The sequence below is a fragment of the Schistocerca nitens genome, chromosome 7 (genome assembly GCF_023898315.1).
Source record: "Schistocerca nitens isolate TAMUIC-IGC-003100 chromosome 7, iqSchNite1.1, whole genome shotgun sequence".
Taxonomy (NCBI): domain Eukaryota; kingdom Metazoa; phylum Arthropoda; class Insecta; order Orthoptera; family Acrididae; genus Schistocerca; species Schistocerca nitens.
In genome coordinates, this window is record NC_064620.1 from 226,041,285 (window position 1) to 226,618,000 (window position 576,716).

Consider the following 576,716-nt stretch of genomic DNA (forward strand, 5'->3'; position numbering starts at 1 on the left):
CCATTTAGGTGAAGGTGGAGGGGGGGACGTTGAGGAGGTTCGCGCCTTCCGAGCCTGCGGGTAATCAGCATTGCCTGTGTCTTCTCCGAGTTGATGGTGATGCGCCAGCGACGGGCCCAGGTTTCTGTGTCATCTAAAACCCTTTGTAGCCTACGAATGACCAGGTCCTTGTTCGCGTTTCTCGTGTAGAAGGCTGTATCGTCAGCGTACTGTGCAGTGTGCACCAGGGGGGCCGTTGGAGTGTCCGCAGTGTACAAACTGTACAATACGGGCCCCAGGACCGATCCCTGTGGCACCCCAGCACGAATACGCCTTCTGGTGGAGGTGGCTGTTTCTACTTTGACGGAGAAAGTCCTATTGGTGAGATAGCTCTTGATCAGCTGAACTATACTCCCGGGAAACCCTTGTGTGTACAACTTGTAGAGTAGCCCTCTATGCCATACTGAATCAAAGGCTTTGGCTACGTCTAGTAGCACTATCCCGCAGTAGCCTCTGTGGTTGAAGCCCTCCGTGGCTGCTTCAACCACTCTCATGACCTGTTGTGGGGCAGAGTGGTTCTGCCGGAATCCGAATTGGAAATCCGGCAGAATTTGCTCTCTGGTAATATGTACTTGTATGGGTCTTAGCAGGAGGTGCTCATAGATCTTGCTGAGAGTTGGCAAGAGGCTAATCGGCCTGTAGTGCTGCGGGAATAGAGGGTCTTTCCCTGGTTGTGTATCGCGACCACTTCCGCATGTTTCCAGCAAGCTGGGAAAATACGGGAACGAGTAATCTCGTTGAGGACGTTCGCGAGGTGTGTGATCGCTGTGGGTGGGAGTTTTTTGACTAACTGATTAGTGACACTGTCGTGCCCTGGTGCCTTTTTTGTAGGGAGGGACCTGATTACTCTTGCCACGTCCTCGGGGGCAAAAACTGTGGGTACGTCTTCTGGGTCCTCCTCAGCATTGAGGAAGATGGCCAGTTGACGACGGACCACTCTTTCATGCTCATCATCCTGGGGTTCTGCCGCTTGGAACTGCTTCTCGAAGGAGTCGGCGAGGGCGTTGGCCTTTCCAGCATGGCTGTAGACCAGTCCCCACTCGCCATGCAGTGGCGGCATCCTAGCGCGTCGTTTTGTAAACTGTTTGGTCGCTGGCCATAGTGTATGATCGTCTACTTTGAGAGCTGTGAGGCGGTTTTGCCATTGCTGGTTTCTGTGCTCATTGAGCGCTACCTTCAGTTCTCTCTGTAGACGATTGAGCAGCCTCCTGGTGGCCTGATTTCTGGTGATCTTCCACTCTTTTGCCACTCTGTTCTTATGTCGAATTTGAGCTAGCAAGTGTTCCGGGAGCTGTATTTGCGGCGGTGGGCCATCCCTTTGTGGAGGGGTGGCTTCTTCCGCTGCCTGCAAGATGGTGCCTGTTAGGTCTTGTAGCGCTTGTTCTACTGTTTCAGCAGTAGGTGGCGGAGCGCGAGCGATATCAGAGGCGACAGTTTCTTGGTATCGCTCCCAGTTTGTACGACGTCTGGTACCGTGGGAGTGCTACCCATTCTCCCACATCGACCTCCAGAATCACTGGGTTGTGGTCAGAGGACATTCTGTTGATTGTCCTTGCGGTCACAAATCCTGCGATCCTCCTAGTGAGAGCTATGTCTAACACATCGGGCCTGCTTCCGTTTTTCGGAAAATGTGTGGGCTCGACTGGACCCCATGTTTCGAAGTGGTGGGTGCGCGCTAGTTGTTGCAGTTTGGCGCCTGCTCTGGAGGTTACTCTAGAATTCCAATCAGGATGTTTGGCATTGAAGTCTCCCCCTATTACGAGTTTGCCTTCAATTTGCCCTAGAGCAGCTATGTCTCCCTCATCTATCTGGTCATGTGGGGGTCGGTAGACTGCAACAATTGTTAGGGGTCCAGTGGCAGTGGTTACTTCCACCGCCACTGCTTCGATTTTGTTGGTAGCTGGTAAGAATACCTGGTGGTGGGGGATCCCTCTTTTTACATATATGGCCACTCCTCCGCCTTGGGTTGGCCTGTCTTTACGGTAGGTAACGTAGTTGGGAACTGTCGCTTTTATTCCCGGTTTTAGGTGGGTTTCCCCCATCATGCATATGTCGATGGAGAACTCCTTCATGAGTTCTCGGAACTCGACCTCTTGATTAACAATGCCATCTGCGTTAAAGACACACATTGTCAGGCCTTGAATATTCTGTCGTCTATTCATGATGGGGTTTTGATACTACTGAGGAAGTTGCAGAGGGGAGCGACTGCTGGACTGTTGCCTGAAGGGCGACGAGGATCTGTGTGTTCTGCTTCTGGGCTTCCCTGAATTCCTTCATCATTTCCATGACGAGGTTCATGGTCTGCACCATTACGCCTAACAACTGATCCATGGGGGGGGGGGGGGGGGGGGGAGTGTGTGTGGGGTTCCCTAGAGCTTCCTCCGTCATGGTGGACCTGGTCGTTGTTGCTGTGTGTTTCCCGGTGTTGTTCTCGTGATAGTGTCTGGTGTTGTGATGATTGGGCCACGCTTTCATGGTTCCTCGGAGGAGAAACCACTTCCGCATATGTTGCCCTCGGTGTGTCCGGCCTTGGTTTTCCCCAGGCCTTGTCTGTGTGTGTTGTAATGTTTTGGTTTCTTGTGTGTCTGGATGGGTTCGTGGTGTATTCTTTTCGTGTGTGGGGGGCTGCCTTTGCACCCTTTGCCTGCTGTGTGTGTCTTTTATGGACCTCACAACCTTGGTAACCCGCTGTGTGGTTTTTGCCACACAGTGCGCACCTTATTTGCGGGTCCGTGTGTTTTATGTTGCACGTTCGTGTGTCATGGGCCTCGGCGCATTTTCTGCACCTCACTGCCATTGAGCAGTGTGCCGCAATGTGGTTGAGGCCCTGACATCTGAAGCACTGCACCGTCTTGTTTTTGCGGCGCAGTGGTTCAGTGGTCACAGGGACCACCAGGATCGTCTTAATGTCCCTTTTGTTCTGTGGGACGTCTGGCAGTGGGACCTGATACAGGGGCCATTTGCTGCCTATTTTTCCCCTCTGTTGGACCACCTTGACGATGTACCCCTGGGCAGTCAGGTCTGTTTTGATCGCCTGGGGGGCCACTCGACTCGGTAGGTCCCTGATGACAATGTTTCTGTTACGTGTTTTTGTTGTGGGGAAAGTGTAGTGGGGTATGTTTTTGCTGTTGAGAAGTGTTTTTATTGTGTTGTAGTGCTCGAGTGTGAGTAATGTTATTTTTATTTTGTCACCACCAGCAGGTTTTGCTTTGAAATTGCCTGCCCCGATTGCTGTTTTTAACATTTCGAAGAGTTCCTCATAATTCCGAGTGAACTCCGTGACGATCGGAGGGAGGTGGTGGGTGACCTGGTTTTGTGTTTGTGTTGTTGTGTCTTGTGGTGTCTCTGGCTCATCGGCCACCCTGGAACCTGTTCGGGGTGGGTTCCACTCCCCGGGCCGGCGGGAGCCTCGGCTGGCGAAACGTTTTCTTCGCCAGCACGAAACCATCCGCATCCTGCCCGGTTTCGTGGTTCCCTTCCAGTGCCGGTGTTTCCTGGTCCCCTCCTAGGACGACGACAGGTGCTGTCGGGGGCGCTGGCTCCTCAGAGGGTGTGGAAGGGGTTGGGGTGGTGGTGGTGGAGTGTTTTTTCCCCTTGGAGTGCTTCTCCTTCTTGTCCTTCCTTGCACGCCGTTGCTTGGATGTGGTGGACTTGAGTGGGGGGGATTTGAGGAACTGGGATCGGGTAGGGCTGAGGAGAGGGGAGGGAGGGTCGGGATCGCAAATCCTGACAATGTATTTGTTTGTTTGCGTATTTTGTGGTTTTGCCATGTCGGTAGCAGAAAGGGAGCTTGCTGCCAGGTTAGTGCCAGTTGCAACTTTTGTTGGCACCGTTGGGTTTTCCGATTGCAGAGCTGACCCTAATATCACGATGGCAGACGCGGAATTCTGGACGGGGGCGGCGGAAAACCTCTCTGTGGTTCCGCGGCCCGCTTCCAGGTCCTGGCCTACTTTTTCCCTATTCTTGGGGGGGGGGGGGCAGAGACTGACTCTGCGGCAGCTGGGGTGGTCGAGACGGCCGGCGGCGCGGCCCGCGGCAACAAGAAAGCGCGCCTCGTGTCGTCGGCGGAAAGAGACCGCCGCGACCCCAAGGCGTCACCCAAGCTCGACATACCACGACGACGAGAAGACACGACAACTCTGCCAGGCGACGCCATGCAAAATTTTCTCCAAGTGCCGTCCGTGCTAAGACCTCGGTGCAAGTGCCCGTCAATGTTTTAATAAAAACAAAGCCGGTGATCACTCCTGTTTGTACTCCCGTGCAAGCGGGGGCCTATGGCTGACAGTACGCGAGTGAGAGGAGCGATGCTCAACCCTCGACTGCTACTCAGCGAGTGGAACAGGTCTTGGACTAGGGAACATCTTTATACCCAACAGAAGGATCGTCTTACTGTAAAAGCTCCTATTAAACGACGCGTGTAAGCCTTACACCTATGTTCCAGCGCCCCAAGCGTGCATATCTGTAACTACAGGCTGGTTCACGTAGACATATTATACCATTCACGCGGGATATACCTGGCGCACATGCGCAGTAGAAAGTAATAACGCGCAAAACCATGTAGAACTGGCTGATCTCGCGTAAAGTTGTTCGTTCTACCGCGCGAAACACAAGGGGGACCGTGTGACATATTGGAACGTCATTCGTTCAAATGATTTATGTGGCTGAAGGTTCCTATTTAATAAGAAATTTTTCATAATTATTTATTAAGTAATTGTTATTCTCCTATGTAGGTTACTACTGTTCTGAATTACAGACTCAGCAGTGAGTTTTATTTTACGACACTTGGTTAAACAGGTATATGTGTTTATACAGCATTTTGCACATGGAGGACCCACTTGTTTTTGGAGCTATTGCCATGGCAGTGACAGTAAATCTTCGCATTAGGGCAGAACGACAACGAAAACAAAAAACCATACTTTGTTGAGTTTGACACTGGCTGAAAAGTAGGGACAAAGGCAGCGGATTATATTCACTGTTTATGAAAGAACTGAGGCTAGAAGATCGTCAGGATGGACATGGACTGTTTCGAGAAGCTGCTGGCTATGACAGAAGATGGAATTAGCAAGTGTGACACAGTCATGAGGGAGGCTGTCTCACATTCTCGAAAGTAAGAATTAAATCATATGTTTATACGTTTTGTGATCATACCAGCCTAGATCACGAATAAAACACCGGTAAATGCCCTGTTATGTTACAAGCTAGTTGTAACGTTACGTTTCCTGGCTACTGGTGAATCTTTTAAGAGTCTGGCGTTTAGCCACAGAATAGCACAGCCCACCATTTCATAAGTTTTTGTGGATATATGCACTGCAGTTTGCAACACTTTAAGGGACCAATACTTAAAGGTGCACATGTGTTATTTTTCCAAGTTTGGAATAGTGTGTGTGTGTGTGTGTGTGTGTGTGTGCGCGCGCGCGCGCGCGCGCGCGCTACTCAGAGTTTTGCAGTCCTCATCTGCCGCACTTTTGAGGATAGCAGGACATCGACAGCAAGCAGTGTTCTTCAGCATTACACCTGTGGCTTGATCTGGACCATACAAGGATTTCCTGGAGCTTGCTCACCTGTCTGGGACATGGAGGGAGGGAACACTTGATGCTCTGCCATATCATTACCACACCCGGCCCTCCACCTTGTGCCACACACTCGTGGTAGCAAGGCTGAGTTTAAGGGCATGCTGCAACAAGGCATCGTGCAAACACTCGATCAGTCTGGTCTTCCATCTTACATTTAGTACTGAGATAGGATAATTTGTGGTGCCCATGTGGGGTCTATCATGCACTGAATTCAAGGACAGTTCCAGACAGTTTCCTGGCGCTGAGCCTGCTGGTTTTTAACTTCACCTTGATGTGCTCACTGTATTCAGCAAGATCAACTGTACAAAGACATATACGCAGATCCCTGTGGCGCTGGAAGACATGCAAAACACGCCTTTGGACTCTTTGAGAGCATGTTTATAACGTTCGGCCTTTGGAATCCTTCACAGATATGGCAGTGTCTCCTGAATGGCATTTTGTGAGTCAGTGCTATTCTCGTATTTTTGAAGTCACTTATGTTCCACTGTGACCACCAGAAGACCATCTTATGACGCCCCAGCGAGGCCAGTATTGATATAAGTCCACTGAAATTCATATTCAGGGTAACAGAAATCGAATTTCTAGGGCATCTAATCACCCCAGCCAGATACAAGCCTCTACTGGACATGGAGCAGGTGATCTTGAACATGCCACACCAACAAACCTACAAAAGCCTCCACCGCTACCTTTGAATAATCAGCTTTTACCAGTGCCATCTGCATAACACTGCCATGGTGGTGGAACCCGTGACTGCGATGCTACAGAGCCCCATTGCCAAAGAAAGGGCCTTTTGTTATGTGAACAATTGCAATGGAACAAAACATTGCTGAGTTCAGTGAGAACCATTGTGATGATCGTGGGCATGCATTTCATCCGCCCAGGACTCCAGAAAGACAGCTGGGAATGGGTACACACCAGCTCTGTGTGCCAGCATGCCCATGCATTCATTGCCCTCTCCCTAACATGACATGCTGCTTCACACACACCCAAGTGGACATTGTGGGCCCCTTTCCTCTGTTCCAAGGCAAATGGTATCCACTGACGTTGGTGGACCATTTCATAATCGAAATCATTGTCAAGTCTGTCACCAGTGCCATTGTCGACACCTAGGTGGCTCGCTTTGGTTGCCCTAGTCACAAAATAACAGACTGTAGCTGCCAGTTCAACATAACGCCTTTTTATGCATGCCATGCAACTGGCGAATGACCAACTACTACGCAGCGGTTAACAGAATGGTCGAGCGGCTCCTCAGATGCTGGAAGCGTCAAAATGGTTCAAATGGCTCTGAGCACTATGTAACTTAACTTCTGAGGTCATCAGTCCCCTAGAACTTAGAACTACTTAAACCTAACTAACCTAAGGACATCATACACATCCATGCCCGAGGCAGGATTCGAACCTGCGACCGTAGTGGTTGCGCTGTTCCAGACTGTAGTGCTTAGAACCGCTCGGCCACCCCGGCCGGCTTGGAAGCGTCCTTGACGTGTCACAAAATCACTTGGTTGGAGGCACTTCTGCCCATACTCCTCAGCTTGCAAGTAACAGCGAAGAACAAGAGCGGTGTTTCAGCAGATCATCTCATCTACGGTCAGTCACTTGCCGTCCCCAGTGAATTAATGGAGGGGATACCACCACAACACGACACCTCGGCCCCATCACTGGCAGAAAGTTTCTGCAGCTAAATGGCCAGCCTCCAGCTCCATGTCCCGAAGTGGCACAGTACCTGCAGAGTATATGTTTGTACATATTTACAGCACTGCATGCATGTTATGTTGCGCTTAGACGTTTTACAGCTGTCACTTAGGTCGCCCTACTCAGGATCGCATCACATGACCACCTGCAATGAGAAGACTTGGCAGATCAAAAGTAACAGCAAGCTGACTAAAGTCTCCATTGACCAAGTCAAGCCAGCCTACATCTTGACTATCCTGGCCACCATTCACTTCTTCAACCTGCTGAGGACCTGTCAGTGGATGATGCTCCCCTCACATGTGGTCAGACAGAGCTCCCTCCTGTAGCTGCTGGTGACACATTGACGCTGCCACCTATCGCCACGTGACCATCTGCAATTGAGGCTATCCCCAGCCTGCCTAGACAGCCACTTAGACCACACCCTGCACAGGTGCACTGACCAGTCCCACAACAGCAGACTGCGTAATGCAAGCCAGCCACCATGTCTGTTTCAAAAGCCCATGCTGTGTCATAATGATGTCAAGCCACACGACGCAGCTAGCAAGCACCATACCTGGTGCCTGCCATTGAGACACTGTCTCCAGGGGCTGCTGCCTCACCAGCTGCTATCTCACTTCCTGTCAGGCTTCAGACATCACCTTCTTTCTTACTGGCTTTTTGTCCATCACAGCTCTTGCACGCGATATCGCATCTCCACGTCTCTGATGTGTCAGGCGCTGAGGCCGCAGCGACTCCTGTACTGGTCTCCATGTCATGCTTCTGTCAAGTTCCAGACTCAAATGTGGGTCCTGGAGCTGCAGCGGAGGAGCTGGCAGTATCTACAAAATTGCCAGCTTCTCCACAGTAGTTCCAGGACCCACATTTGAATCCTGAAGACACAGTGTTCACATGAGCCTAGACTCTCTGTAGTCTCCACATCCCTGCTGTCATCCATGTCAAAGGTGCATTGAATGCAGCACCGTGTTTTCAAGTTGAGTGTGTCAAGAATTCAGTGCATTATGAACAGCACATTTGTGTGAACATTTTGCTTCATGTCTTTTATTCATGTATAACCAGCCTTTGTTCATGTGCCAGTTTCCTCTGAGGCAACATCTCTACGCTGAACATTTCCAGCCAGACATCACCACAGATAGCTCCCGTACAGTGTTGCCTGTCACTGCTGTCACTAGTGGGGCACATGAGCACACACCCAGCCAGCTGTGTGTGACACCATGCACCGCTGCCCAATCACTGCTGACCAGTCTGCTGCCATCATGCTCGTGCTGACATCAGCGCAAAGTGTCTGAGGCCCAAGCTCATGGTAGCCATGGATGGATCACTTTTGCTTCTTGCTGCTACAGAGCTCTGATCTACTGGCGGGGGAGGGGGGGGGGGACATCTGTGTGGCAGCCATACCATACCTCAGAATCACATGGGTAGTGGTGCACCAGTATTCATCCGTCAGCACAGATTTTACCGTTAGGTCAACCTTTGACAACGGTGCGGCACCCACAGGCGTGGAAGAGGCAAAGTGAGAGCCGATGCAAGCTAGATCTTTGTGCCTTGTGGACATTTATGTCTATTCTATTGCGGATTCTGTCAGCCAAGGACAATGTAGGTCGAGTACAATGCGCACTTTCGACCGACACATTCACGAATTTGAATAGATGCCGGTCGTTCATTCCATCCCATTGTGTCCACAAATTAAATAGTGTCCCACGAGATGAGAGGTAATTTATTTGATTGGCTGCATACACATCCTTTGTCTCTCCACAGCCACAAGACCATACTGTACGCTCAATCACTGAGGAGTATAGTCACTCCAGGATCAGTGGACGAGCTGTTTACCATATTCACGAGGCTGTGGTGTGTAAATATTTCAGAGAGCACCTCTGCAAGTTTTCTAGTTTACCAACCATTGCCAGTAAATGTATTATTATGTAATCACTTGTTTGATTAATTACCATCACCCAAGTCTACAATCTGAACTTAGTGCATAAAAGCCAGCTCACTGCACAGTGGACTTTAAATCGGTAAGAACCACCCGTTTCCTGCTTCAGCTTCTCAATTGCTTCTTTGTGCCATTCAAAAATCCTAACCATTTTTGCCAATTTACCAAACTTTTTGTGACTGCCATGCATCATCCAAAGCAAGAAAAGCACACACAGATTACAAAGCACACTTTTGACTGAAACTTTCTGGTTAATTAAAACTGAATGCCAGATGAAACTCAAACTCACGACCTTTGCCTGTTGCAGGCAAGTGCTCTACCATCTGAACTAGCCAGACATGACTCACAACCCATACTCACAGCTTCACTTCCTCCAGTTCCTTGTCTCCTACCTTCCAAATTTCACAGAAGTTCACCCGCAAAACTTGTGAGTCTGGCACTACTGGAAGAAAGAACATTGTGGAGACATGGTTTAGCCACAACCTGGGATTCCTCTCTTCCAGAGTGCTAGTCCCGCAGGAGAACTTCTGTGAAGTTAGGAATGTAGGAGATGAGATACTGGTGGAAGTGAAGCTGTGAGGATGGATTGTGAGTTGTGCTTGGGAAGCTCAGTTGGTAGAGCACTTGCTTATGGCAGGCAAAGATCCTGAGTTGGAGTCTCAGTCTGATGCACAGGTTTAATCAGCCAGGAAGTTTCATATCAGTGTACACAACGATGTAGAGTGAAAATTACATTCTGCACACCTTTGACTGCTTTACAATCAACCAACCATGGTCATAATGACAGTCACTCAAATTGAGATGTTTTCTTTACACCCTCTATGTCACTCTTGTAATTATAATTTTTGTCAGGTTGCTATGGATTTAATCAAATGTTATACTTAATGGAACAATCAGTCTCCCTTTTCTCAATGTAATTACCAACACTGGAAATACTACAGAGGTGGCTACTATCCTTTTCATCAAAACAATTGAAGCCAACTCAGATACTGGCTAGTTCTATATTTTTTCCATCAGTACATTAGAAGGACTTCTAATAGAGAAATTTGAGTCTGATTCATCCTTTTCTTGTGATATTCCATCAGCACTAGTAGTCTGTTTTCCGATGCCCTCACTTTACTTTCCAGTTTTCATAAATGTTATGAAGATTGGCCATTTTTTCAGTCTATTCACTGTGCTTTTGCAATGCCTAATGTACAAAATTCTGAGTAAACCTCATTCATGCAACAGTGCGCACATACAACTCGTTGTTGACTACGGAAAAACTGAAAGCCAGGTTCCATTCACTACCGACAACAGTGGCACTGTACTATTAAGCTGAGTTCCAGTTGAGTTTCATGAAGCGCAATATATTGATTTTCATGCTCTTGTGGTACTTATTTGTGACTGTCAAATTAATTAAATGAAGGTCGGAATATTCTCGCTGTGGAAGTGTACATTTAATTTTGTATTTTTCATCTTACTGGTGCAGTACTGTATTTTTTTTTTTAAGGATTATTACTTAATTTTTGTATGTTTGTGTTTAACATCCATTTATGATGCAACAATTCATTCTTTCTATGTTGGCAAGAACAAACAATTTATGTGCCTCTATGAAAAATCCATCATTGCTGTTCAAGAATGTATTCGTGACAGTTAATGCTGTTTGCTTATACCATATATGAGTACTGAAAGAAAAATGTCAATATTTTGTATCTTCATTGTACCCAATCCAATGTCTATCTGTGAAGTATCGATATTCGTGTGTCGAATTTTTAGATTCGCTTTTGAAATTGTAGGAAAATATCAAAGTTTGTTTCAGCTGGTGTTGAAAGACCGCCTAACTTCAAGCATGAGTTGTCCAACAACTGGCATTCCCTCAATTTATAAAACCTCTGCATGCTAACTGTCATATAATGCAATACGTTTAAACACCCCTGTAAAACATAAATTTGCCAAACTTCAGTAGTTTGTTGAGCTATTAGCAGTGAGCAACTTTGTTGATGTGTTTGTGAAACATGACAGACATTTCGGTTGATGGCATATTTGACAAGATGATGTTTTGCTGTGCATGATTAACAAGAATGAGATTTATTACAAATTATCTGAGACTTATTACTATTTATGTCACTATATCCTGAGTATCCACAATTGTGGAAACTATGAGGCATGTTTTTTAAGTAAGGTCTGTTTTGTTGTAGACACTAGTTGTTCGCACACATACCGCAACAAGCATGTGCGTCTTGTACCGGCTTGCCTCAGGAAAAACTGTGCTCAGTTTCAGCTCTGTAGCTAACCTGTATGGTTCTGTTCTGTGCTTTCAAAATGTCTAAAACTATCAACTTGCCCGCCGCGTGTTAGGTTCGCTCAGTGATACAGTTTTTGTCGGCAAGGAACCTCTCTGCAGCAGAAATTCATCAACAGATTTGCGAAGTGTACAGTGATACTGTTATGAGTGAAAGCAAAGTGCATAAGTGGGTACGAGAATTCAAAGATGGCTGTGACAATGTCCACAATGAGGACCGCTCCGGCCGCCCTTCTTTGATTACAGATGATTTGGTGGCTTCAGTTGAAGCGAGTATTCATGAGAACAGTTGCTTCACAATAACAGGTCTCTCAAACGAATTTCCTGATGTGTCGAGATCAGTGCTTTACAACATTGTTTCTGAACACCTAAAGTTTAGGAAACTGTGCTCCTGTTGGGTCCCGAAACTCCTAACAGAGGACCACAAAAACCAAAGATTTGAGTGTGCGATGAAGTTCTTGACTTGTTATCATGAAGAAGGTGACGGCTTCTTGAGTCAGATTGTAACTGGAGACAAAAAATGGGTTTCGCATATCACGCCCGAATCGAAGCAACAGAGCATGGAATGGAGACACACACACTCACATGTAAAGCTGAAGGCCAAACACATTCTGTCCCAGCGCAAAACCATGGTGTCAGTGTTTTGGGATAGGCATGGTGTTTTGTTGGTCGACTTCACACAACGAGGAACCAGTATCAATGCAGAAGCATAGTGCTGAATCCTGAGAGAGATGCACAGAGCGATTCAAAACAAAAGACACGGCATGCTGACAAAGGGAATTGCCCTTCTCCAGGACAATGCAAGACCTCACACTGCATGTCCCACCCGCGATTTATTGGACAGTTTTGGCTGGGAAGTTTTAGACCACCCACCCTACAGTCCTGATATTGCGCCGAGCGATTACCATCTGTTCCTCCACCTCAAACAACACCTCAGTGGCAACCATTACAATGATGGCGATGACATGAAAACGGCAGTGAACTCTTGGTTATCGGAGCAGGTGGTAAGTTTTCATGAAGAGAGTATTTTAAAATTGGTTGAGAGGTACGATATGTGTTTGAACAATCTTGGCAACTATGTCGTAAAATAGAGTGAAGTATGTACTTTCTGAAAATAAATTTACTTTTTTTAAATAACCTTTCATTGTTTCCTTTTGTTCAAACGGACCTTTCTTAAAAAACCCGCCTCATACATTGAAGGATAAAAACTAAAGAGCACTTGCAGTTACCAAAACAGTAGAGATGTTGTGCCTTTCCCAACCGAATATTACACAGGAATAAGTTAAGAAGGAAATCAATATTCTACATAGAACTTGCAAGTGGGAGTGCAATAAAATAAAAAAATTGAAGCCCTCCAGTTATCTCGAATAAATTTGTTCCCATGTTGATGAAATATAAGAGATTAGATTTATCGCATAACTGTGTCTTCTTCTTTTCAATGTGAGTACAAAGTAATTCTAATGAAGTTATTAAAATTCTGACTGTTCAGAGAGTAATACTTTCTTTAGCAGATATTTTTGGGTATATTACCTCTCACAAGGATCCCCTTGAGTATGAGTTCACAAGTTCAACCTTAAGTAAGGCTCATTTCAAAGTGCTGTGTTAACAATTATGAAAGAAAAAATATTAGCTGCTAATGACACTGTGGGTATCAGGAGGGCAATAGAAAATGAACATCAGGGAAGTGCAGAGACCAGCCTTCTATGGGATGTATATATTACACTTCACAAAATGGCTATCATCAACATTCAAGAAGTCTTCAAAATAAACCGTTAACTTGCACTCTACATCCCGAATGAAAAATGGCACTTCACAGCGATCACAAAGGTTCACATGATCAACTTCAGAGTTTCAAACCGTGCAGGACATTCAGCTAGGTATCCACTCTTAATGAATGCGTGTTGGTATAATGGGGTGATGAGAACGGATGGAATGTGATGACACGCAACTGAAAGCGAAATGGTCTGCCATGGAGCTTGTCATGAAACTGGCTATCCTTTAAGGCATAGCTGGAGATGGTGTGATAATATGTTTTATAGGAATGGAAAAATACAAACATCCAGAGGCTGAATTTGTCCAGTGGTTCCAGGTGGTATAAATTGGAATGTCACACACTTTGCAGACAGGAGAGTTTGCTCTAAAGGAGTATGATTTTTATATGCAGACCAGCAATCAAGCAAAAGCAAGTTATTTTGGCCAGCTGTTGCCCAAAAGCAGTCTCGTACCGTAGTTGTAGTTCTCTTATGCCCATTTTCCCACTCTTGCTGTGTCATAAATATTCCCTACTGCCCTTGCAGGATCACACATATGGGAAAGAATCATAGGGGTCAGAGCACCTCCAACTTCTCACAGCAGAATGAATAACATTCTAGCCAAAGTACTACCCAGATTAATAGTCAGCACCCTCCTGTGAGTCCGGGGGGTTAGAATAGGCCCGAGGTATTCCTGCCTGTTGTACAAGGTGACTAAAAGGAGTTTCACACGTTTCGGCCTTTATGTGACGGTCCCCTGTAGGGTTTGACCTCCATTCTTCAAAATTTTCCCGAAGAGCGAGCCAATTGGGGAAGGGCACCTTACAAGGTGCATCGTACCCATCGTGCCTTGAGAACTTTAGCCCACTTCCTCGTCGTCGCATTGCAGTCCTGCCCATTCTCCATCTCTTGGGTGAGGACACCTTCCTGGGTGCGTTTTCCACCATGCACTATGCAGTGCCGATTTCTGTGTCGACAAAGACCATGGACTTCTTTGGACCTGATATCCAGCACGGTAGCCAGTCTGTTGTGGTTGGGCCACCATGTACCCTGTTGGTTGTAGCCCCCTGGCCACACAAGGATCACTCTGCTGATGCCTGCGCCGTTAACTCCCCACTTACGCCAAGGGGTAGATACCCATCCCCCTGGGGCATTAGGACTCCAGGCAATGGCCATCCTGACAGGTGGCCTTTGCTGCAGCTGGGTGACGCCCGTGGGGAGGGCCCCTGGTGGAGAGGGTGGCATCAGGGCAGATCACAAGCGATCAAGCATAGTCCTTCATCTCTTGCTGGTGGTGAAACACCAGCAGTCTCTAAGCGATCACGAGCTCAATTCAACACACAGAAGTACGACCCCAAATTGTTCGCCTCCCGGGCCACACCATGGGAGGAATGTCGGGCTAAGGACGGCAGCGGATCTTATTCGCCCCGGTACCTTGTATGTTTGAGAGGTGATGGGGAATCTTTCATGATGATGAAGCCTCAGTTTTTTGTTGAGCATTTAGAGGACAAATTCGGGGAGGTGGAGGGCTTGTCCAAAATGAGATCTGGGTCAGTCTTGATCAAAACAGCATCCTCTGCCCAATCACAGGAGTTACTAGCTCATAACAAGCTGGAGGATGTTTCTGTAACCATCATGCCCCATAAGACCTTAAATATGGTCCAGGGTATCATATTTCACAGAGACCTTCTTTTGCAGTCCGACGATGAGCTGCACGCCAATTTAGAGCGGCGAGGTGTACATTTCGTCCGCTGTGTCCACCGGGGTCCGAAGGATAATCAGGTTGCCACCAGTGCCTTCATCTTGGCCTTTCAGGGTGATACATTGCCCGAGAAGATCAAGGTGATGGTCTAATGGTGTGATGTGAAGCCCTATATCCCTCCCCCGATGCAGTGCTTTAAGTGCTGGAAGTTTGGCCATATGTCTTCCCGCTGTACTTCCAGTGTCACATGCTGAGTTTACAGACGTCCATCATGTCCCAATACTTGGACTGATGACCTCAGCAGTTAAGTCCCATAGTGCTCAGAGCCAACGCAATACTCCATGTGCCCCACCTCCCATCTGTGTCAACTGTGGAGAGCACCATTTGCCTTGCTCGCCTGAGTGCAGGATTCTCCAGAAAGAAAGGAAAATCATGGAGTACAAGACCCTGGACAGACTGACCTACACTGAGGCTAAGAGAAAATTTGAACACCTGCATCCCGTATGTATGACAGCGTCTTAAGCTGCCGCTACAACAGTTCTGGCACCATCAGCTCCACCAACCCTGGCCACCTCTCAGAGGCGAAAGACTACACCTGCCCCCTTGATGGGGGGGGGGGGGGGCATTTCCCTCCCTGTTGCTCCTGCACCACCTACTTCGGGAGCAACACCCCCTCAACCATAGGGGACATCCGTCCCCACTTCTAAGCTGGAGAAGTGTAAGTCTTCTTCAGTTTCTCTCACTAGGAAGGGGTTCACTCTCTTCCCAGGTTTCTTCTAGTGGGAAAGACTACACCCACAAGTGGCTGAAGAACCCACAAGCAGCTGGTCGTATGGCTTCACGCTCATCCTCAGTCCCGGAGACTGAGCCAGTGAAGACCTCCCAGCCAGGGAAAACCGAGGAGCAGTGAGTGAAATCGAAAACGTAAACCCCTAAGACCAAGGAAATTGCAGTGGCACCCACACCACCACTACCTACAAGCTCTGCGGCTGAGGATGGGGTGGAGATTTTGGCATCCGCTGAGGATCTAGATCTCGCCAGACCCTCAGACACAATGGATATAAACTGCTCAGGCAATAAATCGGTGGCAGCAGGTGACTTTGAGGCGTAAACTGCCTCATTGAATGTTCCATGCCTTCCCAGTCTTCCATCGCCCGGCTGAGCTACGGCAACTGTTAAGCTTTACACCCACTATCTGCATTGCCCTCCAGGAAACCTGGTTCCCAGCAGTGTGGACCCCTGCCCTCCGCGGCTATAAGGGATATTACAGGAACCATAACAACTATAATCGAGTGTCAGGCAAAGTTTGCATTTATGTCCTAAACTCGGTCTTTAGTGAACATGTGCCCCTTCAAATTCCTCTTGAAGCTGTGGCTGTCAGAATAAGGACGACACAGGAAATAACTGTCTGCAATGTATATCTTCCTCCAGATGGTGCAGTACCCCTGAATGTATTAGCTGCTCTGATTGATCAACTCCCTAAACCTTTCCTACTTCTGGGAGATTTTAATGCCCATAACCCCTTGTGGGGTGGTAGCATGCTTGCCGGCCGAAGTGGCCGTGCGGTTAAAGGCGCTGCAGTCTGGAACCGCAAGACCGCTACGGTCGCAGGTTCGAATCCTGCCTCGGGCATGGATGTTTGTGATGTCCTTAGGTTAGTTAGGTTTAACTAGTTCTAAGTTCTAGGGGACTAATGACCTCAGCAGTTGAGTCCCATAGTGCTCAGAGCCATTTGAACCATTTTTGGTAGCATGCTTACTGGCCGAGGCAGAGATGTCGAAACTTTACTGATGCAATTCGACCTCTGCCTCTTAAATACTGGGGCTGCCACACATTTCAGTGTGGCTCATGGTAGTTACTCGGCCATTGATTTATCAATTTGCAGCCCAGGACTTCTCCCATCTATCCACTGGAGAGCAATGATAACCTGTGTGGTAGTGACCACTTCCCCATCTTCCTGTCACTGCCCCAGCATCAGGAACATGGACACCTGCCCAGATGGGCTTTGAACAAGGCAGACGGGAACTTTCACCTCTGCTGTCACCACTGAATCTCCTCCACACGGTACCATCGATGTGATGATTTAGCAGGTGACTAGCACAATAGTTTCTGCGGCAGAAAATGCGATCCCTCGCTCTTTAGGCTGCCCGAGGTGTAAAGCAGTCCCTTGGTGGTCACCGGAAGTCGCTGAAGCAATTAAGGAGTGTTGGCGAGCTCTACAGTGGCAAAATTGGCACTCTTCCCTGGAGCACCTCATAGCCTTTAAACTGCTCCGTGCCCTTGTTCGCTACCTTATCAAACAATGGAAGGAGTGTTGGGAGAGATACGTCTATACCATTGGGTGCCACACGTCACCTTCCCAAGTCTGGGCAAAGATCAAGTGTCTTTTCGGGTACCAGGCCCCAACAGCTGTCCCCGGTGTTACCCTAAATGGTGAGTTATGTACTGACGCAAACACAATTGCTGAGTACTTTGCTCCAGCCTTTGCATTGGAGAATTACCCCCCAGCCTCTCCCACACTCAAACGGCAGCTGGAAGGGAACTTCCTCTCATTCACTACACGCTGTAGTGAATCCTATAACAACCCATTTACAGAGTGAGAGCTCCTCAGTGCCCTTGCACATTGCCCCAGCACAGCTCCTGGGTCTGATCGCATCCACAGCCAGATGATCAAACAATCTCTCATCTGACTACAAGCGACATCCTCTCATCATCTTCAACCAGATCTGGTGCGATGACGTCTTTCCATCGGAATGGCGGGAGAGCACCATCATTCCGGTGCTCAAACCCATTATAAACCCGCTTGATGTGGATAGCTATCGGGCCATCAGCTCCACCAACATTCTTTGTAAGCTGCTGGAACGTATGGTATGTCAGCAGTTAAGTTGGGTCCTGGAGTCACGTGGCTTGCTGGCTCCATGTTAGGGCAGCTTCTGCCAGGGTCGCTCTACCACTGATAATCTTTTGTCCATTGAGTCTGCCATCCGAACAGCCTTTTCGAGATGACAACACCTGATTGCTGTCTTTCTGACTTACGTAAAGCATACGACACGACTTGGCGACGTCATATCCTTGGCACATTGTATGAGTGGGGTCTCCGGGGACCACTCCCAATTTTTATCCAAAACTTCCTGTCGCTCCGTACTTTCTGTGTCCAAGTTGGTGACTCCCATAGTTCCATCCATATCCAGGAGAATGGAGTCCCTCAGGGCTCTGTATTGAGTGTTTCTCGATTTTTAGTGTCCATTAACGGTCTAGCAGCAGCTGTCGGGCCCTCTGTCTCGCTTTCTCTGTATGCAGATGACTTCTGCATTTCATACTGCTGCTCCAGTACTGTTGTTTCTGATGTTGCTGAGCGGCGCCTCCAGGGAGCCATCCACAAGGCGCAGTCATGGGCTCTAGCCCACGGCTTCCAGTTTTCAGCCACAAAGTCATGTGTCATGCACTTCTGTCGGTGCCGTACCGTTCATCCGGAACCCACACTTTACCTTAATGACGATCCACTCACTGTAGTGGAGACATATCAATCCCTAGGACTGGTTTTTGATGCTTGATTGACTTTGCTCCCTCATCTTTGTCAGCTTAAGCAGAAGTGCTGGCAGCTCCTCAATGCCCTCCGATGCTTGAGCAACACCAATTGGAGTGAAGATCGCTGTACGCTGCTGCAGCTCTACAGAGCCCTTGCCCAATCTTGAATTGACTATGGGAGTGTGGTTTATGGTTCAGCAGTGCCTTCAGCATTGCATTTACTCGACCCTGTGCACCTCTGTGGGGTTCGATTAGCAACAGGAGCTTTTAGAACGAGTCCGGTGACCAGCGTACTGGTGGAGGCTGGTGTCCCTCCACTGCAAATCAGACGTGCGCAACTGCTCGCCAGTTATGCAGCACACATTCATAGTTCCCCTGAGCATCTGAATTACCGTCACCTTTTCCCGCCCGCGGCAGTCCATCTCCCGTATCGGCGGCCCAGATCGGGGCTGACGATTGCGGTTCGTGTGCGGTCCCTTCTCTCCGAACTGGAGTCCTTCCCTTAACCACCTCTACTTGTGGTCCATTCACATACTCCTCCACGTAAGCCTCGGCCACTGCTTCGTCTTGAGCTTTAGCATGGCCCTAAGGACTCCGTTAACCCCACCACTCTCCACTGTCACTTCTTGACGTGTTCTGGGTCTCTGAAGTGGTTTACACCGACGGCTCAATGGCTGATGGTCACGTAGGCTTCGCATACGTTCATGGAGGACATGTTGAGCAGCACTCCTTGCCAATTGGCTGCAGTGTTTTCACTGCAGAGCTGGCGGCCATATCTCGTGCTCTTGAGTACATCTGCTCACGCCCTGGCGAGTCATTTCTCCTGTGTACTGACTCATTGAGCAACCTACAAGCTATCGATCAATGCTACCCTCACCTCCCTCTGGTAGCATTTATTCAGGAGTCCATCTATGCCCTGGAACAGTCCCACCATTCCGTGGTGTTTGTGGACCCCAGGTCACGTTGGAATCCCCAGCAACGAACTTGCCAACAGGCTGGCCAAACAGGTGACGCGGAAACCGCTTCTGGAGATAGGCATCTCCGAAGCTGACCTGTGTTCTTTCTTACACCGCAGGGTTTTCCAGCTTTGGGAGATGGAATGGCATAACAGCATGCATAACAAACTGCGTGTCATTAAGGAGACTATGAATGTGTGGAAGTCTTCCATGCAGGCCTCTCACAGGGAATCAGTTGTCCTCTGCCGGCTCCGCACTGGCCATATGTGGCTAACGCATGGTTACCTACTCTGTCGCAAGGACCCACCTTGCTGGACTGTCCAATTTAAGCCACTCTGCGGCAGAATTTTAACTTTCCCAGCACCCTGCCTTCGGTGTTGGGCGACAATGCCTCCACAGCAGCTTTATTTTTACATTTTATCTGTGACAGTGGGTTTTATACTTCTATGTAGGTTTTAGCACATGTCCTTTGTCCCTCCGTGTTCTCCACCCTAGTGCTTTTAGGGTGGAGGTTTTAATGTGTTGCAGAGTGGCTAGCTTTCCCTTTTTATTCTCATGGTTGGCCAGCTACTGTAATCTGCTTTCATGTTTTACTCCCTTCTATTTCTAGCGTCTCTCTCTTGTTTTCTTGTCCTTTTTTGTTCCTTTTAGTATTTGTTGCCTTCCCTTCATTCTTGTGGCTTTTCCTTTCTTTCCATTTTGTGTTATATGTTTCGTCCATTTTATTCTCACCCTTGTGGCATTGTTTTATTAGGAACAAGGGTCCAATGACCTCGTAGTTTGGTCCCTTCTCTCTCTTTAAACCAATCAACGAATAGTCAGCACAATTATATACAAATGTGTAAAGACATTAACCTAAACCAGAAAATAATTAACATGACTGTACAAAATGAAATGACTGATGCAGCGAAACAACAAGATCACAGCTAAGCAAGCAGTAATAATGATTTAAATTTGACAAAAACTACAGGCAAAAACATTTTATTAGGATATATTTCAGTGTAGACAATAGATGAACTGACAAAAAAATTGTCAACAGAGAATGCTTTTGGAAGAGGCATTGAAGCTGACTCTGATATTTGCGACAGTCTGGTATCATGTGAACATAATATGTTTATGGGCAGAAGAACACCCCAAATATCATGATGCAACACCTCACCAGAACAAGGCAGTACGAATGAGATAGTAGAAATTCTAAAAGAAATGTTTGCAAATATGTCGAATGATCTCAAATAGAAATTTTACAAATATTTTGAGCAATTTGATCAAAAATTTAAAGATATGTCGAAATATTTTGAACAAAAATTTTCACAGTTACTTGATAAACACAAGAAAACTGCTGGCAGGTTACTGAGCTCACAGAAATGCAAAACAATTTGAAAACAGTACGTGATGAGTTAGCTCAGACAATAAACACGATTCAAAAATACAATCAGTTTGTATGAACTTCCCAATGAAGTGAAAAAACTATCGGAAGACGTAGGGTTTATAAAACTAGAACAAAGCCCCATTGATATATATAAGCTAATGACCGTGCAGATATGGGGGTGTTCAACCATGACACCACACTCGAAAACATTCTATTGCAGCATCGGACCTATGTAACCGACATCAAAAAATTGATGGACAAAAAGAAAAATAAAATTGTTACTTAGGTAGACACGGACATCTCAGCTGCTTTACAACAATTTCGTTCTTAACTGGGCACTGCAAGAGTTAGTTTAAATAAAACTATTAACACATGCAACATGCAGGAGTACATAAAAATAAACAAGAAAGTACATTTTCACCTACACAGTTTCACAGTGTCAATGAAAAAGGTTTCAGCATGTATAATGAACTGTTGATGCTGGTGACAATCCGGATAAATTACCCCCTACTGCCACACATCATTAACACACTCTTTGGGAACAGGGCCCTGTCTTGACAATACTGGTGGACAAAGATTATTAAAATATCGCCAATTTCAGATGTTTTCCGTAGAGACAAAAAAGGTTCACCCCATAAGTTTTATAAGAGCATTACACCAGGTAATGCTGTGTAGCTGGACCGAATCACAAAAAATACACTATGTGATAGGATTCACCGAAGAATATGCACTGCTCTGGTCAGCAGATGTAGAACATTATCAAACATATGAACAATTTGAGCAAGCCTTTTTAAACAGGTTTTTGTCCACTGGTGTTCATGAACAGTTGCGGCGAGTAGTTGTATTTTACCCACAACCATTCAACAGTAAACAAGGAGGATTGCAAAAATGTTTTGAAAAGTATATATAAGACAAGATGCTGCAGTAACCCTATCTCACATCTAGACACATTAAAGATCTTGAAAAGTAAATTGTCTCCAAATGTGCAAGAGAAACTGATCACTATACCTGAGAAGACTTTCAGTATTTTCTCTCAGTATTATATTCCATAGATCTCATACCTGAAGATGGCCAAGCTAAAGGAGACAATTTGAATTCATGGTCAAATGTCCAAAGCAATGGAAACCACCAATCCAGTAACAACAATAGCCACAGTTGGCATCCCCATGCATCATATTCAGATAATAGGCACAGAAATTTTGATTGTCAGGGAAACAATGGTTACCAAAAGAGAGGTGGCCACAAGTATGAACCAAGCTACCAGAACTCACCAAACCCGAACAACAGAAGTAGATATAATAATTGGCAAGGCACTACAGACCACAGGAGACCAAATAATATGAACTATAATGCATACAGACCAGTAACTGTTGGTCCGAGTCAAGGTAAAGAAACAAGGCAAGGAGAATAAGATTTACATAATAACCAAGACACAATTGCATTCCTCAGGGCACATAGTAAACACAGTTAATATAGTAGAGGTGGTTGACAGTAGTGGTGCTATCCTGATGCCACCTCCAGAAAACAACTGGTCATGTCAAGCCCCCTGACGATTATTTTCTATGCTATGGTAAAGACCAAGATGTAAGAGATGAGTTACATGGAGGCAAGGTGCAGAATGACAAAAACCAACACAATATAGTATAGGTGATAATAAATGCCAAATTAGGGAATATTTAAGTATCTATTGTACTCAGCACCAGAGCTTTGACCAGCGTAATATCAATAAGTTTATTTAACGAGATCAGGAAGAGAATGCTTATACCAACCTTACCTGTTCAAAATTCTGACTGCCATGAGAGGCAGGTCAGAGGAATAAAACTACAAACACAAATACTCATCACCCATAATGAGGTTACAATCAAATGTACATTTCTTGTCTGAAGAAATTAATAATTAACTGTATTCTTGGAATGGATTTCTTTTGATAGTGCAAAATAAAAATAGTTTTGGGTAATTGCATGCATCAGCCCACATCTCGTGGTCGTGCGGTAGCGTTCTCGCTTCCCACGCCCGGGTTCGATTCCCGGCGGGGTCAGGGATTTTCTCTGCCTCGTGATGGCTGGGTGTTGTGTGCTGTCCTTAGGTTAGTTAGGTTTAAGTAGTTCTAAGTTCTAGGGGACTGATGACCATAGATGTTAAGTCCCATAGTGCTCAGAGCCATTTTTTTGCATGCATCACTGCCAGTTGGGCAAACATATAATTTCGCTGGAACTAGTGAGAACAAAAAACAAAGCAACGTAGATTTGCAATTCTTTTACCTTGAACTATTTTCTATAAATGAACAATGTAATTACCAGTCATTAGATAGACATATAGACATGCAAGTGGTACAAGATAAGATAAAGGAATCTCCCAACTAATTTCAGGCAAAAAAAGATGAATTATGTACTTTACTTTTGCAATACACACAAGTGTTCGAGAAGTGATCTGGGTTTATCAAAGTTAATGTTTATAAAATGGATGTTTACTCACAAAAAAAATATTTTGTCATTAATCATATGCAATACCATGGTCAAAGAAAGAAGCAGTAAGAAAATAAATCAAAACGATGGTAAATTACAAGATCATAGAGACCTCACAGTTACCATATTGCAGTCCTCTTTTAGCCTAACAGGAATGTCAGAGTCATATTGGATGCAAGGGAGATAAACAACTGTTAAAATTTCATGGAGTTACATTCTTAACAACCATAGATTTGAGGTATCATACTGGCAGATAGCAATACACTCTAATAGCAAAAATATACTATGTTTATTAGTTGCAGTAGAAATCAATTCTGCATTTGTTACTCTTTGGGCTAAAAGTCAGTGCCGGTGTATTCATAGCAGCACTGGACACAGTGCTGGGCTCAGAGCTGCTGAGTAGAGTGACAGTTTATGTGAATGACATTGATTGCAACAACCATGTGGGAAGAGCATGTAGAATTACTAAGAAAAGTGTTGAAGAAATTTCTGAAGTTTGGCATTACTATAAATCTACAAAAATCTGAGTTTGGGCAAGATGAAACCAAATTCTTAGGTCATCTCTCCAGAAGGATACTACGAGATACAGGAAAAAGTCATGTGATCAAACATTTTCCATATGCCAAAACAAAAATATAGCTAAAGGCATTTTTGAGGTTAACATAATTTTTAGGAAATTTTCACTGAATCAACTACTGAACAGTGATACAATGCTAAATTTATTAAGAAAGATCAACACTTGGTAATGTACAAAGCAATGTCAGGAGGACTTTGTGCTACTAAGAAAGTGTTAGTACACACCAATTTATTGTGCCATCTGGACATGAGTAAATAATTCTGTTTAAGTACAGATGCTTCAACACAAGGAGTGTGAGCATGTCTGTTTCAGATCAGAGAAGTTGACAGGAAACCAATGGTATATGTAATTAGTCCTGTGAGTCGAACCCTCAAAAAATGTGAGAGATCATATTCAGTGACCAAGCTTGAAGCATTGACAGTGGTTTGGGCAGTCAGAAAATTCTAGTATTACATATAGGGGAAAGATACAAAAGTATTTTATGAGCACTAAGCCCCTTTATTTCTCTTAACATGCAAACTATTACACAAACAAAAAAGAGATTTGTGACAAACGAAAGTTGGTAGGTGTGTTTCTACATCTGAAAGATGAGATTTATTGAGATTTCACACCAGTTGAATAAGAGTGGCGCTAGTAATGCCACTATGAGGATGCAAATCAGGTTTGCTTTAAATTCGCAGCATAATGTTTGTTAGCTTTAGTTACCTTTTAGATGGTGAGTTGATGTTAGCCAAGCATGCCTTTAAGGTGATGAAGATGCCATTATCAGCACTTCACTTAGTTTGAATGAGGGCATGTAATAGATCTACAAGAAGCTGGAAGTTCCTTCTGTGATATTGCAGAAAGACTGACAGGAATATAGCAACTGCATATGATTTCTGGCAGCAGTGGTCACAAGAATGTCTGGTTACAAGAAGACCAGGCTCCAGACGGCCACGTGGCACTACCAAGAGGGAAGACCATCATGTTTGGCGTATGTCTCTGGCACATCGTACTGCATCCGCTGCAGCAATTTGAGGAGCAGTTGGCACCACAGTGACACAATGACCTTTTACAAATCAGTTACTTCAAGGACACCTGTGAGCCAGATGCCCTGCGGTATACATCCAACTGATCCCAAACTACTGCCATTTGCGACTTCAGTGATGTCAAGCGAGAGCTCATTGGAGGGCAGGATGGAGATCTGTTGGGTTTTCTGATGAAAGCTGGTTATGCCTTGGTGCCAGTGATGGCCATGTATTGGTTAGGAGGAGGCCAGTTGACGGCCTGCAACCAACCTGTCTGCATGCTAGACACACTGTACAACCACCTGGAGGTATGGTTTGGGGTGATTTCATACAACAGATGAAGCACTCTCGTCATTATCCCACGCATCCTGACTGCAAACTGTATGTAAATCGGGGGATTTGACCTGCCATTCATGAACAGCATTCCAGGAGGTGTTTTCCAACAGGACAGCACTTGCCCACATACTACCGTTGTAATCCGGCATGCTCTGGAGAGTGTCAACATGTTGCCTTGGTCTGTTTGATTACCAGATCTGTCTGCAATTGAGCACATATGGGACATCATTGGACAGCAACTCCAGTGTCACCCAGAAATGGCATTAACCATCCCTGTATTGACTGACCAACCAAGTGCAACAGGCATGGAAGTCCATCCTGCAAATCGACATTCAGCAACTGTACAAGCATGCACATCTGCATATTTACATTCAAACATTCTGGTAGTTACACTGGTCATTAATGTACCAGCATTTCACATGTGCAATGGCTTATCTCATGCTTACATTAATCTATGATTTTGCAATAATGTTAATCACTGAAATACATTACATAGACAAATGTGTTCCTGAAGTAACATTACTCTGCATTCATTATTTTTTGGTGTTGCAATTTTTTTCTGTCAGTGTATAAAAGGAGGACAGAATAGCCAATGCACTTGCACGTTATAGCGATACATCCTCCCCTAAGATTAATATGAAGTGTCTAATACCACCTTTTTTTTTTTGGTTGGTTGGTTGGTTGGTAGAGGTAGCACCTTTGCTTGGGGTTGACTCAGTACTGGTCCTCAACACCCCAGGGATGAGATGAGGAGGTATGTCCATCTAGTAGGTGCGGCTGTATTATATGCTCCAGGAACTGACAATCCCTGGTTCTAAACACCCAGTGGAAACACTGGACCAAAACTTACAAGCTATCATGATTCGTGAGAGTAATGATAGAATTACCCCAGGTGGTAACCAATCCACTCGTCGACAGACGACAACTGGGTTTTCGGATTCTGGGGAACCCGGGCCATCACGATCAGAGTTCTCAAGCAAACTTCGTCCCAAGGTTCCCATGTACATTGGTACCTTTAACATTCAGACCCTAATTCAACCTGGAAAATTACACAACTTAGTAACAGAGCTAGACCAACAAAAAATTAAGATCTTAGCGTTACAAGAAACTAGATTCACGAATGAAAATACAATAGACTATGGAAACTATCGCATCTTCAAGAGCAAGACTGACAAACGAATTGCCAATGGTACGCCACTCTTGGGCATGGCATTTGCGGTGCACAGAAATATATTAGGCTCAATTAGAGAGGTCTCTTCCATAAATAATTGCCTCATGACCATGCGTATCCAGTGCGCCAACAAGAAATACACATTGATAAATGTTCATGCACCCACAAACATAGACAACAAAAAACGCCAACTACAAACTGAAAAATTCTGGACTAAACTTGAAGATGTCATGGCCAAAATTCCCCAGGATGATATCAAAATCTTAATGGGAGATTTCAATGCACAAATTGGCAGAGAGAAAGAACACCAAAAAACTGTAGGAAAATATCCGGCACACAGATTCACCAATAGAAACGGACTGAGATTTATTGAACTATGCCAACAAAATAATCTAAAAATAATGTCTACATCTTTGAGAAAAAAACCTAGAAAACCAAAGACCTGGAGGTCCCCCATACAAGAGATCGGCGAATATCAGATTGACCACATTGCCATCTCCTATTTCGTACAGAAAGAGATCCATGATGTCCAAGTCCGCAGAGGGGCGAACATTGACTCAGACCACTACCTAACACGCATTAAAGTGAAATTCAACCCAAAAAAATTCTATCCGAAGAAAACACACATGATGAAATTTGACACACGAACAATCAAAGAAACCAATCTGAAGGAGGAGTGGGAAAAGGAACCAGCTGACTCTTGGGAAAAATTTCGAACAAAAATTACAAAGAAGGCAAAAGAACTGATCCCATTGAAAAAGAACGCAAAACACGCCTGGTGGGACTCTGGATGTGAAAAAGCGCTGGAAGAAAGAAAGAAAGCCTTTCTGAAGTATAACAGTAAAAAATCCCCAGAAAATCTAGATCACTTCCACAACACCAGAAGACAAGTGGCAAAAACAATCAGACAAGTCAAGAGGAAGTACCTCAAGGAACAGTGTGAGTCTATTGAAGAAAATTTCCGTAACTATAATGTACGAGACTTCTATAAGACCTTTGCTGGGAGAATCAATGGATACGGCTCACGAAATCTATGTTTCAGAAAACCAGATGGAAAACTAGCGCTCACAAATCAGGAAAATTGTGAGGAGCTGGCGAGATACTTTTCCGGACTCCTCAATTGCCCTGAACCTTCTTCAAGATTCCCTCAAGAAACTGCTGTCTACACAAATCCAGAATCCCCACCACCTACACTAGAGGAGATCCAAAGACATATTCATAGACTGAAAAACAACAAGGCATCCGGAGAAGATAATATCACGGCAGAACTACTTAAAAATCTTGGACCAAATTCCCTCAAAGAACTCACTCAAATCATCACAGACATTTGGCAGACAGAAAAACTACCAGAAGATTGGAAATGCGCCCTAATCCATCCACTGCATAAAAAGGGAGACATGGCAGATATAAACAACTATCGAGGAATCTCCCTTCTCCAAGTCACTTATAAAATCCTCTCAGCTTGTCTTCTTCAACGAACACAAGAACAACTCGAACACAGTATTGGTGAATACCAAGCTGGCTTTCGCCCTCACCGATCCTGTGCAGAACAAATTTTCAATTTGAAGACAACACTAAAATACAAAGCAGTCAGAAACAGTCCGATCATTTGTTCCTTTGTTGATTTCGCAAAGGCTTATGATTCAATCGATAGGCAATCTCTCTTTATTATACTTGAGGAGCTAGGACTCGATCCAAAAACCCTAAACCTTATCAAAGAAACGCTCACAAACACAACTTCTAAGATAAAATTCCTGGGTGAAATATCAGAGCCCTTCCTGATCAAAACCGGCGTCAGACAAGGTGACGGCTTGTCTCCACTCCTCTTCAACCTTGTCTTAGACAAAGTCATCCGAGAATGGGAAAAAGAACTGAAGAATCAAAATTACTGAAAGCTTATACAACTAGGAAGATCGAAAGATGGTATTAAAATTTCATGCTTGGCATTTGCAGATGACGTGGCCATTCTAGCAGAAAACGAGACCACAGCAATTAAACAGATAGACATTCTCAAAGAATGCGCCGAAAAAGTTGGGCTACAAATTTCCTTCCAAAAAACCAAATTCATCTGCTCAAAATTTGAAACTCAAAAACTGACTACAAAATATGGACAAATTGAGAGAGTTCCATTCTTTAAATACTTAGGCGAGGTCCTAGAACCCACAGGGGGAGAGAAAACTGCACAAAAAGTTCGACTGCAAAAACTGAAAAGAGCATACTGGAAAACCCACAACATCTACAATAAAATGTGTCTCTCCATTCACTCAAAAATACGACACTACAATACAGTAATCAAGCCCGAAGCACTATATGCCAGCGAAACACTCACACTCCATAGAAAAGGCGACCTGGAAGGCATCCTGAAAGAGGAACGCAAAATTATCAGAAAGATTCTTGGCCCAAAAAGAACTGAAGATGGATACAGGTTACAGTCTCGGAAAACTACAGAAAAATTATCTAACCTCGCCGCAGACATCCGGAAAAGAAGACTAAAATTTTATGGTCATATCCACAGACTCCCAACACCCAGACTCTCCCACAAAATTTTAATATACATTGAAAAATTGAAAACCATACCCTGGATAAAAGAAACCAAAACAGATCTAGCAAATGCACAAATAAATTCTTCAGAAGTTATAAACAGAAATGTATACAGGCAAAAAATCAATAGTTGGAAAGTACAACCCGAGAATGAAGTTTGCAAGAGACAGGGGACAAAATGGACAGAGGAAAGAAAGAGAATTCATGGGGAAAGAATGAGAGAAGTTTGGAGAATTAAAAAATTGAATCGGAAAAGCTTTGCGTGATCCGTATGGGTCCAATCGCACATATATATATGGGTAGTTATCAGATGATAGCGTGCCTCCTAAGGCCTTGTATGTGTATCTTTATTGGTATCAACCTATCCAATTTGATAAAACACCAAATATTTTTGTGAAAACATATAGAATATCCTGGAAGGCCGCCTATTGTCGTGACTGTCAATAGATTGTTGTCATTAACAAAATTATGTACAAATGCTAAGTCAAATACCTAATTGACAAAACTGAAGTAAGAAATATATAGCAACAAATGTTAAGAGGCTGTGGAAATGTTGGCATAAATAACTAATGCCTCTAATTACCATAATTGCACTCGATTAATGAGTTAACAGAAAACCTCATTATCTTGAGAAACAGCTTAAAAGTTATTACCAAGAGATGTATTTTCATTTGTTATCTATTTTTATGTCCTCCTCAGAAATTCATATTCTTTGCAATTACATTTCTAATTAACCCTTCAATTGCTTACATCATACAACTTTCTGAGTTCCAGAATTTGAGGCCTTATTTGTTCATTTTATGTATGTAATTGGATAAAGCATGAGTTCTGTACTGCCATTGAATGTTAGTAACCAAATCCAAACTGTAATTAATTATATAACTAAAATAATGCGAGAGACATTGTTGTAAGTAACGTTCAGATTGATTTTCTTGTGGAAAACTACAGATATTACTACAATAAGTTATGTCATTTGATATTGTATTTTATACCTTATTCGGCTGTAACATCAGTTTCTTTACGTTTTGTAAATTGCAACATCAAAATTGTACAAAATTAATAATGGGTTATTTTGAAATTTATTGTTAAAATTCTATATAAAGTGACGCAGCGATGCTGCAAAAAGGTCAGTCAGTCAGTGTTTTATTTATGTGTGGAGTGTGTAGTTTGGTTGTCAATAAATTCTGTTAAGCTCGAAACTTTTGTTTTCAATCATCAATGAATCCCAGGCAAACAAAATTTAAGTTAAGAGTTAATGATCCGAGGAGAACATTACATTTGGTGGAGTTGAGCTGGGATTGATGTTTGAAATATGGAACTAAGTTTAACAAGTGACTGTTTCAGGTGAACATAAGACGACTGCCATGCAAAACTTGTTTTGAAAAATTTATGTTACGAGTGCACAGAACAAATGGATGTTACCACATGGGAAGAGTTAGTGTGGATAAAATGGACCAAATTCTTGGACAGCACCATCAACCATTAGATGAGTAACAGGTTATTTTTTTTAAATAGTTTTGTGACAGTGACAAACATTTGTGTGGGAAGTTTTTATATTTTGTAATTTACTATGGGTGAGAGTGAAAATATAAAAATGAGTGAGGAAAAACATGTAGGCTGTGAATCTGTAGAAAACACTTCGGACCTAGGATCAAGTATCAGTGAACTATCATCCAGCAGTAATCCAAGTGTAGATCAAAGTTTTGGTGAGAGGGTTCCAGTAAAAATGTCACCATGAGTACTCCAATTACACAGGGAAGAGTAGGCGGAGATGATTTGTTAATGTTATTAATGCAACATGTGAAAGAAGCAAAGGAACAGATGGGATAGATTAGGCAGGATATTGGTCAGCAAAGTCAACAGATGAGTCAGCAATTAAGTGAAAATAGTAATCAGATGGGAAATCCAGGAGGGTTTAGCAGCACTAAAAATTACTGTTGAGACAGGGGAGGGTGAACTCAATACTCGTGTAGGAGCAGTAGAAGACTGGGTTGATGTATTAGAAACTAATTTCACACAAGAGTTGTCCAAAAACGAGGAGAGATTTAAAAAACTAGATAAACAAGTAGAAGTAGAAAATTCTGAACTTAAAGTAGAGGTCATTCAGACTAGGAGAATCTTAGAAGAAGAAGTAGAAGCTTACAAAAGGAACTCTGAGCTAAAAATTACAGACATTTCCAACCATTAAGTAACGTGGAACTGAAGTGTGATGAAAAAATATATTTGTGTGAAAATAATGTTTTAGATTTAAGTAAGAAAGTTGTAGACTTACAAGAGGGTGTAGCTCAAAGAAATTTTGTTAGCAATATTAATTGTGTATGGGGTGGCATACCTTTAAAATGTTTTCCAGGAGATGGGAAATTGCATCCTGTTGATTTTTTACAGCATTGTCGGGATAATTTAGGTAATGACATTACAAACAATGTTAAAATTAAATTTGTTAAGTGATTTTTGGATGGAGAAGCAATCTCATGGGCCAATCAGAATGTAAATTCTACCATGTCATATGATGAATTTGAAAGAAAGTTCTTAAATAAGTTTTGGTCAGAATCTGAGCAAGCTAGGATTAAAAGTGAGTTTTTGAATGGTCAAATGTATAGGGAAGATGATGGTAGCCTGAAGTGTTTTTGTGAAAACTAATTGAGGAAATTAGTACACTTAGACAAACATTTTGATGAACTAATACAAATAGATGCCCTAAAAAGGAGATTACCGAAAAGAGTACAGTGGGAGTTGATTTATGGACCACACGACTCTGTAGATCAGTTCTTGAGCTATGTAGAAGAGTTGGACAGAGCCTTTGAGAGGAACACGAGGTTAAATAATGGCAGATTTGGCAGTCAACCATCTGGGGGGTGGAATCAGAGCAGGAACCAAGGCAGGAGTGATAATGAAAATCAGAATAATAATAGTGGTTACAGTAGAAGTGATAATAGATGGATCAACCATAGTAATGGGAATAGGAACTGAGGACATGACATTGGGAGAATAGTAACAGACAATTAGATAATCACCAATCAAGACGAGGCAATTTAAACTGACGGATGCCTCATTGGGAGCCTGTCAGTTTGGGGCGAGAAATAAGCACCAAAATCAGGCTAAACACCACCGGCCTACAGACATTGAAAGTAGATACATAAGACAGAGTAAACAAAGATATTAGAGTTAAAATGACAGAACTATTGTAAGAAGAGCACATCAGATTAGCAAATTACAGTTTGACAGTAAATTCTGGAAAAGTATGAATGAAAGTGAAACTTTCATTCCGGATTAATGAAAGTGTTGAAGATAGAAGTAATAGCTTCTGTAAGAATGTTGAAGAGGTTCGTTAGAGGAGGAAACTATCTCAGTTCTATATAATCAGTGTGGCGGAGAAGTTTGCAAAGAAAATGTTGGTTCTGATAATAATCTTGATGATTTTGGATTAAGTAAATTAATGGAGAAAGAATCTATCCCTGTTAAGCACTTAAGAGATAATGCTTGTACTAGTGTACTTGTCAACAATTCTGATGATCATTGTAAAGATGTTGTAGGGGGGTCTAGTATTGGAGACGATAGCATGGGTGGTAATATTGATAGTGAAAGTGTCAGTAGTAATGATGAATGGGGGGAAGAATTAGATGGCATGGTGTACATGGAGGTTAAAGAAGATTTAATTAATAGTGAAGATGATGATGTCAGTAGTATTTGTGAAGAATATGAGAGAACCAGATTGTGCCAATGGAAACTGAGAAGGTATCATCAGATAATGAACATGTGGAAAGCCATTATGTGATGCTATATGGGATACTTACAAGGGGATACTTACAAGGGTTATAGTGACAATGACAGAGTAAAAAGGGTCATAAGATCATTTGTGAAGAATAGCATTCCAACTGGGAAGGTATAACCAATCACCAGGCTTACAGTGAGATCAGACAGTGTGTAAAAGAGGGACATGACATCAAGCAATCATCTGATGTACCTCTGGTAAAATACAGACATGTAAGAGAAATTGTGCAGGCAAAAATGGTATAAATGACGGACTTTAGAGACGTCGAGGATGATTAGTTGCATGAAGATGAAGAATGCAGCAAAGACAAGTATGCTGAATTAGTGGCCACCTAACCAAAGGATGCTGCGAGTCTAGAGAAAGAACAGACAGATAAATTTGGTAGTTTGTTGTGGGTGTACAAAGATGTGTTTAGTGCGAAACCTGGGAAAGTGAAAAACTATGAATGTAGACTTAATGTAAAAGCTCACAGATTGAGCAAGTGTCAAACACGAAGAAAAAATAAGATGATGTAAATGCCCTCAGGAGGACACCACATCTTTGTGTCAAGTGCATGGTGAGCACTAGGTCTCCAAGCTATGTAGCATTCTATTTTCTTCAGGTTGGCAGCCCTGCAGCCAGGCGACTAGCGCGAGTTTTGGTGTTCTTGTAAAGATAAGTCATTTTAGATTATACAACATATAGATTAGTACTGATTACGTGGTAAATAGGTGTATTAGTGTGCCGTTTAAGTGTACCATTAAAGGTTTCATTTTTATTTACGTAATTTAGCAGAAAATGCGAAAAGACCGTACAGTCGTATTTTCTGTTTACGTTCTGCTGCAGCAAATCTATAGAATTTCGTTTAGTTGTTCCTTGCTCTCTCCAGCAATTTAACTTAGCATACCTCTTCATTATTTAACTATGATTTCCGGAAAGTAGCGTAAAGTTTAAGTAGTTGTTTCAGAAACTTTGCACTTTTGTTTTTGTTTACACACAGTTGCGTATAGGCCAAATTTGTGTAACCATATTTTCGTGTTTATCTGTAATTTAACTGACTTATTCTTAATAAACTATTACGTTTATCATGAGTGAAAAGTGCTTGACTTGCCGTAGAATTGTTAGGTCAGGGCTTTGGTGTGATGGGTGCTGTAGTTTTTTCCATGTGGGTGACTGTAGTGGCGTGGGAATAGGGGAAGTAAATGAGACTCATCAGTGGTTTTGTAGGATTTGTAGTAGAGATAGGAAGATACTAGAACAGGAGGGGAAAATTGTCACCCTTCAGGCTGAGTTAGACAAGGCCAGGGGAGATCTTGACAGGTTAAGGAGGGAGAAGGGTAAAGAGAGGTGGGAAGTGGCAACAGGCAACAGGAGGAATAGGCCTAGAACTTTGTCTGACAGCTTTATGGTGAATGTGGAAAATAGATTTGACCTGTTGCTTCAGTTAGAAGCTGGTGAGCCTCAAGCAGTTGCTGGTGTAGACAGGGCACAACAAACTTTCAGCAGCAAATTGAAAAGTAAGAATGTAGGGAAATTAGTAAAGAGAAAGAAAGTGTTGTTGTTAGGTAGTTCCCATGGAAGAGGTGTTGGCCAACTTTTGCAGGATGAACTAGGATCAGAATACCAGGTCACCAATTTTTTTAAACCTAGTGCTGGTCTGGAGCAGGTGACAGAGGATTTAGGATCACTTTGCAAAGATTTCACTAAGGAAGACACCATGGTTATAGTGGGTGGGGCAGGTAACAGTATTGACAGAGATCCTGGGTACAGTATGGAGTGTGACCTGGCAAAGATTGCATCAGCATCGAGGCATACAAGTGTTGAGTTTGTATCTGTTCTTGGGTGCCATGACCGACCTCATTTGAACTCTTCTGTCAAGAGAGTTAATTTGGAGCTGGAACGGCTGCTCATGTCGGGTGCGGGGTCACACATTGGTGTGGTTCATGTTGATTCTCTCAGTAGGTGGGATTATACTAGGCATGGCCTTCACCTCAACAGGAAGGGGAAGGGGAAATTGGCTGGGGAAATAGCAGGAAAGTTAAAGGGGGGAGGCACTGTCATGAATGGTAAAATACCATTGGTTATAGGATTCAGAAAAGACCCTTTTTTAGGGTAGGGAGGACAGAAAGAAAGTAAATTTTAAGAGAGGTTAGAACTGAGACAAACCTTCTTTTGAGAAAGAAATCAAAAAACATAATTCCAGCTTATTACATCAGCATAAACAGCCATTGGTTAAGAATTTTCAACTGTCAGCAGATATTTTAACTCCACCCAATTTTAACTCAGTCAATGTGAAATGTCAGCTATCTTTATTGCATCAAAATATTCGAGGACTGAGAAATAAAATTAATGAATTAACTATCTGCATAGATGAATTAGAGTCTTCAAACCCAGCTGACATAATCTGCCTCTCTGAACATCATGTGACCACTGGTATAGAACTCTTAAGTGTTACAGGGTTTAGGTTAGCATCTCACTTTTGTAGATCAGAAATGGAGAAAGGAGGAGTTGCCACATTCATCAGGAACTGTCATAAATTTAAGAACATAGACATTCATAAATTTTGCCTAGAACAGCATATGGAAGCATGTGCAACAGAATTAGAATTTCACAACATTCATCAGGAACTGTCATAAATTTAAGAACATAGACATTCATAAATTTTGCCTAGAACAGCATATGGAAGCATGTGCAACAGAATTAGAATTTCACAAAAAATCCTTCATAATATTAAGTGTATATTGAGCACCTGCAGGTAACTTTAATCTGTTTGTAAACCACCTTTAAGCTGTACTGGCCCATTTAACAACCAAAAACAAAGAAATAGTGGTTGCTGGTGATTTCAATGTAGATTTCCTTAAAGACTCTCCCAATAAGAACTTGTTTGAGTTAGTAACACTATCATTCAAATTAATTCCCATTGTAAAGTTCCCCACTAGGATAGCCACTTGCTCACAAACAGTCATTGATAATATCTTTATAGAAAAGTCCAATGAACAAAATTATATTACAAAACCAATAGTCAATGGCCTCTCAGACCATGACATGCAGTTCCTTCTGTTAAATGTTAATACTGAACAGGATATAAAATCTGTTAAATCTGAGCTCAGGAGGGTAATCAGTAAGCCAAAAATTGATTATTTTAGGACACTCCTCAGAGACATTCACTGGACTGATATTTACAGTGCTCATGGCATGAATGAAAAATATAACATTTTTGCTAATAAAGTGCTTACCTTATTCAAACACTGCTTTCCCCCAAAACTTACCAAGGTTAGAGCAAAGTCTACAAAGAAGCCATGGATTACTCGAGGAATAGGGGTATCTTGTAAAACAAAAAGAAAACTGTATCTGTCAATCCGAAACAGTTCCAATGTTGATGCTATAGCACATTACAAGAAATACTGCAAAATATTAAAGACTGTAATACAGATGTCAAAGCAAATATATTACAAGGAAAAGATAGTCATATCAGATAACAAAATAAAGACAATATGGGATATAGTGAAGGAGGAGACCGGTAGAACCAGCCATGAAGAGGAACAAATAGCATTAAGAGTAAATGATACATTGGTGACAGATGTGTATAGTGTTGCAGAACTTTTTAACAAACATTTTATAGCTGTTACTGAAAAGATGTGGTTGTCAGGTTCGGTAGATGCTGCTATGGATTACCTTAGACCAGACATATCAAGTAACTTCCATAATATGAATTTGATCCTCATTACCCCAACAGAAATAATGTCCATCATAAAATCTTTAAAATCAAAAACATCTAGTGGGTATGATGCAATATCAACAAAGTTAATTAAAGAATGTGATTCTGAGCTAAGTAACAGATTAAGCTATCTGTGTAACCAGTTGTTTATCAGTGGAATATTTCCTGAGTGGCTGAAATAAGCTGAAGTTAAGCCACTGTTTAAGAAGGGAGATAAAGAAATAACATCAAATTTCTGTCCAATTTCACTGTTGCCAGCATTCTCAAAAATTTTCGAAAAAGTAATGTACAGTCGTCTTTATAAGCATCTTATCTCAAATAACATACTGTCAAAGTCACAGTTTGGATTTTTAAAAGGTTCTGATATTGAGAAGGCTATCTACACTTACAGTGAAAATGTGCTTAATTCATTAGACAAAAAATTGCAGGCAACTGGTATATTTTGTGATCTGTCAAAGGCATTTGACTGTGTAAATCACAATATCCTTTTAAGTAAACTAGAATATTATAGTGTAACGGGAAATGCTGCAAAATGGTTCAAATCTTATATCTCTGGCAGGAAACAAAGGGTGTTATTAGGAAAGACACATGTATCAAGCTATCAGGCATCATCCAACTGGGAACTAATTACATGTGGGGTCCCACAAGGTTCCATTTTGGGGCCCTTACTTTTTCTTGTGTATATCAATGACCTTTCATCAGTAACATTACCAGATGCCAAGTTTGTTTTGTTTGCCGATGATACAAACATTGCAATAAATAGCAAATCAAGTGCAGTCTTAGAAAGGTCAGCCAATAAAATATTTGTGGACATTAATTACTGGTTCCTAGCCAATTCTTTGTCACTAAACTTTGAAAAAACACACTACATGCAGTTCAGAACTTGTAAGGGGTGTCCCAAGAGTATATGTCTAACATATGATGACAAGAAGATAGAAGTAGTGGACAGTGTTAAATTCTTGGGATTACAGCTTGATAATAAATTCAACTGGGAGGAGCACACCACAGAACTGCTGAAGCGTCTTAACAAATCTCTGTTTGCAATGCGAATTTTGTCAGACATAGGGGATATAAAAATGAAAAAGCTGGCATACTATGCTTACTTTCATTCCATAATGTCATATCGGATTATTTTTTGGGGTAATTCATCAAGCCAAGCTAAAGTTTTCTGGGCACAAAAACGTGCAGTAAGGGCTATATGTGGTGTGAACTCAAGAACATCCTGCAGAAGCCTGTTTAGGGAACTAGGGATACTAACTACTGCTTCCCAATATATTTATTCCTTGATGAAATTTGTCATTAAAAATATATCACTTTTTCAAACCAACAGCTCAATTCATGGAATCAATACTAGAAATAAGAATAATCTTCACAAGGATTTAAAGTCACTTAGTCTTGTACAAAAAGGTGTGCATTATTCAGGAACACACATTTTCAATAACTTGCCAGCAGCCATAAAAAGCTTAACAACCAATGAAATTCAGTTTAAGAGAAGCCTAAAGGATTTATTGGTGGCCAACTCCTTCTGCTCCATTGATGAATTTCTTAGTAAAACCAACTGATTTGTATATAAATACAACATAACTTCTGCACAATTTCAGTGCAGTAATGTGTTCATTGAAAATTTGTGTGTGTGTGTGTGTAAGTATAATCTAACTTCTGCACCATTTCAGTGCAGTAATGTGTTCATTGTAAATAAGTATTACAGTAGTTGTATTACATGTTTATTACCTTATAAATAAATAAAAAACTTTTTTATTTTAAATTCAGTGCATTAGTATTTGTAAAATGACTCTTAGTGTTCATTAAAAAATGACGATCATTCCACTTGGGACCTGTGGAATGGTACATTAGGTTACTTGTTTTAGTTGTAAATATTTGTTGTGTATTGTTGTTTTTCTGACATGTTCCACATCCTGGAGGACCTCCTCACTACGGATCAATTGGAATGAAAGTAAATCTAATCTAATCTAATCTAATTTCATTTTTGGATGCTACATCTTTTACTCATCTATAAACCTGTAATGAAGTTATCTCTTACTGTACTTCTCTGCAGTATAAGTTTTCCGTATGTAATATCAATTTTGAGTGTCATTATTTGAAAATGTAAACTGTATACTAAATTTGACTTTCCTATAGTAGTGATTGACCAATTATTGTAGTTATATTCTGTGGAGCATGTATTTGATTTGTGGGTGCTTCTTTGAGAATTACAGACATGATAATGATTTTATGAGATGTACACATGGAAAATATTAAAGATGTACACATGTTACTAAATGGACAAGTTGCCCTGTGACAAAAGACATTTAATGAAAAGTTTGTCATTACAAGATTGTGTGATGAGGAACACTGATAAAAGAGTTAAATGAGATCTGTGGACCGCTAAATCTTTACAGTTTAGATACACTTATCTTTGTGGGATTTTGTTTATAAATATGCTAATAGAATAGGATAATATGTGAATGATTTTGACATGTTTATACCTGATGTGACCTTAATTGTAACCTGCATGAGTACCTTGAGTAATGAGTTCATCCCTGTTCCTACCTAGAGAACTGTATCCAAGAACCTTACCTGACCTGGAAGTAAAAATTAAAAACCATAAAACTAATAGTGGATTGTGCCATTGCAGTGTAGAGACTGCCAGCAAAAGAGGAGTTGCAGACACAAGATGGATAGCCCAAAAGGACTGATGATTGTGAGCTGCCAATTCCTTAAGATGTGCATTGTGAACCAGTGATTGGAGTGACAGCTAAGAAAGAATTTTGATTTTTTCTGTGAAAATATAAATGTACTGGATTGTATATATGTATTTAGCAGCCATTCCTACCAGTAATACTTGTAAGAGTGGCAGGGGTGGGGGGGGGGTAGTATATAACATTATAGGTATTGACCTAACCAATTTGCTAAAACACCGAATATTTTTGTGAAAACATTAGATTATTCTGGAAGGACGCATATTGTCGTAATTGTCGATAGATTGTTGTCATTAACAAAATTATGTACAAATGCTAAATCAAATATCTAATTGAGAAATTGAAGTAAGAAATATATAGCAACAAACATTAAGAGGCTGTGGAAATGTTGCCATAAATAACTAATGCCTCTAACTACCATAACTGCACTTGATTAATGAGTTAACTCAGAAAACCTAATTATCTTGAGAAACAGCTTAAAAGTTATTACCAAGCAATGTATTTTCATTTGTTATCTGTTTTTATGTCCTCCTCAGAAATTCATATTCTTTGCAATTACATTTCTAATTAACCCTCCAATTGTTTACATGACACAACGTTTCAATTTCCACAATTTGAGGCCTTATTTGTGCATTTTAATATGTATGTAATTGGATGAAGCATGAGTTCTGTACTGACACTGAACGTTAGTAACCAAATCCAAACTGTAATTAATTACATAACTAAAATAATACAAGAGATATTATTGTCATTAAAGTTCAGACTGACTTTCTTATGGAAAACTACCGATATTACTATAAAAAATTATGTCATTCGATATTGTATTTTATACATTATTCGGCTGTAACCTCAAAATTGTACAAAATTAATAATGGGTTATTTTGAAATTTACTGTTAAAATTCTATATAAAGCGACACAGCAATGCTGAAAAAAGGTCGGTCAGTCAGTGTTTTGTTTATGTGTGTAGTTCGGTTGTCAATAAATTCTGTTAAGCTTGAAACTTTTGCTTTCAATCATCAATGAATCCCAGACAACGAAATTTAAGTGTTAACGATCTGAGGCGAACGTTACAATGTCTCCCACAAGGTTTGTACAAAAGTGCTAAACTAACAGAATAGCCTTCCAACTTCTGCATTTTACTGATGCACGACGGCACATATCATCTGTACTACTGTCACAACATGCAACAATTACAAGAAGAAGATCTGCATTGGCAGAAGGTGATGCAGAGACTTCAGAAAAATGGTAAAGAAGCAGCATCCAATGCTTCTCTGCCCTTCTTCATCGAGGGCATGTGCTGATATTTGCTACCATCTCATGTGTAGTCATGTTCATCTATAAGGCCCCTATCAATTTGGTTTGCCTTGATTGGCTCGTTCTAATGCCGTTCGAGCTTTTCCAAATCTTCCACCTGAAGTTCTCCCTGCTGGTCGTCATCTATAATGGAAGGTTATCATTTAGAAGGACGGAAAGTTCTTTGGTCAAGAATCTCTTGTGGAATTTAAGTCTTCCTGGTCCATAGGAAGTGACAAACATGGTGCGGCCTACATTGAAGGTCTGCTTAAGCTTCTCTGTATATTCGTGACTGGCCTTTTGGAACTCGTGGTCCATATATCTGACCACTTTGAACAGTTTATCAAACAGTTGAAATTTCATTAACTAATTATTAGTCACCATGTTTTATATAAGCTTAAGCTGACCTTTCTGGCATGTACAGATCTGGACCACACCACACAAGCACAGTGCGCCATGGAGAAGTGCAGTGCCTTTGCTGTGGATCTCAGCACTTTTGTTCTAGTCCCCATTTGCTGTTTGCCAGTTTTTTCAGTATTTACTTCTTGCTGCAACATTATGACGGGTATTTTCCCAGTGCTGTTTGTACATGAATGACTGGTTCAACACAACACCTACATACATCAGGTCATCCGCATGTTCCTGTGGCCACATTCCAGGCTACAGTTACCTTTTGATTTGCATATTTTGGGTGAAGATGAAAGATGCTGACACATACCTTCAAGGGATTTGGTTTACGCATATTTTTATGGCATTATTTGAACAGGGCTTAGAGCGTGTTCCAGGGTTTGCTCATCTCCTCAGAAATCTTGCCTTCAGCTGTGATGGCCAGGATACTCCCCTGGATGAGCCCGTTTCTCTGTCGTTGCCATTAGCTCTTTCTGCCATGCAATTTGACAGAATATTCTGTTTTGTAGCAGTGATTCAGTGCTTTTTACAAGTTGGTAATATTTATGTTTGTCACATAGTTTTGTCTGGTTAGGGCAGCCAAGACAAGTCCTGTCATCCATTTAGTTTCATGTCCTTCCTGTATTTGGACTTGGCCAGTGCAAGAATTTACTGGTCTGAAACTGACATGGAAGAATTTACTGGTCTGAAATTGACCTGTTATAGGATGAGCTTTTGATCCACAGTATCTGCTATGTGATTCAGTTTGCATAGCTGGCATTTATCCAGGCTTTAACACTAAAGAAAGCATACACTGAAACAGCAGCGAATGGAAAATGTGACAAAGTGGTGTGAAATATTCAACAATTCCTGAACAGAGGTGGGTGATGAAAATTGATCCTGATGTCTACTGGTCATCACATATGTAACTACAATAATGAGAAGTCCTAAATATTGGAATGAGCAAAGGTAACAACTCATCACATAGTTCATTCATTCGTTCATTAATCCTTGTTGCATAGATCATGAATACGACATTTCGTAACGATGTGGAACGTGTCACTTTACATAAGTTTTCTTTACACAAAATAATTAATTAATTAATTTTTTTACAGTTACTACTTCATATCTAAGAATTCATGTATTGGGTGGAAGGAGCTGCATTCAGAAAGTCTTTTAATTTGCTTTTAAATGTTGGTTGGCTATCTGTCAGACTTTTAATACTATTTAGCAAATGACCAAAGATTTTTGTGGCAGCATAATTCACCCCTTTCTGTGCCAAAGTGAGATTTAATCCAGAATAGTGAATATCATCCTTTTGTCTAGTGTTGTAGCTATGGACTTCGCTGTTATTCTTGATTTGGGATAGGTTATTAATGACAAATTTCATAAGTCAATATATATATATATATATATATATATAAATATATATATATATATATATTGCGAAGGTACTGTGAATATCCAGAGTTCCTTAAATAAATGTCTGCAAGGTGATCTTGGGTGGGCTCCAGCTATTATTCTGATTACACGCTTTTGTGCAATGGATACTTTTTCACTTAATGATGAATTGCCCCAAAATATGATGCCATATGAAAGCAGTGAATGAAAATAGGCATAGTAGACTAATTTACTGAAATGTTTAATTTGCAAGAATCCTAATAGCATAAGTAGCTGAGCCTAACCGTTTCAGCATATCATCGATTTGTTTCTTCCAATTCAATTTCTCATCAATGCACACACCCAGAAATTTTGAGTATTCTACCTTAGCAACAGACTTCCATTCATAGTCTATATTTATCAATGGTGTTATGCCATTTACTGTACAGAATTGTACAAATTATGTTTTTTCAAAATTTAGTGAGAGTCCATTCGAACCACTTAATAATTTTCTGAAAGACATTATTTGCAATTTCCCCAGCTGATTCTTGCTTCTTGGGTGTGATTACTATACTTGTATCATACGAAAAAGGAATTAACTTTGCATTTTCATGAATATAGAGTGACAAGTCGTTAATATATATTAAGAACAATAAGGGACCCAAGACTGAACCCTGTGGGACACCATTCTTGATACCTTCCCAGTTAGAGGACTCTGCTGGTTTTTGTAGACTATCTGTACTGTTAATTTCAACCTTCTGCATTCTTCCAGTTAAGCATGGATTAAACCATTTGTGCACTGTCCCACTCATACCACGATACTTAAGCTTATCTAGAAGAGTTTCATGATTCACACAATCAAAAGCCTTTGAGAGATCACAAAATATCCCAATGGGTGATGTTCAGTTATTCACTGCTTTTAATATTTGATCAATGAAAGCATATATAGCATTTTCCGTTGAAAAGCCTTTCTGAAAATCAAATTGACATTTTGTTAGTAATTCATTTTTACAAATATGTGATGCTACTCTTGAATACATTACTTTTTCACGAATTTTGGATAAGGCTGTCAGAAGTGAGATTGGATGGTAGTTGTTAGCATCATCAGATCCATCCCCTTTTTTATGCAATGGTTTAACAATAGCATATTTCAGTCTATCTGGAAAAATTACCTGTTTCAGTGAGCTACTACATATGTGGCTGAGAATCCTACTTATTTGTTGGGAACAAGCTTTTAGTACTCTGTTGGAAATGCCATCAATTCCATGTGAGCTTTTACATCTGAGTGAATTAATTATTTTCCTAACTTCAGTAGGAGAGGTGGGTTGAATTTCAATTTTAACAAATTGCGTAGATACTGCTTCTTCCATATACTGCCTCGCATTTTTTAATGAATAGTTGGAACCTATTTTCTGCATAACACTTGAAAAATGATTATTAAAAATGTTTTCTACTTCTGACTTCTTGTTAACAAACTTTTCATTGTGTTTGATAGAAATACAGGCTTCCTGTGCTCTCGGTTGCCCTGTTTCACTTTTCACAATATTCCAAATTGTTTTAATTTTATTATCAGATGTGCTAATCTGAGACATAATGCACACACTTCTGGACTTTATAATAACTTCTCTTAATAGAGAGCAGTAGCATTTATAATGTTTCACTGTTTTGGGATCATTACTCCTCCTAGCTATAAGATACATTTCCGTTTTCTGTTTACAATATATTTTATCCCTTTAGTAAGCCATGGCTTTTTACATGGTTTCTTACAATTATATTTCACTGTTTTCTTAGGGAAACTGTTTTCAAATATACTCACAAAGGTATCATGAAATAGGGTAAATTTTAAATTAGCATCATGTTCCCAGTACACCTCATCCCAGTCTAACTGCTGCAAGCTTTCCCTAAAATTTTGAAGTGTTAAATCGTTAATGGAATGCACTGTTTTGGAGGACTGTTTTGCATTACTCTATGGAGCTATATCATATACTGTAACTAGCTGTGCATCATGATCAGATAGACCATTTTTAACAGGAAAAGTTTTTATTTGATTAAATTGATCTTGGTCTGTGAAAACATTATCTATCAGTGTGCTGCTTTCCTGTACCACCCGAGTAGGAAAACCAATAACTGATGTCAAATTGAAAGAACCAAGCAATACCTCAAGATCAAGCTGACATGCTCAGTCATAAACATGCCCTTAAACAAGCTGAGAGTTTGTTTACTCATGCTGAATGTTAAGGGGCAATGTGTAGTAATTCTTTGAGAGAAGGTGAACTTCTTGGCACATTTTGTTTGTAAACAACCATTATCATTGATTACCGGTTTCAGTTAGCATAGTTACCATCTTAAAATCTGTGAATAAATCATACAGTGCACTTTTTAACACATTGCCAGGTTTTTGAGGGATGAGTTCAACAATGCATTAGCATGTCAAGGTTAAAACCATAATATCCAGAATAATTCACCAAGTGCTCATGTCCCATACCACACACTACTGTGTACTTCATTATAGTCCTGGCTTCACTAGACTGACAGGTGGCAGCCAGTACTGCCCACAAAACTGACAATTGACACTGACAGGTGTTGCTGGGATAGTTATGTACTTCTAACTTAAAATTATTTATGTATTTTAATTAAAGCACTACTCCTGTCGTGTGCTGCTAAAAGATGACAAAACATCTTTTTAAAATTATTTTAAAATAATTAATAAAACTGAAACTAAAAATTATTCTTATTATTTCACTTGCACAAGTGTGCCTAAGCAGAAGCTGCTGTACAACTTAGTTTTTTATTTTTATATTTTTAATACATTTGCAATAATGTCTGCAGATGTTTATAAATTACCTCACCATACATGATTTTATTGCATATCAGTTTGTAGAAATTGCACCAGCTCCTACATAGCTGCGCTTGTGCATGTGAATGTAATAACAGTAATTTTTAGTTACCCTTGTAGTATATCCTCTATTCAGGTTAGCTTTTTTAAGTTCACATTTATGTTATAAATTGCACCCAAGAATGATTTTGAGCAATAAATATTTATCAATGCTATTGTACCTGATAATAATGGTAATAATGAGATGAGTCAGTAATTCTTTACTATTGCTTTAGCTTCCTTCTTGTTTGATAGCTTGACACAAGCATATTAGTGTGCCTGAGAAAGTGTAACTATGAAAAGATTCATCACATAAGTAATTTAGTAAATTACAAATGTGGTCCGCCAATGCTTGATAATCTGATTACTGGTTTCATTCTTACTGCTTCAACAAATTATTTAAAAAAAAAATTGATGATATTTTAAATTTATTTTGGAGATGTGGGATGTAATAGAATTTGTAAATGCTTTCCTTAGAAAAGCACGAAGACAGTATTTTAACCAAAATTATCTTCCATTGAAAAAAAAAAGATATTAAAAGTGCCTGCAATTTGGAGATATCGATGATGATCTCATTATTCAACTTTAAAGAAATTTCCTAACATTTCCGTTATCCTTAGTGGCCTTTTTTTATTGTTTCAATTTTTTGCCTTAAAGATACATACCTTTAGGTACACCAATGACTTTAATTAAAATTTAATAACACAGTTTGTAATATGATTTTATCATGTCAGTACCAGTGTACATTAGTGTTAAGGAAGAACCTCTCTTAGTTTTGCAGAATATTCTGAATGGTATTTGTGATTCAAACTTTAGGAGAATATATATCTACATGCAAAGGTAAATTTTTTAGGATAACAATTTTCACAAAACTAGCTATAAAATAAATTTTTCATTTACACTAGCTGTGATGTACCCATCTTTACAGTTTGTATTTAGGAAATAAATCTCGAATTCCTCAATTCCTCTTTTATTTATTGTTTCTGTGCTTTTCACTTATTATTTATTTTCTCATTCCATCAAATGCATTTCCCAGTACACTCAAATACACACCTTTTACAAGGAATAGCTTTTATTATTTGTCAGCCAGTGGCCACAGCAGTCACCATTAATTGAAGCTTTATAGGATAAAAAGGTACAAAATTTTAAGTTGATAAAACCTCATAAAAACATTATTAACTCTAGTTAGTAGATGTGTTAAAATACATGTAGTTTCAAAAAGTCAGTTTGATTTCAGTACATATCTGAGGTCTGTATACAATAAGAAAATAGAAGTCTATAGTTCTTTTAACATGCCTTCTAAAACTGCCAGACAAAAATATATTAATGTTTACATTCATTTGTTGCAAAATAAAATAGATTTCTCTATACACTAGTAGCAATTCTTAACACTGCTAGAATAACATTTCTCTCAGATAATTTGATATTAAAGTGGCAGAAAGGAATACTGTTATTTTTTTATATTTATTGTTCAGAAACACACACACACACACACACACACACACACACACACACACACACAGAGAGAGAGAGAGAGAGCGCAGAGAATTTAACGAAAATATAAGCAAATTAAAAAAAAAAAAAAAAAAAGTTGCAGAATAATGTCAACAGTCCTTAAGAGATTCACAGAAAAGGACCAGTAAATGGCTAATTTACTTTATATATGAGATACAAAAACATATGTAGAAAGTATGTTTAATATCTGTTGAAAATATGATGAAAAATTATTTTGGATACTATACTGAAAACTAAAATAACACGAAAAATATAGATGAATAATTATCACAAAAGGGGTAATCTAGGTTTACATTTTTGTACTATATCTCAATTAATGAAGTAGAAATGCAATATGAAACAGATTATTATTAAACTATCATAACATTCACAACATTAAGAGTATAAAAAAATAATCTTTCTGCTAGGGAGATTCTGAATATCATGCTAGAGAGATTCTGAATTATCAGTACCACATAAAACATTTGACATTACACAGTACACCTCTTTACTGGATCCATACAACTCACAAACACATTAGTAAAATATTGTACAGTAATTATAATGAATCTCATCAACAGGAAATAGTAGATATAACTGCAAGGAGAGCCATTTCACAGTGATGTAAGATCAAGAAATTTCGGCATATGACTTGGGCCTTTGCTCGACATGCCTTCCCAGATAACAACAATACTGTTGGCACCAGAGGCGTACATGTGCTGAGCATCGTGTGAGTATGTAATACTGCAAAAGAAAGACAATATTTAAGTTAAAATGCAGGAATTACATTGGGTGAGATACTGAGAGATCATTAATTTGAGGCATAATGATTTGTAGGGTGATGTTAAGGCATTCCAAACTGCAGGAATAGTATGTTATATAGAAAATGGGATGTACATACAATTGCAATTCATACTGTGATCACTACACCTTCCGCTTCAAATGTCTATATAAATTGTAACAAACAAAATGGAGACAAAGCAGAAAGCAGTATAAGAAGACAAAGTATGGACACTAATGAAAAACAGTACAATTGGAAGAAACTATATATCAATGTATATCAGAGGGATGTTGGATTATAGCATTTAAGCCTGTTATTAGAATGCATAGACTTGATCTGCACATATTTGTCTCGTAATGCATAAATCAACAAATCTTGATTACCTGTACAATTGATCATAAACAACTATGTCCCTCCTACTAAGAGCTTGAATGCTAGCTACCCCTTCCCATCTTCTTTTATAATTTTTTGTAATTTCCTTTTCCACCTTTTCTTTCTTTCGCGTTGTCTCCATCATTTGTTTGCAGTTTGACTTCAAACTGTCCATTTTGGCATTCCCATGAAACCCCTATACAGCCCATATTCATCAATACATAACCTTTTTCATTAGATGAATTGCAGTTAGGTTCTGAAACATAAACTTTTGAAAATTTTTTGTAATAAATCTGATACTTTCTACTAAACTAATACATTTTTCACCTCTGTTGAGCTTAATGTATTTGCAGAAAAACACACAATAAATTTGAAAGTTTTCTTGTATCATCTGGTACATATAGCTCTACAGCTTTCATTTATTAAAGTGCGCGTCATATATCTTGGCGGCCGAGTTTAGGTTCGTTCTGCGCATCTGACGTCAAAACATACAGTCAGCCAATGAACAGAGAACGACGTTGCCAGATCTCGACTGTAGTACAGAGCACGGACGAGTGTCTTCAGTTTTAGAAACGTTCAGTCATAAATAAAGTAATAGAACAAAAGCAATGTCTTGATAGCAGACTTTGTTTTTTGAAAGTTTGGAAAAACCATTCTTTATGCCAATTGCTTCATTTTCTATTAATTAATTAAACCAAACAAGCAATAAGACTCTTGATTCAGGCGATAGCAAGTAAAGGTGTTTGTATCAATTTCACGAACCGCTTTTTCGCAATAAAGAACAGCGGTAATTGTTTATTTCCTACTGTACTTCGACGAAGTGCATGTAATTCATAGGCATACCAACAGTGTTTGTCAGAATTTTGCGTGCCGTGTTAGAGTCCTTATGGAAAAATATTGCAGGACAAGCTGCGTTAGCGTAATGGTTAAGGCGTTGGATTGGAAGGCGATAGGTAACGTATTCAAACCTTGTGCGATGCTAAATATTTTTTTTTATTTTAAAACAATATCGAAGTGTCTTACTTCACGAATTTTATTCGTTTGAATGCAGTTTTTTGAAATTTCTAGTGCTTTGTCTCTTCATTAACCCTTTCGCTGCTGCAGTCACGTGCTCCCCGCATTCCGCGCTGTGCGCGATTTTGTCATCACTGCACTGCTCGCCTGTGCAGACACATGGTGTTTCCACAGCTTTGACACACTTATCATTCGATTTCACAAAAACTATTTGGCCCAAAAATTTGATTTTTACACATCTTCTTGACTGATACCTTCCCCCCATAAATGACTTAATTTTGTTTCGATGTTCAACCCAGTTATTGTGCAGCATTAAATGTAGTAAACCAATGCACGAAATTTTGAAGAGTTTGCAGAGGTAAAAGTCCATAGCGTATACTTTCCGTATGGTCGATTTTAGTTGCCACAATGTTGAGAATGAAATGTGGACAAGGTACCTAAATTTCATATAAAATTTACTGTATAACAATATCTCATTTAATTTAAGTACCACATAGGTGTCGTATGTAATATTGAGAAATATTCCGTCTTTCGCGACTGTAATAAAAGTTTTATTTACACCGGGCACGTTTGGCTTTATTTTAAAGCACTTCGGTCAGTCAAAGGAAGTGGGGGGAAGGTATCAGTCAAGAAGATGTGTAAAAATCTAATTTTTGGGCCAAATAGTTGTTGTGGAATCGAATGATAAGTGTGTCAAAGCAGTCGGAAACACCATGTGTCAGCACAGGCGATCAGTGCAGTGACAAAATCGCGCACAGCGCGGAATGCGGGGAGCACGTCTCTGTAGCAGCGAAAGGGTTAATGCGGCCGTGGTGGCTTTACTTCATAAACAGCGCGCTCCCCCCTAAACGTAAGCTTGCGAACTATACTGTACTATGGCGCTGTTTCTCTTGGCGCGTGCGTCGTGTGCAACTGGCAACGCAGCAATCTCCCGCGTTTGGGCGGGCATGCGCGAGCCGCCAAGATAAAAGAATTCAACTATAACAACTGTGTGGTTATGATAAATGGATATTCTGGGATGCAGACACACCTACCTTATTATGGGCTGTGACAATAATGCATTGCAGGATATCTCCTTCAGTGGTGAGAGGTCCCAAGAGCTCCATAATCTGAAAAACAAAACAATAATTACTTTCCATTAAGTATATTACTGATGTCACTGAATGGTTATGGCATGATTGACAGCACAGTGTCATTACTAAAATGTTGTGAAATCAATGAGGTTAAGAGAAGTAAAATTAATGTTCAAAAAGGTAAACCTCCCTCATTAAAATCTTATCTATGCTTTCTCAATATCATTCATTTCCACTGACACAGGCACAAATACATCAAACTGGCATTAAGATAAAAGTGAAGGCAAAGTTGCCAGCATATCAGAAAATGCAGACTTGCAACAAAATAAATTACTGACACTTAACAAGTTGGAGCCTCTCCATCTGCTATTATTCTAAGCCTCTTAAAATTACTAAATCTCTCTTTTTAACATGCATTTGAATTTAATTATACATATTGTGTATAACATAACTATGTATGCCAAAATACTATTCAAACCATAATTCATTACGATCCATTATTTACACGATAATTTTTGATCCACTGATTGCAATGATATATTTAGTTTTGTTGGAAAGCATTTTAATGAAGAATAAATGATGATTGTAACATTACTACAGTATGTAAGAAGATATTTGAATGAGTTAATCATTAGTTCTGTGAGGAATGGCACCACTCATTAGAAAACCCTGAATACAATCTTTACAGCAATCTACTTCAGTTTTCCTAAGTATAATGAACTTATGGATTTTTATGCCATTATGCCTGTTAGATTCCAAAGTTTGACACTGCATTTTTGTTGCTCTAATTTTTCTGGTCCAAACGACAGTCTTCAACAATTAGGTAAGGCATTGATTAATAATTTTCATAAATTATCGAAGATGATTATGAGCTTCAAGAGGGCCTCTATACTCATACATGGGTTATTCCCAACACAAAGATATGAAATTGTTACTTTTACCTTTTATTAACCCACCACAAGCTATGCAAACCTAATTACGGTACTGTTGCAACATGTAAATCATCCAAATCAGCAAAATCTGACCGAATAGTTTTTCAAATGATTATGTCTTTTCCTACATACTAAAAGGTTTACACACCAGTCTTTATAAGGCCAACACCACCTCAAAATCTCCATTCCCTGGAAAGCTTCTATACAACTACTACTCTGTGAAAATATATCACTTTTATTCCTATACTTAACATCTTTGTAGTCATATGCACCATCGTTAACATCTCTGACTCACTCAGTGTCTAACATTTATTTCGGTCATGTAATTCACTACTGTGAATGTTATTCGGTCCCACCTGCCTGGGACTGGAGATTTTGGGGTGGTGTTCACCTTACACAGAGTTGCTACTGGTTGGAGAAATATAGGACTCCCTTAACAGGTCAGGTGGGAACAACACACATGATGCGACTACTAGGATAGCAGAAGTACATGTGACATGCACATGTGGATTTTTTAGGAGAGGGAAATCCCTCCACAGGCTCAATAAGATGTGTTACACTCCCATACAGGGTAGCATCTGTCATAGGAGATAAGAGAAAGAAAATGTTAATACACTATTAGTTAATGTCAGAAGCAACTCTGGAAAGGTTTAGAACTAGTTTTGCTTATAAACGGTAGCAATGCCTGCATAGGAACAGAAAGCTGGATGAAACCAGGTGTTAATAGCAATGAAATTTTAAACTTTAGTGAAATGTATATCATGTATATCACAAAGATAGGTTGAATGCTGGTGGTAGAGGCATGTTTACAGCATTAAAAATACAATAATGTCTTGTGAGGTCAGTACACTATGACTGCGAAATAATTTGTGTGAAGCTAAGTGTTAAAGGTGATCACATGTGCCCTTCAGATGCTTTTTTAGACCCCCTGCCTCGGCATCAGATGTGGCAGAACATTTGATGGGAAACTTGGAGGATATTTCATGTAAATTTCTTGGTAATGTTATAACTTTAGGTGGAGATTTCAACTCATCACCTATACACTGGGAGACAAAGTGCGTAGGGCTAGTAATAGGAAGGGGAACTGTCTAAAATTTTCCAAGGTGTTTTATCCAAAAATTAGAGAAACAACTTGTGAAGATAATGTCTTAATGCACATGTCCATAAGCAAGTAACTCCTGCAAGGACTTGCTGAGATGTTTACATTAGAACAAAAACTTGTGCAAGTTTGTTTCTGCAAGTCGCTTGGGCAAGTTAATTTTAGTAACTTGCTGCAAGTGCTTGCAGAAGTGTATACACAAGAGATGCATCATGAAAGTGGCAAGTGGATGTTTATAGTGTGATGCTAAAAACCAGGGCAGCTGTCAACATAGTTACATTATGACTGTTGCAAAAAAAAAAAAAAAAAAATCACAATGAGAATCAAAAATTTAAGGGAAAAAAAATGTCAAAAGAAATTTCTGGGTGAAGAAATAGATACAGAGGTGTACATATTTATCAAGAAACACTGGAAATGAAGTCCCATGCTTCTTGACAGAGCATAGGGGAACGATGCGGGAGACCTGCACTGCCGTACAAGGCAAGGTCCTAATGGAGGTGGTTTGCCGTTGCCTTCCTCCGACCATAATGGGATGAATGATGATGATGAAGATGACACAACAACATCCAGTCATCTTGGAGCAGGTGAAAATCCCTGACCCCGATGGGCATCAAACCTGGGACCCCGTGTTCAGGAAGTGAGATCGCTACTGCAAGACAACGAGCAGCAGACCAAGAAACACTATTGAAAGAATTAAAATCAAAGGACTTCACTCAGATTAAAAATTTCATGAGAATGTCATATGCAGTTTTCAAAAATCTCTTGTCTATTGTACAAAAAAATATTCGAAACCAGGATACAAAAATGCTACAAGCTGTGTTACCACACGAGATCACATTTTAATTATTTTTTGACTTGTGCAAACAGTATTTATTACTTGTATCACACATGCAATGCATTCAAAACAGGATATAAAAATGCTGAAAGCTAACTCACCATTTCAACCTTCAACTACACTTCAATTTTTGCAAACATTACTTATTGTAAATGTAATGCATTTATGTTTACACTAAGATTAAAAATCAGCTAAAATTTAAAGACACACCTACTGCCAATCTACTTTCCCTTCTAGTGGGACAAAGTAATCACTAAATAGCCATGTACCGCAAGTCTCTAGAGGAATGGAAGGTTCCAAATGATTGGAAAAGAGCACAGGTAGTCCCAGTTTTCAAGAAGGGTCGTCGAGCAGATGCGCAAAACTATAGGCCTGTATCTCTGACATCGATCTGTTGTAGAATTTTAGAACATGTTTTTTGCTCACGTATCAAGTCATTTCTGGAAACAGCAATTGTGTGAGACCCAACTCGCTTTATTTGTTCATGAGACCAAGAAAATATTAGATAATAATATAGAAACGAATTGGTATCCCATCAGGTCCAGTGGAGTTTCCTCTGTTGAGTGATTTCAGTTGCTTTTCTATTCCTTGGACACTTATTTCAATGTCACTCATTTTTTCATTCATGCGAGGATTTAGAGAAGGAACTGCAGTGCGGTCTTCCTCTGTGAAACAGCTTTGGGAAAAGGTGTTTAGTATTTCAGCTTTATGTGTGTCATCCTCTGTTTCAATGCCATCATCATCCCAGAGCGTCTGGATATGTTGTTTCGAGCCACTTATTGATTTAACATAAGACCAGAACTTCCTAGGATTTTCTGTCAAGTCAGTACATAGAATTTTACTTTCGAATTCACTGAACGCTTCACGCATAGCCCTCCTTACGCTAACTTTGACATCGTTTAGCTTCTGTTTGTCTGAGAGGTTTTGGCTGCATTTAAACTTGCAGTGAAGCTCTCTTTGCTTTCGCAGTAATTTCCTAACTTTGTTGTTTGAACCACGGGGGTTTATCCCATCCCTCACAGTTTTACTCGGCACATACCTGTCTAAAATGCATTTTACGATTGCCTTGAACTTTTTCCATGAACATTCAACATTGTCAGTGTAGGAACAGAAATTTTCATTTTGATCTGTTAGGTAGTCTGAAATCTGCCTCCTATTACTCTTGCTAAACAGGTAAACCTTCCTCCCTTTTTTATATTCCTATTTACTTCCATATTCAGGGATGCTGCAACGGCCTTATTGTCACTGATTCCCTGTTCTGCGCTTACAGAGTCGAAAAGTTCAGGTCTGTTTGTTATCAGTAGGTCCAAGATTTTATCTCCACGAGTCGGTTCTCTGTTTTAATTGCTCAAGGTAATTTTCGGATAGTGCACTCAGTATAATGTCACTCGATGCTCTGTCCCTACCACCCGTCCTAAACATCTGAGTGTCCCAGTATAAATCTGGTAAATTGAAATCTCCCCTTAGACTATAAAATGCTGAGGAAATTTATGTGAAATGTATTCCAGATTTTCTCTCAGTTGTTCTGCCACTAATGCTGCCGAGTCAGGAGGTCAGTAACAGGAGCCAATTACTAACCTAGCTCAGTTGCTGAGTATAACCTCCACCCATAATAATTCACAGGAAGTATCCACTTCTATTTCACTACAGGATAAACTACTACTAACAGCGACAAACACGCCACCACCGGTTGCATGCAATCTATCCTTTCTTAACACCATCTGTGCCTGTGTAAAAATTTTGACAGAATTTATCTCAGGCTTCAGCCAGTTTCAACAGTTTACAATTACAATACCGATTGCTGCTTGGTCCCCGTATGTCCTCACTTTGCCCCACACCCTTTGAGGCTGTTGCCCTTTCTGTACTTGCCTGAGACCATCTAACCTAAAAAACCGCCCAGGCCATGCCACACAGCCCCTGCTACCTGTGTAGCCGACTGCTGGATGTAGTGGACTCCTGACCTATCCAGCGGAACCCGAAACCCCATCACCCCATGGCCCAAGTCGAGGAATCTGCAGCCCACACGGTCGCAGAACCGTTTCAGCCTCTGATTCAGACCCTCCACTCGGCTCTGTACCAAAGGTCCGCAGTCAGCCCTGTCGACGATGCTGCAGATGGTGAGCTCTGCTTTCATCCCACTAGCGAGACTGGCAGTCTTCACCAAATCAGATAGCCGCTAGAAGCCAGAGAGGATTTCCTCTGATCCATAGCGACACACATCATTGGTGCCGACAGGAGCGATCACCTGCAGATGGGTGCACCCTGTACCCTTCATGACGTCCGGAAGGACCCTTTCCACATCTGGAATGACTCCCCCCCGGTATGCACACGGAGTGCACATTTGTTTTCTTCCCCTGCCTTGCAGCCATATCCCTAAGGGGCCCCATTATGTGCCTGACATTGGAGCTCCCAACTACCAGTTCTCTTAAGTTGATCTGTTTTAAAATTTTGGTACATGTTTAGTGCTCGTATATTATGACATTTCTGGAGACCAGAAAAATGCTCTGCAGAAATTTACGTGGGTTCCAAAAATAGTGACTGTATGAAAGCCAGCTTGTCTGGTCATCCGCGATACCCAGAAAGCGGTAGATACAGATGCACAGGTAGATGCCATGTTCCTTGACTTCCAGAAGACATTCGTTTCATAAAATTGGCTTTTGGTTTGATGCATAGGTAAGGCAGATGTCAGACAGAGGGAAAAATCCTCAATAAATGTAGTCCACTGACAAAGGAGGCCGCTCACAAAACACTCGTTGGACTAGTACAAAGTTCTGAGAGGATATGGTTCTGGAAGAGTCAACCAATATACTGCTTCACCCTATGTAAATCTCTCTCTCTCTCTCTCTCTCTCTCTCACACACACACACACACACACACACACACACACACACACACACACACACACACACACACACACACACACACAAGCACCAAAGATAAGATCAGGGACATTCAGACTCACACAGAGGCTTCACAGCAATTGTTCTTCCTTTGAACAATTCGCAACAGGAACAGGAAAAGAGGTAAGTGAGATTGGTACTTAAGGCACCCTCCACCACACACCACAAGGTGGCTTGTAGAGTGTAGATGTAGATGTAGATGTAGACGTCATGTGTGTCCTCCTTTCCTCTTTTCAGTTCTGAACGTTTCTACTGTTAGGAGTAGTGCAATTATTTATTTTTATGTGTGTCTTTCTGTTGTACTGGGAGTAATGCCTCATTAAGGCAACAACTAGCCAATGGTATTTTTATTTTTAAAAATTCTTAAATATCTAAAAAGCATTTAATATCATAAGTGAAAAGAAACATCACTGAAATCTAACCTGATAACTCCATCTGCGTGACCCGACGCAACAGCATTTATGGAAATTCCCTCCGGTGCACCAGAGAAGCAGACGGCTGTGGTCAGCGAGGGTGGCGATGCCCTGCCTGCAGGCGCAGCGTTCACGGAGAACAGCAGCAGCTCCGAGTCTGTCACAAGCAGAATGTCGCCCAGCGTTCTGCTCACTGTGGCCAGCTTCACGGGCTCACTGACCGCCACAGACCTCACGTACGACAAGCTGAAAGAATTGAAACATTTAAGGGCTAGTCTTTGTACCGTATTTACTCGAATCTAAGCCGCACTCGAATCTAAGCCGCACCTGAAAAATGAGACTCGAAATAAAGGAAAAAAAAAATTCCCGAATCTAAGCCGCACCTGAAATTTGAGACTCGAAATTCAAGGGGAGAGAAAAGTCTTAGGCCGCACCTCCAAATCGAAACAAAGTTGGTCCATTGTAATATGAGACACAATTTAGGTCGAATGAAAGACGATACAGCTACAGTAGTTTGGTTCGAGTCGTAAGCTTAGCAGTTAAGCTTTACCAGGTAGCCATTGCTATGCGTCAGGTGCTCCGTCCATATTTATACGGGTACCCTTCCTTTTTCACGTGCTTCGTCTGGTTTGAATCGATTGTTTATTTTTCTTTGATCTGATAAGTGCCGTTTTCTTTGTTATAGGTGTTTATGTCACTCTAAGCTGAAAATGCATTACTGTACTGTGTAATGCATTGTTTGTCGCATTTTGATAGTGCGTGTTTACGGCCTGTCGCCGCTAGCGGCATGACTTGCTTTTGTGCGCGCTACCGCCGCTAAAAAAAAAAAAAAGGAATCGTCTCATTAGCGAAACAATGGCAAGAGACTGCTATTTGTTGTTACTTACACTGCTGCTTTCTTTGATAATGATCAACAAGAACCAAATGCGTATGATAGAACATGCGTATGATAGAACATGTTCTGAACGAGAGTTTTGCGAAAATTTTCCTCCGTTTGAAAATCTTTGCGGCCGCTTCTTTAGTACATCAAATTCTGCACAGAAATTAGTCATCTTACATTTAAAATCTAGTCAGTTGCCGTGCTTCGTTTCTGACTGTATCACTATTAGGCATAAGAATAATACTAATATAAACATGACACGATACGTATATTCTTCCGCGTTTGCTGTTGTCTCACTCTAGTTTCGTAGTTTATTACGCAGACAGGATTTAAATGAGATAGCACCAAACACGAAAGAATACATGGCAAAATGTTTATATTCGTATTATTCTTATGGTGAAGAGAATACTGCATGTGATTCACATTTCATCAGGTTCCTATTAGCAACCATCTCTTCTCACAGGTAGGAAAAAACTCGGAACGTAGAGTTGGCCATATTGACAAACATCCCTAACAGTCTTGCCAGTCGGATTTTCGTAGTACATTGAAATTCTGCTACATTCAAAGATGAACAATACGGAATTTGTATTTACTTCGTTGGATAATGTATGAAAATGCAGTGGTCGAAACTCGGGGCGGAGAAAAAAAAAGCTCGTCTTCTACCTTTTTTTTTAATTTATTTACTGATGCAGAGGTTTTTGCACCAGTATTTATCTTTGTGCCCACAAAGCATGCTTGTGCAGCGCTACATATATTCGACGGCAGAAGTTAGTTGTGGCGGCACCTATCAACATTTTTCAGAACTTCCGCTTGCTGTGCACTCGATTCTAAGCCGCAGGCGGTTTTTTGGGTTACAAAATCCGGAAAAAAAGTGCGGCTTAGATTCGAGTAAATACGGTATATACCCACCAAAATCAACTTTGGGTACAGTTTCTCCGATAATTTTTTCTGTTTCTCTTATATACTTCTGACCCTGTTTCAACAGTATAGCTCGAATTTTCAATATTACTGAGAGACAAACCACTGGTTTAACATGTTACCAACTATGATATGGAATTTGGGGAAAAACTGACATAGTTTGAATTGAATTACATTTGTCTGACTTATCACTGGAAAATTAAGTGAGTTATCAGTTCTTAGCACTGCTTCAGCAGGTAGACTAGATTATGGGGGGGGTTATGATGTAGTGTTGGTTGTGGTGGGTACAGGTCTCTGACATGAATCCAGACACCTTCCTTGAGTCGGCAGTCCACTACCAAACTGCAACAAATGTTCATCACGTGGTATATCCAGACACATTACTTAATTTCTGTAACACCCCCTACAGTGAAAACTCCCCTCTATATGTGCCTCGGCACAAGCTTAGAGAGACTACAGAGAGAAACTAGCGGCGAATCTAAACTTACTAGAATGGAACTGACATTTGACTGAGCTACATTAGTTGACACCTTCAGATAAACTCTTCTCATTTATTAACTGTACCAATTTGCGGGCAGTCCAAAACACTGTGGAAGCACATATTTTCCAAAATGTTGGACACACAACTGAAGCATTCCATGATCTGAAAATATTTTATCACACTAACACATGGCAAAAATATTTGAGAGCATGCCAAGGACTGGTTCATTGTGAAAGTTCACCTTGCCTCTTATGCTGCTGGTACTCTATCTAGGATTTTCTGTGACCACATTAATTTAAACCTATTTCAGAGCTTCAGCTTGATATTATATGGAAATGGCTTACGTTTCTGCACTGTGCAAGGAATCCACACTTGCACTTTTAACATTATATTATTTGAAATGTTAATAATAACTGTGTAATACTAATTACCTGTTAAGGTCCCATATAATGGCACTTCCATCGTAGCCAGCTGAAACAGCTATTGAGAAGCTGCGACAGAGTACAATATCAGTCAGTGCTGCTGTGTGCCCCAGCAAGACAGACGGCTCAGGACGGAATTCGAGAGATCCCTCCAACCGAAATCTCAAAACTTGTATTCGACCAGATGAATGCCCCAGCCACAACTGTGGAACATCTGGAGCACTGCTGCATATGCACACCTGTGTAAATAGATTATGTTGAATAGAAGTAAAGCACTTACATTGGTACTAACCACTATAATAATGCAGTGATAGATCACCACTCCTTAGTTATCACATCCTGTCCCTGATAGTTCCTTTTGCTTAAAAGACAGGTTCATATCGAGAGAGAGAAAGAAAGAGAGAGAGAGAGAGAGAGAGAGAGAGAGAGAGAGAGCACAATGTATCTGCTTTTGATAATATTTTGTGTTTCTGTGAATATACACAGCTGTTCCTAAAGCTAGTACTACACGAAACAACAGAGTGAAAGTAAGCAAAGCAAACAGGCTTTTGTATTTACATGTTCTGATAAGATGCTTATTATTTCTCAAGTATTTTTTCGTCAATTTGGTGCAGAAGACTTAAGGTTTCACCATCCACAAAGTGATCAATAAGAATAATCCATTTTGAATTCCAGGAAATACCAGGCATAACATTTCTAGCACACAAAATCCACTTCACATTTTGCCTTAGAGTTAGGCACAGATATTATGCTTGATGTTACACAATCCAGTCACATTACTGTGACCACCTGTCAAAAGCCTGAATAACTACCTTTTGCAGTGCGGACCGCTGCGACATGCAGGAAGAGTCAGTGAGGTTCTGGAAGCCACTGACTGGGATGTGGAGCCATGGCGACTCCGGTGTCATGGTCAGCTGTGCTAGGTTTCTCAGCTGAAGAAGATCCACGACGCGAACAGCCCGATCGAGTTGGTCTCACTGATTCTCGATTGGGTTTAGATCTGACAAGTATGGTGGCCAAGCAACTACAGTGCTCTCCAAACCATGCACTTACACTGCGAGCTGTGTGACATATTGCATTGTCCTCCTGGTAGATAGCATCATGCTGAGGATAGATACATACTTGTGTTGCTTCATTGTGCCTTCCAGAATGCCACAAAAACATTCCCCAGACTATAACACTTCCTCTCTGGCCTAAATCCTTCTGACAAAAGTTGCACGGTATTTGCATGCCAACAACCATGTAATCTGGAAAAGTCACTTATTACCATTCAGAGGACTTTCAGTTGCAGTATTGGCTTACAAACCAAATTCCATACTTTGTTGCCAACACATATCAGTCAGATTGGGTGCTTCAAGCAGGTGCCTGCTGCTGCAGCACATACGCAGCAACCATCACTGAATGGTCATTGAGGGGACACTGTTGGTAGTCCCTTGGTTCACCTGGGTGGTGAGTCAGGTCCTAAACAGTTGCCTGTCTATTCACCCATACACATCTCCACATCTGCTGTTTAACATGTGTACCACAGGTGCCTCAGTAATGGTTTTGGATAGCACCAGCCTGATATGCACAGTATACTGTAATCATCATGGCATACAAACAGTTTAATAACTTTGCCATTTCGGAAATGCTTCCACCCTTGACCGAAAAGCTAATGATCATCAGCTAAATCGTTCTGTGTCCACATTACAACAATGACTGCACTGTTTTGTGTCTCCCGCTGACACATTTTGTATACCTTCCGCTGCTAGTGCTGCCATCTGCAGACAGTGAGTGGTTTCTGCACACTGACGTCAAACGTAAGTGGTAGTCAAATTAATGTGACTGCACTGTGTAGAAATAATTGTGAATGTATTCTGTTGCATGTCATACTGTACTGCTAATTACTTAATTTTATGTAATTATTGTAACATTATTCATCTCAGTGGGGGAATATGAGGTGCAACATATCACTCTGGTAGAATGATGTGTAGTCCTACCTCCACCTTACCAATGAATGATACTCATAATCATTAAGTGATATAACAATTTAGTAATTAAAAATATGGAACTGTTGGGAAATTTTTTATCTGTTTCTGCATGTAACGAGTGTACAGACAGCCTCTGTGTTATCTTCCAGATGGGTCAGTGGTAGCAGTATCACCATGAGATGAGGTACCTGTGTAGGCTTTGCATATGTTCCTTGCGTTGCCATCCCAGTACTGAGTAATGCAGCATGCCACCGAATAAATGCATACAATGTAACAGTACAGCATGATGGCAAGGCAAAACGAAGAAAAATAAAGAACGTTAACTAATATCAGAACTTGAGATGTATAATAATGAGATTTTTACCTTTTTTTCAAAGTTTGGAAGTTGTTATATCTTTATGAGTAACATACATTTCTGTTACAGAAGAAATGATTCATATTCATTTATAAAAATTCAATTTACATTGAAGCACTTTGATTACAGCATAATCTGGCCTCCGTAGGTGGAAAAGTCCATTGTAACTGCACTGGCACGGGCAGAAAATAAACTAATTTCAGATATATAAGTTCAGACCTACAAGAAATCAAGAAACTGTACACTGTATATGTATAACAGGAGAACAATGCACAAACCGATGGAAGAGTTGGTGTTAGGTATATGTCTGGAGAATGGTACCTCCCATCAAGTGTAGTGCCAAAAGTTTAAAGGTAATGTTGCAGTATGGGGCTGTTTTTTGTAGTTAGTGTGAGGTCCCTTTATTGTGCTTGGAAAATGTTACACACAGAAGGATACGAACACTTTTTTTACAGCACTGTGTACTGCATACAGTAGAAGAACAGTTCGGAGACAATTATTGTTTGTTTCAGCACAGCAATGCGCACCCTGTCATAAAGTAGCCACTGTGAAGCAATGAAATAGACTGGTCTGTCCAGAGTCCCAACCTGAACGAAATGATTAAACACCTTAGGGATGAGTTAGGATGTTGACTTCCCTCCAGAACCCCAGTGTCCAGCTTCACTATCTTCTATGGTTTCGACCATTCCTCCACAGACATTAGGACACCTTATTGGAAGTGTCCCCAGCAGAGTTCAAGTTGTGTCTGGATACCTTTGATCAGACAGTGTATGTAGGTGTGAAACTTCTAAAACTGAAAGATGCTTCGGGGGCTGATGGAATCCCTGTGTTCTATATGAGTTTGCAGTTGAGCATGCTTCCCTTTTAATTTTAACCACAATGTATCAGAGTCCTTGAACAAAAACTGTGTCCAATAGGCTGAAAAAGCACGTCACAGCCATATACAAGAAGAGTAATAGAAGTGGGCCACAAAACTTGTGTTCAGTATCTTCTACATCAATCTGTTGTAGAATCTTAGAACATGTTCTGAGCTCAAACATAATGGGGTACATTGAACAGAATGACCTTCTCCAAGTCAACCAGGATATATTCTGAAACATCAATCATGTGAAATCCAACTAGTACTGGATCAAGGCAGACAGGTAGATGCAATTTTTCTTGACTTCCAAAATGCACTCCACTTGGTACCACACCAAAGCTTATTATTGAAAGTACAGTCGTATGGGGTATCAGACAAAATTTGTGACTGGGTTGAGGATTCCTTGATAAGTTGGACACAGCTTATTATAATGGATGGAGCCACATCAATGGTTGGAGTCACAACAACAGATAAAGTAACTTCATGCATGCCACAGGAAAAGTGTCAATACCTTTGCTGTTCATGTTGTATATCAACCAGCAATCTGCCCCAACTTTGCACTTGTTGCACTAAGTATCCACAACCTAATGGCTTCTTTATAATGTGTAGTGATATATACAAACATTACCCATGAATCAGCCTATCCTTGAGATTAGTCTTCACATACAGACAGAAGATCACGTCAGGAGGCTTTAATTTATAATGCACAGTGGCTATAATTAAACTTTCACTACTTGAGAGGAGCCACAATGGAAAATGAGTGATCATAGGCCAGTGTCACTCTGTGTACACATTTGTACAGACATGTGGGAGAGAAATAATGAATAAATCATTAAAAGAAACACATTTTAATGTCCGCATGAGAGGGTTACATTAGATACCATTGCATACCATATTTATGTTTCAAGTTACAAAAAGGTTGCTAAATGTGACGACCATCTGCATCCACGACAGCCTGGAAGTGAACTAGACATACCATTTCACAATTGTTCGCAGCATTTTTTGAACGGTGGACCGTGTAATGTTCAGTTGTCATGACACAGCTCATGTACTGCTGAAGATCACTCATTGCATCCAGCATTTCCAGACATGGTAATGGTAACTTCTTCAACTTTGTGGTGCAATTGGCCATTCGCCTCTCCCACAAGCAATACCCAAATTACTAGTCAGTTCAAACTTCTGAATCATGTTCTTTAACCCTGGTGCGGAAAGACGACCTTTCCATATTCCTTTAATGCTTTAATACTTGCCAAGAGCAGCAGCACTACTGCTGCTGTTTCTAAACCAGCTTTGCGAGTAATGCACTGCTCATCTTGTCCAGACCCATGTCAACTGTCTGCAATTGTAATGCGCACTGATGCTTGTGCTTCAACCCTACGTTGCCATACCAATACGGGTGACTAATGACAAGTCAAGGTGCTAAAACTACTACCAATAGAAATCCTGCAGAACACAGTCTGAACATCATACCTGTACAGTAAATAGCTTTCAGGCTAAAGTAGTGAACGTTTAATTATCACCACCCAGTCTGTAAAGATTCCACTCGAGCTCCACTGCTCTCTGGTGTTGCAGTAGTTCACTGTTTTTCCTCCCAGATACTGCCTCACCTCTAGCTGACCAGTTCTTAGCTCTCATCACCACAGCCATCAGAAATCACTCCAGACATAAATTAAACAAACATACATATATATTACACACACACACACACACACACACACACACACACACACCATTACTATGAACATTAATTATATACGCAAACCTTCCTCTGAATCAGTCTACGTATTAGTGAAAATTGTATCATAATCCGTACAGTAGTTTCTGAGATCAGCCACAACACTGTGGCAGTAAAATGAGGCAGGGGACTTAAATTTATAATATGTATGGATGAGACTTTTTGCAGACAATGCAATACAGTGTAGTAGGGTCTGAAAACAACTGCTCAATTTTTCAGTCAGATCTTGTTAAGGTTTCTAAGTGATGGAAAGATTGATAACTTGTTTTAAATGAACAGAAATGAGGAATTGTGTACTTTATGGAACACAAAAATGTTCTGATCTACAAGTGCAATATCAATGAATCACAAATACCTTGGTTTAATAATTAGTGTAGATATGAAATGGAGTGATCACATAGGCTTAGACATAGGTTTAGCAGGTGGCAGACTTTGGTCCAGAATACTACAAAAAAAGCAGCGCGTCTACAAAGGAGATTGCTTACAAAACACTCTTAGAACCCGTACTAGAATATTTCAAGAATGTGGGACCTGTACTAAATACAGTAGACCCTCATTATTTCAAAATTGGGTGAACTGAAAACTCAATTAACTCACAATAGATGTTTGGTACCTGCCGAATTACATTGAAAAATCTACCGCACAAACTGAATTTCATATAATTTGTACTATAAACTAAAATTTTGTCCCGATTTACACATTCCATATCTTCTTCCTCATCTAAACCCAATAAGTACGTATACATACAATGCTGTGTACTACAGTATTTTCTGTCACGCATTTCACATTTTTTTCCTCACTAATGTACTGTACTGTAATTTTACAATAATGGTCCGATTGCTTGCTTGCTACTCACATGTCACTTCCATGGTGCAGGACAAAAGGGTGGGGAAAATGAGGGGTTGGTCAGCAGACTGCACACAGTGTGCCACATGCAACAAACCAGAGAACTCTCTGTCTCTGTCTGCTTGTGAACAGTGAATGTGTTTTTAAATTCTACATATGGTCAAGCGTGGAAAGGAGACTAAAAAATATGTTGCAGAACACTTCCAGATTCTGAAGTCTACTCTCTCATCGATAAGAACTTCAAGGCAGAAAAAAAGTGGTAAGAAGAGATGGGAAGGTACAGGTGCCAAAGCCAGACTTCATAAAATGTGCACTAGGATACAGATAAATCCAGGAGGCACACTAAGAAGGAAGACTGGTGAATATTCAAGGACAGTGAATGTGAGACTGAATGTGCTCACTCCCCTCAATGCACACTGGCAGATGATTCAAACCAAGATTTAGCACCTGTGAGAACTTTGAATCTGCCAAGGAGTGTGTGGATTTCAACAAAATCGAGTGGGTGGTGAGAATGTTTTGATCATTCAAGTCACCAGGTCCAGATGGTATCTTTCCAGCTCCGGAGAAACAAGCAGGAGAGGGATTAATCAGATTTCTATGGAGACTGTTTAGACCAAGTTTATCTGCAAGAGCCATTGCCAATGCCAACACAGCCCTCAAACCCATGGTTAAAAGTGCATAAGTACATGGCATCAAGACCACTATACCTTGGTGATAAAAGCCATACTGAGAGATAAAGGCAAAGGCCATCATGGTGGAAGTGAAAATGGTGATCAATATCACCTGAGGGTATCCACAAGGTGGTGTATTGCCCCCACTACTGTGGAACCCAGAGGTGAATGAGCTCATAAATGAGCCACTAAAAACTATTCTAGTCAAGGGTATGTGGATGATTTAGGCTGGCTTGCATATCTCAACAATACAGACAGCCATACCATATGTGCATTCGCAATATAGGGGTACCTGTGGAGGGGCCAACCAACCTGTGGGTCCTGAAGATGACAGCAATCTTTTCAGTACTTACAAAGGCAACAGTATGGATTATTGACTGATCTGACCTTGAAAAATTAGCCAACAAGGGCTTGCTTTGCTGTTACTGCAAGCTGCTGAAAGCAAGGGGAAGACAGAGCCATTATTTTTTTCTTTAGGGCATGGAGCTCTACTGTATTGCTTAATGATGATGAAACTTCCTGGGTACAATACTCCAGAGGTAGGAAGTCTCCAATTCAGATCTCCAGATGTGGACTATTCAGGAGGATGTTGTCATCAAGAAAAACAAAACTGGCATTCTATGGTTTGGGGTGTGGAATGTTAGATCCATTAATCAGATAGGTGGGTTAGAGAATTTAAAAAGGGAAATGGGTAGGTTGAAGTTAGATATAGTGGGAATTAATGAAGTTCAGCGGCAGGAGAAAGTGGACTTCTGGTCAGGTGAACACAGGGCTATAAATAAAAAATCAAATAGAGGTAATGCAGGAGTAGGTTTAATAATAAATAAGAAAATAGAAATATGGGTTCGTAGCTGCAGATGTGGACTCTGGCCATGATTTATTGGTTAAAAACTGCAGATTAAAACTGAAGAAATTCCTAAAAGGTAAGAATATAAAGAGATGAGTCCTGGATAAACTTACAGAACCAGAGCTTGATGAAAGTTTCCAAGGGAGCATTAGGCAATGATGGACTGAAACAGGGGAAAGTAACACAAGAGGAGAAAAAACATGTAGCTTTCAGAGATGAAGCAGTGAAGGCAGCAGAGGATCATATAAGTAAGAAGACAAGGCCAAGCAGAAATCCTTGGGTATCAGAGGAGACCCTGTATTTAATGGATGAAAGGAGAAGATATAAAAATGCAGCACATGAAGTGCACAAAAGGGAATACAGATGTCTAAAAAATAGGACTGACAGAAAATACAAAACAGCCAAGTGAGAATGGACAGAGGACAAATGCAAGGCATGGCTATGGGAAATGTAGATTCTGCTACAGGGAAAGAGCTCTTTTGGAGAAAATTGAATACCAAATAGCTCAATTAGCTCAATGGCAAGCCAGTACTGAGTAAAGAAGGGGAAGCTGTAAGCTGGAAGAAATATGTAAAGGGTCTACTTAAGGGTAGCAAACTTGTGGAAAATTTTATAGAAAGAGAAGAGGAAGTAGATGAAGATGAGACAGGAGATATGATACTGTGAGAATAATTTGAAATCATGCATTGACTCAGTGGAAACATAGCCTTGGAGTAGACAACATGCTCTCAGCATTATTGGGACAGCTAGCCATAATAACAAAATTTCCACTTGGTGTGCAAGATGTATGAGACACCGGAAATACCCTCACCCTCAGACTCCAAGAAGAATGCAAGAGAGGAAGGTGGCATTTTTTCACTTCTGGCTGTATTTATTTTACTGGTGCATGGGTAGTTTCTGCATTTTAGGCCATTTTCAAATGATTTACTGTGTAAGAGATAGCACACTGCATTACCTCCACAAATAAAAATGTCATGATAAGAATGTAACTTATAAAAAGAATAGTTATGTGCAGCACAAAAATGTTCCATATGCATTACAGTGGTAGCTTCTTTAAATTTACGTGTTCTATTCATTTTGGTTCATACATATGCTGTCTTATCAGCTTGATAGCTTAACATTTTAATAATACATGAAATTTAAAAAGACATTACGGTGACCAAAGAATAAAGCTAAGCATGGACTAACAATTTCAAAAAACTCTTGTCTGTATATTTATCTACATATTTGAGGACAGTTAATAAATAGTAAGAAATAAATAGTGATATGGAAAACAAAATAAATAAAAATAAACATATTTAAAATACATGGAGAGGAGACTAAATTTTTAATTTCATTTACTGTGTAGACAATTTTTCTACCGTAGGCACCTATATTTCTAGTAAGTTGCATTCATATCATTGTATTTCTATTTCTATTGGTAACATAGTGTGCTCTCTCTTATACAGAAAAACACTTGAAATGGCAGAAACTATTTGTGTATGAGTAAAATAAACACATACAGCAGAACAGGAAATATGCCACCATCCTTAAAAACTTCTTGTTGTGGTACCCACGAAGAAGGAAAAATGAAATAACTCCAATACCAAAAAAAGGGAGGTGCTTAAAGGTGTGCATTCTAGTGAATCATCAGTTTAATAAGTCATGGTTGCAAAAGGCAGACATAATCCTCAATGTAATTCAATATTTACATAGAGCAAGCACTAAAGAAAATCAAAGAAAAATTTAGCGAATGAGTTAAAGTTCACAGAGAAGAAATAAAAAATTTGAGGTTCACGGGTGAAACTAATTCTATTAGAAACAGCAATGGACTTGGAAGAACAGACAAACAGGTGAATGCATTTGATAGAGTCTTTATATGATGAACATCAACAAAAGTAAAACATAGCTAATGGAATGCAGTTGAATTAAATCAGGAAATGCTGAAGGAATTAGATCAGCAAATGAGACACTGTAAGCAGCTATAGCTATTTTGCCAGCAAAATAACTGATCATGGCTGAAGCACTGACAATGTAAAATTCAGACTAGCAATAGTATGAACAGTATTTCTAAAAACATGGAATTTGTTACCATTTAATACAGATACACTCCTGGAAATGGAAAAAAGAACACATTGACACCGGTGTGTCAGACCCACCATACTTGCTCCGGACACTGCGAGAGGGCTGTACAAGCAATGATCACACGCACGGCACAGCGGACACACCAGGAACCGCGGTGTTGGCCGTCGAATGGCGCTAGCTGCGCAGCACTTGTGCACCGCCGCCATCAGTGTCAGCCAGTTTGCCGTGGCATACGGAGCTCCATCGCAGCCTTTAACACTGGTAGCATGCCGCGACAGCGTGGACGTGAACCGTATGTGCAGTTGACGGACTTTGAGCGAGGGCGTATAGTGGGCATGCGGGAGGCCGGGTGGACGTACCGCCGAATTGCTCAACACGTGGGGTGTGAGGTCTCCACAGTACATCGATGTTGTCGCCAGTGGTCGGCGGAAGGTGCACGTGCCCGTCGACCTGTGACCGGACCGCAGCGATGCACGGATGCACGCCAAGACCGTAGGATCCTACGCAGTGCCGTAGGGGACCGCACTGCCACTTCCCAGCAAATTAGGGACACTGTTGCTCCTGGGGTATCGGTGAGGACCATTCGCAACCGTCTCCACGAAGCTGGGCTACGGTCCCACACACAGTTAGGCCGTCTTCCGCTCACGCCCCAACATCGTGCAGCCCGCCTCCAGTGGTGTCGCGACAGGCGTGAATGGAGGGACGAATGGAGACGTGTTGTCTTCAGCGATGAGAGTCGCTTCTGCCTTGGTGCCAATGATGGTCGTATGCGTGTTTGGCGCCGTGCAGGTGAGCGCCACAATCAGGACTGCATACGACCGAGGCACACAGGGCCAACACCCGGCATCATGGTGTGCGGAGCGATCTCCTACACTGGCCGTACACCACTGGTGATCGTCGAGGGGACACTGAATAGTGCACGGTACATCCAAACCGTCATCGAACCCATCGTTCTACCATTCCTAGACCGGCAAGGGAACTTGCTGTTCCAACAGGACAATGCACGTCCGCATGTATCCCGTGCCACCCAACGTGCTCTAGAAGGTGTAAGTCAACTACCCTGGCCAGCAAGATCTCCGGATCTGTCCCCCATTGAGCATGTTTGGGACTGGATGAAGCGTCGTCTCACGCGGTCTGCACGTCTAGCACGAACGCTGGTCCAACTGAGGCGCCTGGTGGAAATGGCATGGCAAGCCGTTCCACAGGACTACATCCAGCATCTCTACGATCGTCTCCATGGGAGAATAGCAGCCTGCATTGCTGCGAAAGGTGGATATACACTGTACTAGTGCCGACATTGTGCATGCTCTGTTGCCTGTGTCTATGTGCCTGTGGTTCTGTCAGTGTGATCATGTGATGTATCTGACCCCAGGAATGTGTCAATAAAGTTTCCCCTTCCTGGGACAATGAATTCACGGTGTTCTTATTTCAATTTCCAGGAGTGTATAATAAGCAATTCAAACAAGAAGGAAATAAAAGCTTTTGAAATGTGGTAGTACAGAGGAATACAAAAGGTACATAATAGAATTTGGAGACAAGAAATTTATGGCACCATTTGACTAAGAATGGATCAGTTGATAGAACAAATCCTCTCCTCTAGGAACTGTCAGTTTGGCACCAGGAGGAGGTATGTGTATTTGTGGGGAGGGAAAGGCGATTGTAGAGGGAGAGACCAAGAGACGAATACACTAGCTGAGTTCAAATGGATGTGGATTGCAGTAGTTATTCGGAGATGAAGAGCCTTACATGGATAGCTGCATCTAACCAGTCTTCAGACTGAAGACGACGATGACGACAACAACAACAACAACAACAACAACAAAAACAACAACAACAATACAAAGAAAACCTGTATTCTTATTTTGAGTGCTATGTTAGTGATAATACTAAGACTACAGGCAGAAGTACATCTTTACAAAAAGCAAAGTGAGTGCATGTGTAAAGCGGTATGTACAAACTTCAAAGTACAAATTTGCACCATTATTATGTTATATAAAATCAAAAAGTGCCCAAACTGTTTCTGATCTGTAATGTGTAAAGCAACATGGTATGCACATAAAAGACGTATATTTTTCATGTCAATGGTTATACTGTCCAAAAAGAATGAAGGTGAAATGTCTAGAGCATGACAAAATTACTCGATCCAGTCACATTAGTGTGATCATCACCTGTGTTTGCTGTCAACATTAAATAATCAATCAATGTCCTCATGTGGAATCAAAGTGATTTATCTGTCATCTGAAAGAGCATGATAACTTGCTCTCGGACCAAGGTCAGAAGCATTTCTGAAACAGTTATGTTTATGTACTGTTTGCATGCTGTCTCAGTTAACATATAAAACACATGCTGAAATGGCGCTATCCAAAGCTGGCGCTGAGGCAACTGCGGTGCACCATGGACTGTAAATGATATGAATGAACGATAGCTGTGGAGATGAATACTGATAAATAGATGTGCAACTGTTGAGCAACTGACTGACCAGAAGAACCAAGGGGCTACGAACAGTGTCGCCTCACTGACTGTTTAGAGAATGTTGTTGTGTATGGGCCAAAACCACAACAGGGTATGTCTACTGAGTTGTGGTAGGTGGGCTTTTCAGATGAATCAGGCTATATGCTCAATCAAACAGATTGTTCGTAGTATGTATGGCATGAAACATCTGGAAGCAAACTACCTGCAACAATTATGGGCTGGAGGCGGGAGCGTTATGGTCTGAGGAAGGTTTTGTGGCAGTCCTTGTGCGATATTCATTGTGGAAGGCACAGCTAGATCAGTACAGCTATGCATCCATCATTGTGGACAATGTCCATCCCTACATGCAGTTTGTTTTTCCCCAGCACAATGGCATCTACCAGCAGGGCGCTAAAATGTGTCACACAGCTCGCAGTATACGTGCGTGGTTTGAAGAGCACCAGGATGCATTTGCTGTAATACACTAGCCACCAAACTCCCTGGATTTAAATCCAATCGAGAATCTGTGGGACCACCCCAGTCGAGCTGTTCATGCCATGGAACTTCAACTGCGAAACCTTGCACAGCTGGCTGCAGTACTGGAGTTGGTACCTTCGAGAACCACACTGACTCTCTTCCTTCATGTCTCCCAGAGATCCACACTGCTAAAGGGGACTGCTCACACTTTTGACAAATGGACGCATTAATGTGACTGGACAGTGTAGTTTTATTCAGTTGCACACAGATGGACATAACTTGAAAATTATCAACATAATAAAACAATTCTACTTTTTGCATTCTTTGTGATTTTTGTTACATTGGGGTTAGGCTGTGGTTCATACTATATTTCTGCACCTTACACTTATTTTCCAGTGCTCAAGACATCACCAGAGGCTATAAAAATTCAGATAGTGGTTTCTGACCCAAACAAGCTCAGAAAGCCAAATTGTCTATACTTATTCACTCATTCAACAGTGTCGTCAGACAGCTGCCCAAGATAACAGAGTTGTGCCAATGTGTTATGGAGCTTGTACTGTAGGAGAGTTGTTGCTGTTTACTTCATTTACCATTAAGGCTCACAACTTGCCTAATTTCAGTCCTCATGCTTTTCTGTTAAAGTTGTTTTTGTGACTTTGAATTTATTATGCCTTGCTGTATATCCTAGCATAGTAATGATTGGATCTTGATAAAACCATAGTATTGGAGAAACAAATTTGGTGACTTCCCAGTTGCACTGTGTGACTGAATTTCCTCATTTTGAGAATACTGATGGGTGATCAGTTTAAATTATGAAAATCCATTCAACAGTCAAGAGCACATAAAATATTTCTTTATTTGAGACATCCAGTTTCAACAGGCTATGCTGTCATCTTCAGGTCTTAAAATCTTTTGTTGTAAAATATGTTCATTTTATGCCAAACCTCTCGCACAAGAGGTCAACTGGACAAAAATCAGCATTTGTAAAAGGTTTGTATGATGTAACAAGCATCTGCGAGCAATATTTGTATGGACATGGCCTTTTGCACAAGGTGCTTTATGTTTTTAAATATTTTAGCAATGACAAACAACAGAAAATCCAGGATGGAATGAACCTTGCCTAACTCAGGTCAATCCTCATCAAAACGTAATCCACCCACACTACCTCCAAACCACCCCCTGTCAACTTTCCAGTACTTGTTATCCTCGGACCTTGCCTCACCATCATTCTCCAAATCCCTCAACATGCATACTAACCTTACATCTGCAGAAGAAACCGCAGTCCACCATCTAAAAACTGATCCCGATCTTATAATCCTACATGCAGACAATGGCTCCACCACAGTCATTTTGAACTGCAAGGATTACGTGGCAGAAGGACTCTGTCAGCTGTCAGATACTTCCACCTACAAACCATGCCACAGTGATCCCATTCCAGCAGGATCTCCAGTCACTACTCAAATCCTTAGGCCCATCCCAGAACCTCTCCCCAGAGTCCATCTCCATCCTCACCCACAATTACTTCTCCTTTGAAGGGATTACCTGCAAACAAATCCATGGTATGGCTATGGGCACCCACATGGCACCATCCTATGCTAACCTATTCATGGGCCATCTAGAGGAATCCTTCCTAAAAACCCAGAATCCTAAACCCCTCACCTGGTTCAGATTAACTGATGACATCTTTGCTATCTGGATTGAAGATGAGGACACCTTATTCACATTCCTCCAGAACCTCAACTACTTCTACCCCATTTGCTTCACCTGGTCCTACTCAATCCAACAAGCCACCTTCCTAGATGTTGACCTCCACCTCAGAGATGGCTACATCAGTATCTCCGTCCATATCAAACCTACAAACCACCTGCAATACCTCCACTTCGACAGCTGCCACCCATTCCATACCAAGAAGTCCTTTCCGTACAGCCTAGCCACCTGTGGTCGTCGCATCTGCAGTGATGAGCAGTCCTTGTCTAAATATATCGAGGGTCTCACTGAAGCCTTCACTGACCGTAATTATCTTGCCATCTTTCCAGTCTCCAACCACCTCCCAAAGGCCCACAGTCCGGCCACAGAGGAGCATTCCCCTCGTAATTCAGTACCATCCGGGACTGGAGCAACTGAATTATATTCTCTGCCAGGGTTTCAATTACCTCTCGTTGTGCCCTGAAATGAGAAATGTCCTACCTACTATCCTTCCCACCCCTCCTACCATGGTATTCCACTGTCCACCGAACCTACACAATATACTCGTCCATTCTTGCACAACCCCTGCTCCCAATCCCTTACCTCATGGCTCATACCCCTGTAATAGACCTAGATGCAAGACCTATCCCATACATCCTTCTACCACCACCTACTCCAGTCCGGTCACCAATATCACCTATCCTATCAAAGGCAGGGTTAACTGTGAAACCAGTCATGTGATTTACAAGCTAAGCTGCAACCCCTATGCTGCATTCTATACATAGGCATGGCAAGCAACAAGCTGTCTGTCCGCCACCGACAAACTGCAGCCAAAAAACAAGTGGACCACCCTGTTGCTGAACACGCTGCCAAACATGATACCCCTCATCTCAATGACTGCTTCACAGCCTGTGCCATATGGATCCTTCCCACCAACACCAGCTTTTCTGAATTGGGCAGGTGGGAACTTACCCTGCAATACATCCTATGTTCCCATAACCCTCCTGGCCTCAAACTTCATTAGTCACTGTCCTCACCCATCCAGCCCCCTCACTGTTCCCATTCCAGCACTACACAGCCGTCATTTCACCACCACACCCAGTCTTTTAATTTCTTTTTATTTCTCTCCTTTCTGCTACTTATCCCTTCCCCCCTCTGCACCTTCTCTCCTGCCCTCCGTCTAAACTGCAACACTTCACCGTCCGCCACTCCAACCACACTATCCCACCCCCTCCCTGCCCCAGTCTCCTCCTTACCACCATCCAGTCGCCACTCCCATCATGCACTGATGCTGCTGCTCACAGTGTAGTTTCAGCTCTCTGAGACTGCAAACGTGTGTGCAAGTTGCGTTTGCGTGAGTGTGTGTGTGTGTGTGTGCGCGCGCATGTGTGTGTACTGCTGACAAAGGCCTTAATGGCCGAAAGCTTTGATTGTGTGAATCTTTTTTGTGCCTATCACGACTAGCATCTCCGCTATATTGTTAGCAATGATAAACCTTTTATATAAGCTGATTTTTATCTATTTGACATCTTGCGCAAGAGGTTCAGCATAAAATGAACATATTTTACAACAAAAGATTTTAAGACCTGATGATGACAGCATAGCCTTGAATAAATAAATATTTTATGTGATCCTGGCTGTTGAGTGGCATTTTGCACTGAGTGATTTATTCAAGTTTTTCCGACAACAATTACTCTCGTGTTACTTTAAGAGGAGTGTTTATGCTTCATTTTGTAGTTCCTATTTACACTTGTGCAAGGGATTTTATAAACTTCTACTGTAGCAAGTGGCAGGTATAAGACTTCTGCACTTTTACTTTAGAAGTTTCCTTTCATCTTCGCTCCTCTTCCTCCACAACTGCCTCTTCTCTTCACAATCAGAAGTTTTTAAATTAGCATGAGTTAGTCTAATGAACAAGTTTTTTGCACCAGAAAATGTCAATAATAAAAACAGTGATATTAAAAATTTACATATCACAATTAAATTTGTGGAAATAACATAAATCTGTAGAACAACTATACAGGTCACTAACTGGATCAATCGCTGATGTGCTGATGACCGGCCAAGGTGGCTGCTCCTTTTTAACCTTAGCACGCACAATGCCATCTGGATGGCCCCAGGACAACAAAGCAGCCCCATGTACCGATGTTCCACTCACTACACCGAGACCTGCACACATAAGAGATATTATTTAGAAAATTGTATCACAATGGTGCAATGTGTCAATTATTTCTGAAACTTGGAAGCTGTTATTTCAATAGTTATATGGGGGAAGTTTCCATCAAGACATCCCCACCCCATCTCACTGCTCCCCCCCCCCCCCCCCACACACACACACAGAGACAGAGAGGGGGGGGGCAGAGCACTGGTATGACCTTCGTGAACTTCATTTGTGTATGTGTCAATGAATAATCAGACCTGTCATAGCAAATACTGGGAAAATTTTAAAGAGGAAATAAATTTCAAAATTTATACACAAAGGATAATTTTAAACATTCATGCACAGACAAAATAATATCAAGGGAGGCATAGAAAACAATAAATTCAATAGGTTCCAGGAAGCCACAATGGGTGAACAGCATACTATACTCAGAAATCCTAAAAGTCGTGGGTCAGAGCATTTTGCTGTAACTAAGATCATGATTTGGCTTTTGTATAAAGAATAGTGTACACCCAGAAGAATGAAAAGGAGTACTAACACCTGTATACAAGGGAAAGGAACACAAGATGACAGTAGAAACTACAGACCAATTAGTCTTACCCATTTTGGAAGGAAAATATTTCAAGGGTTCATTGGTAAATATATAAAATAATGTCTACTGGAAGCAGGGGAGGCCACATTGGGAGCAATCAACAGGAGTGAGCAGCTCGGCTGCAGAGCTTTCTGATAGAGTGGGGTGGTGGTGACAACACTACACGGGTGAGGGCTCAACGGTAGGCTAGTACATTGGGTGGCAGCATATCTCGAAATGCACGGAGTCCGGCCACCTGGAGGCATTGCGCCACCTCTTTCAGTATAATTGTGGTTGTTTTTCTTTATTTTTGTTAACAATGGGACAGGTATAGAAATTTATTGTAGATCACATTATGTAAATTTTAACAATATTATGAAAAGGATAGGTTGCTACTCGCCAAATAGTGGAGATATTGAACTACAGACAATCACAACAAAAGACTGCTAATCAAATATGCTTTTGACCAAAAGGCCTTCTTCTGAATTAGACACCTACACACAGGCATTCACACATACACAACTCATACACACATATATGACCACTGTCTTTGGCTGCTGAAGCCAGACTCGGCAGCCGGAGACAGTGGTTGTGTGTGAGAGTTGCAGCATTTGCATCAATGTGCATGTGTGTATTGTCTAAGAAGGCCTTTGTCGCTAAAAGCTTACTTCTTGTGCTTGTCTGCGACCCAACATCTCCACTATACAGTGAGTAACAGTCTATCCTTTTCATAATGTTATTCCATCCTGGTTTTTTTACTGTCTGATTATGTAGATTTAGTAATTTTATTCAAATCAGCACTCTTGAATATTTCAGACATTTTTCCTTAGTATGATGACATCTGCGATTTGTTCTATGTGATTGACTATTATTGTAGTAATGGAAAGTATATTTCATTGTTTCTACTCTTTTGATTTCTATATTACTATAACATAAAGTAAAAGAATATAATTTAATAATGTACAGAAAGTTCTGGTTGAAAATGATGAATTATTTAGGAATAAAAGAGATGACTCACTGAAAGGCAAAAGTGCTGCGTCATCGACAGGCACACAAACAAAAGGTACGGAGCTTGGCTAGCTTTCAGAATGCAGTACCGTTTCCTAGCTGTAGGCAATACACCCCCCCCCCCTCCCCCCCCTCACACACACACACTTCCTCACATCACATGCCTGTTCCCTACATTGTGCTCCATCAATTGCCAGCTCTTTGTACTGGCCCACGGTGAGTGAACTGCGGTGAGGTGGGAGGTGTGGGGTACGGGGAGGGATGGAGAGAGGCGGGAGGCAGGGAGGAGGTTGTGGGGAAGCATCTAGTGGGTCATGGGGGAGTTGGGCAATGTCTACGTGTTAGCAAGGGGTGCAGGTAGAGGGGGCAGGTGGCATGTGGTCGGGCAAGCAGTTTCATAGACTAGTGTAAGATAACAGCACACAGCTAGCTCATGTGGAGACACAAATTAAGGGGGGGTAGGGGGGGGGGTAGGGTCTGCTATCCGTGTGTACACATACGCACACACACACACACACACACACACAGTATATTCGAGGGGGGGGGGGGGGAGCAGCGAGTTACCTCAGGTTTAGGGTGGTGGTGATCCAGATGGCATGGGTTATAAAGCAGCCATTGAAACCAAACATGTTGTGCTGTGCTGCATGTTGTGCCACTGGTAGTCCACCTTGTTCCTGGCAACAGTTTGGCAGTGGCCATTCAATCTAGTTGACAGCTGGTTGGTTGTCATACCAATGTAAAATGCCGTGCAGTGGTTGCAGCAGAGCTGGTATATAACGTGGCTGCTATCACAGGTGGCCAAGCTTCTGATGGGCAGGATAAGCCTGTGATGGGTCTGAAGTAGCTGGTGCTGGGTGGTGGACTGGGCAGGTCTTGCATGTGGTTCTTCCACAGGGGTATGATCCCTGTGGTACAGGATTGGAGGTGGGAGTTGCATAGGGATGGACTAGGATGTTGCCGAGGTTGGGTGGACGGTGGACCACCACTTTGGGTGGGGTTCGAAGTATCTCAAGTAGGATGTCCCTAATTTCAGGGTGTGACGATAAATAATCAAAGCCCTGATAAGGATATGGTTCAGTCATCTGAGAGAAAGAGATCAACATCTAGGAAGGTGGCACAACGGGTGAGGAGGACCAGGTGAAGTGGATGGGAGAGAAGGTGCTGAGGTTGTGGAGGAATGAGGATAAGATGCTCTGGCCTTGGGTGCATGTTATAAAGATGTCATCAATGCTCCTGAACCAGACCAGGAGTTTGGGATTTTGGGAACCCCATGAAGAGGCTGGCATAGGATGGTGCCATGTGGGTTCACATGGTTGTGCCACAAACTTCTCTGTATACCTTCCCTTCAAAGGTGAAGCATTTATTGGTTAGCATGTAGATGGTCAGGTGTACGAGGAATGAAATGGTGGATTTGGAATATGGATAACACTGGGAGAGGTAGCGTTCAATTGCAGAAAGGTGTTGGTCAACAACGGCACCTACCACATTGGAGAAATTGCTAATAAAGACTTTGGAAAATCTGTATATACCTCACCTTCCTCACTATCCCTGTATACCAGAAGTAGACGTAAGATTAATGTTAATGAATCTGTATATATTTGGATTAAAGGTAAAGGATGTTGTGAATATGTAAAGTTTGTTGGAGACTGTATTGTATATTTTTACAAATAAACTGATCTGTAGCGTAGCCCTGTATTCTGTAGCGTAGCTGAGAACCTGTAAGCGTACATCTAGGATCTGTCGGCCATAGAGTATGTAACAGCATGTTCCATGTTAAAGTTCTTATCAGTTTGACCTTTGACAGGTAGTACCCTTGAGATCTAATTCACAAACATATCTGCCAGTGAACTTCTCGAAGGACCCTGTATGTTTCGTGGGTGCAGACTAAATTTCAGTATTGACGTGAATGATACATTTACCCATGGCAATGGATGGCTAACAGTAGCTATTGTCAGAGGTGGATCCGGTGTTCCCGCAGTTGGTGGCCTGGAGAGTTTCGTCGACCGTGATGTCATCGCCTTCCGCACCTACCACATTGGAGAAATTGCTAATAAAGATCCTAGGATTGTTAGGTTTTTGGATTTCGGGGAGCATGTAGAAGGTGTGTGTGTGTGTGTGTGTGTGTGTGTGTGTGTGTGTGTGTGTGGGCTGTTGTTGGGTTGTGGAGGGAGATGGATTCAGGGGAGAGGTTCTGGGAAGGGCCTAAGGATTTCAGCTGGAACTGAAGATTATATTGGACTTTTGGGATGGGGTCACTTCGGCACAGCTTGTAGGTAGAGGTGTCAGACAACTGGCAGTGGCCCTCTACCAAGTAGTCACTCCTGTTCACCACAACAGTGAAACATTTGTCTGCTGGGTAGATGATCAGGTTCAGATCTTCCAAAAACCCCTACCAACACGCCACAAAATCCAGAGCTGAAACAATGTCAGAACACTGTAGTTAACCTCTCCACCAAAATTCTCTGCCACACAGAAGTTTCAGTCCTATCCAAAAGCCTCACATTCAGCCCTACTCCCAGTTTTAACCATGTTTGACTTGTGAAAGGCCTACTCTACTTCTCCCATTCCCCACAGTGGAGCACTTCTTTGCCACCAACCCCTCCCACTAGTCATTCCAATCCCAACATCGAACCCTGCCTGTCCCAATTTGTACCACCATTCAACTGTGACCCTCCCACACTCCCACCTAACCATTGCCTGGTCACCATCCAGGAACTCCCAACTTAGCCTCACTGGTCTTCCCCAGGTCCCTCCCTAAGAACAGCAATCTTTCAGCAGAAGAAAAGACTGCTCTACACAACCTAAAAAATGATCCTGACCTGATAATCCTTCCGGCAAACAAAGGTTCCACCACTGTTGTGATGAACCGGAGTGGCTATCTGGCAGAGGGCCTCCGCCAACCGTCCAACACCTCCATCTACAAGCTCTGCCAAAGTGACCCCACCTCAGAAATCTGACATAACCTCCAATCTGTGCTGAAATACTTAGGCCCGTCCCTGAACCTTTCTCCTGAGTCCATCTCCCTACTTCACTTTTGAAGGGAAGGTATACAAACAAGTTTGTGGCAGAGCCATGGGGACTCACATGGCACCATCCTATGCCAACCTCTTCATGGGACACCTAGAGGAATCAATCCTAGCTTCCCAAAACCCGAAACCCCTGGTCTGGTACAAGTTTATTGAAGACCCCTTTATAATCTGTACCCACAGCCATGACACCTCATCCTCATTCCTCCACAACCACAACACCTTCTCTCCCACCCACTTACCTGGTCCTCCCTCCTCCAACATCGTGCCACTTTCCTAGATGTCAGTTTCCTCCTCTCATATGGCACCATCAACACCTTGGTCCACATAAAACTCACCATTCATCAACAGTAGCTGCACTTTGACAGGTATCACCTCTTACACACCAAAAAATCCCTCCCACACAGCCTGGCCACACGTTGTACACACATCTGTGGTGGTGAGAACTCCCTCACCCAGGATGCTGAAGGCCTCACAAAGGCCTTCACAGACAGGTAGTACCCTTGAGATCTAATTCACAAACAGATTTCCTGTGCCATATCCTCACAAACACCTGATCCTCAAATCCATCCCAAGAACCAACCACAAAGATGCACTCCCCTTGTCACCCAATACCACCCCAGATTGGAACAACTGAACCATGTCCTTAACCTTTGAAGCGAAGGTGTACAGAGAAGTTTGTGACACAACCATGGGGACCCACATGGCACCATCCTATGCCAGTCTCTTCATCGGGTTCCCAAACTCCTGGTCTGGTTCAGGTGCACTGATGACATCTTTATAACATGTACCCAAGGCCAGATCATCTCATCCTCACTCCTCCACAACTTCAAAACCTTCTCTCCCATCCAATTATTCACCTGGTCTCCCCCCCCCCCTCCATGTGCCACCTTCCTAGATGTTGATCTCTTTCTCTCAGATGGCTCCATCAACACTTAGGTTACACAGACTGGCTGTCTGTGGTAGATGCATCTGCTGTCATGAGAACTCCTTCGCCTGGTATGCTGAAGGCCTTGCAAACGCCTTCAAAGAAAGGCAGTATCCCTGAGACCTAATTCACAAACAGATTTCCTGTGCCATATCCTCACAAACACCTGATCCTCAAATCCATCCCAAGAATCAACCATAAAGAAGTGCACCCTTGTCACCCAGTACCACCCAGGATTGGAATGACTGAACCATGTCCTTATCAGGGCTTTGATTATTTATCATTATGCCCTGAAATGAGGAACATCATACCTAAGATACTTCCAACCCCTCCCAAAGTGGTGTTCCACCACCCACCCAGCCTCCACAACATCCTAGTCCATCCCTATGCGACTCCCATCCCCAATCCCCTGACACAGGGATTGTACCCCAGTGGAAGACCCAAATGCAATATTGGAAGGCCACACTGACACTCAAGAAGGGGAAAATCTCAGAATGTGGAGGCATCAAAATACCAAACGGATAAACCATCTAGTGGTGCCAGCCTGAGATGTACAGTTGCAGAAAATCAAATATGGATATGTAACAAATGTGGTCAACAAAGATTATACCTAAGGGACTAAAAAATTTTGAATAGCATGCTGAATGAATAGCCATACCATCAAGGCACTCAATGCCTGGACCATTGCCATCATCACATACACTGCAGGCATTGTGACTTGGACACAAGTAGAGCTGGATAATCTGGACAGAAAGACAAGAAAACTCACGACAGTTCACCACGTACTCTACCCTGACAGTGGTGTCTACAAGCTGTCTTGCTCAGGAAAACAGGCAGTGGAGGACTCTTCTAACTGAGGAAGACAGTGGAAGAAGAGAAGCATGGATTAGCATATTATGTGGAAGATAGGAAGCATTAGCTCTAATTGAAGTCAATAACAGGAAATTTCTCAAGTTACAGAAAACCAATACTCAATACCAGAAAGCTATATTACAATGCTGAACCGTAGCCTGTGCAATACACCACTACACAGGCAATTACTGGGGAAGATTGAAGACAAAATAGATAAAGAAGAGGCCGGTCTTTTGGCTGACCTACAGAAGGAAACTGAAATACTGATTTTTGTTGCACGAAAACAAGTCATCAGAACTAGCGTCATTAAACATAGTATCAAGAAATCAGCAAATGACCATACAGACTCTGCAAATTAGCTGATGAAACAACTGACCATATACTGAACTATTGCAAAAAGATTAGTCACATTGATTACAAGTCACGACACAAATTATTCACAGAAACTTACGTCAAAATTAGGATCTGCTGGAAGCTAAGAACTGTTGTGACCAGAAAAAGCTTAAATGCATACTGACTACAGAAACAAGCTTTGGTTTGATCATGATCTTGCTTGTCATACACAGCAGAATGAACATGCCATATCAAATGAACAAAGTGAATGAATATTTAATAAAATTTATGTGAACAGCTGACCAACAAACAAAATGAATATTCCCTTATTTAAAGTTATCCTCCTCTTCTTCTCAAGGAGGACCTCAGCACATACCAAGACTGTGAAGAACAACTTTAACATCTGTTTTACTTTTGTTGATAGTTTTTGGTGTTGCCACTGTAGCCTGAAGATGAGATCTGTACCTCGAAACAAGTTGCTTTAATAAATTATTTAAGTAAGTCACAAGAATTTTGTAGTAGTCTCTGAAAAACTTGCGCACAGATAAAGTTGTTGAAAATAAATGTGCTAAATTACTCTGTAACTTCAGACTTCAGACAGATTGAATGCTGGAAATGAGCACACCAGACATCACAGTTGTGGAGAAAGGGAAAGCATGTATTATTGACACTGGCATCCCAGGTAATGGCAGAATGGACAAGAAAACAACTTTAAAAACTTGCCAGATATGAAGACTTGGAACTCTGGATCTAGCTCTACAGTGTCTCTATTGGAAACCAGCAAAACTTAAGAGGTTCCCGTGGCTCTCAGCTCACTGGGTGCAGGGTCAGAAGATCATGTGGGCTCCTGAAAACCATTACCATTGATGAGAAATGCATTTGTCAGCCACAGACAGACACTTGATTGGGTTCTGCACGAATTGTCCATCAACACATCACACATTCCTAGATACCCAGGAAGTATCCAACTAGTGATGAAATACAGAATCCAGTATAGTGAACTCATCTGCTGTGTTTACGGTTATAATAATAATAATAATAATAATAATAATAATAATAATAAAACAATAATAATAGTAAAGGCCAAAACAGAGCAATTATGAGAAAAAAATTCCTGAATTTATCAATGATTTTATAAATGTTTTATATGAAACAATACACAGGAGAAAATTCATTTGAGACAAACTGTACTTTTCATTTTTATGAATCTGTAGGGCTCACCAAGTGAATACTGCTGATCACTAACAACCAGGTTTTCTTTTTCTCCACACACACAGAAGATGTTGACCTCATTTGGGAAAAAAAACCTGCTCTGCACAAGGCATTTGTGAGTTCCATTTTTAGTGGACTCCTTGTGTACTGGAATTTTTTGTTATTAATAATGTGGTATTCCTTTTCTGTTACATATATCAGTCCAGGATAGAGTCCACATCTTGTCCAATTTAATTTCACAACAGAACTTTACTTAATAAATAGATATCAATAAAAATTAGAATAAAAGTTTTAGGAAACAAGCCTCAGTAAAACAATTTTTTAACTTTATCTGCACAGATGATTCAAAGATCTCTTTTAGGTATGAGAACATTTCTGCCCACAGTTTGCATAGAAGGAAAATAAAGTTTTAACAATTGATACTTTCTCAGGCAGACAACCTGAAGTAAGACATCAATCTGGATCCTTTGTGAAATTTCTGAAAAGCGATGTATTGAGTTGGTAAGAGCCCAATGTGTGAAACGCACAATAAAATCCAAACATTTCTGAAAATGTTCTGTCAGAAGACAGCACCCAGCAAAATATTCGAGAAGATGCACTGACTTCCTCAGATTTAGCAGTCATCATACAGAGCAGCCACAATTTGGAACAGCCATGATAATTGACAGTTGCTCAAACACCTACACCAGTCATTTGCCTATCCATCCATTAATGGTGGAAGTCATCTCTATCACAACTCACACATTCTTTTCCAATGCAACAATATGACTTGAACAGAGAGTAGTCAAAACAAATATGCCATTGTCATTTATGATGCCATTGTCAATAACTCTGTTTATAATTTCTATAAACATGTCTGCTTCCCACAGCATGTCGAGTTAATGACATCTGAGCTGTGTACCACCACTTTCATCTCAGACTGAAACTGAATGGTAATGCTAGGTGATGGTGATGGACTCTCATTCAGGAGGTCGGCAGTTTATGTGCCCATTTGGGCAGGCGGGTTTAGGTTGTCCACAGCTTCCCTAAATCACTAGAGGTGAGCTCTGGGACAGTCACCTTCTTCTTCCATCTCCCCCGTTCGTGCTCATGTTCTGTCTCTAATGGCCACATCTGTTTGTAGAAGGGAGATTTTTACTGTAACCTTATGCCAACTTTTCTTTCCTCAAACTCAAGTAATACTTGCAATTGTATTGTTTGTAAGTTTACAGAAATAAAAAATATCTACAGTGATAATATGGACACAATAGCACAATAAATATGCAGTATTCACACGCTAATACACAAGTTTAGTATGAAGCACAACGCAATCAGCTCGATAACTATGAGTTAATCTTATAATCTTAGCTTAATTGATTCTAAAGAATAAATAAACAGGAAAGCGAAAGAGGCTGGGAAAACTCACACACATCTAAATTTCTGTTGCGCACACACAAGTTATGTTTGCTGAAACCAAAACAACAAAGATATATATATATAGTTTTGAAAGTTACCACGGTCTTTGGTGTATGAAAGCAGCAGGCAGGTGTGTGGTGCGAGACCGTACACATCCCCTGTAGCCAACGGGATGAGGTGGCCAACAGGCACACGGTGTCGACGCTGCCAGACCTCTGATGGTTCTGGCTCAGCCGGCGAGCCCACATAGTGGCCCCATTGCAGGCCCCGCACGAGCCCGTCCTGCACAGATAGTCTCCGTTAAATGTTGACCGTATCAAGCTGTCATTACAAATATCTTGAAAAAAAGACATAAATTTGTGAGGTTACAACACAGAGCTCAAAACACCATGTTTTAGTAGATCATAGTGTTTTGGTATAAAAAATGAACAGAGTGCTTCAATTCAGCCAAGAAGAGAATGCAAAATTGTTGTGGCTTTCGTGGCCACTTGTTGACAAACCGCCTACTGGCTTCTGTCTCGGGTTCTTCGGCCGACGTTTGTCTAATGATTTTTCTGACGTTTCGCCAGCACGAGTGGCTGGCATTGTCAAAGCTTCACCCTCCATTGCCGGTGGTGAACTGGAGCCGAGCTCGCGGGTGCAGACTATATGTACCTGGCGAGCCAACGTCCGAGGGCTTCTCCGCGGTCATTTCCGGTGCGGTTCTCCTCTTGCTACCTGCGACGGTCGTTCGCTGCAGTACGGGAAGCCAGGATCCGTTTACCTTAAGGCTTTCCTCTTTCTTGTTCAAACTATTCGCGTGTTTTTGTATTTCCACAGCTTCTCTGAACAAGCGCGTGTGATAGTGCTTCTCTACAGCCACAACTTCCGTGTCGGCGAATTTTATTATGCGGTCGGTCTCATTCAGTGCGTGCTCTGCCATGGCCGATTTCTCCACCTGCCCCAACCTGCAATGTCGTTGATGCTCTTTGATCCTGGTGTTAATGGATCATCCAGTCATTCCGACATAAACTTCTCCGCATGTGCATGGTATACGGTATATTCCCGACATTGCAAGTGGGTCTCTTTTCTCCTTCGCTGATCTAAGACACACTTTGATTTCCTTGTCGGTTTGAAAATCGTCTTTACGCCATTTCTGTGCAATATACGGCCGATTCTGTCCATCACCCTGGGAATGTAGGGCAGAAAGGCCATACCCGACATTTCTTTTTCTGGTTCCTTACTTTGCCGAGTGTTTGGCTCTGTTACACTTCCAATATAATTTGTGGAGTACCCATTGCTCCTCAGGACAGTTTCCAGGTGTTGCATTTCTCGTTTGAGGTGTTGCGGCTCACATATTCATCCTGCTCTCGTTACGAGCGTACTAATCATGCCTCTTTTCTGGCTCGGGTGGTGGTTTGACAGTTTGTGCAGGTATCGGTCCGTGTGTGTCTGTTTTCGATACACACTGTGTCCCAGGTTTTTGCCGTCCCTTGTGACCAACACGTCTAGAAATGGCAGTTTCTTGTCCTTTTCTACTTCCATGGTAAATGTTATGTGTGGCATGGAGGCTGTTCAGGTGTCTTAGGAAGTCACCGAGCTGTTCTTCACCATGGCTCCACACCACGAAAGTATCATTGACGTACCTGTACCACACCTTAGGTTTGCAAGTCGCCGAGTCCTGTGCCTGTGCTTCGAATTGTTCCATTAAGAAGTTGACCACCACTGGACTGAGAGGACTACCCATGGCGACGCCTTCCAGCTGTTCGTAGAAATCGCCATTCCACGTGAAATAGCTCGTGGTGAGACATGCATGGAAGAGCTTTCTGATGTCTTGCGGGAAAATGGAACCGATGTGCTCCAGAGCGTCACTGAGTGGCACTTTCGTAAATAACGAAACAACATCAAAGCTGACCAGGATGTCGTTTGGTGCAAGTTTCAGTTTCTTAAGCTTCTCAATGAAATGTCCTGAGTCCTTAATGTATGTGTCATCTTCCCCACGTGTGGCTGGAGCAGAGGGGCCAAGTGTTTTGACACTTCCTCTTCGGTCAATTGTCGTTCAGTGAGGTTGATCACTGTGTGTGCCGGGAATCGCCTTGTCGGTCTGCTTCCGGCATCTTTCAAACTTTTTCTTCTGTCGCTCAGTGCAGCGCTCGAGTTCATTCTGCATGCTCCTGTGAGTGATGCTGTCGATCTTGTCCCAGTCGTCTCGCTGCATTCTGCTACTTAGTTGGTAGAAAATGTCCAGTAGTTCCTGATCCGTTCTTGCCAAGTCTCTCCGTGTTGTATGTATTCGCTCACGAAGAAAAGCTCGTTCCATTCTGTCGTAGATATGATGTGCTTGGGCGGTGGTGAATAGGCGCTTACATCTCAAGAACTTCGGTGTAGCACATTCATCTCGGCACCGTGACAGAAAGGCGAGATAGGACATCAGTCGCGCTTTCTTCTTCCGTCGTTGGTCAAGGCGTCGGTACAATCTGCAAATCTCCTCCCCGTAGAGGCATAATACAAAATTATTGAGGCTTTCGTGGCCACTTGTTGACAAACTGCCTACTGGCTTCTGTCTCGGGTTCTTCGGCCGACGTTCATCTAATGATTTTTCTGACGTTTCGCCAGCACGAGTGGCTGGCATTGTCAAAGCTTCACCCTCCATTGCCGGTGGTGAACTGGAGCCGAGCTCGCGGGCGCAGACTATATGTACCTGGCGAGCCAACGTCCGAGGGCTTCTCCGCGGTCATTTCCGGTGCGGTTCTCCTCTTGCTACCTGCGACGGTCGTTCGCTGCAGTACGGGAAGCCAGGATCCGTTTACCTTAAGGCTTTCCTCTTTCTTGTTCAAACTATTCGCGTGTTTTTGTATTTCCAAAGCTTCTCTGAACAAGCGCGTGTGATAGTGCTTCTCTACAGCCACAACTTCCGTGTCGGCGAATTTTATTACGTGGTCGGTCTCATTCAGTGCGTGCTCTGCCACGGCCGATTTCTCCACCTGCCCCAACCTGCAATGTCGTTTATGCTCTTTGATCCTGGTGTTAATGGATCGTCCAGTCATTCCGACATAAACTTTTCCGCATGTGCATGGTATACGGTATATTCCCGACACTGCAAGTGGGTCTCTTTTCTCCTTCGCCAATCTAAGACACTCTTTGATCTTCCTTGTCAGTTTGAAAATCGTCTTTACGCCATTTCTGCGCAATATACGGCCGATTCTGTCTGTCACCCTGGGAATGTAGGGCAGGAAGGCCGTACCCGACATTTCTTTTTCTGGTTCCTTACTTCGCCGAGTGTTTGGCTCTGTTACACTTCTAATATAATTTGTGGAGTACCCATTGCTCCTCAGGACAGTTTCCAGGTGTTGCATTTCTCGTTTGAGGTGTTGCGGCTCACATATTCGTCCTGCTCTCGTTACGAGCGTACTAATCATGCCTCTTTTCTGGCTCGGGTGGTGGTCTGACAGTTTGTGCAGGTATCGGTCCATGTGTGTCGGTTTTCGATACACACTGTGTCCCAGGTTTTCGCCGTCCCTTGTGACCAACACGTCTAGAAATGGCAGATTCTTGTCCTTTTCTACTTCCATTTTCCCGCAAGACATCAGAAAGCTCTTCCATGCGTGTCTCACCACGAGCTATTTCACGTGGAATGGCGATTTCTACGAACAGCTGGAAGGCGTCGCAATGGGTAGTCCTCTCAGTCCAGTGGTGGCCAACTTCTTAATGGAACAATTCGAAGCACAGGCACAGGACTCGGTGACTTGCAAACCTAAGGTGTGGTACAGGTACGTCGATGATACTTTCGTGGTGTGGAGCCATGGTGAAGAACAGCTCGGTTACTTCCTAAGACACCTGAACAGCTTCCATGCCAACATAACATTTATCATGGAAGCAGAAAAGGACAAGAATCTGCCATTTCTAGACGTGTTGGTCACAAGGGACGGCGAAAACCTGGGACACAGTGTGTATCGAAAACAGACACACATGGACCGATACCTGCACAAACTGTCAAACCACCACCCGAGCCAGAAAAGAGGCATGATTAGTACGCTCTTAACGAGAGCAGGACGAATATGTGAGCCGCAACACCTCAAACGAGAAATGCAACACCTGGAAACTGTCCTGAGGAGCAATGGGTACTCCACAAATTATATTGGAAGTGTAACAGAGCCAAACACTCGGCGAAGTAAGGAACCAGAAAAAGAAATGTCGGGTACGGCCTTTCTGCCCTACATTCCCAGGGTGACGGACAGAATCGGCCGTATATTGCGCAAAAATGCCGTAAAGACGATTTTCAAACCGACAAGGAAGATCAAAGAGTGTCTTAGATTGGCGAAGGAGAAAAGAGACCCACTTGCAATGTCGGGAATATACCGTATACCATGCACATGCGGAAAAGTTTATGTCGGAATGACTGGACGATCCATTAACACCAGGATCAAAGAGCATAAACGACATTGCAGGTTGGGGCAGGTGGAGAAATCGGCCGTGGCAGAGCACGCACTGAATGAGACCGACCACGTAATAAAATTCGCCGACACGGAAGTTGTGGCTGTAGAGAAGCACTATCACACGCGCTTGTTCAGAGAAGCTTTGGAAATACAAAAACACGCGAATAGTTTGAATAAGAAAGAGGAAAGCCTTAAGGTAAATGGATCCTGGCTTCCCGTACTGCAGCGAACGACCGTCGCAGGTAGCAAGAGGAGAACCGCACCGGAAATGACCGCGGAGAAGCCCTCGGACGTTGGCTCGCCAGGTACATATAGTCTGCGCCCGCGAGCTCGGCTCCAGTTCACCACCGGCAATGGAGGGTGAAGCTTTGACAATGCCAGCCACTCGTGCTGGCGAAACGTCAGAAAAATCATTAGATGAACGTCGGCCGAAGAACCCGAGACAGAAGCCAGTAGGCAGTTTGTCAAGAAGAGAATGAACAGAAGGTTTTAGAATATGGTGGTATTGAAGAATACTAAACACTGGATGGGTAGATCAACCAACCAACGATAAGGAGAGAGAAGGTATTCGAATGAAGGGAGTGGTTCAAAGGGGACATACAGAGGCATCAAGGTACTGGCAATTTGTTCATGCAAGGAAGCATGGAATGCCAAAATCTTATATAGAGATAGTGGCTTGAACAACCTGTTGGGCACATAGAAAGCCATTACAGAGATTTGGGTGAAGAACTTTAGCCATATAATTGTTTAGAGTACTCAAAGGCTGAGTAAATGTGACAATAATAATGTTTTTGTTGCTTTGGTTGTTTTCAGTCCAAACACTGATCTGATACGGCTCTCCATGCTAGTCTATTCTGTGTAAGGCTCTTCACCTCCGAATAAGTACTGCAACCTATCCCCATTTGAACCTGATTACTGTATTTGTCTCTTGGACTCCCTCTACAAACCCCTCCTCTACCCTCCCCAAATCCCCCCCCCCCCAAAAAAAAAAGAAAAAAAAAAAAAAACACACACACACACACACACACTTCTTGTGCCAAACTGACAGTTCCTTTTCTTGCTATTGCTAGTTGGCATTTTACTTCCTCTGTACAACCATCATCAATTATTGCTGGAAAAATAGCCCAACCCATCTACTACTTTTAGTGTCTTATTTATTAACCAAATTCTCTCAGGGTCACTCATGTTTTACTTCTGCTATGTTCATATTATAGTATCTCTTCAAGACACTATCCATTCCATTAGAATGCTCCTTGACTGTCTCTTCTGCAATGTTGTTCCATTATTCTATAAGTAACAGGCATCAATATGCTGTAATGACGACTTATTATAGTGATAGTATTCACACCTGTCAGCACCTGCTTTCTTTGAAATTGGAATCATTAAATTATTCTTGAAGTCTGAGGGTATTTTGCCTCTCTCATATATGTCATGGCTGCCTCTCCCAAGGATTTCATTAATCCTGAGGGCTTCATTAATTCTGAGGGCCTTGTTTTGGCTTAGATCTCTCAATGCTCTATCAAATTATTCTCACAGTATCACATCTCTCATCTTCATCTTCACCAACATTTTCTTCTCTGTCTATAATACTGTACTCAAGTTTGCTTCTCGTATATTCCTTTCACCTTCCAGCCTTCTCTTCTTTGCTTAGTACCAGCTTGCCCTCTGAGTCCCTGGAATTCATACAGCTGCTTCTCTCTTCTCAAAGGTCTTTCCAGTTTACTTATATCTGGAATCTATATTTCCCCTAGTTATGCTGGTTTCTCACCCTGCTTTTTTCCTCTAGCTGTTCCTGGTTTGTGAGTTTACATTTCCTGTCAATCTCATTTTTAAGATCTCTGTAACCCCTTTTCCCTGCTTCCTTTGCCGCATTTTTATATTTTCTCATTTATCACTTAAATATCTCTCGTGTTACCCAAGAATTTCTATCGGGCCTTGCCATCTTACCAATGTGATCCTCTACTGCCTTCACTATTTCATCTCTCACAGCTACCAATTAGTCTTCTATTGTATTCCTTTCCCTCTTTTCAGTCCAATGTTGCCTAATGCTTCATCTTATACTTTCAACAATCTCTGGTTCTTTCAATTTATCTGGATCCCACATCCTTAATTTCTTACCTTTTTGCAGTTTCTTCAGTTTTAATCTGCATTTCATTACCAATGGTCAGAATCCACATCTGCCCCTGGAAATGTCTTGCAGCTTAAAATCTGGTTTGAAAATCTCTGTTGTGGCACTATACAATCAACCTGATACCTTACGTATATAATCTTCTTTAACAATTTATAAACCAAGTACTAGTGATGATTAAAGTGTGCTCTTGTCCAAACTCTACTAGGTGGCTCCCTTTTTCATTCCTTTGCCACAGCCGATGTTCTAATATTTTTTTCCTTCTCTTTCCTTAGCTCATATTGAACTTCAATTCCCCATCACAGCTAAATTTTGATCTCCCTTAATGATACGAATCATTCCTTTTATCTCAACACACATTATTTCAGTCTCTGCATCATCTGCAGAGCTAGCAGGCATAAAATCCTGTGGGTGTTGGCTTACTGCCTACATTAGTTGTAATAATGTGTTCTTTATGATTTTCGTATTAGCTCACTCTACCAGAAGTCCTGTTCTTCCTTCACCAGCTCCCACTAAAACTACCTTCAACCGACCCATTACCCTTTTTAAACTCTCAAATCTGTCTATTCAATTAAGGGATCTAACATTCCACGCACTGAGCTGGAGAATGATAGTTTTGTTGTAACAGGTAAAACACCAATACCTTACTGTTTATGAAGGAGAGAAACTTTTTTAAAATATGAATACTTGGTTTCATAGTAATATATACTGACAAAAACTTTTCTCAAGCTTTCTGTCACATCAAGCAGTTAAATGTCCCTGAGCTTTGTAGTGTCGATCACTATTTTCGAAGTAAATTTGTATAATTTTTGATTGTTTAATTAATCTCCATTAGCATATATTGACTTGATGGTCTAGTCTTACACATGTTGAACAACTACACAATGCATTGAATAAACCTAAGGTAAAATGTAATTCATTGTTAGTTATTTGTAGTGAATCATAAATCATCTACTGTCAATAATTCATCCATTACTATCAATAATCTGTATGTCTTATCTGTTTAAGCAATAAGAAACCCAAACAATCTTAATGTGGTGTCCAATGCTACTGATTTTATTTGCTACTGTGAGAGAGGTTTAAAAAATTCAACAGTGGGAAAGACTGGATCTGCAGCCCAGTCCAGCTCTATTTAGTTCAGTTCAACTGAAATAACGGTTTACTGTAATTGTATATTAATTAATGGGATGCTACAGCTTTCTGCCAAGTATTTGCATGACAGACAACAGTTGGCACTTGACAACGGCCAAGGAGAACCCATCTGAAATCTCATAGATTTACCAGTAATGTTTTTTTAGTTTGTCACGTAAGAACATCCATGATGACACAGCATTATAAAGTTGGCAATATCATTTTTTATACGTACTAAACATTAACTGTGATAGAACTTTCTAAGGGGGAAATGCACTAAAAGCTTTGAACAGAAGCAGTAATGTCATTCAGGTTATGTGAGAAGTGTGGCTGATACCATATACACTAGTGGTTTTCACTTGACAAAGTGTTACACAATCATACATAAACTTTTATGGAAAACTGTCACAGATCAAAAGTACATGTTGCTCCGGGATAACAAGAAGGTATTACAGTGTGCTGGTCTTGAGACTCACAGAAGAGAGCAAAGTAAGTGGGAAGGGAAACCCAGTTGTGAGGCCAAACAAGTCCAAAGAAACTAGTACAGTCACACGCAGTTGCTTCAATGGTCTTTTAGGAAAACTAGCCTGCCTGCTGTTGTAGTGGCAAAAACCACAATAACTCACAAAAAAATAAAAAGAGGAAAAGACGACTTGTATATCTTTGTAGATCGTATATGTCTTACATGTCAATGAATAAAGGTACTCAAACAAAGGCAGGTCGAGGAAGGAACAACAATAATATGCAAAGGGTAGATTGCTACTCACCATATAGAGGAGGACTGAGTTTCAGACAGACACAACGAAAAAGACTTCTTGAGCCCATTTGCAGTTCAATCTATCATTTCTGTACTGTTCTTAAAAAATTGTACTGTTAAGTTTTGATTGTGTTTATTTGCAGCATATGAGTGTTGTGTTGCATAATATTGGGAGGATAGAATTATTTGTGAAAATAAAAAGTTTACAGCAAAAAATTATTTCTCTGCTTCTGTTGAAATTCAGTACTTTGTCACAAAAGAGAGCATCATGCTATAAGAATGTGACGACAGGGGGCATACAGCAGCAGTAGGCTTTGTTAGGCCCAGAACACAGTGAGAAACTCCTCAGGTGGTCTTACGAACTGGCTTACTGAATGCAAGGAGTGCTATGGCAGGCTCTGAGATTAGTTGGCCAAAGTCACAAACTTCAGTTCTGTAAATAACAATGAGTATTAAAATAACATGTTTCATTAATGTGCTTCAAAATTTACAAACATGAGGAAGCCCAATTGCCCTTTCAGTAACCAAATTTAACCTTGTTTCTGTTTCTTTCATAGATATCCACAGGGAGCATGGCTGATATACTACAATATTTGTCTAATTTTCCTAATTATACCATCTTGTTCTTTACGCAATACATATGATACGGTAGTAATATAACAGGGTCTCATACTTGTTTCAGAAGATTGGTTCTCCATACTGGAAGAGCAAACCTCAGTTTTCAGTTGGTATCGTGTAAACCCTGTTAATAGTGATAATCGACCCCAATTTAAAATTTTTGTAGTTGCTTAAGCAGTTCTGTTGCAAATCATGCAAGTCTTCTTTGAGACTTTTCTATATCCTTTGTTTAATGAATGAGTGATGTGTCTAATGAATGAGCGGTGATATGGGTACATGAGCCACAATAAATAATACACACATAAAAACACTGAAGCAGATCCAAATTTATATATAGATTGAAAATACACACATAATATTGACTCAGACACTGTAAGAGAAGTGAATATGTCTGGTACCAGGCAGAGAGACTGACTTCACTGCTCAGCACGAACAGAGGTACACTGTGTCCACCAAACAGTCGGCACTACACTCAAAGGACTTCTGTTCCCTCACAGACCAGACCCCCCCCCCCTCAAGAGCTCAGGGAATGTAGGCAAACTGGTGGTAAACTCAATGTCTGGCCCTCATACAAACTGTCATCAGCTGTTGTGGAGCTCAAAGGGTCTCCTGATGAAGTGACAGTGATGTAGGTGTTGCTGCTGTATGCATCTCATTGATTTTGCTCATCACATTCAGTTACATAGGACAGGAGTGATGCATTGGTAGGTCATCTGCAGGTAACAGTAAATTGATATTACACTGTCACAGGCTTCTGGCCAACAGGAAGACAAGGTGTGACATCAGTGTGGTGCCACTTGCTGTGCTTGACACTGCTATGCTGTGCTGGTTTCTATAAATAAGATGGAGACTGCACTTTGTGACCCTCAGTTGATTGTGGAGATGGATACTTCTGCTTTTTTTTCTGGAATTTATATTATATTGCAAAAACAGATGATTATTCTTTAACTGTGAAAGATATCCAAGAGTGTATTCTGGAGGTTGAGGCATCATCTTGAGCATGTCAAGCTTCTCTGGATTGCATGAAATAATTCAGATTATGTGGTGACACTTTCATTGTTTGTGTTCATACTTTATGTCTGTTGCAGTTTTGAAGTTCTATAGTCTTACCTATTTGTCGTGTTAGAATTTTAGTCCTAAACCTAAGTTTTGCTGAGCATAATTGATTTCCAGTCTGCAACGGTGTAGAAATTAGTGTCTAATATAGAATCAGCAACATTGGCAAATATAAGAGTACATTCCAATAGTTGTCAGGAGACCAAGGTCATTGTAGTTTCACATTCAATGAAGCCCACGCCTACCACAGTAGTACAAGTTCATATGCCAACTAGCTCGGCAAATGATTAACAGATTGATGAAATGTGTGATGAGATAAAAGAAATTATTCAGATGGTGAAGGGAGACGAAAATGTAATGGTCACAGGTGACTGGAACTCGATAGTAGAAAAAGGAAGGGAAGGAAACGTAGTAGGTGAATATGGAATGGGAGTAAGGAATGAAAGAGGAAGCTACCTGGTAGAATTTTGCACAGAACATAACTTAATCATAGCTAACACTTGGTTCAAGAATCATAACAGAAGGTTGTATACATAGAAGCAGCCTGGAGATACTAGAAGGTATCAGATAGTTTATATAATGGTAAGACAGAGATTCAGGAACCAGGTTTTAAACTGTATGACATTTCCAGGGGCAGATGTGGATGCTGACCACAATCTATTGGGTATTAACTGTAGATTAAAACTGAAGAAACAGCAAAAATGTGGGAATTTGAGGAGATGGGATCTGGATAAACTGAAAGAACCAGAGGTTGTAGAGAGCTTCAGAGAGAGCATTGGGGAACGATTGACAAGAATGGGGGCAAGAAATACAGTAGAAGAAGAATGGGTAGCTCTGAGAGATGAAATAGTGAAGGTAGCAGAGGATCAAGTAGGTAAAAAGACGAGGGCTAGTAGAAATCCTTGGGTAACAGAAGAGATACTGAATTTAACTGATGAAAGGAGAAAATATAAAAATGCAGGAAATGAAGCAGGCAAAAAGGAATACAAACGTCTCAAAAATGAGATCGACAGGAAGTGCAAAATGGCTAAGCAGGGATGGCTAGAGGACAAATGTGAGGATGTAGAGGCTTATGTCACGAGGGGTAAGGTAAATACTGCCTACAGGAAAATTAAAAGAGACCTTTCGAGAAAAGAGAACCACTTGCATGAATATCAAGAGCTCAGATGGAAACCCAGTTCTAAGCAAAGAAGGGAAGGCAGAAAGGTGGAAGGAGTATATAGAGGATCTACACAAGGGCAATGTTCTTGAGGACAATATTATAGAAATGGAAGAGAATGTAGATGAAGATGAAATAGGAGATATGATACTGCGTGAAGAGTTTGACAGAGCAGTAAAAGACCTAAGTCTGGCTTAATACTAAACACACAGTGATGAACAGTCAGGACTTTTTCTCACGTTTATTTAACTGATGCGAGGTTCTGCACTGTTTTAGGGTTCAGTTCTTTAAACTGGACTGTGTTAACTGTTTGTACTGCAGGCACAGAGCTCCAAAACCTGTATTTCATGGTAAACTTCTTGAATCTCATTGTCAATGCTATGCACCCCCCCCCCCCCCCCCCCCACCCCAACTGACAAGAAGAAAACATTCCATTAGAACTACTGACAGCCTTGGGAGAGCCAGCTATGACAAAACTTTACCATCTCGTCAGCAAGTTCTATCACACAGGCGACATACCCTCAGACCTCAAGAAGAATATAATAATTCCAATCCCAAAGAAAGCAGGTGTTGACAGATGTGAAAATAAGCCACGGCGGAAAAATGCCAACACAAATTCTTTACAGACGAATGGAAAAACTTGTAGAAGCCGACCTCGGGGAAGATCAGTTTGGATTCCGTAGAAATATTGGAACACATGAGGCAATTCTGACACTACAGCTTATCTTAGAAGATTTTCTACGGAAAGGCAAACCTACGTTTCTAGAATTTGTACACTTAGAGAAAGCTTTTGACAATGTTGACTGGAATACTCTCTTTCAAATTCTGAAGGTGGCAGGGGTAAAATACAGGGAGTGAAAAGCTATTTACAATTTGTACAGAAACCAGATGGCTGTTATAAGAGTCGAGGGGCATGAAAGGGAAGCAGCGGTTGGGAAGGGAGTGAGACAGGGTTGTAGCCTCTCCCCGATGTTATTCAATCTATATATTGAGCAAGCAGTAAAGGAAACAAAAGAAAAATTTGGAGTAGGTATTAAAAGAGAAATAAAAACTTTGAGGTTCGCCGATGACATTGTAATTCTGTCAGAGACAGCAAAGGCCCTGGAAGAGCAGCTGAACGGAATGGACAGTCTCTTGAAAGAAGGATATTAGATGAACATCAATAAAAGCAAAACGAGGATAATGGAATGTAGTCAAATTAAATCAGGTGATGCTGCGGGAATTAAATTAGTAAATCAGGTGCTTAAAGTAGTAAATGAGTTTTGCTATTTAGGGAGCAAAATAACTGATGATGGTCGAAGTAGAGAGGATATAAAATGTAGACTGGCAATGAAAAGGAAAGTGTTTCTGAAGACGAGAAATTTGTTAACATTGAGTATAGATTTAAGTGTGAGGAAGTCGTTTCTGAAAGTATTTTTATGGAGTGTAGCCATGTATGGAAGTGAAGCGTAGACGATAAATAGTTTGGACAAGAAGAGAATAGAAGCTTTCGAAATGTGGTGCTACAGAAGAATGCTGAAGATTAAATGGGTAGATCACATAACTAATGAGGAGGTATTGAACAGAACTGGAGAGAAGAGAAATTTGCGGCACAACTTGTCTAGAAGAGGGGATTGGTTGGTAGGGCATATTCTGAGGCATCAAGGGATCACCAATTTAGTATTGGCAGCATGGAGGGTAAAAATCATAGAGGGAGACCAAGAGATGAATACACTAAACAGATTCAGAAGGATGTAGGTTGTAGCAGGTACTGGGAGATGAAAAAGCTTGCACAGGATAGAGCAGCACGGAGAGCTGCATCAAACCAGTCTCTGGACTGAAGACCACAACAACAACAACAACAAAAGTGGAATCAGTTTAATTGTCAGCTTATGTAAGTAATCTGTATGTAAGAGTATCTTTCTGTTGCTGATGTGTTGCTGGAGGTACCCACACCAAAACTGCAATCCATCAGATATGTACGACACAACTGTTTGTCACTTATGTATAGTTACTAGTATCTTTTAAAAACATGATCCTGACTAATGTGAGTACGCTGGCTGTGCACAGCCACAGTGTCGACATTCCTTGTTGTCTGACAGTAACCACATGTAAAGGAACAACTGCTGGGCTGTTTCTTTAGACAGCTTCTGGGGCAGTGATTTTGATGTCATTATCATCGCCATTAATGTCACATCAGTGTTTGTGTGTCGACTGATGGGCACTTGTTAGCTATCTTGTGGTCATTTTACGTGTGGGCAAACACGGAATGAGATGCATTTCACAGCATTTCACAGCCAATGCGCCAAAGAGACTGTGGTACCAGCACATGGGCGAGCATTGCTTCATGCATAATTTTTTACCATAGCAGTGGCTGGAACAGAGGAATTTGAAAACGGCGGCATCTTTTTGTGTCATGTGGGTTTCTGTCTTGTCTTCCTTCTTGCTATTTTTTTGTTTGAATGCATCCAAACTGTGCCTGAAGTTGGTCATAAACTGTCAGCTGGTAATCCTGTTTGACGGCAGAGGCTGCCACTGTGGTGATGTCATCTTGTTGGGACTGCATCACTGATGGCACATTTTTGTGCTGATTCAAGTGGTAGACCATGTCTGCAATTTCTGCTGTTAATTAATGTCATTTCTTCCACGTGTTAAGACTGCTGCCTTAACTGGTAGCGGCAGCTGGTTGATCCAGATATGACTTAACCTTGGTTAGGTCATCTATGACCTGTCAGCAGTAATGTGTGTGTGGCACCAATAATCTGTTGAGCAATATGCTCATTGTTTAACGCTTGCTGGCTGTTTCATACTATGATTTGCAGGCCCTTTTAAATAAGGCGGTGGTTAGATTCTGGTGCCTGTTTCTGGTGTGTTTATAATAATGTCCGACACTAAAAGCAATGCGTGAGAGTCCTTGGCATTAATTGTTAGTATGAACTGCATTTCATCAGTTGAAAGACTATACGACGTAGTAAAAGTATGTTCCAGCACATGAAACCGTAATGCTAGTGGTTGTGGTAAATATGGCAGGATTTCCATTTTGATTTGCAGACAGCAGTACAACACACACTCAAACACTCACGAACTGCACTGCATAGAACTGCACTGGTGACAGCCATAGTCACCACAGTCATAACTGCTGTGTGGTGTATTACATTTACTGAGGTGTGATGGCATTTACCTTGCAACCATGGTAGATGGTGAATTTTGTTCAACTTTTGGTTTGTCACGACTTATCCAGATTGCAGCCATCATATGGGTAAGTGTACGGTTTTGTGCATTTGGATACTTGTCGACCAAAATGCCTGTGATATCATGAAGCATTAATTAAGTTGCTCCCAGGTTGTGGGTAATTTTGTGGTTCTGGCACTATAATGTACCAGGATCATGGCCATTTACTATTATCACCCCATTGCTGCTATGCCCGAGCCCATCTGGCTAGCGTTTCAAATGTAGCGTGTAAACCCTGGGTCTCTTCAGAAATGATCAGAATGATGTGGCATGGTGATAGTGCAATCCAGTGTTGTCTCTTCGGGTAAGTTTGGTGCCCACCAGAGGCATCATCTACTGATGACATCGTGGCAATTGTTGCTGTCAACTACATTGTTGCATGCATTGTATTGACTACTTCTAGCAACTTGGCTATTGTTGATCTTCATGCACTACCAGTGCTGCTATCGCAAAACATGCACAACAAATTACCTCTCAGATATACAGCAAAATTCCAAAGGTCTTTCCCCCCACCCCGTGTTGACAAAGCACTTGTCTGAGCCTTCAGTCTGGTGATTTGGTGCAGTGAGCAATTAACTCAGTTTTTAAAACAAGGTAAGCCCGCTGACTGGAAGATGAGTAATAATGTACCACACCACTGCTGTCACCAGCTGGTCTACAAATCTTATCACTAGTATGAAGTGTTCACAATCATTAGTAACATGTTGATAAGTGAAAATATTTTTCAAGACCGCAAACTAAATTTGTTGTCAGTTCGGCATAAACAGTAGGCCAGTAACTGCAAATGCAGTGTGGAAGAACACCTGACGTGACAGAAGATAGTTCACTGCTCTTGGACATGGTTGCAAGCTGGAAGAATTCATCAAAACAATCAACATTCTCAAATCTGGCTTAACATCACCCCCTGGCGTAGCTATAATACTAAACACACAGTGATGAACAGTCAGGACTTTTTCTTACGTTTATTTAACTGATGTGACGTTCTGCACTGTTTTAGGGTTCAGTTCTTTAAACTGGACTGTGTTAACTGTTTGTACTGCAGGCACAGAGCTCCAAAACCTGTATTTCATGGTAAACTTCTTGAATCTCATTGTCAATGGTAGTGAGTGTCCTCCATTATGATGCCATATTTAATACCACCCCCCCCCCCAACTGTTACTTTGTTGTCAGGGTAATCAAATACATGGGCAAGACATGTACACCACATAAAACAAAATAATTGGACAGATAAAAAACCTACTCACCAAGCAGTGGCAAGAGAACACACATATAAAGTTATTGGAAGCTGCATGCTTTCAGAGCCAGTGGCTTGTTATTTTGCAGCAGAAGAGTTGAAGGGGAAGCAATACAGGTGAAAGCAAATGACTAGTGAGGTTCAGGACATGGGGCGAGTCCAGAAAAGTTTCCCAGAACCCCAGGTGGGGGCACACTACCAGATGGGATGAGAAGGTAAGACTGATTATTCTTTTTACCTTTCCAATTACATTATCTTATCCAAAATCAATTGTTTTCATTGATGCACCACATAAAATGATGTACACAGCATTTATGTACATGGAATTACTTTTCCTCACACACTGAACAAAATGCAAATTTTGTAAACAACGTAGGGTGACTAGGCACATGGACACAAAAAGATAAAAGTTTGTAACAAAGGTGACATGCTACAATTGATTTCTGAATCAATTATCCCCACATACTCAATACAGTTACCTACATGCCTCAGCCTTTTTTTTTTTTTTTTTTTTGTGCACAACTACAATGGTCATTAGCGCCCATGCCTCAGCCTGTATTCTATGAGAAATCATTTAACTTCATCAGCAATGCTGCGGAGATGTGCTGAAGGCTTTCTGGAACTAAAGAATCGTGACAGCTCTGATTGTGATTTTAAGGATCAACTTTGATGCTGATGAAATATGTGAAAAGCGGAAACAAAATTAATATTTTGGTTCATATCACATTTTTACATGCAACAGAATAGACAAAGTTCTGGTGATGGTTTTATCCAAAACTAGGTCATCCAGGTAAACTTTGATAAAATAATATGCAAACCAGTGAAGTTTAAAGAAAGGTGTTCAGACAGCTGCCCTGCCAATAATCCCAAATCTGTTCGGTGCGAGTTCATCAAAAATGCTGTGATTTACAGATGTGTGATGTTACTGTGTTCTTTTTCAAACATTACATTTAGAGAAAGGCAGAGTCTTTCAGTTCTTTGTTACCTCGGTCTACATTTTAGAACTGTTAGTTACTTTCTCAAGAAGGAAATATTGATAAGCTGGGGAAGATCACAAAGCAGACCTTAGGCCAATCAGGAGAAACCTGTCATGGGAACGAGGAGAGGCAAAGATGAAGCAGGTGGTCATGTACACAGCACCCCATATCATTCATGTGTGAATAAACTGCTGAATGTTGAAGTAAAATTCTGCAGAAAAATAGCTAATCAGTTTTCTTGTTTTTCTGTTTCTTCTCTATAGAATTTACTGGATCATTTTTCACTTATTAACTCTCACCTGTCAATCTCCCACCAATGTTTCACTATAGATTTCTAGTGTCCTCCAAAACTTTTCCTTTCTGTCTCTCCTGCATAATTTACTAATTTTGCTTAGTTTACAACACAACATGCATATACACAGAGCCTATAAAGCGTAGATGAGGGGAAGAGTATGAGCACACCCTGTGACTGTTGTTTCAAAAGATAAATAATTAGTTTAAAATGCTGCCAACCCTGAGTGCTGTTGGCTGTTCATCATCTGCAATTAGATATACAAAGAATTAGAAACATTACATGTTCCATAACCAACTGGCAACCTAAAGATATTGTGAAGGAAAAGGAATGTAGACATGACAAATACTGCAGACAAGCCATACACTGAAACCGACCGCAGCACTGCACGTTAAATCCGTGATGAACCTTAGTATATCATCACATTGCAGAGGCTCACCATGGGAAGTCTTGAAGTGGTTGACAATCTTTTCGACGTGAGGGTCTGAGCAGCCATCTGATGAGGGGAGCGAAATAGCTGCCGTGGCGTTTGCCCATAGGTACGAACCATCGTCTCCCATGCTGCCCTCTCCAGGGGGTCGCGAATACTTTCTGCGTCGAATCCATAATATGTCTGCAATGAGATAATTGTTGGATTCAAGTATTTTGTGATGTACAAATCTCATTAAGATTTCTAGTTCCTTAATCACTTTGTGGGAGACATCAAGAAGAAAAGAAATAAACACAGATTTTTTTTCTGACATTAACACAATCACTATGATGCTGAAAGAGAATGCCCAATATCTTATGACCAATACAGCAGTCATTACTCCCAAACAGTAACAGTTTTTGGTATAGGGGTCATCAATGTATCTTTGCAGACGAAATTATCATCATTTGTGGCATTAGTAACGCATTTCTCCAATTCACAACAACTGGTTTCATTTTGTGCTCATTACTTTATACAAATATGCGATATCAATGCACACTTTAGTTACAAAAAAGGTAGTCTCATTTGTTGAGCTGTGTCTGAAATCTGGTCGCTGTGTCCACACAAGTATATTTCAAAAGTGCACAGACTTTGTGAGGTGCTGATCACTTGAATATTCCCTACGGAACAATTTTTACACGCTAACTTTTTGAAAGAAATCAAGTCATTTCTTGTGATGTGGTGACACGTACATTATTCTATTACTGTATCAGTGGAATTAAAGGAAAATGAACTGGTGTAATAATACTACACTGGTTTTAACGTATTTGAGCTTACTCACATTATCAGAAGTCTCCTGTTATCTCTACACACAACCATGCAGCAGTACTACAAACATTATTACTGCTTTTGCATTATTATTTTCTATCATATTAGAACTTCATACATAACTGTTGAACACAGCATGAGATTAATGAAAACACAGTATACAATGTGTATGACTACAAACAAAGGTAATGCCATTATTTAACAATGAAGTTACACACAATGACAAGGACACACATTACTACATAAAGTGTCCAAGAGATAAATTGAGAAGGTGTTGACAGTTAGAATATGCCAGATAACAATTTAACCAATGATGGAAATTGATGAAACAGTGAGAAAACTGACAGACTGTCTAAGTGACCAGAAAGGATCTGTATGGCAGGGATGTAGTTTAATCTCTCATTATTTATGATGTTCAAAAAACAAAAAAATATTAAAAAAGATGTGGATAGCTACAAAAACTTTGTTTTCACTTGTGGGCTTGGTTAATAATAAGTCAGCTTTTGTGTTTTCCATTTTATTATATGTTTAGTTTAACTACACCACAAAATAATAAAAAATATCATAATAGGCCAGTTACATTATTCTGCTAGTTCATTGTCTCTCTAGGTATGTAACAATAATATGAGAATAAAGACCAAATGTAATGGGCACCACTAACACAAAGCCTCATGAAATTCAACGAAACAAATTATCATCATCATCATCATCATCATCATCACTGAAATGTGAACTATGGAATGTGCATTTAAGAGCCCTTAGAAGGCATGACAAATATAATTCCTGCCCACGCCAAAAATGGTAGAGCAGCACTAAACAGATTTGTATTCATGCTATATCACAACAAGCAACTCACCGCTGGGTGGAAAACGTTGATGGCTTCCACAGCAGCTTTACCAGTCTGCTTGTACCCAAAAACGAGATCTATCCAGTGAGGCAAGTTCTCTCGAGCAAAGTCCGACTCTAGTGCTTGACGATGGATTAGAATGAATTTGCGTGCATCTCCGCCTGCCCATGGGGGGAGCTGAACATTGTGGACTCTCTCACCTGACTGTCGAACGCCAAGATTGAATCCTGAAATGGATCAGAATAAACCACGTCAATACAAAGGACAAAATTTCATAACAAAATTAAATTAATGACAATAATGAGTCATTGCATTAATAAAACATGACAAAAATAACAATATATGACTGACTGACACAACTACAAATAAAATAAACAGAGGGTAGACAAAGATATTAGAAGCACAAAAGTTATGAGATTGCAACTTAGAAGTTGATCATAAATACACATTTAATACAATAATGGAAACTCCAGGCAGGAATATCAACAATGTAGGAATAGACATATTGCTACTTACCGTAAAGAAGATACGTCAAGTTGCAGACAGGCACAATTAAAAGACACTCTCATAAAGCTTTCGGCCACAGCCTTCATCAGTAAAACACACACACACACACACACACACACACACACACACACACACACACACGACCACCAACTCCAGCATTCTGGCTCAAGATGCTGGAGTTGGCAGTTCCGTGTGTCTTTTACTTTTGCCTGTCTGCAACTTGACTTGTCTTTTTTGCAGTATAGAGTGTGACCTGGTAAAGATTGCGTCGGCATCGAGACACACCAATCTTGAATTTGTATCTGTCCTGAGACGCCATGACCGGCCTCATTTGAACTCTTCTGTTGGGAGAGTTAATTTGGAGTTGGAACGGCTGCTTGGGTCGGGTGCGGGGGCTCATATTGGTGTGGTTCCTGTTGATTATCTCAGTAGGTGGGACTATACCAGGCACGGCCTACATCTCAACAGGAAAGGGAAGGGGAAACTGGCTGGGGTAATAGCAGGAAATTTAAGGGGGGGAGGCACAGCCATGAATGGTAAAATACCAGTGGTTACAGGTGTTGGAGCAGCACCTTTTTTAGGATAGGTAAGACAGAAAGATGTCAAGTTCTACGAGAGGTCAGGATTGAAACAAATCTTCAGTTTAGGAAAGAAATTAAACAGCACAATTCTAGCACATTGGATCACCAATCACAGCTATCAATTATAAATTTTCACCAATCACCAGAAATTTTATCTCCACCAAGTTGTATCTCAGTCCTAGGTAATTGCATTGATGAATTAAAGTCACCCCACCCAGTTGACATAATCTGCCTCTCTGAACACCGTGTGACCACTGGTATAGGAACTAGGCCTAAGCACAATGAGAAACTCAGACAGGAGAGTACTGCAAATGTTAGAATAAGGAAAGGTTCTCATAAAAGTATAATTAAAAATAATGTAAGTATATTTCATCAAAATATTGGGAGTTTAAAGAATAAAGTAGATGAGCTTCTGGTTTGTTTAGAAGTTTTAGAAGCTGAGAATGAAATAGATATACTATGCCTGTCTGAGCATCACATTGTTACTGATATGGATAAGGTAAATGTAAGTGGATATAAGCTCTCTGCACATGTAATGAGAGAAAATATGGAGAAAGGAGGAGTTGCCATATATGTCAAAAGTTATCATTGTGCAAAAAGTATAGAAACAAAAAAGTTTTGTGTAGAGAAACATACAGAAGCATGTGCCTGTGAGCTTAAATTAAATAAAGGCACATTTATAATTGTAACTGTATATAGGTCCCCATCAGGAAATTTTCATCTATTTCTGAAAAATTTGGACTCCTTGTTGTGCTATCTGTCAGACAGGGGGAAGCAAATTATTATTTGTGGGGACTTCAATGTAGATTCTCTGAAAGAGGGTAATAGGAAAAATGACCTTGAAGTATTACTCAGTTCTTTCAATTTGACACCCGTTATTGATTTTCCTACTCGGGTGGTAAAGGATAGCAGCTCACTGATAGATAACTTCTTTATAGACCAAGATAACTTTAACCAGATAAATGCTCAGCCTGCTGAGAGTGGTCTTTCTGATCATGGTGCACAGCTAGTTACAATATATGACATAGCTCCATTCAGCAATACTAAACAGTCCTCCAAAGTAGTACGTTCAGTCAACAATTTAACAATTGCAAATTTCAGGGAAAGCCTACAGCAGTTAGACTGGGATGAGGTGTACCGTGAACCTGATGCCAATTTAAAATATAATTTATTTCATGACATTTTTGTAAATGCATTTGAAAACTGCTTCCCCAAGAAAATAGTTAAATATACTCGTAAGAAACCTCGTAACAAACCATGGCTTACTAAGGGTATAAAAATATCTTGTAACCGGAAAAGGGAAATGTATCTGACAGCAAGAAAGAGTAGTGACCCAGAAACTATCAAAAATTATAAAAACTACTGTGTTATATTAAGAAAAGTTATTAAAAAATCCAGGAGTATGTGTATCATGTCTGAAATCAGCAACTCTGATAATAAAATTAAAACAATTTGGAATATTATTAAAAGAGAAACAGGTCAACCAAGAGCAGAGGAAGACAGTATTACCATCAAATTGAATGAAAACTTTACGAACAAAAAGTCAGAAGTTGAAAATATTTTTAATAATCATTTTCTAAATGTTGTGGATATAGTAGGATCCAGGTGTTCATTAGAAAATGCTAGGCTGTTAATGGAAGAGGCCATACCTATGCAATTTGATACAATTGAAATATCACCCACTTCTCCCTCTGAAATTAGGAAAATAATAAACTTGCTTAAAAGCAAAAACTCACATGGAATTGATGGCATTTCCAGCAAAATACTAAAATCTTGTTCTCAACAGATAAGTAAGATTCTCAGCCAACTGTGTAATAGCTCTCTGGAACAGGGCATTTTCCCTGATAGACTGAAATATGCTATTGTTATACCTTTGCATAAAAAGGGGGATAGATCTGATGTCAACAATTACCGTCCAATCTCCCTTCTAACAGCTTTATCCAAAATTTTTCAGAAAGTAATGTATTCAAGAGTAGCTTCACATATCTGTAAAAATGAAGTACTAACAAAATGTCAGTTTGGTTTCCAGAAAGGTTTTTCATCAGAAAATGCCATATATGCTTTCACCAGTCAAATTTTGAATGATCTGAATAACCGAACACCACCCATTGGGATTTTTTGTGATCTCTCAAAGGCTTTTGATTGTGTAAATCATGAAATTCTGCTAGACAAGCTCAAGTATTGTGGCATGAGTGGGACAGTGCACAAATGGTTTAATTTGTACCTAACTGGAAGAGTGCAGAAAGTAGAAATAAGTAGTTCTCATAACATGCAAAGATCAGCACATTCCTCAAACTGGGGAACTATCAAGAATGGGGTTCCACAAGGGTCAGTCTTGGGTCCTTTGTTGTTCTTATTATATATTAATGACTTGCCATTCTATATTCATGAAGAGGCAAAGTTAGTTCTCTTTGCTGATGATACAAGTATAGTAATCACACCTGACAAACAAGAATTAACTGATGAAATTGTCAATACTGTCTTTCAGAAAATTACTAAGTGGTTCCTTGTAAACGGACTCTCACTGAATTTTGATAAGACACAGTACATACAGTTCCGTACAGTGAATGGTATGACGCCATTAATAAATATAGACCTTAATCAGAAGCATATAGCTAAGGTAGAATATTGCAAATTTTTAGGTGTGTCCATTGATGAGAGATTAAATTGGAAGAAACACATTGATGATCTGCTGAAACGTTTGAGTTCAGCTACTTATGCAATAAGGGTCATTGCAAATTTTGGTGATAAACATCTTAGTAAATTAGCTTACTACGCCTATTTTCACTCATTGCTTTCATATGGCATCATATTTTGGGGTAATTCATCACTGAGGAATAAAGTATTTATTGCACAAAAGCGTGTAATCAGAATAATAGCTGGAGTCCACCCAAGATCATCCTGCAGGCATTTATTTAAGGATCTAGGGATATTCACAGTAGCTTCTCAGTATATATACTCTCTTATGAAATTTGTTATTAACAACCAAACCCAATTCAAAAGTAATAGCAGTGTGCATAACTACAATACTAGGAGAAAGGATGATCTTCACTATTCAAGATTAAATCTAACTTTGGCACAGAAAGGGGTGAATTATACTGGCACTAAAGTCGGTCACTTACCAAATAGTATCAAAAGTCCGACAGATAACCAACAAGTATTTAAGAAGAAATTAAAAGAATTTCTGAATGACAACTCCTACTACTCCATAGAGGAATTTTTAGATATAAATTTTAAAAAAAATTAAAAAAATAAAAATAAAAAATAAAGAAAAACAAAAAAACACAATAAAAAAGTTGTTATATTAACTTAAGTATGTTGTTAAATTAACCTAATTATGTCATGTATTGGAAAATTCGACTCGTTCCACATCATTACGAAATATCGTATTCATGATCCATGGAACTAGTATTAATCTAATCTAATCTAATCTAGTAAGTAGCAGTCTGCCTTTTCCTACATTGTTGTTATTTTATACAATAAATAGGTTCGTATAATTTTAAAATAATGTCGCCTTGATTGTGGCAATTATCCAGTAGAGAGAGAGAGAGAGAGAGATGAAAAGTAATTTAACAGGACAAAAAGTAGTCAGCTGAAGATAGCCCAGAAGATGAAGAATAGTTAAGTCATGAATAAAACTTATTGCAAAGCATCAGGAATTGTTTCCATTTTAAAATACTGTTAACATGTTCTGCAGACCACCACAGGAAAACTCAAATAATGCAGATTTTAAAAAAGCAATAAAATAAATAAATACAAGAATGGTAAAAACCCCTAATGTTTTTGCATCCAACAAAGCCTTTTCTATTAATCAGATTATAGTGTATCTTTGGAGGTGGAAGCACTCTTAATTCAACTTGAGAATAAAGCAAACCACCTCGTGCACTGTTGGAAATTGCAAGAGTAGTCTATAACGTTCTGTTGACAAGAAGATCATTTGAGATAAAGGTCATGTTAGGATTAGACATAAATGAGGAAGGAAGTCAGACATATTCCTTTCGAAGGAACCAGACTGCTGTTGATCTCGAACAGTTTAGGGGAACTGTGGAATACCTAATTCAGAGCAGTTAGGCTGGGATTTGAAAACTACTACTACTGCTACTTTATGTAAGTCCACTAGCCTACATCATTCAGTTGTGTACTACAATACCGCACACACATTGTAGATACTTGAGGACTGTGTTTCCCATTTTCTCAATATGCACAAGATTCCAAATATTTATAGTCATCATACATTAATATTGTTTAAAAACAATTTTGTATCAAAGGAGCAGGCACAAGATCTTAACAGGAGGATGCTTAGTATAGTGTCTCAGAAAAATACAGAACACTGATAATAAAATAAATAAAAATCAGGAAGCAAACAGTAAACTATAATGAGTCTAAATCAAGATAAATCTAAGTACATTTACCTTCACTGTTCAGCAGGAACTCAGGCAAGTAAAAGAACTCTGGGACCATCTCCTTGACATCAGTCGTAGAATCAGAACTCGTGAGCCTCCAAGTGGTGTGCAAGGAATGGAATGTGCGGTCTGGGATGTCAAAGTTATTGTCTGCAGGGAGGTGCAGAAACTGGTATTACACACAATGCAAAGATAACAGCCTTGTCCTTATATGTAAAATTATTGTTTATGCAACTACTTTATGAAAGTGGCTAGGATGAAGATATCTTAATATGTAATGTTTACAGGCATTTGCCAGGAATAATAATAGTTTAAAGCTTAGAAACGACTATAATTTCTTTCACATCTCGGTATGAAGCAAATTGGTATACCATGTGGGATGAAGGCAAAGACTTTTCTTTGAATTTTAAATCTCTGTATGGTATTGAAAAGGGACAATTCTATGGTACAACAGTAAGGTGAAGAATTTATAAGGCTGGCAATAAAAAACTGTATGTTTTAAACACAGTGGAACCTCATCTAACTTGCCCTCATTGATCGGGAGCCCTAGTTCATCCAAATAACTGCACAGTATTTCATACTCTGGAAATAACAGTGAAAAGAACTGGCAATGACAATCATTAAATTTAAATTCAGCCTACCACCATATGTGGATCCTAGCATGATATCACTACACAAGTTAACACTGAGTTACACAGTACTGTATTGCCACTATTCGCTGCGAGTGTTAAGAGAAAGAAGGTGGTAGTGTCCATGGACAAAACATAAGATGAAGTGCATACAATGGATAAAGAAGAACTGTTGAAAAGAATTGCTACTGGATTTGGTTGGGTTGATCTGGGGGAGGAGACCAAACTGCGAGGTCATCGGTCGCATCGGATTAGGGAAGGATAGGGAAGGAAGTCAACTGTGCCCTTTCAAAGGAACCATCCCAGCATTTGTCTGAAGCGATTTAGTGAAATTGTGGAAAACCTAAATCAGAATGGCAGGACAAGGGATTGAACCATCGCCCTCTCCAATGCGAGTCCAGTGTGCTAACCTCCGTGTCACCTCGCTCGGTCACTGAATTTGGTGCTGGAACTTCAACTGTGTCAGGCAAAGTAGCAGGATGAGCAGAGAAAAAGTTGATAGATGTTACACTTTTATGTGGTCTAATACAAAGTGGGAGAATGATATTGTGAATTCTGGCCAGATATTGCAGGGGAAAGTAATAGTTGAAACATGAAGCTTTCTGGTGGTGATCTTAACTTCACAGCTAGCTAGATGTGCTTACACACGTGGAAAGATTGACAAAGAACACACTGGCTGCCAGTGACTATCGGTAATTGCCTTTCCAGGGGCACAGCAGTTACTGAAAATTTCAAAAATGAATCCAAATATTTTATTTGCTTAGTTACAAGTTGACTCCATTCAGTGTTATAGCTTTTAATGAATCTGGTCTTTTCTACTGTATGTTATACAGTAAGAGACTAGCTTCTAGATTAGAAGACCCTGCTTAAAAATCAATAAAAAAAAACAAGGGCAGAATTACAACAATGGCTTGCCTTAATGTACACGTGGAACAAATACACCTCTTCTGTTAAAATGGAACTCAGAAATTTCCCATATTTTAAAGATGTGAATCAGCCCTCCTTGCTAGATTGTTATAAGTAACAAAATAATGGGTAAATGAACAGCTGGCTTTCAAAAAACTAGTTTTTTGAAGTGTAATAACATTTCTAAAAAAAGGAGGTTTGCCTCAAAGGCCATATAGTTGTATGACAATGTTCTGTCATAAGCAGGTGTAGAGGAAATGGTCAGTGGTGGCATCGAAGTGATACTGATGTCAGATATTAAAATGGCACTTGAAATGTAAAGTTAAGTTCATAACATGCGCCTGGATGACTTCTATTTTCACCATTGGAGTTGAGTGCCAGATGATGGAGGAGGTATGTTAGCCAAGAGATATTAAGCAATCAAGAGTGGATCAGGCCATCGGAAGAAAAAGAAGAAGAAGAAGAAGAAGAAGAAGAAGCAACGGTGCATTCGAGCCAAGGACAGAAGGCTTATTGAGTGAGTCATTAGAGTGAGGGTGAGAAAAGTGATGGGGATTAAAATAATGTGGCTGGTGAATTAACGTAGTACTTGTCATAACTGGCTACATAGTAGGATTTTTATTTGTGTAATATGAGTGGAGGAAGATGGAAAACTATTTGGTGTTCATGCTGTGGAAAGTGTAACTAATTTCATGAATGTTAAGAAATGTCACATTGGACAAAATTTAAATTCATTATTATCCAAGACACTTCGTAATGCAGCAGAATGGGACAGTAAAAATGCAGAGAATGATACCATCTGTTTTGGAGATTGTGATACTCTCATTTAATCTTTATGCAAAGTCTTCTACCTACATGCGGAAGTTTCAATCATATCATTACTTGCTTAATTTATCAACGAAAATTGCATAATAAATAACCTCAATAAATTTATGGACGGATTGTACTACAAACCCAAAGTATATGAAAAGAAATGTCAACACAGACTCAAATTATCCTTTATACAAATAATATACAAAAGAGTAATAACAATTATGATAGAACTCACTGTAAAATAGTCAAAAGTATTGTTAATATAATAGAGGGAAACATTCCACGTGGGAAAAATATATCTAAAAACAAAGATGATGTGACTTACCAAACGAAAGCGCTGGCAGGTCGATAGACACACAAACATACACACGAAATTCAAGCTTTCGCAACAAACTGTTGCCTCATCAGGAAAGAGGGAAGGAGAGGGAAAGACGAAAGGATGTGGGTTTTAAGGGAGAGGGTAAGGAGTCATTCCAATCCCGGGAGCAGAAAGACTTACCTTGGGGGAAAAAAGGACGGGTATGCACTCGCGCGCACACACACACACACACACACACACACACATATCCATCCACACATATGGTATATGTGTGGATGGATATGTGTGTGTGTGTGTGTGTGTGCGAGTGTATACCCGTCCTTTTTTCCCCCAAGGTAAGTCTTTCTGCTCCCGGGATTGGAATGACTCCTTACCCTCTCCCTTAAAACCCACATCCTTTCGTCTTTCCCTCTCCTTCCCTCTTTCCTGATGAGGCAACAGTTTGTTGCGAAAGCTTGAATTTCGTGTGTATGTTTGTGTTTGTTTGTGTGTCTATCGACCTGCCAGCGCTTTCGTTTGGTAAGTCACATCATCTTTGTTTTTAGATATACGAAAGTATTGTTATCAATGTGTATTTCATAACATAACATTTCATTACAGAAACCAAGATATTTCAAGATACTAATCATATCAGGGAAGTTGTCATGATTTGCCAAGCCAAAATTTTAACCAGTTTTATGAAAGCATATTATGTTCAATTTAAACAATACGTAAAGAGAACTTGTAATTGTTGCTTGTTATAAAAGTACCAATGGCAGGAGCAGTAGATCATCAGTAATGTGAGAGTATTGCCTCCAGTATTGTGTCACCCTTTGGCCATCCTGGATAAGATTTTGATGTGTGTCTTTGAAGAAATATATTGGTGAAAAATTATTTTCAACATGTTGTCCACATCATTTTAATAATTACAGTACCACAAAAACTGTCTCATTACACAGAGTATGGATACCAAGCATGCTTCATTCAGTAAGGGTTGTTCATTTGCTGAAAGTTACATCACATGTTCAGCGAAAAGCAGACATGAAAGTTAAGTGCTAAGGTTTATTCCTAGAACAAGCAAAACATTATAAACTCACCAAGTTTTTTGGTGTATGTAAAATTTCTGCATGCAGTGTGGCTAAACTAAATGTGGAAACTGTCTTACATCAATATGATACTTCAAGATTATTAATTTTGAATTCCCTGAAATGTCCTAGTTTGTCACTGAGAAATAGTCTATACCAGTGTAGCAATAACCAACAACATATATTTACTTAAGTACCATAACTGCATGTTTTATTCTTCCATGACTAAGAATTTTCACTCCAGATTTTAATTCTGGAAGTCCAGAAAGACAGCAGCTACTCAACAGTATTGACACACGGCTATCAGGATATCATGTGGGAGTAGGCTGAATTGAGTTCTATGTGGTCTATGATTTTGGAATCCAAGCTGATTAGCATGGTCATTCCAGTTAAGATACCTTATTACAAGTGAGCTTAAAAATCTACAACCGTCAGATGCAAGACATTACTCTCACTGAATGCTGACTCAATGGACATGGCATCTGTTCTGGATCAGATGTATTATTGACGCAAGGGAGCACCTCACACTTGTAGTGCTAAGGCATGGGGGGAGAGTCATGTGACTAGATCCAACATTTGGCCTCCACCTAGGGATTCACAATTCCAGTGCTGACTGCAGCTCACCCTTGAAAGAGGTCAGTCAGGGCAGAAGTTGCACATCAAAACATGCAGTGATTTCAGAGTTTCCAGGAGGGGTTGAGGGGGGGGGGAGGGGTCCTGACAGAACCAATGCTGCAGCATCACTGCACCTTAGACTGGCAGCCTGATGACTGTCACCTGTGGCCAACACAACCTCTAGCTGTTTCAAAAACATCAGCCAATTCACCTCATCATGTCTGTACACAACAAGCACAATAATTATCCATTTCCTACTTTGTAGAAAGTATATGAAACCACAATAAAATTCTAAGCAAATCTGGCCTGAACTAGTTAAGGAACAACAAACAGACCACAGCAAGTGGTAAAATCATTCAACTGTGGCACTACTAAAACTGTGACACACAAAAATATAAACATGAAAAATAAAACCATCCCTAGAATCTGCAACCATGTTTACCCACTTTACATTAAAATTGCAAAATATGTGAACTCTTACAACAAAACAAACAACACTGCTGGAAACAGGTATATAAACTGTTACTGTACACTTCTACTTTAAAGCTCTTAAGAAAATGAAACTAAATGAAGTATATGAACTGCTGGTGCTGCTAAGCTCCTGTCTGCTGTACAACTGAAGTACTACAATCAGTTTACAGTTTTCAGTGGTAGACAAATTCAAGTTCTTATACGTTGAATGCCAGCGAAGAATCACCTTGATTTACCTACCATTCATTCAGCAGTCTAAATGTTGTTGGCCGACTCCTCAGTTGTCATTACAGCCATAATTAAGTCTTTCACTATGTCTCCTTCATACATTTATTTGTTTGCCTAGCTGTCTTAGAAATTCTTAAATATACCTCTACCTTTCTTTCTGAGGAACCCTCAATTTTAGAGAGGCTTCTGTATTAGAAGCCCATACCTTATTGCTGTAAGACAAAACTGTCAGTACACACTGGTAGCAAGTTATTCTTTTTATACATATTGAAAGCTTTGTTTCGAAAACCTTATTTAAGTTACAATATTCAGCAATTTTACTCTCATATTTATTTCTTTGCTATGGTAACACATACTCCTTCAATTTCATCCATGTTTATGGATCTGGAAACCACTCCTACGACTGTCAAGAATATAATGGAATCAGCAGCAGCAGAGTGCTTGAATACATACTTGGTATAGTAAAGAAGACTGAATTCTTGCTTTGTTTCTCAATGGAAGTTGGGTCACATTTTACTGATGAGTCCAAAGATCTTTTCAAAATAAATTAATTTACACAAAATGATAATTCAGACCCACCGCTTCCAGTTTTGATGAGGAGTAAGTATGAATATCAAAGGCATATATGAGCACAGGCAGAAGCCAAGTGTAACTTGCACAGCTAACTATGAATGGCAATTCGACTTACCTTGATACGTCAGAAACATTCTAGTGAAGGGCGGCAGTCGAACGAGAAAATGCAGCACTGTGCCAGAATTTGAGTAATGGCTACCATAGTGATAGGGCTCCTGGTGCACTGATATGTGTCTCGAACCAGCTGATAGCTCTTGTTTTATATACTACACAAAAATTAAAATTAATTGATTATATGGTGAACAGCAGAATAGCAACTGTGAACTTATACTGAGTACAAGGAACACCATTTACTAAGAAAAAGAGACACTTTAAGTGAAGGGTGAAACTAATAACTAACTGGAAAAATGCTGAAAAGGTGTAAAATAGTTGTACACACCAGTAATTAAATGTTATTTGAAAGTTTGTGCATCTGACAATTGTACTGATTCACACTGATTAAACTGGGAAAGAATGTGAAGAAAATTACACATTTGTTTCTACATGCTTTTAGTTAGATGTAATCATTCCTGGAAGCATATTACTATAAATCAGATGAAATATGTAGTTGTTTCTGTACAACCAATGTGAGTATATCTTCATGAATGTGTAAATGCCAAAAGATATACCAATAATAATAATAATAATAATAATAATAATAATAATAATAGCAACAACACAGAATATTCTTTTACTGAAATGTGAAGGCAAAACAGGTGGCCACCTATCCCTGAACTCAAAAAGAAAAAAAAGAAGAAGATGCTTAAGAATTCCTATTTTACATGATAATTAACATGTGTAGAGTTAATATGAATTGCTCCTATCCTTAGTCAGTCAAGTAGTCATAAAACAGGTATAATGAGTAAAAAGAAATTAAAACTGGATTTTCATTTACTAATTAATACAATGGTTCTCCCTCCCTCCTCTCTCTCTCTCTCTCTCTCTCTCTCTCTCTCTCTCTCTCTCTCTCTCTCTCTATTAATTGGGCTTTATTGTTACCTATAAAATTTTTATGTTTGCTGAATTACTGAAAACGTGTGCACCCCGAAGAATGTTTCTTCAAGTGTTTACACAGATTGTATCAAAACTGTGAACTGAGATGTTGGTTGGAAACAGAAGTTATTTACCATAAATTTTACTGAGGAATAAATGCTCTGACGAGCCATAGTTAATATACTTAACTCCTCAAACAGTTTACTACAGCACATTATTCAATGAACACCACACACAGTTTCTATAAAACATCCTTTGACTCAAAAAACTTTGGCTTGAAGAGATCCCCCAATATCAAACAACATTATGAAATGAAAGCAAACATATGCTACATATGGCTCAGAAAACCATTTCTGTAAAAAAATGATTTGCTTGCAAGCTTCAGCAGCTCTGTGGAATGCACTTCCCAAATGAAATTATTGCCCAAGAATGAGGTATTAGCAAGTGCATGGTCAGTACGTGGATTCGTTGTGCCACCCAGCCTCTGAGATACAGAAGCACTCACTTCTTTGGTGGAACTGCCATCAGCTTAGCTTTCTGAGGTTTGGCTAGTTCTGTAACTACATACATATTCAGTAAACCAGTGTGAAGTTCATGGCAGAGGATAATTTCCATTATGCAAGTTATTGGGGAGTCTTTCCAGGCTATCCGTAGAGGGAATGTAGGAAGAATGATTGCTTAAACATCCCTCTGTGCACCATAATAAGCCTAATCTTGTCTTCCTTATTCCTAGGGGTTTGTAGTACATTCCTAGATTTCTCAATTAAAGCTGGTTCTTGAATATTTTCAAATGGGATTTCATGGGACAATTTCTGCTTATGTGGAAGTGTCTGCTCAATCAGTTTCTTCAATGTCTCCATGACACTCTCCCATGGGTTAAGCAAACTTGTAACCATTCGTGCTGTCCTTTACATACATGTAATATTTTATTTAGTATGGATCCCGCCAATTTGGGCAATATTCTGGGATGGGGCACATAAATTTTTTGTCAGTAGTCTCTTTTGTGGGCCAAATTGCACTTTTCCAGTACCCCAGTCTGTCACTTGCTTTACCTACAACTGTGCCTGTGTGATCATTCCATTTCATATCCTTACAAACTGTTACAGTCTGGGAATTTAATGAGTTGATTGATTTCAATTGTGACCTACTGATATTATAGCCATATTGTATTGTATTGTATTGTATTTATTGGTCCAGTAAATCTTACATGTACAGTACAGCACATCAGATATTGGACAGGTCAAAGTATATCTTACAATTAAAACACTTTAGAAACTAGAAAATTATGTTCACAAAATTTTACAGCACTTCATATACTGGGCAAGTCAATGTGTAAGTTATAATTAAACCACATTAGAAACTTGAAGTTTACAACTGAATACATGTATAAGCCAATATTAACGATTAAAGTATTTGCATGGTCCTCACTTAAGCTCTAAGGATTTTTGAGGAACTCTTCTACACTATGAACTGACATGTACACTAGAGAATTACATTCACAGAATTTTACTTCATATACTGGGCAAGTCGGTATACAACTTATACTTGAACACCATTAGAAACTTGAGAATTACATCTGAATGTATTTATAGGCCAATATTAATGGTTACAGTATTTGCATAATCATCACTTAGACTCTCGAGGATTTTGGAGGAACTCTTCCACACTATAAAAGCATTGTGTCAACATATTCTTTTAATGCTGCTTTAAAATTTTTTACATCAGTCTTTACTTTAATTTCTCTTGGCAATTTATTGTAGATAATTTTTCCATGGTGTAATGTTCCTTTTTGGCACAAGCTGGTTCTTGTATGGAGTACATGAAAGTCAGTTTTCTGTCTTGTATTTTGATGATCGACATTTTCATTTTTGGGGAGGATACTAGGATTTGTTATTGTATATTTCTTTATAAACATTGCACTTTCAAATAGGAAAATACATGGAAGGGGAAGAATCCCCATCCTTTTAAATAATGGTCTACATGGTTTGTTCCTAGGGGACTATGTTTCATTGTTTCATAAAATAAACAATTTTACATTTATGAATATTTAAAGAAAGATGCCAATCTTTCTGCAACCTTGAAAATTTATCAAGATCTGACTGAATATTTGTGCAGCTTCTTTTCCAGTACAGATAACTAAATCCTCTTAGAAAGATCTGACATTACAATCAATATTATCTGCGAGGCCAATAATATACAATGTAAACAGGAAGGATTCCAACACACTTCCCTTTGGTATGCCCTAACTTACTTCCATTCCACTGATGACTCTCCATTGGAAAGAACTTGCTGTGTCATCCTTGACAAAACACCCTCAATTCGGTCATCAGTTTTGTTTGATAAGCCATAAGATGGTACTTTGGCAAAAAGTGTATGTGTGATTCTGAGTCAAATCCTTTTCAAAAGACAAGAAGTTCTCTTCTGCCTTACAGTTTGGCTTTCTCGATATTATGTGAGAAAAGTTAGAGTTCAGATTCACATAACAGATGTTTATAGATTCCATGCTGGTTGGAATGGAGAAGGTCATTCTGTTTGAGACACCTCATTACTTTTTATACAAGAATATCTTCTAATAATCTATAAAAGATGGATGGTGAGGCCACTGGGACAGAACTTCTGTAGATCACTTCCGCTATACTTCCTGTATATTGGTGTGACTTGTGTTTTCTTCCAACTACTGGATATAGTTTTTTGTTTGAGGGGCTAGAGCATATTATGTTTAAATGGGGAGCTAATTTAGCTGCAAATTTGCTTATATTTGCCGAAGTAAGTGGATTAAACTGGGTAGAACTACTGGATTTTCTTTTGTAAAGAACGTTTGACAACAGAGTTCAACATAACTGATTTTCCTTTTCTATCATCCATTTCAGTTCCTGTGTCATCCAGGAGTGTCTGGACATTAACTTTGGTACCAGTGATTGTCTTTACATCAGACCACTATTTTGTTGGATTCCGAGAGAGATCCTTCAATAATATTCTAATGGGCAGTCACTGGAGGCTTCAGGCATTGCCAAATTGACAACCAGATTCATTTCATTCAGCATCTCTCCATCCACAGCCCTACGCTTTGTTTTACATTCAGTGTGCATAGTATCTGTTTCTTTAGAAGTTTTTTTACCATGACTGCATAACATGGAAGGTCCTCCCATCCACTGGGTACATATCTATTCAATGCTTGATCAACCATTCTTTTAAACTTGAGCCACTGATCTTCTACATGATCCTGTCCTGAATTAAAAATTTCAAGTTCCTCATTGAAATACCATTCTACTGTCTCTTTCTTTAGTTGTCTGAAGACACAAATCTTTCTATTTGTTTTATAGTTGGCGACAGCATAAATGGCCTCTGACTGCGCAGCTCAGAAGGAATGCTGTGTTGTCAACTTGCTTGAAAGTTCATGGACAGCAACTGTTAGATTTGTTACCCATTGGTTTGAACAACACAGAGTGTTACAGAGATGCTTCGGAACTCAAATGGGAATCTCTGGAGGGAAGGCAATGTTCTTTTCGAGAAACGTTATTGAGAAAACTTAGAGAACCATCATTTGAAGCTGACTGTCAAATGATTCTACTGCTGCCAAGATACATTGCACATAAGGATCACAAAGATACAATACGAGAAATTACGGCTCATACGGAGGCATGGAGATAGTCATTTTTCCCTTGCTCTATTTGTGAGTGGAGCAGGAAAGGAAATGACTAGTAGTGGTACAGGGTACCATATGCCACACGCCATATGGTGGCTTGTGAAGTTTCTATGTAGGTGTAGATATAGATATAAATGTAGATATTAAGTTCCTGCAGCTTGGAAAAATTGCAGACTAGCTAGACAATCTGTCTCATGTCTGAAGAACAAGTACACTTTAAAAATAAGGACCCTTGCCTGTTTGTGTAACACCTGGCACTCTCTAGTTGCTTCAGCCATTATGAAAAAACTCGCAGAGCACCCAGAATATCAGAGAAGCCATTCAGTCACAGGTTCACACGTAAAAAACACATCAGAACACTCAACAGAAGTTTACACAGTACAGGATGTGGAAACAGACTGAGTGTGGATTGGCTACCTGTGCGGCTGTCTACTGTTCATCTCTAGCCCAGATGGCACAAATGCTGCCACAGACTACAGTTGCCCTATAGTCTCTGCTAACCATTGTTGTTACAACTGGCTCATAATCACTGACACCAGTTCCAATGTGGGTGTCCTCAAAGAGGTCAGGTTTATTGGTTGCGATTACATCTGACACATTTCCACATTGAGTGGGGTTACAAACTACCTGTTCCAGGTAACTTTCACTGAAGGCATTTAGTGACGTTTCGCAGGCTGTCTTTTCATGCCCACCACCTGCGAAACTTCATTTTCTCTATTCATTGTTGGGTGATTAAAGTCCCCTCCAATGATGACAGTATGATTGGGAATCTTATGTACTAGTGAACTTAGGTTTTCTCAAAAGTTTTGGGTTACACTCGGAGATGAGTCAGTTGGTCGACAGAAGGTTCTGATTATAAGTTTGTGCCCTCCCTTGATAATGAGGCATGTCCAAATAATATTGCTTCCAGCTTCAATTTCTATCTCGGTGGATCTGAGTTTTTTGTGTACTGCAACAAAACCACCACCTACATTTATAATTAGCCTATTACTCAATACACACTTAAATTTTCTCCAAAAATCTCTCTGCCATCCATTTTGGATCTTAATCAGCTTTCTGTACCTATTACTACAGGAGGTCCTGTGCGTTTTCTTTTCTTTTTTTAAAAGCTTTTTTAGATGCACTTCAATTTTAGGACTCTTGCACTCTTTACATGTTCTTCTAGCACTTAAATATCTCTTACAGCTCTCGTTTTCTAAACTGGGTGGAAAATCATCTGATTTTAAAAAATATCATGATGTGCACCATACATACAGTCCGCTACCTGGGTAGCAGCCAATGATGTTCACGGCACACCTGACTCATTTGGGGGGACACTACAGTTCTCAACCTATGATGCAAATCCAGGTAATTGCAGCCTACCTTGTTTACAAAACCTTTGAAGCCCCAAGCTCAAGCCCTTTACTCGACTCAAAACCAAGGGGACCATGATCCAAGAACAATGTTACACATTGTGAGCTTTCAAGAAAGTCCATGAGCAAAACTGATCTTGTTAACCTTCTCTTTCAGTCACTGGAATGATCCAAGTATGACCTTGGAGCCCAGATGATAAGCATTATTTGTTCCAGTGTGTGCACAATCAGTAACTGGTTGCACTCAGTTCCTCAAAGGCTGCCAGGACAGCCTTTTCGACATACACACTGAGTTCACCTGGTGTTCCTTCCCTTCTCTTGCTGCCATTTCCCTTAAGGATACGTTTTAACTGCTGTAGATTAATACGCCCCTTACCCTTTTGCATTTGCCTCACTTTGAACAGGATACATGTATGGACAGTAAAAGAAATAGGAGAGTGAAAGTGGCCTACATTTCTCAGACGTGAGGTTTCGATGTGTCTGAGAAGAAAAGCCTACAATCTGTCAGTCACCATTCTTGAATTACAAAAATTAGTCACAGACTTTTAACTGAAAAACTTAGGACTACTCATTAAAAATGGACCAGATGTGGGGTCGTAATTACTAAGAGAGGCAGGAAAACAACAACTGGGTCAAGAAATAGAAGGGGGTGGAAAGCGTAGCTGTAGCCATAATTAAAATTAAATGGAGATGTAGCTAGGTGAACGGGCATTAGGCGGACCAAAGAAGTTCTTCACTATTTTTTCAAAACGACAAGTAAAGAGAGAGATAACAGCCTAGTGGGAGCTGGGTGTGTGAATGAACGTGCAGTGCAGGGGAACACAGGAACTTCAGAATATGGCTCTGTGCTATGGTGTGATGACTACCAAAATGTTGGTTTTAAATTGCCAATGGCAGATTAACGTTAGGACCTGCTATACAGTAAAATGTTTAAAATTATTTTATGCTTTGTCAGTAAAAAATTAAAACTCTCAGGGCAGCCCACAGATACTGAGACCATAGCCACAATTAATACAGAGATGACAGCACACATACCGAATGAGAAGCTTCATGTTGACATTAGTCTGATTTCAGGTTCACAACACGTTGCCTGCATGCTGCCACATTCTCACAAGGTTATCAATTACTGTACACAATGTGAGGTACTTTGCTGGATCTGACAGCACAGCGCAGCACTGTTTCTCCAGAGACTGTAGCTGATTTCCACCCGATAATGTCACAGTACGATTTTATGAGGCCATTCCGACGGTGACTTGCTACTTGTCTATGAAGATTGGTCAATGGAAATGAAATTAAGTAGCAGTTGTTCATCTTGCATAGTTTGTGGGAAAATGATCTGATTACAACAGTGTACTTAAGTCTTCCCAGAATCTTGGTGCAAACTAATCTGGACATATGTAGGATGTTTAAGAAGATCACAGCACAAAGAGCGCATAGACTTTTGCAGCCCTCAGACAAATCCCCCATGAAATGTTCATCATCTGACTAAAAATTTGCCTTTAGGGGAGAAAGCATTCCTGCAGCTAGAAAATGGTCATGGAATACAAGAAATTACTATGCAATACAAAGCCAAAGGCAAATATCAGTAGCAATGGCAAGTGGGCATCCAACTACTTCATAATTTATGATATATCAGTCTACATATGGTAATTACATTATTATGCTATGTCAATTTAACTAAAATGCTTTTTTAATAACTTATGATATGACATAAAATGAGAAATGAACATTTATCTGAACACGTACATTATAATTACTGATGTAATGCTGCTCATTTTTCTTTTCTTGAACTGCCATCGGTTTTCGGAAATCCCTGAAACAGAGATATTTAAAATCAGAATTATGTCAGACAAATTCAATAACACATCTGTCATGTAAACAATATAAGGAGGCTACCAACATATAAATATAACAAGCAATTCCTGCAACCAGGCAACAGAGCTGACTGTTCATAGCTTTCGGTGTCATGAGTTCTTTACCTGGAAGTCCCAGAAAAAAGGATGAGAAGAAATTGGAGTAACTACAGATCTGGTAGCAAAGTCAGCATAATCTTAATGAAACATAGTTCCGAATGAAACTTTGAAAATATGCCTGACAATGGTTTACTCAATTTTGATGACTGTTTTAGCTGCAATAAAATAATGACACACTACAGTTTTTCTATTTGATTCCAAACAAATCACTATAGCACAGCAGTGTGCATTAACAGCAGCACAATGCTTATCATCTTAGGCACTTAGATTATCTCAGTAGGTACTGTAGTCCTGCTAAGAGAATTGCATACTTTTAACATCTTTGAGACTCATTACCAACAGGTGAGGCTTACTGTCAGTGGCTCTAGGCAGTTCTTTACTATTTTTGCATATAAAATGGCCAAAAGCACAAAAAAGTAACAGTATTCATCTAACTCAAATGTTAACTTAATGCCATGGCGATGAAATTTTTAAACCAGACACAACACAGACAATTTTAAAAGAATGAGACCCTGCTAATTTTAATATAAGTACTCATGAATTCTTGCATCCCTTTCTGGCAGAACACTTTTTGATTCTTTCTCTATTTCTAGTCTATCGTTATAGAAACTCAACAAAAAAGTTTAACACAGAGAGTGCTTTTTTCACAAATGTGAAATTCAGAACAAACAAACAAATGCACACACACACACACACACACACACAAAAACCATGCAGATGAATAAATACAGATGAAATAAGTTTTCAGCAAAAATATAGTGCAGCCAAAATATCGACTGCAGTAGGAAGTACAATGTGAAAAGCATGGCTCAGCACAGCATAGTGCACTGTGCAACATTTCAGCAAGCAGGCATCACTATTGCTGCTGCACACACGGTTGCCATCCTTAACATGGCATGAATATAATTACTCCAGTTGAATATAATGGCTAAGTGAACCAGAGGTGATCATGTCGTGTGTCAAATGGCATGCTGTATCATTGCCCCATGTACTACGCCCATACAATAATTCTGAATGCATTCTTCTCAAACCCACCACACACACACAAATTGAGACATTCATCGTGATGAAGTGCACAAAACCAAGACACATCTCTGAAGATGATGTGGTGTCACTCTTGTCGCCACTTATTGCTGTGTGCACTACTGATGACATGTCTCTCTCTTCAGTTATTAAGGGAAGCTGCAACAATAGAGGCTATATTGACAGCTCATGGTGCTCTAGATGTTCTCACAGTGTCCATGTACAAAAGATAGGGACCTAACTGTATTTATTACTATTTTCTATTCTTTATTTTCTCTTAGTACATTTTACTTAAATTTCTTCTACTTTCTTCACTAATAGAACTGTAGTTCTTCAAAACACACACACACACACACACACACACACACACACACACACACACAAAACTGCAGTCTCAGGCAACTGAAACTTCGGTCGTGAGTGAGAGTTGCATTTGCATTTGCGGATGGATAGAGAAAGCTATTGCTATTCCTGTAATACTAAAAGTTTCTAATTTGCATAAAACTAATGAATGCTTCCAAGAATCAAAGCCGTTATACAAATTTAGAAATTTCTCAATTACTTTGTTTTCTTTACCAAGTTTGTTCAAAACTTTACAGAAAAAAGTTGCTACTGCAGTTACTGTGCACCACACTTCTCTGAATCCTTGCTGTGAATTGTTTGGTAGCTTGTATGTGCAGAATCAAGAGTCCATTTGGTCAAGAGTTACTTTTTCAAGTAACGTGCCAAGCACTGAGGTAGATAAATTCTTTATGGCAGTGTTTTCTCCATTTTTTTTATGCTGGCCATACCTCAGTAATTATTAAAACGTTAGAACATGTGCAACTCAGCATCTCCACTATATAGGGGGGGGGGGGGGGTGGCAACTTTCCTTTTCATAATATTATTAAAAGTGTGAGTTGTTTTATTAATTCATTTCTGCATTCTGTATGTAATCCAAGATGTTAACTCATCCCAGCCAATGGATGTTTATATTCTGAACTTCATAGGCACTGGTATCGAATTATTATCAGTAACCAAAAGCTAAGAAACGAACACAATATTGTGATCGTTTCTTAGCTTTGGTTACTGATAACAACTTGATACCAGTGCCTATGAAATCAATTTGTACACCACAGCACTGGAGATGATCACTATGTGATTGAAAATCAATTTGCTATCAATAAACCATCAATCAATATTATGGCCAACACTGACCCTCCTCCTAATTTCTTTGAGTTTAGTTCCTTCAGTGTCTCTGTGACACTCTCTCATGGATTAAAAAAACCTGTGACCAATCATGTTGTCCTTCTCTGTATACGTTCAATATCTCCTATTAGTCTTGTTTGGTAAGGGTCCCACACTCTTGAGCAAAATTCTAGAAATGGTCATATGAGTGTTTTTTAAGCCACCTGCTTTGTAGACTGACTGCACTTCCCTAGTGTTCTACCAATAAACTGAAGTCTACCACCTGCTTTACCCATGACTGAACCTATGTGATCATTCCATTTCATACTCTACAAAGTGTTACACCCAGGTATTTGTATGAGTTAGCCAATCCTAACAGTGACTCATTGATATCATAGTCATAGGATACTACCTTTTTTTTTTTTTTTTTTTTTTTTTTTTTTTTTTTTTTTTTTTTTTTTGTGAAATGCAAAATTTTACGTTTCTGAACATTCAGGGCAAGTTGCCACTCTCTGCACCACATTGAAATCTTATTAAGATCTAGCTGAATATTTGTGCAGCTTCTTTCAGATAGTTATTTGTTATAGGTAACTCTATCATTCGCAAAAAATCCTGATTTTACTATTAATATTGTCTGCAAGGTCATTAATATACAATATGAACAGCAAGAGTCCCAACACACTTCCCTGGGGCACATCCAAAGTTACTTCTACATCTGACAATGATTCTCCATCCATAACATACTGTGACCTTCCTACCAAAAAGTTCTCAATCCAGTCACTAATTTCCCTTGGTAATCCATGTGATCATACTTTCGACAACCAGAGTAGGTGAGGTACTGAGTCAAATGCTTTTTGGAAATCAAGAAATACTGCATCTACCTGGATGCCTTGGTGCAAAGCTTGTAGTATGTCATGTGAGAAAAGTGCGAGTTGGGTTTCACATGACTGATGTTTTAGAAATCCATGGGCTGGTTAGCATTGAGAACGTCATTCTGTTCAAGATACGTCATCACTGTTTGATCTCAAAGTGTGTTCTAAGATTCTATAACAAACTGAAGTCAAGGATACTGGACGGTAGTTATGTGATCAATTTTATTACCTTTTTGTAGAGAGGTGTGACTTGTGATTTTTTCCAAGAACTAGGCAAGGTTTTTTGGTCAAGAGATCTATGACAGTTTATAGTTAGAAGAGGGGCTAACTCAGCTGCAAATTCAGCATAGAATCTGAAAAGGATTCCATCAGGACCTGGAGGCTTCTTCAATTTTGATGATTTCAACTGTTTCTCAACACCACTGATAATAATACTTATTTCATTCATCTTTGCACCGGTACGAGGATTAAATTGGGGCAGTTTTCCTGGGTTTTCTTTTTAAAGGAACATTTTAAAACAGAAGTAAGCATTTCAGCTTTTGCTCTGCTACCCTCAATTTGTGTCTCTGTCTCCTTCACTATGGACTTGACACTAACTTTGGTTCCACTAACAGCCTTTACATACAACGAATTTCTTTGGGTTTTGTAAAAGTTCACTTGACAATATTCTGCTACGGTAGTCACTGAAGACATCATGCATTGCATGCTTGACAACCAAACGCGTTTCATTCAGCATCTCTTTGTCTATAGTCCTATGCTTTGTTTTACATCTATTATAATTCTTTAGAAGTTTCTTTACATTGACTGCATAACATGGATGGTCCCTCCCATTATGAACTGTTCTACAGGGTACACTCCTATCCAGAGCATGCTGAACCATTCTTATAAACTCAAGGCGGCCGGTGTGGCCGAGTGGTTCTAGGCGCTTCAGTCTGGAGCCGCACGACCGCTATGGTCGCAGGTTGGAATCATGCCTTGGGCATGGATGTGTGTGATTTCCTTAGGTTAGTTAGGTTTAAGTAGTTCTAAGTTCTAGGGGACTGATGACCTCAGATGTTAAGTCCCATAGTGCTCAGAGCCATTTGAACATTTTTTTATAAACTCAAGCCATAGTTCCTCTGCAAGTTCCTGCCCTATTCTGAAAGTTTCAAGTTCCTCACTGAGATATGGCACTACTGATTTTTTATCTAGTTTACTGAAAATATATACCTTTCTGCTTGTTTTAGTTGCCCTTTATACTTTGGTAATCATTGTTGTAACAGTTGTGTCATGGACACTGATACCAGTTTCAATGTGGACATCCTCAAAGAGATCAGGTCTATTTGTTGCCATTAGATCCAATATATTTCCATTATGAGTTGGGTTCCTAACTATCTGTTCGAGGTAGTTTTCAGGGAAGGCATTTGATAAAGTTTCATGGGATGTTTTATCAGGCCCACCACTAATGAAACTTTAATTTTCCCAATTGATTGTTGGTGATTAAAGTCTCCACCAACAATTACAGTACGATTGAGGAACTTTTGTACAACTGAACTGAGGTTTTATCTGAAGTTTTCAGATACATCGGGGCATGAACCTGGTGGATGGTAGAAGGATCCAATAATCATTTTATGCCCACCCCTGATACCAAGTCTTGCCCATGTAATCTCACACGCAGATTCAATTGCTACCTCGGATTCGAGTTCTTGTCTAGTGCGACAAATACACCACCTCCATTTCAGAATTGCCTATCCTTTTGATATACACTTAAATTCTCCCCCAAAATCTCACTGCTATCAATTTCAGGTTTCAACCAGCTTTCTGTGCCTAGTATCATGTGAGTTTCACTGCTTTTCATGAGAGCTTCAAAGTCTGGCACTTTGCTGCGAATGCTACAGCGAATGTTTATAGCGCACACAGAGATATTTGACCAATGGCATTCCCCGCACTCAATGCACAAACTGAACATGAAGAAACTCCAATACGTATTAATGTGGGAAGTATCCTCCACCATCCACTTCACAGTAATTTGCAGAGTACAGATGTTGGCTTCCAGACACAGTAGAACATGGACACTGAGGAGTGCTGCTGTCATCCTGTTCACTTGATCTGTAAAGTTGATGTCCAATCTGCTACACGTAGAATCATTCAGACGATGATAACTTCTTCACCATACACATGGTCAACTGTTACCTTTGTAAAGGTGCACTCACTGCATTTGTTCCAAATGAAAATCTAAATTGGAAAGTTGGAAGGGGATTTGAATCCAGCCCCTCTCAAATACAAAGTCCACCATTTCCAACAATGTTCAACTTACTTGAGTGTTTTCAACACCAATGTAATCCTTAACTACAGCTGCCGATCATGGGCAGATGTAGTCAGAGTATATCACATTATCTCTTTTAAAATAGCAAGAATTGTGGGCACAACACGATACGAACTTCAGAATCTAGTTCTACATTTGCCGATCGTCCGAAGGTTCAATAATACAGGACGTACGTATATAAAGCCAGGAACACTTTAAATTAATTGCACAAGCACTAAACATTGTACAGATGTCATACATATTGCATTTTGAAGAGAAACTCTAAAAGTTTTTTTTTTTTTTTACAAACATTTGATATGCAAACCATGGCTGACCCAGCAGACATCAATACCGTAATCGAATTCTTGCCATACCCGTCCCAGTATGGCATCGTTGACTGTGGCAGTCACTTCCCGTATTCTCTCCGAGAGCTCTGCTACATCATGTGGTAGAGGCGGTACATACACCATATCTTTAATGTGTCCCCATAGAAAAAAAGTCACATGGAGTGAGATCTGATGACTGGGGAGGCCATTTCATGAAACAGCTTCCCCTTCTGTAGCATGACTGGTCCATTGATGCAGCAGCTCCATGTTCAGGTACCCATGAACTTCATGATGAAAATGGGTTGGAGCCCCTCCTGCTGAAAGATGAACAGAGAGTCTGACTGCATTTGAGTCATCAGCCTTAGCTGTACGATCATTTAGTAATCGCGAATGCGTGACAGAGATGATAGATAAACTCCAGTGGAAGACTCTGTAGGAGAGATGCTCAGTAGCTCGGTACGGGCTTTTGTTAAAGTTTCGAGGACATACCTTCACTGAAGAGTCCAGCAGTATATTGCTCCCTCCTACGTATATCTCGCGAAGAGACCATGAGGATAAAATCAGAGAGATTAGAGCCCACACAGAAGAATACAGACAATCCTTCTTTCCACGAACAATACGAGACTGGAATAGAAGGCAGAACCGATAGAGGTACTCAGGGTACCCTCCGCCACACACCGTCAGGTGGCTTGCGGAGTATGGATGTAGATGTAGATGTAGATGTCCAAGTAGGAATATCCAGTGACAGTGCTGCCGGTGAAGAAGAATGGCCTGTACAGTTTTCAACGGGACAAGGCACAAAAAACATTTACCTTTGGAGAAACATGTTCAAATTCAACGTATTCATGTGGATGCTTTGTACCCCAGATTCGACAATTATGCCTGTTCACTTTCCCATTAGTGCGAAAAGTGGCTTCGCCGCTAAAAATTAAGCAATCAACAGTGCCATTCCCATGCTCATTCAATTGTTGCAACTGCGAACAAAACTCAAAACACTTGACTTTGGCATCATCATTGAGCTCCTGCACTAGCTCCAATTTGAATGGTTTTATAGACAGCTTCTGTCACAGGACTTTCCACACTGTCACTGTAACCATTTTGAGTTCACAGGATGCACGACGCACCGGTTTCTCTGGACTCCTTATGAAAGTCTCTCGTACACACTTCAAATTCACTTAACTCACACTGGGACATCCGCTTCTCTTTGCTGGGCACAAGCAACCTGGCGTAACGAATTTGCTGTACCAGTGGTAAATGGCCTTCCTTGTTGGTGGCTTCTTACTGTACTTGGTTCTAAACATCAGTTGAACAGCTGTACACACTTGTCTTTGTCGAACTCCAACACACAGAAAGCTTGCTCTATACCTGAACTTGCCACGTTTGCGACTAGCACTGACTATCAGCAAATTACCGAACTAATGAAAACAGTAATGACAGAGACAGTGATAATAATAATGTTATTGTGTGCGCTCTATTTATGCCATTTGCATATATATAAAAACATACCTGTACGAGCGAGGACTTTTCAGATCGAGAACATTGCTCGTGTAATCGGCAAGAACAAATGGCAACACAGGGTACTGCATTAGGTCATTGTAGGAACGCCCAGCCATTTTGTTCAACTGTGACAAATACTCCCAGTTTGTAAGTAGACCCTCTCTCCACAGATGAACTGCATCACTCAAGCTGTCTGCCGCTAGACGATTTGGCAGTCTGCACTGGGCGAGCTCATTTGCAAATGCATCACGCTCCTGTAACAGAACACACAACTTCATCACAGAGTTTGATGTTTTTACTTCATAGCCACATCCATGTGTTTAATACACACAACAAAGGTTGCTGAAATGTAAGATTTTTGAAATTAGGAATTTCTCTGTAATACTGAAGAGATAATTATGGGTCAAATAAAATAAGAATAAACAAGAGTAAGTAGAAAACTTGCCAAGGCTCTTGAATGATGTGAGGCAAGACAGTGAAAGATGAAAAATAACAATGAAAGGCTAGTAACAGACAAAATGTGAATAACAATAAAATATTAAAGCTAGGAAAGTTAGAAATTTAAGAGGTCAGAGACAATGAAAGGAACAGACTGAAAATAGAGGGAGAGATGAACACAAGAGATTGTTTCAACAAAGATTACAAGTCACTCATCAGCTGCAAAAGAAAACCTTCATTTGGTTTACTTTACCAGTTTCAACAGTTTAAACTGTCATGAAAGTTTAAACTGTTGAAACAAGTTTTCTTGTGCAGCTGATGACTGACTTTTAATCGTTGTTGTAATATTCTGTATATGGTGAATTACAGCTATGAACAAAATCATAAAACAGATTGTGACAGAGGTAATGGAGGAGAAACAAAGTGAGGGGTTGTGTGTGTGTGTGTGTGTGTGTTGTAATGTAATAGATCAGGACGAATTAGTTTAAGATCATGATACACATTTTTTAGTAAACAAGCAGATTCACATTGTATTCTGTATATAAATGCTACTTATTGCAACTTTTATTTTCCTCTCACTGTGACTATTAATTCGTTATGTTTTATGCAAGTATAATTAACACCATTACTACATAAATTTATGGAAGCTTAGTTAAAGTGGAATAATGTAAACATAATCACCACTGCTTGATTAACTGTTTTTTTACAGCCTGGCATCATACTTCGCACACAGTGAAACTTAAGTCACGATTTGTATGGTAATCTATGAATGAAGTTGCTTTTCCAATAATCATTTATCACTCCCAGCTCCGTAACTATCACTGAGGTGCTGATCTATTTAATAAGTGCAACTGTGATTAAAAAATTTTTACAGCAATTTATGATATCTTATAGAAAATGTATACAAATCTTCGGTGTATACTCAAAGTCTTTTCTAGCTCTTGTGTAGTGATACTTATCACTCCAAAGAAGTGACGTGTATCCCATCTTTTTACCAAAGAATGATAGCCGTAAATGAAAATGCATAATACTCATAAATGAAAACTATAAAACAACCTGTCATAAGTAAGAGCACAGATATTGTGAGAGACTATTATTTTTATTTGCATGTGACGAGTCATAATGCGGGACAATGTGCATCCTCAAGATGTGACAGCAATTGCGACAGCTTAAAGGACATACCTGCTTGGATGCAAAATGTAATTTCTGGGGATTGACGAGCTGCTTTGAAGGGGTGCAGAAGCCATTAAGAAGATAAATATAGACTTTTACCAATTAAGTTTGCCCTGTGTTAGAAAATAAATGAAATGTTCTTCCAAGATTCACTTGACATTCTTTGTTGCACTGTAGCACTGAATGTTAATAGTGACAAGAAGTCTTATTTTAATGACAACATCTGATTGAAGAATCGATAGATGGGTTATGAACTCAAGATGGATTTCTTGCATTATTTAACATTATAACTGCGGTATAGCTTAAGTCAACATCTACAGAAGGGTAGCTGGATATGAGTCAGACATAACCATAAAAGTGCCACAGTCAAAAAAATAAAAAGGTAGAAGCAATAGTATGTCCAATGGACTACCACATTTGTGGAACCCTAGTGTGGGATGCAGATTCACTTATTGATGGAAATGTAACAGACACTCAAAATATGTAAGAAATCAAAGATGATGTGACTTACCAAACGAAAGCACTGGCAGGTCGAAAGACACACAAACAAACACAAACATACACACGAAATTCAAGCTTTCGCAACAAACTGTTGCCTCATCAGGAAAGAGGGAAGAAGAGGGAAAGACGAAAGTATGTGGGTTTTAAGGGAGAGGGTAAGGAGTCATTCCAATCCCGGGAGCGGAAAGACTTACCTTAGGGGGAAAAAAGGACGGGTATACACTCGCACACACACACATATCCATCCACACATATACAGACACAAGCCAATTTATAAAAAAAAGTAAAAAATGTTGAATGACAGGTGAGGTATGAGTGGCGGCAACTTGAAATTAGCGGAGATTGAGGCCTGGTGGGTAACGGGAAGAGAGGATATATTGAAGAGCAAGTTCCCATCTCCGGAGTTCGGATAGGCTGGTGTTGGTAGGAAGTATCCAGATAACCCGGACGGTGTAACACTGTGCCAAGATGTGCTGGCCGTGCACCAAGGCATGTTTAGCCACAGGGTGATCCTCATTACCAACAAACACTGTCTGCCTGTGTCCATTCATGCGAATGGACAGTTTGTTGCTGGTCATTCCCACATAGAATGCATCACAGTGTAGGCAGGTCAGTTGGTAAATCACGTGGGTGCTTTCACACGTGGCTCTGCCTTTGATTGTGTACACCTTCCGGGTTACAGGACTGGAGTAGGTGGTGGTGGGAGGGTGCATGGGACAGGTTTTACACCGGGGGCGGTTACAAGGATAGGAGCCAGAGGGTAGGGAAGGTGGTTTGGGGATTTCATAGGGATGAACTAACAGGTTACGAAGGTTAGGTGGACGGCGGAAAGACACTCTTGGTGGAGTGGGGAGGATTTCATGAAGGATAGATCTCATATCAGGGCAGGATTTGAGGAAGTCGTATCCCTGCTGGAGAGCCACATTCAGAGTCTGGTCCAGTCCCGGAAAGTATCCTGTCACAAGTGGGGCACTTTTGTGGTTCTTCTGTGGGAGGTTCTGGGTTTGAGGGGATGAGGAAGTGGCTCTGGTTATTTGCTTCTGTACCAGGTCAGGAGGGTAGTTACGGGATGCGAAAGCTGTTGTCAGGTTGTTGGTGTAATGGTTCAGGGATTCCGGACTGGAGCAGATTCGTTTGCCACAAAGACCTAGGCTGTAGGGAAGGGACCATTTGATGTGGAATGGGTGGCAGCTGTCATAATGCAGGTACTGTTGCTTGTTGGTGGGTTTGATGTGGACGGACGTGTGAAGCTGGCCATTGGACAGATGGAGGTCAACGTCAAGGAAAGTGGCGTGGGATTTGGAGTAGGATCAGGTGAATCTGATGGAACCAAAGGAGTTGAGGCTGGAGAGGAAATTCTGGAGTTCTTCTTCACTGTGAGTCCAGATCATGAAGATGTCATCAATAAATCTGTACTAAACTTTGGGTTGGCAGGCCTGGGTAACCAAGAAGGCTTCGTCTAGGCGACCCATGAATAGGTTGGCGTACGAGGGGGCCATCCTGGTTCCCATGGCTGTTCCCTTTAATTGTTGGTATGTCTGGCCTTCAAAAGTGAAGAAGTTGTGGGTCAGGATGAAGCTGGCTAAGGTAATGAGGAAAGAGGTTTTAGGTAGGATGGCAGGTGATCGGCGTGAAAGGAAATGCTCCATCGCAGCGAGGCCCTGGACGTGCGGAATATTTGTGTATAAGGAAGTGGCATCAATGGTTACAAGGATGGTTTCCGGGGGTAACAGATTGGGTAAGGATTCCAGGCGTTCGAGAAAGTAGTTGGTGTCTTTGATGAAGGATGGGAGACTGCATGTAATGGGTTGAAGGTGTTGATCTACGTAGGCAGAGATACGTTCTGTGGGGGCTTGGTAACCAGCTACAATGGGGCGGCCGGGATGATTGGGTTTGTGAATTTTAGGAAGAAGGTAGAAGGTAGGGGTGCAGGGTGTCGGTGGGGTCAGGAGGTTGATGGAGTCAGGTGAAAGGTTTTGTAGGGGGCCTAAGGTTCTGAGGATTCCTTGAAGCTCCGCCTCGACATCGGGAATGGGATTACCTTGGCAAACTTTGTATGTGGTGTTGTCTGAAAGCTGACGCAGTCCCTCAGCCACATACTCCCGACGATCAAGTACCACGGTCATCGAACCCTTGTCCGCCGGAAGAATGACGATGGATCGGTCAGCCTTCAGATCACGGATAGCCTGGGCTTCAGCAGTGGTGATGTTGGGAGTAGGATTAAGGTTTTTTAAGAAGGATTGAGATGCAAGGCTGGAAGTCAGAAATTCCTGGAAGGTTTGGAGAGGGTGATTTTGAGGAAGAAGAGGTGGGTCCCGCTGCGACAGAGGACAGAACTGTTCCAGGCAGGGTTCAATTTGGATAGTGTCCTGGGGAGTTGGATCATTGGGAGTAGGATTAGGATCATTTTTCTTCGTGGCAAAGTGATATTTCCAGCAGAGAGTACGAGAGCAGGACAGTAAATCTTTGACGAGGGCTGTTTGGTTGAATCTGGGAGTGGGGCTGAAGGTGAGGCCTTTGGATAGGACAAAGGTTTCGGATTGGGAGAGAGGTTTGGAGGAAAGGTTAACTAATGAATTAGGGTGTTGTGGTTCCAGATTGTGTTGATTGGAATTTTGAGGTTTTGGAGGGAGTGGAGCTGGAAGTGGGAGATTGAGTAGATGGGAGAGACTGGGTTTGTGTGCAATGAGAGGAGGTTGAGGTTTGCTGGAAAGGTTGTGAAGGGTGAGTGAGTTGCCTTTCCGGAGGTGGGAAACCAGGAGATTGAATAGTTTTTTTAGGTGGAGGGTGGCATGCTGTTCTAATTTACGGTTGGCCTGTAGGAGGATGCTCTGAACAGCCGGTGTGGATGTGGGAGAGGAAAGATTAAGGACTTTTATTAAGGATAGGAGTTGACGGGTGTGTTCATTGGCTAAGTTGATGTGTAGGTGAAGGATTAGGTGGGGGAGGGCAATGGATTGTTCAGTTTGGAACTGGTATAGGGACTGATGAAAGGAAGGGTTGCAGCCAGAGATGGGAACTTTAAGTGTGAGGCCTTTGGGGATGATGCCAAATGTTAGACAAGCCTGAGACAATAGAATACGGGAGCGTAATCTGGCTTGGGCGAAGGCATGTTTGCGGAGGGAATGTAAATAAAACTTAATGGGGTCGTTGTGGGGGTGTTGTGAGGGTGACATGGTATTAGAAGGTGGAAAGTGTACCATGAGGCTGAAATGAAAATGAAAATAAAAATATATGGGGAGAGATAAAGGTGAACTGGAAAGTAACTGGAGATCTGGTGTGAAAAAGGTGAAAAGGTGTTGGTTACAGCTGGGCTATGTTGGACTTGGGTTGGTAGACAACGATGTGCACAAAGGTTAGGTGGTTGTGTTGCCGCCAAAACACGTTAAAGGACGGAGAAATTCGGGAAAATTTCGAAAAAACTGCGTGTAATGTATTAAAAGGAGTGGTTTTGTGATGGTAGATTATGAAAATGAGGCTAACAATTGTCTGATGAAGAAATAATGACATTAAAACCTGTGGGAAGCGGCTAAAAATTATCAGTGATGTGGGAAAAACGGAAATGGAAATAAAGCGAAAGTTATAAGTTATTAGAAATAGCCAAAATGGTTGTTCAAAAGGTGAAAGGAACTGTTTGTGAACTAGAAACGGTGGATTTTATAGCAGCGGTAGCGTTGAAAGCGGCAAAAAAAATTTTTTGGTTATGGTTTGGAAGTGGGTTACGTATTATTGAGTATATATAGGCGGGATAAAATTGTATAGCAGATTACGGTAAAAAGGAGAAGGTGAATACAAAGTGAGACTACTGGCAAAAACACAAAGAGAAAATAAGACGACAGGAAAGATTTCGAAATGCAACAGTGACAATAACAAACGTAATTGTTGGGTTCAAATTAATGATATTAATATAATACAGGGAAACATTCCACGTGGGAAAAATTTATCAAAAAACAAAGATGATGTGACTTACCAAACGAAAGCGCTGGCAGGTCGAAAGACACACAAACAAACACAGACACAAGCCCTTGGCTTGTGTCTGTATATGTGTGGATGGATATGTGTGTGTGTGTGTGTGTGTGTGTGTGTGTGTGTGTGTGTGTGTGTGTGTGTGTGTGTGTGTGTGTGCGCGCGGGTGTATACCCGTCTTTTTTTCCCCCTAAGGTAAGTCTTTCCACTCCCGGGATTGGAATGACTCCTTACCCTACCCTCTCCCGTAAAACCCACATCCTTTCGTCTTTCCCTCTCCTTCCCTCTTTCCTGATGAGGCAACAGTTTGTTGCGAAAGCTTGAATTTTGTGTGTATGTTTGTGTTTGTGTGTCTTTCAACCTGCCAGCGCTTTTGTTTGGTAAGTCACATCATCTTTGTTTTTTGATAAATTTTTCCCACGTGGAATGTTTCCCTCTATTATATTAATATGTAAGAAATCATATTGACAAAGAAAGAAGCATTGGACAAAAAGTGATAAGAACAATTACTGAATCAAAATACTTGAGAAGAATATACTATTTTACTCGAAGAATTATTGTGAAATTGTGCCACTGCCCTTTGCAATTGGATAAAAAACTGATTGAAGAAAGAAGTGTTCAAAACCGAGGAAAATATTAAACCCAAGAAATATAATGAGAGTCATGAGGCCCCGATAGAATTATTAGAAACATTTGTTTGGAATCAGGGACAAATTAAAATAAATAACTACCAAAATTTAAATTGGAAAGAGGATTTTTTTAGATTATTTTCAAAACCATTATCAAAGTGTTGGGATGACACAAAAAAGCAAATGTTGTTCCGAGCTATATACAAGGGGATCCTGACAACTGGGAAACATCTCATTTGGAAGGCTTCACATTGTGGACTGAATTCCAAGAAGATTTTTTAAAAAAGTATTGGTCATCCAGCTCACAAAAAAGTCGGCTCTTCAGTTATTAGATTCTCATTATTCTGGATGTATATTACAGGGAAAAAAGTTTGTGGATATTCCAGTTTAAAGAACACTTTTTCCTGGGTGGAAATACACTATACCCCATGTGAAAATATGTTTTATCTATGTTAAGTGAAAATATACTTCCCCTTTTAGCTGTAAAACTTGTCAATCCTTTGAATAGTAAAAGTTTTACAACCAGCAAGGAACTTCCTAGCACATCAGGAAACAAAACTCAGCAAAAAACAACACTTTTTGAAAAGATCTTTAATGCACAGCAACATGCACACTGCATGTTTTCATATTACAGAATTATGAATAAGAATTCCATCTAATACAGCACAATAGCTTCAAAAACAATGAAGTCGAGATTGCCCTGCATGATATGCTTTTGTCAACCAGTCGTAGCTCATGTCATGTGACCTCACCAGCCAATGATAGCAGATATTCAGATTATACGTCACGTGACATAGCCAGCCAATAGCAATATCACTCTTAAATAGCACAAACCCACAAATACGAAAAGTTGATGATTAAATTAATATACATTCAGTATAGCTACAATAAAAACTAAGCTTTCACATATAATATTGGTTGTCAAACATTTTTTTGCTTTTTTTCCCCAAGGGTGTGGTTAAGCCGAATCCCAAGAGCACTGCTTAAATGACAGCAGCTAAATATTTCTGACAAGCGTGATTATAAATTTCACTGGTGTGCACCAAAAATTTTGTAATCACCTGGCTGAATACATGTCCTGTCTAGTGATTTGACATTCCCACAGAAAAGCCAATTATGTGTGAAATTGCTCAAGAACTAACCTCAACACTTTGGATAATTATACTTTTTGCCATCACTATTGCATAATTTGTAATCTATGAAAGATCTAAAGTAAGTATGAAAAACTAACCTTGCGGACTGGTCTTCTTTAGCATGTGTTACCATCTAAGATACATCAAACACAAATGTGCTGGGTCTTCTAGGCCCAAAAATTTTCTATGTGGCTAGTCCTCTAAGTGTTATGATTTAAGAAATTCTCTGCACATTCTGACACACAAAATAATTCATCGTGCAGGAAAGGGAATTTACTTTGAAAGTAATGCTTCTCAAACAACCCTTCACAATATTTTCCAGTGATCTGTTAGAAATGAGGGGCCCAGTAGAAAAGGGGCACATGCCATCTGCACAGTGATTTTGTGATTTTGGTACAGGAAGACAGACGTAGCCATCTAGTATCACAGAGGAGAACTTCTAGCACAGTGGCATGTGCCTCTTCCTTTAAAGAGAGCATATTATATTTGTTGTTATTCAGGATTGGCATATACTCAGTGGAAAAGAGGCTCATAACAACAGTATCTCTGTGTCTCATGAGTCGATTCATCTCATTGGTTGACTTGGTTTCAGAAAGCCAATCAGAAAGCATTTTACAAATGTTTTTCATGTGTTTCCAAGACGGTGGCAATAGGTGTTGCTATTAATGTTACTCATGAAGAAAATGCAACAGTACTTGTAAAAAAAAAAAAAAACACCTAAAGGAAATGAGTGGAAAGATAATGAAAGGAAGAGGTTAAGAAACAATGTAAAAGAATATAAATTCCAAAAAACAAGATTGTGCCCGAGAAAGTGTTTCATAGTGCCAGTGATACATGCTGCAAAACTAGTTTCTGCAAATACTCAACACTGAATGAAGAACAGAATGAGGCAACAGTTATTGAGTTTTATTGGTTGGGAGATTATAATATGCAAAATGCTTATTTATTTGGATTAATGTGGTCTAATAAGTGCAAAAAAGTGTATCCAAAGAAGAGGAAGGATCCAACAGTAAGCCAGAGGAAGGTTTCTTTCAGGTATTTTATTGGTGACACTCCAGTTACTGAGGTTGAAGAGTGTAGGACTGCATTTTTAGCTGTTTATGCCATTTCTGTTAAAAAGATTGTCCGTAGCAATGAAGAATGTGATGCCAAGAGTCATGAATCTACAGCACATGTATCTGTACATATACCTAGACAGGATAGAAGAGGCAAGACTCTAACAGACCTCATGCCATTGATAACGAGAGAAGAAATAAGGTTAGAAATCACATTGAAATGTTTCCAAGATACACATCACATTATAGTAGAATGCAGAATCCAAACAAGTCCTATATAACCTCTATTCACTCGATTGCTGGAATGTACCACTTGTACTGTGGAGATGTTAAAAATACACATGAAGTCCCAGTGAAACACATGTGTACGAAACCATTTTCACCACGGAATATAATACTGGTTTTAAATTGCCATCAAGTGATAAATGTCATACTTGTGATTCTGCTAAGGCACGTAATAACACCGAATCCACAGACATCAAACTACACCTTGAGAAACCTGAAGCTGAATGGAGTGCTCTGAAAAATGACTCAAATGAGTCAAAACAGGATGGTAGTGATGCACTTTTTTGTACATGGGCTGACAACAAGCACTGCCAACACCATATGTTTCGACGGAAATAGTTTTTATATGAGACAACTTTGGACATATAATTTCCGTATTCACCGTTGTAGTGATGAGAAGGCAGCGATGTGTGTCGGTCCGAGAATGTTGCATCTAGGGGGGCCAAAGAAGTAGCTAGCTGTGTTTTAAAAGGCTTTAGACATGGTGAAGGAAGAATGTCATTGAAGGCTCATCATTTATTGTGATTCGTGTGTTGGGCACCATAAAACTATGTTATCCTGTGTCTGTGGTTGTACCTCCAAGATACAAAGAGTTTTGATGTTGTTGAGCACAAATTTCTCCTCCCTGGTCACGTGTTCCTGCCATGTGACAGGGTTTTTGGAGTTACTGAGAAGCTGAAAAGAAAGACACAGGCTGTGTACACTCCAGCAAAATGGGTTGAACTTATAAGAAAGAGCAAACAAAAGAACCCATTCATTGTGGTTGAAATGAAGAAAGACAACTTTGTGTCTTTGTCGTATAAAATGAACAGTATCGTCAAACATAATTTTACTGTTGACAAAAAGCCTGCAGACATCAGAAACTCAATGCTGTTTAGATTAGTGAGTGGTGAACATTCTGTATATGTCAAATATTCACTCAATCAAACTGAGAAACCTGAGCGAGTTAGTTTACAGAAGTGTCGTGGACAATTTACGAAGCTTGCAGATTGCCAGTTAGTTCCAAGTATCCAAATGGACATCAAATTAAGGCAGCAAAGTTCAAAGACCTTCAAAGTTTACTGCAATTTGTGCCTACAATATATTCAAGTTTTTATCAGTCACTGATAAGTGATGGTAGTGACGATACAATGGAACAGGAAAACATTGATGGGGAGTTTCATTATTAATGACGTGCTATGCAAAGTGCCTACATGTCAAGGATTTCATTTTCTGTACTTTAAATTGTAATAAAGTGGCCTAATATTTAATAGTATTTGCAAAACACTATCTAGTAACTTTAACAACAGCAGGAGGTCACATTACTATACAAAATCATAATTCCTTAATTCCCATTTCCTGACACAACATATTCTGTTGGCATGTGCCCCTTTTCCACAGCACCCTTCAAATGTAAACAGTTGCGATGTCATGCTCATCAAAAGCAATTTATTGTTATGAAGTATTGCAAGGTCTTTGTCCTAAAGCCTTTGACACATTTTGCTGTCCGCGAACACTTTTGTGTGCACTGTGTATGGTTGTTATAAATGGGACATTTTCTTTGTAACTAAAGTTTTATTTTGGTGTTATTCTCTCATTTATGTTTTATTGCTGCAGTATTATTCTGAAAAAGCAGGCTAAAGTGAAATTCTTTGTTAGCATATCAGTTCTTACCAGTCAAAATTACAAAAATTAACTGAAAAACCTAACACAATGAAAAATTCCCAGAATTCTGAAAAGTTTCTGAAATTCTAAAAAATTCCCACATTTTCCCCAGCAGCTGCCCTGGGGAGTATACACCCTGTTGTTATAATCACAGGTGCGGGTAGTTATAAGAAGTACATAGAACAACATTTAACAAGATCAAAATATAAGTGATCTCATAGAGGAAAGTCATTTGGTGATTCTATCTTATCAAGTGCAGAAAAAGGTTTGGTATTGTGGTTGGAAAAACGTAAATGAACTATTAATTTCTATACAAGGGGTGATCCAAAAGTTCTGTTCAAAGGCCATACAGTCTAGAATCAGTATACCAATCACGGTGAGCAATAAAGCAAAGACGCCTGTTTGGTAAAAAACCATTCCCTGCCGCACATCCGCATCCGACAGGAATCAACAACACTTCATGGCCTTTTTTAAAGGACCTAATGCATGATAATTGCATGGGGAGAGATCAAGACTATAGGACAGATGCCTGAGCATCTCCCACTTGAGTTGGTGTAACTTCTGCATTACAAATTTGCAATATGAGAACATGCATTATCACAAAGCAGCAGCACCCTTCATCTACAGTGATGGTTTTCAACAGACATGCTGCCCCATACACATTATTCATTCTCTGATGGATTTCTACCGGTATTTGTAAAGAATAACAAATATGAATGACGCAATAATCCCTTGCCTACATCTCCATGCTTACATACCTACGTTCAAAATGTGCTATGTTACGTTGAGTGAGGAGAGTTTATGAGTACATAGCAGGACACAGTTATCACATGTGCAAAGTAATATTTGGTGTGGCAAAAGCAGGGAAACCTGGAAGCTATCAAGATAGCAAAGGTGCACACTAACCTTGGAAGACTGAAAAGCAACAAGATATGTTCTTCCATTCAAAAGGAAAATCTCCAATGCTCTCTCTTGTAGCTGGTATCTCCGATTGTGGATTTCACACACGTCTTCGAAGTTCCATGCTGTCGAAGAGAGATCGACTTCATCAGGCGATAGCTGCCACTGGAATACAAGAAAACTTTGAGTTAGTCCCGATGATTTTAATTATAGGTGTTACAAACATTTTACAAGTTTAGATGAAAACAAATGAGGATCAATGACAATTTCACAAGCAGTGGGTGAAATCTTATCTCTCAATTACACATCTAAATTTCTGCCATGCTAAATTTCTGCTTCATGTTGATAGTTTGTTCACAGAAACTAATTTTAAGGCAATACATTAATTGCAAAATGATTACAAAATGTTACTACAGAATAAAAATATAGCTGCTCATACACAAAATTTAATATTAATAAAATGTAAAAGTAATTTACCTCAAAACATACAATGTGCAAATCCTCTACAATATCATTATTAAATTAAAAATACATGTAACTTTTTGGTGAAACTGTTACATTCTCTTCCAGTAATTCTTCTATCAACAGTAGCAGTAATATCTATTGAAAGGTTAACCAAGCATTGTTTTGGTGAGCCAAGATCCATGTTACATATATCTCTGCCTTTTAGTTTATAATAAATCTTTACTCACATAGATAGCTGTGACTGGGCATAAAGTTTTAATCTGTATGGTGGACATTTGAAAGTATCTTTGTGATGAGTACTTCTTGAAATGATGACTTTCAAGTGTATGGTGGTTATCTCAGAGGAAAATCAAAATTTCATAAACATATAGAGAAAGAATGTTTAGTATTTTTAAATATTTAAATAGTGGAAGACACGAATCTCTTTGCTGGGCCACACACATTTCTGATGATTTCATTTTAAAGCATTAAAAGTCTAGTGTTGTTGGTTGATTCTGAAGTAGACATGGTACACTACCTTTCTTGTGCACATTTTAATGGTACTAAATACAACACACATTACAAATTCTAGCCTCTTCAGTTTATTTACTAAGAAGTCTACATGTGCCTTTTGTCTAGATTTAAGCCTATAAAACTTCATATGGCTTAATTCAGTCATTCCCTGATCATTACAAGTTTTTTTACTCCAACAATTTCTGATGAAATAGCTCTAAACTGGATTATATCAGTTTCGTTACATTCTGTTTCACTCAGTTTTGATGACACCAGGATTCCAGGTCTTCTGCAATATTTTGTAAACTATCTGTGATTTATTTTTAGGATATCATTTTCAATGAGCACTGAGCTGTCATTTGCAACAAAGTCTGGATGAACATCTATATTTAATGGCAAGTCATTACATACGGCAGAAACAGATGCAGACCACTGTTGTAGCTTGTGGCACCCCTTCGCAAACTGTCTTCCAGTCCGAGAAATAATTGCTTCATTTGCAGTTATAACCACCCTTTGTTTCCTCTGAGTTAAATAAGAGTTCAACCACTCCAACATACTGCCCATGATATTTCTGAAGTTTGTAAAAAAATAATGCACATTCACTGAAGTAAAATATTGAGAAGGTATGTACAGGATAGAAAAATATTTATTTATTTGTCCAAAATAATATAACACTGAGAAAATTTTCAGTAAATACAAATTAGCAGTTATCTATCAGAAAACCTTGTGTATTTTCAAGCAGACTTCTGAAGAACTTAAATCTTAGTTTGCAAGTTGACCAACAGGAATATTGTGTGGATTTGTTGTCAAAATAGCAGCATCAAGCTAATAACTTATACTGTCCAAATTTCAAAGCTACTGGTGCCTAGTGTTTTTCATAAAACTATGTTCAGCCACATGGCTGGCTTATTACACATTAGCAAAAGGTATGAGAAGATGCATCTGAGACAGCCTGTAATGCCTTTCCTGCTAAGCCAGTGGCCGATTTTCTTGCCCATTCTGAAGAAGTGCAGAGAGCAGGTATGCTAGCTACTGGGAGCTCAAATGTTGGACGGGTAATGGAGTCTCTCAGAGAAATAGTGGGCAGATCACAAAAGACTGCCAGTGAGCAATTGGTATGCTTGCTGGTAGGTCTCATCCAAGATGTCGAGAAGGCTCTGTCGGTTCCAATCAAATGCACTGTGTGCAACTGGTTGCACATAGTGGCTCTTTTCATTGGACATCATGATGCTTGTTGTTCTGGCTCTGAGTCCATCCTCAATTCTCTCAGTGGCTGGCTGAACTGGTGGAGACAGCTAGCATCACATATGGGGTGCAGGTTTAGATTAATATTGGCAGCATTGTAGCCAGAGTCAATCGTGGTCCTCTGGTTTGGAGCATAGTGGGGGAGTAGTATCAACCTGCATTATCAGCCACCTTTGCAAGGGCTACATGTGCAGATAGGCTCAGCTCAGCAAAGAAATGGGGGAAGGAGATGGATGGTGAGATGGGGAGGATGAGGTGGACTGAGAAAAGAGGGAGGAGGAAAAGAACAGTAAGGAGGTGTACGGGATGGACAAAAAGTGTGGGGAACAGGAGACAGAGAGAGAGAGAGAGAGAGGGAGAGGGAGGGAGAGAGAGAGAGAGAGAGAGAGAGAGAGAGAGAGAGAGAGAGAAGGAATCATGTTGCCTGGACAGCATCAATATGCCTGCAGGGGCTGCACCCGCAAATTGGCATCGCTGAGCAGAGATGGGAAGGGAGAAGATGGATAGTGACAGATGGTGGATAGAGCTGAACAGAGAAATGGGAGAGGAGGAGATGGTCAGAGAGAGGGGAGCAAAGGAGATGGTCAGAGAGAGGGGAGCAGAGGAGATGGTCAGAGACAGGGGAGCAGAGGAGATGGTCAGAGAGAGGAGGTGGGGGGGGGGGGGCAGACACGCTAGGCATGGAGTTGGGAAAGGTGGGAATGGACAGGGAAGGTAAAGATATACACTGGGGGGGAGGGGGGGGGGAATAAGCAGGAAGCAGGTGGAAGGGGTCAAGGGGTAATGGCCAGGTGGAACAGGAAGAGGGGCAGTAAGATATGAACAGAAGGAAGGCAGGCAGGCAGGCATGCAGATATGGATAGGGGGGGGGGGGGGGAGATGTGTGGTCACTCAGAGGGGTAAAGGAGATGGACAAAGAGATGAGGAGGAGTTGGAGACACAGAGTGGTAAGAAGGAGATGGAAACATAGAGTTCGGACGATGAGGTGGGCAGAGCGATGAGAGGAAGGAGGAGATGTCTGAAATATATGTGTCAAAAGATTAACATTGTAAGGAAAGGATATACTGCTACTTATCGCGAAGATGACACATTAAGTTGCAAACAGACTTAAAGACACTTACACATTAGCTTTCAGCCACAGCCTTCATCAGAAAAAGAAACACACACAAACATTCATTCACATAAGCAAGCACACCTTGTGCACACACAGCCACTATCTCTGGCAGTTTGGAACAGAATGCAACTGCCAAATAAAATGGAAGCAGCAATCTAGAGGAGGCGGGGAAAGGGAGGGGATAGTGGAGGAAGGGAGGGGGAGGGAGCGAGTGCTGTATGACAGAGTGTGTAGAGACTAGACTGCCAACAGAAACAGTGTTTGGAGGCTATGGGGCAGGGATGGGGGAAGAAACAGGTGGGGGGGCGGGGGGGGGGGGAGCCAAAAATGAGAAGAGTGGGGAAAGATGGGCAGGGTGTTGGCAGAGTGTGGGACATGAAGAGGGTGGGAAACAAAAAAAGGGAGGAGGCAATAGGGCAGAGCAGGTGGAATCTGTTGGGTGGAGGGTGTGGAGACAGTACGTTACTGCAGATTGAGGCCAGAATAAATTCAGGATCAGAGAACGTGTTGTATGGATAACTCCCATCTCTGCAGTTCAGAAAACCTGATGGTAGAGTGGAGGATACAGATGACTCGGGTAGTGAAGCAGCCTTTGAAATCAAGCATGTTATGTCCAGCTGCATGTTGTGTCACAGGATGGTCTACTTTGTTCTTGGCCACAGTTTGGCGATGGCTATTCGTCCTGGTGGACAGCTGGTTGGTGGTCTTCCAATATGTGTGCAATGACTGCAACACAGCTGCTTTATAACATGGCTGCTTTCACTAGTGGCTTGGCCTCTTAACAAGATAGAATAAGCGTACATGACAGGACTGGAATAGGAAGTGCTGGGTGGGTGGATTGGGTAGATCTCACACCTGGGTCTTCCACAGGGGTATGATCCTTGTGGCAAGGCACTAGGATTGGGAGTGGCAATGGGATGGACTAGGATTTTGTGGAAGTTGGGTGGGTGACAGAAAACCACTGCTGGAGGGGTGGAAAGGATCTTGGGTTGGATGTTCCTCATTTCGGAGCTTAATGATACATAATCAAAGCCCTGGCAAAGGATGTGGTTCAGTTGTTCCAGTCCAGAGCGGTTTTGGTTGATGAAGGGGGCACTCTTTTGTAGCTGGTTCTTGGGAATGGTGAAAAGACTGGCGGTGTAAGGAGAAATGGTAAAGGAGATCTGTTTGCTGAATAGGAATGGCGGTGGTGACTGTCACTGAAGGCCTTGGTGATACCCCCAGAACACTGGGTAGGGAGTTCTTGTCACTGCATATACACCACTCCCAGGCAGCCAAGCCGTATGGGAAGGATTTTTAAGCATGGAAGAGATGGTAGCTGTCCAAAAGTTGCTAATCCTGGTGGTTCGTGTGTTCAACGTGGACAGAGGTGTGGATAGAGCCATCAGAGGAGACTAGGTTAACATCCAGGAAGGTGGCATGCTGGATTGAGGTGGTCCACATGAAGCGGATGGAGGAAGTGTTACAGTGGTGAAGAAATAAAGATAGGCTGTCTTGCCCCAAATCCAGATCATGAAGATATCATCAATGAACCTCAAAAAGACTAAGGGTTTGGCATTTTGGGAGGTTAGGAACGTCTCCTCTAGATGACCCATAAGCATACTGGCATAGAAGAAAGGCATGCCGATGCTCGTGGCTGTGCTGCAGATTTGTTTGTATATCTTCCCTTCACATGGGAAATAGTAGTGAGTTGGGATGATGTTAGTAAGGTGTATGAGGTACGAGTTAGTGGGTTTGGAGTGTGGAGGACATTGGGAAAGGTAGAGTTCAGTAATGATAAGACCATGGACTGAGGGATGCTGGTATATAGGAAGGTGGTGTCAACAATGATGAGTAGGGATCCGAGAGGTAAAGGTGTGGGGATGGTAGAGAGTCAATGATGGAAGTGGTTGCTATTTTTGACTTGGGAGGTTAGATTATGCGCAATTGGTTGGATGTGTTGGTCAATGAGGGCAAAAATTCTTTCACTGAAGGCACAATAACCAGCCACAACAGGGCATCCAGGATTGTTCGATTTATGGATTTTGGGGAACTCTTACACTGTGGGTGTGCAAGATATCATAGGGGTGAGGAGGAAATAGATTCAGGAGAGAGGTTCTGGGAAGGACCTAAGGCTTTGAGCAGGGACTTAAAGCAGGGATTGGAGAGTTATGTTGGACTTCTGGGATGGGATCACTCGGGCAGAGGTTATACATGGAGGAGCCAGAAATTGGCAAAGACCTTACACCAGGTAGTCACTACAATGCATAACAACAGTGGTAGAACCTTTGCGTGCAGCTAAGATGATTAGGTCAGGATTTGTTTTGCGGTTGTGTATTGTGTACAGCAGTCCTTTCTTCTGCTACAGGACATGGTGGTCATGCGGGTGTAAGGTGTGCTTTCTTATGTGAATGAATGTTTGTGAGTTTCTTTTTCTGATGAAGCTGTGGCCAAAAGCTAATTGTGTGTGAGTTGGTTGAGATGTTTGCAACTAAACATGTCATCTTTACAATAAGTATCAATCTATCTTTTCCTTATATTTTGATGTTTCATCATGGAATTTCAATAGTTTGATAAATGTATCGAATGCATACATGAGCAAAGCTGTGGGGAAAGGCGTCTGTGTGTGTGTGTGTGTGTGTGTGTGTGTGTGTGTGTGTGTGTGTGTGTGTGTGAGAGAGAGAGAGAGAGAGAGAGAGAGAGAGAGAGAGAGGACGGAGGGAGGGAGGGAGAGAGGGAGGGAGAGAGGGAGAGAGGGGGGAGAGAGGAGGAGGAGGGGGGAGGGAGGGAAGGAGAGGGGGAAGGAGGGGGAGGGGCGGGACAGAGGGAGGGAGGAGGAGAGAGAGGGGCAGGAGAGAGGGAGGGAGGGGGAGAGAGAGGGGCAGGAGAGAGGGAGGGAGGGGGAGAGAGAGGGGCGGGAGAGAGGGAGGGAGGGGGAGAGAGAGGGGCGGGAGAGAGGGGTGAGAGCTAGGGGGAGAGAGGGGCAGGAGAGAGGGGGGGAGAGAGGGGCGGGAGAGAGGGGGGGAGAGATAGGGGGAGAGAGGGGAAGGAGGGGGGAAGAGGGGGGAGAGAGATAGGGGGAGAGAGGGTGGAGAGGGGGGAGAGGGGGAGAGGGGGAGAGGGAGAGAGGGGGAGAGAGAGGGAGAGGGATTGGATGTTGTCAAACATGAATCACTGTTTGAGAAATATGTGGCATAACACAATCAGCATGCTGCTACATGTTTCACTGGCACAGCGTACTATTCTGGTAAAACTGGTTTGTTCCACATCACAGCAAGAGTTCACAGTTATGACTCATGGTACATGCAAGTCACTAATGTAAACTGAACTCAAGATGTCCATTGCTGAACTCTGAGAGATAAGAAAATAAAGGTGATGATCTCAGGGAAGATGAATGATGATATTACAAAACTGGGGTGTGGTGTGGTATGGGAGGGGTGGGGGGAGTTGGAGAGGGGTATGAGGATGATGCACATAAAAGTCCTAAAGTCACCTTTATCCAGCAGTGGATGTCTAATGTCTGAATAATATTGTAAATATAATAAAAGATCAAAACGAGGGCACAGCAAAGAGTCTGCTACAAGGGTCATTATTGCAATTTATGGCAGAATGAGTAAAGAGAGAAGAGAAAAAATATGGAATTAACCAACAGGAGATACTGTACTTTGACTAAGAATAATAATACAATCTAATATAAATGTGACACCTTTTGAGAAGAGTACGAGTCTTTCAGCTGTTGTCATTGCCTCAGATCTGTAGAACACTGGCAGAAAAATGAACACAGGTGTCCACCAAGTATGGTCCTAACCTCTGACAATGCTGATGAGCAGTCACTGTCTGCGACAAAGTAGATGCAGCTCTCGCCAATCATCACTTCACCAGGCACCTCCCGTGCAGGTGTGACGATGCGAGCTGTTGTCATGTGGCGAATCTTCTCATTGGTGTGCAGGCGCTCGATCATGACGGTGGAAACACGTGGCTGCTGCTGTGATGTATCACGTTCCAAGAGGTATGCCAGTGGCTCACCTTCCAGCTCATCGCCTAGAAATTAGCACATCATCATTACAATTAGGAAAAGAGACAAATTGTTAAGCACTTTCACTCAAGACTTTAGCTAAATCATATCCCTTTCTCTCATGATATAGACATCTTGCGTTTCTGCTTGTGACTAGAACAGCAAACAAGTTGTGTAATTTTCATCTATCATTATTAGTTACATGAATTTTTAAGTTTTAGCTAATACTCATCTAATATTGTTGTTAATGAACAATAAAGATCATTAATATTTCTTTGACAGATTTAATGCTGTATTTACCCTTATTTTGGTGGAATACTTCAAAACCACCAAATTGCTCTTCAAGTTTCTTTATACTAGTTTACCCCTCTTCTTGATTACATTCCCAAATTAAGCCACATTTTGTCTCCAGGTACTTTGAGTAACTTATTGAGCCATTTTACTTTATAACTTATTTGTCTGGAAATTTTTTACATCCCTACCAAGATCTTCAACCTCATTGAACATCCTTTTTCATGCTTGTAAACCTGAAAGCTCATCTGCTTTCTCATTGTTGGCCTCCTCCAAACTAATGTTCATTCCCAGAAAAAGAGGGTGCTGCTCTTCTGCTTTTTAATTTTTATTTTATGTGTGTGCTTTGTGTGTGTGCTACCAAGATACCAGAATCCAAAATGGGCAGTGGGAGGATGAATGAAACTGTTACACAGTTTAAGGGTAGTAGATTTGTTTAAGTTGCAATATTTGAAACATTCCAATCACAACTGGTGAAAAGCACCAAAAAAATTATACTCAACAGCATGTGGAAAGCATGAAGACTGTCAAGAACAAAGAACTACAGTGGCTCAAAAGTACGAATAAAGAACACTGCTTGGCAAGGAACTGGTATCTTCAAATTAAATTTTTTAATGGCACAGTGCTGGGATTTCGAGAATGTTACACCCCTTTCCAAGCTCAGAAATCTCACCTGTAGAAGTATACTGGACAGTCTGTTCATGATGTGAGTGCTTTAAGGTAGTCGCACCATCTGTATTATTATATGAAGATGGTGTGAAGGAAAGGGACTAGACTGCAAATTCATCCATCCCTTCATCTGTTAAGCGGCAAACCATGAGTAGCCATCAAGGGAAGGAGGCGAAAGGCATATTCTTGAAAGCCTAAGTCTAACTAAGATGATGATAAACAGAGGTAAAATACAAAAAGAGACAGCACAGACATGTCATTAAGAGATCAGTCAACACAAGGCATTATAACCAAGAAAAGAAAAGAGAACAGGATGGGCCACCCAGTAATGGCCACCAACGGACCCCTGGAGGGGTTGGGAGAGCTGGAGAGGGGTGCCCCACAAACCCCACAGGCAGTCAATGGTACCAAAAAGCATTATCTTACAGGGCTGAATAGAAACTACCTCTGCGGGCAAAACGTAACATCAGGTCAAACGAGTTGGTGTCATCTGATAGCATGAGAGGGAGCATGTCAGAAAGATTAGGATGCTGCCTCAAAGCAGCCAAATTAAGGCAGTCTATGAGTAAGTGGGCCACCATCAGGAGGGCTCTGCATCGGCAGTGTGGGGGATCCTCACATCTGAGAATGTGGCCGTGGGTCAGCCAAGTGTGGCCAGTGCAGAGTCTATAGAGGACAATGGATTCACTGCGAGAAGCATGCAGGGAAGATTGCCACATATTTATGGTCTCCTTAAGTGTCCTCAATTTGTTTGGGGAGACCAGGATATACCAATATGAGCTTCAGACTTCCAGCAATCTATGGCATATAAGTGACCAAAGGTCAGGTAATGGGACTCCTATTTCCAGAATCAGCATCCTGGCAGGCAGCTTGGCCTATCAGTCTGCTCATTCATTTCACAAAATCCCAACACGATCGGGGTTCCAAACGAAAACAAAAGGCTGCCCAAGTTGATGGAGGCCAGAGACAAGACCCTGGATAGACATAACTAGTGGGTGAGAAGAGTAGCACTGGACTACAGCGTGAAGGCTGCTAAGGGAGTCACTACAGATTAGGATACTCTTGCCAGTGCAAGAATGAACATGGCTAAGTGCTAATTTAATGTCCATCAATTCAGCAGTGAAGACAGTGCAGCCGTCTGGCAGAAAGTGGAGTTCACTGTACAGTGCATACGTGAATGGAAAGCCCGTTTTTCCATCAACTGTTGAGCCATCTGTGACTATCAATTCTGAACCCATATACTTCTCAAGGACCGCCAAGAACAGGTGACAACAGTGGAGGAAGTTGCAGTCCCAAACAGAGACACTGGAGACGTCCAGCAACTGTGGGAGGTGGAGCACCCTTCCAGGGAAAAGGACACAATAGTTGGGATGCCTGGAGAAACTATGAATGTGTATAGCATAATTCAGCAGCTGTTGTTGTTGGCACCTGATAGGTAATGGAGGGAATCCAGCCTTGACTAGTAGGCTGTTCACAGGGCTAGTTTGGAAGGCTTCTGTCACACACCTGACTCCACAATGATGAATAGGATTCAATATCTGCAAAGCTGAGGGTGATGCTGAACCATATCCAAGACTCCCATAATCAAAATGGGACAGAATCAGGGCTTTGTAGAGACACAAAAGGGTAGAGTGATCTGCACCCCAGCTAGTGTTACCAAGGCAGTGGAGTGTACTGCGCTGTTGCTAGTATTTTCGCTTAAGTTGGCGAAGGTGGGGAAGCCACGTCAGCCAGGAATCGAAGACTAGTCCCAGAAAGCGGTGTGTTTCAACTACGGCGGGTGGGCAGTATGAAGGCAGCAGAAGTGCGTAACACAAGTCTTGGTGGCTCAAAACCAAAAGCCATGTGTAGGAGCCCATGACTGTGCCTTTCATATGGCATCCTATAGGTGACACCCAGCAACAACTACACTAGAGGAGCAAGAATAAAAGCAAAAATTGTCAGCATGTAAGGAGGGCGATACTGAAGACTCCACTGCTGCTGCTAGACCATCAATAGTCTGCAGAAATAGGGGGATGTTCAGTACAGGCCCCTGTGCGATCCTATTCTCTTGGATATGGGGGTAACTGAGTGAAGCATCCACTTGAACCTGGAATGTATGGTTCAACACGAAGTTCTTGACAAAAATTGGGAGTGAACCCTGGAGACACCACTCATATAATGTAGTAAGGACATGGAGACACCGTGTCATGTCATGAGCCTACTGTTGGTCGAAACAGACAGCAATGAGGTGCTGACGACTCCAAGTAAACAAAATTATCAGTAGTGGAGCAGCCTTTGTGAAAACTATCGTGAGATACAGCCAAAAGGCCACAAGACTCAGGGAATCAACAAAGCCTTTTGCTCACCATGCGTTCAAGCAACTTACAGAGAATGTTGGTAAGGATGACTGGGCGATAACTGTCCATATTCAGGGGGTTCTTATTTAGTTTCAGTACTGGAAATATCGAACTTTCTCACTCTCATTCCAGAACTGATTAAAGAGGACAAGGATGTGATGCTGACAATTCACTGAGAGATGTTTCAGCATTTGGTTGTGGATGCAGTCTGACCCTGGAGTCATATCGCGGCTACGGGCAACGGCACTGGAGAGTTCACGTTCACTGTAAGGAGCATTATATGGCTCCAGGTTGTGGATAATAAAAGATAAGCACATTCGCTCCTCCCACTGTTTTATGAGCTGAAAGTCGGGGTGGTAGTTCTCAGATGCATACGCATAAGCATAATGCTAAGCAAAACTCTCGGAGACAGTGTCTGGATCAGAATAAATGGTAAAATCTAAGGACATACTTGGCACATCTGCAGGGGACTGTAAACTGTAGAGTTGGCTTATCTTTGCCCATACCTGTGATGGAGCGGTACATGATCCCATGGTGGAAATGTACTGTTTCATGGATTCTTACTTTCATTGTTTTATGAGATAGCAAACATGGGCACAGAGCCATTCAAAGGCAATGAGGTTATACAGTGAAGGTTGTCACTTATAGCATTCGAGAGCCCACCTAAAATCTATAATGACTGCAGCAATGTTTGGGCCCACCAGAGTACCACCTTCGAATGGGGGAATCCCAAGAAAGAGGGGATGACCTGTTGGCTGCCAAAAGAATAGCTGCCAACAGCCGCATCGAAACAGCATTGTGACAGAGACCTAAGGACAACAGCAGAGGTGAACCCATCCCAGTCAGCATTAGGGAGAATCCATCTGGGCGGGAGTCCAGGGGAGCAATGCTGACGAAGGGACAGGAAGATCGGGTAGTGGTCATCAGCACACAAGTCATCATGGGCCATTCAGTGGATAAATAGTAGAAGACAGGACTGCAAAAGAAGAGATCAATGACCACATCCACACTGAAGTGCGTCAGGGCACCAGAGTTCAAGAAACAAAGATCATGTTGTGCCAGCAAAATTTCAATGTTTTTACCATGGCCAGTGATCACTGTTCCACCTCACAAAGGGTTATGGGCATTGAAGTCTCCCAAGACTAGGAATGGTTTATTTGTTTTGTTTTTTGAGTTGGAAAACAACTTTGGTCATACAAGCCTATGTCCGAACCATAGAACATGAAGATGAAAGAGGAATTAAAAGTGACTACACATTACGCACAATCAACAGAAGGTTGGTTGGTTGGTTTGTGTGGTTGAAGGAACCAGACTACAAAGCCCATCGGTCCCTGTTTCCACGATAATGAAACACCCACAAGGAAGAAAAACAAGCAACAGAGATGACAAGGGATGACACAGAACAAGAAAGACATAGACAAAGACCAGAAAAGTGGAATTAAAAGCACACAGAGTGTTACAGTGGTTGGCCGAGCATGGAAACAAAAAAACGAAAAGCCAACCAACAAGACAGACACTAAAAACCTCAATCCAAAACCATAGGCCAAAGGCCAGACTCAACACAAAAAGAGAGACAAACCCTCAGATCGAGTGATAAAAGCCCCCTGCTCGAATAAAACTCAAAACTAAGCCTGCCATTGCAGCGACATCCGATAAAAGGGCAGGGAGCGTATCAGACAGTGCAAACGTTTGCCTGAGCACAGTTAAAAGCGGACAGGGCAACAAGATGTGGACCACTGCCAACGCTGATCCACAGCGACATAGAGGTGGGTTCATGCAGCGCAATATATGACCATACGTCAGGCAGGTGTGGCCAATGCGTAGCTGGCAGAGAACAACTGAGTCCTTGCGAGAGGCATGCAAGGAGGAGCGCCACACACCTGTAGTCTCCTTAATGACCCGAAGTTTGTTGGGGGAGGGCAGGGTGCGCCACTCATCACCCCATGTACCAAGGACTTTTTGCTGCAATACTGACTGGAGATCACATTCCAGATGGCCAATCTCCAGGGCTGGTGCACTGATAGCCTGTTTGGCAAGCGTGTCAACACGTTCATTACCTGGGATGCTGACATGACCCGGGATCCACACAAAAACCACGGAGTGCCAACAACGGGCAAGAGTATGGATGGAATCCTGGATAGCCATCACCAGACAAGAGCAAGGAAAACGCTGGTCGATATTTCGTAAACGACTCAGGGAGTCACTACAGATAATGAAGGACTCACCTGAGCAGGAGCGGATATACTCTAAGGTGCGAGAGATGGCTACAAGCTCTGCAGTGAAAACACTGCAGGCATCCAGCAACGAGCGTTGTTCAGAATGATCCCCAACAGTAAAAACATAAACAACTCAACCAGCAACCATTGAACCATCAGTATAGACTAAGGTGGAGCCGGAAAATGCGGCAAGGGTGGAAAGAAAGCGGCGGCGGAGAGCCTCAGGAGTGACTGCGTCTTTCAAATCTTGCGCCAAATCCAGCTGAAGGCATGGGCGGGGCACACACCATGGGAGTATGTGTACATTGGCCCAGAAAAGAGGGGGGAAAGGGAAAAGCTCTAGCCCAGAGACAAGAGACCAGACGCGACCCACAATCGTACACCCTGATTGGGGCCGCCGTTCTCGAAGATCGACGACCGAGTTGGGGAACAAGAGACAGTAATTTGGATGCCCCCAAGCTCAAGCATGTACAGCATAAGTGGCCAGTAGTCGTTCATGCTGGATCCGCAATGGAGATATACCAGCCTCCACAAGTAGGCTGTTGACAGGGCTTATGTGGAAAGCTACAGTTGTGAGTCGGATCCCGCAGTGAAGTATGGGATCACGCAACCGCAATGCAGTAGGCGATGCCAAGCTGTAAGCCAGGCTCCCATAATCGAGACGGGACTGAATCAACACCTGATACAGTCGTAGAAGGGTAGACCAATTGGCACCCCCAGCTGGTGTGACTCAAGCAGCGAAGAGCGTTGAGATGCCACCAGCACGTTTGTTTAAGCTGCTGAATATGAGGGAGCCAAGTCAACCGGGTATCAAATAGCAATCCCCAAAAACGATGTGTCTCCACCACAGCAAGAGGTTCACTATTAAGATAAAGCCCTGTCTCAGGGTGAACAGGGCGACGCCGACAGAACTGCGTGACGCAAGTCTTGGTGGCCGAAAACCAGAAGCCGCGCATTACAGCCCAAGACTGCACCTTGCAGATAGCGCCCTGCAGCTTCTGTTTAGCAACTGCAATTCCAGCGGAGCTATAGTACAGGTAAAAGCCGTCAGCATACAAAGAAGCTGATACGGATGTTCCCACAGCTGCAGCGAGCCCATTGACAGCAACTAAAAAGAGACACACACTCAAGACAGAGCCTTGCGGGACCCCATTCTCCTGGACTTGGGAGGAACTATGGGAGGAACCAACTTGCATGTGGAAGGAATGAAGCGACAGAAAATTTTGAATAAAAATTGGGAGTGGGCCCCTGAGACCCCACCCATGAAGCATGGTGAGGATCTGATGTCGCCACGTTGTATCGTATGCCTTCCACATGTAAAAAAGACGGCAACCAGATGCTGACAGCGGGCAAAGGCTATATGGATGGCAGACTCAAGGCAGACCAGATTATCAGTGGCAGAGCGGCCCTTTCGGAACCCAGCCTGAGATGGAGCCAGAAGGCCCCGAGACTCAAGTAGCCAACTCAATCTCTGGCTCACCATGCATTTGAGCATCTTGCACAGAACATGGGTGAGGTTAATGGGGCAGTAGCTGTCCACTTCCAGTGGGTTCTTGCCCGGTTTCAAAACTGGTATGACGATGCTTGTAGATGCTTTCCCGCCATTGTGATGGGAACTCACCCTCAACCCAGATACAGTTGAAAAGGACAAAGAGATGTTGCTGGTCGTCCACCGAGAGGTGTCAGAGCATCTGATAGTTGATGTGATCTGGCCCAGGAGCCGTATCAGGGCAAGCAGCTAGAGCACTTTGGGATTCCCACTCACTGAATGGAGCACTGTACGATTTGGGGTGGCACGTTTGGAATGAAAGGCTCCGACGTTCCAACCACTCTTTCAGGGAGCAGAAGCCCAGCAGGTAATTCGTAGAAGCGGAACTCTGAGCATAATGCTCTGCTAAGAGTTCTGCAATCGTGTCTGATTCAGTACAGACTGCTCCATTAAGGGAAAGCCCAGGTGCACTGATATCCATAGTCGCCTAATCTTGGTCCAAATCTGCGATGGAGAGGTACAGATGCCAATGGTGGAGGCATACCTTTCTCAGCACTCCTGCTTCTGTCAGTAATAAGGCATCGGGTTTGGGCATGGAGCCACTTAAAGGTAATCAGGTGTTCCAGTGATTGGTGCTGCTTATGAAGTTGGAGGGCCTGCCGGCAATCTCAAATCGCCTCAGCGATCTCCAGTGACCACCAAGGCACAGTCTTCCGCTGAGGGGACCCATAAGAACAAGGAATTGCAGATTCTGCTGCAGAAACTATGCTGGTGATTATCGTGTGAACCACCACATCAATGGGTCATGAGAAAGAGGCTCAACAGTGGCAATGGAGGCCTTATTGAAAGCCCATCTGGGAAGGCACCCAGAAGAGTGATGCTATGGCAGTGACAGAATGATTGGAAAATGGTCACTACCGCACAAGTCATCATGCACACTCCATTAGACAAACAGTAGAAGGCCAGGGCTGCAGACCGAAAGGTCGATAGCTGAGTACGCCCCATGCGCCCACACTGAAATGTGTGGAGGCACTATTATTTAAGAGAGAAAGGTTGAGCTGTGCCAACACTTTGTCAACAACAGTGCCTTGGCTTGTTGGCACCAGTCCACCCCACAAAGAGTTATGGGTGTTAAAGTCACCCAGTAACAGAAAAGGTGGCGGCAGTTGGGCTATCAGCGCAGCCAATACATGCTGTGGGACATCACTATTCAGTGGAAGATAGAGACTGCAGACAGTAATAGCCTGAGTCATCCACACCCGAACAGCGACAGCCTCTAAAGGTGTTTGAAGAGGTACACACTCGCTGTAAAGAGAGTTAAGGACATAGACACAGACTCCATCAGATATCCTCGCATAAGCTGACCGATTCTTATAATAACCCTGATAGCCACGGAGCGCAGGGGTTCGCATTGCTGGAAACCAAGTTTCCTGGAGAGCAAAGCAGATGAAAGGGTGAAGGCTGATAAGTTGTCGGAGCTCAGCAAGGAGGTGGAAAAAACTGCCGCAATTCCACTGGACGATGGTACTATCGTGAGGTTGGGAAGGCAATGATCATTCATTGAGGCGGTTTACGCTTCAGGGTCACGTACTGCAACCATCTAATTTCCTGAGGAGTCAATATCCATTGTGTCTGAGGGTCCGGTGAGATCTAGGTCCTCAGCGGACGCCAGAATCTCCACCTCATCCTCAGACGCAGAGCTTGTAGGTAGTGGTGGTGTGGGTGCCACCGCAATTTCCTTGTTCTTGGGGGTCTTCAGTTTCGATTTCTCACTGTTCCTTGGGGTGCTCTAGCTGGGAGGGCTTCTTTGATTCAGCCGGGACTGAGGAGGACTGTGAAGCCCTATGACCAGCTACCTGTGGCTGCTTTGCCACTGGTAGGAACCTAGGAAGGGAGTGACCCAAGGGACCCCTTCTGAGCGAGAGAAGCAGATGAAGACTTACACTTCTCCGGATTAGAAGTGTGGACTGATGTCTCTGATGGTTGGGGGGGGGGGGGGGGGGGGTGCTGCTCCCAAGGTAGGTGGTGCGGAATCAACAGGGAGGGAAGTGCCCCCCACCGTCAAGGGGGCAGGTGTAGTCTTACGGCTCTGAGAGCTTGGTTGGTTTATGCAACGGATGGGGCTGTAACAGTAGTGATAGTGGCGGCTTAAGATGTAGTCACGCACACAGGATGGAGCCTTTCAAATTTCCTTTTAGCCTCGGTATGGGTCAGTCAGTCCAGGGTCTTGTATTCCATTATTTTCCTTTCCTTCTGTAGAATCATACAGTCTGGCGAGCAAGGGGAATGGTGCTCTCCACAGTTGACACAGATGAGAGGCAGAGCACATGTAGATGTAGATGTAGATGTAGAAGTATTGGGATGTGATGGACGACCAAAATCTCGACATACGAAGCTGGAAGTACAGCGGGAAGACATGGCCTAACCTCCAACACTTAAAGCACTGCATTGGGAGAGGGATATACGGCTTGACATCACAGCGGTAGACCATCACCTTCACCTTCTCAGGTAATGTGTCACACTCGAAGGTCAAGATGAAGGCACCGGTGGCAAACTGATTATCGCTCGGACCCTGGTGGACGTGCCAGACGAAATGGACACCTCATTGCTCTAACTTGGCGTGCAGCTTGTTATTGGACTGCAAAAGAAGATCACTGTGGAAGATAATACCCTGGCCCAAATTTAAGCTCTTATGGGGCATGACAGTAACAGAAACCTCCCCCAGGTTGTCACAAGAGAGTAATGTCCGTGACTGGACAGAGGATGCTGCTTTTATCAAGACTGACCCAGATCGCATTTTGGATAAGCCTTACACCTCCCCAAACTTGTCTTCTACATGATCTACAAAGAACTGAGGCTTCATGGACACAAAGGATTCCCCATCAGTTATACATACCAGGTACCAGGGAGAATAAGCTTCGCTGCCATCCTTAGCCCGGCGTTCCTCCCATGGTGTGGCCAGGTAGGGGAACGATTGGTGGTTGTATTTCTTAGAATTAAAGGTAGACCTCAACCGCTTAGAGATTTCTGGCAGCGGGCCACCAGCAAGAGATGACGTACCACGTTTCATTGCTTATCTACATCTACGTGATTACTCTGCTAATCACAATAAAGTGCCTGGCAGAGGGTTCAATGAACCACCTTCAAGCTGTCTCTCTACCGTTCCACTCTCAAATACCATAGAGGATCCAGAGACTGGAGCCAGTAAGACAAGGGAATGTAAGTCTTAAGCATCTGGGAATTATGATACCATCAAATGAAAAAAGTAAAAATGACATAAATAATAAAACAGGGCACGGACAAGAGGATCATACAAGAACTGAACTCGGTCCCATGGAATAACAAAAAGGATCAAGAGGCAATATATCATTACACACGATGCTGAAAGTAAACACTCTACAACAAACACTGAACAGAACGTGAATATCCCACATATAGCAACCAAGGAAAGACTGCTCGATGAGCTAAAGGAAATGGAATTCTTAAGCAACAAAAAGTGCTTTCTTAAACAGATTTTAAACTGAACAGAGTGAGTTTATCTAGAAAGAGTATTTTGGAATTTTTAAGGAGATGCATTAATGATCTTGATATTTTGACATCATTTGTGCTAAAGTATAATGCATCACTATACAGAAACAAGGAGTCACTCTGACAGTTACTACCTCATGTAAAACCAAGAAGACAGTGGGATCGCTTCCGCATGACCCATCTGTGCTCGTCCACAAGATACCAGTGACTCAAGATGACAAGAAGTTGGAGTGCAACTTAAGAAAAAGACTCCAGGTAGCTGCAATGAAATCAGTGGTGATGCAACGTGTCCCCCTGTCATTTAGTAGCTTGCATTTTATTTGCTTAATTACTTCATAATTTACTGATGCATATCTTTCCATTATCAAATGGCAGCTGCACATTTAGAATATGTAGTCTATACCTTCTAATAAACTCTTCCTATATTTTATGATTATCATTAAGGTAAGTCTTTTATTATGTATAATTTTCTGTTTGTGTGATAAATTCGATCATGAAACTGTGCATTCTTTTGTGTGCCCTCTAGAAGATGTGTTTTTGTCTCCATCTTAAATAGTAGCATCACAAAACACACCGTAGTTCTCACGACGCAGTACATGTTTGTAGTACATGAGATAAGTTACTCACAAAATGAAATTTTGAGGATATGTTCTCTGTCACTTTCTTTTCTTCTTGTATAGTACATATTTAATGTAAATACACTTTTTTTGGACAATATTTTTTCTCTGAGTTTTAGATGTGAGGACAATTCCTCTAACATCTGAAACCAGTCACCATTTTATAAATGTGCAATAAAGATAAATAAATGTCATATAAAAAATTAAGTTCATATGCATCACAAAGGAACAGCGAACTAATGATGTATATTTAAAGAGACACATAACTATTGACACAGGCTGCCAAAACTACTGAAGGTAGTGTCATATTTTAATCTCTGTGGATTTATAACAACTGTTAATCACAGACAAGCTTCAAAGTCAGAAACTAAGTTTCATAACCACAATAATGTTCCTGTCAGCAAGGGCAAATCTTAGAGGGACAGAAGGAGACATCATAGAAGGGGCTCCATAAATATTCAGCATACAATGAGGCAGGTCACTCGGGCAGCCCTGGCCAACAGTAGAAGCTCAGATGCAGGCTACTTAGCACAGTTGTCTGCATTGGGCCACAATGATGCATTGCTCAGCTTGGCACATGGTGAGCACATCTGCAGCAGCCAGAGGGTTAATGAGAATGATTCCCACAAAGACTTTGACTATATTATATATCAAATGAAATTTATCACCAACATTGTCATTTAATTCCTGCGCAGTAATCCAAATCACCTTTGGCATTGCACGATTTCCACTGACACTGACTGTATTATATATTCAATGAAATTTATTACTAAAATTGTCATTTAATTCCAGTGCAATAATCCAGATCACCTTTGGGACTGTATTATCTACATCCATGTATATGTTATGTTCTGCAAGCCACTTTACGGCACAAAGCAGAGGTTCAAATGGCTCTGAGCACTATGGATTTAAAATCAGAGGTCATCAGTCCCCTAGAAATTAGAACTACTTAAACCTACCGAACCTAAGGACATCACACACATCCATGCCCCTGGCAGGATTCGAACCTGCGACTGTAGCGGTCGCGTGTGTAACGTTCCCTGGCATTTTCACAGTTTATTTGTACCATATACGCCGCTCTGGGCAAGTTGTATATATCGTAATTATTGAACAAAAATATTACTTAATGTGGTATTAATTATTCTCCTTATATTTTTATTGTAATATTTCTCTGTATTTAGGATAGGAATTTTTCTGTATTTATTTTGTGAATGTAAAATGTGTCAGTATTTGCTGTATCAGAGATATCGCATTTTGCCAGAAATCAATTTACAAAGAAATGTTAATAGTCGGGAAATGCTATATAAGGACTAAACATTATGTATTCTTTGGTCTTGTCTGATGAGACGCGATTGAGGTTGGACGCTGTGAAAAAGCTTTTAACGAATGTGTAGAAGTCTTTTGTCTCCGTCTGGACTTAGCCGCCATTAGACGATGTGTTACGAATTAATGTGAGTTGAATTGTTGTTTGAGCTAAATATATCAGTATTTATCAAAAGTGTGAATTATTTATGTAAATTAGCTTGCCCACGTCATCTATAAAATTTCTTTAAGAATTTTTCAGCATTTTTTAGCGGTGTTGCTGGGCTGTGCCGCGATCAACAATCGCAGATCTGAAGAGGCGGCACATTTAAAAAATTATCAAACCCGTAAATCGGGAACAGATGCATAAAAATCAATCGTGAATTAAGAAATTGTTCTTTTTTTTCAGTGATCCTGTGGCTGATAAAATTTGAATTAATTATACGTTTGTGCATTCGTAGGCGGATAGTTAATGTTAGTTAACACTGAAATTTAAACAGTTTGGTTCTTTAAAATAACTCAAATGCATAGTGAAGTAGGTTTGATCAGTGATAAATGTCGGCTTGGCAATAATTACAACATTTTCTGCTGATAGAGATAATCTTGTGTTCTATGGCTATTGCCGGGATAAAATTCAGTAAAAATATTTAACAAAAAAAACCACTGCATCAGGAAAGTGTATGCCAAGGCCGAATGATCTAAAGGACTCAATTCTCAACTAAATATTATTATCCAGTTAATATGAGTGCACGTAATATTTTTCTTTAAATGTACGTAATTCTTAAGAAAGTAAAATTTTTTATTACCACACGAAAATAAGAGAACGGTTCTACAACAAAGTTCGCACGAAAGAAAATTAACTTAAAAGCAAAAAGATAAAATTTATTATTCATCATTCTTTAACGAATTCGACATTACGGCGATTTCGTTACAATTGGCGCCCAACGTGGGGCCCGAATATGCAGTGGCCACTAAATACCCGTGAGATAACTAGGGAATTAATATAGTCGAACTTTGTTGGAGAACATTTAATAATTTTTCTATGTATTGTATGTATTTCATAACCAATATTGTGTGGTAATACCTGTGTATGATTTTTTGCATGAGAACACTATGTATCCAGAGGCAAGCTGAAGAAGAGAGCTCATTATTTCGAAAAATTAATTACCTACCACAATATCAGGGGGCAGCTGCACCCAAGATAGATCACCAAAAGGTAAAGCTACATTGTAGTTGTCCTGTGGGTAGTAAGGTAGCCTCAGTGCAGTGTTCTCGGATCATTAGTGGTGTGCTTGTTGTTAGTGCTTTGTTTTAAAATAACAGGACGTTTAAGTAGTTAGTCATTGTAGTATATAGTAAGTGTGTATTAGTTAATGTCCATTTCTTGTGTGATTATGTCAGTGAAACCTGAGTGTTAGGATATTTAGTTCAGATTTTATTTCATTTGCTTACTATGGTTAGACTGCGTAGTCAGAAAGATATCAATATGGATAATGAGCAACAGTCAGTAAGTAGTGATACCGAGTTGGAAAGTGGGACACAAAGTAATGTTAGTGACGTAGTTCAGGAAGTACAATGTGAGAATCTGGGGGCAGAAGGGCAAGAAATGTTGCCACTGCCACCCAGTGATTCAGTTGATAGCGGAAATGCTGTGCAATCTGCAAGCACTGGACACGGACCAGAGAGTGGTGTGATGTCAGAAGTGCAATCATTAAGAGTTATGTTCGAGCGTATGCTCAATTTCCAAGCTGAATTTGCAAGTAAACAAGCAGAGCGCGATAAAGAACGTGATGCCAAACAAGCAGAGCGCGATAGAGAACGTGAAGCTAAACAAGCAGAGCGTGACCGACGCCTGCATGAGAGGGACTTACAGTTGATGCAAACTTTAGAAGTTATGCAAAGTGAGATTGTTAGTTTGAAACAAAAATATGAAACCATACCCAAAACGGTGCAAGAATTAAGCGAAAGAGTAGACAGTATTCAAGTGGCTAATGCCAATATCGTAGAGGAGATCAGTGTCTTGACTAATAGGGTAGAACAACTAGAACTTGACACAACTCAAGTAATTGAGGACAAAGTGACCGAACAAGTGCACAAAGCAGAAAGTAAATTCACAAAGGAAATAGATGAGAAAGTGCACGCCGCAATTGAGGCCAGAGAAGTGGACTCAAAAGCGGATGTGCAAAATCTTAAAAAGATTGTGCAAAAGGACATTCCGCTGTGGCAGCGGAGTGTGGACCGGCGTCTTGCCGAGATGGAACTTAGCTTGCGGCAGGACGAGGCACAGGCGTATGTCACGCCAGGCAGGTCCAACAATGATAGACATATAAATACTGCAGTAAAAAATTGCGACTGCGAGACAGAACAGGCAACCAATGTAAGTGGAACAAATAAATGTCATTCCAAAGTAGTGATTGAAGAAAGTCTGATTAGGAACCGACAGTTTCAGATCTTTACAACGGAGAAGAAATCTGTTCACCCTGTAGTGTTTATCAAGGGATTTAGAAACATTTTGCCTAGCGTTTGGAGTCATACCCAGAAAATACAGTTTGTTATGTCATACATACAAGGAGATGCTGCATTATGGGCAACCGAAGCAGCTGACAGTTGTGATACATATGAGCAATTCGAAAGGGCATTCTTGGCCAAATATTGGTCAACATGTATTCAAGAGAGATTACGGAAGGAGATATATAATCCAGAGCCGTATTCTCCACGACTAGGAAATTTGCGAAAATATTTTGAGAAGTACATTAACAAGACCCGTTACTGGGACGAACAGATTTCATCCCGGGATTTGATCAGACTTTTGAAATCACACTTGCCGATACATGTAAAGGAAAAGCTTATACACGTGCCTGAAAATGATATGGAACATTTCTTGTCTGTTCTGGACTCAATTGACCTGATTCAGGAGGACGTTAAGGCAGCCTCTGAACAGGCTAGAAATAACGGAAACGGTTATAGAAATGGTAGAAATAACACGCCTCCACCAAGTAATCGAAACGGCGGAGGTAATAATAGGAGACAAGAGTATGCACAAAACGGAAATAGGGGTAGAGACCGGAATGGCAATAGTCCGCCGGTGAATAATGACCGAAAGAGGAGGTTCGATGACCGGTATGAAACAAGCCCACCAAGCAATCATAGATGGAAAAATGCCAGGGGGCCGTACAACACTAATACTTATAATGATGCAAACCGAACTTGGCCACAGAACCAGAGGCCCAGTCCGGACCGGCAAAACAGTGATAGATATGACAATAACCGACCGCCACCACAAAATGCGCCAGTTGCGCAACCGTGGCGGCCGACGCAACACAACGTGCACATAGTGGAGGTCAGTGACACAGAGCAGCCACGCCCATCCACTAGCAATAATTCAACAAACTAGATGCAGCCGAGATACGCTCTCCATCGTCGGCTGAGGTTTGGAGTGAGAGCAGCCCGACACAGAACAAAACGCCGAACAAAATCTGTATCCTTAGGTATAATGACGGGGTACAGATGGGAGACGAACTAATAACTGAACCATCCACGTGCATAAAGGAACACAAAGACAAAGTACAAGCGATAATAGAGATCAAAATTAACAATATTGATGTGCAAGCGGTTGTAGATACAGGTGCTACTGTCAGTGTTATGAGTATGGACTTATTCAAGGTACTGGGGAAGGAAAGGCGTATGCTGACTTTTCCCGTGAATAATTGTAAAGTCACTGGAGCCATAAGTGCACAGCGACAAATAATTAAACTCCAAGTGCGGGTAGAGATGTATATAGGGGAAGAAGCCATAGCGAGCTCATTCCTGGTAGTAAAGGGTTTAAAAGTAGCCTGCATTTTGGGGGTAGATTTTTTAAGAGAAAGGGACGCAATAATCGACCTTTCTCGTGGAAAATTAAGTTTGATGAATGCTGGTAGGAGAATAGAATTGTCCATGCTCAGATTCGGAGAGGTACCTGTACCTAAATGTAATGCTATTAATATAAAATGTAGGAATCAGTCGATACTACATTTAGACAATCATTGTCTAGGACAGGATCTCTATTATCCTGACATACAAGTTGATCAATCAAAAGCGAATATGGACGCATTAGTGAACAAAGTGTCACAGTCCGAAAATTTGAATTCTATGCAACAGCAGGATTTGGTACAGTTATTATTTAATTATACAGATTTGTTAAGGGATATCAGTACAATATCGAGGTAAAGCCTCACAAAACTTACTGTCGAGCCTCATACTCCATTCCTTAGTCCAAGAAGGAAATAGTAGCTATCTCTCAGCAGATCCCCACTCACGGAGAGTACGGGGACTGGATTCGTGTAAGGATGTAAAAGTATTCCTACAGCAAAAGACTAATAGTCCTATGTGGACACCACTCTTTTGTAAAATGAACATTAATGATGTGTGATCTTTAGAGATAATGTGTACTAGTGTAGAAGTGTTTAGTTATAAGAATATGATTGACTTTCTCATGTGTATGGATATTTGTGTTATGTACTCTTTTAATTTGTGTTATCTAAAACATGCTCTAAATGTTTGCACAGATAATCTGATTAGTGCAATTATTTGTAGTGTTAAGCTGTGACAAAGTTCAGTCAAGAAGAACATTTTAGTAAGGATTAGTTAGTGTATTACATAATTTCCAATATGTGTGTCAAATTTGAAATATTTCTTGGCACAATCTTTTCTATTATGTGTATGTATGTATATATGTGTAGCTGTCAGATTGACAGATCCGAACCCAGAATAATATCAGTAATATGAGGCCCTGAGAACTTTATTATCTCACCAATATTATCAGAGAAAATAATGCGCCCAGTAGTGACCCGAGGGCACCACGGGAGGCAACCTTGTTGTAAATTAATGTAACGCAAAGTTACGCACAAAGAAGCTTCAATTGAAGCATGTGCATATTCAATCAGTTAAAAGGAGCTAGCCAGATACAGTCCAAGTAAATTTTTGCCTACAGAGACTACACTGTAGTTACGTAGGACGTTAATAGTAAAGTGTGACATGAGTACAAAGGAGTTATTGAACAATATGCCTGAATCCGGCTGGAATGCACAAATAAAATCTAATCGAACACGAATATAGATGACTATGGGCAAACTAATACGAATTTTGAGTAATTGTTACCATGTACGCAAATCTCACACCTTGGTAAAGAGTTACGAATGTGCTGTTACAAACAAAATTGAGCAGCGGAAATTGTAAATAGAAATAAAGGAACTTTAACAAAAGTGCAGTATTGTGCGGCAGAGACAGACAGTGACTGTTAAACCTGCAGCAACACGTCACGGAGTAGTTGTGTATAAGTAATAAAAACCTGTATCATCACCGTGTGTGCAAGTGGACAAGGAACTAGCACGACACGAACAGTGAACCGATAACGGAAGGTGATCAAGTTAGTGTCAAACTTTAACTCTTTGTGTGTCAAGGGACGCTAGGAAAGCGCATTGACTACAGAAATACATTTTGATTTTGTCCTAAGGTGAAAACTTGCGTGTGACTAATGACAAGTCATGACATGGTGAAGAATATTGTGTGCCCATAAAAGTGTTACTGTGACAACGAAACATTGTGCAAACCAGACTAGTGAAGGCCTACTGAGTAATAACTACCACTAACTGTGTGCGTTCTTTCCCACAGCAGGAAAAATGCCTATAAGGATAGTACACTGTTTGTGAACTTGTTGCATGTTTCCTGGAGCACCGCGAGAAGACGTCGCACGGGCGAGCTGATATCCAACGCGCATCCGGCTACATCAGATATGCAGCGGCCACAGCAGCCCGTAGCAGACCAGACAGCCACGCCCCTCCGCGCCGTAGCTGTCAACGCCGGGGGCGGTGACCTACACGGAGTCAGCGCGCCGCGTCGAGCGCCGCCCAACAATCACTCCGCACCGCTCACCAAATACAACATTATTGACTTTTTTGAAATGTTCACATAAACTGAATAACATGTTAATGACTTCATTTCGATAAACATTGAACATTTACTATGTACGTCCGTGAGTGATATATCCTAGGACAAGTGACCTTGTAGTGTATCACAAGAATAATAGTATCACACACAAAAAACCTTCCATTGAACTGTATGTGACTGTGATATTGTGTAATTGTGTAACCCCGTTTGTGACACACTGCTAATTTAATTCAAATGAATAACTGTTAAAAGGACAATATTGACTATAAACCAACTGGGATGGCTGGGCTCCGGCACAGTTTTGCCCAGGTTTCCTGTTTGCCTACGCCCAAATGGGGGAGCCATGAACTTATATAACCCTGGGACTAAATAAAAGAGCCATTCCGTAAAACATACAGAAGTATAAAGAACGTTACTGGCACCATTGTGTCAAAGTGTAAAAACTCTTTGCCAAATGATGCCAGGGGGCAATGTAACGTTCCCTGGCATTTTCACAGTTTATTTGTACCATATACGCCGCTCTGGGCAAGTTGTATATATCGTAATTATTGAACAAAAATATTACTTAATGTGGTATTAATTATTCTCCTTATATTTTTATTGTAATATTTCTCTGTATTTAGGATAGGAATTTTTCTGTATTTATTTTGTGAATGTAAAATGTGTCAGTATTTGCTGTATCAGAGATATCGCATTTTGCCAGAAATCAATTTACAAAGAAATGTTAATAGTCGGGAAATGCTATATAAGGACTAAACATTATGTATTCTTTGGTCTTGTCTGATGAGACGCGATTGAGGTTGGACGCTGTGAAAAAGCTTTTAACGAATGTGTAGAAGTCTTTTGTCTCCGTCTGGACTTAGCCGCCATTAGACGATGTGTTACGAATTAATGTGAGTTGAATTGTTGTTTGAGCTAAATATATCAGTATTTATCAAAAGTGTGAATTATTTATGTAAATTAGCTTGCCCACGTCATCTATAAAATTTCTTTAAGAATTTTTCAGCATTTTTTAGCGGTGTTGCTGGGCTGTGCCGCGATCAACAATCGCAGATCTGAAGAGGCGGCACATTTAAAAAATTATCAAACCCGTAAATCGGGAACAGATGCATAAAAATCAATCGTGAATTAAGAAATTGTTCTTTTTTTTCAGTGATCCTGTGGCTGATAAAATTTGAATTAATTATACATTTGTGCATTCGTAGGCGGATAGTTAATGTTAGTTAACACTGAAATTTAAACAGTTTGGTTCTTTAAAATAACTCAAATGCATAGTGAAGTAGGTTTGATCAGTGATAAATGTCGGCTTGGCAATAATTACAACATTTTCTGCTGATAGAGATAATCTTGTGTTCTATGGCTATTGCCGGGATAAAATTCAGTAAAAATATTTAACAAAAAAAACCACTGCATCAGGAAAGTGTATGCCAAGGCCGAATGATCTAAAGGACTCAATTCTCAACTAAATATTATTATCCAGTTAATATGAGTGCACGTAATATTTTTCTTTAAATGTACGTAATTCTTAAGAAAGTAAAATTTTTTATTACCACACGAAAATAAGAGAACGGTTCTACAACAAAGTTCGCACGAAAGAAAATTAACTTAAAAGCAAAAAGATAAAATTTATTATTCATCATTCTTTAACGAATTCGACATTACGGCGATTTCGTTACAGTGGTTCCAGACTGAAGCGCCTAGAACCGCTCGGCCACAACGGCCGGCACAAAGCAGAGGGTAGACCATACCAACATCAGTAAAGCCTGGATTTTTTGTGCACTATTAAATCAGAAAATATGCATGCATTCATGTAATATCACATCATTAAATATGCACAATGAAGCATCAAAACAATAAAAATAAGTGGTATCAAAATTCAGTTCAATATTTATTTCTATTCTCTTCTGAAATAGCAAACAGCAACCAATTTCTCCAAATTGTCTTGACTTAGGCTCATGAATTTATCAGACAGAAAATTTTGTTTGTACGAAATGTTCTTTCTACACCACAAGAACTGACAGGTGCATATCTAAGTGAAGACTTTCTGACAAAGTAGATCAAATTGAAAGTCTTTTTAGTTTACTCCATGAAATACTTTTTGTCAAGCTTCATAAACTCAGAATTGGAATTTGATATGATAACTTTGTTCATCTTATCTTTTGCTGTAAGACCAACTTCTCCCTAGGATAACTGCAAAGATTTTTCAGCCACACCTGGCTTCCATGTTCATTAATGCGCCGGGCAAATGTGAAAAATTTGATCTGATGTAAATCAGGTCCTGCTTCAAACATGTTCTCTTGAATGCCACTTCCATGTCTTTTATGCAAGCTGTGAGAGGGTCTTCAAAGCCTTCTACAACAAAAGTGGAGGAGGAAGTAACTTAAGGGTTTTCAATAGAATGTGGGGAGGGGGGCAGTAACTTAAGGTTTTTCAATAGAATGCAGCAAACACATGTTAACTTTATTAAATTTGCACATTTTATCGTCTCTTACCAAATTCATCAAAATTATCACACTAAAAGATGACAGCACAGCTCCAGGTACCCATCTGATTAAAATACATTACAGTGGCAAAGCCAAATCTGGCAGTACATCTCTAAATTCAGCAACATGGAGAGATGCTTTCAAGAATATCTTTGATAGGGAAAAAAGGCAGTATATGAATTACTTAATTCTATAAGAGTTATTATCAAGTGTTTGTATTTTTGTTTGTCTAATTGCCTCATTTGTGGAAGAGATCGCCGTATTCACATTGCCGTATTTTAGATGCACTCTTTCAGCTACACGATATAGCGCATGGGCAAAACATGTAATGTGCTTTCCTGGCCTCCATGATATAGGACGTAGTGTCACTTAACAACAATAGAGCCCTTTTTTATTTGAATTTATTGGCATGAAGTATATCAACTTCTACCGAATGGAGCAACGGTGCTTGAGCTCACAATGAAGTTTACAGACTGCATCAAAATTTGCAAAATTAATTCATGTGATAAAAATATTTATTAAAATGTGCAATATATGCACTAACCCAAAAAATGATGCACTGTGCATTACAAATGTCTAAATTCATGCGATTATATCGATGAAATCTTCAAAATATGCATTTACTCCAAAAATGGCCAAAACTTGCAAACAACATGCATTTGTGTGGAAATTTGGGCACTAATCATCATTTTTTTATCATTTCATTCACCTAGTGAGTGAAGGAAAAATTACTATCTACATGTCTCTGTGTGCATCCTAACCCCCTTACCTCATTCTCAGGAACCCTATGTGAGTATGCATCAGTGGCAGCTGAACAGTCACAACCTCGCCTGAATGCATGTTCTCTAAATTTATGATAGGGTTTCATGGAAACAATGTTGTCTTTCTGCCAAGAGTTCTCACTTCAGTTCCTTGGATGCCATTACACCTTTGTAAGGGCTACAACGACCTTTTACAATTCTAGCAGCACATCTTCTAATTCGTTCGTTGTTGGGGCTACTTGGTATGGACTCTGAACACTGGAAAGATACTTTAGAATTAGTCATGCAGTGTTAGTGAATATTGCTACACTATGTGGATGGAGGAGAGGTCCTAAAATTCAAAATGATTTCTCTCTAAAATAGAGATTCTCAATTGCAAGTATAAAATTACGATTAAAATCAAATACATTAGTATTAACATTAAAAGTACCAAAGATTTAGAAGATGCTTCACGTATGTCCGCTTTAATATTAATATCAGTAGCACATTAACTGTATCGGATATTGTGAGAGGAAAGGAAAAAACAAATGAACAATCCAAATTGATCAGCTGAACTGTGAAACTGTGTATCTAAACATGCAAATCTTCACTAAAGCAACAATAAAAATAATAGTAAAGTTTTCTTTCTTTCTTTTTTTTTTTCAATTAGTAACCATGGGCGGGGGAACACAGCTTCTGTAATAGTGAATACAGGTGAAGGTGGAATTCAGGGCATAAAAGTGTAATCTATGGGAAACACACTGACAACAGAGAATATTTCATTGTCATTGGGGATATGAGGAATGTGACGTCAGAAACATTGCTCCGGACACTGTCTTCACTAATGTGAATCCATCATTGTCATTAGAAGCAATATTGCAGTGTCCTGTAGAAGATGTATTTCTAGTATCTGTGGAATCGTGAAAGTTACTCATTTTCACAATATGAGACACTGATTAGCAAAGAGGTTTCTAGGAAGCTCATTACTAAAAGCACTCAGTGACCAGAACACTATCCATCCACTAGTAATTTTGGTGATCATCGTTGTCGCCATCGTCAGGTGTGCTGACAAACCGAGCTCCTGAAGGCAGGCAGCCATCTTAAATCCGCTCCCCTCACGAGGCACTCTCTCCACGTTCTGTGCCCGCGCGTCAGCGGTCGGTGAGACGCTGGCGTTGGCATCTGTGCTGGCTTCGGTGTAATTGCCTCGTCCGCCCTAGTTGCCTGTTCGTTTCCTTTGCTGAGTGTCTTTTTAATTAGATTCAGTACTGGTTCCCATGCCCTGCTGAGGCTGTAGCCGCAATCTTGGTTGATGAGTACGTCCCTGGTACGAATTTCAATAGCCTCCCTAATGACACTGTCCCAGTATTTAGATGTCTGTGCCAAGACTCTGGTATGTTGGTAGTCCATTTTGTGATTTTCGGACAAACAATGCTCTGAGACCGCCAAATTGTTGGGGTACCCAGGTGGAGTGTGCCTCTGATGTTCTTGGCAACGATCTTCGATGGTGCGCACTGCTGTCAATATAAGTCTTCCCACATTCACACGGAATCTGGTATATGCCGGCCTTCTGCAAAACAAGATCATCTTTGACACTTCCCAATAATGCTCGAGTTTTATTTGGTGGGCAAAAGACAGTCCTACTTGGTGTTTCCTTAATATTCGTCCTATTTTCCCCGATAGTGTGCCAGTATACGGTATATACGCAGTGGCTCTCTCTTTCTCCATGATTTCTTCCATCTCCACACGCTGTACTGTAGAGGTGGGACGGAGAGCGCATCTGATATGCCATTCTGAGTACCCATTTTCCCGGAATACAGTTTTGAGGTGTTCCAGCTCTTGGAGCAGACTCTGTGCACCAGAGTTTTTAGATCCCATTCCTCTGCGCATGGTGGTGGCAGTTATTCGCTTGCAAATACAGGTCAGTGAGCGTTTTATTCCTGTATACCCCATGGCCCAGGGTGCCATCCGCTCTTCTTTTGACATGATGTCCAGGAATGGTAATCTTCCTTCTGCTTCGGTCTCCATAGTGAATTTGATGTTTGGATGTATGGAGTTTAGGTGTGTAAGGAAGTCTAGGAGCTTGTCCCCTCCATGGGGCCAGATCACGAGCATGTCATCCACATAATGTAGAAAACAAGTAGGTTTCCATTTTAATGATGCCAAAGCTTCCTCCTCGAAATATGATGTCATGAGCCGGGTCAGCACCGCATCTGCCACACTTCTGTACATGGTTACACTCCAGACGAACACCTTCCTAAAAGACTTCCTGACACACAAATTTATATTTGATGTTAACAAAGTCCTCTTCTACAGAAATTCTTTCTTTGTCATAGTCAGTCTGCATTTTATACCCTCTCTACTTCAGTTATCATCAGTTATTTGTCTTCCCAAATAGCAAAACTCAGCTATTACTTTTAGTGTCTCATTTCCTAATCTTATTCTCTCAGCATTACCTAATTTAATTTGCATGTATTCCATTACCCTTGTTTTACTTCCGCTGATACTCATCTTATAATCTCTTTTCAAGATGCTATCCATTCTGTTCATCTCCTCTTCCAACTCCTTTGCTGACTACAACAGAATTACAATGTCATCAGCAAACTGCAACTTTATTTATTTCTTCTCACATAACTTTAATTTTCCTTTCCAAATTTCTCTTTGGTTTCATTTACTGCTTGCTTAATAGAAAGATTGAATAACACTGGAGAGAGATTGCAACCCTGTCTTGCTACCATCTTAACTATTCTTCCCCTTCACATCCTTCGACTCTCGTAACTGCCGTCTGGTTTTTGTACAAGTTATAAATAGCCTTTTGTTGCCTGTATTTTATCCCTGCTAGTTTCAGAATTTCAGAGAGTGTGTTCCTGTCAACATTGATAAAAGCTTTCTCTAAGACTACAAATACCATAAAGATAGGTTTGACTTTTTTTAAATTTATGTTTTAAGATAAGTTGTAGAGTTACATTGCCTGGCGTGTTCCCGTTTTTCTGTGGAACTGAAACTAAACTTCCCCGAGTTAGCTTCTGTCTCTCTTTATCCTAATTTGTATACCCCCCCCCCCAAATCCCCAATTTTCTGATGTTCTTGAAATCTTAGTATCCAATTTCTGTTCAAATGCTTTTTTTTATTGCTATGAAAAACAGCAATTACAATATCATTTTATCATCATTTAATGGCTTTTTCACAATATTTACAAAAGATAGCCAAATCAAAACTTGAATTGATGGAATTACATTACATCCTGGATTTTCCATTGTTTGATTCTTGAATTAAAAGACATTGGTTCACTATGAATCAGACTTCACAAAACAATATAACTTAAATATTGATGCATTACAGATGTAGCTTGTTTTGACACTAGATACATCATGTGAAGAATGGCATGCCCACAAAATGTACAGGTAAATTAAAAGATGAGTAGTAAAAATAAGTTTACCAAGCAGTTGTATGCATGACAAATTAAACCCTGGGCATACTGCTACATACACTAAGCAACTTGTTTGCACAATACCATGACAGCCACTTCAGCAACCTTTCTGAGGCACTAACAGTGAAAACTTAATATATATGTGCTGCCAGGTCTTCTATCAGAGTACTGAAAATATGTTCAGTAAACTAGACAAAACAGCAGCAGTAGTGCCATATCTCATTGAGGAAACTAACTTTTAGCTCAATACAGGAGCATGTACCGAAGCTATGGCTCAAGGTTAAATAAATATTTGACCACGCATTGGATAGATACGTATCCAGTAGAACAGTACATAATGGGAGAGAACCTCTATGGTATACCTATAAAGAATCTTCTAAAGAAACAAAGACAACTGCCTAATAGGGCTACAGATAGAGAGATGATGAATGAAACAAGTTTGCTGTCAAGAGAGCAATGTATGAAGCCTTCCGTGACTACTGTAGCAGACTATTGCCAAACAATCTTTCACAAAACCCAAATAAATTCTGGTCACATGTAAAGGCTGTTAGTAGCACCACAGTTAAGTGTCCAGTCAATCACAGATAAAATTGTGGATAGTAAAGCAAAAGCTGAAATGTTTAACTCCATTTTCAAACCTTCCTTCACAAACGAAAACCCAGGAGAATTACTCCAATTTCATCCTTGTAGCACTGAAAAGATGAATGAAATCAGTATTAGTGTCAGTGGTATTACGAAACAGCTGAAATCATTAAAACTCAACAAATCTCCAGGGCCGATGGATCCCTATCAGAGTCTATACTGAATTTGCTGCTGCACTAGCTAGAATATATTGTAAATCCCTTGAACAAAAAACATGCCCAGCAGTTGGAAGAAAGCACAGATCACACTCATTTACAAAAAGGGTAGTGGAAGTGATCCACAAAACTACTGTCCAATATCCTTGATGTCAATTTGTTGTAGAACCGTAGAACATATTCTGAGCTCAAACATTATGATGTACCTCAAACAGAATGACCTCCGCCATGCCAACTAGCATGGATTCCAAAAAGGTCGATCATGCAACATCCAACTCACACTTTTCTCCCATGCCATACTGAAAGCTGTGGATCAAGGCAGTCAGGTAAACACAGAATTTCTTGATTTCTGAATAGCATTTGACTCAGTACCACACCCACACTTACCATCACAAGTACGACCATATGGGGTATTTCAAGCAAAATTTGTTATTAGATTTAGGACTTTTTGGTAGAGAGGATGCAGTATGTTATCTCAAATTGAGAGTCATGTTTTATGTTAATGTTCTTGTGGACAATATTAATAGCAGCCTCAGACTTTTTTTCAGGTGATGCAATTGTCTGTAATGAAGTACTGTCTGAAAGAAGCAGCATGAATATTCAGTCAGATCTTGATCAGATTTCAAAGTGGTGCAAAGATTGGCAGCTTGCTTTAAATGTTCAGAAACATAAAACTGCGCGCTTCATGAAACAAAACAAACAAACAAAATATGTAGTATTCTATAGCTATAATATTAATAAGTCACAGTTTTAATCTGGTGACTCATACAAATACCTGCATGTAACACTTTGTAGGGATGTGAAACGGAATGATCACATATTCTCAATTGTGGGTAAAACAGGTGGGAGACTTTGGTTTATTGGTAGAATATTGGGAAAATACAGTTAGTCTACAAATAAGATTGCTTACAAATATCTCATGGAGCTAATTCTATACTATTGCTCATGTGTGTGAGGCCCTTGCCAAATAGGACTGATGGTGAATACTGAACATATACGGAGAGGGGCAGCACAAATGGTCACAAGCTTGCCTGACCAATGGGAGAGTGTCACTGACATGCTGAAGAAACTGAACTGGCAGACTCCTGAAGAAAGACGTAAACTATCCCAAGAAGTCCTGCTTATGAAGTTTTGGGAACAGGCTTTAAATGATGACTCTAGGAATTTACTGCAACCCCCTAAGTATCGCTCATGTAGGGATCGTGATGACAAGATTAGGTTAATTACAGCATGCACAGAGGCATTCAAACAACCGTTCTTCCTGTACTCCACACATGTATGGAACGGGAAGAAACCATAATAACTCATATAATGGGATGTACCCTCTGCCATGTGCTTCACAGAGGTTTGCAGAGTGTAGATGCAAACATAAAAACATTTACGTTTCACAAACTGATCCAAACAAATGGAACTATCAACAGTAACACTGCACATTCACATGAAGAAATTCAAATTTATACCAAACACAGAGTACATACTATTGCATCTGGAAAGAATGTTGTGACTTACGCATCTGACGCTGTACTGCTGGTAAGAAATACCGCCTGTCCATTCCCAGGTGGCAACGTTGCATGCGATTCCTTACACGAGCTGGCCCCTCAGTTGGGTCGAGCTGCCACGATCTGCAAGCAACAGGTACAATTGTATCTTCCAAACGTGCAGCCTCAAAACTGCAAAAACAATAATCTCAAGAAACTATATATATCACAGAAATTACAAATCAAACTGTAATTTAAAATTTGCTATGGGTCCATGTCAGCCTCCTTCAGTGAGTGTCAGTACCATCCAATATTCATTTCTAATTCATTCCTGGATTTCTCCTCAGAGGGAGGACTGGGATGTGTAGATATCAGGCTCGGAGTAAGGAGCTCCTTAAAGGAAAAGTGATTAATTTAGTTTGGGGAGTGATTAACTTGGATGACACCACTATCAGAGAATGTAACAGAAGATAGTCAGTAGCACACAGTCCACATGGCATGCTCTTCAAGCAACAATATTTTAACAAGTGACGATTTGTAAACTTTGGTCTTTGGTAAAAATATGCAGGTTGTCATTACATATTAACATTACATCTTGAGGACTTCTACTAATCTTATGGTATTAAATCATCACATACCTGGGATACGATTTAGGAAAATACCACACAGCCCGTTCGTGCGTGAGAGCCTGCCGCAGGCGTAGCCAGTGAGAGCGTACACGGACATCTTCACTGAAGCGGGCCTTTATGTGCTCCATAAATGATTTCCTTTCTGCACTCTGTGCTCCCACAACATGTGCAGTGACATCCATGGCTGTTTCTGTGAGGTGCCGAACCAAGCCCTCCATACGATATACACTCCTGGGAAGAGTTAAACACTACATTTCAGTTCATTGAAAATATTTTAACCTGCAATTTTGTCAATTCATCTGTTTATATTTATTGTAAAATTTCAACTGTAAATTCAGCAGTAATGTTCATCACAGTGAGGTTATTTGCATGTACACTAACAAGACAATGGAGATTCCAAGATGGAATAATGACATTATTATGAAAAGGAGCGATTGTTACTCACTATACAGAGGAGACACCGATCACAGACTGGTACAACAAAAAGACTCTTATACATTTAAGCTTTCGGCCAAAACACCTTTTTCTAAAACAGAACATATTCATTCACACAAGCACAACTCACACACATATGACCAATATGTGTGGTCCCCAGGCCAGACTGTGTGGAGCAACTGTGCCTGAAGGAAGCAAACTTGAAGTAAAATTCATTTTTGAATATTGAATGTTGTCAGAATATTTACAGAGGTGAACAAAGGAAAAGGAAGGACAATTGGATTTGATATCCTGTCAACATCAAGGTCATTAGAGGCTGAGCACAAGCTCAGATTATATCAAGGATGGGAAAAGAAATCAGCCGTGATGTGCTGTGTCCATGCCTGGAGCGATTTACAGAAATTCCATACAGATTTGGGCTCTCTGTGAAACAAGAACAAAATTACATAAAGAAAAATTGTTATTGATGGCAAACACAATTTCCTCTTAATTTTTATCATTGATTCTACAAAGAAAAATACAGTCCTGATTAAATTAATTGTGAAAATGTTTTTATATTGTTTTAATTTTTCAGGAACCTACTTACAACCAAAAACATTTGTTGAACATTGTTGGAAGTGTGGAAATAGTAATTATCAAAATCTAAAAGCTCTAGACCAGCAATTTGCTGTAAGTAACAATACATTATATTAATTTAATTTCGATACAGTAATGCTGATAATGGGGGACGCAGTGCTTTATAAGTTTTCTTGGTAGTTTATGAAGAGAGTTAATTATTGGTTATCTTTGAATGCATTACAATGAGGAAATTTCAGAGAGTTTTTAAAAATAATTCTGACTGAATGAAGAGGATTTTGCTATATTTTTTTGTTTGATGAATATTTAGTGAGTGTACAAATATTTTCTCCTTTTTGACTGACAGAAGCCAGTTTTCTGGTCGGAGTATCGTGTAGTTCAAGGTTACAAGTTGTAGTGGGTTCTTGTTATACTGCAAATTTATGTCAGTTAGACCGCTTCTTATCACATGCAAAGATGATAGTAACATCCGAAGGCCAAAGGCAAATTAAAGAGGTAAATATTCTCTCAAGGATAGTAGGTACTATGAAATACTCAGATAGTTTGAAACAAGAGTCTGTACAATTTCTTTATAAATTATGGTTGTCAAACAAACTGAGGCACTTAGAAGAAGAAATGGCGGAGCATATGTACCAAAGAATTAAAAAATGCATACATAAAGCAGCATTTGAAGCACTGGAGCAGCAAGAGGAAGAAAAAAAGTGACACCCACAATGGTGGACGCAATGCTTCAGAGAAAAAGTGAACCTAAAAAAGATGTTCTATAAAAATTGGTAGAGAACATGCGTCAAACATGATAAAGCTTTGTATGTTAGAATGAACAAAGAAGGAAACAATGAGCCCTGGGAGGATAAATGGAAAGAAGGCAATCGTGCATGGGGGGCACAAAAGTGGCAACATGGAAAATAACTGCAGAGCTGGGGAAAGAAGTAAAAGAAAGAGCAAACCTGCCGATTAGCAGTCTGGTAGTGTGGGAAAAGCATTTTGAAACACCTGCTAACAGAAAAAAGGACAGAGTACAAGGAAAAAAAGTGACAGATATGGGAGGCAAAAGAGGTATAGAAGGCAGCTGCAGAGATGGAAGTTGGGGTATCACCAGCGCCTGGAAATGTACCAATAGAATTAGTGAGGTATGGCCCAAGCATTTTGTATGAATACCTAAGCCAATCCTTTAATAAATGTATGTGGGATGAGGAGGAAATTCCAGCGAAGTGGAATCTAGTATATCTAAGCCCCATACACAAAAAGGAAGCAAAAATGTATGTAGCAATTATCATGGCATAAGTGTCACAAGTAGAATGGAAAATCCAGGATGGAATGTAACAACATTATGAAAAGGAAAGTTGCTACTCACCATATAGCGGAGATGCTGAGTCGCAGATAGGCACAGCAAAAAGACTGACACAAATAAAGCTTTCCGCCATTATGGCCTTCGTCAACAGTAGAACACACACACACACACACACACACACACACACACACACACAACAGCAGTCTCAGGCAACTGAAACCTGGTTTCAGTTGCATAAGACTGCAGTCGTGTGTGTGTGTGTGTGTGTGTGTGTGTGTGTGTGTGTGTGTGTGTGTGTGTGTTGTCTACTGTTGACAAAGGCCATAATGGTGGAAAGCTTTATTTGTGACAGTCTGTTTGTTGTGCCTGTCTGCGACTCAGCATCTCTGTCCCAAGCACACTTAGTGGGCTGCACAGGATGATTTTAAAATCAAGAATGGAGAAGTTTGTAAATGAAGTGGAAGAACAAAGTGGCTTTATAACAGGCAAGTCATATGCAGATAGCATCTTTACCCTACAAAAGATCACAGAGATGAGATACAAAAGAAATCTCAGAAGTCATTTGGTTTTCATAAATCTTGAGATAGCATATGACACATTGCCAATAAAGCTATCGTTCAAGGTTCTGTAGTCAGGGAAACTGCCAAAACTTCATGTAAAATGCATCACAAACCTCTACAAGTCAGCAGAATGTGTCACTAAAGTAGAGAAAGAAATTCCTAGAGAGGCCCCTAGAATAACTAAAGGATTGGAGCAAGGATGCTGTCTGTCTCCCACAATCTTTAAGATCTATGTGCAGAAGGCATTGAATCTTGGTGTAGGAAGTGCATCGGCATGGGGATTGAAGTAAGGAACTGGTGTATGTACAGACTTTTCTATGATGATGATGATGACGATGATGATCAGGTTGTTGCAGCAAACAGTGAAGAGGATGTGTCTTACATGCTCAGGAAGTTGTTGGAAGAGTATAAAAATTAGAGATTGAAAATTAATTTTGAGAAGATGGAATATCTATACTGCAGAGAAGAGGAAAGTAACATGGATGTTGATGGACATATTATTAAAGTGTGGAAACAGTTTAAGCACTTAGATAGTATCCTACCACATGATGGAACATGAGACAGAGATATCTGACATCTGACAATGGACCAGGCAGGGACGAATATATATATATAACTGTACTTTGTTCCTCAAAGATGAGTTTACACACTAAAATTCATTTATACAAATCCATGGTGAAACCAGTAACAAAATATGGGAGAGAGTGCTGGGAACTCACAGAAATAAATAAAAATAGATGAAAGACAGCTAGGATGGTTTGGACATGTCAGAAGAATGGATGAAGACAGATGGCCCGCGCGAGTAATTTTAAGATAACCTTCTGGAAGGAGCAGAAGAGGAAGGTAGACCCAAGAAGTGATGGAAGGAAGAGGAATGGAGAGGATTAGGAAGAATGGTGAGATCGTGGAATTTGGTGACAGAGATGCGAGATGTGGAAACAGCTGAAGAAGGACGCCCACAACAAGGAGGGCTATGGTATCCAACAATCTTGAGCATTTTGGCTCAAAAAGAGAACTAAATTAAAATATGAAGTTCTGCACAGACTGAATAATGTGTGTGAATGTAACTCTACACGTCATTCTTTGGGGTCCAGGCACTCACTTCAATTGTTGTGTACCTCCCTGATAGTGCTACACTGAGATTTGGCACAATTCATTGGCCTCACAAAGCTGAGACAAGGATTAACACAGAAGAATCACTTAGCCATTATGTAAAGATTGGTAACAGAATAACTTTTAAAGGCATGCATACTGCTATAAAAGACTAACTGACATTTTTTCTACCCAAAATGCCTATTTTAATACCATATGCTTCACAGAAGATGATGCTGTAGTTCAAAGAGTATATCTCAATTGTACTCACTTTCTGATTTGGCAAGTTCACTTGTAAACCCCAGCTCTCCTTTTAAAGTCAAGAATAAACTCGATACATCTACAAATTGATGTCTCCCTGGGACCTACAATTTTCCACCCACTTGCCCATTACTGCAAGCCTTCCCTCACTAATCCTGGCTGGCAGACAGGCTCTACTGATGTAACACTGTAGCTGTGATGCTGACTGTTCATCATGGAGAGGTTTAGTAATATGCAATGCATGCATGGAATATGACAGAAGTATCCTTGGCTCACGCAATGATTCGTGTCCCTAGTGAACGCTTTCACAGACTGAGAGTAACATATGTTATGTATGAGAACCTCGTACTCCAAGCACAGACTCTTACTCTGAGTGAGAAATACTTGTAAGCGAAACAATTTATCCCATATAAATTAATCTAAAATACAACAATGTGTTGTACTAAAAGTTTTATCTTGTTCATTCCATTTATTCAAAGAAAATTATACATACAATGTTCTGTACTTTATTATTCATAATACATAATAATTCTTTTTTATTAGGTAGCTTGGATATGAAAGTAGCTAGGATGATTGCAGGTACTAGTAGATGTGAACAATGGGAGGAGGGTGTCCATAATGAGGAAATCAAAGAAAAACTGGGAATGAACTCTATAGATGTAGCAGTCAGTGTGAACAGGCTTAGATGATGGGGTCAAGTTACACGCATGGGAGAAGCAAGGTTACCCAAGAGACTCATGGGTTCTGCGGTAGAGGGTAGGAGGAGTCGGGGTATACCAAGGAGAAGGTACCTGGATTCGGTTAAGAATGATTTTGAAGTAATAGTCTTAACATCAGAAGAGGCACCAATGTTAGCACTGAATACGGGATCATGGAGGAATTTTATAAGGGGGACTATGCTCCAGACTGAACGCTGAAAGGCATAATCAGTCTTAAATGATGATGATGATATTAGGTAGCTATCTATAGTCATTTGTTTCTGCCAACACTTGGCAAAAACGTGACACAGCATTACCGTCAAATACTTTTGTAGAATGCGTAGCCACTGTTTTATTGAGGTGATGATTTTCAGTGTATGATGCACAGATTCCCATGCTTTTAGTATTTCTCTTATTGCACCAGAAGATTGCTGCTTTGCTGTTACTGTTTCTTCTTCCTGCTCTGAAGACTCCTCTCCACAACTTCCTGCTGTGAAACACCCTCCAACTCCATAAGCTCTTCAGCGGTCATTTCTTAGTTGTGATATTCCACAAGCTCATTGATATTGTTATTGCCCACTTCTAGTCCCATACTCTTGGTCAAAGACACAATCTTGTTGACTAAAGGCTCCACAGGTACTGACTCAGATGCCTTAGAGTCACATTCAACAACGTATTCTGGCCGAAGCTCCTTCCAAGCAGAAGTGAGAGTTTTCTTGTTAACATCTTCCCAGGCCTTTTGAATCATCTTGATTCAGGCAACGATGTTGAAGTGATATTTCCGAAACTCTCCGAGAATGAGATCAGTAGCCTCAGTCAACTCAAAGAAATGGTTGAAGAGTGCTTTAGTGTAGAGCTTCTTACAGTTAGAAATAATCTGCTGGTCCATAGGCTGGAGTAACAGAGTGGTGTTTGGAGGTAGAAATTGGATCTTGATGAATTGAAATGGGCAGGAGCATTGTCCATAACAAGCAAGACATGGAATGGCAGATTCACCTTAAGCAAATATTTTTTCACTGGAGGACCAAACACTTCATTGATTCAATCACAAAAAAGATCACATCTCACCCAAGCCTTGTTGTTGGACATCCACATCACATTTAACCTGCTCTTCTTGATTTTACACTTCTTGCCGGCTTGTGGAATTTCTCAGTGGTAAACAAGCAGCAGTTTAATTTTCAAATCACCCCTTGCATTGGGAAAGAATTGCAGTGTCAGGCAGTCTTTCACTGGCTTGTGACCAGGCTATGCATTCTCCTCTTCTGTTATAAAAGTACAATTCGGCATCTTTTTCCAGAATAGACCCATCACATCGCAATTAAAAAGATGACATTCTTTGCTGGCTCTGTGTCAGAGCTGACTGCCTCACTGTGCCTCACAATGCTGTGAATGCCAGTTCTTGTCTTAAACTTCTTGAACCACCCAAGGCTTCCCTTAAACACTTCTTCAGCTGCTGATAATCCTGGCACCTTCTTAACGAGGTCAGCAAAAATCACACTCGTCTTCTCACAAATGGTGTTCTCGTTAATAGTGTCACCTTGCAATTGCTTTCATTTATCCAATTGAGGAGCAACCTTTTGACATCATCCAGAATACGAAACTGTTGTTTAGATACTCTAGTTACTCCCTTTGAAGCATCTACCTCCTTAATCTTGTTCTTGTTTTTGAGGACAGTGCAAATAGTTGACGTATACCGATTGTGCTAAATCAGCAACACTCACTCCATGTTTGCATTTTTCAATGGTTTTAAGTTTCATTTATCAGGTCATTTTGTTTCTCTTACGGTCGTCTTCTTGTGGCTTTATCTTCAGGGATATTTCTATGAAGATTATTAAAATTTGCACACAAAAAACAATGTGTGAACACAAGTTTAGAAAACAGTGTGATCACAAACTGCACTAAGATGGTAGCAAAAAGAACGCTAAACCCACACTGCAGTACATACTAAACATATTGTTCATACGCCACTGCTGACAATAAAAAGTGTTCATATTGTTGAACGTTTCCCCTGCTGCATGCGAACGGGTGGTGAAGTCACACTAAATCATCATCACTTGTTATGTAAAACTTCGCTTGTTAAGTGACTCATTTTTTTACAATTTGTTTTGCTCATTACGTGAAATGTGCATTATGGGAAGTGTTCGTTCAGAGAGCTTCTACTGCATGTGAATCGGCCAAAAGATATCAAATATTATCTACCTCACTACAAATTATTAAACACATATATAGTAACTCAGCTGTTATGAAACTTTGTGTCATTTTATAATGTTAATGGTTAACAAGAGAATGAGATCAGTCTAATATTTCAAATAATTTTTGAAACATGCAAAATTACCTGAAATGCAGAATTTCTAACATTCCATGGTAAATAACTTACTGTCATGTTAATATTTTTTGTGTAAAAGTGAGTGAAGAACTTTAACTAAATACTTGATCATTAAATAATTGAGTAAACAGCAGTTTTACTAAGCAGCTAAAAGCTTATGTAATAGATTCCATTTCAGACAGATATATTAATTTTCTGACATTTTCATTTGTCCTGTTGCCTGAATGAATAAAGGGGGTAAAAAGGCATGTGTGTGAAGTCAAAATTGTTAATAACCAACTGAGAACAAAATGAGACTCAAATTATTCAGTCCTGATGTGAGTCACATACACAGAGGGAGGAGGGGGGGGGGGGGGCGATCTGATAATTGTAGAGTAGCCAGTTTTAGTTTTCTGTACTTTCGAAATACAACATTTACTTTGGTAATATAAGGAAAAGGATAGATTCCCATTCACAGTAAAGATGACTCACTGAATTGCAGGCAGGCAGGCACAATGGAAAGGCTGTTACACATTTAGCGTTCAGCCAAAACCTTCTTTAGAAAAGGAAACACGCACATTCATTCACACAAGAAGCACAACTCACGAACACATGACTGCCACCTCTGGCAGTTCAGACCAGAATATGAGCATTTACTTTGGTATTTCAAATAAGGAAAAAATCAAAAGAAGGAGTACTGGGTTACCTCACTGAAATAGGAAACTGATTGGCTACTGTGTGTGTGTGTGTGTGTGTGTGTGTGTGTGTGTGTGTTAGGGCGCAAAACTGTTATGGTCATTAGCACCCAGCCCGTGACTTAGGAAACAGTAAAAAAACCGAAACTGATAACCAGCAGCAATGGGAACAAAGTCATAAAATTGGAGAAACTAAAAGCAGAAGGAAGGCTTAAAAATCCACTACAGAAAGGGATTGGTTGTCCCCAAAAAAAGCTTCAAATGACTGATGTCATTTCACTGGCACTAATAAACTGGAGAACGCGGTCGGCTGAGCGCGTGTCATCTGCTAAAATCGACGATAGATCAGGCGATAGCTATAGATGGGCGCGTAACGGATTAAAATAGGGGCATTCAATTAAAAGGTGTCTTACCGTCCACAGCTGAGAGCAGTGGGGACAGAGTGGGGGAGGATCGCCGCTTAAAAGATGTCGATGGCTAAAAAGACAGTGCCCTATCCGGAGTCTAGTTAAAATTACCTCCTCCCGACGACGCGTTCGGGAGGAAGAAGTCCAAGCGCAAGGAAGAGCTTTCACTTCCCGCAATTTATTATTGGGAAGTGTCGACCAATGCGCGTGCCATAAATGAACAACACGACGACATAAAACGCTCCGTAGATCGCAGAAAGGAATCGATGGAATAGCTGGCCGAGGAAGAGGGACTGCAGCCTTGGCTGCAATATCGGCCGCCTCATTTCCACAGATACGAACATGTCCCGGGAGCCAGAGGAACGCCACTGAGACGCCCCCCAGGTGGAGCAAGCGCAGACAGTCCTGAATCTGGTGGACCAGAGGGTGCACAGGATAAAGAGCTTGGAGACTGAGGAGAGAGCTGAGAGAATCTGAGCAGAGAACGTACTGTATCCGCCGATGGCGGCGGATGTAGTGGACAGCCTGGAGAACAGCGTAAAGCACCGCAGTATACACCGAACACTGGTCGGGAAGCCGAAATTGATTTGGGGTGTCGCCAACAATATAGGCACTCCCTACACCTAACGATGTTTTCGAGCCGGCGGTGTAAATAAATGTGGCGCCCGTCATTTGTGCACATAGAGCAGCAAATGCCAGACGATAAACAAGTGTAGGGGTACCATCCTTGGGAAATCGACAAAGGTCACGGAGCAGGCAGATCCGGGGACGGAGCCAAGGCGGTGCTGTACCCCAAGTTGTCAAGAAGGTTTTAGGAAAGCGGAAGGAAAGAGAATGGAGCAGTTGACGGAAGCGGACTCCCGGGGGTAGTAGGGAGGAGGAGCGGCCTGCATACCCCACATCAAAGGAGGTGTCGAAAAAAAGGTCATGGGCTGGATTAGCAGGCATGGAAGACAGATGGCTAGCATAACGACTCAGAAGGACTGCTCGCCGATTGGACAGTGGAGGTTCAGCAGTCTCAGCATAAAGGCTTTCCACAGGGCTAGTGTAAAAAGCTCCAGACACTAAACGTAATCCACGGTGGTGGATAGAGTCAAGACGCCGAAGAATAGACGGCCAAGCAGAGGAGTAGACTATGCTTCCATAATCCAATTTCGAGCGCACTAAGGCGCGATAGAGGCGAGAAGGACCACTCGGTCCGCTCCCCAGGAGGTACCATTCAGGACACGGAGGGTGTTAAGGGATCGCAGACAGCGAGCCGTAAGATAGGAAACGTGGGAGAACCAGCACAGTTTTCTGTCAAACATAAGACCCAAGAATTTAGCGACGTCTGAAAATGGAAGGTTGACAGGACCTAGATGTAAGGAGGGCGGAAGAAACTCCTTACGTCGCCAAAAATTAACACAAACGGTCTTACTGGGAGAAAAACGGAAGCCGGTTTCGATGCTCCAAGAGTGGAGGCGATCGAGACATCCTTGAAGACGTCGTTCAAGAAGGCTGGTCCGTTGAGGGTTGTAGTAGATCGCAAAATCGTCCACAAAGAGGGAGCCCGAGACATCAGGAAAGAGACAATCCATAATTGGATTTATAGCGATGGCAAACAGTACAACACTCAGCACGGAGCCCTGGGGTACCCCGTTTTCTTGGGAGAAAGGGCGGGAGAGAGTAGTGTTCACCCGCACCCTAAATGTGCGCTCTGCCATAAATTCGCGAAGAAAAAGGGGCAGCCGGCCTCGAAAGCCCCAAGAGAACAGTGTGCGGAGGATGCCTGTCCTCCAACAGGTATCGTATGCTCTCTGCAGATCAAAAAATATTGCTACCGTTTGGCGTTTCCGGAGAAAATTGTTCATGATATAAGTGGAGAGAGCAACAAGATGGTCAACTGCAGAACGATGCTTTCGGAATCTGCATTGGGCAGGTGTTAAAAGACTGCGGGATTCCAGCCACCAAGCTAACCGGTATTCACCATACGCTCCAAAACCTTACAGACACTACTCGTGAGAGAAATGGGGCGATAGCTAGAGGGGAGATGTTTGTCCTTTCCAGGTTTCAGAACGGGAACGACGATAGCTTCCCGCCATTGTCTGGGAAAAGTACTGTCGGTCCAAATTCGATTATAAAGGCGAAGGAGATAACACAGACTATGGGTTGATAAATGCAGCAACATTTGGACATGGATACCATCCGGTCCTGGGGCGGAGGAGCGAGAAGAAGAGAGGGCATGTTGGAGTTCCCGCATGGAGAAAACAGTATTGTAGCTTTCGTGATTTTGAGAGGAGAAAGCAAGATGTCGCACTCCGCTGCACGTTTCTTCGGGAGAAACGCTGGCGGGTAATTTGAAGAGCTCGAAATCTCAGCAAAGTGCTGACCCAATGTGTTAGAAATTGCGACGGGGTCCACTAAGGTATCATGCGCGACAGTGAGCCCAGAGACCGGGGAGAAACTAGGCGCGCCTGAGAACCGTCTAAGCCGACTCCAAACTTCCGAAGAGGGAGTGAAGGTGTTAAATGAGCTAATAAAGAATTTCCAGCTTGCCTTCTTGCTATCGCGGATGACGCGACGGCATCGCGCACGGAGCTACTTATAGCGGATACAGTTGGCCAAAGTAGGATGGTGACGGAAAATGCGAAGAGCACGTCGCCGCTCACGTATTGCGTCACGGCATGCCTCGTTCCACCAAGGAACTGGGGGGGGCCTGGGCAATTCGGAGGTGCGTGGTATTGAACGTTCCGCAGCTGTAAGAATAACGTCGGCAATATGTGTGACCTCATCGTTGACGCTGGGAAAGCGACGGTCATCGAATGTCGCTAGAGACGAAAAAAGTGTCCAATCAGCTTGGGCAAACTTCCAGCGTCGCGGGCGCATATATGGCAGTTGAGGCTGCAGTCTAAGGACACATGGGAAGTGGTCACTCGAGTGTGTATCATCAAGGGCGAACCATTCGAAGCGCCGAGCGAGCGGAACAGTACCGATCGCAAGGTCCAAATGAGATAAATTTGTCGTGGAGGCAGACAAAAATGTGGGGACCCCAGTGTTGAGGCAAACTAGATCCGCTTGGTGGAAGACGTCTAGCAATAGGGAGCCACGTGGACAAGGATGTGGAGATCCCAAAAGCGGGTGGTGGGCATTGAAGTCCCCGACCAGCAAATAGGGGGGTGGAAGCTGACCAAGAAGATGAAGGAGATCAGCTCGTGCCATTGGTGTGGACGATGGAATGTATACAGTACAAAGAGAGAACGTGTATCCGGAAAGGGAAAGACGGACGGCGACAGCTTCTAAGGAACTGTTTAAGGGGATTGGGTGATAATGGAGAGTATCATGGAGAAGAATCATGAGTCCTCCATGGGCTGGAGTGCCTTCAACAGAGGGGAGGTCATATCGGATGGACTGAAAATGAGGGAGAACAAAGCGGTCATGGGGACGCAGCTTTGTTTCCTGAAGACAGAAGATGACCGGCGAGTAGGATCGTAAGAGGATCGACAATTCATCCCGATTGGCTCGAATGCCGCGGATATTCCAGTGGATAATGGACATAGGGTGAACAGAAAATGGAGGATTGTGACCAAGGGTGCTGTCAACTCAATGACCGCTCAGAGCTTGCGACCGACAGCATGGAATGGCATGCAGCCGAAGGCAGAAGATCCTGATCCATAGGTTGGTCAGGAGCAGCTCCTGCCACCAGCGATCGGCCGGTTGACCGGCCACCAGCAGTGCGCCTCGGCGACACAGAAGACGGCCGAGGGAGATTTCCGCAAGGTGGCGCTGTAGATGGGACACGCCTTGGCGGAGAAGGAGAGGAACTGGGTTTCTTTGTAGCCTTCTTGGAAGTATGATGTTTAGATGAAGAAGGAACCGATGGTTGTGAAATTGCGGTACGTAAAAACTCTTCACGAGTATGCTCTTTTTTCGAAGACTTGGTGTCTGACTTTTGGGCTCGAGATTTAGCAGAACTCGACGAAGGGTGAGCCAGAGAGTGGGCAGGCGAAAGTGGTGAGGTTGAACGGGCGATCTTTGCGCTGGCCGATCTGACGACCGTGGCACTAAAGGTGAGGTCGCAAGTCTGCGTGGCCGCCTCCTTTGTTGGCCGAGGAGAAGCAAGGACAGTGCTGTATTTGCCTGTCTGAGGCACGGTGGGCTGTCGACTGGCGAATAATTTTCGAGCAGCAAAGGTCGACACCTTTTCCTTCACTCTAATTTCCTGGATGAGCTTTTCGTCCTTAAAAACGGGGCAATCACGAGAGGAAGCAGCGTGGTCACACATACAGTTGATGCAGCGAGTGGATGGAGGTGGACAAGCACCCTCATGGGCATCCTTGCCACACGTAACACATTTGGCCGGATTGGAACAGGACTGGCTGGTGTGATTGAACCGCTGACATCGATAGCAACGCGTAGGGTTTGGGACGTAAGGGCGAACGGAAATTATCTCATAGCCTGCTTTGATTTTCGATGGGAGTTGAACTTTGTCAAATGTCAAGAAGACAGTGCGGGTTGGAATGATGTTCGTGTCAACCCTTTTCGTAACTCTATGAACAGCCGTTACGCCCTGGTCAGACAGGTAGTGCTGAATTTCTTCATCAGACAATCCATCGAGGGAGCGTGTATAAACGACTCCACGTGAGGAATTTAAGGTACGGTGCGGTTCCACCCGGACAGGGAAGGTGTGGAGCAGAGAAGTACGCAGCAATTTTTGTGCCTGGAGGGCACTGTTTGTTTCTAACAACAGGGTGCCATTCCGTAATCTGGAACAAGACTTTACAGGACCTGCAATTGCGTCGACACCTTTCTGAATAAGGAAAGGGTTGACCATGGAGAAGTCGTGACCTTCGTCAGACCGAGAAACAACAAGGAACTGTGGCAACGATGGAAGAACTGTCTGTGGCTGAGACTCAGTGAACTTACGTTTGTGAGCAGACATAGTGGAAGGTGAGGAAACCATTGCAGAAGAATCCCCCATGATTACCGGCGTCTCCAATGGCGCGCTCCTCCCTTGTGGGGGCCCTCACTGAGGGCACTCCCGCCTTAGGTGATTGTTCACACCTCAGGTCACACCTCCCGACAAACGGACGGAGGGACCAATCGACACTTTCGGAAGGTATCAGCTCGGGTAATCACCCCTCCCTGGGCCTGGCCGTTACCAGGGGGTACGTACGTGTCCTACCTGTCTACCCGGAGCGGGGAATTACGCGTTACCCCGTCACCGGCTACGCATGGAAGTGCGTGGGTCGGCCTTCAGACACGCACAGCGAGGAAAAAAGAGAAAGGGAAAGGAAAGAAGAGGGGTCTCAAACGCCGCAGCGGAGAAAAGGGCAAAGAGAAGAGGGAAGGAAAAGAGAAGGACAGAGGAAGGACGAAGACTTGCAAGTGTTGAAAGCAAGGAATTTGTATCAGTTTCGAGCGTCTGTCTCCGGATGTAGGCACAAACCATACTCCCAGAGGAGGAGAAAGGGAAGGAAAGAACCAGAGGCGAGGGGGGGGGGGGGGCGAAGATGAGGGACGGGGAAGGATGCGGAAAGGGAAGGTATGCAGCCCGGAAAGGAAGGAGGGCCACATTAGCTCGGGGTCCCGTGCTCGCTACGCACGTGTCCACAAAAGAGTTGTGGACCCCCTGGGGGGTACTGTGTGTGTGTGTGTGTGTGTGTGTGTGAGAGAGAGAGAGAGAGAGGGAGGGAGGGTACATGTAAAAGAATTAGTAAGAACTGTGCTTATTGTTTATTTTTGTACTTTTCTGAAAAGGTACAGAAGGTGTTTAGAAAGGATAGATTGCATGCAACCAGTGGTGGAGTGTTCGTCGCTGTTAGTAGTAGTTTATCCTGTAGTGAAGTAGAAGTGGATAGCTCCTGTGAATTATTATGGGTGGAGGTTACACTCAATAACCGAGCTAGGTTAATAATTGGCTCCTTTTACCGACCTCCCGACTCAGCAGCATTAGTGGCGAAACAACTGAGAGAAAATTTGGACTACATTTCACATAAATTTTCTCAGCATGTTATAGTCTTAAGTGGAGATTTCAATTTACCAGATTTATACTGGGACACTCAGATGTTTAGGACGGGTGGTAGGGACAGAGCATCGAGTGACATTATACTGAGTGCACTATCTGAAAATTACCTCGAGCAATTAAACAGAGAACCGACTCGTGGAGATAACATCTTGGACCTACTGATAACAAACAGACCCGAACTTTTCGACTCTTTAAGTGCAGAACAGGGAAGCAGTGATCGTAAGGCCGTTGGAGCATCCCTGAATATGGAAGTTAATAGGAATATAAAAAAAGGGAGGAAGGTTTATCTGTTTAGCAAGAGTAATAGAAGGCAGATTTCAGACTACCTAACAGATCAAAACGAAAAATTCTGTTCCGACACTGACAATGTTGAGTGTTTATGGAAAAAGTTCAAGGCAATCGTAAAATGCGTTTTAGACAGGTACGTGCCGAGTAAAACTGTGAGGGACGGGAAAAACCCACCGTGGTACAACAACAAAGTTAGGAAACTACTGCAAAAGCAAAGAGAACTTCACTCCAAGTTTAAACGCAGTCAAAACCTCTCAGACAAACAGAAGCTAAACGATGTCAAAGTTAGCGTAAGGAGGGCTATGCGTGAAGCGTTCAGTGAATTCGAAAGTAAAATTCTATGTACCGACTTGACAGAAAATCCTAGGAAGTTCTGGTCTTACGTTAAATCAGTAAGTGGCTCGGAACAGCATATCCAGACACTCCGGGAAGATGATGGCATTGAAACAGAGGATTACACGCGTAAAGCTGAAATACTAAACACCATTTTCCAAAGTTGTTTCACAGAGGAAGACCGCACTGCAGTTCCTTCTCTAAATCCTCGCACAAACGAAAAAATGGCTGACATCGAAATAAGTGTCCAAGGAATAGAAAAGCAACTGGAATCACTCAACAGAGGAAAGTCCACTGGACCTGACGGGATACCAATTCAATTCTACACAGAGTACGCGAAAGAACTTGCCCCCCTTCTAACAGCCGTGTACCGCAAGTCTCTAGAGGAACGGAGGACGGAGGGTTCCAAATGATTGGAAAAGAGCACAGGTAGTCCCAGTCTTCAAGAAGGGTCATCGAGCAGATGAGCAAAACTATAGACCTATATCTCTGACGTCGATCTGTTGTAGAATTTTAGAACATGTTTTTTGCTCGAGTATTATGTCGTTTTTGGAAACCCAGAATCTACTATGTAGGAATCAACATGGATTCCGGAAACAGCGATCGTGTGAGACCCAACTCGCTTTATTTGTTCATGAGACCCAGAAAATATCAGATACAGGCTCCCAGGTAGATGCTATTTTTCTTGACTTCCGGAAGGCGTTCGATACAGTTCCGCACTGTAGCCCGATAAACAAAGTAAGAGCCTAAGGAATATCAGACCAGCTGTGTGGCTGGATTGAAGAGTTTTTAGCAAACAGAACACAGCATGTTGTTATCAATGGAGAGACGTCTACAGACGTTAAAGTAACCTCTGGCGTGCCACAGGGGAGTGTTATGGGACCATTGTTTTTCACAATATATATATATAAATGACCTAGTAGATAGTGTCGGAAGTTCCATGCGGCTTTTCGCGGATGATGCTGTAGTATACAGAGAAGTTGCAGCATTAGAAAATTGTAGCGAAATGCAGGAAGATCTGGAGCGGATAGGCACTTGGTGCAGGGAGTGGCAACTGTCCCTTAACATAGACAAATGTAATGTATTGCGAATACATAGAAAGAAGGATCCTTTATTGTATGATTATATGATAGGGGAACAAACACTGGTAGCAGGTTGAGATTCATTGGGAGAGTGCTTAGAAAATGTAGTCCATCAACAAAGGAGGTGGCTTACAAAACACTCATTCGACCTATACTTGAGTATTGCTCATCAGTGTGGGATCCATACCAGATCGGGTTGACGGAGGAGATAGAGAAGATCCAAAGAAGAGTGGCGCGTTTCGTCACAGGGTTATTTGGTAACCGTGATAGCGTTACGGAGATGTTTAATAAACTCAAGTGGCAGACTCTGCAAGAGAGGCGCTCTGCATCGCGGTGTAGCTTGCTCGCCACGTTTCGAGAGGGTGCGTTTCTGGATGAGGTATCGAATATATTGCTTCCCCCTACTTATACCTCCTGAGGAGAGCACGAATGTAAAATTAGAGAGATTAGAGCGCGCACGGAGGCTTTCAGACAGCCGTTCTTCCCGCGAACCATACGCGCCTGGAACAGGAAAGGGAGGTAATGACAGTGGCACGTAAAGTGCCCTCCGCCACACACCGTTGGGTGGCTTGCGGAGTATAAATGTAGATGTAGATGTAGATGAAGTGTGCAATAGGATTGCATTCTCAGCAAAATGGCAAAGTGGCACTACAGGACAGATATTCTGCGCAGACATTTTTCTTCATTTAGTAGTTACTGTCCGGTCAGATCTAATACAGTTAACTCACTTTACACCAGTAACTCAGTTAAATAACTGAGCAGCCTTTCGACATTTGTAGTGCAACTGGGTTTTAAGAGCTTTTCTCACCCGAGGAACAATGTACGACCTTTTAGAGCGGGTCATGCTTCTCTTCTTGATGTTAAAGAATGACAAAAGAGATTGTGCCACCACAACTCATCAGAGGAAAATTTTGAGTGCTGTCAGAAAGACATCCACAGATACTAGTGCTTTGAGGACATGCCACCAATAAACTTAGTTAAAGCTCTGTTCCCACAGGAATAAGAAGCCAACAGAAAACAAACCAGGTGTCCTTTGGGCAACCAACAGTTCAACCAGTCTTTTCGGACCACATGTTCCATGTATGTGACACCCACAAAAATTGGCCATCCAAGTTCCTTGAATTTTGTAACTTGGTTAATGCCATTAGGCACCCCTCTGCAGCCATCTGCTCATCCACCGAGTTTCAGTTTGCACTCTTCCTTCGTGGCATTACAATTTCAAAAAGCAGAGAAATTAACCTATTACACATTACCTGTACACTGCAGACTGAGAATTGCGCAGAGACGTCTCTCTCGCTCCTATAGCTTCCCCCTGTGATGCAGCCAGTTCCGAGAGCCAGCTGTCTAGTGGCGCGGGACCCGCCGTCAGGCCCCACTGGGCCAAGCGCGCCAGCAGCTCCTCGGCGGCATGGCGCTCGCCTGAGGTGGCCACCTCTGCACGAGCCAGGTCCCACAGGAAGGCGGTCAGCTTGGCTTCTGCCGCCTGGTGAGCATTGATGAGGGCAGCCACTATCTGTGGGAAAATGTGGAGATGGCATTTCTCTTACTGTGTTTCTATAAACAAAACATTCTGATTACTTCTAAATCTCACTGTATATTCTCAGTTTACAATTTGCACAAGCTAAAGTATTTACAAAAAGAAAAAAGTTGTTTTATCATCTAAAATAGATAATTCCTGGAGAACAAGCTGGTATCCTATCAAGTATACTTCAATCGTATTCGGCTACCTCAAATAGCCAGTGGCCATGTGTGTGTGAGTTGTGCTTGTGTGAATGTGCGCAAGTTTTCTACTTCTGAAGAAGTACTTTGTTGCAACCTGGTCACATAATACAACCAAGAATGTTAGTACAACTTTAATAGACTTTGGCACGTATGTCAATCACCGTAACATAAACTGAATATGACAAGATGAGGCAAATGTATGCAAGCAGTAATAACGTGATAACTGTGTGAGAGAAGAGTGCAGCGGGGTTTAAATAGGCACCCGCCTGTGGCGGGCTCTATCGGAAGTTCACAGTATTGCTCTTTCACGGCATACTCTCACAGATGACAACACACTACTTATGGGTGTGGCTTTCAAGTGTTTGCACATTACTTTATTCTTCTTTCCTTGAGGAACAGCTCGGATTCACAATATGTCCGTGGCATCTTCCTCCCTGAGACTCTGACTGAGATGACGCACCGGTACTGGGATGTACGGTCACAAGTACTCGGAGTGCAGGCAGCATGGCAGTCTACCTTCTCGTGTCAACTCATATGATAGGATGGGTGACGTCGGTGAGAGCTCCATGCCTGTATCAAGTCTGATAGCTCCAGCATGGACAGCAACCGCATTGGTACTGGTAGCAGTATTGGAGAAGCTGCGCCAGGTTTGTCCACTGGCGACAGGGTCTCCTCGTATGTCATGGAAGGGACCCAGCCCCATCAGGTGATCTGTCAAGCAATGCAGATTGGCGTGGCAAAGTTGGTGTCACGGCTGGGGTTGTCTGGTCTTCCACATCCAGGTGCAACTGGTCATAATGACGTGCACATAGGCCCTCCTCCATTTTGACATTGCAGAGACAGTGGCCACAGCATTGAGAGATGACTGCAGGAATCCGTTTTGTGTGAGGACCAAACCCGTGTGCCTAGACAGCCAACCCAGGCTACAGGAGATGCAGTAACGTCCAGGGTTAATACCTGTGGAGCAGTTCGGCCGGGCTGTTGTCGCTGAATGGTGTGAGTCGATAGAAAGACAGAAATTTATCCAAGGCAATGTTTGATGACTGAGTCGCATACTTTTTCATTTGCGTTTTGAATTTTGTAACTTAACTTTTGGCCTCACCACTGGACTGTGGGTGGAAGGGCAGGATGTAAATGTGATGAATCCTGAGGGCATTGCAGGAAGAGGCAAACTCCTGCAACACAAACTGTGAGCCATTAGCGGAGACCAACTTTGCTGGAAGTCCTTCGATGGAAAAAAATTTCAACACAGTTGCCGTGGAGGCAGAGGTCGAAGTTGACGGGCAATGACCAACATATGGGAAACAATAGAATGCATCAATTACTATAAGCCAATATGCATTGAGGAAAAGGCTGGTGAAATCAATGTGGAGATGTCCCAGGCCTGCGAAGGTTGTGGCCACAGAAACAAAATTGTCCACAGGGCATGTTGCCATGATGCGCAATGAGAACATGCCACAACCAACCAAGTGATGTCACTGTCCAAACCAGGCCAAAAAACATGACGGCAGGCTATTGTGCCTCATTGTGAGACACTCCCCAGTGATCAGTGTGCAGCAATTGCAGGTTCTCTGAATGGTGAGCCGAGGGAGCCAGAAGACAGGAGGATGCATCAGCATTCACATGTTTGGCCGTGGGGCGGGAGTGAATCTCACAGCTGTAATGAGGTAGGAACAGTGCCCAATGCTGTAGGTCATGTGCTGCTTTGTCTGGCAACAATGCTGAGGGGTTACATAGCGAAACTAATGGCTTGCGATTCATGACGAGATGGAATTTAACACCTACAGGAAAATATGAAACATCTTTAAGGCATTGACAATGTTGAGAGCTTCTTTCTCTATTTGTGAATATCTAGTCACCCAAATTAAGGATCTTCGATGCATATGCAAGAGGCTGCTTGAAGCCATCAGAATATTTACGAGCTAACACCACCCCCAGACCACGCTGGGACGCATCTGCTGCTAACACTAAATGTTGATCCTGTTGGTAGGTTATGAGGCAAGGTGCAGATTGTAACACAGACTTCAGTTTTGAAAATGCCATTTTACACACATGCGACCAGTAGAAAGACATCCCCTTATGCAGCAAGGCATGTAATAGTTGTGCATCCAATACTGAAAAAAGCTGGAGCCCAAACCGGCAGAGACATTCTGATAAAGGGGTTTGATACTAGCACTCGAGACCTCGAAACCAAGATAAACAATACCAAATTAGATGTTAACCGAACAAATAAGTGGACTAGGTATCATGCTCATGACACACAGTTATGAATCTTGCGAGGAAAAAAATCAGTTATATGGAGATATCAAATAAATAATACAAGATTTAACTAAATTAAAAATACATTTTTCCACAGAAATTGCTTATAATAATGAAAATGTCAGACAATAAATATATAATAATGTAGACGTCAATGGGAGACAATTTACTGAATCTGTTGAGGAAGTGAACAAAGACTTAAATAAAAAACAGGATGAGAGCTTTTCAGTTCTAAAAGACAAAATCGGAATCAGATGAAAAGAGCTTGAATCCCTTAGACTTCAAATTGTAGTGTTGTTGTTGTTGTTGTTGTTGTTGTGGTCTTCAGTCCAGAGACTGGTCTGATGCAGCTCTCCATGCTACTCTATCCTGTGCAAGCTTCTTCATCTCCCAGTACCTACTGCAACCTACATCCTTCGGAATCTACTTAGTGTATTCATCTCTTGGTCTCCCTCTACAATTCTTACCCTCCACACTGCCCTCCAATGCTAAATTTGTGATCCCTTGATGCCTCAGAACATGTCCTATCAACTGGCCCCTTCTTCTTGTCAAGTTGTGCCACAAACTCCTCTTCTCCCCAATTCTATTCAATACCTCCTCAATAGTTGCGTGATCTACCCATCTAATTTTCAGCATTCTTCTATAGCACCACACTTCGAAAGCTTCTATTCTCTTTTTGTCCAAACTGTTTATGACCCATGTTTCACTTCCATACATGGCTACACTCCATACAAATACTTTCAGAAACGACTTCCTGACATTTAAATCTATACTCGATGTTAACAAATTTCTCTTCTTCAGAAACACTTTCCCCGCCATTGCCAGTCTACGTTTTATATCCTCTCTACTTTGATCATCATCAGTTATTTTGCTCCCCAAATAGCAAAACTCCTTTACTACTTTGAGTGTCTCATTTCCTAATCTAATTCCCTCAGCATCACCCAACTTAATTCGACTACATTCCATTATCCTCGTTTTGCTTTTGCTGATGTTCATCTTATATCCTCCTTTCAAGACACTGTCTATTCCGTTCATCTGCTCTGCCAAGTCCTTTGTTGTCTCTGACAGAATTACAATGTCATTGGCGAACCTCAAAGTTTTTATTTCTTCTCCATGGATTTTAATACCTACTCCGAATTTTTATTTTGTTTCCTTTACTGCTTGCTCAATCTACAGACTGAATAACATTGGGGAGAGGCTACAACCCTGTCTCACTCCCTACCCAACCACTGCTTCCCCTCATGCCCCTCGACTCTTATAACTGCCATCTGCTTTCTGTACAAATTGTAAATAGCTTTTCACTCCCTGTATTTTACTCCTGCCACCTTCAGAATTTGAAAGAGAGAATTCCAGTCAGCATTGTCAAAAGCTTTCTCCAGGTCTACAAACGATAGAAACGAATGTTTCCCTTTCCTTAATCTACAGTCTAAGATAAGTCATAGAGTCAGTATTGCCTCACGTGTTCCAATATTTCTACGGAATCCAAACTGATCTTCCCCTAGGTCGGCTTCTACCAGTTTTTCCATTCGTCTGTAAAGAATTCACATTAGTATTTTGCAGCTGTGACTTATTAACCTGATAGTTTGGTAATTTTCACATCTGTCAACACCTGGTTTCTTTGGGATTGGAGTTATTATATTCCTCTTGAAGTTTGAGGGTATTTCGCCTGCCTTGTACATCTTGCTCACCAGATGGTAGAGTTTTGTCAGAACTGGCTCTCCCAAGGCCGTCAGTAGTTCTAATGGAATGTTGTCTACTCTCGGGGCCTTGTTTCGACTCAGGTCTTTCAGTGCTCTGTCAAACTCTTCACGCAGTATCATATCTCCCATTTCATCTTCATCTACATCCTCTTCCATTTCCATAATATTGTCCTCAAGTACACCGCCCTTGTATAGACCCTCTATATGCTCCTTCCACGTTTCTGCTTTCCCTTCTTTGCTTAGAACTGGGTTTCCATCTCAGCTCTTGATATTCATACAAGTGGTTCTCTTTTCTCCAAAGGTCTCTCTAATTTTCCTGTAGGCAGTATCTATCTTACACCTAGTGAGATACGCCTCTACAGCCTTACATTTGTCCTCTAGCCACCCCTGCTTAGCCATTTTGCACTTCCTGTCGATCTCATTTTTGAGACGTTTGTATTCCTTTTTGCCTGCTTCATTTACTGCATTTTTATATTTTCTCCTTTCATCAATTAAATTCAATATTTCTTCTGTTACCCAAGGATTTCTATTAGCCCTCGTCTTTTTACCTACTTGATCCTCTGCTGCCTTCACTACTTCATCCCTCAGAGCTACCCATTCTTCTTCTACTGTATTTCTTTCCCTCCTTTGTGACAATTGTTCCCTTATGCTCTGCCTGAAACTCTGGACAAACTCTGGTTTAGTCAGTTCATCCAGGTCCTATCTCCTTAAATTCCCACCTTTTTGCAGTTTCTTCAGTTTTAATCTACAGTCCATAACCAATAGATTGTGGTCAGGGTCCACATCTTCCACTGGAAATGTCTTACAATTTAAAACCTGGTTCCTAAATCTCTGTCTTACCATTATATAATCTATCTGATACCTTCTATTATCTCCAGGATTCTTCCGTGTATACAACCTTCTTTTATGATTCTTGAACCTTGTGTTAGCTATGATTATGTTATGCTCTGTGCAAAATTCTACCAGACGGCTTCCTCTTTTATTTCGTACACCCAATCCATATATACCTACTATATTTCCTTCTTTCCCTTTTCCTACTCTCGAATTCCAGTCCCCCATGACTATTAAATTTTCATCTCCCTTCACTACCTGAATAATTCCTTTTATCTCATCAAACATTTCATAAATTTCTTCATCATCTGCAGACCTAGTTGGCATATGAACTAGTACTACTGTAGTAGGCTGGGCTTCGTGTCTATCTTGGCCACAATAATGCATTCACTATGCTGTTTGTAGTAGCTTACCTGCAGTCCTATTTTTTTATTCATTATTAAACCTACTCCTGCATTACCCCTATTTGATTTTGTATTTATAGCCCGGTATTCACCTGACCAAAAGTCTTGTTCCTCCTGCCACCAAACTTCACTAATTCCCACTATATCTAACTTTAACCTATCCATTTCCCTTTTTAAATTTTCTAACCTACCTGCCCGATTAAGGGATCTGACATTCCACGCTCCGGTCTGTAGAACGCCAGTTTTCTTTCTCCTGATAACGACGTCCTCTTGAATAGTCCCCACCCGGAGATCCGAATGGGGGACTATTTTACCTCCGGAATATTTTACCTAAGAGGACGCCATCATCATTTAACCATACAGTAAAGCTGCATGCCCTCGGGAAAAATTACGGCTGTTGTTTATCCTTGCTTTCAGCCGTTCGCAGTACCAGCACAGCAAGACACTTTTGGTTAGTGTTACAAGGCCAGGTCAGTCAATCATCCAGATTGTTGCCCCTGCAACTACTGAAAAGGCTGCTGCCCCTCTTCAGGAACCACCTGCTTGTCTGGCCTCTCAACAGATACCCCTCCGTTGTAGTTGCACCTACGCTATGGTCATCTGTATCGCTGAGGCACGCAAGCCTCCCCACCAATGGTAAGGTCCATGGTTCATGGGGGGGGGGGGGGGCAAATTGTAATAGACAGTACAATGATAACATAATTAAAAAAATAAAGCTCTTTCACAGTATGCTTTAGAGGGAGTCCCACAGGATACATAATTATTGAGCCAAGTAAAGAAAGTGGAAGGGCAATTACTAGAAATGAGTAAAACCCTTTCAGAAATGACGGTTTGATTAGCCTCTACAAAATAAAAAGTGAGCATTCTTTATGCTCCAAGTAGCCAAATATTGATGAAATTAGGCACAGGGAAAGAAAGACGCAACCCAATACTAAAAACAGTTATAGATGGGAACTTCACTAGCCAGCCTGAAGAAATTCATAAAATGCCAAAATCGGTGGAAGGAACTTCAGGTGGAAAGTGGCAGTCATTTAGCAAACTGTTTTCGGAATTCAAGCCAAAGGGTGTTGTGTTCAGCTGATATTATTTTTTTAACATTTGATTATTGTTTGCTGGTCCCATGGGATGACAGAAAGAGAATAAAGTTTTTAACTGGGCATCTAGAAGGAGAACAGTCATTGGGGGTGAGTTACTTGCAAATGAATTTCACAGATCTGAGGGCATTCGCATACAATTTAAAGAGCTGCATTGGTCAGAGGGCAAGGAGCAGAAATTAAACTACCACTTTTAACATTTGAGTCATCCTAAAATAATAAGAGCTAAGCACAGAAAATATTTTTAAAGGCACCTTCAATTACTCAATTTTTAAATGAGCCTGTTAGTGAAGTACATGTGATGAAAATATTGATTAGTTAGTGAAGAACATCTGATATAAGTTTTGATTAGCTGGATGCCTTCATAAGTTGGCGAGAAAATGATTGGGAAAGAATAGTCTAAACCAGTTTCTATGCTAAATTATTTGGTGCAATTAGATATTTTGAATAAAGCTCGGGACAATGAATACAAGAAACGGAAAACATTCATGTCGATTATATCATGTAAAATGTTGGCACTACGAGAATGATGGTGACAACAACAGTAAAATTAATAATATTAATTCAAAAGAAATATAGGGAAGCTGCTTTTGTAGATGGCTATGGCAATCCCGTAGGAATTGCTATTATTAAAAATACAGAAAATGGAGTAGGTCTCACGGGAGGGGCCACACCAAGAGAGCAATAAGTGCAATTGCACAGCTCAGGTTATTAGAATAAATGACGTAACTGGATGAAAATGAAAAGTGGTTAATGAGGGAATTTTACTATCTTTCACATCAGTGACTGTAAATTTTGCTCACTGTTTTCTAGTAGTTTCTCAAATGAACATACCATTGTTACTACAGTGAACAATGAGATATACATTGATAAAGTGGATGAGCAGGTTCAGTTGCATCAGGTACTAGTCTCTTGGAAGAGAAAGATAAACCAGATGATGAAAATCTAACAGATCCAGCTAGAAGAAAGCTACATTCTGACCCTATCACTAACAAGTCAAAAAGAGAGTGATCGATTATACAAAAAGACATGAGGATTAACATAATTTACTGAAACAACATAAAGAACTTCTGACCAGCCTGGATGTTTAGGCAGATATTAGAGTAAACTCAAGATTAAAAAAGCTGCCTCTGTTGAAACTGAGAAAATGTTGCAAGAAGTAGTCACTGAAAGATCGCAAAGTGCATACAACAATGCTCTGTTAGTAATTAAAAAAACTGAGTGGAGGACCATGATTATTTTTGGATGCCAAAATATTAAATTAGATTCCTATGGAAGACATACTCATCACTGTAAGTGATGCAAAGTACATCAGCAGTAGAGACTTGAACACAGGTAACTGGCATGTATCACTCTATCCCAATCTATACATCTTCCTTGTTCCAGTAGTGATCTTATCAATTTACATTTTCTTATCAATATTACCATTGTTACAAAAAGTTGTTGATTACCTTATTACTTCCAAGACATGGTCTGAACATAGTTTCCTACTGAAGGAAACATAAGATAAATTCAAACAAAAGGGTATTGCACCTAAAGGTGTTTAAGTCTTCATTTGGTTGTGGAGAGTTTACAGTTCTGGGATGTATTGTAAATGCCCATGAAACCCAACCTTATACACACGGAATACAAGCCACTGTTAAGTGCCCTTGTCCCCAAAATAGAAAACAAGTTGTAAACATTTTAGGGGTGACAGGATTTACTAAAAAAATTTACACACAAACCATATTCGCAATCTTCTTACTATGTTCCTACTGAAACAAAAGCAATGTCTTGGACAAGATTAAAGATGATCTGGTACTTGCCATATCATCCCAAGCTGGATAATTTATTTAAAATCACAATACATACCTCAGATTATGGCTTTGAATGTGAGCTCTTGCAGGGAGAAAAAGGTAGTGGAAAGGGTAATCACCACAGCATTGCATTTGTAGTTACATAATAAACAAATATTAGATTAAATTATGCAGTGACAGAGAAAGAAGCTTTAACTGTTTTTTGGGGTTTCAAATGGTACATATATCCTGAAAGGCAGAAAAACTGTAGTATAGGTCACCAAGCATTAACTTTCTTGTGTACAGCAAACTGCTTCTCCACCATCTAATGCAGTGGGCACTGTTTCTGAAAAAACTGATTTTGAAATTAAATATTCAAAAAGATCATACAATATCATATCAAACACCTTATCTACACTGCCCGTGGGGATAGAGGATTGACTTGAGTTGGGAGACCTTCAACCCAGTTTTGAACTGATTGCCTAAAAGTGGGAGCCATGCAAAAGGCTAACAAAAATTTGTACATGTAATTATGAATCAACAGGTGACTGATCGTGTATTAGATAAGGTAATTCACACTATGCAAGACAATAATTTAACCAAAGACAAAAGGAGTAAGTGGTTACTTCATTATGGAATATTATATTGGCAGAGTCATAGTGGAGGATTTGTGCACCTGGTGCAATGTTAAGCCAAGACTCACCTACTGAACAACCAACACACTTCGCGATATACACGTACATTTCATTGTTCATAGATAAGCTACATAATTAATGATGATGAGATATAATGTTGCTGTCCATAACTAAGTACAATCTAAAACTAAAGTAACGGCAAGTCCTAACAGACAAAAACATTAATATTATTGGAGAATTTGAGAAAGGAACTGAGATGTCAGTAATACCAAAACAATAAGGAATATGGAATAATTTAAATAAGTAATTATACAATATTTACTAATCAACAGTCTCTTACAGGATATATTGTGAGGTCATGTTTCAGATTTTGTTGCCTTTTGGTTTCATATATTGTATTACTTTAGTACTAAGTTGCCATGTCTAGGTTTAGTCTTCCTTAAGCTTATTTCAGTTTGTTGGTACAATATGTATATAACAAACACAAGGAGATTTTGAGTTCGTGGGAATCACTATTAAGTTGTGAAATATTAATTTGCATGTACAATGATACATGAAGGAATGTTTCTGAAAGTGGTAAATGTATGGAGTAGGAAGAGGTATTAGCCAATTTAATGTATAATGAGTCTAGCAATAAACACTTCTCTCTCTTTATTTCTAATGAACAAACAATCCATTATTTTATTTCAGTATATTAGCCTAAGCATGAAGACACTTTGTTAATTTTGTAGTACCTAACCATGAATCTGTTCTGGCATTATGATGAAAATACGTACTGCAGAGGTGCTGTTTCACTAAATGTTTGCTACTGCCATGAAATTTTGTGTAGGCATATAATGTCTTGTAACAAATGTGTATATCTTTCTTGAGAAATGTAATTTGTTTCCTCACACTCACTTTGACACACAAGTCACCCACAGCTGACATACTTGTATTTGTAACTTGTACATTAAGCTGTGTGCTGTTGTCACAGAGAGACAGTCGACAGTTGAGACAGTCAGTTTATATCGATTTGAATTGCATACAGTCAAAGAGAAACCAAGCAATGGTAATAAAATATGATTAGAGAAGATATGATGGGAAAAAATATGAAGGAATCAACTTTTTTTTCCTCTTAAAGTATTAAGTGATTCATGTTATGGAAGGAAAAACTACTGGAATGTGATAGAAGTGAAAATATTAAACACATCGAATGCAAATGTTATTCACAAATGTGATGCCTAACATGGTGCATGACCCAACAAGTAGCTTCATCCTGCAGCAAGATACAAGCTGTGTCATGTCACCCCACTCACCTCACGGGTACGCATCGGCTCTTGGCAAAGCAGCAGCCGCACAACATGCGAACGATCACGCGCCGCCTGGCTGGGTGCGAGCAGCCAACATGCCAGCTGTGCTGCCCGCAAGCGTGCCGCATCTCGCACCACTGACGGTGCCGCACGCTCCACCACCAGCGATAACAGAGCAGCCAGCAACCGCCGGCGGAAGGCACGCTCTGCCTCGGTTGGCGCGTGCCGCCCTTCTGCAACATTGCCGGAGGAGCTAGGGTGTAATCACAATTTTCCTCAAGTAGCGGTTTATCTCTCGTTCCGAGACCAGAGGTCAGTAAAGAAACCAGATAGGTGAATGGTAAATCACCAATATTATATTGCTCTTATTACAACCTGGCGTTTCCATTGTTTGATTGTGCCTAGCAATTTTTCTTCCATCCCACAAACCTGTGTTATTCTCCTTTGTTACTACCTCTAACTGCGAAGATGGGAGTTATCCTTTTTGTACATTCTCCACTCCCAGAATTATCCTGGCCTCATGGTAACCCTCTGCCCCCACACCCTCTATCCAAGGGAAAGTTTCCTCCCCCTCATCCTATCACCTCTTCCCTTCTCACATTCCCTCATCCTCTGTGTGCACCACCATCTGCAAGTGTACCTGTCTGTCCTTTCCCCTTCCCTGCTTCCCTCCTTTTCTGCTCTCCTAATTTTTCTCTCCTCTCCATTTTCTCCTTTTCTTCTCTGATATCCTCGTTTTTCGACCCCCCCCCCCCCCCCCTCGACTGCATGTGTAACAGTCTTTTCAGCCTGAGCTACATATGGATTAGCAATTTTATTAATTCCATATTACTGTAGTACCTATAAGCTATCAACCAGCATTACATACAGCTATTATTAATTACAATTTTAAAGTAACAAAGCATGAGCTTTCTGGAAAAGTCTAGGAGTTCTATGAGACTACTGTAGTATCATACATCCAACATGAGTATCAATGTCAGATGTACACTGCAATGGAGTGTGCATAATCCGAAACTTTCTGGAAGATTAAAACTGCATACCATACTGGGACTGAGGAGGCAGTGGCCTCACCGAGTAATCTGTCGGGACATGGCTCTCCAACTAGTGATGAACTTCACAGAATCTATCCTGCATATCTTGCTGAAACTGCACTTGTGGAACTGTGGTAACACTGTTACTAAGAGCAATGCTCTACAAGTAATGTTCATGGGCTCAACTCTTAGTTGAGCACACAGCATTAACTTACCAATTTACAGTTGTTTATAATTTTCATTTTTAAGTTTTTGTGATACGAGAGTGTCGATAGCAGATTAGAAGTACTAACGTTTTGGCAACTGATTGTCGTCAATCAGCTAAACTATTAATAGTAACATATAAGCTGAAAATATTTTAATAGAATCACAAATAAAAAAGCAGTAACAAATGAAGTACGTCAACAAAATTAACAAAACTAGACAATTTAAAGACAAAGCTAGAAATGAAGTTTGCAAAGCTTTTTATACAGATACCCTTTTTTTAGTGTAAGGACGCTGGAGAAATGAGGGGGTTGTGGAAGGCAAAATGGCAGTGAGATTGGAAGGAGAGAAGGAGAGAATGAGTGAAAGACACGAGGAGAGGGAGGAGAGGAGGTTGACGACAGGGAGATGGGGGAGGGATTCACATTGCTCAGTTTCCATACAATAATCTGTTAGATCACTTCTTTCTAGAAGCAGTTTATCAAAGTCTCAACAACAGATATCTCATATCCTCTAAAAGAATTGTGGTTCCCGCTGATACAAAAAAATTTTGCATCGCCCCAGTTCCCAGAACTCCTGAAGATAGATGTCGGCTGTAGATATTGTATCACAGACACAGTTCCTCTGACTGTTCAGAGATGTCACTAAACCTGCCCAAAGATGTAAACAACCATGCATGAGCAACGCCTGTTAGACTGACGGGGTCCGACAGCTGATCAGTTGTCTGTAGTTCAAACATGCCTAGACAGTTAATACAGCGCTTCGATCACATTCGCATTGTTACTTTGTGCCAGGAAGGGCTCTCAACAAGGGAAGGCATCTTGGAGGGAACCAAAGCGATGTTGTTTGGTCATGGAGGAGATAACAAAGAGACAGGCACTGTCAATGACACACCTGGCTCAGGCCGCCCAAGGGCTACTACTGTAGCAGATGACTGTTACCTACAGAGTATGGTTTGGAAGAACCCTGACAGCAATGCCACCATGTTGAATAATGTTTTTTGTGCAGTCACAGGACTCTTGGTTGTGACTCAAACTGTGTGCAATAGGCTGCATGATGTGCAACTTCATTCCCGACGGTCATGGCGATGTCCATCTTTGCAACCACAACACCATGCAGTGCAGTACAGATGGGCTCAACAACATGCCGAATGGATGGCTCAAGATTGGCATCATATTCTCTTCACCAATGAGCATCGCATATGCCTTCAACCAGACAATCGTCGGAGATATGTTTGGAGGCAACCCAGTCAGGCTGAATGCCTTAGACACACTATCCAGCAAGTGTAGCTATTTTGGGGTGGCATTATATGGGGCCGACGTATGCCGCTGGCGGTCATGGAAGGCGCTGTAACGGCTGTACGATACGTGAATGCCATCCTCTGACCGATAGTGCAACCATATTGGCAGCATATAGGTGAGGCATTCACCTTCATGGATGACAATTCATGCCTCCATCATGTACGTCTTGTGAATGACTTCCTTCAGGATAACGACAGCACTCTACTAGAGTGGCCAGCATGTTCTCCAGACATGAACCCTATCAAAATGCCTGGGTAGATTTAAAAGGGCTGTTTATGAATGACATGAACCACCAACCCCTCTGAGGGATCTCCGCCGACTTGCCATTGAGGGGTGGGAGAATCTGGACCAACAGTGCCTCGATGAAATTGTGGATAGTATGCCACGACAAACACAGGTGTGTATCAATGCAAGAGGACGTACTACTGGGTATTACAGGTACCGGTGTGTACAGCAGTCTGGACCACCACCTCTGAAGGTCTCGCTGTATGGTGGTACAACACGCAATGTGTGGTTTTCATGAGGAATAAAAAGGGCGGAAATGATGTTTATGTTGATCTCTATTCCAATTTTCTGTCCAGATTCCGGAACTCTCGGAACCGAGGTGATGCAAACCTTTTTTTGATGTGTGTATGTAATATGTGATGTGACTTGCAATACATGATGTGACTCGCAATATGACACAGAAGCAACCCGCATTGGTGAAGTCTACAGAAACACAGTGGAAGTAACTCAACTGGTTCACACTGGGATGACAGGGATACAAAACCAATACATATGTATATCATATGGTCCGATGCAACACCGTGTGCTGGTTATCCCACAAAGCTGTGTCATATGATACAAATTTCGAATCCTCAGATATAATTTGAAAAAGTTTTACGAAAATGAAGCAAAGCTAAATCCAAAATGAAGTGAAGCCAATTGATCTGCCTGCTTAGTTGTTTTTAAGCTCCTACTTTTTACTTTTTTTTTCCAAAGCTTATAGTCCCCTATCACAGGCTGAGAAAGAACTGGTTTTCTTTCTGCTATTGCCTACAGTTACTGTGCTACAATGAAATGAGTACAACGCTGGGAGTATTTTGAAAAGTTAGTAGTGAAGAATGTAGTCACTGTGCAGTTTACATTTGGTAAGCCATATACTGCTGCATACAAAATATTGCTTACATATTGAAATTGGTTTTAACACTGCAAGGAGAATCGTACCTCTTTCCACTTTCAATCAAATACGTGATACATTTTGACATTTGGTTATGACAAGCTATGATGCACCTCACTTGATGCTATGGCCATGTGCTATGCAGAGCTGCCCTAGTTTCTCATCTTCATATGGTGCAGATACAAGCCAAAGCATTCACTTGCATGTGTGCTTCCAAGTTGGTAAAAAGTCTGCACCTATATATATATTTGTAGTCAATATATCATTCCCACAGGATGACTGTTCATAGATGATCTTTTTTGTCCAACTTATTGAAAAAAATTTTCTATGGATATACACAACTAAATCATATTCAAGGGCAGATTTGACCAGCTTCGTGTGGAGGAAGAGAGCAATGAAAATGAAAGAACCAGGTAAAAAATAGCTGTGAAACTGTTACCGCCATTTTTAATCCCTTTTTTTTCATTGTTGCGTTTTCTAATTCAGATAACAGCCCTACAGTTTCTGTCTAAGATTGTAAAATTTAGTCAAGTGTTGACAGGTGTGCAAATTACTGTACTGTCAGATTAATAAGTCACTTTTGTAAAATACTAACACGAATTCTTTACAGATGAATGGAAAACTGGTAAAAGCTGACCTTGGGGAAAATCAGTTTGGATTCCACAGAAATGTTGGAACACGTGAGGCAATACTGACCCTACAACTTATCTCAGAAGATAGATTAAGGAAAGGCAAACCTACATTTCTGGCATTTGTAGACTTATAGAAAGCTTTTGACAATGTTGACTGGAATACTCTCTTTCAAATTCTGAAGGTGGCAGGTATAAAACAAAGGGAGCGAAAGGCTATTTACAATTTGTACAGAAACCATATGGCAGTTGTAAGAGTCAAGGGGCACGAAAGGGAAGCAGTGGTGGAGAAGGCAGGCAGACATGGTTGTAGCCTATCTTCGATGTTACTCAATCTATATATTCAGCAAGCAGTAAAAGAAACAAAATAAAAATTTGGAGTAGGAATTAAAATCCATGGAGAAGAAATAAAAACTTTGAGGTTTGTCAATGACACTGTAATTCTGACATAGACAGCAAGGGACCTGGTTCAAATGGTTCAAATGGCTCTGAGCACTATGGGACTTAACATCTACGGTCATCAGTCCCCTAGAACTTAGAACTACTTTAAACCTAACTAACCTAAGGACATCACACAACACCCAGCCATCACGAGGCAGAGAAAATCCCTGACCCCGCCGGGAATCGAACCCGGGAACCCGGGCGTGGGAAGTGAGAACGCTACCACACGACCACGAGATGCGGGCGCAAGGGACCTGGAAAAGCAGTTGTACGGAATGGACAGTGTCTTGAAAGGAGGATATAAGATGAACATCAACGAAAGCAAAATGAGGATAATGGAATGTAGTCGAAATACATTGGGTGATGCTGAGGGAATTCGATTAAGAGCTGAGACACTTAAAGTAGTAGACGAGTATTGCTATTTTGGGGAGCAAAATAACTGATGATGGTCGAAGTAGAGAGGATATAAAATGTAAACTGACAATGGAAAGAAAACTGTTGCTCAAGAAGAGAAATTTATTAACATTGAGAATAGATTTAAGTGTCAGATAAAGTCTTTTCTGGAAATATTTGTATCGAATGCAGCCATGCATGGAAGTGAAACATGGATGATACATAGTTTAGACAAAAAGAGAACAGAAGCTTTCAAAATGTGGTGCTGCAGAAGAATGCTCACGATTACATGGGTAGATCACATAACTAATGAGGAGGAACTGAACAGAATTGGGGAGGAGAGGAATTTGTAGCACAACCTGACTAGAACTAATGAGCATGTACTGAATAGAACTGGGGAGGGGAAGAATTTGTGGCACAACTTGACTAGAAGAAGAGATCGGTTGGTAGGATACATTCTGAGGCATCAAGGGATCATCAGTTTAGTATTGTTGGAGGGAAGTGTGGAGGGTAAAAATCATAGAGGGAGACGAAGAGATGAATACACTAAACAGATTCAGAAGGATGTGGGTTGCAGTAATTACTCGGAGATGAAGAAGCTTGCACAGGATACAGCAGTATGGAGAGCAGCATCGGACCAGTCTCTGGACTGAAGAACACAACAACAACAACAACAACAACAGGTGAATTGTGTGTGCAGCTGTGGTGCCAATTCCCTCCAGCCACCTACCAAGGTCTTATTGCTTCCACACTATGATGCATTGCTGCTGTTATCTGTGCCAAAAGTGGAAATATCGGCTATTAGGTTCTGGCTGATCAATGTATGTGTCACATTGCATGCTGTATCTTATCTATGCACTTCCCAATATTATACTATCCATTTTTGGCTGGGTTCTGCCTGCTCTGCAACCACCAGTACCTGGCTATCTTCAAGCAGACCCTTAGTCAGTGTCTCAATATCCCTACTCACCTGGCCAAGGCTACACTAAGTTTTACAATGTTTGCAATCTGATCCTAGCCTTTCCTGCAGCTGTTGACCTACACCCAGCCCATTACTGTCACCTAGCAGCAAGATCTTCCTTTTCACCTTAGTTTCTGACCTGACTCCCAAATTCTTATTAATGATCTGCTGTGTCCTACATTCTTCTCAAGCTGTAGGAAGGTCCCATCCTTCAACCTTCAACAGGAAACAGGAAATACCTGCTCTTTAGCTCAACTGTTACCTTTTACTATTATTCTGCAGAGTGCAGCTGCAATATTCAGAATGCATTCTAATGACTAAGATATACATGTCTTATGCCAACTGGAGATGAGTGAAAACTAGGAATGTGTCTTGGTATAAATACTACTGTATAAAAAGTGGTTAGCTGTTGGATTTATTCAAGGAATGCTTCATAAATTTATTAAAATTTTCAGAATTTTGTTGCTGATTTTGTTCGTAAGTGACTCATTTATTTTTTACAGTGTCTTTAATTTCCTTGTTCCAGATCCTCAGAACTCTTGTTTTATTTTCTTCCTTCTTCCTAGGGCAGCTATTGTTACTTTTTCTAAGTAGCAACAAGCCCTCAGTTTCAGTAGGTACTAATCCACTATTCAATCTCAGAGTTGTTTTATTCTTTCTTCACGTAATAAGTACTCTATGTACATTCACCTGTAACACTCTCGCCTATTAGGCAGTTCTGCTGCTTTACAAGATGCATGAGCGAATATCATGCCACCTTCAGATTTCAATATCTCTTAAGTTGGATGAAAACTTACCATTCATGAAGAATTACTCTACTATGTGCACAGTCTCATGCACACTATGTACACTTGTAACTACACCTTTTTCTGCATAAGGTATTTACGAATTAAAGAAATTGTCCACGGACACTGTCATTATTAATGCACTGATCCTTCCTACTTGTACATCTTACCTACTACTGCTTTTTCCCTATTTTTCCAGTGAGTGCAGCTGGTATGTTCCTCTCTCACAATATTTTTCTTGTTCCATTTCTTTACATTCAAATCCTCTCGCATTACAGACAGCTACAGTCAGTGATCTACAGTTTTAAGTCTCTCGTCATTTCTACACTTTGGTCTTCATTGTAGCTTGCATCCAGTGATAGTGTAACTCCCCACTAAAGACTAGAGCTGGCATATGGCATGAATGTCAACTTTGAGTCCCCTGGCATTAATTTTCCAGCAACAGCTCTCTCTTCTGTATGTATAGTACACAAAGCGCAACTATGTAAGGAAATGTTTACCATGAATTAGGCAAGTAAAAAAGCAAGTGTCAGCAGCAGGACATAAAATGTGCACAAAGCAAAGAGTATTAAGAGTTACTTCACCTTTACTCATGTTGATTGTGGAAAGATTTCTGATACGACAATGTCCATGGAATAATTGCTATCAGAGGTAAAGCTGAGTGGGACATGAGTCAAGGTATTTCAACCTTTCCAGATAGACATTGAGGAAATCAACATTCCTCATCAAATACACTCACCAATCACAATGTCACCAAAACAAAGGACATAAAAAAGAAAATCAAAAGTTCTGAATTATATCACATGGAATTATTTTACTGCCAAAAGAGACACACTAATTCCTTCTTCCAACTGTCATATGGACACTGAAATTATTTGTAGAATTGAAATCAAGAGAGTATAGGTTTGGACCTACATTTGACTCTATATATATTATGTGGAAGTACTTGCTCACTTCCTATAAGTAATTTATTGCAGATTACTTGAGCTACAAGGTACTCCAAACAGATGGAAAAAGGTGCAGATACACATTTTTCTGGAAGGGTATTCATACAAAGCCTGTCAATAATAGACCTGTAACAGTGGATTCATGTAACTCCAAACTTCTAGTTCCAATATTATAAATGACCAAAACAAACTATTAATTCAAGCCCTACAATCTCTTAATATTAGTAGCTGACTGGACAGGTGGGCGGGTGTCAATGTAGAAGGGGTGGCAGGAGGGATAAGGGGGGGGGGGGGTCATCACAGGCAACAGGTGGTTTCCCTTCACACACCACTGTCCATGATTTGCGATGGAGCCTCTAACAATGAATACCGCTCTGTGAATAATAACAGATCATTATTTGTGTTAAAATCTGTACTTTAGATTTATAAATGTTTATTTGTCATACTCATCTCATGGAAAACAGATCCATATGCCACATTCTAGTTCATCCATGAAGGAAAATATATACACTGAAGTGCCAAAACCACCAGTATAGGCATGTGTATTCACATACAGAGTTATATAAACAGGCAGAACACTGCACTGGGGTTGGCAACGCCTATATAAGACAACAAGTGTCTGGTGCAGTTGTTAGATCGATTACTGCTGCTACAATGGCAGGTTATCAATATTTTAAGTGAGTCTGAATGTGGTGTTATAGTCAGCGCACAAACGATGTGACACATCATCTCCGAGGTAGTAATGAAGCATGGATTTTGCGTACGATCATTTCACAAGTGTACTGTGAGTATCAGGAATCTGGTAAAACATCAAATCTCTGACAACGCCACAGCTGGAAAAAGATCCTGCAAAAACGGGACCAACAACAACTGAAGAGAATCATTCAATGTGACAGAAGTGCAACACTTCTGCAAATTGCAGCAGATTTCAATGCTCGGCCATCAACAAGTGTCAGCGTGTGCACCATTCAATGAAACATCACTGATATGGGCTTCTGGAGCCGAAGGCCCACCCGTCTAACCTTGATGACCGAAGGCACAAAGCTTTCACCTCGCCTGGGCCTGTCAACACCGACATTAGACTCTTGATGACTTGAAACATGTTGCCTGGTTGGACGAGTCTCGTTTCAAATTGTATCGAGCGGATGGATGTTTATGTGTATGGGAATGGAGACATTCTCATGAAGCCAGGGTGTCAGTAGGGGACTGTTCAAGCTGGTGAAGGCTCTGTAATGGTGTGAGGTGTGTGCAGCTGGAGTGATACGGGACCCTTCATACATCTAGACAGGTGACACATATGTAAGCATCCTATCTGATCACCTGCCATCCATTCATGCCCATTGTGCATTCTGCCGGACTTGGGCACTTCCAGCAGGACAATGTGACACCCCATACATCCAGAATTGCTACAGAGTGCCTCCAGAAACTCTCTTCTGAGTTTAAACACTTCCGCTGGTCATCAAACACCCCAGACATTAACATTATTGAGCATACCTGGGAAGCCTCGCAACGTGCTGTTCAGGAGAGATCTCCTCTCCCTCACACTCTTACGGATTTATGGACAGCCCTGCAATATTCATAGTGTCAGTTCCCTCCATCACTACTTCAGACATTAGTCGAGTCCACGCCACATCATGTTGCTGCACCTGCGGCACTTCTGCGTGCTTTTGGGGGCCCTACTTGTTATTAGGCAGGTGTACCAGTTTCTTTAGCTCTTCAGTGTATTATGAGAATGATAATTTTTTGGGTAATGTACTTCTGTCTAACATTAATATCAAAATATGATTTCAATACATCATTTTTGTGTGGAAATGGCTTAACCACTCAAGGAACAACTGCTACTGGAAATGTCAGAGGGGTTAAAATAAATATTTACACCTTATACAAAAGGAAAGGAACCACTGTAATGGAATTCCATCTCTCAAGCTGTATATCATAATTCATTATAACAGGTCAAGCCCCCTCCATCAGTTTATTGTAGAACAAATTTTATCCTATTATATTTTTTTCCCTTTGGAGGGTGAAAGTTATCTGTATGAATCAACATGGATAACACAAGCAATAACCATACCTTTTTCTATTGATCGGACAGATGCAGAAGTCTGTTGAAAAATATGCCCAAGTTGATGATGCATTCCTTGACTTCTGGAAGGTGTTTGTGGTTGTTCCGCACTTCTGCCTGCTGAACAAAGTATGACTTAGAATACTGGAAGAACTTTGTAAGTGAAGTTATGAAGTCGCAAACACCAAAAAATTGAACCGAAATACAGTTAGAGGTGCAGAGATTCACTATTTAGTAAAACGGCTTGCAGTTGATCCTCTACCAGAAGCAGAGGGAGATTGAAGAAGAAGAAGAAGAAGAAGAAGAAGAAGAAGAAGAAGAAGGTGGAAAAGAGGAACAATGGAAGGGTAATACACTGAAAATCATAAGCCCCAAAGGAGTTTAATGATTCAAGAATGCTATACAGAAAAAATTCTTCCAATTTGTATGGGAATGGAATCCAGCACTTAAATTACGAATTGAATTGTAAACAACAAGAAAGGAAAATAGCTCCTAGGAGATGCTATAAAGATGCAAAAATAATAGGCACTGTATGGACAGATTCATCATACAGGAAGGCCAAAAATACTTTCAATGAATTTAAAAATAAAGATATCAATATAATGACTGGAAAACAAATTCCACTGCTAAGCACAGAAATGTGTACAGATTGGTAAAAACAGCACATCGAGTGCCACTACGAAGTGTGAATGTGACAAGAAGAAGAACTGGGTAGTGATTAGGAACACATCAAGGATTCAGCATTAAAAGTAACAAGCTGATGGAGCTTTGAGAGACTTGTGTTCAAACAAGGCAGTAAGCACAGTTACCAGACTTTTGGAATTTCTAACATCGTTGAGCATAACAGCTGTCACACAATTATTCCAGACAATATGTACAGTCTACAAGACCAGCCAGATATCATTTCCAGTTAGATACCGCAGTTACCGCCTCTGTCTGCCCCACTTAACTTCAGAAACCAGAGACCTCAGATAAAACTAATCTGAAATCCCTCTGAAGCACAAACAATTAGTCAATTTAGTGGTAAAATGATACATATAAGCACCAATGTGTAGTGACATATTAGAAAAACTTGGTGAACTAAGCTCCTTCAATTCCAGATGCACTGCAATATAACCACAAGCAGTGTCACCCTATTACTGTATAGTGATGATGATGAAGTCCCATACTCCGTAACAGAGCATAGGGGACGATGCGGGAGACCCACACCGCCGTACTAGGCAAGGTCATAGTGGAGGTGGTTTGCCATTGCCTTCCTCCGACAGTAATGGGTATGAATGATGATGATGATGATGATGATGAAGATGACAACAACAACACCCAGTCATCTTGAGGCAGGTGAAAATCCATGACCCCGCCGGGAATTCAACCTGGGACCACGTGCTCGGGAAGTGAGAGTGCTACCGTGAGACCACGAGCTGCGGACTATTACTGTATAGTAACACACAATTTACAAGGTGACACTTACTGAACTATATGAAAAAAATGTAAATTAGTTACAAACTATGGTGTGCACACACTTCATTCAACATGTAAACATGACTACAGATATTTGGATTTTGGTTACAACATGTTCGATATGCCTGCCATCATTGGTAATGATGTGATGCAGACGAACAGTGAAATTCGACACAGACTGCTGAAGTGTCGGAACACCGATGCTGTCGATGACCTCTTGAATGCCTGTTTTCAGCTCAGCAAGGGTTTTGGGGTTTTTGTTGTACATCTTGTCTTTAATGTTGCCTCACAAAAAGGAGTCGCACATGTTTAGATCTGGAGAAGATAGTGGGCAATAAAGGCCCATGCCAGTGGCCTCTGGGTACCCCAGAGCCAGGATGAGCTCCCCTAAGTGCTCCTCCAGGACATCAAATACTCTCTTGCTTCAATGGGGCCGAGCTCGTCTTCCATGAGCAATATCTTGCAAAATCAGAGTCACTATGGGTAATGGGGATGAAATTATCTTTCAGAACCTTCACATACCATTCAGTAGACACCGTGCCATCAAGGAACATCGCACCGATTAATCTGTGACTGGACATTGCACACCACACGGTCACCCACTGAGGGTGAAGAGACTTCTCGATCATGAAATGCTGGTTCTCAGTCCCCCAAATACGCCAATTTTGCTTACTGACAAACCTATCCAAATGAACGTGGGCTTCATCGTTAAACCAAGCCATGCATGTGCATACTAATTCCCATCATGCCCCACAGCCAACCATGCAGTTTGAATGCCATATCACAAACTGTTCAGAAGTTATGACGAATTTATTTCATACAGTTCAATAACTGTCACCCTGTAAGTAAACACTTGTAACCAAAGGATAGTCCCTTCAACAGATATGCTTGTAAGTGAACCGAAACTGCTCTTCTTCATGAATATTACTAACACTGACAGACTTGTACAAGGTAAAATGACAATCACATGTTATTTACTAACACACAATTGAAAGAAACACTTGCAACGAAAGGCAAGTCTCTTAAATATTGACAACTTGTACACAATAAAATGACAATCACATATCACCAACATAGCAAACTTAACAGGTGCCAGGCTAATCAGTGCAACACTTAAAATCACATAAACATTTAAAGACAATTAGAGCAACATCAACCACAGCTTACCAAAAATTAAATGAATTCCTCTCAAGAAAATTTACACAAGCATAACAACATATCACCGACAGTGGTAAATTCTTAGTCCCTACCCATCTTCTGTTGCGAACACTGATGGCCGGAAGCTCATTGAGGCAATTAATGATCCCCAACTATGTTCTTCAAAGGACATTCACAAAAAAACAAAAAAAATATATAAAAGAAAACCACTCGTAGCAACTCTCAAAGACAATGTGTCGGTGGCCCACCACACACACTGAGGCGAAGTCTCCATTTTACTCCCTGCCCACTCGCCCCACGCATTCCTTTGGCTAAAGCTAAAGGACATTGCCCACTTACCCAGTATGCAACAGGCTGAAGTGGTGGCCCACCACACACACTGACGAGAAGTCTCCATTTTACTACCTGCCCACTCGCCCCGCGGCCACTGGCACTCCTTTGGCTAAAACTAGAGGACATTGCCCGCTTACCCAGTATGCAACAGTCTGAAGTGGTGGGTCTATTAAATTAACACTGTAGCCCACATAGCCAAAGGTGAAAGAAAAACTCGGAATACGGCACATGTAAAAGCTACAGATAGTCCAATGGAGATAACTGAACTTTCTCCAATGCCTCTCAAGAGAACCAAGAACAATTAGCAGATTAATAGATACTTAACATTAAAAGTGAAATTATATATCTGAAGCTTCATGTAGTTCACCCTACTGATATCTTTGGCCTGCACAGAAGGTGCAGCAGTGTACAGTTAATACTAAGCTGCAGATGAACTCCAGTCAGCCACAATGCTTATTCACCTCATGCAAAATTTTCAAAAAATGAATGTATAAATAACTGGAATCAAATACTTTCAGAATGTGATTAAAAGCTTAAACAATGGCATATTGTAGATGCACCCCAAGTACAAATTTAAAAATAAATAAATAATCAGAATCAAATTCTTCCAGAATATGATTAAAAGCTTAGACAACAGCATATTATAGGTGCACGTTATATGTAATTGTGCTATTAAAAAATTCAGGATCTGATTGATGATTATTCTCTACGTACACATACAGTTGTTTTCACTTACACAAAGAGTACACCTCATATTTATGATTCTTCTAATTTGAAAGCAACACACCTGCACAATGAGCTATGTTCTCTAGCCAATATTAAAACATAATTAAATAGGAGATCATGTTGCTGTGTAGTAATCGTCTTCTATATCTCACAGAAGAAAGCATTAAGTAATTTGACAGTGAAGTTTCACTTATATAACTTTTTGTATTTAATAAAACTTTGAGAAACTGATTATTTAGCTTTACATACACATATAGGTTTTTATCACTCAGAAGCATTATCAGATGCACTAAGCACAGTAAGAACATTTCTATACCAACTGCTTCATCAAATTAATCTTTGTTAACAACTGTAATACACAAACTTTGAGCTGTTCCCCATATTTTTTTTAATGATATACTGAGTAGAACAGTTAATATCATTTATGCCCTGTCATCTTCCCAGAAAGTCTCTAACAGGACATATCCATAAACTAGCCTGAATAAGAAGTAAATCCTTTCATTTACTTAATAACCTTCTGTTTGGGTATATTGCATTTTCCAAAGAAATGAGCTAAAACACATATTTCTATCAGTATTTTGTGCCATTTCATAGGAGCAAGATTAGTTTACATTCATTTTTCAACAAAGTAAATTTCACTGTGCTCCTTCACAATGCTTGTTCAACAATTAAACGTTTTGGTCTGGAACAGCAATGGAAGGTCCTCATGCTCTATGCTCTATGTATTATTTAACATGGTTTTTGTTTATTATTTGGAAAATATTCTGAGTAAACTCTCAGGAACTTGGGAGGACATATCACATCTTGTTCCTTTTGGGTATCAGGTCTTTCTCTGGCTGCTCCCAGGATAAAACATCAAAATGAAACTACATCACTCTTGAGTAGTTCCAAACACTTCTGTAACATTCACAATACCTTCACCCCCTCAAAGACAAATTCCAGAGAAAAGTACAAATGGGATTAAACGATACACAAATAATAAAAAGAATTCAATCAATTAAAAAAAATTTCCTACAAAATATCCCAGTATATAAATTATAAAGTGGAACTAGTTGCAAAACCTTAACTTAATGATCAGTCAAGTTAAAGATTTGCAGTCACTGATCATGACAGAGGATCTACATCTACATCTACATTTACACTCCGCAAGCCACCCAACAGTGTGTGGTGGAGGGCACTTTACGTGCCACTGTCATTACCTCCCATTCCTGTTCCAGTCGCGTATGGTTCGCGGGAAGAACGACTGTCTGAAAGCCTCCGTGCGCGCTCTAATCTCTCTAATTTTACATTCGTGATCTCCTCGGGAGGTATAAGTAGGGGGAAGCAATATATTCGATACCTCATCCAGAAACGCACCCTCTCGAAATCTGGACAGCAAGCTACACCGCGATGCAGAGCGCCTCTCTTGCAGAGTCTGCCACTTGAGTTTATTAAACATCTCCGTAACGCTATCACGGTTACCAAATAACCCTGTGACGAAACGCGCCGCTCTTCTTTGGATCTTCTCTATCTCCTCCGTCAACCCGATCTGGTACGGATCCCACACTGATGAGCAATACTCAACTATAGGTCGAACGAGTGTTTTGTAAGCCACCTCCTTTGTTGATGGACTACATTTTCTAAGCACTCTCACAATGAATCTCAACCTGGTACCCGCCTTACCAACAATTAATTTTATATGATCATTCCACTTCAAATCGTTCCGCACGCATACTCCCAGATATTTTACAGAAGTAACTGCTACCAGTGTTTGTTCCACTATCATATAATCATACAATAAAGGATCCTTCTTTCTATGTATTCGCAATACATTACATTTGTCTATGTTAAGGGACAGTTGCCACTCCCTGCACCAAGTGCCTATCCGCTCCAGATCTTCCTGCATTTCGCTACAATTTTCTAATGCTGCAACTTCTCTGTATACTACAGCATCATCTGCAAAAAGCCGCATGGAACTTCCGACACTATCTACTAGGTCATTTATATATATTGTGAAAAGCAATGGTCCTATAACACTCCCCTGTGGCACGCCAGAGGTTACTTTAACGGCTGTAGATGTCTCTCCATTGATAACAACATGCTGTGTTCTGTTTGCTAAAAACTCTTCAATCCAGCCACACAGCTGGTCTGATATTCCTTAGGCTCTTACTTTGTTTATCGGGCTACAGTGCGGAACTGTATCGAACGCCTTCCGGAAGTCAAGAAAAATAGCATCTACCTGGGAGCCTGTATCTAATATTTTCTGGGTCTCATGAACAAATAAAGCGAGTTGGGTCTCACACGATCGCTGTTTCCGGAATCCATGTTGATTCCTACATAGTAGATTCTGGGTTTCCAAAAACGACATAATACTCGAGCAAAAAACATGTTCTAAAATTCTACAACAGATCCACGTCAGAGATATAGGTCTATAGTTTTGCGCATCTGCTCGACGACCCTTCTTGAAGACTGGGACTACCTGTGCTCTTTTCCAATCATTGGAACCCTCTGTCCTCCGTTCCTCTAGAGACTTGCGGTACACGGCTGTTAGAAGGGGGGCAAGTTCTTTCGCGTACTCTGTGTAGAATTGAATTAGTATCCCGTCAGGTCCAGTGGACTTTCCTCTGTTGAGTGATTCCAGTTGCTTTTCTATTCCTTGGACACTTATTTCGATGTCAGCCATTTTTTCGTTTGTGCGAGGATTTAGAGAAGGAACTGCAGTGCGGTCTTCCTCTGTGAAACAGCTTTGGAAAAAGGTGTTTAGTATTTCAGCTTTACGCGTGTCATCCTCTGTTTCAATGCCATCATCATCCCGGAGTGTCTGGATATGCTGTTTCGAGCCACTTACTGATTTAACGTAAGACCAGAACTTCCTAGGATTTTCTGTCAAGTCGGTACATAGAATTTTACTTTCGAATTCACTGAACGCTTCACGCATAGCCCTCCTTACGCTAACTTTGACATCGTTTAGCTTCTGTTTGTCTGAGAGGTTTTGGCTGCGTTCAAACTTGGAGTGAAGCTCTCTTTGCTTTCGCAGTAGTTTCCTAACTTTGTTGTTGTACCACGGTCTACTTGTCTGGTTTGATCATTACCTGTCCTATAGAGAATTTTATCTTCACTCTCTCATCACAATGGAAATACCTTTGACTTAATTAGTAGGTTAAGGGTCCAATTTGGAAAATACCACAGGAATTAATGACATTTAGCTCCTAGTGGGCATTGACTTACATCAATGCGGAGGTTGAAAATTTGTGCTGGAGCGGAATTCTTTACTGCGCTCCACTGTAAGAATTTTAGAATTTCTGCATTTGTTGACCAATATCTCTAACCAACTGTCTGAAACCTAGCCTCCCACACTGAAGATACTAACAACTCCTATCACAGATTTCCATCATCCCTCCCCACCCCCTTTTACCTTCTGTATCGTTACTTGTCACTTATGATGCCACCTCCCTACACAAGAACATCCTCATGCCCTCCCACTATTGAACACTGCCTCTCCCAACGTCTTACAGACTCCAAATCCACAATCACATTCCACACCCACTATATCCTAACCTACAGTGACTTTTCCTTTGAAGGGAAGGTATGCAAACAAATCCAAAGCACTGCCATGGGCACCCACGAGCACTTCCTAAACTAATCTGATAAAGGGTCATCTAGGGGAAAGCTTGTTGTTGTTGTGGTCTTAAATATAATGACAGTCTGAATACTGAATTTTTGAATTTGAATTTATTCATCTTTGAACATTTTACGTGTTATGGGTGCAATTATTTATATATAAACCTAAGATAAATAAAGTATATAAAAATTTAATGATTTTTGCATCAGTGACACATGGTTATACACAATGCAAAAATTATGTCTGTAGGAACATTTTAACCAGTATTTTGTTACAACTTAGTATGACAGTAGTCAGAACTTTATGTCACTTAAATCTGATTCCTCATACTCTTTAATGGAGCAGTATGCTTCCTTGTTAAACCACTGTGCTAGAACATTTTCAAATGTATTATAGGGTAAGAGAAAAGGCAGCTTTTGGGTTTCTATTAAAAAATCTGGGGCCTAGATATTCATGGCTGTTGTGAACCTTAGCTAGCCTACTGTAGGGTATAACAATTGATTGTACATATTTTGTGTTGTGATCATGTACAGACATCTTAGGCTAAAATTATTTACATTCTCTTTAACACTGAGAAAGCAACTATACATGTAGTGGCTTGGGAGTGTCATAATATTAAGTTCTGTGAAATGATCTTCATGAGAGCCTCTTGGAGTCAATGCTGCTATACATCTGATAGACTTTTCTTGCCACTTGAATATAGTTTTTCAGCTGGGGCAATTACCTCATAGTAGAATTCCATTGGTGCAGTGGGAGTGGAAGAATGCAAAATAATCATATATTAGTAGGGTTTGACTTACAAAAAATGGTTCAAATGGCTCTGAGCACTATGGGACTTAACATCTATGGTCATCAGTCCCCCTAGAACTTAGAACTACTTAAACCTAACTAACCTAAGGACATCACACGACACCCAGTCATCACGAGGTAGAGAAAATCCCTGACCCCGCCGGGAATCGAACCCGGGAACCCGGGCACAGGAAGCAAGAATGTTACCGCACGACCACGAGCTGCGGACGTTTGACTTACACTATACCTCAGTTTGAACAGCAGACATCTCACTCTAGAAAGTTTTGAGCATAATTTTTCTGTATGAACTGCCCGCCTAAGTTTCTGATCTATATGGAAACCTAATAGTTTGATTATTTTTTATTTTAACTGGAGGCACTTAAACTGAACACAATGTCTTCAGTTTTAATGTTATTACTTTGTAAATAATTTGCCTGGAAGCAATTAACACTTTGGGCCATAGCTACATTTAATTATATCACAGCTCCTCTGGATCATCAACTTGTGTGATTAGAGTTGTATCATCTGCATGCAGCCCTGCCTGACACGACAAAAACGAGGTTCACTCATAGACAATGAACAGGAATGGACCCAGTACCAAGCTCTGCGGAACACCTTTTCTAACAGGTAATGAGTCTGATCTTTGGTTGTTTATAGTTACCATCTGCCTTCTGTTGCTTAGATAAAACTCAATAAGATGAAGAGCATCCTCTCCAGCTCCATAGTATTGGAGCTTTCTTACACGTATACTATGGAAGACAGTGTCAAAAGCCTATCTCAAATCTGGAAGAGTTGCACAGGTTGTTTTCTTAGTCTCAAAACAATCATATGTTATTGTGGTGCAGATCCCCACCCAACTCTATCTTGTACAAGCCTCTTCATCTTTGAACAACTACTGCAGCCTACATCTTTCTGAATCTGCTTACCGTATTCATTCTTGGCCTCTCTCTACAATTTTTACGCCCTACATTTCCCTCCAATACTAAAATTGGTGATACCTTTATGTCTCAGAATGTGTGCTATCAACTGGTCCATTTTTTTGTCAAGTTGTGCTACACGTTCCCAATTCTATTCAGTATCTCCTCATTAGTCACATTATCGACTCACCTAATCTTCAGCATTCTTCTGTAGCACCACATTTTGAAAATTTCTGCTCTCTTTTTGTCTAAACTGTTTATCATCCATGTTTCACTTTCATACAAGTCTACACTCCAGACAAACACATTCATAAGAGACTTCCTAACACTTAATTCTATATTCAATGTTGACAAATTTCTCTTCTTCAGAATCCGTTTTCTTGCCGTTGTCAGCCTGCATTTTATAGCCATTCTACTTCGGCCATCATCTGTTATTTTGCTGCCCACATAGCAAAACTCATCTACTATTTTAAGCATCTCATTTCCTAATCTGATTCCCTTTGGCTCACCTGATTTAATTTAACTACACTCCATTATCCTTGTTTTGCTTCTGTTGATGTACATTTTATATATTCTGTTCAACTGCTCTTCCAGGGCCTTTGCTGTATCTAACAGAATAACATCATCACTGGCAGACCTTGAAGTTTTTATTTCTTCTCTCTGAATTTTAATTACTACTCCAAATTTTTCTTTGGTCTCCTTTACTGCTTGTTCAATGTGCAGATCGAATAACATTGAGAATGGGCTACAGCCCTGTCTCACTGCCATCTAAACAATTGCTTCCCTTTCATGCCCCTCGACTCTTATTACTGCCGTCTGGTTTCTGTGCAATTTGTAAATAGGCTCTTTCTCCCGTATTTTATCCTGTAACAATATTATGAAAAGGAAAGTTGCCACTCACCAGATAGCGGAGTTGGTGAGTCAAAGATAGACACAACAAAAAGACTGTCACAAATAAAGCTTTCGGCCATTAAGGCCTTCGTCAACAATATAAGTAGACACACATGCACAAACTTCCACACACACGCAAATGCAACTCACACACACGACTGAAGTCTCAGGTAACTATATGGTGAGTGGCAACTTTACTTTTAACAATATTGTTACATTCCATCCTGGATTTTCCATTGTTTGATTGTATTTTATCCTGCTACCTACACAATTTCAAAGCAAGTATTCCAGTCTCATACATCTTGCACATCAGAGATATCATAGTGAGGTACGATTATATCTAAGCTGACACAAAATTGAAAGCTCTACTATCAATTTTTTAGGTACCTCAATTGTTTTTCCACTGATCTCGGTGCCTGTCAATCTTTTGAGCTGGTGCAATAAAGACGTATAGACTCCCCCACTATTGTGTTAATTAAAAGTTATAACATGCAGAAGTCACAAGTTTTCATTCTGCTACTGAGCTATGTGCTGATATCACATCCAATGCAATGAGAACTTGCATTTTTAAATGGACCTTTTTGGAGAAGAAGTCAACATGAAGAGAGAATAGCCAATGCAACCATGCTGGCATTTTTGTACATCACTGGGGAGACGAGGGAAAAATCAAGCGACACACCAAAACTCAAAGGAATTATTCTTCAAGTAATGTTCCAGAACTGCCACATTTCTTAACCTGCACACAACATACTTGCATGCTTTTCTGGACTTACAATTTCTAGTGTGGCTAAACGTGCTTTCAGCCTTCCCTTCTTTGCTTATGACTGGTTTACCATCTGAGCTTTTGATATTCACACAGCTGCTTCTCTTTTCCCCAAAGGCCTCTTTAATTTTCCTGTAGGTAGTATCTATCTTCCACTTAGTGAAATGTGCTCCTAAATCCTTATATTTGAGCTCTAGCCATTCCTGCTTAGAAATTTTGCGCTTCCAATCAATTTCATTTTTTAGATGTTTGTGTTCCCTTATGCCTGCTTCATTTGCTGCATTTCTAAATTTTCTCCTTTCATCAGTTACATTCAATATCTCTCTTGTTATCCAAGGATCCCTGCTAGGCCTTGTATTTTTACCTGTATTGATTCCCTAATGCCTTCACTATTTCATCTTTTAAAGCTACCATCCTTTTGGGAACTGTTTTACCTTGAGAATTGTTTGCTTGAGGAATAAGAGACTGATGACCCTATAGTTTGGTCCCTTTATACCCCAAAGCCACTAACCAGTCTTAAAGCTACCTATTTGTCTTTTACTATATTCCTTTCCCCTGTTCCGGTCAACTGTTGCCTGATGCTCTCTCTGAAGCTCTGAACAACCACTGGTTGTTTCAACTTACCCAGGTGCCATTTCCTTAAGTTCCTAATATTTTTTCAATTTCTTCAGTTTTAATCTACAGTTCATAACCAATAAATTTTGGTCAGAGTCCACACCTGTCACTGGATATGTCTTACAATTTAAAATCTGGTTCCTAAATCTCTGTCTAACCATTATATAATTAATCTGAAACTTTCCAATGTCTCCAGGCCCCTTCCATGAACACAACCTTTATTTATGATTCTTAAACCAAGTGTTAGCGATGGTTAAATTATGCTCTGCACAAAACTCTACCAGGCAGCTTAATCTTTCATTCCTTTTCTCCAGTCCATAAACACCTTCTATTTTTCCTTCTCATCCTTTTCCTACTATCAAGTTCCAGTCCCATATCACAATTAAATTTTCATCTTCTTTAACTATCTGGATAATTTCTTTTTCCTCCTCATACATTTCTTCAATCTCTTCATCATCTGTGGAGCTAGTTAGAAAGTAAACCTGTCCTACTGTGGCAGGCGTGGGCTACAATAATGTGTTCGTTATGCTTTTCATAGTAGCTTACGTGCATTTCTATTTTCTTTTTCATTATTAAATCCACTCCTGCATTACCCTATTTCACTTTATATTTATAACCCAGTATTCACCTTAACAGAAGTCCTGTTCCTCCTGCCACTGAATTTCACTAATCCCCACTACATCTACCTTCAGCTTATCCATTTCCCTTTTAAAATTTTCTAACCTACCTGCCCAACTAAGGAATCTAATATTCCACACTCCTGATGAAACCTCCACCTGTGCAGCCCCTGCCCAGAGATCCGAATGGGGGACTACTTTACCTCTGGAAAAGTTATGACTGTAGTTTACCCTTGATTTCGCCCAGTCACAGTACTAGCACAGCAAGTCCATTTTGGTTGATGTTACAAGGTCAGATCGGTCAATCATCCAGATTGTTGCTCCTGCAACTACTAAAGAGGCTGCTGTCCGCCTTCAGGAATCACACGTTTGTCTGGTCTCTCAACGGATAACCCTCCATTGTGGTTGTACCTATGGTACGACTATCTGTATCACTGAGGCACACAAGCCAACCCACCAACAGCAAGGTCAATGGTTCTTGGCATCCCTAAACTCCCAACCCCTAGTCTGGTTCAGGTTCATTGATATCTTCATGATCTGGACTCTGGGCCAAGACACTTTGTCCACATTCCATCACAACCTCAATACCTTCTCTCCCATTCACTTCGCCTGGTCCTCCTCTACTCAACATGCCACCTCCCTTGATGCTGACCCTCAACTCTCTGATGGTACCATCAAAACCTCTGTACACGTAAAACCCACTAACCACTAACAGTACCTACATACCGATAGCAGCCATCCTTTCCAAACCAAAAAAATCACTCACACATAGCCTAGCCACCTGTGGCCAACACATCTACAGTGACAAGAACTCCCTTGCCCAGTATGCTGAAGGCCTCATGAAGGTCTTCAGAGAAAGGCAATATCTCCCAAACCTAGAACACAAACAATTTCCTGTGTCATAGACCCCCAATCCTCTCACCACTCCCAAGTATCAGCTACAAAGAGGGTCCCCTCTCATCACACAATACCATCCTTGTCTGGAACAAGTGAAACATATCCTTCACCAGGGTTTTGATTATCTTTCATCCTACACTGAAATGAGGGATATCCTACCCAAGACCCTTCTTACTCCTCCTAAAACAGTGTGCTGTAGGCCAACCAACCTCCACAAAATCCTAGTCCATCCCTATACTCTCCCAGTTTAGGGCTGTGTATACTCCATTACGAAACTGATTGTCAACAATTAGTCACAATTTCAAAACAACAGTAACATTCAAAAGTACAATACTAGAAGGAGAAATGACTTACACTATCCTTCATTCAGACTTCGTTGATCACTAAAAAGAGTAAGGTACTGAACCATAAAAATCTTTTACCACCTACCAAGAGATGTAGAGTTGAATAGCTATTAAAATTAACTCGAAACACAAATTGGAATCATCTGCTTGACAACTACTCCTTCTTAGCAGAAGAATTCTGAATGTTAACAGTATTGTGTGTGTGTGTGTGTGTGTGTGTGTGTGTGTGAGAGAGAGAGAGAGAGAGAGAGAGAGATATATATATATATATATATCAATATTAGTGAAAAATCACAATGATGATCCATACAACACGCACATATCTAAACTAAAGAAGATAATTTCACCTCCATAAGTCCCATAGATAACTGAAGTAAATGCAAGAACTGTCACACAAACAGCTTTGCAGTAATGTATCCAAGTTGCTGGCTGGAACAAAAACAGAAAGATTATCACAGCAACGTTAAGGATCAGCAAAGTTAAGGAACTGTTACTGTGTGTGTATGAAGAAAAAGGGGGGGGGGGGGGGGGATGAATGGTTTAGAGCTGCTCAACAATGAGGTCATCAGTGCACAGGATCTGTTCAATGGCAGTTTGATAAAGGTATCAGAAAGCAAGCCAATTCTACCATTATGTTTGACATCTGAAGCAAGACTAGGAATTAAGACACATTCCAATAACTTTTCTATAAAGAAAAAGAGTCTGACAAGGTGAAATCATAAAAGATGTCTGAAATCCTCAAGAAATAGGTTATGTTATTGAGGCATAAGAGTAATATACAATGTGTACAAGAACCAAGAGGTGCAATTACACCAAGAGGGAATCAAACACATTAAAAAATTTGTAAATGCAGGAGGCAGATTTTATCCTTGTCTGTCATACCTGTACATCAAAGAAACAATGAAGGAAATAAGAGATAGGTTCAGATATGGTGTTAACATTCTGAGTGAAGGGGTATCAATGATAAGGTGTACTGATGACACTGCTGTCCTCTGTCAAACTGGGGAAGAGTTATAGGACCTGTTAAATGAAATGGAGAGTTCACTGAATAAAGAATATAAATGAAAGTAAAACAAAGAAAGACAGAAGTGCTGAGGAGAAAAGATGAAATTATGAGAAACTAGACAAGAAAATTAGGAACCATGTAGTATGCTGGAGTGAAGAAATACTGCTGTCTTTAACTCTGTGATGGATTAAGTAAGGAAGACATAAAATCTGACTAGCACAGGCAAAGAGAACATTCCTCACCACAAAAATCTATTATTATGCAACACAGAATTTTGGAGGAAAGCAGAAAATGAGATGGAAAAGGATGAATAATTGAGTAAATCAATAAATGTTATTTTATCCTTGCTGGATCTAGAGAATTCAGTAGCCGTTAATGACTGTTGGTGAATACTGTGACGAGGCAGAAATACTTTTAAAGTGCTATTATTTCAAAGCCATAACATTTTTGGGCATTTGTGCCAATCTCCAGATGGCTAATGTTTCCAATTATATAAATGTTCTATCAGCAGCATGTTGTCAGCTTCAGTACTGTACAACCATATTTGAATATTTGTATAGACTCACAATTGTTCCAGTGGAAAACTGTTTAACCTTATACCTACATAAATACTGGCATATTAGCCTGTTTTAATCACTGAAACAACATAAAGGTGGTACTAAATGTTCAAAAATTCTTGTGCAGTGTTCCAGTTGAAAACATGCTACTGATGAAAACAGTCATATAGCTGTAAATGTTTGCCATCTAACAATTGGCATAATGCCTGGAACCTGTTATGACTCCGAAATGAAAGTACTGTAAAAGTATTTGAGGTCAGCTGTGTTATTCACCTGAATCAATAAGATCCACTGACAAAAAAATATTGAATGAAAAAGTTAATGAAGTAGCGAAAAATTGTGGGTGGTTGTTAACTGAGCTTAACTCCCTGAACGTGTCATTAATACCACTTATGAAGACCGTCTGTAATAACAGCTGTTGCTTAAATTAGCACACACAATTAGATTACAACAGATTATTCTCCGTAAACACAAAACCCCCAACCCTTTCTGTATTCCTTTGTGATGGGATCTACAGAACATTATAACTAAATGAGTTAGTGTGTGTGTGTGTGTGTGTGTGTGTGTGTGTGTGTGTGTGTGTGTGTGTGTGTGTGTGGTTTTTAAGCTGAATAAAATATGGCACAGTATAGTGAGTCAGAAAGCTCTGAAGGGTAGCATGAGTATTTTTAAATAATCGTTTGTATTCAAAAACTACCTGATTAATTGCGTGTATATACCACAAGCTGCTCCAAACAATATAGGGAACTTAGAACAATACATATTGCATTTTTACTTTAACTTTCTTCACAGAATTTGATTTTTTTATATCAACAGCTGATAGGACAGCCTTTTTGGGAATATGTCGGAGCTGAATTCTTTGATTACTGTGAGTATAATAAATGAAATATACCTAAAATGGAAAGAAACATTCCACATGGGAAAAATATATTAAAAACAAAGATTCCATGACTTACCAAATGGAAAAGCGCTGGTAGATAGGCACAATAAAAAACACACAAACACACACACAAAATTTCAAGCTTTCGCAACCAACGGTTGCTTTGTCAGGGAAGAGGGAAGGAGAGGGAAAGATGAAAGGATGTGGGTTTTAAGGGAGAGGGTAAGGAGTCATTCCAATCCCGGGAGCGGAAAGACTTACCTTAGGGGGAAAAAATGACAGGTATACACTCGCACACACATACATATCCATCCACACATATACAGACACAAGCAGACATATTTAAAGGCAAAGAATTTGGGCAGCAATGTCAGTCGAGGCGGAACTGCAGAGGCAAAGATGTTGTTGAATGACAGGTGAGGTATGAGTGGCGGCAACTTGAAAATTAGTGGAGATTAAGGCCTGGTGGATAACGGGAAGAGAGGATATATTGAAGGGCAAGTTCCCATCTCCGGAGTTCGGATAGGTTGGTGTTAGTGGGAAGTATCCAGATAACCCGGACGGTGTAACACTGTGCCAAGATGTGCTGGCCGTGCACCAAGGCATGTTTAGCTACAGGGTGATCACATGCCTTGGTGCACGGCCAGCACATCTTGGCACAGTGTTACACCGTCTGGGTTATCTGGATACTTCCCACTAACACCAACCTATCCGAACTCCGGAGATGGGAACTTGCCCTTCAATATATCCTCTCTTCCCGTTATCCACCAGGCCTCAATCTCCGCTAATTTCAAGTTGCCGCCACTCATACCTCACCTGTCATTTAACAACATCTTTGCCTCTGCACTTCCGCCTCGACTGACATCTCTGCACAAATTCTTTGCCTTTACAAATGTCTGTTTGTCTGTATATGTGTGGATGGATATGTGTGTGTTTGCGAGTGTATACCTGTCCTTTATTCCCCCTAAGGTAAGTCTTTCCGCTCCCGGGATTGGAATGACTCCTTACCCTCTCCCTTAAAACCCACATCCTTTAATCTTTCCCTCTCCTTCCCTCTTTCCTGACGAAGCAACCGTTGGTTGCGAAAGCTTGAAATTTTGTGTGAGTGTTTGTGTGTTTTTTATTGTGCCTATCTACCAGCGCTTTCCCATTTGGTAAGTCATGGAATCTTTGTTTTTAATATATAAATGAAATATACTGATTTTTGAGTAGAAATTACAGCTCTTTTCTAATGCTGCTCTAAGTTTTGGGGTTTTTCCCTCTTATTCAAACAACGAAGCCCTCAACAAGGCAATGCGGGAAGTCCTGTGTGGAATACAAGCAGTGGCAGAGGGAAAGGTAAGCACTCTGCACAACCACGCTGCAGTGCCACAACAACTTGGCTGCTCTGAGGACAGACACTGCTTGAAAATCTGGCAATGACTTTAGCCTTTCCTGTGGGTCTGTCTACAGTTTGATATCTTTACTATTTCAATTATTTAACCTACTAAACATTTATTTCCTGAAGGCAGCTTCTACATAACAAGTGTGAATATGAATTAATGAGTTATTGATGGTATTTAAGATCTGTGAGACAAAACATACCTGTAGAACAGATAATCTCCACAGCACGAGAAATGACATTACGAAATCTATCTCCAAGATCACTGCGACCAATTTCTTTCGTTAGTGACACTGAGAAAACACTGTTGTTGCTGCTGCTGCTGCTTGATGTCGAGATGGCATCGTTCTCCTTGTAGCCATTAGCAAGGCCTTCAGTGAAAAGAAAACAAAGAAGAGTGAAATAAGTGAAACAGGAATATAAAATGTGGTCAACAAATAATTTTCATATATAAATTATAATAATTTATAAAAAATTAATAAATTATGATAATTTAAATCATTCATAATGTTACTCCAAATAAAACACAATATGCCTATGATGCAACACACTGGTTGTCTCTGCTATCACAATTACACCTTAAAATTTAACAATTATTCCTCTACATTTTTCTCTTCTCTTGTACAAATTCCAGTTTATGGGTTTACGAACAACACACTTATTAAGACTCTTAAATTATGCTCAAAAATGATCACTACTGTACGTTCAGACTGTATTTACTCTAAACAATTAAAACAATAAGGTTGTTTTACTAAAAGTGTTGCTGCAATGTTTGTCACACAACAGTTTATCAATTTACTTGATAAAATTGTTCTGATCTTCCTCAATTGCATGAGAGCAGGTTAACATAGACATTGTAACTGGATTTGCAGTAAGTATCCTATTCATTTCACTATAGAGGTTTTACAGTATACCAGTGATGAACTGCAGGGATGGAATGTTTTCTAATCACTTTCAAAAAGAAAACTGGTCACATACTAAAAGTTATTGACAACATACAGTTGAAGTTATTCACTAAGGCATTCTGGGAAGTCTGTCTGTGGCGTTTTCTTACTGAAAGCACAGATCCTCTTAATTCATTCAGTTTTTGGTGCATGAAGTTTCACAGCATACTGCAACTTTGATTGAAACAGTGTGTATCTAACAAGCTGTTGTGACTAAAGTGTAGCAGTAAGTTACACACAAACTAAAAACTGTTAGCCTCCTTGTAATCTAAAAGTGATATGGATGAATTTAAAGTGTTATCTATCATCCAGTACTGAAAGTTGTGCTTGTTTATGATGGTAACACTGGTGGAAATAAAATTACAGCTGCACAGAAAATAAATTAATCAGCTGGCTAATGAAGTGCTTAGTGACTTTTCCCTTTTCTTACTCAGCTCCTTAATGTGCAAAAGCATCTCAAAAAGTTGTTGACCACTGTTCATTCACCTCAACTACAAACACAGTGAGCAGTAGCAGGTTTCCTCAAGGATCATTTCAGAGACTCCCAATCAACTGTCTCACTGTGCAACCTGTGTGAGCACTCTAATACTCAGAAGCCAGGCTGAGCTTCAACTTTAATTTTGACCCAGCATATCACAGGTAGGGTCTTTTGCAGCACAAGGTAGGACTCAGAAATCTTGTCAGTTTGTAGTAATCTGAGTGAGCCCTTTGACACTGAAAACTCATTTTCCGCGAATGACTGTACCATTCTCAAAGCGGAACAATGGTCACACAAAACATGAAATTCTTTCAATCATGAACATTAAATTGTAGTATTAGTTTTGTATTTTTGACTTAGATAAATAAATAAATACAAACTCTCAGGGGAGAAAACTACAACAGTCAATTTTAAATTTCAAACAGGAGCACATCCATTCATTCCAGATATATCATTGTTGGATTTAGCGTATCAACCAAGTCGTAATTACAAACGGAACACTCTTTGTATCACATCCATGGTCATCATTCTTGAAATGTCCGCCCCCAGTAGCTGAATGGTCAGTGTGACGGACTGTTAATCCTCTGGGCCTGGGTTCGATTCCCAGCTGGGTTCGGGAATTTTCTCCACCCAGGGACTGGGTGCTGTACTATCCTCATAATCATCCTATCATCCTCATCGACTGCAGGTCGCCGAAGTGGCGTCAAATTGAAAGACCAGCAGCCGGTGAACAGTCTGCCCGACGGGGGACCCTAGCCATACGATTAAATAAAATAAAGTTCTTGAAATTGTCAGCACCACAAACACCAAATGTCACAGGGATATACATGTTATGACATCAATCTGCTACTACATCTGCCTCAACTTATCAATCCCCTGCCTCAACTTATCAATCCTCTTGGCAGTTTAACTTTTCATGTTGTAGCATGTTATTAATCATTTTATTAATGTACTTATTTGAGAAAGGAAGATTCCACTCTGAGGCTGTTAGAGATAAATCATCTCTCTACAAGGCAAGAGCGAAGCTGCTTGGAGGAATTGCCATATCAGCAGATGCCACAGAGTGTGACCAAACCGAGAGTTGCCCCATCTTGCAGAAATGCTGTGTGTATATGCACTCAGTTGCTTGTACAGATATCCTGAAATCACCGAACAATATATGTATGCAAACTTACTAAATTAACTAATAAAAATTAATTGCATGTGTGCCAAACATTGACCATTGGTACTTTCAACATTGTGCAACACATCACTTTACTGAACTGGTATTTTATACCACAGGTGTACCAATTATTATTGCTTCAACTTAGAATCAGTGATCAATTTCCCTGCATGTATAACTCAAGACACCAGCACTCTAATACATAATGTTTTTGTGCAGCAAGAGGATATGAAACTAATACATGCTTTCCCTATGATAAATGGATTGTCAGACCATGATGCACAACTGATTAACTTATAAAATCTAGCAGAGTGTACAGTACAGAAACCACTAAGTAAAAGTGTAAGGCTGGTCAACCTGGTATCTATAGAGCACTTCGGAGTAAGTTGAAGAAATGTTAATTGGAGAGATTTATATAATAGCCAAATGCCAATGATAAATGCAACATATTTCTTGATAAATTTATATCTCTTTTTGAACAATGTTGCCCCAAAAAAACTGCTAAATGTTAAGACCAAACAGTTTTCAAGAAATCTTAGATCACTACAGGTATTAAAGCGTCTTCAGAAAGGAAAAGAAAACTGTATGAGGCAGCAAGAATTAATAAAAGACCCAGAAGTAATTTTACATTATAAAAATTATTGTAGCATACTGAGAAAAGTTGTCAGAAAATCAAAAAATAAGTATCTTAGAGATGAAATTAACAACTAGGCAATAAAATAAAATCAGTATGGAATGTTGTTAGAAGAGAGACAGGAAATGTTACCACTGGGGTAGGTAGTATTACTATTAAAGACAATGAGACCATCTTAACCAACAGTACACAAGCAGCTAATGTATTTAACAACCATTTCTTAAGTGTAGGTGAAAAAATTGCTGAGTACAGTTCAAAAGCCACGCAGTACACGGAAGAGTTAGTTTTGAGAAATACTAGTCAGATTAATTTTCAGCTAACAACCTCTTGTGAAATAAGGAAAATCATTAAATCTTTGAAAAATGAATGTTCTGTTGGAGTAGATGACATCTCTAACAAGATATTAAAACAATGTGGAGCAGTTAAGCTGATGTTCGGAGTCACATCTGTAATGCATCACGAACTCAAGGCATTTTCCCAGGCTGGCTAAAATACGCTATTGTCATGCTTCTCTAAAAAAAAAAAAGAAGAAGGGGACACCACAGATGTCAATAATTACCTGCCAGTATTCTTGTTCACCGCATTTTCAGAATTTGTCAAGAAAGTAATGTACTCTAGAGTGGTTAGCCATCTCAGCAGTAATGAGATACTTAGTAAAGCGCAGTTTGGATTTCAAAAATGCTGTTTCACTGAGACAGCAATATACAATTTCACTGCTCACATAATAGAGCATTTGAATAGTAAAATGTTACCAATAGGAATTTTCTGTGACTTATCCAAAGCATTTAAGTGTGTGAACCGTGACATTATGTTACAGAAATTACAATTATATGTTATAAATGGAACAGCTTATGAGTGGTTTAAGTCATACCTACAGAACAGGAAGCAGAAAGTTTCTTTATATGGTTTAACTGATTTAAGGAAGTTTCCCACTTCATCTAACTGGGGAGAAATTACATTAGGTGTTCCACAGGGTTTGATCCTGGGTCCCTTTCTGTTCTCAATATATGTGAATGACCTCCCTTCTTATATGAAACAAGAAGCTAAACTGACAGTGTTTGCTGATGATAAAAGCATCATTATTAATCCAGTAAAAGAAACTCCAATAGAAAATGATACAAATAATGTCTTTGGAAAAGTTATTGATTGATTTTCTGCGAATGGGCTTGATCTGAACTTGGAAAAAAAAAACCAGTGCATGCAATTTTCTACTGCAAGGAGTACAGTTCCTTCAATAAATATAACACATCAACACAAGTCAGTAGCTAGGGTAGAGCATACTAAATTTTTGGGTGTATATATAGATGAGAATTTTAACTGGAAAATTCATATTTTGGATCTTCTAAAGTAGTTCAGCAAATTTTGCAATCAGAATAATTGCTAATTTTGAGGATATAGAAATTAGCAAGCTAACATACTTTGCATACTTTCGTTCTCTGATATCATACAGAATAATATTTTGGGGTAACTCAACACTTAGGTAAAAAGTATTCACTGCTCAAAAGAAAGTGGTTAGAATAATGTGTGGGACTCATAGTCACACATCTTGTAGCCATCTCTTTAAAAGTCAGTAATTCCTACAACAGCCTCACAGTACATTTACTCAGCAATGAAATTTGTTCTTAACAACATGGAACAGTTTAAAAACAACAGTAACATTCATGATTATGATACCAGAAGAAAGAAAGACTTGCACTATCCTCTACTTAACCTACCTTTGGGACAGAAAGCGATACAATATGCTGCTGTAAAACCTTTTGATAAATTACCAGATGAAATAAAATGCCTGACAGACAGCAGTAACAGTTTTAAAAATAAAATGAAATCATATCTCCTTGACAACACATTCTGTACCATAGATGAATTCTTGAATAGGAATAAATAAATCTATAGATACAATATACGTAATTTGCACCACTTAAGGGAATGGGGATTTAAGCTTAAAAAAACCTTCATCCATGTATGCACTTCTTAAGCACTTGACACATTCCACATCATAACGGTTACCATGAGATTCATCAGTGGAACACATTGCAAGGTAAATTACAAGTTTATATTTTGATGTATTTATGTTAGCTTTATTTCAATATGCACACATAATTTTGTTTCTCTTCTGTTTCCCAGGAGTTCATGAGATTGTGAGAAACAGCACTGCACTTCCCTATCACACGCAATTATTTAGTGCTGGTAGCCGCATCATTTTCGCTGACGGCCAGTGACCAAGACTAGTTGTGTTTTATAATAATGAAAATAAATGATGCAGACAACACTGTAGCTGTGCTCTGTGATCTAAATGTGCAGTTTATAGTGTAACTTGACTGACAAAAGACACAGTCCATTAATAACATATGAAGATAATCTTGTCAGTATTAGTACACAATCAGATGAAAGTTTACTTATGCACCACACATTTAATAAACTATTTAAGAAAATAGGGGGGGGGGGGGGGGGCGGTGGTATGCAAACCATCTGCAGTTCAATAGAGGTACAACACAGCAACAAAGAAAGAGACAAACAAAGAACAATATTTTCACTGTGTAATGCTGCAATGAGCAGAGCAACACTGCAAAGTAATATATTGTATAGGTTGACAGCAGGTAAGAGCAGTATGATATGTTCCACATTCTGTCATGCTGTTCATTGGAGAACTGGTGGAGGGCTCGGAGAGCGAGAAAAAGAGAATAAACTACCACTCTTGTTGACTTAATTTCCTTGTCACAAATACAACACGAGCAAAAAGCAATAAGCAAAGAACACTTTATTATTAAATATCTATTAACTTAATATACGCAATCTAACTGAAAAGCATCATGTTTGAAGCACGGAGCTGGAATATTGCTTATGAAAAATAAAGATACATTCTATAATTGGTTTTAAATGTTTTTTCACTATCATTTCAATGCTTAGAGTGAGATTACTGGATATCATACACATTGCCCCAGTCACATGAACATCGGTAAGACTATACTAAGCTTCCACTTAGTTAATTTTACACAGATATGTGGTACCAAACATACTGCAGACACAAGTAACTGCTCAAAACAACTGCAGGAACTGTTTCCTAGGGAAGTTCTTGCTAACTCAGTATTTTCCGCAGCGCAAAACCTCGCCATGAGCATATGGCTACAATGAAAGTCAATGAGGTTGAACTGAATTTCAAGTGGTGTACTTTCAGTGTTGACTCCAAAAAAACTTGTAAAAACAATAAAATCAAGTTCAAATCGATTTAAGTCACTAAGCCGCTAAAAATAATTTAACCATTACAAACCCTGAACTTAAGGATTACTAAACATTATTGCAAAAATGCAGTAGCACTGTAAGAATTAGAAAATTTCAGACCGATTATGTAATGGCAAGACATAAAATTAGAAACCAGATTTTAAACTGTAAAGTATTTCCGTGGAGAATATGTGGGCTGGGACCATAATTAACGGGTCATAAATTGCAGACTGAAACTTAAGAAGATGTGAAAAAGTGGAAAATTATAGAGGCAGGAGCTGCGTAAGTTGAAAGAAACAGACACTGTCAAGAGTTTCAAAGTGAGTATTAGGCAACAATCAACTGAAACAGGGAAAAGGAATAAAAAAGAAGATGAACTGAAAGCTTTGAGAGAAGTAACAGTGAAACCAGCAGAGGAAAAACCAGGCAAACAGACAAGAATTGATAGAAATCCTTGGATACTACATGAAATACTGAATTTAACTGATGAAATGAGAAAATACCAAAATGCAAAAAATGAAGCACAGAAATGGGTATACAGGCATTTAAAAAATGTGACTGACAAGAAGGGCAACATAGCAGTGCTAGAGGAGAAACGCAAGGCTGCCGATGTATGCTGGGTTGTACTCTCTGAGATTCCAGGTTGCCTGGGGTAATGACACATGTCAATCTTGACAGTAATGAGAACTGTATGATAAGGTTACAGGAAAGATGCTGCAACCATCTCCAAAACAGCCTTAGCTTATCAAAGACGTTAATTTCAGGGTGGGTATTTTCACTGCTAACAGCTGTGTAGCAACTGTTCACAGATCAGATGGACAAGGATAATATGTAGGTTCAGGGGTGGCAGAGTACCACTGTTTGTTAGCTTGTTTGTTTTGTTTTAGGCTGCAAAAACAACTAGGGTCATATACACCCATGTCAAAACCATAGAACACTAAGGAAAACAAAAGAGTTAAAAAATACTACACATGAAGCCCAATCGATGGAGGGAAAGACAGCCAAAAACAGGGACTTGGAGAAAGGTCCATAAAATATGCCATAGAGAAATGGAGGTCCTGACTAAAGATTAAATGTCATTTGCCATATTGCACTGACAGATAAAAAGTAAAACACAGTCAATAGCCCATGATCGCTCACTAAAATGGCCAATAACTCAGATGGAAAACACAAATGAGAACATAAGCGGTTGAAAAAAAGGGCATTCTGTCAGAAAATGGTGAACTGTCAGGGGTTGGGGCAATGAGCACATAATGCAGGGGGAGCACCAATTAACAAATGGTGATGGATAAAAAGACAGTGCCCAATACGCAACCTAGCTAAAATGATCTCCTCATGGCGAGAGGGCACAGAGGAGATCATCCAAGCCAATGGGAAAGGCTTAATTCCCCAGAGCTTGTTCTCGTGAAGGGAGGACCAGTGGTGATGCCAGAGTGACACCACCTCCTGACAGACAGCAACACAGAGATCATCAGAGGAAATGGAAGAACTAGTGGGCCGAGGTACAAGGACTGCAGCCTTAGCAGCATCCTCAGTGGCCTCATTTCCCGTAAGACCGACATCACTAGAATCCCAACTAAACAATACAGTGGCTCCATCAAGAGTGACCAAGTGACAGCTCTCCTGGATGCGTTGCACTAAGGGACGTATGGTGTACAGCACACTGATGCTGTGAAGGGCATTGAGAGAGTCAGAGTCTGAGAGGCATCAGTATACACAAAGGTACTATCGCAAAGTTCCGTCTGAAGGTCGTGAAACTTACAGTGATAGAGCGAAGCTGGAATAGTGTCCTTAAGAAGCGAATGAAGGCCAAGGTGAAAGCAGGTCACTGCACAAATCCAAGGAGGCGAAGGGTTCACACCCATGAGGAAAGAAGCGTGAAGTCAAGCTGATGGAGAAAGAACAGAAAGCGAGCTCCAGGAGGTAACAGAGGAGAGCTCCACACTGGTGGTCAAAGGAGTCATCGAAGAAGGAGGTGTAGGATGGACGGCCAGGCATGGCACACAAACGGCATGCGTATCTTCTGAGCAGAAAGTCACAGTCATATGACAGAGGTAGTTTGGCAACTTCAGCATACAGACTCACAAACGGGCTAGTGTAACAGGCACCAGTGGCCAAACAGACACCATGACGGAGGATAGCATTGAGACAGCGTAAGACGGATGGACGCGCAGATGTACAAACGAAACACCCATAGTCTAGTTTCAAACAGACAAGGGATTGGTATAAATAGAGGAAGGTGGTCAGATCCATTCCCCAGGAAGTATCGCTGAGGACACGTAAAACACTGAGGGACCACATACAGCTGGCAGCCAGGTAAGACGGACCAAGAAAGTTTCCTATTGAGCATGAACCCCCAAGAATTTCATAATTTCAATGAACGGAAGTGCAACAGGCCCAAGATGTAAAGGTGGCAGAAGAAACCGATTGCGCCACTATCAGAAAGTCATACAAATGGTTTTGTCAGTGGAAAAGCAAAAATCATTGTCAATGCTCCATGAGTACAGATGATTGAGGCATCACTGAAGATGCCACTCAAGAAGACAAGTCTGTGGAGAACTTAAATAGATCACAAAACCGAAAATGGAGCCAGAGATGCCCGGTGGGAGTCAGGCCATTACAGGATTAATGGCAATAGCAAAGAGGACAATGCTCAGGATAGAACCCAGAGGCACGCCGCTTTCCTGGATAAAGGCACTACTCATTTGTACCTTGAAAACTTGGTCTTTTAAAAATTCCTGAAGGAAACGGGGCATGCGGCCTCGAGAGCCCAACGTGTAGAGCACATGGAGGATGTCCGTCCTTCTCCAGTGGGTGTAGGCTTTACCCAAATCAAAAAACACAGCCACATTCTGGTACTTTCACAGAAAATCATTCGTGTCATGGGTTGACAAGGTGACGAGATGGGCGACTGCAGAACAGCGTGCTCAAAATCCACACTGTGCAGTGGTTAGAAAAGTGCGAGACCCAAGACATCACACCAGCCGGCCATGAATCATATGTTCCATCATCTTGCAAACACAGCTGGTGAGAGCAATGGGGCGATAACTAGAAGGGAGGTGTTTGTCCTTGCCAGGCTTGAGTATGGGTATGACAGTGGCTTCATGCCAGCATTGGGAAAATGTACATTCTGCCCAGATGTGAAGGAGGAAGCGTGTTCCCGCAAGAGAAAGGTTCTGCAACATCTGAATATGAACATCGTCCGGCCCTGGGGTGGAGGATTGGGATGAAGTGAGAGCATGATCTAACTCCCTCATACTAAAGACAGCATTGCAGAACTCATGATTCTGAGAAGAGAAGGGTATCGTCCGAGCCTTCTCCACTTCTTTCTGATGCAGGAAGGCAGGGTAATAGTGGGTGGAGCTTGAAATCTCCGCAAAATAGCAGCCAAAGGTGTTGGAGATAGCAGTAGGGTCCACTATGACATCATCTGCTACTGTCAGGCCAGAAATTGGGGAATGGACCTTGATACCACACAGAATACCACTGTGGGAAGGATGATGGCTAGAATATTCCTCATTTCGACGAGGGGTAATCTAAACCCTGGCAGAGAATGTGATTCAGCTGCTCCAGTCCTGAGTAGTACTGAGACATGAGGAGAGGGGCCCCTTCGTTCATGGCTGGACAGTGGGAATGTGGTAGATTGTAGGTGACTGGAGGGACAAGGCAAGGGAGATCTGTTTCTCCACTAGGTTGGGAAGGTAATTTCAGTCTGCGAAGGAATCAGTGAGAGACTTGGTATATATGGAGAGGGACTGTTCATCACTCTAGATGCGACAGCCACAGGTGGCTAGGCTGCATAGAAGGGGTTTCTTGGTATGGAATGAGTGGCAGCTGTCGAAGTGGAGGTATTGCTGGAGGTATCTGACATATCACATTGAAACCTGAATCATGTGGCCTTTCATCCAGGTGATTATTGCATGGACAGTCGAACCAGTGTAGAACAGAGGCAAGACCATCATTTTTGTGAATTGTGTTGTAAATGATCACACGAGAATTCAAATCACATTATAACACAAGAAATCTTGGGATTCTAGAAGGCATGCAGTAACATGACAGCAGACACTGCACAAACCTGACTGGAACAGGCTCCCCACCGGCTGTGCAAGGTTCAGCTTCTCCAGCAGCACGTTGACAACAGACTCAAGCACAGAGAACTGTGCGTCCCGGCAGCGCCTGCTACCCAGGTGCTCCCACAGGTAGCCCAGCTGGTGCAGTACATCTGACAGCACCTGCAACACTCACACTGTGCAACTGCCCAACTGCCTTCGCCTACATCTTCATTCACCTACAACTATTGAGTTAATGTAATATGAGGCTGCCACACTGTCTGAAATTGTGCAGAGAGGTCCAGAAAAATGTAGACACTCTTTGATGTTCAATATTAACGAAATAAAATGATATACTATTACTATTCTCGCACAGGAGGAAGGTTACTTTACGTGTTCAAAGTCACCCCCATTAGCAGCCACACAACAGCAATGCTGCTGAACTGTTGACAAAACTATGTCTGTCAGTTGTAGGGAAATTATTTTGGAAAAAGGATTTGTAAAGGACCAGGGAAATATTATTTAAAAGGGGTAAATTATTTTTTAAAAATTATTCTGGAATGCATTATCAAACTAAGGTGTTTCTGCTATCCGAAGAGTCACTGTAGCTAATGAATAAAAGGCTGCGCAATAATATTTCATTAACAATACATAGATATACAAATTAAAAATGTTCGTGTGTCCCTTCTTGAAATGATTTTCTTTTTATACCTCTTCGATGCTGCAGTGACATGTCTGTGTTTCCCTCCATTATTGCTTGTGTCCTTTACGTAATACATTCACAATGTTACTCATACTTGGTGGGGATACACGTGTTCCTAGTCTCTTTGAGATCCCAACACAGACAGAGAGACAGACAGACAGAGAGCTACTAATTAATTCATGCATGCTGGATTGTTCATTAATAATCATCTCTGGCCTCGCTATCTTTCATTGCTTTCACAGATGGTATCCCTGTCTAGCGGTCAGAGGGTACACCTGTTAATCAACTTAAAAATTACTGCCACACAGTGTTGCTGGTGTGATACCTGCACAGGATGCCTCAATGGTTTCTCATAACTCCTTCAGTGTAGCTGGCTTCTGTTGATAAACTTCATTTTTCAAGGTCCCCCACAGGTAGAAGTCCAGAAGTGTAAGGTCTGGAGACCATGGAGGTAGTGAGGCGGTGCACTATCTTGTTATAAGTAAAATCTTTCATTTCCTAACACCTATCAGATGGCAGGTAAAATTGATGTTTGCGGCATAAGGAGATACACCTCACCATTACAGTACCTTCAAAGACGTGTGGGTCAATAAAACTAAGTGATATCAGACCACACCACACATTAACACCTGGTAGGATAACATGTTTGTCCATGTGAATGTGTGGATTTTCAGGAGCCCAATACACACAGTTATGGTGCTTTACAGTATGATTCAGTTTGAATTGCACCTCATAATACCACATTAGCATCCCTGCAAACAGTTCATCCGCACAAAGCATGCTTTCACACCACTTGCAGTACTCCATCCTTCAAATATGCGTCATCCTCGTTCATAGCATGCAGCAATCTTGGAACATATACACTCCACTTTGCAGCCTCCAGAACTTGTCATACACTTGATTGGCTCACCCTGCTTTCACATGCACCCTGCTTCATAGGTTTTTGATGTGACCTAGTGCTGGAAGCTGGACTTGTTGATGTTTTCAGTCGGCCAGACTTTCCCTTATGCACATCGTGAAGAGTACATATAAAAATGGGCTTTTTGCACAAGAAACTTTTTTCCCTAAATTACTTACAAACTCTTTTGCTTATTCCATTATGGCGTATCATGATCTGAAAGGCTTCCCTTTTCATCCTGTCCAGTAAGTCTCCCCTGACCAAGTGTTCTTGAAGACTTTTCTGAAATCTTCCCATTTCCTAAACCTCACAAGTCCTTTTCCTTGACCCCTCTTTCTTCACCTTCAAACCTTCTGCCAGAAGAAGGAACCAAGGCTCTGAAAACTTGCAGGTTTCCTTACCCTCTATATGTGTGTGTTCCCTGCCGCCACTTGGTGAGTACGTTTTTTTCTCTATCCAATTAGACTTTATTTTCAAAAATTGATTATTTTTGTTGATATGATATGTGAGCTGATTGAGATTCACAAAATCCCTCATTAAATTTAATTGCTATAATGAGCTCATTTTGTACACATTACATGAGCACAAAATATTTTCATTCATTCACCTCAATTTACAATGATTTTCTTTGTCCAGTACTACAAATCATAAACATAAAAAAATACCTGAGTAGAGTTTTGATGACCTGGAAGCAGAATGGATCGAGTGACGATGGAACCCAATATCAGATGGATGTCTCCAACAAGCACTTCTGGATTTGGTGAACCAAATGCTGGCCTTTCAGAAGGTGGTGTAGACTGTAATTTTGGAGGTGGTATAGCCTGCAGACAACGACATAGGCACTCCACGACACCTAAGTCCTGGAGGAGTCGTGCTGTTGATACCTGCATGACCTGTAAACAGTGTTGCTTTGTAAGCACCAATTAAACACTTTTTTGCATAATTTCTGAAAAATTTTCATGGAGTAATTTTTTGAGTAATGTTCTATACTGTTATATAGAAGTAGTTCAAGTCAAAAAGTACAATAATCAACACGTGCACTACAGAAAATAATTTCACAATATGCAGTAAATTGTTCAAAAGACTAAACAGCCACATTTTGTCAAATGGCATTGTGGAAACTGCACAGTATTGGTATGAGGCAGCCATGGAGGTAAGCCACTAATGCTATCCCTCCACACTATTGGACAGGGTCATGACTAACAGTTGCTGAGCCGTTTCCACATTACCCTTTAATGCAATGCCAGAGACGGGCACTCAGATTATCATCACACAAATTCCTGCATGATCATGACAAACAGTTGCTGAGCCGTTTCCACATTACCCTTTAATGCAATGCCAGAGACAGGCACTCAGAATATCATCACACAAATTCCTGTCTCTAGCACCAACTTTGGTTATAAGACTCACCCAGTCTCTAGCTGGCAAACTGAAGCCTTCCTCTAGTACAACAGCACGGTGAGGAAATGTACTCACTGTTTTTGCAAGTTCTCTTTGATGTGCTCTATCATTGCAGCTTCTGACACAGGCAGTCTATAAAAGTAACCTATTATCATGTTTCACTCACCTTTGATGCTTAACTTCACTCTAGTCAGTTCACACATTCAGAATGAGTAAAAACCTCATCAGATATTATCGAATTCTTTACAGCAATAAATATCCTGCCACAACTGCCATATGATCCATCATTGAAAACTATATATTCCAATCTGAATTTAGGAGGAGATTAGCATTTAGTATACCATTGATAATGAGGTCATTATAGACACATCAAAAGCTCGGATTAGGAAAGGTTGAGGAAGGAAACTGGAAGTGCCCATTCAAAGGAACAACCCATACATTTGCCACAAGTGATTTAGGGAAATCACAGAAAACCTAATTCAGAATGACCAGATTTGAACCGTTGCCCTTCCAAATGTGAGTCCAGTGTGCTAACCACTGTGCCATCTCACTCAGTAAATCTGAATTTAGTATTTAGTTGCTATTCAGTTCTGGTGTCAACCAACTTTACGTTAACAAATGAAAAGCACCAGTTTGATTTTGTTCTACAATATTACTTTTATTGTTAACCGGTTTTTGGCTTACAAGGCCCCAGACATTCAGAGATTCTGTTAATATGACAACTTTACGTTCCTAATGCTACTGTTGTTGTTGTTGTTGTTGTCTTCAGCCCAGAAACTGGTTTGATGCAGCTCTCCATGCTTCTCTATCCTGTGCAAGCCTCTTCATCTCCGAATAACTACTGCAACCTACATCCTTCTGAATCTGCTTACTGTATTCATCTCTTGGTCTCCCTCCACAATTTTTACCCTCCACACTTCCCTCCGTTACTAAATTCGTGATCCCTTGACGCCTCAGAACATGTCCTACAAACCCATCCCTTCTTCTAGTCAAGTTGTGTCACAAATTCCTCATCTCTCCAATTTTTTTCAGTACTTGCTTGCTCACTAGTTAGGTGGTCTAATCTTCAGCGTTCTTCTGTAGCACCACATTTTGAAAGCTTCTATTCTCTTCTTGTCTACACTGTTTATCGTTCATGTTTCACTTACATACATGGCTACACTCCATACAAATACTTTCAGGAAGGACTTCCTGACACTTAAATCTATACTCGATGTTAACAAATTTCTCTTCTTCAGAAACGTTTTGCTTGCCGTAGCCAGTCTCTACATTTAATATCCCCTCTACTTCATCCATCATCAGTAATTTGCTCCCCAAATAGCAAAACTCATCTACTACTTCAAATGTCTCATTTTACTATTGTTGATTTTCATCTTATATCCTCTTTTCAATGTACTGTCCATTCCATTCAGCTGCTTGTACAGGTCCTTTGCTCTGTCTGACAAAATTACAATGTCGTCGACAAACCTCAAAGTTTTTATTTCTTCTCCATGGATTTTAATTCCTACTTCAAATTTTTCTGTTTCTTCCTTTATTTTTCACTCACTATTAAGATTGAATAACATTGCAGATAGGCTACAACCCTATCTCACTCCCTTCTCAACCACTGTTTCCCTTTCACGCCCCTCGACTCTTATAACTGCCGTCTGGTTTCTGTACAAATTGTAAATAGCCTTTTGCTCCCTGCTGTCAAAGATGAAAGTATTCTTTGACAACACCATGTACAAAAGCATCTGTAAAGTGTTTATAAACGTGTGCACAAATGTACATCTTGAATGAAGTGACATGTACTAAAACGACGGAGAAAAGAATGTTTGCCAGTACTAAAACACAAAAATGCTTTCTTTAGATTATGTGGTAAGTTTACACCATTAATTTTCCACTATTTTATACATATTTTCTATGTTCGACTTACAAAATTCATAACCTAACATTAAACCTTTTTGCGAAAGGAATATGCATTTCATCTCATTCAAGAGAAGAAATGAAACATGTATTAAGACAAATTACACCAGATGATCGACCCACAGGGTCCAAAATGCATCATGTAGTTAATAAAACATGAAAAAGTTGTGACTGAAGGCACTGTTTAATTCGTACCTCCAATGTTTTGAATACAGTCATGTTTTAAGCTGCAAAATATGTATTAAAAAAAAAATCTATCAGTACAAGTTATCGATGTATCTAAACCACAGGAAAATATACCACACATTAAGTTGGTAATGGTGTGGAAAGTTTATTTCTAAAATGTGGTGTTGAATAGATAACATTTTAATAATTACAGATTCAGTGATGAAGTCTGGACGATCAACCTACGTGCATTTTTTTTCCTCAAATGAGTATTTTATTTACAGCCTAAATCGTTCTTAAATATTGAACCATACCCCTGATGCCAAAGGTGTACACCTGGCTCCCATTCTTTGTATGAGGGGTGTATCTCACTTCTTACACCAAGCCCTGCTATAGTTGCTCAACAAAAGGTACTTGTCCAGATACAGTTTGTGAAATTTAATAGCTGCTTTTAATAAAACTGTATAAAGGTTCACTAAATGAAAGGTAATTATAAAGTGAATTAGTTTTATTAGAGTGTGTGGTGACTCTTCTTTTACACATGTACGAAAGAACAGATATCACATATTCATATAATTGAGTCACCTTGATGAGCTACGAGTTGCCACCTTCAGTGTGAATGCACCATCAGGTTTGACCTCCTGTGGGAATCTCAAAATAGTGAGCATGGAGGACATGCATGGGGACTGCAGATAGGTGATGCTAGATGGGAGTGTGGGACAGCCGAGGGGCATACCGAGATAGTTCGACTAATTGTGATAAACACTGTCTGGATGGTGCAGTGGTTGATGCAACTGCCTAGTAAACAGGAAATCCCAGGTTCAAATCACGGTTTGGCACACATTTTCACTCAGCACATCAGACTCAGCATTACGTCCAAATGCAACTGACATCAAGAGTTTCTACACTTTTCTTTCCTTTCTCCCCCCTCCACCTTCAATTTGCAAAATTGAATTAGCTTGATCAGAAAATGATTGAAATGAAATGGACGGTGTCCATTAAAAATTTACAAGTACAGAAGAGACTCTCACTATGAATTCCCACAACTGAATCACCACGCAGTAAAGTTCAATATTTTAGGAAATGTGCAGGAACTCTACCTTTAATTCATGTGACAGACCCATAAACAGAAAGTCCTGATGGGCCTTATATTAACCAAAGTAAATGTAAATAAATGCTGCTAAACAAGTACAAGTCCTACAACCATAAAACCAAGTTCAAGTTCCAAAGTATTAAGGATATTTCAGTTCTAAATCACTATCAAACTGCCCAATGGTTGTTCAAAGTCATGGTCTGAAACTCTCTCGAGATTTTCTATCATCAAAACTAGCTGTAAATTCAGCAAAAGTTGGAAACACACAGAAATATTTCTTTCACCTGAAATTGTACAGCCTCATACCATGCATCACTTACAAGTCTCAGAAAATGACTATCAGTGACACAACTCCCATACATAATCGTTTGATGTCCCACCAACTTGTACTGACCAATTGTGCCTATTTTCCACAGTTTACATGTGCTCGTTGTCCACAAGTTTTCTCCCGTGTTTCACAAATAAGTAATTTTAGTACAACATTTAAATGTACATTAGACACTAAACCTGTAAGTGACATACATCAAAAGATCTGTATTTTGACGCTGCTCACTTTCTGATCTTTCAAATGTACTTACAATACAAGATACTTAAGGAAGCATAAGACTTACATCTTGAGACAACAAAAGACACAAAAATATAAATAACAAATCAAATGAAATTACTACAACATATATGGCCACCTTAACTTGGGTACGCTCTGAGCTGCTCTGCTCACACCATCGCATTTTTGTGGCCATTTTGGCTCCGTTAAACAATTCCATATTTTGTGATGAAATCCTTATAATGTAAGTATGTCATTTCTACAAGCCACTATCCCAACTATCTGCTACAAATCACCATTTACGACTATTTCATAGCTGTACACATTTCTGCACAACAATTCTCTACGTTTTTTTGCACAAAATTGTGAAACGTATTCCAGTTTCCACATGTTTGGTCGTACAGACAAATTTGATAATGGTATTAAGAGTTTTCTGTATGTAGTTTTAATGTAGGTCACTGGGATCATGAAGATCATGTAGATCAATGTACTCTGTAATTCACTCACAGCACCTAATGAGAAGTCCATGTGAGGTAGCCAGGTGCTAATCTGGCCCTTCTCCCAGCAGCTGGACTTTCAGAGACCTTGTGCAGTTGAGTAAACAAACATGCACAAACTCTTCATCTCTTCACAAATGCCCACAGCCTTCACCTCATACCAACTGACCCAACCAGCAGCTTACCACGTGACCTGTCATTACATGCATATCAAGCAGCGACTGAGAAGTGTCCAAATGGGTGTCAACTCACATGAGATGGGAAAGGAAGAAGCAGTCTAGTAAGTGTCAGTGCACTCCTTGTAGAATCTACACCACCTCTGATTTTGTTTAGCTTACAGACTGACGCACATACATTCTGACAAATACACAAGCATTTTGAGCTGGGAGCTGGTTCATCAAGTAACAGAGAAACAGTAAGGCCTGAAGAAAACATGACTTTACAAAAAATTGGCAACAAACCTTAAGTTGAGATACTGGTTATAGAAGAAATACGAAAACCTGGGAAGTTACATTTACTTGAAAGGACGACTAAGATAGAAATGAATGAAATGGAAATAGAATAGCAGACCTACAGCTACATGTGTAATCCACAAGCTGCCATTTGGTTCATGGGGGAGGGTTCCTGGCACCACTATCAATCATTCACTTTCTTATTTCACTCGCAAATGAAGTGAGGGGAAAATGACTATATATGGCTCTGTATGAGCCTTATTTGACTTGTCTGCCTGGTTCTTATGTGAGATGCGTGTTGGTGGAATTAGAATCATTCTGCAGTCAGCCACAAATGCAACTTCCCTTAACATTCTCAAATGTGTTTCACAAAAAGAAAGTCATCTTCCCTCCAGGGATTCCCATTTGAGTTCACAGATGACTTACATACTACCTGCATGTTGTTCAAACCTATCAGTAAAAAATCTAGCAATATGCTTCTTACTTGAAACTTTCTGCCAGATTAAAACTGTGTCCTGGACTGAGACTCGAACTTGGGACCTTTGCATTTTGCAGGCAAGTGCTCTACTGACTGAGCTACCCAAGAACTACTTACATCCCATCCTCATTGCTTCACTTCTGCTAGTACCTCAACTCCTACCTTACAAACTTCACAGGCATTCTCCTGCAAAACTTGCAAGACTAACACTCCTGGATTAGCTCATTTGGTAGAGTACTTGCACATGAAAGGTTAAAGTCCTCAGTTCGAGTGTTGGTCCAGCACACAGTTTTAATCTGCCAGGAAGTTTCATATCAGTGCACACTCTGCTGCAGAGTGGAAATTTCATTCTCCTTCTTAACTGCTTCATTCTCTTATTTTAATCTGACTTGGGGATTCCAAACAATTGAACAGTGCTGAATGGGTCACACAAGAGTTCTATACATGGTCTCCTTTTGTAGATGAGCTACACTTCCCTAGAATTTTCCAAATAAACTGAAGTCAACCATTCAGTGTCATTACACTGTCAAGCAGCACACCTCCAATACTTTATTCGAACAACCTAGGACTGACACTGTCAGATCATCAGCTTCCACTTTTTGTTTTCCCAACTGATGAAATTTCCTTGGGATGGTGGTGCCGATGAAAAATCCGTGCCATTATGTTTCAGTGCAGATTGCTTGTGATCTAGCAGCATCGAAAACTGTATGATGCACTTTTTTACATGTATAAATAAATGCACATAATCTAAAGCACCACCCACATACTAAGAAGTTTCACCACATGGAAGTAGGCATACAATATCGCCATCTTTGTACACATACTTCCATGTGGTAAAATTTCTGAGTGTGTAAGTGGTGCTTTAGATTAGTTGCATATTTATATACACATAAAAAATTGCATTGTACAGTTTCTGATGCTGCTAGATCACAAGCAGTCTGCACTGGAACATAGCAGCACGGATGTTTCATCGGAACCACCACCCCAAGGAAATTTCATCAGTTGGGAAAACAAAAAGTGAAAACTGATGTAAAATTTATCTTAACATGAACTAGCCATCTGAAGATGAACCTGCCGGTTTAAATAAATAAGTAGGTCTGTAAAAAGTGCCTGCTTGCTGTTATCTTCTATGTAAGAGTCAACCTATATTTTGTTCACAGTCACAAGCTCAGAATGTTGGATTCCGACAAAATAGCACCCTTGTCTGATGAACACTTGCTGTCCAGGACTACAAACGGTTTTATTACTTAGGAAGTCTTTGAGTCACTCACATATCTGAGGACCTCTCCATATGCTGGGATCTTCATTACCAGTCTGCAATAGGTAATGTGTCAAACACTTTCTCGAAATCTGTGAAAATGGATTCTGCCTACCGCCCTTTATCCGCAGTTTGCAGAACACCACACAAGGCAAGGGCAAGTAAAGTTTCACACAAGTGATGCTTCTCAAATGTCTCGTATATGTGAGTCAGCTGTATTTTTATTCAATTACTTGGGATTTTGTGCAGGATGAGAGATTTGTGAAAAGTGCAAGCTAAGTAAAGGGCCAATGCTCACGAGTAGTCTCTGTAAATCCAAAACAGTGCCACAGGTACCTATTACCATATCTGTGCGATCGTAAAACAACACTATGTTTGTACTATTGCCCGGCATGAACAATTTCTTAAACATAAAATTTAAAACTTTGTCTTTCCTTTCACTATCTTCTAATGCCACGCCAGGTTGGTCAAAATTGTGATGAGAAAGAGGCCTTCAACCCGCTCAGCAATTTTACACTAGACCAGAAGTTACTCATCTGCTCAGCTAGATCTTTAGCTAAGGTATGATGGTCAAAGTTATTGTACGCTTTGAGCTTCAATATTTTTACCAACACACAAATTTCTACTGACCCTTCCCTGTCAACATTTCTGCATTGTTTTTTGATCTGATACTGCAACAAGATGAAGAGAAATTTGTTAACATCGAGTATAGATTTAAGTGTCACGAAGTCCTTTCTGAAAGTATTTGTATGGAGTGTAGCTGTGTATGGAAGCGAAACGTGGGCGATAAAATAGGTTAGACAAGAACAGAGTAGAAGCTTTCAAAATGTGGTGATACAAAAGAATGCTGAAGATTAGATGGGTAGATCACATAACTATTGAGGAGGTATTGAATAGAATTGGAGAGTAGAGAAATCTGTGGCACAACTTGACTAGAAGAAGGGATCGCTTGGTAGGACATATCCTGAGGCATCAAGGGCTCACAAATTTAGTATTGGAGGGCAGCGTGGAGGTAAAAATCGTAGAGGGAAACCAAGACATGAATACACTAAACAGATTCAGAAGCATGTAGGCTGTAGTAGGTACTGGGAGATGAAGCAGCTTGCACAGGATAGAGTAACATGGAGAGCTGCATCAAACCAGTCTCTGGACTGAAGACAACAACAACAACAACAACAACAACAACAACAACTACTACTACTACTGCAACAATCTCTGTTTCCTCAGCACTTTTCACATTTTGTTATTAAATCTTAGTCTTTTCTGCTGTTAATCCACTTGCTTACCATATAGTTCACCGGAGCATGATTTACCATCAGTATATATGTTGTCCCCGATTACTCTACATCCATCATATTGTAACCAAATGATGTCCATTCATTGTCTGAGTAGTTGTTAAGACTGCTTACCAGCTCTTTACAGCAGCACTGTGATGACAAGATGATCTCTAACACTAGTCTCTATACTGACACTGTTGATAAGGTCAGGCCAGTTAGTAGCTATGGGGACGTCCTGAAAAGTAAGTCCTCTGAATTTTTAACATGAAAACTCTTTAAGCTATTCAAATAAAACAAATTTTATTAACATTCTACATCTTTATTCTTCATGTCTGCATATTTATTGCTTAACATAGTCACCCTGGCAAAGAACACATTTTCCTCAACAAGAAACCAGTTTGTTGATACTATCACTATAGTATGCTTGACTTTGTTGACAGACATAGAGCTTCATCTCTGCTTGCACTGCTTCAACACTATCAAAGCGAAGTCCTCAAAAGTGTTCTATAACTTATGGAAACACGTGAAAATTGAAAACAGGTGAAAGTTGGACTGTATGGAGGATGATTATGAGGAGTGAATCCAAGGCATCAAATTGTTGCAGATGTTGTAGCACTCATGTGTGATGTAGTACTATTATGCTAAAGGGGACAGTGCTCTAGGTGTGGACAACTCTTCAAATTCCAAACTCGATTAGATCACACCCTTTCTCATTCACTGATATAGCACACTGGCAAGTTACATACTATAATCAGGAGCCTGCTAGTGGCAGAGGGCTGTAAATATGTAGACATGAATAATAAAGATGTAAAATGTTAACAACATTTGTTTTATGCTGAAATCTTCAAGAGTTTTCAAGTAAATTTTGACGCATTACTTTTTAACATGTCATACAGTATCTAAAATATTTCCATTGTGTGTGGTTTATCTAACTAGCTGCTCAAGCAATGTGTTCAGAACTACTTGGTGAGATTGTCTGTACCACTTGCAATGAATCCATAGACATCCCAGTCTATACTCTATGGGTTAAAGTTGGCACCAATGAATACTGTATGATCGGGGTATTTCTTCACTACTGAGCATAGTGAAACACTGTAACAGTGAAAACGGGCAGCTAGTAATATTATGGTTTTTTCATCTTTTAAAAATAATATACATGAATATAATCGAAATGACAAAACTCACAAACTCATACACAATGACAATAAAACAAAGAGAAGAGGAAATGCTAAATGTAGTAATGATAAATTAAAAGGTGATCACCAAAATTTTCAGTGTCTAATAAATAAAGTGCAACAGCTAGAGGTTGAGCCAGAAGGTTTAGACAGCTCTGTTGTTTGTATCACAGAAGATTGGTGAAAAGAATCAGAAACTAAACATGAAGTCTTAAAGTCTCTTAATTTAGCAAGTGCATACAAGAGAACATCTATTAAGTGTGGAGGTTGCAGTATTTATGTAAAACAAAACCAGCCATTAAAAATTGGAAGTAATCTATCTGCAGTCAATGAAGAGAAACAGTTTGAGTTGGCAGCAATAGAATTAAGGGACCAATATCCACTAAAGGAGAGGGAAAGACGAAAGGATGTGGGTTTTAAGGGAGAGGGTAAGGAGTCATTCCAATCCCGGGAGCGGAAAGACTTACCTTAGGGGGAAAAAAGGACTGGTATACACTCGCACACACACACATATCCATCCACACATATACAGACACAAGCAGACATATTTAAATATGTCTGCTTGTGTCTGTATATGTGTGGATGGATATGTGTGTGTGTGTGTGTGCGCGCGAGTGTATACCCGTCCTTTTTTCCCCCTAAGGTAAGTCTTTCCGCTCCCGGGATTGGAATGACTCCTTACCCTCTCCCTTAAAACCCACATCCTTTCGTCTTTCCCTCTCCTTCCCTCTTTCCTGATGAGGCAACAGTTTGTTGCGAAAGCTTGAATTTTGTGTGTATGTTTGTGTGTCTGTCGACCTGCCAGCACATTCATTTGGTAAGTCACATCATCTTTGTTTTTAGATATATTTTTCCTACGTGGAATGTTTCAATAACAAAGATGATGTGACTTACCAAATGAAAGTGCTGGCAGGTCGACAGACACACAAACAAACACAAACATACACACAAAATTCAAGCTTTCGCAACAAACTGTTGCCTCATCAGGAAAGAGGGAAGGAGAGGGAAAGACGAAAGGATGTGGGTTTTAAGGAAGAGGGTAAGGAGTCATTCCAATCCCAGGAGCGGAAAGACTTACCTTAGGGGGAAAAAAGGACGGGTATACACTCACTCGCACACACACACACACATATCCATCCACACATATACAGACACATTTAAAGACAAAGAGTTTGGGCAGAAATGTCAGTCGAGGCAGAAGTGCAGAGGCAAAGATGTTGTTGAATGACAGGTGAGGTATGAGTGGGGGCAACTTGAAATTAGCGGAGATTGAGGCCTGGTGGATAATGGGAAGAGAGGATATATTGAAGAGCAAGTTCCCATCTCCGGAGTTCGGATAGGTTGGTGTTAGTGGGAAGTATCCAGATAACCCGGACGGTGTAACACTGTGCCAAGATGTGCTGGCCGTGCACCAAGGCATGTTTAGCCACAGGGTGATCCTCATTACCAACAAACACTGTCTGCCTGTGTCCATTCATGCGAATGGACAGTTTGTTGCTGGTCATTACCACATAGAATGCATCACAGTGTAGGCAGGTCAGTTGGTAAATCACGTGGGTGCTTTCACATGTGCCTCTGCCTTTGATCGTGTACACCTTCCTGGTTACAGGACTGGAGTAGGTGGTGGTGGTAGGTGCCATGGGACAGGTTTTACACTGGGGGCGGTTACAAGGGTAGGAGCCAGAGGGTAGGGAAGGTGGTTTGGGGATTTCATAGGGATGAACTAAGAGGTTACGAAGGTTAGGTGGACGGTGGAAAGACACTCTTGGTGGAGTGGGGAGGATTTCATGAAGGATGGATCTCATTTCAGGGCAGGATTTGAGGAAGTCGTATCCCTGCTGGAGAGCCACATTCAGAATCTGATCCAGTCCCGGAAAGTATCCTGTCACAAGTGGGGCACTTTTGTGGTTCTTCTGTGGGAGGTTCTGGGTTTGAGAGGATGAGGAAGTGGCTCTGGTTATTTGCTTCTGTACCAGGTCGGGAGGGTAGTTGCGGGATGCAAAAGCTGTTGTCAGGTTGTTGGTGTAATGCTTCAGGGATTCCACCTCCGGAAAGGCAACTCACTCACCCTTCACAACCTTTCCAGCAAACCTCAACCTCCTCTCATTGCACACAAACCCAGTCTCTCCCATCTACTCAACCTCCCACTTCCAGCTCCACTCCCTCCAAAACCTCAAAATACCAATCAACACAATCTGGAACCACAACACCCTAATTCAGTAGTTAACCTTTCCTCCAAACCTCTCTCCCAATCCGAAACCTCTGTCCTATCCAAAGGCCTCACCTTCAGCCCCACTCCCAGATTCAACCAAACAGCCCTCGTCAAAGATTTACTGTCCTACACTCGTACTCTCTGCTGGAAGTATCACTTTGCCACGAAGAAAAATGATCCTAATCCTACTCCTAATGATCCAACTCCCCAAGACACTATCCAAATTGAACCCTGCCTGGAACAGTTCCGTCCTCTGTCACAGCGGGACCCACCTCCTCTTCCTCAAAATCACCCTCTCCAAACCTTCCAGGAATTTCTGACTTCCAGCCTTGCCTCTCAATCCTTCTTAAAAAACCTTAATCCTACTCCCAACATCACCACTGCTGAAGCCCAGGCTATCCGTGATCTGAAGACTGACTGGTGCATCGTCATCCTTCCGGCGGACAAGGGTTCCACGACCGTGGTACTTGATCGACAGGAGTATGTGGCTGAGGGACTGCGTCAGCTTTCAGACAACACCACATACAAAGTTTGCCAAGGTAATCCAATTCCTGATGTCCAGGCAGAGCTTCAAGGAATCCTCAGAACCTTAGCCCCCTACAAAACCTTTCACCTGACTCCATCAACCTCCTGACCCCACCAACACCCCGCACCCATACCTTCTTCCTAAAATTCACAAACCCAATCATCCCGGCCCCCCATTGTAGCTGGTTACCAAGCCCCCAAAGAACGTATCTCCGCCTACGTAGATCAACACCTTCAACCCATTACATGCAGTCTCCCATCCTTCATCAAAAACACCAACCACTTCCTCGAACACCTGGAATCCTTACCCAATCCATTACCCCCGGAAACCATCCTTGTAACCATTGATGCCACTTCCTTATACACAAATATCCCGCACGTCCAGGGCCTCGCTGCGATGGAGCACTTCCTTTCACGCCGATCACCTGCCACCCTATCTAAAACCTCTTTCCTCATTACCTTAGCCAGCTTCATCCTGACCCACAACTTCTTCACTTTTGAAGGCCAGACATACCAACAATTAAAGGGAACAGCCATGGGTACCAGGATGGCCCCCTCATACGCCAACCTATTCATGGGTCGCTTAGAGGAAGCCTTCTTGGTTACCCAAGCCTGCCAACCCAAAGTTTGGTACAGATTTATTGATGACATCTTCATGATCTGGACTCACAGTGAAGAAGAACTCCAGAATTTCCTCTCCAACCACAACTCCTTTGGTTCCATCAGATTCACCTGGTCCTGCTCCAAATCCCATGCCACTTTCCTTGATGTTGACCTCCACCTGTCCAATGGCCAGCTTCACACGTCCGTCCACATCAAACCCACCAACAAGCAACAGTACCTCCATTACGACAGCTGCCACCCATTCCACATCAAACGGTCCCTTCCCTACAGCCTAGGTCTTTGTGGCAAACGAATCTGCTCCAGTCCGGAATCCCTGAAGCATTACACCAACAACCTGACAACAGCTTTCGCATCCCGCAACTACCCTCCCGACCTGGTACAGAAGCAAATAACCAGAGCCACTTCCTGATCCCCTCAAACCCAGAACCTCCCACAGAAGAACCACAAAAGTGCCCCACTTGTGACAGGATACTTTCCGGGACTGGACCAGACTCTGAATGTGGCTCTCCAGCAGGGATACGACTTACTCAAATCCTGCCCTGAAATGAGATCCATCCTTCATGAAATCCTCCCCACTCCACCAAGAGTGTCTTTCCGCCGTCCACCTAACCTTCGTAACCTCTTAGTTCATCCCTATGAAATCCCCAAACCACCTTCCCTACCCTCTGGGTCCTACCCTTGTAACCGCCCCCGGTGTAAAACCTGTCCCATGCAACCTACCACCACCACCTACTCCAGTCCTGTAACCAGGAAGGTGTACACGATCAAAGGCAGAGGCACATGTGAAAGCACCCACGTGATTTACCAACTGACCTGCCTACACTGTGATGCATTCTATGTGGGAATGACCAGCAACAAACTGTCCATTCGCATGAATGTACACAGGCAGACAGTGTTTGTTGGTAATGAGGATCACCCTGTGGCTAAACATGCCTTGGTGCACGGCCAGCACATCTTGGCACAGTGTTACACCGTCCGGGTTATCTGGATACTTCCCACCAACACCAACCTATCCGAACTCCGGAGATGGGAACTTGCTCTTCAATATATCCTCTCTTCCTGTTACCCACCAGGCCTCAATCTCCGCTAATTTCAAGTTGCCGCCACTCATACCTCACCTGTCATTCAACATCATCTTTGCCTCTTCACTTCCGCTTCGACTGACATCTCTGCCCAAACTCTTTGTCTCTAAATATGTCTGCTTGTGTCTGTATATGTGTGGATAGATATGTGTGTGCGTGCGAGTGTATACCTGTCCCTTTTTCCCCCTAAGGCAAGTCTTTCCACTCCCGGGATTGGAATGACTCCTTACCCTCTCCCTTAAAATCCACACCCTTTCGTCTTTCCCTCTCCTTCCCTCTTTGCTGATGAGGCAACAGTTTGTTGCAAAAGCTTGAATTTTGTGTGTATGTTTGTGTTTGTTTGTGTGTCTGTCAACCTGCCAGCAATTTTATTTGGTAAGTCACATCATCTTTGTTTTTAGATATATTTTTCCTACGTGGAATGTTTCCCTATATATATATATATATATATATATATATATATATATATATATATATAGAGAGAGAGAGAGAGAGAGAGAGAGAGAGAGAGAGAGAGAGGGAAACATTCCACGTGGGAAAAATATATCTAAAAACAAAGATGATGTGACTTACCAAATGAAAGTGCTGGCAGGTTGACAGACACACAAACAAACACAAACATACACACAAAATTCAAGCTTTCGCAACAAACTGTTGCCTCATCAGGAAAGAGGGAAGGAGAGGGAAAGACGAAAGGATGTGGGTTTTAAGGGAGAGGGTAAGGAGTCATTCCAATCCCGGGAGCGGAAAGACTTACCTTAGGGGTAAAAAAGGTCGGGTATACACTCGCACACACACACACATATCCATTCATGCATATACAGACATAAAAACAAAGATGATGTGACTTACCAAATGAAAGTCCTGGCAGGTCGACAGACACACAAACAAACACAAACATACACACAAAATTCAAGCTTTCGCAACAAACTGTTGCCTCATCAGGAAAGAGGGAAGGAGAGGGAAAGACGAAAGGATGTGGGTTTTAAGGGAGAGTGTAAGGAGTCATTCCAATCCCGGGAGCGGAAAGACTTACCTGAGGGGGAAAAAGGACGGGTATACACTCGCACACACACACATATCCATCCACACACACACACACACACACACACACACACACACACACACACCAAATGAGAAAGCACTGGTATGTTGATAGACACAATAAAATAAAATGGTATGTTCAAAAATGGTTCAAATGGCTCTGAGCACTATGGGACTCAACTGCTGAGGTCATTAGTCCCCTAGAACTTAGAACTAGTTAAACCTAACTAACCTAAAGACATCACAAACATCCATGCCCGGGGCAGGATTCGAACCTGCGACCAAAGCGGTCTTGCGGTTCCAGACTGCAGCGCCTTTAACCGCACGGCCACTTCGGCCGGCCTAAAATGGTATGTTGATAGACACAATAAAATAAAAAACACACAAACACACACACAAATATTCAAGCTTTCGCAACCAATGGTTGCTTCATCAGGAAAGAAGGAAGGAGAGGGAAAGACGAAAGGGTGTGGGTTTTAAGGGAGAGGGTAAGGAGTCATTCCAATTCTGGGAGCAGAAAGACTTACCTTAGGGGGAAACAACGACAGGTATACACTTGCACACACACTCGTATACACAAAGTCACACAGTTAAAAGAATGTATATAAGAACAGGAACAATTTGTGCAACTCTGACACCCCAGTAAGTTAGCCTCACCTGATTGTACTGAATAATGCTGTCAGGATACAGACTTAGCAAAAGCATCATACAACAAAATCAGAGATGCAGTTGAACAGCTTTAATGGTGATGACAGCTTCAAACTACTGGTGGTGCACCTACGTGCTCTCAGAGCTAACCTGTGTGTGTGTGTGTGTGTGTGTGTGTGTGTGTGTGTGTGTGTGTGTGTGTGTGTGTGTGTGTGAGGGGGGGGGGGGGGGGGGCGCACGTGCGCGCCCAAACGTAAAGAATGAATGAGGTGCCAATTGTGTTCCATCCTCTGCACTATGTACACCGATTAACATTTCTCATTCAGTAGTCAATTAAAGACAGTTGTGGGATTCTCCCTCTCTCCATGCCTCCCTTTGTCTCCCCTGCATCAAATTAGTGGAGGTCAGACAGCGCATTACAGTGTGTGGACTGGCCTCAGCTAAATGGCCAAAATGCCAAAACAGAAGTTTCTGTTACAGCTGCACAGTACCGAGATGTGCAAACTTTGAACACTTTCGATAACAAAAGTGAAAACATACATTCATTAAATCTCATTTCTAACTTCCTGTGACATGTTTCTCTTTCATTAAGACAAAACATCTGTCTCTTAAAAACAGACACACGTCATCTTCAACCCTCTCATCTGTTTGACATTTGCTCCTTATGCACAAAAGATTTACTGTCCATATCTGACACTCAATGTTACCCAATTCTTTCAAAACATAGGATGCTCACTTTTAAAACAAGTTGGCTCAAGTAGGCGAGCAAGGTATCAGCGAGGGCGACGTCCGTCCGGCAGCAGCGAGGCAGGAGCGCGAGCAGCGGGGGCAGCGCTGCCAGTGGCCGGGAGGCCTGCAGCTCTGCCGCACTGGCACCCAGGTCGAGTGCAGCTGCCTGCTCCTCCAGGGGCAGCGGGCAGAGTGTGCCCAGTGCCACCGCTGCCTCCGCTAGCTCCCACGAGGCCGGCCACTGTGCCAGTTGGCACGCCAGTAACTGGTAGCCACGCATCTTGCAGAACCGTGACACCTCGTCGCTGCTGGCTCGCTGCAGGTATGCCGACAGCACCTGTCGAAACGCGCAATATGTGTATGTAACCAGTAAGTCAGTTTGAAACTGCATGCCACCTTAAAAGTTTGTGCATTCAATCTTGCAATGTTATTTCTGTGATATCAAAAATAATGTGGGTACAGTTTGTTTGTGGGAAGTGCCCAATAGCTGCAACAACACACGAATTAAATGAAAGAAGAAAGTATGGATCTGCAACCAGACGTGAACCAGCTTAAACTGCAGAAGTAGTTCAGATAGTGGTGTATGAGGCGCATTAAAAAAATCGTGAATGTTCGTTTTTTGAAAAGAAGTTTATTTGTCAACAGCAATGTTATCTCCTTGAATACAGGCCTCATTAGATATATGAACCAGTGGAGCACTTTTTCCAATCCCTGAAACAATGCTGGAACTCGATTTTTGGTATAGCTTTAAGCTCTCAGTTGTGTGCTTTTAATCTCTCCTACAATTGTCACCCTTTATCATTTTCTTAAATTTTTGGAACAGAAAAGAGTCACAGGGGGCCAGCCAGGTGAATATAGAGGCTGGGAAATTGTTACAGTATTGTTTATATCCAAAAAGTAATGAACAATCCACAAAATGTGAGCAAGAGCACCATTGTGGTGTAATGCCAAGATCTGCTTCACCACACAACCTGGCATTTTTTTGGATTGCTTCATATGAGTGGAATTGAAGAGTTTGTGGTGCACTGTGCTATTAAAATCGAAAAATAGGCTGAACATAACCTTCACATTTGGCTACACTTGGCAAGCTTTTCATGGACAGATGATCCAGAATGCTTCCACTGGGATAACCGAGCTAATGCTTCACCACCTCTTATGACACATTTCCATAGTAATACATCAGCACTGACTTCATGTACCGACTCCTGAGCAATTTTCATTTGACACTGCCTGGTTCAAAATTCAAGAAATTTTGCTGTCACATACTTAATATCGAAAACATTGGAAAAACTTTCATGGCATGAGCCAGTTGATATGCCAAATCATCTGCAACTTCTCTCACTTTGACTTGGTGATCATTCATAATTACTTGTTTCACATTTTCCCATGATTTTATCAGTTGACAATGTGCTGGGCATCCAGGGTGCTAGTCACGTTCAGTGTCTTCATCGAAACCACTGTTCTGGACATGGCAGACTTGTCAAAGATAATATTTAACATTTCTAAAACTTTGTGACACTTTTGCATTTTTATATCAAAATCGATTTTTATACATCTACATCTAAAACTCTGCAAACCACTGTGAAATGCAAGGTAGAGTATACATGCCACTGCACCAGGTATAAGGTCTTTTTCCTATTACATTCATATAGAAAGCACAGGAGGAATGACTGCCTAAATGTCTCTATTCATGCTGTATGTCTTCGCAATATATTCCTAAAGTTGTTTGTAAAAACTTTTAAGCAGGTTGTCATTGGATATTCTGTGTCTATCTTCAAGAGTCTGCCAGTTCAGTATCTTCAGCATCACTGTTATCACTCTTCCATGGGTCAACCAAGGCTGCGACCATCTGTGATGCCCTTCTTTGTATCCACTAAATACCCTTTCTTAGTCCTATTTGGTATGGGTCTCACACACTTGAGCAGTATTCTACGATGGGTAATTCAAGTGTTTTGTGTGCAGTCTTCTTTGTAGACTAATTGCTTTCCCTAGTATTCTACCAATGAACCACAGTCTGCCACTTACTTTATCTGTGATTGAGCCAATGTGATCATTCCATTTTGATGCAAAATAAATAATTGCTGATACTATAAAACACATGCAACCTTGTTGATAGCTGAAACAGGCTAAGTAAATACCATATAGATACTTTCCTAACACATTTACACACACAACAATGAAAATACTGTGTGAATCAGACTAACGTAACATACAAAATTATCGTTACTTTATGGCTAGTTGCGTAGTCACCTTTAGGAAGTGAAGGATGTCTGATGCTATGGGAAACAGAAGTTTAAATTCATCTGCAAGGAATGCTGATTGTTTTGTTTAATAATAAAAACTGAGTGGAATTAAAATGGTTTGGCTAAAATTATATAAGATTCCAACACATCTGCAGCAAATGGAACACTTCTTGCATGATTTTTACTATAAAGAAAACTTCTCATATAACTCAGTGCAACGTTTTACTACGATTTCAAGTAATCTTCAGTCCTCTGTTGTGTCAAGAGCCGGTGGGATAGGCTTATTGAGACTGTGATCAAATGCAGGGTATCAATTATTTCCTAAACTGGAATAACGGTACACACTGAGTGAATCGAAAGCTGTTTGGTAAGGGAAGCTTTACACTAGGTTGGCAGCTCAGAAAAAACATAATGGGGGTTCATGGTCAAAGATAAAAATAGTATTTTTTCCTCACTTTAATGTGCGCTTACTGGCAATACTAGAACTTCCAGTCCCGAAGGCAGCAGTGCCAGTGCATGATGAGAGTGGTGCGTGAATGGGGGTAAGAAGGCAGCTGGGGCTGGGAGGGGGAGAGGTAATAGGGTAGAGGTGTGGGACAGTGAAGTGCTGCTGGTGAGCATGCAGGCACGAGGTTGAGAGAGGGTAGGGCAGCTATGTGCAGTCATGAGGCTAGACAGGGGGCAGGGGAGAAAGGGGTGGAGGTGGGGGAAGGGTCGATAGTGGGAAAGGATAGAAGTAAAAAGACTGGGTGTTATGCTGGAATAAGGGCTGTGCAATGCTGGAATGGGAACAGGGAAGGGGCTGGATGGATGAGAACAGTTACTAGCAAAGGTTAAGGCCAGGAGGGTTACTGGAACGTAGGATATATTGCAGGGAAACTTCCCACCTGTGCAATTCAGAAAAGCTGGTGCTTGTGGGAAGGATCCATATCGCACAGGCTGTGAAGCAGTCACTGAAATGAAGGATGTTATGTTGGGCAGCATGCTCAGCAACAGGGTGATCCACTTGTTTCTTGGCCACAGTTTGATGGTGGCCATTCATGAGGACAGACAGCTTGTTGATTTACATGCCCACATAGAATTTGAGCACAGAGGTTGCCGCTTAGCTTGTAGATCATGACCGGTTTCACAGTTAGCCCTGCCTTAGATGGGATAGGTGGTGATTGTGACTGAACTGGAGTAGGTGGTGGTGGGAGGATGTATGGGACAGGTCTTGCATCTAGGTCTATTACAGGGGTCTGAGCCATGAGGTAAGGGTTTGGGAGCAGGGGTTGTGTAAGGACGAACGAGTATATCATGTAGGTTTGGTGGATGGTGTAATATCATTGTGGGAGGGGTGGGAAGTATAGTGAGCTGAACATTTCTCATTTCAGGGCATGATGAGAGGTAATCGAAACCCTGGTGGAGAACGTAATTCAGTTGCTCCAGTCCTGGGTGGTACTGAGTTACAAGGGGGAATGCTCCTCTGTGGCTGGACAATGAGACTTTGGAAGATGGTGGGAGACTGGAAAGATAAGGCATGGGAGATTTGTTTTTGTACAAGGTTGGGATCATAAGAACAGTCTGTGAAGGCTTCAGTGAGGCCCTCAGTGTATTTCATAAGGGACTGCTTGTCACTGCAGACGCGACAACCATGGTGGGCTAGGCAGTATGTAAGGGACTTCTTGGTATGGAATGGGTGGCAGCTGTCGAAGTGGAGGTATTGCTGGTGGTTAGAATGTTTTATATGGACAGAGGTATTGATGTAGCCACCTTTGAGGTGGAGGGCAACGTCCAGGAAGATGACTTGATGGGTTGAGTAGGATCAGCTGAAGCAAATGGAGGAGAAGCCCTTAAGGTTCTGGAGGGTCAAGGTTTCGACTACCTTTTGTCATGCCCTGAAAGGAGAAATGTCCTGCCCACTGTCGTTCCGACCTCTCCCAGAGCAGTATTCTGCTGTCCACCGAACATACACAATATACTCATCCATCCCTATACAACCCCTGCTGTAAACCCCTTACCTCATGTCTCACATTCTTGTAATAGACCTAAATGCATCTGTCCCATACAGCCTCCCACCACCTCCTACTCCAGTCTGGTCAAAAACATCACCTATACCATCAAACATCACTGATCCCAAGCTACCTGTGAAACAAATCATGTGATTCACAAACTAAGCTGCAACTACTGTGCTGCATTCTATGTGGGGATGCCAACCAACAAACTGCCTGTCCTCATGAATGGCCGACTCACTGTGGTCAAGAAACATGTGGACCACCCTGTTGATAACATGCAGCCCAATACGACATCCTTCATTTCAATGACTGCTTCACAGTCTGTGCCACATGGATCCTTCACACAAACACCATATTTTCTGACTTGCACAGGTGGGAACATTCCTTGCAATATATCCTATGTTCCCGTAACCCTCCTGGCGTCAACTTCATTAGTCATTGTGCTCACCCATCCAGCTCCTTCCCCGTTCCCATTCCAGCACTACACAGCCCTCATTTCACCATCGCACCCAGTCTTTTTACTTGTCTCCTTTTCCACTATCGGCCCTTCCCTGCCCTCTGTCTAAGCTCAGGTCTGCACACAGCTGCCCTACCCTCTCTCAACCTCGTGGCTGCATGCTCGCCAGCAGCACTTCACTGTCCCATATCTCTACTCTACTACCCCTCCACCTCTCAGCCCCAGCTGCCTCTTTACCTCCTTCCACGCACCACTCTCATCATGCTGCTCGCAGTGTGGCTTCAGTTTCCAGAGACTGCAGTCGTGTGTGTGTGTGTGTGTGTGTGTGTGTGTGTGTGTGTGTGTGTGTGTGTCTTGTCTATTTTTGACAAAGGTCCTGCTGGCCAAAAGCTTATTTGTGACAGTCTTTTTGTTGTGCCTATCTGCGACTCAGCAGCTCCGAAATATGTTAGAAGGATTTTGTATTTCTTCTGTGCACTCCAAGACTTTTTTTGTTGGCAAGAGTAAATAAAATCCCCTCCATTTTCACTGTTTTCTAATAGCATGGCTTGTAAATCATGAGGATTGTACTTCTTTGAGGAGATGGTTGTCCATGGGTTGGACTTGAAAAGTGAGAGGATTTTATATGATTGGGCGTGACTCAGGGCTGGGTAGTGATGCTGTATGTTCACTTGAGACTCCAAGAGAATTAGAGGCCTTTAACTAGGCTACTGTGATTTAGGTTGGCTATGGTACTGAAGGTCAGTCATTTCAGTCTGAAGCAGAGACGGAACTGGACAAAAGGCTCTGGACCCTATCGTGAGGATTTGGGTCACAATTACAGGTCCAACTGGGCCCTGCGGGGACACTTGGTAAGGAGGCAAAGCAGGGTTTTTCAGACAGGAGGGATGATTGGTGACACAGGTAATTGACCACTAAGGCCTCACTAGATTACTCCACCTGAACTACAACTTCCTATATCTGATATGTCATCACATTTCCCTAATATTGTACCTAAATCATAGTCTATCACCCTCAGTGGCAACCCTAACCTTCGAAATCTGTATGACATTGCATAGCCACTGTCCCTATCCACCATTCTTCTCTGTGCAGTTGTTTCATGTGAGAAATCTGGCACACACATCCATAGACTACCATGTATTTCAATCGCACCACTGGCACATTACATGGCAGTACCCAGCTTTCTATATAAAGGCAACTGAGTATTATTCTTTCCACTTTTAATTCTCTCTTACTCTTTTAGTCCATCATTTCCCCTCCATTAGTTCACATATTATTTCTGGATTGAAGCTGGCACAGCACTTGCTCACCGATGACCGTCTCTGATCCCTACTCTGTGACATTTCCCTTCATCTCCACCTACCTTCCTCTGCATAACAGGGTGGTCCCTCGTGGTCTAAGGGCTGAATGTTCTGTTCCTCCCTGGCAAGATCTCTTTTCCTTAAAGAAAGACCCTGTTCTTCCCAAAACTGTAAGTACTGAGATCCCTTGCAATCACATTTATGTATAAACGACAAATGTTGATCTATAAGAACAGAGTTCAATTTCCCAAAAACAGACAATGTGACTCTATATGGTAATCGCACACATGTAAGGGTCCATATTGGATTACATCCCTTCATACAAGGGGTGTTCAATAAGTAAGGCAACTTTTTTTTTCCGAAAGCAGTTTGGTACTATTTAGGACTGCAATATACCATACTTTTCCCCACTCTTTTGGCTACAAAACCCAAATTTTCAACATAATCTCCATTCAATGTGACGGCCTTATGCAACCTTGCTGGGAGGGCCTCTATGCCTGCACAGTACCTCTCTACTACTCGACACTGCAGCCATTGTCTTGCTGTATCATTAACCTCCCCAGTCACCCACGTACTTCTTTCCGTGGAGTGAACCCTTCATTGAGCCAAAGAGATGGAAGTTAGAAGGTACGAGATCCAGGCTGTGGGTGGATGTGGAAGAACAACCCACTGAAGTTTTATGAGCTCCTTTCAGATGTGCAGACTTGAGCGAGTCCAGTTGAGCAGCGAGGTGTCTGACTGTGATCCTCTGATCACCTCAAACGATAAGTGTTCACACGTTCCAACACTGCAGGAGTCACAGCTAAGTGCAGCCAGCAGGTACATGCGAGATCGGACAGGTTTGCGTGACCTTATAGCGATGATGACAGATGACTCACCCAACAACTCACTGTACTTTTGTTCACTGCCAGGTCCAAGTGCCTATGAATATCTATAATGCTCTGGTCTTCTGCAAAAAGAAACTCAGTGACAGGTCTCTGTTTGCAACACACCTCCATTACAGATGCCATTCTCTAGGCTATGTATAGTGCTGCCAGCCATCGGAACTTCATAAAACTATAGGGGCTGAAGTGGCACCTCACGTTGGCCCACAACAAGTTCCACATTTTTTCAAGCAAAACTGGTTGAGTAAAAGTATGTGTTGCATTACTTATTGAATGCCTCTGAATTACTACTACTACTACTACTACTACTACTACCACCACCACCACCACTACTACTACTACTACTACTACTACTAGTATTATTATTATTTCTTTACTTTCTCAGACGTTAAGTCTGGTTAAGAATGGAAAGTGACGCGGACCTTGATCAAGTGTCACTTCCTATTAACTGTACGGTATGTGTTATATTGCATTTAGGAACTTTCGGGTAATTGAACATGTTGGACTTGAAAAGTGAGAGGATTTTATATGATTGGGCGTGACTCAGGGCTGGGTAGTGATGCATTATTATTATTATTATTATTATTATTATTATTATTATTCATTATCACCACATTATTGTTAACACTAAAACAGATGTAACAATGCAAAAGCACTCAAATGGAGCACCTGACTGTAACTAACCTTCACAACGGCTGTCCGAACTCTAACATCAGGATGATTTGCAATGACAAGCAAAGTGTCAGCACGCACCACATGGTTCAACACCTGTGGTGCCATGTTGTCAGGAAGTACCAGTAGAACATCCTTCAGTAGCAAGAGAAGGCCCTCCATCACAAGATTATGACTATCACTCGACACATGTTCATTTGTTCCATTATTCATTTTCTCCTGAAAATAAAATTGTGGACATCAGTATCAATTTCTTTTTATGTTATATACATTACGACAAGTTAATTGGGTATATTTAAGAAGAGTTTACTTTGTAATCAGAAAAAAAGATATGAACAGATTTTGTTATTCACTTCCACACTGGGTCACCTAAAATCTGCATTCTCAGTTGTGTGAGACAATCTGAACCAAATCTCCTATGTCGTACAATCAGTCACTACAGATATAATTCAAAAAATACAGATTTTTCTCTTTTACGACCCAAGACAAAAAAAATGTTGCAGTACTTGAGTACCTAATGAGCAATACCTGTAAAGAAGTTTCTCAAATTATAGATGAAAAATCTGTGGTTTAAGGTGGTATTTTTTCCTGTTGAAAGTCTTCACCAAATGAATAGTGCTAACATTTCTGCAGAATAATAAATCACTGTCATTGTCAACTGAATAATTTTTGTCTATTTTTGTCCAAATGACATTTGTCACTCCCTTATTTAGTCCAGTTATTAACTAGAAATCCCATGAACTGGGACTGCAGTTTTAGAATTCCCAGATGTTTCTGAAATGCCAATAAAATCTTACCATACTGCCATCACAAATCATTCCATTTCTGGACTAAAAATACCCCTCAAAGTCACAGGCAGTTAACAGGACACAATATAGAGAAAACAAGTTAGCATACTTCAACATTTTAATGTAAGATGGCAACACCAAGTTTTTGCATAACATCCCATACATGCCAGTTAAAAAAACTGCCTTACATCTGCCTTGACCATTAGGATTTTAAATATTCAGATTAATTTTTTGACTGATCAGCTTGTGATGCCAAAATGCAGATGTCATCCACTACTCTATTGGCTTCATTATTTACATTGGTTGGTTGATTGGTTGATTTGGCATTAGGGGACCAAACAGCGACGTCATCTGTCCCATTGGATTAGGGAAGGATGGGGAAGTAAGTCAGCTGTGCCCTTTGAAAGGAACCATCCCAGAATTTGCCTGAGGCAATTTACGGAAATCACGGAAAACCTAAATCAGGATGGCCGGATGCGGGTTTGAACCGTTGTCCTCCTGAATGTGAGTCCAGAGTGATAACCATTGCATCACCTCATTCAGTATTATTTACATAATATTCCATATCTTTTGCTAGGATATTAACATTTCATCACACATCACTTATATACATAAGAACAGAAGTAGTGGGCTAAGAAAAGAAACTTATGCTTATCTATGTACCCTACTTGATATATCGTTATGCCAGTTTGAGTTTCTGCTCCTCAGTGATACAGTAACTGATTCGGTCTCCTCGTTTCTTAACTGTATCAAAAGTTCTTGATTCACCTTCTCAACTATTCACAGAGACCAGTTATTAGATATCTTACCTGTTCTGTTGCACCACTAGCATTTCATATTGCCATTGCACAACTGTCCTGTTATGGACATCCTCTTTCCACAATGATACTTTTATTGTCATGGACAACAGAGATCTAATTTTGTTCTTAGAGTCTGCTATATTCTTGGTGCAAGCTTAGTTTTAACTTTTATGGTGACATCTTTCAATACTTAAGAATATTGTGCACACTGAAATTCTGCGATAGTACTCTACCTGGTCTTTATAATATGAGAAAGCTTTATTCCCTTTAACATGCCACTACAATGTATTTATTGACTTGACCAAGTTACTAATTAGTACTATGTTTCTGCCTGTTACTGAATCACATACAGACTGGAAAGATGTTTCTTGAGATTTCTTTTTATACGAGGTTGGAACTTAAATAGTGGCAGCTATTTATACACAACCGATACATAAAAGTTACATGTTTGCACCTGTTACTGTCCTTCAAAGTAGTCACCAGAGTTGTGTAGAACCCATTGCCAGTGATGTGGAAGGCATAGTATACCTTTAGCAGAGCCTGTTCTGTTGTTACTGAGAATGGAGTGGTTTACTGCCTGTTGAATCTCTGGAACAGTTCTGAAGCGAATGCCATGAAGTGGTTCCTTCATCTTCGGAATCAAATCAAAGTCACAAGGACTTAAGTCCGAGGAGTATGGTGGATGGTACAGTACTTCTCAGTCCCATCAACCAAACAGAGCAGCCACAGCTTGCACTGTATGCAACCGCACACTGTCGTGCAAAATGATGAGTGGGTTGTGCAGACAGTGTCATCGCTTCTTTCGCAAAGCTGGTCGCAGGTGATGCTCCAGAAATGAACAGTAATACTGTGCATTGACGTTCTGTGATGGAGGAATGTAATGCATTAGGATAACACCATCACAGTTGAACAGGAGAATCACCATAACTTTCACCATACTGGGGCTCTAACGCACTTTCGACTATTGCAGTGAACCATAATGATGCCATTTGTTGGATTGGTGTTTCAGTTTTGGCTCATATGATGTGATCCATGTCTCATCCACTGTTACGATACGATGTAAGAAAGCCTCTCCTTCATGCTCATAGCACTCCAAGTGCATCTGACCAGCATCGTAATGCATCCATTTCTGCATTTCCGTCAAGTCATGCGGAACCCATCGTGATGCAATTTTTCGCATGCCTAGGTGTTCCTTCAGGATCCGAAGCACCGTTGTATGCGCTAATCCAGTTTTGTGGGTGAGCTCACGAATCATATGGCGTCGATCACTGTCTACTCTTCAGAGACGCTAGGACGACCTGTCCAATGCATGTCTGCCACAGTTTGCCGACCTTTCTTGAAGGATTTTACCAATGTGCCACAGTTCTGTACGGTAATGCCGATTCCCCACACGCATCTTGAAGACCTTGCTGACACTGTTGTGCTATAACACTTCTGGAACATTCAATATTGATCCAACTCCATTGTTCCTGTTTCGAAAACATAGTGACACCGTCACATTAGACCGCTCGCTCACAAGTAACTGTGATTCCCTTGATTGTGCACACGCTGGTGACGTGGGACGGGTGAGTCCATTTGCTCGGAGGTAAGGTAGGCATGTCAACAATGTCATAGTAGATTCCATTGCATAGTGTCTCCACAGCAGTGTTGCCACTATTTAAGTTCCAAACTACGTAAATGTCATTATTCCAAGTGGACTAAATCTTTTGTTCAGCTTCTTAGAAGAGGACTCTAGATTCAATTCCTTGTAATGAATAATCTGAATATCATGATCAGACAGACCATTATCTTTTTTCCGTAGAACTAAAGAGTAACCTATGAACTTGCAGCTGACTGTGGCTTGAAAGTATTTTGCAGGATTCTTGCTTTTCACTTAAATAATTTCCCAGAAATAATTCATTGTTTCCACTTTCTTTTTGTTGCAAAAGAACATGTTTACACAATGGAACCAGTAGTGTATGCAAGAGAGCTTCTGTCAGATCAGGAAAGTAGGAGGGACATTGTAAGGATCAATTGTAACAGTGAGGGCAGGTCAGCTGCCACGTGTCAGTAGCTCAGTCAGTAAGTGGTTCACCAGCATAAGTTTGAGCCCCAGTCCAGCACACAGTTTTAATCTGTTAGAAAGTTTCAAATCAGAGTGAAAATCATTCATTTTATTTCACTCAAACAATATGTCATATTCTTTGTGACTTGCATACTATGTCATATCTTATATCAAGATTGAACTGTGACTGATGAGAAAATACATAAATGGAATTGATGAGTAATTTTACATTCAAAATTTATTTTTGTACTCAAAAGGTGAAAGTTTCTGGACAGTTCCTTGTCACTGAATCACAATTCACTCGAAATATGGGATGTAACAAAATAGAAATGAGCAAGGAGTGGGAAATATTTCAAAATATAAAAGAAAATACAAATAGTCATGGGAAGGAAACATGCAGTACATAAAGGACTCAAAGCACAAAGACACATTCTTATACTATGGCTGAAACACGAGTAGTAAATGACGACACAAAAACTCTTACAAGGAAATTATGGGGAGAAATTGTAATGGAAGAAGATGGGAGATGTGTACAGACAGCAGGGAAAGGGGAGAGGGAAACATGGTAACAGTGGGAAAAAACGGATATTAGGTATATATAGAGAAAAAGTCAGCAGCCAATGATGCAAATCTGGATGGTTCAGTAATTTTTTATGATGCAGATTTCTGAATTTTTTTTTTAAGAAATGTGAATCCTAACATTAACTTACAGCTAAATTTAATGAGTGTTACCAAACAACTAATTCTGACATGCAGCTTATCTAATAAATGCACACTACAGCAGAATATCTGATTGTATAGTAGATGGTGTGTGTGTGTGTGTGTGTGTGTGTGTGTGTGTGTGTTTTCATGTAAAAGAGAGAGGGAGGAGGGAGGAGGGGGGAGGGGGACTGAACATAGTCAAGCGTAAATATCAATGAACACATATAAAAATAAAAGTAAATGGCCAACAATTATAAAACAGCAAGAGATTGCAATTATCATCCACAGAACATACAAATAATTGACTGACTAAAAAGATTTCTTCAGCTTAAGTACCAAAGTACCAACCATATGCTCCTCTGTCTCTGTAACAAATTTTTCTTTCACAGTCTCAACAACTTGGGCTGGGTTTGATGCCTGCTCCAGTAACTGGACAGCATCTTCAGCACATGCCATCAGAGAATTGCTGACTAAAGACAGCCGCCGTGATGTCGAAGTCTCGGTATTTGCTATGTCGCCATTCTCAATTACTCGATTGCTGTCTACAGATCCAGTCAGCTGTTTTATCTGGCAACAGTAACAATTGAGATATCAGAAGGAGGACAACAGCTAAATAGGGAATTGTAAATATCAACTGATGAACAATTGCTGTACACTAAGTATACTTCTCTTCTCTATACATCATAGACTTAAAATAATCATGTTCACAAATTTATACTGAGAAGATGTCAACAGACTTCATCATAAAGTATAGATAGGCACAGAACAGTTGACAACTTTAACTTGTTATTCTGCTCGACATCCAGAATGGCCAAGTCAGTTTCATCTGTTATAACTTACCAAACTGCAGTCACATAATGTCCTTGAGAAATGCCAGTATTTTATATATGAGGAATCCATCATTTTTGAGATACAAATGAAATGAGAGATCTCAAGCAACAGAAGCCGCTGGTGAGCAAAGCAGTGGCAAACGAAAACAAAAAACGACATATGAAGAGAGGCAAAAAAACACTCTCTCTCTCTCTCTCTCTCTCTCTCTCTCTCTCTCACACACACACACACACACACACACACACACACACAATATCAACAGTGACACAGTAATTAACAACAGGTGAGCAAGTATCACAAGTTGTGTTTCCCTGTTATTTGGTCAGGGAGGGAACAGGATTTCACACAAAATTTAAACTAAAACCTGCATCTCTATTTATGAGGTCGATTGCTAATTTTATTTCAACGGTTCCCTTGATAACACTACCTAGTAACTTGCAGTGCATGCCAGAATCCCTGTGGTGTTATGTGCCATCAGATGAATGGTACTAAGGCAGTGTTCTGCATTCATAGATTTGTTTAGCTTTTTTAAGTTGTGTGACGTATGAGCTTAGTACACTGATCCTTCATGATCTTGATGGTATGACCGTTGTATGACATGTCTCTAAGTAGCATTCCCTTCTTGTGTTGGTCAAGATGATGGAAAGCTGGGACATTCCATTCACAGGAAGCCAATTATCACCTGTTTGTATCTTCAGGCTAATTGTTGTCTCACACACTTACAGTAGGACAGTGTATTTGGCCAGAAAATTTCTTTGGAAATGTGAAAACTGAGTGACCTGGTGTTTTAACTTCCACCCTAGTCACCAAATTTTTCACCTGTGACTTCAACCTGTCCGCAAACATAAGGAAATTTGTGTCTGGAAAACATTCTCAGTCCAATACAGAGATCATTGCAACACAACATCAGACAGATATTCTGCAGGCATTCCTACACCATGCCTCAAGAGTGGAGTCACCTCAATGGAAAAAAAACTAATATAATAAGAATATTTGTCTATAAAAGTAGGTGCAATTGTTTTTTTCTGAAAACATATCCTTTCACTGGCAGTCCGAGAAATTTTCAGCTTGACCTACAGAATCGCATTATTTGTAGCATATCAGAAAGACAGATTAGAGGCCATAGGAGGAGTGTTAATTGCAGTTAACAAATATATTGTCTCTCTGAGGTCAAAGCTGAGTGTGACAGCGAAGTTGTCTGATCATGTATAACAGGTCTGGATGAAACCAAGTTAATTGTTGGATCTTTTTACTAGCCACACAATTCTGCTGTAACACTTCTAGAGTTATTCAAAGAAAGTCTACAGTCAATAGCACATAAATACCCATATTACGCAATACTAGTTGGAAGCGACTTCAACCTATCATGTATAGACTGGGATGTCTATGGATTCACAGCAAAGGTACAGACAGACAGTTGTGAGAAGTAATTATGAATACATTTTCTGAAAACTATCTTGAGCAGCTTGTTCGGCAGCGCACAAACAATGGAAATATCTTAGACCTTGTGGCTACACACAGGCTGGACATTACTGACAACATCAGTATAAAAACAGTGCTTAGTGCTCATGATGTCATTATAGCAACTATGGTTATGAAAGTTAATAAATCAGTGAAGAAGGCGAGGAGAGTGTTTCTGCTAGAAAGAGCAGATAAGCAGTTGTTAGCATCTCAATTATACAATGAACTGACATCCCTTATTTCCAGTAAGATGGCTGTAGAGGAACTATTGGTAAAGTTTAAGCAGATTGTAAATTGTGGTCTGGACAATTATGTGCCTAGTAAGTGGATTAAGGATGGAAAAGACAACATGATTTAACAATGAGATTTGGAAAATGCTGGGGAAGTAGAGGCAGTTGCACTATTGGTTCAAAAGAGAATGCTTAAATGATGACAAGCAAAGGTTAATAGAGATTCATGAGACTATGAAAGGATCTATGCGTGAAGCATACAACTACTACCACCATCATACCTCAGCAAAAGATCTGGCAGAGAACACGAGAAAATTCTGGTCCTATGTAAAATCACTCTGGCATCCATCCCGTCTCTTGTTGACCAGTCTGGTGGGGCAGTTGAAGATAGCAAAAGGAAAGCAGATGTTTTAAATTTCACATTCAAAAAATCAGTCATGCAGGAGACTTGTACTAACATAATGTCATTTGACCAATGGACAGACTTCCATTTGGACAACATCCATAAGCATCCCTGATACAGAGAAAAAACTGAAAGCTTTGAAAGCAACTAAGTCATCAGGTCTGGATTGAATCCTATTTTAGTTTTTAAAAGAGTAGTCTACAGCACTGGCCCCCTTTTTTTTAGCTTGCATTTATCATGAATCTCTCATCCAGTGTAAAGTCCCAAGAGACTGGAAAAAATCACAGGTGACTTCTGTATATAAGATGGGCAAAAGGATGGATCCACAAAATTACAGACTAACATCCCTAACATCAGTTTGCTGCAGAGTCCTTGAACACATTCTCAGTTCAAATACAATAGACTGAGAATGTTATGTCCACAAATCAGCATGGTTTTAGAAAGCATCGCTTATGCGAAACTCACCTTGCCCTTTTCTCACATGATACACAGCAAACTATAAGTGAAGGGCTACAGGCAGATTCCATACTTCTAAGTTTTATGGAAAGCATATGATGCAGTGCCCCACTGTAGCCTGTTAAAGAAGCTACGAGCATATGAAATAGGTTCACAGATATAATAATGGTTTAAAGGCTCCTTAAGTTATAGTACCCAGTATATTGTCCTCAACTGTGAGTGTTCATCAGAGACAAAGTTATTGTCAGGAGGGCCCCCTGGAAGTGTGACAGGACTGCTGCTGTTCCCTATATACACAAATGATTTAGCAGACAGAGTAGGCAGCAATCTACAGCTGTTTGCTCATGATGCTACAAGGATAATCCCAAATGCAAGGTCTTCTATTTTTTTATAAGTACATACACCTGTTTATTTCTACAGTGGTTTACATAAGTTTACAGCTTGAACATTTAGCTATTTTCCGACATTATCAACATTTCTGTCAATGCATTTTTGTAGACACTGTGGCAGTTTTTGTATGCCCATATCATACCAACTCGTCGCCATGCTTTTCAGAAAGTTATGAACCTCTTCTTTCACATCGTCGTCATCGTCGTCGTCTTTGGTTTATCTCTGGGGGCACATTAAATAATGGGTCTGTTATAACCTTTAATCACCAATAATTGCGTGGATATTCAAACACACTCACTTAGAAACAACAATAGCTGGTTACATGATAACAACTCAGTATCTCTTATTCGACTGCCATGCCATGGCATGCGGCCGGTGCCGTTCGTAGCTAGGTGGCACTCCCGCGCTCAGCCGAGTTGCGGAACGCCTCTATCGCCGTTTTCGCGTACTGTCGTGGCGGCACTGTAAATGTCGTGGCACTGTCACAACACTTTTCCCCCCTTGAAAACAAAAAAACTCTCACTTCCTTGGAGACATGGACAGTACGGAGACAACCATGGCCTCTTGTGAGGCCCCGAGAAGATCCCGCGGAGAGACACAAGAGTATGGTCGAAAATGTCCAGGACGGAAGCTCGTGCCTGGAACGTGCCTCCTGGACGAGATGATGGGTGAAAACTCCGGAGCAGCATCCGGAGGTGTCGTGGACCTGGGGGTGTGCTCCAGCGAGATGGGTCCTGGAGAAGGCGGCGTCGCGACTGGGGCCGGTTCTGGCGTACTCGGAAGCGGTAGCGACGTCGGTTGCATCAACTCGTACGGTAGATCGGCAGCAGCGACAGGACTGGCTTCTCGGGCTGGTGGAGGCATAGGAAGGGGCGGTGGCACCTGCGTGGCCACCACTCGTGGGTGCATCTGGTCGTAATGGCGAACAACCATGCCATCGTCCGTACGTATTTCACAAAGCCAGCGGTCGCGAAGAGCCTTGACCACCCCTGGAATCCATTTAGGGCGAGATCCATACCCTAGTGCCCACACGTCGGCGCCCACTGAGTATTTTCCCGCACTAGGGGACACAGCACAAGGCCAGACACGGTGAAGCAGGTGCAGTAGAGTGCGCGGTTGGCGGCCATGCAAGAGTTCAGCAGGGCTGCGATCACCCCGAGGCGTGAAGCGATAAGAACTCAGAAACTGCAGCAGAGCGTCATCTGTGGAAAAATCACTAAGGAATTTTTTCATCTGGCTTTTGAAAGTGCGGACAAGGCGCTCAACCTCCCCATTCGATTGCGGATGGAAGGGCGGTGCTGTAACATGACGAATCCCTTGTCCAGTACAAAAATCACGGAAGGCCTGCGAAAAGAACTGAGGGCCATTGTCCTTGACGGTCGTGGATGGAAGACCTTCTAGCGCAAAGATTTTGGACAAAGCCAGCATCGTCGCCGCAGTGGTGGGTGACGGACATCGAACAATAAACGGAGACTTCGAGAAGGCGTCAATCAACAGTAGCCAATAAGTACCGAGGAAGGGGCCGGCAAAGTCAGTGTGCACCCGTTCCCATGGCTGCGCCGGATCAGGCCACAGAGAGGGCATTGTACGAGGTGCAGCCAGTTGTTGAGCACACTGACCACACGCAGCAACCATGTGGGCGATGTCCGAATCAATACCGGGCCAATAAACGTGCCTGCGGGCCAGGGACTTAGTCCGAGAAATACCCCAACGGCCTTCATGCAACAGTTTGAGAACATCTTTGCGAAGAGAGGCAGGCACCACGACCCGTGGAGATGCGCCATCCGTGGCCAGAAGAACAACACCATCACAAACAGACAGACAAAGGCGCAAGGCATGGTAGTTGTGAAGGGGATCCGATGCCCGGCCCTTGGTCCTGTCCGGCCAACCCCGTTGAACAAAACCGATCACCTGACGCAGGACCGGCTCCCGCGCAGTAGCCGACGCGACCTGCGAACCTGTAAGTGGAAAACTCTCGACCGCACGACGTTCTTCCTCATCAATGTGGAACGATCGAAAACCGATTTGGGGCCCATCGGCAATAGCGACAATGCATCAGCGTTGGCGTGCTGGGCCGTGGGGCGATAGTGAATCTCATAGTGAAAACGAGACAAGTATAAGGCCGAAAGTTGCAGGCGGTGAGCTGCCTTATCCGGAAGCGATGCTGATGGGCTGAACAGAGAGACCAGCGGCTTGTGGTCGGTGATGAGGTGAAACTTAGAACCATGCAAAAAAACGCTGAACTTTTTTAGAGCATAAATGATGGCGAGCGCCTGCTTTTCGATTTGAGAGTAACGCCGTAGTGCATCGTTGAGGGTCTTGGAAGCATATGCGATGGGTCGTTCCGACCCATCCTCATTCCGATGGGCGAGAACAGCCCCTAGGCCATACTGTGACGTGTCAGTCGCCAGAACCAAGTGATGACCCAGACGGAATGTGGCAAGACAAGGCGCCGACTGCAAATGAGCCTTCAGGTGGACAAAAGCCTGCTCACACTCGTCGGACCAACAGAAAGGGACGTTTTTGCGTAACAGCTGATGCAGAGGATGAGCTACCGCTGCCACGGATGGAATGAATTTGTGATAATAAGCAATCTTGCCTAGAAACGCCTGAAGTTCTTTGACCATAGACGGCCGGGGTAGAGCGTTAATGGCCGCAACGTGCTGACATAGAGGACATATACACGGGACAAGTGGAAACCAAGATACTCAATGGAGGGTTGGAAGAACTGTGACTTGTCCAGATATCACCTCAACCCAGCCGAATGCAAAACCCAAAACAGTGAACACAAATTGCGAAGGTGCTCCTCAGTGGAGGTCCCCGTGACAACAATGTCATCCAGATAGTTTATGCAGCCAGGAACGCTGAAAAATGGCCGGCGCACTAGCGATGCTAAATGGTAACCGCTGGTACTGATACAACCCAAAAGGAGTGTTGATGACGAGAAATTCCTTGGAAGAAGCATCCAACGGCAACTGATGGTACGCCTCCGATAAGTCGTTTGGAAAAGAACTGGCCCCCAGCGAGCTTGGTAAATAACTCCTCAGGACAGGGAAGAGGATAAGTGTCAATGAGGCTCTGAGCGTTGACAGTGCCTTTAAAATCACCACACAATCGCAGACTCCCGTTTGGTTTAGAAACCACCACGATTGGCGATGCCCATTCGCTGGAGGTAACAAGAAGGAGAATCCCGGAAGCTGTTAACCTGTCTATCTCAGCCTTGACAGGTGCACGCAACGCCACCGGAATAGGGTGTGCCCGGAAAAACTTAGGGCGGGCTGTAGGTTTAAGAGTAATGTGGGCTTCAAAATCCTTGGCACGACCCAGACCAGTAGAGAACACGGACGAAAATTCAGAACACAATCCATCCAGCTGTTGATACGGAATATCCTCAGATATGAGGTGCACATCATCATCAATGGAGAACCCGAACAACTGGAAAGCATCATAACCGAACAGGTTTTCAGTGCCCGCATGATCCACCACATAAAACGTGAGGGGCCTAACAACAGACTTGTAGGCAGTGGAAGCATCAAACTGGCCAATGATAGAAATTTTCTGTTTATTATAAGTTCTCAGATTTCGCGTAACTGGAGACAAGGGAGGGGAGTCCAACTCCAAATACGTGCGAGAATTAATGAGAGTTACTGCAGAGCCAGTGTCCACTTGCATGCGAATGTCTTTATCCAGAACACGAACAGTAACAAACAACTTATTCATTTGAGAAAGCACACAGTTAACATCGATGTCGGATGCCTCGTCCTCATCGACAGGAACTTTAGGGGACTGACACACAGAAGCAATGTGGCCTTTTTTCCTACATGAATTACACGTGGCCCAACATTTTGGACACGTGGCCCTGTCATGCTGTACGAAACAACGTGGACAAGAAGGAAGTGCAGAACGAACCTGCTTCTGTGGTTGCTGTTTTCGCTGCAAGCGTTGTGGCCCAACGCGACGTTGTTTACGCGAGTGAACCACCACCACTTCTTCGTTCTCCTGTGAAACAGGCAAATTGTCCGTGTCGAAAGTTGACTGTACAGCGCCTACATCACACCACACGTCTATTTGCGTGCCAGCAGCGTGAGACACTTCAAAGGATTGAGCGATGCTTAGAACTTCCGACAACGACGGGTTTGGCAGTTGTAGGGCACGTTGCCGAACTTCTTTATCAGGAGCAAGCAGTAGAATAGCATCCCTAACCATTGAATCAGCATAAGACTCATGATGAGTGTCCGTGACAAACTGATATTTCCTACTCAGACCGTGTAGTTCCGCCGCCCAAGCCCGGTAAGATTGATGGGGCTGTTTACGACACCGGTAGAACGCCACGCGGGCGGCAACGATGTGGGTGTTTTTTGGTAATAGTTAGACAATAAGTCACACATTTCTTGGAAGGACAGAGAGGCAGGTTAACGCAGAGGGGCTAACTGAGATAGCAGCTGATAGATCCGTGGGGAAATCCAAGACAGAAATAACGACTTACACATAGGAGCGTCGACAATGCCGAAAGCCAAGAAGTGTTGCCGCAAACGCTTCTCATAATCCTCCCAGTCCTCAGCGTCCTCGTCGTAAGGAGGGAATGGAGGCGGAGAAGAGGAAGACAGATGATGAGTAAGCGACGTCGACAACGCCTGAATAGCAGCTGTCAGCTATGTTTGTTGTTCAATGAGTGCTTGCATAAGCTGTTCCATGTCTGCCCCGTCACGAACACACAAATCCACAACGCAGTGAAAATATCCGACCTCGTCGCCAAAAAGTGTTATAACTTTTAATCACCAATAATTGCGTGGATATTCAAACACACTCACTTAGAAACAACAATAGCTGGTTACATGATAACAACTCAGTATCTCTTATTCGACTGCCGTGCCGTGACATGCGGCCAGCACCGTTCGTAGCTAGGTGGCGCTCCCGCGCTCAGCCGAGTTGCGGAGCGCCTCTATCGCCATTTGCGCGTACTGTAGTGGCGGCACTGTTAAATGTCGTGGCACTGTCACAACAGGGTCTAAGCAGCAGACAACCTGGATGCATAAACTCTTCTTTGATGTGTCATGGAAACCTGTGAAACCATTCGTAACTGTCGGGAAGTATTTGAAAGGTTACAACAGTCCATGATTCAACAAGTGCATGCACAGTTAGAGGCAAGAAGAGGACATTTCCAAGTATTTATTTCGAGTCTATTGTTCAAGAGCTCCAATCAGCTAAATTCTAACTTTCATTAATAATTCAAAAACAAAGTATTTTCAGATATATGTTTATACAAACTTGTTTTCTTGTTGTGGTATAAGGAAGCTCTCCCTAAAGTGTCCAAAAGGATTTTTGAAACACCATGTATATTCAGAGGGATTCATAATGGTTTTGCTAATAGACAATGGAATGATTATGGTAACCACTAACTATACAGCTGAATTGTAAACAGGCTCATAGACAAGACTGGACTTTTAGCTATCAGACGATGAGGTGCTATTGTACAATATCTGCCTCTACACTCCACAAGGCACATTACAGTGTGTGGCTACCTAAAGTATACAATATTATATGGAGAGTGGTTATCATCACTCTTTTAATAGCCTGTATTCCAGCCAGCAATTTGCAGTATTGTATTAACAAATTTAGTTATGATTCAGGTCAGCAGTGTATTATTACAATTTTTGAGTGTATATCTGTCTATTAAACCCATTAAAATAAAGGTACATCTTTTTCTACTTCTTTCCACATCCCAGAGACTTTAGTCAGAGGTATTCGTGAAATGTTCATTTTGTTGTTGTTGTTGTTGTTGTTGTAACATGCTAACATTATAAAATACATACATACTTAAAAAAATATTTGCTATAATTAGAAGTGCCACAGCTGATCAATGACAAATCACAACTAGGACTTCACCTACCTGCAGATTTGTGAGGGCCTTATTCAGCTTCAGAGGGTCTATGGCACGTGCTAAGAGAGACATTTCCTTTTTCCGCCAACGCCATTCTGTTATGCTGCCCGATAAGGGACCTGTATAAATTTTATCAGCACATAGTTTCAATGATGAAAGATATGCTAAACTGTCAATAACACAATCTACCTTAAATAAAGATGCAACATAGACAGAACCACCAAAAAAAGTACAAGGATTATAAATTTTACTAGAAATTTTCACCAAACCTATAAGCTTACTGTGTAATTTCAATCAATCACCATGATGTAGTTTTGGGCACACATATGTACTCACTGGAAGAATTTTCATCCAGAACAAAGTAGTAGTTGTTACGTCCATGGCTGATGTAAGTGTGGCGCGCAGGGTGTGCGAGAAGCAGGAAGTCAGCCACAGACACAATGTGGCTGAACTCCGGTGGCGCGCCCATCAGCGATCGCACCAGCTCCACAAGAGAGCAGCAGATCCCAGGCTCCATGTCTATCTCTGGCTTTTCTTGGAGAAACTGCTCCTGTGGCAAGAATTAGTTCTATATTAACTTTCCAGCTTTCAGTGCATGATACTTTCATGAGCAAGTGCTATACCATGGTGGTCAAGTGGTCAACAATTCTGAAGGCAGAAATGCCGTATTTACACCCACCTGTCCTGTCACCAGAAGTACTGCAACTCAATAAAATAAATAGTTTAGGTTACAAAACCTTATCTTAAATTCCTTGTGGTATTCTGTAGTGAGCAGGTCAGATTTGATTTTTCAATAGGAATAAATAAATAGGCAGCCATGGGAGATTGGTACAGAGATGTTAAGTGCAACAATTCAAAACGAAGCATTCAGTGGTGTAGCTTTTTAATAGCCCAGCTAGTGAACAAAAGTTAGGGGGAAAAAAATCATGTAGTCACAAATTTTTGTTCAGTGGTAGGACGGAGTGCAGTGAACAATATACTAAATATACTGTTAGTGCGGTGTAAGCTTTGGGTTGGGTTTTTTTTAAACATTTTTTATGTTATACATATACACCAAAGTCTTAAGGGATAAACTGTGTTCTGAGCATGTAACAGGTTGGAGGGTATGGGGGCGGAAGAAGGGTTGGTTGCCGGATTGAGATCATGCACTTCCCTCATTTATAGGTTTGAAAACTAGATAGGGAGCAGGTGACTCCACATGCTATCTACTCCACCATGTCACAAGAAGCTACGAAAGGATATTTAACAAAGTTACACCAATCATCAGCAATACCCCTTATGAATCACTGGTGAAGTGGGCAGATATGCCCAGAGATTGTTTATTTTCCACAAAGCGTGTTAACACTATATGGGATACAGGTACGATTTACTAATAATACCAATCCAAGGAACACAGATGGACAGAATCTGTGTAAACCTCTTCGCAATGTTCTACACTGCTAGAAGGGGAATTTATTCTTGTTGCCCCGTATAGCAGCTGTAGTGTTCTTCTGAGAAAGGTAACTTCTCATGCCATGAGCAGTGTTTGCTTTTGATTTTGCAGACAGGCTATACCTCCACAGCATTTCCTGTCAAGTTCTCTTATGTGTGTAGATAAAATAGCTTCACTGGGCTCATATTTATGTAGTGGAGTTATTTTCAGTTAAATGAGTACTTTTCCATAGTGAACTTCAGTAAAGTACATTACTGTGTAATGAATTCATACATGTGATGTTGTCAGTCACCTTTGTAGTGTTGATGGGAATGAGACTGGATTGGTATACAAGGTATGTCCACAAAGTAAGCTACATTTGGTTGTATAAAACAAACATGTACAGATACAGAAAAGATATTTATTGTACAAAAATATACAACTGTTAAACTACTTTTCTACATAGCTTCCGAAATTTTGTTGGCACTTGTCATAGCGAGGCACAAGTTTTTTATGCCTTCTTCATAGGAGGTTGCCATCCGTGTATTCAACCATGTGGTAACATGTTCTTTCAGCTCGTCATCATCGTTAAAGTGTTGAGCACCAAGGACAGAGTTTAGGTGTAAGAAGAGATGAAAGTCACTAGGAGCAAGGTCCAGGCTGTACGGAGGATGATCAAACGTGTCCCAGTGAAATTCCTGTAAGAGTTGTTTGGTCACATTCGCCGTGTGAGGTCGGACATTATCGTGGAAAAAAAACAATACCTTTTGACAGTAATCCTCAGCACTTGTTCTTTATTGCACAGCGCAATTTCTTTATACTCTTGCATTAACCATGTGCACTGATTGTTTGACCTCGTGGTAAGAAATAAATCAGCAAAATGCCTTTTATGTCCCAGAGAATGGTGCATATGACTTTTCGAGGTGTCAAGATTCGCTTAGGCTTAACCTTTATTGGGGATGAAGTGTGCCTCCATTCCACTGATTGTGGTTTTGTTCAGGGGTGTCGTACGATACCCAAGTTTCATCCCCCGTGACTATCTGAGATAGAAAACCATCACCTTCTTCATTGTAGCATGTCAAAAACTGAAGTGCACTGCCCATCCATTGTTTTTTGTGTTGTTCAGTAAGAATTTTGGGTACCCAGCATGAGTAAAGTTTTCGAAATTTCAGTTTTTCAGTAACAATTTCATGAATTAATCTTCGTTGATCCATTATGGATTGTGGGATGATGGCTGGCATGAACTTCTTGATGCAATAATTTACCAACAGCCATATGTATTGTAGAAATTTACTTTATAAAATAAACTTCTATGTGCTACCAGTTTTGGCATTACACTGATGCCATCTTCAGTCCCCACTCGTCATAGTCGTGAAATCGCTATACACGGAAGGAGCCATATAACTGGATCCGTGAATCGAATTGTCCTGCAACAGATCTTGGTGGCCAGACGACACAGATGAGGCGGCCAATGGTGTGGAGCACTTTTTGTAAAACCAAATTGAGATTCCATCTGGACTTGACAAATTATTTGTTTGCAACTCTTGACAAATTATTTGTTTGCAGCTCTCTCTGTTTTTCTCTATGTCATGGATGCCTATTACTATATTGTCAATACGTGAGTCTGTGCAATGGTCAAATGATTGTATGTTTGTCTGATTCTCTTGTGTGAACAATTTCTTTGCAGAACTTCACTGTCACAGAAAGGGGATATTATTAATGTACAACTGCACAACACCCTATTTTCTACACCTTGTACAACAGTACCTGGCATGAATATTTACCAAATGAAGGATTTGTCAAGGAAGTCCAGCAACATGCCCGCTCCACTCATCCATAGTTTTCTGGGTATGAGGCATTTCAAGGCACTGGTGTTAACATCAACTGACAACACACTTACATCATAGGAGAGTGTGTCTCATGTTTGTGACTAAATGTGAGGGCAACCATGTGTGTTCACATGAGTTTGCATTATCTGAGTAGGGGGGCTAAAACATGTGTGAGACTGAGGGGCAACCATCACACTGACCATCTGCTGTAGTGCCAACAGGCAGGCAGCTGACACAGGACAGAATGGCTCATATCGTAACAAGTATTAGCTTCCAGACATATGTTAATAGTGCTCATTTTCTAGTTTTGACCACTGTTATCTCTTGCAAGATTACAGGGAACATTTTTTTCTTAACTCTTCTTCTCCTTCATGGCTTCTATGGGACCTGTGCTGACCTCACATATTGCGTCCAACTGCTTCTATGTTGTGCTACTCCTTGCCAATTACTTACGCCCATCCTGTTGCATACCATTTTAATTTCATTTATCCATGAACTCTTATGTCTCCCCCCTTGGTGTCTTGCCAAATGACTTCTCTGTGAATATTCTTGAAACCACTTGATCCTTTGTCATTCTGATCAGATGGCTTGACTATTAAAGTCTTCTGGATTTTATTCTCCTCATTATTGTTGCTTGTTATGGTAGCATGTGGATTTCAAAGTTGTGCATTCTCTTCCAGCTTTGCAATTCATTATTATAGTATAGACCAAAGATTTTCCAACAAATGGTGTTCTTCCATTTTAGTTAAACTCCACGTTCCTACTCCATACGTTAAGACCAATCTAATGACTGTGTTATATTGATTCTCTTTAGTTTTCCTTGTTAGCAGTTTAGTCCTTAAAAATTTTTGTATGGCGTAGTCAGAGCTATTACCATTTTGTAGTCTCATTTTCATTCCTATTTTACTCTGATATTGGTGATCTACCATTGCACCCAGAAATTTAAACTGTTCAACACAGGTTTTTTGTTTTTCCCAATTACTAAATGCAACTGTATGACTTGTTCAGCATTGATTGTGATTGTCTTGTTCAACTAAACATCTCTGAACCATCATATATCACATTTTCCGATCATTTATTTTTAGGCCAGGGTTGGATACTCCTGTACTAACTCCACAAATAACTGTCCAAGCTAAGGCTAAAATCTTAACTTCCTGTGTAGAAATACAAGAACTAGGACTGACAGCTCACAGACCATGTGCAAGGGATTGAGGACAAAGGGGAGTAGTAACACTTATTTAAAAAAAAGAAGCCTGGTGCTATCTGATTTTGGATGATAACATCCTGTGAAGATCCCTGACTAGGATTATAGGTGAAATCCCAAAACCCAGACGCATCTGTTTGGCAGCTACCGGTATTCTGGTCAGAGTCTGTTAGCTCTGTGAGCTTGGCTGTAACAGAATCTTTTGAAACTCAAAGCTCCAGTCAAAATTGAGAGAGATACTTTAGAAGTTCACTAACAAAACCTCAATCTTACTGATTCATTGAACATGTATTGGAAAGACGGACTAGACACCACAGGAGGGGGGGTGTTTATCGAAATGACAAAAATACTGTTGGTACTTAGGTCAAATTTGAGTGATACTGAGGTCGAATTTGAGTGAGACAGTGCAGTTATTTGGATGTGTATAACAGTTCTAGGTGAAATCAAGTTAATTGTTGAATTTTTCCTTGACACCCCATTCCACTGTGACAGTTTTAGAGCCATTCAAAGAAAGTCTGTGGTCAGTATCGTGGAAATACCCAGATCGTGCAATATTAATTGGAAGTCACTTTAATCTAGTCAGTGCAGAATGGAACACCTATGGATTCACTGTGGGCAGTACGGACCAATAATCTTGTGAAGTACTTATGAACAAATTTTCTGAAAACTGCCTTGAACTACTACCCAGAAAACACATGCAACTGAAATATTTTAGACCCTGTAGCTACAAACAGGCCTGACCTTATCAACAGTGTCAGTATAGAAACAGGGATTAGCGATCACAATACCATCACAGTTATGATGGTTACTAAAGCAAATAAATCTGTCAAGAATGCCAGGGGAGTGTTTGTGCTAGAAAAGAGCAGATACGCATATAACAGCATCCCAATAAGACCATTAACAGACATCATTTAGCACCAACATGACTGACATAGAGATATTATGGGCCACATGTTTAAACTGATTGTAAGTTGCATTCTGGAGATGAATGATCCAAGTAAGTGGATTCAAGGACGGAACAGACCTATCGTGGTTTAACAGCAAAATTTGAAAAAGATTAGAAAGCAAAGGCTCTTGCATTCTCAGTTGGAAAAAGAATGTACAAATGTTGACAGGCAAAAGTTAGTAGAAATCTGTGCTTCTGTAAAAAGATCTATGTGAGAATCATATAACAATTACCACCGCTACCATATTTTGGCAAAACATCTGGCCAAGAAACCAAGAAAGTTCTGATCATACATAAAATCATTAAGTGGGTTGAAGGTTTCTATCCAGTCACTTGTCGACCAGTCTGGGATGGCAATACAACAGAAGACAGCAAAAGAAAAGCTGAAGTTTTAAATTTCATGTTTAAGAAATCATTCATGCAAGAGGATCATACAAACATACTGCCATCTGTCATACAGACTACTACATAGGGGACATAGAAAATGGTGTCCATGGCATAGAGAAGCAACTGAAAGAGTTGAAAATTTAGAAGTCACCAGGTCCAGGCAGAATCCCAACTCAGTTTCACACAAGAGTATTCTGAGGCACTGGCCCCTTATTTAGCCTGCATTTATCACAAATCTCTTGCTTACTGAAAAGTTCCAAGCAAATGGAAAAACGCACAAGTAACTCCTGCATATAAGAAAGGTAAAAGAACTGACATGCACAATTACAGACCAATATCCTTACATCGGTTAGCTACAGAATTCGTGAATGGAGTCTGAGTTTGAAAGTAATAAATTCCTCGAGACAGAAAAGCTTCTGCTGACAAATCAGCACTGATTTAGAAAGCATCGTTCACACAAAACTCAGCTTGCCTGTTTCGCTCATGAAATCCTACAAACAATGGATGGAAGGCAACAGGCAGATTCCATATTTCTAGATTTCCAGAAGGCACTGGATGCAGTGCCCCACTGCAGACTGTTGACGTAGGTCTGAGCATATGGTTTAGGTTCCCAGATATGTAAGTCGTTCAAAGACTTTTTAAGTAAGAGAATCCAAATCCAGCACATTGTCATCAATGGAGAGTGTTCATCAGAGACAAGGATATTGGCAGGAGTGCTCCAAGGAAGTGTGACAGGACCACTTTTATCCTCTATGTACATAAATGACCTGACAGACAGGGTGAGCAGCAATTAACAGCTGTTGGCTGATGACAATTTGGTGTATGGGAAGGTGTCATCATTGAGTGATAATAATAATATACAAGATGGCATAGAAAAAAAACTGAGTTGGTGTGATGAATGGCAGCTTGCTGAAAACAGAAAAATGCAAGTTAATGTGGATGAGTAGGGAAAACATCCCTATGATGTTGAAATTTAGCATTAGTACAGTGCAGCTTGACAGTCACTTTAATTAAATAAATAGGCATAACATTGCAAAGCAATGTGAAATGGAATGAGTACAGTAGGTCAATGATAGGGAATGTGAATGCTAAACTTTGTTTTATTGGAAGAAGTTTCAGAAATTGTGGCCCATTTGTAACAGAGACCAGGTACAGAATGCTAATGGGACCCATTCTGAAGTATTTTTCAAGTGTTTGAAATCCCCACCAGGTTGGATTAAAACAAGACATTGAAGCAATTCCGAGGTGAGCTGCAATTTGTAACCGGTAGGTTTGATCAGCATGCAAGTATTAAGGAGATGGTTCGTGAACTCAAATGGGAATTCCTGGAGGGAAGACAATGCTCTTTTTGCAAGGCACTGTGTCAAATTTAGAGAACAAGCATTTAAGGCTGACTGCAGAACAAATCTAGTCGTGCCAATGTAAATTTCGCTTAAGGACTATGAAGACACGAAGTGAGAAATTACGGCTTGTATGAAGGCTTTTGGATAGTTTGTGACTTCAATGTTCAATTCAGGTGCACACTAACTTACACATGAAAAACAAAAACAAAAAAAAAGGAACAGAAACTGTCTCGTAAAAGTTGATGTCCAAAAAATAACTGAATTAGCTTGGAGCCCCCAGCTCTACTGTGCAGATTATCAATGAATTGATGTTCCAGTTAGCAGCACTCTACCAAGGGCCACAGTGAATGGTTAGATTTTTTTTTTTTAATTCAATCTGGCTGCATCTAAGTCTAGCAGCCAACCACTCACTCATTGCATTCAGCCCAAAATTGTCAACTAAGGAAAAGGAAATCACATTTAAGAGCAGGCAGGAACTACCCCCATAATGAGAGTTTGCTACACTCAAGGATTAAAATATATTTAAAAAAAAAATTATTTCCTGTTCTTCACGCAGTAACAAGTTTATGAATTGCTAATGAATATTAATATGTCAATGCGCGACCTTAAATAAACACAGGCAGTATCTCACACATTCCAAAATCACAAAACTGCTTAAAATTCAAAAAAGAATTCCTCAGTTGCAAAATGCAAAAATTACAAAAAACCACACTCGCTAAGATCAGCAGTGAAATTACAGAGTTCTGATTGTTCCCTGGTGAAAAACCTTGTTTTATAACCACACACACAGACGTTTTTTTATAAGCCCATGTTTAGACACTTAAGAAAATTTTAACACTTTTGCAAAACTGCACATGCAAAATTCACGGCAAGGACTGTCTTCGAATACTGCCAGAATTAGATTATTCAACTTCTAGTGCTGCAAAAATCAGAGTCCACACCAAGATGGCTGTTGAGTATTTATATCCTTGCACTGTAATATGAATCAAAACATTTACTTACTTCCTTCCAGAATATACGAAAACTATAAATATATCACTATACACATATATTATACATGAATTTGCATGCAAATTCTCTCAGCTTTCCGTTGCTGCTGTCAGTTTTTTCATTACACTCACTAGTTTTCTCCTAAATTCTAATTCTATTATGGAAAGCATTATTTGTCGCTATATTGTCATTAACAGATATAAACAATTAATGGTAACGTTACTCATACTTCCATAACTGTGTTTATTTTATAATACAGGCGCAACTGTCAACACATAATTAATTTCATAGCTAAAATTCATTATTTTACCATGCAGAATACACATCCCAGCCTTCATTTCAAACTGGTAATTTTTATAACAATTCTGTTTTGATTCTTAGGTAGATCTCTACGAGACCTATTCATATAGATACTTAGTTTAGAAAAATCGGTAAAGGTGTCATCAAGTTATTAATTTGTTGTTGTTGTTGTTGTTGTTGTGGTCTTCAGTTCTGAGACTGGTTTGATGCAGCTCTCCATGCTACCCTATCCTGTGCAAGCTTCTTCATCTCCCAGTACCTACTGCAGCCTACATCCTTCTGAATCTGCTTAGTGTATTCATATCTTGGTTTCCCTCTACGATTTTTACCTCCACGCTGCCCTCCAGTACCAAATTGGTGATCCCTTGATGCCTCAGAACATGTCCTACCAACCGATCACTTCTTCTAGTTAAGTTGTGCCAAAACTCCTCTTCTCCCCAATTCTATTCAATACTTCCTCATTAGTTATGTAATCTACCCATCTAATCTTCAGCATTCTTCTGTAGCACCACATTTCGAAAGCTTCTAGTCTCTTCTTGTCTAAACTATTTATTGTCCATGTTTCACTTCCGTACATGGCTGCACTCCATACAAATACTTTCAGAAACGATTTCCTGACACTTAAATCAATACTCGATGTTAACAAATTTCTCTTCTTGAGAAACGCTTTCCTTGCCATTGCCAGTCTACATTTTATATCCTCTCTACTTCGACCATCATCAGTTGTTTTGCTCCCCAAATAGCAAAACTCCTTTACTACTTTAAGTGCCTCATTTCCTAATCTAATTCCCTCAGCATCACCTGACTTAATTCGACTACATTCCATTATCCTCGTTTTTCTTTTGTTGATGTTCATCTTATATCCTCCTTTCAAGACGCTATCCATTCCGTTCAACTGCTCTTCCAAGTCCTTTGCTGTCTCTGACAGAATTACAATGTCATCGGCGAACCTCATAGTTTTTATGTCTTCTCCATGGATTTTAATACCTACTCTGAACTTTTCTTTTGTTTCCTTCACTGCTTGCTCAATACACAGATTGAATAGCATCGAGGAGAGGCTACAGCCCTGTCTCACTCCCTTCCCAACCACTGCTTCCCTTTCATGTTCCTCGACTCCTTGTAACTGCCATCTGGTTTCTGTTATATATAAAAGTATATACTGTTCACAAAATATTTAACACAAAATAACAACAATGTAGGAACAGATACATTGCTACTTACCATAAAGAAGACATTTCAAAAAAAAAAAAAAAAAAAAAGTTCAAATGTGTGTGAAATCTTATGGGACTTAACTGCTAAGGTCATCAGTCCCTAAGCTTACACACTACTTAACCTAAATTATCTTAAGGACAAGCACACACACCCAAGCCCGAGGGAGGACTCGAACCTCGGCCGGGACCAGCCGCACAGTCCATGACTGCAGCGCCTTAGACTGCTCGGCTAATCCCTTGCGGCTAAGAGAAACTTACATATAGATTTCAGCCACAGACTTCATCACTTAAACACACACACACACACACACACTATATATATATATATATAAAACGAAAGCGCTGGCACGTCGATAGACACACAAACAAACACAAACATACACACAAAATTCAAGCTTTCGCAACAAACTGTTGCCTCATCAGGAAAGAGGGAAGGAGAGGGAAAGACGAAAGGATGTGGGTTTTAAGGGAGAGGGTAAGGAGTCATTCCAATCCCGGGAGCGGAAAGACTTACCTTTTTTCCCCCTAAGGTAAGTCTTTCCGCTCCCGGGATTGGAATGACTCCTTACCCTCTCCCTTAAAACCCACATCCTTTCGTCTTTCCCTCTCCTTCCCTCTTTCCTGATGAGGCAACAGTTTGTTGCGAAAGCTTGAATTTTGTGTGTATGTTTGTGTTGGTTTGTGTGTCTGTCGACCTGCCAGCACTTTCATTTGTTTATATATGAGCCCGAGCGATGGCATATCGAGGTCCTGTTTAGTTAGTAGCACTTTTGGAAAGAATGCACACCATGTTTCACCCATATTGGTCTATTTCTTTGTGTTTGGCATTCATGTGAATCAAGGAAGTTGAATGATTGTCAAAAAAGGACAAAAAAGAATTTCATGTGGTGATTAAACATTACTTTATGAAAGGCAAAACCCCTAAGGAGACTCAAGAGAAGCTTGATAAACATTACGGTGACTCTGCACCTTCGATTAGAACAGTTTATAAGTGGTTTCATATGGCCATATGAGCACAAGGGATGCTGGATGTTCTGGACACCCTGTGGAGGCTACGGCTCCAGAAATCATTGATAAAATCCATGATATGATGATGGATTACAGAAGAGTTAAGGTGCATGGGATTGCTAGTGCTGTGGGCATCTCGAATGAATGGGTACATAATATTTTTACATAAACATCTGGACATGAGAAAGCTATCCACATGATGGGTTCCGCAACTGCTAACGCTAGACCAAAAATGGAATCATGTGAAGTGTTGCAAGGATGGTTTGCAGCTGTTCAGGAAGAATCCGCAGGACTTTAAGCGTTGTTTCGACACTGTGAATGAAACATGGATACATTACGATACTCCTGAGACCAAACAACAATCTAAGCAATGGGTTACTAAGGGAGAATCTGCACAAAAAAAGGTGAAGACTATTCCTTCGGCCGCAAAGGATAATCCTTATCAACTATCTGGAAAAGGGTAAAACTATTACAGGTGAATATTATTCATCTTTATTGGACTGTCTGAAAACCGAACTGCAAGAAAAATGCCAGCGATTGGACCGCATAAAAGTCCTTTTTCATCACGACAACACACCAGCACACACCTCAGATGAGAACCACTTTGTCTCAGAAACTTCAGTATGTGCAAGGGCAAATTAGTTACAAACACTTCAGGAAGAAATCTAGAATTCTTTGGAACAGAATTTGGAGTACACAAACCAATACTGGACTCTGTAATAGATTTCATCTAAAAATCAGAAAAAATATAAACATTCATGAATGATCTGGAAACAAAGCCCATATGCTAATCAATGCACATGCCCTCAAAACTGACAACAACAAGAAAAATTCACAGAAAACAGAATAATTCTGGGAAGATCTGGAAGAAAACACTAACAAAGTGCTGACAATGCACATAAACATATTACTAGCTCATATTAAAGCCCAGATACACAGGAAAAGAAAATTCACAGACACAACAGGAAAACAAATCGCCTACAAGAAGACAAGAAAGAACGGTGAAAATCTGATTAACTTCGGCAGAAATTTTGACCTCAAAATCATGTCAATGCAATTCCAGAAACCACACAAGAACCTACGGGTTTGGAAATCCTCCAACTACACCCTAGAGAACTTCAGATAGATTCCACATGATGTCCACGAAAAATGCAAGAGAGATTATAAATGTATGAACAAGAAAAGGATTTTTTTAATCTGATCATCACCTACTACAAATCAAAGCGAAATTTTGCTCCCAACGGACAAACAAAAGAACCCACACAGCTTCCTAAGTTGACCCACAGCACCAACAATAAAACAAGAAAGAAATAACATAAAAATTAAGAAAATCAGGGTGACGACTGGACAGGACTGTCAGAAAAAATGGAAGAACTAATAAAACTGGAGCAACCACTGAGAAAAGAAGAATACAAATGGTGGAAGACTACATGTGACAGAGCCGTACAAGACAGAATACAAGCCTGGAAATAAATTAACAGCCATATGACATTGGGAAAATGAGAAGAATTCAACAACATACAGGAAACCTCTTCGAACATAATTCACAGAGAAAATAGAGATTGCAGAATCAATAAGCTTAGAGAGATAGGAGAGAACTTCAACACGAACAACAAATGAAGTTTTTACAGAACCTTCAGAGAAAATATGAAGGGGTATCAACCACCTGTCTAAATAATTCAAATAATCTGATGTTGGGGGCAAGGGCCCAGATGGTATAGGTTGCGAAACAGCCAATGAAATAGAGCTTCTTGTGTTCACTATCGTGTTCCATTACTGGTGGTCACCTCTGCTCTCAGCCATTGTCTGATAGGGGCCATTCATTCAGTTACACATCCGAGTGGTGGTCATGTCCACATAAAAAGTGTGCATTATTTACAGCAGGACTGGTATCTCACAACCATCCCCTTCCTGTGAACAACTGGATCCCTACTAATCATTGCTGACATGACCTCCTTACATAACACTATCACCTGTGACCATGCTCCCACCACTATCTAATACTATCTCCTCCCAACATCCTGCTGACTCCACACCCAGCACCTGCTCCCTATATGTCTCACAAACTACATCCTTCCTCATAACTGCTTCAGCGTTGAGAGGAAGGTACAACAAAAAATCCACAGCAAGGCCACGGGCAACAGGATCGCAGCCCCCTATGCCAACCCGTTTATGAGACTTGTATAGAAAACCTTCCTAGTCACCCAAAAACTCAAACCCCTCGTCTTGCTCAGGTTCATCAATAATATCACTATGATCTGGACCTGAGGCCAAAATACACTATTCTCTTTCCTCCACAGCCTCAACACACTCTCTCCCAACCACTTCACCTGGTCCTCCTCAGCCCAGTGTGCCTTCTTTCTGTCTATTAACCACCACATTTCTAAAGGCTCCATAGCTGCCAAAGTTTCCACACCGAAAAGTCTCTCTCATTCAGTCTGTCCAACTGCCCAGTATGTTGAAGGGCCTACTAAGGGCTTCACAGTCACATATTATCCTCCATACTAAGTCTGCAAACGCATTTTCTGTGCAATATCTTCACACATTCCTAATGCTGAGTCCCCTGCCCCCTCCCTCCCAAGGAACAAGCTGCTAGAGAGCACCCATATCTCCCCAATCATCCCACACTCCAACAACTTTACTATATACTTTGAAAGAGCTTCATTTACTACTGGTGATGCCCAGAAATAAGGAAATTCCTACCTACAATCAGCCACACAATCTATACAATATCTGGGCCCTTATACCTCACCACACGAGTCATACTGCCATAGATGACCCAGGCACAAGACCTGTTCTACACACTCACCCAGCACATCCTACCCTAATTCCACCATAGCCATATTCTACCCCACCAGTGGCAGGTTGGTTGGTTGGTTGGTTCATTGGTATGTAGTGAAAGGGGCAAAACTCCATGGTCGTCAGTCTCTTCATCCATTAAGTGGCAAACCAGGAGTGGTAATCAAAGGAAGGAGGCGAAAGGCAAATTCTGGAAAGCCTAAGTGTAACTAACACAATAAAAACAGATAAAATTCCAGAAAAAAGACAACACAGACAAGTAATTAAAAGATCAGTCAAGTCAAGGTGTTCAAACAAGAAATGAAAAAGAATAAAAAGGTAGAAAGGGTACAGGCCAGGCTGGGCCACCCAGCAAGGGCCCTGAGGGACCCCTTGGGGGTGAGGGGGAAGAGAGGAGTGAAGAGGTGTGCCCCACAAACCATTCCCAACCCTTCAGGTAGTTCCTGGGGTCAAAAAACTCTACCTTTTGAGGATGAATAGAAACCACATTCATGGGCATAACATAACACCAGGTCAGACATTGTATGCTAGCCCCAGAGATAGCACGTCAGGACGATTAAGATGCTGCCTCAAAGTAGCCAAATTTGGACAGTCTATGAGTAAGTGAGCCACCGCCAGGTGGCTCTACATTGGGACTGATGGGGATCTTCATTTCAGAGAATGTGGCCATGGGCCAGTCAAGTGTGACCAATGTGGAGTCTACAGAGGACAATGGATTCCCTGCTACAAGCACCCAGAGAAGACTACCATGTGGTCAGGGTCTCATTAAGTGTTCTCAGTTTGTTGGGTGAGATCAGGGCAGACCAATCTGTGTTCCAGACTTTCAGCAATCTACGGCATATGAACAACTGAAGGTCCGGTTCAGGGATGCCCATATCCTCAATTGGCATCCTGTGGCCTGTTTAGCCAACCAGTCAGCTCATTCATATCCCAAAATCCCAACATGACTGCAGGTCCAAACAAAAATAACAGGCCACCCAGTTTGATGGAGGTCAGACACAAGATCCTTGTGGGTGAGGAGAGTAGCACTGGGTCTATAGCCTGAAGGCGGCCAAGGGTGGGGGGGGGGGGGGGGGTCAGTACAGATTAAGATACTGTTGCCAGTGCAAGAATGAACATGGCTAAGGGTAAATTTAATGGCTATCAATTCAGCAGTGCAGACATTGCAGCCGTCTGGCAGAGAGTGGATTCACGCACTGTGCATGTGTGAACATGAAGGCCATTCATCCATCAACTGTTGATCCCTTTGTAAAAACTACTTCTGAACCTGGATACTTCTCAAAGACAGCCAAGAACAGGTAGCAAAAAATCATGGGGTTGACAGAATGTTTTGGACCTTGGGAGACTTTGAGACAAATTGAGGTCATGGCACACATCAGGAGGGTAAATGCGATGTCTCCCTGACCACAGGTGACAGTGAAGGAAGTTGCAGTTCCGAACAGAGACAATGGAGTCATGCAGCAACAGTAAACCTAGTTCTTGGTCACTGTTGCGTGAGGTGGAGCTCCCTACCAGGGAAAAGGACACAGTATTTGGGATATTCAGGGAAACTAAAAACGTGTATAGCATAACTTGGCAGCTGTTGTCGTCACCTGATAGAAAATGGAGGGACTCCAGTCTTGACTAGTAGGCCCTTCAGAGGGCTAGTTTGGAAGGCTCCTGTCTTAAGTCGGGTCCCACAATGATGAAAGGAGTCCAGTATCCGCAATGGTGAGGCTGATGCAGAACCGTATGCAACACTCCCATAGTCTCAATCAGGACGTTGTAGAGATGCAAAAGGCTGCACCCCAGCTGGTGTTACTGAGGCAGCAAAGTATATTGAGCTGTCGCCAGCACAGGTGGGAAAGCCACGTCAGCCAGAAATTGGAGACTAGTCCCAGAAAGCTGAGCGTACAGTGGTAGGGACAACTATGAAAGCAGTAATATTGTATTACAGCTCTGATGCACAGAATTTTACGTGTACCTGACCATCAATTGGCTGTATAGAGCAGAGTTGATGACCTAGTGGTGGAATATACAACATTCTCAACCTAAAAGGTTGTTTCGCAACTCATGTAAGATCCTCATCCCCTCTGCAGCTGCTCTTTCATGCTTCTGTTTTTGTGCATACCAGACACTTCCATCAACCTTGGACTTCCCATCCCTGCATTTTTGCAGTTAATTGTTATGTTCTTAATGATTTCATCTGTAATATGGTATTTTAATTGGTTGAGAGACAGATATTTAATGCAGCTCATATCAAATTCGGGTTGGAATGTGCAATCAGCACAAGAGTTGGCAAAGCCAATGGAAGTGAAAGTAGCTGTTAGTGGAGATGCTATGTCTGCTGCCAGAATTGTGAATACTGAAGTTAACCAAGGGGACCCCCCCCCCTGGCCCCCCTCCCCTCTGGCCAACTACTCTACTGAAAGAGGCTGCTCCACACAAGTGATGTGTGTACTTATGCCTTCTTAGTGATGGACAGTACTCACAACTAAAAAAAAGTTATAAAATAACATGTCAAATATAAAGATACAGATACTGTGCTGAGGTTTCAGGGACGGCATGCCTCTCCTGGCGTAGCATAACACATTACTCTTGTGAAGTGATATATTGCACAAGCACTTTTCTAGCCGACAAATGGTGATCTCCACTGCAAAAAGTTTATTTCCTTAATAAATTACATAATCTATTGTTTGGATGTATGTTTTATTTATGTGCAAGTGCCATAAAATGGATGGATGCACTGTATTTGCAAGTCATGAAAGTGTTAAACATCATACCATGTTTGCCGCACCTGCCAGTCAGGTGGTTTATTCCATATCATCGGGTCCTGCCTTGGAGATACGGTGCAAGACATGGAGGAAGAGCAATTGTGACAATGCCTATGATGTCAGGAGGACAAGAGAAAACTTGTTATACATCCTCTCAATTAGTGCCTGTTAAATGAGACTGACTGACTGTGAATTAGTCCTCATCAATGTAATTGTGATGTTCCGAATATTGAAGCAATTGGACATCGGATTTTTACTCTCAAATTACAGCAGTAACTGCAGCAGTTCAAGAAACAAATTTTAATCAGAAGAAGTTAGCACATATGCTAAAACAGTAAGGTGAGCATGATTGAATAACTGGAAGTCTTAGCTCCAGGTCAGATATTACTTGGCCACTCGATACCACCACAGTAAAGAAACAGCAGAAAATTGTACAGCATTGGACAGCAGTTGCAGCAACTTCACAAGTTTTTTTTTGGATTGCCAGCCTGCCCTGGAGATGTGCAGACTTCTGAAGAATAGTTATATTAATAATGAATGCACAATGAGAAAGACTAAAGCTGAAATTTCACCAGAAAATTTTTAGTTGAGATATGTAATGTTGAAAGTGGACATGTGATGCAGTTGTTGGATGTGTTAATGAAAAAAAAAAATATGAATCATTAAATCTACTGTAATACTGCAAGTTATTCATAGTAATATGATGTAGCAATTCTGGGTATTACAGCAACAAAGTCTGAGAGAGAACAATGGTCACACAAAGGTAAAGGACTTCACTATTGCATGAAAGCTAACACTATGCACTACACTGACTAAATTTGTTAGCGTTTATGTAATTTGTCCCAGCAAACAATGTATTTCTCCACAACAAATATGTTTGCTTGGTTGCTTGTATTTTTTGAGTTTGTAGTCAAGTTAGAAAACTGATTTCACCTCATTTTCACAATCAGCTTGCATGTGCACCACCTAAATATCCATGAACTCTCCAGGCACGTTTGTGGAAAGCACTTAAAACTTCTATTGTAAACTCACAAATAATGAACACCTAAACAAAGTCAAAATGCAAGTTATAAAACCTGACATAATGATCAGATGTGTATCTAAATGACAGAACAAATTGATTTGATGAGATTTGATTTTCAGTGTGATTTAACATCAGGTATGTTTACTGTAATCACTAATATGGTTTATTTCATTCTCGCGAAACACAACTTGCATCAAAAAAGTAAAACTGAAATAAAATTAGGGTGAGATGTGCAAGTAAATTTAAAATGAGTGATTTTAGGTCAACATTTGTAAGGAAATACAGTACAAGAAAAAACTATATTTCTGTACCTTGCAAAAGAGAAGAAGACTGTCAACAATGTGGGTGCGGTTCATCTGCGCAGCGTTGAACTCCCGGTACGGGTGGTCGTCCCTCAGCAGGATGTGCAGCGCCCGCAGCAGGAGGCCAAGTGCCCCTGCAGGGCCCCACGCTGCCCATGCACCCGCCACAGCCCGCAGCACAAATGAGTTGACAACAACCGCGTCTGTGTTTGCCAGGACCGTCACTCGTGTTGGCCCATTCGCAGCACTGGTATAACCCAGCACAGGTTTGTCACAGCATGCATCCAGGACAGCCTGCACAGTACAGAGGACCCTGCTTTATAGTGAAGGGATGTATTTAATGCAAATCAAAGCCAATTCAGTACCGTGAACTCATTATTGTAAAACAGTTTTGTGCATCAGTCACTTATTTACTTTTTCACTATGTGTTTTGATGATTCACACCATCATCTTTACATGGAGAGTTTTGTAGTTACAGTCTTGATACTTATGTGAAGCACATATGTCTTTTCACACAGCAGGCCAAGTGTAAAGCAGGTTACATTTCATTTTTTGAAAAGAATTATAATAAACAAATATGCTGCATACTGCTATTTGTTGCACTTGCTCTACAATGTACATTATGTTCACACTCTGTTCAGCAATGTCTTGAATCTGGTTTATGTTCCTGCTGACCACACAATGCTTCAACTGTGTGTTCCACAAAATTCAACTTCCACTTTTTCTCATGAGCGTCATACGAACACACTGCACTGTGTTGTTAAATTCAAATTACGCTCAAAAATTTTGCAACATCATGAAGAAACACATCGGATTGGTCACCAGTATGTCAGTTCCACAGCAGCCATCCAATAGTGTGTGAGGTAGTATGAGAACAAAGCAGACATTCAGTCAACATGGGCACAAAAGGCATAATTGTGTTCCCGCTTGGAAAACCAGCAAAACTTTTAAAATGGGCAGTGGAGGAAGGATCTTTCGTTTCTATAGATTGTGTGCTGCTATTTTACAACCTAAATGTGGCTGCAGAGAAACTGACAGAACAAAAATTGAAGACAAAGACTGTGCATGTAATTCGAAAGCTGTTGGTGAAGGAAGGTGAAATAATCGAACCAGGGTATGTAACTTACTTAATTAATGTTGTAGTGTGGTGCCTTTTTTTATCTGTGGTTGAATTTCATATTTTCATTGTTTTATATGCCTAATACTTGTTACACTATCAGTATTATTGGAAATTATTTGTTGTGGGAGCAAGGAAATCAGTGTTGTGAATGAGTAGCGCAGTGACACAATTTAAACAATAACAACAACAAAAGCATCATTGTGTCAGCATTAATGTTTATGTTAATCAGATCTAGCATGACTGACGTGATCAGCGTACATAAAGTTTACCATTTTAACTGGTTGCATTCAGAAATTAATTTGACTAATGACCGAAATATTTATTGACACAACGAGTAAAATTATTCCCTGATAGACATGGATTTAGACAGGCAGGTAAACTCCTATATATAACAATAGCAAAACAATGGACCAGCAAAATTAAAAATCCTTAACATCGCTTTGTTGCAGTTATCTTGAACATATTCTGAGTTTGAATACAATAAACTTCCTTAAGACATAACAGCTTCCGTCCACAAATCAGCATGGATTTAGAAAGCATCACTTTTGTGAAACTCTGTTTGCCCTTTTCTCACGTGACAGTCTGAAAACCATGAATGAAGGATAAAAGGCAGATTACATATTCCTAAATTTCCAGAAAGTATTTCACATGGTCACCATGACAGACTGTTAATGGAAGTTCAAACATATGGATTAGGTTTCCTGATACACGAGTGTCTTGAAGACTTCTCAAGTAATAGAATCCAAATGTTGACCTCAATGGCGAGTGGTCATCAGAGACAAGGTAGCACCACAAGTGCCCCAGGTAAGAGTGACAGGATTGCTCTTGTTCCCTACACATACAAAAGATCTGATGGACAGCATCAATCTGCATCTGTTAACTGGTAATGCTGTGGTGTAGGCGAAGGTGTCATCATTGAGTGACTTACGGGGATACAAGACGACAGAAAAAATTTCTAGTTAGTGTGATGAATGGCAGTTTGCTCTGAATGCAGAAAAATGTAAGTTAATGTAGATGAGTGGGAGAAACAATCCTGTGTGCTGTTTTACAAAGTCACATCAGTTAAATTTGTAGGTACAAAGCTGCAAAGCTATATGAAATGGAACAAGGATTTAAGGATGGTAGTAGGGAAGGTGAATGGTCAATTTCAGTTTACTGGGAGACTACATATAGAACACTAGTGTGACACATTCTTGAGTAGTGCTTGAGTGCTTGGGGTCCCCAGCAGGTTGAGTTAAACACAAATATTACTGGGATGATTCATGAACTCAAATGAAAATAACTGGAGGGAAGATGACGTTCATTTCACAAAACACTACTGAGAAAATTTAGAGAACTAGCACTGAAGCTAACTGCAGAAGAATTCTACTGCCAGTAATGTATCTTTTGTATAAGGACCACAAAGACAAAGTAAGAGAAATCAAGGCTTGTACAGAGGCATGTAGACAGTATTTTGTCCCTCACTCCATTCGTGAGCGGAAAATGAAAGGAAATCACTAGTACTGGTACAAGGCGGTCTCTGCCATGCACCATACGGTGGCTTGCAGAGTATGTATATAGATGTAGAAGCAGTATTTTGAACTTCCAAAAAACATTTGACTTAGTACTACATGTAGAATTATTAACAAAACTGTGTACAACTGAGGCATCAAACAAAATTTGGAATGGTTCAATGATCAATGATTTCACAGTAAGAAGAAAGAACGCAGCATGTTATTTTCTCTCTGGAATGGGGATCAGGTCCCCCCCCCCCCCCCCTTTCCCCTGACTCATCCATTTTGCACAGTGCAAAGAGAAATGATTTATGACACCAAAAGTGAGTGAAATACTGCACTTTTTTATATCTACATCTACGTCTGTATTCTGCAAGTCCCTGTACAGTACCTTAACTGATTAAATTTTCAACATCCATGTGCATATTTATCAAATAACACCCATTAATTTACAATCCATAGTTTGTTACAATAAATTTACCTTCAACAGGTACGGTCCGGCACTGCATCGAGATGACCTGAGAATCTTCAGAAGTAGTTTGTAGCTCTCTTGCCCCACAAACTGTGTGAAGAGCTCGCAGTCTCCCTGTGCCACCCTGAGGAACAGCAACAGTGCCTGGGCCTGCACCTCCTCAACAAGTGTTAGCTCCACCACCTGCACCAAAGTGAGAGCTGATCATCCTCATCATCATCGTTTATTATTATTACTATTATATTATTATTTCTATTCCTCTTAATGTAATAAATCTCAATCATGTTTTCTGTCTGGCAGAAGGATTTAAAAAAAGGGTTAGTTTGTTAGACAGTTTTGTATTCCACATTTGTATGATTGTGATGATGTAGATGGTGTCATTTTACATTTGTATTACACATATGTATATAAATATGGTTACATGCTGACCTTTTACAAGTCTTTTTCCCTTTTTTCCATAATACAATGGTGAAGTAGCAATCCATATCAACCACCTTTTACATATTGTTGCACAGTAGGATATCAGCAAGAGCAGGAATAAAATTTTTTCAGAACAAATGGAGATGACTAAGTGGGGCACATCTGCTGGCTAGGCAGTGATCTCATAGCTGAATGTAAACATGGATGGCCCAAAGTACAGACAAGCTGTGGACTCCTCTCATCAGACTATGAAGGAGGAAAGTCAAACAAACACAACTGATTCAGCACCTTGACAAAAGTGTGGAACAAATGTAACGTAACTTCACTAAGAGATGTCATAACACCTTTCAGGATACAAATTTCACATAAAGGAACACTCTGAAACCCTGACTGGGGGTGGGGGTGGGAAGAATGTCACCATCTGTATAAAATCTCCATCATCCACAAGCTCATTCTCACTGGCCATTCCACCTGTATTACGGATACCGACAGAAGACCATCTATATTAAATTGCAGGATGCTCTCGTGAATTTAACAAGTTGTGATGAATCAAGGTGGGATATTTTTTCTTCCCCTCTTGTTTTGCCATCTGCCTCCTTAAATTTGGTTTTTCACTTTTAACTACTTACCATTAACATACGTGAGTATAATATGCATTTTCATAAAAGAGAAAGGTTGGCCCTCAGCTATAAAGTTTTATGTATGTAATTGATTTTCTAATTTATTTTGAGTATTCCTAATTAGTAACTTTTGTTACAGGGTGAAATCTGTAATTGTTTTGTAACTTAAATTCTACTGTTGATGTATAAACAAATATAAATTCTATACTAATTATAAACAATTGTAAACTATTGTAGCAGTATGTGTAGGTTTGCCTGCAACTATTAATGAGGCTTATGGGAAGTTAAAACAATAGTGCACTGGACATATATAACTGTGTATTATTGGGGGTGTTGTGAACAGTGAAAGTAAACTACTGTGAAACACAACTGTGCACCTGTCAGCTACATTATTTAAAGTAATCAATGTTGTACTTCCACACCCCATTTTTCAGCCAGTATCACAGCACAGTACGTCAACACCGAGGACAACAAACGAAGAAATAAAAGAAGGCAACCATCATCTACAAGCTGCCACTAAATTTAAGTCCACCATTGCAAATCCATAGCCATCTGGCCATAGAAGGGACTTCTGATCTGCGAACCACAGTCTTGCCAGTCGCAGTAGTGGCTGACTGAGGATGAGTGGCACGCTGATCATCTGTGGATGAAGAACTGGTCTGCCCACGTACAAGCTGTTCAACTTACATTCTGGGTGCCTGTGTCATAGCTACTAGGCAAGTACAAGTACCACCTTACTGGCTGTATGCTACTCAGGCTGTCCTTCATGTTGTTACTGTGTCTTCTGCCTACACGCCATCTCGACAACCATCGACAGGGGCATGCAGATAATCACTGGTGTAGTACTTTTCAACATGCAGAACTGAATATGTTTTGTCTTTTCGAAATTGAGAGAGAGACCATTTCCTGAAAACCACTCAATAACACTTTTACTTTTAAATGCATTATTTACCAATTGGTCTGTTGCAGTATGTATGTTTGGGCAGACAACAACACTTCCATCTACAAACAAAACACTTTCTAGATTATATCGAAAGTCATTTACATGCATGAGAAACAACAGTGTACCTAAAGTTGAGAGTTGTGAAACCCCATAACTGATTTCCCACAGTCAGAAGACCCCTGGATCCATTGGCTGAATTATTAAGTATAACTTTAGACACTCTTTTTGTTAGATATGAAATTATCCATTGGGTGTCTATGCCATCAGTTCCATAAAACCTCATATTATTGGGGAGGATAAATTTACTAAGTATATTACTGTCACTCACTTGAGATACTACTCCAGAGTACTGTAATTGTATCTCTTTTGTAAATGTGGCTATTACATAGATTTAGGGGATAAATTGGTCCTTTCTTATTAACTTTGGGTAAGTACAATTAATAAAAGTGTTTTTCCAACACAACGTTTTGTTTTTTCTCTTGAACAACTTGTACCTACACTTTTTGCTATATTTAAGAAATGATTATTAAACACAGCTGTAACTTATACATTTAAATTTATAGTGATGCTATCCTGTTCTGAAACCACTGGTTCCGTCTCTCATTTCATTACATCAATATTGACTAAAGTCTAAAGGTCACTGTAATGGTTCAACCTTTGTTATTGTTTACACATGTTTAATTTATTTAATTTCACATAATTGGCCAATTTTTATCTCACAGGCCATTCTTAAGTGCTGTAGGCACCAACATGTCCTAACACACTTGTTTAACTACAAAACTGAATACATGCTGTGTCTAAGAATATGATGATTATTTCTAGTATACCACTGCTGTATTCAGCACACTTACACTTTTATGTATACGTGCTAGCTTTCAGAACTGTCACATGCACTGCTAAATAACTGGATATATTACAACATGTTGGTACCTAAAGCACTTGAAAATGTCCCCTAAGGTCAAAGTTGGCCAATCCTGCTAAATTAAATAAAGTAAATACCTGTAAACAACTGCTGAGATAGAACCATTACAATATCCTTCAACAAATATGCAGCTTTGGTATCCCACATAGGGCACATGATCTGTTGTCAGGATTACTGATTTCTGACATAAAATGTACGTTTCTCAATTTCTCAAAAACTTTTCTCGTTAATTTTGTGCAGTTTTTCTGTTGTGCAACTATTGCAAGATCTTTACTTATTGCTGCCAACAGATACATTTCCCTTTTCCTTTCACAAGACACTTTAATCCCTCTAGAGATTCATGACCTTTTTACACAGATGTTTAATGCCCTTTCTAAATGGCTTATGAGGAAAGCTATTTTCAAATAACAATAAGAATTTACCAAGGAATATATCGAATTTTGTGTCAGCATTCTGTCCACTATAAATTTCAGTCCAACTATTCTTAAAAGTGTAAGTCCTGGAGTTGTTACTTATTCTAATTGATTCTCACTGAGGGGAACCTGAACTACAAGTGATTATTTTACTTATCCTAACTAACTGTGCACCATTATCAGAGGGAATTTGTTACTGGGTATGCAGTCATTCTTTTGATTTGGGTTATCAGAGTTCTATTGCCTTTATTCATGTTGGAAAGTTAATTACTGAGATGAAACTGTAGGAATCAAATAAGGTTTTCAGATCATTTTTCCTATTAGAATCCTTCAGAAAATCTATACAGAAATCACCACAGACAATTAACTGCCTGCTGTTGTCTGACAGGTAGCTTAGTAAAATTCGACAATGAAAAATCCAGGATGGAATGTAAAAATATTAAAAAAGGATAGTCACTACTCACCATATAGCAGAGATGCTGAGTCACCAATAGGCAGAAAAAAAAAGACTGTCAGAAAATGAGCTTTCAGCCAACAAGGCCTTTGTCAGAGAGCAAAACACACACACACACACACACACACACACACACACACACACACACACGACTACAGTCTCAGGCTGCAGAGGCCAAGTAGCTTAGTAAGGAATCCATACACAGTTACAATTAAAAGTAAACTATTTTTCAGTATAAACCCCCAAAGCACTCACTTCTATGTGCTGATCACCACAAAATCTACACATTTCAATGTTTTTGGACTTGGGGTCTGCCTTCCTATATGCAACAACTCCTCCTTTTTCTACAATGGTACTGCATGTATAAGACAATAGAGTGTAATCTTTTAAATTTAACTTCTCTAACCCATGGTTCTGAAGTGTTCAGATATGTAAAGGATATCAATCTCTTCAGAATTTGCAAAATTTTCCAAACAGGCAGTAAGCTCTTCTACTTCATTATTCAGTGCTCTAATAATTTCAAAAAAGAATCTAAGCTTACTTTCCTATGATTCTCAAGATTTTTGTTGGGTTCTTCTGTTACTGCGTTACTTCTTTCACACCAGGGTGCTTCAGTCTTTAGTATGATCTAAAACAGGTATCTCTCTGACACCAGTAACCACAGGGAATTTGCTCTGTGTGATAATCTTTGATTTTAATATAATAGAGGGAAACATTCCACGTGGGAAAAATATATCTAAAAACAAAGATGATGTGACTTGCCGAATGAAAGTGCTGGCAGGTCGACCTGCCAGCGCTTTCGTTCGGTAAGTCACCTCATCTTTGTTTTTAGATAAATCTTTGATTTTAGTTTGACAGTCTAGCTTTTTGGAATGCAGTCTCATTTGACATTCTACACATTTTCCCATTTGCAATCCATATTCAAACTGGTGAGCTCTGTAGCTGAATTTCAGAGTTTTCAAGTTTTCAAGTGTTTTTTTTTCTTTTTTTTCTTTTTCTTCATACCTGGAAATATCCATTTTATCTGCAAATCACATTTCTCTCCACAGCACAATATCAGACTCTCAACAGATGACATAGAGTATCTTTTAAGCTAAAGAAAATTGAAAGTCTGCTTTAGAAACATGCTACAATGCAATGAGAAATTTTGTGAAGCAAATCAAGCAAGTACATATTCTTCGATGACTGCTCCATCATATAGCAAACACAAAGCAATGGTTACAATGCATTAAGGTTCACTCTTATTTGAAAAAGAATCACAGCACAGACAAACAGGGAGGGGGAGATGCAGAGGGGAGAGGGGGGGGGGGGGGAGAGAGAGAGAGAGAGAGAGAGAGAGAGAGAGAGAGACTACAATGAGTCCAGGTACTTGAAAGTGTACCTCACAGAGCCACATAAAAGATTTCAAAGAATTCTGAAGGTAAGACATGCAGCTACCCACCCTTGCAAGCAGGAAGAGGAAGACAGGCACGCCACCCAGCAGTGTTGCAGCGGCCAGCAGGCTGTGATGCTGTATCTTATCGAGCTTCGAGGCCAGCAGCATGGGGGCCATACATATCGGCACCTGCTGACTTGCTCGCTGTTCTATTGGAACACTGCGAAATGACGGCTGCACTTGGAACAGTGGTCCTGAAACAAACACAATAATACCATTTACTATTAGCTTCAGCAGCAAAATATTTAATACTTATGTCAGATTCTATGTATATTATAAAAATAATTGTACATATGTATGTATGTATGCATGTATATTTGACAACTCCCACTAAACCATCAGACTAATTTTGACCAAACTTTGTACAAATACTACTTACCACATGGAAAGAAATGGTATGGGTGTAAAAACTGCCTGCTGTCACGGTGGGGGTGGAGGCAAAAAAGGGGTTGCCGTAGAAGCATAACACAGGAATTGTTCTTTGTGGCAACACTGTCCACAGCTGCTTAATAATTATTGGAGGTATTTTACGTCTGTCTTTGCAGCTGTCATAAAATATGTGATTCTGTCACTGAAAATTGTTTTATTGAAATAAAACATCATCAGTGTTTTGTAAAGAGAGATATTTACAAACTGACTTCCTTTCTATCTGCTAAAACAGTTCCTTAAGAAAGATGATGATTTTAATTGTGGTGTTTCGTGCCCAGTTTTTCAGGAAACACCACTTGCTTGCACGTTTCTAAGTTCTTTGTTCTTTATTCTTTTTGGCACTGTTGACTTCGGCCTAATGCCATACTGCTTTGTGCAACTATGCACTTCTCAATGAGAAAACATACCACAGTATATTGGAACTACTGTTTGTACGAGTAGGTCTACTTCTGGCTATATACGCTTCATGTGTTTTTTGTAGCGTTAACAACTTTGCCATTAGTTTTTTCTATGATGTTGATACCACTGTATAAGTTTCGGTTTGTACTTCTGCAAATGTCCATGTATGTGCGGTTAATCATATGCCTTTCTGGTGTAGGCCTTCCAGGCTGTGTAAACCATGTTGAACTATGTGGATTATATCCTAGAGAAGTGATGTCAGTTTCAGGGGAATTTGTGATTGTGGATACATGTTCTCAGGTTCCATAGGTCAATATTTGCATGTAAGGGTGTTAATTAATTCCTGTCATTACAAAACTGTTAATCAATCCCACAAAAGTTTAACTGTATTGATCCAAACTGCCTCATGTTCAACAGGCAGGGTGAATGTAATGTTTGTCAAGACTCATAGTGATATTTTGTCATACACAAAGTTTGTCCTTAGCCTGGGACTGTAGTAAAGCATGCCATGTACTGATGAATGTACTGTACTGAAGAAAGGTTGATTTGTGTGCACCCACATTAGAGCATGTTATGCTTCACTGAATTGTAATTAAATTTGTTGTTGCTTCTTCTGTAACTACTGTAATGTTGGTTTTCTGACAACCAGCTTGGTTGAACTGGTGTAAAGTCATTCACATATCAGTACCCCTATGGCCAGTTACAGTGCACTAATGAGGAACAGCTTCTGAATTTAAGATTATTTGATTTAGAAAGAATACCTTGGATGATTTTAAATTTTTAAAATTATTGATTTTAATGTTTAAAGAAAAGGGAAACCAGGGAAAACTAGAACTTCAGTGATTATTTTAAATACCTTGTACCATTGTAATTTTTTTAAAGGTTATTGATTCTAACGTTGAAGGGTTAAGGAAATTTTGGATAATTTAGAATTTCAGTAATTACCTTTAAATATTTTGAAAGGTTTTAGATTCTAACGCAGTAACAGAAGAACCCAACAAAAATCTTGAGAATCATAGGAAACTAATGTTTTAAGCATTACTTATTTTAATGTGTTAAGCAAAAGAAAGTATGAATTTTCTGTATACCTATGTAAACAAAGTAAATCAGTACATATTCAGCTACTGTGCTCAGCCATGTACCACACCAGAAGTGTTGTGTTCAAGCTTGACCAGCTCCAAATGCTACCTTTCCCTTTCGAATCCTTAAGAGAAGGTATTAAAAGTTAGCACAGAGCATTATTACGAAGTTGTATACAGGTGTAAAAGGGTGTATTTTAGCCACATTGTATTAGAACTCTGAGGAAGTGTTTTGTTGTATTCTCGTTCTGTTAATTGTTTTTGTGGTTTCAGCTTTGGTTTAATGTGAAATCATGAAGTGTTCTGGGGCTGTAATATTTATGCAAGGATTGGTTGCAGTACAAGCTCCAGATTGCAAAGGCATCCAAGGAGGCCATGACTGTGGAATTATGCCAGCAGCTGTGTAGGGTATTGGACAAGCCTGTAAACATCACCTTGCAGGTAGTTGGGGAGGTAAGTACCGCACGTGCTACATGTTTGTCATTGCTCGCTGTCAATCAGGAGGGCTCATCCCCTTCTTGCACCCAGTACACGCGACTGCACGCTCGGGCATATAATGTGGTCAATAGCATTAATGATGTCCATTCAGTAAATGAGGATGTTAAGAACATGGAAGTTATACTTAAGTTGCAAGAGCAAGCCTTGTCTATGCAATGGCAATTGTCCCTTCTTATTATACTTACAGGTACAGAAGGATGTAGGTTGCAGTAGGTACTGGGAGATGAAGAAGCTTACACAGGATAGAGTAGCATGGAGAGCTGCATCAAACCAGTCTCAGGACTGAAGACCACAACAACAACTACTATATCTGAGGAAGGTGAAGTACAAGGAAGAAGCTTACACAGGATAGAGTAGCATGGAGAGCTGCATCAAACCAGTCTCAGGACTGAAGACCACAACAACAACTACTATATCTGAGGAAGGTGAAGTACAAGGGGGTAATGCGTGTAATGAGATGGGGGAAGATAACCTGTAAGTAAATATGTTGAATCAATTTGGCAGACTGCCACATCCCCTCCTCCCACTCATCCAGGGTATCTGCACATTGTCGTTTGGTTCTACTGGTAACGTAACCGAAGTGTTGTGGTTAATGTGCAGATTGCAGGAGCAGGCCAATGTGTTGTCAGTACACCATAGGCTGATATTCCAGATAACATATCCATTGGTGGAAGGTCAATTGTGTATAGTGATTACTGAAGTATTACAGGAAGGTGAATCTCTCCAGGTTTTTCATAGGAGAATCTTGGTGGAATGTTTAGGCTCACGTAGAATAAATGAATTAATAGATGGGTGTTATTACAGGGAACAAAACACACATGGATTCTTGGGGGATTGTGTTGAGCAAGTATGATGGGCAAAGCTTTCTCTCTGTGTAGATGAGACTGAAGCTGAGGCCATTACAAATATTCTGGAGGGGAAGAGACCCTAGGTACGATCTTGTCTCATGTTCTTGAATAAGCCATGCACCTTTCCAGACCCCGATAAGATGGTTACTACAGTGGAAAATGTTAGTTGAGGTAATGACAAGTATCGGTAAGTGACACCTCCCAGAATGGAAACTATAGGAATGACAGTAAATGTGCTGAATTCTAGTACGTAGAGGTACCCACGACATAAGTGTTTTGAATGTGGGGGCTCACAGCATCTAGTTAAGGATTGTGGGCAGCTCATTGTGGAGCGGACTAGCAGCTGACGCCAGGGCGTTCCCTCTGGGTTCACTTCTTGCCAGCGTTTGCGGGAATGTCGCAGGGTTTGTGCTGGTAATCCCACACAGCTCCCATTCATATGCGCCACAGTTGGGTGGGAACTGGTGGGCCTACTGACAGATTTGGATAGTACCACTTCCTCAATTGATTTAGATTGATATAAAAAACAAAAAAAAAACAAAAATAGCAGATTTGTGGGAATTACGTGGAAAAAAACGAGGCATGCAGGTCTGTATCGGCTGAAAGGTTGAAGGTGGTTGGTCGGGTACATTGTAAATTTAATATTTGCAAGTTTTCTTCGGCAATTGAATTTCTATTAGTGGGGGCAATTTTCCATCTGAGTGATATTGGGATGTGATGTTTTAAAAGAAACTCAGTATTGTCTGGATTATCCCCATGGGTGTTGTATTTTAAATTTCAGTCTGAGAAGAGGGTTCCATTTTGTCCTCACCAGGACTCATGGTGCGACAGGTTCAAACTAAAGAAAATCCATTATAAGTTCAGCATTTGCCACCCGACTAGGATAAGCCACACACCTGGCTGAAAATGACTTACAAGTTCATGGTGCCCTCCATTGGTAATGCTGGAATTCAATATGATGTTGGCCCACCCTTAGCCTTGAGAGCAGCTTCCACTCTCACAGGCATATGTTCAGTCAGGTACTGGAAGGTTTCTAGGGGAATGGCAGCCCATTCTTCATGGAGTGCTGCACTGAGAAGAGGTATCAATGTCGGTCGACGAGGCCTGGCATGAAGTCCGTGTTCCAGGCTAGTCCATTACAGGGATGTTATTGTCGTGTAACCACCCGGCACAGGCCATGCACTATGAACAGATGCTCGATCATGTTGAAAGATGCAATTACCATCCTCGAATTGATCTTCAACAGTGGGAAGCAAGAAGGTGCTTAAAACATCAATGTATGACTGTGCTGTAACAGTGCCATGCAAAACAACAAGGGGTGCAAGCCCCCTCCATGAAAAACACCACCACACCATAAAACCATCGCCTCCGAATTTTACTGTTCGCACTACACATGCTGGCAGATGACGTTCACTGGGCATTCGCCATACCCACACCCTGCCATCAGATTGCCACATTGTGTACCATGATTCGTTTCTCCACACCATGTTCTTCCATTGTTCAATTGTCCAATGTTTATGCTCCTTACACCAAGCGAGGCATCGTTTGGCATTTACCGGCGTGATGTGTGGCTTATGAGCAGCCGCTTGACCATGAAATCCAAATTTTCTCAGCTCCTGCCTAACTGTCATAGTACTTGCAGTGGATCCTGATACAGTTTGGAATTCCTGCCTGATGGTCTGGATAGATGTCTGCCTATTACAAACCTCTTCAACTGTCGGTGATCTCTGTCAGTCAACAGAGCAGGTCGGCCTGTATGCTTTTGTGCTGTATGTGTCCCTTCATGTTTCCACTTCACTATCACATCAGAAACAGTGGACGTAGGGACGGTTAGGAGTGTGGAAATCTTGCGTACAGACGTATGACACAAGTGACACCTAATCATCTGACCATGTTCGAAGTCCATGAGTTTTGTGGAGCACCCCATTCTGCTCTCTCACGATGTCGAATGACTACTGAGGTCGCTGATATGGCGTACCTGGCAGTAGGTGGCAGCACAATGCACCTAATATGAAAAACATATGTTTTTGGGGGTGTCCGGATACTTTTGATCACATAGTGTACCTTCAGATGAACAGTCTAAGCCGTTAACAGCATTTTACACTGATTATAATCTCTCTCAGTTTAATTGGGTACCTTTCAGCTTGGTTACAGAAGCCTTAGTGCTATCCTGTTTATAGGATTTGGTATAAGGAGATCTCAGGTTTAAACGTGTTTTCAGTCATCTGGATGACATAGTGGTATATAGTTCGTACTTCCAAAAGCATCTAGAACACCTCAGGTAAGTTATAAGTTGTCTTAGGGAAGCTGAGCTGACCATGAGATTTCTTTCCTAGGGCATGTTGTGTCTGCCAACGGGTGAAGGTTGACCTAGCTAGAACCAAGGCAATTTATAAGTTCTCTAGACCACAGAACAAGAAAGACACAGCTCATTTAATTGGAATGGTAAATTTTTGAAGGAAATTTCTACATAACTTAGCACAAACTGCTGCTCCCCTGAACAGACTTCATCGGAAGGGCAAGAGGTTCAAATGTGGGGAATCCCAGCAAGCAGCGTTTGAGGCATTAAAATGTGCCTTGAGTAATACCCCTGTGTTGGGTATTCCTAATTTCAATTTGCCATTTATCATACAAACTGACGTATCTAAATCTGGCGCCACAGATGTTCTTGATGCCTTGAGGACGTAGATGTTCTTGATACCTCGAGGACGTTATCAGGACCCGAGACTCATTGCTCTGTGAACAAGCTTGAAGCACTGGCAGTTTTGTATGCCTTAGAGAAGTTTAGTTTTTATCTGTAACACAGAAGATCCCATTTAGTAAGGGATAACTAAGTCTTTAGTTGGGTCCTGGCACCGCCATGTAAGGCTGGGAGAGTAGCCCCCTGGGTGGTTGGCATTTCAGCCTTTCAGTTCGATGTAGAATATATTACGGACACCCAAAATCAGGTGTTTGATGTCCCAAGTCGTATGTTCAAGTATGTTGTTAAGGAAGTTTCGAGTAAGACTATTTCAGCCCCCCCTCCTGCGGAAGCTGTGGTAGAGCATCCAAGGGGAGTAGTAGCAGCAGCTATTTTAACCGAGATTTCTGAGCTGTTTGGAGATTTGGGGGAGGAACAGTGTAGAAACCAGGACTTAAATCCAATTATCAAACAACTGAAGGGAGAGCATGAGGTGAAAGGTTATTCCTTGCAGAAGCAGCTGTTGTGTTACCGTACTAAGTACGACAACAGGTTGAAGATTTGGGTGCCATGAAAACTGGTGCCTGCTGTTTTCACTTACTTCCATCAATTGTTGTGTGGAGAGCATTTAAGCATGCAAAATACCAAAATGAAAATAAAGGAACAGCTAACATGGAAAGGAATGGTCCCCAAGATCACGGGTTTAGTATCAAACTGCAAGAACTGTAAGTTGGTGAAACCGGATACAGGTGTAAAGAAAGGGCTTGTGTGTTCCACCAAAGAATTTAAACCAATGGATAAATTATTCATAGATTATCTCATTCCACTTCCACACACAAAGGATGGCAACCAATATGTGTTTGTCACTGTAGATGTGTTTACTAGGTTTGTGTAGGTTTCACCAAGTACAGGTACCACGACCAATTACAACATCCAGCAGTTAGCATCCATCTTTGCCACTTTTGGGGCTCCTACAGATAGGTCACGGAAAGGAGGTTGCTGTTTAGTCAGAGGATGGTGGGGAGCGCATCACATCAGAACTAGTGCCTCACATTCTGACTGAGTTTGGTGAACATTGGCATTCAGTGTGGAATTTGAACTGGGTCTTTACCTTGGCTGTAACAGTAATTCGACCATCTGTGATTGACTTGTCATGTGAAGGTTCATCCTGTAAATTAAACTGTTTTCAGTTAGCAAGACTCGGGAACATTTTTCCCATTTCCTCTGTGACACATCACATTGGATGTTTATAGGAAGAGTGACTGTAATGCCACAAAATTGTACCCTGGCTGTGTTCTGCAAATTTCCATGTATGTGTGGTTAATCGGATAACTTTCTGTTGTAGGCCTTCCGGGGTGTGTAAATCATGTTGAACTATGTGCTTGATATTCTAGAGAAGTGATTTTAGTTTCAGGACACTTTGCAATTGTGGATACTTCTCAGGTTCCACAGGCCAAAATTTGAATGTAAGGAAGTTAGTTGATGTCTGTGATTAGAAAACTGTCAATCAATCCCACCAAAGTTTACCTGTTTTAATCAAAACTGCCTCATGTTCAACAGGTAGAGTGAATGTAAAGTCTGTTAAGACTGATAGTTGTAATCTGCCATTTGCAGAGTTTATCTTTATCCTGGGACTACATTAAGGTAAGCTGTGTATTGACGTATTTGCTACTGAAGACAGGTTGACTTGGGTGTACCCGCATCAGTGCATGTTATGCTTCACTGAATTGTAATTAAATTTGTTACTGGTTCTTCTGTAACCACCACAACATTGGTTTTCTGACAACTGGATTGGTTGAACTAACTAAGTCATTCACATGTCTGTATCCCTGTGGCGAGTTACGGTGCACTAACGTGAAAGAGTTTCTGAACTTAAGCTTATTTGATTTAGAAAGAATACCTTGGATGATTTTAAATTTTTAACATTATTGGTCTTAATGTTTAAAGAAAGAGTAAACTAGGGCAATATAGAACTTCAGTGATTATTCTAAATATCTTGTATCATTGTGATTTATTTAAGGTTATTAGTTCTAATGTTAAAGGGAAAAGAAATTTTGAGTAATTTAGAATTTCAGTAATTACCTTTAAGTATTTTGAAAGGCTTTACATTCTAAAAAAAATTGCACGATACTGATGTTTTAAGCATTACTGGTTTTAACGTTTTAAGAAAAAGAAAGTATGAATTTTCTTTATACCTGAGTATGCCTGTGTAAACTAAGTAAACCACTAAATGTTCAGCTAATATGCTCAGCCACTTACAACATCAAAACAGTTGTGTTCTAGCTTGACCAGCTCCAAATGTTACCTTTCCCTTTCAAATCCTTAAGAGAATGTGTCAGATGTAGAAATGTACTATTTTGTATTATTCACATTATATGTATTCTGTGTTATAGGTATGTTGTGTAATTTAATTATGTTATTATGTATTTATTCAATGTGTAAGAGAAATGAAGGTGGTGTGAAGGAGCTGAAGGATGAAAAGAGTAGGTTGGCCTGTGTGTGGGTGGGGAATGACTGAACAGTGAGTGTAAAGTAGTGAAATGGAGAGAGTATTCTAGGAAAAGGGCTGAACAACCAGAGCTGAAATGAGAGGAGGAGAGGTAGAGTGAGAGAATGTGAAGAGATGGGAAAGGGAACGATCATTTCCAATATTTATCTACTCATTCAGTAATTGTGTTAATACTTTCCGTGTAAAGAAGTTTTCTTGAAATGTAAGGAAGTACCTGTCTTTACTGATTTTTATAACATTCAAATTTCTTCTGTTGTGCTTGGCCTGTTGTATTCCTGTTTAAGGTGGTCTGCAAATGTTGAGAGCTTTGTAGTGTATTTCCATGCCCTGATGTGCTCTTTATATCTTATGTCAGATGTCCTGCCAGTCATCCTGATGCAAATTTTTTCGAAGTCCATGCAATTGAGCTGGTCGATACAAGATTGTTGGCAAGTGTCTAGTTTTGGTTTTAGTTTAGTAATATGTTTCTGTACTGATTTATTTGGTTTGTAGGCAATGTTTATGCCTTGTTTTTCAGCATATATTACCTATTTTTTTACATAAATTTATGGTGGTAGGTCATTGTATTCCATTTTCCTTGATATCCTGCTTGTAGTGGTATGTGCTGTTGTGATTTGGAATCTTTATTTCATTATTTGTGTCTTTATTTTTCTGTTAAGAACATCTACCATTGTTTCCTTGCATCCATTTTTAATGCTATCTGTTTCATAGTGACTAGCTCATTTTAATACTGAAAGTGTTTAGGGGAGTGGGAGGGATGGCAGTGGGGGGAGAGGGAGGACAGAGGGAGGGGGAGAGTGTTTTAATTCTAAACTGGATCTTTCCAACATGTTTAGCTCACTTAGTGCTGGTTTTTCACAGCTTTAAATTAAGCTGCTGTGTGTCTTTGCAGTATGCATGTCTGCCCCATTTCAACACATCTGTACAAGCAGCACATGCAATGATAATTGACTAACAATTCTGCTTCTACATACAGTACATACTCTGAAAACCAGTGGGTAATGCACACTGTAAACAATCTAATCTTGTCTTCATTTCTATGGGAGAGATACATGTAGTATACTCATAAAGCCAAAATTTTAAGCCCGTTCTTAAAACTATGTAGATAGGTTTTATCAGGATAATTTGTGTCTCTCTTCTAGAGTTTGTCATTTGACTTTATGAAGAATCTATGTGATACTTTCCCACAGAACAAATAAAACTGGGCAACAAAGTACAGTATGCCTACCCTGCTTGTTATAAATCACTTCATGCCAAAACTGTGGACTCGACTCTGAATGAAGCGTGCAGGTTTATTAGAGGATGCTTAAAACCTACTCATATTGACAAGATTTACTGTATTGCACTGGCACACCTTCAAATATCTGCTGAAACGTCACAGCCAGTCATGAACAACTGAAGGCTGAGAACACTGAAGCTCACACACTGTTTGGCCATGAATTAACTCAGTCTATGCTAAAATCAAGAAAAAGTTTCCTTTGACCAGCAGAACCTCTGAAACTCCCTCCAGAAAAAGCAAGACTTTTTCAGTGGAAATCTGCACAATAAGAGTAGATGAAGCTGCATGAAATTCTTTCAGTCACTCACAAAAAGGAGTAGGTTGTCTGGAGGTCTCTTATACACTTAAGAACTGGTGTCGGTAGAACAAAACCTTTCCTTAAATCATGGAGTTTCACATCAGAGGATGAAAAGTGTGAGTGTGAAGAATAACACACTGTGGAAGACCTGTGCCAACACTCTCTTTCTGCTTACCTGTTCAATGCAGGATCTAATGCTGGTAAACAATAGTGCCCTAAATAGTGCTGAATTTTGGAAAAAATCATCTGATTTGTAAATTTTGTCAATGATATTTTCTAAATGTTTTTGCAATACGTACTAGGTTGTTATAATTAAAATGCAGCTACTTTCACAGAGATCCAGTGTGGGACGTAATTATCGTATGGCACGGAAATTTGGTAGGTATTCTAACACATTAATGCTGAACCAATTTACGCTGGGAAAAAAATTACTTCTAATCTCGGTCATTGGGTGCAAATCTGGCAAGAAAGACGTAACGATATAGAAATTTTTTCAAACATAATGGTTTAAGAATAGGACATGGGCAGAAAAGGTCGAATAAGTGAGATAAACATAATGTTGATTTTATTATTAACTGCCACTTTCACAATTTGTTCAATATGGGTACCAGAGCTGTTGACGAGACACTGCATCTGAAACATGACATGATCACCAGTTGCTCGTGGGAGTTCTGGTGGAATCTGAGCAACATGTTCCTGTACACTGATCTTCAGATCATGTAGAGACCGGATGCATTTGTTTAGATATCCCCAGAACAAAAAGTCACTTGGATTCAGGTCAGGTGATATTGTAGGCCACACATCTGGAAAAGTCTGGAGATAACATGTTTGTAGAGGGTTGCATTAAGCAGATCTTTCACTAGGCGAGCAAATGAGGAGTTGCCCATCTTGTACAAAAACAGTGATTTCCACACAGTTGCACTCTTCCAAAGCAATATTCACACATTGTGCAAGAAGGTCTCAATAATTTTCAGACGTTACATTACACCTGATAGGCTCTAAGGGCATATTCTCTCCAAAGAAGAACGGACCGAGATTAAAGGTGCTTGTGAATCCACACCACATACATACACACAACAAGTGCAGAGGCTCTTCATGCACAACACATCATTTAACAGTACCCAGAATTCGGAGGTGTATTCACTGCACTCTGTAGTGAAAAATGTGACTCCTCACTCCATAAAATATTGCATGGCCATATGTCATAAACTTTGATCCATGCCAGGAACTGTATGGCACTTTCAGAACATTGCTGTGGATCAAGAGGTTTAAGTTTAATCTTGTACACTGTAAAATAGACCACAAAACTTCCTGGACTGTTGATCATGGGGTGGACAATCCTCATGACACTGCATGAGCACTAGCACTATCTGGAGCATGAGTTGCATAGTCAGTTAGAGAAACAGCAACCTCATCAATAACTTCCATTGGGATAGGACACCTTCCTCTTCCAGGTGCTACACCAAGTTCACGCATGTTTTTAATTTCATTATCATCTTCTTTAACCCATTTAATGATGTCGTCCTTCTCTTCAAACATTTCAGTCAATGATACTCTCTCAATGCACCGCTGTAATTGCTGCTGTTCACATAAAACAGTTTCACTAGTAGCGCACTGTCTCTCTTCTCAATAACCATACTGTTCACTCACTTAACAGCTTGTCAAATGACAGCATGGGATGTCATACTATCATATAAATGGGGTACAGCTCCACATATGAACCTGATAGCCACAACTGGAAAACTCTTCCCCTTCTGCCCCCTCCCGGTGTAAATTGTTCCTGCATTAACACATCATAACATATCAGTATGTCTACAAAGGTTTGCTACCACCATAAGTAGCTGCACTGTGTGCATCTATATCTACATACACACTCTGTGAGGCACAGTGCAGTGCATGGCAGAGGGAGCCCTGTACCATTACTAGTCACTTTCTTTCCTGTGCCACTCACAGGTACAGCAGGGGAAAAATTACTGTATATATATGCCTCCACATGAGCCCTGATTTCTCGTATCTTATCTTCATGGTCCTTATGCGAAATGTATACTGGTAGTAGGATTGCTCTGCAGTCAGCTTCAAATGATGGTTCTGCAAGTTTTCCCAACTGTGTTTCTAAGAAACACCTTCCCTCCAGCAATTCCCATCTGTGTTCCCGATGCATCTCTGTAACACTTGCATGTTGTTTGATCTTACCGGTAACAAATCTTGCAGCCCACCTCTGAATTGCAATCCCAACACTCGAGTAGTACTCAATAATATGTCACAGTTTCATCCTATATGCACTTCCTAAATTTCTCGCAATAAATTGAAGTCAACCATCTCTCTTTGCAGCATTACGCCCTGATATTTAAATGACATGACTGTGTCAAGGAGGGCACTACTAATGAACATTACAAGTTTATTTTCCCTACTCAACTACCTTAACTTACATTTTTCTAAATATACAGCCAGCTGCCATTCATCCCACGAAACAGAAAGTCATCTTGTATCATCCTACAGTCACTCATCTTCAACACCTACCCGTACGTGCAAGTATCATCAGCAGACAATCATATTGTTGGCGCCCATCCAGTAAGCCAGATCATCTACATATACAGAAAATAACAGTGATCCAATTACATTTCCCTAGTCACTCCTGATGATACCCTTGTCTCTGATGAGCACTCTCTGTTGAGGACAACATATTGTGTTCTATTACTAAAGAAGTCGTCATGCAACTCGCATATCTGGGAATCTATTCCATATGCTTTTACCTTCACTAACAGTTTACAGTGGGGTACTGCATCAAATGCTTTTCGGAAATCTAGGAATATGAAATCTGCCTGTTGCCTTTCATCCCAAGCTGAGTTCCACAACCGTGCTTATTCTTGACAAGCTTTTCAGTCTCTAGGAAATTTACTATATTCAACCACAGAATATGTTCCAGAATTCTGCAGTAAACAGATGTCAAGGGTATTGGTCTTTGATTTTGTGGGTCCTTTCTCATTATAAGCTCCCCATATATGCTATATACAACTGTGTGTAGGCTTCTAAGATGAGTAAATGAATAAATAAGTGAAATGGATACACTCCCAATCAGGTGTTCTTAGGGTAATAAGAACTAAGGAAAAAGTGAGTTTAACATCTCATCAAGACAGAGTGCAAGGAAATAAGTTGTGCTCTTTCAAAGAACCCATCCTGGCATTTGGATTAAGTCATTCAGGAAAAGCACAGAAATCTTAAATCTGGGTGACTGGACAGAGATGTGCATTGCCCTCCTCCCAAAAACATGTACCCAGTGTGTTAACAACAGTGCCATCTCGCTCAGCAATGATAGCAGAGCATCAGTAGATGACTGATAAGCACTAGTAGTAAAAGATATAAGGAGAGCTGTAATAATGGTCAAAACCATTTACTTCTGGAGTTGAATGAAGCAAACATGACCACCTTTACCAAAAAGAGAGAATACACAATGAAACTGAGTATTTGATAAAGAAGGCATTGTGAAATGCGTAATTACGCTTATGTATTAGGAATGGTATATTAGGGACATACATAAAGTTTGAAATCGGCAGTCAGAGACTTGCGGTCAGACATGTGTGAGCGATGGTCAGACGTGTGAGCAACATTTGCATGAATATGTGTGTGTGTGTGTGTGTGTGTGTGTGTGTGTGTGTGTGTGTTTTTGTGTGTTTGGCTGAAAGCTTACACATTTAATAGTTTTATTGTTGTGCCTGACTGCGACTCAACATTGCTATATGGTGAGTAGCAATCTATCCTTTTTATAATATGAACTTACACGAAGATATGTTTCTGAAGGATATAAGTGAAATAAGAGGAATGAGAGAGGGGAAATGGTTTCAGAATGTTCGGCAGAAGTAAGCTGCAAGAACATAGTGTAAAGTAGGTAACTGTCCATTTCGCTAATTCTGACTATCACTACCAGACACATTTACTCCTTAATGGTTTTTGTTGCTGATAACAGAAATCAGTTTTAGCTCAAAATTGATTTATAGACAGAATATAATGCACAATAACAATTTTTGTGTAGTCTTTGCCGCCATGTTTATGGTTCAGAGTGGAGATATGTAATTTGTTGGAAAGAATATTAAAAAGTTCCTATACAACATGCAGCAAGATATTCAGATACCTACCAATTAAAAGAACATTTAAAAAATATTTTATTAGCCAGTCTATTCTACAAATAAGCTGAATACCTAAATTCAGGGACTGGAATGGTCTGTTAGCTACATGCCAGCAGCAGCGGTTTTTGCAAAGCTCCATCCAAGTAGAATAAGTACTGTAAACATGACTCAGTACTTACAGTTCTACATAACTATTTTCTTTGAAAAAATATTGTATTAAGTAAATATTAAGAGAACAACAGCAAATTATGTAGCTCTAGAGCACAACTGAAAAGTGTACAATGTTTCCTCAAAGTAGCACCTTTCTTTATAATTCACTCAATTACATGTTGCTACTTTAAGTGTGTGTAGCATTAAGAAGCTTGATGATAGTATACTGTTAATGCAGTAAAGGTTTCTGTGATTTCCTTGTCTTTTGTAAATGTATACCTTGGTCGTGCTACATCACTGAATGTTCTTGCTCTTGACGGAATCTGAAGCACAATGAATGAATTAATAAGTCTGTGTAAATTACACCCAAATGAAATGATCGTCATCATCATCAAAAAACACAAGAGAAGAAAGGGATATTTGGAAATGACCATGAAATGCAGAGCAAGAGTCAACTGAGAGATGTGGAGAGACAAGCACCAAATTTTAAATCCTAAGGAAAATGGGAGACATACCAGCAGACACATAGGTAGCCTACAAAAATAAAGTGACGGGTAATGAAAGTAGGAAATGAGACAAGGTTATGTTAAGAAGGAAGGATGGTGTGGAGGCAGATTATGACCACTATTATTTGATTTCTGGAGAAGCAAAGAAAGAAGTGAAACAGGAATAGTCCTCTAAAATGAAGAGATACAAACGTAAGATTGGTAGGTGTCACAGGCATCCTAGCAAAATGTAAGGAAAAGTTAGAAAAATTACAGAATGTAATGGTAACTTGGCACAAAAACTGGTTTAAAAACAAAGAAAACAAAGATGAAAGTGACACAAAGGAAGGTATCACAGTCACACAACACAACTGAATCAAGGAAGAAAGCAGAAGCAGATCAAAACAATATAAGAAGAATTTTCTCAACAAAAAGTGCAACTAATGTCATGTAATGTCACAGAACTGCCAAGGTAGTTTTTCAATTTATGCGTATAGAAGTGAAATATTATCTACATAGGAGACAGAGGCCAACAACTGGAAATCAGTGATTACAAAGGAAATTTGTAAGTCTAGTGAGAAGAATGGGGAGATTACAGGGATGTGCATCTGGTTTCTTGGAATTACTAATTGGGCATCAGAAGAGATAATATGGGGTAGTGGGCATAGGGTAGAGACAGATACGTGTAGCAAGAGCATCGTACATCATGGGTATGCAGTAACAAGAGATGAGGAAAAAGTAAAATGAGATGGAGAACAGTAGTGAAACAGTTGAAGGTGTGCTTTATGTGCACAGTTGAGTTGATTCCATTTTTAAAACAAAACTTGGATGACCAACACTGTCATCATCTTCAGGTGCTGCAAGCTATGTCGGGACTCTGGGCAGCTGTTAAGCACAGCTACATAGCTTACAGCAACTAAAGAAGAGACTGGGTCAATCATGGAAATATTGTTCATAAAAATGGAATCGTTGACTTGGGCGAACACCAGAAGCACACAGTTGACCAATCACACTAAGAATACCTAGAGATAGCATCAAAACATTCGAAAGAGCAGTAACTAATAAGAAAGGTAAAAAAGGAAATATATCAAATTGTTCTAAATTAAACAGAAAATAGTATACATGATTTTGGAACTTGAGGGACATGGCAACAAATCAAAAATTCATAGTAGAAAAAGAAATAGGAACAAAGAAAACAAAAATCTTTAACAAATGTGATAGAGGACATAAAATGTAATGAGTCCACAAACCAGTTTTGCAAGGGATTAAAGAAGAAGAAAGAGTATTATAGAAAACGAAATAATTAAGTTAGACAAATAAAACAGAAAAATCACAATGTTCCATTCATAAAGAAAAATACAAAAAACAAAAACAGAAATTATAGATTTATCAATCTGTGGGCTTTTGATTCTCTCTCTCTCTCTCTCTCTCTCTCTCTCTCAGACACACACACACACACACACACACACACACACACACACACACAATTTATATTACACATGGGTGTGCATAGGATTCAACATATGTACCTTAACCTCCATAATCGTATTGTAGCACACGAAAGCATATTCATTTGTACAAATGGTGTAGGAAGCAACTTGCTGTGTCAGCAGTAATGGAATAAACACTTAGTAGCTAGTGCTTTGGGCCATTTTCAGTTCTATTCAAGCTCTTTAGCCAAATGTTGTCTTGGACCAACATGCTCTAGGTTTACAGACTGGATTCTCCTCTGTAATGTAAGCAGTATAAATATTTGTGGGGAAGCTGTCTTGCTTTTGAACAGTTGTTTGGTGGCACACTATACAAAACTGTGTGATGACAAAGTATTAATAAAAATCTCATGTCTATTTGCTTCACAACGTTTCTCTTTTTAATTGACTGATGATTCCTCATAATTTGAGTGTTAGGTACTACAAATCATCCCTAAATGTGATCTACACATCTGAAAGAAGGTGAGGGTGTTACAACTACCCTGTCTCACTTTAAGTAATATTTAACAAAAAGGTAACTAAATTTCAAGATGATTTAAAATAGTTTTGCCAGTACTCAGTTACTGCAAACATGAGTCAAGAAGCTGTGGTAGTCCTAGGTAGCCAACAGTGGATCAACAACCAACTTTCAACAAGGGAACTAGCCGCAGAAAGGACAAATATAAAAGACAATAACCCAGCAAGGAAAACAGACTCCTAATTGGAACTTTGAACAATGGAACATTAACAAAAAGGTAGAGGAGATTGTGGATATGATGGAAAGGAGAAAGCTGGATACATTATGCATGGGGGACAGAGGATGGAAAGGAGAAGGCAATACCGAACTGAGGAAAGATTACTAATTTTACTGGATTGGAAATGAACAAAGACAAAAGGGAACGTGAGTTGTAAGGGACGATCTGAAAGAAGAGGTACAGAGAATAAGTGATGGGATAATGAAGATTAGAATAAAGACAAGGGAAGAAGTATAGAGTGGTTCAGGTGTATGCCCCCTCACGTGGGTTGCACATCTCAAGAGGAGGAAGACTTTGAGAAAGAACTACAAAAGCAGTTGAATGGAGGAAGGATAACAGTCATGGGAGACTTTGTAAGAAAGTACTATATGGAATGCTTAAAAGTAAGAGGAGAGGTTTGAGAGAGAATGCAACAGTGATTGATAGAAATGGAGATGAGGTTAATAACAAAGAGACACTGAAGATAGTATGGAAGGAGTACTTTGAGCATTTTCTAAATCCAAATGGACTTTGAGATGAGGATAATGGACTAAAGTAAACTCAGCAGCAGGGGAGATTGAATAACAGTGGCTATATCGTGTCATGAGGGTGGTGTGAAATGAGAAGACTCCAAAAGACTGGAAGAGAACACTAATTCCCCATATATCCAAGAAAGGGAGTAGGAAGAATTGCATAAACTAAAAGGGAGTCACACTGATCCTGGAGAGCAGAATCTGAACAAGGGTCGACAACAAATGGCTTCAGACCTGGGAGGTCAACTGTTGATCTCATATTTGTAGTAAGGCAAAACCAAGAGTATCACTATGAATTTGGGGAAGACTTCATGATGGCTATTCTCAATATAGAAAAGGCATCTGATAGCATCTGTAGAAGAAAGGTCTGGAAAGCAGTAGAAAAGAAGAGATTGGAAAAAAGAGACAACAAGCAGAGTGGAGGAGATGTACTACTGAAGTCTGAGTTGTGTGAAAATGGGAAATGAAAGGAACGACTGGTTCCAGCAAACAAGTGGTGTGAAACAGGGCAGTGTATTGTCCCCTTTCCTCTTCATTGTGGTCTTAGATGACATAATGTTTAATGTGAGAGACAAACCGGATAAGACAAGATGAAAGCAATGGCCTTCAAGAATGACTTGATGATCTGGGGAAACAGGGAGGAGGAGATTAGGATGCTTGGGAAGAAACTGTGAGGCAGTATGTCATGTAACTTGATGTAAACAATTTTAACGTAAACGAAGTGAGATCCTGGTTACAACTAGAAAGGAATATAGACCAACAAGTGCAAAAAGGATTGGAGGCAAACAATTGAAAAATGTAGAATGTAGACAGTGTCAAGTACTTGGGACGCGTGACAGAGGAAAATGAGAAACAGATCAGTGAAAACTGTCAGGAGCCTGGTTTGGAACAAAGGTATCCCACAAAAAAATCAAAGAAGTGATATGTAGAAATCACTGCTCCAGATACTGATATATGCAGCTGAGACATGGGTAATGAAGAAGACAGTTGTAAGCGGATTACACACATGTGAAATGAAGTTCCTCAGAAGTACAATAGGATTAACAAAGAGAGTTAGAATGAGGAATGAAGGGATGATGGAAAGAGGGAAGGAGGAACCCTTGCAGAGCACTTGTTTGCAGGCTAAGATGGTATGGGTACTTAAAGAGAATGGAAAACAAGTGGTTTCCCAAGAAGATACATGAAATGGAGATGCAAAGGAAGGATGCAGAGCAAGACCAATGAATAGATGGCTGAAAGCTGAGGAGGAGTGTGTTGAAAAAAGGAATGAGGAATAGACCAGAGTGAACACAGAAAGATGACGGGAAAACGTGACTAGATGGTGAGGCTTATCTTCCTGAGGCTAGAAACTGTTGTTGTTGTTGTTGTTGTTGTTGATGATGATGATGTCAAGAATAAAATCTCAGTAGACAGCATGCAGAAAATATATTCTGGCTATTTAAGAAACTGTCAACAAAATGGCTGAACAGTGGTTAGTATTCAAAAAATGTAGCAGTGAGTTGTTATAAATACCACATACTCTAGGGAAAGTATGCATACTCACCACCAACACCTGTTGCAAACTGTGGAAACAAACTAACAACATCAGGATTCTGCGCGGAGAATATCATCAAGACGCTGTCCTGAAAAGATAAGAGAACAATTAAAAAATTGCAGTGCACTTTGGAATAATTTTAGCTTTTAAGTACCTTCATAAAAAAATCACAGAACTGACAAATAAATGAACAAAAATATTCTGCTTAGTAACTGTGACAGACACTGAGGGCATAAATAGTGTACAATGGTAGCATCAGCAGTAGAGCTCCTGAAAAATTACTCAAAATGTGCATCACAAGTAAGATACAAGGCATATGAAGCAAACATTTCTGCCTACTGCTCCCAGGCCCTTGTGTGTCACTGCCAAACTGTGGCTCCCAATGACTTTTCCACACAAAGTGACTGACTGAACAGCTGGCAAGTATGTAATCTCAGCAGACAAAATTCCAGTACTTCCAACTGACACGTTAAAAAAAAATTATATATATTCCTTTCTTTTTAGGGAGTGTTAGCTTCTTCCTGAAGGAAGAAGGGGGGATGGCTTTGGGAAAGGGGTGGGCAGGTCTCACAGGCTCAGCACAATGAAGTGAGGGTGAGGGAATAGAGGGGCAAGTCAGTGGGGGCATCCTCTCTTCTCTATTCTCCCCTCCCCTTGCGCTCACTTCAGTGGAGTCAGATTCCCCTCATTTTGGGGCCTCTGAGATCTGAGACCTGCCCCACTTTTCCAAAGCTATCCCTCCTTCTTCCCTCATGAAGCAGCTAACAATCCCTAAAAGACAGGAATAGTTTTTTTTTTCCGTTTTTAAATGTGTCTGCTGGCAGTACTGGAACTTTGACTCATCAGCTGTCCAGTCTTCTCATAATTTTACAATCTTCTCCAAGTGGGTTCTCCTTTTGACACAACTGAATTTGCCTTATGTATGAGACCTGTGCTGCTTTTATCAATCTGTTCTCACGTTTACTTCATATTAATTTACACAGAAGGAACAAGAAGTTCTAAGAACACTAAATTCCTCAGTTTCTATTTTGTATTCACCAACTTTGTGTCAGCTGCTCCTGTTTTCATAACTACAAGATACTGGAACAACAACAACAACAATAATAATAATAATTATTATTATTATAATGAAACACAATACAAATCCCATAACACAATTACCACATTCCACATTAGAGACATCCAAATTAGTGAGTTTACTCATCAGTACCACTCTCTGAGTAACATGCATACTGATGTCAGCTTTTACATATAACTCAAAGGTGTCTCAGCAAGAGTGGTTAATGGTTAGTGTTTTTTAACGTCCCGTCGACAACGAGGTCATTAGAGAGCGCAAGCTCGGGTTAGGGAAGGATTGGGAAGGAAATCGGCCGTGCCCATTCAAAGGAACCATCCCGGCATTTGCCTGAAACGATTTAGGGAAATCACGGAAAACCTAAATCAGGATGGCTGGAGATGGGATTGAACCGTCGTCCTCCCGAATGCGAGTCCATCAGCAAGAGTATACCAATGGATAATTAATTGTTGAATGAGGAGGAAATGATCAATTGTCATACACAAGGGAAGAAGTGCTCAGATGTAGTTAGGCACACAAAGAAACTGGTGATTTCCATAGCTTGGTTATGAAATATTAACCAATCAGAGAATGATTTTGTTATAATGGTACTAATATCAGTTCTGTTATCTACTTTAGGAAACCTTTACTCTAACAAAATGATTAAACATGTGGATATCAGACAATAAAGTAAAACAAAAATGAATGTTATAAAAATAGCCAGAACAAAATATATTTAACACATTTCACTATAAATGCCACTGCAACGCATCAGTAAGTTAAAAAAAATAAAATAAAATAAAAATAAAACACCTTTACAAATACGTACTCTTTTATGAAAACAACAGCTCTTTAAATACCATCAAATTAACATGAAGTACAGTTAAAAGAGTGTATGAGAAATAGCCATAAAATTAACAATTTTTCCTAATAACAGGATGAGGATATCAGAAACTACTGTACTCCCAAAACATACAATCTTAATCATAGCTTTTTAAATGTTTGAAAAAGTTTGTATAAGTGATAACTGAAGAAATACTATCATTGAAGTTTAGTTAAAAAGAACCTGTTGTGCATCCATTTCTGAAAATTATGCATTCTCTTAAAATAATGTGAGATTTGATATTATATCCAACAATATATTACTAAGTTGTGAACCTCAGTGTCTATTGTTTCCACTGATGAGTATATTACTTTGTTATTTGAAGTTAACATTGCACAACTTGGCATTTATGAATGGATGTTGCAAATATTGTGAGGGTACAGTATTTAGTTGAATTAAATTCAGGATCTTTTCCATAAGCAATGATGTGAAGTTTTCCGTACTCTCGTAGCCTATAAATGAGCAAGTGTGTCTATAATTAATTTTATTACAAACATTGTGGTGTTTAAATGTCACAGAAATGTGAAATGATAATTAAATAGACACCCTAGCTGCAAACAGGCGTTGATATACTTCACTGGGGACATGTTGAAAATGTGTGCCCCGACCGGGACTCGAACCCGGGATCTCCTGCTTACATGGCAGACGCTCTATCCATCTGAGCCACCGAGGCACAGAGGATAGTGCGTCTGCAGGGACTTATCCCTTGCACACTCCCCGTGAGATCCACATTCCTAACATGTCCACACCACTACATTCGTAGTGCGCCTAATAGATGTTTGCCCATCATACTCATTACTCGTGGCAGATTAATCTACCAAGTCCCATACGAGTTCGGGCATAGTGTGTGCGTTCACACAAGAAGGTCAATGGCCAGGAAGCCATATTTTAACTATAAATGACAGTAGTATCTGTTCCCGAAAGAACACATACCGTGGATGACCATGCAGCTTTGCTAGAAATGAAATGATAATTAAATAGACACCCTAGCTGCAAACAGGCGTTGATATACTTCACTGGGGACATGTTGAAAATGTGTGACCCAACCGGGACTCGAACCCGGGATCTCCTGCTTACATGGCAGACGCCCGAACTCGTACGGGACTTGGTAGATTAATCTGCCACGAGTAATGAGTGTGATGGGCAAACATCTAATAGGCGCACTACGAATGTAGTGGTGTGGACATGTTGGGAATGTGGATCTCACGGGGAGCGTGCAAGGGATAAGTCCCTGCAGACGCACTATCCTCTGTGCCCTCGGTGGCTCAGATGGATAGAGCGTCTGCCATGTAAACAGGAGATCCCGGGTTCGAGTCCCGGTCGGGGCACACATTTTCAACATGTCCCCAGTGAAGTATATCAACACCTGTTTGCAGCTAGGGTGTCTATTTAATTATCATTTCATTTCTAGCAAAGCTGCATGGTCATCCACGGTATGTGTTCTTTCGGGAACAGATACTACCGTCATATATAATCACAGAAATGTATCGTTTCTATGTATTGATTCTAATATTTGGTTTGAATTTTATTATTTGTTCGAGGCAGTTCTCTGCCAGAGTGCAGAAGTTGAAGTTTGAAAGAAGTAGTCCTTAAACCACACAGTAGGTGCTTCACAGAGCTACCAACAGTGCATGGAATACCACGGTCGGCCTCTGAATATTACACTACAAGAGTCACCAATAAAGACTCAAGAAAATCATGTCAATGATAAAAAGCTTGTAAAGTCTGAAGTTAGTGTGATCTTAGTATCCCTCAATACACATATGTATAGATGCATAATATAATAAAAGATGATTGTTATACCAAACCATCAAAAAATTATTTTGAGAATTGAAATGGAAGAATATTTATAAATCAAGATTTTACAAAGGAACCTACACTGAATGGGGAAAAAAATCACAACACCAAAAAATAATTAATGTAGAGAGGTTTAACATTTTCACCACTCAAATCCTTTCAGCATTAATGAACTCAAAATGGATTTTAAACTGATAATTTTCTAATGCACAGCAATTTTATGGTGAGTTTTTAATGTTGAACTGAAAAAAGAAAACTATACTAATTAGATGATCAAACATGGTAAAATCAGTAAACATGAAGTACTCATTATTATGACAACTGTTTTAAACTCGAGACTGGGTAAATAACAACAACAGTGGCAATTTCTGGATGGAATAACATGTAAAATAAAGGAAAGGTGACCACTCACCTTTAGCTGACTCATGCTTGGCACATACAAACATGGAACAGAAAAATATTTATACTAGCCTTTGAGCTCTTCCTCACAAAATCACATATACAAATGCAATAGCCACTGGTGTATGTGTGGTTGTGCACACGAGTGTTTGCATTTCTGCTATGGAAAGAACTCTGAGGCAGGTATAATTAGTTTTCTGTTGTGTGTTTCTATGTGCTGCACATCAGTCAGCTACAGGTGAGTGTTACCTTTATTTTAAGTAAATAATAGCTTTATTCTAACAAACCCAGTTACAGAAAATAGCTGTTACTATATTAAAACAAATAGCTCAGTCATAAACACACTGTCCCCATACACAAGGGATTTCACAACAGTGAGAGCTAATCCCATAGACTGGAGCACAATTGGAAACCAAAATACAAAATGAATACTGGATGACGGGGAGGAAGAAGACAAAAAATTTTATGGCTAGTATAAATGGAGAAGTAAACAAACTTAATATGTATTGCTATTTGCTACTACTTCAACAAAGAAATAGCCATAATAGTGATTAAAATACCTCACATCACTTCAGATGAAAAGCTGCTTAAGCACAGATACAAAAGTAGTGGAGTAATAAGCAAGGATAAGCAAACTACGGACGTGGGCCCTGTTTAGCTATTTTTTTTTCCCTAAATTATTCTTGTTTACATCATATCTGACAGTCATATTGATCTAAGAACACACTTACGAAAATATTCATCTTTTGGATCTGCAGCTCTCATCCTTACTTTCCGCATTTGCAGTTAAATTATAGGATATGCGTTCTGCCTTTTTACAAACACTACTAGAGAGAATCAAGACATACTAGACGCAGCAAGCCTCGTATCATTTGATGACATATCAATGCACACTTGTATTCCAATTAATGAAACAATCAACATCACCATACAAAGACTACAACAACAAGGAAACATCAATCTCACACATTAATGAAATAGCAATCATAGTCAAGACCATAACTGCACAAAATTAGTTTATGTTCAATAAAGAATTTTATTTCCAACATGCAGGGCTGCCAATGGTATCACCAATTAGTGGTCTCCTAGCCAACATATTAACCTAGGAACAGGGTCTTCACACACATAATAAGCCCAAAAACAGTACAAAGTAATGTATAGATACCATTATGTCGATGACATAGCATGCCTAATTGATGAACCACACGCATATATAGAACAGTTATACAAGGAAATAAACAACTTACACCCAAAAATTCACTTCACATTAAAAACAGAAACAGACAACACACTAAATGCCTGGACCTCACTATACAAAAAGTAAACAACACCCATGATCTGACACTATTCAGGACACCAACAACCATGAGCACCACCATTTACAGTCTGTCAAACTACCCAGTGGCACACAAGCAATCAAGCTTCAAATGCATGCTCAACAGATTGAACAGAACACCTGTAAGCAAACTGAATTACACACAGGAGCTAAACACAATAAAACAGATAACAGAGGAAAATAGTTACAAGCCTCACATGACAGAGAAATTAAACCAATAAATCTGTAAACAGAAAAGGAACGAAAGCACAACACACAAACAAAACCTTACACAACATAGAGCAACATAACATACAGACAATGACCACAAGCAAAAGACAACAGTACAACAACACACACATAAAACAAAATGGCACACATTCATCTACAATAACAAAATTGTCCACAGAATAGGCAACATATTGAAGAAACAGGGATTTCAAATAGGGCACAGAACAGACAACACAACACAGACAAAACTAAGAACATAGGAGACACCCATAGATAAATTCAACAGAACAGGAATTTATGTAACACTTGTCAGTCTGTATACATAGGACAAACATGCAGGAATTTTAAAACAAGATACTCAGAACCTACAATAGAAGCAGATTTAAACATACTGAAATCCAGCCACAGCCTATACCACAAACTGACAATAGAAGAGAATTACCACATACAGAAGGCAAACAAGTTTTAAATGAAAACACTACACTTTGTAAAGGGACATCATTCAACGCAGTAAAGGACTTTACAGAAAAGGCAACACAAACAGCTAAAAGGAGCTCTCTCTCTCTCTCTCCCTCTCCCTCCCTTCCTCCCCCCCCCCCCTCTCTCTCTCTCTCTCTCTCTCACACACACACACACACACACACACACACACACAAGGAAAGAGAGAGAAAAAGTAAACAAAATTCAAATTTGGGGCCAAAATTTCTAAGGAACAAAGGAACGCCAATGGGGTTACACGCTAAAAAAAAGTTACTCAATAACAAACCTTACAAAATACATTTAAAGTAATTCCAGATTATATAAAAAAACTGTGTAAATAGTATGTCATCTGTACTAAGTAAAAAGGAAGGCAGAGATTATGTGTCTAAAACATTAAACAAAAGACCCACTGAAGATGGCACAGAGGTGCTGAAACATGTTTGAGTAAAAAGAAAAAGCAGTGCGTTTGCAAAAAGGCGAAACCCATATCCTATAACTTAAGGACATAGTTTTCAAGTGCAAAACTCAAGTCTCTGTACAGTTACATGTGTGTATGTGCCACAATTTGGATAGTTTTGGCTGAATGGTTACTTTTTCTCATTTTTATTTATTGCAAATTTCTTTTCTTTATCTTCTATCTCTGGGTGCTATGTTTATTTATTTACCAATCTTGGTTCCTCTCTCTTCTTCCTTCTTAACTTTTACCTCACTTGTCACACCAAGCAGAATAATATGTGAAATGAAATGAAATGAGCATACGGCATTGTAGGGCAGGAGGCCCCGTTCGGGGAAGTTCGGCCCCCGAGTGCCAGTCTTATTTCAGTCGATGCCACACTGGGCAACTTGCGTCGGTGATGAGGATGAAATGATGACGAGGATAACACAACATCCAGTCCACGATTGGAGAAAATCCCCAACCCAACTGGGAATTGAACGCGGGCCCACTGCATGGGCGGCAAACAAATAACCACCCAGCTAAGCAGGCAGACAGCATAATATGTTATGGTAGTCAACACTTTATAATTTCAATTTTTACAAGCTCTATTACTGCAAATCCCACCATTTTATCAGCAGCTATCATTTCATTCAGCAGCTATCATTTCAGTCCTATACATCATGCATCTGCCAACCTTTCTTGTTAGCTGCTTCTTTCTTTATCTCTTACTCTTTACAGTTGCATCACAGCTTTATATAGTACTGATTTTGTAAGTGGACTTTTCCTTCCACTTTTTATTCACTTCTTCATTTTATCTAACCCCCCCCCCCCCTCCCTGAAAGCACTCTTTTTCTACATCTACTGACCCAGCCGTCTTTAACTTCCACGGTTTTACAGTTTTCTGCTTCACATATAAAGATACAGAGAAAACTTGCAAGGGTTCCAATATTCTTGATGTAAATGTTTGTGTATTTGTTATCAGAACTTTCAAACAATAGAAACTCCAGGTAGGAATATCAACAATGTAGGATAAGATAGGTTGCTACTTGCCACATAAAAGACGTATTAAGTTGCAGGCAGCCACAATGACGTGTAAGTGTCAAACTGTGCTTGTCTGCAACTTAATGTGCCTTTTTTACAGTATGTAGCAATCTATCTTTTCCTACATTTTTGATATTGTGATTGGACCTTTCATTTCTTAAAGGCTTTCTTCATACACCAACTTTCAATAATGATATTAATTACTGGTTTATTCCTTCAAGATACAATGCTAGTTTAGACTGTAACTTGACTGCTTGAGTTACCGTATTTACTCGAATCTAAGCCGCACTCGAATCTAAGCCGCACCTGAAAAATGAGACTCGAAATAAAGGAAAAAAAAATTCCAGAATCTAAGCCGCACCTGAAATTTGAGACTCGAAATTCAAGGGGAGAGAAAAGTTTTAGGCCGCACCTCCAAATCGAAACAAAGTTGGTCCATTGTAATATGAGACACAATTTAGTTCGAATGAAAGACGATACAGCTACAGTAGTTTGGTTCTAGTCGTAAGCTTAGCAGTTAAGCTTTACCAGGTAGCCACTGCTATGCGTCAGGCGCTCCGTCCGTATTTATACGGGTACCCTTCCTTTTTCACGTGCTTCGTCTGGTTTGAATCGATTGCTTATTTTGCTTTGATCTGATAAGTGCCGTTTTCTTTGTTATAGGTGTTTACGTCACTCTAAGCTGAAAATGCATTACTGTACTGTGTAATGCATTGTTTGTCGCATTTTGATAGTGCATGTTTACGGCATGTCGCCGCTCGCGGCATGACTTGCTTTTATGGGCGCTACCGCCGCTTAAAAAAAAAAGAGGAATCGTCTCATTAGTGAAACAATGGCAAGAGACTGCTATTTGTTGTTACTTACACTGCTGCTTTCTTTGATAATGATCAACAAGAACCAAATGCGTATGATAGAACATGCGTATGATAGAACATGTTCTGAACGATAGTTTTGCGAAAATTTTCCTCTGTTTGAAAATCTTTGCGGCCGCTTCTTTAGTACATCAAATTCTGCACAGAAATTAGTCATCTTACATTTAAAATCTAGTCAGTTGCCTTGCTTCATTTCTGACTGTATCACTATTAGGCATAAGAATAATACGAATATAAACATGACACGATACGTATATTCTTCCGCGTTTGCTGTTGTCTCACTCTAGTTTCGTAGTTTATTACGCAGACAGGATTTAAATGAGATAGCAACAAACACGAAAGAATACATGGCAAAATGTTTATATTCGTATTATTCTTATGGTGAAGAGAATACTGCATGTGATTCACATTTCATCAGGTTCCTATTAGCAACCATCTCTTCTTACAGGTAGGAAAAAACTCGGAACGTAGAGTTGACCATATTGACAAACATCCCTAACAGTCTTGCCAGTCGGATTTTCGTAGTACATTGAAATTCTGCTACATTCGAAGATGAACAATACGGAATTTGTATTTACTTCGTTGGATAATGTATGAAAATGCAGTGGTCGAAACTCGGGGAGGAGGGGGGGGGGGGGGGGGGGGGAAAGATCGTCTTCTACCCTCTTTTTTTTTTTTTTTTTTACCGATGCAGAGGTTTTGGCGCCAGTATTTATCTTTGTGCCCACAAAGCATGCTTGTGTAGCGCTACATATATTCAACGGCAGAAGTTAGTTGTGGCGGCACCTATCAACATTTTTCAGAACTTCCGCTTGCTTTGCACTCGATTCTAAGCCGCAGGCGGTTTTTTGGATTACAAAAACCGGAAAAAAAGTGCGGCTTAGATTCGAGTAAATACGGTATATCAAACAAACTCTCCTTTGCACTGAGTATCCCTTTTTTCCCCATAATACATAGCTTATTCATCACTGTTGTGCAGTTGCTCCAAGGAACTTTTAATTGGTTATATTTGATGGCAAGCCATATAGCATTGTAGGCTCCAGAAAAATACCTGCATTGACATTAGCAAACTTAACTGAAGTCCCCAACCATCATACAATGCCCGAGGATGACCACAAACGTAACAGTACCAAATTCCAAAGAACCTTAACATACCAACTTTGAGAGTACCCTGTAACTTCACAAACGTATAACCAATAAATTAGTTCACAATTTTGGCTTGGCCTGCCTAGAACAACTACTTGAGTCACACTAGAGACTTATACAACTGAATTTATTACCCACACAATGGAAAATCCAAGATGGAATAATGACAATATTATTATGAAAAGGATAGATTGCTGCTCACCATATAGTGGAGATGTTGAGCCACAGATAGGCACAGCAAAAACACTGTCAAACACATAAGTTTTTGAAACTTCCTGGCAGATTAAAACTGTGTGCCCGACCGAGACTCGAACTCGGGACCTTTGCCTTTCGCGGGCAAGTGCTCTACCAACTGAGCTACCGAAGCACGACTCACGCCCGGTACTCACTGCTTTACTTCTGCCAGTACCTCGTCTCCTACCTTCCAAACTTTACAGAAGCTCTCGCAGGAGAGCTTCTGTAAATTTTGGAAGGTAGGAGACGAGGTACTGGCAGAAGTAAAGCTGTGAGTACCGGGCGTGAGTCGTGCTTCGGTAGCTCAGTTGGTAGAGCACTTGCCCGCGAAAGGCAAAGGTCCCGAGTTCGAGTCTCGGTTGGGCACACAGTTTTAATCTGCCAGGAAGTTTCATATCAGCGCACAGTCCGCTGCAGAGTGAAAATCTCATTCTGGACATAAGTTTTTGTCCAAAAAGACCTTCATTTGAATTAGACAAAACACACGTGCTCGCCAGTCGTCATATAACGGAGCTGTTGAGTCGCAGGTAGGCACAACAACAAAACTGTCAAACAAGTAAACTTTCAGCCAAAAAGGACTTCATTGGAATTACACACACACACACACACACACACACACACACACACACACACACACACACGTGCGTGCGACCACGGACTCTGGCTACCGAGGCCAGACCAGCCTCCAGCAAAAAGACTGTCAAACATGTGAAATTTTGGCCAAAAGGGCCTTCATCGGAAATAGACAACATACGGAAACACACAAACGCAACTCACAAACACACAACCACTATCCCTGGCTGCCGAGACCAGACCAGCCTTGGCAGCCAGAGACTGTGGTCATCTGCGTGTGTGTGTGTGTGTGTGTGTGTGTGTGTGTGTGTCTAATCCCAATGAAGTCCTTTTTGGCTGAAAGCTTACTTGTTTGACAGTTTTGTTGTTGTGCCTATCTGCGACTCAACAGCTCCGCTATATGATGACTAGCAAGCTATCCTTTCCATAATTGAATTTCTTACTCATTAGATATGGAGCTATAGCTCGTGTTTTATTATTTTTTTTTTTAATGAATGAGCAACGGCAAAATTATTTTAATTTTAATACCTGTAGATCTTTAAGATTTCCTGCTTGAGCCTGAAGAATTGAATCCCAATCAATATCTGATCCGAGTGACTTAGGCCCAAAAAGGTGAGTAAAGTTTGGAGCAGTGCAGCCGACGTCACAGTCTGCCAGTGAAACTCTCCCTGGTCCGAGACCAACCAAGTAAGTTGCCTTTTCACGTGAAAAAACTGCACAGCGGAACAGTTGAAGTCCGGCAAAAATCCATGAGCCAGATGAAGAACTTTGCTGAAATTTCCTGTGTCCTATCAACACAGCAGAGGAGCGTGGTTTCCGTACGAGAAGCCCAGAAAATGACAACAGACACTCGTGGCGATCACAACCATCCACTATCAGCTCAACCTAGAAGGAAAAAAGGTGTAAGATATATTTATTTGAAACATCAGCACTTTTAACGTTCAACACTCATACCAAAAATTTTACCTCTAAAAGATATAATTCTTACTACTATCAATAGACACACACGAAAGTACAATAACCCTTTCAGTCCTGACCCTCAAAAATGTACAGGCATTGTGTAAAATTATTTTCTTGGTTTTTTTTTTTTTTTTTAACTCATACCAACTCATGGAGTCATACAGGTCTATCCCTGTTAGTACAGCTGCATTTTGGGTTCCGATTGTTGGTGGAATACTGTTCTACAAACAAAATTACTTAGGTTGAAAAGTGATGTCACAACAGCAAGGTAAAATATTTCATTATTTTTCATTACATTGTCTAAATGAAAGACGATGTTGATGTTTTCTTATGAAACGAGGTGTAGTATCCAGAACTGTACACTTCTCTTTGTGTTTCTTTTCAAATTACATTATTTATTGTTGAACAAGTAACAACTAAAGCTATTATGCGGGTTGGTATTTTGTTTAACTTTTATAATATACCCACAAAATTGGGCAGGTAATAATACTGAGCTGGAAAATATCAATTAAAATTCATTTTCACATTGAAAAGTATTTATTGCAAGTGCGATATTATTGTTTTTGCTTCTCAGATGCTCACTGGTAAACTTATTTTGTCTTTAAGTTAAATACTTAGTGTCTTGAATAACACGGCAGGCAGAGAATTGTCTGAAGACAATTGCCGATTGTCCATTATACCACCTGGTCAGTTACATAAGAGAAACAAGTAGTAAATGGTACAGCAATCAGTCACAAATGATTTTTATTGCATATCTAGATTCTGGTCACTGTGTGGCCATCTTCAACTATCACTGTTCCCCTATACCATCAAAGCTGATAAAAGAAACATATTCAGAAGAAAACAATGAGAAAGAAAGTTGTCTCAAAATCAGTAATGAACCTGAAAAGTTTCTTGGCATGTCAAAATAATTCTAAGTGAATCAATCTCTTGTTGCATGTGCGCAACAATGAGTAATAGCGAAAGAGTCACATGAAGTGAATCTTCAGCATTCTAAACTGAGCATGACACAGGAGAGGTGGTTTTTGAGAGAGAAGGATTTCGCTGAGAAGCATTTTCTTTCTGCAGATGCTTCCAATACAGAAGTGAAGTACATGTTACTTTATTCCACAAATTTTTGGAATATTTTAGTGTACATCATATATTGGGGATATGATATTTTTCTTTCAGGTTCCAGTGATGATGTAAAGTATAGTGAAGAACTTGTGACAGTATTTCTCTGAATATTTCGTATCTTCTGTATCAGAAATCTATGCAAGCTTTCAGAGTCAGAGGCTGCTCCTTCCGGTAGAAGGGTTGAAGGGGAAGGGAGAAGGGTGAGCGAAAAGGACTGGAGAGACTTAGGAAAATGGGCTGATTTCGAAAAAGTCATCCAGAACCACGGGGCAGGGGAGACTTACCTGACAGGATGAGAAGAAAAAACTTCAATTAATTATTTAAATTTATATTCTAGTGTAACACACAAATGAATAAGAAGTATATACATAACTCATCTGTCAGTCATAGTTGTACATGCATGAGAAGCATACAGCATATATTTTAAAAATAACCCTAACCCACACAAGTGTGTGGGCTGGTCTCTCTCTCTCTCTCTCTCTCTCTCTCTCTCTCTCTCTCTCTCTCTCTAAACCAAATTTAAAAAATATATATTTCCTGACTTAATGATAGACCATAAATAAAATTAAAAGTAGAAGTCCATGAAATTACAATGAAAAACATTTCCAGACCAAAAGGGAATTCACAGTTCCAAATGCTACAATAGTTTTTTGTACTTTTCTAAATGTCTTTCAGCAGTACTAAGAACTTCAATCCCTGAGATAAGTGCTGGCCAGCCATTCTGTCTCATAATGTTATAATTCTCACAACTAAATTTTCCTTCTGATACCATTAACTCAACATATAATAAACAAATAATCACAACTTGGTGAATTCGAGACCAACCAGTTAATACAAATGCTGTGCAACAGAAAATATAACTCTGAGTTTTATTCTAATGTACATTATTTACAATGAACATTGTCATCATATTAAACATTATTTAATTTTTTCCCATAGTATGTGTTGTAACTTACGAGTCTAGGGAGAAACCCTTGGCAGTGAGGCATAACATGTCATTCATAGAATGAGATGTTCCACATCCTGGATATCCGCTAGCTGACGAAAGATGTTTGACTGATACGGGGGGAGGGGGGGGGGACTCTACCTTTCTGCCACTGGACAGTATGGCAGAATGGTGCGACTCAATTCAATTTGTGTAGACACATTTTAGATCACTTAAAAGATCTAAATTACGAACATCTAAGAATGCATGTGAAGAAACTTAAGTACTGAGTACATGTTGTGGCTTGATCTGAGTGTGTCACATTACATATATTTCAATAATTAATTTTATTTGCTTGTAAAACTGCTTGTAGGACCACCATTCAGTAGGATTTTGGATCTTAATAAACCACCTGTTTCTGCAAAGTTAAATCTGTAGTATTGCCTAAGTTTATTACAAATGTTTCGCTGTTTGTTCGTATACATTAATTTATAATTCACTTAACTTATCTATCGTCAACTATTCGACCACAAGACCACCTTTCAATAAAATGTTTTGCTAATACAGCAACAGGGCATAAATCAGACAGTGTACAGATCAACCCTAGGACATTAACAAGTCAAGCGTTACTCACAGCCATACATTTGCACTTCTGTACCATTAGCAGCAGAGCAGAAACATAGCAGTGTATCATCTTTTGAAAACATGTCTACACAACCTAGAAATATAAGTATTAACAACAAAATAATATCTACAACAGCTTTTGTAATTATAATTGGACAAATAAAAAACATACTCACCAAGTGGTGGTAGGAGGAAAAACATACAAAACATATGGAAATGTGCAACCTTTCAGAGCCAGTGGCTCCTTCTGGCAGAAGGATTGAAAGGAAATGAAGAGGGATGAAGGAAAAGAATTAATGAGGTTTAGGAAATGGGGATAATTACAGAAAGTCACTCAGACCCTCGGTCCGGGGAGACTTACATACCTTTTATATGTGTTCTACCCTGTTGCCACTTGGTGATTGGATTTTTATCTATTCAGTTATATTATATTTTCAAACACTGATTATTTTTGCTACCAGCTTTTGTGAAGTGAACTATAGCAGAACTGATATTTGATGTGTATTATCAAGGGATGGTAATAGAACATAGCCAACAGGGAAACATAAACTTGGCCTAAAAATGTGGCTTTCACCTATCACATGGCTCTAAAGTGAATGGATCATATTTTCCTTTCTATTAGAAACAAAATCCAATAGATGTTGTCTTTATGCTGTATTGATGAACCTGAATTAATTGCTGTTGCATTTTAAAACAATTATCTAATGTAGTATTGACTTTTAATTTGTATAGCAATGTAACAGAGGAATGAGACACGAGTCTCGTTTATGTTATAGTGGCACTTGCAACACATTTTTCATGTTATCTGAGTATGTATGTAGTAGAAATAATGTTAAGTGTTGTATTTGTCATTCAGATGATTGAGACTTGGTTCTGAGGATCTGACAGAAGTTAGATGGTGCAAAAATGCCAAGTGACCACGCATTATCTCACAGCTAAACTTCATTGTGTAGCAAATTTAAGATGTAAACAGGAGACACACTCAAGTACACTTGGACTAAAGGCAGAAGATGTCTGAAAATACGGTATGTTGTATGATTTGACTTGCTGAGCAATAAGTTGTCTGCATGGAAGTAGTAATAAATTAAGTAATGTGTACTGGGGTACTGAAGGGTTTACTTGTACTGCTAATGAATGGGATTTCTGAAATGAACGGTTCCACTGCAGCTGCAAGTAGACAGTTGCAGTATACACAAAAGTCTCTTCAAAGATGTTCTTGACCAGAAAGGGATCATTCCCAGGCTTATTTTTTATTATGGTGATTACATAAATATTACCAGTGATGGTAATTGATGAGTGAATGAATGGAATGATTATGATTTCAGTATGAACTGAATACAGTGGTAATTAACATTATAGTATGGACTGATAAGGGTAGGTTTCTAAAATGTCATTATGCAAGCAGCTGAGTCTGAGAGACACATGTTCTGTAGTGACAGATTATACAGCATTTGATTTTGTAGGTCTTCACTGCTGTTTGTTTTCTTTTACTGTGTGCCTGCCATTCACCAATTTTCAGGAAACCGTTGGGCAGAGATTGTCACCTGTATTCATTTGTTCTTAATTACTTAGTTGTATTCATATATATGTTTGTATGTATACAAATGTAGAGTGAGCTTGGTAAGGAGATTTTCTAAAAGTTTATAAACTAGAACCAACGCCAATTTCTTTCTTTAGCAGAGCGTTAGTTCTGAATGTTTCATTATCAGGAGAGTTGTTTCTGTGGAGTCAAGATTTGAAGGAATCAGCCTGTTCTGTGTGAATTCCAACTATAATTAAAATATAATGTAAAAAAATAGATAAATAAACTACTCACCAAGTGGTGCCAGGAGAACACACACACACACAAATATTTAACTTTTACAACTTTTCGGAGCCAGTGGCTCCTTCTTCTGGCAGAAGAGTTGAAGGGGAAGGAAGAGGGGTGAAGGAAAAGGACAGGAGAGGTTTAGGGGAACGGATACAGTTCGGTAAAATCACTCAGAGCCCCGCATCTGGGAACACTTACCAGATGGGATGAGAAGGAAACACTGATTGTTGGGGACTGCACTGAATGAGAGTTGAAAACCTGAGACCTTAAAAGTGGAAGACATGGTAATATGCAAGACAGAGATTACCACTAAAACACCGTGCACATGTTAATAGGAGCAAAAAGTGAAGTGCTTTGTATGAAACAGGTGTGAGACGGGGCACAATAAAAAATAGACAAGTCAGGAAATGGAAGACATAGAAAACTAAAATGGAGTGAAGAAACAAGTAGTTACTGTGAAGAAATGCTGAGACAGAAGGAATTAATGTAAATTAAGGCCAAGTGGGTGGCGAGAACCAAGGACATGTTGTAGTGCTAGTTCCCACCTGCAGAATTCAGAGAAACTGGTGTCTTGGGGAAGAATCCAGCTACGTGTGGTGAAGTAGGCATAGCAGTCATGACTGTCATGTTGTAGAGCATGCTCTGCAACAGCATATTGTGCATTGCCAGTATACACCATCCTCCTATGCCCATTCAACCTGACTGATAACTGGGTGGTAGTCACACTGATGTAAATGACCGAACAGTGTTTACGTAACAAATGGTACATGATGTGTCATTTCACAGGTGGCTCTCCCTTTGATAATATATGTTTTGCCACTTACAGGGTGGAATAGGTGGTGGGAGGAAGGTGCATGGGGCAAGATTGCAGTAGGGAGATAATTAGATAAATTTTTGGAATAATGCTGGTGTTCTTCAGGTGATTGGTGCCGAGATGCAGCTAATGCTTTATTTCCTTTTACTGTTAGGAAAGGTCAGCTTCGGGAACTAACACAGATATTTGTCTGGGTTGTTTGCTAATTGATGAGCAGACTATGCCAAGGGCAGAGAGTGACTGGTAGTGATGGGCCAAAATTTATTCACTTCCATTTAAGAAAAGAAACCAACGACAGAAAAGACACCAACCATTACCACCAGAATAAAAAGCAAATGAAAGTACCTTCTGTATCCTGAAAAAAATTCTGTGCACACCGATGAATACAAGTAAAACTGAATATTTATGACTAGGCAAGCATTCTAACAACCGACTCTAGTTGAAGACATTGACAGCAATAATTTTGTTACATTTCCATCTTTTTAATATCTGTGTAGCAAAGAGCGAGTTGTTATACCAACACTCTTAGAGGCAAAATCTGCCTTGTCGCATAATTTCATGACAATAATAAGCAAATGTGAATTTTATGATGTCAGCTACAATAGATACATATGTCTTACCAAATCGTGACATGTGAAAATTTTTGCTGGGGTGCACTTCCTGCTTGTCACAAGCGGTCACTTAACCATTTAGGGGTCCTTACATGCTACCCAGGTTGATCCGAACCTCCACATGTCACTGTCCACTTCTTTATATTGTAGTCTTTTTGTATGTCTCCCTTCAAGTTCACAACATTACTTGATTCCCGCTCAAGGAGAATGACACTATCACAAGGAATCGAGACCATTTTTTCTCCTTGTATGTGCTGTCTCTGCTAATGATACTTACATATGATCAGATAATTAGCAGCTGAATGGAATATTGTTCCAAATTATTTGCAAAATTCACAGCCGATACAAAAGAGTTACATGTTTGCACCTGTTACTGTCCTTCAACGCAGTCACCAGAGTTGTGTAGAACCCATTGCCAGCGATGCAGAAGGCATAGTATAATGTTATCAGAGCCCGTTCTGTTGATGGTGCGAATGGAGTCGTCTAATGCCTGTTGACTCTCTGGAACAGTTCTCAAGCAAATGCCACAAAGTGGTTCCTTCATCTTTGGAATCAAATCAAAGTCACAAGGACTTAAGTCCGGAGAGTATAGTGGATGGTACAGTACTTCCCAGTCCCATTGACCAAACAGAGCAGCCACAGCTTGTGCTGTATGCACCCACGCATTGTCGTGCAAAATGATGGGTGGGTTGCGCAGAAATTGTCGCTGCTTCTTTTGCAAAGCTGGTCACAGATGATGCTCCAAAAACGAACAGTAATACTGTGCACTGACGGTCTGCCACGGAGGAACAACATAGTGACACTGTTATGTTAGATCGCTCGCTCCCAAGTGACTGTGTTTCCCTCGACTGTGCACACGCCGGTGACGCGGGACGGGCGAGTCCATTTGCTCAGAGGTAGGGTAGGTATGTCAGCAACGTGTGCTAACAGCGACAATAGTAGATTCCATTGCATAGTGTCTCCAGAGCAGTGTTGCCAGTATTTAAGTTCCAACCTATGTATATTATCCAAATGTGACATATGACAGTTAGTGCCAGACCAGGACTCAAACCTGGATTTCCCACTTATTGTGAGACTCTTGGATTGGGCCAGGAGAGTGAATGAATAGCTGAAATGGTTAAAGAAACTGCTTGCAAAAAGCTTCAATAACATTAAACAGTATGGTAATAGTTTATTATTAATCCAGTACGAGTTTCCATGTGTTTCTTGCCTTTTGTTAATGTATAGCTTGGTCATGCCATCTTAGTGATTGTTCTCATTGATGATGGGCTGTACGGAACTTGATGAATTAATGAGAAAAGCACAAAGCTTAGAGTGAACTTCAACCTCCACCACAACCATTCAAAATAATTATTTCTGAAAATCCTCACAGCAGCTGTATCATTTTGAATCTCCAGTCTCTTGAAACACACCCAAAAAATAATACCTACTGTTTCAAGTATTACTGTTTCTCTGGTCTGACAGATCTTTTTAACTGAGAAAATAATTTTTGTTTCTATAATGTTTCTTGGTTCAGTTTGTACAGAAGAAAATCTATTCGAGTTTTAAGGCAGGGAAGGAAGGACAGATCAAAGGACAGACACAAAGGATAGACAGAAATTCAGAGTTTGAAGTTGCATTAATATCAAGGTCATTACAGACAGGGGACATGCTAGTACTGGCTAGAAGGAGGTGGGGAATCTGTCACAGTACTTTTACGGAAAAGCCTACCATTTAAAACTTACAAAAGAATGGCCAGGTTGATGGGGATTTCAGCCACATTCAACCCAAATATGAGTCCAGCATCCTGATCACTGTGCCACCACACTTGCTTCCATCGGTATTGTACATTTCTGCTGCACAAAATGACATCATAAATTAAATACATTCACTATTTTCTCTTTCATACTAGTTCAGAAAATGTGTGTACCTCAATGACATTCATCCTCCTCTGCATGTAATCCTTAACGTTCATTGCCAAATGTTGCCAAGAGCCAGGCAACAGGCAGTTCTCGACTGTCGCCTGCGAAATTACTTCCGAACCTCTGTTGTCAGGCCGTGTCAGCAGCACAAGAACTGACCCTGCAAGAATATGTGACAGTGATTACATAAGGCATAACGAAACACCAAATAAACCTGTGATAACTACCAAAGTATAATGTAGACAAACTGAATTTGTTGCACAATTCTAAGTTCAGTCCATATTCCAAATGTTGCTCTTGATGTTCCTCCAAAAAGCATTTGATTCTGCCAGAAAATGAATTACTAACTACTAAATGAATTTCAATTTTATACAACATGATATTTCAATAAATGGCTTGAGATTTTTGGACACTGACATTGAAGACTGAACAGAACCTCATAACACTTCTCAGAACATTATGCAACTCTCTGTATGCTCACACCAGAGATTTTATCCATTCAGAGGTTCAAGCCTTGTAGGACATTTCACATTGCAAAGTCTATACAATTTTTGCAAAGATTAAATGAAAAACATACAATGTTTGCTGACTGGCTTATCCCTCACTTAGCTGAAAACCAAATCTAAAAAATATATGGAATTCAAGCTATTTGTTTAATGTTTTGACACTAATAGCAAAAATATGAAGTGGAATTAATATCTGATTCAAGATGACTGAATCCTGAGCACTACTACTATTCATCTTGCCTTCTTAAATCTTTATGGCCATTATCTCATTATATAAGGCATAATTACTCTCTACTTCTACATCTACATCTACATCCGTACTCTGCAAGCCACCTGACAGGGTGTGGCGGAGGGTTCCTTAAGTACCTCTATGGGTTCTCCTTTCTGTTCCAGTCTCTTATTGTTCGTGGAAAGAAAGATTGTCGATATGCCTCTGTGTGGGCTCTAATCTCTCTGATTTTATCCTCATGGTCTCTTCGCGAGATATACGTAGGAGGGAGCAATATACTGCTTGACTCTTCGGTGAAGGTTTGTTCTCGAAAATTCAACAAAATCCCACACTGAGCTACTGAGTGTCTCTCTTGCAGAGTCTCCCACTGGAGTTTATCTATCATCTCCGTAATGCTTTCACAATTACTAAATGCTCCTGTAACGAAGTGTGCTGCTCTCCGTTGGATCATCTCTATCTCTTCTATCAACCCTATCTGGTACGGATCCCACACCGCTGAGCAGTATTCAAGCAGTGGGTGAACAAGTGTACTGTAACCTACTTCCTTTGTTTTCGGATTGCATTTCCTTAGGATTCTTCCAATGAATCTCAGTCTGGCATCTGCTTTAACGACAATTAATTTTATATAGTCATTCCATTTTAAATCACTCCTAATGCCTACTCCCAGATAGTTTATGGAATTAACTGCTTCCAGTTGCTGACCTGCTGTATTGTAGTTAAATGATAAAGGATCTTTCTTTCTGTGTATTCGCAGCACATTATATTTGTCTACACTGAGATTCAATTGCCATTTCCTGCACCATGCATCAATTCGTTGCAGATCCTCCTGCATTTCAGTACAATTTCCCATTGTTACAACCTCTCGACATACTACAGCATCATCCGCAAAAGGCCTCAGTGAACTTTTGATGTTATCCACAAGGTCATTTATATATATTGTGAATAGCAATGGTCCTACAACACTCCCCTGTGGCACACCTGAAATCACTCTTGCTTCGGAAGACTTCTCTCCATTGATAATGACATGCTGCATTTTGTTATCTAGGAACTCTTCAATCCAATCACACAGTTGGTCTGATAGTCCATATGCTCTTACTTTGTTCATTAAACGACTGTGGGGAACTGTATCAAATGCCTTGCACAAGTCAAGAAACACGGCATCTACCTGTGAACCCGTGTCTATGGCCCTCTGAGTCTCATGGACAAATAGCATGAGCTGGGTTTCACAAGATCATCTTTTTTGAAACCCATGCTGATTCCTGCAGAGTAGATTTCAAGTCTCCAGAAAAGTAATTATACTCAATCATAATACTTGTTCCAAAATTCCACAACTGATCGATGTTAGAGATATAGGTCTATAGTTCTCCACATCTGTTTGACATCCCTTCTTGAAAATGGGGATGACCGGTGGCCTTTTCCAGTACTTTGGAACGCTATGCTCTGCTAGAGACCTACGGTACACAGCTGCAAGGAGGAGGCAAGTTCCTTCACGTACTCTGTGTAAAATCGAACTGGTATCCCATCAGGTCCAGCGGTCTTTCCTCTTTTGAGCGATTGTAATTTTTTCTAACCCTCTGTTGTCTATTTCAATATCTACCATTTTATCATCTGTGCAACAATCTAGAGAAGGAACTACAGTTCATTTCTCCTCTGTGAAACAGCTTTGGAAAAAGACATTTAGTATTTCGGCCTTTAGTCTGTCATCCTCTGTTTCAGTACCATTTTGGTCACAGAGTGTCTGGACATTTTGTTTTGATCCACCTACCGCTTTGACATAAGACCAAAATTTCTTAGGATTTTCTGCCAAGTCAGTACATAGGACTTTACTTTCGAATTCGTTGAACGCCTCTTGCATAGACCTCCTCACATTACATTTCACTTCGTGTAATTTTTGTTTGTCTGCAAGGCTTTGGCTATGTTTATGTTTGCTGTGAAGTTCCCTTTGCTTCCGCAGCAGTTTTCTAACTCGGTTGTTGTACCACAGTGGCTCTTTTCCACCTCTTACGCTCTTGCTTGGCACATACTCATCTAACGCATATTGTACGATGGTTTTGAACTTTGTCCACTGATCCTCAACACTATCTGTACTTGAGTCAAAACTTTTGTGCTGAGCCGTCAAGTACTCTGAAATCAGCTTCTTATCACTTTTGCTAAACAGAAAACTCTTCCTACCTTTTTTAATATTTCTATTTACAGCTGAAATCACTGATTTCCTGTTCTGCGTTAACTGTTTCAAATAGTTCGGGTCTGTTTGTCACCAGAGGATCTAATATGTTATCGCCACGAGTCGGTTCTCTGTTTAACTGCTCAAGGTAGTTTTCAGATAATGCAACTAAAAAAATTTCTCTGGATTCTTTGTCCCTGCCACCCGTTATAAATGTTTGAGTCTCCCAATCTATATCTGGTAAATTAAAATCTCCACCCAAAACTATAACATGGTGGGGAAATCTACTTGAAATATTTTCCAAATTTTCCTTCAGGTGTCCTGCCACAGCAGCTGCTGAGCCAGGAGGCCTATAGAGACATCCAATTACCATGTTTTAGCCTGCTTGAACCGTGACCTTCACCCAAATTATTTTACATTTTGGATCTCTGTCAATTTCCTTCCATACTATTGCACTTTTTATCACTATAAACACGCCTCCCCCTTCACTATCCAGCCTGTCTCTGCAATATACATTCCAATCTGAGTTTAGAATTTTATTACTGTTTACATCTGGTTTCAGCCAACTTTCTGTCCCTAGTACAATGTGGGCATTGTGACCGTTTATTAATGAGAGCAGTTCTGGGACCTTTCTATAGATTTTCCTGCAGTTTACTATTACAATATTAATATTGTCATTCCCTGTTGTGTTTTGCCTACTGCTACCTTGTCATATCTCAGGAGGTGTCTTGTCGGGCCTAGGGAGGGAATTCTCTAACCTAAAACACCCAATTGTACATTTCACGCGTACTCCACTACCCTTGAAGGTGCTTCCTGCGTGTAGTGTGCGCCTGACCTACTCAGGGAGATCCTAAATTTCTCCACCCGATAGTGGAGGTCGAGAAATTTGCACCCCAGATCTCCACAGAATCGTCTGAGCCTCTGGTTTAAGCCTTCCACTCGGCTCCAAACCAGAGGACCGCAATTGGTTCTGGGAACGACACTGCAAATAGTTAGCTCAGATTCCACCCCACGAGCGAGACTTTCCGCCTTCACCAACTCCGCCAACCACCTCTATGAACTGAGGATGACCTATGAACCCAGATGGCAGGAATCATTGATGCCGATGTGAGCAACAATTTGCAGTTGGGTGCACTCAGTGCTCTCTATCGCCGCCGCTGGGGCTCTTCCACATCAACTTTTATCTACACTGCAAATTCACTAAAGGCGGCTGATAGCTGACTAAACTGTGGTTGCTAGACACTTCTTGTTGGAAACAATGAAAATAAGCACTAACTGTCTTTGGACCGTATTATAACAAACATGGAATCTATAGAACACTGTTACTACTACTTGAAAATTAAAGCTTCCTAAAAGCAAAAAAAACACAGAAAAAGAAGTGACAAGTAAGAAAAACATAGTTAATACTTAAATTTACATGGCTTGCTGCACAGGAGATGTGAAGCAGACTCCAGTTTCATGTTAGGTAAAAAAAAAGAACCCTACAAAATGCACAACACATTGTATGTCTGTCTTTGACAGTATTTATTATCTTTTACTGTTCCTCTAAATAGGCTATCAATGTCCATTGTTGTCTCAAGCTTAATACTACACAAAAGTATTATGTCACTAAAGCTTTAAGTGACTGATAAATGAGTTGTCCAACTCACCATTACTGGTATCGGTCCACAATTCCAAAAGGAGGCATTCACAACCGACCGATATCAAATGCAGCAGCGATGTCTTTTCTACAACAAAGGTAATAATTTTGGTTATAGATAAACATGTAAAAGATACACATTTTATTTGAGACAGTGACTGTAAATGATATTTAAAACATGCAAATTTCAATAACGCAACACAGTCAGAAAATGAGAGCCAGATACATTTCAAGACCAAAGGGCAAATCAGTTAACATTCATTCTTAACACTTTCTGAGTTACAACCATGGGGTAAACATAAATATGGAAACAGCAAAAACACAACACATGACCATGCTAAGTACAGCCTAGGAAAACTTTTGGCATTCAAAACAGCTTCCAGTCATCTCTGAATGCATAAATAGAGGTTCTGTGTAGTTTTCAAGGGAATCTTACACCATTCTTCCTGCAAAATAGAGGCCAGTTCAGGTAATTCTATAGACATGAATAGTGATCACACGCTCTTCTCTGTGAACTAGACCACAAAGGCTCAATAATACTGAGATCTGGTGACTATAGAGCCCATGGGTGATAGAGACAATTCATCCTGATGCTCACAAAACCAGTCCTGGATGAAGCAAACTGTGTGAACAGAGGCCCTGTATTCTTTGAACTCAGCATTACCACTGGGGAACAAACAATGTACCACAGGGTGGACCTGATAAGCAAAAAAGGTCACATAATCCTTGTCCGTAATGTGACCTTACAGAGTAACCATTGGACTCAGGAAATATCACGACAGTCCAAATAGTCACTGAATATCTGCTATGTTTCGCTCTTGGGATGTAAACAGCCAGAAACTGGAAACAGTGTGAAACTAGAGTCATATCACAAGATGACATTCTTCCATTGCTCCAAAGTCTAGTTCTTATAGCTTTGGTACCATGTTTCCCTGTTACAGGCGTTTGCATCACTGGCTTTGGAATTCCAGTTCTACCCTTCAATTCCCTTTTTTTATGCAACTCCCTTCACATTTTTTCGGTGCTGGCAGGGTTCTCGACCATGGCATTCAGTTCTAATGTGATTTTGTGTGGTTGTCATCCACTTATTTTTTTGTTACACTCGTCTTCAGTCACCATCTGTCATGATCACTCAACACACACTTTTGTTCACATTGTGACTTATGACTGAAGAGATGATGATTTTCTGCTTTCACTGTGTGTGATTTAATTTTTTTTTCTTTCTTTTTTTTTCCCCTTCACAAGTCCGTCTCAATCACATGGATTTCTTACATTTGATTACCGGTTTCAGCATACTGCCATCCTCACATCTGCTACAAAGATAAGTATTGTGTAAGCAACAGGTTCAACAAGTTAACGCCAAATCTAACAAGTCTTAGTGATGCATGAAATATAAAATTATAAAATGTTTATACCCATGTATAGCAGCTATACATACGATTAAAATATTCTGATGTAAATCATCGTCAAGTTAAACATGTGAGTACATGGTACGTGCTGGTAATACTCAGATTGCGTCTGTTATTTATACAAGAGACTAATGCCAGCAGAGGGCACTTTAGCTAGAGCACATATTAAACCAGTGTGATGAATAAATTGCAGGATGCACAGGCATTACTTAAAAATTTCTTAAAATTACTTCCCATAGCAAAACAAGCATCTGACAATAAAATGTAACTGATGTGAAATTGGATTCATACTTAAAATACCATAAAAAAATACAAATACTAATATAATACAGCCACTAGCCTGACCAGGTAAAACATACAACTTGAATAAGCTAGTATAAAAAGTGTAACAATAAAATAAAATATCTAAAAAATCTTCCAGTATGAGAGATCAGTTGCCGTTGATAGTCGACATTAAATCCAGTGTGTGGTCTCAATAGCGACATGTCATGGTATTCTTGTTTTCTTGTGATGGAGCTTACGGGGGAAGTCCCGCTGACGACGAGGAGACTGGACCTTCCTCCGTAAGCTCCACCACAAGAAAACAAGGATACCACGACATGTCGCTACTGAGACCACACAGTCAGATATCAAATGTAGCAGCAATGAACTGCACAAATTCATTCCCATTTGATAAGTGCCTGTACAGGTAGAAACAGCTTCTACATACCAGCAACTCTGGCATACTTTAATTACACTATGAAGAATTTAGAAAGCTACAATTTCCTTTGTGTGCAGATCATCCTCCCAGTTGTATTAGGCATTTTGACTGGACAGCCCCATGTGGAGAGTTAATTCAACTACATTCCAGTAGGAATGCACTTCCAAAAGATGACCTCATACTAAAACCACTTGCCATTCCATCGAGAACGAGCAACATCTACTTGCCACATCAACAAATGCATCCTGACAGGTCTGAAAAGTATTTCAACTGACTGCAGGGTCATCCCCTTGCAAATTCAGTTCAGATGGTTTAGTGGCACAACAATGCTCTCGTCACATTAAGTTTGATTTTTCCAATTGGAGCCATTGCTTTTGCTCCAAGGAACTCCCCGGTCATCATCACAATGCTGAGTTCACCCAGCATTAGGGTGTATCACTGAGGAAATCCTTGAAAACAGCACTGGCCTGGCAGAAATGCTGAAGAATCTGAATTTGTAGGTAGTCACCCACATAAAACCGTACTTCAAAAATCCAAGAAACAGTTTATTTGCTCAGTGCTATAAATATTGCTCTGTTCTCTACAGTTAGCTCCTACAGAAGCCACAGATATTAACATCAGATGAAAAATAGTTTAAACATAAGCAAAGGAGCAGTGGTTCCTACAAGATGCCCAATGGGGGAGGGGGGCTGCTGGCTAACGTAACTATCTCTCTCACTGAAATTAGAGTAATTTGAAAGATATAGTTATGAAAGTCTACAGTACAGACATAAGAGGGTAGAGGGTATGATAGTAAGTTATCCCCATCTCATACTTGCCAAATCTCCCCTCCCCCATCTCTCTCTCTCTCTCTCTCTCTCTCTCTCTCTCTCTCTCTCTCTCTCTCTCCCCCCCCCCCCTCCCTCCCTCAATAGATATGCACACACACACAAACACACACACACACACACACACACACACACACACACACACACACAAAATAATTCTTATGCACGTATTACCATCATGACCTTGGTCTCTCAGTTGTGAAAGACTATCACGATGCTGCCAACAATTGTCAGGAATGGAAGCAACAGACTTTGCTCTCGGTCTCTGCCGAAAGGTGCTACCAGGAGAGCAAGGGCAGGCAGGACTTGCACTGACCACTGGCTCATCTAGCATCAGCCACATTGCTGCAGAGTAGCCATGTAGCCACATAGACCATCCTAGCTCGGTACCGATGGGCAGTGAAAGAGCACATGCTGACCATGCAGTTTTGGCACCTACAAGTTAACACCATCAAAACCAATTATATACAAAAAAAATTATAAAATAGCAAGCAAAATAACTATAAACACTTAACAAAAAATAAACTAAAATATTACTACACTTTCACAAATAAATAAATAATGCACAAATTGTCCATTTACAACAAGAGTAAATATGTTATTACCATCGGAGTGGAGTTATTGTTTCCCTTCTAGATAATTTTATTGCTTATTAACTTTCTAGGCTGATCTAACTTTTACTGGGCACCTGCCTGCCTGCCCTTCCACCCCACCCCCGCCCATCCGTCTCTCTCTCTCTCTCTCTCTCTCTCAAGAAGACTTTACCTAGACAACACCACAAAACACCAACTTGTTTCTTCACCTAACTTAACACTACAAAACCTCACATTAAATGTCAATGTCATGTGACTAGGGCCTCCCGTTGGGTAGACCATTCACCAGGTGCAAGTCTTTCAATTTGATGCCACTTAAGCGACTTGTGCGTCGATGGGGATGAAATGATGATAATTAGGACAACACAACACCCAGTCCCTGAGCGGAGAAAACCTCTGAGCCAACCGGGAATTGAACCCAGGCCCTTAGGATTGACATTCTGTTGCGTTGACCACTGAGCTACCAGGGGCGGACAACCTTACATTTTAGTTTGCAGACAGGCTATGTACAATGCCAAAATGTTGCAGTTCTATGCAGACCTGGCACTTGAGTAGTCTGTTACAGACAGGTGTATAATAAACATGGCATCACATCACAAGTTCACTAACTCTGAATGTACGAATATAATCAGTGAGAGACATATGAGTGATTGTGTATCTTAGATTACATCAGAATTTTGCTTTCGAAGGTCAAGAGGGTCAGCGAATCTTCAATATTCCAGACCCAACATTTTGACATGCGTAAACAGCATACAGGACAACCACGAGTGTTTGGCAAACAGTCATCACATAACCTCCACAGAGACAGTCATCAGCAGATCAGATCATTGTCGATTTGAGTGCAGGGTGTCAGAAACCCGGACAGTACCACATGAGCTTCACCTGTCAATGACCGACTGGTGTCCATCTTCCAACACTTTGACACAGATCACAACAACCAGCACAGCTCCACGAACATCGGCACTGGACTGTGGAAGAGCGGTAGCGTGTAGCACAGTCTCATGAACCCTAGTTTCTGTCCTACTGATCTGACAGGTGACCAAGGGTGTGGTGCATGGATTCCGCATCCTGTCTGAGCAGGATATAATTCAGCTAACTACCAGTCCGCTCTGTCTTCTCACAGTCGCAGTGAGGCAGCACTCCCTGACTGATGGCAGGTGCGCTCTGTGTGAACATTCTCACAGACCACCTGTGGTGCTATCTAGCATCAGAGTACCCTGATGGAGGTACCACATAACAGTGTGACATCTCACATGCAGGCTGCTCAACGAACACTCCAGTAAATTTGTGACTGTAGCTCAGCTGCCACAGTAGCCCATTTTTACTTATCCAGCATTCACACGATGCTGTCAATACTTGTGTATGTTCAATAAAACCAGCACCAACGACACCATAACTTTTGAAGACTGGAAATAGGAAATGCTCAACGTATAAAAATTGGATTTTTTTCCTTTTCTATTTTTCCCGCAAACCACTGAACCGTGGCTAATAACTTGATAAAATGTTGGAAGTATCGTAAAAACCTCCTTGTACTTCAGAATACTTTTGCTAGATTTAGCAGTGTGCAACTTCCTTTGTCTTTGACACGAGGAATGCCAAACGTGCTGAGTGCATCTGATCATGGTGGTAAGTCGTGTTATAACCCATTTCTCTTTCGATCTCCTGCCATCGGCAAGCAACAGTACATTTTACTTCATTTCAGTTATTTTTTATGTGTGCTCTTGTGTGCAGTGCTTTATGAGGGAAAGACAAGGCAAGGCTAAAAACATAGTGAAGAATACTGGATAAGAATTCAAAGAAAGCTGTATGTAACAAACAAAAGGACTGCTGTAGTTCAGAAAGAACCACAACAACTTGTGCTGTGTATTGTGCAGCATATTGAAATACCATATTTACACAAATCTAGTGTGCCATCGATGTAATGCGCACCCCAACATCATAAAAAAAAATGTTCATTGTCGCAACACTGGTAGTTTAAATTTATTTTACACAACAATGGACGTATACATGAACTATCGAAACAGCAATTTTTAAGGACTCGCTGTCAGGTGACACAGTCATTATTAAAAATGAATGCCTGACTTGATTACTTACATGACATGCAAACAAACACACCCTGAATTACAGATGTTACTCCTCATTGTTCACCAATTCCATCATTACCGGTATCCTCAGAGGAGCCTACATCAAAATCAGATTCATTTCCTCTTTCCCCATCATTCTCGGTGTCGTTCCAGACACATCATCTTCATCTTCACTGCTGTCCACCGAATTTGAAACACAGCATTTCTTGAATGATTTTATTATGATCACTAGCCCTTTGATGATTTTTCAGTCATGCAAACCCAGTGTGTAATAGGGAGGGGGTGGGGGGGTGGGGGGGGGGGGGTGATGCAGCATGTTTGGTTTGCAAAACCATTTTTCCTGCTGTTCTTGAACGTAACCCTTCAAAGGTTTATTTATACTAACATCTCAGGGTTGCAACACAGAAGTCATTACTCCAGGAATAACAAGATCACATGCCAACAATATTGCAACAAAGTATTGCGGCATAATGAACAATACCTAAATTTCCATTATGTTGCTGGTGAACGACGTAATAAACTTTGTACTCTGTAATGCACCACTGAATCTTATGCTCACACCCAATTTTGAATGCTGCATATGATAAAAAAAGGTGCGGATTAGATTCTTGTAAATACGTCAAAACAAAATTCTGTGTAATTTTGGGATTCAAAGTATGTGATCTTCCCATACTAGGAAATAACCAATGAACCTAGGCCTCAATTATTTAAAGAGCTGAACTTCTTTGGATAAATCATCATATCTCCTGTACTGTGTATCATACAGTGATATAATATGCTTGTACATTTAGTGGAACGTGTGAATATTATCTGCCAAATTTGTTGTGAAAAGAGTTAGTGGTAAATAAGTAATAAATTAAAATGTCATGCCTAATGTTGCAGTTTCACCGCATAAGTGACAGAAATGTAGTTAGAAATAAAGTTTACTCCTATCATCAGCAAGAAAAAGTTCTGTAAAGGTTTCAAATTAAGTGTAAAGACAGTCAGAAGTCACTAAGAGCACTCTTTCTCAAATACTGCAGGAATGTAGTCCTGGTAATTTGTGCATTGTGAGTTACACTGTCTTTCCATTTTCTTCATAATCTGACATCTGGTGCTTTCAGTGTTTCCTGTTTCTGGTCTACAACTTTTATCCAGAGTAATTCAAACACCTCACAGGCACCATTCATTGACTCATTACTTAAGTTAGAGGGATCGAGGATCTACAGCGCACTGTTAATGTGACTTTCAGTGCCAGAACCCACGAGTTCACTCAGAGTTATAACTGTGTAGATTAATTTAGAGTTCCAATTTATAAATGCAGAATTTACTCAGTAGTGTAGGCCAGAGCCTCTCCAGTCAACTGACATCAAATTTTTAATCAATACAAAAACGCTAAAATAACTAATTTTTTTTAAAAATTTTACCTGCAAGTCTGTGCTGCTGGCTAAAGTTATAGACAAGTGACATATAATTTCCCTCCATCAGAATCCCCCCCTGGTCTGGTACAGGCGGTGGTGTACCCACATCTGTATCTTCACCACAAGGGAAGCGAATAATGTGGTCCGGTTGTGGCCGAGTCTCATTTGCCAGAGAAACTAATGGAGACAGAAGAAGATCCTGTAAAACAAATAATACAGTATGTAATTCTATTAGTTCAGTTTGTGCCAAAGGCAGATTAAGTCTGAGTGTGACAGTTATCTGTCTAAACATGATGTAGCTTACCACAATCAGTCATAAATTGATTGTATAATAGTCCTCTCAATAAACTCGAATTGTTCAATGAATATTTTTCATCCTTCACAACAGCTAACTTCTTATACTTTCATGTCTCTTTCCTTCAATATGTTATCCTACGCATCCTGCATATATTAGGCAATCAAGTTGATACTCCTCAGAAAGCTCAGGTGATGTCTGACGGTCCTAGTACTAAATACTGTACATGGTTCTACTGTAAATTTTGCATTTGTTACTGGGTTTTTATTATGACTGTTTTTTTTTCTATTTATGGGCAAATATGTGCTCTCATTTTTCATTGTGTACAATGACGTCATAGTCTGGCCACAAAGTAAACATTCCTTTGAAATGCCATCATACACTCACCTTCCATTACATCACAGTCTTGTTTTTTATTCTCACTCTGACTGCAGCAAAGAGTTTCCCGAGGCCATGAGAAACCCTTTGGCTAGCTACACACCCTGCCCCACAACCCATGTCATCTCCATTACAGTCATAATTACACTGTCCACTCCTGTCTGTTCTCTGGTGATTTTTTATCTTCCCTGGTGATGTCTAAGACACATTTCTCAATAAATGGTTTTAATATTAGATTTCCATGTCTCTTTGTCATAAGTCAAAATTTATAATACAAATCGATACTGACATTTTTGTTCGCCATAGCAAAAGCTTAGTTTTGAAAACTATTAACAAAAGCTTTCTAAGATGTTTCCAGATGTGTAGCTTCTACACATATAAATAAATATTCGCACTGTCCCCATGCAGCAAAGATATCATAGGGAGGTATGATCATTTCAGTAAGCTAAGAGAAAATTGAAGAATAGAACTACCATTTTTTTATGTACCTCATTTGTTTTTTTCATTGATATCAGTGTGTCTGTCTGTCTTTTGAGCTGGTGCAAGAAAGACATATATAATTGCATTGTCTCAGTATTGTGTTAAGTAAAAGTTGTAATATGCGGAAATCGCAAGCTTTCATTCTCCTAACAAACTACGTCCTAATTTCCTTCTCCCGATGTGATGTGGACTTGCATTTTTAGTGGACCTTTCAGAGACGAAGTTAACATGAAGAGAGAGTAGCCACCACAGTCACACCAGCATTTTTGTGCATTGTTGGGTAAAAAAAGGTAAATAACAAGCCATACACCAAAACTAAAAGGAATTAACATTTATTCAATGTACCAGAGCAGCCACGATGTTCTTAACAAGCATGCATCTATGCCCATACACGTTTCTGGAGAGTGAATTTTTGGTGGCGGCTAAACAATATTTAATGCAGATCTGGACAATCCACATTATCTTTCTCCCCAACCACTACACCTGGCAACCTACAGAAGGACATCATCTTCAGGAGAGAGAGTTAGCACATTTGTAATAATTTAAAATAATTATAAAACTTTGTAAATTTTTCATTATACTAATTGTTGTCTTTCTCTGTTTCATGAATGGGATACTATGTTATCGCAATGAGGATGGAAATCACATGATGTACAAAAAATCGAACGTAATCAATTGGAGAATTAATTCCAGAAGGAGCGATAAAGCCAACAAAAAGGTAGGAAAATTCACGATCCATTGAATGTATGGCTGCGCATAGTAGTGTCGCTACCAACAGTGAATGTAGTACCTTTCCTAATACATTCCCAAAAAGAAGCATTCTTGTAAAATACTTAGACAGAAAATTTTAGGGTGAGAAATATGTGCATACAATTGTGTTACACTGATAATGTATTGTGATACATGTTAGCAAGGCACCATTGAATAGGTTTCGTAGTGGTATCCTCACTGTTACAAACAGAATATTTCATATTCAAAAGTACCATTTATTTTATCATTTTGTAAAATTATCAAGACATGAGTACACACAATAGACACATGGTTGCCAGCAGTCCATTGCCGGATAGCCAGGCACAAGATGTTGCCAAAATGGACGTGGCAACCAATGAAATCGAAACTGAAAATGTCTGTCGCAGTGACAACAGCCAATCACATTTTTCAATTAACATGGACACAGGTGATAGTAACATTATCATTCAAAATGATACAATGTTGACAGAAGAAGAGACAGGGTCACAATTTTCTCCATGGAGTATTTTTTCCTCTAGTGAGAAGTAATGCAAGACAGTTCAGACTTATTAAATTATTCTTTGCCTGCCACACTTACGCCTAATACAAACGTGACTGGACAGGGTGCACTGCACACACCAGAAACCCCGATCACAATGCAAATCTTACAACATTTATTTACACAAAGCTTCAACAATTTTAAGCATGAGTTTAAAGAAGAACAAAAACACACACTCAAACAAAGTATTGATGAAAAATTTAATGAGTTTTTCAAAACAACAGACAGGTACACAAAGGGAATCACTTGAAGAGACAAAAGCAAACTTTTGATGCTTTCAAAACTGACATAACACAACAATTCAATGACTTGACATAAGATTCATGTGCTGAACTTTCAAATGAATTATTGGATAAACTTACAAGCACAAGGAAAGACCTAAAAAAAAATTATTCGGTGGTTTGTCACAAGCTATAGGTAATTTAAGCCAAAACGTGTCATTAGTAGGCAAGATACAAGAACAGTTCGTGGTTAAGGAGGTAGCTGAGGCTCTGACAAAAATGCAGCAGGAACAGTCACAATTGTGCCAGAACATAAATACACCCGCAGGTACCGTCATCGGATTAAAAACAGCGTACAAAGGTCTGTATGAACAGGTGCAAAACCTGTCATTGCAACTAAGTAGCATAATTTAGCTACTCAGTTCATGAGAAAGGAGCAAAGTTCACGAGAAAGGAGCAAGAAAGGATAGATAAAGACATTAAGGAAGTAAACGATAGAGCCGAGGCTGGTATCCTACACCAAGGCAGTATCCTGGCACAGAAGGTAGTCCATGAACACAAGGGTTATATATATGTGTGATCGAGGAAGCAATGAAGGTACAGAAGGCAGAACTAAGAGATGAAATAGATCAGAGGTTGAAAGTAGCAGAGGAAAAATCACAGACTAACACTGTTAATAACATTGAAAAGGAAAGGGAACATTCAACCCCAAGCTACCAGGTGTCAACAGATAGGATAGATAATCCGAACATCTATCCACACTTGAACCCTAACCTGTCAGGTGAAATAGATTGCAACTATAACATGCAGCAGGCACTGCCGACTTCTGTACCTGTTGCGTGGAGGTATTCGGAATATGATCTGATACATCAAAATAATGTCATCCTGGCAACAGGTGAGGGCAGAACACAACTCGGTGACAAAATAATCCACTGACAACTGACTATAATCAGAACAATCAAAATTACATTTCAAATAGTGACCAGGGGCAACAAAATTTTGATCGAGAGCCATGCAAGATACTAACTGGTGAAACCAGACGTATAATGTGCACATAGTTGATGTTACCGCTAATGAGGAAATCAGTGCTCAGGATCATTCAGAAAATTTGAACTAGTCTCAATAGGTTCCTGTCTGAGGATTAGTAATGCGGTGTGGGCAAGGAATGAGTTAAAAGCTGTTTTCTCAGATACGGCAACTGTGCTGATATCAAAGATGACCTGTGTCTGGAAGATATTACCAACTGCGTGGATGAAGACGACGATTCAATACAGGCAGTAACCAATGCACAAATACTTGGTTTAAAGGTATCCATAGTACTGGACACTGCAGCTACCACGAATATAATTTCACAGGGTCTGTTTGACCAATTACAAAAATGAGGACACATACTAATGCTTCCAGGCCAAAACTGTAAAATCCAAATAGCTTTAGGAGGTAAGTCTGAAGCTATAAAATTGAAAGCATGGATTCCTATTGTAATTGATAGCTTCTCTTTACAATGCATTTTTCTTGTTGCTGAAAGGCTAATAGTAAACTGCCTTATCAGTATGGTCACCCTTTGCAAGTACCAAGCACAAACTGACATGGTAAGGGGAAGTGTCAATTCGTTGTGATCGACCAACAATATTCAGCAGACCTAATTGAGCCAAACGTTCAAACATCTCAGAAAGCAAACCAAAACATACTGCTGACACTCAAATACAATACTTCTATCCTACCATCATGTTTGTAAACACACAAAGAATTCGGCAATCACAGGAACAGGAAATAGACCCCAAGATCGTGCGCACCAAGGTGAGTGAGTCAGTGTGTCTTAAAAACAAAAATATTGAAGGAGCTTATATGTTATGCTCATGTTTTTGAATAATGACCTGGAGTACTCAAAGGATACAAATACAAAATGGGGGTGTACCCACATGAAACCTGCTTTACGTCTCACCCCATTCCATGTGCCAAGGAGGAGGCTGTTGGGAAAGAGATCACTAGAATGTTAAACTGGGAAATAATACAACCACCCTTATCTCCATATTACAGCTCTATTTTGGCGATTAGCAAACTCAGATGGTAGTGCTTGACACACAAGGAATAAATAAAATTATTGTGCCTGTCAGGACGCTGCCTGACAACCTATAACATTAAGTACCACATCGTAATAGACCTGTGAGCCTCGTATTGGCAAACTGCACTACATAAAGATAGTCATAAGTACACAGCCCTTGTATGTGGGGACAGAACTTATGAGTTCTGTGTTCTCCTTTTTGGTTTGTGCAGGCGAATTTATCTCCGCTTTAGATTGAGTCTTAGGACCTGAATTGTTAAGTAGAGTCACTGTGTATATTGATGATTTACTGATTGTTACCCCTACATGGTCAGAACATTTGAGGCTCTTGGCTCCAGTCTTGCATAGGTTTTCAGAATATGGAGTCACAGAGAACCTAATGAAGTCAGGTAAGGACACATAATATCACCTCAAGGCGTACTTCCAGACCGTAAGAAGCTCAAGGCATACTTCCAAACTCTATGAAGCTCCATGCTATCCTCAAAATAAGAAACAGGTGAAGTGGTATCTTGGATTAGTATCTTTCTTCTTCTTGGTTATGGACCAAACAAAGCCAAACTCATTCCGACAACATTAAAGAAGCTCTTTTGAAGTCCAGAATCTTACATCATCCTGACATGACTCAGGATTTTCGTCTGTGTACAGGCTTGTCCTTGCAAGGGCTGGGTGCTTATTTATTCCAAGTCACTGACACGAATGGGGAGCTTCCTCCCAAGGTAATTAGTTTTGCTGTTAGGACCCTATCTGAAGCTTATCGAGCATTTTCCATGACCGAATTGGAAGTTCTCACGATAATATGGGCTTTCAAAAAGTTTGAATATACATGTGGGGAAAGCACACCAGGGTGTACTTCGACCATCAGTCTTTGTCTTTCGTTCTCACTTGTAAAAACTTACACAGGAGGATTGCTAGATGGTGTTTCCATTTATAGGGATTTGATTTTGAAATTTTGTATATCAAAGGTAGTCGAAATGTAATTGCTGATGCCTCATAGAGGCTTCCACAAGGTCAAGACAAATTCTTGGAATTCACAGAAAACAATTCAGAAATTAGGGTTCTTCTGATGAAAGATAAAACACAACAGCCATACAACATTAGGACATGTAAAAGCATGGGGCAACTACAACAGAAGGATCCCAGATGGCAAAAAGTGAGGCTAAAACTGCTGCAGAACAATGATGAAAGGTTGAAAATCTTTTTTCGAATTACCAAGGGGTAGTGTTTCGCCAATACCATGCAGAGCAGTGCCAGTGGTGAGTTTATTTCCCAGGGGATCATGTTAATGACTTTATATTATACACTCACAATGTTTGGGGATACTATGGTATCTCCAAATATCCTTAATAAAATAATAAATTATTATTACTATCCAAATTTAAGACAAATCTGCAGGTAATACAGGAATGTGTTGTGTGTCAGAAGGCTAAGCATACAAATAAGTCAAAAGCTAATTGAACTACTGCCGATTTTGCCAAAAGACCTTGGAAGATAATTTCCTTAGACGTGGGTGGACCATATCCACAAGGGAAAGAAGGTGTATGATATCTTGTTGCACTACCGTATTTACTCGAATCTAAGCCACACTTTTTTTACAGTTTTTGTAATCCAAAAAACCGCCTGTGGCTTGGAATTGAGTGCAAAGTAAGCAGAAGTTCTGAAAAATGTTGGTAGGTGCTGTCACAACTAACGTCTGCCGTCGAATATATGAAGTGCTACACAGGCATGCTTTGCAGGCACAAAGATAAATACTGGTGCCAAAACATCTGCGTCAGTAAATAAATTTAAAAAAAAAAAGGTGGAAGACGAGCTTTTTTCTCCGCCCCGAGTTTTGACAACTGCATTTTCATTTTCATACATTATCTAATGAAGTAAATACAAATTCCGTATTGTTAACATTCGAATGTAGCAGCATTTCAATGTACTACGAAAATCCGACTGGCAAGACTGTTTGGATTGTTTGTCAATATGGCCAACTCTACGTTCTGAATTTTTTCCTACCTGTAAGAAGAGATGGTTGCTAATAGGAACTTTTATGAATTGTGAATCACATGCAGTATTCTCTTCACCATAAGAATAATATGAATATTTTGCCATGTATTCTTTCATGTCTGCTGCTATCTCATTTAAATCCTGTCTGCCTAATAAACTACGAAACTGGTTGAGACAACAGCAAATGTGGAAGAATATACATATCATGTCATGTTTATATTCTTATTATTCTTATGCCTAATTGTGGTACAGTCAGAAATGAAGCACGGCAACTGACTAGATTCTGTGCAGAATCTAATGTACAAAAGAGGTGTCTGCAAAGATTTTCAAACGGAGAAAAATTTTCGCTAAACTCTCGTTCAGAACATCTTCTATCATACACAGTCATTATTTGGTTCTTGTTAATCATTATCAAAGAAAGCAGCAGCGTAAGTAACAACAAATAGCAGTCTCTTGTCATTGTTTCGCTAATGAGACAATTCCTCTCTTTTTTTTAAAAAAAAAAAAAAAAGAAGAAGAAGAAGAAGAACTGTAAATGGCAATAGCGCACACAAAAGCAAGCCATGCCGCGAGCAGCAACTGGCCGTAAACACTCATTATCAGTATGCGACAAACAATGCATGACACAGTACAATAATGCATTTTCAGCTTAGAGTGAAGTAAACACCTATAACAAAGAGAACGGCACTTATCAGATGAAAGAAAAATGAGCAATCAATTCAGACCAAACGAAGCACGTGAAAAAGGAAGGGTACCCATATAAAAACGGATGGAGCGCCTGACACATAGCAATGGCTACCTGGTAAAGCTTAAGTGCTAAGCTTACGACTCGAACCAAACTACTGTAGCTGTATCGTCATTCATTCGACCTAAGTTGTGCCTCATATTACAATGGACCAGCTTTGTTTCGATTTGGAGGTGCGGCCTAAAACTTTTCTCCCCCCTTGAATTTCGAGTATCAAATTTGAGGTGCGGCTTGGATTCTGGAATTTTTTTTCCTTGATTTCGAGTCTCATTTTTCAGGTGCGGCTTGGATTTGAGTAAATATGGTATATGATGTTTTCTCCATGTATTCAAACTGTATGCCATATGCTCACTCACTGCAAGCTCCATCATCAGATGAATTACAATGGGCTATCTACCCAGTGTAGACAAGCCAGAAATACTGTTGACAGACAAAGTGTTATACTTTACAGACAACCACTGAAAAGAGTTCATGACCACTCACAACACTAAACACATACTTTCCCAGGTTTTATCCAGAAATAAGTCCCACAGAAAGGATATTTTTATCCAGACTTGCACTCTTCACAAACACACAAGGTGGATCAAATATGTTACCCAATTCCAGCAAGTTGTTAATGATCTCCCACATAACTCAACCAGCTTTACACCTGTGGAATTGCTGCTGACAAAAGCCAAGTAGACAATTTGGAAAAACCTCTATCCAAGTTCCCTAGGAAGAAAATATTGCATGAGGAGAAAACACAATGGGCACTGGTTAGCACTGAAGAAAAGGCAGAGTACAGAAAACAATTGTATGATAAAAAATTAGGACAAACTGTAGATTACCATGTGGGACAACAAGTATACATTACAATCCATCCAAAATCAACAAAATATAGTAAGTTGAATTGCAAGTGACAACTGCTTTACACAGGGCCAAGTATACCTTACAATCCCACCAAAATCAACAAAATATGGCATGTTGAATTGCAAGTGGCCACTGCTTTACACAGGGCCATTTGTTATATCAAAAATTCCTCACCCAGAGCCTATAAATTAGTATATTTCAAGCACGGTAAGAAAAAAGGGTTCTAGCTGCTCAAAGATTTACATTAATTTATGCACTAAACATAATCTGACACATTAAACACACATCGGAGAAATGTTTATAAGTACATATAAGAGATGACCCACTGTCCACTTGAATGTACTTATTACGATTGATGTTTAGTGTTAAGGAAAGATTTCATTTTTGCCTATTTCATGTGTGTTGGCTTATTAGGATGCAAGTTTTAGTTATGTATGAATTTTATCTGTACAATTACAGGCCAGAGAAGCTCAGAAAACATTACCCTCATCGCGTGCAAGAAATTATTTAATTTGACACTGTACTGTTTAAACACACAGACACAGCACTTGTAAGTAGCGAAATGGTGTGGGGACAGAACTGCGAATGCACAGTAGCTACCTCTAAGGTTAACAACTTCTGTGCATGCACACAGCACAGCATAAGCCAACAGGTCACTGCCTCATGACGATCATAGTTTAGCAAGGAAATGCCAAGCAATCTACACTTAGAGAAACCTTATACTATAAGTTGACTAGTATGGAAATAAAGCATCTATACTACAGAACTAAACTAAGATTAAGAAATCAGGAAGAACTAAGCTAAGGTGTGTGTGTGTGTGTGTGTGTGTGTGTGTGTGTGTGTGTGTGTGTGACAAAGTAAACACTACCTACAAGAAATTACCTACAGACTTGATATTACGTACAAGTTATTTACATTTATACAAGTGGCTATTTACATGCTACATAAAAGGGGATATCAACGTGATGAATGAAGAAATATGAATTAAGTCTTGCATATGTTACGAAAGATAGGATTGTGCTCGCCTATGACAACACTTTTCTTTCCAGGTCCAAAAAGGTAATTCAAAATGACAACCACAATACAAAGATGTGTGCTCTTACAACTCATTAAAAAAACTGATAAAGAATGAACTGTGTACTGATAGAAATTGAATATATGAATACTGAAAGTGTGATACTTCACATTGGTATCCAGTGTGAGCAAGTATGAACTTAGTTCTAAGTTAGTGTTTATGTGTCCTTATAGCAAACAATGCAGAGTCATATCCTGGGTAAAATTAGAATAGTATAAGGGCCGCAGTGTAAATGAAAAATTATATGTACAAAAATGTGTGTCAGTATGATAGTGTGAATGTGTGTGTGAAAAAGCTACAGTAAGCTAGATTTATAAAAAGGTTGAACTTAGGTCCTGTGCTACCAAATGGAAAGGGTCCATATGACAGAGACAAACACCACACAAGAGTTATAACATTACATTTGCACACAAACACAAGTTGTCTCAACATTGTTTTACACTTGCTCATTGGCACAATTCTCGAAGAGAGATAGTCTGAACACCACAAGACACAAGAGTGACATTCTGTAGATAAGGAAGCATAAGTCACAGAGACTGAAGAACACTGTTTACAGGCAATGATGACATTAGTATAACACACAGACCTCTGTCTATTCATTGTGCTACCAATCCAGTTGTCTTCAACTGTTCAACATACAAAAGCTCACCAGCTCATTCTATGGCTGAACTGTTAATTCATAATATATTCCTTTAAAAGTGTTGATCATACCTTATTTTATAGATCAGAATTCAGAGAGACAGTGCAATTAATACCTTTTATGGAATTTTACAAATTTAAATGACTAACATCTATGAGTCATCTTTCAAAAATATAATATTATTCAAACAATTAAAATTTGTTTTCACTTCATAGCTCATAGAAGAATCCAAGAGTATGCAGCAGCCTCTGTGAGATTTTTCCTCCCTGCAACAGCTGTTTGCAAAACTGCAATTTTGATTGCAATATTTATTGTATTAGAGCTAAGCCACTGTTCACTTAAACACATAATTTTTATGTTTTTACATTTTGAGAGAAAAATTTGTAAGTCACCAAGTTTAGTAGCTTAGTTTGCTGGAAGATTTCAAATTTAAGCCATTTATATTCCAGTGCATCACATAAGAATTTTCACTATTTTAATGCTATTAAGAATACATTCCCCGCCATGAGCCATGGACCTTGTTGTCAGTGGGGAGGCTTGCGTGCCTCTGTGATACAGATACCTGTACTGTAGGTGCAACCACAACAGAGTGCTATCTGTTGAGAGAGGCCAGACAACGTGTGGTTCCTGAAGAGGGGCAGCAGCCTTTTCAGTAGCTCCAGGAATAACAGTCTGGATGATTGACTGATCCAGCCTGATAACATCAACCAAAATCGCCTTGCTGTGCTGGTATTGCGAACAGCTTGGCTGAAAGCAAGGGGAAACTACATACAGCCGTAATTTTTCCCAAGGGCATGCCACTTCACTGTATGGTTAAATGATGATGGTGTCCTCTTGGGTAAAATATTCCAGAGGTAAAATAGACCCCCATTCAGATCTCTGGGTAGGGACTAGTCAGGAGGACATCGTTATCAGGAGAAACAAAACTGGCGTTCTATGGGTCGGAGTGCAGAATGTCAGATCCCTTAATTGAGTAGGTAAAGTAGCAAATTTAAAAATGGAAACAGATCGGTTAAAAGTTCGATATAGTGTGAATTAGTGAAGTTCGGTGGCAGGAGGAACAAGACTACATACAGGGTTATAAAACAAAATCAAATAGGGGTAATGCAGGAATAGGTTTAATAATGAATAACAAAAATAAATAATAAATAAATAAATAAATAAGGGCCCAGGTAAGTTACTATGAACAGCATAATTAATGCATTATTTTAGCCAAGACAGACACGAAGTCCATGCTTACCACAGTAGTACAAGTTTATGTGCCAACTAGCTCCACAGATGCTGAAGAGATTGAAGATAGTGAAGGGAGAAGAAAATTTAATAGTCGGTAAGGAATGAAAGAGGAAGCCACATGGTAGAATTTTGCACAGAGCATAACTTAATCATACCTAACACTTGGTTTAAAAAAACATAAAAGAAGATTGTATACATGGAAGAGACCCGGAGACACTGGAAGGTTTCAGATCGATTATATAATGGTAAGACAGAAATTTAGGAAACAGGTTTTAAATTGTAAGACATTTCCAGGGGCTGGTGTAGACTATGACCACAATCTATTGGTTATGAGCTGTAGATTAAAACTGAAGAAACTACAAAAAGATGGGAATTTAAGGAGATGGGACCCAGATAAATTGAAAGAACCAGAGGTCGTAGAGTGTTTTGGAGAGAGCATTAGGGAATGACTGACAAGAACAGGGGAAAGAAATACAGTAGAAGGAGAATGGCTAGTTTTGAGAAATGAAACAGTGAAGGCAGCAGAGGATCAAGTAGGTAAGAAGACAAGGGTTAGTAGAAATCCTTGGGTCATACAAGAGATATTGAATTTAATTTATGACAGGAGAAAATATAAAAATGCAGTAAAGGAAGCATGGGAAAAAGGAATACAAACGTCTCAAAAATGAGATCGACAGGAAATGAAAAATGGCTAAGTTGGGACGGCTAGAGGACAAATGTAAGGATGTAGAAGCAAATAGGGGTAAGATAGATACTGCCTACAGGAAAATTAGAGAGAACTTTGGAGGAAAGAAAACCATTGCATGAATATCAAGAGCTCACATGGAAAACCAGTTCTAAGCAAAGAAGGGAAAACAGAAAGGTGGAAGGAGTACATAGGGGATCTATACAAAGGCAATGTACTTGGGGGCAATATTATGGAAATGGAAGAGGACAAAGATGAAGATGAAATGGGAGATATGATACTGCGTGAAAAATTTGACAGGGCATTGAAAGACTTAAGTCAAAACAAGGCTTTGGGAGTAGAAAATATCCCATTAGAACTACTGATACCATGCGAGAGCCAGCCATGACAAAACTCTGCCACCTCGAGAGCAAGATGTACGAGACAGGCGAAATACCCTCAGACTTCAAGAAGAATATAATAATTCCAGTCCCAAAGAAAGCAGGTGTTGACAGGTGTGTAAATTACCGAACTATCGGTTTAACAAGTCATGGCTGCAAAATACTAACGTGAATTCTTTACAGACGAATGGAAAAACTGGTAGAAGCTGACCTCGGGGAAGATCAGTTTGGATTCCGTGGAAATGTTGGAACACTTGAGGCAATACTGACCCTACAACTTATCTTACAAGATAGATTAAGGAAAGGCAAGCCTATGTTTCTAGCATTTGTAGACTTGGAGAAAGCTTTTGACAATGTTGACTGGAATACTCTCTTTCAAATTCTGAAGGTGGCAGGGATAAAATACAGGGAGCGAAAGGTTAGTTACGATTTGTACAGAAACCAGATGGCAGTTACAAGAGTCTAGGGACATGAAAGGGAAGCAGTGGTTGGGAAGGGAGTGAGACAGGGTTGTAGCCTGTCCCCGATGTTATTCAATCTGTATATTGAGCAAGCAGTGAAGGAAACAAAAGAAAAATTAGGAGTAGGTATTAAAATCCATGGAGAAGAAGTAAAAACTTTGAGCTCCGCCAATGACATTGTAATTGCATCAGAGACAGCAAAGGTCCTGGAAGAGCAGCTGAATGGAATGGGCAGTGTCTTGAAAGGAGGATATAAGATGAACATCAACAAAAGCAAAATGAGGATAATGGAATGTAGTCAAATTAAATCAGATAATGCTGAGGGAATTAGAATAGGAAATGAGGCACTTAAAGTAGTATGAACTACTTAAAGTAGTATAAGTGTTTCATTATTTGGGGAGCAAAATAAGTGATGGTGGTCGAAGTAGAGAGGATATAAAATGTAGACTGGCTATGGCAAGGAAAGCGTTTCTGAAGAAGAGAAATTTGTTAACATTGAGTATAGATGTCTGTGTAAGAAAGTCTTTTCTGAAAGTATTTGTATGGAGTGTAGCCATGTATGGAAGTGAAACATAGACAATAAATAGTATGGACAAGAAGAAAATAGAACCTTTCAAAATGTGGTGGTACAGAAGAACGCTGAAGATTAGATGGGTAGGTCACATAACTAATGAGGAAGTGCTGAATAGAATTTGGGAGAAGAGGAAATTGTGGCACAACTTGATTAGAAGAAGGGATAGGTTGGTAGGACATATTCTGAGGTATCATGGGATCACCAATTTAGTACTGGAGGGCAGCATGGAAGGTAAAAATCATAGAGGAAGGCCAAGAGATGAATACACTAAGCAGATTCAGAAGGCTGTAGATTGCAGTAGTTACTTGGATATGAAGAAGCTTCCACACGATAGAGTAGCATGGAGAACTGCATCAAAACAGTCTCTGGACAACAACAACGAACACACATTTTCACAAACAATGTTTGGCAGTTTTCTTTTCAGCTAACAGGTTCTGTTTCTTTTACATCCCTCCAGTAAATATTAGTTTCCCTTATTTTTAATAATTTTACACTAGTCTGTTTAAATGCAATCCAGCCTTGGTCAGATATTCCTTGCCTAGTTGATTTGATCAATATAGCTATCACTTACCAACCTTGTTTATAATTTCCTCTTCACTGTACCCTCAGAGGGAATTTGTCACAACATGGATGAAGATGCCTCTGTAATTTTTGTTTGCTTCTCTTTCAGAGTTTTCTCTTTAATACATAATGTTTTTAAAATAGTTACTGAGCTGATGGGACTTAATTCCTGGGTGACCTTCAATTACACAAAATGGCACTGACACATTTTTCAACATGAAATTGCAAATTATAAGAAATTCATTTCCAGCTACATTTTTGATACTATAACATTTGGCTCTTTTGTTCTCCAGCTTTTCACTTGTCCATTTATACATAGTATTTATGCCTACTGAGTTTGCACTTCATTTTGATTCAAGTGACATGAAATGCTCATTTTGCAGGGTGCTCATATTGACATCCCTCTTTGAATTGTGTATTACTATGTTTGCATTGATCACTGTTTGGCATTTGTTTAAGTCAAAGTTTTTTACATGAAACATATTTATCTCTAAGCAGCAATATTTCTGCTTTTGACTGTACTGCTTCACAGAATGTGACATTATCATTTTTTGAAATACAGTTTTTCTCATTCCGCATCCACATATTTTCATGGTTTTTAGTGATGAAGTTCTCATAATCACATTTTTTTCGACACATAAGCTTGATGTTTTCATTTTTAACGCTAATAAGTCTTCTTTGAGGGATTCAGTTTCTTTTTACACAAGTCAAATGGCTCCCTGTTACATTTACCACTCCCTTTAATTTGTTATACGCCATCCCCCCCTCCCACCCTCCTGCTGTTTTTCATTTCTTTAATAAATACCACCAGCACTTCTAACAGGATTGGAAATTTCTTGTCCTCTTCTGGCACACGTCATTCTTCCTCCATATGTAACAGCTCTAAGAAATCCTTTATTTCATTAAATACTCCCACTCCAATAAAATCTTAAAACCTATTGGTCTTCCAACTGCATTGAGAAGTTAGGTTTTGGCTGAATGCTGCTACATCAGTGGCATTTAACACTCGACAAAGGCCAAGGAGTACTCAGCCAAGGAAGCATCAGGAAGCATCAGGAATCATACCACTGTGAGGTTATGCAATTATATAATTCTTTCATTTATTTATTACTCTTTGCTCATCAAAAATTTCCTTACCATTTTTGTTGTATACCAAGATTTAGAGTTGTTCTTTTTAAAACACAGTTGATTTGCTTCTTGATGCACTAAATTACATCATTTTCTAAACAATCTACCATTTCACATTTTGTAAGCAAATTACTTCTTTTTTCAGCAATTCATTTGCCAAGTTCAATGTGGTACACTCCCCTCCTTTGTGTTCATATTCTTTCTTCCTTGTGCTCCATAAGTATATTTAATACACTAAAATTAAAAACATACAATAGAATAAATTTTTCAAAGATAATTTTCAGGTGCTGCTGCTGCTTGGTGAGTAGACTTTTTATCAATCCAATCAAATTATTTTGTCAAACATTGATTGTTTTCATTGTTACATAAGCACAAAGATAATAGAAGGGGCAGGACAAGTGACACACACAAGGATCAGCAGAGTGTCACTAAAGACTGCCGTCTCTCTTATTGTATCTTTTGTCTTCTTGAATTAACTTTTACATTACATTTTCTTTCCATCATGCACAAATAAAGTTCTATACATCACTGTGGATGACACACAACAATTGAGATTTAAATCTGGAGTTTATGTAAGGATGATATGCAACTAATACTTTTAAAATTTAATATGATTTACTGTATCATTAACTAGTTTTTATGTGTGGTTCTTGAGTTTCTCCCGGTGTATTTGATAATCAAAATATCCACAGGTGTACTGCCGGTCTACAGTGTCCAACGGGCACAATATTTCGGCGATCATACATGTCGCCACCATCAGGTGAACTGACAGAATGAGCTCCTGTGAACGTGCTGGTACGCAGATCCGTACGCTATGGCTGCTCAGGGCGGTCACTGAACATTGTTTGTCGGATAATCACACTATGAAGTATGAACGCACGAGGATTCTGGTACAGACGTCGAGATACTGGGACAGCGTTGTTAGAGAGGCCATCGAAATTCGCACCAATGACGACCTCATAAACCGTGACCGTAGCGCGGGGCGCGGACGGCGGAGAGAGTGGGCCGCGGGCGGAGGGTATTTAAATCGGCCGCCGCCACAATCGAAGCCAGTTCCCCCTGAGCAGCCATAGCGTACGGATCTCCGTACCGGTACGTTCACAGGAGCTCAGTCCATCAGTTCACCTGATGATGGCGACATGTATGATCGCCGAAATATTGTTCCCATTGGACACTGTAGACCGGCAGTACATCTGTGGATATTTTGATTATTAGTTTTTATGTGTTTGTCAAAGCAAATGCCCCTAAATACTCTGTGTGTGTGTGTGTGTGTGTGTGTGTGTGTGTGTGTGTGTGTGTGTGTGTGGTGGTGGTGGTGGTGGTGGGGGGGAGGGGGGGCATGATGTTCCCCCAACATGTCTATTTGATACTTCCTGGCTGATTAAAACTGTGTGCCCGACCGAGACTCGAACTCGGGACCTTTGCCTTTGCCTTTTAATCAGCCAGGAAGTTTCATATCAGTGCACACTCCGCTGCAGAGTGAAAATCTCATTCTGGAAACATCCCCCAGGCTGTGGCTAAGCCATGTCTCCGCAATATCCTTTCTTTCAGGAGTGCTAGTTTTGCATGGTTCGCAGGAGAGCTTCTGTAAGGTTTGGAAGGTAGGAGACGAGATACTGGCAGAAGTAAAGCTGTGAGGACCGGGCGTGAGTCGTGCTTCGGTAGCTCAGATGGTAGAGCACTTGCCCGCGAAAGGCAAAGGTCCTGAGTTCGAGTCTCGGTCGGGCACACAGTTTTAATCAGCCAGGAAGTTTCATATCAGCGCACACTTCGCTGCAGAGTGAAAATCTCATTCTGGATGTCTATTTGATGATGAGACTGCAGTGACTCAAAACCAGTTAATGGTACCACAAATAGCATTTCATTCAAAAAGTGATTGGTTGCATATCAAACCCATATAAACTAATGATGTTTATTCCATAAAAAAATGTTTAGTTAGATTTTACGCCAAGCTTTCCAATTGTGATTCTGTCAGCCTTATTTTGCAAGAACAATTGGCACGTTTTCCCATAACCTTCCCTATTATTATCATTATTCTTAATTTTTATTATGTCTTTTTAACACTGCATCAAATAAGCTTATACAATGGATATTAGTTTCCCAGTAAGCAAGGCAACCCTTTTAGAACCTAAATACGGTTTTTTAATTAGAGATAAAAAAATGTCTTTTGGAACATAATCTGCTTACCAATGGTGGATCATCACCTTTGAAGAATGAAATATATAGAGCCAGCTCATTTGGAGAAATGCTCTGTCTGGCCAACAACATCACCAATTCCAGTACCACTTTTTGAAGATCTGTAAAATTAAGAACATGTCTTAGCTACAAAAACAAACAAACACTCTCTCTCTCTCTCTCTCTCTCTCTCTCTCTCTCTCTCTCTCCCCCACCCCTCCCCTCCTACACACACACACACACACACACACACACACAAAACTGGTATAATTTGACACAGATCAGACAGAAAGCAGAAAATTCCAACAAAGAAACTATACATACTATCAATGACTTTTCAAGCAGACTACACAAAGAAGAATGAGGAATACCATTCAACAATATACAAAGACTGCATGAAAGTTACTTTACAGCGCTGTGTTAAAAATGACAATGCTGCTTACTATCCCTGTGTTCTACACTGTTGCCTCTAAATTTTGTGACCTGGTATGCCACTGGACACCCTTTTCATAGAAATCTGCTGTCACTGATGATAATAAGATAGAATCCATTTCTTTCACTACAAAATGTCCGTGCTTTATCGAACATTCCCCAGTTGCTTCTGACAACTGCCTCTGCTGCTCTCCATCATGATCAATGTCATTTCCTGAATTGAATATTCATATTCATGAACAAATCACTAGATTACCAACTGCCTTGCACTCATACACCTGAGGAATTTTGTTGCAAAAATTTAGTTTACGATTCTTATCATTATCACAAAACAAAAGTACACCCCCATACTCAGCATGCAATATTGTGATAGAGGTAATGTTAAATACTATAACAGAAATATACGTCCAATGGATGAATTGAATTGTTGCCAGTGTTTGTCACTAGTACTTCTTTTCCGAGTGCCATATTGTAAACAACAAGAAAGAACTTGGGGATCTACAGTTGAGCAGGAAGAGTTAAGTGACTAACTATTATGCTTTGTGTAATGCAACAATGTGTAATGCATGGGTTGTGGCTGAAAACTTTAAGTGTCTTTTAATTGCAGGTATCTGCAGCTTAACAAGTCTTCTTTACAGTAAATAGCAATCTGTTTGATACAGAGCCTTCTATCATCATGATCTTGTCCTATGTAGCTCACTCATTTCGTTAGTTAGTCTGCTTTCTCGTTACCATAATTGCTACATACCACCACTCACAGGAGTATCAGCTTCTTCCTTGCATCTCTCAAAATATTCCATACATTGAAGTTATGACAATTATTCTAAAGTGGGTTTTTAGCAGCAGAAAGGTCCAATTGTAGCGTATCAGACACTTCATAGAATACTATAATTTGTATTAGGTTTGTTTCTTCATATACTAAAACAGATGATAGATCTGCTGGCAAACTAGTATATGGTCTCTTGCCTGAGTATAATATGCAGCCAATTATAATGTAATCCAATTGCACAGATAAAAAAATCTTCTCATTAAGTGGCACCAGCATAAAACAAATACAAAGCTTAAGTAAAAGTGCAAGCTTCCAGAGCCAGTGGCTCTATGAGGTGTGAAGGAAAAGGACTGGAGAGGTATAGGAAATGGGACACATTTGGGATAGTCATCCAGAACCTTGGGTCAGATAAGATTTACTGGACATAATGAGAAGGAAGGGAAGTCTTTCCTTCTCATCCCATCTGACCAGCAGTTCTGGGCAACTTTTATGAACTATTCACATTTCCTAAATCTCACCAGTCCTGTTCCTTCATACCTCTCCCTTCCTCTTCAATCTTTCTGTGATAAGAAGGAGCCACTGGTTCTGAAAGCTTGCACATTTACTTAAGCTTAATATGTATTTTCTCCTGGTGCAGTTTGATAAGTAGATTTTTTATCTATTCAATTACATAATATTTTCAAAATTTGATTGTTTTTGTTGATTTATTAACCTCTTATTATAATGTGGCATATTGCTATATCTATATTTGGATGCACAGCATGATTACAGAAAGGCTTGCTGGAAACAAGAGTGAGATATCATATAAAAATTGAAAAAGTGTATTGCTGAATATCTTAGTGGAGAAAATGACTAAATAACATTTACAGCACATGCTGTTTGAAAAATTAATAATGTTAGAAATCTAAGATTTTTTCTGTTTATTTACAACTTAATCCCTGTTGAAATGTATGAAAATAAAGTATGAGCATGCAAAATATCCTGATAACAAAACACAAATGATTACCATGAATAAAAAGTGTGCTAAGGTAACAAATTTGGAGCTTTTCAGAAAAAAAAGATCACTTATTTGGACCAAGATGAGTTTCAAGAAAGAAATTCTGGAGTGAATTAATGGAAATGTGACAAATATGTAAAAATGTTTACTACCAATTGTTTGTCAGTAGCTACAGGCACTTTAATGCAACCAAGCTTACGTAAGTCCTATAAACTGACTTCCAAAGGCAATTACTTCACATCACATAATACAGTATTTAAAAGAGAGAGAGAGAGAGAGAGAGAGATATTTATTTATATACTTGTTCCATAGATCTGTACATGTGAGCAAGTCACTCAGATGTGGAACGTGTCAATGTAATAATACAATACATAGAATAAAGACATTGTTATAGTATTAGTAACAGTGCACAAAAGTCATACTTATTAGCTTAAAAACTAGTCAACATAAATGTGAAGATAGTAGTTTCATATTTAGGGCATTATTGCATCTATTTTAACCTTGAACAGTAATCAAAACTTCCCATTTTGGGTTTAAAAGTGACCCAAAAATGGAAATGAGAAAAACAGGAATTTTTACATTAGGGCATTATTACATTAGTTTAACAGTAAACAGTGTCAAAAAATTTAAAAACATCTTTCCAATCTGGGTTTTACTTATTTCTCTGAAAGAATTCCTCTAGTGAATAAAGTGAGGTCTCAAGTAAATAATTTTTCAAGCTACGTTTAAATACTGATGTACTACTCCTTATACTTTTGATGCTGTTGGGTAGGGAATTGAAAATTTTCGTCCCAGCATACTTTACCCCTTTCTGAATAAGTGTCAAGTTCTTTAACTCACAGTGGAAATCCTCTTTTCTTCTGGTGTTATGTTCATGATGTAGGCAATTCGTTTCATATAGAGTGGGGTTATTTATTATGAAGCACATCAGTGAATATATGTACTGAGATGTTGCTGTCAGTATTTCAAGTCGTTTAAAAAGATTTCGACATGAGGTTCGTGGGGGTACACCACAAATGATTCTTATTGCTCTTTTTTGTGCTGTGATGATTTTCTTTGCGGCAGGTGTATTGCCCCAGAAGATGATGCCATAACACATGACTGAATGAAAATAGCCAAAGTAAGTTGATTTTGAGATGGTAATGTCATTGAAGCGTGACAAAATTCGTAAAGCAAATGTTGCCGACGTCAGCCGTTTTAGTGTTTGTAGAACGTGATGTTCCCAGTTCAGCCTACTGTCCACATAGACGCCTAGGAATTTTGATAAGTACACTTGCTTTATCATCTGATCATTCTGTGTGATAACTATTTCTTTTGGGATTTTGTGGGTTGTCTGGAACTGGATAATTTTTTTTTTTTTTTTTTTTTCTTCAGGTTTATTGAAAGGGAGTTAATACTAAACCAACCCAGAACTTCTTTAAGGATATCATTGACCTCGGATTCTAAGTCAGTAGTTGACACATTATCCACCACAATGCTCGTATCATCAGCGAACATTGTAAATTTACACTGCTTATTGATGGATAAAGGCAGGTCATTAACATATATGAGGAACAGCAAGGGCCCAAGCACTGATCCCTGTGGCACTCCATGCTGCACAATTCCCCACTCAGAGTCCACTATATATTGTGATCCACTATCTGAAACATCTAGAATAACTTTCTGCTTCCTATTTTCGAGGTACGATTTTAACCAGTTCCCTACAGGTCCTGTAATTCCATAATGACAGGCCTTCTTGAAGAGTATCTGGTGATCTACACAGTCGAACGCCTTTGATAGGTCGCATAAGACACCAATTGGCAGCCTCTTGCTGTTTATAGACTCTAGAACATCATTTGTGAATGAGAAAATTGAGAGAGAGAGAGAGAGAGAGAGAGAGAGAGAGAGAGATGGAAAACAGCAATGTAACTAAGTTCTAAATCCACAAAATAACAACCAGGCATTTATATACATACAATTTAACCTTTGCATGATAAAAACAATACATATTATGCAAATGTGATGCATTTTACCTATCAGAGTAGCATCTCTACGCCTGAGACTCAGACCAAAGCCTTCCAGCAATGTTGATACCATCCCAATCTTTGCAAGCCGTGCACAGTTTTCTGCACAGTCTCTGCATAATGTTGCAAGTTGTTTCAATACTTCCACTGCTTCTTTACTTTTCTGCTGTACTTCTGGAAGGCTGGAGAACAAAAATACAATAAATAGTCATCTTTTAAATTAATGCATAGGCTCATCATAACTGAAAACAGGCAGTCTCATGTCTCAAGGAACATAAACATCCTGATGCAGCTACTTGCAAATTACATTCACAACTACAAAATATTGTTTATTTAGCCACTATGTTCCTGCTGGTAGTTCAACAGCACCATGCAGAAAGTACGAACACACAATTTCATCTGAACTGCACAAAATAGTTTTCAATTACTAGTTTATAAACAAGGAAAATATTCAAAGGCAGGTACTTAGTGCAACATTATGTAAAGTATAATTCTCGTGGTGTGGGAGGGGGTGGAAAGGAGAGAGGGAGAGGTGAAACAGAGAGACAGAATTCCACAAAGTGAAAATTACTCACATCTGGTTTTCATATTAAGCAAGAAAGCATATTAAGGAAGAAAAAGCAGTGCTGGTGGTACAAGTTGTACACTACCTTTCCTTGCATTCATCTGTGACACACATTTTGTCTCCTACTAAAGAAATCACTGAGAAACCCCACTTGAACACTGGGATGGAAGATATGCTCAGGCTATTAGCTGCCATACACAAGAAAGTGCAGAGAAGTTCATGCCACCAGGAATGTGACTTTATTTAATCCCACAGGTCTATAATACACTCCCTGACAATCAAATGAAGCACCCAGGAGAAATGCTCAGATGTCAATACAACTTCATACACTTACCCACCAACGGTAGGTATGTAAACAATTATAGTTGCAATTCTCTGTGACAAGCAGAACTGCTACCAGAGATCATTAGTGCTGGTATGGTTTATATTAATCATGAACAATGTCAGATGTTGACTGATCACTGTGTAGATCATGGACATGCCACAGCCTTGTGTGAGACAGCATTATCAGCACCAAACAAACTTTGAAAGTGGATCACTTTGGGTCTCCCTTTGCCCAGCTCACTGCATTGTACAATATCCAGATTTGTAGGGCTATGGCCCAATGTAGGACAACATGGGAATGTGAGGGCAGGTAAACTCATTGTCAAGATTCTGGTCAACCATGTCTGACCACTAGAAGGGAGGATTTCCATAACCAATTTTATCTTGTCCATTAATGTTATGCACCACTATAGTTGCCACACCAGATGATTTTGATCTGTATCAGTGACACTGTAACCTGCCAAATCTCAAGTGCCTTACCTTGTCTGCACCTGTTCTAATTTAGTGCTTATAATAAACCGGGTCTTGCGTAAAAATTTTCAAATTATAGAAACTTATGATACCATCTTATTTTGAGGCAGGGTTATATCTATTTTCGGATATGTAGAGTTAGATTCATATTTTTGGATATTTACAGAATGTTTTAGTAGTCTGGTGAAGTTCTGCTGTGCTTAAAGTTAGTTGTACTGATATTTTTTACATGTTATCAGGTTATGCTATAAGAATTAGTCTTCCGACAAATTTCAGAAGAAGATATAAAAATACAACCTTATTTTTTATTTTATTTTATAAAATCAATATTATGTCACTTATGAAATATGTCACATTTGTTTAGTCTACTAACCTATATTTTACTCCTTTTATGAAGTAGCTTAACACTTATAATTTTGAAAACATTCAATTTATTTTGTCACTGTCATTTCATGTCTTTTTCTTCTTCTTTCGTTTCACCCTCTTTGAGGTATGCTGGGTCAATCATTTCTATGTGCATTGTTCTTTTCTTAGGGCCCAGTATTTCATCATTCTTTCTGATCTTCTTTTCCTCTCTTCTTCCGAGATGAAGGGTTTGGACTTTTTTGTAGATTTGTCTTGGAATCGTATGTTCTCATCTTTAGTAATTAATTTAGCTGTTCGATCAATAAGTGGATTTTCTGAAATCTTTAATTCTACTAGGTCTTTCTCAGTTTCTTTAAACCAGTTGGGTTTCGTTTTGCGGTTACGGAAAAAGTCAAAGATTTGTTTAGTTAATCTGTTAGAATTCATTCTGAGAAGATGACCATAAAAATTTATTCTACTTTTTTGCACAGTATTTGAAAGTTTTTCAATTTTCTTGTAAAGAGTTTCATTTTTTTATGTATATAATCTTATTGTCTTGAAATTTTGGCCCTATGATTTTTATCTTGTGGTAAACCTTCCGGGATGTAAGGTCGTGGTCCATGAAACTCTTCAGCTCCTAACGTTTTCATGGACCACGACCTTACATCCCAGAAGGTTTACCACAAGATATGTCATCCGGTAGTGAAAACTTTCATCCTATGATTTTTCTTAAAATTTTTCTTTCCTTTAACTCAAGTTTCTCCATTTGGCCTTTGAAATTCATGGTTAGTGTTTCTGCTGCATACAGTGCTTCTGGCTTAATCACTGTCTTGTAATGTGTAATTTTGGACCCCCCCATGAAAGGGATTTCTTATTGTATGTATTTTTTGTTAGTTGGAAGGCCAATTCAAGTTTATTTTTTCTGGATTCCAATGCTTTGCTTTCCCCAGCATTCCAACTAAACCATTCTCCAAGATATTTGAATTCTTTTACTATTTCAATCTTCTGTTCTTGAACTTTGAGGTATTTACATGAGTGCTTGATGTTTGTCATTATCTTAGTTTTTTCAAAGGAGATGTGAAGACCTATTTTAGCTGCTTGTTTCTTTAGTTCAACAATTTGTTCCCGTGCTTCTTCCATTGTTTCAGCAAACAGGGCCATATCATCTGCAAAAGCAACGTAATTTACTTTAAGATTCTTCTTTTTGCAACCCAGTCTTATACCACTCTTAACATTTGTGTTCCATTCTCTGACTACTTTCTCAAGCACCCAATTGAACAGCAACGGTGAGAGCCCATCCCCTTATCGCACTCTTGTTTTTATTTCAAAGGGTTCAGATAATTCTCCCATAAATTTAACTTTCGAAAATGTATTTGTAAGGGTTGCTTTTATAATATTAGTTGTTTTCTTATCCAAACCCATTTCTTCCAGGACTGATAATAGAGATTCTCTATCAATCGAATCATATACTTTTTTAAAGTCAATGAAGGAGATTACGTGTGTCTTTGCACTTGATTTTTGGTGAGACATAATGTCTTTTATTTTCATAATATTTATTTTTTTCCATATGACTTTTATTCCCATAATATTTTCAAAGAATTTTTATATGTGAAAAGCAAGTAACTTTGATTTGTCTTAAATATTAAATGTGGAAATTTATACAACACCAATACAAATCAACAAATGTTCTGGATGCTTCTAAAACATTAGTGGACTGATATATTGAAAATGTGTACCAAAGATATGTCAACTTTATCATTAAGTTTCCAACTATGTTCGAGTACAGTTCACAAGACTCTTTGCTACGAATGATGTAAACAAAGAGCTACTAAAAAAGTTTTGTTGTACAAACTGTGACTTCATTTCTTGTGAAAAATGTTTATAACATGTCTGCTGAATTGGAAGAAGGGCAATTAAAAAGCGGATGTGAAAAAATTAATGAACTATACATCAGTCAGTGCTGTAAGACAACCTTTTACTAACTTCTATTTTCATTAAGGTATCAATTGGACAAGAACCTAGGTGATGATAGTAATTGCAAGTTAAATAAATCCAACTTGTATATAAATTTCTCCTCTTAAAACATTTCCATAAATATTGATAAATTTGTACTTCCAACATCTGAGGGCTGCTCAAAAAGTAAGGTGACTTTTCAAATTGCGCAGGCAATGTACCTTCTATTATAGATCTTTCTTTCTTTCTTTATGTTGGTACACATGCCCCAAGCATATGTTCGCAGTTTCAAGTGTACAGCATACTCCGTTTGTGTTTGCTTTTGGTTTTGTTTTGCTTTAGGGTGCAAAAAACAACTGGTGTCACATGCACCCAAGTCAAAACTACAGAACACAAAGACAGATAGGAATTAAGAAACGACTATACTTCAGTCCCAATTGACATAATAGAAGACAGTTAAAAACAGGCAGGTGGAAAAAGGGCTAAACAAGACACCATACAGAAATGTAGGGCCAAAACTAAATAGTAAATGGTCATCACCATACTGCTTTGTTGGATAAAAAGTAAACATGGACAATAGCCCGCACGTCATTTTCCAAAACGGCTGATAACACAAGCAGCAAACCCAAGTGGGAACGTAAATGGTTAAAAAATGGGTATTCCATCAGGAAGTGGCGGACAGTTAAAACTTGGGCGCAATGTGTACAAAGTGCTGGGGTAGCGTCACTTATCAAATGACAATGGCTAAAAACCCGAAATGACCTCCTCCCAGCGGGAGGCCGAGAGGTGGTCATCCAAGCCACTGGGAGACGCTCAATAATCCTAAGCTTTTTCCCATGAAGGGAGGACCAATGGCATTGCCAAAGGGACACCACCTCCTGACAGAGGGCACTACAGAGATCATTGAAGAGAATATAGGAACTAGTGGGCTGTGGTATGAGGACTGCAACCTTGGCAGCAGCCTCATTTCCTGGCAGACCGACATGACCAGGAACCCACATAAACATCACAGTGGCTCCACCAAGACTGATCAAGTGACAGTTTTCCTGGATCTGCTGCACTACGGGGTGGGCGGTGTACAGCGCACAATAGACTTTGAAGGGTGCTGAGTGAGTCTGAGCAGAGGACACAATTGAAAAGGCTGTGTCACAGGATGTACTCCGTGGCCTGATACAGGGCGAAGAGCTTGGCTGTAAATACTGAACAGTGAGCCAGAAGCCGATATCGAAGACACAGGTTCCAATGATGAAGTCATACCTAACCCCACAGTCAGTCCAAGAGTCATTAGTGTATACAAAGGTACTATCGCAAATTTCCATGCGAAGGTCATGAAACTGAAGGTGATAGACCGAGTCTGGAGCAGTGTCCTTAGGAAGCAAATGAGGGCCAAGGTTAACATGGGCCACTTCACAAAGCCAAGATGGTGAAGGGTTCACTCCCACCAGGAAAGTTGCAGGTAATGTGAAGTTAAGCCACCATAGCAAGTGCCGAAAGCGGACTCCAGGAGGTAACAGACAAGGAGGACACACACCATACTGGTGATCAAAGGAGTCATCAAAGAAGAAGGCATAGGATGGGTGGTCACGCATGGTAGACAAACGGCATGCATACCTGCTGAGGGGAAAGTCACAGCAGTAGGACAGTGGTAGTTCAACAGCTTTAGCATACAGACACTCAGCCAGGGTAGTGTAAAAGGCACCCACGGCCACATGGATGCCATGATGGTGGATAGTGTTGAGACAGCATATGAGGGATGGACATGCAGATGCATAAACAAAGCACCTATAGTCTAGTTTCGAAAAGACAAGGCACCGGTACAAACGGAGGAGGGTGGTTCGATCTGCACCCCAGGAAGTATCACTGAGAACACGTACAACATTGAAGGATGGCATACAGTGGGCTGCCAGGTGAGACACATTGGAGGACCAAGAGTGTTTCCTATCGAGCAGGAGCCCCAGGAATTTCATAGTTTCAACAAATGGAAGGGCAACAGGCCCAAGATGTAAAGATGATGGGAGAAACCAACTGCATCGCCAGAAATTCATACAGATGGTTTTGTCAGTGGAAAAGTGAAAGCCATTCTCAATGCTCCAGCAGCAAAGACGATCAAGACATTGCTGAAGATGCTGCTCAGTGAGAGAGATCCATGGAGAACTGCAATTGGTGGCAAAATCGTCAACAAAAAGGTTGCCAGAGGTGCCCAGTGGGAGACAGGCCAATGACAATAGCAAAGAGGATGACGCTCAGGACGGAACCATGAGGCACACCGTTTTCCTGGATAAAGGTGTCCAATAAGGCAGAACCCACACACACCTTGAAAACTTGGTCTTTTAAAAATGTCTGAAGGAGACAGGGCTGGCAGCCACAGAAGCCCCATGTGTAAAGAGTATGGAGGATACCAGTTCTCCAGCAGGTGTCATAGGTGTTCTCCAAATTGAAAAACTTGAAAAACACAGCCACAGTCTGGGATTTACACAAAAAACCATTCATGACATGGGTTGACAAAGTAACCAGATGGTCAACTGCAGAACTCCGTGCATTCCTCAGTAAATTGTGGGACTCGAGCCACCATACCATCCAGGCATGAATCATATGTTTCATCATCTTGCAAATGCAGCTGGTGAGAGATATGGGGCAGTAGCTTTACTAGGCTTTACTAGGCTTAGTATGGGGATGACAGTGGCTTCACACCAAAGTCTGCGAAATATGCCCTCTGCCCATATGCAGCTGTACGTGTTAAGCTGAAACTGCTTGCCTGCAAGAGAAAAGTGGTGTAACATCTGAATGTGGATGGCGTCTGGCCCTGGGGAGGAGAATCAGGATGAACTGAGAGCCTGATCTAGCTCTCTCATAGTAAAGGTGGCATTGTGGCACTCACGGTTCGGAGGAGAGAAGGGTATCGCCTGAGCCTTCTCCACTCGTTTCCGACGTAGAAAGGCAGGTTGATAGTGGGAAGAGCTCGAAATGTCCACAAAATGGTAACCCAAGGTGTTGGAGATAGCAACAGGGTCCACGATGACTTCGTCTGCTACTGTCAGGCTGGAAATTGGGGAACAGATCTTGGTCCCAGAGAGCCATCGGAGGTTGGTCCATATGATAGAGGAAGAGATGGACCTGTTAAAAGAACTAGTGAATGAAATCCAGCTAACTCCTCTTTTGCTATCCCAAAGAACATGACAACACTTTGCATGCATATCTTTACAATGAGTGCAGTTTGCCATCGTAGGATGATGTTTAAAAATGTGGAGAGCACGTCTCTGTAAGCAAATTGCGTCACGGCATGCCACAGTCCTACAACGGAATGGGACACGACATGGTAAAGAGGAAGTACGAGGAATGGAACATACTGCAGCAGTAGAATATCATTTGTGAGGTATTCCACTTTGTCATCACAACTGGGGAAATCTTGTTCTTTGAAGGTCTCCAGGGAGGAGTAAAGCTGCCAGTCAGCCTTAGTAAGCAGCCATTTGGGTGTGCACACTGATAGACTAGGAGTCAGCAAATGGATAGCAGAAAGGAAATGGTTGCTCTAGTAGGTGTCTGAGACAACAGACCACTCAAGACGATTGGCAAGCTGGGCAGTGCAGAGGATAGGTCCAAATGGGAATAGGTGTGCAAGGAGTCGGGAAGGAGGAGTCGGAAGTGGGTCCTCCAGTGTTTAAGGCAGAAGAGGTTAAGTTGGTTAAAAAGGTCAGCCAAGAGGGCGCCTCTGACACATCCTGGGAGAACCCCAAAGGAATGATGTGCATTAAAGTCACCGAGTAGTAAAAATGTGGGAGGTAGCTGTGCAATAAGCTGAAGGAAGTCTGCTGTGGTGACACTGAATGATGGACGGACATAAATGGCACAGATGGAAAAAGTCAGGTGGGGAAGGAAGGGACGAACTGCAACAGCTTAAAGGTGGGTAGTCAGGGAGATGGGTTGACTATGAATGTTATCCTGTATGAGCAGCATGACGCCCCCATGAGATGGAATGCTGACCTCAGGGGGAAGGTCAAAACGAATCAGTAAGAAATATGAAAGCTCAAAGCTGTCATGAGGGCGTAATTTTGTTTCCTGAAGGAGACGCTGTGATGCTAAAAGCAGCCTTAAATCCTCTTTGTGGGACCGAAGGCTGCGAACGTTCCATTGGAGGAGAGTCATGATGAGGAAGAGCTGTAGGGGTGTCACCTCGGCAGCTGCCGAGTTACAGCCGGTGAAGAGTTGCTACTCCAGGGAACAGAAGCAGGAGGATCCTCCTCCATGGGGTCCACAGAAGCATCGCCTTGCTTGTGTGGTCAGTCTATGCAGTCCAATGCTGAAAAATGGTTGGTGGTGCACACCGGTGACATGGAGGCTGGCCGGGCTAAGGTATCACGTGGCAACACTGTCAAAGAGGATCTTCGAGTTGGCGAAGGAGAAGACTGTTTGCCATTGGTGGACTTCTTTGAGCCTTTCTAGTTAGAGGAAGACTCGGGTGTTTTTTGACTGGAGGGATGGAGGAATTCTTCACAGGAGTACTACTCCTGTCCTCTCTGGCCTACCGGTTGTGTAGCTGGTGGCTTCACCCCTTGAGGCGAGAGTTTGATGGCTTGTTGCACAGGTGAACGGGGGGGATGGCGATGCTACCTTGACACTGGGCAATTTCACAACCTCAGACCTGAATTGGAGGTCGCATGTCAGCATGGCCATGTCCTTCATGGAGTGAGAGGTAACAAGAACAGAAGTATAGGTGCCAGATGGGAGAACACAGGGTTTGCGACTAGCCAGAACTTGCAAGTGACTGGGTAAGGCACTTTTTCCTTCACCCGGATCTCTTGGACAGCTCGCTCATCAAGATACATTGGGCAATCCCAAGAGGTGGTGGCATGACTACCAATGCAGTTGATACAACAGGGAGAAGGAGGTAAATAATCACCCTCATGCGCATCCCTACCACAGATTACATCTTTGGCTGGGTGTCAACAAGACGTTCTAGTGTGGATGAAACAATGACACTGGTAGCAGCCCATCGGGTTCGGAATGTACGGCTGAACTGTGATACTTCCAACAGCCTGCTTTGATCCTGGATGGAAGCACCACTCTATCACAGGTGAGAAAAAGAGTGTGGGTGGGCATTAAGGAGGAATCTACCTCTTTCATTACACGATGGACGGCAGTGATCAGAGAGGTAAGATTGGAATTCGGCTTCGGTTAGACAACCGAGCAGCCTGGTGTAAATTACACCACGGGAAGAATTCAGAATTCTATGTGCCTCGGCACAAACAGGGTAGCCGTGGAGAAGCAAGCCAGCAAACAGTTGTTGTGCTTGAGAATCAGAAGTAGTCTCCAAAAGCAAAGTGCAATTCTGTAAACGAGAGCAAGATTTCACACATCCGGCAATTGCATCAACACCTTTCTGAATAATTAACAGATTTACTGTGGTGAAGGACTGACTGTCTTCAGTATGTGAGACCACGAGGAACCGTGGTGCAGTGGGAAGGGTCTTTGAATCATTAGCCTCATTACAGTTACATTTCATAGATGTTGATTGTGAAGATGACTGATTCATTGCAGGAAAAAATCCCCATGACTGCCAGAATCTCCGATGGTATGCTCCTTCTAACTGAGGGTTCCCTTCACAGGGGGGGTGCACCCGCCTTATGTGATTGTTCACATCTCAGGTCACACCTCCTGGACACCTGACAGAGTGACCAATTGGCAACAATCTCGTAAGGTTGCAGGTCAGGCAAACACCCCTCCTTGGACCTGGCCTGTACCAGGGGATACATGTGAACCCTACCTGTCGACCAAGGACTGGGAATTACATGTTACCCAGTCACCTGTTAAGTGTCAGATGCATGGACCAGCCTTCAGGAGCACACAGCAAAGAAGAAGAAGAAGAAGAAGAAGAAGAAGAAGAAGAGGAACCTCAAACACCAAAGCGGAGGAACGAGAGGAGACGGGAAACAAAGAAAGGAAAAGGGAGAAAAAACCAAAGGTGAGACTGTCCTTATGTCAGTGACAGACAATGCAGAACATTCCCAATAACATCCCAGACATTTTCCTCAAGGGAGTGGGAAAATAATAGCAAGAGGATAGATATGCAGCATGGAAGGGAAAAAATGGTGCAAAGGTTGGGGCCCCATGGTAGCCAAACACGAACCCGCGGAAGAGTGGCGAGCCCCCTGGGGGTTCGTTTGTCTTTGACACATAGAAAAGTTACATATGTTTCAGTGTGCTTGGTGATTTTCGATTATTATAAAAAGTTGAGCAAAGAATTTGCACCAAATTTTGTGTGAAAAATGGAATCAAGTGCTCTAACACACTTGATATGTTGACAGTGGTTTACGGTGAATCTGCTCTGAGTAAAAAATATCTTTACAAGTGGTACAAGCTCTTCCAAGACGGCTGAGAAGATGCCAATGATGAACCTCGCTCTTGATGCCCCAGCGCATCAACACAGATGACACCACCAAAGTTGTGAAGAAAATTGTTTAGGAAAATCAACGAATTACCATAAGAGAAGTTGTTGGGGATGTTCACATATCGGTCAGTTTGTGTCATGCATGTGTGATGTGAGACAAGTCACTTTTCCTAATATTCATGATGAAGCTAATTTCATGAGCCAACCTCTAAATCACACACAAACTCTCTCAGAGCCATTACTGTAATGATTTTACAATTTTTTTTTTTTTTTTTTACAGAAAGACTATTTTGCTTTTGCCGTGCTTGGGTCAGGGTTCCACTGTTGCTACAACTGCTTCTTAATTTTTAGTTTTTATGATTAAATGATAATGGCGTCCTCTTGGGTAAAATATTCCGGAGGTAAAATAGTCCCCCATTCGGATCTCCGGGCGGGGACTACTCAAGAGGACGTCGTTATCAGGAGAAAGAAAACTGGTGTTCTACGGATCGGAGCGTGGAATGTCAGATCCCTTAATCGGGCAGGTAGGTTAGAAAATTTAAAAAGGGAAATGGATAGGTTAAAGTTAGATATAGTGGGAATTAGTGAAGTTCGGTGGCAGGAGGAACAAGACTTTTGGTCAGGTGATTACAGGGTTATAAACACAAAATCAAATAGGGGTAATGCAGGAGTAGGTTTAATAATGAATAAGAAAATAGGAGTGCGCGTTAGCTACTACAAACAGCATAGTGAACGCATTATTGTGGCTAAGATAGACACAAAGCCCATGCCTACTACAGTAGTACAAGTTTATATGCCAACTAGCTCTGCAGATGATGAAGAAATTGATGAAATGTATGACGAGATAAAAGAAATTATTCAGGTAGTGAAGGGAGACGAAAATTTAATAGTCACGGGTGACTGGAATTCGTCAGTAGGAAAAGGGAGAGAAGGAAACGTAGTAGGTGAATATGGATTGGGGGGAAGAAATAAAAGAGGAAGCCGCCTTGTAGAATTTTGCACAGAGCATGACTTAATCATAGCTAACACTTGGTTCAAGAATCATAAAAGAAGGTTGTATACCTGGAAGAATCCTGGAGATACTAAGAGGTATCAGATAGATTATATAATGGTAAGACAGAGATTTAGGAACCAGGTTTTAAATTGTACAACATTTCCAGGGGCAGGTGTGTATTCTGACCACAATCTATTGGTTATGAACTGCAGATTGAAACTGAAGAAACTCCAAAAAGGTGGGAATTTAAGGAGATGGGACCTGGATAAACTGAAAGAACCAGAGGTTGTAGAGAGTTTCAGGGAGAGCATAAGGGAACAATTGACAGGAATGGGCGAAAGAAATACAGTAGAAGAAGAATGGGTAGCTCTGAGGGATGAAGTAGTGAAGGCAGCAGAGGATCAAGTAGGTAAAAAGACGAGGGCTAATAGAAATCCTTGGGTAACAGAAGAAATATTGAATTTAATTGATGAAAGGAGAAAATATAAAAATGCAGTAAATGAAGCTGGCAAAAAGGAATACAAACGTCTAAAAAATGAGATCGACAGGAAGTGCAAAATGGCTAGGCAGGGGTGGCTAGAGGACAAATGTAAGGATGTAGAGGCTTGTCTCACCAGGGGTAAGATAAATACTGCCTACAAGAAAATTAAAGAGACCTTTGGAGAGAAGAGAACCACTTGTATGAATATCAAGAACTCAGATGGCACCCCAGTTGTAAGCAAGGAAGGGAAGGCAGAAAGGTGGAAGGAGTATATAGAGGGTTTATACAAGGGCGATGTGCTTGAGGACAATATTATGGAAATGGAAGAGGATGTAGATGAAGACGAAATGGGAGATAAGATACTGTGTGAAGAGTTTGACAGAGCACTGAAAGACCTGAGTCGAAACAAGGCCCCGGGAGTAGACAACTTTCCAGTAGAACTACTCATGGCCTTGGGAGAGCCAGTCATGACAAATCTCTACCATCTGGTGAGCAAGATGTATGAGACAGGCGAAATACCCTCAGACTTCAAGAAGAATATAATAATTACAATCCCAAAGAAAGCAGGTGTTGACAGATGTGAAAATTACCGAACTATCAGTTTAATAAGTCACAGCTGCAAAATACTAACGCGAATTCTTTACAGACGAATGGAAAAACTGGTAGAAGCGGACCTCGGGGAAGATCAGTTTGGATTCCGCAGAAAGGTTGGAACACGTGAGGCAATACTAACCTTACGACTTATCTTAGAAGAAAGATTAAGAAAAGGCAAACCTACGTTTCTGGCATTTGTAGACTTAGAGAAAGCTTTTGACAATGTTAACTGGAATACTCTCTTTCAAATTCTGAAGGTGGCAGGAGTAAAATACAGGGAGCGAAAGGCTATTTACAATTTGTACAGAAACCAGATGGCAGTTATAAGAGTCGAGGGGCATGAAAGGGAAGCAGTGGTTGGGAAAGGAGTGAGACAGGGTTGTAGCCTCTCCCCGATGTTATTCAATCTGTATATTGAGCAAGCAGTAAAGGAAACAAAAGAAAAATTCGGAGTAGGTATTAAAATTCATGGAGAAGAAGTAAAAACTTTGAGGTTCGCCGATGACATTGTAATTCTGTCAGAGACAGCAAAGGACTTGGAAGAGCAGTTGAACGGAATGGACAGTGTCTTGAAAGGAGGATATAAGATGAACATCAACAAAAGCAAAACGAGGATAATGGAATGTAGTCAAATTAAATCGGGTGATGCTGAGGGGATTAGATTAAGAAATGAGACACTTAAAGTAGTAAAGGAGTTTTGCTATTTAGGGAGTAAAATAACTGATGATGGTCGAAGTAGAGAGGATATAAAATGTAGACTGGCAATGGCAAGGAAATCGTTTCTGAAGAAGAGAAATTTGTTAACATCGAGTATAGATTTAAGTGTCAGGAAGTCGTTTCTGAAAGTATTTGTATGGAGTGTAGCCATGTATGGAAGTGAAACATGGACGATAACCAGTTTGGACAAGAAGAGAATAGAAGCTTTCGAAATGTGGTGCTACAGAAGAATGCTGATGATAAGGTGGGTAGATCACGTAACTAATGAGGAGGTATTGAATAGGATTGGGGAGAAGAGAAGTTTGTGGCACAACTTGACTAGAAGAAGGGATCGGTTGGTAGGACATGTTTTGAGGCATCAAGGGATCACAAATTTAGCATTGGAGGGCAGTGTGGAGGGTAAAAGTCGTAGAGGGAGACCAAGAGATCAATACACTAAGCAGATTCAGAAGGATGTAGGTTGCAGTAGGTACTGGGAGATGAAGAAGCTTGCACAGGATAGAGTAGCATGGAGAGCTGCATCAAACCAGTCTCAGGACTGAAGACCACAACAACAACAACAACAACAACAATGGAAGTACTCCCACATCAAGCATCTAGAACATTTTAGATGCCTCACTTTCACTCCCCCCCCCCCCCCCTCCCACACACACACACACACACACACGCGCGCGCGCACATACCACCCCCTCTGGGACCTCCTTTATGCACACAAAGCAGACTCGTGTCTACTGCAGATGAACCTCGCCACCTTATGTGACAATGGTCCAAAATGGCTAGCACTCACCTCTCCAAGCTCTGATGCCCTACTTGATTAAAATTCACTTAACTCTAGAACCAAACAACAGATTTAGATGCCAGTTTCATCAATCACTTGCAAAATCCACAGAGCACATTCTATGCTATGTTCAAATACAAGTTATGCTTTTCCTCATCTCAAAACATTATGTAACATTAGATTCAGAAATGAGCACAGACAGGAAACAGAATGTTACTGCCACACCTCAATCATAGCCCCTCAACATCTGCACCTGCCACTGAACAAGTAATAGCTCCCTGTAGCATTCTGGGTTATCCCCCGCCACTCGTCGGTGACTGGCAGCAGTCAGACTAGGAAATTACCATCTCACATGTAGGCTGCTGTTAACACCACAACATGAATGATCATACCCGGAGTGGCAGCACGACAAGGACCCATGGACTGCTGATGAATGGGATCACACAATTTTCAGCAATGAATTACCATTCTATACAACCCCTGACGATCACTGTCAGTGAGTATGACAGTGATCGACATCTTTCCAATATTTTGGAGAGGCACAGTGGTGTTACTCCTGGCACTGTGGAGTGGGGAGCTGTCGAGTATGACATCATCAGGTCACGGTTAGCAGTGATTGATGGATCTCTTATAGTACAGGAGTGTGTCATAGACATGACAATAAAGTACCCTGTGGCCAACAAGAGTCCCATACCTGTCCACAATAGACAATTTATGGAACCAGTTTGGATGTCAACTGTGTCCCAGTGCTAGTATCCAGGACATCAATGACCAGTTACAACAGTTGTGTCCCGGCTGGGCCCAGGAGATGATTGAACAGCTTCATGACAGCAATTGGTGCATGCATCCCGGCCAGAGAGGGTGCACTGTCATTGTCATTGTCATCTACATCTACATCTACATTTACTCATCTGTACCTGCAACACTATTCTGCAAGTCACATTGACATGCTCAGTAGAGGATTCATCAAACCACCTTCAGATGATTTCTCTATGAACACTTCAGTCTTTTCTTGGATGCTCTGATTTCTCTTATTTTTATTATGATGATCATTTCTACCTATGTAGGTGGGAGTCAACACACTATTTTCATGTTTGGAGAGAAAGGTGGTAACTGAAATCTCGTGAAAAAATACCATTACAACGAAAAGCCCATTTGTTTTAATTATTGGCACCCCCAATCATACCCAAGACATTTTCTCTTGTATTTCATGAAAATACAAATCAAGCCCTCCATTCTTTGAACTCTACTGATGTCTTCCGTCCATCCTATATGGTAAAGATCCTACACCATGCAGCATACTCCAGAAGAGGATGGGCAAGTGCAGTGTAGGCAGTGTCTTTAATAGATTTAGTCCATCTTTGTAACAGTTCTGCCAATACAACGTGGTCTTTTGTTCACCTTCTCAACAATTTTCTATGTAATCTTTTCAATTTAACCTGTTCGTTGTTGTAATTCCTATGATTTAGCTGAATAGACAGCCTTTAGATTTGTGTGACTTATCATGTAACAAAAACTTAAGATTCCTTTTAGTATTCACAAGGATGACCTCACACTTTTCATCATGTAGAGTCAATTGCCACTTTCACACAATATGGTATCTTGTCTAAATCATTTTGCAACTGATTTTGATCTTCTGATGACTTTTCTAGACAGCAAAGAATCTATGAGGACTGCTATTTTGGTTATACACATTAGGGACAGCAGAGGGTTTACAACACTTCCTTGGGAAGTTTTGTTTTACTGAATGACTTTCCATCAGTTACTATAACTGTGACCTTTTTGATAACAAATCATGAATCCAGTGCACAATTGAGACAATACTCCATAGGCACACTATTTTACTAGAAGCTGCTTGGTAGTAATGGTGTCAACAGCTCTCTGGAAGTTTAGAAACATGGATGCAATTTGAGACACCCTGTCAATAACATTCATTACTTCATGAAAATAAAGAGCTAGTTGTGTTTCACAAGAACAATATACACAGCATTGAAAGAAATTAGAACAGAACAGTGCCATAACATAAGCAACGGTTCCCAGAAAAATAAAATTAATTTGTTTCATCAGGACATAAGAGGTTGAAAAACAAGATAGATGAGCCTCTTGTTTGCCTAGAATAATGTGCAACATTTTGAAATCATAGATGTTTTCTGCCTCTCTGAACACCATGTAACCACGGGATGGAGAAGTTAAATACCTTGTGTTATAGACTAGCATCATTTTTGCGTAATGTTAATACTGAAAAAAGGAGGAGTTGCAACATATGTAAAAGTCAAACACAATGTGAAAAACATTTCAGTTGGCCGATTCCAACAGTGAATCACTGATATCACAGTCATATGCTGCTATGTTATTTCGTTCTATGAAGTGTAAAATTTTACATTTCTGAACATTTAAAGCAAGTGGCCAGTCACTGTACCATGTTAAAACCTTATCAAGATCTGACTAAACATTTATGCAGCTTCTTGCAGATATTACTTCCTCACAGATAACTGATCATCCACAAAAAGCCTGATTTTACCATTACTATTGTCTGCCAGGTCATTAATATACAATGTGAACAGCAAGAATCCCAATACAGTGACCTGGGGCATACCCAAATTTACTTTTACATCTGACATGACTCTCAATCCAAGATAATATGCTGCGCCCTCCCTACAAAAAGTCCTCAATCCATTCAAAATTTCACTTGACGCCTCATATGATCATACTTTTGACAATAAGCTTACATGTGGTACTGAGTCAAATGCTTTTCATAAATCAAGAAATACAGCATCTACCTGATTGCCTTTATCCAAGGCTTTCAGTATGTCATGTGAGAAAAGTGCGAGTTGGGTTTCACATGATCGATGTTTTCGAAATCCATGCTAGTTGGCATTGAGGAGGTCATTCTGTTCAAGAGACCTCATTACATTTGAGCTCAGAATGTTCTAAGATTCTAAAAAAAAAAATCAGTGTCACGGATATTGGACGGTAGTTTTGGGGATCACTTCTACTACCCTTCTTTTAGAAGGGTGTGACCTGTGCCTTTTTCTAAGAACTGGGCACAGTTTTTTGTTAGAGTGATTTCCGATAGCCTATAGTTAGAAGAGGGGCTAACTCAGCCACAAATTCAGTATAGAACCTGACAGGGATTGCATCGTGCCCTGGAGCTTTGTTCAATTTTAATGACTTTCTTAACAACACTGACACTAAGACTTATTTCATTAATCTTTTCAGTGGTAAGAGGATTAAACTGGGACACTTCTCCTGGGTTTTCCTTCATCAAGGAACATTTGAAACTGGAGTCAAGCGTTTCAGCTTTTGCTTTGCTGTCCTCAATTTTAGTTCCTGTCTCATTCGCTAGGGACTGGACAATAACTTTGGTGCCACTAACAGCCTTCACACATAACCAGAATTTCTTTGGTTTCTGTGAAAGATCACTTTACAATATTCTGCTACAGTAGTCATTGAAGGTATCACGCATTGCTCTCATGGCAGCCAAATGTGATTATTCAGCACCTCTCTACCTATAGCCCTAGGATTTGTTTTACACCAGCACTGTTAGCTCCAACAGGCTGAAGTTGTGGTTTGTTGGTGCTGCACATTTTAGTGATTTTGATTGAGATAAACTCATGATGCAGCACTCTTCTTTGGTACACAAGTGTAGGAGTGTGCACAGAATCAGCTGAGTGAAAAATCTGTGCAATACACACATTTATTTATATACAAAAGCCAACTTAAGAATTTTCCTTAGTGTGATACCACATGTACAAGATCGTGCCTAAGGTTTAGATTCACAAATTTTATTGTTTGCATCACTTCTACATAATCTTTTATTGATTGATTCAATATTCGTTTGTATTGTGATATATTGTGAAATTTGTAACATTCATGAGTGCTGTGATACACTCATTCTGTTATCATTGAGCTCTTTTAAAATTTTTGAGAACAGTAGGCCTATCCTCATTGAAAACAACTGTTCTCTAATTTCATTGTACAATTACATGAGTGATATGTTATTTTGAGAATTTTTGGACATATACAAAATGATATTTTCACAAATTACCAGTACGAGTGTTCTGAATACCTAATTTATTTTGTAGCAAATCAACGTTTGTGGTTCACGGTTCTGTCAAAGAATGCATAACCCCTGAACTTCGTTGCATATCAACACAAATAAATGTGCATTTTTGAGAATTTTCAGAAACTACCACTGTCCTCTGCATAACCTGCAAGCAATCTGTAGCAAATCGGCGTTTGTGATTTAGTTACTGTAGCAGGTTTCCTAACTAACATATTGTGATACATCTAGCTTTCCCTTAAAGAGGAGTAGCCCTATGAATTATCTGCATTTATCGTAAATTAACTCTGTTTTTGAATTTGCTAACAACTAACTTCTGCCATCGAATATATGTAAATATATGTAGCGCTACACAGGCACAAAGATAAATAGTGGCACCAAAACCTCTGCATCAGTAAATAAGTTGGAAAAAAAAGGTGGAAGACGAGCTTTTTTCTCCACCCAGAGTTTCGACCACCGCATTTTCATACATTATCCAAAGAAGTAAATACAAATTCCGTGTTGTTCATCTTTGAATGTAGCAGCATTTCAATGTACTACGAAAATCCGACTAACAAGACTGAAGACTGTTTGGGATGTTTGTCAATATGGCCAACTCCATGTTCTGAATTTTTTCCTACCTGTGAGAAGAGATGGTTGCTAACAGGAACTTTTATGAATTGTGAATCACATGCAGTATTCTCTTCACGATAAGAATAATACGAATATAAACATTTTACCATGTATTCTTTCATGTTTGCTGCTATCTCATTTAAATCCTGTCTGCCTAATAAACTACAAAACTAGAGTGAGACAACAGCAAACGCGGAAGAATATACATATCATGTCATGTTTATATTCGTATTATTCTAATGCCTAATAGTGATACAGTCAGATATGAAGCACGGCGATTGACTAGATTTTTAAATCTAAGATGACTCTAATTTATGTGCAGAATGTAATGTACTAAAGAGGCGTCTGCAAAGGTTTTCAAACGGTGAAAAATTTTTGCTGAACTCTCGTTCAAAACATCTTCTATCATACGCAGTCTATTATTTGGTTCTTGTTGATCATTATCAAAGAAAGCAGCAGTGTAAGTAACAACAAATAGCAGTCTCTTGCCATTGTTTTGCTAATGAGATGATCCCCCCCCCCCCTCTCTCTCTCTCTCTCTCTCTCTCTCTCTCTCTCTCTCTCTCTCTCTTTTTTTTTTTTTAGTTGTAAGCGGCAGTAGCGTGCACAAAAGCAAGCCACGTCGCGAGCGGCGACAGGCCGTAAACACTCATTATCAGAATGCGACAAACAATGCATGACACATTACAGTAATGCATTTTCAGCTTATAGTGACTTAAACACCTATAGCAAAGAGAATGGCACTTATCAGATCAAAGAAAAATAAGCAATCAATTCAAACCAGACGAAGCATGTGAAAAAGGAAGGGTACCCGCATAAATACGAACGGAGCACCTGACGCATAGCAATGGCTACCTGGTAAAGCTTAACTGCTAAGCTTACGACTCGAACCAAACTACTGTAGCTGTATAGTCATTCATTCGACCTAAATTGTGTCTCATATTACAATGGACCAACTTTGTTTCGATTTGGAGGTGTAGCCTAAAACTTTTCTCTCCCCTTGAATTTTGAGTCTCAAATTTCTGGTACGACTTAGATTCAGGAATTTTTTTTTTCCTTGATTTCGAGTCTCATTTTTCAGGTGCAGCTTAGATTCGAGTGCGGCTTAGATTCGAGTAAATACAGTAGCTGTAGGAATCCCAGAAGTATCAGTGTAAGATAGAAAGAAATGCCTCCCGCAAGTAAAAGTATTAAAACCCTAATCGTAAACAGCTGAAGCATTTTCAACATACTGACAGAGTTTGAAGCTCAGGAAAAGCAGTGAAGCTCACATAATACTCACAGCCATGCAAAGCAGCGAGGCTTATTATTGAGAACACGATACACTGTTTCAAGAGTAAGTTAATTGAGGTGCTATTGGATGATAAACATACAAGAGAGATGCTAATGGCAAATTCAATTTATTATACAGTAAATTGCAGTCAATATTTGAAAGCTGCTTTCCTAAATAAAAACAAGCAACCCATGGGTAACGACGGGAATTAAAATATCATGTAAGAGGAAAAAGGAAATTTATATAAATGCCACAATATGTTAAGATTCAAAATTAAATGCATACATAACAAATACAGTAAGATTTTAAAGAGTTATTAAAATGTCAAGAACTATGTACCCCTGACAGTAATTAATAATGCACATAAGAATATTATATATATGGGATACTTTTATAATTCTATTAATTTCAGCCAAAATTCCTGCTATATGTGAACAGTCAGTCACAACATTTTCATTCAGTTTAATTGTTGTGGTATCTTGTACACGGACTGGCTGTCCTGTCTCTCACATCTCAATACAATCCCTCAAGAAATCGATTAGGCTGATGGCTCGGAAATGTTATTGAACATCTAAGGAATCCTTAATAAAACAACTATTGGAAAAGGATCAATCAGACTGCAATTCTAGCCCCCACCTACGATGTCAAAGCATGCAACTCGGGCTAAGACTGGCCAGGCAGGTAGAAAGACACTAAACTGTGAAGCACACACAAAGGAGATAATGCCAAATGCCTAGGCTGCCAAGGCAGTGACATCCAATATGATGTGGTGCAATCAGGGGGCCCTCACAGCCGGTTACTGCTTCACAATGCAAGGCCCCAGACTAGCAGCATCATGTCCCCAGACTCACACTGGGAAGTGCTGCCATATATGCCATACAACACAAACAAAGAGAAGCACATGCAAAAAACTGTGTTGAATAATTGAGACAACACTGGAAAGATATAAAATTTTAGTGACTGGGGAGAAATCACAAAGAGGGTCTAACAGGGTTCAATTTTGGGTCCACTCTTATTCCTTACATATGCGAATGACCTTCCATTTAACATTCACCAAACAGAATTAGTACTTTTCACTGGGATAGTAGTGTCATTATCAATCCCACTAGAGAGAAAGGAACAGAAGAGATTGGAAATGATGTTTCCCATAGAATTATTAACCGATTCTCTGAAAATGGATTTTCCCTTAATTTTGGGACATCGAGGTATAACAACAAAACCTGTCGGCAGCTGAGGTTGTCAGTTAGTCATCATTTATTCCAGGGAAAAGCTGCACGGTCATCAACAGTAACTGCTCTTTCGAGAACAAGTTACTGTCTTCGTATATATAGTTAAAAGGCTACCCAGCCATTGACCTTCGTCTGTGCGTATGCACACAGGTTGCCCAAACTCTTACGGGAATCGCCAAAGCGTGCGCGAGTAATGAGTGGATGGGCAAATGTCTATAAGGTATGATACATATGTAGAATTGTGGTCAGTGAGTCTCACGGGAGGCGTGCAAAGGATAAGTCCCTGCAGTCGCGCTATTCATCTGTGTCCTCAGATGGATAGAGCGTCTGCTATGTAAGCAGGAGATCCCGGGTTCGGGTCCTGGTCGGGGCACACATTTTCAGCTGTCCACATCGAGGTATAACAACAACACCTGTCGGCAGCTGAGGTTGTCAGTTAGTCATCATTTATTCCAGGGAAAAGCTGCACAGTCATCAACAGTAACTGTTCTTTCGACAACAAGTTACTGTCTTCGTATATATAGAACTCCAAAAGTTAGACGTATGAGCCACAATTTTTGTCTCATTGTAATTCATGACATGACCAGTGAAAATACAGTGTTCGGTGATGGCAGACTTACAAGGCTGAAGAAGGTGAGTATGCTGCTGATGTTCTACAATGTGATCCTGCACAGTATGCATCGTTTGCCCTATATAAGATTTGCTGCATTCACACGGAATCCTGTAAATACCTGCCTTGCGCAGTTCTAGGTCATCTCTGACAGATTCCAATAGCGACGAAATTTTTGCATGAGGTTGAAAGATTGCTTTCACTTTATCACTTTATATTTCCTTAGTATTCTGCCTATGTGCACTGAAATATTACCAATATATGGTAAATAGGCAGTCATTTTAAAGGCCTCTTCCTCTTCATGGCTTCGTCATTTACATGTCTGCAGCACTCTCTCTACTTGCTGGGACGAATACCCATTCTTCAGAAATACAGTCTGCAGGTGCTCCAGTTCCATTTGCAAACTATCGGTGTCAGAGACGATGTGGGCTCTGTGAATCAATCTCCTCAAAACACCCATCGTTTGTGCCGGATGGTGGCAACTAATGGCTTGGACGTAAAGGACTGTGTGAGTGGGCTTTCTATATACTGAATGACCAAGTGTGCCATCGCTCTTACGTCACACCAAGACATTTAAAAATGGCAGGCAATGCTCCAAATCCATTGATTCATCGAGCCCACATCATCTTTGACACCTACAGTTTGCAAACGGAACTGGAGCACCTGCAGACTGTATTTCTGAAGAATGGGTATTCGTCCCAGCAAGTGAAGAGAGCGCTGTAGACCTGTAAATGGCGGAGCAAAGAAGAGGAAGAGGTCTTTGAAACAACTGCCTATTTACCACATATCTGGTGATATTTCAGCTCACATAGGCAGAATACTAAGAAAATATAAAGTGAAAGCAATCTTTTGCCCTCCTGCAAAAATTTCATCACTGTTGGGATCTGTCAAAGATGACCTAGAGCTGCGTGAGGCAGATGTTTACAATATTCCGTGTGAATGCAGCAATTCTTATATAGGGTAAATGACGCATACTGTGCAGGATCGCATTGTAGAACATCAGCAGTATACTCGCCTTCTTCAGCCTTGTAAATTTGCCATCGCCGAACACTGTATTTCCACTGGTCATGTTGTAAATCACAATGAGACAAAAATTGTGGCTCATACGTCTATCTTTTGGAGTTCCATTATTAATGAATCCATAGAAATACAGCTGTCTGACAGTGAGTTTCTTATTAATCAAGACGGCAGTTTCCAATTAAATCCAGCATTCAATCCAATCGTCGAAAAGCTTCGTGTCCTCCGTAGCCGGCATAGCTCTGTGATGGAATCATGGGAAGACAATCAAATTGATATTGATGCGGTGAGTTTTCACCACGAAGGGCACACGATGCAGCAGAACCGAACACGCTCAAGTAGCGCACGCGCAACATCAAGTGAATCCACCATGCATGTGCCAGTGGAGCCTTAAATACCAGAGCTCAGGGAGTTTTCACCAGTATCACCTGAAGATGGCCAGAAGACTCTGTGCCGAAATATTGTGGCAAGAATTTACAAACATCTGGCAGTTCTCCCGAAACTTTGTGGAGCAATATGTAGGCCGGGAATGTTTTAAATCTTACATAAGGTGTGTTTTTCAACCACGAACATCATGTAGATATCTCACACAACCAAGGTATTTTAACCGCATGATCACAATACCTTTATTCACAAATGAAATGTATCATAAATAATTCATAACAATTTCAAAAGAATGTGATATGTCAGTCTAACATTAGAGGAAAAAATTACCCTTATTACCCATTACTAAAGCTGTTGGTTGCTCAGAAAGGAGTTCACTATGAGCAACAAAAATCTCTGATCATCTGACCCACAATATGAAATCCACTAAAACACTTAGGATTACTCACCAAAAATGGAACAAATATGTAGTTCTAATTACTAAGAGAAGCAGGAAAACAACAAATGGGTCAGAAAGTACAATCTAGTAGAAGGCATAGTTGTGGTCATAACAAAAATTAAATGGATATTGTTTCATATACTTACTGGCTCCCCCCCATGAACCATGGACCTTGCCGTTGGTGGGGAGGCTTGCGTGCCTCAGCGATACAGATGGCCGTACCGTAGGTGCAACCACAATGAGGGGTATCTGTTGAGAGGCCAGACAAACGTGTGGTTCCTGAAGAGGGGCAGCAGCCTTTTCAGTAGTTGCAGGGGCAACAGTCTGGATGATTGACTGATCTGGCCTTGTAACATTAACCAAAACGGCCTTGCTTGCTGTGCTGGTACTGGGAACGGCTAAAAGCAAGGGGAAACTACAGCCGTAATTTTTCCCGAGGACATGCAGCTTTACTGTATGATTAAATGATGATGGCGTCCTCTTGGGTAAAATATTCCGGAGGTAAAATAGTCCCCCATTCGGATCTCCGGGCGGGGACTACTCAAGAGGACGTCGTTATCAGGAGAAAGAAAACTGGCGTTCTACGGATCGGAGCGTGGAATGTCAGATCCCTTAATCGGGCAGGTAGGTTAGAAAATTTAAAAAGGGATATGGATAGGTTAAAGTTAGATATAGTGGGAATTAGTGAAGTTTGGTGGCAGGAGGAACAAGACTTTTGGTCAGGTGATTACAGGGTTATAAATACAAAATCAAATAGGGGTAATGCAGGAGTAGGTTTAATAATGAATAAAAAAATAGGAGTGCGGGTTAGGTACTACAAACAGCATAGTGAACGCATTATTGTGGCTAAGATAGACACAAAGCCCATACCTACTACAGTAGTACAAGTTTATATGCCAACTAGCTCTGCAGATGATGAAGAAATTGATGAAATGTATGACGAGATAAAAGAACTTATTCAGGTAGTGAAGGGAGACGAAAATTTAATAGTCATGGGTGACTGGAATTCGTCAGTAGGAAAAGGGAGAGGAAACATAGTAGGTGAATATGGATTGGGGGGAAGAAATAAAAGAGGAAGCCGCCTTGTAGAATTTTGCACAGAGCATAACTTAATCATAGCTAACACTTGGTTCAAGAATCATAAAAGAAGGTTGTATACCTGGAAGAATCCTGGAGATACTAAGAGGTATCAGATAGATTATATAATGGTAAGACAGAGATTTAGGAACCAGGTTTTAAATTGTACGACATTTCCAGGGGCAGATGTGTATTCTGGCCACAGTCTATTGGTTATGATCTGCAGATTGAAACTGAAGAAACTCCAAAAAGGTGGGAATTTAAGGAGATGGGACCTGGATAAACTGAAAGAACCAGAGGTTGTAGAGAGTTTCAGGGAGAGCATAAGGGAACAATTGATAGGAATGGGGGAAAGAAATACAGTAAAAGAAGAATGGGTAGGTCTGAGGGATGAAGTAGTGAAGGCAGCAGAGGATCAAGTAGGTAAAAAGACGAGGGCTAATAGAAATCCTTGGGTAACAGAAGAAATATTGAATTTAATTGATGAAAGGAGAAAATATAAAAATGCAGTAAATGAAGCTGGCAAAAAGGAATACAAACGTCTCAAAAATGAAATCGACAGGAAGTGCAAAATGGCTAAGCAGGGATGGCCAGAGGACACATGTAAGGATGTAGAGGCTTGTCTCACTAGGGGTAAGATAGATACTGCCTACAGGAAAATTTAAGAGACCTTTGGAGAGAAGAGAACCACTTGTATGAATATCAAGAGCTCAGATGGCAACCCAGTTCTAAGCAAAGAAGGGAAGGCAGAAAGGTGGAAGGGGTATATAGAGGGTTTATACAAGGGCGAAGTACTTGAGGACAATATTATGGAAATGGAAGAGGATGTAGATGAAGATGAAATGGGAGATAAGATACTGCGTGAAGAGTTTGACAGAGCACTGAAAGACCCGAGTCGAAACAAGGCCCCGGGAGTAGACAACATTCCATTAGAACTACTCATGGCCTTGGGAGAGCCAGTCATGACAAAACTTTACCATCTTGTGAGCAAGATGTACGAGACAGGCGAAATACCCTCAGACTTCAAGAAGAATATAATAATTCCAATCCCAAAGAAAGCAGGTGTTGACAGATGTGAAAATTACCGAACTATCAGTTTAAAAAGTCACAGCTGCAAAATACTAACGCGAATTCTTTACAGATGAATGGAAAAACTGGTAGAAGCGGACCTCGGGGAAGATCAGTTTGGATTCCGTAGAAATGTTGGAACACGTGAGGCAATACTAACCTTACGACTTATCTTAGAAGAAAGATTAAGAAAAGGCAAACCTACGTTTCTAGCATTTGTAGACTTAGAGAAAGCTTTTGACAATGTTAACTGGAATACTCTCTTTCAAATTCTGAAGGTGGCAGGGGTAAAATACAGGGAGCAAAAGGCTATTTACAATTTGTACAGAAACCAGATGGCAGTTGTAAGAGTCGAGGGGCATGAAATGGAGGCAGTGGTTGGGAAAGGAGTGAGACAGGGTTGTAGCCTCTCCCTGATGTTACTGAATCTGTATATTGAGCAAGCAGTAAAGGAAACAAAAGAAAAATTCGGAGTAGGTATAAAAATTCATGGAGAAGAAGTAAAAACTTTGAGGTTCGCCGATGACATTGTAATTCTGTCAGAGACAGCAAAAGACTTGGAAGAGCAGTTGAACGGAATGGACAGTGTCTTGAAAGGAGGATATAAGATGAACATCAACAAAAGCAAAACGAGGATAATGGAATGTAGTCAAATTAAATCGGGTGACGCTGAGGGAATTAGATTAGGAAATGAGACACTTAACGTAGTAAAGGAGTTTTGCTATTTAGGGAGTAAAATAACTGATGATGGTCGAAGTAGAGAGGATATAAAATGTAGACTGGCAATGGCAAGGAAATCGTTTCTGAAGAAGAGAAATTTGTTAACATCGAGTATAGATTTAAGTGTCAGGAAGTCGTTTCTGAAAGTATTTGTATGGAGTGTAGCCATGTATGGAAGTGAAACATGGACGATAACTAGTGTGGACAAGAAGAGAATAGAAGCTTTCGAAATGTGGTGCTACAGAAGAATGCTGAAGATAAGGTGGGTAGATCACGTAACTAATGAGGAGGTATTGAATAGGATTGGGGAGAAGAGAAGTTTGTGGCACAACTTGACTAGAAGAAGGGATCGGTTGGTAGGACATGTTTTGAGGCATCAAGGGATCACAAATTTAGCATTGGAGGGCAGCGTGGAGGGTAAAAATCGTAGAGGGAGACTAAGAGATGAATACACTAATCAGATTCAGAAGGATGTAAGTTGCAGTAGGTACTGGGAGATGAAGAAGCTTGCACAGGATAGAGTAGCATGGAGAGCTGCATCAAACCAGTCTCAGGACTGAAGACCACAACAACAACAACAACAACAACAACATTTACTGGCTACCAGTTTTTTAAGTAGAAATTCATCAACAAAATGGAAAAAAATACTGACTTGCTTTAAGTGTAGTTGCTCAAGTACGATTAAAAAATAAAGTGTTCATTAATGTTAACGAAGGCAACGGCAAATCACCTCCACTAGGAACTTGCCTAGTACGGCGGTGCGGGTCTTCCATATCGCTCCCCTACGCTCTGTCAAGGAGTGTGGGACATCATCATCATCATCATCATCAAACAAGCATACATATCCTGCAAACTGACTTGTTCCACACATCATTTCATTTCACTAACAGAATTGTTCAATCAATCTATGGAATGTAACTAATTAACAGCCATCTGGGTTTAGGAAAGGGAGGCTCTAGTATGCAACTAGGCAACTAGATCTGTCCAAAACTGCTCTGTCAGTGGGACACATTCAATCAGTGTGAAGTTACTTACACTACTGCCTTCTTCTTAAACCATCTGACAATCTGTACCATGTACTGAGTGTTGAGACTTCCTTTATTATAGAGATTAAATCTCAGAGGAAAAATTCTGACACAAGCTGATAAACTACTAAAGAGATTAGAAAATACTTTCTGGTGGAAACAATGTCTGTAGCAAGATGCTCTAAATTTTTGCACATATCTTCCACAGCATATCTTGGCACTGAGCTCTAAGTAAAGCAAAAACTCTCTGTAATCAGGACAGAGATATTATAATCTCAGAGAAATAATGAGATTAAGAAAACTACATCTACAATGCATGGCACTGAAATTGCAACACAATGGAGCACTGTGCAAATGATTAGCATTTCAGCGCAGCCGTACAAAGCGGTTAAGAGTAACAAGGTCTACATTATGCATGTAAGGAAAGATTGTGTAGTGAGTTTCTCATTCAGAAATCACTTTTAAATGATGTTTGTATGCGAGAATGTCGTATTATGCTCCAGCTACGGAGAAATGTCTACCACTTAAGCTCAGAATTCAACAGCTGCAGGATAATCAACAGTCGAGACCACGGTAGATCAAATCATGATACTGCTGCTCACATTGATTGGGACCCCGAGAATGTTACGTGAATACGGATTCGACAGGGTCAGGAGGGCAGTACTCGATGCCATGCAGGATGCCAGCAGTGTAGTGTATAGTGCCCAAGAGAAAACATGTATAGTTCGGTCAGCCATACAGCACCATACAGCCACATCTCCAATCTCAATTCAGGAAATGGACTCATCTGCAACAAAACAAATCCCTAAAAGGAAAAACCCAGTGGCAGGCAGAGGTGCACACACAACAACATTGGGCACACGAGTGGCATCACATCACCTCTTCAACTGAGTATTGATTTTCTGTAAGTGGAGGCACCAAGGAGATCAAACATTGCCACACTGTTTTTGTCCTATCATATGGGCCCAGCATCTCAGGAACTGAGGCAATGGTACAGAATGCTAGTGGATACACAATACAGTCACCTATGGTTAGCATGGCTGGTAATTTGGACAGCAACGATTACATTTATGGCATGTTAAGGCCTGTGCCCGTGCCCAATCTTTGAGGTCTCAGACATTATCTTTGGATGAGGTAATGCAAGACTGCACTTTGTCTGTGCCATCCTGACCGAACTCATTACAGGCAGTGTTCGACTGCCACATTCACCAAATCCTCACCTGCAAAAAGCATCCAGTCACGGGTTGCTGGGAGACCAGTATCACCTTTTGCCAGCTGCTAGTTGAAGCAGCATGGAATGACATACTCCTATCTGTCATCCGATCTCAGTTCAACTAATTGTTCAGATGGGATAGAGACATTGTTGCTACCAGATGTTTGTGCTAAGTTTAGCACTCTGAAAACCCCCAAATAATCTATACATTTAACCGAATATTCTTGCTACTACATTGCATATGTACTGTAAGTACACACACACACACACACACACACACACCTACGTGGTGTCAGATGGACGAATAGTGCCAGCAATGCATTTCAGCAGGTGGACTAGGAAACAAGGAGGCAGCTAGTTTGCTGGCTAGGAATTCAGGAGGAAGGGGTGACAGGTACTCGGGCCAGGAATGTGATGCACTGTTGTCAGAGCCACTGGGGAACGACACAAACTAAAGTTGGGAGCATGTGACAGAACAGAGTAAGAAAAAACTTTTGGGCAGAAGGTGCGACAACAGTTGTTTACTGAAGACTGGAGCATGTGACAGAACAGAGTAAGAAAAAACTTTTGGGCAGAAGGTGCGACAACAGTTGTTTACTGAAGACTGTGGCCAGGATGATCATAGGAGTTGAGGACGTGTTTTAATGATAACTCCCATGTGTGTAGTTCAGAGAAGCTGATGGTGGACGTCAACTTTGTTCTTGGCAACTGTTTGGCATTGGGTGTTAATCTTGGTGGACAGCTGGTTGGTAGTTATGCTGACATAAAAAGCTGTGCATTATGTTTGCAGCAGGGGTGGTATATGACATGGCTGCTTTCACAGATAACGCACCCTCTGACATGGTAGGATATGCCAGCGAAGGAAGCGAGTAGGAGGTACTGGATGATTGGATTGAGCAGGTCTTGCACCTTGGTTTACCTGAAGGGATATGATCCCTGTAAAAAGGGAGTGAGGGTGACACAGGGATGGACTAGGATGTTGTGCGGATTGGGTGAGCAACAGAAACCACTCTGGGGTGGCTGGGAAGGATCTTGAGGACAACGACCTTCATTTCACAGCATGACGAGAGATAATAAAAGGCCTTATGAAGACTGTGGATCAGATGTTTGAGTCCAGGGTGATAATGGGTGATTTTGTGTGTGTATGTGGGGGGGGGGGCTCCTTTGTAGCTTGTTTTTGGTGATAGTATGAGGATTGAGGTGTGTGAGATGAAAGAGGATTCGGTTTAATGGGCAGTTGACCAGTTGACATTGAGGTCAATAGAGACAGAACACAAGCTACGATTAGGGAAGGAAGAGGGAAGAATTCAGCCGTGCGCTCTCAAAGGAACCATCCTTACATTCGCCTAGAGTGATTTCAGGAAATTGCAGAAAATCTAAATCTGAATGGTCACATCGGGATTTGAAGCACCATTTTCCTAAATGTAAGTCTGTGTGTGTGTGTGTGTGTGTGTGTTACCCGCTCCACCACCTCGCTTGGTGGAGGTGTGTGAGGATATGACACATGAAATCTGTTTGTGGACTAGATTTGGAGGGGGTATTACCTGTCTGTGAAGGCCTATGTGAGACATTCAGTGTACCAAGCTAGTGAGTTCTTTTCACTGCAGGTACATCATCCATGGGTGGTTAGATTGTGTGGGAAGAATTTTATAATGTAGAAGGGATGGCAGTTGTCAAAATCCAGGCACGTTTGTTGGTTAGTGGATTTTACATGGACAGAGGAGTGGATGGAGCCATAAACATCCAGGAAGATAGCGCATTGGGTAGAGGAGGTCAAGGTGAAGTGAATGAGAGAGAAGGTGTTGAAGTTGTGACAGGATGTAGATAGGATGTCTTGGCCCCGAGTCCAGATCGTGAAGATATCGTCAAGAAATCTGACTCAGTCTAGGAGTTTGGAGTGTGGAGTTTTGGGAAGCTAGGAAGGTTTCCTCTAGATTGCCCATAATCAGGTTAGCATAAGAGGGTGTCATGCAGGTGTTCATGGCTGTGGCATGGATTTGCTTGTATGCCTCCCCTTCAAGGGAAAAGAAGTTGTGAGTCAGGATATAGTTAGCAACACGTATAAGGAACAAGACGGATAATATGGAGCCCGAAGGATGTTGGGAGAGGGAGTCTTTTGATAGCAGTAAGGCTAAGGTCATGAGGGATGCTGGTGTACAGGGAAGTGGCACCAAGTAGGGATTCAGGAGATAAAGGTAGTTTCGGGCAATTGGTTGGAGATGTTGGTCAATAAGAGCAGAAATTCTTTCAATGGGAGCACAACAGCCAGCTACAATGTGGCACCCAAATTGTAGTGTTTGTGGATTTTGGGGAGCATGTAGATGGTTGGACTTCTGAGATGGGATCACTATGGCAGAGTTTCCAGGTGGAGGAATCAGACAGCTGGCTGAGGTCTTCTGTCAGACAGTCACTGCGACTCATCCCAAGAGTGGTGGAGCCTTAGTCTGCAGGGAGGCTGATTAGGTCAGGATCTGTTTCCAGGTTGTGTACAGTTGTCCTTTCTTTTGCCAAAAGATAAGTGTTCTTAGGAAGGCATCTGTGGAAATAAGGAATTCCTGGAAGGTGACCAGAGGGTTACATGGGAGGTACAAAGAAAGACAGTTAAGACAGTTAGAGCATATGAAAAGAATGGTAGAAGACAAGTGGCCAACGAGAGCAGTTTCACAGCAACTTCCTGGAAAGAGACGAAGGGGAAGACCATGAAATGGGTGCCTAAAGCATGTCCAAGAAGCAGTGGAGAGAGCAGCAATAGCTCAGGGTGAGTAAGAATGGCAAAATTGAGGCATTTGGCAACAAAGTTATGGGACATGGTGATTGCTGTAGGACCCCTCCCCCCCCCCCACCTCCTCCCCCCACACACAAGAACAACAACAACAGTGTCTGCTTCGTATATGTTGGTATATGTGTATCTACTAAGAAAAGAAAGAAACATGCACTGCAATGCATGCCAGGCACAGTTAGTAATATGTAAAATATATTAAAGTGCTATATGGTAAACCCTCAAAGATCCTGTATTTAAGGTAAGTCAAACTGAATACAAAAGTATCTCCAATCAACAAGATGAAGGATTTTACAGATAAAAGGCAATACCCTTGGTTTAATTCAATTAACATGAGAGACTATGATCATTCAAATATTATGTAATTCAGTGTACTTGTTTCTTCATCAAAAGGAGAGAACTTTTAATCAGTATTATTTTTAAATTATCAAAGAAAACCGGGAATAAAATACAGGAACCAAAAGATTATTTGCAACTTGTACAGAGGCTGGACTGCAGTTGTAATAGTGAAAGGGCATGTAAGATATGGTGCAACTAAGAACACACACAGACAGTGTTACTTAGTCTGCACACTGAGCAAGCTGTTAAGGCAAGTGATGAAAACTTCATAAAAGGAGAAAAAATTAAAACTTTGAGGTTTATGGATGATGATGCAATTTTGTCAGATGAGGGCAAAATACTTGGAAGAGCAGTTGAATGGAAAGGTTAGTGTCATAAGAGATTATTCAGTAACTGTGCCAACATTGTGCATGGGTACCAAATTGCATCAATTAGAACTTTTTTCAACTTTTATTTCAATGCAACATGTAAAATATACCAAATATTGGAAGTAAAAGAAACTTCCACAAATAAAATATGCCCCAAGTGCTTACCGGATAAGTATATCTACTGCCAGTTTGCAGAGCTGGGGTTCGATCAGCCGAGGTGAGCGGCGGTGGTGCTCGCTGTTGTGGCTACGTGCACACACCACTTCATACCTCCTGGAGCAACGAGGATCATCAATAGCACAGGCATTGCCGACAGGCTGCAGTGGTATCTCCACATCGGCCTCATAGCCCTCATCAGCTGTCACATAGCTCGAGCTGGCACCCGCACTCTCTCCGTCGTCATCAGCCTCCTCTTCAGACAGCATCTGCTCCAAACAGAGTGGCTGAGTAGCATTGTCAAAAGTGGAAATCCTGTATGCTTGTCATTACAAATTAGTTTATGTTTTGACAAGGGAAAAAACTGACACACATAATTGTTCTTTTTAGATAAGTGTTCTTGTGAGGAACAGAAATTCATATTCTACTAGTACATAATTTTTACAGATTTCAAGAGCAGAACTTTTATACACACACACACACACACACACACACACACACACACACACACACACAAAGGAAGTAAATAAATGATGCTAATAATGTAGAGAGCTGGTTTGGTATCTCCACAAACAATGCTGTAAGGTAATGGCTGCACAGCTGGTAAATCTGAAGCCGACTCAGTTATATTGAGATGCAAATCTCTGCCACCATCCTTGCCTGATAATGAGTGTCCTCCTTCACAAAACACATAGTACTGCTGATGAGAGCACTCTGCAGGATTAGAATCAACACTTAAAATGAGTTTTTGAAGGAAATGGGTATTCACCACAAGAAGTACAGGGGACAGGCAAAATTATGTGAACAGTGATAGTAATGGGATGGTTGTGTTTGATGGTCAGCAACGCAGGTAAGGCACATGTCACACTGCACTGTGTGTGTTCAGTATGGACTAGGGATCAGTGCAGGTTGTTTATGAGTAGTGCACACTTTGTATTTGCATTCAGAGGCCAAGATCGACATGCAAGGAAAGACCTAACAGAGTTCCAAAGGGGCAGATTGTGGGGGTCTAATTAGCTGGAGCATCAGTAACCATGACAGCCAACTTATTGAATGCTTCAAGAGCAACTGTTTCAACAGTCATGAGAGCCTACACAAAACATGGAAAGACATCATCGTGTAAACGTAATAGTGGATGCAAATCAAAACTAAATGACAGAGATCATCATACGCTAACATGAATTGTGGCAAAACAACACAAAACTATGCCGGCTAAAGTGAGTGCAGAGCTCAATAGCCATCTTCGAGATCCCATATCTGTCAATACTTTTCACCGAGAAATCCATAAAGCAAATATTCATGGATGAGATGCTATACTGAAACCATTAGTGATGGCATCCAATACAAAGAAGCATGAAACATTGTGTCAGGAGCATAAATCCTGGGCAGCTGATCAGTGGAAACACGTCATACGGTCCGACAAGACAATGTTTTCATTATTTCCAACATCGGGCTAGGTTTACATCTGGAGAACGCCACAATAAGCCTACAATCCTGATTATTTGATTCCAACGATTAAGCATAAAAGTGGAAGTGTGATGGTGTGGGCAGCCATATCATGGTATTCTGCTGGTCCCATCATTACTCTCAAAGGCCGTGTTACAGCCAATGATTATGTCAGCATTTTAGATGATCAGGTGCATCCCATGATTCAAATGATATTCCCCAACAATGATGCCATATTTCAGGACAATAATTCACCCATTCACACAGCCAGGACAGTGCAGTTGTGGTATGAGGAGCATGCAACTGAACTCCAGCGTCTTCCCTGGCCAGCACAGTCCCAGACTGGAACATTACTGAACCCTTGTGGGCAGTATTGAAGGACAGACTCCACAGCAGATTTCCACTCCCTCATCACTACAGGAGTTAGAAGAGGTTCTGATCGAAGAGTGGCATAACATTCCACTGGAGACTACATAACCATTATATGCCAGTATTTCACAAAGAATCACAGCTGTATTATGGGCAAGTGGGAGTCAAATCCTTTATAATAAACCATTCCCAAGTAAGTAAAGATGTTCAAATTACTTTGCCTATCCCCTGCAAGTAAGGCACTACGAATAAAACTTATGATGGACATAAGGAGCTAGGAAGAAGACAGAGAGACATTTAAAACTATATCTTTCTCGCCATATGTGGGAGCTTGTCATTAAAATGACTTTTCGCACTTCATTGAAGACAGCATTAGTTTTGAGTTTCACCACAGTGCGACATTTACGCCACAGTGTGCCCCTTTTATTCCTATGCTACATTATAGGCTGCAATGTATAGAGCGAAGCTGCAATAATAATCGGCATCGCCAGCTGGCCTCACACCGAGCGACACCTATTGGTCACGTAGTGTGAGGAAATGGAACGTTTGAGAGGCTTCCTATGTTTGAGCAGTGGGGAATAACCATTCAAACAAGGCATCAAACCACATGTCACTCACAGTTTGCTTTTCCAGATTACTAATAAATTTTAACTTCCAAGCGTACTGACGGTCTTTCTTGTTCGAGGAACAATCACTTAATAATTTCAATAACTTAAATAATTTTTATGAGAAAAGTTAGATGTTTTAATTATGGTGAACTTTTATTAAATGTTGAGGCGGACCAATCAGAAGCAAGCAGGAGGAGACAGGTATGGAACGGTGGCTAAGCATCTGCAGGAGTCGCAATTAGGACTGAAAGTTGCAGTAAAGCCATGTATCGTAAGTGATAGGACATGTGATATTACTGATACCTAAACTAAATGTTAAAGCATATTGTGTGCAATGTAACTGTTGTTCACACTGTTCAGGAAATATTTCAAGTTTCAAACTTTACTTTTATTGGCTCTGTGTGTCTGCAAACTGTTCACAGCAAAGTTTGAATAAATTTGGAGAGGCATTTATGGCATCCTAAGTCAGTATCCATGCCTTTATTTCAGCCAAGTCACAATCTGGAATTTTATTTTGCACCACTGTTTGTCCTTGCACCACTCAATACAGGAGCAATGAACTCACGACCTGTTGAGAAGAAGAATCCAATGGGGACATCAATATCTACAAACGGCATCCACGAGATATCTATAGAACATACCAAGTGAGCTAAAACACCTTCAGATAATCAGTTAACATGCATAAAAGTGTGAGGAATGTCAATTTCATAGTGTGTGTGTTATTTTTCAGTAACCAAAATGATGAAATTCAGTACCAGTTGGTGTAATGTATTGACGCGGAAGTCTGCATACCAATTTTCAGCAGTATCTAGTAGGCACTGGCATACCTACATGGTAAAAAGACTTAATAATCTGCAGTGCACATCACTTTCCACTGCTGATTTTCACTTTGCTATTTTTTCACCGTACTTGTGTTATAACAGATGATTCAATGCTCCACAGGACTGGATTTTACAAGGTACCTCCAAGTGTGGCCTTTTGGACAGCAGACAGACAACTCGTACAATCCATGAAAGATGCACGGAACACCATAGGTACACCCGGCTCTTACAGCTCAGTATATCAGCTGTGGCAGAGCACTGCATCGACACTGGTCACCCTATGTGGTAATAAAATATCTAAATTCTAGTGTTGATGTCATCCTTTTGGGACTTCATGATGAAAGAAGCAGTTGAAATTCATTTGGCAAAGAATTTACTTAACAGATATGGTGGTTTCATCCTGGACACATCACAGAATTCTGTGCTTTCTTCAATTAACTTGCGACGACTTCACTATATTACAGCTCATAATGATATGTTTATATCCCAACATGGACTGATTGCATAACCATAGATTCAATTTAAGCATACTTCTTAGCCACCAATCAATGTGTAGCTGTGGCCACATGCACATTGACACAGTCTACAGGTTTAAAAGCACAGAGTGGGTGTCGTACAGTCAGTCAGTCTGTCAGTTCACTCTGAAGATGGCCAGAAAGTATGCAGCTAAAATATTAGAAGAAGAAACAGAGTTTATATGGCTGTATGCTCAAAATTTAATGGGTCAGTTACGGTGCCATGAAAATATGAAGGTGCATACTTTTAAAATAGTACAAGGGAAATGGAATAAGAGAAAAAAAGACAAGAAGATCAGGGGTTGTATGAATCACAGGTCGTGCCTGTCATCAATGTATGTGCCAGCTATATCTACACGATTATGCTGCAATTCACAATTCATCGAACCATCTTTAGGCTATTCTTCAACTATTCCACTCTGTAACACTTAAATCTTTGCATGCAAGCCCTGATTTCTCTTATTTTATTATGATTATTTTTTCTCCCTATGCAGGTGGGTGCCAACAAAACATTTTCGTATTCGGAGAATAAAGAGACTGAAATTACATGAGAAGTTCTTGCCACAATGAAAAATGCCTTTGTTTTAATTACTGACACCCCAATTCATGTATCATGTCCATGACACACTCTCCCCTATTTTGCTATAATACAAAATGAGCTGCCCTCCTTTGAACTTTTTCATGCCCTCCATCAATACTACCTGACGCAGATTCCACACAGCACAACAATACTCCAGAAGAGGACAGACAAGTGTAGTTTAGCCAGTCTCTTTAGTAGACCTGTTACATATCCTAAGTCTTCTTTCAACTAATCACACTCTCTGGTTTGCTTCCTCCACAACATTGTCTATGTGAGCATTCCAATTTAAGTTACTCATAACTTTAGTTGAAGTCACATCCTTAAGATTTGTGTGATTTATTGTGTTACCAAAATTTAGCGCATTCCTTTTAGCACTCATGTGGATAACTTCACACTTTTCATTATTTAGCGTCTATTGCCACTTTCGCACCACACACACAGAATTTTTGCGTGTTGTTATTTCCCTCAGTGTGTCTATATCAGTTATTTTCCCATATGGAGTCCAGTCAGCTACCAACAGTAAGTATGCAATTGGATGTCAAACACCACCCAGCTGTCGAAAGAATAAGTAATGTGTATCACCGACGACAAACAATGGGCCACAGTGAATCGATGTCACAGCTTCCTGTGTTTGCAACACTTCACCATGAGCTGTGGCGCTGTCCGGTAGCAGAGCTGTGACAGTATACCAATGTGATGATTCAATTAAAATTTGAACATAACATGAGAAATCGAGTACTGTGTAGCAAAATTGAGTCACTTGTATCGGGAATTGGCATGTCATTGAGAAATCCAGTATAAAAGTCTCAGCAGTACTATGTAGCACCCTGTCTATTGGGCTGTATTGTGAACCTTTATGGGGAGTGGACGACAGAAAATTTATTAAAATAACATCTGTGACTCTAAGTGTTGGAACTATGATAACAGTACTTTCAACTCACTGTGCAGCAGTCATTGATCTGAGATGGAGGGGGAGGAGGAATACTATGAACCACAAAGCTCGTCTCAGCCTGTCTGGCTATTAGTGAAGCTCAAACACCACTGCTGCACACAGCTGATTCTGCTGTGGATCACAAGGCATTTACTAACAATTGGAATCTTTGGCATGGGTTGTAGACCAATAAACTGTAAATACTGGTCACCCTGCAACTACACAGTGCTGTATCATGGGCCAACACTTACTCTGTCAGTAACCCTCCTTACAGCTGAGCTATGCAGGCAGCTGCCTTCCTTGCAATAGACACACAGAGTTGACCGTATTCTATAGGGCCAACAGATGACAACCTGAACACTGTCAGAGGTCGCTCGACCCACAGGCCTCTTAGCTATATGGGTCATGTGCCCAAAAATAGGACCAGCTGATCCTGGGTCCTAAGGCTCTATTTAGGTCAGCACCCAGGCTAGGAGAGCCAGTTCATTGCAAGCAACAATGATGCCACTGCCACTGATCAGATAGTGGACTTTCAAGGATTTGCGCCTTTGTCTCATTAGTGTTGCACCAGACTTGACCATGTTTCATCAAACTAGACTTTGTTATTGGAGTGTCCTCAGGAACTGTACTCCATTTGGTCTCAGTTTACTACACTTTAAATTTGGAAATGGTCTGTTTCATTCAGGCCTTAGGGCTTCTTACAAATAGTGCTGTTATTTTGACACTCGAGAAGAGACTTTCTTTTGACACTGATTATTCTTATGCAAGAAATAAAAGTTTCTTTCCAAAGTGACTTATTGTAGCTTGTACTTAATACTCATCAGGGGTAGATGATTTACATATTGTTAAACAAACTAGTTCTATCAAATCTACGTGAAAATTTCCTGTGTGCCAAATCAGATGGACATATCACATGCATTCCTTAAGAGATTATTTCTCATTCCTAATTTTCTTTTTATTTGAATCTGCCACACAATTTTAGCTGTCTTCAAAGGTTTTTTTCTGTTTTCTGCTTAAATACAACAGAATACATACACAATGTTGGAAGAATTTAATGAGTTGGGCAATTCATTTGCTCAGAATAAGAGGGCATGCTCCAAATTTTGTATGTAAGACTTTAAGCTTTTTAAATAAAACAAACATTATTAACAGTCTACATCTTTATTTTCCCTGTCTACATATTCATTTTTCAATGTTGTCATCCTGGTGAGAAACATATTTCTCCCACTGAGAAGCAAGTTTGAGCTACTGTCACTGTAGAATGTTTGACCTTGTTGATGGAGTCACAACCTCAGCTCAACTTGCACTACTTCATCACTATCAAAGTGAAGTTCTCGAATGAGTTCCTCAAGTTTAGGAAACAGATGAAAATCTATGGGGCCCAGTAGAGACTCTATGAAGTATTATTGACGACAATGAACCTAAGACACTGCACTGTTGCAGTGCTTGTATATAGCATGGCAATGTCAACCGGAAGGAGAGGGTGCCCTACGAACTCTTCGAATTCATGTTTTCACTTTTATGGCAGTCTTGCAGTACCTTGCAGAGTTCATGGTGGTGCCTTTAGGCATGAATTCCAAATGTAGCACATCTGAACATTCCAGAACATTGAGAGCATGACTGTCTGCTGATGGCATGGTCTTGAGCTTTTTTGGCATCAGTGATTCTTTGTGGCATAACTCAAATGATGCTCTCTTGTTTTTGGCATCAAAATGGTGAACCAAGGTTTCACCACTTGTCACAATGTTGTTAAGGAACCCATCAGCATCATGCTTAAAAAACAAAGGAAATTGTTGACAGATGTCCAGTCTCCTTGGGCATTCAAGCCCCACACTGTGCACACAGTTTTCTGTAGTTCAGTTCTGTAACAGTGGCCTGTACATGCTCTCACAATATGCCACACTTACCTGAGAGCTGTGTCTGTGTTACCTGATGATTTTCTCTGATGAATTCACTGACCCGATTCCAATGAGTCCAGTTGGTTCCACACGTGGTCGTACACACTGAGCTCTGTCACACACACAGAGGTTAGGACCACCATTTCCTTCATTAAGGGGATGAACAACCCAACAGCACACATTACTGTTGTCAACACAATCATCACTTTATACAGCTTTAAGTCTTCTTTGGCTTTCAGCTGGAGGCATGTTTTCAGTGGTTAAAAACTCTATTACAGCATGCTGTTTCTAATGCACAGACATAGTTATGTCACACACTGCCATGTTAGATGCTACACTTCTAGTGGCAGAGGGTTGCAACTTACACCATCAACACGGAAATAGGCTGAGTAACATGACTGATATTGAGAAGAGAATAAAAAAATCCAAGGCGTTACTTTCCAGCACACCCTCATACTTCTGAGTTCCTCAAGATGAAACTGTGTAGCAGCTTGTATCCACTGTTTTCTCTTGTATCTAGGATCAGGAACTTTTCCTCATTTTAGCTCCGCAAGGCTTTCACACAAGCAATCAATATAACTTACCCGCTTTCATTTACTACTACCTGGAGTATCACATCTTCTCTAAAACTTTCATTTCTCTTCAAGTTTATGTTGGCCCCAATACAGCTCAGTTATGCTGCCATATAAATTTATGACCTACCGATTGATAAACACCTAATTTCAAAAGCAAACTAATTTATTTTTCTTTTTCCCCAGTTCCTAGTCCACAGCCAAATATTTAGTAGTAACTTGTAGCATAAAAAGTAAAACATAAAATTATGACATAGAATTGCTGGCCAATACTGCTGACAGACATGAATAAAAGTACTCTGGGGTAACTTGTCACTGATGAAAAAGTGTTTGTTGCACAGGAGCTCATAATAGTGTCGCACAATACGTGGGTGGTGTCCACGCCAAAACCTCAGGCAGACAGCTCTTAAAACAGCTGAGCACACTGAAAACAGACCCGACAGTGGATTTACTCTCTTATGACTTTTTCTGTCAACAATCAATCACAGTGTACAAACAACACTATCCCCTATACAGGGTGTCCCATTTATCTTGACCACACTAAATAACTATTTGTCCAGACGCAAATTACAAAATGTGTCAAGCAAATGTTCTTTAGCCATCAGAGGGACATCAATCAGCATGATTGCCTTCGTTGCACCTTTGTTTTTTACAAAGATATGAACAGCAGTATGACTTTTTTAAATGGCGCCCTGTATTTTTTATTCGGTAATTCATTTCCTCTCCTAAAAGACCTATTCGAAAATGTATCACTGTGTACCATTCACTGCAACACAACGTTATTCATTACATAACACAACACTGACACTCCCAGCGCTTAATGCAGGTACTCGGGGTAATGGAACACATCCACGTGCTGACGTTGACAGAGAAAAAATGTAAACATAAGCAGAATGCACATCCATCATTCTGTCAACCATCGTCAGTTGAAGAGTTGTGTGAGTAGAATGTACACCAATGACGAGAAGGTAGGAATGCTACTCATCTATGGGGAATGTCAGTTAGCAGAACAGTAATTGCAATACTGTTTTCTTATGTACAGGTACATTTAGTACACTAGTTTAGTCCTTTTAAATACTGTTGTGTAGAGCAGGCATACAGTAAAAGCTGTCCTTCCAACAAAGTGCATCAACCAAATGTTTCTTTTATTGTTGTTGTTGTTGTTGTTGTTGAAGGTAGGCGAAATGCTACGCAGGCAGCGGAACTGTACAGAGAGCAATATCCTGACAAGAACCCACCTTCCCGACAGACATTTTCTCGTCTTGCTGCGACGCTTCAGGAAACGGGAAGTTTCAACCCATGACAACGCAAGCTGCCGAAGTTATTGCTCTCACTTCCATTGCTATGAATCCACATGTGAGCACATGACAGCTTGAACACGAGATTGGCATTTCTAAAACCAGTATATATCATATTTTTACACATCACTGGTTCCATCCTTACCATGTACACCTACATCAAGAATTGCATGGGAATAATTTCCAGAATCATGTACAGTTCTGTCAATGGGCACAGTAGCAAATCCTTGCCAACACAAACTTCTTCCCCAAAGTGGTATTTACCGATGAATGTTCCTTCTCAAACAAAGGACAGGTAAATACAAGAAACATTCATTATTGGTCCAGCAACAACCCACAATGGCTTAGACAGGTGGAACATCAGTGTCAATGGAGAGTTAACATCTGGTGTGGGATGCTTGGTACTACAATTATTGGCCCTTATTTCATCAATGTTAGTCTAAACAGCAAAGCATATGCCAACTTCCTCAAACAAATTCTTCCTCCTCTTCTGGATGAAGTGCTGTTAAGAACCAGAAGCTCAGAATGCTCATGTGGTATCAACACGATGAACGTCCAGCACCTAATGCCTTGCGTGTACATCGTGTTCTGAACTGAAGGTATCCTGCCAGGTGGATTGGTTGAGGAGGAACAGTTACTTGGCCTGATAGGTCTCCTGATTTAAATCCTCTAGACTTTTTTTGGGGGGGATGCATTAAAGACATTGTCCATCGTGATATCCCAACAACTCCAGAGAACATGCAGCAATGTATCATGCTTGCTTGTAATTCTCTTCGGCAAGCACCACTGGAAGCAGTAAATAATTCTTTCATTCAATGAATGCACCAGTGTATTGGTGTCCAGGGTCACCACTTTGAGCACCTTTGAATGTTCTACTCCTGGGCAATGGTACAGCAGAGTCAAGTCAATTTTGTGTTATGTTTTTACTTGGTTTTCATTTGTTTTCTGACAACTCCAGCAAGTGGACGAATTTGTGATCCTGGGCTCAAAGTTAATGTTGTATTATGTAATTAATAACTTTGTGTTTCAGTGAATGGTACACTGTGATACATTTCTGAATAGGTCTTTAGGAAAGGAAATGAATTACCAAATAAAAAATACAGAGTGCCATTTAAAAAAGTTGTACTGCTGTAAAAAACAAAAAAAACTGTTGTATAAAACAAAGCTACACCAAAGGCAATCATGCTGATTGGTGTCCCCCTGACGGCTAAAGAACATTTGCTTGAAACATTTTGTAATTTGCATCTGGACAAACAGTTATTTAGGGTAGTCAAGATATATGGGACACCCTGTATATTATAAATTCATAAGTTTATGTGTATATTTGTTACTCCTTCATGCTGACAGGGCTGGATGGATTTGGAAGAAATTATGGACCAGAATTAGCTTATACCCTGAATTAACACATAGGCTACTTTTAAAAGTGTGTAGTACAAGATATTTATTAATTTCATGAATAAATGCGAAATGTGGAACAACAATTACTCTTAGAAAAAGCTGATTACTCTTTGACATTTGAACTGTATACATCCTAAATAATATGACTCAACACATTGAATACTATGCTTATACAATCCTCACGTGTTTTTTAATCCATACTTCCATAAAGCCTGTTGTGTTTTAGCCGATGAGTATCAGGTGTATCTTATAGTCCTGAGATGCTTGCAGACTCACAAGGACAGCTTCATTTAAATGCGTACGACAAAGAAACATCATGCACTTACACGTAGAATATTGTATGGTTTTAGTGAGGCTGGATTCGATCACGATATGTCAGCACATCCGTTTGTAACAGGCACACACATTAGGCCAGAAGACATCCTTGCATGTACAAACTGTTTATTTTCTTTCTTTGTCAAGTTACTTTGTTTGTTCGTCCTTCATGAAGAAGCAGCTGGACTGATTTGGATGAACTTTTTAATGGAAATAAACTATTTCCTGCATTTGACACACTGCACACTGCCTACCTTCCATCCCGTTTTTTTTTTTTTTTTTTTTTTTTTTTTTTTTTTTTTTTTTTTGGGGGTGGGGGGGGGTGGGGGGAATAATCACTGTTCCCATGGGATGTTCAGTGTGACTGCTGTTACCATGGGATGGGTAACATGACTAAAAAGTCATATGAAAGTGTACTATAAAATAAATGTGTTAAGTTTAGTGTAAGATTAGTTTTTAACTGTTTTGACAAATAAAATAAGGATATACATAAATCTAGGACAGCAGAAATACTCCTGTAGGATAAAATCATCACTACACTCTATAACAATGTAATGTATTCACATGAAAATATTTTGCAGAACATAGAATGTTTTGGAAATCTACTGCATTGTGATATTATTAGGTTTCTCAAACATCAACTTTGCTTCTCTGTTTGGATTTGAATGATTTGTAATTTTTTTGTTGGTTCCATTTGCTTCTTGGGTCTCGATAGCCCAGAGGGATTAATGTTGAGAATTTGTATTGCACAAGTTGAGTTGTGAGCAATGTTTATTCTATCAGTTTCTCACATCATCTCAATTTCTTCTAATGTTGTGCAGTTTACTGCACAGTAAGTGACTCATGCCTGAATACCTCCAAGAGATAACTATTGTGATGGCACCTACACACGGATAGTTACTTTCAGCACTAACACTTCTTTATAAATAACTGTCTAACTGCAGGTAATACTGTGGGGTGCACCTAGTAATATTCATAAATATAATACTAGAAAGAGCAATGACTTATACAATCTAGCACTCAGCCATAAAAAATAGTTTACCACCAACCAAGTAGTGCAGAGAAGGCCAACAAGGAAGGGCACATCACTCAAACTCCATGATGTCTTATTACTTATTGTATATTTTTTACACGTTCTTTCAGTGGACAATTTACCATGTACAAGAACTGTTTGCCCTTTTTCATTGTTTGATATTTTTTTCACATCTTAAGTGATTCCTGGTACCTAGCCTGCTTTTCAGCAATCTATGCAGTATATTTAATAGCTCTCGCTTGCCCCTTTTCTTTGTACACCATTTCACCATCAATGTTGCCTATGTATAGAAACCATGTCTATCATCAGTACTAACATTTCTCCTGAAAATGACTACACTTATGAGCTGCACTTCATATGCCCACCTCCATTGAAGTGTTCTTCTGGGCCTGATGAGAGAAACAGAGACATGAAAAAATTAGTTTACTTCCCCAATCAATGTTACAAGCTTATTAGAAGTTGGCTCAGTGACTTTCTCTACATTGCATAAAATGTAAATTTGGAAGAAAGCTCGGGTGCTACAGTTTCGCTTCATGTCCTCTATCATTGCTGCTAGTCTTTACAATCTACAGTGTGTGGTTTGTATGCAGTGGAAAGTGCATACAGTGCATACATGCATAGCGTATGTAGTTGTTGCAACTGTGGCTTGTTAGATTTGAACACTAAAGTCTTTCCAAAATATGCTGTCGCAAAACCCTTTTTCTATTTCTGTGTGAAATCTCCGTCATAGCATATCATTTGCACAAAAAGTGTATTTTCATCACTTCACAAAATGGTTTCACCCATACCAGCACTCCTGTTGCTGAACAGCCACTCTCCCTCTCCCCACACCCAATAGGCGAGCTCATTTCCTACATCTACATCTACATCCATACTCCACAAGCCACCTGGTGGTGTGTGGCGGAGGGTACATTGAGTACCTCTATCGGTTCTCCCTTCTATTCCAGTCTCTTAGTGTTCATGGAAAGAAAGATCGTCAGTATGCCTCTGTGTGGGCTCTAATCTCTCTGATTTTATCCTCATGGTCTCTTCACGAGATGTATGTAGGAGGGAGCAATATACTACTTGACTCCTCGGTGAAGGTATGTTCTTGAAACTTCAACAAAAGCCGCTACTGAGCGTCTCTCCTGCAGTGTCTTCCACTGGAGTTTATCTATCATCTCCGTAACACTTTCGTGATTACTACAAGATCCTGTAACAAAGCGCGCTGCTCTCCGTTGGATCTTCTCTATGTCTTCTATCAACTCTATCTGGTACGGATCCCACACTGGTGAGCAATATTCAAGCAGTGGGCGAACAAATGTACTGTAACCTACTTCCTTTGTTTTCGGATTGCATTTCCTTAGGATTCTTCCAATGAATCTCAGTCTGGCATCTGCTTTACTGATGATCACCTTTATATGATCATTCCATTTTAAATCACTCCTAATGCCTACTCCCAGATAATTTATGGAATTAACTGCTTCCAGTTGCTGACCTGCTATATTGTAGCTAAATGATAAAGGATCTTTCTTTCTATGTATTTGCAGCACATTACACTTGTCTACATTGAGATTCAATTGCCATTCACTGCACCATGCGTCAATTTGTTGCAGATCCTCCAGCATTTCATTTCAGTACAATTTTACATTGTTACAACCTCTTGATATATTACAGCATCATCCACAAAAAGCCTCAGTGAAGTTCCGATGTTATCCACAAGGTCATTTATGTATATTGAGAATAGAAACAGTCCTACGACACTCCCCTGCGGCACACCTGAAATTACTCTTACTTCGGAAGACTTCTCTCCACTGAGAACGACATGCTGCATTCTGTTATCTATGAACTCTTCAATCCAATCACACAATTGGTCTGATAGTCCATATGCTCTTACTTTGTTCACTAAACAACTATGGGGAACTGTATCGAACGCCTTGCGGAAGTCAAGAAACAAAGAAACACGGCATCTACCTGTGAACCCGTGTCTATGGCCCTCTGAGTCTCGTGGACGAATAGCGCGAGCTGGGTTTCACACGATCGTCTTTTTCTAAACCCATGCTGATTCCTACAGAGTAGATTTCTAGTCTCCAGAAAAGTCATTATACTCGTGTTACAGAATTCAACAAGTGGTCGACAGTAGAGATATAGGTCTATAGTTCTGCACATCTGTTTGATGTCCCTTCAAGAAAACGAGGATGACCTGTGCCCTTTTCCAATCCTTTGGAACGCTAAGCTCTTCTAGAGACCTACGGTACATCGCTGGAAGAAGGGGGGCAAGTTCCTTCATGTACTCTGTGTAAAATCTAACTGGTATCCCATCAGGTCCAGCGGCCTTTCCTCTTTTGAGCGATTTTAATTGTTTTATGTGTGTTAGTGTGGTGTGGTGGCTTTGTTGGCTACTGGGTGACTTAACAAGTCACCAGGCAATAAGAGTTCACTAGCTGGAAATGGGCCGTGTTTCCTCAATTACGGCTGAGCGTATTAAAATTTAAATGTTGATGACTGATATTGTTGCTGAATACAGTACATCAGAAATACATGCAAAAAGATGAGACTGAGTTACAAGTGCCACAAGAAAAGGTGGTGACTGGGCTATCTCGCCACGTATTGGCTCAGTACGGAACACTTTGCATCAACTGTCTTAATTTTCCATTACCACTGCAACCTAGTAGTAGTTGTATCATAATTGCACGGTGAAGCTTAATGTTCAAGTTGCTTGGCAACACCAATCATGGATTACATCAGCATTTCCTTTCTCACATCTCTCCTCTCCACAACGGCCTAAAATATTCCCTCAAGTCCGCCACCATCTATGGTGTGAGCCACTTATAACTCATTCGGTCACTTCAAATGTCAATAGGAAGAAAATGGGACGAAGTCAAGTGAGATGTTGAGTAAGAACTTAGAATCAAGGTAAACCTTACTAGGAAGAAATGTAAAATCAGGGAATTTTTAACATTGATCTTACGCGTTTTTCACAACAGGGGCTATGAATTTCTGGAGTAGAATCATGAAAAACATAAAATCAGAGAATTGAAAACTGAAGTTCCCTGTATTATGAAACTTATCTATTAAGCATGTAGTTGTTATAATGTAACAAATTATAATTTTCTTGACTGACAGTGATTGACTTTGAAAGTACACTATAAAATAAAGTAACAGAACAACTGCTAGCTAAGAGACCTAACAGTGAGCTACAAAGTCATATACTTGAAATTTCAAATGCTTCCAGCAATCCATTACCTTTGTTTTACGATGTGGCGGCATTATATGGTGGGAGCAGCTTTCTGCTACAGAACTGTCCATTACCAGCTTGCAGAGCCAGAGGTAACGATTTTCATCTTCAGTACTGGCAAACTGACTGAGCTGTTCCTTCAGTATCTCCACAACTACAAAAAATACAGCAGCGTGGTCATTACTAAAAGACATCCAATTTGAATAATAATTAACAACAGTATGTTAATGAAAATATAAACATCCTTAGACAGGCATCATAATGAATGCTAAAAAGAGGCTCGGGTCTCCAGTATGTTCCGAACAACACACTGACAACATACCAACAATATAGTCTCCACCCCTCCCTGGAACACTGTGTGTATAAACTGAAAATGCCAGATGGTTAGCATTATCTTTGACATAGCTGCTGGTAAATCTTTCGGGATGCGAGGTTGTGGTCCAAGAAACTCTTCTGTTCCTAAATTTCGTCCAGGACTGCACTGGACATCCTCAGAAGTGTTCTTCCGCTGAGTCTTGCTGACTCCTGAAAGGTTTACCAGCAGCTATGGCATCCGGTCGTGAAAGCCTTTATTCTATGATTATGTTTAACAGCAGATTGCAACACAGAAGGGTAATGGTGGTAGTTAGTGCAGTGCTGGTTGCCACAGCGGTTAGGTGAATTGTGTTTCCTCAATATTTTTCTCACATTCAAATGTCTAAAATCAATTCCAGACACAAAAAAGGCAAGCTCTTCTACTGACATATATACACTTGCTCAAATTTTGTCCTGTCTCTGCACATCATAATGAAAACATTCACTATAAACTAATCGAACAATGGAAAATCCAGGATGGAATGTAACAATATTATGAGAAGGAAAGTCATGCATGCGCGCGCGCACTCATGCGTATGTGTGTCTATTGTAGGCGTTGGCCAATGGCCGAAAGCTTTAATTGTAAGAGTTTTTGTTGTGCCTATCTGTGACTCGACATCTCCACTATATGGTGAATAGCACCTTTCCTTCTCATAATATTATCGTTATGAACTAAGATGCCCATGGTAGAAATACTTCCAACATTTTTCTAGTTGAGAAAGATCTCAATACTGTGTAGCTTTATGGGTGCTGATTTAACATACCAAAAGCATTAGACTTTAATACCTATGATCAGGAAGTATTTGAAAGCACCAAGTTGGAAAATCGATAAGCATATTAAAAGGAAGGCTATACTTCAATCAATCCTACAGCTATTCAACAGTTCAAAGGATAAGGAAAATCAGTATGTGCCATTTTTCAAGCTTCACCGCACCTTTTACAGCAGACACTTCAGCAAGTAAGCCGTACAATGCTGGTCCAGAAAGTAATGCTACTAAAACTGTTAAAAAATAATTTACTTGGGGAACAGTACAATGCATCAAAAGTCTTGAAAATAGGACCATGGTGGCAACAAAATGAGAAGGTGCAAATAACAGCATATCTTAAGGCAATGGGTTCTGCTGTACATACTTAGGCTTTGTTAAGAATTCAAACAAGTCCATTGTTTTTAACAACAGTAAAACATGTTAAAGTGCAGGGGGTCATAAGCTCAGTGGTTGATCTGAAAGCCAGACTTCTTTGTAAGGCTGGGTCTAGTATGGTACTGTTTCCATAGTCACCATATGGGCCACATATTGTACCCAAATCTAGAGACATTGTCATCACTGTACTAAAACATGATGCAATAAGTACAATTAAAGTTTTCTTAAGGCACTGCTGAGGACATCCAGTGATAGTCATGTTCTATCATTTACTCTCATACATAAACATTTACACAGAAACATGAACAATTACATTTTGGAGTGCCATCTCTGTACATTTTAAAACAGGCACAAAAAGACAGTTACTACTTCAATATTTTATAATAGGTATGTGTATAGGCAATACGATTCACACTAAAATTAAGATAGGAAAGAGATTATGAAACACTGACATTAAAAAAGACAATTAATTCCCTAGTGTAACTAAAAACTCAGTGTTACCATCAATTAAATCAGACAGTTGACATTACAGATCCTGATAGTTGCCATACTGAAAAGAAGTTAGTTAGTTACTTGCATGTTTCATGGATCATTTACACATTAAATCATAATGACATGGAATGACTCATTTTACATTTGTATTGTACATTAACTTGTAGTTCATTTGTTACTTAGTTACATGTTCCATGGATCATTTTGATAGATCGTAATGAGGTGGAATGAATCTTTTTGCTTTCATATTGTAAATTAATTTGTATCTATTCAACATTTTTAAAGTATTTTCCCAAAAAGAAAAAAAAAAAAGATATACAGATGTTAATAATTCCTACCCACCACCTTTTCCACATCATAGTAGAAATTCTTCTACTGAATAGAAGCAGTTGTCAAGGAGAAACTTTCTCAGTTTGTTTTACTTTGCTCACTGTCAGACATTTTATATCACTGGAAAAGTAGTCAAAAGTTTCGATGCACATTGTGCACTCCTTTTCGTGCTAAAGACAATCTTACTGTGGAGTAATGAATGTCATTTTTCCTTACTGATGAAGGCTGTTTCCAAAAGCGCTATGTAAGTGTCTTTCAATTATGGCTGTCTGCAGCTTAATGTGTCTTCTTTATGGTAAGTAGCAATCTGTCTTTTCCTATATTGTTCATTTTCCTTCTGGTATTGTAATGAAGTACATCATTGTTCCTTTTGAGCTGTAGTGGGTTATTTACAATGAACCTCATGAGGGAATATATATATTGTGAAGCAGGAGTCAGAATGACCAACTCATTAAACAGATGTCCACAAGATCATCATGGGTGGGTACCAATTAATATTCTTACAGCACATTTTTCTTAAAGATGAGTTACACCAGAACATTATTACAAAAGACATTACTGAATGGAAAATAATTTCTAACATTTGCATTTCAAGTAAAATGTATCAATAATAGTGCAGCACATGTTATGTGCCACAGATGCTCTCGTGACAGAAAGAAACTGTTGTACAATTACCTTACTTTGAGAAGGTTGTACATCATAATTTCATAATTTCTCATGAAGTAAAAATATTTGTTGTTTTCCTGTGTGTGTGTTTACTATGTATCAACAAGTGATACACTTGTTATCCTGTGTGTGTGTGTGTGTGTGTGTGTGTGTGTGTGTGTGTGTGTGTGTGTGTGTGTGTGTATATCATCAACTGATACACTATGTATAATAGAAGAGTGACATGTATTTAGCACGTTTCACAATATTTCGGAAGTTGCCTTAAATTTAACATAGCTTTTCATGTAAGAATGTTGCATATCATGTAAAAGTACATGGTGAAATAACATTCTATGTAAAGAATATCTGTTCTCTATTAGAATGGTAAAAATAATAAAAGTATTAACAGAATACATTATCTGACACACAGATTTTTTTTTCAATTAACCACAAAAGTAAAAAAAAAAAAAAACTAGTTTTTTGTAGGACAATGAACAATAACAAAGAAAAAATTAAACAGAGGAAAAATAAATTGAACTGTTCAGTCAGAAGGTAAGTTCACATAAAATTCCCTGTAGATCATGGTGCTTACACATATCTAACTAGATCCTAATTTTCCCTGATGACAGAAGCAGCACCTCTTTAGCCAATAAAGGATGCACCAACCACATTAGCACTAACAACCTGATTGAATTCACTTAACTATGACATAATGCACTAATAACTATGCATGACTGACACTTGCAATGTATTGAGATACTGAATTTGGATCATTTGCATCGATCTTCAACCATGTAACGGTAGTAGTTCTCACTGTTATGTCACACTTCATAATTCCTGTAAGGACAAGAACAGAAATGAAGTCATTTTGGCTCATTTTCTTTGTACTTAAATATGCTTCAGATATCAGATACTTCCATTAATATGTAATCATGACAATCATTACTCTTCTTTTTTCACAGATAATACAAAAGTATTGTCCCAAGACTATAGTGCCCCAAAACAATAAACATTTGCTCTACTGTTGTAAAATATTCTGTCAAAACAAGGCACTTGTTCAAAAGTATCATTGTCCAGTTGTTGCTCTGCACAAATCAGCCAGACCACACATATTACTTTAGTGTAAATGTTTACATTATAATGATATACAACGTTCTTGTACGTCCACTTCCAATGTAGCTTTCTTTTTTTTCTCCCCAGAACTGTATCCGCTAGATGTAGAAATTTAAGACCTGCTTTTATTTAATGATACAATTTCCCTTAGTGTGATACTTAACTTCAGCCAACTCTGCCCTTTTCACCGATATACAATATTCTTCCCAGATGACCAACTTGTAAACAGAGAAAAAGGCATCTGTTGCGATGGTAGCTTGTGTCATGTGGTGTACCACTTCATTCTAGTGAAAACTTAACTTGGACAAAAATGTGATGTACGAGGGCTGTTCAAAAAGTAAGGTGACTTTTCAAATTGTGCAGGCAACGCACATTCAATTAATGATCTTTTTTTTATTGTTTTTTTATTGTTGGTACACATGTCCCAAACATATGTACACAGTCCCAAGTGTACAGCATACTTCGTTTGTTTTTGACAAATAGAAAAGTTAGATGTGTTTTAGTGTGCTTGATGATTTTCGATTATTATAAAAAATGGAGCAAGGAATTTGCATCAAATTTTCTGTGAAAAATGGAGTCAAGTGCTCTAAAACACTTGAAATGTTGACATTGGTATACGGTGAGCCCGTTCTATTTAAAAAAAAAAAAAAAAAGGGGGGGGGTGTTACAAATGGTACAAACTCTTCCAAGACGCCCGAGAAGATGCCAATGACAAACCTCACTCTGGACACCCCAGCACAACAACCGCAGATGATAACGTCAAAGCAGTCCAGAAAATTGTTTTGGAAAAAAGAGAAGTTGCTGAGAATGTTGGCATATCGGTCAGCTCGTGTCATGCAATTTTTCCGGATGTTTTGGGCATGAAACATGTCAGCGAAGTTTGTTCTAAAACTTTTCAATTTTGATCAGAAGCTTCGTTCAGGAGTTCTTGAATGATGCCAATGATGATCCTGATTTGCTCAAAATTGTCATAACTGGTGACGAAATATGGGTTTACAGTCATGACATCGAAACTGAAGCCCAATTGTCCCAATGGAAGCAGCCCGCAAAACCAAAACAAAAAAAAGCACACCATGTCCGATCAAATGTCAGTTCTGCTCACTGTTTTTATTATTACTATTATTATTATTATAATTATTACAGTTGCATAGTGAATCATGAATTTTTGCAAGGTCGTACAGTCAATAAGGAGTACTACCTTTATGTTATTCACCATTTACGAGAAGCAATATGCAAAAAACGACCAGAACTGTGGAAAAATAATTCATGGCTTTTGCATCATGACAATGCATCTGCTCATTCGTCATTGCTTGTGAGAGATTTTTTGGCCAAAAATAACACAACAATCATGCCTCAGCCACCATATTCATGAGATTTGGCCACCTGCGACTTTTTCCTGTGCCCAGACTGAAGGGAGCTATAAAAGGACGAATATTTTAATGACTGAGGAAATAAAAATGCATTGCTGAAAGCACTCAAGGCTGTACCAAAAAGTACTTATGAGAAGTGCTTCGAGGATTGGAAGAAGCATTGTATTGTATCTGAGGGGGATTACTCTGAAGGGGACAACATGAATATTGACGAATAAATAAATATTTTTTCATAAACAAACAAAGTCACCTAACATTTTGAACACATCTCATACGACCTCCTTTGAGGGTGGGTTTGATATATTTATATTTACCACAGTTGAGAGTAATAGAGCGCCTATGTGGCTCATAGGAAAACAATCACACACAAGAACCTTGTGTATGATTGTACTGCCAAGTCAAATTACAGAAGATATGTTTCACACTACAGTGGCTTATTCCCAATAATACTACATACCTAGTAAGTTTCACCTATTTATGCAATAGATTATATCTGCTTATATCTGGAGCCCTATGAACCAATTTTCCACACATCATCCTGAATTTCACACTGACATTAAGAACAATAATCTGCTCACAACCTACAAAGTTAGCAAGATCTACTGCATTGCAAACAGCAAAGGTCTGTGGGTGTATCTTATTAGTTTTTAGTAACACTGTCAGTACATATGGACACATTGGAATAATGTGTTAACAAGAAATAAATTGCACCTATGCCGACTGAAAATTCTGCCATGAACGAACATGTATTCACCCATTTCAGCCACAAGCAAGTTCTCATTGAAATTAACAGTTATTACAGTTATTTAATGTTGAGAGACTATCAACTTGCAAACATCTTTCACAGGAAGACTACAAATAAATTAAATAATGCTGTCACTGGTACACCAAATTATGCTGTCACTGCTACACCAAATTATGCTGTCACTGCCACACCAAATTATGCTGTCACTGCCACACCAAAACCCTGGGGCAGCATCAATGCTCAAATTTAAGCACAACACAGAATAAAAAATTGACACTGTATCAAAATAATTTTGTTCATTTGAAGCAGCTGTAGTCTCCTAATGTAAAATAACAGAGCGTATGGCACTAATATTTGATTAAGCTGGTTATTGGCATAAATGAAATATCAGACAATTGAAAGACCACTCATTATCACAAATGCTTGAAAATTTATGCCACTGACTGTAGTTATGTGACAAGGCTTTCTCAAAACAAAACAGGCAGGATTATCAGAAACATATAAAAATAAAATGAAGAATTGGTAAAATTAAAATCAGGACATATATTCTCCTAGATAAAAACTTAACAGGAAGAAAATTTGTATAATGGCGCAAGATTTCAGGTATTGTCAATGGAACAGCACGACTAGTAATAGTCGTAGCAGCAGTAGTAGTAATAATTACAACAATATCAAATCTCCATTGTGGTCACATCACCAGACATTTGGCACCAAGTGATATGTCATCTGATTCTTCTCCAAATATATGCTGTTGCAATTTTGATAGAAAACATATTCGTGATGCATAAAATATCTCTTGTAGCATTTGTTGCTGGTGTCTGATGAGCACCTCTGTAACACTCTTTCACTAACTAAACAACCCCATGATGAATGGTGCAACTCTCTGTTGAATCTTCTCTTCTATTAATCCTGTCTGATAAAGGTCCAAGATTGATGAGCAATACTCAAGAATCAAACTAGCGTCTTGTGAGCCACAACTTCTGTGGATGAATATATTTCCTTAAGATTCTTCCCATTAATTTCAGTAAGGCACCTGCTTCTCCCGCTGTTTTTATGTGCTCATTCCACTTCCAATCACCCAAACAGTACTTGTAGATGTTTTATAGTTGTTATTGTTTCCAACTTTATCTCTCTTTTGGCCCATTAAGAAAAAACTTGCTGGAGTTCTACCCACTATGGAGTCCTAAATACAGTCACAAATTTGATACAATACTCTGTAATGTCATACTTTGTTCACCAACTGACAGTGCAGCACTGTACCGGATGACTTCCGGGAATTGATGTGCATGGCACCGATCTGCTTGCCAATATCTGTAGTGATCCAGGTCTAACTGATGATCAGAAGGTGCTTAGGTTTGCAGGACCTCTGCTGCTCATCTGTCTGGTGATTATTCTTAAAAATAGGAAATGTTTGACATCCTTTGTCACTCCAGCAATCTACAATAAACTGTTACTAAAAGGGAAGCAAGTTGTTTTGCATACTCACTACCTAATCAGACAGACACCTCACCTGGTCCAGATGCCTATCCACTGAAAATCAAATTTAGCAGACACTATTCTGCAATCTATTGTTCCAAGATCTGCTATTTCAGTATTCCTGCACCAATGTGCTCACATTCTGATGAGGATGTGGATGACGTTTAGAAGAGTTACAGAAGCTGATTAGTAAATTTGTGTCAATATATGGAAGTACCTTTCCTAAAAAGTTATCAAAAATCCATTAAAAAAGTAAGCCATGGATAGCTAAGGGAAGTAAAATCTCATGTAGGAATAAGAGGAAAATTTATGTTAAGGCCTGAGTAAGTCAAGAGTTGATATTACTTGCATACTACAAAAGATATTTTAATATTTCAAGGAAAGTCATTAAAATGTCCAGAAGTATGCACATCCTGGCAGAAATTAATAATACAGATAATAAGATTAAAAATGTATGGGATACTGTCAAATACGAGACAGGACAATCAGTCAGTGTACAAGATACCACAACAATTAAACTAAATGACAATGATATGACTGACAAGTCACAAGTAGCAAATATTTATAACAAATACTTTCTAAATGTAATATAGGATTAAATGGTTCAACTGAAGATCATTCCACAATACATCAGGCTATTAGATACAGAAAAATTCTAAAATGGTTTGACAGAATTTTAAACACAATTCTGAAATGTTGTTCCAACTTCAGTAAGTAATGCGCAATGTGATATTTTCCAGATGCAATAAAATATGCAATTGTTAAACCTCTTGATAAGAAAAGTGTGAAGAAACATGTAGTGTCTAGTTTCCTTATTGAAATCATTTCCTATATATTCAAAAAAGTAATGTACACAAGAGCTGTCTCACATTTAATTATATAGAATTTACTTAGCTTATCACAGTTTGGATTCTAGGTTTGCTCAACTGAGAATGCTATTTATACCTTCTTTCTGAAATAGTATAAGCCTTAAATAACAGAATATCACAAGCTGGTATTTTCTCTGACGTTTCCAAAGCATTTGATTGTGTAGATCATGTTACTCTCTTCAAAAAACTCTTATTTTAGGGAATCAATGGCATTATACACAGTTGGTTTCAATCACACTTCGAAAACAGAATGGAAAAAATTGTGCAGAATATATTGAAAAATGAAAATGGAGTTCATACTTTTTTGCGTGTGATACTAGTGTTACATAATAAATCTTGCTTTTTTTCCCTTAACTCATCACTTTAAAGTGCTGAGTGCATGAAACTGAGCAGTAAGACTAATACATGGTGTACAGCCGTGATCTTCATACATGTACCTCTTCAAGAAGTTAAGTCATTTTGACTGCACCATCACAATACATATATTCGCTAACGAAATATGTTATAAATAGTCCATCACAACTTGAGAAAAATAATGATGTCTATACCTAAAACACCAGAGGAAAAATTATCTTTATTACCCACTCTTAATGTTGTAAACAGCTCAGAAAGGAGTTCAATACACTGCAAGAAAAATTTTTGATCATTTGCCCAGTAACAAAAAATGCCCTACAGGTAGAAAATCAAGTTTTAAATCTAATCTGAAATCATTTCTCTTGGACAACTCCTCATATTCCACAAACTAAATTCTTTAAAAACTACTAGCCTGTAAAAAATACCTAGTTTTCAAATGTAGTAGGACTAAAAGAATAATATATTCCTCAATGTTAAAACTAATTATGTTTACATATCCTGGTTGGTTGGTTGGTTTGGGGAGGAAGACCAGACAGCGAGGTCATCGGTCTCATCGGATTAGGGAAGGATGGGGAAGGAAGTAGGCCGTGCCCTTTCAAAGGAACCATCCCGGCATTTGCCTGGAGCGATTTAGGGAAATCACGGAAAACCTAAATCAGGATGGCCGGACGCGGGATTGAACCGTCGTCCTCCCGAATGCGAGTCCAGTATGCTAACCACTGCGCCACCTCGCTCGGTACATATCCTGTAAACTGAATCATTCCACATCATTTTGATAAAATAATTGTTCAAATTATCTACAGAACATGTAACTAACTAATTGATAAAAGACAGCAAGCCCAATACAAGATGATACTAGAGTATGACAGAATAAAAAATACAACAAAACTCTGTAGTTAACAGTCTAACAAAATAAATTGGAGTTAATAAGAAACCTTGACACAAAATCAGATATAGAACTTTTTTCCTTGTTCATCCAAAGTGTTAAGCTTTCTCATTTCCCCTGAGAAATAGTAAATACTTACATTTTCAGCTGTAATGAACTCTCACTAGGCATAAGCAGCCTCCAACATACTGGGCACAATTTCTGTATTTTATGCTACATTCTTACTTTTTAAAGATATGGCACCATGGGAAGTAAAGCCACAAGCATATAAAATATGACTACAAAGTTGTGGTGAGTTAACAGAATTCTAATGATAAAGGCAACAAATCAGTCATTTTCCAAATCATGTCTGTTGATTTTATTTCCCGTCACTGGTACCTCAACTGTAATTGTTAATCATATCTCAATAAAATGACTGATCGAGATCAATGAACTGATGTGGTTCATTCTGACTACTAAGTGATAACTGTCTAATACCCGAAAACACTTCATTGGCTGTCTATTTTGAGAAATTAGGAGTTTATTACAGGTCTATGTCCAAGAGCACAGTTTTTTCCCACAATTTAAATTAAACATGTAACTGATCATTTCAAAGCATTTGAGAATAATTATATATTCACATCTAACATTAATATGTCAGTGTCAGTACTGATGAAGCCTTATTGTCAGCAGGAATTTTTTTTATATTCATTAGCATAACAACATTCACAAATCCAAAATTAGCAGGTAACAACACAGTTAAGATACATCAACAAATAACCTACTAAACATATAACTGAGGATGTTGCACTTGTGAGAAGTATTTCATCTAGTGGCACCTAGATGCAGTACCAGGCAGCAGCACTGCAAGAAATGTTATTATAAGAGCCAGATGCACACAGTGAGTCACTTAAGCTAAGCCTAGATTATCTGACACACAGCAGACTGCATTTGTGATGTGGTAAGCACCTTGCTGTGGTTACAAACAATACGTTCTACACATCACTGACACATACTTGAGTGAGAATCCTCTGAAAATAAGGAAATTTAGAAAAATTTTTGTTGTTAATCTTGTTCTGCATTATCCATTACAAATATTTACCTCAAAATGTAAGACAAAATAATTATTTTTTATATTATTAGTATATTTGTCCTTCATTCTATTCCAATGAAGTTCTCATCAAACTGAAGAACAACAACTCATTATTAGTAGTATTTTTGAATTTGAATCTGAAATTTTTGTGTGCTATTGTTTAGCTCTACCTTGTCTTTCTTCCTAATCCATATTTTAATGACATACATTCATCTCCTACCTTAATAAGTAACTGCCCTGTCTTTATTCTTTTCATTTTTCATGTCCTTTTTTTGGCTAGATGTTGAGCAACATTGATGGCACATTTAGTCTACCTATAGATCTACACAGATACACTGTAATGGGGGAGCAGGACAAACTTATCTTGGATGTGACCACAAGCACAAAAGACCTTGTCATCCAGGCAGCATCTGGCTGGGTCAGTCTTGACCAACACTGCAGCTGCTCACAACAGACTGAGCATTCTCAAAGTATTCTGTGGCAGTTTAATCCAATAAGCTCTCATCTTGAACTGAGTATCAGCGCAAAGTATCTATGCTAAATTGTGACATGAGGGGAGTTCTCAATTTTCGTCACTGTGATGTAATGAATGTGCCCTCCACTCCATATACGCATGCCTTTCATCACAACTCTGCTCAACTTTCTCACTGTTTTCATGAGTTGCTGATCACGTTACTGGAGCCAAGGTGCCTACTGCTTTGAACAGTTGGTGTGTCCTCAGGCAACCGGTTACCATAGGGAATACTCCATTAAGGATGACACCTATTTTCTTCAAGCGAGCAGACCTCCCCCATACTGGAAAGGCATATTTGGCTGCAGATAAATATGTGCCATTGACATGAGAAAGAGAGAGTTTGCACCTTGTTCGCTGAACAACAATTTTCAAAGGATATTATTTCTTGCTTCAACTTTCTTGGCCAGATACTCACAATGGCTTCTGTAGATGTGAGGCCTGTATCAGATACAGCCCAGACAGCAGGGTGCATTTATGTGCTCAAGCAGGTGTCCTTTGCACTACACATCATTACGAAGTGCCGTATTCATGATCTATGGAACAAGTACTAATCTAAACTAATCTAATCTAATCTGTTTGTCCTCTCAGTATTGAGTGCACATGGAATTCACGCACTACAGTCTTTGCAGGATCTGGTCTCAGTGCATTATTCCTATGATATCTTTACATAACAGCCACAGTTTTTGTGAGTTTATCCTAAATCTGTGCAAATGTTTGATCTTCTATGGTCAAGGCAAGATCATCTGTACACAGAAAAGTCTCACATTTTGGAAAACTTTTCTCATTTCCAGGCTTGATATTCAAGAACTTGAAAATCCAAATCTCCAGAAATTGTTTTCTTTCTGTCGCCGTATTCCACAAATTCCCACTGTAAATAATTTCGTAACACAAAAGTGCAAATGGGCTTCCGTACTGGCAACACATTAGTATCCAATACTATTCCTCTTACACACAATCTGGAGTTTATAAAATCAGCTGTGGAGAATGCAATAAGTTTTATATAGGACAAACTGGTAGAATTTTTAACATTCGTTTTAGAGAATACAGTAAAACCAGTGATAATTTTAAATGATCATTTGCGAATCATATTTTGGCAATTAGACACAGTTTAGATAACATTGAAACTCTTTAGAAAATCTCCATAGAATTGGAAAAGGAAGACATCTTGATTATTCAGAAGAGAACAAAATTTATAGGGTATTTCAAGACCAGCCAGAATACATTTTAAATGAATCAACTGACATTAAAAATACAAAATTCCTAGACTGCTTTGGGAATATCTTACAATCTAGTATTTTTTGACATGATCGACTTAAGCCATATTAATCCTGGCAAATATTCTAGACAATGCTATGCTTTTTACTATTTAGCACCTTTCCTAGATTTATGTATTATCTGTGCTTGTCCTATAACAATATTATGAAAAGGAAAGTTGCTACTCACCACATAGTGTAGATGCTCAGTCGCAGATGGGCACAACAAAAAGACTGTCACAAATATAGGTTTTGACAAAGGCCTTACTAGCCAAAAGATGTATTTGTGACAGTCTTTTAGTTGTAGCTATCTGCAACTCAGCATCCCGACTATATAGTGAGTAGGAACTTTCCTTTTCATAATACTGTTATGTTCCATCCTGGATTTTCCATTGTCTGATCTGTGCTTGTTTTATGTATTTTGACCACTATTTTCATCTACATCTGAGATTTTAGGCCCTTTCCTGTACTTGTATTTTTGGGAGCTGTTCTATTATGATTTGACAGTCACTTCAACTTTCTAACTAATTTTAATACATATTCTCAGTATCATTTGTGTATGCCATTTTTATTTAACACGTATTTCAGTCACTTTTCTTCTTTCTGTGGATGCATTTCACAGACCATATAATACTGACTCCATATATTAGCATCTTTGCACTCCATAGCTCAGACTCTATGTACATTTACGTCTTTGCCACTTTTGTGATCCATTTGCCATGCCTGCTACATGAAATTTAAATTTAAGTGTTTAAATCACAATTTCACCAGCTTTCTAACATGTATGGTATATGAAAAAAATGGTTCAAATGGCTCTGAGCACTATGGGACTCAACATCTTAGGTCATAAGTCCCCTAGAATTTAGAACTACTTAAACCTAACTAACCTAAGGACATCACACACACCCATGCCCGAGGCAGGATTCGAACCTGCGACCGTAGCAGTCCCGCGGTTCCGGACTGCAGCGCCAGAATATGGTATATGAAACAGCAGATAAATTCACAACACCAAATGCAACTACTCTTACACAGCATGTCACGGCTTTACATTATTGAGTGGGTTCCTACATCCGATGGAAGTAGGTCTGAAATCTTCACTCTCAGCAGATGTCAATTTCATTCTGATTGCTTTCAGAATACTTTACAATGAGTACACATCAAAACTGCAATCACAATAAATAATGTTTTAACAGCCAAAAGTGGAATTATTTCACTTACAAATTTCACAAAGGCTGTGGATCCAGTTATCATAAAACTTGTAGTTGAACAGATGGTCGAATGAAGGAAAGCAGCGGGAGGCCTACCTACGAGTGCATCAGCCAGGCTGCCAGTTATGTGGGTTGCAGCAGTTATACTGCAGAACAGTAAAACTGACAAATGACAGAAATGGAGAGTTGTATCAGGCCAATCTTACACCATCTTTACATCTGATGCCCAAAACAACTACTTTGTGTAATTTCACCTGGTATTATTATGCACAATGTTATACACAAATAGAGACCTTTCAAATTTAAGTGACTCAGCAGCAACAGTCTAAAATGAATTGGAATCTCATTATGTGCAATGTCTATTTATGGGCTTCACAAGGAACAGATTGAAGTAGAATGACCCAACACAGAAGTAATTATAGTTGTAATTTATGATGGGTTATTTCAAACAAGAGGATAGTAAAAATTCAACTGACAACACTCAAAATATGATGGCTGTATAAAATATGGCACTCCATGGGAAAAATCTGATCACCTAATTTCTGTCAGTTTCCCAAAATCAATTTAAAAAAATAAAATAATATTATAATTAAAACAGTGTAGTATAGCACGTAAGTTTCATTTTACACATATGACTTAATCTTTAGTTCACAAAATCAGATATCCACAGTATTTGATAGTACAGCCTTCCCCCACACGACCATTATAACAATGTTCTTGATCTCCAAAGCATATATAAATAATCCACTTACGTTTTCCAGAAAACCTCCAGGGAAGGTTCATAATACTTGCCCCAAAATCTACATCATTTATTATTGTCTAAATTTTAAATAACATTCTTAAGTGAATTTAGTAAAATAATTCTTTTTACTTGTGATTGGTCTTTGATGTATAAACCATACAGTCACCAGCAGATATCTAATCATAAAGTGGCAAATTTGCGATTAAAGAAATTTATTCTGTGACTCACTATACAGTTACAACCGGAATTAACAGGTACAATGGAGAATTTGATTGTTTTTTAATTTAGCAAGCATATGTATTTCAACTAGGTGGTTTGGCTATTCAAGGGCTATTTGTCAGATCACCACCAGCATGGTGATCACCATCTGGCAGAGTCTGCTCACAACAAGAGACACTCCTCCTTCGCCCCCCCCCCCCGCCTCCTCTCCCCTTCTCCACCCCTCCCCACCCTTCTGCATGCTTTCTTCTACTTCTGTTACCCACTTCCTCCTGGCCTTCCCTTTCATCTCTGGAATTCCATCATCATCTCATGCTTCTTCCTAAGCACCTTTCCATCTATTCTCTTCACTAACTTATGACATTTCAATGTTCTTTCCTCAATCTTCTCTTGCAGGGTTCCTCATGTATCATCTCTGTGAACACTTTGTTCCTCACTTTTTCCACTGTTATTACACAGTATTTCTCAAAAACTTAATTTCGCCTGCTTATACCTTACTTTTTCCCCCCTCTCATGCACCAGGTTTCTGCAGTGTAGATCAGAATTGGAATGTAATATGTTTGGTAGAAATGTCATCTAATTTTCAGGGACCTACTTCATTATGTATCACTCCTCTCACTCTCTTCAAGAGCTATCAGCTTGCCTTCCACATTCACTTTTTTTCGCCAATTCCCCCATTTTCCTGTATTGCATTCCAAAGATACTTGATGCTTTCCATCATGTTCAACCGCTCCCCCTCAGTGTTTTCTTTACTGTAAGTCTATATTTTTTTTTCTTGTTGTGAATGCCAGCTCACACTTCCACAAATTAAATTTTAGGCAATACTCTACCATGCCCTCTTCCCAAACATACAACTGTTTCTGTACTTGCTAATCTCTCTTCCCCCACATCATTAAATTACCAGCAGACAACATTACTTCCATCCTGTCTCCTGCTTCTCTTGCCACTGGCATCATTATATCGCTGTGTGGCATAGTGGTTAACGCCACTGTCTGGCATGTTGCAGATCACCAGCAGTTATTTTTTATTTAGTATTTATCATTACTGGAATATTCTTGAAATTTCATATTTGTGTATTTTAGGCTATTTCATGTTTGGATAAACAACAGCCCTCTCCAGCCAAGAGTCCAGTTCTGTTCAGGCTGTACCTCTGTGTTTGTCACAAATCTACTTTCGGGGAGAAGTGTTGCCTTTCTAGGCGCTTCAGTCTGGAACCACGCAACCGCTACAGTCGCAGGTTCGAATCCTGCCTCGCGCATTGATGTGTGTGATGTCCGTAGGTTAGTTAGGTTTAAGTAGTTCTAAGTTCTAGGGGACTGATGACCTCAGAAGTTAAGTCCCATAGTGCTCAGAGCCATTTGAACCATTTGTTGCCTTTCCCTGGCGAAGCTGCTTTCAGGTTTGGACTTGAGTATGGTTAAAATTTGACAATATCATCCATTACCACTATTAAAAGTAGCTTCCTTGTTTCAGACCATTTCTCTGCTTCAGCTATCCTCCCTCTCCCTCTCCCCTTCACTACTCCACACTTCTATACAATTTACACTTTCCTGGTTGAAATGTCTACCCCTTTCCTTCTCAGTACCTCCCAAAATTTATTTCTGACAGTGTTGCATGCTTTCTCACAATCCTGTGTGACTCCCAAGTCCAAACCTTCTTCCAAACAAGGGAGATAGTCAATCACATGAAATAGGGAGGCTACCTGTAGGTGTGAAGTTCTCTGTGCACCTGTGTCCTGTCACCATTACAGCAGCTGTGAAGAACCTAGGCACACACCACAAAGATACAGGAAGACTTGGGGTTGGTCAAGGATGCTGGAAAACCATTGGAAAATGCAGGAATTAACAGCATACCAAACAGATGGGAGACACATGTGAGGATACTAAAAAAAGGATAGTGGATAAACAATTGAAACATTGTAAGAGCAACTGTAGGAGGAGAGTAACAGATCATCTGTTGCATAACCCAACTTTCAGCCAGGGCACCATCAGGTTGGATTCGATGAGACTCAGGCCCTGGCTGCCCCGAACTGATATTATGATGGTTTATACACAGAAGTGATGAGAATTATCAAACACACCGATAGTATGGATGGAAATAAAATGTGCACTACTCTTTCATCACGGGGTGAGAGCAACAGTGGAAGACAGCAATCAACAACTTCCAATTGCACTCAAGGTTTTGAAAATGTGTGATGGCACGTATCTATGTAGGAAAACATAAATATAAAATTTTACTTCGGTCAGTAGTGGGCCGAGCCTTGAACTGGATTGTTGTAGACCCTACAACTACCTTGAAAGGTGTTCTCTGATAAATTCATTCAGCCACAACATAATACTCCAGATTATTTTGACAAACGTAACATTACTCTATTTCATTCACAGAACTTCTTACTAATATCTTGTATTAGAATGCACATACAATAGTTATAACGTAACAAAATTAAACTTACCTTCAGAGACATCTGGAGCAGACAAGATATTTAGTGCAAGTACAACTTCAAGCAGCTCTAAGAGTGATGGATTATTGTAGTTCATTGTTTCACTCTTAGCACCTGCAATAATTAAAAATATTGCTGCACAATTTTAGTGTTATATTTACTATGAATAAGAATGGGTCAAATATGATAAAATTACCATTTGTAGTAAATTTGTTTTGTTATAAACAGTAACATATAAGGGCCAATATTCATACACACATCTCTACAACTAACAATTTGCTCTCATTTAAATAAGGCATTAAAATTATTTCACAGACCTAGTAATAAAACAGTAATGTGAGATGATTGACAGGCAATACCAACATGCACGGGTTTGACAGACAGCGCGGATCCAGACACAGGAGAGCACAGTCAGCGATTAGGTGGCATGCTGTAGCAGAAGGATATAGCACAGCCGAAGCATGAGAGTCTGTTAATGGAAGGCTGTCATCATCGTCTACATGATGTTTTCTGCTAAATTAGCAGGTCATTTTGTGTCTCCACTTCCTGTGATCCACACCTACCTTCTATAAAATTTGCAATATGAGCTGTCATCTATTCCATTACCCAGGATCTGAAACCTCTTCCCCCCTCATCTCCTCTCCCCATTTCTACTCCTCTAAGACAGTTTTTATAAGCCCCTCCTCATTTTTATTACCGTATATACTCTAATAATCCGTGCATGTTTTTTCCCGAATTTTAGGACGAAAAAGTGGGGTGCACGGATTATTCGAAACATTGCTGGTACTGCTCCGCCTCCAACAATACATCCCATTACACTATTGCATTGTTGCAGCCTCAGTCTGTGACACATCAGTAGCACATTAGGAGTGAAGTATTAACGTCTTCTAACTTGTTAATTATGGCTACAAGTTCTTGTTATCGCTCGTACACTGCTAAAGAAAAAGTGAAAATTATTGAAGAAGCCGAGAATATAGGAAACCGTGCAGCAGGAAGAAAGTACGACATGAGTGAGAATTGTATTCACGACTGATGAAAAAATAAAACGCAGCTTCAAGAAACTAATAGTAATCGCCGGGCATTTCGTGGCCAAAAAGCAAAGCATCCGGACCTCAAGAAAAGGCTCTGCGACTATGTAGATGAGAAGCAACAATACGGATGTGCGGTGATGAGTGAAATGTGCCAACTTAAAGCATTGTCTTTAGCCAAAGAACTAGGCATTACCAGTTTCAAAGCTAGCCGGGGCTTGCTATCAAGATTTTTCATCCGAAATGGTTTAGGATTCCGGAGGAAAACTACTATCGCTCAGCGGCTTCCAGGTGATTACGAGGAAAAAATAGTAAATTTTCATTGTTATGTGATAAATCGGCGCCGTAAACAGTCCTATATATTTTCGCAAATTGGTAATGCGGATCAAACGGCAGTCTATTTTGAAATGCCGCTCGACAAAACAGTGAACAGGAAAGGAGAATTCAGCATCATGATACGAACTGGTGGCAGTGAGAAACAAAGATGTACAGTGATGTTGTGTGTAACTGGCGATGGACGAAAGCTACCACCTTACGTGATATTTAAAAGGAAAACTATTCCGATAGTATCAGTAAAAGGCATACCAGTATTAGTGAGAGTGAATCCGAAAGGGTGGATGGACAATGAACTTATAACTGACTGGGTGACACATATTTGGCAATGTCGTCCTGATGGGTTACTGAATTTACGCAACATGTTGGTCCTGGACAGCTTCCGCGGACATACAACTAAGGAAGTGCGAGACAAATTACAAACAGGGAAAGCTGACTTGGTCATTATCCCTGGAGGCCTAACATCCATCCTACAACCACTAGATGTGTGTATAAATCAGCCATTCAAAGCTGCACTTAAACAGCGATATACGCAATGGATGGCTGATGAAAACCGTAAGTTCACACCTAGTGGAAAAATCAAACGGCTGGATTTGTCCCAGATTTGTGAATGGGTGAAAAGTGCATGGGACTCCATTCTGCAACCACTGGTGGAAAAATCCTTCAAAAAATGTGGAATCACAAATTCACTGGATGGAACAGAGGACGATGTTCTATGGGAAGATGGTGAAGACAACAATGATTCTCCCACTAGTAATGATGATGAAAGTGATGAATAGAGTGGTAAGAGAGGAAACGTACCAGTATTGACTAAAATATTTTATTGCACATACCGTATTAACAAATTCTTAAACAAGATAATTCGCATATCTTTTTATGCTATTGTAGGTACGCTGGCGGTGATAATGTTCCCCAGCCACCCACCCGTCTAATGGGCCAAACCAGTAGTTATTATACATACTTTTGAATACATCATAATGTTGGAACATTTTTTTTCTTTTCTTTTTTTTTGTAAATAAAACAAACTAAAGCAAAAAATAATTTTTTTCCCTCCTCTTCCTCAAAATTGGGGTGTGCGGATTATTCGAGGGTGTGGATTATTCGAGTATATAGGGAATTCAGTAATTACATTACATTTCCTCTCTCTCTCTCTTCATTTTCTATTCTGTTCATCCCAATTAATCCTTTCCACCCCCCACCATGTCCACAAATCAAAACCCTCCACTTCACCCTGCTCGATCTTTCTTCCTCCATGTCCACATTTCAGCACCGTGCAGGACATGATGTACAAAAATTTTTAGTAGTTTTTCTCCTGAAATATTTGTCCATTTTGCTGCAGAAAATTCTCCATTTCTTATAAAATACCTTTTTGTCAGTGCTGTCCTGGTTTTAATTTCTGCACTGGTCTAACCATCAGTTTCTATCCTGCTTGCCAAGTATTTAATGCTTTGAATGTGTTCTACTATTTCTCCACTCCACATTCTTTCCCTTTTTATCCAACCCCTCCCCTCAAGTGAAGTCACTTTTGTTTTCTTTGTATTTACTTTCATTCCCTAAATCATTCCTTTACCTTCATTGGCCCTCACTGTACACTGTAATTCTCATTCATCTGTTGCTAGAAGGCAGGGCAAGAAGGCAACTGCAATCACTGCAGACCTGTGAGGACCAAGCTCAGGGTGGTTTCCAGTTAAAAGATTAACAGGCTCCATTCACGCTAGTACAGCTGTTGAGAGCACCTCCATCGCTGATTCTATTTTTTCTTAAACTGGATGGATTTGATGAAAACTGCAACAGTCATTCTCCCAGTGAACCGAAGAAAATAGGGATTTCTATTTCTGTCCTAGTCAGTTGTCAGCATTTGTGGAAATACCAGAAATGTTTGATGTCACTGACCGATGCAGTATGTTTTCCCTGCCAGACAAAATGCGCAGTGTGGGCCACCAAGCAATCTGGGATTTCCACTGCTAATCCATGGGCAGGTGCATTTGAGTAAAGGGCCCTAATGTTTCCAGTTTCTTGATTCAGCAACACAGTCAGGCATGAAGTATGAAGGCAGTCTATGGTCTGCATCTGATGCTATCAGAGCTTGTGATCTGTTGTATGCTATGGTTAGAATGGATTGTAAATACTCTCTGGTGCCAAAAAAAGAAAACCTAGGCGACAACCTATAAGAGCAGTTGCAGCCATAGGGTTCATGAATTGTTTCAGTGAATGTACAGTGGGATGAGAAAGAATGTAGTGTTACTAAAGGTTCATCAGGTGATAATGCTGAAGAATCTTATGTTTTGTGCTGATGACAGTGTTCCAGTAGCGGAAATAGCTAATAATAACACAGGCTTGCAAAAAAATATTTTTTGAAATTTGATAACTGACTTTTATGTACTTTTCAGCATTTCAAAAATGCAATCCATTTTTTTCTATCAGATTTTCTCACAGATTTTGGGTATAATAACAAAATTTAAGCAATTTATCACATTTCTTCAAACGTTATAAAATTTTATTTTATTTATAAATCATGTTCTAAACTACATTTCCAGTACACTTCCATTTTTCTTTAAGCTCGTAAGTCCTTATAATAACACTTTCGCATTCTGTCGAAGCTTCTTTTATTGATTTTCTGGCTGTGAAATCATTGAGGATAATCTCTTTTTATCATCCAGCACTAGTCCGCTATCAAGTTGACATTCCCATCTTCCTTGATATCTTCTTTCCATTTCTTTGATATCTGGGTGGAATCTTTCGGTCTGCTCTTCACTTACATCACCAAGGTATGCAGAGAAGTAGTCAAGATGTGAGTGCTCTTTTTACAGCCCAGCTTCTTAAAGTTGTTGAGCATGTCTGTGACGATTGTCTTGTAATATGCATCTCTTGTGTTACCTACGAAACCGGTAACAACTAATTTAAAAGATGTTCATGCTGCCTTTTCTTTTGTTTCCATTTTGTCCACAAAGTTGGGATCTGTCATTAGTTTTCTAATGTCTGGTCTGACAAATATTCCTTCCTTTAGCCTTGCCTGGGATAAACCGGGAAACTGTCCATTAAGATATCTGAAACACTCCCCTTCTTTTGGCAATGCCTTAACAGATTGTTTCATCAGCCCCAACTTAATGTAAAGTGGTGGAAGCAATACCTTTTTGGGATTCACAAGGCTTTTCCTCTCAACATTTTTAACCTCTACCGGTAAGGTTTTTCTCAAGGGCCAACCTTTTTTTATGTAGTGTTGCTTTCTGTCTTTCCTGCCCCATTCACAGAGAAGCCAAGGGAACTTTGTATAGCCACTCTGATGACCAAGCAGCTTGAAATCACTTTTAAATCACCACATAGTGTCCATTTGTGGTCTGAATAGCAGAGTTTCCTTAAAATCAGTTCAAGGTTTTCATAAGATTCTTTTAAGTGAACCGAGTGTCCAACTGGTATAGAAGCATACTTATTGCCATTGTGTAAAAGTACTGCTTGAAGGCTTCTTTTTGAAGAATCAATAAAAAGTATCCACTCATCAGGAACATATTCTATTTTGAAACAGGCCATAAGTCCAGGAACATCATAGCAAAACACCAGGTCACCTTCTTGAGGGAAGAAAAATACAAACTCCTTTTCCCACAATCGATACCAAGAGAAGGATGTACCCTGACCCAACATCTTTCAATCTAGATCCTAAAAACTCTGCCAATTCTTTAAAACGGCTTAGGTCTCTAACCAAATCTTTCAGTTCAGATTGTGAGAATGGAATGGGATCGGTTGTGCCAGGAGTATAGCAATCTCTGTCTTCTTCACTATCACCTTGCTGAGCCAATGGCTCATAATCATCTGTATCATCCAAAGAATGTGGAGGAGAGGCTATTGGTAATTCAGGTCCATGAGGAACAGGGCGAATGGCTGATTGAATGTTAGGGTAACAAATATCCTTTTTGTTTTTCAAATTGAAACCTCATGTACATTGCAAGAACAAAAATAGCAGTCATCACTATGATTTTTGGGCTCCCTCCAAACCATTCGTATTCCAAAACATAAGAACTGCTTTTTACATTGAAACCATTGCCTCCGTTCTTCAACACACACTGAAAAAACTTTGTACGGGGCCCAAGGCTCCTCTTGATCACCTAAATTTATATCAAAATAGGTGAAATAGACTTTTCAACAAAATCAGAAATGTTTCTTTGTTGCTTTTTAACAGTATAGTTACCACAAATGTGGCAGAAGCAATCTGGTGAGTTTATACATCCTTTGGTAGCCATTGTCCATAAAATAACTTCACAACACAAGAAAACAGTCACTACTTTAAACCACTAGTAAACAACAACAAATACACAGCACAGAGTGAAGTGAACTGAAGGACAATAGCAGACGTTCACTGCTTGGTGATGGCAGGGGAAGAGGTAGTGCAACAGACAGACACTGACATGAAAATACTGCTGGTTTCTCCTAATTACTCTTTATTTTATGTGTATCTAGTATAAAAACGGCTAAATAACAGTTTATGGAGATCCTAAAAACCAAAATTCAAATTCACTAGAGTGCTGAAATATCGGAGAAAGCTAAAACTAGACAAGGAGTTTGTGAAATAACCATACATGATGGAATTTTTTCACTATTTATCCTGAAATCAGCATTGAAACTACTATAAATATCACTTAATAAATTTGAAACAATTTTTATGTTACAGACCTGTGTAATGTTACTGTACAGCAAACTGGTGCACGCCAAGATCTAAAAGATTAAAGAAAATCATCTAAGAAATGTAACGGCTTTCAAGTTGTCAATGATCTTACAGATTCAGGAACCTGGCCGGATATTATAAACGATAATTTTAGGACAAGAGCAATTATGAATGGTCCACAAGACATCAATGTAAAAATGTCACATCTCCTGCGGCTAGTGAGACAAAAAGGCGATTTATTGTTTCTCATTACTTCTGTCATCTTTCAAATGATGAAAAAGTTTAGGAAACGTGGCTTGCACATTCTAAAAAAAAGATGCTGTGGTATTGTTTTTGTTGTGTTGTGTTTTGTTCAATTTGAGTGGTGTCACTATCACAAGAAATGGTTTAAGAGACTGGCAAAGCTTGTCCAAAGTTCTCTCTAACCAAGTACAGTCCTACAATCATATTACTGAAATGCTCAACTGGAAAGAGCTTTTGCAGAGAATTAAAAACTCAAAATTAATTGATCAGGCAACTCAAGATCAAACTGATCAGGAAGAAATGAGATGGAGATGAGTTTTGTTAAGGTTATTATACTACATACCCATGGCATACCACTTGTAGATTATAGGGGACACACTTACAATGAGAGCAATGTGAAGAGCAAGAAGAGTGGTAACGAGCTTGTATCATCGAAGAAAATCTAAGATCTCATTATATCCCTTGTTGTGTTCATAGGTTGAACTTGGTTATTGATGACGCAGTTATATCATCTATAATTGTGCCTGTTTTATATAGTTCACAGATTGTTCACATTAACTTTTGCCATTGGGAAGGACTTGAGAATAATGTAAACATGGCTCTGAAACCACTGTGTGACACCAGATGGGAGGCCAGGACTGGAAGTATTCAGGTTATAAGATCAGTGCCTAATAACATAAGACTTGCATTAACAGAGTTAAGGGATACATGCAAAAATGGTTCAATGCGTTTCAGTGAAGTATCTAGTCTCTTGAAAGAAATCTCAAAATTTAATTTTTCTTTGTGTGCTGCGATACGGCATAATGTGCTCTGCCATATCAACAGAGTCAATAAAGCAGTTCAGCAAGAAGATAATCAATTAGACACTATAGTAAAATTTATAAAATCAATACTTCGTGATACTGAAGAACATAGAACCAGTAGTTTTGAAAAGGTTAACAAAGAAATGGAGGAATTAGTTGCATCTTTAGCAAATATTGCTGAGTTAACAGAACCCAGTATTAAAAGGCAGGCTTCTTAAGGATGAACTCATTCCTGGGGAAGAAAATTGCTTTAGGGTAAACCACTACTACATTTTGACAGACACCATTATCACATCTTTGAAGCAAATATTTCAGCAGCTCATTAACTGCTGTGACATGAACTTGGCAACAAAGAAATACGATCTCAACAGAGGATCCAGGAATCTTGCAGAAACTTTGAGACACCTTAAAATGCATTTAGGTGCCATAAATTCAAACAGCTTGCAAACAAATTGGAACTGTGCCCCTTGTGCTTCCACATACTGCAAACACGTTTAGAACTAGTTCAGTACATCTTCGAAATGGACTTGCAAGAAGTTTTTCCAAAATGCCATGCCAGTGTTTGTAGCTTCTGCAGAACATAGCTTTTTCAAGTTAAAGATAATTAAAAGCTATCTCAGATCTTCACTGAGCAACAAGCAGCTAAGAAGTCTTGCCATAATAGCAGTGTAAAGGAGGACTGCACTTTCGCTTGAGACAGAGAAACTGGTAAATGTCTTAACTGCTCAAAAAGCAAGAAAAGTGAAGATTTAAGTGAGTAATTTTTAAAGTAAAACAATGGAAAATGCAGGATAGAATAATAACATCAAACCTAAATTAGCGAAACTTATTTGTGAAACGCTCACAGGCACCAAATCAAAAGTAAAGTTTCAGGGTGAAATATCGAAGGCATAAAAACACGTGTAAGGCAAGGTGATGGCCTGTCTCCACTCCTCTTTAACTGCATACTAGAGTAAACAGTAAGAGAATGGAAACAAAAACTAAAAGAACAGAAACTATCACCAATCCGAATGGGAACTAAAAAAAAAAAAGAAAGGTATTGAAATTGACTGTTTAACATCTGTGAATGATTTTGCCATTCTTTCTGAAAACCTAACAAACGCTAGAATACAAATCAATCTACTGGAAGAAATAGCCAACAAAGAAGTTTTAAAAATATCTGTAGAAAAAATAAAATTTATGACAAATATAAAAAAATCTCCGGAATCCCCAGCAACAGATAATGCCAGATAAGGAGGATAAATAAATTTAAATATTTGGGAGAAATTATCCAAGAAAATGGCTTAGAAAAATTCGCTGTAGAAGAAAGAGTGCATAAAATGTAGAGAAGTAGAACCAGAATGTCTCTATGCAACTGAATGTTTAGTACTGAACTACAAATTACACAAACATGACGTCTTAGAAAGAAAAATCATTCGAAAAATACTTGGGCCACCAAAAAATACAGAGGTATGGAAATTAAGAAGCAATGAAGAAGTTTATAGCAACATAGAAAACATAAAGGAAACACTATGAAAGAAGCGACTGCTGTTTTTTGGACACTTATACAGAATGAACGGCAACAGGTTAACCAAACACATTTTTAAATATCTTTGGGACAAGAAGTCAACAATAGCCTGGATTCAAGAATTTAGGAAAGATTTGGAAAGAAACAACATAAGTGAAAAAGATGTAACAGAGAGAGAGAAATTTTCAAGAGGAAAGTGTTAAAAATGGAAGGATTCCACTGCAGGAGGAAGAAGAAGACAGGGCCAAAGTGGTCCAAGGAGAGAAAAAGGATACATAGTTAAAAGATGAAAGAATACTGGAGTAAAGAGAAAGAACAACGAAGAAGGAAGCATTGAAATTAGTGCATGGTCCTTAGATGACCCAAAGAAAGAAAGAAAGAAAGAAAAATATTATGAAAAGAATAGTTGCAACTCACCATGTAGTGGAGATGCTGAGTTGTAGATAAGCACCTATCTGCGACTCGGCATTTCCACTCTATGGTGAGTAGCAGTCATCCTTTACATAATATTGTTAATTTTTAAATTAATTCTTTTACAATTAGGTAGGCTTTTCCCTATTTTACTTATCATTAGACAGACTCTATTTAATCATATGACTAATTTTGTATGGTTTTAGCAGTGCATGTAAAAGTTATTACTAGAACGTCAGCCAATTTTTCCAATTGTGAAAACTACTTTGACAAATGTAAGCATGACCTTTCTGAAATATTTGCAAAAAATATTTAGTAATTTATTATAACAGACATAACTAAAATCAGTTCAGAATTGGCTCAGTATTATTGTAACGCCTCATACACCTAATAAATTTTTAGATTCCTGTTTTTCCAGTTCTATTGGGTCTTAGTTTTAGGTGCACGTTCATTCATATTAGTATATTTTTGGTGCATACTTTCCTTGTTTTAGTATATACTTCATGTATTTTGTGCAAGTTTTAATGCCTAAGTGCTTACATTTAACATGGCAAAGATGAACTGGTAATCTAGCACCAGCAACACCACCATCTGTTTGCATTACACAAAAAAAGATGAGGGTGATATTGTGAAATCTACACCATCTAGTATTCTTACAACTTAAGATTACCATGCTACACTCCATATAAAAAATAAATGAATGCATTTTTATAAACAAGTACTAGATTACCCATGATTTCACAAGGGCTTACCACGTGAAGTTGCCGGTAAACTAGTAATGAATATACCCCTGGCTCTTTTGCATATAGATTCAAAGAATCCTCAGTCTGTGAATTTCATCAAAACTGTTTGAGGTGCAAACACACACACACACACACACACACACACACACACACACACACACACACACACACACACACCTGAAAGAGCGAGAAGCCCATACTCAGACTTTGCATGTGGCCCCAAAATTCCTTAAACCGACCCTGCCAGAAGGACCATGTAATCTACATCTACATCGTACTCCGCAAGCCACCTAACTGTGTGTGGCGGAGGGTACTTTCAGTACCACTAGCTCACTGATCCCTCCAACCCTGTTCCACTCACGAATAGTGTGTGGGAAGAATGATTGTTGGTAAGCCTCTGTATTGGCTCTAATTTCTCGAATTTTCTCCTCTTGGTCAATACATGAGATGTATGTGGCAGGAAGTAATACGTTGTCTGACTCCTCCTGAAAAGTGCTATCCCAAAATTTCAGTAGTAAATCTCCGTGATGCACAACGTCACTCTTCTAATGTCTGCCAATGGAGTTTGTTTAGCATCTCCGTAATGCTCTCATGCCAGCTAAACAATCCGGTGATGAAACACACTGCTCTTCGTTGGATCTTCTCTATCTCCTCTATCAGTCCTACCTGATAAGGATCCCAGATAGACGTACAATACTGAAGAATTGGGCAAAAAAGTGCCTTATAAGCCACTTCTTTCATGGATGAGTTACATTTCCTTAAGATTCTTCCGATAAAGAATCTGCTTCTTGTGTCTGCTTTTCCCACTATCTGTTTCATATGGTCATTCCACTTAAGGTCGCTCTGGATAGTTACGCCTAGATATTTTAAGGCAGACGCTCTCTCCAGCTGTTTGTCGTCAATAGTGTAGCTGTATAGTAGTGGATTTCTTTCCATGTGAATGCACACTATGTTACATATATTTACATTCAGGGTCAACTGCCAGAGTCTGCACCATTCATCAATTCTCTGCAGGTTGTTCTGAAAATTCTTACTATCGTCTGGCGTTGCTAGTTTGGTATAAACAACTACATCATCTGTGAATAGCCTTAAAGAGCATCTGACACTTTCTACTAGATCATTTATATATATAGTGAACAGCAACGGTCATATCACACTTCGCTGTGGTACTCCGGATATTACCTTTACATCTGCTGATTTAGTTCCATTACGAGCGACGTGTTGAGTTCTATCTGCAAGAAAGTCTTGAATCCAATCACAGGTCTGCTCTGATACTGCAAACCTCAAATATCATCATCATCTTCTTCTTCTTCAATTTTTACCTTGCCACCTAGTGGGCAGTAGTCAGTCATATTTTCTAAGTGTGGGCTGAAAAATGCAAGAAACCAACAGCAGCCTTGTCATACTCCTTTACCTAGTTCTATCCTGTTGATGAGTCATCTGGTTTTCCATCATTGTAGCTATTCCAACTCACATTATCAAAAGTCTTTTCACAGTCTATAAAACACATATATAGCTCTCTTCCCATTTCAACAAAACTCTTCAGCAAAGTTCACAAATGCACCAGTGCAGTCTCCAACAGTCAGTCTTTCCTACTCATCCCATCTGGTAAGTCTTCTCTGACCAAGGTTACAGGTGACTTCTCTAAACAGTTCCCATTTTGTAAAGCTCACCAGTCCTTTTCCTCCATCCTTCTCACTTCCCCTTCTCCACTGTCTCCGAAAGCTTGTAGATTTACTTAACCTTCATATATGTTTTCTCCTGCTGCCACTTGGTGAGTAGACCTTTTATTTATCCAATTAAATTACATTTTCTGAAATTGATTATTTTTGTTGATACATCAACTATTTATTTCATTTTTCCAGGTTTCAACATTGTTCATATACTGTATTTACTCGAATCTAAGCCGCACTCGAATCTAAGCCGCACCTGAAAAATGAGACTCAAAATCAAGGAAAAAAATTTCCCGAATCTAAGCCGCACCTGAAATTTGAGACTCAAAATTCAAGGGGAGAGAAAAGTTTTAGGCTGCACCTCCAAATCGAAACAAAGTTGGTTCATTGTAATATGAGACACAAATTAGGTTGAATGAATGACGATACAGCTACAGTAGTTTGGTTCAAGTAGTAAGCTTAGCAGTTAAGCTTTACCAGGTAGCCATTGCTATGGGTCAGGCACTCCGTACGTATTTATACAGGTACCCTTCCTTTTTCATGTGCTTCGTCTGGTTTGAATTGAATGCTTATTTTACTTTGATCTGATAAGTGCCGTTCTCTTTGCTACAGGTGTTCACGCCACTCTAAGCTGAAAATGCATTACTGTACTGTGTCATGCATTGTTTGTCGCATTCTGATAGTATGTGTTTACAGCCTGTCGCCGCTTGCGGCCAGGCTTGCTTTTGTGGCATTACCGCTACTTACAATTAAAAAAAAAAAAAATAGAGAGAGAGAGAGAGAGAGAGAGAGAGAGCGAGAGAGAGAGAGAGAGAGAGAGAGAGAGAGAGAGAGAGAGAGGAATCGCCTCATTAGCGAAACAATGACAAGAGACTGCTATTTGTTGTTATTTACACTGATGCTTTCTTTGATAATGATCAACAAGAACCAAATAATAGACTGCGTATGATAGAAGATGTTCTGAACGAGAGTTTAGCGAAAATTTTTCTCCGTTTGAAAATCTTTGCAGGCGCCTCTTTAGAACATTACATTCTGCACATAAATTAGAGTCATCTTAGATTTAAAAATCTAGTCAATTGCCGTGCTTCATTTCTGACTGTATCACTACTAGGCATAAGAATAATACGAATATAAACAGACTCACTCTAGTTTTGTAGTTTATTAGGCAGACAGGATTTAAATGAGATAGCAGCAAACACGAAACAATACATGGCAAAATGTTTATATTCGTATTATTCTTATGATGAAGAGAATGCTGCATGTGATCCACAGTTCATAAAAGTTCCTATTAGCAACCATCTCTTCTCACAGATAGTAAAAAATTCAGAACGTAGAGTTGGCCATATTGACAAACATCCCAAACAGTCTTGCCAGTCGGATTTTTGTAGTACATTGAAATGCTGCTACATTCAAAGATGAACAATATGGAATTTGTATTTACTTTGTTGGATAATGTATGAAAATGCAGTGGTTGAAACTCGGGGCAGAGAAAAAAGCTCGCCTTCCACTTTTTTTTTTTAATTGATTTATTGACACACAGGTTTTGGCGCCAGTATTTATCTTTCTGCCTACAAAGTGTGCCTGTGTAGCGTTACATATATTCGACGACAGAAGTTAGTTGTGGTGGCACCTACCAACATTTTTCAGAACATCCCCTTGCTTTGCACTCGATTCTAAGCCGCAGGCGGTTTTTTGGATTACAAAAACCGGAAAAAAAGTGCGGCTTAGATTCGAGTAAATACGATACTCCGAGCTACTACTGCCAGATTTTTTATTCTTTTCCTTAGCGAAAGTAGTATTCTTGATCTCCCATCTATTATCTGAAGCTCTTATTGATGTTTCATAATATGACATTTTTTACGGTGAAGAGGTTTACTTGCCCCATATCTAACCCTCATCCTGGAGGACTTCGATTTCTTTAGGGTTTACTCCCCTCTGAAGGTAGCCTTCTCTAAATGTTTTGTCTTCCTTGCCCTATGATATTGGGCACTCTTTGTCTGGCTCCTCCCACAGGAAATCACCTTATCAAAGACATTTTCAGTGTTAGATGGGAGAGTTTGTGCTTCAATGAAGCTGATGGCTAGTGTAGCTGCCAGCAGGGCCAACCAAGCCAGGCAGGCGTTGGCATAGAAGCCGCTTCTTCTGCTGGTCTTTATTTTGCAACACGTTCACCTGCAGGGTGCCCATCACTTGCAAATCCTGTCCCATATTCTCCACAACAAACGAGAGGCTACAGGAGCAAAAAATGAGTCGATGTAAGCATCAAAAATTACAAATGGCCACTGCAAGCTACTTTTTTAAGTTATATTAACAACCAACTGCAACTAGCACAAATATACTTGCATTGTTAACTATGGGAATTACTTCTAGAAAAGTGCTTTCACTAGCTGTCTAAATGTTTCCTTTTGGACACCTGTATACCATCTGAACTGCTATCTTGTATATTTCCATGTCTGTTACTGAAACACTCTAAGACTGTTTAATGCAATACTCATTTTATGTCTTATGCACTTCCTGTTTGTATAGCTATTCCAATTTACATTATAAGTCGACCTGCTCAATATCTGTCACTTCCAAATAGTGCTTTGTCATGCACAACACATCTGGAGAAATACCTTTAGACTTTTAATTTCCTATTATGATAGGAAAAGATTATATTTCTTATTTAACATGCTTCTTACATTCTGATGAAAACATACAGTATGTTTCAATTTATTATCATTCACACTATCTGAGCTATCATCTACAGTTGCATTACAGCAATTCTCAGAAATTATTGGTGGTGAATGAGGGGAAACATAAACTGGGTGTCAGGTAAGTATTTGTGCCCTACACTTCCTGTTGCCGAGTACATGTCTTTAGCACTTTGTGCAATGTTCAGTAATGGGACCTGAGGTAAGTGAACTGCAGATGGCTGTAGTTGAGCAAGTTAATAAATTCTTCCATATACCTCCCATGTTGAGTAGAAGCCTTAAGTTGCCAACTGTTCCTTGGCTGGTTTTAATCCACAGCCATGTACTAGATCTTTCTTTTGGCTTCCAAAATTTCAACAATTGCACGGCCAAATCTCATGACTTAATACTAACAAAACAAATTACAATTTCAGTTAGCTTCTTCAAAAAATCTGGCTCATTCACAAAACAGTAACATCCCCATAATGTTACCATCAAATCCCCTCCTGGATTTCATATGCAACAATTAATACTACTAACTTCACAGTAACAAACAACTTCCTGCCATATTAAGTCTGTGTGCCGGACTTGGATTCGATCCTGGGGCACCTTCACCTTTCATGGGCAAGTGTTCTCTTGACTCTCACAATCCAAGCTCGACTCATGACCCTGATCCTCAACCCGTCCCACCCTCTCGCAGCTTTCCTTCTTCCAGTAGCTTCTACCCTACATTCCAAACTCCTCAGACGTTCTCCCGCATACCTCATGAGACCTGCATTTGTAGTATCCACTTTGATTTTGCTTAAATTTATGGAATTTTCATTGAGAAATTATTTTTTATTCTTACTAGCAAATTTTATATCTTGTACACAATTCTGATAATATTAGCAAAGAGATTATATTACTGATGGGAGTCCACATCCCAGGGCTTGTGTTAGAAATTATTCTAACTTCTGTGACTCCTCTTCTTTGTTGAGATGAGCTAGTCAGCAGTAATAATTCTAGCTGCTCCTGTTATTGCTCTAACTGTATGAAGAAATTATTGGATTGAAAAGCCGAGATAAAGTCATTATTAACAGAACAAAAAGGTATACAATGAATTTCTAATTATTTCTAGCTCATGTCTGTGATGCACTCTCTAATTTATATTTATTAAAGTTTTTTTTAGATCAAGATAGCCATTGCTCCTCTGACAGTGGAACATTATAGTTATCCTCGCATACCAGCAGAATTAAAACAAACAGACCTGCTAGAGGTGAAAGCCAAAGTTTTAAATTTGATGTTCAAGAAATCATTCACACAGGAGAATCAAACAAACCTGCTAGAGATGAAATCCAAAGTTTTAAATTTCATGTTCATGAAATCATTCACACAGGAGAATTTTACAAACATGCCGTCATCTGACCATCAGACAGACTCCTATATGGACAACACAGTAATAAGCATCCCTGGTGTAGAGAAACAACTGAAAGATTTGAAAGCAAATAAATCACCATGTCCAGATGAAATTCTAGTCCAATTTTACAAAGAGCACTCAAAGGCACTGGCCCCTTACCTAGCTTGCATCTGTCATGACACTCTTGCCCAGCACAGAGTCCCAAGCAACCGGAAAATAGTGCAAGTAACTCCAGTACATAAAAGAGTAAAAGAACGAACCCACAAAATTACAGACTAATATTCCTAACTTCCGTTTGCTGCAGAATCCTTGAACATATTCTCAGTTCAAATATAATATACTTTCTGGAGACTGAGAAGCTCATGCTCATGTCCATGAATCAGCACAGTTATGGAAAGCATCGCTCGTGCGAAACTTAGCTCGTCTTTATCTCACATGATATACTGTGAACTATGGATTCCATATTTCAAGATTTCCAGAAAGCATTCAATACGGTGCCCCATTGCTGGCTGTTAACGAAGGTATCAGCATAGGGAATAAGTTAACAGATATTTGAGTGGCTCCAAGACTTTTTAAATAATAGAAACCAGTATGTTGTCCTCAATGGCGAGTGTTCATCAGAGACAATGGTATCATCAGGAGTGTCCCATGGATGTGTAATAAGTCTGCTATTGTTCTCTATACACATAAATGATTTGGCGGACAGGTTGGCAGCAGTCTGCAGTTGTTTACTGATGATGCTGTGGTCTACGGTAAGGTGTCAAAGTTGAGTGACTGTAGGAAGATACACGACAACTTAGACAAAATTTCCAGTTAGTGTGATGAATGGGAGGTGGCCCTAAATGGGGAAAAATGTAAGCTAACGTGGATGAATAGGAAGATCAAACCTGTAATGTTAAGATACAATATTACTAGTGTCCTGCTTGACACAGTCAAGTCGTTTAAATATCTGGGCGTAATGTTGCAAAATGATATGAGATTGAACGAGCATGTGAGAATTGTGGTAGGGATCGGTGAATGGTCAACTTTGGTTTATTGGGAGAATTTTAAGAAAGAATGGTTTCATGGTTTCACCTGTAAAGGAGACCGCAGATAGGATGCTGGTGTGACCTATTCTTGAGTGATGCTTGAGTGTTTGGGATCTGTACTAGCTTAAATTAATGGAAGACACTGAAGCCATTCAGAGGTGGGCTGCTAGATTTGTTACCAGTAGGTATAAACAACACACAAGTGTAACAGTGATGCTTGGGGAACTCAAATGGGAATTTCTGGAGGGAATGCAATGTTCTTTTCGAGAAACACTATTGAGAACATTTAGAGAACTGGCATTTGAAGCCGACTGCCAAACGATTCTTCTGTCACCAACATTGCGCATAATGACCATGAAGATAAGATAAGGGAAGTTAGGACTCATACAGAGGGAAACAGACAGTCATTTTTCCCTCGCTCTATTTGCAAGGAATCCCAATTCAATTTTACAAAGATGAAAGGAAATGATTATTAGTAGTACAGGGTACCTTCCTCCATGCACCGTACAGTGGCTTGCAGAGTATCTATGTAAATGTAGAAGTTACAATAACACGATCGACCCCCAGTCATCAACCACTATTGAGAAAAAGATTTTTTCCTAAACATAACTTTCAATTAATATTATTTGTTAAATATAATACTTGGAAATGAAATTACAGGATGGTACACACTCCCGGAACAAATGGCATTATGAAAACCGCTGTAGTCACAATGTTTCAAGTCAACGCACACACTGTTAAATAGTGAGAAAGTCTCCCCAGTGTCTGCAAAAAGTACTGTACATAGAAACACTCACTCATTAACTATGGGAGATGTTAAATAAATATTTAAATAATTTATTTATCAGAAATCTATTTTACCTGCTGCTAGAAGTGATACAAGGAAGTTTTTACTGTTAGGCACACAAGTTAGTTTTAACAATTGTCGATATGCTGGTGAATATGCAGCAAGGTCCACCACTGAATGCCAGAAAACAGTGCAGTCACCCAACATTGCGTCAACCTGCCAAAATATTAAATTCATCACAATGATAAAAATTTTAAGGTAACATGTTATGAGATGTTAAAGTGTATATACAATCTCCATCAAGTGCACATTTATTGCCAAGTAGATACTTAACTTTAACTCAAAGTAATTACTTTCATATCTTAATTAATCTAGTAACAATGCATTTCCATTTTTACAGTTGTTGACAGCACTGTTAGTATACTGTTTGGTCACACTCTGACATCTTACTTTTTTATATTGCAGACATGTTGCAATGAGAACCTATTAGCAATATCCAAAGTGAATCTATTTGGGGATTACTCTGATGACATAGCTTCTGACACAGTTCTCACAAAGTCTGACTGTTTTTATTACTACATCATTGTGTTGCCCACAGATATGAAAGACTCACACCACTTCAAAGCATTCCTGGTCAGCTCACACCACTTCACAGCAATTTAATGAAGGGCGCAGAGAAGGACACTGCTCATCCTCACTTTCTATTCCCTCCGTTGAAAACCCAAAATAGGAAAGTACACTGTTTTTGCCTTTGCTTTTTCCAACGATTTAAAGATTCATAGTTAGACACAAGTGGAGGTACAAACCGTACTACCAAGCAAGGTGGCACAGTGGTTAGCTCACTGGACTCGCATTCATTCAGAACAACATTTCAAACCTGCCTCCGGCCATCCTCATTTAGGTTTTCCTCAATTTCCCTAAATTGCTTCGGCTAAATTCCAGGATGATTCCTCTGAAAAGGGATGGCCGACTTCCTTCCCCATTCTTCCCTAATCTGATGGGACCAATGACCTCACTGATTGGTCCCCTACCCCAAATCAACCAATCAAACAACAATCTACCAACAATCCAACAAATTTTACTAGATATTTGGCATGAAGAATTTTTGAGAGATGCATCTTAAAATCAGTAAAACCAAGGCAGTTGGTTTGTTATTTGGCAGGACCATCTAACAAGGGGTTGGTCCAGTTCATCATGAAAATTTTTTATGCAGGAAGGATACAATGAAAAACACACTATCAAAATTTTAGCTGCAAGGAAAAACTGCAAATATTTTTTAAAATTTGTTGAAGTTACTCATTTTTGTTGCACAAAGAACCATTTGTGATAGAAGTTAGTGCAGCCCTTCCTCCCTAGGGTGCGATCAGCCATGACAAGAGAGCATAGCACCATATAGTGATAATACCCAGAGAGACAAGCACAACTGAAGCATCTAAAATATACAAAAATATCAAGTGATTAATGGAAAATCTCATATAAAGATGTGAAACAAATACTAACAAAGAGATAGAGGGGCTGGCCAGTACTTACCTCAGCTCAGTACAGCCGATAGATACACAAAAAACAGAACTGAAAATTTACGTTCCTAGCTTTCGGAACAAATGTTCCTTCATCAGGGAGGAGAGATGGAAAAGAAAGGGAAGAAGGGAAAGTGGATTCAGTTACTCACAACCCAGGTTATGAAGCAACAGGGAAAGGAAAACAGGGAGGGTAGCAAGGATGGAGGCATAGTTGTCAGAGGGAAGCCAAAGATATTATACTGTAAGTACTGTGCCAACTTCAAACCAAAGAGGATGCATACAGAAGTAAAGAGGTATACAGTATAAAGATAAACACAACTATGTAGGATAAAAAGATGCGTGAATGGCTAAAGAGGAAAGGGAAAGAGGAGAAGACTGAAGAGTAAATGGAAGTGAGGTTGTTTAACGTAGGTTCAGTCCACGGGGATGGCGGGATGAAAGGATGTGTTGGAGTGTAAGTTCCCATCTCCGCAGTTCAGAGGGACTGGTGTTGGGTGGGAGAAGCCAAATGGCACATACGGTGTAGCAGGTTCCTAGGTCCCTAGAATTATGCTGGAGGGCATGCTCCGCTACTGGGTATTGGACATCTCCTAGGCGGACAGTTCATCTGTGTCCGTTCATGCGCTCAGCCAGTTTAGTTGTTGTCATACCAATGTAAAAGGCTGTGCAGTGCAGGCATGTCAGCTGATAAATGACGTGTAGTTTCACACGTGGCCCTGCCTTGAATTGTGTATGTTTTACCAGTAGCGGGGCTGGAGTAGGTGGTTGTGGGGGGATGCATGGGCCAGGTTTTGCAGTGGGGTCGGTTACAGGGGTAGGAACCGCTGAGTAGAGAAGGTAGTCTGGGAATATTGTAGGGTTTAACAGGGATGTTACGGAGGTTAGGGGGGTGGCGAAAGGCAACTCTGGGTGGTGTAGGGAGAATTTTGTCAAGGGATGATCTCATTTCAGGGGCTGTGAGGAGGGTTTGTTGAAGGTTCTGTTGTGGTTGGTGTTTGTGAGGGATAGGGAGAGGGACCCCACTTCTTAGGTGTTGCACTAACACTGTGGATAGTTTTTTCACGTGGTGTGTGGCATGGAACTCAAGTTTGCAGCTGGCTTCTAGGATGATGTTCCTGAGTGTGTTCTCCAAGCAAGCCAACAAACCTAGGCTAGCCACCCTACTCAATCTCCCCATCCCAGCACATACCCCTCACAGACCAAATCTCAACTATAACCACAGTCAAATGCCACATACCACCAGTCCCAATTCAGTTCTAAACCTCTCATCCAGATCCCTCTCTCCCCCCGGAGACATCTGTTCTATCAAAAGGCTTAACCTTTAGTCCCACGCCTAAATTCAACCACACTGCCCTGGTTAAAGATCTCCTCTCATTCACCCGGAACCTCAACTGGAAATATCACTTCACTACCCAAACACAGCCCCCAAATACTAGACCCAGTGTTGAACCTTGTCTAGAACAGTTCCGCCCGCCTTTTCAAAGGGATCCTCCCCCCTCCCCCAAAACCATCCCTTGCAGACATTTCAGGAATTCCTCATATCCAGTGTCACCTCCCAGTCCTTCTTGAAGAACATCCCGACAACCCCCAACAACACCCCAGCTGAATCCCACGCCATTAAGGAGCTGAAAACAGACCGCTCTATTGTCATCCTCCCAGTGGATAAAGGCTCCACAACTGTGGTACTTGACCGTGTGGAGTATGTGGCAGAAGGACTGCGTCAACTCTCCAACACCTCAACCTACAAAGCTGTTACCCAGGATCCCATTCCCTCCATCCAAACTGAAATGCAGAAAATCCTAAAAATCCAAGGTCCCTCACAAGGCCTCACAACGGCTTCCATAGACTTACTCACTCCACCTGAGCCACGTACCCCTACCTTCTACCTATTACCCAAAATCCACAAAGAGAACCATCCTGGCCGTCCCATTGTAGCAGGCTTCAAAGCCCCAACAGAACGTATCTCAGCTCTGGTAGACCAGCACCTCCAACCTATCACCCGCAGACTCCCATCCTTCATCAAAGACACAAACCACTTCCTAGAACGCCTCAAATCCATTCCCACTCCTCTCCCACCTGAAACCTTTCTTGTCACCATAGATGCTACATCCCTTTACACAAACATCCCACATACCCAAGGTCTCTCTGCCCTTGAGCACTACCTCTCCCAACGCCCACCTGAAGATCTTCCAAAAACCTCGTTCCTTATCACACTTACCAACTTCATCCTCACCCATAATTACTTCACTTTTGAAGGCCAGACCTACAAACAAATCAGGGGAACGGCCATGGGAACCAGGATGGCTCCGTCCTATGCCAACCTCTTCATGGGCCGCATGGAGGCGGCTTTCCTGAAGACCCAACAGCTGCTTCCCCTGGCCTGATATAGGATTATAGATGACATCTTTGTGGTCTGGACTCATGGTGAAGAAACACTCCTTAATTTCCTCCATAACCTCAACTCCTTTTCGAATCTGAATTTCACCTGGTCCTTCTCCAAAACCCAAGCCACCTTCCTGGATGTTGACCTTCATCTTGTTGAAGCTCACATCCACACCTCTGTCCATATCAAACCCACAAACAAACAACAGTACCTTCACTTTGATAGCTGCCATCCATTCCACATCAACCGCTCCCTTCCCTACAGCGTAGGTATTCATGGCAAACGTATCTGCTCCAGTGATGAATCCCTCAACAATTACACTAATAACCTGACCAGTGCTTTCCTCTCCTGCAACTATCCTGCAGACCTTGTCCACAAACAGATCACCCGAGCAATACATTCCTCCCCATCCAACAACAATGTTCCTACCCCCAGACCACACAGAAGCATCCCCCTTGTCACCCAATATTATCCTGGCCTCGAATACATCAACAAATTACTCCGCCAGGGATATGACATTCTCAAGTCAACCCCTGAAATAAGATCATCCCTTGACAAAATTCTCCCCACACCACCCAGAGTTGCCTTTCATTGCCCCCCTAACCTCCGTAACATCCCTGTTAAACCCTACAATATTCCCAGACTACCTTCTCTACCCAGCGGTTCCTACCCCTGCAACCGACCCCACTGCAAAACCCGCCCCATGCATCCCCCCACAACCACCTACTCCAGCCCCGCTACTAGTAAAACATACACAATTCAAGGCAGGGCCACGTGTGAAACTACACATGCCATTTATCAGCTGACATGCTTGCACTGCACAGCCTTTTACATTGGTATGACAACAACTAAACTGGCTGAGCGCATGAACGGACACAAACGAACTGTCCACCTAGGAGATGTCCAATACCCAGTAGCGGAGCATGCCCTCCAGCATAATTCTAGGCACCTAGGAACCTGCTACACCGTATGTGCCATTTGGCTTCTCCCACCCAACACCAGTCCCTCTGAACTGTGGAGATGGGAACTTGCACCCCAACACATCCTTTCATCCCGCCATCCCCCTGGACTGAACCTACGTTAAACAACCTCACTCCCATTTACTCTTCAGTCTTCTCCTCTTTCCCTTTCCTCTTTAGCCATTCACGTATCTTTTCATCCTACATAGTTGTGTTTATCTTTATACTATATACCTCTTTACTTCTGTATGCATCCTCTTTGGTTTGAAGCTGGCACAGTACTTACAGTAGAATATCTTTGGCTTCCCTCTGACAACCACGCCTCCATCCTTGCTACCCTCCCTGTTTTCCTTTCCCTGTTGCTTCAAAACCTGGGTTGTGAGTAACTGAATCCACTTTCCCTTCTTCCCTTTCTTTCCCCTCTCTCCTCCCTGATGAAGGAACATTTGTTCCGAAAGCTAGGAACGTAAATTTTCGGTTCTGTTTTTTGTGTATCTATCGGCTGTACTGAGCTGAGGTAAGTACTGGCCAGCCCCTCTATCTCTTTGTTAAAAAATATCATGTATCATTTACGGTTTGAATAAGAGGCAGTTCATATTGCCAGCTAAATTGTTCAATGTGTAATTCTTACTAAGATCACTAACAGAAGAAAATAAATCAAGGCAACATTTGATGTTAGATTAGAGATGGCTTCCATCAATCGTGACTTTAATTTATTGAAACGAAATATTTCTTACACATATATCATTTTATAATAATTACTGTAGCACGGTTCTTATGATAATTTTTGAATAATGTATATTTTAGTAAGAATGAAACAGTTTCTTGTTTATTCCTCATGGTAATCAGAATAAAGCAAAGTGTACCAGGCACACCTGACAAAAGAAAAATTAATGCCTTCAGGCACATCCCAGTAATTACTAGTTTTGTTTTGACAGAATTGTGGCGGAGTAAGAAATAGTTCTGTATATTGTACTGCATACTGAGCATACTTACACAAGGTATATACGCGGACAAAGAAAAAAAATTCCCGAATTTCCCAGTTAATAATACATTTTCTCCCAGGTGAAAACATACTTTTTCCCTGTTAACTGACAGTACATTTTCTCTCGAAACTCTGTAACTTATCCATCCTTAGAAAGGTTATGGTTTTATATACGGGCGTAGAATTTCCAGCACTTTAGAAAATGAAACACAGGGGAAAAAACGTTTTGGAAATATCTTTGATGTGCAGTATCATGTACGCTGCACATTTTCGTATTACGAAAGTATAAATTCGAATTCCACCAAACAGCACATGTTACTTTCCGAAGCATTGAAATCGAGATTGTGATGCGCTTTTGTAAACCAGTCATAGCTCATGTCACGTGATTTTCACCAGCCAATGATACCAGGTATTGAGAGCTTATGACACGTGATGAAGTCAGCCAATAGCAACGTCACTGTTAAGTAGCGCGAACACACAGACAGAAAAAGTTAATGGTTTAAATTAATATACACAGTGTTGCTACAAGAAAAATAAAGCTTTCACTTATAATATTGGTCTATAAGATTAATACGTTGGAAGAGAAGCTAAGTTTTCACATATAATGTTGGTCTTTTATGTGGGTATTACAATTTAAGATATATCACACAAATGTGCCATTAAAATTTTTAATAACGACATAAATGTCTGGGCTCGAAATTCATCTAAATGGCTCGTCATCAAAGAGTTTATTTTTAAATGAGAGTCAAACGCTCTTTGATTTAAGAAATATATCGTACATTCTCGTACGTAGTTCAACTTGCGTAAAAGGAAATTTTCTTTGATAGTAACGCTTTTCAAACCACCATTCAGAATATTTTCCCGCGACCTGTTAGAAATAGGTTCGTTTCTGCAGTTGCCAGAGAGTGCCAGATGACAGGAGTCACTGCGCTTGCGCAGCTATGATGTCGTAGAGAGCCGTATGTTCTTACATGTAAAACATTAAAAGATCTTACATTAGGTCATAAAAGAAACAAGACATTTGAACCTGCGGCTGCTTACACAGCCAAAGTCACAGTTCTGTAGCCAGAAGCGGGAGAAGGTACTACTCAACTGCGCATGTGCATGATTCTGCTTGTAACTGCCAAACCGAACCTAATGTAAAAGGTTGTGACGTCACACTCATCGGAGGCAATTTGTTGATACCAATCATTGCATATTCCTCCTAAAGCCTTTGACAAGTTTTGCTGTTGGCAGACGCTTGTATGAGCACTTTGTTTTGCTGCTGCATATGGCGCATTTACTTTGCAGTTTAAGTTTTATTTTCGTTTTTTCACTCGTTCATGTTTTATTGCTGAAGTATTATTCTGCAGTAGTGGGATACAGTAATATTCTTTGTTAGAGTTTCGGTTCTTACCAGTCAAAATTACAAAAATTTAACTGAAAACAATGAAAAATTCCCAGAATTCTAAAATATTCCCGGGGTTTTCCCAGATCTCCCGGTTGTCCCAGATTGTATACACCCTGTTACAGCAATTCATAAAATGTGCTAACACAAACTGGTAATGCACAACTGACTGAAATTTAAGAAATCTGTTCTCCTGACAAACCTCAAATGACACAGAGTTTCCAGAAATTATATTCCCTGACAACTTCCTTAAAATTATTTTCCACAGTCGAAAAAGTTCTTTACAGAGTCACATTGGTTGTTCCAGGTGAAATATGAATAGTATAACAGTCTTCTCATTGTCCTTCTGAAAGAAAGAGGTATCATTATGTCCGACCAAGATACCAACAAAAGCAACGAATTAATTTCTGCAACTGGTTAGAAAACATTTATAATGCTATGTTAAGAATTATTCTTCTCTATTCCTCCAGATGTTGACAGGTCGAGCATAAGATTTTTGCCATTAAACAGTCCAACTTTATTTTTTGTTCTAATATGTCTCGAGGTTCCTGAAGACATATATAAAGCTGCAGAAACAGTAAACCACTCATACCGTCAATATTTTATATGAATGTGTCACAGCAGTAATTGAATGCACAACAAACTCATCTTTTTTGCCACAAAAAAAGGTGTGGTTTGCTCGGAGTTCTTTCATGAAACCTGACTGATCAACATTAGGCAAAGCAGATGTGGGGATAACAGCAAGCTCTGTCTTCACGTCAGCTATGAATTAATGCTATCTCCTCTACACTTTTACTTCAAGCAAACTTCATTGTTTTACGACTTTCTACGCAGTATGATCTCTTGAACTAGCTTAACCAAGCTGAAGGAACTTGAAATTAGCAATTTTCATCTCAAGTGCAATTTGGAAGTCCCAGTCTCATAGATATCTTCTGGTAACAGTGTACTGTCACTGACAGGTATCTCTACATGGTTCATATCTCAAGAAAACTCCTCAAAAGACTTGTTGTTCATGCTATTTACTCAAGTTTAAGGGTTTATGTCTGTTATTAATGAGGAGTCATGGGACTTTGTGAAAGAGGAACAGCCCGTAAGATTTACTGTACAAGGTGACCACAGTTTTGCTAGTTTCATTTTGGCACATACATTGTACAAATATTTCTTCTACTTATATAGTTCATGGTCAGATATTATGAAGCAAACCCAGGTTTAACATAAAGGCTTAACATAAAGGGTTAAACACAATGAATATTAATTCACTTTTATCTCCATTGTTGAACTGACGCTACCACAAAAGCAACTGGTAATTATTATGAATATTAAATGAGTTGCAAATCTGAGAGAACAGTAATGCAGACAACTTTCACAAAAACTGAAATTTGCTTTACAAATTATGATCCTACTGAGCTGTGTTATCTGTTTACCAATGCATGTCAACCAAGGCCAAGGACATGTGACTGCCCTGTTGCACATGCGCAATCCACTACAGCTCTGGTAGGGGTGAACAATTCCCCAGCCACCTGACAAGATACCAATTTGGCAATTTTCAACATTTTTTTTAATACCTGCAAGTCATCTTAGCAGCTAAAATAGTGACAGGGTATTTCTTTTGGTGTATTCCTTCTGTATAAAAAATTTCAGAGCATGCCATGGCATGTCAGATTGGACCATTCCCTCATAAGAATTAGATATGATGAGATAGATGTGGTGGACAACTGCCAGTACTCAGATAGTGTTGCTTCCTCAGACAACAACATATATTAAGAGGCTGGAAATGGAATATAGAAAGCTTTCAAATTCTACTATATGGTATATCAGACCCTTCAACCTGGGAAGAGGTTGGCTTCTTCCAATGTTTTAGAGAGGTGCAAGAGTGTTATCAGACTCAAAATAAAAAGAACAAAAGTAAACAAATTTATGAGAAAAGTAAAATATTAACAAAAAGTGCACAGCACAAACAGGATCAACCAGCAAAATTTTGAAGTGATGTGTATGACCTTCCTTTGAAGCGTTCAACAACAGTGATTGTTTAAGCTTTATCATCTTCAAAACAAAAGTCCTCTAATACTACTGAACATTAACTGCCAAATATTCAACTACAAGTGAGATTTTGATTACAAAGAATGGGTGGATGATGAGTGAGTTTCAGCAAAACCCATTGTGAAGACTGAAACTTGGTCTCAAAATCATAGCCGTAGACCCACATCTCATCACCAGTTACGATTCCCTTAGGAGACATCTTGTTCTCATCTGCAAAAACCAAAATCTCTTCACAGATTTCTGGTATTGATTCATGAGTCATGGGACCAACTTTGTGGCAACACAATGCATTCCAAGACACTGTGTCAGGATTTCTTTACATGATCCAATTGAAATGATACATTCTTGTGCAGCCTCTTAGACAGTCAGTCTTCAATTGGTATACACAATTTCATTGACGTTCCGGACACAGGCGTCACTGGTAGTTGTCAAAGGGCATCCTGAATGAGGGTTATCTTTAACTGCTGGTAACTTATAAAATTTTTCCTTGACATCCTCTGAGGACGTCCAACGCAGTCCTGGATGAAACGTCAGGATCAGAAGAGTTATTTGGACCACGACCTCACATACCAAAAGGTTTACCAGCAGCTATGTCATCCAGTCATAAAAGCCTTCATTCTTTGGTCATCTTTAACTTCTGTGTGGCAATTTTTAAACCGTGTGAACCATTTGTAACACAGAGTACGGCTGCAGCACTCATCACTGTATGCTTCCTGAATCATTTGGTTTGTCTCTGTAAAGGTTTACTTGAGTTCCACGCAAAATTTAATGCAGACATGTTGCTCCTCTAACTCCTGTCACATTGAAATTTGCAAACAGTGTGACAACGTTCTACTCAATGCAGCACTGAACAGTAACTAACAGACATACAACAATGAAACTTCCAGCTGTTACACGTTTAACACAGGTGTGTGCCAGATTTGCTCCAAATCACCACTGGCGAGAAATTATGAATGTTCTGGAATTTTTTGGACAGACCTCACATATACTGAGCCGATTGTCATCTGTAAAAATTTTATATGATTTATTATGAAGTTTTCTGATATTAAATTCATGTACTAATTCAGTACAAGATCATGGAGATTTACTTCTTGATTTGGTCTTAAGAAACTACAATGTACAATAAATTAAAATAACATAAAAATATCAAATACTCTCACAAACAGTACTACAAGTAAGATATGTAGCTAATGGGGGATCATTACCACACCTGTAAAAGGACTAAAGAAGCCTCAATAATTAGATAAATATTCCTCAGATACCTAGAATTAACAAATGAATTAAATTAAGTGTTCCTCAAGATAACATACTGCAACTGATTGTGCACTAAAGTTTCAGTAATCTTTCATGAGGAGTGCAAGATACAATGTTATAATGTAAAAAGATAAGATACTGCTTGTATATGAGAGTGTTACACTGAGGAGCCAAAGAAACTGGTGCATCTGCCTAATATCATGTAGGGTCCCCACAAGCAAGCAGAAGTGCTACAACACAACATGGCATAGACTCAACTAATGTCTGAAGTAGTGCTGGAGGGAACTGACACCATGCATCCTACAGGGCTGTCCACAAAACTGTAAGAGTACGAAGGGGTGGAGATCTCTTCTGAACAGCACGTTGCAACCATCCCAAATATGCTCAATAATGTTCATGTCTGGGGAGTTTGGTGGCCAGCAGAAATGTTTAAACTCAGAAGGGCATTCCTTAAGCCACTCCGTAGCTATTCTGGATGTGTAGGGTGTCGCATTGTCCTGTTGGAATTACCCAAGTCCGTCGGAACACAAAATGAACACGAATGGATGCAGATGATCACACAGGATACTTACGTACATGTCACCTGTCAAGAGTAGCATCTAGACATATCAGGGGTCTCGTATCAGACAAACTGCAGACACCCCACAGCATTAAGAGTCTCCACCTGCTGACATGCACGGTCCATTGATTCATGAGGTTGTTTCCATACCCTTACATGTCCTGCTCGATACAATTTGAAACGAGACTAGTCCAACCAGGCAACATGTTTCCAGTCATCAACAGTTCAATGTCAATGTTGATAGGCTCAAGCAAGGCTAAAGCTTTGTGTGGTGCAATCATCAAGGGTACACGAGTGGGCCTTTGGCTCCAAAAGCCCATATCAACGATGTTCCATGAATGGTTCACACGCTGAAATTTGTTGATAGCCCAGCACTGAAATCTGCACCAATTGGAGGAAGGGTTGCACTTCTGTCACACTGAATGATAATCTTCCGTCATCAATGGTCCCTTTCTTGTAGGATCTTTTTCTGGCTGCTGCGATGTCAGAGATTTGATACATTACCAGATTCCTGATATTCACGGTATACTCATTAAATGGTTGTACGGGAGAATCCACACTTCATCGCTATCTCAGAGATGCTGTATCCCATTGTTCATGTGCTGACTATAACACCACATTCAAACTCACTTAAATCTTGATAACCTGCCATTGTAGCAGTGGTAACAATCTAACAACTGCGCCAGACATTTGCTGTATTGTACAGCCGTTGCCAACTGCAGCACCGTATTCTGCCTGTTTATATATCTCTGTATTTGAATATGCATGCCTATACTAGCTCCTTTGGCACTTCACTGTATATTGGATACAGTTTAAACAGAACTCACAGCAAAGGAATCAAATGAAAACTAAAGTGTATCTGCAACTGGGGTGTCTGTAGTGATACAGTATATGAACTTCGGTATTTTGGGGTTGTTTGTTTCAAGTTGTTATCTACACGAAAGTGATGAGGAACACAATACGAAACATTAACTGCTTACTTCATGATTGTAGGAAAGGAAAGCTTTCTCGAACGAAACGAATTTTCGCATTATAATTATGAACATGCTGGACACATATGCGCCGAGTTACTAACCTTCAAATTCATTTTGCTACATGAGTCAGGAGAAGAACTAGCCTGTTTGCTTTACTGATATTCAGTTGAGAGTTAGTGGTCTACGGTGGCCCATCAAAACAGCCGGGAGTTTTGTTTTCTGTTGTGGATTTCATCTTTGTCCCAGGAGACACAGAGTCATACACTTCAGCACGTCTAGTACAATTGTGACAGAGCAAGTGTCCCTCAGGTTGCAGTGCAACAAGTTTTATACTTCTCCATCTCTTTATCCCCACAATGCACTAATCAATTTTTCCATCATTGCTCGGTAAAACAATTCCACATTTGTCAATTAGAAACACAAGTTGTGGATGTTCACTCATTATGAGCTTCTTATGCCTTTCAAATAATTAGGGAGGTTAAGCCAGCAGCCCCACACAATACTACACTCTCAGTGGCACTGAATCATGTGCAGACCTTATAGTGACTGAGGACTGACAACACACAGCACAGGAACTTCAGATTTGTCAGACACAAAACCAGAATGGTGATCATTTAGTACCAACTGGCAGCACGTGTAACTTGAGGAACAGTACACCACCTTGTCCCTTTAAAACACACTGAAATTTCAAAGTTATAATCATTTAGATGTCATGCCCTGCTTTCCAGGCCCCAGAAATTAAATTCCACGACATTTGTGAGCCACTATTCAGATGCTACAGCTTTCACTAGCAGTAAAGAATTTTGTAACAAATGTGTAAACATGTAACTGAGTTGAAATCTTTCCATATTTCCCTATATTTGAAAATATATCCACCACTCTTTCTTTTATCCAAAAGACATAGTGTTCCACTTTCCACTGTGTCTATGTTTTATAATTTTGTATTCATTGCCTTATATATAACACCTTTCTTACATTTTAAAATTTCTTTTATCCTATATTTATACCTCTTCTTAATTTTCCAAAAGCTAATGAGTTGTAATTTCTTTGGCTTTGCCAGCACTGAGCATGGCAAATAAATCTTTACAGGGCTGATTGTCACTGATACAGTTTCAGTTTTAAAATTAACTCTCCCATCATGGCACTATTCATGAATTCCCATGTGCCCAAGATGTACAAAAATCTTACCTCTGCTAAACTGTCAGCTGCACTGACCAGCACAAGAAGCTTTTTAGCTGTTTCCTCTGCACAGTGATGAAGCAGCTCAATATTTGGCAGCCTTTTTAAATGCTCCACAACATCCGAATGTTTGTCACCCTGTACAGAGAAACACTGAGTCACTACACTAGGTACGTCATATCAAAATGCACACAGTTGAACAGATGGTGATTTTATGCAGCTGTCACAACAAAATAAAATATATAACACCATGAAGATTAATAAATTTAGGTATTTGTCACATTTTCGTAAAACACATTTTATAATCTCAATGTACAATATTTCACAAAAGGAGCATGCAGATTAAGTAATATGAATCGTCAATGCAGTACAGGCACAGTTTGTAACAGTTATTTATCTTCACTATAGTACTCTAGTCTCACAATCTCACAGTTACACATTTTCCTTCATTGTGAGTTGAAAGACAATAAAATGAAATGAAATGATCACATGGCAGCATTGGCTGGGAGGTCCCATTTGGGTTCGGCTTCCAAATGCAAGTCTTATTTTATGTCGGTGCCACAATGGGCAACTTGCAGCCAATGATGAGGATGAAATGATGATGAGGACAACACAACAGCCAGTCCACAACGGAGAAAAATCTCCGACCCAGTCGGGAATCGAACCCAGGCCCAGTGCATGGGAGGCAGGCACGTTACCACCCAGCTACGCAGGTGCACTGTACAGATAATAATGCATGAGCAGAAGTAAAGTAAGGAATTATTGTCCCTACATGACGAAGCCATTAGAGATGCAACCTAAATTTGAACAAGACAAGGACGGGACAGGAAATCACAAGTTTGGATAAGACAAGGATGGGAAAGGAAATCAGCCATGGCATTTTAAAGGTACTGTTCTAGCATTCACTGTGTGATGTGCAGACACCCCAGAAGAGCCTGAACTAAAAGCTGGATTGGCATTTTAGCCTTACTCATTTTAAACAAATTTGTATTACTTTTCATCTTCAATGGAACAAATGATAAAGTAAGCAGTGAAAGGTGTAAAACAAAAGCAAAAGCCACACAGAAGTGAAAGTTGATATAAATACATACATCAACTCATAAGGGAAATAAAACAATGTTTGACAATGAAGAAAAATTATAAATCCTCAAGCGCAAATTACTGTTGACAATATGTGTGGTTGCAAGTAACAAGATAATGAAGACAATATAAAAAAAAGGACACAGGAATAAAATTGTTAAGAAGGACTAGGAGAGCTACAGTAGGGAGATCGCGAGGGAAAAACTAGAGCAAATAGGAAAGCTTAATACTGCTGTACTGTAAGAGACTGCACACAATCTGACAAGCCTGGGAGTCACAAATTTGCAGAGGAGCATAGTAATTCCCATTATGCAAAGAGGTTTAGAAACTGTTTACTGGATTATTTCAGTGTTTAGTATGATGAGGAGAATTTCAACATCCACAACCATCACTCAGCATTAGTTGCAAAGTGAAACTTGCTTCTTTTCCATACTGTACCCATTCATCCATACTGTATCCCGTTCTATTATTGTCCTTTTACTTATTTTTATGTGCATTTTCACTTTGATCTCACACAGTTTTCACATAGATTTTCTTTTGTTTCCTCCTCATTCTTCATTATTCTTCATGTGTTTTGTCTTGTTGGCATTTTTCTGATATTCCTTTTTTTTTTTTGCGAATTTTTTATCCTTTACTATGAATCCTTCCTCCTCCTCCTCCTCCTCCTACCTGTGGCAGTACAGAAAAGTTTCTCTACCACTATCCAGAAACAAATCCTACATACTGCTCCTGCATTTTTTCCTAGCTCATGGAGTCCCCCCCCCCCCCCCCCCCACACACACACACCAAATCACCTGACCATCAACAATCAAATTACTCATCTCCAACTGGAACTCATCCTTTCACAATCCTACTTAAATTTCATCAGTCCAGAGTCCTTCCCAACCTAGACCGCAAAACGATAAATCAGGCCCAAACCTCCTTGCACTATCACCAATCTGTACATAACATCCGCCTGTTCTGTAAGCCCAAATTCCTGCACCCCACATTCCAGATTGAAAACCTTGCCCTCCAGGGCTACAGCAGAATTTACATGGCCACTTCAAAAAACTATCCATCTATTCACCTAATAACCCGTCCTTGGACTGACATTCTCCACTACAAGAACTTTCATTGAACCTCCCCACATCCCTCATGGCTACCAAGTCCAGCCTCACGGACCTACTATGTTCACCACACACTCAGGAAGGACCCTCCTGCGACCCTATAGGACCCAGAGCCTAAATAGCCCTGAAACACTGTCATGAATATGTCATCCAAAAGCCTCAGTCCCACAGAAGTCCAGTCCTTTCCATAGGCCCTACTTCTTCATCCATTGCCAAATGCAGTCATGATGGACTTGTTAAATATTTTCTCTTCTCCCAGTTGCTACACACTGTGAAACTTTTTGCCACCAACCCTACCAATCAAACCAAATCCAAAACCGTGCTGAACCTTGCTGACTCAATTTACCCCTCTCCCTACCTGTCACTGACCCCCTCTAGCCTCAAATGATCCCCTATTAAATTACCAGAATTTCCAAATCTCGAACCTTGCCTCACAGTGATTCACCAAATCCCTCAACATGGAAACAAAACACAGTCGCAGAAAGAATCACACTCCTCCACCTAAAACCTTACCCGGCCTTCTATTCCTACCTGGTGACAAAAGATCCACTACTGTGGTTATGAACTACAGGGGTTATCTGGTGGGAAGTTTCCTCCAGTTGTCAGATATATTCACCTACACGCCCCACCACAGTGACCACATTCCAGAAATCCAGCATCTACAGTTCCTTATCGATTCCTTAGGTTTATCCCAGAGCTTCTCCTCCAACTCTCTCTCTCTCTCTCTCTCTCTCTCTCTCTCTCCTCCCCCCCCCCCCCCTTCACATCCACCACTCCCTGCACTCGTACATTCTACATGCTTCCTAAAGCCCATAAATTCAACCATCCAGCAGGATGCCCCATTGTGGCTGGTTACTGTGCCCCCACACAGAGAACCTTTGTTCTCATGGACCAAAATCTTCAGCATGTTACCCGTAACCTACAATACATTACATAAGCCATCAACCATTTCCTCTATCAACATTTCGTATCACTTTACTACACAACATCCTGCTCATCGCTGTTGATGCCATCTCCCTGTACACTAACATCTCCAACACCCATAGCCTCACCTCTATTGAACACTACCTTTCCCAATGCCTGACTGACTGTAAACCTACAACTTCCTTCCAGGTGTCACTGTGACCAACTCAGTACTCATCCTCAATTAGTTCTGTTTAGAGGGCATAACGTAAAATCAAATCTGTGGTACAGCAGTGTGCACCTAGATGGCACCACTCTGTGCCAAGCTAGGTGTGGGTCATCTAAGAGAAATGTTCATAACCCTGAATCCTAAAACTCTGATGTGGTTCAGGTTCAGGGATGACATCTTGATGGTCTGGACTGAGGGTGAGGACATCTCATTGACATTCCTTCAAAACAACACCACCTTCTCTCCCATTCGGTTCATTTAGCTATTCTCAGCCCAACAAGCCATCTTCCTTGATGTTGACCTCCAACATAAAGAAGGCTATATCAGTACCTCTGTTTTCATCAAACCTCCCAACCTAAGCACCTGTGGTTCTTGCACCTGTAGTGATGAGCAATCCATCTCCAAATATTCCAAAGGTCTCACTGAGGCCTTCACAGCATGAAATTACTCTACACACCTTGTCCAGAAATAGATCACGCATACATGGTCTCCACAGTCACCTACCACCTCCCACATATCTGCTGTCATGTGAAGAAAGGAGCACCTCTCTCTTAGTTCAGTAACACACAGGACCAGAGCAACTGAAGCACATTCTCAGCTAGGGATTCATCTACCTTTCTTTAAGTCCTGAAATAAATATCCTCCCCACCCCATTCACAGTGGTATTCTGTAACCCTCCCAATGTATACAATATCGTATCTCCAAAATGAGATTTTCACTCTGCAGTGAAGTGTGCACTGATATGGAACTTTCATGGCAGATTAAAACTGTGTGCCGGACCAAGACTCGAACTTGGGACCTTTGCCTTTCGCGGGCAAGTGCTCTACCAACTGAGCTACCCAAGCACGACTCATGCCCCATCCTCACAGCTTTACTTTTGCCATTACCTCACCTCCTACCCTCCAAACATTACAGAAGTTCTCCTGCGAACCTTTCAGGAGTGCTAGTTCTGCAAGGTTTGCAGGAGAGCTTCTGTAAAGTTTGGAAGGTAGGAGACAAGGTACTGGCAGAAATAAAGCTGTGAGGACGGGGTGTGAGTCCTGCTTGGGTAGCTCAGTTGGTAGAGCACTTGCCCGCAAAAGGCAAAGGTCGCGAGTTCGAGTCTCGGTCCGGCACACAGTTTTAATCTGCCAGGAAAGTTTAATATCCTATCTGTCCATATTCCACCCTTGCTCCTAATCTCTGGATCCATTGCTCATATTCCTGCAATATACCTGGTTGAAAGACCTGTCACAGACGTATTACAACTAGCGACTACTCCAGTCCTGTCACAAACATCTCCTGCCCTATCAAAAGCTGGGCCACCTGTGAAAGCAGCAATGTGATCTGTTAACTTAACTGCAACCACTGTGCCACTTTCTATGCGGTCATGACAACTAACCAGTTGTCTGTCCATACGAGTCACTATCATCAAACAGTGTCCCAGAGACAGCTGGACCACCAAATTGCTGAATACGCCACCCAACATGATGTTCTTGACTTCAGTGACTGACTGACAGCCTGTGCCATCTTGATTAGTCACAACAACAACTTTTCTGAATTATGTAGATGGAAACTTCATTCCTGTACACCACCTGACTTCAACCTTTTCTCTGCCAGCCTATGCCCCTTCCCTGCTCTCACTCCAGTCCTACACATGCCTTCTATTCTGTTAGTGGACCTGCATAGTCCTTTCCCATCTCTACCTTCCCCTTTGCTTGATCCCCCCCCTCCCCCTCCTGCACAGCCTCCCAATGGAGCACCTAGCAGCCCTATTCTGTCCCCACTACATCCCTGCACATTGCCACAGGCAACACTAGCATACACCCCATCGCCATGCTGCTATCCCTTCCCATCCCCTCTCAACGTCTTTTCTGTACCCCCAGTAGCCAGCAAAGATGACTGGTCACCACAGTCCCAGTCTGGCCTTTGAGTTCAGGGACAACAATGGCCATGTCTGTAAGAGTCGTGCCTTTTTGAATGTGTGTGATTTTTGTTTTTTCTATATCTGATGAATGATTTATTTCAATAGTTCATTGATATATAGCAGTCTTTTTCGTTGTGCCTGTCTGTCACCCACCACATCCTCTATCTGGTGAACAGCAATCCAACCTCCTCAAAATGTCCTTACTCCATTCCATATTTTCCATTGTTTAACTACTGTATTTCTTCATTTAAACTTGTATGTACTAACACAATAACAATTTACTTTTTAGGCAGTCACTACCTGTATGCAAGTTTTTCCTGCCAACTACATTCTTTATACACCACTGAAGTCTGCAGACAGAACAGTGAAAATGATATGTAATAGGTTAATTGATAACAGAAAACATTACACTTTGTCATCTACAACTCATAAAGGAAAATAAGGGGCCAGTTGGCTAGAGAAGTTCACTTAACATGCAAATCAAAACATATTGCTAAGACCCACACACATGTATCTCCTGCTCACCCCCCCCCCTTTCTCTCTCTCTCTCTCTCTCTCTCTCTCTCTCTACTCGCTCCATTATTCTCCAACCTATTCTAGTATCACTGCACTAGCTTTCTAAAGTTCCAACTATAAAACATAAGTGAGTGGAATTTCACTTGAGTCAGAACTGAGGTTTTAATCTGATTTGATCCATTATAAATGGTTTTTGAAAGCCTGCGACTGTAGATACAATAGGTTTGTTTATAAATAAATAAATCTTCTGCTACCAGTGACTGGTAGCAGAAGATTTATTTATTTATTTATAAACAAACCTACTGAGGTTTTAATTTTCATGACCCTCAAAACATCCAAAAGCAAACTATTTCTTAAACACAGGGGAGAAGATTATCACTGGGCATGAAATCTTGGCTGTAAGGAAAGTAATTAAACATTTACCTCCTTAGATTACAAGTCTGTGGAGACTGGGCACTGCACTGTGTAGGTGAGCACTGTCAAGAATCCAGGTATTTTCAAGACTGTCAAGGATTTTCCAGATTTCATTTTTCATTATCATTTCCAGATAGCATGGGTCTGTGTGTAGGTATTTAACAGCACATCTCAGATGTAATAAAAATTCCCCTTTTGCGGTAGACATCAAGTGCAATCCCAAAAACATTGTTAGCATAATTTTCTGTGCACATTGCATTTGTCTTATCTTTTTAATTTTCACGAGTTTGAATACTGATATTGTGTGGATAGCAACTTACCCTCTACAAACAAGTCCACATAATTCATCATGAATTTCTTGTCACATTATATCCTATTACATTCAGAAATTGAACCACTGACCTTAAGCGACATACAACAGAATCATTTAACTTTTCACCAGATAAAGAGAATACAACAACAACAACATGAGGAGCTCTCACTACTTGTCAACACTTATCGGTGCACAAAAATATGCTATTGTGAGTTGATTACTGCAGATAGCTGCATTTGCTTACTTTTCAGGTACACCTTGAATGTCAGAGCTATGAACAGTTGTTCATTCAGAATATTTAACAACAAAGTACAAGCATGGTGATGAAATACCTTTAAAATATTCAAAATGAAACATTTACTTCAAAATCGACAATTATAGTGAAAAATACATTTTCTTAAATTAACCTCATTGCTGGACTATGCCACTTTGAACTATTCTTCAAAAATGAATAAAGTATATAAACATAAACTCACTTCAGCCTCACAACTGATACGCCAAATGTCCACGGTAGCAGTTACTTCAAGGAGAGAACAGCAGATGTGCACAAATGGCGACTCTGAGATCAAGTCACGGATGTGGTCAATGCCTTTCTTTCTTGAAAACTCTTGTGAAAGTTCCTCACTACAGCCAAGCAGTACCAGGAGTGCCGAAAGGCAGGACCCAAGGAGTATCCTGAAAAGTGATTTGTATCAAAAGAACTGCAACAATTTCCAATAATCTGTGCACGAGTCAACATGGGTGACTGTGACAGGCACTGGCATACAGTAAAAACCAATACAAATATTGGCTCCTGTTTGGCTACACATCTGTTTTTCAATATACACCTTCATAATGTGTCCAAATTAAAATGCTCACAAAGTGGTAGAGAAGTAATATAAGAATAGAAAACTTGGTGTTGAGATGTGCTCACTGACAAATACAGCCACAAAAAATAACAAATTTCTGTATGAAGTGAGAAGAATATCAAATGTAAGCCAAGTAATGGAAATTTGATGGGTAGATATGAAAGAATAAGTAAAGAAATGAACCAATCTTCCAGCTCAGTCTTAGATTAGAGTTCATAAGAATAACTGTAATAGTGATGTAGCACCTGCAGTCAATCAGATCCCAAAGCAGGAGCACTACCGGGGCCACTGCTTAAAGTTTGTGCATTATGATTACATAGATTTTTGTACAATCTATTTGGAAGTAAACAGCAACTAGTTTGAGACTCAATTTCTTTGCTTCTTTCTGTCTTAATAAAAAGCTAAGTTCAAAAGTAAATTTGTCCACAGATTGTAACAGTCGTGCAATATAGAGGAAAGTGTCATCCACCACCCACAAACGGCTGGATTCCACATCAATTATTATCGACAAGATTCATATGGCAGCAGTGATTCATACTGAATGCAGAGTGACAGGGCAGCCTTCTTTGATACAGATGAGGTGCGATATTCACATGGCCACAGACAACACTGATGCAGTCCGACGTGGAGTGGCCACCTGACCATGGCTGGCAGACATTGGCCACATGTTGTTGTTGTGGTCTTCAGTCCTGAGAATGGTTTGATGCAGCTCTCCATGCTACTCTATACTGTGCAAGCTTCTTCATCTCCCAGTACCTACTGCAACCTACGTCCTTCTGAATCTGCTTAGTGTATTCATCTCTTGGCCACATAGATAAACATAAATGTAAACATAAACTTTCATAGGTAAACGCATGCCCTGTATTTCTAATAACCCTCCTGTCAATAATGAAATGGAGCGAGAGGGCCTCATCTCTGCCACTCAAGTGGCAGAGTTGTCTCTGTTGAGGTCCAGGTGACCAAAGAGGAGGGAGGAGGGAAAACAAGGCAGTAATCTGCACTGCTGTCTGTGCAGTTTGACTGCCGAGAGCTGGTGCTTTCATGTAGCGACTGGTCAGCCTTTGCGTGAAAATCTTTAACAGTGTGTTGACAGTTCAGTTATCTTTTTATATACCCACTGGTCACCATAACTTGCCTGTTATTATGTCAACCATTTGGTACAAGCTGACAATCTTAATTCACTGAAATTTAATTTTTCCAGATTGGCAAAAATAACTTTGGTTTCTGAGTGCTCTTCAACCAGAACTGGAAAGAAAGAAAATTAGGGCAACATCCTGTCAATGAAGAGGTCATTAGAGATGGAGCACAAATTCAGACTGGGGAAGGAAACAAGTCACACCCTTTCAAAGGTAGCATTGCGGAATTCGTGTTAAGCAGTTTACAGAAATCTTGGAAAACCTACATCTCGACGACTGAAAGGCAATTTGAGCCATTCTCATCCTGATCATGAGTCCAGTGCCACCTCCCCTCACCCTTAACCCCCCCCCCCCCCACCTCTCTACCCACACCTCTCACTTCACATCATCTCACTCAGCTCAATCAAAATCCAGCTGCTACCTTGACCATGGTGTGCAAGAACTGATTACTGAAATAATGATCCACGGTAAAAGTTTTTGGGCTGCAATTAAGTCCTCACAAATATTGTTTTCAAATGCTTTTTTTGCCAGTTTTTACAGATGAAATAAAACAATTTCAACATCGGTTAAAAACAGTATTCTTATTTTCAAGACTTTGTGCAATGTGAATTACACAATATCACATGAGATTGTTATATTGTCATTTCCATGGAGAACAATTAATGGATGGTCTTTCATATTCCTAGGACAACAGCCTTGCTGCTGTAGTAATACCAGTTCCCATCAAATCGTCGAAATTAAGCACTGTCAGGCTTGGCTGGTGCTTGGATATGTGGCTGCCCGAGTCTGCTGAGTGCCGTCGGTAAGCTGTGGGCACTCAGGCCTTGCAGGACCAATTGAGGAGCTACTTTATTAAGAAGTATCGGTTCTAGTCATAAAAACTAACAATGACTGGGAGAGCAGTGTGCTGCCCACACACCCATCCACAACTGCATCCAGTGACCCTCAGATAGAGTTGTCATACCCCTATTGTGGATTGCTTCTAACACTGAAGGAATTGTGACAGCATTTGGACATAAAATGTGTTGACTTTTGCAACATTTCTGCTTCACCACAGCTCTGGTGCAGCTTTGCATAGTTTGTATTCATTGGTATCTATAGTCCAAATAGCCACTCCTGTTTCATCAATCATAATTGTGACCTTTTAGTATGATGTGCAATGAGTCAGTCATACAGTTACAATACATTTTCTTCATGAAAAATATGGCAACCTGTTGACCATTTACATGACTGACTTCAGCTAATACTTCACTGGCTAGATGGAGAAAGGTTTTTATAACTGAATACCTCACTCCTCTGTGTGGCTCCCTACGGTTGAGTTATGGATGCAATAAGTCATTTCTCTTCGAAGATTATATTTACAAATGTTACTGTTGTTTTCAATCTTTGATTGATGATTGACAACAAACTTCACGAGAGTGTAAACATATTGTGAGGCTGCTGCCAGTATGTCCAACAAGAGCTTTTAGAGTGGTAAAGAGAAACATTTTTTTCCTCGGTGATGAGATACCCCATAAGATAACACCACAAGACATTAGTGAATGAAATCGGGAAAAGTGGTCAATGTTTTCGCACTATCTCCAAAATCTGATATTACTCAAAATGTGTGCACTGCCAAGCTTATACGTTTAAGATCTGTGACATTCCACCTTCTGCGCAGGTCTTTATCAAAATAAACACCCATGTATTCTGAACACTCAGTTTCGTTTATTGATTTATTCTAGGGAATTATTTCTAATGGAGTGATCAAGCCTTGTGCAGTAATGAATTGAAGGTACTGTTTCTTATCTTCATTCAGAGTCAGTCCATTTGCAGAGAAACAGTTACTAATTTTAAAAAAAAATATTATTATTTTCAAGTGCTGGATTTTCTGTGTTAGGCTTGATAGTAACACTTTTATCATCTGCAAAAAGAGCTATTTCTGCTTCTGTTAGGCCCTCTGGTGCCTGTGAGATGACATTCCTTTGAACAGTGTGGTGTCATTGGTTGCATAATCAGCAGGTGTCACCATTTGGCAAGGCTGACATCAGCAGCCACCCCAAGAGAGTACGACAGGTGACAGAAATACACTGACACACTTTGTGTAGTCATCTGTCATATGACATCTCATTACATGGAAGGCCAATGATCAAGCAGCATATCATCCTGGCCAGTGGTAGCCAATCACATGGATTGGTGTATTCATCTGCATCGTGATATAACCAGTACAGTGGGTCCTGTAGAGTCAGTGTACATTCAGTGCACACTGAGTTCATGGTGCCATCACTCTACAGTTGCAGAATAAGAGAGGACCCAATATTGATTTCTGTGGTACAACTGTCATGTTGATTCCCCTTTCTGAAGACACTGTTTCGTTGCATATACTTCCTGGGGGTTTTAATGCAACACTCTACACCCTCTTAGGTAAACAGGATGAAAACCAGTTACCAACAAGCTCCCCAATATGACAATATTTGAGCTTGTTCAACACCAGACAGTCAACGTAACTGGATGAAGTGGGACAAACACACATTCAAAGACATGATAGGCAAATTGCAGCCATCTCTAATTTATTCATTTGCTTATTTTCCCTCTTCTTTCTCTTCCAAGGAACCTGCTTCATTAAGTTGAAAAATTCCAGATATATAAGGGTGATCAAAACGTTTCCACTTGAGAGCATTGCTGCAGCATTTATGCTATGTAACACAATTCCAATGAAGGTATATAAGTACCAACATGTAGCAAAGGATTAGTGTCGCATTCTTATCTTACCATGTGCATGTGATAAATGTAGAAATGTGAACTATGGTGACTTTGTAAGCAAACCGCCCAAACACAGACAACATGCTGTTATTCTTTTCTTGTCCGCCAGAGGATAAACACTAGAGACATACATCAGCGAATGGAAATCTCTGCAGAGCAGTATGTCTGTTGAAAACCACCGTTGTGGAATAGTGCAACAAAGGGTGCTGCTGCTTCATGATATCGCATGTCCTCATATTGCAAATACTGTAATGCAGAAGCTATGCCAACACAAGTGGGAGACACTTCAGCAACCACCATATAGTCCTCATCTCTTCCTTTGGGATAATCGTGCCTTTGGTTCCTTAAAAGAGGCCTTGAAGGGTCAATGATTCCTGTTGGATGATGGTGTGCAGCACGCAGTTACTTACTTCTTCATGCGACAGGACACATGTTTTACCAAATGGATATCTCATCAGTGCATCGGTGGGATGATTGTCTCAATGCTCATGACAGTTTTGCCTGATTGGCATATCAGTTCTGGACTGTATGTCCTTTGAACAGGAACTTTTTGACCATCCCTTGTAACTTGGGTTTTGTCTGCCCAAAATGTCACTTCAAACAGAACAAATGATAGTGAAACAGAAGATACTGGACTGAGACTTAAAATGGAACATCTGCAATTTAACTACATACTGTGACCTTTAACCATGATGAACAGATCTTTATTTTAAACTATGATAATATCTCATATACACAACTGAAACAAATAACTTTGTTTCTTTCATGTGCCTCTTTTAAATTGATGCATTATTAACTGGTAAATCAATTGGTACCAAATGTGTCAGTAACTTATTTGTATATATCCATTCCTGCAGACCATTCATCCTGAGAAACAAATTGGATTCTGTGCTCACTGTCAATTGTAACACATCCTATTGCAGTGAAACATGTTTGAGATGATGAGGTACTGCTCTATAGAATGTGTCACTATTAAGTTTCAAGTATTTGTGTTCTCCAAATTTTAGTTACTGTGGTTTTAACCTATTTGAAATATTGTAAAAATACAGTAGCACACCATTTGCATATCTCACAAAGTCCACAGACTTCACAATGTCACGATTTTTTGGGATACAGTTTTAATTTTTCAAACAGACCCTTGCCAACTTAACACAATGTGAGTCAATTCCCCACTTTCATTTATAAGAATAAGAGTTTATGCCAAAGCCCCAAAGAATTATTCTTTTCCAGGATAAATTTGTGAATACTGTGAGACCAATGTGGTTTAGATGTTGCTGGTTTTACTGTTGTGCTGGTGGTGTAAGATGACAGTGATGATGGTGATCGTAATCATCATGATCATGATCATGATCACAGATGAAAAAGCAGTGTTACATTATCTCTGTAGGCAGTCCCCAAGATTTATGACGACTCCAACACAACAATAAACAACAACCAGAAAACTGACAGATTTTCCACTAAACTAATGCAGTGTGCTTGTAATACTCACTTGTCAGTCTCCATGCGATGTTCGAGGAAACGTTGCTTAATGTTTGCAAATGCAGGTAAGAAAACATGGAGCAGTAGTTGCAGCTTCACATAGGGGGTAAAGCGTGGCATCTGCTGGATTAGGTGGGCTGCCAATGCCTGGCTCAGCTGACAGTTGTGGGTGTCTGCTTCGAGTAATGGGCGGAAGAGCTCCACGCAAGACCACCTGCACAAATATGTTCAAATGCAGCATGTGATCAACACTAATAATCATGTAAACAAAACACACAACATGAAGTTTACCGCAGCATGCATGACTTTTAATCTGACACTGCTCAGTCCATTGTATCAAAATGATATTGCTACTCAACTGTCCAATGGAATACACCAGCTGTGCTGAAATGCATTTTCTACGCAACAAAGTTCCCAATGTACCACCCCTCCCTCCTTTGCCCAAACTCAAATTATTTAAACTGCATATTTAATACTTGGTGCTCAAAGCATACTGTTAGACACCTTGCAACAGCAAGGAATTACACATACACAATTCTGAGGCCCTCCCCACTCCAACAACCACTTCTACTTGACTGCCAATGATAGTACACAATGGTGTCAAACATTTGGCTTCCTAATCACTGGTACACACACTGCTAGTAACTTTAATTCAGTGCATCAGATGAAGTTAATGGAGTACTTCTTCAGCTTTATAACTTCTTGAATTTTTCTCTGAGACATCAACATTTAGCAAGGCTGCATAGCACTCAACAATTTGTTGAATAAATATTCTTGCACCACAAGGACTCTGAGCAAGCCAACTATGGGTCAGATGTTGCCACAAAGTCATTGCTGCCAACCTTGGAAGAGGTGGTCAGTAATCACATGACAAATATGGAAATATGGAGGTGGGTCTCCTCCTCTCCCTCTCACTGAAGAATTTTAAATATTAGAACCCTGATTTAGGCCTTTAAACAATTTATTTCAGACTTTTCTGATCCTATGTAAAGAAGATATATTTAATTTATCATATATTTACTTTTATTTTCATATTAAAATTAATCTGAATTATCATTTTCAATAAAGAAAATTTCTTCAACCTCAATGTCACTCACATCCACCAAAGAATGTAATGGGGGAATCTAAGTTGCTCTTTCATACAGCGGAAGGTCATATAACTTGCCGATGACAAATTTTTCCAAAGTCAGATAACGAATCCCGCTGTCATAGTTATTGTTGCTGCTGCAATGTTGGGAAATAAGAGAGATTTTTTTATCTACATCAATGTGAAGCAACACAATTTTTTTTTGTAGGGAGTCTTGGTTCTCTTTAATATTTTGATAACTATGACTCACTCTGAAGACTCCATGAGCACTTTTGTGTTTCATAGTGTGTGACAAATGTTCCTTTGATCTGCTGTGACAGACCAGTGGAACACTGGTTTTGTGTTGCCAATATGTTGACAACATGCTGAAAATGTACCAGTACTAGGCATGAACAACATTCCAAACACTTTTCCAGAACATGTTTTAAACTCAGTGTAAATGTGTCTTTGGTAAGCTGTGGGTAAAAATCATTCATAGACATGTTTACTGCATACTCAGGAAGGAGATTATTATAATCTACAAAACATTTTGGTATCATACAATTATCAAAATGTAAACAGTACCTTTTTTCAGTTTTTTAAAACATCAAATTGTAAAAGTGTATTCCCATAATTTTTAGTAACTTCCTGTAACTCTGTAGATGATAAATCCATAACAGTTATGGACAATCGTTAACAGTTGGCAACCATGCAAAATATAGTCAACTACATGCACTACAGAACTGAATACCAAGAACTTACATAATCCCTGCCTTGGCTCATTAAAGTACTTTCATAGGTTGCAGATTGTGGACTGACAATATGAGGTAGACAGTCCTAATTTTATGGTCCATCCACGACATTCACAATGTGTTCAGTAGGACCAGAACCATGGCAGGAAATCAACTGAAACATACATTCGAGGGCCAGTAAGCCCTGTCAGCCTTGTGCTACAGCTGGAAAAGTCATATTTGGTAGGGAAGACATTAGTCGTGAAAGAACACAAGTGCTCTACAATAATGTTGACACAGTGCCCAGTGTTCATGGTGTGTTCTGTAATAACATCAGATCTCATCAAATTCTGGGTAAACATTCAGCTGTCACTATTTTGTGCACCAGACACTTCATTTACAAAGAAACTTATCTCGGAACATAGCATTTCCCAATAGAAATGGCAATTCAGTATAACAAAAACTGCAATTTCTGTGATAAGGTAACTCATTTGCATTCTTATACAGCATTGCGTGAACTCGTCAGTGTGACTGATGGTGACATATCTCGTGTGTAGGCTGCAGAGCATAGTGCAAGATGAACAGCACATCTGAAATGATTGGCCCTTCACTCAAATCGTACTTCTCCATCAGTCACACCACTGAGTGTTATCTTCTGCAAATTACATGGAAGTCGAGCCTTGATTACAGGTTCTCAGATGAAGTGTGTCAAGGTGTGTACTAGGGCTCCACATGTCATTTGTTGCCTTCCCATAGAAACTACTTGCAAGAGCAACACTTTACAATACCCATGCCGACTGCCCTGGCTTCACATTACAACCTTTGTCAAAGTTGCTCAAAATAATTGTATTGAGAAGATAAAGAGTTAATAACTAAGAATTATACGTACCACAGTTAATCAGAAAGGGTGAGTGTTAATTTTTCTAGTGTGAGCAGAGATGAAATTAAAATGAAGTCCAGGTCACACCCATCTACAAGAAGGGTAGCAGAAGTGATCAACGAGACTGTTGACTTATTTTCTTGACACTTTTTAGTTTTAGAATCCTAGAACACACTCTGAGCTGAAATGTAAGAGGTATCTCTAACAGAGTAACTTCCTCCATACCAACATGAATTCCAAAAACATCAATCGTGTGAAACCTGACTCACATTTTTCTCATATGGTATCCAGAATGCCATCTACCAAGGCAATCTGGTAGGTAGTATTTCTAGGCTCAGTACCATGCCTAAACTTACTATCAAAAGTACAATCATATGGAATATAAAGAAAAATTTGTGACTGGGCTAAGGATTTCTTACTAGGCGTATGGAGCATATTACCTCAAATGGAATCTCATCAAAATATGTAGGAGTAAGTTCAGGTATGCCCCAGGGAAGTGTGTTGGGACCCTTTCTGTTCATATTGTATATAATGACCTTGCAGACAATAAAAACAGTAATCTCAACTTTTCACAGATGAAGTACAGTCCAAATGAAGCTGCACAAATATTCAGCCAGATATGGATTAAATTTCAAAGTGGTTAAAAGATTGGTCAATTGCATTAAACATACAGATGTGTGAAACTGTGCACTTCACAAGAAAGTATACTACAACAATAATATCAATGAGCCACAGTTGGAATGGTTAACTCGTACAAATACCCGACTGTAACACTTTGTGGGGATATGAAATAGAATGATCACATAGGCTCAGCTGCAGATAAAGTAGATGCTAGACTTCAGCTGGTAGAATACTGAGATAATACAGTAAGCCAAAAAAGAAGAAGAAGAAGAAGAAGAAGCATCAGCTTGCAAATCACTCATGTAACCCATCTCTGTTCTTCACTATGCAGACCAGGTGCTGGTAGTTGTCAAATGTTTTCTTCATTCCTGCCTGAAATTTTTTCCAGCTCTTGATTTCTTCATTGTTGTTCTCAACCACTGCTGACCTGCACTGTCCAAATAAATATACACATCAGCAAGACATGTCATCTTCAATGTTCTACTTAGCAACACGGTCAAATCCCTTTAGCGATTTGGTCAAATCCTGGCTAGCATCTACCAAAAACTCTGTTGGCTGACTGATGTGCATCTGAATCACCAATGCCTTTGTTTCCATTTTTAACAATGTGGACTGCAGGAGGAATATCTGTATGTATTTGAGTAACTGGCTGTGAAGGTGACAATTACTGCATTATCTTACTGGACCCACATTGATGTCAAAATCTGACATACATGGCATCTCCACAAAATTATGTCTCACAGAATCCAGAACTGAGTACATGTTATGGGAGGAGCATTGTAAACAACAAGTGCTACTTCACAATGAGAGTGGGGAATGCAGAAAATGTGGCAGGACCTCTCATTTGTAAGGTTTGTGAATGATCAGTGTGATAACAGGTCTTGCAAAACTTACACCCACTCCTACCCACACTTGTCATGACAATTATGAACTGATTTGGCATGCTTAGGGGCATTGTGTGTTAGTGAAATTTTTTCCAATTATATGTGCAATTTAATGTCTTTGATGTTTATGAATTCTAATAAAGTTGCTATTCTTATTCTACGTGTACCAGACTTTAAAAAACTGCATGCCAGTTAACATAAGAAGTGAACACAGTTTTTGGAGTGATCAGTCTGTTTAGTTATTTCTTTATTTTTTCTGTCATGATGCAGCCTACCACAAACACCTCTTATTTCATCATCTTTATCTCGCAGTAGTACTTGCACTCTACATTCTCAGTTATATTCTGGATTATTCCCATCTCTGTGTTCCCCTACACTTTTTACCCTCTGCAAATCCCTCTTACACCGTGGAGGTTATTCCTCGGTGTAGCGACATGTGTCCTATCGTCCTGTCCCTTCCTCTTGTCAGGGTTTCCACACATTCCTTTCTTTGTTGATTCTGCAGATAACCTCCTCAGGCCTTGTACCATCAGTCCACCTAATTTTCAACCTTCTTCTCTAGCACCACAACTCGTACATTTCGGTTCTCTTCTGCTCCGCTTTTCCCACTGTCCATGATTCAGAAATTTCTTCCACAAATTAAGGTCTATGTTCAATACTAGTGCCCTCTTTTCCTGAGAAAATCTGTTTTTTATGCACACTCTTGTTCATCCATCCTGTCTTATTTTGCTTCCAAGGTTGCAGAATTCCTTAACTTCGTTCACATTATGATCACCAATTCCAATTCTGATGTTAAGTTTATCACTGTTCTCATTTATTTCCTCCTTCCTTTCATCTTCCTTTGGTTTCTGTACTGACTGCACTGCTCATTTCATACCTCACATCCAGTATTTCTTCTTCACCTTCACTGAGAATAGCAATATCATCATCAAATCTCATCACTAACATCCTTTCACACTGAATTTTAATCCCTCCCTTGACCCAAGCTTTAATTGTAGTCATCACTTTTTCAATGTACAGCTGAACAGTAGAGGTGGAAGGCTGTCTTGCCTTACACCTTTTTTTAATCTGAGCATTTTGATCCTGGTCTTCCATTGTCATTGTTCTTGGCTGGTTCTTATACAAATTGAACTTACCAGTCTTTCCCTATACCTTACACCTGCTTTTGTGAGAATTTCAAACATTTGGCACCATTTTACATTGTCACTTTTTCTGCTCCAACATATCCCATTAAGATGTCTTGATTTTTCTTATGTCTTGCTTACATTATTAAGTACAGAGCTATAAATGCCTCTCTGGTGCCTTTTCCTTTTTGGAAGCCAAGCTAACTGTCATCTAAAAGACCTCAGTTTTCTTTTCCGTCGTCTGTATGTTATTCCCATTAACAATGTTGGAAACATGAGCTGTTTGGATGACTGTGTAATTGCTCTCACACTAACTACCCTTGCTATTCTTGGGACTGTGTAGACGATATTTCTGTGAAAGGTTGATGGTACATCTCCTGTCTCATAAATTCTACACACCAGTTTCAATAGTTATTAGTCTGCCACTCCACCAATGATTTCAGAATTTCCACATGGATGTTATCAATCCCTCTTGCTTTATTTCATCATGTCTTCTAAAGCTTTATTAAACTTTAACAGTAATACTGAATCCCCTAGTTTTTTTCATTTGACTCCCATTTGTTCCTCATCATGTCGCCAGACAAATCCTCCCCCTCTTTGAGGCCTACAATGTATACTTGGCACCAACCAAATTCCCAAAGCACTCTTAATGTTGAAACCCTTGTTTTTTAATTTCATCCAAAGCCTGCTTTGACTTTCCTATAGCTGAATCAGTCCTATTTATGACCATTTCTTTTTCAATTTCTTCACGTTTCTTCTATAGTTGTTTTGCCTTGGCTGCCCTGCACTTTCTACTTATTCCATTCCTAAGTGGTTTACATTTCTGTATTCCTGAATTTCCCTGAACATGTCAATACTTTCATCTTTCATCTATAAAGTTCACCTATCAGGTGAAGTATTTCTTCTGGTATCAAAGGTTTCTTTGCAATTACATTCAGAATTCATATGTTTGTCTGGCCAACTTCTGTGATTTCCCTTTTCAGTGATGCAAATTCCTCTTCAACTACCTACTTGGTATTCACTATCACAGTATCTATAGCATCAGAGATATTCAAACGTACTGCATTATTCCTCAGTACCCCACTTAATTGCATTCATTCTTCTGGACAAGTCTCTTAAGTTTAAGCCAGCTCCTCATCAGTACTGAATTCAGATCCAATACTATACGTGCTTCTGGGTATGCCATATAGCCTAATATCTGAGGGCATAAATTCTTTCTGACCATGACTGAACTCATCTGGAATCTTCCTGTGGGTCTGTCTTTTACAGGTATGTTTCCTCAGCATGTGGTTTTTGAGTACGTCTCTACTATTAGCTGAAATTTATTGAACAACTCTGTCTTTCTACTCGCTGCTTTCTAATAATAAGCCTATATTCCCCTGTAACTCGGTCTTTTCTTCCTTCCACCACCACAGCGTTCCAACTCATTAGATCATTGTCTCCCATTACACACTGAATCACAAGTTCAGTACCCTCGCACACTTTCTCTGTCTCTCTGTATTCTGCTTGTGATGTTGGCATGTATACCTGAACTAATGCTTTCAGTACTGGTTTGTTGTCGAACCTGATGAGAGCAACCAAATTACTAAACTTTTCACAGTAACTCACTCTCTGCCCTACCTTCCTATTCATAATGAATTCTAGTCCTGTTACACCATTTAGTAGTGCTGCTGATATTACCCTATATTGACCAGAAATCCTGTTCATTTTACCATTTCACTTCACTTTCCACCCCATCCCTCACCCAATATCAAGACTGAGTCCTCACATTTTCCTTTACTGATTTTCTAGCTTCTCTACCGTCATGAAACTTCTGACAATCCACACTCCAACTCACAGAATCTTACTCTTTCATTGATTATTCAATCTTTCTCTCACAGTCACCACCATCTTGGCAGTCTCCTCTAAGAGATCCAAATGAGTGAACTAATCCGAAATTGTTTCACAATGGAGTGGTCATTATGACACTTTTTCAATTATAGGCCACATTTACTGTTGATATACATTATATGACTTTAACGCAGTGATTTCGCATTCCTTCTGCATCCCCATGCCATTGATCAATGTCAATTCTTCCACCTTTTAGGGCCAATTTTCCACCCCAAGAGCAAGAAGTTTCCCTGAAACTCTGTCTGTTCCTCCACCTTGTTTGATAATACCACTGGCAGAATGAGGGTGACTCCTCATGTCTGCTGTCTTTGGCCATGATTTCTGATGATTCTTCTTCACAATTTAAACAGTGTCTGGAATCAAACTAGTCAAAGACACTACCCCTGGTCCATCTTCAGCTACTATTATTTGCATTATGCTATTAATTCAAGAAAATATCATATTTCTGAAACACATTTTAGAGCACTGCAGGTACAAAGCCAATCCAAATGGTCTTAACTTGGCTGCAGTGTTCAAGAGAGAGTGCGTATCAACTTTGGACAGCTCAGCGGAAGTCGCCAAAGATGAACGACAGTAGTCACCTAGTGACACAGGTGCCTGTTTGGGTTTTACAGCAACAGGGATCTCACTGCCTTGTGCACAGGCCACAAACCTGCAGTGTACACATGTTTGGTGCACTTTCTTTACTCACCAATATGCCACACACTGCACTGTGTTTTCCCATGGCTAGCCACCATGTCTCCTTAGCCACGTGGAAGGGATATGCACCTGTTAGGCCCCAACATACAAGTGTTCTGCTTAGTCTCACCACGTGCGTGGTGTAATGCTGAGGATGGTATAAGGAATGAAAACAGATGCTTCCACATAGTTTGCTAACATCTGTGTCTTTTTTTCTATACTTCTTTACTGCTTTGTGCATTAATTTCTTTTACATTTCATTATATAATCATTTCTTTGTTTTCCAATAGCTGGCAAATAAATTTGTATTGATACATAACAACATCTTTATTACATTATTTTCCAATAATATGACCTTTACTATCAGTACAATTGCTGATAAGACTGTGATAACACATTTTTGCAGTCCATGTTGTTGACTATGAAAGTGATGGCAGAGACTGTTAATGAGACCTAGCCGATTTGTCATTCCAAACACTAGATGGAATTACTATGATATATACAAGGTCTTATTGCCAAAGTCTTATTGCTTAAGAATAAAATATATATAAACAATAATGCAGTAAAAATGTATCAGACATATAATACTGTTTTGTAAGACAACAGTCACTATTGCTAGTAATAATAAGGTATCGTTTCATATGAAAATGAAGAGTCTTCATAAATCACTGAATTCTTCCCTGGTGTGGATCAGTTAAGGTAATGTTTTTCGCTCTTTTGTGTACACCATTTGAAGCAATTGTGGTATATTTCAATTTAGAGACATTGATGTAAAGAACTGTTTATAGCTACGAAGTCATTGCAATATTTACTTTTTATAAGGAGAATAATGATTTAAATTGCAGTTTTGTGCAGCCTTTTGTGAGTGCTATATAAGCAAATGAGGCACATACATTAAACCAGGTTTTGGCTGACCTGACTAACATGCAAAAACCTTGTGTGGTGTCACTGCCAGACACCACACTTGCTAGGTGGTAGCTTAAATCGGCCGCGGTCCATTAGTACATGTCGGACCCGCGTGTCGCCACTGTGTGATCGCAGACCGAGCGCCACCACACGGCAGGTCTCGAGAGACGTACGAGAACTCGCCCAGTTGTACGACGACGTTGCTAGCGACTATACGGACGAAGCCATTTCTCTCATTTGCCGAGAGACAGTTAGAATAGCCTTCAGCTAAGTTAATGGCTACGACTTAGCAAGGCGCCATTAGCCTTAGATAGCTTGTATATAAAGAGTCACTTGTATCGCCACAATCTCCAGATGTCTCATCAAGAACGATGTATACAAGGACGGATTAAAAGTTAAGTAGTCCAGAAGCTACATACTTTTCTTTATAGCATTCATTAAGTCTCCTGTTTCAGACCTCACTCCATCCTTCGTGAGGTAGCGCGTGCATCTTGGCCGCCTCTTTCAATTAGTGTGCGTAGTGTTGGCAAGTCTGCCGACACTACAATTTTGGCGATGAGCGTAAAAACGGTCTTCGTTCTTCTTGCTTTGCTTACATTACTTGTGTCATGGCTTCGCCAGATGTACTGTCCGAATTTTATCGCTTGCAGAATCAGCAGACGCAGGCGTTATTGGATACCCTTGGACAGCTCGTCCAGGGTCAACGCGCGCTGCACCCCGATGCGGCCGCCGCCGCTTCATCGCTACCGCAGCCACACCAAGCAGTTGCACCGTCCTTCCATCATTTTGATTCAACCCACGAGGCGTGGACTGAATGGTCACGCCAGTTTGGATTCCATCTAGCCGCCTACAGAATTCAAGGTAATGAGCGGCAGCCGTTTTTGCTTTCTTGTGTCGGTGTGTCCACCTACCGTGTGATAGTGAAATTGTTTCCCTGACGCGACGTAGCAACTCTGTCCTACGAAGAAATTTTGTCTGCTTTAGATGCCTATTTCAAAGAAACAGTTAATGTCGTTGCAAAAAGGTATACGTTCTTTCGTACCAAACGTACGGCCGGTCAGACTAATAGGGAGTGGGTTGCAACATTGCAAGGACTTACAAGGGATTGTGAATTTGTATGTGACTGTGGACTCCCGTATTCAGATACAATGGTGCGTGATGCAGTAGCACAGAACGTTTCTGATGTTCGCATACGGGAACAGATTTTGAAACTAGTTAATCCCTCCCTTCAACAAGTGATAGACATATTGGATAGGCAAGACACACTTGACTTTGCTCAGGAATCATTTGAAACTTCGCCAGCAGTGTGTCGCATTGACTGGCCAGCCGGGCGCGCAGCACGGGACGCTAAACGGCCCTCGCGCACGTCCGCGCAGCTGCAGCCTAGCTCGCAAACACGTGTGCCGCGTAAGCATGCCAACGCCGTGCTCAAATCATGCCCGCGGTGTGCAACTAGACATTCGCGTGACAATTGCCCGTCACGCCAAGCTATTTGCTTTTACTGTCGTAAGAAAGGACATGTTCAAAGTGTTTGCCAGAAAAAGCTAAGATCAGACAATCAAAACCATTCCAGGCCCTTTGCTTCGCGCCGGAATCGAACCAGGGACAATCAGGCTCGTGGACCTTCGCCCATGGACATTCATGTCATTCATTCCACCCCATCCAGTGCCACTTTCTCTAACAGTGACTGTGTTCGTCCCACACAACGTGTGCGTCGACGTCGCCGGAAATCCCGTAAAGTCGCAAGTGCTTCTGTGCCTGTATCAGTTCAAATTGCACGAGACAGTCGCTCTTGTCGTCAGCAGGACAATAAACTTTTTGTAGACTTAGCCTTTGGAGGCAAAGTGATACCATTCCAGCTCGATACCGGAGCTGCAGTTTCATTGCTCAATCACGACACGTACAAACAATTGGGCAAACCTCCGTTGCGTGCTGCAAATGTTCAGCTCAATAGTTACTTAGGACAGCAGATACCTGTGTTAGGACAGTGCAGCCTTCTTGCCACATACAAGGGACAAACAAAACTTGTGTCATTTTACGTTCTTCGTTCTTCTTCTGCAGTGAACTTGTTTGGTTTAGATTTATTTCAGTTGTTTCACTTGTCAATCGTAAATCAGGTCCTATTAGTGAACCAGACTGTGCCTTCCGCCAGTGTTTCTCGTCTTTGTGAAGAATTTGCAGACATTTTTGCACCGGGCCTTGGTTGCGCTAAGAACTATGAAGCTCATTTGGAACTGAAAGTAAACACGCAACCGAAATTTTTCAGAGCGCGCAATGTTCCCCACGCATTGCGTGATGAGGTCGCAAGAACATTACATGGTTTAGAATCTCAAGGTGTAATTGAACGTGTGCAGGCTTCTCTCTGGGCCTCACCCTTAGTAATTTTGCCAAAACCTTCCGGAAAATTGAGACTTTGCGTGGACTTCAAGGCAACTGTGAATCCACAACTTGTGACTGCAACTTTTCCTTTGCCCCGCCCGGAAGATCTTTTTGATAAACTGTGCCCGGGTAAATACTTTTCGAAATTGGACCTAGCAGATGCGTACTTGCAAATACCAGTGGACGCAGAATCCCAGCGCGTCTTGGTGGTTAACACGCATCTTGGATTGTACCGATTCAAAAGACTGCCATTCGGGTGTGCATCCGCCCCTGCATTGTTTCAGCAATATTTACAAGCTGTTTGTGCGTCGGTCCCTACTGCTGCGAACTATCTGGACGATATTGTGATCTCCGGAAAGACAGAAGACGAACATTTAGCCAACATACGAACGTTATTTCAGGTCTTGCGACAAAATGGTCTTCGCTTGAGGAAGGACAAATGTGTGTTTTTTGCTCATGACTTACCATATCTGGGCCATGTCATAAATGCACAAGGCATACATCCGAGTCCAGAGCACCTCCGTGCCATACAGGAGTTGCCTTCGCCACAGAACTTGAAACAGCTACAGAGTGTGTTGGGAAAAATTAACTACTATGCCAGGTTTGTGCCGCGCGCTTCTTCCATTTCAGCTCCGCTTCATCGCTTACGCCGTAAAGGTGTTCCGTTCGTCTGGACGACGGAATGCGAACGCACCTTTCGCCGGTTGAAATCGGCGTTGCTTTCAAATACTTGCCTTACGCCATTCGATCCCCAGAAACCCCTTTTGTTGATGGTCGATGCATCGGAATTCGGGATCGGTGCTGTGCTTGCGCACAAAGATGGATCGCATGATCGTCCTATTGCCTTTGCTTCAAAATTGCTCTCGTCTGCGCAACGCAATTATTCCCAGATAGAGAAAGAAGCTTTAGCTCTCGTGTTTGGTGTTACTAAGTTCCATGATTTCTTGTATGGTCGTCACTTTACCATCATCACAGACCACAAACCTTTGACATCGCTTTTTCATCCGAACAAGCCTGTACCTCCACGTACAGCGCAGAAATTCATTCGCTGGTCTCTTTTCCTCTCGCAGTACCGCTACGATATCTTGTATCGGTCCACTGCTAACCACGGAAACGCTGATGCGTTGTCCCGTTTGCCTGTTGCTGAGGATGAAGCATTCGATTCTTCCGAACTTGCTTGCATGTTCATTGATTCGGAAACCGATGACGTGGTCGAATCGTTTCCGATTGATTTTCGTCGTGTCGCTACAGCCACAGCTGCTGACCCTGTCCTTGCTACTGTTTTGCGTTTTGTTGCTACGCAATGGCCCTTGTCAAAGTCACGGATCGAGGATCCGTTGGTTCGCCGATTTTTTGCTCACAAGGAGAGACTTTTTGTACGACGTGGTGTTTTGTTGTTGCGTTCGGATAATGATCAATCCAGAGTCGTGGTCCCACGTTCGTTACAGTCCTCTGTCTTACGACTTCTTCACCACGGACATTGGGGTATAGTGCGCACGAAACAACTTGCTCGTCAGCACTGTACTTGGTTCGGAATCGCTGCTGCAATTACGAATATGTGCTCTTCTTGCGTGGCGTATGCCAAACAACAATCCGCCCCGCCACGGAAATTCTTTGCATGGCCGACAGCCCCTTCCCCTTGGCAACGCTTGCACATCGATTTTGCTGGTCCATTCTGGAATGCTCGATGGTTGGTTGTGGTGGATCCTTCAGTAATTTTCCTTTTGTTGTCCGGCTGTCTTCCACGACGTCATCTGCCACCATCCAAGCGTTGTCCACTATTTTTTGCATTGAAGGTCTTCCCCAGACTATTGTTTCCGACAATGGCCCACAATTCATGTCCGCAGAATTTCAGTCATTCTGCAAGGCCAATGGTATTCAACATCTGACATCCGCGCCGTTTTCGCCTCAGTCAAACGGTGCCGCTGAACGGTTGGTCCGGACTTTCAAGTCACAGATGTTGAAGTTGAAAGAGTCGCATTCTAGGGAGGACGCATTGTTGCTCTTTTTGTCTTCGTATCGCTCTCAGCCCCGCGATGGTCGCTCGCCGGCCGAGTTGCTCCATGGTCGTCCGCATCGAACCTTGATGTCTTTGCTGCATCCGCCGCATCAGGTTCCAGTGCAGCGATAAACTACTGCTTTTGCTCCTGGCGACGTTGTTTTCTATCGCACCTATCGCGGTTCACGGCGTTGGCTCGCAGGGCGCATTCTTCGCTGCCTCGGCCGCGCGATGTATTTGGTTTTGGGGGCCTCTGGTGAGGTGCGTCGGCATCTCAATCAACTGCGCCTCTGTCGTCGCCTGGGTTCTGCCGCTCCCCGTCTGCTTTCAGCGACTGTGCCGTCCGGTCAGCGCCCTGGGGACCCATCTACTGGCTCGCCTCATCCCCAGGTGTTACCGACGCTGCCTTCCATTTTGCCTCATGGCGACGCGCCGCCGCCGCCGCCTGTTCTCCCGCCGGCGCCGCCCGAAGTGGACGCGTCGCTGCCACCGCCTGGCGCCTCCCTGGGTCACGCGCCGCCGCTCGCTTCCCGTGACCGGCTGTCCTCCACCATGGAACTCTTGCCCGCTCCGGACCAGATGTCGTCTTCGCCAGTCGGGAGCCCCGACGCAATGGAGGTCGACCCTTCGGCCCCTCCTGTCTCATTACGGGCGCATACACCGCATGTTGACGTGCACCGTGGACTAGGTTTTCAGGCGTTTCCTAGCTCTCCTCGGACCGAATCGCCGGGTGCGGGTGGCACAGCCTCGCCTGTTGTTAGGCTCCCCACCTCATCGCATACGTCAACATGGGGTCCTCCCCACGGCGGGCAGAAGCCTTATAACACGACCGTTCGCCGATTTGCGGGGGAGGAATGTGGTGTCACTGCCAGACACCACACTTGCTAGGTGGTAGCTTAAATCGGCCGCGGTCCATTAGTACATGTCGGACCCGCATGTCGCCACTGTGTGATCGCAGACCGAGCGCCACCACACGGCAGGTCTCGAGAGACGTACGAGAACTCGCCCAGTTGTACGACGACGTTGCTAGCGACTATACGGACGAAGCCATTTCTCTCATTTGCCGAGAGACAGTTAGAATAGCCTTCAGCTAAGTTAATGGCTACGACTTAGCAAGGCGCCATTAGCCTTAGATAGCTTGTATATAAAGAGTCACTTGTATCGCCACAATCTCCAGATGTCTCATCAAGAACGATGTATACAAGGACGGATTAAAAGTTAAGTAGTCCAGAAGCTACATACTTTTCTTTATAGCATTCATTAAGTCTCCTGTTTCAGACCTCACTCCATCCTTCGTGAGGTAGCGCGTGCATCTTGGCCGCCTCTTTCAATTAGTGTGCGTAGTGTTGGCAAGTCTGCCGACACTACACCTTGCTTGTTAAAAAAAATATTGAAGATGTATTTTCCATTATTTCATTGTCACTTTTCTAGTGGCAATTTAGTTATCTCATTTCTGCTCAAACAGATTTCATTTTCACAGTTACTCAGATTCGCGTATTGTGAACAAAGGTGGTTTGTGTGAGGTAATCAAAGTTGTACTTCTGAGATGGAAATATCTTTATTTAAAGAGTGAGACCTTGGGAGGAGGATATTAGTGTTTAATGTCCTGTCAACAACGAGATCAGTAGAAATGGAGCACAAGTTCAGATTAGAGAAGGAAGTTGGCTACATCATTTTAAAGAAACCATCCTAGCATTTGCATCCAGCAGTTTAGGGAAATCACAGAAATCCTAAATCAGGATGGCTGGACGCGGGTTTGAACCATCTTCCTCCCAAAAGTGAGTCCAGTGTGCCAACCAGTGCGTCACCTTGCTCGGCAGCGTGTGATCTTGTTGTTTCATTCTGGAAGATCTGCCAGGTCAGACATTAGCCAGTACAGGCAGAGCTTTGAAAGCAACCTGTAGTGTAACATGTGACCAGAGATCCACAACATTGGCACGGCGAATAACAAACTAATATTGTCTTTTGCATATGTGACCCATAGTAACTGCCCTCAGTAGTGCATTTTCTGAATAACTAGAAAATTAAGTTTCCAGTAAAATAATTATTTACAATACTCTTGGGGACTTGTGCTTTGAGTTGCAGTGTGTGTGACATTATCCAAAAACGTTTTTCAGTAACTGTAAATATTGTAGCAAGCTTAGTAGGAAGTGAAAAAAGTAACCCATAGAGTAACCAGCAGTACAACTGTAGGCAGTTTGTGTTCAATTTATGTTAGTGTAAGGTAGCAGTAAAGTTTGGCTTTCAGTTATCCAGACAGAAATCAGAAAGTAGTGACATTAAACTTAACTTCAAAATGATTTCCTATTTTTGTGATAGGTATTGTAGAAAACATTTACAGCCTACTGAAGTACACTATGTGATCAGAAGTATCTGGACACCTAGCTGAAAATGACTTACGAGTTCGTGGTGCCCTCCATCAGTAATGCTCAAATTCAATATGGTGTTGGCCCACCCTTAGCCTTGATGACAGCTTCCACTCTTGCAGACATAAGTTCAATCAGGTGCAGGAAGGTTTCTTAAGGAATGGCAGCCCATTCGTCATGAAATGCTGCACTGAAGAGAGGTACTGATGTCAGTTAGTGAGGCCCAGCACGAAGTCGGTGTTCCAAAACAACCCAAACATGTTCCATAGGATTCAGGTCAGGACTCTGTGCAGGCCAGTCCATTACGAGGATGTTATTGTAGTGTAACCACTCTGCCACAGGCCGTGCATTATGAATAAGTGCTCAATGGTGTTGAAAGATGCGATCGCCATGCCCGAATTGCTCTTCAACATTGGGAACCAAGAAGGTGCTTAAAACATCAATGTAGGCCTGTGCTGTGATAGTGCCATGCAAACCAAAGAAGGGTGCAAGCCCCCTCCATCAATAGCATGACCACACCATAACACCACCGCCTCCAAATTTTACTGTTGGCTCTACACATGCTGGCAGATGACGTTCAGCAGGCATCTGCCCTATCCACACCCTGCCATTGGATCGCCACACTGTATACCATGATTCATCACTCCACACAATGTTTTTTCACTGTTCAATTGTCCAATGTTCACACTTCTTAACCCAAGCAAGGCATCATTTGGCATTTACCGGCATGACATGTGACTTATGAGCAGCCACTCGACCATGAAATCCAAGTTTTCTCACATCCTGCCTAACTGGCCTAGTACTTGCAGTGGATCCAGATGCAGTTTGCAATTCCTGTGTGATGGTCTGGATAGATGTTTGCCTATTACAAATTACAACCCTATTCAACTGTCAGCTGTCTCTGTCAGTCAACAGACGAGGCCGGCCTGTACGCTTCTGTACTGTATGTGTCCCTTCACATTTCCACTTCACTATCACAATGGAAGCAGTGGACCAAGGGATGTTTAGGAGTGCAGAAATCTCACATACAGATGTATGACACAAGTGAAATCCAACCACCTGACCACGTTCGAAGTCCTTGAGATCCGCGGAGTGCCCCATTCTGCTCTCTCATGATGTCTAATGACAACTGAGGTTGCTGATATGGAGTACCTGGCAGTAGGAGGCAGCACACTGCACCTAATATGGAAACATATGTTTTTGGGGGTGTCTGGATACTTTTGATCACATAGTGTATGTTATGCAACAAGTGGCATAGAAACAACAAGAACAAATGGCAGAGAAAGAACTCCAAGAACAGGAATGCCTAGCAGAGGAGGAAAGCTGTTTAATTATTATCAATTATAGCACAGGGGGGAAGACATGAGGATAGAAAATCTACTGATTCTGATTTTAGTTAGAACTTAAATCAATTATATTAGATTCACTGAGAGAACAACTTAACAAGCAAATTCAGAGTGTACTGACTGGGAACTGATAGTGAACAGCTGATGGAAACAGTGAGGCTTCAGAGGGCTGTAAATGAAGTCAAAAAGGAAAACTGACAGGTCTCTGATGAGTTGCAATCAGCTGAGTGGAAATTTACACATGCTATTTCAAATGTTCAGATGGGAGTTGTGGCAGTGTCTAAGAAATCTATACCAGATTGTGCCAGAGTATTATGGTTACTTTCACATAATTATCAGATTGAAAAAGATAAAATGCTGATTTTGAAACAGCATTATGTGAAATCAGTGTACATTTTGGGTGTGTCCAGTAATGTGATGTTCTTTGTCACTCAAAGTGCAACAAACTGATGGTTGAGTGGTTTGATTTAGTTTAGTTAGTTTCATGTTCCACTGATCATAACAGTGACATCTCGCTATGCTATGGGATGAGTCAGTTTCACAATTTTAGTAACAACAATACTATGAAAAGGATAGATTGCTCTTCACCGTAAAGATTATATGTTCAGCTGCAGACAGGTACAACAAAAAGACTGTTACACATCTGAGCTTTTGGGCAAAGCCTTCTTCAGAAAGGAAGACACGCATGCGCGCGCGCCCACACACACACACACACACACACACACACACACACACACACACACACACACACACAAAAACCGCTATCTCTGACCACTCTAACCAGAATGGCAAAGCAACACAAGATAGCAGTCATGTGGGCACGAGTTGTACTTGCTTGTGTGAATGTGTGTTTTTTTCCTTTCTGGAGAAGGCTTTGGCTGAAAGATAAGAGGTCAGTTTTTCCACTGTGCCTGTTTTCAACTCAATGTGCCACCTTTATGGTGAGTAGGATTCAATCCTTACCATAATGTTGTTGATATTACGATTTTAGTACACCTTCTCAGCAGAAAATATGTCAACACACACACAATACTACTACACATTCAGACATTATTATAGGAGGGAGTATTATTTACATAACTTGGTAGATGGCCAAAGATTCTTATGGCTCAATAATTCAGTCCTATATGTTCCACACTAAGACTGAGTTATGGATTTTCTAAAGCAAGTAAAAGACAGGAAGTGCAATGACTCACTGTACATTAACACAGGTAGCACAGAAGAGGTGGTGTTCCCACAAATTACTAGCAACATTGTTGCTAAAGACTCAAGTTGACAAGATTCTGGCATCTGTTGACATTATCTGTGCTAATTTTGTATTTTTGTTTACACTGTTGTGCCTGAATGTCAAGTATGTGAAGGTTGCGATGAGAAAGAAGTGTTTGGCCTTCCAATTACTTGCATTTAAATGAGAAGAAAAAGATATAGTGCTCACATGTTTTGTTCCAGTGTGTACATGGTGAAAGCAACAACATTTTTTTAGAACTGCAAAAAATGAAGAAGATTTTTTTTTTTTTAAGTGATGGAAATTCCCAGAGAAGAGAGAGATCTGATATAGAATTGCTTTGTGTGTCATTTATATTTCACAGAGGAACCCACAAAAGCAAACTTGTTTATCACCATGGTAACCAAGATGAATTTCCAAGATAAAGAAGGTTTCTAAGAGCAGGAGCTGTCCCTCATTTACATTCCATTTTATCAAAATATCCATCCAACATATTATGTAAAAGAAAATCACGAGTAAAGCATTCACAATAGAGAAGCTGTGACAGAGAAGATGGTAAGCCAGTGTCTGCCAGTATTCCTTCTACACAAGAAAAAAGTATGGAATTAATTGGTACCAAAAGCAGCAACAGTTTCATTACAAAGAACATTCAAGAAACCAGAAACCCTGTAAGTGTCTAACAAAGAGAGGACAGCTAATGTCAAAATCAATCAACTGCAAAAGTAGCTTACAGTTTAAAAGTGGAAAATTGCTCAATCAAAGGAAGAAATATTGTAATAACAATGTATGTAAGATTTATGAAATAAGGTACAGTCATAATGGAGTTTTCTGATGGTTCAAATGATGATATCCTTTTAACTAAAGTTAGTAGTGTGTACATACAAGACAGAGAAAGCACCACATAGAGTTAACCATGTAGAACTCCTTTACTTAAAAAGTGTCTAGTGGAATACCAGTGCAGTCAGTTAAGGTGAAGGAGGGTTCACAAAGCAGCTACAAGACTCAGAGCAGATCCGAGTAAGTGTACAACTAAAGCAAATCTGATGACATCACAAAATATTTTGATACATTACGGTATATTGTGTGAATAATTTTTGCTTTTGGACCATCTATCTACTACTGAATGAAACACAATTTTCGTGCCATGGACCAGAAACATAACATGTAGAAAACTGTCCACGCAACCTGTAAGTAGGATTTAAAATATTACTATATCACAGAAAAAACAACCACCAGAACTGTTTATAATCTACAGATACACTGCCTTGCAGAGAATAAAGGAGAAACGTGTATGGCATGAAAATTGTGTTTCGTTCAGTTGTAGTCAGCTGGTCCAAACGTAAAAATTATCAATATACTGTAATATTATACGCAACTGAGGAAGACAGGAATACAAAAGTTGAAGATGTATTTTGATACAATGTATGCAAGAAAAAGAAAGAAAAAACCTCAACAGGCTTAAAACACGGCAAAAGTTACAGTAATGTTGTATGAAAGATAAAAAGGGAGTGTGGTATAGTAACAAGTTTCTTCTGGACAGTGTACTCTTGGAAATGAAGTCCCTCAGAGGATACAGACAATGTTTGAAGTACAAATTGTTGCAACTTGCTTCAAAAATACATCTCTAAAGCTTAGTAAAGGATCTCAAATGCTCATATTGCATTAATTCACATGCTGTGGAAGCTATCAGTGATTACTTTTGGAAAGACCAGAAATAAAAGATATAAGCAAGTGCTCAGGCTCAGGCATAGCAGGGCAAGACAGCTGCATTTGCTATCATTTGAAATTAAACTTGTATACTTTTCTGGTATGGTGTCAACGTTCCCTGCACACAATTCGTAAGCATCAGATGTTAATAGATTTATTTAGTAAACTTCTCTTGGTTGCCGTTCTTGGTGTTTCTGAGGTGGCCCAGCAGGTCAGTTCCACACAACTGTGTTACAGTACATTTCACTGGACTTCGTCTCCTTGTGCATGGACAGATCCTGAAAGAGAGTGTTAACTGTTTCCCCAAGCCACTCGAATGATGTAAACAACTGAACTTTAAACCTTCTGTATTCACACTTTCTCTTACAAAAATAATCTTGTATACAAAATGGGCTTATACACCCTTTCTTTTTTAAAAAAACTGATACAGGCTGGGTAAGATCACGACTTCTTGTCCCCAACTTGTAAGTGTGATGGGTTCAAAATGTTCTCCCATTTGCACGTATCATAATATCATCTCCCACAGTGGTATATCCTGACTCTTATTACTAAACAGAAGCCTGTAAGTGGGACAACACATCACTTCACAAGAATGTCACACCACACTTCAAGTTCCAGCACTTTCCTTATCTTTTATATTTTTACTGTATACATAATGCATTTACTATGGATATTTGAAATTGTTAATTCTTATTCACTTTGTATGTTCACTAAACTTTATTATTATCTTTTATATTTTTACTGTATACATAATGCATTTACTATGGATATTTGAAATTGTTAATTCTTATTCACTTTGTATGTTCACTAAACTTTATTATTCACAGGACAGTTTACAGAATGGTGATGACAAAAGTGTAGATAGTTCAAATAAAAACTTTTATTTAGAGAAATGTTCTAAATTTTTGATTCACAACCATCATGTGATCCTCTAAATTTGACACAAAAATAAATATTTGTTTCTAGAGTGACACAGATAAACGGAGAGCCTTCATTCTCCTTTTTCACACTAAAGTTTTACTTTTTCCCAAAACTCACTATTTAAAAAATTATTTGTAATAAAAATTATCATACTGTGTTCCAGAATATTCAAATCTTAAAGCGAGATCTTGTCAGAATCCCTTGGTGATAGGTTTGTAGCCACAATTTTTCTGATTACAAAAATGATTAATTTTCCTAAATATTGTATCAGTTAAAAAAATTCACATTAAAAATTTTAACTTTCCAGAAAATTCTTAGTGGGCTTTTGTAGAGCCAAGCATACACCAAAACTTATGCCACATGAAATAAAATCATTACTTTTATCAATTAAAGCATATCCAAAATATAATTAAACAAAACAATGTTCCTGGCTAATGGATTTATGCATTTTTTTTTTCTTTTTTCTTATGTTAATATCTTCAATGTAATAGCTTCACACAAAAATTTTGTAATTTCTATAATACCTGTTCATATTTAACATATTTAACAATAAGCTACAGCCAGTCAGTGAGCAGTAGCCAAAATGTAAACATCTATGTTTGTCGGTCAATACAGTCATTAGGTTATTAGTGTACCTGCTGTCAGTATTCAGTATGAATAGTTCCAAGTCAGCAATACAATCTGGCTGTTCAGTTACTGTATTATCCTTAGCCACATGAAATTTTGCTACACTATTCACAGTCCATGTGGCTTACCGATCTACATTATGAAATTGATATTAATACATTACAAGCAAGCTGAATATCATGTGTTTAGTAACAATAAATGTAAATGAAATGAAAAGTAGTAGTAGTGGTAGTAGTAGTATTTAAATTATCTGATAAGCATAGAAGAAGGTTTGCAAAGACAAAACTCCACGAGACTCAAGGGACTTACAAAACAGATCAGCAATGTTACTATATGTGCTTGTTTTTTACTTCCTTAGCTTGCACTTGCTAACAGGTGCTTACCTTCTTACAAAACTATCATTACATTCCAGTGTGAATATAAATTTGAATATTCGTTGACTAATCAAAAAATGGACATCCAGGTTGGAGTATTGATATCATACCCAAGTTGAATGTGGTCTTCAGCTAGACTTTGGAGCTGAGAAGGACAGAGTTTTCAACCAAGAAAATATAGTTAGGAAAAAGTTGTGTTTTTCACATATCTCCACTGGAGCTCAGTCCAATTCATAACATGTGCTGGAGAATCTCCAAAGCAGGGTTTGTGACTTTTCAATGGGATTTCATCCGATATGTTACCCATGTGTGCATTGAAATATGTCTTCCATGTCCTTTTGCAGGTGGTAAATGTTGGCACACTAAAATTCCTTATTGACAGCTGATGCAGAGACATGTTTTATGAATGGCTAAACAATTCGGATCACATTAGTGTTAAAATTTCCACAATGAATGTTTTTGGGTATTGTGGCTGCCACAGCAACATGTGCTTCCTCAGGTCATAAGTGGAACAAATGGCATCTCGTGGCAGAACCAGTAGATTAGAGGAATCACACTTTCTCTTCTACTCACTATTGACAGTGAAAATAATTTTTCCATTAAGTGCTATATGCATGAATGTTACTTGTGTTTTCAAACTGTGATAGATTGCCAACAACACACTTATTAAAGAAGTAAATGTATTGTGAGGCTGTTGTCAGTATGACCAGCTGTTTAAAGAGCTCTCTGCAAGAGGTAGGGCGTGCACAGTTTAATGTGGCCAAGAGATGCGCAGTCAGCAGGGTGCACCTGGGGAGAGCAGTAGTGGTGTGTGTTATGAGCAGGTGCTGCTGGGAAAATGCCAAGTGCCAGAGGGGAAGTGCCATTCTAAACTGAAGCGTACACTCATATTTTTTGTAAATATTAAGTGGAGGCCCTCTTATGCCCTCATTTGCATGGCGAAGATCTACTGTCACCTCTGCTCCAGTTAATATCAAAAAAGAATTCTGCCGAAATGCAACAAAAGCAGCATTTATTTTTGCCTGGCTTGTTAACCATTTCTAACTTTAAGAGGAACATCACAAGTGGGAAATTTTGATTAGAACCTACACAACTCTCACATTGCCAGTTAAAATCTGCTTCTTTTGCCAAAACACAGCAGAGTCTACACACCGTCACCTAACTAAACATATTGTGCAGATGCAATTGCAAGAGAATTCTGAAACAGTGGTTTCTCAAGTACATTAAGTGAGGAACTGAGGAAAGTAAGGTCAATAGCTTATGAAAAAGCACTGCCTCAGCACAAAAATAAACTTATAAATGTCTTCACTTATGCTGATCCAAAACTCACAGCAATTCTTGTTTCACCAACTATCAATGGCCTTAAGAAATTAAATTGTTTCATTGAAAAAGTCTGTAGTTAGTGGAATAATGTAGTACATAATGAAGTATAGCACAATAACCATATGCAAAATACTCTCCTCTTTGCATGTTATCATTTGCCAAAATCTCATTTCAATATCTCAAACCATTTATGAAATATGAGGAATGTAGTGGATATTTCATTCTTCTGGTTTTATCACTGGCATGTGTGATTGCAAATGAGAGTGCTACATCAGATCAATTTTATCAAGATTGGTGACAGACAGAGACCTTCACCTAAAGAAAACATCAATACGTTAGCTAAATTTCATATGCAGCAACATTTTATGCAATATACACTGAACTCAAAATCATAGTGACCCCTATTTTTCATTGCATACTTTTCTGAATTTTGTGCAGTGTCTTACTTAAGTGCAAATGACACAATGTCTATGATCATTATGAAAGATGGGCGTCCTCAATGACAAGATACTAAAGAATAAGATGTCATATGACATTAGTGAATGATAACACAGCACAGGCTTAATTTTAATATCATTGTGTCTGTTTACTCATTTTGGAATAATTGTAGTTGCACAGAAAAAAAAGAAGGTAAGAGTTTGTGGTGTAACATGTCACTCTCACAGAAAGTGATGTGTAACCCAATATCTACCTAGATGGCGAATGATGGTCATGATAGTTGAAACCACACAATGGTTAAATAGTAAAGAATAGAAACCTATGTGTGGACTTTTGTCATCATTTTGCATGTGAGTCTTGCATGGATGGATGGTGCACTTCCTAGAGGTGGTACAACAATCTCAATTTATACACGAGTTGCGGTACCTGCATCGGGTTTGTGCAACCTCTGGGAGTACAGCATACCAGTTTTGAGTAGCGTGATGCGTCACCTAGTAAGAAGCGTGCTGTGACAAAGTAGCATGATGTCTTTCTCACTTCTTTGACACAAGTTGAAAACTGGTGAAGTTTATTAGGTTATAACACCGGCACAACTGCAACAGTAACAAAGTCCTTCAAGCTACTATGACACAGATTTAATTACAGGTGCAACAGTTCAGAATTCCAATATAATGAAAATTTTGAATCTGAACACACACATTTTTAAAGAGGAATATTTTAAGTTTAAAGTCCCACTGACTAAGTGACCATTAAAGACAGCTTATAGTTTGATATGCACAGATCACGAAGGTGAAAAAGTTCAGAGAGCATGGAAATTTTACATATTGGATGACAGCTGACAACATATGCGCACCAACCCATTTTGCAAGTACAACTTTGACATGGACTGTGGTTTGCATTGTCATTATGAATGAAAACATGCACAACGCTAGTGTAATATTCTACAACTTCACAAACCACTTTTTGGCTGTTATGCCATCATTAAGTACAAAGATAATTATGTGGTACAGCGAAATTTTGTTGGCACTGTCACATGTACTAATGAAACATTACAAATCCTTACAAACATTTCAAGCTGGATAAAAATAGTGGGACACTGATTAAGCTAAAAAATAGTGGCAGATGAGCTCACAGACTGCAAGATCGGGTGTGGAAGGAAGGAAGGAAGGAAGGAAGGAAGAAAGGAAGAAAGAAAGAAAGATTGGTGTTTAACATCCTGTTGACATCAATATCATTAAGAGATTAAGCACAAGCTTGGACTGCTTCACAGACGAGGAAGAAAATCGGCTCTACCCTTTCAAAGGAACCATCCCAGCATCTGCCAGGAGGGATTTAAGGAAATCACAGTAGACCTAAATATGGATGGCCAGATGTGGATTTGAATCATCGTCTGCCCAAATGCAGGTCCATTATGGTAACTAATGTGCCATCTCACTGGATAAGATTGGTTCTTTAATCACTCCAGCTACATTACACACAGAATCCATTACAAACAACCACGAGGCTATCAATCAAATCTTTCTTCATAGTTTAGAAATTGAAGTGTGAATTATTATGTCCCCAAGGGACACTACTCGGCACCAATTGCTGTTCTCTCTGACAATCACTGATGGATCTTTTGCCACACAATGACACAAACAAAGAACTGGCAGAGTTACATGTTGCATTCTTCTGCAAATGATAAAATTCCAGGAAACTGAAGCCTACATATCCACCCAGCTTATCACACACAACTCGCTATCCCAGAGTCTAATGTGACAACAGAAAATCTCTCCAACATGCAACTGCGAAAGCATGCAACAGCAGCCCCCCCCCCCCCCCATCCCTCCCAACCCACTACACACACACACACACACACACACACACACACACACACACACACACACACACACACACACACACACCTTAGTCTGTCATTCCTTGCTCCAAGAGAAGAACTTGAAGCCTTCAGACAAAATAATGCTGCAGTAAATTTATATTCAGACCACATGTGAAAACTCCACCCACTCACCCACTATTAATCTTCTCAGTGAGAAATTACTGTGTAGTGCTAAGAACAAAATTAAAAGATGCTTTATGACAAAAGCAATTTGAGTAATGTATAATGCTAACCATGAACCATGGACCTTGCCACTGGTGGGGAGGCGGCTTGCATGCCTCAGTGATACAGATAGATGTACCATAGGTGCAACCACACCGGAGGGATATCTGATGAGAGAGCAGACAAATGTGTGGTTCCTGAAGAGGGGCAACAGCCTTTCCAATAGTTGCAGAGGTAAAAGTCTGGATGATTGACTCATCTGGTCTTGTAACACTAACCAAAACAGCCTTGCTGTGCTGGTATTGCGAACGACTGAAAGCAAGGGGAAACTACAGCCGTAATTTTTCCCGAGGGCATGCAGCTTTAACGTATGCTTAAATGATGATGGAATTCTCTTGGGGTAAAATATTCTGAACGTAAAATAGTCCCCCATTCGGATCTCCGGGCGGGGACTACTCAGGACGACGTCGTTCTCAGGAGAAAGAAAACTGGCATTCTACCGATCAGAGTGTGGAATGTCGGATCCCTTAATCGGGCAGGTAGGTTAGAAAATTTAAAAAGGGGAATGGATAGGTTAAAGTCAGATATAGTGGGAATTAGTGAAGTTCGGTGGCAGGAGGAACAAGACTTCTGATCAGGAGAATACAGAGTTATAAATACAAAATCAAATTGGGGTAATGCTGGAGTAGGTTTAATAATGAATAAAAAATTAAGAGTACAGGTAAGCTACAACAAACAGCATAGTGAACGCATTATTGTAGCCAAGATAGACACAAAGCCCACGCGTACCACTGTAGTACATTTTTATATGCCAACTAGCTCTGCAGATTATCAAAAGACTGATGAGATAAAAGAAATTATTCAGATAGTGAAGGCAGACGAAAATTTATTAGTCGTGGGTGACTGGAATTCGACAGTAGGAAAAGGAAGAGAAGGAAACATATTTGGTGAATATGGAATGGGGGTAAGGAATGAGAGAGGAAGCAGTCTGGTAGAATTTTGCACAGAGCATAACTTAATCATGGCTAACACTTGGTTCAAGAATCATGAAAGAAGGTTGTATACATGGAAGAGGCCTGGAGATACTGGAATGTTTCAGATAGATTATATAATGGTAAGACAGAGATTTAGGAACCAGGTTTTAATTTTCAGGGGCAGATGTGGACTCTGACCACAATCTAATGGTTATGAACTGTAGATTAAAACTGAAGAAACTGCAAATAGGTGGGAATTTAAGGAGATGGGACCTGGATAAACCAGAGGTTGTAGAGTGGCAGGGAGAGCATTAGGGAATGATTGGCAAGAATTGGGGAAAGAAATACAGTAGAAGAAGAATGGGTAGCTTTGTGAGGTGAAATAGTGAAGGCAACAGAGGATGAAGTAGGTAAAATGACGAGGGCTAATAGAAATCCTTGGGTAACAGAATAAATATTGAATTTAATTGATGAAAGGAGAAAATGTAAAAATGCAGTAAATGAAGCAGGCAAAAAGGAATACAAACATCTCAAAAATGAGATCGACAGGAAGTGCAAAATGGTTAAGCAGGGATGGCTAGAGGACAAATGTAAGGATGTAGAGGCATATATCACTAGGGTAAGATAGATACTGCCTACAGGAAAATTAAAGAGACCTTTGGAGAAAAGAGAACCACTTGTATGAATATCAAGAGCTCAGGCTTAAGACAAGTTGACTGCCTATCACCATTACTGTTCAACTGTGCACCGGAATACATAATAAGAGAATGGTACAAGGACAATCAAAAGATGATAAGAATTGGAAGTGCAAAAGATGATATTAGCTTAAACTGCTTGTGATTCACTGATGATCTTGCTCTCCTAGCCAACACCGTTCAAGAAGCCAGGCAACAAGTGAAATCACTAGAAGAAATAGCAGAGAAAGTAGGCCTTAGAATATCATTTGAAAAAAACGGAGATTATGCTAACTGATCCACCACTTGCAAACAAAATTACAATAGGAGAACAGGAAATAAAAATTGTTGATAAATTTAAATATTTAGGCGAAATAATAACTTACAATCTAAATGAGAAGCCATAATGGCAGAATAGAATAAAAAAACTGAACTATGCAAATTACATTTCCAAAACTACAAACATAAAAAAGCCTATCTATAGATGCAAAATTAAAACACTATAAAACAGTTGCACAACCAGAAATAACGTATGCAGCTGAAACTATCTTCAAAACAACTAATACAGCAGAAATTGAAAGAATACTAAAAATAGAAAGAAGAATAATTAGGACATGTATAAATAAACAGTATAAAATAAATGGACATTGGAGAATAGCATCAAATGAAACAGTATATAAGAAAAGAGAACCAGTCATGAGCACGATCAGGAAGAAACGCATCTCATTGTTTGGAGATCTGATGAGAACACCAGAAAACAGAATTGGTAAAAAAAATAATACAAACATTGTGGAATAGCAAGGGCGACATTAAATGGATCACAGAAATTAAGGAAGATATAAAAGAACTCCAAATTACAGTAGATGACCTAAAAAACAAGACAGAGAAAACCAGAATACTCCAAGACCCACAAACCAGACTACAAATGAAAATCAATAAAAGGAGTACAGGAAGAGTGGTCTCAGATGAAGAAAGAAAGAAAATATCTGAAAGAATGAAGAAATATTGGGCAGACAGAAGAGCAAAACACCTTTCAATAAGAATAAACTCTAATAATTATATTACCTAAATATCATATTAAGTTATTGTTGAGCCAAATTGTATCCCTGTGTAACAACTTGTTTACAACTTTGTATTTTTGACTAGAGTGGTCCAATGAAGGCCATAAAATAAATAATAATAACAAAAAACAAGAGCTCAGATTGAAACCCAATTCTAAGCAAAGAAGGGAAAGCAGAAAGATGGAAGGAGTATATAGAGGGTCTATAAAAGGGTGATGTACTTGAAGGCAATGTTATGGAAATGGAAGAGGATGTAGATGAAGATGAAACGGGAGATATGATACTGCATGAAGAGTTTGACAGAGCACTGAAAGACCTAAGTCGAAACAAGGCCCCGGGAGTAGACAACATTCCATTAGAACTACTGATAGCCTTGGGAGAGCCAGCCCTGACAAAACTCTACCATCTGGTGAGCAAGATGTATGAGACAGGCGAAATACCCTCAGAATTCAAGAAGAATATAATAATTCCATTCCCAAAGAAAGCAGGTGTTGACAGATGTGAAAATTACTGAACTATCAGTTTAATAAGTCACAGCTGCAACATACTAATGCGAATTCTTTACAGACGAATGGAAAAACTGGTAGAAGCTGACCTCAGATCAGTTTAGATTCCGTAGAAATGTTGGAACACGTTAGGCAATACTGACCCTATGACTTATCTTAGAAGAAAGATTAAAGAAAGGCAAACCTACGTTTCTAGCATTTGTAGACTTAGAGAAACCTCTGACAATGTTGACTGGAATACTCTCTTTCAAATTCTGAAGGTGGTAGGGGTAAAATACAAGGAGCAAAAGGCTATTTACAATTTGTGCAGAAACCAGATGGCAGTTATAAGAGTCGAGGGGGATGAAAGGGAAGCAGTGGTTGGGAAGGGAGTGAGACAGGGTTGTAGCCTATCCCCAATGTTATTCAATCTGTATATTGAGTAAGCAGTAAAGGAAACAAAAGAAAAATTTAGAGTAGGTATTAAAATCCATGGAGAAGAAATAAAAACTTTGAGGTTCGCCAATGACATTGTAATTCTGTCAGAGACAACAAAGGACATGGAAGAGCAGTTGAACGGAGTGGACAGTGTCTTGAAAGGAGGATATAAGATGAACATCAACAAAAGCAAAATGAGGATAATGGAATGTGGTCAAATTAAGTCGGGTGATGCTGAGGGAATTATATTAGGAAATGAGACACTTAAAGTAGTAAAGGAGTTTTGCTATTTGGGGATCAAAATAACTGATTTCCTCGGTTGCCAAGACGTACACCCTTCGCAACAGAAAAGTTATCCTTCCTTCTCTTTGGGAGAGTTATTTCATCTTTACCAGAGTTTCTCTTTTTGAGATTTGGCACTTGCTGTTCATTCATTAGCCCTAGTGCCACAGCACACCTGAATTCCAGCAGTGGCAGTGCCCCATGTAGATCACTGAAAATGAAGTAAGCATTGTCAAAAGCAATTTGTATTGCTCCCCAGAAGAGACGGTGCCACCATTTCTTTGATCGCTTGTAAAGACCATAAGTTGAACGTAATCTGTCTGCATGATCCACACCACCCACGTTTTTATTGTAATCACACACAGTAACTGGACATGGTATAGTCATACTATTTCCATCTTTCTGTTTTCTTGTCACTACGCTCTGTTCAGTGCCATGGAAGTTTGATGCAAAATACACTACTTTATTTTCCTTCCATTGAAATACTGTTAGGTCTAAAGATGACACTCTGTGATTTGATTTAGACATTTTTCTTTAGGTAAATTCCCTAGCAAACCTTTCCTGTTTGTTCTAATTGTTCCACAGGCAAATGTATTTACGGATTTCTGTGTGAGGAAAAGTGGACAGAACAACTAGTGAGAGGTAACGCATTGTTGCTACAATAAAGTGTTCGCACAACCTGGCGGTACTAATAAGTCCGCCTTATATTGTCCACTTTATCTCATTCACTTATAACGTAATGCTTCAAACTATTATAAAAAAACAAAGAAGGTAAGTACGTACAATGGAAAACTCAACAGAAGTTTCAATAAATTGCACACAAATTCAGGCAACACCATGGAAACAAGCACATACAATCTTCTGTTTTCACAGCAGCGTGCAAAAAACAATTTCAAGCTCTGAGTGCCAGAAAGGTCTATGTATTGCACAATAACATCTATGAAACAGTAGAGCAGAGTTACTGTTACGTACCGACAGGCTCTCAGATCACGAAACTGCACCACGAGAAAATAATGAGAGTCAAAACTTACTGGTACTTTTAAGTACCGTCAGGCAACAAAGGGTTAAAGCTTTTATACTTAAATATTTCTTTTTAAAAAAGGAAAGAGAAATTGGCTGAGGAATGCCAGAAGGGGGAGTAGAAAGACGGATTTTACGTCATCGTTTCCTACCTTCCTCCTCCCTCTCAACCTTGGGTTCGAGTTACCTGCTCCTCTCATCGATCTTACCCAATGAAATTCCCTCTCTTTCCTCAAGAAGGAATTTCAGTGCCTGTGGCTATCGATATTATTTTATAATTTATGTGTTTCCATCAGCATTGCTATAATTTTCACCTCCTGAATTTAATTACTGGTAATGCTTCATATCTCTCTGTAACTTTAACAATTTTCTCAACTTTTTTTTTAATACAAATAATGTACTTTCTTGCATGGACCCAAAATTATTGTGTTTTTTCCCCCATAACTAGCAGTGGATTTACTTGGATAACAGTTCAGGAAACCTTAAGAGTTTAATATACCATGAAATGCATTGCTGCTAAATCAGAACAGCTATGAAAAAATGAAGGAAAAATCCAAATTATAACAAATCAGCAAATAATGCATTACTGACCTTCCCACTCCTTCTCCAGATATGTAACCTTCAGCTACAAAGAGCAAGTCTGATGATGACGATGGCGAAGACCAGCGGGAGCATACAGAACAACTTTTGTTTCTTTCTGTTACGACAGCACCCAATTCACGGTACAGAGACCTTTCCAGAAGGGCAAAAGTAAGCCGTCTCACACGTTTATTGCCTCCAGCTTGTTCTAGGATACCAACGAGGGCACTAACCTGTAAAATGCAATGAAACAGGTTACGCAATAACAATCATACATCTGTAAATTTTATTTGCAAGGAATTTAAGAAGTGTTCAGCACACAAAGGCACTGTGTTTAGTAATATCTTATACTGGAAAATAAATCACCAGTTTTTGTCAACCAAAAGAATAATGACCTATAGTCAATATTAATGTAGCCCTGGATTTTGTACAGTTTAATTACAGTACAGGCCTCATTAGTTATCGAGCCCCTTCTTGGACCAGCTTCCACCTGTGTGTATGCTTCTCCAAGACATGAAGCTAGCTCTCTGCCCCCCCTCCTCCTCTATTCTCTAGCTCCCTGCCCCCCTCCTCCTCCTCCATTCTCAACATTGGTGGCCTCATGTGGTAAATCTCTATCAAAATACCGTAACACCTCTACAACAACAGTCAGAGTTTTCTAGTATCATCTATAGATCTCCTGGGGAATTTATGATTCCCAGTCTACTTTATTAATTTTTTTTATATGAACAATCACTTCTCAATGCTGGAGTCACTGGTCTTTAAGACAAATGAGCCAAATAGTGGACAGGAATGCTGAATGGAGATATTCCATTTATTGCCAAAAGTTCTTTCTTATATCCCCACCCTGCCCTGGACAGGAATGCTGAATGGAGATATTCCATTTATTGCCAAAAGTTCTTTCTTATATCCCCACCCTGCCCTGCCCCAAACAGTATCTTGACATGCTGTGGATTCATACTGCAGACTAAGAAATGTTTTTGTACAATCTGTTTCCAGTTCTCAAAAAGAATGTACAAGACTGTCAAGATAGAAAGTTGGACGCTGGTCTGCATTTTTAATAGCTGTTTATGTTCTGTCCTGCCGTGTCCACAGACATAGCCTTCATTTAGATATGAAAGACATTAAAATGAAAACAGAAAATGAGACAAGCAGTATTTTAAGTTTTTAATTGCAATTCCAGACATCTAAGCATATGCTTCTCCACCACCACCACCATCACCACCACCACCACCACCACCACCACCACCACCACCAACAACAACAACATGTAAGTAGTATTACTTGATAAACTGAACTGTAAATGCAGCCGTAGAGGGGACTAACTTCTTGTCCATGTTACTCACTGGGTACTATAGTTGAGTCGGCATAAGTTGATGCCCAACTGAGCTGGGCACGACAGCTTTGGAGACTTACCTCAATGTAATGTGATTTTGTAAACATCTCCACAGCAACACCTCAGTGTTGTCATAGCTCTGTAGACAGCTACGAGCTGTCAGGGATCATCTTATTTCATCTCAACTACACAACTCCCAGTCCACAATAGTTACCCCACAGTGAAAGCGTATAAAAAGATCATGAAAACGCCTTAGGAGACAACTGTAACTCCTCACTGTTAATGCCATTAAATTTACTGATGACAAGAAGGAGGAAAGAATGACAGTGCTGCACTTTGAGGCTGGTGGTCAAAGTCTGAGAACAACTACTGTGTATATGAGATTCAGTTTTATAAACTACAAGAATAAATGCTGCATTTGTATGAATGAGATGATACAGTTTCTGTAAATGGCATCATAATAAGCTAGACTTTTATAAAAAAAAATTGAAGCATCAGACTTGAAGTAACAAGTAGTTCATGCAGATAAAACACAGATTCATTTACAGTAAACTGTGAATAAACGTCAGCACAGTTAGCAGTTGGTGGCCTCAGTTGGCTGAGACGCAGTCGAGTGTGTGAGTTGTGTTCGCGTGAATGTGTATGTGTGTGTTTATCATCTATTTTTGATGAAGGCCTTACTGGCTGAGAGCTTTATTTGTGACAGTCTTTTTGTTGTGCCTATCTGTGACTCAGCTCCTCCACTATAAGGTGAGTGGCAGCTTTCATAATAATGTTACATTCCATCATGGATTTTCTATTGTTTGATTTTAGCATGGTTATAGCATGCAAGAACTTTTGTCAAATAAAAATGCAACTCAATATTTAATTACTATGCTATGCAGGGCATTGGTGTAGTATGCAACATCGTTCCACTCCTACAGGTACCTGAGAGTACGTATTCACTGCATCCCCTCCCCTTCCTGGCCATGTCTCAAGTCTTCTTTACCAAGTAATACAAGAAAAACTGTTCTCTGCACCCAGGATGCAACAGCACTCACTCCAAACACAGGTCACTTACAAAAACACAACTTCAAACATTATTTTTAACAAACACTAGTCTAGAAAACACTGTAAAAGTGCCCAAGCAGAGAAACACAATTGGGAGAAACATAGACCAATGAACTCCAAATACAGTAGTAATATTTTACTGGGAGTGTCATGGTCCTATTTGGCAGTACACATTTCAAATCTCCATCAAGTCATTTTGATTAGAATTTTGATGGTTTCTTTACAGTATTTTGAGTAACCTCCAAATTGATTCCTCATATGTGTCATTTCACAAATCATTCTCTTCTCCTTCCCAAAAAGCTAGAATTCTGCCTGCTTACATATCAGTGGCAGGGAGAGGGGGTGGGGATTAGCGGGATGGGAGAGGGGGAGGGGAGGGGGAAGAGGAGGGGAGGGGAGGGTATAAGTGGGGTGTGGGAGGAGGAGGTATAGGACGAGGGGAGGGGGAGGGGGAGGGGGGGGGAGGTGTGGAGAGGAGGAGGGGAGGAGGGGGAGGAGGGAGAGGATGGAGAGGAGGGGTGGGAGGAGGGGGAGAGGGAGGAGGAGGAGGGGGAGGAGGGGGAGAGGGGGGAGGAGGGGGAGGAAGGGGAAGAGAAGGAGGAGGGGGAGGAAGGGGAAGAGGGTGAGGAGGGGAGGAGGGGGAGGAGGGGGAGGAGGGGTGGGGGCATAGGAGGGGAGGAGGTGGAGGAGGAGTGGGGGCATAGGAGGGGTGGGGGCATAGGAGGGGTGGGGGCATAGGAGGGGAGGGGGCATAGGAGGGGAGGGGGCATAGGAGGGGAGGGGGCATAGGAGGGGAGGGGGCATAGGAGGGGAGGGGGCATAGGAGGGGAAGGGGCATAGGAGGGGAGGGGGCATAGGAGGGGAGGGGCATAGGAGGGGAGGGGCATAGGAGGGGAGGGGCATAGGAGGGGAGGGGCATAGGAGGGGAGGGGCATAGGAGGGGAGGGGGCATAGGAGGGGAGGGGGCATAGGAGGGGGAGGGGAAGGGGCAAGATGGAGTGGCAAAGGCAGAGAGGAGAGATGGAAGGGGGAATGGGGGAGGGAGGGGAGGGGGAATGGGGAGGGAGGGGAGGGGGAATGGGGGAGGGAGAGGAGGGGGAATGGGGGAGGGAGAGGAGGGGGAATGGGGGAGGGAGGGGAGGGGGAAGGGGAGGGGGAGGGGAGGGGGAGAGGGGAGATGGTGTGTGTGTGTGTGTGTGTGTGTGTGTGTGTGTGTGTGTGTGTGTGTGCGAGAGAGAGGGGGGGGGAGGGAGGGAGGGAGAGAGTGAGGGAGGGAGAGGGAGATGGTGTGTGTGTGTGTGTGTGTGTGTGTGTGTGTGTGTGTGTGTGTGTGTGTGTGTGTGAGAGAGAGAGACTTTCAGTTAACTTATTTTGTACACACATTGAAATTAGCATATGCATCTGACGACTGCTTTCTGCAATGCTAAATGTAATAGAGGTTGTTTGGTGCTGGCATACTCACTAATGTGCGAGGCTGGAAACAGCAGCAGGTCCCGCAGTGCCTCATAGCACGCAGTACTCGCTCCCTCACAGCATGTACAGACAGCAGGTGCACTAATACTGTGAAGACAGCAGACACGCGGCAATATGATGCATCGAGGGGGTCCGGAGCATGGTGGTGGGTTGGAGTTGAGCTTGTGGAGATCACGACTGCCGCACCGGGTGCTGGGGCTGAGGTGCGCCTTGATCGGCGAGTTGCCTGCTGCACGAGTTCTAGTTGCGTGCGTTTCAACGTAGACACAAGGCGGGCTACGTTGTCGACCAACCTGCGGTGGGAGAGAGAGTTACTGTGTTTCGGTCAAAGATTTAACTGCTGAAGAGATAAACACTACTCGAGGGATGGAGGTGTGATTGCGTAGGAAATTTATTGCATGATAGGTGATGCAAAACTTCAATAAAGAGGTACAGGGGTTGTCTGAACCAATGTAGCAAACATATCTCGACCCACAAATTTTGGAATGTACACTTCCTTTCAGAAATGTTCACCCACATACGCTGTTTATTCACTGTAAGCATGACACTATGTGGCCGAATACCCGAGAACATTTCAAAATTGTCACAGGCTGGGGAAGCCTAAAATCATAAATCATAACTCCAATTCTCCACAAAGCTTTTTATATGCCATACATACTTCATGCAATATGCTACCACACATTTGTTGGAAATTTTAATTATTAACGCAATTCCCCATCATTCTTCCATTATCATATTGTGCTGCAACGCAATAAATTCTTGTGAGCATTTTCCCATGCACTGTTTACATGTAACATCAAGTTTAAACTTGGCTACTACATCTATGGTGGGATGAGAGACAGCTACTCTTACCTTTTACAAGCGGTGGCTACAGTAAAAGTGTGTCAGGGGCGGAGAAAGGTGTGCAGGGTAATAAAGAGACAGTGATGGAAGAAACTGGTAGGGTTAGGAAAAAATAGAGCAACTAAAACACAGTGGCCACAAAGTGTCACTAATAAGGGGAAAAAAGAAAAACAAAAAATGAAGAGAAAAAGAAAACATTCTACGTGGGCTTATTACACAAGATGTCCCACATTTCTGGAGGACACAGTGAATTGTTTCAATAGTACAGCAAAAAACAGTGACAGAACAGCTATATCATTAGATAACTCCAATTTGAACTAAAATTGACAGGCTGGTGAGAAATTTATTCTTCTTTAAGTTACCTTATTTTACACATACATTCCATTGCCATGGAAAACCTTGGCATCAGATGCAGTATAAACCTAAAAATCTTCCAGCCTTGAAGTATGTGTAATTCATAAAAATCAATAGTCCTAAACAATGTAGGTGACTGTTGGATGAAGCTGCCATTGTTTTTCCACACATGCCACTACGGATGACAAAAATTATGAATGTACTGAGAATGTGTTCATTGAGTATAAACTGATATGCAGACATGCAAGGGCAAACACTTCTCAATCTAACGCAAACAAACTTTTTGATATTTGGCATCTTAAGTGATGCATTTTCCATCAGCATTTATGTTAACACTCGATGTCACAGACACACTTACTGCAAAGAGAACAACACATTTCAACAGCACAGTATACTGAATTTTCATGATGATTATCTGCACTTCTATGTACTACATCTGGGCTATTCTAACAACAAGGATATAAGCATGAGGCGACAATGTATTTCGGGAAAATAACTACACGGAGCCATGAACCTTGCTGTGGTGGTGTGCCTCTTGTGATTCAGCAATACAGACAACGGTACTGAAGAAGCACACAGCAGTCTTTTCAGTAGTAGCAGAGGCAGCAGTCTGAACTACCGACTGATTTGGCCCTCTAACTTTAGACAACGTGGCCTTGCTGTGCTGGTATTGCAAACACCTGAAAGTGATGGGAAACTACAGCTATCATTTTTCTGAATGGTATGCAGATCTGTGTGGTTGAATGATGTAAGACTCCTCTAGAGTAAAATAATCCAGGGTTAAAACAGTCTTCCATTCAGGTACCTGGGATCGGGCTACTTAGGAGTATGTTGTCATCAGGAAAGTCAAAACTGGTGTTCTAAGTGTCAGAGAGTGGAATTGTAGAGCCCATAATGAGGTACATACGATAGAGAACTAGAAAAGAGAAAAGCACGGGTTGAAGTTAGATATGGTGTAAATTAGTGAAGTACAGTGGCAGGAAGAACAGGAATTCTGGAGGAAGATCATGAAGACAAAGCCCCGAAACAGGAAAAGTTTCCCAAAATGTCATACTTTTCTATATGCAGATGACATTTAATGTGGTGTTGGTGGTGTGGTGCTCTGTGTAGCATTCTAAAATCGCTCATATTAACTGATTGATGTAACTGTTACAACATTCATTCACAACGTATTTTGTAAATTCCAAGAACAATGCAAGTAAGTGGAGAAGCTGAGCACCTATGAAGACATCCAGTCCTTACAACTAAAACTGAGTGTTAATTTTTTTTAATGAAGGCAGGAATAGGTACAAAGTTAGTTTTGCACCAGAATAGACCATGACTCATCACAAAGCGTATGCTATACTATATGTGGCATGCATTCTAAATTAAGTTCATTCTTCAGGTTTGAAAAGAAACTGAAAGCACTTGGTGTGGTTGTTGCTGTCCCAGGAGTAATAACATGCAAAACCTATATTTCAATTTGCCATTTGCTCGACATACCGTATTTACTCGAATCTAAGCCGCATCTGAAAAATGAGACTCAAAATCATGGGGGGAAAAAAAAAAAAAAAGAATTCCCAAATCTAAGCTGCACCTGAAATTTGAGACTCTAAATTCAAGGAGACAGAAAAGTTTTAGGCCACACCTCCAAATCGAAACAAAGTTGGTACATTGTAATATGAGACACAATTTAGGTCAAATGAATGACGATACAGCTACAGTAGTTTGGTTCGAGTCGTAAGCTTAGCAGTTAAGTTTTAACAGGTAGCCATTGCTATGCGTCAGGCGGTCCGTCCGTATTTATACGGGTACCCTTACTTTTTCACGTGCTTCATCTGGTTTGAATTGACTGCTCCTTTTTCTTTGATCTGATAAGTGCCGTTCTCTTTGTTATACGTATTTACGTCACTCTAAGCTGAAAATGCATTACTGTACTGTGTCATGCATTGTTTGTCTCATTCTGATAATGAGTGTTTGCGGCCTGTTGCCGCTCGCGGCATGGCTTGCTTTTGTGCACGCTACCACCACTTAATAAAAAAAAAAAAAAAAAAAAAATAGACTGCGTATGATAGAAGATGTTCTGAACAAGAGTTTAGCGAAAATGTTTCTCCGTTTGAAAATCATTGCAGATGCCTCTTTAGTACATTACATTCTGCACAGAAATTAGAGTCATCTTAGATTTAAAAGTCTAGTCAATTGCTGTGCTTCATTTCTAACTGTATCACTATTAGGCATAAGAATAATACGAATATAAACATGACATGATATGTATATTCTTCCGCGTTTGCTGTTGTCTCACTCTAGTTTTGTAGTTTATTAGGCAGACAGGATTTAAATGCGATAGCAGCAAACATGAAACAATATATGGCAACATGTTTATATTCGTATTATTGTTATGGTGAAGAGAATACTGCATGTGATTCACAATTCATAAAAGTTCCTGTTAGCAGCCATCTCTTCTCACAGGTAGGAAAAAATTCAGAACATGGAGTTGGCCATATTGACAAACATCCCAAACAGTCTTCAGTCTTGTTAGTCGGATTTTCGTAGTACATTGAAATGCTGTCACATTCAAAGATGAACAATACGGAATTTGTATTTACTTCGTTGGATAATGTATGAAAATGCAGTGGTCGAAACTCGGGGCGGAGAAAAAAAGCTCGTCTTCCATCTTTTTTTAAAATTTATTTACTGACGCAGAGGTTTTGGCGCCAGTATTTATCTTTGTGCCTGCAAAGCATGCCTTCGTAGCGCTACATATATTCGATGTCAGAAGTTAGTTGTGGTGGCACCTACCAACATTTTTCAGAAGTTCCACTTACTTTGCACTCGATTCTAAGCCGCAGGCGGTTTTTTGGATTACAAAAACTGGAAAAAAAAGTGCGACTTAGATTCGAGTAAATACGGTAAATTTTTATATTATTTCCTCATTTTTCAAATGTTTCTCTTCTTTGGCTCATTCTCAGAAATATTCTTCTGAACCAATGGGCTTATTTTCCAAATTCTCAGAATAAGCAAGAGGGCATTATCCAGTGCTGTGCTGTGTGCTCCCACGAAGAACAGAATCACTCTCTGATGCCTATGTAACACGAGTCATCTCTTCCATCCTACAAGTATTCGTTTCTTCATTACACAAGGAAATGTTCTACAGACATGTTGGATATGGGATAAGTACCTTTGTCTGTCAGCAGCCACAGCTATCTGGGGACTGTCGGCTTTATTTGTTTTGTACTTTTCGTGAAGGATTTCCAATTTTTAAGAGCTTCACTTACAGCTCTATATTAATATGTCCTGTGTGCAGCCAGCTGGAGTTAATTTCCCAGACAGCAGCATCCTTACCACACAATTGCAGCTGTCTTTTGTGTCCCAAATTTGTTACTGCCAGTATTATTGTATGATTTCTGTGCATGCAATGCAGCCTCTCACTTCTTTCACAGTTTCAAACTCCTCCAGTAGCAGCTCAAGGCAAGGTCCCAAATATAACGTCCAGAAATTAAGCACTGTCATGCAGCTCAAGGCAAGGTCCCAAATATAAGATCCAGAAAATAAGCACTGTTGATATCCTAACAATAGCCACCCCCCCCCTCCCCCCCCCCAAACACAAAAAAATAAATAAATAAAATAAAAATGTTATCCAGGGCAATTCTATCCTAGCAGTAACTATTAAAACTTTATAGAGGATTCTCATCATTTAAATTTTCTCAATTAACAAGAGCATGGAGGAACATTTGGAGTCCTACAAATGACAGTTACAAAAATGTACATTAATACATTGCAGTCCTTAGAGACTGCTTTGATTGATCAATATGAAATGATTATAAGGTGAGATTTTTTTCCCCGAATTCCTCATTCGAAAAATACACGGTCGTCTTATATTTGTAGATTAAATTATTTCTGTTGAGGTCAACATTTTTAAGTTGTTTAGTAGAGCATAAAGGGGTAGCTTTACATTTATAAGGGTCATTTTACATTTAGAGATGAAGCTTTAGCTATACAGGGCACAGGCAGAGTCACTTAGTTGAGTTCAGAAGGCAGAGCCTGGCAAACGATACTCAAATACCAATAGGCTTGAGATATCCCAATACACCAAAGTGCTTGATACGGTATCAACGTTGCTCAATCAATCATGTGACATTTCTCCTGTTATTGTTGTGGTCTTCAGTCCAAAGACTGGTTTGATGCAGCTCTCTATGCTTCTCTATCCTGTGCAAGCCTCTTCCTCTCCAAATAACTACTGCAACATATATCCTTCTGAATATGCTTAATGTATTCATCTCTTTGTATCCCTCTATGATTTTTACTACACATGCTTCAATCCAATACTAAATTGGTGATCACATGATGCCTCAGAATGTGTCCTACCAACCAATCCCTTCTCCTAGTCAAGTTGTGCCACAAATTCCTCTTCTCCCCAATTCTCCTCATTAGTTATGTGATCTACCCATCTAATCTTCAGCATTCTTCTGCAGCACCACATTTTGAAAGCTTCTATTCCCTTCTTGTCTACACTGTTTACCATCCATATTTCAATTCTATACATGGCTACACTCCTTATAAATACTTTCAGAAAAGACTTCCTAACACTTAAATCTATACTCGTTGTTAACAAATTTCTCTTCTTCAGAAAAACTATCCTTGCCATTGCCAGTCTACATTTTGCTCCCCAAATAGCACAACTCATTTACTACTTTAAGTGTCTCATTTCCTAATCTAATTCCCTCAGCATCACCCAACTTAATTCGACTACATTCCATTATCCTCATTATGCTTTTGTTGATGTTCATCTTATATCCTCCTTTCAAGACACTGTCCATTCCGTTCAACTGCTCTTCCAGGTTCTTTGCTGTCTCTGACACAATTACAATGTCATTGGTGAACCTCAAAATTTTTATTTCTTCTCCATGGATTTTAATACCTACTCTGAATTTTTCTTTTGTTTCATTTACTGCCTGCTCAATATACAGATTGAATAATGTCGGGGATAGGCTACAACCCTGTCTCACCCCCTTCTCAACCACTGCTTCCCTTCCGTGCCCTTCGACTCTTGTAACTGCCATCTGGTTTCTGTACAAATTGGATATAGCCTTTTGCTCCCTGTACTTTATACCTGCCACCTTCAGAATTTGTAACAGTGTACTGAAGTCAACATTGTCAAAAGCTTTCTCTAATCTGCAAGTGCTAGAAATGTAGGTATGCACTTCCTTAATCTGTCTTCTAAGATAAGGTCAGCTTCTACCAGTTTTCCCATTCCTCTTAAAGAATTCATGTTAGTATTTTGCAACCATGACTTATTAAATTGATATTTTGGTAATTTTCACACATGTGAACAACTGCTTTCTTTGGGATTGGAAATATTATATACTTCTCCAAGCCTGTGGATGTTTCACCTGTCTCATATATCTTGCTCACCAGATGGTAGAGTTTTGTCAGGGCTATCAGTAGTTCTAATGGAATGTTGTCTACTCCCGGGGCCTTGTTTCGACTCAGGTCTTTCAGTGCTCTGTCAAACTCTTCACACAGTATCATATCTCCCATGTCATCTTTATCTACATCCTCTTTCATTTCCATAATATTGTCCTCAAGTAAATCGCCCTTGTATAGACCCTCTATATACACCTTCCACCTTTCTGCTTTCTCTTCTTTGCTCAGAATTGGGTTTCCATCTGAGCTCTTGATATTCATACAGGTGGTTCCCTTTTCTCCAAAGTTCTCTTTAATTTTGCTGCAGACAGTATCTATCTTACATGTAGTGACATATGCTTCTACATCCTTACATCTGTCCTCTAGCCATCCCTGCTTAGCCATTTTGCACTTCCTGTTGATCACATTTTTGAGACAGTTGTATTCCTTCTTGCCAGCTTCATTTACTGTGTTTTTATATTTTCTACTTTCATCAATTAAACTCAATCTCTGTTCTGTTACCCAAGGATTTCTAATGGCCCTCATATTTTTACCTACTTGATCCTCTGCTGCCATCACTATTTCATCTCTCAAAGCTAACCATTCTTCTTCTTGTGTATTTCTTTCCTCTGTTCTTGTCAATTGTTCTCTAATGCTCTCTCTGAAACTCTCTGCAACCTCTAGTTCTTTCAGTTTATCCAGGTCCCATCTGCTTAAATTCTTACCTTTCTGCAGTTTCTTCATTTATCCTACTGATATTAAAATGTAGACAATAAATGGCATAAGTTTAAAATAGTTTTAATGTTAAATTTTTGGAAGATACTTTATGTCAATAAAATAGCTTGTAATTTTGATTAGTCAGAATACGTTAAAAATAAATTTTTCTCACAGAGTGTGTTACAAAAAGGGGGGTTGTCTTTCATTCATGGCTGTCTTATGCTCAAGTAAATATGGTACTCTATAGATGGCACTACTGTGCTTCTGTAATTAAGCAGCTATTTTAACATATGATAAAATTAAAAAAATGACTAACTTTCACACTGTGAGAAAGGGTATGAGTCTTCTTATTACCTGGAGGCACGACTCACTGAGACACAGTTTTCAACAAATGGCACAGCAACGACAATACTGATGGCAGACTCGATAAGTCGTGCTCCTCTTCCTTGGAGAAACAGCCCCAGCAGTTCGAGAGCGTCATGCAGCCGGTCGGTGCCACCCCCACGGTGAGTGACGAGGATTCCCCGTACAAACACGAGAACAGCCAGAGATATTCCGTAGACCACATTCTGTGCCTATCACATTAAAACATAAAAAAGTAATGATAATTCATGGTAATAAATCAAAGTCAAGCAAGCTACAAACAATATACTTCCACTGCACAAGTCAGTAACTAGCAAGTATCAGCACAACTGCTACACAAAAGCAAAATATCACACTCTCAAATCCCGTCCACAAATGAACAGGAAAGATTAGATTTATGTCGGTTAAAATGTGAAAATGACAGTATCGAACCTCAAGCTTCCAGAATCAGTGAGTTCAATATCTAGAACAGCTGTTTATAAACAACTCTATTCATGGAATTTTTAAGAAATCACACATCTTGCACAACCTCCAGTACAAGTTAGCAGAGCGAAACCACATAATTTGAATATTGGTGTAATAGTGTCACAAAGGAATCAACAGCTGAATGTAGTGTCATGCATATTAATTTTATGAATTTAAGTAATATTATACGAATAATTTACTCATAATTCACGTCTGCGTTTTTTGAAGAAGAAATATTTCTGGAAAATGGTTCAATAGTAATTACTTCAGGAAGCAATAGAAAATGAAGAAATGGAGATGTACTCATGAGGAAAAGTCCAAAAAGAAGTGAATGACAGTTAGTACTTGAGAATTATTGTCCAGCAGAGTCACAATGGAGTTATTTTAATGAGGCTATATAATATGCTTTTGTATTCATTACAAGTAAATTTACAGATTTTAAACATCAGGCTTGATCATGTCAGAAATGACAGAATCAGGGAGATCATGAACATTGGAAGCACAATTATAGACTGCAAAGATAGAAAGTGTCTACTCTGGTATGGTCACTTACAACATATGCCAGGCAAAATTTGGTCAAAACCAATATGGCAATAGACTCCGCATCAAAGAAGAAAGTATGGCCAGCCTCCCAGATGCTGGAATAAATTTGTGGATCAACAAAAGTAATATTTCAGTACAATGTCAGATAAGAAAATTACATGAGGGGGCACCGATATCAAAATATCGCTGATTCTTTTTCACAGTTGGATTTGTATTGTAGTAACTTCAATAAAGTAGGATCCAGTTCCTCTGTAACTTCCATGAGCGTTATTATTAGAGCACACTCTGCTTACTGTGTGGACAGCAACTGACATTAGCAGTCAAGAGGAAATAATATGATCTTGTTCAGGGTATACTGAAACTCAGACTGGTTGTGGGGACAGCAATATAAATTACTGTAAGAGCAACTGAGATTCATGAAGTTCAGCATTCAGTCCACTGTATTTATTATTTATTAAGTTCACTGCATTTATTAAATCTTCTTTCTCAGGTTGGGAGCACACTGAGTGCATGATATTACTCAGTGCTCAAAGGTGCACAAGACCACTGTGGACTGAAATTCCATTTAAGAAATATCCATGAAACTGTATTTTATTAAGAAAAGGCATCGCTATTTCAAAAGTGCACACTTCCTCTCTGGTCCCCTAAACACACATAACTATTTGAGCCATAATAATCATGCAGAGACTAGTAAAAATGTATTCACTATAAATTTTAAATGATGATGATGATATATCATTATGGACTCTCTGTGACGTGTCTTTAACTTATGAATATCTTTATATTATTATTATTAAAACAATGAAAAGTCCAGCTTGGTATATCAACAATATCACATAAAGGACAGACTGCGACTCACCATGAAAATGACACATTGAGTTGCAGACAGGCACGACAATGACTGCCACACATGAGCTTTCAGCCAAAGCCCTCTTCAGACAGGAAAACACACACATTCACACAAACAAGCGCACCTTATGCTCACATGACTCATCTATGGCCACTCTGACCAGATTCCTTACAACACTCTGAGCTATCAAATTTACTGCTTAGGAATGTCCTTTGTTGGTGAGCAGCAGGAGTAACACAAAATAGATTAAGTACAGATTAAAAAGTGTCTGTCTACCAAGACGCAAGGGAACACAAATAGAAAACACATACATTTGACTGCAGGAACAATACATTCTGCAAGCAAAAGTTTAAATGTTACTTCACAAATCATAAAACAAACAACTGGCGCAAGTGAGACTTTTCTCCACATACCTTCATGGCATCTTCCTTTGTAAGAGGACTGGCAACAGTTGCAAAACTACCACACACAGGCGCACTTTCATCGTCATTTCCCTTATCCTCTGTCTGCTTAATAGCTGCTGATGTACGGTGTACCACATCTTCCAAAACCTTAATTAAATAGAAAACAGCTCCTTCAATTATAATAATTTATGAAATTTTCATATTTAATTTTCATAAAAGTAAAATCCAAGGCTGCTTAAACAGTGGTTCAACAAACCACCACATAGAAGAGGTGGCGAGTGGCACTCAGGCTGTTAGATATCATTCAGCTATCAGACTAACTCAAACAATGGAAAATCGAGGGTAGCATAAAGACAATATTATGAATAGGACAGATTGCTACTCACCTTACAGTGGAGATGCTGACTCTCAGACAAGCACAACAAAAAGACTGTTAAACAAGTAAGTTTTCGGCCAAAAGGCCTCATTTAGCACTCTTTTTGTTGTTCCTGACTATGATTCAACATCTCCACTACATGATAAGTAGCTATCAGACTAAGTTCTCCTCTTGCAAAAGAAGTATTGCTTTGCCTGTAAAAGATCACATCCATCAGAAGCAGATTTTGGACATGTCATTAAATTGAAAATGTGGTATAGAATGGAATTTGAATGCAACAAAGGCCTAAGGGGACCACCACTTTTTCTTCGAAAAGACAGAATAAAGAGGCAAAGGGAGGAATGAAGGAAGGAATGATGAGAGCTTAATGTCCCATCAATGATGATGTCTCCGGAGATGGAGTACCCGCTGAAATCGAGGAGCAACGGGTAAGGAAATAGGTCACACCCTTTTGAAGGTACCATCCCAAATGATTTAGGGAAATCATGGAAAACCTACATCTGGACAGTCAGATGAACAGTTGAACCACTGGTGAGGGAAGAAGTCACCCGCACTTCTCCAGGCGTCCCCTTTTAAGTGGTGGGAGGGCTGAGAGTGCTCACATCCCTTCATAGTTGCCAACTTCACTACTGTCATGTGGCAAACTGTGTTTGCTCTCACATTGGTTTCAGATCAAGCTTTACATGGTAGTGCAGTAGCCAAGTGGCTAGGACAAAAGACCTCAAGCTGTGGGTGTAAATGGGTCGACTCTGACCAAAGCTTTCTTTCCCCTTTGTGTAATTCTTATCTAAATCAACAGAGCAGTAACTCAGTGAGAGAGTATAATGATAAAAGTGTAAGAATTCTCTCTTTTTGATGAAGGGTTCCTTGATGACGTTCCACTAGTACTCAACAACTCACAATGCACTGTGACAGGGTTTTATAGGGTACTGTAATTAAAAATGCCAAATAGCTTTACACATGTTCACAATGAGTAACTAATGCTGTCCATCACACTACAACACAGGACTCCTCAAGGTTGTGGTCTTTTTTACAGATCTTTAAATCGCCCCTTATGAGACATTCAGTTAAGCTGAGATCCCCACTTCCTGTGGCACACAATTACCCAACACCATACCATGTGACAACTGTCGAAACAAACCTGGAGCTATTAGTAATAGGATGGTGGCACACACTGGCACCCATGAAGTGCATTTAGCTTACAGAAATATACATGTGGAGCAAGTACTCTCCTTGAGGAATGGTGGACAGAACTGGACAAAGAAATATGTTCCCTACTAAGTCCACAGGGCAATGAAATAAACTGGTCTGTGTAAAGGGCTGTGCATGCAGTTAGAGGTAAATGGTGTCAGCACTCAAGACACAGGAGACACAGCCGCTATAGGTTATGAGGTGGTGGTTTGTAAGCACCTACAACACCACAGCGACATTTTCCGTGTTTTCTACTTCACTGCCTCAACTATATGGTGAGTTGTTGTTACCTACACTCCTTCCACTACAAGTTGTAGATAACATTCATCCTCTTATATTTTATTCCTGATAACTTCAGAATTTCAAAGAGGTTATTCCAATCAACACTGTCATTTTTTTTATTTTTTAAATCTACTTACGCTACCTGTTAAAGGTAAGCCACAGGACCAGTATTGCCTTGTCTGTTTAAGCTAGAAATGCAGTTTTGGCTTTCTCTTACCTGTTAACAAAGGTAAGCCATAGGACCAATATTGCCTTGTCTGTTCCTACCCTTCTGCAGAACCCAAACATGCTGTCCTCCCAAATTAAGTTTCTAGTTGTCGTTTTCATTTTTTCATACATAATGCATGTCAGTATTTTGCTACCATGGTTGAGTAAAGTGACAGTTTGGTAACATATACAATGGTCAGCATCTGCCTCCTTTGCAATTGGAATTGTTATATCTGTGTAAGGGTACTTTGCCTGTCTCACATATCTTGCACATCAAGTGGAAAAGTTTTCTCATAGCTGGTTTCAGACAATTTTTTGAGTTTAAATACAATTTCATACATTATGGATTTTCATAAATTCAATACAGCTCAAGCAGCTGCTGCACATACAACAACTCGGGGTGAGTGGGGACACAGGAATGCTAGAGGCTCTCTCTAGCAACATAAAAAAAAAAAAAAAAATTACTACTGTGTGACACCTCTAGGCTGGGGAAACCCCAAACATTTCCTCTGGTGGAACACTTTGTGAATCCTGCTACATTGATGAAACATCTTGCTTATTTTGAAGGTGGCTAACTTCTTAAAAATAAGAAAAACTTGTTTTGTTTAGCAATTACTTCAATTTTAAGCAACAACTAATACCACAGAAATCATAATAAAATTTTTAAATGCAATCAGTATTGTCAAAGCATTGGAAAGGAAAGAAAGAAAACATTATTAATAGTTTTTCATGGAGCACTTATTCACTTTCTGTGGAACATCATCAGAGTTCTGCAAAATACAGTTTGGGAATCTCTGCTGTCCTCCTAGGACATTTGCACAAACACTTTTTCACAAACAAGTGGTTGAGTCAGAGCACAAACTAGCACACCCCACAGCTAAAAGCACAACTGAGTTTATTGGGGACAGCCATATTACTGACCGGCCTGGACAGATGCACACATTAGCACACTGCTTCAAGGATTCAGGACTGAGGAGGGGGGAGGGGGGGGGGGGAGTCTGCAAAAAGAAGGGACACACTCTACCACTAACACTGCCAAGTTCAAATTAACACGCCAACCTTGTGCAGACACTGGATAAGGCCAGAAGAAATAAGGAGGACAGGTACATTTGGCCGAGATGATAAAAACTTGTTTTTTGTTAACTAAATCAGATTAGCAAGCCAAAGTTAGCTGCCATATTCATAAACCAATAGGTCAATTTTCTGATCCACACTGATCTACTGGGTCTGTTGCCCCTGTGTGAAAGACAGATTTATCTTCATGGCAAGTGACTGGTACACCCATTGCACCAAAATTATCCCAATCATGAACACTTTCACAGAAACAACAGCCTGGACATTCCTCACTATATGAATGACCCAGTTCAGCCGCCCAGCACACACCACGACAGATCGAGGATGGCAGCTTGAGTCCACCTTATTTCTCGAACTCACTAGATTGTGTGGATTCCAACACCATCGCACCATAAGTTAGCACTCAGCCAGTGATGACAGAGCACTGATACACAACACTCAAAGCTGTGCTCATGTGCCATGACATAATCCAAATAGCAGCACTGCTATTAGTGTTACTCGGCCTAAGCATCACCATTAAGCAGGACATTGGTGTGTTAACAGCTGAGATGGTCTATGGAAAGACACTGCAGCTTGCAACGGGTTCTGTCATCCCTTACCCAACAACAAAAACAGTTTGAGTGAGTATCTACCATCATGGGTGATCCTCAGAAAAACATTACTGATTCATGACAAATTATTTTTTGAGCAGTGTCTTAAATGCTCACAGTGTGCTGAATATCCCTGTTCGTGTCAAGTATGCTGGCCACAGATCGGATTGCACTGATGATTGTGTGTGATAACCGTCATTATAACTTGTGGCCTAATAAAAAAAAAATACTGATGTGTTGAGATTAACTGTAATTAGAAGTTTGAGACAGAAGTAGTGTCTGCCTCAAAACTGATGTGTTGAGATTAACTGTAATTAGAAGTTTGAGACAGAAGTAGTGTCTGCCTCAAAACTGTGTTTAATCAGAACATACAAGTCAAACAATGTAAATCATTTTGGTATTGGTTATTGCACAACCCTTTATCGTTGTGTGAACATTGTTGAGCAACCGTATCCTGATTAGAAATGACTCCCGATGCAGCTAAATCTATTAGCACTTACCTATTAGATCACAGTCATATCAAGATTAAAGATAGGCTACTATTATGGCTAATAACAAAAGATATCATATTAATCAGGAATGTTTCAAGCCCCCGATACAGTTTTTTGTATCACAAGATTCCCTCTCTGCATCCATTATGCCATTCCTACTGTGACAAGTTAAAAGAGTTACATCTCGAAGCTTCGCCCCATACCAGCAGTTTTCATCATAAGGATTTGAAGGAGGGCTCACGTTTTTTTTCAGGACAGGCACGTCTGCTCACCACTACAACCTCCTTACAGTGACTCTTACCACATTCTGAAGCTTAATGATCATGCTATGTAAATCTTACAGAATGGTAAATCTATGACAGTGCTACTCAAAAGGATATATCATCTTATCTGTTATCCGCTGCCAATCTACCAACTTGGCACCTCTGTCCTCCATCACCAGATGCGATGAGTGAGGTCAACAAGGCCTGTCATTTCAGCAACACCTTCACACCACAACCACCAGTGTCATCTCTCAATGACAATAGTACCCCAAAGGGGTCATGACTGCTATTACCAGTATATATGAGGGCCAGACACAGAGTTCGACACCAATTCCTCTACATTACTAGAGACTCCATTCTACCATGGGAGGCTGTGACAGAGTAAAAGTTCAAAAGAATTTCAAGCATTTAACTAACTAACTAACTAACTAACTCTCTCTCTCTCTCTCTCTCTCTCTCTCTCTCTCTCTCTCTCCCCTGAATCAGTAAAAAACACACACACACACACAAAACCTATGTCTACAGAGCTTACGGTTACAGAGGATTGGGGATGCCCATCACACAAAACCCAGGTTAGCCGAAGCTGTACCCAGCTAACAAAGACTGAGCTTCCTCAGGCACTAACTATTTGGCATGTCAAAGGTAATTCTCTTGACTTGGAAGGCGTATAATTTTCCTAAAAGCCATTTCTGGTTTGCCATTTATCATTTTATATATATACTGCTTTTGATGTATCTGTATTCCCTGTCGCCTGCTTCATTTGCTACATTTTTATGTTTTCACCTTTCATCAATTAATTTTAATAGTCTATATTCACAAATTTCTGATCGACATTCTCTTCTTGCATCGATTTTCTTTTGCCATCCTCTAGGATCAGAATCACTGGCCTGTACTGCTGATAGTCACTTACAGAAGTACAAGACACTGTCCTAGCTTCGAGAAATGTTGGCTCCTTCCTTGGGGAGGAGAGAGGTACAGTTCAGAGAGGAAGCACGGAGCACTCTGGCCTCAGCATAAGACAGACTGCCCTTTTCTAAGGATGGGAGGAGAGTAATAGACTTCTGTGATGGGCACAAGATATTCCATGCAAATACGCTTTTCAAGAGCCCTCTGAGAAGGAAACATATATGCAAGTTTCCAAAAGATCAAAGAAGATATCAGACCAACTATATTTCAGTAAAACAAAGATTCATAAACCACCTTAAGGATTGTAAGTGTCACCCAGGTACCAGCACTCCTGGCGATCACAACCTACCAACGATGAAATTCTGAATGAAAAGAAAGAAGTTGCAACCTGGACAAGTGCAAGGAACTAAAAATTTAGGCTAATTCAGAAGAACACACAACATTTCGAAGAGTAATCGGTTTGGAAAGTTGCAGTATGGTCTTGAAAGAGACAGCAGAAAAAAATGTACAACAATCAAAAAATGCGTAAAACAGCCAGTCTCAGATAGCTGGTAAGGTGCTGCCATTAAAGTGGTGACAAAGCTGTAAAAATATTTAAATTAATAGAATGAGATAGGTCATTCAGAAACAAAACAGCTTGAAAATACATGAGAGCTAAATAAAAACTGTCAGAGGGAAAATGTGATGACACAGATACAAGACTAAAACAAGTTAACATAGATACAGGCAATGATAAGAAATGAAAAAGAGCAATGGAAGCAGAAAAATAAGGCAAAAAGCTGAAAACAGTACTTGGAGAAATTTTATTGTTACTCAAAAGAAATCACAAAAATTCAAAATAAGATTACAGCATAACATGATAATGGAGAGGAAATACTTATTTCTGAAATTAAGATAGATATACAAACAATGGAAAATCCATGAGCAGAAAGAAATGCAGCAACTCAAAAGGTACAAATGCCCAAGTACTGATGAAATATGAAGTGTGATTGGAAAGTTTTAAGAACGGGCTTGTTATTGTACAATGGTGGTACTTACATGCTACCGTGATGCATCTCCTTCAAAATAGTCCCCTTCTGACTGAACACACTGACTCCAATGATGTTTCCACTTTTGGAAAAATTCCTAGAAATGTTTTTCCTGAAGTGTGTTAAGGACTCTCTCCGTATTTGCCTGGATGTCTTCAATCGAGTCAAACCGCTTCTCTTTCAGTGAAAAATTTCAGTTTAGGAAACAGGCAAAAGTCCACAGGGGCCAAATCAAGTGAATATGGCAGTTACGGAAGCACAGGAATTTTGAATTTGGTCAAAAATTCAAATATGGAGAAGGCACGATAAGCCAGAGCATTGTCATGGTGTAGCACCCAGCACAATGCAGGACTTTTCTTCTGCACCTTTTTGTGCAAATGCTAAAGGACACATTTGTAGTATTTCTGGTTAATTGTCTGTCCTCCAGGGGTAAATTCATGATGCACAATACCGGTAGAATCGAAAAAAATCACCAACATTATCTTCATCTTCGACCGACTTTGCCGTGCTTTTTTCGGTCGTGGTGAACTTGGAGTCTTCCACTGCAAAGACTGCTCTTTGGTTTCAGGATCATATCCATATACCCATGATTCATAACCTGTAATTACCCTATTTAACAAATCTGGGTCAATTTTAGTCCGATTATTCAGTTCTTGGCACGCTTCAAGTAGGTATTGTCTCTGGTCACTTGACAACACATTTGGAATGAATTTTGCGGACACTCAACGCATGTTCAGATCTTCAGTTAAAATTGACTGAACTGAATAGAAACTTCAGTTCATCAGCCATCTCCCGAATTGTAAGTCTACGATCAGAGTGCACTAGGTCGCAAACTTTCAAAACATTTTCATTCGTTTTTGAGGTGGAAGGGCAGCCAGACCTTGGTTCATCTTCAAATGATTCGTGGCCATTTTTAAATATGTTGAACCAGACAGAAACATTTGCCTGGCTCATACAATTATCTCCAAAAGCGCTTTTTAATAGTTTGTAAGTCTCAGAAGCTGATTTCCCAGTTTTAAAACAAAATTTCACACAAACTCGTTGCTCCGTTTTTACATCCATTTCCACACAGACAGAATCCGGCAACAAGCCCAAGCAGATCCGCACTCAACCAGCCGCCACAACAAACTGAATACAGGAAATGCAGTCTCCTGTCAGAGGGCGTTCAAGGACAAGGCAATGACTCACTCCCCACCCTCTGTGTACCTGCCTGCCAGACCAGGAAGCAGTAGCGGACCCATTCTTAAAACTTTCCAATCACATCTTGTACCATCGAACTCTGATAGGCATTAGCCCAAAGGGCAGTTCGAGGACTGTATGAGCTTGTTGTTGAAATTTATTTAACTGGGTAAGTTATATCAGGTTTCGAAACAAAAATAATTATTACCTTCTGAAGAATTTGAGAAAAAATACATGTGATGATTACTGCACAATCAATCTATTAGAATATCTATTAAACTATTCACAAGAGTACTTTATCCAAAAGCAAAAGCGAAACCTAACGAAGATTAGGAAAGAACCAGTTCAGTTTTTAGGAGAAGCAGGGGAAGTAGTGGTACATGAAAAGTAAATTTTAGGTTTAGTTAATAACAGACAGCAGATTTAGAAGAAAAATGTAAACACACAACATCTGAAGAAAGATTTTGATAATACTGCATGAATTTCTTGTTGTTGTTGTTGTTGTTGTTGTTGTTGTGGTCTTCAGACCTGAGACTGGTTTGATGCAGCTCTCCATGCTGCTCTATCCTGCGCTATCTTCTTCATCTCCCAGTACCTACTGCAAACTACATCCTTCTGAACCTGCTTAGTGTATTCATCTCTTGGTCTCACTCTACGATTTTTACTCTCCACGCTGCCCTCCAATACCAAATTGGTGATCCCTTGATGCCTCAGAACATGCCCTACCAACCGATCCCTTCTTCTAGTCAAGTTGTGCCACAAGCTCCTCTTCTCCCCAATTCTATTCAATACCTCTTCATTAGTTATGTGATCTACCCATTTAATCTTCAGTATTCTTCTGTAGCACCACATTTTGAAATCTTCTATTCTCTTCTTGTCCAAACTATTTATCGTCCATGTTTCACTTCCACACATGGCTACACTCCATACAGATACTTTAAAAACAACTTCCTGACACTTAAATCTACACTCGATGTTAACAAATTTCTCTTCTTCAGAAACGCTTTCCTTGCCATTGCCAGTCTACATTTTATATCCTCTCTACTTCAACCATCAGCAGTTATTTTGCTTGCCAAATAGCAAAACTCCTTTACTACTTTAAGTGTCTCATTTCTTAATCTAATCCCCTCAGCATCACCCGATTTAATTTGACTACATTCCATTATCCTCGTTTTGCTTTTGTTGGTGTTCATCTTATATCCTCCTTTCAAGACACTGTCCACTCCATTCAACTGCTCTTCCAAGTCCTTTGCTGTCTCTGACAGAATTACAATGTCTTCGGCAAACCTCAAAGTCTTATTTCTTCTCCATGGATTTTAATACCTACTCTGAATTTTTCTTTTGTTTCCTTTACTGCTTGCTCAATATACAGATTGAATAACATCAGGGAGAGGCTACAACCCTGTCTCACTTCCTTCTCAACCAATGCTTCCCTTACATGACCCTGGACTCTTATAACTGCCATCTGCTTTCTGTACAAATTGTAAAGAGCCTTTCACTCCCTATATTTGACCCCTGCCACATTCAGAATTTGAAAGAGAGTATTCCAGTCAACATTTTCAAAAGCTTTCTCTAAGTCTACAAATGCTAGAAACATAGATTTGCCTTTCCTTAATCTATCTTCTAAGATAAGTCAGAGGGTCAGTATTGCCTCATGTGTTCCAATATTTCTTTACCAGTTTTTCCATTCGTCAGTAAAGAATTCGTGTTAGTATATTGCAGCTGTGACTTATTAAGCTGATAGTTCAGTAATTTTCACATCTGTCCACACCTGATTTCTTTGGGATTGGAATTATTATATTCTTCTTGAAACCTGAGGGTATTTCGCCTGTCTCATACATCTTGCTCACCAGATGGTAGAGTTTTGTCAGGACTGGCTCTCCCAAGGCTGTCAGTAGTTCTAATGGAATGTTGTCTACTCCCGGGGCCTTGTTTCGACTTGGGTCTTTCAGTGCTCTGTCCAACTCTTCACGCAGTATCGTATCTCCCATTTCATCTTTATCTACATCCTCTTTCATTTCCATAATATTGTCCTCAAGTACATCACCCATGTATAGACACTCTATATACTCCTTCCACCATTCTGCTTTCCCTTCTTTACTTAGAACTGGGGTTCCATCTGAGCTCTTGATATTCATACAAGTGGTTCTCTTTTCTCCAAAGGTCTCTTTAATTTCCATGGAGGCAGTATCTATCTTACCCCTAGTGAGATAAGCTCTACATCCTTACATTTGTCCTCTAGCCATCCCTACTTAGCCATTTTGCACTTCATGTCGATCTCATTTTTGAGACGTTTGTATTCCTTTTTGTCATTTCATTGATTAAATTCAAAATATCTCCTGTTACCCAAGGATTTCTACTAGCCCTCATATTTTTACCTACTTGATCCTCTGTTGCCTTCACTTTTCATCCCTCAGAGCTACCCATTCTTCTTCTACTGTATTTCTTTCCCCCATTCCTGTCAATTGTTCCCTTATGCTCTCCCTGAAACTCTCTACAACCTCTGGTTTAGTCAGAGTATCCAGGTCCCATCTCCTTAAATTCCCACCTTTTTGCAGTTTCTTCAGTTTTAATCTACAGTTTATAACCAATAGATTGTGGTCAGAATCCACATCTGCCCCTGGAAATGTCTTACAATTTAAAACCTGTCTCTGTCTTACCATTATATGATCTATCTGATACCTTCTACTATTTCCAGGCTTCTTCCATGTATACAAGCTTCTTTCATGATTCCTGAACCAAGTGTTAGCTATGAAATTCTTATGCTGTGTCATATACACAACAGGGAGAGCACAGTAATCCATTCTCTATACACAAAGCAATACAGAGAACTCTGAACTAATGCAATGTTACAGGAGGCAGACATCAGAAATGGTGAAAAGCACGGTCACTCATTATCAACACCAACATTTAATTTGTATTCAGAAAAGGCAGTGAGGGAAATAAATGACTGTCCCGTAACAGGAATGTTTTGTCACGGACAGAGTATATGCACAATACAGTTCGCCCAGGGCTCAGCAGTGAGATGACAAATGAAATGGCCTGTGTACTAGGTGATTGGACTGTGTACTAGCTGATAGCTGTAATAGTCACTTCAACCAAAAGAAAACTAAGATGAGGTAATGGTACATCCAGCAGACAGATATGCTAGCTGTCTGAATGCTAAACTTCAATAGGAGACACTCGAAGAGGTGGAAGAATTTTGATTTATAGGACGTAAAAAGGTAAAGATGAGAGAAAGATACAGTAGCTAGGATTGCACAAGTCAAAAATTTTTCCAATAAAAAGATAACAGCGCCTGCCAATGTATGAAAATGTAGACCTCGAGACTGGAAAAAGATTCACAAAAAGTTGTTTGGAGCACGGGTCTATTTGAGTGTGAAACTTTGACAGTGGGTCAGACAGAAATGATTAAACTATTAAAGGCCTCAAAAGTGTGACATTAGGGGAGACTGCCAAAGATCAGAAGGATTGATTGAGTAAGGAACAGAGCTGTTCCATAATGGAAAGAGGAGATATAGCAGCTGGGCACACATTAGACAAGTATTTGCTGACAGCCATAGTCCAATTGACAGTGTAACAAAAGAACTGTAGGGGTGTGCTCAGATATGAGTATACAAGGCACGCAGCTGATGGCATAATGCACAGCAGCTGAACCGAGATGTAGACAATGGCCAACAAATAATGGAAGTGGGGAACTACGCCAAACTGGCTGCAGCGTCAATAACTGAAGTGACAGTAATGTGTGTACCTTATTTTCTTATCAGTTACTAAACCCATTCATGGACTGACGTTATGGGGACAGATTCATTGATTGACCACTCTTTTTTCCCGTGTAACAAGTGAAACGCTGCTGCCTTTTTCACAAAGCATAAAGTTGGGTGCAAAACTTCCAAATTTTCGTTTTTCTTCATTCTGCATAACTTCTGTGTTGCACCAAGTGACCTTAATGTGACCAGGTGTGCTCGTTCCCACATGAGAAGGCTATCACACCATTCTGACTTATAGGCAGAGTAGCAGAGTACCATGTTCATGGATTTTGCTCAGTCATACACAGCATTTCTTCTTTTGTAGTAAAAAAACAGAAGCTTCAAAAATTTCATGAGAGTAACATGACAAATAGTGTATGGCAGCTATTGCTTCCCACCACTTTCAAATTTTTGCAGGTACTGAAGCCACTCTTGCATTTTCGTCAGCCGTAGCTGATATATTGTAATCTGTCTCTATTATTCTTTTTTTTTGTAATAAAATGAAACATTTATTATTTAAATGCAAAGTAGTGTCTAAGAATACTAACAAAAGGGATAAAAGAATGTTATGTCGTGGACTGTTTCAGTCTATATAAGTTACTTATATGACACGGTTAACACACTTCTTTTTCTCACTTGCTGCACTCATTGCTTGCTGTTGTTGCTAATATATGGTTATTGATTTGATTTCTGGTGTTTTAATTGAGATTATAGTAAAAATTTTATTTATCTACACTATGTAAAGGAAGTACTGAAAATACAACAAAGTTTATTTTAAACAGGGTACATTCTTTAACCAAAGATATCCCCGCACCAAGTTGGCACTAATTTCATCCTACGAAATAATTACTTCCCAAAGTTGAAACTATGGAGAAAGAGAGAGAGAAATATTAATTAACTATTTATTAACTGGGAATTCATTAAGAACTGACTTTCAACTAAATGGGTTGTGAAAGTTTAAAAAGTGATATTAATTAGAATTTTTTAATGTGAACAATTCGCTACAAACCGAAAATATATTAACAGTGACAGTTATATATTAACTTTTAAGTTTAATACTACACAATAGTAAAATCTCAGGTCAAATTTTACATGAGCTAGCCAGAACTTTTTCAGATAATTAATAAACCATATTTTTGGGCCTTGCATGTTAGGAAAGATTAGAAAGTTTAACATAATAAAATTATTTAACTGAGTCTTAGCACAGACCATCTTAAATAATCAACACAGTCCATCACATAGTGTGTGAATAAACAGTGCATTAGTAATGCATCACACACAGTGCAGATTAGAAACTATTAAAACAATGTACATTAACGAACTATGTTGCTTGGGACCATGTAGTGTATCTTGTCGATGTCTACATAACACCAGAGTAAATATTTACACACACCAAGATCATTGCATCCGGTGAGATTACCACTACAAAAAGAACCACAAAAATCACAAGATATAAATTACCGGGCTTACTGCCATGTATGTCACGACAAGACAAGATGGAAATGGCTTCAGTACCAACAGGCAGTGGTGTGAGGGTACAGAATTTATTGTAACTAAATTTCAGATTTTTCCAATAGAAGTTGGAAGTGTATTATTATGTACATGACATTATGAGTTAGCACAAATATTTTTTTGTGTTTTAACAATATTTGTTTGAAGTGCTCCTTTGGTGGTGTGTGGAGTTCGACAGCAGGCAACTTTACATCACAGCAAGTATGGCACAGATATTTCAACTCTGCATGGATTGATTAAAATAGTTCAAATGCCTCTAACCACTATGGGACTTATCATCTGATGTCATCAGTCCCCTAGACTTAGAACTACTTAAAACTAACTAACCTAAGGACATCACACACATCCATGCCCAAGGCAGGATTCGAACCTGCGTCCGTAGCAGCAGCGCAGTTCCGGACTGAAGCACCTAGTACCTCTTGGCCACAGCAGCCGGCAGGATTGATTAAGGAGGCTTGCTTAATAGGTCACACAGAGAATCACAGATGAAGAAAGTACTTAAGAATGTGTACATCTAACATAGCATTGAAAAGCTGTTAGTTTGTTTCAGTATTTCAAATGCTTCAATACTAAAAGTGTGTCTGCGCACTGTCATGTAATAAATGTTCCAAGTAATACTCCCTTTCTCAGAAAGCTTCCAGGACAGTGTTTCTTTTTTTTTAAATAGAAAATTGTATTTACCATATAATGATGCTAACTCCTATTGAAGTTGTAAACATTTCTGGAGTCTTGGGAGCATGCAGGAAAATTTCAACTGCGATGCTTGTAAGCCAATTTGTCACAGCCTGTTGGATGTCGGCAATATCTTGATGAAGCTTTCCTTTCAGTTGCCTTTTCTCTCGTGGCAGGGGGTGGGGGGGGGGGGAGGGAGGGGGGGGGGAGGGGAGAATTATTGTCACATACTGAGGTACCCAGTCGCACCGATCTGTACAAAATAGCAACTTCTAAGTTGGTGCAATCGACAAGTAAGCAGTATTACAGGTCATGTTTTAGTTATCAAAAATTCATTTCTTGTCGGTTTAAGTGCCTTGCAGTTGACCTAGGACCTTAAGATTTTGAATGAGCCGAGGTCTGGCAGCCACATTACCGGTACATGAGGAAATGCAAAAAGCGTTAATATGCCTTTTCTAATGGAGAAGAAAAAAAAAACATGGCAAGGCAAGAGGCTGTGCAAAGATGGTGGATGTAGGATGACAATAACAGAATGTCTGGCCAGATATGGGGTCTTGCATTGCCATGCTGTAAGAAACAATCCTGCGAATGACAAAAATCAGGGTGGTGATGTAAAGAACATCATTCATTGGTTGACCTAGGGAAACATACTCATGGTGAACAAATGCTTCACTATTAAAGAATGCAATCAACATTGTCTTTGTTCTCGAAGGTTGTCGTTTGACCTCCTTCGAAGCTGGTGATCCAGGACTCTGCCATTCAGCACTTTGACGCTTCATATGAGGGTTGTACTGGAAGCACTAACTTTCATCACCAGCAATAATCTTTGACACAAATGTGGGATCATGTCTGACTATCCAGTAGTTCAGCAGCATCAGCAGCTCATCTTTCCTCTTTCTGTTCGTCTGTTTGGGTGTGAGGGACAAGTTTTACATTAAGTTTCCACTTCCCTAATCTTTGCATTAAATCTTATGAGACAGAGCATGATTCAAATTAAGTTCTTCAGTTATCAAACGCACAGTTACACGACAGCCTCCTTGCAGTAACTGCCATACATGCTCTACATTTGCATTGGTATGTGCTGCAGACAGGCAAACAGCTCTGGGATCATCTCACACTGATCTCTACCTTCACAAAACCTTTTATGTCACTAAAAAATATGGCTTCTTGAAAGTGGCTCACCTGCATATGCTCATTTACTCACTGTCCGTGTTGCACTTGAGGTTTTCCCGAACTTAACCCAGAACTTAATGTTGACTTTTTGCTCACAATCAACATCCACTGTGTTACCGTAACTAATGCTATAAGAACCCAAACAGTGTGTTGCTAAGCACAGCCGTGTCACCTAATGAGTTTGTGCAGAAACATGGCCAAGGTCATTTCAAGGACGCATTCATACCAGGTACCATAAAAAACAACATTTGTTCCGTTTTGGTGCTGCAAGCTTCCTTTTTAGTATTGCAAACTCAAAAATTAAAAAATCCTGTCCTGGAACTTTTGTGACAAAGGTAGTACAATGATATTAAATCTAGGTAACGACTGTTTCACGATTTTGCCACAGAACCTCGCCCATAGGCACACCACACTACGTACCTTGATCAAGATGGGCAGCAGGCCAGAGCGCAGAGTGGCAGGCAGCACTGCCGGCACAAGCAGCGCAGGCAGGCACGCAGCTACAACTGCCACCAGCCGTGCCCGCACCTCCCACTGCCGGCTCTCTCCCAGCTCCGCCCATGCTGCCGCCGCCACCAGCCCCGGACCACACAAGCGGTGGGCACACATGTTGGCAGCCGATAGTGCAGTCGAGTGCGCGCGAGGTGCCAGGCGGCTCAGCAGGTCCAGGACCAAGAGGGACAGCTCGTAACCAGATAGTGTTGTCTGGATGCATTCCTAGAATGAAAAGCAACGAATGGCCGTAAAGCGGGAGGAATGGGAAATGAAAAGACACCAACTCTATATCTTTGTGTAATGAATTGAAACAATAGTTGTAGAAAAGGATGGTACTCAATCTTAGTTACTGAACCACAAAGAAAAATGCATAGAGAGAGGAACTGCATCACTGATGTAGACACCTTCTGCTCATACAACTCTCAATTTTCAAATTATTACAAATTACAAATACCACAAATGGATTGGAATCATACCTAGTACCTGCATGTCACCAATCAGCAATTAACTATTACTCTACACTACATGATGGACAGACTGTAGTAATTTCATAATTAAATCCGAATTTCACATTTCAGCTATATCTAAATGAGAATCTTTCTACTTCTGGTAGGAAAAAATTATATATAACTTCCTTTATAGAAGATTGAATATAATAGAGGGAAACATTCCACGTGGGAAAAATATATCTAAAAACACAGATGATGTGACTTACCGAACGAAAGTGCTGGCAGGTCAATAGACACACAAACAAACACAAACATACACACAAAATTCAAGCTTTCGCAACAAACTGTTGCCTCATCAGGAAAGAGGGAAGGAGAGGGAAAGACGAAAGGATGTGGGTTTTAAGGGAGAGGGTAAGGAGTCATTCCAATCCCAGGAGCAGAAAGACTTACCTTAGGGGGAAAAAAGGAAAAAAAGGACAGGTATACACTCGCACACACACACATATCCATCCGCACATACACAGACACAAGCAGACATTGTTTGGAGCTTGTGTCTGTGTATGTGCGGATGGATATGTGTGTGTGTGTGTGTGTGTGTGCGCGCGCGAGTGTATACCTGTCCTTTTTTCCTTTTTTCCCCCTAAGGTAAGTCTTTCTGCTCCTGGGATTGGAATGACTCCTTACCCTCTCCCTTAAAACCCACATCCTTTCGTCTTTCCCTCTCCTTCCCTCTTTCCTGATGAGGCAACAGTTTGTTGCGAAAGCTTGAATTTTGTGTGTATGTTTGTGTTTGTTTGTGTGTCTATCGACCTGCCAGCACTTTCATTCGGTAAGTCACATCATCTGTGTTTTTAGATATATTTTTCCTTTATAGAAGCTTTAATTTCCTTTGTATTGAACTTGCATCTTACATAATATATTTCAAACAGGAATGAAAATCAGTTTTACATTGGCTTTGTCAATAGCCTTTTGTGGAAGAGATGTTGTCTTCTCTTTGACATTTTACACTGGGCCGCTCATGCACCTGACTGAGTTATCTGTACTGTGGCAGTAGATCAGAGAAGAATCAACAAACTCAAATGGTACAAAAGAAGAAGTCTCCCCTCACCACAACATTGTTTTCATAATCAAGCATCATCTTGGTCTTGGACACATTAACAGTTATTTGTATTGGGTCTTTAACACTCTTATCTCAATATCATCCACGTAATCCACACTATGTTCAGGTGTCACCCTAATCTCCACAACATATTCATCTGGCATCCTCAACTTCCATCTACAAAGCTCGTATGCTTGTGACATCTCCGATGCAAAAGTTACCACTCGTTTCCGAACACTGCACCACCAGCTTCACAATCTCTACAATACAGAGAATAATCTTTAAGCCAAATATGTTACTCACCACACATATTGCCGCCAATCCTCCAACTTTCACTTCGCCTTGATATTGAACTGTTGATCTGATTCATTTTTCCATACCGAATGTTCTTTCAATATATCTTGTCACATCAATTAAACAGAACCATATCCCCCCCCCCCCACATACACACACACACACACACTGTACAGTTCTTGATAGTGCACGCTTGTATTGCCACCTACATTTTACATTTTTGTCCCATCTCCCTCATCATCTGCCAATCTCATGCTAAGATGCACCATCCCTGCTGCCAATTGTTACATCAAGCCTCCAACAACTATTCTCTCTTCTTATTTCACAGATCATCTGCTCTATTAGAATTCCAGTTTTATTTATGTACTGACCTAGCATCCCTCAAAGCTTGTCATCGTTACTTAAATCACAGTATTTCCAATCAATGACCTGAAAGTCAGATGCAAATTCCTAAATAATTTTACAACACTCCTCTGAACTGATTCATCATTTAACTCACAGCAAGGAGATTCTGGATTAGATAGCCAGCAAGCAGTTCAAGTTTTATCTGAGGTGTCACTCAAGTATCCATCCAGTCAGAATGGCCCCTAGCACACTTTGACACATGTGATCACAATTTCTCGTAGAAACAAAACTCCAGGTATTGCCTCATTAATCAAAACTCATTTTAGATATGAGGGGCATATTGAAAATCAAAAGCTACTGTTTTAATAAATATTAATTTTTATTTTTTTGGACGAACCAATTGCAGTTCTCAATTTACAGACTTAATTGTGACTTTCCAATATATCCTCAACTTATTTGCACCCATTTTTCCAACTGTTCTGTGAATGTGAATACCCCCTCTCAGTAAAAGTCCACCCTGGCAGCCCAGAGACACTGACACACTCCTTTTTGTGTGTCTTCCAGTACCTCATAATGTTGGTCTCATGGCTGTTCTGTCACTGGAGTACATGGTAGAAGGGTTCCAAGTCACAAACTGATGGGATGTTGTGGAAGACTTTCAGACCCCAATGTATGAATAATTTTTTGTACCATGACATGAGCAGTGTCTTCTTCCCACAGCATTTATCGTGAAATGCACAATGGTTTTTGAAAGTATCTGTATGTAGGTGACAGCATACATGATCTGTCTGGGTCCGAGTGGAATACAGCCTGCTGCATCTCAAGAGGATGGTGACTATAGCTTTGCCAGTAAATTACACTGCCACTACATTCTTTTTTGAGGGCAAATCCAAACAATGCCAATCTCTAGTCGGGCCTTTCATTTAGGCTTTTGTTGTTGTTGTGGTCTTCAGTCCTGAAAGGCTTTTATGAGGTTCATAATATTAGAGTCCACTTTCACTGTCTGTCAAAATCTCTGAAAAAAATTAGGGTGATAGTTCTTGTCTTAACTTTGTGGTCTTTGATAAAGAAATGCGGGATCAGTCAAGTCAGAACATTTCCACACTAAGAGTTCAAATGGTTTACTACACCGTACTCTGAGTTTTGTAATCTTTTCATTCGCAACAACACATGTGTCTTCTACAATGAACATTTCGCAAGAAAACTTCTGTGAATTTTGGAAGGTAGGAGATGAGGTACTGGCTGAATTAAAATTGTGAGGACGGGTCGTGAGTCGTGCTCGGGTAGCTCAGTTGGTAGAGCACTTGCCCGCGAATAGGCAAAGGTCCCAAGTTCAAGTCTCGTCTATGAGATCAGAGGGACATGAGAAAATTTGTTATATAATCACTCAAATGGAATCTGTTAAATAAGACAGACCTTTTTTGGATTATTCTTATCAACATAATAGTAATGTTTCGAATATTGAAGCAATTATATAATTACAGTTTTTACAAACAAGAGCACAATATACAATATGTGGATTATGAGAAGCCTTGTATTTATTCTGAGAACTGTAGGCTGAAGCTGTACTGTTAACTTCCAGCGGTACCTGGAGCACTTTGAAAAATGTGGTTTGATCAGCACAATTTAAGATTACATACAGTCGTTCTTGTTGTGCCTGGACTTTATCCCGTAACTTCTCATGGTTGGCATATTAATTATTGGATTTGGCAATGTAAGTGGTACAGGGTGCCTTATGTAAACGTGAGACATATCTCTTGATTGTCTGGAAACTGAAATGCTCGCCAACACTCAAATCTTTTTTTCAGCAATAAATTGGAATCAAGACGCAACTGAAAGAACAAAGGAAGACTGCTGTTTAACATACCACTGACAACAAGTTCATTAAAGATGGAGCACGAGCTGCGATTTGGGAAGGAAATTGGCTGTGTCCTTTGCAACAGAACCGTCCCAGAGAGCACTTTCACATTGGCAAATGGAATAGTTCAGCACGGTGTGCAAATATGGTGCCATCAGACAGTGCCCATCAAAATGAAAGTCAAGACAAAACAATTCATGAGCAATCTGTGGTTGCCTAGCACAGTAAACATGCTGTCTCACAGTTTGAGAACGCACAGGTCTCTCCACAGGCACTTTTATCACATGTGTACCATGAGTACCTGGATTTAGACAAAATCACTGCAACTGGAGTCAGCTGTTGTATGCAACAGTGCATCAGTGACAGCAATCACCTATGACAACTGCCCAATTAATTGCTTAGGTTCACCTATAGCCAACTGCATATGACATACACCTTCAACAAGATAACACACTATCCCTTGCCTCCCAAAGTGTGTTAGAATGCTTTGAGGACACATTGCACAGCAGGAGAGAGCTCGTCACCTGACCTATATGCACACTGAGGTGCACACACTCAGAATCAGCGTTGACTAATTGTTGTAAATTTTGGGCAGCACTGAGAGGTCATGGATCAGGGGGCTATGGGATGCATTCTGTCTCTCTTACTATCTTTGCCATGACACATTACTGCAGTAATCAGACATAGGGTGTACTACTCCACACTACTGTGTAAGTTTGTCTACTTGCTCAGGAGTCTACTAAATCCACTGCTCCTTGGAAGAGAGTCTTCAAACTGATGATTGGTTTGCTGCAGATGAAACCTGCCTCCACTTCAATCTGTTTAGTGTAGTCAAGCCTCGGTCTCCCTCCAGTTTTAACCCTTACCTCCGCAACCCTACACCGTTTGCACTTCTTTCCATTACAAAAATAAACTACCTAATGATGCCTCCAAATGGTGTGTGGACTTTATAACCTATGTTTCCCTTCCATTCAAGCTACACACACATTTTCAGAAGAGATTTCATAACATTGAAGTGACAGAAAAAATTACTCTTTCACAGAAAAGCTTTTCTTGCTACTGTCTGCCTGGATTTTATTTGCTCACTTTCTTTGACCGCTGTTATTCATTTTGCTGTCCAAATAGCAAAGCCCATGTAGTACTTTTAATGTCTCCTTTCCTACTGTAATTCCCTCATTGCCACACAGTTTAATTAGATTACACTCCATTACTCTTGTCTTACTTTTGTTCACTTCATAATCTCTTTTCAAGAATCTATACACTCTGTTCATTTGGCTAGCAAATTCTTTTCCGTGTCTGACAGAATGACAGGGTCACAAGCAAACATCAAAGTTCTATAACTCCTCCCTGAGCTTTACTTCCCTTTCCAAACTTCTTTTTGGTTTCTTTCAGTGCTTGCTCAATGTAAAGATTGAATGACATGGTGAATAGGCTAGCAACCAATCTCTCTTCCTTCTCTGACACTGCTTTCTTTACATGTCCTTCAGCTTTTACAGCTGTGGTCTCATTTCTGTACAAATTACGGATCAGGTAGCAGAGATAACATACAGTTAACACAGTCAATATTAAAGTTGTGCTTTCGGGTGTAGAGCTGAGTTGTCCGTTCCACCTTTTTTTTATATTATTTCATCAGTCAGATCAGGTGCTGACAGCTGTGTTATAACGCTTACTTACTGCCTGGATTCCAGACTTATTTACTCTGAAAAAAATGCCGTCCACTCCAGACTGTTTGTTTCAAATTAAATCTTCCAAGGACTCGTAACTTCTTCAAACCCTTTATATTTTTCATCAGTCTCGTTTTCAGACAGATTTACTCCATTTTGTTTGCTTCATTTGCGTATTACTACATCTGTTCCTTTCATCAATTAAATCCGCAGATTCGACATGCAGTAGACCGCTCCATTTGCACCATCAACAGAACAGGATCTGCTAACGGTATACTACGCCTTCCACATCGCTGGCAATGGGTTCTACACAATGCTGGTGACTACTTTGAAGGACAGTAACAGATGCAAACATGTAACTCTTTTGTATCGGTTGTGAATAAATAGTTGCCACTATTTAAGTTCCAACCCTCGTACATACCAGTAACCTGTGCTTTTTTCTAGTCACTAGGGACTTTACACTGGGCAAGAGATTCTTGATAAATGTAAGCTAGGTAAGTGGCCAATGCTGCAAAACACTCTTCGTAAAACCAAATTATGATTCGATCCAGACCTAGCAACTTATTTGTTTTCAATTCTTTCAGTTGTTTCTCTGTGCCATGGATGGTTATTACTCTGTTGTGCATACAGGTGTCTGTTTGATGGTCGAATAACATTATGTTATATATATATATATATATATATATATATATATATATATATATATATATATATATATATATATATATATATATAAAGAAAGATAGATATATATATATATATATATTTTTTTTTTTTTTTTTTTTTTTTTTTTTTCTACATGAACAATTTCTTAAACATGATATTTTAAACTTCGGCTTTCATTTTGCTATCTTCGAACTCCCATGCCAAACTGGTCAATGAGTGACTGGATGAAAGCCTTAGACCTGCTTAGCGATTTTACATAGGACCTATCAACATAAATGCTCATTAGCTAGATATTGAGTTCATGAATGTGTCATGTTCAGATAAACAAGCATATAGCGGACTCATCCCAATAAGAAGAGGGAACTCTACAATCTATGAAAAATTCTACAATACATACCTAATGAGTAGAAATGAGTTTTTGTAACTGTATCTGCCATGGCCGGCATAGGACAGAAAAGATAAAGGTGACTGAAGTATACCCATCACTGTTGCTTTGCCGTATTTTGATTGTATTTGACTGTAAATGTATTTTGGGTACATTGTAAATAATCAGACAGAATGCTAATTGCCTCATCAACATCATCAGGTTCCAAAAAGAGTCATCTATAACACCTTCAAGCTGGATTGCTGACCACACATGACGGCTAAGGTATTTTGTAATGGTGTATATTGTTTCAGCCTGGGATCAATTGCTACATTATGTGATCAAAAGTATCCAGACACTCCTAAAAACATACATTTTCCATATTAGGTGCATTGTGATGGCACCTACTGCCAGATATCCCATATCACCTACCTCAGTATTCATTTGGCATCGTGAGAGAGCAGAATGGGGCACTCTTCAGAACTCAAGGACTTCAAACGTGGTCAGGTGATTGGGTGTCATTTGTGTCATACATCTGTACGTGAGATTTCCACACTCCTAAACATCTCTAGGTCCACTGTTTCTGATGTGACAGTGAAGTGGAAACGTGAACGGACATGTACAGCAAAAAAGCGTACAGGCCAACCTCGCATGTTGACTGACAGAGACCGCCAACTGTTGAAGAGGATTGTAATGTGTAATAGGCAGACATCAATCCAGACCATCACATGGGAATTCCAAACTGCAGCAGGATCCACTTAACGTACTATGACAGTTAGATGGGAGGTGAGAAAACTTGGATTTCAGGTTTGAGCGACTGCTCATAAGCCACACATCAAGCTGGTATATGCCAAACAAAGCCTCGCTTGGTGTAAGGAGCGTAAGCACTGGACGATTGAACAGTAGAAAAATGTTGTGTGGAGTGATGAATCACAGTACACAATGTGGCAATCCGATGGCAGGGTGTGGGTATGGACTCTGCCTGATGACTGTCATCTGCCAGCGTGTGTAGTGCCAACAGTAAAATTTGGAGGCTGTGGTGTTATGGCGCGGTTGTGTTTTTCATGGAAGGGGCTTGCATCACCTGTTATTTTGTGTGGCACTATCACAGCACAGGCCTACATTGATGTTTGAAGCTCCTTCTTGCTACCCACTGTTGAAGAGCAATTCAGGGATGGTGACTGCATCTTTCAACACAATCGAGCACCTGTTCATAATGCATGGCCTGTGCCGGAATGGTTACACGACAATAACAGCCCTGTAATGGACTGTCCTGCACAGAGTCCTGACCTGAATCCTACAGAACACCTTTGGGGTGTTCTGGAATGCTGACTTTGTGCCAGGCCTCACTGACCAACAACAATACCTCTCCTCAGTGCAGCACTCTGTGAAGAAAGGGCTGCCATTCCCCATGAAACCTTCCAGCGCCTGATTGAACATATGCCTGTGAGAGTGGAAGCTGTCATCAAGGCTAAGGGTGGGCCAACATCTTACTGAAGTCCAGCATTACCGATGGAGGGTGCCATGAACGCATAAGTCATTTTTTCAGCCAGGTGTCTGGATACTTAAGATCACACAGTCTATTTCTACTGATGAATACAAATCTCCATCCCAATTAAAATTTTGGCTCCATTAATGACTGGAATAATTTCTTATTTCTGATCATACATCTTTTCCACCTCTTCATTTTTTGTGGAGTTAGTATGCATATGAGTTAATACCACTGTGGTGTGTGTTGCCTTCATATGTCTATCTTTGTGACAATAATTCATTCACTATGCTGTTCACAGTAGTTCATCAGACTCTCCCTCTCCCTTTCAATGACTGATTTACACATAGTTGGTTGGTTGGTTAGTTGGTTGGTTGGTTGGTTTGTTTAAAATGGGGGGAGGGAGGGAAGGGACCAAACTGAGAGGTCATCGGTCCCTTGTTTAGATTAAAACAAGTATACAAGTGTGAGAACAAAACAAATGAGATGTACAACACAAAACGGGGAGAAAGGAAAAACCACAAGAATGACAAAAGGGCAACAAACACTAAGGCAAAAAACCACAGAGAGATGCAAGAAACAGGTAGAAGGAATTAAAACATGAGAGCAGATGACCATGGCTGGCTGATCACAAGAATAAAAAGGATAAGCCAGCCACTCTGTAACACATTAAAACCTCCAGCCTAAAAGCACTGGCATGGAGGATACAGAGGGACAAAGGACACACACTAAAACTTACATGGAATTATAAAACCCACTCTCACAGAGAAAACATAAAACCAAATCAGCTAATGAGGTATTGTCTGCTAAAATGAATGGCAATGAGTCCGGTAACCGAAGAGTGTCTCGCAGTGCAGACAAAGCAGGACAGCACAATAGAATGTGGGCCACTGTTAACTGGGCCCCACACTGACACTGAGGGGGGGGGGGGGTGTCTTCATGGCACAGGAGATAGCCGTGGGTCAACCAAGTGTGGCCAATGCGGAGCCGGCAGAGAATCACAGACTCCCGGCGAGACGCCCACATACAGTTCTTCCACATATTCATAGTCTCCTTAATGGCACGCAGTTTGTTGTGCATACTGAGACTATGCCATTGTGTCTCCCAAAGTCAAAAAACCTTCTGGCGTAAGACTGAACGCAGGTCGCTTTCAGAGATGCCCACATCCAGAAGCAGTTTCTGCGCAGTCTGTTTGGCCAGCCTGTCAGCAAGTTCATTGCCCAGTATTCTTACGTGTCCTGGGGTCCACACAAACACCATGGAACGATTGGACTGCTCCAGGGCAGAGATGGACTCCTAGATGGTCACTACCAATGGATGGCGAGGGTAGCACTGGTCGACAGCTTGTAGGCTACTCAAGGAGTCAGTATACTGAAGAAACAACTCCCCAGGCCATGAATGGATGTGCTCAAGAGCATGAGATATAGCCACCAGCTCTGCAGTGAAACGGCTGCAGCCATTGAGCAAGGAATGCTGTTCAATATGGCCTCTGTGAATGTAGGTGAAACCAATGTGACCGTCAGCCATTGAGCTGTCAGTGTAAACCATTTCAGAGCCCTGGAACACATCAAGAATCAAGAGGAAATGACAGCAGAAATCCGCAACCTAGGTGTACACCATGGAGGTGTAAGTGGATGGACGTGGATGTAAGGCAGTAAAGGGAATGACTCCAGTTCAAATAGAAGGGATCGGACACGAACTGCAAGTGCCCCTGACCTGGGACACCGATGTGGGAGATGAACCACCGTGGTTGGGAAGAGCAGACAGTAATTTGGATGCTCAGGAGAACTACGAATGTGTGCAACGTAACTGGTGAGCAGTTGTGCATGCCCAACTTTCAGTGGAGGAACTCCCGCCTCCAGCAGTGTGGTGGTCACCACACTCGTCCTAATAGCTCCCATTGCTAGTGGAGCACTGCGTCGAGTAAACACAACACTGAGGATGCCGCCAAACCATAAACCAGACTCCCTTAGCCAAGGTGGTAATGAACAAGGGCTCTGTAAAGGTTCAGCAGTGTAGATCGATCTGTGCCCCTGTTAATGTTGCTCAGGCAGCAGAGGACACTGAGATGCTGCCAGCACTTCTGCTTAAGCTGACGATGATGAGGAATCTAAGTCAATTGAGTGTCGAAAACTGGTCCTAAGAATCAATATGTCTCCACTACCATGAGTGGATCATCATTAAGGTAAAGTTACAGCTGTGGATGAACAGTACGACGGCGACAGAAGTGCATGACACACAACTTTGCAGCTAAAAACTGGAAGCCATGGGCTAGAGCCCATGACTGCACTTTGTGGATGGCTCCCTGTAGGCGTTGCTCAGCAACACCAGTACTGGAAGAGCAGTACGAAATGCAGAAGTCGTCTGCATCAGAGAAGGTGTGACTGACAGCCCTACAGCTGTTGCTAGACCATTAATGGCAACTAAAAACAGAGACACACTCAATACGGAGCACTACAGGTCTCCACTCTCCTGGATACAGGTTGAACTATGGGAGGCACCAACTTGCACATGGAAAGTATGGAGCGACAGGAAGTTTTGGATAAAAATCGGGAGCAGGCCCCAGATACCCCACTCATACAATGTGGCAAGGATATGATGTCGCCAGGTCGTGTCTTAAGCTTTATGTAAGCCAAAAAAGATGGCACCCAAATGTTGGCATCTGGAAAAGGCTGTTCGGATGGCAGACTCGAGGGACACAAGATTATCAGTGGTAGAGCAACCCTGGCGGAAGCTACTCTGACATAGAGCCAGTAGGCCACATGACTCCAGGACCCAACCCAACTGCCAACACACCATATGTTCCATCAGCTTACAGAGAATGTTGGTGAAGCTGATGGGCCGATAGCTATCCACATCATGGGGATTTTTACCGGGTTTCAGCACCGGAATGATGGTGCTCTCCCGCCGTTGTGATGGAAAGATGCCACCGCACCAGATCTGATTGAAGATGACGAGGAGATATCACTTGTAGTCAGACGAGAGATGTTTAACCATCTGACTGTGGATCCGATGTGGTCTAGGAGCTGTGTCAGGGCAATGTGCAAGGATGCTGAGGAGCTCCCACTCTGTAAATGGGGCATTATAGCGTTCACTGTGGTTGAAGTGAATGAGAGGACTTTCTCTTCCATCCACCATTTGGGGGCACGAAAGGCTGGGGGGTAATTCTCCGACACAGAGTCTCGAGCATAGTGTTCAGTGAAGTGCTCGACAATCGCATTTGCATCAGAAGATAACACACCATCGATGTTAACACCAGGGACACCTGTTGGGGTCTGGTACCCAAAAACACATCTGATCTTCGTCCAGACCTGGGAAGGTGACATATGGCACCCAATGGTTGAGATGTACCTCTCCCAACACTACTGTTTCCATCTTTTGATAAGCTGGCAAACACAGGTACGGAGCCATTTAAAAGCTATTAGGTGCTCCAGGAAAGGGTGCCACTTAGCGATTTCCAGCAACCACCAAGGTACTGTCTTTCGCCGGAGGCACCCTAAGGAGCAAGGGATCGCATTTTCCGCCACAGAAATGACAGTCCTGGTGACTCGCTCAGCCATCACCTCGATGTTACCGTGTGGTGGAGATTCAACAGTAACAGTAGAGATGAAAGCTTCCCAGTCTCCCTTGCTTAAAGCCTATCTGCGTAGGTGTCCGTGGGCATGACACCGGGCAATGACAGGAAGATGGGGAAGTGGTCACTACCACACACGTCATCGTGGGCTCTCCGTGGACAGATGGGAGAAGTCATGGGCTGCAAAGTAATAAATCAAAGGCCGAGTAAGTACCATGAGCCACACTGAAATGTGTGGCGGCTCCAGTATTCAGGAGGCAGAGGTCGAGTTGAGACAGTAAATTTTCAACACCTCTACCCAGCCAGTAAGCATGGTGCCACCCCGCAAGTGGTTATGGGCATTAAACTCTCCCAAAAGTAGGAAAGGTTCATGGAGTTGATGAATCAGTGCAGCCAATATGTTCAGGGGTACTGCACCATCTGGAGGAAGATATATGTTGCAGACAGTTATTCCCAGTGTCGTCCTTACACTGACAGCCACAGGTTCACCACAAACCGAGTTCAGGACATAGATGCAAACTCTATCTGACACTCTATTATTCACTATGGTTCTTGTAATATCCCCTATAGCCGCAGAGGGCAGGGGTCTGCATTGCCGGAAACCAGGTTTCCTGGAGGCAATGAAGAAAGCAAGTGTATAGCTTAAAAGCTGCCATAGCTCAGCCAGGTGGTGGAAAAAACCGCAGCAATTCCACTGGAGGATGCCGTTATCGTGAGGCTGGGAAGGCATGAAACGCTCAATGAGGCAGTTTACTCCTCAGAGTCACTGGCAGCCACCGATTGAGTACCTGTGCGATCAACATCCATTGTGTCTGAGGACCCAGCGAGATCTAGGTCCTCCGTGGACGCCAAAATCTCCACTTCATCCTCAGACGCAAATCTGGTAGGTAGCGGTGGTATGGGTGCCACTGCAGTGTGTGGGTTCTTGGGGATCTTCGTCTCTTTGGGTTTCTCTTGCTGCTCCTTACATTTTTCCACCTGGGAGGTCTTCACTGATTCAGTCTCAGGGACTGAGGAGGACCTTGAAGCCCTAAGACCAGCTACCTGTGTGTGCTTCAGCCACTGGTGGGTGTCTGCTTTGCCACTTGTAGGAATCTGGGAAGGAAGTGACCCAAGGGGCCCCTTCCTAGCGAGAGAAGGACCTGAAGAAGACTTACGCTTTTCCGGCTGGGAAATTGGGACTGATGTCCTCAATGGTTGGGGGGGGGGGGGAGGGAGGGGGGGAGGGTTGCTCCCCAAGTAGGTGGTGCAGGAGCAACAGGGATAGAAGTGCCCCCCATGATCAAGGGGGCAGATGGAGTCTTGATGGTTCAGAGACAACTGTACATGGTGGAACGGAAGGTGCTAGAACAGTTGTTGTAGCAGCAGCGTAAGTGGATGTCATACGCACAATATGTAGCCTCTCATATTTTCTCTTAGCCTCAGTGTAGGTCAGTTGGTCCTGGGTCTTGTATTCTATAATTTTACTTTCTTGCTGTACAATCCTACAGCCTGGTGAGCAAGGGGAATCGTGCTCTCTGCAATTGACACACATGGTAGACAGGGCACATGGAGTATTGGGATTTGACGGATGTCCACAAGCTCAACTGGTGAAGCTGGAAGTACAGTGAGAAGACATATGTCCAAACTTTCAGCACTTAAAGCACCGCATAGGGGGAGGGATATGGTTTCACATCACAGCTGTAAACCATCATCTTGACTTTTTCAGGTAATGTGTCACCCTCAAAAGCCAAGATGAAGGCACTGGTGGCAACCTAATTATCCCTCGGAGCCCGATGGACACGCCGGATGAAATGAACACCTCGTCACTCTAAGTTGGCATGTAGCTTGTCATCAGAGTGTAATAGAAGGTCCCTGTGGAATGTAATAAGCTCTTATGGGGTGAGATGGAAACAGAAACATCCCCCAGCTTGTCACAGGCGAGTAATGCCTGACAGGGCAGAGGATGCTGTATTTATCAAGACTGACCCAGATTGCACTTTGGACAATCCTTCCACCTCCCAAAACTTGTCCGCTAAATGCTCTACAAAAAACTGAGGCTTCATTGACGTGAAAGATTCCCCATCAACTCTTGTACATACGAGGTATCAGAGTGAATATGCTTTGCTGCCATCATTAGCCTGGCGTCCCTCCCATGGTGTGGCCAGGGAGGAGTCATATTTCTTTGCACTGAAGTTAGACCACAACCACTTAGAGACTGCTGGTGGTGGACCACCAGCAAGAGATGATGTGCTGTGCTTCATGGCATGTCATCTGCCCTGATGCCACCCACTCTCACCAGGGGTCCTTCCCACGGACAACACCCAGCCGCAGCAAAGGCCACCTGGCAGGATGGCCATTTCCAGGAGACCCAATGCCACAGGGTGATTGGCATCTACTCCTTGGCATACACGGGGAGTTAATGGTGCAAGCATCAGCAGAGCAATCCCTGTGTAGTCAGGAGGCTACAACCAACAGGGTACAAGGTGACCCCACCACAACAGACAGTCTACCATGCTGGATATGAGGTGCAATGAAGTCCATGGTCATCGTCGGCACAGAAAACGATACTGCACAGTGGATGGAGGTGTCCTCGCCCAACAGATGCAGGATGAGCAGAACTGCAAACCCACGACAATAAAGTGGGCCAAAGATCTCCGTGCACGATGGACACGATGCACCATGTAAGGCGCCCTTCCCCAGTTGGCTCGCTCTTCGGGAAAATTTGGAAAAACGGAGGTCAAATCCTACAGGGGACCATCACGTGAAGACCGAAACATGTGAGACTCCTTTTAGTTGCCTCGTACGACAGGCAGGAATACCTCGGGCCTATTCTGACCCTCAGATCCACAGGGGGGAACTTACAAATGAATTAAATCTTCATGCATTTTGTGTTAATAGCCTTATGCTCACCAGAAAAGAAATTCTGTTTCTCCCGCCACCATACTTCACTGATTCTCACGATATCTAATTTCAACCTATTCATTTCTTATTAAGTTCCCCACCCTAATTACACAACTGAGAAGCATAACATTGCACACTCTGACCCATAAAATGCCACATTTGTTTGCTTTTATTTTAACGTTTTTTTTCTGATACCATAGTCCTGAGTAATTCCCACACAGAGAGCTGACTGGAAGACTTTTCCCCCCACAAAACATTTTATCCAGGAGGATTGCATCTTCATTAATCCCCACAGTGGAGTTGCATGTTCAAGTGGCTAGGCCATTAAGAGTTGTGTTAGCATCAAATATTTGGTTGGGCATTTCGTGAGTGAACTTTGATGGCATGACTGCTAACCAAGTTGAGATGAACCCATTGACTTAGGATGTAAAGTAAGAATTGCAATATTCACTGAAAAAAAAAAAAAAAAAAAAACAAGAATGTCTAACAGACAGGCTATAAGCAAATTAAAGGCAGCTTATGATTTGTGGCAGTGAGACGAGTACACTGCAAATGAAATCATGCTTGTGAACATTTTGTTTACAAAGATAATAACATTTGTAATTATTCATGTTTAAAAAATTTATAAAAACTATAGCAGACACACAAAGTACACATATGACACATCGTTTAAAAGCTCTTGATGCCCATAATTAAGATAAGTCACTTTCACTATTAAACTAAGTAGGAAATAATTCTAAAAAAATTATTGAATAATTAAACTAAGATTTCTCCACATAAACACACTTCATTAAAACTAGCATTATAATTCCAAATTATGATCCCTTTGACTGCTATGCTTATTTACTTATGATTTGACATTACATTGTTTTTAAAGTTGATGTTTAGACTAGAATCATACTGCAGCAATAGCAATGTAAGTAAAGTTGGTGCTTTGACTAGTTAGACTGAAGCACCGGATGTAGAGAATAAATCTCTTCATGTTAGTTACCATTACAAAATTTGGACTTACATATTTTTTCATGAGGTCACAAATCAACAGAATATTCATCATGTGTCGTAGAATGTATAAATGTAAAGTGCAACTTTCTCAAATCAGATGTCATGTGACAAAGGCTTTAAATAGGCATGAAAAGCAGAGTCAATGGGCTTTCATCGAATCGTCATCAGTTTGGTTAAGTCTTGTGTCTGGTTGAAGGGCCACAATACTGCTGGGGATTCAACTGGGTCAGTGGGGCACAGGATATTTAGTGACTGGGTGTTGAATGCTTACAAATATTCTGGGACTTTGAAATCAGATAGGACTCAGAAATTTCAAGTCAATTTTCAGTGAAAGATTCTTTATTGTGACTAAACCATTTGTAAGTAACTGCAAAGTCTGGTGATTTTGCTGCATTATAATTTAACTGTATAATGTAATTTTAAGATTCCACTACTGGTTCTTCATGAATTAATGCGCAACATTATGCATTTACAAGTAATGTGCTTATCCGATTGAAGAGAACATGAATGAAGCCCAATAGCTCGACAATCACACGGCACTGTATTGAAATCAGTGAAGAGACTGAGAAGAATCAAGGAAGCACAAAAGTGGTTTGAAAAGTTCTTGGACTCACCACAAGAGGTCAGTGCTAGCGCAACGAGTTGTCCACATTACATTCATTCGACTGTTGCTTGTAAACACGTGCCACATCAGTGTTCTTGGAAGACAGCTTTGACAGTGATGTGGTTCTGTTGTTGCTCCCGCATAGTGATTTGTGAAGGTGGGTGGGGGGGAGGGGGGGGGAAATCATGATTTGAGCAGTAATTAAGTACTTCACAAAGAACGATATGAAAGCAAAGCACATTCATGCTGATTTCCAGAATACACAGGGGGACTCTGCTCCTTCATATTCAACTTTTGCCAAGTGGACAAATGAATTTAAATTTGGTTAGGAGAGCTTAGATGACGATCCGCACAGTGCTCAGCCAAGATGTCTCACTACTCCAGAAATCATTGCCAAAGTGTACAAAATGGTCATGGAGGATACTAACTGAAAGTGCATGAAATTTCTCACACTTGCCAGATGTCATAGGAAAGGTTAGGTCACATTTTAACTGAAGAATTAGAAAAAATTATCTGCAAGATGAGTGCCGTCATTCTTGATGCTGAATCAAAAAGGTACCAAAATGGCATATCAGAACAATGTTTGGCCTGTTTTACAAGAAACGAATACGATTTTTTGCACCGGTTTGTGACCACAGATGAAACTTGGGTGCACTACTATATCCAAGAGACCAAACAACAGTCAAAGCAATGGAAATATGTTGATTCTCTGCCATCAAAGAAAGCAAAGACAATTCCTTCAGTGAGAAAGATCATGGTATCAGTGTTCTGGGATGCGAAGGGGATTCTGTTTGTAGATTATCTCCCTACTGGGAAAACAATTACTGGAAAAAAAAAAAAAAAAAAAAAAAGACCAGGTTTAGCTAGGAAGAAAGTCATCTTCTATCAAGACACTGCCCATTCCCACACAAGTGCTGTCACCATGGCAAAATTACATGAACTAAGGTACGAAATGTTGCGCCCCCCCCCCCCCCCCTCCCTTATAGACCTGATATGGCTCCATCAGACTTCCATCTTTTCCCAAAAACTGAAAATTTTTCTTGGTGGATGAAGATTCACTTCAAACGAAGAATTGATAGCCAGAGTTGACAACTAGTTTGCAGGCCTGGAGGAAACTCATTTTCGAGATGGGATCAAGGCACTAGAACACTGTTGGACCAAATGCATTAATCGACAAGGAGACTACATTGAAAAAATAAAAGTTTCAGTGATGTAAGTACTTTTTTTCTATTCTGTTCTGATAACTTTTCAAATCACCCTTGTATAAGAGATGCACTCTGGCCCATCACCAGGCTGTCTGGAGGCAGTGAAATATTGATGGACCCAAAGCAGCAGCTGATATGGTATTGAAGGTTAAATGTATAGAGAAGCTAGATACATTTCGATAGTTCTAAACTGTATGTGTGTCCACCTCAGACTACAATAAAGGCAAACAGTGATATGTACTCACAGTAGACATACTGAAATATTAGTACTAGTGTTAGTAACAGTAACAAAATTTTCAGTAGTAATAGTATCTGTTGGAAACATAAATAAATAAATAAAATTCTAGGTGGTCATAGTAGTAATAGTTACTTTGTTTGTTACAGCAGCAGTATTATACTGTGTTGTAACAGCAGTAAGTACAATCATAACCGTAAATTAGTCAAAATAATACAGAATAACAAAAACGTATGGCTCTCTTTCTGTCACAGTAACTGAAGACCCAACTCTGGGTGGATAGGAAAATGACAGGTAGACACCTAAACGTTATGGTGATAGTAGTAGGGGGAAAAAAGGACAAGGGAAAAAAGTATTATAGACAATGTAAATTTAATTCATGTTCAGAACAGCAAGAAACAGGTAGAAAATAACTGGACTGTCAAGAAAATTCACACACCTGCAATTTTATATGTAACAGCCCATTGCTGTAATCAAGAGTGGACTATGATAAACACATGAATAAATAAATAAAATAACTCCCACCTGTGTAGTTCAGAAAAGGCGGTGGTGGGGAGGGAGGGATCCGGACGGCCCAGCTTGTGAAGCAGCCATTGAAATCGAGCATGTTGTGCCATGGGTGGTCTCTCTTGTTCTACGCCATAATTTGGCAATGGTCATTCATTCTAGTGGACAGCTGGTTGGTCGTCATACTGACATAAAAACCCATATAGTGACTGCAGCAGAGTTGGCTGCTTTCACAGATGGTCCTGCCTCTGATGGGTTAGGACTGGAATAAGAAGTGTTGGATGGGTGGATTCAGCAAATCACAAAGGGTTAGGAATGGGAGTGACATAGGGCTGGACCAGGATGAAGTGTATGTTGGGTGGGTGATGGACTACCACTTTAGGAGGGATGAGAAAGATCTTAAGCCGAATCTCTCATTTCTGGGCATGATGATAGATAAGCAAAGCCACGGTGAACATTATGCTTCAGCTGTTCCAGTTCAGGGTGATACAGTGTGACAAGAGGGCGACTCCTGGGGGTGGTGGGAGGATTAGGGGTCTATGAGAATACGGCACGAAAAATCTGTTGGCAGACTAGGTTGGGGGAGGGAAGGGAGGGAGGTGGGGTGGGGGGTGCTTGTCTGTGAAGACCCTCTTGAGAACTTTAGCACACTGTGCAAGGGAATCCTTGTCACTGCAGATATTCATCCATGTGTGGCCAAGCTGTGTGCAAGTAACTTTTTGGTATGGAAGCGATGACAGATTTTGAAATGCAGGTACTGTTGATGGTTTGCGTCGATAAAGCCATCAAATAGAGGGAAGTCAACATCAAACAAGGTGACATGTTGTGTTTAGGAAGACCACGTGTTGGGTCTGACCAGGAAAGTACTTGGGCTCGAACAAACAGATCTGTATGAACGTTTGGTTACAGGACCATTATGTACCTCTGAATGTGCTGGTGGGTGTCATTTTTCTGCAAAACTCTGCAGTCATGCTCTAGATATCACCGTAGATGTAACTGTAGACGTCATACGCAATGCAGCAATCTTAACTATAAATGTAAATGTGGAATGTCAATAAAATGCTCCGAGCAATACGAATGACTGCAAAATGCACAGTGAAGAAATGCAAGTTGATTTCATGGCGTATTTGCACATTCTATAATGTGGCGTTCAACAGACGCCACGTCAATGACACTTTTGAAGTTGTTCACTGTTTCACCAATATCGTAGCCAGCGTTCTGCCATGCGTAACGAAGCATCGGTCTGTATACTCCCGCAGATAACTGATTGTAAATGACAGAATGCATATTCATGATAAAGAATCTGTCGTGCAATTTTGGCTGCATATTACTGGAACGTAGTTTAATGAAGTCTGTTATTCTCTTGGCATATATTTTATATTGCCTGAAGAAATACACATCCAGAGGTTGCGCATATTTTTTAGTTTTAGGCAGAATGATTTTTAAATCTACACATTTTCCGCCAGATGCTTCCAGTAGTACTCGTTCATCTTTATGTCCAGACCAGGAGTCACAAAGTACTAATGACATTCTCGACAAATGTGGATTCAACACTGACAGAAAAAACTTCTTCAGATGTTCCCACTCACACTTGCATCGACGACGACATTTGGAGGGCACTGCGTTTCTATTTCCCTTGACACACGGGGTCCAAACTTCCCACTGGATTCTTGGAAGCAAATATAGAGTTTGTCTGCCAATCGTCCGTCCATTGATATAGCAACATCGATCGTCTAACTGTGTGTTGCACAGTTAACTGATTGCAACATCGCGGCAGTGTTTCTCTCCCATTTCATGGATAGTGTTCTGTCACAAGAAAGTTCATAGTTGAACTGACTCTGATCACAGTTCCATACAGAACTAATATCGATGTTTTCTCTCCTGACATGCTCATTGACGTCAGCAACAAACGTTTGAGCTCTTCCAATCAGCTCTTCTTTGTCATCCTTATCTTTTCGTGCTTGGAGCATAGTGATACGGCGTGATGTTATCCTAAACTCCTTTTTCAAATTAGTAATAAATCCTAGTGAAGCTGTAAAGTTTGTACACCCGAGATTTCTGGCTACGTCCAATGCCCAATGTTGTAAATGCCAATAATGAATGGCGGAACCGTATTCTCGCGCTTCATCGAATTTCGCCATTACACGCTCCTTGATGGTCTTGAACAGCAGTGTACGATTTCCTTTGAAAACTGTATTTCCTTCTCTTTTCTTTGCCACGTAATCCAGTATGTTTTTAATATTGCTTTTAGACTTCAGTTTAGGGTATCAGAAGCTTGTCGTATGTGTCAAAACCTCTTACGTAATAATCATCGTACATGTTCTCCAGTGTGTTGTCATCAAACGCCGTGATGATACTTGCAACTTTAACCTTCTTCTTGGGAGACGGTTGGTATACACTGTCACTGCTTCCATTGCCTCTTCCCACACTTGCCGTAGCACTACCGTTTGTAATGAGTTGTTCGTCATTATCATCCCTATCATCATCATTATGTGTTAGTGTTACAACAGTATCTGTTCTAACTTATGCTCATATTTCTGCACTATAATAGATACCAGAAAACATGCGAATGATTTGTCTTCTACACCAATACCACCTTCACGAAGAAGGGTTTTTTCGTAATTTCATCTCAACCTCGCAATACATTAGCAGGATTGATTACCAATCGCCGAGCCATCTGACGCTTCGATACAAAAATAATGTCACAAAACGCAACTTCAGAGGCACACTGCACCATCCCTACTGGTTCCGACTGGCGTACCGGCAGGTCAGTGCGCAATGCGGCATGGCATACACAGAGGACTCTAATGGATGACTGCAGAGTTTTGCAGATGCGGGAGTATCACTAGTGCAATAGAGACCTTTACATTATTTCTCACACGATTTTCGTGTATTTGTGTTTGTTCGAGCCCAAGTACTTTCCTGGCGAGTCCAAATTAGGGAGACATCATCAATGAACCTGGACTTGATTGGAGTTGGGAGGTTTGGGAGGCTAGAAAGATGTCTTCTAGATGGCCCATAAACAGAATGGCACAGGGGGGTGCCTTGCAAATACCTATGGCTGTGCTGTGGATCTGTTTATATTCCTTCCCCTAAAAGAAGAAGTAGTTGTGTGTCATGGTATAGCTTGTAATGTGTTGAGGAATGAGGAAGCAAGTATGGGGTCTGAAGGACATTGGGAGAGGTAGTGTTCAACAGCAACAAGGCCATGGGCATTATGGACAGCAAATCTACAGTGATGAGAACTCCTTGCCCAGGACATTGGAGGTCTCAGGGGGGCCTTCACAGACAGGCACTACACTTCCAAACCTAGTCAATTTCAAGGACTGCTTCACAATGCGGGCCATCTGGATCTTTCCTTCCACAACCATATATTCTGAACTTTGCAGATGGGAGTTACCTTGCAACACATCCATCACTCCCTGGTTTCAGTCCCCATTAACTCACTGTCCTCACACCCTCCACCCAACTGTTTCACCTTCCTCTGTCTTGTAATCCCCCCCATCCAAACCACATCATTTTCATTGTGCACTGCTCTCCACCAGCTCTGGCACACATGCATCACATGTCTATTGCTTGCACCTGCCATGTGCCCCTACTGCATTCCCAGCCTGTGTGTGTGTGTGTGTGTGTGTGTGTGTGTGTGTGTGTGTGTGTGTGTGTGTGTAACAACTTGCTTCAAAAGCTAGCAAGCTTTTCTTCTCTTTTGTGTGTGCCTATTGACGACTCAACGCTTCTGCTATTTGGTAACTGGTCTGCTTTACTCCTAAATTATTTAAACTGACCTCAAACAGTGAAAAATCCAAAACTGACCTAAGATATTCAAGGACCTATCATTACCTTTGCCACAAACTTATAATTCATTTTATATTCGAATCATTAATAAAGACTTTGCTAAACACACAGTAGTCATAACAAATCGAAATGCATTAAATTAACACATTAAAAGAATTTATCAACATACACGAGAAGAATGGAAAAGTGAAAAAAAGGAGGGCACGCAATATCAGTCCTGGAATGTAATTTTTTCTGAATTTCCCCATGCACAGCTTACAGACTAATTTCTTCAGCCTCACAGAGTGGCTGTGCAGTTTGAGGCGGCAGGTCACTAATTGCGCAGCCCCTCCCACCGGAGGTTGAATCCTCCCTCGGGCACGGGTGTGTGTGTTGTTCTTAGCGTAAGTTAGTTTAAGTAGTGTGTAAGTCTAGGGACCGATAACCCCAGCAGTTTGATCCCTTAGGAATTCATACACACACACACACACACACACACACACACACACACACACAATTTCTTCAACTGATATCACTCTTCGTCCACTAATTAAAATTTATACCTGAATGCGAGGTTCACGCCGTAAGGCATCTGGATCTGGAATTATTTGCTGGTTTCCTGAAAGCATTGTAGAATTGGAGGATGATGATGCTGCCACCAGGCCAGTCCCATCATCGTCACTGCGCACAACCTGTGATTAGAAGACTGTCACTGTGTGTTATGCCTCCCACACAAATTACACACACTCAATCAATAAAGCAACAGGTAACTGGCTTATGGAGAGTAAAATGGAAACAAATGAAAAATCAGATAATAAGGGGTAAAAGGTTGAAACCACAGTCTCAAATTACTGTGAAGAGTATTGGAATTAAACTGGATCTGGAGAAGCAAAAAAATCAAAGAAAAATATTTTCACCATGGAGGCTGTTCACATTTCATAATATTTGTGTGTCCATTTATAGTTACTTTTAAGTTTTGTTAACATACATAGGGAATGGGAAGGAGATGTCATGTGTTGCAATGTTATTGTGGTATTATCAAAAAGATTTTCTTGTGTTCACCCAGCAGTTTAAACTCTGAACATCACTAGCATCAAAACCTTCATCGAGCCTTAGAAGGGAACTGGTGTATCTCTGACACTACTGTCATATAAAAAAATGTTTTTCTTTTTACCTCTTTGAAGTACTCCAAACTTTATATGCATAGTTTTTTATACCATGTATACAAGTGTTGTACAAGAGAAATAGATTTGAAGTCAATATTATAGAAAAAGAAGCGAAAGCAGATGTATATGAGATGGCAGGTATGACACAGAGAGAGCTGACAGAGCATTGAAAGACATAAGCCAAACCAAGGCCTCTAGAGCATATGACTTTCCCTCAGAATTATTGACTTTCTTGGACTAGTCAGTCATGACAAAACTATTCCACATTGTGTCCAATATACACAAAACAAGCGAAAACTTTCAGACTTCTAGAAGAATGTAAGAACCGCACTTACAAAGAAGGGAGGTGCTGACAAATGTGAATATTACTGAACCAGAAGTCTTCATTGCAAGATACTGAGATGAATTATTTACACAAGAATGTAAAAACTCTGACCTAAGAGAAGATCAGTTTGAGTTCCAGAGAACTGTTGGAACACAGGATTATGCATTTCTAGACTTAGAGAAAGCTTTTGATAATTTTGATCGAACTATATTCTTCGAAATCCTGAAGGTAGCAGGGGTAAAATACAGGGAGCAAAAAACTACCTATATCTTGAACACAAACATCAGTTACAAGAGTCAAATGGCATGAAAGAGAAGCAGTAGTTGAGAGGGCAGTGAGACAGTGTTGCAGCCTATCCTTCATGTAATTCAATCTGTACACTGACCAAGCAGTAAAGGAAACAAATGTGAATTTTCCAAAGTGTATTAATCTTCTTTCACACACTTTTTTTTTTTGCATTGAGATTGGGTATGGTGAATTAAATTGCTTATTCTCATGATTATTTATTAAATATCATTAACAAAACACATTATAAATGGAAAATATATTTAAAGCAAGACAAAGAAGACATAAGAGCATAACAACAATTGAAATATTAAACACTCAGTTTTCTTATTGGCACTGTTGAACTGTGGTAACATATGATAACAGTGTTGCTTTTTCACTTGCTTCTTTATTAAATTTCAGTAATGCAACTCATTATAAATTATAAATATCTTAACAGAAAGGCAAAGACAACATTAGAGCACAACAACAATAATATTACTCAAACATTTGTCTCGTCATCATTTTTGGACTGTGGAACATACGAGGAATTTTACCACCCTCAGAGCAAAACGTTTCAGTGTGCATCACACAGAACAAACCTTGTGACATTTTGAAACAATACTTTGTCAGTCGTTTCTTTACTGTGCAGGTGCTACATCTTTTCTTCTTGATCTCAGTTCCTTTTTCTCCATTTCTGCTTGCATCTTCCACTTTATCTTCACATGTTGACCTATAATGTTGTAGCCTCAGTTGAAAACCCTTTGAATTCCTTAGGCGTCCAAACTTCTTCAAACCAAGTGAGGTAGAACTAATGAATATGGTAGTTGTTTCAGTAATCCTTTTCTTTGGATACAATTCTCACTGTTACCACACTAAATTACTTGTGCACTGATTCTGCTCACATTGATCAATGCAAAAGATATAAGCATGGAACAACTGCACACATTTCTTGCTACACCATATGAAGTGGTCAACTTATCCATAGTGTCAACTCCACATTTGGTGCTATTATAAAATGTTAGAATGGATGGCTTATGTTTATCTCCAGTGTCAGTATCTACTGAATAATCTTCATGCAAACGTGATCCCTGTACCACACACTTCCGCTTTTAGGAACACAGAAGCTGGGGAACAGCCTTTCTTGAAGCCAAAAAGTGAACTGTGGACAGCCCTTCCTTCACTGGTTGCAAACTCCAGAGGAATCTCACACTTGTCTTTCTTCATCCTCCCAACAAAATAAAGATTTTTTTCTTCTTCTGTCAAGCCAATACTAGTAACCCAGTTGTCTGTGCCATATTTCAACATGCGTGATTAATAGGTTCACACAGATGCAGAACATCTACGGTTTATTGCTCATGTGGTGTAATCCTCCTGGTTGCAATTCAGTATATATTTCCAAATTACACAGTTAAAATATTTGGTAATCCACACGAGCATACATCTTAATTCCAGTTGCTTGGTTTGCTAGATTCATATTGGAGAAAATTGCACTTTCCACAGAATCCTTCCAGTTTTTCCATCTACCTACTATAACATTTTCTTCGAAGGTATAGGATTTCTAGCAGTTCTGTACAAACATCAAAAATATTTTTAGAATCACTGTTATTTTGCCTAATCATCTCCTCTGATTGCAAGTCCCATGACTTGTCAAATGCAAGACACCACAAAATGAATTTGAAACATTTTACGTTCATTATAAGGCAAAATTTTTCAATGCTATCCCCATTAGTTCCCCCACAGACCTCTAAGCTTTGTCTGTTACTTTTGTTAACATCAGCTAAAAATAAGAGACCAATGAAGGCTTTCAGTTAAAAAAAACATTTACTGGTTTTACATCTCTCTCATGCTAAAATGAAGTTCCAACACTCTCACTATGCTGATTTGTATACAAAACTACAATTGACAAAATGTCATCACCTATGAGGCAATTCCAACATTCCAAAAGCATTCTTTCTGCCTTCGCTGCACCTATAATCCAAAGTAATTTTCAAATAATATTGTGGACCCTGAAATGTACACTCTGCAATGGTGGTACTTTATTCCATTTTGTCTCTCTGTCCCTTTCAATACAGTAATGGTTGTTTTCCTCAAGTACTTCCACGTCATCTTCACTGTTGTCTTCCTCTGTTTCTGAATCTTCCTGCTGAACTTCAACTACATTATCAAAATCTGTGTCCATTTCTTCTTCAAAATCCAGAATTTTATTATCCTCTTTCAACATCATCTTTTGGACTTCTCCAACATGATTTGGTTCAAGGAGGTTGCCTGAAATGATCAAGTATACCCCACATAAAATCATAAAATTCGTATAAAATAACACAAACAGGCACAGTGTATCAAGCTGCTACTTGATATTTGGTTAGCCACAACATGCGATAACACAGCCCAAAAGGAAAATAACAGCATTTTAAATTCTAAATTAGCTCTGAACTACTTACTAAGCTATGTTGATAATCAAAGAAATGAACTGCTGAAACAAAATGCAAATTGGTGCTGTCTATTCACCTTACAAATAACAGAGCAGTCACATAGGTACTGAAGCACACAACAACAAAAATCGGTTGGAGAAGGGAAGCTACTAGTGAGAAGACACCAGGATTGCTAGCTGTTGACAAATAATTTACAGCAAAGTTCGAAATTTATCGATTTGAACACATCAGCCAGAAAGTTAAAACTCAGGGAGAAGAGATAAAAACCTTTAAGAATTGCCAATGACATCATCATAATTCTGTTAGAAAAAGCAAAGATCTATTGAACAGAATGGATAGTGTCTTGAAAAGATGATATAAGATGAACATCAACACAAGTAACACAAAGGTACTCAAATTAAATGAGGTGACACTGAGGAAATTATATTAGGGAACAGCATGCTAAATCTAGCAGAGGAGGTTTATGTGGTAAGCAAAATAACTGACAACAGCTGAAGCAGAGAGGATATATAATGCAGACCGGCGATAGGAAGACAGACAGTTAAAAAAATAGTAAATTTGTTAACATCCAAAATAAATTTAACTGTCAGGAAGTCTTTCATGGAGGTATTTGACTGCACTGTAGTCTTTTACAGAAGTGAAACATGGATAATAAACAGGCTAGACAAGAAGAGAATACAGGCTTTTGAAAATGTGGTACTACAGGAGAATGCTGAAGATAAGATGAATAGACCGGGAAATGAATAAGAATGTATTGAACCAAATCAGGGAGAAAAGAAATTTGTGGCGCAGCTTGAGTAAAGGATGGGATCAGGTAGGTATCAAGAAACCATCAGTTTATTATTGGAGGGAAGTGTGGGCAATAAAAACTGCACAGGGAGACCACGAGAAGAATACAGTAAGCAGATTCAAGTAAATGTAGGTTGCAGTGGTTACTTGGAGATGAAGAGGCTTGTACACCATAGAGTAACATGAAGAGCTGCATAAAACCAGTCCTCTGTCGGACGACGACGACGACCACAACAACAACAACAACAACAACAACAACAACAACGAGAACAACAAGCAAATGACACTAAGTTTCAGTAATGGTACAATGATGAATGTGTGTTTGTAGTGGAGCAAAAGCAGTAGCAGCTCTCCAGTGAAAGATGGGAAATGAGCACAGCTTTTATAATGAGACAAAAATCTGGAGGGAGGAAGAAAAGACATATAGTTGACAACATATAGAAGTTTGGGTCTGACTGTAAGTCATGCATGAGTAGCCAAATGGTAGGTCAACAACTCACGATAAGTGAGAAATCTGGGTTCGACTTCTGGTCCGGCACAGATTTTTCACTATCATCGTTCATTTCTACACCTGATGGTTGTTCTTATTTGCAATTGCAAATTCATTTAATGGAAGAAAAGAGAGACTTTAAGAAGGACGATTAAGGGATAGCTTTGCATTATTACAGGAATGGAAGGAGAAAAAAAGAGGCAGCACTCAGATGGAGTATTCTGATAAACTTCTTTAGGATAAACCGAAAAAGAATGATATTTTGTCCGATTAACAGAGCAGAACCATAGACTGAAGAATCAAAGTGTAATGGATATTTTTCTTTTTATGGATCACCAGAAGGGCTGCCACTGCAGGTGAGAACTGCCCATTGAGATTATCCAGTTTACATCCACAATGTAAGAAGAAGTTAACACACTCCAATTTACAGGTGTTACACTGTTGAATATAATATTAAAGTTTGGTCATAATTTCAGGTTATCAAAACACTGGTATCTAGAAGTGTCTACACTGACATCAGGTACCTCCAACAGTAATAACTGACGTGAATTTTGAGTGGCTGTCAGGCATACTAGCGAAATAAGCGCACCAGGCAAAAAATTTGCCACCCCAATACACATGCACAGATGAATCATTCAGCCTTTACAGACAGAGCAGTGATCAAGTCATATGATCAACCATGCACACACTGCCTCTACGTGAGCATAAGGCTCTAGCAATCAGTGAGACATTTTTGTTTCAAGCAGACATTGTATGTAAAAATGGGTAAGTGGCAAAAAGAAGCAATCGTGTTTGGCTATACTCAGGTCCATATGGTGTGTGAAGTTGCTGGATTTGTCAGTGTTTCACACTGGAATGTTAAACCTGTCTACAAGAAGTGGTGCAACACACACGGCCGCAAAACACGTAATCAGTGTCGTAGTTGGAAAAAGATCCTTACAGAGGGACTGGAGATGCCTTTCACCACTTGTGAATCAAAATCACTTAGAGACCTCACTGAAATTGCTGTAGCCAGCGACTGAAGTTCCATCCCAACCTGTTAGCGAGATAACATTGCGACAGGAACTGCATACAATGAACATTTGGTGTCTGCCATCTTGCAAGAGGCCACTGCTCACACAAGCACATAAAGACTACAACAGCAAAGTTCATCGGACTGGAAGAGTATATGAGTAGTTTCCTGAACATTTCCCCACACTACTACATATTAACTGGACTACAAAATCACCTAACTTGAATGTCATAGAAAATCTGTGGCTCATGTTGGAACAGTGGGTCAACATTATCATCCCAGCAATTTGGTGGAATTGAATGGTCATATCATCAGTGGGTGGCTTAAACTGGATGGATGTACCTGCACAACTTGTGAACTCACTTCTTAAATGAATCTAGGTGGTTATCAAGTCCAGGGGTGGAATTACACACTATTAAATGATGTTTGTAACTATTTATCTAGGGATGACTAATTTTTTTGTCTGGTGAGTTTATGCTGTACTCCCAAGACAAAGATAAAATATAACTAAATTAATAATTACACTTTTAACATCAATTATGGGATTAATCAAGTCACTCTCCAATCCAATGTGCTTTTCAATCTAAATTTAAAGAATTATTGGTAAGCTGAAAGTGGATGAAAACAGGTGTATACGGAGAGAACACGTTTCTGTAAAGACAGTAAGGAGGATAGAGGAGTGAGCATGGCTTGAAAAGAAAGAACCAGCACAATAAATAGATTTAGTAATTAGTCAGTCTCAAACCCAACACATTATATTCTCTATAACATTAGGCTCCCTAAAGAATAAGTAAATTAATAGCTCTTGCGTGCCAACGGATGTCATCAAACATTGGGGAATAAATGTCTTACAGGACATTACACAAGTAACTCAAACTTAGAGTATAAAATTACAGCTACTTCAAAACTTAGGCATGGATACTAATCACTGCTTAACTACAATAATTCAGCATATTTGAAAGGTGACTCTTGCTAAAAATACGCATGTGCCGTATGACTGTTAGCTGCACGTGCCGTTTGCCACAGTGAATATACCGAAATGAAACTCAGTGAAATTCAAGTTATTAATTTATTGAATATTCATTTTTACTTACAAATTTTCACATTAAATGTTGAAAGTGTCCCCCTTGTTGTTGAATACACAATTCAATCATACGGCACACGCGGATAACAATCATAACGCACTGCGGAGAGACTTTTTGAACACACCATATATAGAGCTCTGCAAAGAGACAGATGAAAAATTTCAACTTATTCTGAAGTTAACCATTTGACAAAAGACACTAATTCTTAACAACAATAAAGAGTAGTACTGTCAAGGAATATTCAATAATGAATTGTGGGAAATGAAAGGAAGGGGGTAGGACAGAAGGATACAAGATGTAAGGCTGAGAAGAAACCCTTGAAAGTAAGGAACAGATCAAGTGAAAAAGATCACTGATACACTGTAAGCTAAAAGGATAGCCTTCAAACGCAGAAGACTATGAAAAACCATTAATCAAACTAATATCAATGTATTACTTTAAGTGCAGGAGGTGAAGGAGGAGATAGCTGTTACACCATCTTCATTGAAAATTTCAAGAATATTGATAAATTACAAAAATTTCAACCTGTAAGAAATAAAGACAGAAGCAATGGTTGATAAAGGTAAGGAAGGAAGGAATGAACAAATGAGGTACTACCTGGCAGCAATACTGCCTTACACACTTACTGAAGTGAAGTACTCAAAGTCCATGGGATTGAGGCGTATGCGGATGACACTGAGAGGCTCCGCCCTCTCACCACCTGACTCGCTGCTGCTACCACTAGCTGCCGCCGGAGCACTTGTGGCACTGCGGGCGACAGAATGGCCGTCTGAACCCAGTCCTCTGGACCTACTAGACAGAACACTAGTAATTCTCACTGCAGTGTGGAAGATGGAGTGCTGCTTTTTGTCACTGATGGGAAAAATGAAGAAAAACATTTTACAGAGAACAGTCATTGCTTCTCTGCAACAAATGGAAAAAATTAAAACATTTCAAATATTCTACGGAAACTACATTAACCTACAATTAGCTTAGGAAAAAGTG

General features: G+C 40.4%; 2 protein-coding genes and 1 non-coding gene across 3 annotated transcripts; all 3 read right to left on the reverse strand.

Moving 5' to 3' along the window:
* Positions 1 to 45,979: 45,979 nt before the first annotated feature.
* Positions 45,980 to 350,377, reverse strand: LOC126194954 (lysosomal-trafficking regulator). The gene is made up of 34 exons (XM_049933343.1): positions 350,331 to 350,377; positions 345,791 to 345,942; positions 337,550 to 337,906; positions 326,570 to 326,648; positions 307,519 to 307,706; positions 302,315 to 302,488; positions 299,230 to 299,514; positions 282,050 to 282,263; positions 281,723 to 281,832; positions 272,410 to 272,628; positions 267,740 to 267,946; positions 260,184 to 260,513; positions 243,733 to 243,960; positions 241,493 to 241,649; positions 231,184 to 231,351; positions 214,057 to 214,164; positions 204,141 to 204,367; positions 193,679 to 193,938; positions 176,408 to 176,629; positions 175,801 to 175,913; positions 148,256 to 148,488; positions 141,159 to 141,317; positions 129,438 to 129,682; positions 122,033 to 122,099; positions 114,372 to 114,522; positions 108,648 to 108,788; positions 103,157 to 103,374; positions 101,503 to 101,676; positions 84,185 to 84,368; positions 74,633 to 74,769; positions 58,649 to 58,878; positions 55,948 to 56,184; positions 49,721 to 49,795; positions 45,980 to 47,263 (listed from the first exon to the last, which is right to left on the reverse strand). Exons 2-34 carry the CDS (start codon positions 345,833 to 345,835, stop codon positions 47,134 to 47,136), a joined length of 6,072 nt encoding a protein of 2,023 aa, XP_049789300.1. The 5' UTR covers positions 345,836 to 345,942; positions 350,331 to 350,377; the 3' UTR covers positions 45,980 to 47,133.
* Trnat-ugu (transfer RNA threonine (anticodon UGU)) lies at positions 329,097 to 329,170 on the reverse strand. Its single transcript has one exon. It is a non-coding gene; the product is annotated as a tRNA-Thr (tRNA).
* Positions 350,378 to 375,007: 24,630 nt separating the features above from the next.
* Positions 375,008 to 486,270, reverse strand: LOC126195543 (uncharacterized). The gene is made up of 9 exons (XM_049934167.1): positions 486,161 to 486,270; positions 480,422 to 480,620; positions 473,488 to 473,616; positions 460,313 to 460,454; positions 442,970 to 443,071; positions 425,742 to 425,887; positions 410,742 to 411,001; positions 378,763 to 378,935; positions 375,008 to 375,198 (listed from the first exon to the last, which is right to left on the reverse strand). The coding sequence occupies exons 1-9, from the start codon at positions 486,268 to 486,270 to the stop codon at positions 375,008 to 375,010; spliced, it is 1,452 nt and encodes a 483-aa protein (XP_049790124.1).
* Positions 486,271 to 576,716: the final 90,446 nt, after the last annotated feature.

Excerpts from the sequence above, each read along its gene's own strand:
- LOC126195543 (XM_049934167.1), bottom strand. The coding sequence starts at position 486,270 with ATGCCACGCTTTACCCCCTATGTGAAGCTGCAACTACTGCTCCATGTT. Across the intron at positions 473,617-480,421 it reads GTATCAGTTGTGAGGCTGAA|GGTGACAAACATTCGGATGT; the intron begins GTGAGTTTATGT and ends TTCTCTGTACAG. Across the intron at positions 460,455-473,487 it reads CAGCTGACAGTTTAGCAGAG|GTTGACGCAATGTTGGGTGA; the intron begins GTAAGATTTTTG and ends ATATTTTGGCAG.
- LOC126194954 (XM_049933343.1), bottom strand. The coding sequence starts at position 345,835 with ATGAACGTTAAGGATTACATGCAGAGGAGGATGAATGTCATTGAG. Across the intron at positions 326,649-337,549 it reads GAAATCTTAAAGATCTACAG|GACAGCGTCTTGATGATATT; the intron begins GTATTAAAATTA and ends TTATCTTTTCAG. Across the intron at positions 193,939-204,140 it reads AGCCGATGCGTACCCGTGAG|ATAGTGGCTGCCCTCATCAA; the intron begins GTGAGTGGGGTG and ends ATTTTCCCACAG.